General features: G+C 48.9%; 2 protein-coding genes, 3 long non-coding RNA genes and 1 pseudogene across 58 annotated transcripts; 4 read left to right on the forward strand and 2 right to left on the reverse strand.

Annotated features, from left to right (window-relative positions):
• Window positions 1-1,095: 1,095 nt before the first annotated feature.
• On the reverse strand, window positions 1,096-19,036 carry LOC139078253 (uncharacterized). 4 transcript variants are annotated; one of them, XR_011531130.1, is made up of 3 exons: window positions 15,245-19,033; window positions 5,657-11,522; window positions 1,096-4,919 (listed from the first exon to the last, which is right to left on the reverse strand). It is a non-coding gene; the product is annotated as an uncharacterized lncRNA (long non-coding RNA). The 4 variants fall into 4 exon arrangements; XR_011531131.1 differs by lacking the exon at window positions 1,096-4,919 and having other exon boundaries at window positions 8,823-11,522; window positions 15,245-15,353; window positions 17,730-19,036; XR_011531132.1 differs by lacking the exon at window positions 1,096-4,919 and having other exon boundaries at window positions 8,823-9,020; window positions 9,639-11,522; window positions 15,245-19,025.
• LOC139078254 (uncharacterized) lies at window positions 14,828-23,463 on the forward strand. Its single transcript, XR_011531133.1, has 2 exons — window positions 14,828-15,320; window positions 20,900-23,463. It is a non-coding gene; the product is annotated as an uncharacterized lncRNA (long non-coding RNA).
• A 50,736-nt stretch (window positions 23,464-74,199) lies between these two features.
• EYA2 (EYA transcriptional coactivator and phosphatase 2) lies at window positions 74,200-326,127 on the forward strand. 2 transcript variants are annotated; one of them, XM_070589359.1, is made up of 16 exons: window positions 74,200-74,573; window positions 148,963-149,081; window positions 162,353-162,407; window positions 165,999-166,141; window positions 174,718-174,834; window positions 225,363-225,430; window positions 227,295-227,472; window positions 238,075-238,217; window positions 244,102-244,185; window positions 279,182-279,271; window positions 302,331-302,389; window positions 307,382-307,542; window positions 310,514-310,628; window positions 312,252-312,373; window positions 317,447-317,547; window positions 325,327-326,127. In XM_070589359.1, exons 2-16 carry the CDS (start codon window positions 148,973-148,975, stop codon window positions 325,405-325,407), a joined length of 1,626 nt encoding a protein of 541 aa, XP_070445460.1. In that variant the 5' UTR covers window positions 74,200-74,573; window positions 148,963-148,972; the 3' UTR covers window positions 325,408-326,127. The 2 variants fall into 2 exon arrangements, with proteins under 2 accessions (XP_070445460.1, XP_070445459.1); XM_070589358.1 differs by lacking the exon at window positions 74,200-74,573 and adding an exon at window positions 78,003-78,088.
• LOC103567704 (small ribosomal subunit protein uS2-like) lies at window positions 304,184-305,324 on the forward strand (annotated as a pseudogene).
• A 13,141-nt stretch (window positions 326,128-339,268) lies between the features above and the next one.
• On the reverse strand, window positions 339,269-455,729 carry ZMYND8 (zinc finger MYND-type containing 8). 50 transcript variants are annotated; one of them, XM_070589362.1, is made up of 24 exons: window positions 455,434-455,709; window positions 454,219-454,452; window positions 445,511-445,581; window positions 419,936-420,084; window positions 412,030-412,248; window positions 408,953-409,066; window positions 406,309-406,401; window positions 405,110-405,197; window positions 402,140-402,195; window positions 399,122-399,199; window positions 397,953-398,068; window positions 391,606-392,087; window positions 379,273-379,413; window positions 369,951-370,103; window positions 366,844-367,350; window positions 361,964-362,338; window positions 359,840-360,030; window positions 354,970-355,050; window positions 353,130-353,208; window positions 351,078-351,317; window positions 348,887-349,047; window positions 347,887-347,953; window positions 342,613-342,696; window positions 339,269-340,838 (listed from the first exon to the last, which is right to left on the reverse strand). In XM_070589362.1, the coding sequence occupies exons 2-24, from the start codon at window positions 454,230-454,232 to the stop codon at window positions 340,699-340,701; spliced, it is 3,699 nt and encodes a 1,232-aa protein (XP_070445463.1). In that variant the 5' UTR covers window positions 454,233-454,452; window positions 455,434-455,709; the 3' UTR covers window positions 339,269-340,698. The 50 variants fall into 50 exon arrangements, with proteins under 50 accessions (XP_070445463.1, XP_070445484.1, XP_070445468.1 ...); XM_070589383.1 differs by lacking the exon at window positions 455,434-455,709 and adding an exon at window positions 455,098-455,171 and having other exon boundaries at window positions 362,102-362,338; window positions 412,030-412,173; XM_070589367.1 differs by lacking the exon at window positions 455,434-455,709 and adding an exon at window positions 455,098-455,171 and having other exon boundaries at window positions 412,030-412,173.
• On the forward strand, window positions 436,658-437,984 carry LOC139078256 (uncharacterized). The gene is made up of 2 exons (XR_011531135.1): window positions 436,658-437,523; window positions 437,699-437,984. It is a non-coding gene; the product is annotated as an uncharacterized lncRNA (long non-coding RNA).
• Window positions 455,730-556,894: the final 101,165 nt, after the last annotated feature.

Below are 556,894 nucleotides of genomic sequence, written 5' to 3' on the forward strand. Positions count from 1 at the left end.
GACCTCATTTGCAGGCTCTCTGGCTTTGATGGCGGGCCTCCGTCTCGCTCACTCCTTTCTGCTCCTCCAATGTGCCCAGCTGCCCGCCCCCCTGCCCCGCCTTTGCACTGGCTGTGCTCTCTCCCAGAACACCCCCCACAGAGCTGCCCGCGGCTGGCTTCTCCTCGTCCTCCAGCTCCAGGTCAGATATGGCCTCCAGGAGACCGCCTTGACCACCCCGACAAAGACAGCCTTCTGCCCTGACGCTTCCTACATCATGGCCCTGTGTATCCCTCCGTGGCAGCAGCATTATCAGATGACTTCCTTGTTATTTCCTGGTGATCTTGTTTCTGATCTGTCCATCCCAACCAGAGGGCACGGGGTCGAAGGGGACCTGGCTACTTCGTTTCTGGAGACCAGAGCCAGGGCTGGTCCCAAGCTGGTCCTCCGAACCTCTGAGTGTCTTCAGTTGGGTCTCCCCAGAGGCAGACTCTGAGACGAGGATTCAAGTGCAAGAAGGGTATTTGGGAAGTACGGGAAACACCGCTAAGCGGGTGGGGAAGGAAGGCAGCCCCCCAGCGTGCAGTATCCAGCAGGTTCCACGGTGGCCACTGGAGCTTAATCCCATTGGGGCACTCGGGGTGACGGTATAGCACACACACCTCAGTTACGCCCCCCCCCCCGACCCGGGGAGCGAGCAAGCTGGACTATTTATACCCCAACACCCATCCGTCACCAGCTGAGGACGCCCCCGGAGGGGAGAGGGCGCTTCATTCCTTGGTACCTCCCACCTGCCACGTGCGGGGCAGAGCTCAGCTCAGTGGCCGTGAAAGTCCTCAGGCAAAGAAATGCACATGTTGGCAGCTGGAAGCCAGGCTGGGGCGCCCGGGGTAAAGACCAACGGACGCAGGCAGGAGCTGACAGTGTCTGCTAGGTGAATACATGAATGAATGGACAAACGCAGTCATTAATTCCAAAGCCTGAGTACCTACGACATATAAAGTGCTGACGACAGAGGGATGCTCAGACAGACGCAGTGCTTGGCCTCACGGAGCTGGTGGTCTGAGAAGGGGACGGAGAAGGACACGCACATCATCGCAAACTTCACTGTGTAATTTTAATTGTGGTCCAGGCTCTAAGGAGAGTGGGGGCGGGGCTGGGGGGGGGCCTCTGAGTGTTTGTAAAGTGAAGATCTGAGGCTGGGGTGGGGGCAGGATGGAGGCCTCTCCCTGAGAAGGCCACGTTGAACCTGAGCCCCATGGAATAGCTTGGAGGAACAGCATTCCAGACAGAGGGAACAGCATTGTGAAGGCTCTGAGAGAGGAGAGGGATTTGTTCCAGAGTCACTTCATCAGAGCGCGTGTTTCTGCAGAGTTCTGTCTCCACCGGCCCGCCCCCGTCTCCACTGGGGATCCAATAAGCATCTCGGATTAGCAGGTCTGAAAACAATTCTGGGTTTTCCACCCCCAAACTTGCTTCTCCCACAGAAGTTCTCCTCATCCTGGCCAATGGCACTTGCGCTCTCCCCAGTCCCTCAGATGTCACCTTGTCCCGCTGACCGCCAAGATGAACACAAAGTAACGTCCCCTCCACCTCCTACCTCTTGACCCTACCTGTTTTTGTCATCGCTGGCATCTGCACCTCGCCTACTGTACAAGCTTGGTTCATCGTCCACCTCACTGGAACGCCAGATTCTTGGGAAGACAAACACTGCTGTGTCCCCTGGGATGTCCCCAACCCCCAGAACAGTGTATGGGACTAGTCAGTGCTCAGTAAAGATCTGCTGGAATAAATGAATGGGAGCAAGAATGGAGGAACGAGGGATTCTGTCTCCGCTAGCAGACTGGGAGCTGCCTGACGACCAGGACTGTGTCCGACTCACGGCTGAGGCTGCAAGAACCCAAATCCCCAGCCAGCAGTGGCTTGAGCACTCAAGACATATAAGACGCATTTAACAAGATCTCTAGAGCAGCCTTTCTCAACCAAGGGTGAGTTTGCCCACTGGGAGACATTTGACAATGTCTGTGGAGACTTTTTTTGTTTTTTTTATTATCATGACTGGGATGTGGGAGCTACTGGCATATATTTTCCAATAGTGGTGGTCTCTACCACTATTCCTGGTGGAGAACAGGAATGCAGCTAAGCATTCTACAGTGCACAGGACAGCTCCCCACAAAAAAGAATTCTCTGCTCCCACATGTCAATAGTGCTAAGGTTGAGAAACCCGGGTCTAAATAGAAGTGGTTTCAGGAGTGGTTCAACTGGTCTGCAATGGCAGGACTCTGAGGTTGTGCCGTTGCGATTCTCTTGAGTTTCTCCTCCTGGTTGCAATATGGTTGCCATGGCTCCAAGCATCACACTCATCATTCCAAGAAGAGACAAATCTCTCTCTCTTTTTCTCTCTCTGTCTGTCTCTCAAAGGAAAATCTGTCATTATATGGCCAGTGACACACACTGGGCCACATGTCCACCCCTAGTCCAATCACTATCCAAGGAAGACTGAGTTGCCATGGTTGGCTTGGATCAACTGACATCTCATGGGACTGGACATGGGACAGCACCTTGGAACAAAATCAGGGTTATACGAGCAAGAAAGAAATGGGAATGGCTGTTGGGTAGTCAACTCAACCAACAGTGTCTGTCATTGAAAATTATTTCATTTTTCACTTCTTATTGCTCTTACCACCAAGACCAAAACCAACCAAAAAAGGCCCTTCTCTTTCTTCCAGCTGCTTTCCACTCAGAACCCCACCTTTGCTGACCCCACCCCACATCCTCACTTGCTGGAGAGAGGAGGGCAACTCTTCCCACGGTCCCCATCAAACGCATCGGGTCCTAGGTTTGCCTTTGAACACGGCTCAATCGGATGCCCCTTCCGGGGTTCCCTCAACAAAGCCAGGCCCCCTCTCCTTCCCACCCAAAGTCTGTTGCTGGCTCGGCAGATCTAAGCTGCTGGTGGCAGGGGCACAAACATCCAAGTTCGGCAGAGAGGCCTGACCCCGGGGAGGCAGGTGGGAATTAAGCAGCCTGAGCCGGTCTGCAAATGCGGGACAGCTGTGCACATCTTTGGGGCAGAGACGAAAAACAGATACTTAATGTATCTGGTTAGAAATGAGGATTTTCTGCTTTGGTTATGCCTGTCATTGTGAATGTGTCTCTTCTATTATTTACAGCATTTGTGCACCTGACCTTGTCAGTTTCACCCCAGAAGCAACGTGGCGAGCCACCCTCAGAGCCCCGCCCGGGGGCTGGGGGCAGCCCTCCGCCCAGCCCCAACCCTCTCAGGCCTTTGTCCAGGGGAAAAGGCCGGGGGAAGATGTTCGTGCAGGAGAAGGTTTAGGAAGCTGTAGATAATGCTTCTCAAGTCAGGGCCGAGCCAAAGCACACTGGCTTCTTGATCCTCCTCTGCCTACACCCCCACACCTGCTGATGGCCCCAACATCCGACCAGTGCCCAGCCCCACGGTCTCCAGCTTCTCCCGGTTTCCTTCCCTTCTCTCATATTGCACATCCTTCCCATCAGTAAGTCCTGTTGGCTCTTCAGAAAACCTATTTCCCAAATCCATCCCCTCCTCAACACCCTCACAATGCACAGGACAGCTCCCCACAATAAAGAATTCTCTGCCCCAAAATGTCAATAGTGCTAAGGTTGAGAAACCCAGGTCTAAATAGAAGTGGTTTCAGGAGTGGTCCAACTGGTCTGCACTGGCAGGACTCTGAGGTTTACCTCTATGACTCTCTTGGGTTCCCCTCCTGGTTGCAACATGGTTGCAGTTGCTCCAAGCATCACACTTATCATTCAAAGCAGAGACAAATCTCTCTCTCTTTCTCTCTCTGTCTGTCTCTCAGAGGAAAATCTGTCATTATATGGCCAGTGACACGCACTGGGCCACAAGTGCACTCCCATAGCCCTCAGCCTGATCTCAGCCCCGTCATCTCTAAATTACAGCAGCTGCCCTCTCGCCGGCCTTTTTGCTTCTGTTCTCACCCCCTTTTCAAACCAGTCTCCATATAGCAGCCAGAGGGATCTTTTTAAAAAGAAATCAGGTCCCTATCTGGCTTAAAATCCACTAATCACTGCATTTAGAATAGAACCCAAATTCCCGGCAATCGCCTCCAGGGCCAGCGTGACTGGTCTGGGAGCTCCCCTCCAGCCGGCCCACCCCATCGGTCACCATGACATCACCCCATTCTATTTTCTTCACTACTTTCCTTTGGTCGCTTATTTCTTAATTCAGTTACTACCTCCCTTGCCCGGTCAGAATGTTCTCTGTGAGAACAGGTGCGATTCCTAACTTCCTTAATACTATTTTCCCAGCACCTAGCGTGGTACCTGGCACATAGTTGGTGCTCAACAAATTACCCCTGAACTGATTAATGATGCTCAGGAGTGGTCCCTTCACCAGGGAGTTGTTCCAATGTCCCCGGGCCCGGGACTCCTGCCCTCTCTGAGTCCCCACAGCCCTGACTCTGTGGGGTCCTGCTCCACAGAGAGGAGAACGCCCTGGCTCCTCAACCAGACGCCACACTCATCGAGGACAGAGCCTGGCCTAGACCTGAGGACGTGCTAGATGGTGGCGCAAGGACGATTCTGTATTAGCGTCAGAGCAGCACCGAGCGCGAAGCAAAGATCGGTTCCTCCTTCCTTGTTTGCTCGCAGCAGCATCCATCTGAAAATTCAACACCTCTGACACGGCGCTTCCATTTCTAGGACTTAACACCCCAGAAATCGTCACACAAGCGTGAGGACAATGTGCGCGGGAGCCGTGTTTCCTGCTGCCTTGTCTGTCCTCGTTTTTAAGGGACGGGCTGCGTGAACCACAGTGACCCTGTATTGGGAAGTGCTCTGCAGGGACTTGAAGGCGTCAGAGGGCCGTGGGTGCCGACAGGGAAGTGCTGGGACGCGCTGCCGTTCCCTGAGCGCCTGCTGCTGTGAAACATCTGGAAGGCAACGGGAGCAAGGAGGACAAAAACACCTGCTTGAGTGGAGGAAGACAAAAAAAAAACTAAATCAGAGAAAGACCACGGCCGCAGGTGAGAAGCGCTGTGGAGAAAAATGGAACAGGAGAGAGGGACCCGGGGGGCTGCCTCCTTGTCGCCGAAGTCACGTGCTGACGAGGGTCCTGGGAAGCGGGGTGGCCAGGGTCTGCGCTTCCCGGGTGACTGATGTAAACGGGGGTCAAAGGCTGATCAATCCGGACGGCCTCAGGGACAAGGAAGGAGGAGGGGGCCTCGCTGAGAGTGAGAGCCCGGCGCCCCTCCTGTGGGGGCTGATGAGGGGGAGGGGAGGGGGCAGGAGATGTGGGCCTCCTCTGCTGCCCCCCAAACCCACCCTGGAGGACCCCCCGCCGAGGGTGAACCCGAGGGCCTCCCTTCCCCCAGCTTCCTGTGGGTTCCACCCGTGGGAGGCCCCAGCAGGGGATGCGGGCGCAGAAGCAGAGCGCGGGTGAGGTCTTCGTCCCCGCTGCCCCCTGCCAGGCCCACGTCCTACAGAGGCCACAGTCTCTCTCCCACATCCCTGTCTGCGGCTGCTGACCACTCCCTCCCTGCTCCCCTTCAGGCCTGGAGAGGCAACGCTCCCCACGTGGCTACCCCAGACGCCCCACACCATTCTGTATTGCTTTCCCCGCCCCCCGCACCTCTGGAGATATTTCCTTCATTAAACTCCCCTCTCTTACCCAGCCGAACGTGCCATCTGTTTCCTGAGGGATCCCGACAGACGCAGAGGGTATCATCTCATTCGTAGTGAAAAGCAGAATTGTCCATGTACGTGTGGACACAGAGAATTGTCTGGAAGCAAACGCCGATCTGTCAATAGTTGTTACCCGCTGGAGGGCAGATAAGGGTGCTTGTCTTTCGTAATAAATGTGTATTGTTTTTGTAATTTGGAAAGTACAGGACTGGAAACCAAACACCACCAGCCCCGCTGGACTCACGGTGGCCTGGACAGAGCCTGCACCCTCCAGACTGGCAGGGTTGACAGATGTCCTTCTTGGGGAACTCGCGTGGAGTTCAGGGATGGTCCGACTCAGACAGTGTGAGGGTCATTGGAACAGCAGCTCCTAGAAGTCGCTTGGGAAAATAGCACGTGAACAGTACCCTCTGCCAGCACACCTATCCTTCCCCGAGGCCTCCGGCACCGCTGTGAGGTGGCCAGATGAAGAGGCAGCCACACGCTGGGAGCTGCAGAGCCCTCTCCCGGAATTTGCCAATGATCCTTATGCAAGAAAGCTAGCATTCCCCAAAATCAAAGCTATTTGCCATTCATCTTCTAAAATTCCGACGTCCACTTCCGATTACAGCTCACCCTTCCACAGTGGTACATAGACGGCCCTCCCAGTTGTTGAAGACGTACTTGCAGCTTGCGTGTGTTCATCTGCAGTTTGTATCATCTCGTGTCCATATATATCTTTATCTCCTGTAAATGGTATTGTGCTGCACAGCTCTGAGCTCTTGCACGCCACACGAGGACTAGGTCCTTAGGATCCGGCCGTGTCGTGATGTGCATGTCTCCTCCATTACCCTCCTGGCTGCTCTGAACTATGAGGGTGCGTCCTCATTTTATCCATCGACTCCCCCCACAGTGGACATCCAGTAACCTCCGTCTCCTCACCACCACCGCTAACACGGACAACACCGTTTCCAGGTCCTTTTATGACCCTCGTGAGAATGTGTCTGTGATTGGGACCCAGTAGCGGAAGGCTGGGTCCTACACTTCTGCGGGTGCTTCACTGGCCTCAGCAGGGCCTGTTCGCTGTGCAGAATGGCTGCCTCAGGCTACCCTCCCTCCAGAAAAGTTTGCTTTCTCCATTTTTGATCACTTTTGACATTTTGAGTCTCCGTTATTATGCATACCAAGATTCAAGGCTCTTCTTGGTGGGGTTTTCCTCTGGTCCACATGCAGTTTCCTTCTTTGTCCTTTTCAAAGCTCTTCACCTTAAATTCTGTTTTGTTGAGCCCCACAGCCCGAGCACTTACCAATTTTCCACGCTGCCTTTCGGACTCCAAACTCGTGCCTGCTAATCCTGTGTGATCGGGCTGTATGTCCACGCCTGTGGTGCGTGCACGCCCATTGTCCAGATGGGGTAATTCCTCTTGATGGATTCTTCAGAACAGCCTCATTCAGGCAAAGAAAAAGAGACTGACTGTCTGAGAGGTGCAGTGGACATCTGTTGTTTATGTCTGCCCAGAAAATTCCTTCTTCTTCTGGGCATAAAACCCCAGTTTCCATCTGGGGACCCACTGCTCCCCCACTCCTAGTCTATGAGGATCCATCTTTCCCCCAATCCAAGTTCTGGACAATCAGAGTATTTCATACCCAGCTACAGTGATTGGTTCAGCAATGGGCAACTGACCCAGGCCACTGGAGAAAATTTTAACCCAGGATATTAGGTGGAGATTTCAGGAAGAGGTGCTCTCTTTTCTGCTGAGGTTTCATAGCTTGGAGAATAAAGTGTGGCCACCTTTGCCATGACATGAGGAAAGCCCGCTTGAAAAGGGAAACAGAGTCGAGAAAGAGAAAGAAAGAGAGTGTCGCAAGTTCATTATGCCATCACCATCTTTTGAGCCACTGGATTCAACCACACCTGAAGCCTGATTACATCTATTTTTTTTAGATACGGGATCTAGTGAAGTCCCTTGTTGCAAACGAGACAGCTTGAGTTGGATTTCCATCACATACAGCTGAAAAGGGTCCTACAACATGGGGTGGTAGGCAGTTTACTCCAATGCCTATTGAAAAAAACCCTGTCCATCAATTATTAGGTCCCTGCCCACCTCTTGAACTTCATATCCTACCTTGCACTCCATCACCCACTCTGTTCCAGCCACTCTAGCCTCCTGGCTATTTCTGGAGCACACCAGCTTGTCCCCATTTGTACTTGCTGTTCCCTCTGCCTGAAGGGTTCTGCCTGATTGCCATATGTCCACTTCCTTCTCATGCTTAGGACTCAGCTCAGACATCAGCTCCTCAGAGGGACTGCCTAGATGAACCTGTCTTGATGGGCTCCCCTCACTCTGCTCTTCAGCGTGGCACAGCAGTCACACCCAGGCGACCCCTGCCTGTTTATTTACTCCTTCACTCAGTTGCTACTTGTCTCCTCCAAGAGAAGATACCACAGCCTCGATGATTAGAAGAATGCCTGGTTCATGAAGATGCTCAATAAATAATCTCAGAATGATGAAGGAATGAGGTTGGGAGGGAGGGAGGAAGAAGAAGAAAAGAAAGGAAGGAAGGACAGAGGAAGGGAGAGAGGAAACGAGGGAGGGAAGGGGAGCGGTGGGGGAGGACCAACTGATACCAGCGCTCCAGGTTTAAGAGCCCTTCCCTTTTTCTTCATACGCTCAGACTTGGTCCACAACCAAACTCAGAAACAAGAGCCTTTAAAATCCCATCTCAATGTCCCTCTGGCCTGCCACTTAATTAAATGACCCCATAATGAAATTTCTCCCCATTGAGTCTATATTTAATAATTAATTGACCTCTTCAGCCCAGCCACGCTTGGAGGCTCATCAATTATGCATCTCTCCCTCTGCATTCAACACTCACCTCCCAGGAAAACAGGCCCAAACAGGAGGGGCTGCGAGTGGCTGGAGGCGACAAGGGGTCCTCTGAGGGGTGAAGGTCCCCCCAGTGTTGACCTGCTGGAGACGGATGGGGAGGGGGGGCATGGGGATGGGGGGATAGGAATAGATCCAGGCTTTGGCCTGAAGCTTATACTAGCTGATGGGCCCGCTTTAAGAGGAAGAAGACAAAATTACCAACACAAAATCAGGCATAAAAGTAAATATTCATTTAGAAAAAAGAACCAAGTACTTTCTTAAATGCTGACACAAACCACAAAATCCAGCAAAAGAAATCCAATATTTTTATTAATTAACTACTTGGCACACTTTGGGAGTAATCAATTTAGCGAGTATTTAAGATTAGTCATTTCACAAGAAAACTTGAAATGTTTTAGCTCATGTAGGGAAGAAACTTGATCGCCATTTTCCCTTTTGACCACAGACTTCTTGATCATCTCTTCTTATAAATATCATTTTCTGCAGAGAAAAAAGAAATGGAACTCATTCTTTCTGCTAGAAAGGTCGATCTGGAAAAAAAATTAATTGACAGTTTAGAAACGTTTCTTTTGGCTCTGTCACCCATTATTGGTAATGTCACAGACTGTATTAGTTTGCTAGGGCTGTCATAGCAAAGTACCACAAACTGGGTGGCTTAGAAACGAGAAATTTATTTCCTCCCAGTTCTGGGGGCTGGAAGTCCAAGATCAAGGTGTTGGCAGCGTCGGTTTCTTCGGAGGCCTCTCCCTGGCTCGTAGATGTCACCTTCTCCTTGCATCCACGCGTGTGTCTGTGTCCTCATCTCTTCTTAAAAGGACACCCGTCATACTGGGTTAGGGCCCACCCTAATGACCTCATTTTGACTTAATTACCTCTCTAAAGATCCTGTCCCTAAATACAGTCACATTCTGAGGTCCTGGGGACTAGGACCTTAACATATGAATTATGGGAGCAACAGAATTCAGCCCATAATACACACCTTTGTAGGAGGGCTGTCAAATTTGGGGAAACCACTATCAAGTTTCTTTCCTACATGAGCTAAAAGCTTTCAAGCCATTTCAGGATTTCCAAGCATGGCAATTCATCTCAAATACTCACGAACTGATGCGTCTCATCAACCAGTTTGTCGGTGACATCCATCCTCATGCCATGATGGTGACTCCGGGGCCACAGTGGGCGGGAGGCGTTTTCTGGGAAGCCATTCTCACACCTGGAGGACAGGTGTGGACAAGCGATGACTTGACCAAGCACAGAGATGACTGTGAGCCACGTGAAATATCTCACGAGGCCAACTGGACGCAATCCCAAACAAACTTCCCTTTGGCCGGCTCCCTCGAGGGCCACAGCCACCCAGACACCAGGTGATGCCTGGGGAAGTGTGCCAGGAAAGTCGAAGCAGAAAGAGACAATGGTCGTAGGGGCAGTAGTTCAAACATCATACTGCTGCAGATTTCACAAACGCGGCCCCGTGAACGCGGCGTTCCAGCCCTCCCCAGGGTTTTGGAAGGTGCCAGGGCAAGCGTCAGGCGTGGATGTTCAAACGTCATCAACTTCACAGGAAATCTGCCTCCAGGTAGGTCCAGGTTATGAGCTGTCCCTCCTCAAGCTCCACATGGTCCCGGCCAGGCCGGAGTTCCCGAGAGAGAGAGACAGCAAACGGGGCTCTTTTGGTAACGGAGGCTGTATTTGTTTCCTGGATCGCTGCAACAAATTCCCACAAACTGGTGGCTTCAAACAAGAGAAATTTATTCTCTCCCAGCTTTGGAGGCCACAAGTCCGCGATCAAGGCGTTGGCAGATCCACACTCCCTCCAAGAGCTCTGGGGAGAAGCCTCGCTCGCCCTGTCCAGCTTCTCACGGCTCCTGGCACACTCTGGCTGCAGGCCGCATCTCTCCCACCTCTGCCTCCATCTGCCCCTGCCCTTCTTTCCTGGGTCTCTGTGTGTCTTCTCCTCTGTCTCTCACAAGGACACCCGCCATCGGATTTAGGGCCCACCCTGATCCAGGATGAACTCATCTAGAGATCCTGACCTTAATGACATCCGCAAAGACCCTTGTTCCAAATAAGGTCACATTCATAGGGACCAGGGTTAGGGCTTGGACATATCATTTGGGGGGACACTATTCAACCCACTTCAGGAGGGTCAACAACGTCCTCCCCAGCCATGGACTCTGGAGAGCAGGCCTAGGCCTCAGTGGTTTCACTGAAAAGGAACGACCACCTGCTCATGATGGAAATCTCTGCTTCAGGCTCTGCTGGATCCCAGCGCAACCGTCCATCACCCGCAGGACAGGGCTCAGAAAGCAGACGCTCCAGGGGCGGGTTTTTCTCCAACACAGCAGAGCTGTCCAGCTTCAGTCATACTCTCAACTCTCAGGAGGATTTCCATGTCCACAAACCACTTAATCAACGTTTTATTATTCATTGACTGTTTTTCTTCAAACGGATATATATATTTTTTAATTCAGCCTCATCCTAAGCAATACTATCCATGAAACAGTACCCACAAAGGGGTCTGATATGCCTCTTCCGTTTTTTTTTTCCAATACACACTTGAATGGTTAGAGCTTGCACACATTGATCCGTAGCTTTGTGCCCAGTGGTCTCTAAGCCCTGGTCAATTAATCCTCATGGCAACCAGGCAAGAAGGAGCTTTTATTATCATCCCATTTTACAGGTGGGAAAACTTGGGTACAGAAACGGCAGGTAACTTGAGCCAGGTAATTCAGGAAAGAACAGGGAGCTGGGAGGCAAAGGGACAGAGAAAAGAGACAACAGACCAACAGATGGTTCTTGGTACCTAAGAGGTGGGTGGGGAAGGGCGAGGCGGGGAGGAGAGGGAGGGAAGTGGAGTCTGAAGGCGCGTCCAGGACTCGCTTTGCAGAAGTCCACTTTGCCAGGCACTGTTCTCCCTTCAGCATCACATTGAGTCCCAGGTCTGTCCTGCAGGTCAGGGCTGCCCTCAGGCGCTCAACACAGACACTCAAGAAGAAACAGGAGAGGATGGGAATCATAAGGGCAGAGCGGGTCTGAGCCACTCCACCACACTGCCCTGCCAAGCCACTCCTTTACTGGCTGCTCTCTCAGCCCCCGCCCATCAAAGCTTACACAGCCTAGGCTGCCCCAGCTGCCTCTGCCTGAAATTTCCCCATCACCAGCTTAGCTTCTCCCTGCCCCCACCCAAATTCAGCCCGCAGTTCTCTCCGGCTCGTTCAGTGCTCCAGCTGGACCCGCAGACCGCCTTGAGCTCGAGGCGCCTTCAGCATGTCATTCAGAAGGGCTGCTGTGTCCTGAGTGCCAGGCACTGGTCTAGGCACTGGGGAGACAAGCAGGAGCAAACCAAAGTCCTGCCCTCGCACAGCTGACATTCCCTGAGGAGTGTCATAGTGCGGGGCCCCACTGCAACAAACAATCCTCAGGTCTCCATGGACTCATTTCTCCTTTTAAAAAAAGGTGTATTTCTCATTCACATCAGAGCCACTGCAGGTTGGCAGAGCAATGCTTCACGGACCCGGCAGCCCCTTCCAATTAATGGCTCCGTGGATGCCACCTAACAGTATCTATGGACTTCTTTGCGGAATAATGTTTTGAAATGTAAAAAATAAAATACATAGGATTATAAAGGACACCAACTATACTGAAACATAGTTATTAAAATATATTTTTCAGTTTGTTACACAGTAATATGCATGCTTCCTTATGAACACATTAAATGACAAGACATAGTAGCAGGTCTGACGACTGCTGTAATTTCTGAGTAATGAGGAGTATAAATGCAGAGGCAGTAAGCTACCCGCCAGGAGTCAAATTGGGTGGGCCTGCCACCGGTTTGTGTAAATAAAGTTTTATTGGCACACGGCCACGCTCATTTGGTTACTTAATGTCTGTGGCTGCTCTCGTGTTTCAAGGGCAGAGGTGAGTAGTTGCGACAGAGATCACATGGCCTAAAATATTTACTAGCTGCATCTTTACAGAAAAAGTTTGCTGTAACCAATATTTTCGAGACATTTGCAACAACTATTGTGTAATACAAAAACATTTGTAAGTTCTCCTGGAAGTAAAAGGGACAGGGCTTTGCTGCTACTATTGTGGCTTGTTGGTGACCTTCATAATTAGCATCACATTCATAATGGAAGGAAATGATCATTTTTAATTAGAAGTGAGTGAAAATAGAGATGTGATCTTTAAAAATCCAAATTCAGGGGTCCCTCCTCTGCCTTCTAGCCACAGATCCCTTGGGGGTCATTGGACCGACCCCAGGTTAGAAAGTCCAGCTTAGAAGGCTCTGCTCCAGGGCCTCAGAGCTTCCTGTCCCCGTCCTCTGCTCCCACAGCCCCTGAGGGAGGAAAGCAGAAGGGAGGAGCCTGCAGGAGGTTTCCAGGTCCATCACTCCCACCACATTCTCTTGGTCAAAACTCAATCACAGGGTCACGCACACTTGCAAGGGATGCTGGGAAATGTAGTTAAGTGGTGTGGGGAGAACTTGCAACAAACAAACAAATGTATAGTATGTCAGAGGCTGATTAGTGCTATGGAGACAAATAAAGCCAAATAAAATGAATAGGGAGTTCTAGCATAGACCATGATTTTAAATAGGCTAGTCAGGAAAGGCCCCACTAAAAAGGCAACATTGAAGAAAGATCTGAAGATTCTAAGCATGTGAATTCCTGGGGAACAGTGTTGCAGGCAGTAGGAACAGCATGTGCAAAGGCCCTGAGGAAAGGGCAACTGTGATGATTTGAAGGACTGAGTTAGCCACACTATGCATTTTAATTGTCTGTTTCTTGTCTGTCTCCCCTGCTAGAATGCCAGCCTCGTGCCAAAGGGATTTTTGTCTGTTTTGTTCACTGCTATTTCCCAAGAGCCTTGAGCAGTGCCTGGCACACTGTAGGCACTTTATTGTGGAATGCTGCCCCAATGTGGCAGGATCAGTGCATACCAGGGAACCAGAGTATGAAATGAGGGCAGAGAGGTGTCCTGGAGCAAGGCCACTCAGGCCCATAGGCCATGGTAGGAATCAAAATTGTATTCTTGTAGAATAGAAAATTATGGGAGAGTTTTCAGCAGCAAGGGAAGAGCCCCGATTTTCATTTGGAAAAGATCACTCTGGCTGAGGCAGGTGGAACCCTGGCAAGGTGTCTGACACTGGGAATGTGGGTTCCACCCCACTGGCCTCCGGGGCAGCCGGGGAGGACGTGTTCTGAGAGGCGGGGGACGAGACCAGGAGCACTGTGCATCCCGGAGTTGCACTGCTGAGCAAGGCCCACCTCCTGGGCCTTCCGGAACGATCTCAGTCCCAGGGACCAAGGAGCCGGCAAGGGATGCGAAGAGCAGCCTCACCACCTACAGAGAGGCAGCTCCCCACCCAACTGGACCCTTCGCCTCATTACTGGCTCACCCTGTCTGCAGGCCCCAGGGAATTATAATTGTACAAATAAGTCCTGTCAACGCCTTAGGAAAAAGCGCAATTTGATTGCACCTTGATTGGTATTTTGGGGGGAGGAGGGTGTTCAGAGGAGTTGATAAATACAGTCATTATAAACACGCAAAGTAGGAGAGAATTTCAAACTCCGGCTGCAGCATCTTATCTGCATAGCTGGAGTGGCGAAACCGGGCGTCACCGAACACCACCGCGGGGCTCGGAGATAGCCCTGGACTGGGAGGCCCTGGCGGAGCCACCACTTGCCGGGTGTCCTTGGGCGTGAGGCCGGTCCCACCCGGCGTCAGTCTCCTCCAGGGAGTGAGGTCACAGGCGCTAAGCAAGTCCCAGGAGCTCGAAGGTCCTGGCGGGAGGAGACTCTGGGTGCGACAAACGGGTGCGGGGGTCCCTTCCCCGCCCCCTCGCCACCACCTTTGCCCCTGCGCTCTCTCCATCCACCGCCTCCGCGCGCCTGGCTGGAAGGCCCCGGGGAGGCCGCCGCGGTAATGACCCTCGACAGCTGCGCCTCCGCTGAGCAGCCGCCCCTCCCCCGCGCCCCCGCCCGCCGCCCCGCCGCCCCGCCGCCTCCGGAGACAGGTTCGCACCTGCTCGGGGCCATTTCTCATCAATTAGGCCTTGGCAGCGCCTGAATGGGGCCCGGCGAGGGCGCGTCCCGGCGGCCCCTCCCCGGGCGCCCGGAGCGCACAGATGGCAGCCCGGGCGCAGCTGCCCGCCGGGCTCGCGGGGCCACAATCGGCCCAGTGTTCGCGGCCCCCAGGCTGGGCAGCGGCCGGGCACACCTGCGCGGCACAGATGGTGCGGCCCGCGGCGGCAGGCACCGAGGCCCCTCCAGGGACCGGGGGGCGGCACGAGAGCAGGGCCCCTCCCCGCAAGGCGGTTGCTTTCCGAGCTTGGAATCTGGGGCAGGGGCCACCGAGAAAATGGCCAGGGCTGCGGTACCAAGCCACGCCCTGGTCCCTTCACCTCGCCGCGCCCTGCGCCCCTGGCCAAGCCCCAGTCCCCCTTGCTGCAAAAAGAGCGAGTCCCTTTTGGTAACCTAAATGCCCAGCGATAGGGGATTGACTGGAAAATGTGTGCCACGGCTCTGCGGGCCACTGACACGCAGCCGGGGGAAAAAATATGCTAAAGAGGAAACGCAAGCCACAAATCAATGTGCTCAGTGTAATGCTGCTTTGGGATCCGCGGCTGAATTCTGGCTCCAGCTCCTTGGAGCTATGCAAGCTTGGTCTGGTCCCTTCATCTTTTCCAGCACCGGTTTCCTCACCTGTGGAATGGCACTAGAGGAGAGCTGTTAAATGAGATAATGTCTCGAAAGAGCCCAGCAGAGGACATGGTACACAGTAAGTGCTTCATAAAGTATTTTTTCTTATTTCCTGTTATAAAAAATAACATTCTCATTGTTAAAAATTCACACTTTATCAAATTATATAAGATTCAAAGCTAAAGTATCCTATACTTTCACCTCCACCCGAAATAACCATCAGTAACAATTTTGCCCCATGATTTTTTTCTACATTAATAACTACGTACATAAGCATAGACTCCAAAATCAAATGAGAGGACAGTTCAACTTAGTGGCTAAAATCTTGGACTCTGGGGCCAGACTGCCTGCATTCAAAAAACCGGATTCTGCTAGGTGTCCCTCAGAAAACTACTTAACTTCTCTGGGCCCCGGTTTCCTCATCTATAACCTTGCAGGAGAGTTGTGAGATTCACCAAGCAAATGCACACTAAACATCTCAAACAGCACAAATAGAAATATTCACCCTATTGTAGCTACTATTTTGTAACTTTTTTTGGTAGTGTTTCCTACGTGTTTTTCTGTGCTGAAAAAAAGTCAAAGCAATCATATTCCTTTGAACAGCTGTAGAATCTGCCACCCCGTGACGGACCGTCACATATTTGAGGGGTCCTCTCTGAGGGGCTTTGGGGCAGGTGCCCCAGGGCTGCAGGAAACACCGCTGAATGCACATCTCTGTGCCCTGCTGTTAGATTCTCTGCAGTGTCGGGCCCTAGAGGTGGTGTGGAGGGGGAAGTCTCCCTGGCTCTATAGGGCTGGGACCAGGGTGAGGCAACAGAGGCACGAACCCACGCACAAAATTTAAGGGGACACCAAAAAAAACTCAGAAATCCGGATAAATCTTTTTTTTTTTTTTTTTGAGGAAGATTAGCCCTGAGCTAACTCCTCCCAATCCTCCTCTTTTTGCTGCGGAAGACTGGCCCTGAGCTAACATCTGTGCCTATTTTCCTCTACTTTATATGTAGGATGCCTGCCACAGCATGGCTTGACACGTGGTGCTATGTCCGCACCCGGGATCCAAACCAGCGAACCCCGGGCCACTGAAGTGGAACCGCTGAGCCACTGGGCCGGCCCTTTGGATAAGTCATATTTTAATGCAATATTTCTAAAAATCAAAATTAATGCTAAAAACAATTCATGAGGAACAAAATATCACAATTTCACAGACAGGATCCGGCAGAGCCATACGGAACTATACTGGAGCCTGTGGCCAGGGAAAATGCGTGCCACTGTGTTTATATTTTTCTGTATTCTTCAATGGTAATTTCTTCCAGAACATTGAAGTCGTTGACAAACATATATTGGAAAGTTGAAAACTAGGCATATTAAACTCACAGCATTATTTTATGTTTAAATATTTTCTTTCTACCCCAAACAGAATTTGTATCAATTTTAGGTTTTTGGCTTGAAAAGTAGCAAACTCGTCACTAATATTTTCAAATTCTGCTTCTGGAAAGAAATTAACCATGAAAAACAACGACGTAAAAACATCTAGCTATCAGGGAGCACATTTTTCCTTCAGCCTCAGGCTTCAATACGCCTCTGCCGGACTAGGGGCTGGATGTTGACAATCTGCCTTTCCAAAGGATGATAACAATTGATGCTCCCACTGAGGCCGACTTGGCTTTTCAAGCCTCCTTGGGGACTCAGCTGCTTTGAGTAGCGGGTCATTACCTCCGCATTTGGCCCCTGTCTGAGAGGAGCCGGGAGCTGGCCTGCCTACCTGGGCTGGCTTTCTGTCCCCACTCGTTTGGAGGGACACCCGGATGGCTCTGCCACAGCCTGGGCGGCTCAGGCTCCTGCAGGCTCCGAGCTGCCTCATCTCAGATCTGCAAAGCCCCTGCCCGCACTTCATTCTCAGCCAAACCTTTCAACTTGGGGGTACACCCACCCTAACATCCCTGGAGCTGCCTGGGGGGCACCGAAAGCCGCTCCTGAATCGACTGGATCTGGGACCCCTGAGGAAATCATCTCACTCATGTCCCCTTCTCTGTGGCAGCAAGAGCTGCTCTGCCCTTCACGTGTTTATCCCCTCTGTGGATCCCCTGAGCCGCTGCTGTGAGCAGCCCTGAGGGAAGCCGTGGGCCCGAGGCGAGTTAGTCACGGTCCCCGGAGATCAGAGCTGCAGAGAGCAGGGAAAACAAAGAATTTTCAATACCCTTTCATGTCTGTTACTAACTCGCCACATTGTCCCCGGAGAGCTGGGAGCACACGGGCCAGATGTAATTGGATGTCAAGGGGCATCGCAGTCTAACATACGAAGCAGTGGTCGTAGTAATAGTAATAATTAATAGCAATAACAGTAATGACAGAGTGTTTACTGTGCCCGGACTGTTGTAGGCACTTTACATATATTAATTCCTTCAATCTTCTTCGGGACCCTGGGAGGCACTTTTTAGTTCCATTTTACAGACGAAGAAACGGAGGTAGGAGGGACTTGGTCACTTACCTAAGTTCCTGCCGATGACAAGTGGCAAAGCTGGGATGTGACCCCAGGGGCCGGCTCTGGAGACCCCGCTCTTGACCGCTACACTGTGATCTTCGATTCCTCCTTGTTCTCCCTCAGTCTTCCACATCGCAGAAATTGGCATCCCCCCAAAAAAGATCCAGGCACCATTTTTATTCCACTCTTACCCAATTCTTTTCACAACTGACTTCTTCTCATCACTCAGATGTCAGAGAACTTGGCCTGTGGGTTTCCCGGAAGCGGTCCCTGAGACACGGCTCGAGGGCGTGCGGTTTATTCGGGAGATGAGAGGCAATGACTCAGAGGGAAGCAGCGAATGAGTCAGGGGACAGAGCAGCAGGGTAGCTGCCTCATCAGCCAGTGGCCACACGGGTGACCACAGCTTCATCCCTTGGACAAACCAGGGAAACTGCCGAGTCCACCCCTCAGTTATCCTGCCCGAGGGGCGAGGGGGCTGGGGTGTTTCTGTGCTAGCGCCTGAGTCCCTGGATGAGAGCTGCTGGGGGCGCAGTGTTACACGGTGGGCTCCTCTTCCTGCCAGCAGCAAGGCTCCCACCGTTTCCGGGAAAGGAGCTCCCAGGCTCAGAGGCCGAGACTGGCAGTTAGAAGTTACTGGGGCATCCAGGGACCATTTTCCTTGTCCCTCCCATGCTCCTTCTGATCCCCTCTCTCCTGGTACATACAATGTTCTGGAGCAAATGTTGGTGTCCCCCCTCCAAAGTCATATGTTGAAATCTGACCCCCAATCTGATGGCTCTTGGAGGTGGGAACTGGGAAGTAATCAGCTCGTGAGAGTGGAGCCCCCGTGACTGGGAATAGTGCCCTTAGAAAAGGGACCCCAGAGAGCTCTCCAGTTCTTTCCCTGACCGGTGAGGCCATAACAAGGGGGTTGGCAGTCTGCAATCTGGAAGAGGGTCCTCGCCAGAACTTGCCCACGCTGATCTCAGCCTTCCAGCCTCCAGAACTGTGAGAAATAAAGCTCTGCTGTTTATAAGCCACCCAGCCTGTGGTATGTTGTCACAGCAGCCCAAACGGACGAAGGCATAAGAGAAGACAGAGAAGAGAAAGAAGCCAGGAAAGCGTGCGTGACCAAGCAGGCTGCCACGGTGGGCAGCTGGGGCTGCGTCCCCCCCGGGGTGCTCTGGGAGGGAGCACAGGACACCTGCCTCCTGCGGGAGAGGGAGCAGAGGTGTTTATCCTCCAGCGCACATCTGTCCTTGGCTGAGGGCTGCTTCTGTGGGCATTCACTCGTCAGCAGTCTGGCTTGCCGTGAACGTGGGCCAGGCACACTCCTGGGGCCACAAAAAGAGCCTCGAGTGGAGAATTGGGGGTGTTTGCAGAGCACATTCTTTGAGGGGAGGAGGTCAGTGCAAGAGGATGTGGGTGGGGCACCAACAGTGGCTGCTCCAAATGGCTTACTCATCAGAAGGACAACGAGGAGATGACGGCCCTGCTGCTTGCCTGGCACCACGCGGGGTGATTACTTGTATAAACTTGCTCACGTAGCCCCATCGGTAGATGAGGAAGAAAAACTTGAGAGAAGTTTGGACTTTGCCGGAAGCCACGTACCCAGTTAAACGTGGCAGATTAGGATCAAAAGCAGGTCTGTCTGATTTGCCAGACCCAATATCGTTCCCTTCCTGTTGTTTCTCTGGATTTCTCTGCATCCCTGAGATTCGATTCTCCCCAGCCTGGCCATCCGGGTAATAGGTACCAAATCCGTTATGAGTGCCGAAGCGAATAAAACGCTAATCCTCATCAATAGATTAAACTGAGAAATGCTTAAAGCAGAGCTCTTCCTGTAATAAAAGCAATTGCGTTATTTCTTTGTAATTTGACTGCTCACATGAGCCCAGGAACCCGCCTGATGGCTTTACAAATCTGTGATAATTTCCTTCAACTTCTCCGTTTTATTGCTGTCATTAAAATCCCGTTGTGTTCTTAAAACAGGAAAAAAAAATGATTAAAACAGATGTGGCTCTTAAAGTTACAATATGAATTTTACAACCCCAGGTTTTATGATACTGAGAGAAATTTCAGCCACCCGGGTCAGAGGCAAGAAAAATGGGACCGGATTTCTGAAACGGGTTGGGGGGGCGGGGGGGGGCAGGGCGAGGGGTTCAGAATGAGAAAGACAGCCCACAGAGCCAATTTCCTGACCGTCACATCTCTCTCCCAACTGTGCAGAATGTCACATTTGCAGCACTCTCTCTGCCCCCCCCAAAGCCAAGACCCTCGAATACTGAGGCTTGACGGAACCACTTTCCCTCTCTCCAGCCTCACTTTCAACTTCCTCTTCCCAAATCATACTTTCCAGTGAAACAGTCTGCAGTAGTCTTTTCATCTTGTTTTTTTGAGGCGGCGTTTTGTCGTAAAAAGAGCATTGAGATCCAGGTTCCAGTCCCAGATCTTCAACAAATGCACCATGACTTGAACAGATCACTGAACTCGGGGCTCCTTCAGGTTTTTCATCCCCAAAACCAAGGAGTGGTCGCAGGTCTCAAGTTCTCCCTAGGGACTGCAGCTCCACGACCTCACCTGCAGGAGCTCGGTGCCCGGTGCAAAAGGAAGTTCTGGAGATCCGTTGCTCGAAGAAATAAGTGAATTCCTAAATTCACCTCTATTTTTCTTTTTAGAAAAACCAAGTTATTAACTTCTACTAATAATTGAAAAAAAGAATTGGAGAAGCTATGCAATTGGTTTCCTTTTTTTAAAAAAAAATAAATGATCAGACTGGCAATGATTTAAAAGAGCCAAACACAGTGCTGGCAAAAATATGGAGATATGGGGATTCCTCTATATTGCTGGTCGGAAGATAGAATGCTATAGCTCCCACTGTCAGATGTTAAATGAGTGTATCCTTTGAACCAGCAACTTCACTCCCAGGAGTTTATCTTAAGGAAATAATCAGAACACATGAGAAAACGCCCACAGTAACAAGTCCCAGGAAAAGAGAAAAAAAGAATATCAAAACATATGTATTACATCAGTCCAACTTCATGTTTAAAAAAATAACTGCCTAGAAAATAATTGAAAGGAAAAAACCAAAATGTTAAATAGAGGTGTCTCTGGTTGGTAGTGCTGTGGATTATTTCTATTTTCGTCTTTCTATATTTGAATGCTGGTCTCACTCCCTCTGTCCCTCCCTTCAGGTCTCTGTTCGAATGTCACCGCATCACTGAGTCCCTCCCTGACCAGCTGACCTGAAACAGCAGACCCTGCTCTGCATCGCCCGTCGCTCTTTTCCCCTTGCTCTCTTTTATTTTTCTTCACTGCTAGACATTGTATTTTACATGTATTTAATTATGTCCTCACCGTCTGTGCCCCGCAACTTGAGTGTCACGTCCATGAGGCCTGTGTCCCCAGCACCTAAAGTGCCTGGCACATAGGAGGCACGAAAACATGAATGACGATTTGAATGATGGATGACGTGTGCAAATACATATACACAAGGATAATCATTGCAGTGTCGTTTATAATAGTGCAAAGGTGAAGGCAAACTAACTGTCTAACAGTAGGAAATTGGTCAAATGTCATATATCTGTACATCGGAAGGCTACGCAGTATGTTTTTCAAGTTTTTAAACATCTATGTGTGTGTACACATGTCTGTGTATATGATTGTATTTTTCTCTCTAACAACAAAAGGAATGCGTGCTATTTGCAACAAATCAATCAACAGAGATCAGTCTTAAAAAAAAACCACTCATGCTCACCCTGAAATTCAACTCAGACCTAAGCTTTAGTCATTGAGGGAGAATCCTTCCATATACATTTTTCCTGATGCTCGTATAAACGGCTGCCAACATATGGTCACATAAATAAGATCCCCACCCTTTCTAAAATTTGGTTAATCATTGTCCACTATAGACACTTCTGTGGGTTGACATACAATTTACTAATTTATTACACTGTGTCCATCAGGACATTCAGATTGCTCCCAATTGACTGCCTGTGTAATCAATGCTGCAATAAACATCCTTGGTGCTATGTCCTGATAATTTTCTTTATGTAGAATGGATTCCCAAATGTGGGATTTCTGAGTCAAAGGCTCCAAGCATTTTTAATTTAATAATACCATCATAATAATTTTAATTTAATAATACTTTCATAATACTCTTTAGTTGATGCTGCTTAATAATACTTCAAAAACCATTATAACAATTCACGTTCCACCAGGAATCTGTGACTGTTTTGTCACATCTTCACCAGCCCTGGGTGTCATCAGTCTTTTCACTTTTTGTCAACAAAAGAGCGTAAAGTAGCCCATGACTATTCAGATTTTCTTGACCATGAACAAGGTTGCAAATATTTTCAGGTATATTGGCCATTCTGTGAACACCCTGTGTCCATTTTGCATTGAAATGTTTATCTTTCTCTCGTCAATTTCTAGGAGCTCTTTGTACGTTAGAAATATCATATATTTGTCATTTTTGCTGCAAATTTGCCCCGTGCTATCCTGAGTGTATATAAATGTTCTCTGAAGTATTATCCAAATCTTATTGTTATTTTCCTACATTTAGACATTTGATCCATCTAGAATATTTTGTATGGAGTTATGAAGGAGAGTCTAATTTACATTCTTATAAATGGGCAGCCACTTACTGGAGTACCATTTTTTAATAAAATATCCTATTTCTCCTGAATTTAAATGTCACCTTTATATAGACAGAAATATATATATAAATTTCCCATATATACTTAGATTAATTTCTGGAGTTTCTATAATGTTCCCCTGTTCTGTTTATTCCCATGTTTTTCTTTCACTAGCTTTCTAGTAATTCAGCAGCCAGCAGCCAAGCAGAAAACAAATGGTCCACTCAAGCAGGACAAGGCAGGGGGGTTTCATAAAGAGGCTGTTTGCTAAGGGATGGACAGGGTTTATGAAAGCCAACGAAGGGCAGGCAGCAGGGGGCTAGTGACAGGGAAGCTATTACTATTGCTAGAGCTGAAAGGGAGGAGGGAGGAAGCCGAGGAATGCTGGAGCCAGCTCACCCCAGCTGGCAGCAGTCAGTTGTTAGCGTCTCTTTCCAGCTACTCACGACTTCAAATGGGTGACCTGAAATCAGCCACGGTGAGAATATTTTATACCAAGGAAATTGGCCAATGCTATCGATCAGAGCTCCTCGCTCCCAGAGCCTGCTGCTCAGCCCTTACCGGCATGCCCAGAGGAGGAAGTGCTTGCGTGGAGAGAAGAGCTGCATGGAAAGGAACTGCGGTCCTGAGAAGGACTGAGCCCACCCCCTGTAGCCCCAGGGAAGGAGGAGGACGAGTCTGCTGACTTTGATCTCCTCCTACCCTCCAACCCTCGCAGTGCCTCCCGCGCCCAAGCTCCACATGTCAGAGGACTGGGGGGCTCAGACGCAGTCAGAGGGGTCAGCTTCCAGGGGCACGGAGCAGGGTGGAGACGGGTGGATCCAGATGGACACATCCAGCCCCAAACCCTTGACAATCTGGTAGGACTGCCTGTCTAGTCCCCCCACCCCATGGTCTTAATTTTCAAAAATTTCTTTGAGATTTTTATCCACATCCCCCAAAACTTTGTTGAGATAAGGGTTGGAATTTTATACGATTTAAAGATTAGTTAATCTTTCAAACAGGGAAGGACTGAAACTTTGTGAAATTAAATCTTCTCGTTCAGGAACATGAGATGTCTCCATGTACGCCATTTACTTTGACTTTTGTTTCTAATTCTTTAATAAAATCTTACAATTGTTTCCATATGAGCCCTGTCCTTTTATTGTTAGATTCTGTTGTATTTTATGGTTTTGATCACTGATACGAGTGAAATATTTTTCTATGTCCGTTTCTAACTGGTTATTCCTAATTTTTTAAAAAGCTATTGATTTCTTCATGTTAGATCATATTCAAGCAATTTTTATAAATTAACCATTTACAAATACCAAATAATTAGGCAAATTTTATTTTTTTAAATAGACTCTTTTGAATTTTCTAAGCTTACACTGATATCATCTGCCAAAAAGATAATTTTGCCTTTTGTTTTGAATATTTACACCACTTATTCCATTCCCTTATATAATTGCATTCACTAGAAACTCTGAAATAACAGTGTGGGCAGCAGCCATCCTGCCTTATTTCTTATTTTACTGGGTCTGATTCATGTTTCATAGTATCATAGTATGTCAACGTTAATTTATAATAATTTTTTTTTTATTCTATTCATGTAGTTCCTTTCTATCCCTGGTTGTACTTGGAGTTTTTTCTAGGAACAGCTGTGGACTTTCATCAAATGCCATTCCAGCGTTTTTTATATAACCTCTGGCTTTCCCCACTTAATTTGCCGATATGATGAATTATATTGTCAGGTCTAATGATGAGTCGTTCCTGCCTCCTGAAACAGACGTTATTTGCTTGTAATGTGTTATTCTTTCAATATGCCACTGAATTATATTTGCTGACATTTTATTCAGAATTTTAGCATCTCTGTTCATAAGTGAATATAATCTAGAGCTTTGCTAATTGTACTAGGAACGGCAAACCTTGGCATTAAGGTTGTTCTTTGCTTTGATAAATGATTTGGGACCTTTGTGCCAAATTTTGTAAAACACTCAAATAACGTTTTGGTAAATTTTTTTTTTTTTTTTAGGAAGATTAGCCCTAAGCTAACATCTGCCACTAATCCTCCTCTTTTTGCTGAGGAAGACTGGCCCTGAGCTAACATCCGTGCCCATCTTCCTCTACTTTATATGTGGGATTCCTACCACTGGCTTGCCAAGCAGTGCCATGTCCACACCCAGGATCCGAACTGGCGAACCCTGGGCTGTCAAAGTGGAATTTGCACACTTAACCACTGCGCCACCGGGCCAGCCCTGATTATGGTAAATTTTTAACCACTTCACTTTTTCCTATGGTTAGTTGTCTTTTAACATTTCTAACTTCTTCTTGAGTCAATTGTGGTCATTTATATATTTTTTTAAAATCACTTATTTCCTCTAGATTTTCCTTGTTTTTGCCATAGAGTTCCCAAATTGTTTTCTTTTTTTTTTTTTAAGATTTTTTTTTTCCTTTTTCTCCCCAAAGCCCCCCAGTACATAGTTGTATATTCTTCGTTGTGGGTCCTTCTAGTTGTGGTATGTGGGATGCTGCCTCAGCGTGGTTTGATGAGCAGTGCCATGTCCGCGACCAGGATTCGAACCAACGAAACACGGGGCCGCCTGCAGCGGAGCGCGCGAACTTAACCACTCAGCCATGGGGCCAGCCCCCCAAATTGTTTTCTTGAAATTATTATTTTACTTTCTTCTTTCTTTGTACTTGTATTTCTCTCTCATACCTGATGCATCTTATTTTCTTCATTTTTCCTCGAGAAGGCTCGCAAGGGATTTATCTCGTTTATCCCCTGCCCCGCCCCCCGGAACCAGCGTTTGGTCTTTGCCCTCAGAGGGGTGGGTGTGGCGAGATGGGAAGGGGCGTTGGGCACAAACGTCAGTTCTGCTGTTTACCAGCTGGGGGACGTTGCCAATCATTCACCTGGCTGAGCCACAGGCTCCTTATCTGTAAAGAAGAATCTGCCTCACTCCCGGGGCGATGCTGTAGACAGAACAGGAAAAGTCGGTAAAGCAGACAGCGCCGTTCCCAGCACACAGTAGGACCTCCGCGTGGTTAGGGTGCTCCAGAGAAACGGAGCCAAGATCTCTCTATAGATATATCGCACATATTTATGGCTTATCTAAATCTTTCTATATCTATATAGATATTTATATAGATATACAGAACCAATAGGAGATTGGTTCAATATATTGATATCGATATACATCTCCTATTGGTTCTGTTTCTCTAGAGAAACAATACATAGAGAGAGAGAAAGAAAGGAATTGCTCACATGATTCTGGGGACCGACAAGTCCCAGGATCTGCAGGGTGACCCAGCAAGCTGGAGACCCAGGAGAGCTGATGGTGTAGTCTCACTGCAAGCCTGAAGGCCCCAGAACCAGGACCACCAACGGCATACTTCCAGGCTGAAGGCCAGCAGGCTCGAGATCCAGGAACGGCTGATGTTTTGGTGTGAGCTCCAGTTCAGAGGCCGTCAAGCAGGAAGAATTCTCTCTTACGTGGGGGAGGGCCCGCCTTTTTGTTCAAACTCAGGCCTTCAACTGATTGGATGAGGCCCACCTATGTTACAGAGAGCAATCTGCTTTACTCAGTCCACCAATTTAAATGTTAATCTCATCCAAACACAGCATCACAGAAACATTCGGAATAATGTTTGACCAAATATCTGGGCACCTGGTGGCCCAGTCAAACTGACACATAAATTTAACCCTCACATCAGTCATTAGGCACGCCACCCAGCCCAGACTGTCTGCTCCCAGAAGACGCTGCGCCTCCCCACCCGAGCACTGATCATACTTTATTTTATTTCTTCCTATTTTATGTTGTTATTTGTTGCTAGTTCCCTGTTAGTCTTCTCCTCGGTACCATCCATGCCACTAGGACAGGAACATGCCCATCTTGCTCACCCTTATGGCCTCACCACGTAGTTCAGCACTTGTACATATTACAGGGTGACAAACGGCTCTGAACGAATTGATTCTCCACCCCGTCACGATCTGATGTTTGCCATCGCGAGCTCTGGATGCGTCTCCCTGAGGCCGGAGGATTGCGCATTGTTCAAATCTGTATCGATAGGACTGGCTCTGAGACGGGCACACAGTGGGGACTCAAAAGATGCTCATTAAAGTGAATTCATCTAAAGTCAGCCGCTGAGTAGGACTGAGGGTGGGTCTCGCGCGGTGGCATGGGAGGGACGAGAGGATGGTGGCCTCTGTATGAAGTGGGGTGTTTTCAGTTGCAAGGGACAGAAATTCATCTCAAAAAGATTTAATTTAAAAATAAAAAGGGAGATGTTCTTGTTAAAAATAAGAAGGGAGATGTTATGGGCTTAATTAACTAAAAAACTGTCTATCTAGATATGGAGTTTAGGCTAAGTTGAATCCGGGAATTCCAGTGACATCACGAGAACTTCTCTCTCCGTCTTATAGGAGGATCCCCGTGTTACAGCGCCAGCAGCTCTAGGCGTCCATTCTGAAAGCTTAGCACACTCCATAGAAACAATGTCATTTCCCCAGGAGGCGTCCTGGAGATGCCTCACTCCCACTCATCCTGAACCTTTGGCCAAGAGGGTGGAGTGTTCCCACTGGCCAGGCCTGAGTCATGTGTCCCCTCCTAGAAGCTGGACGCAGGGTCATCCTTTCCTGAACCTGGCCTAGAATGTGCCAGCTTGGGGGTGGGGGGGCATTTTACTGGCCACAAGCACAAGGCGTGGGATAAGAAACCAAGAGAAGAGTTTTAACCCTCTATGGAACCCATAAACATCCATGAATCCCCGTAGTTAAGATCCAGCGTCTCATTTACAGAAACTTGACCCAGGCAGGAATATCAATCTTCCCTCAGGACTAACGAGTATTTGGAGGCAGGGGGTAGATTGTAGAGTGGTAACTCTTACTACCATCGTTGTGCTCTACTCTTCTCTAGCACCCTGAAACTCTAGCTCCCAGTTGCTCTGCGCCAGACCTGCTGTTGGGGTGTGCAGCCCCTCTCTCCTCTGCCTTGAGAAATCACTCAAGCAGCGTTGTCCTTTCTCCTCTTTGGAAAACAGAAGGACAAAGAGTAGGGTGCATTTTCCACCTCTTGGTGACAGCATACTTGAGAATAAAACGAACACAGGAGAGCAGAACCATGTGGCCTTGTGGGCCTGAACGCTGACCAGACACCCTGCTACCCTGGCTCCAAGGCTGAGCATGTGACCCAGGCAGGGCCAATCAGCACAGTTCATTCTCCTGACCCCTGAGATTGGTTCAGGGATGGACACGTGACCCAAAGCAATGGAACGAGGCTCAATCCTGGGAATTTGTTTAAAATTATTGAGGAAAAAAATGTTTTCTTCCCAGTAGAGTGGTTAAACTGGCAGGAAACAAAACTGGAGCTACTGAAAGCCATCTTACCATCACAAGCCTTTTTCTTTGTTTGTTTTTTAAAGATTGGCACCTGAGCTAACAACTGTTGCCAATCTTTTTTTTTCTTTCTTTCTGCTTTTTCTCCCCCAAATCCCCCCAGTACATAGTTGTATATTTTAGTTGTGGGTCCTTCTAGTTGTGGCATGTGGGATGCCGCCTCAGCGTGGCCTGACGAGTGGTGCCATGTCCTCGCCCAGGATCTGAACCAGCGAAACCCTAGGCCACCGAAGCAGAGCACATGAACTTAACCACTCGGCCACAGGGCCGGCTCCCCAATCTTTTTTATTTTTTCCTTTTCTTTTTTTTCTTCTTTTCTTTCCAGAAGGCTTTTTGAGAATGAAGCCAATACAGACAAAAACAGATAAGAAAGGCAGAGGGAGACTAAGTCCTTAGGACTTCCACTGAGCACCTGGATCCAGCCAGGCCTGAAGCCTTCACCCCCGTACTTATCCATTGCATGAACCAATAAAAGTCAGTTTTAGTTGAGTTTCTGTCACTTACAACTAAAAGAGACCTGAGTAACTCTGAAGGGTAACCTACAAATTCATTAGCAACTGATTTTTTGACCCGAAGGATCCCCTCTCATTGTTTTCACAGCCTCCAATGCTTCCACCATTGTGTCCGTAATCCTAGGGTGTGGCAACTGCCTCTTCTCGTGTCTGTCTCCCCCAAAGACTGCAGCTACTTGAGGCCAGAAACCTGCCTTTTTCATTTCTGTGTCCTCCAAGCCCAGATTAGGGTCCAGAACCAACAGTTCTTGGGAGCCTACAGTGTGGGGAGCTCACTCCCAACACTAATGCTTCCCACCCCTTAGGGAGACTGAGGCACAGAGTGGACACTTTCTTAGGAATTGAATAGGTGACAGACTCCAGATTTCAACCCAGGCCCTCCTAATTTCAAAGCGTCCTTTGCTGAATGCTTGTTGAATGAATGAATGACTCCACAGGCTGACCATGACACTGACCCTAAAGAAAGTTTAGCTTGTTAGTTCTCACCCACAGATCCTGACACTGGAGGACTCCCGGAATTTTGCTAGAATGTGCCATGGGGCCTGGCGCTCCTAGGACAGCTGCTCCACAGCTGCCTTGGGGCCTCCTTTTCATCACTGCTTCTGGGCCCCAATCCGCAGCCCCCTGGACCGCTGTTCTGAACAGCTGCCTCTGCCCGTCCCCGCCCTAAGCCCGGGCATGCCTTCCTGCGACAGCAGCTCCCGAGTTTTGTTTGTTTGTTTCTGAGGGGAGGCCTCTTTTGCAAATCCTCAACACCTTGATGCTGCTTCCCCCCGATCCAGGACTCCAGAAGACGTCCGCTTTCTTCTCTATGGCCGTCCCTGTCCTGAGTCGCACGCTCCCTGCCTCCTGTTGGATGCCGCCGTCCTTCGGTTCCTCATGACACTGAATCTGCTTCAGTCCCCACGCGAGGCCGTGTCATCTCCCACGTCGAGGTCCCTGCAGCTCCACCCAGAGTCGTCTTCCTCATCCCAACGCCCTGGACCTTGCTTCCTTCTACTCATCGTGCAGACAGCTGGCCAAACCCTCTTCCACAGGGAGCTCCCCACGTGCCCCCACCCAGGAGCATCAGAAGCCCCCCTTTTACCCACCCCTAACATGTACTTCTCCTTAAGACCTGCCAACACACCTGTAATTACCCACCTGTCTCCCGCCTGCACACATCTAGGCCGTGCACACCATGGGGACAAGGATGCTGTCCCGCTGGCTCTTGGCTGTGTCCCCACCCCTAACACAGGGCTTGACACACACCAGGAGCTCCATAAATACCTACCGACTGGGTGAATGAATGCGATCATCTAATTTGTGATCAGATATGGAGGATTCTGACGGGTGAACAATCGGCCTGCCTCAGTTTACAAACTCACTGGCATGCCATCAGACACCTCTCAGTATTCACCTGGAGCTGGAATGGTGAGCAGCACAGCAGGTGACTTCTCACCTGGTCTGGGGTAGCATGAGGACACCTCCCACGCCCACCCCTCCCTGGGCTACCTCCCTCCTCCGGCCGAGGCCACACTTCCTGTCAGTGCAAAACTTCCTGCGTAACCTCTGCTCTTTCTCCCCGGAAAATCTCATCTTCTCTCAGCTTTGAAAGGATAATAAAGATAATACAAATCAGCATTCATCATGTGCCAAGCACTTAGCATGTTCCAGCTCCTTTAATCTTCCCACAAACCATATAAGTCGGGGTACAATTATTATCTCCATTTTACAGACCAGGAAACTGAGGCCCAGAGAGATTCAGTCAGTTATTCAAGGTCACACAGCTGGGAAGGGATGGAGCCAGCCAGTCTGACCCCAGAAAACCTCACCTAACCACTAAACTATATAATAATAACTTCCCCACATTTTTGACGGTGACTCATAGTAACAAACACTTTTTATATCATGACCCCATTCACACATAGGCCTTCACCTACCAAAGGCTGAAAAAGGTTTCACAAAGCAAGACTCACTTTTATTATGTGCTGTGCATTCTATCTAGCTCCTTAAAAATAAATGATGGTTATGACATCATTGTTGGGCAATTATTGGTTGTACATTTTAAGTAGGTTAAAATGAGGTATAGTCCACATTTGAACGTGCCATGCTGCTTTTTATTAGGATTTAAATTGAAAGATGTATTTGCGTATGTATGCATAGGTTGTCTCTTAAAGGATGCTGGGCTAGGTGGAATAACGACCTTCGAAATGTCCACATTCTAAAGCCCCAGAAACTGCAAAAATGTTAGGTAATGCGGCAAGGGGACATTGAGGTGGCTGACGGAATTAAAGTTGATATCCAGCTAACTGAGGTGGGGAGATCATGCTGGATCATCTGGGTGGGTCCAGTGTGAGCACAGGGGTCTTTCTATGTGGAAGAAGAAGGCAGGACAGTGTCAGAACGATGTGGCCTGAGAAAGATGCGGCTGGCTATTGGTGGCGTTGACGATGGAGGAGGGAGCCAGAAGCCAGGGAACCGGGAGGCTTCCAGAAACCCGAAAGACAAGGCAACCGATTCTCCAGGGGGGGGTCCTCCTCAAAGGAACACAACCCTCGTGACACCTTGATTTTAGCCAGTGAGACCTGTGCCCAACTTCTCTCCGACAGAACTAAAAGATAATAAATTCGTGTCGTTTAAGCCATTAAATTTGTGGCAATTTTTTACAGCAGCAGCAGGACACCAATACAGATATCAAGGAACTGGGAGCACAGTTGCCTCCGGGAGAGGAAACAGTCAGCTGAGGGATGAGCGGAAACGCACAGAGTGAAAAGAGCATACCGTTTGAATTTTGAACCGGGTGAATGTATTTTTTTTTTAACTTAAATAAAATGTTTTGAATGTTTGCAGACTCCCTCTGAGTCTCCCCAGAACCTGGTCTAGAAGCCACTGATCTGCTCCATCCCCCCGGCGACATCGGTAATTCTGTCTTCCCAGCCTGAATCCCCTCTCCTCCGGCTCATTCGGTCTGACTTTCCCTCTGCAAAAACTCTCCCACCCTCACTCTCTGTCCACATGGTTTAGGGAGGTTGATCCGTGTCCCGGCGCCGCGGGCGGGTGGGGGCTGAGCATGTGACCCGGGCTCAGCCAATCAGAGCATTCCTCACCCAGCCCAGTGATTGGTTCAGGGTGGGCACGTGACCTAATCCTAGTCATTGAAAATGTCCCCTCTCCCTGTGCGCCGTGAACCGTTTCGGGATGGGCATGTGATCCAAGTAGAAAGAATCAGAGTCCAACTCAGGACTCAGGACATAACTAACAGCAAAGGGGGCTGTTGAACTAGTGAGAGGTAAACCTGGAGCTGGTGGGTCCCTCTTTGCCACCAGCTGGGGAAAAGTACACCTGAGAGTGAAATCAAGACGAAGGATGTCAGAGCCAAGAGATGAAAAGAGCCAGACTCCTGAGGCATTGACAGAACACCTGGATCCAGCTGTGCCTGAAGCCATATATAGTTCTATAAACGGGTAAAATCCCTTTTGTGACTTACATCAGTTTGATTTTTTTTCATCACTTACAACCAAAAAACCACTGATATACTACTCATTTTGCAAATGAGGAAACAGAGACCCAGAGCAGGTGTATGGCTTGTCCAAGTTCCTGCAGAGAGTCTGTGGCATAGCTGGAGACAGAGTTTGTTCCTGACTCACAGGTACTTTTGCCACCAGAGCACAGTCGGCCTTTCGCTGACCCTCCTCCCATCCACACCTCCCCCGCACTCAGCGTCCCAGAATCTGATCTCACCGTCCCTTAGCTTGGACCAGATCTCCTTTGCATGGGGAGGGGGAAGAAGTGAGGAATGACCCTCAGTGTAAAACAGAAGATGTTTTACGAGGCACCCCAAATCTCCACGACCTGGGGGACAACATGGAGACACTTTCCAAAAACCCCACCCAGTTCATACTCAGCGAGCATGTGAGATCTCAGCTTGGACCGCACTGCCGGGGATTGTGAAAAGATTAAATCGGCCTGTTACGGGCCTGGACATCTCCCAAACGGGAGGACGAGGGCCCTAGGAAGGGGGGTGGTTTGCTGGTGGGGCAGGACCCTCGCAGGAGCTGTGGCCATGCTCTCAAATGTCAAGATAAGAGAGGGTCACCTGGAGAAAGGAGGACTTGTAAGCAGAGGAGATAGCCCCATCATTTAGAAACAGTGCGGCGCAGGCATTGACCAATCAGAACAGCCGCGGACAAGAAACAAGCCAATCAGAACCGTCACCAGGCAGAACAGCCTCACTCCTCTGGGGAGGCCTCTGGGGAGAGCCTTTCGGCTCTAGGCCTGCGCTCTGGAGGGAAACTAAAAGTCATCTTAGCTGCGCTGAGTGCCTACTCTGTGCCAGCGCAGCCCTGGGCCCTCCACAGGCTTTAGCCCAAACCATCCTCACTCCGAACAAGTCTTTGAAGCAAGTGCCATTTTATGCCCCTTTAACAGATGAAGAAACTGAGGCTCAGAGACGCTAGTTAATTTGTCCCAGTCAAATAGCTGGTCAGTGGCAAAGCTGGACTTCGAACCCAGGTTCCAAAGCCCAGGCTGGACTGGCTACCTAATTTTCAGAGCCCAGTGGAAAGAGAAAATGTGGGAGCGCTTTTTAAAAAATTATGAAGAATTTCAAGATGGTGACAGCACAGCATTAACCCAAGTGCAGGACCATTCGAAGCTGAGGCCTGTGTGACTGTGCAGGTCCCACCTATAAAGCTGAGCTTGGCCCCAGCCCTTAACCAGGAATGGCCTCCCCTAAGGCCACAGGCCACGCAGTTTGCAAGGGAGCCACCGTGGAGACAGGAGCTGAGGGAGGAAGCGTGGCGGCCTCTCCCAAGGCTGGGGGACCTGAGAGGCGCCTAGTAGTAGTGTCTAGACCAGTGCTTCATTGCTTTTCATTATTGCCTCCCTGAGGAGCCTCTTTAGACATTTTTTCCCTAATTCTGCCTCCCCTCCATGGAATTTCAATGCCACAGATGTACTATTTATCTGTGTTTTACACATAAAGAGAGTAAGGGTTTTGTTGCCCCTTAAGAACCAATTTTCAATCCCTTGGGGGCAAAACTCTCCCAACCCCTTTTTTTTGGGGGGGGAGGGGGGTAAAGAAAGGTTTATTACAAGCAATGGAGAACACCAGGGATCTCTCCCAAAGCAGTGTCTCCCCAAACAAGGGTTTTGGGTCCTTTTATTGTTAGATCGTAGAAGGGTCCATGAATATTCGGTTAAGGAAAAAGCTCGGGGTTTGTTGCCTAATAGTCATGTTCCTTTAAGGCTCATGGTCCCCTCCCTCCTTTGGAGTGTACAAGTCAGGATGAATAGAACTCATACTCTTAAGGCCTGAAGCACAGAGGTGCAAATAGGACATAAACAGGTGGACGAAATATCTGTGGATGAAAATTTCATGGTGGGGGATGATTAAGAAAAAATTGTCTAAAAAGCTCCTTAGGATATAATTTTAAAGTTCCTTAGCAATAATTTTCAGAAGGTTGAGAGACTCTGTCTAGACAGGTGGTTTGGCGTTGCCTGGCGAGGCCTACATGGGGTTAGGAGTGTTGCAAGTGTCATGCCAAGGAGGGGCGGTGTCTTGGAGGGGCACCGGTGGGAAAGGGGGGCCTCTCTCCCTCTGGCCCTGAACGTCAGCAGGTAGCACGTAACCAGCCGCTCACTAAAGTTAGGGTGTCAGAGTGGCCCGTTGGCAGGCTTATTTGGCCCATCAAACATTTTTTAAGAGTTTGAATTCATTGCTAACATTTAAAAATTGGGAGATTTCACATCAAATACGGATTTATGGCTCTTTATAAAAAATTGGAAGATCTGACAGCACTGGGACCACATTTCTGCATATCAACAATCAGCTGGAGTTGATTAGTGACTGCCCCATTCAGAAATGCATAACCTCTCTAGTTTACCACAGTCCACACCCCTCCTTAAGCTTCCCCAATGCTGAACTCAAGTGTCTGCTCCATTCGTCAATTTGGACATTCCATCATTCTTTATGACTGACATATTTCACTTGTTTACATTCCTGTCTGGCCACAGTACAGGGGTGGAGCAGAAGGAAGGGACAGTGGGAGAGAAGGCAATTTCTTCCCCACCCTTATTTCTATTTGTTAAGGAGCCTTTGGCAATTAATAATAATTTTTATCAAACACTTACCGTGTACCAGACACTGTATGAAAAGCTGAGCTTCACTATCTAATCTGCTCCTTGGATCTCAATGGAATGTATGTAATATAATTATCTTCATTTGCCTGATTAGCAAACCTGGGCTCAGAAGGGTTAAGTAACTCACCCAAGGTCACACAGGAAGTTAGTGGCACATTCTAGTTATTATTCCTGTATGACAAACCACTCAAACTTGGTGCCATCAAAGAACCACCATTCTGTTGCCCTCCTGTGTACTGTGGGCTGGGGATTCAGAAAGGGCACAGCATGGATGGCTTATCTGTGCTCCACAGTGTGGGGGGCCTCATCTGGGAAGACTCGAAGGCTGGGGATGAGTTGGTGGCTGGGGCTGAAATCGCTCACTCACACGCCTGGCACCTGAGCGAGGATGACAGAAACGCTCCACTCAGCGGGGACTGCCAAGCGACCAGAGCACCCACACACGGCCTCCCCTCCTGGCCATGGCCTCCCCAGGTGGCTTGGGCTTCCTCACAGCATGGCAGCCTCAGGGAAATAGAACTTCTTAAGTGATGGCTCAAGGCTCCAGCAGGAAGGTTCCAGCAAAGGGGAGCAGTCCAGCCTTTTCTGACTTAGCCTCGGAAGTCCCATAGTTTCACGGTCCTGTCCAGACTCAAAAGAAGGGGACATAGATGCCAACTCTGGATGGGGAGGACGGTCAAGTTTACAGTGTAGAGGAACATGTGGGATGGAAGGCATTGCCGCTGCATCTTGGAAAAATACAATCAGCCACATGGCAGAACCCGGACACAAACCAGGCGGGTGGCTTCAGAGACGTTCTTCCCCACTACGCTATGTCCTACTAGGTGGCAGTGGGAGCTAAATGAGAGAAGGCAGCAAGTGTCCAGGGCAGAGCTCTGCATAGTAAATGCCAAGCCCATTACACGTTGCTTCCCCGATTCTGCTCACTCTCTGCCACTGCCCCTACGTCTGTGCGTCACCTCACCCGCGCGCACCTGGCCACGTGCTTCTGGAAACCTGGTGTCGGCTGACCTAAGAGAAAGCCTGAAGTCAGTCCACGCCTCATGACAGCTCTGGATGAGAATTTCTCTGAGGTCTCACCCCAGAGGTGGCCGGGCCGTGTCACTGAAATCCCAGGCGGGGCCCGAGAGCCATGCCCTGGCCCCAGGCAACTGACCCGGGGAACTGAAGTTCAGAGTTGAAGAGTTCAAACCCGGCACAGTTCATGAGTGTTCCTGGGCCCCAAAGAGTAACCTGAGAAATTGTTTGTATCAGCTAGGAATGACTTAACTCTTGGCAAATCCTAGAAAACAGCCTCTCTTCCTGTTTCTAGAGGCCTTCCAAAGAAAAGAAACAGTTTAGGTTTTGCTCAGCTCTGTGGTTGACTGTAGACTCCCGCCCCGCACGGCACGGGGACCCACGGGTGAGGTCTCTGCTCCCAGGAGCAGCGGGAGGGAACGGTCAGAGCAAACGAGGCTGTTTGGTTTTCTCTGGCCAAGGGGGCCTGTGAGTCAGCGTCAGGGACCCCCGAGGGGTGGAAGGGTCTTCAGCACTGATCGCAGACTCTCTCCTGGAAACTGCACCTTCCAACCAAGCGAGGCCGGTCTGCTCACCGTCCCGACCCACCTCACCCTGTTCCCTTTCCCAGCACCCTGGCTCTGCACCTGCGGAGCCACCTTCCCGGAATGCCCGCCCTCCCGTGACTAAGCAAACCCATCTGAACTTTCAGCACCCAGGGGGAGCTCCGCGTCCATCACGTAGGAACTTCCCTGAAACCCGAGTTCAACAAACCCTTTTATTCCTCTCCCGCCACTTGCTACACAGTTTAATCCTTCATGCATTCATCCAACGGATAAGTTTTAGGGAAACCAGTTCTTAAGGTTTTGGGCCTCCCAACCCCTTTACACTCTTAAAAGTTATAGAAGACCCCAAAGAATTTTTGTTTATGTGGGTTCTATCTATTGATTTTTTACCATATTAGAAATTAAAACAGACATTTAAAAAATATTTATTAATCTATGTGAAAAGAACAATAACAATTCCATTACATGTTCCTATCAGGGGGATGATGTCATCACATGTCATGTAACCTCTGGAAAACTCCACTGCACACTTGGGAGAGGAGAGTGGAAAAGACAAATAACATCTTAGTATTGTTCTATGCAAACAAACATAGTTTAGACCTTGTGGATTCCCTGCGGATCTGAGCCCAGAGTCACTGGAGCCCACGTGGAGAATCACTGTCATGGGGTAGTTAGCACTAAGACCTACCCACCCACTCTGTCCACAAGCCTTGTCATTTTTTAGGTATCATTGGCTTTTTGGTGTAACTCACTATTTATTTTACTGGTCCTACTTAACATTTTTTTAAATTAAATAGATAAGGATAGGAAAGGAAAAGGAAAGGAAGGAAATATCTGCGTGCAAAGGACAGATTCTTAGTAAGGATTGGGCCTGTTATCTTAAATACTTTTGTTATGCATTGTTCTGGATACAGATGAGAATATAGATACAGACGTGAATATGAATATGAATATGGGTACGTATTTGTTACCATAGGGTGTGGTCATAAAATTTTGAAAAATCGTCTATTACCAGACGTTTTATGGAGGTTCCTCAGTGTACGGCAGTGTTCAGTAAAGTGTGGGGCCTTTTCCCCTAAGGGTGTGGGAAATGGTTCTTTGGCGATGATATGAAATAATACTTTGTCACATAGCGATGGCATTAATCCTCCCTGTTCGGTTATTTTTCGATCGTTCTGGTTAAGTCCAGGAGAAAGCCTCATTTGGGGACTAGGATGTGTTTAACACTTTCCGACATTTGCTCATCTCCCTTTGTAACCGAGACAGAGACAGCCTCAGGCTCAGCGCTCAGCCGGCCACAGCATCTAGATGGGTTTGAGCAACATCATTTTGGTTTCATAAAAAATATATATATATATAATATATAAAATATTATAGTTATTGTCTATGTGTTACAATGATGCTGATTTTCCATTTTGAGGAGAGAGGTGATGTTTCTTATTTAAGTAAATTTATTGCAGTAATAAAATGAGTTGATTTAAAGAAATACTTTAAGAAAATGCTATTGCAGGTCGTGTGGGTATCTGGCAAAAAGTGTGAGGTGAAGGCGGTTCCTGAGTGGTTGAAGTTCCGGAAACACTGATGTACTTGGGAAGAGCGCTAGTGGGAGTCAGACATTTGTGGGTTCACATCCCAGGTCCGCCACCCACTGGCTCTGTTACCTCACGCAAGTGAACCAGCCAGTCTGGGCACATTGCTCCTTTAGGCTCTGAAAGTTTTCAAGGATCAAGGACATCCTAAGGTGACATCAGATGACCTCAGGTGACAGAAGGAGCCCAACAATTATGTCCCACACTCTGTGCTAAATAAACACTTCACAGCCCTTATCTTGTGTTGGGTTCACAGCAACCTTGAAGTAAGGCCGTTATTTCTACAGTTGGGGAAGGAAGGGCTAAGAGGAAGGACAATGACCTGCCCAAGGTCACACAGCTGGAAAGCACAGAAGCGGGGATTTCAACCCAAGCCCGTCTGGGTGTGAAGTCCATTTTGTTCCCACTACGCTTGTCCATCTTCCCAGGGACGGTTTTGGAAGCAGGGGTGTCCACCCAGGCAGGGTGACTCCCTCCACCACCCCATCTCCTTCTGCCTCCTCTTCTACTGATGCTGCTGAGCATCATGGGAAAAGTCGAGACCATTTTAAGTGTTAACCATAACTTAGCTTTACTTGCTTTGTAATTTACACATGGGAATAAAAACAGGTTCTTTACCCCTTAAGTTCAAGAGACTAAGATCAGTGAAGTCATTGTCATTGAGTTAAATATTAAGAAGCTGGTTTGTAAATTCGAACTCAAGGTTACATTAAAAAAAATATAGTTGAATTGAGTTTTATGAGGCCAAGTTGTAGAATATTCATAAATCTGATAGGAGACAATCTTCCCATCCACCCTGTTAATATTTATATTTTTGAAATCTTCATGGTCTGACTTACAAACATCCAGCGGTTTTCGCCCTTAGTTAGATAACCTGTTGTCATGGCTGGCTAGTGCTTTGTATTTTGCAGTATTTCATCAATAGTTCAAAATTTCTCTTTCTACTTAGATGCTATTAAAAACATGTGGCTTCTGATTGTGAATTTAATTTTACTCCAGACTAAATAAAGGAATCTTGGAATCATCATTTTAATTACTCCCAACCAACCAATAATCTTAGTTTCAAATTCAAATTTCTCCAAGGGAGGACCATTGCTGGGTACAGCTTTCTTTTTCTTTTTCTTTTCTTTTGTGAGGAAGATTGACCCTGAGCTAACATCTGTCCCAATCTTCCTCTGCTTTATGTGGGATGCCTACCACAGCATGGCTTGACCAGCCGTGCGAGGTCCACGCCTGGGATCTGAACCTACAAACCCCGGGCCACAGAAGTGGAGCGCACAAACTTAACCACTACACCACCCAGCCAGCCCTGGGCACAGCTTTTGCATCAGGCATTTAGGCAAAGGGAAGAGGAAGGAGAGAGCTCTTGAGCCGAGAGTGATCCTAGAGAGTCTAAGGAGCAGCCAGGAGGCCATGGTGCCTAGAGCCGAAGGATGGCATAAGGTGGGGTCAGAGAGGTGATGGGAGTTGGGAAGGAAAGACCATTCAGGGCTTATTTTCCATTATAAGGACTTTGGCTTTTTCTCTGAGTGAGATCAGAGGCAGCTGGAGGGTTTTGCACGGAGAAACAGGATATTCCATCTTAGGTTTTCATAGGATCACTCGGGAAACTGCGTCGAAAACAGACCTTGGCAGAGGGACTAGCAAGGATTCCATACAGGAGCCATGTGAGAGACCGTGTTGGCTTGGGTCAGCCCAGGAGGGGGTTTGGGCCCCGCGAAGGTTGAAATGCCCATTGGACAGGCGATAGCAGATGCTGAGTACACGGGAGCGGGGCCGACTCCGGAATGCAGGGAAAAGTCTGGGCTGGAGGAGACACTGGGAGCTGGCCCCATAAAGATTGTGTTCAAAGCCGGAAACGTTTACTGAATGAGAAAGGTGGCCGAGGGGAGAAAAACTTTTCATTGAAAAGGAAATTTGAACGCTAAGAAGTTAGAGCTTCTCAAGAAACAGAGGGAGTTTTCTGAGCCCGGGCAGAGAAAGCAGAAGCCACAGGACGTCACCCAACCGGGACCCCAGCTCGAGGGGAGAGATTGCCCAGGCAGCGCTGTGGACCGAATGTTTGCGTCTCCCCAGAATTCGTATGTTGAAATCCTGGTGCCCGAGGTGACGGAGTTGGGCGGTGGGCCTTTGGGAGGTGCATTAGGATTGGTGCCCTTATCAAGGGGCCCCACAGAGCTCCCTCCCTGTCCACCGTGGGAGGTCACAGTGAAAAGGCACCAGCTATGAACCAGGAAGCATGTCCTCACCAGACACCACGTCTGCTGGGGCCATGATCTCGGACTTCCAGACTCCAAAATTGGAGAAATAAACTTCTGTTGTTTATAAGCCCCCCAGTGTCTGGTGTTTTGTCATAGCAGCCTGAACAGACTAAGACAGGCGCCCCAGCCAGGGCCAACCGCAAGCCTGGCTGCAGAATCGCACCAGACGTGTCTCTCGGAATGATGACTGAATCACAGGCCTCCGTCTCTTTAAAATATTTTCCTGGAGGCTCTTCTGGGAAAGAGTCTGCTTCTGGCTTTCCCATCCCTCTCTCTTTTTTGCATGGACCCGGGTCAAGAGAGCTACCTCTGGTGGTTGATTGTTTAATGGCCGCAAATTCCTCCCATCCAGGGTGCACCCGCCTTTGCACCGGGACTGCTTCTCCCATCCAGAGGTGCAGTCTGTTTCTCCACCCCCTGGAATCTGGGCTTGACCCTGTGACTTGAGTTAATCCATATCATGTGGTGGAAGTGGCATCGTGTGATTTCCAGTGTTTGGGTCTTAAGAGGCCTTGAAGCTTCTGCCCTCACATTCTTGGAACCTGCCGCTATCCTAGAAGGAAGTCAGGCCAGCCTCCGCGGGCATGGCACACTCGGTGGAGGAGAACCACGGTCAACAGCCAGCCAGACGGAGGAGGCACGCTGATGAGCCCAGCAAATCAGCCGAGAAACCGCCCGGCCGAGCTGCAGAGCCGTGAAGAGGAGAAATCCCTGTTGTTTTACGCCAATAGTCACGGGAATGATTTGTCCCACACCCACAGAAAGTGGGTGCACCTTATCGTTTCCTCATCAGTGAAAGCAGGGTAGCAGTCCCCATCGAGTAGAGTTATTTTGCACATTTTCAATCTACTAGACGTGAAAATACTTACAATCTGGAAAAAAAAGATCAAGTGTCTGTTTATTGTTAACAGACCTAAAGATATTGGTAAAATAATATCTAGGGTCCCCTGGAAAGGTGGCCTGAAAGTATTTTGGCATGGAAGATAAAAATAAGAGTTACTGTGGGGCCGGCCCGGTGGCTGAGTGGTTAAGTTCACGAGCTCTGCTTCAGTGGCCCAGGGTTCACAGGTTTGGATCCTGGGCGTGGACCTAGCACCACTCATCAAGCCATGCTGTGGTGGCATCCCACATAAAATAGAGGAAGATTGGCACAGGTGTTAGCTCAGGGCCAAACTTCCTCACACACACACACAATAATAAGAGCTAACACAAACAGAGTGTCTGGGCATGTGCCAGGCGCTGTTCTAAGGCTTTGCATGCATTAACTCATTTAATGCTCATAATAAAGTTGGAGCAGTATTTTACAGATAAGGAAACTGAGTCCCAGAGAGATTAAGAAATTTTGCAAATAACAGATGATGGAGCTGGGGTCTAACCCCGGTGATCCTGAGCCCTTGAGATAACGGGAGGCAGCATATTTAAGCACCTCTAAGGCACATCCACAAAGACACCCCACACAGTTCGACTTGGGAGGGAAAAGCTGTGCCCTGCTTTGATGTGGTGGGCAGTTTCCATCTGGGTTGTTATGTGGTGGTGGCTGGAGATGGGAAGGGGGAGGTCGATCGCCTCTGGGAGGCGGGCTGTTTCAGACACTGATTGATGTCTCCTCTGGCCTTCCATCACGTTTCTTCTCTCCCATTCAGAGAGGGGTCAGGCTCTGTGCCACCTTGTTTCAGGAGGGTTTTGTGGCAGGGTTTCCAGATTCCGTTTCCCAAAGCCATAGCCCGTTTGCAGAGAATTGGCATTTTCCTGGACTAGGAAATGCTTTCCCAAGCTGGGTAAGAGAAGAGAGAATTCCGAGGGTTCTGGAGCCCTGGGGCTGCTCCCTGGCTGCCCCGCGGATAAGGTACGGCTCAGAGGGGGCAGGCACCACCCACCACACCTGTCACTTTAGCTCCCCATCTCAGCCAAGGTCCCCTGCCCGAGGCATGGGAGGGGGCATCAGAGCCTCTCTATATAAAGGGCCTGTGGGCTGGACCATGGGCCTCTCATGCACAGCCAGTGTGTGCCAATGACGGGTACTGCCTAAAACTCCAGAACCCAAATCTTCCTACAGCCCAGAGGTGTGAGCCCAAGAGCCCCAACCGTGACACCAATTCAGGACTCAGACTGCAAATGAGGTGGACTCAGAGCAGCATTTCCAAATTTCCAGTCCGTTGCAAACCCCCTGCAAGCAGTGTTGCCAGATAAATCATGCTAAGAAGAAATTAGCTGGGCAAGCTTTTCTGGGCTATTTAGTCTGTTTCTCTCCTGTCTACCCTTCTCCCCGCTCCCCGCCCAACCCTGTATTTGGGATATACTTATACTAAACAGTTATTTGTTTATCTAAAATTCACATTTAACTAGGCACCCTGTATTTTTATTTGCTAAATTTGGCAACCCTCTCTCTAAGATTTTTACCATAACCACACGAGCTCATATGTTTTGTGAGAACAAAATGAACTCTTCTAACATTTAGTTAATATTTTCTTTAAATTCACATTACTTTTTCATTTAGATAAAGTTATTCTTAAAGAGAACTTCACCTTAAGATATCACTTAAACAAATAAGCGATAAGATATCACTTATCATCTTAAACAGAGGTAACTGACAAAATGACATGCAATGAGAGCCAAGCAATTCACAAACTCTAGCTGAGCCCTTTGGCCTCCCCGAGACCTTTGCTGTCTGCTACAGAAAGAGACGGGTCAGCGAGGTGTTAGGACAGACAGGTCCCCAGGGAGACTTGGTCCTTGAAGGAATAAAGGGGCACTGAAGAGGGACTCAATTTCTCTCTGTGTGAGTCAATGTTCTATAAAGGTAGGTCCGTATGCTGAAACCTGCTCTTGCCTGAAATCCCCGTAGCCTCATCCACACTGGGAAATAGTGATTTACAGAACAGAAAGGAATTCGGTATTTGTTGCCCACCTGAGTTAGTGGCCTGAGATTGGTATCCATGACCTATGATTGACAAAGTTCAAAAGTAATAAAATAAATCTCTGCACCAGACCCTGGGCATTTCACACGCGTGACCCCACTTGCTCCTCCCAACCATCCCAGCAAAAAAGGCCTGTTATTTCCTCATTTTTTCTAATGCAACAGCAGACATGTCACACCCCAGCGTCATCCAGCTAATTGGTAGCAGAATCTGTGTTCTCAACGACCTTGCCTGCGTTCTCTTTCTGCGCCCTCCTCCCAAGCTGCAGCTGAACGGGCTAAGAGGAAAGTGTCTGAACAAATCTTTTGGGGCTGTTTCACCTATTTCTCCTCCCGACCACCCACCCCCCAGCCCTGCTCCCAGGTTATACTTGGAAAACTCAAAAATGTCCAATTTGAAGGCAATGAAAGTTTCCAAATTTCCCAGCAGACAGGAGATTTTGATCTCAGTGTTTCCCACAATTTGCAACGATTTGCCTTGTGACAGGCCCCGGATGCTTGTCTCTCCTGACAAGTCAGCAAGAGCCAGCTCATCTCTCAGGAGGGCTGAGGTTAGCCCGCGGAGAAAACACTTGTGTGTTTCGCAAACACCATCCAAATCAAGCAGAAATGTTTCCATTTTTGTTTCGCTTTTTAAAAAATTCAATCAATTAACTTCTTAGTTTGAAACTTTATTATTATTAGAACAACTTGAAACCTCCTCATCCCTCAGAAAAAAACCAAACACATCTTTAATCTATTTGCTGAAACATATATGCATATTTCTTTCTGGTCTTGTTTAACCCTTATCCACGTACGTCATTTGTGGTGGGAGCAATATAGTTCCAGTTTTTCGGTTTGCTTTTTTACACTTGATAAAATATTGTATTCACCAGGGATCAGCAAACTTCCTGTATAAAGAGCCAAATAGTAAATATTTTAGCCTTTGCTGGCCATAGGGTCTCTGTTGCAACTACTCAAGTCTGCCATTGTATTGCAAAAGCAGCCACAGACAATACGTAAGTGAATGGGTGTGGCTGTGTTCCAAAGAAATCTTTTTACAAAAACGGGTGACCCGTGGGCCCTACTTTGCGGACCCCTGGCACACACTTTTAAGTATGCTATACAGCCATGTGGTTAGGGGCTGAGGGTTCGGTACCGGGGAAGGCTGAGTTCCAATTCGGGCTGTTCCAGTAGGAGTTATGAGATCTAGTTGTGCACGTCATATGATATCTGTCTGCGCCAGTTTCCTCATTTGTGTGATGGGAGCAGCAATTGCTATTGCACAGTGTTGATGGGATTAAATGAGCTAAAGTGAGTAACAAACTCAGGCCGGGCGCTGGGGCACAGGAGAGCCTGTAGGGGTGGTGGCTGCTCTGATGACCTACCACCAGGAGCCAGGCTGCTTGTTTGTCTTCCATCCGTCTGCAAGTTAGTCCGTTGAGTAAACACACTTTGATCTGCTTCATTCTATCTCTCAGACTGTCTACTTTAAAAATCATTCAACACCCTCGAAGCGTTGAGGATGAAGGGGAGAAGCTGATTTTCATTTCTGGACTAAATGTCTGGGTAAATGTATGTGCTTGAGGTGGAGCGTTAAAGACATAATCAACAGTGAACTACTTGCGCTGAGGAAGAATTTTCCTCCCGTCCCGAATCGAGGACACGTCCACTAAAAGACGTGAATGCACTGCAGGATCCTTTGAGAGGTGGGTTGGGTTAGAGCAACTCTTCGTTGAAAGTAAGAGAAATTTAAATAAAATCGCAATGGGGTCCTTCTAAACAAAACAAAGGAATTTGTTATGGGGAGTCGGGGTGTCCATGGATTCCAAAGTCCAGACTCGCAGGCCGGCCTCAGCAGGCACAGGACAAGAAGGCGTAGCCATGGGGGCCGAGACAATGGCGCCTCTCATTCCGAGGCAGCGCAGTCTCTCCTCTCTGCAATTCCCGGCAGAAACAGGCCTGTCTGCAATTTTGCCCTTTAAATCTCCTTCTACGTGCAGCTGCCTTCCTGGGATCCCAGCCTCGAGCCTTATTATCACAAGGTGGGGGCAAGGAATCATTTCACCGTGAGAAGGTGGAGAGAAAAGCAGGCACCTGTGTCTTAACTTCCCACCTTGGGCTTTGGCCAGGCAACGGGGCCTTGCGTGTGACAGGTGTGGGAGGCACTCTGCCTCCATCCCCTGTGAGACTCTGGAAATGGACCTTCTCTCTGGCTTGCTCTGGCTCACTTGTCCACACCTAGAGATGTCACACAGAAGTGACCTTTGAGTGGCAAATTGGTGAGGCTGAGGGCAGCCTTGGTGTTTGGCTCTCTCCCGCTATTCCTGGTTCCTGGTGACCTCTGTGGCTTCACAAGGTGGGACTCAGAGGCAACTAAGTTGATATTTAGCACGTCTGTCACGGGGCCCAGGGTGGTGAGGGCAGTGTGACCCATTGAAGAGCCTGGGGTGGAAGGGGGACTTTCCGGGCCAGAGAGCCAGTGGAGAGAATAGCAGCCACTCAGTGGGGGCGTGGCTCAAAGCTTAGGAGACAGCAAGTGAGCGGCTGGGTTCTGGTCGAGCTGAGGAAGAACAGATGTCCTGCAATATCAGCCACCAGCTTCCACTGCAGAGGCCCCAGGGCCCCCAGTGACCCAAGGAGCCACCATAGCAGGACAAGCTGTGGGTGCAAGGACTCTCCCCTCCAGATCACCCAGGCCACCTGCGCTCATCTGGCTCCCAAACTCCTGGAGTCATGTCAGCAGAGCAGCCACAGAAGTCGGGGACCTGAGCTTTCCCCAGAACAACTTGAAGGGCTCCACTGGACGCTTTTTGTAAAACAGTTTTTAAAAAATGTTCTTCCGTAATGTAATATTTAAGGAGTCATCAAACTTCTTCTATAGCGGGCCAGATAGTAAATATTTTAAGTTTTCCAAGCTGTATGGTCTCCATCACAGACACTCAGTTCTGCTGTCGTAGTCAGAAAAGAGCCACAGACATTTGTAACCGAGTGAAGGTGGCCGTGTTCCAGCAAGACTCTATGGACACCGAGATTTGAATTGCACGCCATTTTCCACGTGTCATGAAATATTCTCCTTTTGATTTTCTTCAACCATTTCAAAATGTAAAAACCATTGTTAGCTTGCAGGTCTTACCAAAACAGACCCCAGGCCGATTCAGCCCACGGACTGTCGTTTGCTGGCCCCTGTAATATCTGATTCATACAAAAAATGATATGTAAAATATGTTATAAACATAACAATAAATCAAAACCCTGCAAACTCAGCACCCAACTTAAAGCCCGAAATATTACTTAACACCATTCCCTCTGGACGCCTTTCTCCCACCGCCCGGCACAAGGGGAGCACAGCCTCAATTTTGAGTTTCTCTCTCAGCTTTTTCTTTCATAGTTTTATCAAATATGTATGTCTCTCTAAGCAACATTTTTCTTGCGTGGGAGCTTTATAAAAATGGTACCATCTTGTCTGTAATGCAAAAGAATTTGCTCTTCAAACAGGACATTTTATTGCTCAGATTTATCCACGTTGCTTCTCGCAGCTGTGGTTCATTCCTTCTCACTAGATAAAGTTTGAACCAAATAGAGATAAGAGTAATTTTCTTTCCATGGAAAGGGGCTCATGAGGAACCAGTGAATTGGAAAATCACTAAAATTTCTCCGTACGGCCGTGCCCAGGCCCCACCACCTCCCCTGCCCACTGCATGTGTTTGCGTTGTTTCCTATTTCACTTGAAGCTAATTTTTCCTTCCCCAGCAGGCAGCCGGGCAAGCACGGCCAGCTGCAAACCTGCAGCCCTTATCTCATCGCTATTGACAGTTTGGATGGGATTATTGTTGTGGGCCGTCCTGTGCATCGCAGGATGTTTAGCAGCATCCCTGGCCTCTACTCCCGAGATGGCAGTAGCATTGTCCAAGTGGTGACAGCCAAAAACGTCTCCAGACCTTGCCGTGGGGGACAAAGTCACCCCACGTGAGACCCACTGCTTTGCACACATTGACTTGTTTTAAATTGAGCCACTGCCCAGACTGCTCGGTGATTGTGTGTCACATGTTCTCATTCCCTGGAGAGCAAATCTGATTGGCCCCGTGGGAATTAGGTAGGTCAGCGATGGCCAAGGAGGTGGGGTCATAAGGTAAACCTTTGGCCTCAGGCCTCCTTCCACAGGTCACTGGAGGCTGTGCTGAGCAAATGGGATCATGGGCCAGGTAGATAAGCCCAAAAGTGCCTGTCCCATCAGTTTATTTTATCAGTACTTGTCCAATCTCGTCCTTCGCAGAGGGAATTTAATGCATGGAATTGACTATTAAGGCGCGGGGAGGGATGGGGGAGCAAGAGGAGGGTGTGAGGTGCCCAGAGGCCGCAGGTGTGAGGCCTCTGAGTCTGCTGCTGATGAGAATGAGCCATTTGAGTGGATCAGAAGCCACGTCACCCCTGGCACCACTGCTGCTGGTGGGGCTGCCACTGTCCCCTGTCAGAGGCATCACCAAGAGCTGAGACAATGGCCTCTCCCTTCTCCTGCCTTCCATTAACCCACCAACACCTCCATCCGGTAGAAGCTGTAGGAAGGCAGCTAGCTAGCGGTCTGGGAACGTGAGGTGCAGCTTTCCAGCCCCCACAGGAGAGAAGAGAGCGGAGTGTGGGCAAGCGGAGCTGACAGCCAGCCCACACTGTCCAGCTCATTGATTTCATCCCGAGGAATTCTTGAAGTCTGTTGTTTGTTTCTTTCTTAGAAAATATTGCAACCTTTTGATTGGTATGATAACCGTGCTCCTAAATGCCATGAAATAGCAGCTGCATTCTGTTAGTCAGGGTTCTCCAGAAAAACAGAACCAGTAGGAAATATAAATATAAATATAGAGAGTAGAGAGAGAGAGAGAGAGATTGCTTTATTAGGACCAATTGGCTCGTGCAATTATGGAGACTGAGAGGTCCCACCATCCGCTGTCTGCCAGCTGGAGACCCCGGAGAGCCAGCGGTGTGATTCCGAATCTGAGTCCCAAGGCCTGGGAACCAGGGCAGCCGACGGTTTCAATCCGTCCAAGGACCAGACATAAGATATCCCACCCAAGCGGGCCGGCAAGAAGCGAAAAAGGGGCGAATTCCTCCTTCCTGCGCCTTTCGTTCTCCTCACACCTCAGTGGATTGGATGATGCCCCCCGACACGGGGCGGGCAATCCACTTTACCGAGGCCGCCTGCTCAAATGCTAATCTCATCTAAACACCCAGAAATAATGTCTAACCTGAGCACCCGCTGGCCGGTCAAGTTGACACATGAAATTAACCATCGGAAGCATCTAGGAGAAAGAGGAGGAAAGTGTTGCTTCTGCCTGTCCTTCTGGCTATCCTAATCTGTGAATGAGGAAGTAATCCCCGGCCTCGCCCCCACTATGCGGGGAGAAAGAGGAGGCTGATTGGGTGGCCACAAATGTGACGTCTCCAATCTGCCACTTTGAAAGAATGTAGGTCTGTCTGTCACCAAAGGTTTATTGAGCAATTGTATGTCAGATCCAGAGAAGTTAGTAAAGCTCGAAAAGCCAAGGATTTGACCCATGTCTTCAAGGAGGTTATCATCTGATTGAAGACACAAGATATTCACTTGTGGAACAGATAGAGAGCAAAGAATCACAATTCAGTGAGAATACAGACCAAAGATGGTGACATGTGGCACACGTATCGCAGGTCTTCATTTCCAGACCTAAGACATGTGTCACTAACCAATCATAGCAGTTTTTTGGTTCTTTCTTTGTTTTTTTTTTGTGAGGAAGATTGTCGCTGAGCTAGCATCTGTGCCAGTCTTGCTGTGTTTTATGTGGGATGCCGCCTCAGCACAGCCTGATGAGCAGTGTGTAGGTCCATGTCCAGGATCCGAACCTGCGAACCCTGGGCCACTGAAGCAGAGCGCACGAACTTAACCACTACACCACTGGGTGGGCCCCAGTAGCATTTTTTTTTTTGATGAATCTGGATTCAGTCTCAGAATTCTCAACACAGTGATTCAGACATTGACTCTTAATCTCTCAAAATTGATAGCTGAAGCCTCCTAGGTACAGGTTTAGCAATTTTAATTAAGTAATTTATCTGATCAACAAAAATCACTAACAGCACAATATACACCAGGCACAGAGCTGGGCACAGCAGTAAATATCACAAGAGGACTCATGCTTGTGGCTCAGAGGCTAGGGAGGGACCCAAAGAATCCAAGAAGAAACTACACTGCAGTGGTATAAGTGTTAATATGTGGAAAATCCAGGGTTCTGGGGATGGACAGAGGAAAGACCCAACCCAGACCTGAGAATCAGAAAGGCCTCTAAGCTGGTACATGAAGGATGGACAAGAATTAACCAAATAAAAGGCAAAGTGTATTCTTGAGGAAATTTTTAGTTGCAATTAACAGAAGCTTAGCTCAAGTTTCCTTAAGCCAACAGGGAAATAAGTTGGCTCATGTAACTGAAGTACATTTGGCTCATGTAAGTGGAAATGCCCAAAGTAGTTAGCTTCAGATATGGCTGGATCCAGGTGCTCAGTGATATCCTCAGGAAGCTGTCTATATCTCTTGGATATGCATTCTTCTGTGTGGCTTCATTTTCAAGCAGCCTCCCTTCTCATGGTGATAAAGATGTCTCGGAGCTCTCAAGGCTGACATCCTGTCTGCTCAAAACTCCAGTATAAAGCCACCTTACAATAGTGCCAGCAAAGTCCTGAAGTGGACTAGCTTGGCTAGACGTGGGTCCTGTTCCCCCCGTGCAGTTTGGTCACACCAACCCAAATTATGCAGACAGAGTCTGGGGGAGGGTGGATCCCCAAGGAGACTGAGATGGTATTGCCAGGAGAGGGAATTATGCTAAGCAAGCAAAAAATAACTGATCTCTGCAGGAAGAAGGAGGGAAGAGAGCATCCCAGGCTGAGGCCCTGAAGACCAAAGCGAACCAGAGATGCTTTGGAGGGACAGGGAAGGCTCAGGACGTGAGGCCTCGCATCTGAGCTTGGAGTGGGAGAGGTGACGCTGGGAGGCCAGGTCCCGCAGGGTGTCTTAACCAGCTCAGGGTTGAGCCTAAATCCCAAGGGCAGTGAGGAGCCATAGCAGGGTTTGAAGGAGAGCAAAGACTCTGAACTGCCTTCACATGTGAGGAGCTCACGGCTTTGTGGGAAGTGAGGACAGAGGGGAGAAGTGTTGCTTTTCAAGATAAGATTTTTTTTTTTTTTTTGATGAAGATCAGCCCTGAGCTAAGGTTAGCTGCCAATCCTCCTCTTTTTTTTTTTGCTGAAGAAGACTGGCCCTGAGCTAACATCCGTGCCCAACTTCTTCTACTTTATATGTGGGATGCCTGCCACAGCATGGCTTTCCAAGCAGTGCCATATCCGCACCCGGGATCTGAACCAGCGAACCCCGGGCCGCCGAAGGGCAACATGTGCACTTAACTGCTTCTCCACCAGGCCTGCCCCAAGATCAGATTTTTAAAACAGCCCCATTAAAGCAAACCATACACTGTGGCAATCATGTTGTCCAGTGAAACCCGTCCAGGTGATGCGTGCTCCTCCAACTGGTGTAACAACCCAGAGACGCTTTTCTAGGACAAGATGGCCCTCTCTCCTCATGATCTTTGCTACGATTCATTCATGGGATTTCATCCTCCAGCTGAAAGAAGAGGTTGCTTGTACCAAGGCCACCGCACTCCACGCACCCCACGATTTTTTTAAATGTGTTTCTTGTAGCATATCCGACCAACAGCCCAAGTACTTCTAGAAAATGGGCAGCGTTAACCCTTCAGCGGCCTCTGTCATTGACCGACTGGCAGCCCTCGGCCATCCTCTGTGGGAGGACGAATCCCACCTTGGAAAGGACCCTGTGGGGCCAGCCTCAGTCCCGCCCCTCAGTCAGTGTCTGCATGTCTGTTTCCAGGCGTAGTTAAATTGCACAGAAAGTACAACTGGATTCGGCCCCGGTTTTCCCATCAGGCATAATATAAAGTGGAGGCGGAAGGTAATTGAGTTCCGAGTTCACTGTGTGATGTCAGGGAATTGGGATTCTGGCAAGCAGTTCATGTGCAGCATGTGTTCTGAGGGGTAGCGTTTTCACATGACCTCCCTGGGGGAGGAAAGTGTTCGTTCACCAGGACTGCAATCTTCAGAAAACAGGCTTCTGGGGCCCCAAAGGGGCTTTCACCTACGGTAATGGATAAAGGGCTCATTTTGCTTATGGAGACTTTCCTGCAATGGGGCATGCTCACGATATTTAAGAAAAGGTCATAAAGCCCCTGCCTTTCAACAAGAGCCATAAAGTCCCGGGGTTACGAACAGGGGCCCCGGAGCCAGGCTGCCAGATCGCTCCCAAGTGGGAGACCAGGGCTCTGATCATTTAACCCTGGGGGCCTCGATTTTCTAATCTGTAGAATGGAGTATTCAGTTGCACCTACCTGGTAAATTCACCATGAGGATTAAATAAGTCAATATATGTCAAGCACCTGGAACATCACCTAGCGTGGAGAAAGTGCCATTTGCTGCCTGTTTGTACTGAGCGCTTCTCTGCTGGGGCACAGCGCTCAGTTCCACACGCGCCTTATTTCATTTCAGCACCAAAAAAATAAGAATAAAAATGCTGTGGGTTAGCGAAGGTGGATTTACCTTGAGGCTATTAAGGTTTAAGTGTCAGGGCCCTCGCTTGTGTGGCCTCTTCTGAAGCCCTGGGAGGGCCCCGGAAACAAACTCATGAGGACATGTGTTGTGCTATTGGCAAAAGTAAGGCCTGTTTCTATCCTGTTCTCAAAAAAGACCCCCAAAGTTGTTTAAGCTTTGGGCCCCACAAAACTGGATCCTCCCCCAGAGGAAAGGATTCTAACTCTGATTTCACAGATGAGAAAACAGGCTCAGAGAGGTGAAGTGACCTGCCCAAGGTCACACAAGCAGAGAGGAGCAAAGGCAAAATGCCAACCCAAACCTGTCCGTTTGGCACCCACTGCTCTCCACTGCCTGCCTCAAAGAGTGGACGAGCTCAGCCACAGATCCCTGCCAGCCAGGACTGGCTTCCTCTCACCTTTCCTGCCTGGGTCTGGCCCAGGTGGTCATCCCAGAGCTTGGCCCCTGGTAGGGACAAATGAAACATTTTCTGAATGAATGAGTGATTTTCTAACCTCTCCTCCCATATCTAGTCCAACGACTATGACTGCTCTTCCCGCACTGCCTGTGTCTTGGCGACCACAGCAGTGTTGTTAGTCACTGGGGCAGTGTGACCCTCCTCTGGCCTAGGAGAAGGCATGGGAGTGACACACATTAGGACAACCGAACACGAGGACAACAGAAGAGTAAACTGCTTATCTTGCCTTTCCTTGTGTGGAAAGGCATTGCAGAGTGGGAAATGCCAGGATGGCAAGTCCAAGAAATCTATTTTTCTTCCTTTGTTTCTTCCTTCTAACTTTCCTCCAAATTTTCTTCCCCACGTTTCTTTCTCTTGGGGAAAATTCACTTGTCTACCCACTAGAGTCCAGGTGAGTCCTGTATAAGGCAGTGCAGCTCTAAGATGGGTATTCCAAAGTCCTTGCTTTAAACACACACATACCCTATGAAGCAGCAATGCTGTTTTTACTCACCCCAAAGAAATGAAAGCATGTGTCCACACTAAGACTTGCACATAAAATGGTCATAGCAGCATTATTCACAACAGCCAGAAAGCGGAAGAAGCCAGGTGTCCATCAACTGGTGGATGGACAAACAAAATGTGATATATGCGTGGAATAGAATACTACTTAGCAACAAAAAGAAGGAAATTCTGTTCCATGCAATAACACGGATGAATCTCAAAAATGTGTTGAACCTGAGAAGCCAGACACAAAAGATTCCATTTATACGAAACTCTAGAAAAGACAAATTCAATCTTTAACCACGGAAAGCTGACCACAGTTTCCTGGGGCCAGGAATGGGGGTGAGCATTGACTAGCAAGGGACACAATGGAAATTTGGGGGGTGATGCAGATGTTCTGTATCCTGATCACGGTGGTGGCTACACAGGTGCAGGCATTTCCCAAACTCACCAAACCATAACTTCAAACGCGTGCATTTCATTGTATGTAAATTACACCCCATTAAAGTTGATTTTTTTTAAAAAACGATCCTCTCGACAAGCTCTCAATCTGATTAGACTCTTAGGTGGGCATCATTCAATGATCAAATAAGTTCTGCATATGTTTAAAGGTAAAGGTTTGTTTTTAACTTTGATTACCTTTGTAACTCTAATGACATTCAATAAAATAAAATAATTTATTTGGCAATACCTAGTATTCAACAGTATGTGGGGCAACAGGAGTTGTCACAAGCTCCTATTGGTGGAACAATCCATCATTATCCGGTTTCTCCCGAGGCCTCTCTCCTGGGCTTGTCAATGGCTGTCTTCTCTCTCTGTCTTCACCTGGTCTTCCCTCTGTGCATGTCTGTGTCCAAATTCCCTCCTCTTATAAGGACACTAATCATAAAGGATTAGGGCCCACCCTAATGCCCTCATCTAACTTACTTACCTCTTTAAAGACCCCTGTCTCCAAATACAGTCACACGGTGGGATATTCGAGATTAGAACTTGGACATACGAACTTTAGGGGAACACAACTCAGCCCATAACAATTGGTTTCCTAATTCTATTTTAATTTTTGTATTAACTTTTAGCTATACTTCTTGCGTGATTTTCAGTGGTTGCTCTAGGCATTACAATGGATATCTTTAACTTTTCCGTTGGTCCTGTACCACTTCATGTAAAATGTAGAAATATTGTAACTGTATGGATCTACATTATCCCATCTTTTATGCTATCCTTGTGATAGGTAAGTCAACACATGTTATAAATCCAACAGGACGGTACTATAATTTTTGTTTAAACAGTCATACGTATTATAAAAAAAATTAAAAGGGAAAAAGCAAAAACCTGGTCTTTGGTATTCTTCCAGGTATCTAACATGTGCAGTGGTCTTCTCTCTTTTCTGGGCAGCAGGTGTCCATCTGGTATAATTTCCTTTCACCCTGAAGAACTTTCATCAGCTTTCTGCTGGCAAAACAAATTCTCTTGGTTTTCTTTTATCTGATAATATTCTTCATTCTTGAAGGATATTTTCACTGGATATAGAATTCTAGGTTGACAGGGTTTCTTTTCTCTTTCTTTCATCATTTTAAAGATGTTGTTGTGCTCTCCTCTGTGCTCTGTGCTTCCCCATGTGGTGTCAAACATTAATCAGGTCATCGTCTCCTGTATGTAATGTGTTGTTTTTCTCTTGCTGCTTTCATGATTTTCTCTTCACGTTGACTTCAGCATGGCCTTTATCGTCTTCCTTCTTGGCGTTCATTGAGCATCCTGAATCTATGAATTTGTGTCTTTCATCATATTTGAAACATTTTCAGCCATTATTTCTTCAAATATTTTTTCTGCCTCCTTCTTGCTCTCCTCTCCTTTTCCCTGTCTCTCCACTAGATCCATTTCAAAACGTGATTTGAGTCTCCTGCAGGGTGAGGGTTGGGGAAGGCTTGTTAAAAATGCAGATTCTTGGGCCCCACCCCAGACCTGTTGATCAATATCTCTGGGACTGAGTCCTAGGACTTTGTGCTTTGATAAACTCACCATGTGATTTTTATGCATCACAAAGTTTGAGAATGGCTGCACAGCATTTTACAGGCTTCAAGGGCGGGACCCTATCTTATTCACTTCCAGGATGCTCCTTACTCATTCTGTAGTGCCTTACACCGTGCCTTCTACATAGAAAGTACTCAATACACATGATTTGCATGTAATATCCTGACTAATACATGGGATGGTTTATTCTTCATAATTCAAAAGGCATTCCTTATGCTAGTGTTTACCTCATGTAAAGAGGTAAAGGTCTTGCCAGGTCTTAAATGAAGTGGTTGTAGTTCATACCAAGTTAATCAGGACTCCTCTGGCTACTGGTTACAGGAGCACAAGCCTAACCAGCTTAAACAAAACAGAGGAGTTTTGTTAGCTCATGCAGCTGAAAGTCCAGTGGTTGTCTCAGCTTTGATCCCAACTGAATCCAGGGCACTAACTACACATCACTGGTAACTTTCTCTCTAGCTATTGCCTCTTGTTGTCTTTGGGTTGGTTTGTTTATAGGCAGATGGCATCCTACTTTGAAACAAACACTGTTGTCAGCAGTTCTGGGCTCACACGTCCTCCTACTTATGTTCTCCATGTAAATGGAGTGACACTTCCCCAACAGTTCCAAACAAAGCCCCAGAAAGGGCTCCTCACCGGCCTGGCTTGATTCGTGCGCTGCGTCCGTCCTGAACCAAGCACTAGAGCGGGGAGATGGATGGCTCCGATTGGTCCTCCTGAGTCACATGGTCAGCCCTGAACTGGGAGAGGAAGGGCCATGCCGTTGACAGCCCCTCTGCAGGAGGAAGGAAGGGATGCTGAGCACAAGAAGTAGCAGATGTCTCCTACCACAGTCTTCGGAACAATGGACATGAACTCTTGTCAATGCCTCTCAGTCGAGAAACTTTAGAATCACATTTGTGAAATGGGCCCCCTTCTCACTCCAGGGAGGTTACAGCAAATTCCATAAACCCGTCATTCCCAGTCTTGGCTGTAAATCAAAATCCCTTTGGCATGCTTCCTAAAAATACAAATACCTCCTCCCCAGACCTAAGGAAACAGAGTCCCAGTGGGTGTGACCAGGGAGGGGATGTAAGATTTGACGTGCAGCTTGGCAATAATTTTTCCCAGCCAGCATATGTTCCTCTTTCCTCTAGAAACCCCAGTTTTCCTTCTGAAAACCCCTTCACCACGTTTCAGTGCATGGAGTTGGGGAAGATGACCCCGCCCCGGTACCAAGAGTGAACACATGACCTAGGCCGGGCCAATCAGAGAATCTGGTCCCCCTGTTCACGGTCATTGGTTCAGGGATGGGCACTCAGTGCAACCTGAGCCAGTGAGCCCCAGTCCCAGAATTTTATTGGAAATCTGGGATTTTATTGGAGGACCCACCCGAGAGTGAAGAAATGGAGTGGAAGAGGGAAAGAGATGATTCTAGAGATTCTTGGGGGAGCAACCCACAAATGGGTCAAGATGCAGAAGACCCAGAGAGCTGAGACCATCACAGAGAAAGGAGGCCAGAGTCTTGAGAGCATCCACTGTGGCCCAATCCACCTGCAGAGAGAAGTCAGTTTGAGTTGTGTTTTTCTGTCACCTGTAAAGAGAATATTCCTAAGTCCTTCCTTCATGTTCCAAAGCTTATTCATTCATTCCACAACTGTTTAGTGAGTGTCTCCTATGTGCTTAGTGCTATCCAGACACTGGGATTCAGCAGGAATCAAAACACACAGCTCCCTGTCCACATGGAGATTTCAGCCAAGAGAGTGGACAGGCCGCCAATAACACCTGTTTGCATACACGCATAAACATCAGTAAAAATAGCATGCCAGGTGGAGAGCCTGAAAGCAGAGGAGGAGGATAGAGAGGGCCAGGGCTGTGAGCCGGATGAACGGGGTCGTCAGGGAGGGCCTCACTGAGAAGGCGATGTTTGAACAGAGACTCAAGAAGTGAAGAAGCCACCAAGCAGATATTGGAGGAAGGAGTGTCTCAGGCTGCAAGAATAGCCGGTGCAAAGGTCCAGACGCGGGAGCATTTTCTAGGAAGCACGAGGAAGCCAGTGTGGCCCAGGGAAGGTGAGCGAGGGGAAGAGTAGGGTGGACGTCATGGGGACCAGATTGTGGGCGGCCTTGGAGACTCTTGTCAGGACCTTGGCTTTTCCCCTGAGTGGGATGGGGGCCACAGCAGGATTCTGAGCAGAGGAGGGTCAGAGTTTTGTGGCCTGGGGCAAGTCACTTTAGCTCTGTGAGCCACAGTTGCCTCGTGTATGAAATGAGGGTGAGCCCCATTAGGCCGACACCATGGTAATAACTGTTGCAGCAAGATCCCCCCACAAATGCTGACATCAGTGGGCGAAAGCTTGCAGAGAAACAGGATGTTCGCATAGCCTCAAAGTATCACCCCCAAGACATTTACTAATTACAAAGGGAGATCTGGTAACTCTACAGTGGAGAAACCCAGCAGACACCAGTTCCACCAAGCGATCAAGGTTAACATTGTCAGTAAGAAGACATACTGACATCAAGTAGTCCCGGGTAAGACGCCCTGAGGATGCAACATCACTTCTGTAGTGTTCTTGCCAAAGATGCACAACCTCAGCATAATCATGAGAAAACATCCGACTAACCCAAATGGGAAGCCATAACTGGCCACTGCTTACCACAAGTGTCAAGGCCATGGAAAACAAGATGGAAAAATTGTCACAGATTAGAGGAGACTAAGAGACTAACCATCTAAATGTAATGTGGGTTCCCGAATTGGATTTGGGGACAGGAAAAGGACATGAGTGGGGAAAATGGTGAAATTTGAACAAGGTCTGTAGTTTAGTTCATCGGATTGCGCCGATGTTAATTTCCTGCGCTTGGTGATTGATATGTGTACTATGGGATGCAAATTGTTCACAGTAGGGGAAGCTGGGAGAGGGATATATGGGAACTCCCCGTACTATTTCTGCAATTTTTTCCGAAAGTCTGAAATTATTTCAAAATGCCAAATTTAAAATTAGAGTGAATAACAGTTCTTCCCATACAGGGATGTTGCGCGATTTCGCACATACAGCCCGCAGTGCAGAGCTGGCTAAGCGTCCCATGAACCACGGCGACCTGACCGCCGGCTCCTTTATATCTGTGATCAAACACTTGTTTGCGTCGCGCCAACATGCTCACCACTGTTTGGTGGATTTCGCTGTCTCTTGACCTCAGCACTGACTTCTCTGAGACTGAGTAAACAGGATTCCTCAGATCAGTCCTAAAAACCAAGAGTTTAAACAAAAGCAAACTGTGCCTTCGGGCTGCCTGCATCACTCCGATTATGAAATAGAAACCAGAGGCTCTGAGTCCGAATGGAATAGACTCCAGCCCCACCCCCTCATCCCCCAGAAGCAGATGGCATAATTTATTTGAAAAGGTCTAAGAGGAAAAAGAAGACAGCATCCTCTCTTGGACTGACCTGCAAAAGCATCCAGGACAGAAGGGGCCAGTTTGGGTTTTCTCCTGGATCACATTCTACCCTCAATCAGTGGTCTCCAAACTCCTGATCCGGCAAAACATTTCCAAACAACTCCCCCAATGTTTATCCATTTACTTGTAAATTATATGCATCATCGATTCTGTTAACATATCCTTTGAATGGTAACGCAGATGCAAGAAAAAACAGCAAGGGGAAGTGATAAAGAAGAAATAAATAATATTTTGAAAAAAATCATACAATGACATTAAAAAAATCTTTTTACTTTCACTAAATTGTTATTACTCTTTGAGTATTGAAAACACTGTAACTCCATAGCCTTCATTATCTTTAAAAACTCTTTCATAAATGAAAAAGTCACCTCATAAAGACATGTCCTCCAACTGGGAGAAGAGGACCACTCGCTGTAGTGATTTTTTAAAATGCTTTCCATCTTTCAATTCTAGACACCAATTTTGCAAAGGCTTTTGTTGAAATTTGTTGGCTTATTTCTATCTTCTCTGTGGTTAAGCTATTGTTCTTGAAAAGTGTTCCGTTTTTACACTTTTAGCACATGAGTTTAAAACCCACTGAAATGTTAGGTTGGAATGATTTTTAATTATATTAGAAAATTCTATTTCCAGGTCTTTAAACTGTGTACAGCTTTGAGCATTTAAATACGTAATTGCCATAATTTTTGAATAATGTAAATATATCAACAGTAATCCCTTAACAAGAATATTTGCAAGCATCTGTTTTCAAAGTGTTCTCTCTATAGTCCAATTTTCTTTAGAAAGCGATCCCTTTCTCTCTCGTTTTTAAGTGCCACCTTTACCCTGAAGGCCCTGAGTAAGTGTGTAGCTGACCAAGCACCCGGAGCGGGAGGAATGTGAACTCTGCCCTCTCCCTCTGCTTGCCTTGTTCCTACCATCTTCTCCCCAAGGAGTCTCTTTGGCCACTTGTTCCTCGCCACTTGGGAAGGGTTGGTTCAATCGAAACTAAGCGGTCACACAGCCCTCATCTTGTCGTCCTCCGGCTGTGCCCTCCCCACGGGGAGGAGTCAGCGAGGCTGTGGGGACGCACACACCCACAGTCCACACTCAGTCTCCCAGACCAAGCACCCCCCTGGACCGTGGAATTTCCTTCCAAAGCCACGTGAGCTTCTTCTCCAGGGCCGTCCTCCCAAAAGCAGACTGCATCAGGAAGGTACACACCTTGCAGCCCCAGAGGAGGCCAAGGGGGTGGGCGAGAGCTTACACATACAGGCTGCCCCCTGCAAACATGCAGGCACAGAGCCCCTCGCAGTAGGATGGAGCTGGAGGTAAAGACAAAGGGGAGGTGGGCTGTGGGCTGGGTGACATTTCAGCCAGAACATGGAGAAGTCCCAGAATTCTAAACCCGAACCTGGCTCTCCAGGTCATCATGAGGGTATATTTGTAAAAGCAGGGGGTTAGAACACGTTTTGTTGAAATTTTGACATTTATTGTAAGTGGGCCTCCGTTTGTACACTTGCCCTGAGTCCCACAAACTGATAGGGGCAGTCGATTGGGTAAAACTGGTGTCACTTGGCTGCCTCCTCTACGCGGACAGCCACTTCAGAAGGCCACTTGAGGGGCTCCTCTTTTCCCGGACGAGTACTGGGCAACCTCGCTGGAGCTCTGATTGCAAGAGGTCTCTCCGTTTCCACTTCCCTGGCAACACTGGCTGCAAAGTCCTTTTCCTTTGCTCTGTCCTAACACCCTGCCGTTTACTTCTGCTGAAGATGTTTACTCGGCGGGAAGCGGCGCCTCCCTAACAGAAACATTTGTCTTAGCTGTTGCGGCAAAATCATCCATTTGCTGGGGAAAGAGGAAGGACAGCCAAGCCTTTTCCCCCCGCACACATCTCGTCAGGCCAGCTTCTGAAAGCGTTTGCAGATTTGTTTCTCTCTCTAAACCAGGCAGAGTCGTCTTGGGATGGGAAGATGTGCAGACGGGGCGCAAGTTCACATCCCAGCACCCCAGATTCAGCATCTGACGGGGAGACCCCGACAATCACAGTGAAAGTTCACTTCCTTGCCATCCTAACACACAACGTCCGTGTGAAGACCAGCCTCCCCCCTTCCTCTTTCTCCTGCCCGTCTTTGTTCTCTGGGCCTGCTTCTTGATTGACGTTATCATATTTTTGAAAGGATTTCAGGTTAACTCCTATCCTCCTGGCTTCACACAATTTCATGCAAATGATCGCTGTCTAAATGCAAACTTCAAAAGGGACTCATTTAATTTGATCCTTCCATCTTAGCTTTGCCCTCCAAGTATGTCAGAGTTACCCAGAGCCTCAATTTTTAATACAATCGTACAAAAAATTATGGGAAAAAGTGGAATCCAAATGATGGAGTTGATTTTTTAAAATAATCAAGCAGGAATTAATTTTTCAAAATAATTGTCTAGAGGGGATGGAATTTCACACGCTCTTTAAATATGTATTTTTCGATGCTCTGTGGCTTGAAGGGACAATTTAAAATTAGTGTATATAGCAGGCTCTGAATCATAAAATAAAAACGCTAGCAGTAAGCTTTGTCATCCTTGAAAACGAAATTCTGCCTTCCTGATAAATCCTCTTTCCTCTCCCTCACCCCACTGTCTAAATAATCTCATCAGTGGAAAGATAGAGATAGCTGTTTTAGTAATTGCAACTTAGAGCTGTTGTGACAGGTGGAATTCCAAGACGGTCCCCACGATCTCAGCTTCCTCGTATTAACGCCCCATAGAATTCTCTTCCCAAGTGTGGGGGGCACTGGTGACTCGCTTCTAGCCAATAGAATTTGGCAAAGGTGATGGAGTGTCACTTCCTTAATTAGGTTACACTATACGGCAAAGGTGACGGGAGTCATTCCTGTGATTTTATATATATAAAATCTCATTTCTGCAATTTTATATATATATAAATTACATATATTCAATAATATTTATTTGGTAATATATACATGTAATTTATATATATACAATCACAGGAATTTTATATATAATAAAATTCACAGGAATTTTATACACAAAATCTGTATATAAAGATTTTATATACATATGTGTGTGTGACCCCATCTTGCTAGCATGTACTAGAGTAAGGGAGATTCTGGCCTTGAAAAAGCAAATAGCTGTGTGTGAGCTGCCTATGGTGAGGACGACATGGCAGGAAACTGCAGGTAGCCTCTGGGATCTGATGGTGGCCTCCAGCCAATGGCCTTTAAGGAGCTGGGCCCTCAGTCATACAGCCACAAGGAAATGAATTGTGCCAACAACCCAAATGAGGTTGGGGGTGGGTTCTCCCCTGTGGGTAAGCCTCCCAGTGAGAACGCAGCCCAGTCACACCCTGACTGCTGCCTGGTGGGACATTGTATAGAGGGCCCAGTTAAGCTGCCTGCATTCCCGACCCACAGAAACTCTGAGCTGGTACATGTGTGTCGTTTTAAGCCACTTAGCTTGTGATGATTTGTTACAGAGCAATAGGAAATGAATACAAAATTCATTGGTGAGGACTTTTGCAAAATGTGTCTAATCATAGACTTTTAATGCTGAGCCAGACTTCAGTCCAACCCCTTCATTTTACAGAGCAGCAACTGGGAATCAAAAATAGGAACAGTCACTCAGCAAGGATGTGATGTCAACTTAAAGAGTAAATTGTTGGGCCAGCCTGGTGGCATAGTGGTTAAGTTCCTGTGCTCCACTTTGGCAGCCCAGGGTTTGCCAGTTCAGATTCTGGCACAGACCTACACACCACTCATCAAGCCATGCTGTGGTAGCGTGCCACACACAAAATAGAGGAAGATTGGCACAGATGTTAGCTCAGGGCCAATCTTCCTCACCACAAAAAAAAAAAAAAAAGGTAAATTGGCCAGTTGTTTTACCTACAAAATGAGGTTATTTGTGAACAACCAAAAAAATTGCAACTCAGGAATGCAGGCTCCAGCTGACCATAGGCAATCCAGAGAAACAAAGCAAGAGGCTTTCTTTTATAGAGGAAAAGGGGGAGGTGGCAGGGATTGCAATAAACAAAGACTCCATTGGAGGAAACTGGGAGTCCAAAGTGTAGTGGCTTCTCATTGGCTGAGCTGCTACAGTCTCTCATTGGCTGAGCTGTTGTCAAGGAGAGAGAGATCTTCCTTCCTCCTGCAGGTGGGGAGGTGGAAAACACATCCTGTCAGAGATGGGAGCTGTGCCCCTTCCCATTTGGAGTAATTGATGATGTGTGACAGGGCATGAGAGCTCCCCCTACCGGCCTTCTAACTCCAATTTAGTCCAGGATTCTTTATTAATTTCACAGTGATAAAGCCAGGAACCTGGAATCCTGTCTCCTGGGAAATGGATTTTGTCAAAAATCACATACCTAAAAACAGAATAATGATGGCTAGCATTTAATTATGTGCCACATCTGCACTATGTGCTTTGCATATATCTTGTAACTTAAATAATTACTCTTTTAAAAAATGATGGGTCTTAAAATTTATTTTTAATAACCCCAGAAACATATTAGTACATTATCATCATTAAAAAAATCAAAGAATACAAATAAAATAAAGTTTCCCTTGACCTTTCTTGCACCCTTCTTCTAAAACCAAGCTTCTTCCCTGTAAGTAACCACTGGTATTAACTTTATGTGTACATTTCCAGAGTATGTGGTGTTTGGGGGCGGAGGCGGGGGCGGGGGTGGGGGGGAGACAGAGGGAGGAAAGCGGGGAGGGAGGGAGAGAGAGAGTTGTGTTTTGTGGGATTTTGTTTTTCCACAAATGGGACCACATTTTGCATATTTGTTTTGTAATTCCTTTTCATTTACTGACATATCCTGGCAAGTTTTATGAACGCACACCTCTACTTCATGCTTTTTAACTGCTGCATAGAATTTTCTTACTCTAATTTATTTAACTAATTTCCTATTGGTTTAACTGGTTTCCAATTTTTTGCTGTTATAACACATGGATGAAGATCTTTATATATGCTTCCTTGTGCCCCTCCACCACTCTTCTTCTAAGATAGAGAAATAGAATTTGAATTTCTGGGCTGAAGGCTGTGCATGCTTTAAGTTTATATGAGTATAGATAAAAATTCAAAAACTATAAACGCATATAAATTTAAAATGTAATATATAAAAATACATACATATATTTTTATTGTTTAACTTTTCTCTAAAAGGGCTCATCTGTCTCCCAATATTTTATAATCATAACCATTTCCTTACAACTTTACCCAAACTGGTTATTATTAATCTTTTTCATGTTTACTAACCTGCAAGTACAAAAGGATATTTCAGTGTGTTTTATTTGGGATATTCCTGATTTTTAATAAGGTTGAACATCCTTTTAATGTTTACTGGGCATTTTTCCTTCCCGGTTTATCAGTCGCATAGTCATACCTTTACTCACTAGCATACTGGGTTATCTGTCTTTTTCTTACTGATTTGTAGGAACCCTTTTTTTCTTTTAAAGATTGGCGCCTGAGCTAACATCTGTTGCCGAACTTCTTTTTTTTCCTTCTTCTTCTCCCCAAAGCTCCCCAGTACATAGCTGTATATTCTAGTTGTAGGTCCTTCTAGTTGTGGCATGTGGGACGCCGCCTCAGCGTGGCCCGACGAGCGGTGCCATGTCCGCGTCCAGGATCCGAACCAGCGAAACCCTGGGCCACCAAAGCGGAGCGCAAACTTAACCCCTCGGCCACGGGGCCAGCCCTGATTTGTAGCAACTCTTGATAAATGTATTTGGAATTATTAATAATTTATCTATTCTGTATTTAACAAATGTTTCTTCTAAACGGTCCCTTGCCTTTTAATTTGGTTTCTGATATCTTTTGCTATACAAAAGTTTTAAACCTTTTGCAGTCAAATTCATCGATCGTCTTCATGATGGATTTTTGTTCATTATTTTGTCTGTTTTGTTTTAGTTGTTGCTACTGTTGTTTGAGCTGCTCAGAGAAGGCCTTCTTGTCTTAATGGTATAGAAATAGTCCCATGTGATTTTTCTCATATCTTAATGCTTCCTTATTTTTTTGATGTGTATCTCATTACATGGAATTTAACGCCTAAAGAAAGGGGAGAATTCGCCTTCCGGGACAGGGAGCCGATGGTTCCAACAGCATTGACTAGGCCGTACCTCCCCCACCAAGCAAAACAGATTTGCATAAGTGTGTTTGTTCCTAGACTCTATATTCTATTACATTGATCTATTTCTCTCTTTATGCCAGCACTTCTCGGTTTTAACTATTACAGCTCCTTTATCTATTTTGATATCTCTTGCTCATTTTCAAGATGTTCTTGTCAAACATTTCCTCTTCCAGATGAATTACAGAATCAGTATCACACTCGTTAATATTGATGTTAGCGTCTGCCCGTTGTACATGGGTCTGTGTGTATGCGTCTGTGTGTGGCAATGAGTCTACATGTATCTGTGTACACAGCTCTGTCCACTGATGGGGCCTGAGAGCAGAGACACAACGGCAGCAATGGACACAATTAGTGCCTGGATCTTGGTTTATAAAAATTCTTTTCCACTAAAAGGAACCAGAGATTCTTGGAGAAGTGGCTATTCCAGGACTGAGTCAAGACACTGGAAGATGAACCTGAACACCTTCTTGTGCCAGAAAGGAAGGAAGTGCTCGGAGAAAGATGGGGACGTATCAAGTGGACACAGAAGCTGGTATGAAGAGGCTGCCCCCGGCCATAGCTGGGACCATCTGGACATGAAAATAAATAGGATAATAACAGATTATACCCACTGAATAAAAGAGTATGAAAAAATAAGTTAACAAATTGGAAGTTCGATGAGGAACAGGATATGCACATAGTCTTGAAGGGGAGCCCCACAAAATGCTGATTGATTACTAAGGCAGAAAAGAGTAACTTGATAGCGGAGAAACCCAGCAGATGCCGCCTTTGTTAGGCATCACAGTTAATATCATCATTAATGGGACAAACTGAAAATACTTGCTACGAACCACACATCATCGCTTCTGTGTATCCTGACCAAAGATGCATAACCTGAATCGAATCACGAGAAAACATCAGATTACTCTAAATAGGGATATTCTGCAAATAACTGGTATTTTAATAGAATATTATATAATCCACATCATTATATTATAGTATATAGTGTTAAGTATTATATATTGTATAATAAGTAATTTTATATATAGTATATTACAGTATATATACTATATATTGGAATATATCATTGTTTTCTTTTAAAATATATATTTTCTCTTAATATATATATTCAGACATATATATGTTTTCTTTTAAAATATAAACCCTCCTGAATCTTTTTAATATACAAATTCTTCCAGTTCTCTGAATATTTATAGGTGTGTATACACATATATTCTTTTAAAAATATATAAACACTGTCACTCACACTATTTATGACATTCTACAGATTACACATCTGGTACATACAGATTCACCTCCTTCTTAAGAACTCTAAAATATGGGTATACCAGGTCATTGGCCATTTCTCTTAGATTATCATTTGGTTTGTTTCCGTCTTTAAACTCCTATGTGCAAGGCTGGATGGGCATCTTTTGGCACATGCACACTGAGACTACTTTCTGTGTTTCTCTGGAGAGCAGGTGAGTAATAGAATCCCCGGGTTACAATTTACATTTTAATAGATATTTCCAAACCTCCCTCTAACAATTTGAACTTACAAGGAATATTTCTCAAGAGAAATCATGATGCACACAAGACTCAAAAACCTGTAGAGTTTGAAGTTGAAAGTGGCAGAGACTGACAGCTGCCCCTCAGTATCTGTTCTCCCTCTCTACTCTAGTCACAGAATATTTAGTTTGACCATGTCTGCCAAGACGAAGTCTACATTTCCCAAACTCCCATGCAATGAGGTCTGGTCATATCATTAAGTTCTGGCCAATAGGATGTGAATGGAAGCAATGTGTTCAACTTCTGGGCAGTTCCCTTAGGAGAACAGAGTTAACCTTACAGCTCTTTTTCCCTCTTCCTGCTGGCTGGAATGCAGATATGATGGCTGGAGTTAAGGCAGCCACCTTGGGCCATAAAATTGCCGCCACCTGATGATAGCAGAACAAAAAAACAGAAGGACCTTGGATCCCAAATGACGGTGGAGCCACCAAACTGGCCAACAACTGCCTACTCAGCCTTTTAAGTGAGGAAAAAAACGTATCAAATAAAAGCCACTTTGGGAGGATGTCCTTCTGTCACAGCAGCCAAACTGATGTCCTAAATAATGCAGTCACTGAATGCTGAAAGGGAATTACCTGGTAAAGGAAGTAATCATTTCAAATTGGGGAAATTATTTGATTTCACCTTCCCAAGAATTCTGTGAGGGGGGAAGTTTGTGTATTGGTATTTAACTGCCATGAATATTGTAAATTGCTAAAAATGCTTATTGTACAACTATTTCATTCCCCCTGGGATTCTTCTCCACTGTTGGAGAGGGCGGGCCACGGGCTTCAGCTCTGCGGAAGGAACCGGCAAAAAATGCTGTGTAAACCAACTGGGGTTTTGGCAATGAGTGCACATTTATTCACCAGTTGAGCGTTTGTTTAGATTCCACTGTTTTGAAAATTTAAATGGTTCAGTATTTTAAATTCGTTCCTAAGCCGAGTGTAACGAATGGCCTTTCTTCTCCTTAGGTCACGGAAAAGAATCTTCTTGTGTTTGTGGCTAATTCCTCAACGGCAGAGGCCCAGAGAAAGGGCAGAGGGATGCGTAGGTCAAAAATAAACATGAGACGAGAGACGGGTCCTGGATTTCCCGTGGCCTGTTCATTTCCAGTCATCCCTACTGTTACATGTGAGTTGGGTGGGTTCTGTATACAGAGTAAGCTGCGCACAAATTCTAGGAAATAATTTTGAATTACTGAAATTACAGTTTACCCAACTTAGTTTTTCCCCTTGAGTTTTTAAGACTCTTCAAATCTATTGTTCTATTTCTAAGAATAAAACAACAATAATCAGCCATTGTTTTTAAGGAAACCACTGATTAATATTTGCTCCCATTTACAAGCTTAGCTAATTAAATGCCTTCGAATCTTTTAAACCGCCTTTCTAAATTTGATATTCTGGATATTTGACTGATCTTCTGGGTACTTCAACTGTCCAACATTTGTACTAACTCAATCCATTCTTATAAATCTAATAAATCACGCTTATACAGCCAATTTTAAATTCTCTTCAGTGTTTCAACGATTGTAATATAAACTCAGTAAGACTTCCTTTGAAAAATTGTCCATTTCAGCAACAATTCGGTTACCTTCTAAATTACAGTCAACAAGTCTGACCACGTTACTCCAACAGCTTAAGCCCCTTCAGCATAAATCTCTTAAAGTATGTAATTTACTAAATGTGAACAGATTCCTTCTTAACAAAAAAAAATTAACATGATGATCTTGACCCTGTCAAATATTTCCACATTTATTTCTGAATCTTATCTCAGTTAAAATATACTTTCTGATAAAATCGCTTTCCCATTTAGGACATTTCTATAATTAACTCTAGATATTCCTGGGGTTTAAAGATGCTTACCAGGGCCCAGCCCTACGGCCATGTAGTTAAGGTCGTGCACTCCATTTCGGCAGCCTGGGGTTCGCCAGTTGAGATCCTGGGTGCAGACCTACATACCAGCTCATCAAGCCATGCTGGGGAGACATCCCACATAGAAGAACTAGAATGACCTACAACTATGATACACAACCATGTACTGGGGCTTTTGGGGAGAAAGAAAAGAGGAAGATTGGCACCAGATATTAGCTCAGGGCCAATCTTCCTCACCAAAAAGGAAAAGAAAAAGATACTTACCTTCTAGGGAGATGATTGCCTTCAGGTAGCTGAGGTCGCTGCCAAGTAGAATTTTTAACCTGGAGTCCATGGTTATAATTCATGGGGTCTGTAAACTTGGATGGAAAAAAGTATGTTTCTGTTCACCAACCTCTAACTAATATTTAGTAGCCCCTTCGAATACGAATGTGGCAACAAACCACAGTAGCATTAGTGGGACCTGTGACTGTCACCAACAGGAATCACAGGTGTTTTCATATCACATTGCGGTTGTTACAAATATCTTGAAATATCTTTTATACTCTGCACTACTTTGAAATTATGGAAATGACTGGGCCCTGCTGCTAGATCTTATTATTTAATGCATTAGTAAAGAAGCTCGTATGCCTGTACCACAATATTTTAATATTTATTGAGGCATAATTGAAGTATAATAAACTGGAAATATTTGAAGTGTTAAATTTGATCATTTTGGACAGATAGCTGCACACCATGAAAACATCACTAAATCAAGACACAGGACTTTTCTGTCACCCCCACAGTTTCTTTGTGCCCCTCTGTAATCCATCCTTCCCTACACCCATCCATGGGCGACCATTCCCTTGCTTTCTGTCACTATAAGTGAATTTGCATTTTTGAGAATTTTACATAAATGGAATCAAGCATTGAGTCTTTTTTGGGGGGAGGGCGGGGTCTGGCATTTTCACTCAACATAATGATTTTGACATTCACCGGTGCTGTGTGTGTCTCACGCCTTCCTTTTATTCCTTTTCGTTCCTGAGTAGCAATCCATCCTATGCACATACCACGTTTGTTCATTTAGCTGCTGATGAACAGTTCTGCTGTTTCCAATTTTTAGCTGTTAAAAATAAGCATGCTATTGACATTCATATACAAATCTTTGTGTGGATTTGCGTTTTCCTTTCTCTAGGGTGTCAAATGCCCGGGTCATATGGTAGGGGAATTTTTAAGAAACTGCCCAATTCCAAAGTGGTTGTCCCATTTCACATTCCCACCAGCAGTGTCTGAGCGTCTGGCTGCTCCACAACTTTGCCAGCATTCGATACGGTCACTTTTTTTAATTTCAGCCTATCTGATGGATACGTAGTGGTATCTCATTATAGTTCAATTTGCATTTCCCTGATGACTAACGATGTTGAGCATTTCTTTATGCGCTTATTTGCCATTCATATATCTTCTTTTTTGAAGTGTTGGGTCAAATGTTTTGCCCATTTCTTTTTTTTTTTATTTGTCTTCTTACTGTTGAGTTGTAAAAGTTCTTCCTATATTTGCTCTATATATCCCATATGTATACGGGGCGTGACTGAAAGCTGGGCATGACTAACAGATGTGGACGGTTCCATCAAGACTGTTGCTCCACGGTTGGGTTTCACAGTCAATAGACAGGAGCTTCACGTCTTCTCCTCTCGTCTGGCACCCTCTCTGTGGCCTCCGAACCAGTCCCTGAACGGGAGGATGGACTTCAGCCCCCGGGTCACTCTCTGTTCCCACCTTCGAATCCGCAGGGTCTTTGCCGAAGAATAAATAGAAGGAGACAGCATAAAAGAAAAAGAGAGGAAGAAAATCTCGACCTTATCTTGAGCTCTCTTCTGGTTCTTAGAAGATTGGGCTTCTCGGACACCTTTATTCCTGTTTATTTACTCCGGGGTGGGTGGTGAAGGCAACTGGAAAGGGCAATTGGTCCTTTTGCGGGCGCGGCATCAAAACTCACACCGTTTCATTTGTATCTGTCGTTCGTTCTTCAGCTGATTGCGGGTCTACACACGCAGCGGACACTGTTCAAGGCCCTCGGACGCAGCCCTGAACCAAACAGTCAGCCCCTGCTCACGTGCAGCTGCTGTTCCGGCGGCAGCGACAAACGACGCACAGGTAAACAGGTGAACGCGGGATGTGGTGTCGCGGAGGGATTCGTGCTCTTGGGGAGAAGGATGGGGGACAGTGTGACGAGTCTGCTGTTGGACACAGTGGTCGGGGGTCGGGGGGGGGCCTCTGTGGGGTGGAGACGTTTGAGCAGAGACCTGAGTGGAATGAGAGTGAAAGCCGCGGGACTCTATCCGGGAAGGGTGGTGCGCGTGGGGGACCAGCGTGTGTGGGCGTCTCCAAAGCCACTCTCCATGTGGGAGTAAGCATCTTCCACTGAACCCTGATGAGCCCGAAATTCTGATGCTCTGCCTGAAAATGCGCCCAAGAGTTGATTTCCTGTTATTTGAAACGGGAAAAATTGTAATGCATGACGCCTCACCCCAAGCCCCAAAACAATTTCCTAAAATGGAACTAAGCGCTTAAAATGCCTACCGACTACCAGACTAGCCTGTTAGGATACAAAATGCTTAAAGCATGGCTTCCTGACCCATCCCCGAACAATTCCTAAAGCTTTCAGCAAATGGTGTGTGTGTGGTGACACGGCCACATCGATTTCATGTCCCCCTTCTTTACTTCTTGGTGGTTTTTCAAAATGAGGTTCTGACGTCCTCTCAGTAGTTAAAATGTTACTTTCCCTGTGTGTTATTTTGATAGAAATGCTACATTGAGTTTTGGGGATACAAATATAAGTTTTTCTGTATAAATATTGGTCCGATAATTGTGAGAAACATGCCTTGTATGAAGCTGGGGTATTAAATACAAATGCAGTCTACTGGGAAGTTGTTTACTAGGGAGCTGCTCAAAGTTGGCTTGTATTTGTGGGTTATTATATTTGGGTTAGGAAGGATGTGAGGTTTTTTGTTTTTGTTTTTGTTTTCGTTTTCGTTTGATGAAGGGGTATTTAATATTTCACGTGTTTGCGACAAACCCCTGCCCAAACCCCACATACCCACTGTGTCACATACCGCCTCTTTTATAAGGATCATGGGGAAACTTCTCCCCTCTATCAATATCAGGCAAAGTTCTGATTTGTTCAAGTAGTTCTGTTTGTTTCTATCTTATAGGCATTGAGAATTATGAAGATAGTGAAGCACTTTAAAAAAATTTTTTTTTGAGGAAGATTGGCCCTGAGCTAACATCTGCTGCCAATCCTCCTCTTTTTGCTGAGGAAGACTGGCCCTGAGCTAACATCTGTGCCCATCTTCCTCTATTTTATATGTAGGTTGCCTGCCGCAGCATGGCTTGATAGGTAGTGTGTAGGTCTGCCCCTGGGATCTGAACCAGCAAACCCCGGGCCACTGAAGCAGAACCTGGGAACTTAACTGCTGCACCACCGGGCTGGCCCCAGTGAAGCACTTTAAAATCCATGGTTTTCAGTCTTGACTCTGCAGAGCTTTGGGAGTTCCCTCAAGACCCTTTACGAGTACCCACAGGAGAAAGGTGTGAGGCATGAGGCTGGGGCTGGGATCCCTCACCTCCTTTTTCCACACGGAGCTTCTGTGCATGCTGGCTTTCGAACAAAAGAAAATTTGAAAGTGCTGATGTAATTGATCACATTTTCCTCTTTGCATTGCCTGCCAGGAAGCTCAATCAATTCTCAATCAATTCCCATGCCTGACAAGTGCTCAGGACCTCTTAGCCCACATTTTGAGTGCAAACCTCACCCTGGCTTTCTTTTCTTCTCCTTCCCATGTTTCCCCTTCACTGCTTTTCTTGTTTTCTTTATTCTACAGCCGTATGTATGTTTTTGCATACTGCCTCAAATCCCTTTTGGAAGGAGCCAAGCTTTAAATGAATGCATTTTTTAAAATGGAGTACTTTTTTGTAGAGGAGATCTTTCAGGTGAGAAAGGACTGTGTATAGAAATAAGGCATGATTTGGCACGGAGAGTATACATGTGTGTTTGTAGGATATGTAGATACACGTTGGCTAGTTGTGAAACTTGTAGTTTTCAGAGTTAAGCTGGTCTTCTGGCTTCAGAGAAGGTTGACTTGGAAGACTCTGGGGGGCAAAAATGTTTTACTCCAGGGTAGGCGTGTCTGTGGTCTACACTCCAAAGAATCTGCGTTATGGTTTAGCATGTGCAGATTTTGTCTGAGATTATTTTGCTGGTCATTATAAAATGAGAACAAATTCTTCCCAAGAAGAAATCAAGAGAAAGAAAGAGATGGAAAGGGGGCACTTGCCCCTACAGGGGAAAGCGGCAGGATTTGAAGTGGTTTTCGGTAAGAATCGGGAGCTTGAGTCCCAGCTCAGCTTCTATGTCTTCTGCTGTGAATCTGTGATCAAAAGTCCTCATTCTTCCAAGATGGAGACTCACCCCCTGCAAACGCCGGCATCCTCCCGGGAGCTTTAAAAAGTACTGATGCCTCAATCTCCCCCACAGAGGCTCTGGTTTAATTGGTCTGGGGCGGGGCCTGAGCATGGGGATTTTAAAGGCTCCCCTGGAAATTCTAATGTGCAGCCGAGTTGAGAACCACTGCCCAAGAGAAGGAAAAAATAAAATTAATAAGCACCTGCCTCCTTTTATCTCTCAGGGGGCCTTCGGGCGTGGCTGCGATTTATGAGCTAATGGGCCAGATTCTGGTGAAGGGGTCAAGTGGGTTGAGGGAAACCAGTTAACCCTTTGTACCCCTTAGAGTACCCCTCGTTAATAAGTGTTCTTCAGCAATTTCCCCCATGATCTGCAAGAAGAAATACATTGCACATCCTGACCCAGCTTCACACACACTTACTCTTATTGCATACAATTCACTTGATATTTTCCATTCCAGTCTCTTCCTTTAGGGAAAAATATTTTTTGCTTACTGCCATTGTTTAAACAACATTAGATTAAAGCTCACGGGCCAAGATAAATTAGATATCTCTGGAGAGCATTAAGAAGTGCAATTTATAAGGACTTGGAACTTTTGCAAAGATGCTATGGGAAGTGAAGTTGTGTGTACAGTAATAATATTTGTTGAGCGATGGCTGGTGCCAACTCCAGTCACAGCAGAAAGTCTTTTACGAGCAGATCTCAGTGAATTGTCACAATAATAATAATACAAGATGGGTGCCATTATCTCCGTCTTTGAGGTGAGAAAGTGAAGGAGAAGTACCTCTGTACGCCCCGCACCGAGACAGCAGAAGACTCATCTTCAGCCAGGACCGGCGCGTCTGATGTCTACCTGGCTCGTGCGAGGAGAACAGCCAGGCTGACTGGATCCATTTGCTTCTGTCTGAAGTTTGGGAGTAGAAAGGGGACGGAAGAAGCTGTGACAGAGGTGGATCGAGGTGGACGGAGGCCTCTGCGTAAACAATTCGGGGACCCTATTTAAGAAAAAGAATACAAACTGATGAGTCCAAAATTAGGTCCCAAAGTACATATTTCTTTGAATTAACAAATCACAACAAATTCAGATTTTAAGATGCTGAAAAATACCACAAACATCACAAAATTCCCAACTCAACTTTCCCTCAGCTGGATCCCCAAAAGCCAGTGGCCACTTCCACCCCACCCGGCTCAAGGTCAGGGCCTGCAGTGGGAAATCACAGTGGAGAGAGATGGTGGTCTCTGCTGATTGGGGCTGAATGTCAAAAGCAAAGCACTTAGAAATTTTACATGAACAGGTGACCATGTGAACACATTTCTAGGCTCTTAGAAAGGGCCCTAGAAAGGGCACAGCAAGCGGGGGACCCGGAGCTTAACTCCATCAGCTTCCCAGTGGCCTGCAACCGGAGCTGAAGGCTCTGTGTTTCTTCTCGAGAGCGAGGGCATTGGAGACGGCTGGACCTCACCTTCAGCCCTGGGTCGGCCACTCTGCCTTCTGAGTTTGGACTCAGTCATCGGTAACATGGGCACACTAACAGTGTCTGCCTTTGGGTCTCTTTTGAGGATTAAATGTGATAAGGAAGGCTCACCCGATGAGCTTAGGGTTGGCAGGTTTAGCAGAGAAAAATATAGGACACCCAGTTAAACTGGAATTTCAGAGAAACTGAATAATTTTTGAGTATAAATATATACCACCTATTGCAGAGCACACATATTAAAACTTTTTTCTTATTTCTCTGAAATTCAAATCTATCTGAGTGCCCTGTATTTTATTGAGCTTAACAAATGGCAGTAGTTGGTACTGTTTTCGGACTGAAGCACCCTAGGTGTTCCACCCCCGGAGTTCGTAAACAGTGGAGAGCGAGTGAGAGGGAGAAAAATATTGCACAGACTCCATTCCAGGCAGTTGATTGTGAGGAAGATTGAAAGAGGTGGCCTTCAGAGGAGGAAGTAAGTGGGGTGCCTTAATTTAAGGTGTGTGTGGAGGGCGTTGCCCCACTGACTTTGGGTAAGCCAGTTAAATTCTTGGGACCTCAGTTTCCCTGTCTGTAAAATGGGTGAAGGGTAGGGGGCGCTTCCTGAACTCTCCTCCAGGAGACAGCACCAGCAGGGGCACTTTCTCATAATACAGATGTCACTGCCTCAGAGAGGTCTTCCCTGACTGCTGTAAGATTTCGTGCCCGAGCCCCCAGTACATCATGTTTTCCCCGCCACGGTAATCAACTTTCTGAAATGGTCTTGCTTCTTCACTTGGTTGTTAACGGTTCACCTCCCCATGTGAATGTAAGTTCCGGGAGGGCAGAAAACTAGTCTGTCTCGTTCTGGCTGAATCTCCCACAGCTGGACCTGGCACAGGAGGTGCTCAATGTACCCTGAATGAATGAATGGGTGGGTGAATGAATGAATGTCAGTGTAATTGTTGCAGTTCCTTCCGAGCAGGCTTTCTTCTCTCAGGGGCCGTGCCGGGTTGCAGAGGGAGGAGGTGTGGGTGTCGGTGGGTGGAGAGGAGGCTGGGCCCTCGCCTCCTCCGCGACCGGCGAGAGGGAGCGCGCTCGGCTCGGCTGCAGGCGCTCGGAGCAGCGCGGCGGCAGTGGCAGCGGCAGGGCCCGAGCCCCGCGCCCCGCGCCCCGCGCCCCGCGTCCAGCCGCCGGGGGTGTGCGCCCGCCGAGCCCGGCGCCGCGCCTCGGAGCCCGCACGCGCCCACGCAGCGGCGCGGGGACCGGGCGGGGGCAGAGGGAGGGCCCGGCCGAGGGAGGGGAAGGGGCCGGTCCTCCCCGCGCAGGCGGCGGCCGCGGCAGCCCAGGAGGCGGAGGCAGCGGCGGCGGCAGCGTGCCCGCTGCAGTGGCCCCGCCGCGTCGGACCCGCGCCCGCACCCGCACCCGCACCCGCACCGCGCCGGGGCGCCCTCTCCACCGCGCGCGGTGAGTACCTCCCGCCGCGCCCGCCCCGGCCGCCCGCCGGGATTCGCCGGGCCGGGGTGGACGCGGGCACCTCGCCGTGCGCCTCTCTCCCGCACCCGCTGAGCGGGGGGGCCTCCGCAGCTGTTGGGGCGCTCGGGGGCGCACGGGCCGGATCGGGGCGCCCGGGGCTCCCAGGGCGGCTCAGGCACAAGGGCAGCGGGCACAGCGGGCAGATCCTGTCTGGAGAAAGTCCGTCCCGGGCTCGGGGCCTCAGTTTCCCCGTGCGCTTGGTGGGGAACGACCCCGAAGTTTGCACTCCCGCGCGCGGGACAAGTGCATGGCGCGCAGGCGGTGTAGACGCGGCTGGGTCCTCTGCGTTTGGTTTGTTTTATGACCCGAGTGGTTCGCGATGAGGGACGCTCTCAGTCGGACCGAAGAGGCGCCGGGAGCCGGGAGACAAACGCACGCCCTCGGGCGCTGTTTCTGGGGTAACCGAGGAGCAAGCGGCTGGAACCCCTGGGATGGGGCTGGAATGGCCCGCTGAGCCTTGTCCTTCTAGCTACTCTGCGTTTTCAAAGCCCGTTTGCGCTCGGCCTGCGCTGGTCCGGCTCCCCGGCTTTGTGCCGGAGCGGACGTCCTGGCGCTGGCTGAAGTTGGGGTTGAAACTTGCAGAACTTTCCATCAAAAGAAGGTTTAGAAGGAAGCGAGGGTTTGGTTGTGATGGGAGAGAGTGGAGAATGGAATTGCTTTTTAGCCTCGCAGCCTGGAGGTAAAAGGGCCGTGCTGGCCCTCGCTCCTTAAATGTATTTCCTGCCCCCAAATACGTAGTTTATAAGCTCAAGGAATATTAGGAAGGCTTGACCGGTGAAAATGTTCGCATCACAGAATCCTCAGTGCGCCTTTCCCGACTGTTGGGAGCGAAGCGCTTTGGCCCTGCGGGGTTGCTACTGCCCCGAAGCGGGGAAGCCCAGGCTAAGAGTTGACAGCGTGCACGCTGCTGCCGTCTGAGTTCTTTTTAAAGCAAGACTGATGCTGCATTTTTATGGATACCATTTTCTTCTCTTCCCCCTTTCCCCCAAATGTAAGGTAATCTTTAATTACTTGTTTTTTTATAACGTTGAGGTATAAATCACCCCCGGTGGGGGTACCTTTTCATTACGGGGAGCAGTGAATCGAGTGCACATCAGAGTTGGGTGTGTGAGCAGGACAGAGGGAAGCAGAATGATTTACAGACATAAAGTCAGAATGTGAGTGCCGAATTAGGTTTGAGTTAGGGAGCTCCCTTCCAAAGGAAATTATAACCAGCGGACAATTGTATTTCAAACCGAATCTGTTCATTTCATGAGCGGTTTCTTGCTTGCTTGAGTGAAATTTCTGCTTCCAGAGTATGAGTACCGAGCAAGTAGCCGCATACCAGCCTCTTGCCCTTTTGAAAAGAGAGAGAGGAACTCCGTTTCAAACCTCCTTTTAAAAATAATCTTTGTGAAAAAATCTTTTGGGCAACTTTACTCAAGAAACGTTCATCTTTTCCCTCTGTTCTCTCCCCATCACCTTAAACCCTTTAATCTTTCTACTTCCTTGCATTTAGACATCCTCAGACTAGGGAAAGTTAATAGATAATTTATATAACAAATGATGATTGTTTGAAGCTTGCTTTAGACTGAGCGTGAAATCGTGTTTGCAGCCAACATCCCCTTGCCTTTGAAGGAAATTCTACATTTTGCACTTTCGAACAATGTGGCTAGATCTGAAAGGACCTGAACTTTTTAAAAGCAGTTCGTGTGTCCCATACATAGTTAGTAGTTACTCCATTCTCTTGTAACTTTAGCTTCACAATATTATTAACTATTTTATCTTAAAGGAATGGGCATTTTTCCTCCATCTTGAAATAGCTCACCTAGTGTGCTGGCTATGTGTCTGAGAATACGCCATAAACACATAAATCTCTTTCCTGATATTAAATAACTAAAGGAAATAAAATAAAATAAAAAGATGTTATCCCAATACGTTGGGATTTTTAAAAAACATGTTTTGATCACTTAAGTTTTAGAATCTTCTTTTCATGCCTTTTGTGTTGTATTAAACGCATCATAAAGAGATATGATTTGTTGACTTGTTAGAGGATTACCGTTTGGCAAAAACACCCAAATATGCTATTTCAAATGTGTGGTATTACTTCTGCTTTAAATTGCATGTAAGAGATGGCGAGCCTTGTTCCAGACGGATAAATTGATAAAATGCTAGCTGCTGCTGGGAGAACGGAATATCCTCAGAGAAAACACTCTGTGCTGGAGCTGAGTGCGTTTTGAATTAGAGTGAGCAAGCTGTTGAGACCCTGGCAGTTTGTGAAAAAGTATGCGCAGTCCAGGCACGTCCACTTTAAGACATTTTTGGTTCGCCCATGACAAAAAGACTCCTTTCCCACAAAGAAGAAACCGTTCCCTTATTTTTTCAGTTACTTTTCCAAAGATAACTTGTGTCGGGCGCGAGACACCAGAGTTATGCAGAACTCTAACCGTAACCGGCTCAGAACCAGGACTCATTCTTGCTCCTTCCACCAGATGTTTTTTAGGTGTCCTCAGCTGGAATGCCCAGTTTGAAACTAATTAGACCAGCAATAAACTCCTTGTATAATAAAATCGCAGGCCGTTATGGTGCATAAGTGGGGCTCCCAGCCACTTATGACAGATGCCTCTCTCTCGGCAGAGAGAGCCCGTGGCTGTCAGGAGAAAATGAAGGCATGGAGATGTCTTGTTTAGACGTTTGCCTGTCCCTAAAGATCCGCTAAGTATCCATGCACAGCGCGTTATCTTCTGTAAGGGGTGGGGGGACGTTGCAACTGGGGTGGGGTATTGTCTTTGTCGGGCAGGCCTCCATTGCACAAAAATGCTTGGGGAAAAAATAAAAGCATAAAAATGAGGCAGTATCCACAGGTCTGAGGGGTATGTGTTGTGAATTTGAGTATGGAGTGTGTGTGTGTGTGTGCGTGCGTGTGGGCTGGGTGAGGCTTCCCCTCACTTAGGCACACATGAAATGTAAGGCCGTCCGGCCTGACGTGAATTCCTTAGGAGAGAGAACTTTCTCCCCAAAGATTTTTTATAAAGGGGGCATTTGCCTAACTCCGTAGTCCTCCTTGTCTGTGGGGTTGGTGGAGGTGCAGTGGCTGGTGACTCAGTTCCCTCCAAGGCCCACAGGTTCTGCCGCTTGCCAAGGCTGGGTTTTGTTGGTGGAAGGAAACTTTTTTTCTTAGCTGGCTGCTGTGAAAAAGGAGTTGGTGGCCTCCACTCAAAAGGAATCTCTTTTCAGAGAATTAGCCCCAGAGTTGAGAAAACACAGCCTGTTGACAGAACACACACACGCACACACACACTCACACACTCACGCACACACGCCCCAGAATGCCTCGCTCTCTCCCCACCGTCCTCCCTCAGCCCCACCCCCAGCATCACAACAGCTTCTGAATGGCCCACTTCTTTCCCCTCTATCGTTTGTGGCATTTCAACAGACCCCACAAACCAAACACAAAGAAGATTCTGGTAAGGAAACAATTAGCAGAGAACTCACTTGAGACAATGCTTCATTTTCGCTATTTGAAGATCTTAACTGGCCTAATGGTGTTTGAGTAACACCTCTTCTAATCTGAGGATAAACCCCCTCAGTCAGGTGGCAAATACTTGAAGTGACTGGCTGGGACCCGCTGGTCTCGCTGTGAGAGGGTCGGAGGGCAGGAAGGCACGCTGCATCTGCCTCGCTGCGTCGCATGGGGTTCCAAATCAGCTCAGGGTATGAAAGTACCACCCAGCTGTATTTAGGGGGAGGAGGACGACGGAAGTTACAGGCTTTGAAATTTATTTTTCCTGCTCTTTCTTTCTTTTTGCTCACTTTCATCATGTTGGTGCCTTTGCCTGTCTCTCCACTTACAAATTATATCTTTGTATTTGATAATAATGATGAAAATCGCTGCCATTTATGGAGCACTCATATGCCAGGCCTGAAGTCAACTCCTGCCATGTGTTTTTAGCATGGGTTCTCATAACAACCCTTTGGCATAGGAATTAATGTTATTATTGTTATCCCAACTTTGTTAACGAGGAAACTGAGTCGAGAGTCCACTGACTCAGGAGAGGCCAGAAAGCAAGTGAACCCCGGGATCGAGGCCTTCCGACCTCCAGACTGTGCCTTTCCCATGTGCTGTGAAAACCTTAGCTCAGAGAACATTTCTGCTCTCACTTCCCTTACAGAGAGATGCTGAATTTGCATGGTTTTAAATGCGCGTAACGCAATTATTTTCTGACTCTGCCGTGATGTTTGCTGTTGTTGTTTTAAACGAAAGAAAAATCATATTAAGTGTTCAGAGGACGCAGATATGAGCCCTTGTGAGTCACGATAGTTAGCAGGTTGTGTGTGGTTCTGTAAAGGAAAATGACTGTTTATTTACAAGGGCTAATGTGATTTGTGCCTTCTATGCTCTAACGCTGCGCATTTCGGTTCCTAAAAAGAGTCAATAAATTTACCGGCAGTGGCAAGGCCCTCCAATGTTACGGTAGGCGGTCCAAGTCCAGTTTCCCGGAAGGTGCTGGGTTGCTATGGGTGGGTGGTTGTTTGGGGGTCCGACTGTAAACATTTGGAGAGGGAAGAATAATTTGGAACAGGTGGTCCCCAGAGTCAGGTAACCGGCACAATTTCTCTCTGCCACTTTGAAGGTTAAGGGAGGCCGCGGGCTGCCCGAAACTGGGACAGGCGGAGTGAGGGTCCGTGGGGCCTCGGGGGCCCTCCCTTTGGGACACAGCCTGGCAGGATGGATGGGAGGGTCTCTGCTCCCCGGTCTATAGAAAGCAGGGGCTTCATCATCTCTGTCATCGCCCCCTGATAGTGCTGGTTCAGGCGCAGCTGCGTCTGCTCCTGCTTTTTTGAAAAGTCTGCCTCTGTTTTCAGATACGTGCAGAAATTTAAAACAGGAACTTAGATGAGCAGATAGCCAGGACAGGTTCCCTTCTTGCCGGTTTGGAGAATGCACACACAGCCGACTGTCTTTGCCTGATAATGCCAATTTAGACATGTTTAAATGCACCAAGTGTTTAAAGGAGGTTAGAAATTATTTTGTCATTTAGTATCAAGAGCATCGTGTCCACAACAGGAAAATGTGTGTGATTTCAGTGGCCTTGTATTTTTTTCCCCGTTTTCCTTTTGAGCATCTAATAAAGTTAGATTTTTAAAATCTGTGTGTTCCCAGCTGTAACCTATCCGTGCATATCTACTCAGTCATTCCGAGGAGAATTGTCAACTCTCTGTGAATTTAACTAAAAGAAAAATGATAAAATCAACATTTTTTCCCCCAAAGAATGAGGAACTGGCAGGTCCTTGTCCTATAGAGATATGACAACTTGCTTTTGTCTTGCATCAGCTGAGTGTGTCAGTCCTCCTTTCTTTTCTATTCTTCTCCCAGGAACCGTCTTTCATAACTGACCTGTACTGTGTATTAGCCAAAAGACATTTTAATTTTGTAAAGAAAAATCATGCCAGAGACGGCCGGGTCTGTTTCAACCATTATTGTTTCTGTATCGTGCATACTTTGGGTTTCATGGTAAGATGTGGGTTTGCCAAGAAAGAAAATTACAGCAAGAAACTATGTTGAAAACATATACACTTCTGTTTAAGAAATGGGAAAAACACAGAAAAATTCCGCATGGTAATTGCTTTAACGTGAGTTTTCAATGTCATTGTTTGACTTATGTCAGAAAGCCCCTCTTAGCTAATTCTCACTTAGGCCGTTACCAAATATCGCACCTTAAAAACGGCAAATGTGGGTCTGAACTCGGACGATCTTTAAGACTTTGAGACATCCTTAACCCTGGTGGAAACATTCCAGATTTTTAGATTGTGCAGGCTGGCTTTTTTTTTTTTTTTAAGGTTACTTAGATATCGATTTTATTTTCTTGACCCAAAATAAGAAAACACAGGGAATTCTCAAAAGCTTTTTACGGGCTGCTATTATGAGAAGAGAAGCCAAACCAACATGTATTAGGTCATGAGTTTGAAGTGCATAAATAAGCCCAATGAAGGTCACCCAAACAGGGCGAAAACCACCAATTCTCCTTCCGTCGGCCAAGTCTGCATTCCTGCCTGTTAGACATGTTTGGTTGAAGTGGACGCAGAAGAAGGCCCACGCTTGAAAGATCTCGATTTGATTTGGAGTCCTGAGGACGACCGAAGACGTTCTTGGGGTAAAGTGACATGGGGGGGCTGGAACTCCCACCTCCTTCGATCCCCCCTCACTGCTTCAAAGAAAAAGCAGATTCCGGGGCCACCCCTTACTCCAAAGCACATGTTTCATTCCTGATTGGAAATGCGGAAGCCAGAGGTGGAAAATGTCGAGCGTTCCTTGCGTCCGTCTCCTCACCTCCCACCCCCTTCCTGTAGTAACTTTGTGGTTAAGGTATTAATAGTTTGCGAAACAGTTTTTCATTCTTAGGAACGTGGATGTGTTTTTAGCATTTGGGGTGCACCATGTAAGTACAGACCTTTAGGACTCCCTTGATTGGCAGCTCCCCGAAATGCAGAGAGAGATGAGAGTATGTCCACTGCATCCCCGAGTTTGGTACCAACCCTGGCGCTGATGGAAATTCCACGTAGGGAGAAAACCTCCTCTTAGGAGAGACAGCCAGGGTGTCCGTGCAGATCGGTTATTTTCTTTTGTGGGTGTGTATTATTTGCACGTATGGAGACTTTTGTTTCTGGGTGTTCTAGAAACATTTGTCTCTCCAGCAAAGGTCTGAATGCCCGTCTTGGCTGGGAAGGGGGTTGGGGGGAAGGAGCACGGGGCGGATTCCTGCCCCTCTGGCCTTTGTGTGACTGGTACTGTAGGGGGAAGCGGTGACTCGCTGCTCGGATGGTGTCATGTGGCATAACAAGTTGCGACTTGCCTCTTGTGTTGTAAGCAGAGTTTTGGCCCCATCCAGCCGTGGAAAAGAAGGGGAGCCAAGAAGATTATCTGCTTCGGGTCTGCGAGGGGCCTGAGCTCTCTGGTGCTCTCCTCTCGCTGAAGAGACTATACTCCCTGCAGCCTGTCATGTTGGGGTGTGGAGACAGGGAGTGGGGGGAGAAAGAATGTCTTAAAGTCAGGGAATGTCTGAAACGCTCCGAATATCTTCCGCATGGCTCTGGCACCCTCAACAAGACAAATGATGAAAGGATACGGAAGCAGACTTTTTTGGGGGGTGGGCAGAGAGATTGGGGGCCTTGCTAGTGGTTTGATCGAGAGTGGAGAATTTTCTGACACCTTGGGACCCCTGGAATGTCTTGCTGGAGTGTCTTTAGGAACCTGGTTTTGGAAGTGTTGTCTTTTCCTGAAGCTTTGCTGTCTTTTCTTTGTGCTTATTTTTAGTGAATTAGGTTTTTTGGGTTTGTCTTTAAGAAAACACGAGACTTGTTTGGGAATAACAAGTGGCCCGTATTTATTGATCACTTACTATGTCAGGCACTGTGCTAAGTAAACACTCAGATTTCTGGCTCCAAATAGCCTTCGATGGAATGTGCTATTATTATGATTCCTTGTTTACAGATACGAAAATTGAACCCCAGGGAGGTAAAGTAAGTTGTCCAGGGTTACATGGCTTGTGTCATAGCCAGGACTGAACCCAGTTTTGATTCCTAACTGCTAAGCTATCCAGCCAGTGCCTCCACATGTTTGTCCTGGAGAAATGGATTTTAAAGTCAGTCTCCACTGTTTTTGTCTCAGTGATATTAACTGACGGTCAGGTACAAAGTTGGGCTCAGAAATAAGAGACATCCAGTGATTCTCAGAATCTTCAGCCTGTCCTTGAAGGAATTCTGAAGGTTTAGAGTTGGAATCTGTTGAAATGGGGGCTGCGTCACGGCAGTTAGCTGGTCTAAGCTGTTGCGTGTGGTGGTTTTTGTGCTAAAATGGCAAGGTTGAGTAGTCCCCACAGAGGTCACAGGCCCTGCAAAGCCTAAAACACTCTCTCTCTGGCTCTTTACAGAATGTTTGCTGGCCCCTGAGCTATTGCAATATGACAAGATAAATTTAGTGGGTGAGGAAGGACATGCTCTCGAGAGGTTTCATACACCGTTTCGCTGCCTTATTATTTACCAAGTGCCTCCTGGGTGCCTCATGCAGGGCGTGGTGATGGGAGAAAACTGCGAAGGCATTCATTCTTTCCCTCATTTATTCAGCGGTGCTTGTCGAGCTGTGTTCTAGGCATTGGGCTAATTACTAGGGATTTAGAGGCAAGAAGGACCCCATCTGGCACCTCTGATGGCAGGATCCCCTGCGCTTCCACCAGAAGGGCGCTGCCTCTTCTTTTCCCCTGAGGATTCAGAGGAAAGTGGCATGACTTCTTGAGGCTTCCAGTGTTCAAGCAACAGGATGGAGAAAGAGACCCAGCTCTGCCGGCCCTCACCCGAAGAAGCCCTGCCTAATTCAATAAGAGCAGGGCGTTGGCTTCTGTGCTGAGAATAGCTTCAGGCAGAGCCCACGGCCCACTCCCCGCTCAGACAGACAACCTTCTGCTTCCCTTAGGAGGTGGTGGGGAACAGGCAGGAGCTGGGGAGTCAGACTCCCTGGACTTAAACCTTGGCGCTGACTGACAGCCTAGAGATGAAGAACACGAGCCCACGGGCCGGGCTGCTTGGCGTCAAATCCTCGCTCAGCATTAACCAACTGTTTAACCTTAGGCAAGGTACCAAACTTTCCTGTGCCTCAGTTTCTTCATCTGTAAACAGGATGGATAATAGTGCGCCTTCTTCAGAGAGTTACTGTGGGTGGAGATCAAGTTAATAAATGTAAAGTGTCTGGAATAGTATGCAGCAAAGAGTATGAATTATATCAATGTCAGTTTTATTATTATTGTTATTATTATGATTATTATTTACAAGCTGCCTGACGTTAGGCAAATGACTTAGGCTCCCTGGATTTCTATTTCCCCTCTATAAAAGGGGGGTGATGATGATAATAATAATAGGGGCAAGCCCAGTGGCGCAGCGGTTAAGTGTGCATGTTCTGCTTTGGTGGCCTGGGGTTCTTGGGTTCGGATCCCTGGTGCGGACATGGCACCACTTGGCAAGCCATGCTGTGGTAGGCGTCCCACATATAAAGTAGAGGAAGATGGGCACGGATGCTAGCTCAGGGCCAGTCTTCCTCAGCAAAAAGAGGAAGATTGGCAGCAGATGTTAGCTCAGGGCTAATCTTCCTAAAAAATAATAATAATAATAACTGCTTCAAAGGGCCATTGTGAGAATTTAAATGAGGTCATAGCTGTAAAACACTTCGCTGTGCTAAGCCAGCTGTCGTGACCTTTGAGGTGATAGGGAACTGTGTACTGGGCCGATGATGGACATGAAGCCATCGGTCAGTCTGGTCCTTTGTCAGTGTCCAGGGAACGTAGGGCGGTGGTTAATAGCACAGCCCTGAACTCAGACAGGTCTGGTCTGAGCCTTAAATCGTCTCTCACCACTTATGTCACCTCGGGTCAGAGGCCACTTCCCACGCAGTGGAGGGACCAGCGGCTGTCCCCTGGTGGTGGTGAGGGTTAGAAGAGTGGCAGGCGTAAAGCACGTAGCAGGGTGTTAGGCACACGGTAAGCACTCCATAAACGATGGCTTGTATTATTATCGCCCCACTCCCGGCTGCACCCCCGCGCCCCAGAAAGCACTGAACATGAGTAAATTTTAATTTGAAAATAAAAGAACACATTTTAAAACTGCCAAACAGATTTAAAATAATATTCATTAAACAAAATTAAAATAGTCTATTAAAGCCAGACTTTGGGCTCAGACCAAATTTTTATAACCTAAGCTTAAAGGCCAAGGAGTTCCCCCAGCCACAATGGGGACATTGTGGTTGAACTTGAGACTTCAACGCGGCTATTGAGTGGTCTTTGAAATGCACCCTTCCCCGTTAAAATGCAGGGGAGGGAAGTCAGGGGAAGGAAAAAACGAGGTTCTCGCTCACCCCAACAAACCTTAATGAATTGAAAAAGAAAAACAAAAGATTTCTCATTTTTCTCATGCTGCCTCATCCTGCCAAAGACGCGTGGCCCCCTCCTAACCCCGGCGTTGAATGGTACCCACGCAGAAAGTTCCAGATCTGATATGCTCTATGAGCTAACCTCGTCTAAATTCTGGTCTTCCCCCTTACAGATGGCCATGTGCCGTGGAGAGCTGGGACTCGGGGGCCCAACTGCCCAGGTACAAATCCCAGCTCCGTCATGCCTAGCCGTGCCTCAGTTTCCCTATCCACACATGGGAGATCACATGGCTCCTGCGTGGGGCTGAGTGAGCGTATGTAGGAGTTAGCTCTCTCTACTGATGTTTTGACCTCGTGCTGTTATCTAATGAATGAAACTTCCCCAGACTTCTGGCACTTTGAAGAACTAAAGTGTACCCGTATGACTTTATCGGAGAATTTTGAATCAAAATAATCGTAATGTTCAGGGAGGGGAGAAGTGGGTTTAAAAATCTCTCAGGAGTTGCAATATGCCAGACACTTTTAAAGCTCATTTACTCCTCTCGAAATAAAAATCCCATGACATACGTGTGTCCGTGTAATGAATGGGGAAGCCGAAGCTTGGACAGGTCAAGTGGCTGCGCAGTGACAATGCCGTTCCACGCCAGGGCTCTCTGACACCCACCCCCCGGGCCCGCTCCCCCACGTGGCCTGCATGCCGCCCCCCGCGATCAGACAAACAGACCACCGCAGAGGCTCCCCCTGAGCGACGGGTGGTTTCCAGTCTGTTCGTACGTGTCAGCGGCATCCTTTGTCTTCCCCGGGCCTCAGTCCTCGCGGCCTTTTACCTGCCTTGCGCTGAGAGTGAATGGACTTGTTTCTCCAACAAGTGGAAAAAGTAATGGCCATGGATGGTGACATCCTTCTCTCGGTGGCATTCTCTTAAGAGCCTCTGACGTTTCTTGCCAGCGGGGCGAGTGACCTCCTCCTCGGGCCAGCCCTCGGCTGCGATGTGGGGCCACGAGGAAGAGTCGTGGGAGGTTGGGCAGCCGTTGGGGATGGCATGAGACAGGGTCCCTCCTCCGTCACCCCCCTGCTGGGTGACTGTGGGCAGGTCACTCGAGCCCTCTAGGCCCCAGACTCTTCACCAGCTCGTGGGGCAGACGTCGTCTATGTGGGATTTGTCATCCAGCTTAAATACGATGATGGGGGGGGACGCACTGCCATTCTGAGAGTCATGTTCTTAGGGTCCTGAGGGATTGCACCTGCCCCAGGATGCCCCAAGAAAGGGGTGAAGGCGAAGTCGGAGTATTCCTGACCGTTCTTCCGGTAGCTAGTCTTGGGACTTCGTACATTCTGGAAGTTTCTACTAGTCTGTGAGGGGCATTCTTTAATGGAGTGTGTACCCTTCCACACTGACTTAAAACGTGCATGAACTTTTTTTTTTAGAGTTCTGTCTTTATCATGTATTTGGAAAAAATATAACAAGCATTTCAAACAAATGGTTTCACCCGCTTTTACTACTTGAGATAAAAATGGTTTAAAATCAAGCCCATCAGGTACTGAATCTCCAGCAGAGCGGCGCACAGCAGGGGCAGAAATCCTGAGCGAAGTCTGAGAAACACGAGTCTGAGGATGTGAAACTTCCCCGAGGTCTCTGCATTTAGAGGAAGTCATTTCCTTCTACGGCTCATCTCTGCAAGCTGCTTACAGAGAGTGCCCCTGATAACCAGAACCTTCTCCTACCCAGAATTGCAGTTCCGCCCTCTGTCCTCAGGGGAATAAAAGGAAACGAATGAGATCTCTCAAGGAGGTGGGTGAAGTCTCTCAGGGCACATCAGTGTCTGGGCACATTTATTTCGTGTCTCCTACCTTCTGAAAAGAATGGCCAGCCTTTGGATGAATACAATGTTATTAAAAATGACCTCTGGGTGGTTATTCCATGCCAGGATCCAATCTGAATGAGTATAAACATCAGCTCATTCATTCCTCACAATTCTATGAGGGAAGTGCTATTAGTATTCCCATTGTAGATGAGGAAGGCAAGGCACAGAGAGGTTAAGTGACTTGGGCAAGGTCACACAGCATCAGCAGCAGAGCCAGGCTCAGTTTCCTCGTTGATGCAGTGAAGCCACATGCTAAGTGTCAACAGCTGTGACTGCAGAGGAGCACACCACAGCAGGTGATTGTCAGATGCTGCCGCTTACCTGCGGAGGAGGAAGTGACTGCAGAGACGAGGTGGCCCTGTGGGGACGAAGGCGCCTGGTACAGCTTGGGGTGAAGAGAAGGGACCTGTGCCTGGGACGCGGGGCGCAGGCTGGACAGCAGCTCAGGTTTTTCCAGATGAGTTAAGAGAGGGCCGGGGACACTGGCTTTCCTGGTCCCACGGCCGTGAAGCTGCCGGGACGGGTCCTCAGCAGGCGGCCTGGGAGGCAGCAGCCGGATTAGAATCCGCACGAGGAGGCCCCGGGGGAGGGGCTTGTCAGGCGGCCAGTCCCTGGCAGAGCCGAGACCCCCAGCCCCCACCAGGAAGAGCTGGGGACTTTGGGCAGCATGGATCAGAGGCCGAGAAGAAGGCTTGATCAAACCCCCAGGTGCTTGTCTGTGTGAGCTCCAATGCCGCCCCGGGCTCCAATTCCAGGATTTTCATCTTTCTCCTCATTTTCTTTCTTCTCTTGTGGAAAATGTCTTTTTTTCCAGAAGCAGCTGCCTGGTTTTCAGTGATGAGGTGGGCAGACTTTCTGGGTTTGCCTCCTTTCATCTTGCTCCTCCCCCTCAACCCCCTCCATTTCCTCTTGAGTATGAAAATTAAACTGCTTCATTTGTTCATTCATTCATTCATTCAAAACCAGGTATTGAGCACCAGCTGTGTACCAGGTGCTACACTGGACAGGAGGAATACAGTAGAGAGAAAAAAAACCCCAAATCTACTCTTTCCTGGAGCTGCAATTAAATGGAGAAAGACCCAAAATAGACGCCTAAATATGTAAAGTACACAGGATGTCAGAGGGTGATAAGTCTGTGGGGAGAATCAAGAGGCGGCGGGTAGAAAGGCCCGGGTGGGGAGGCCTCACTGAGCTGGCGGCCGCTGAGCCCAGCGCTGAAGAGGTGAGGGGGCTCTGCCTGTATCTGGGGGAGAACATTCTAGAGCAAAGAAACAAGTGCGAAACCTTGAGATGGGAGCGGCCTGGAAGGGCCAGTGAGCGAGGGAGTGGGGGGGTGGGGTCAGGATGGAGGGTCCCCGAGGAGTGGGGCCTTGCCCGGAATCCAGCGACCATTCTGTGTCGAATGGACCTGTGTGAAGTCGGAATTACTATAATTCTTGAATGACTTTTAAAAAAATACACAGGACCTAAATCTGAAATCAATAATTGCAAACTCAGATACCCAAAGTGGCCAGGTAGGTAAGGAAGTTAACGAAGTGGATGGTGTAATTAACCAGGAGGAACGTGGGCTCTATGTTGCCATGTATTCTGATTTTTCAAAAGACGCTGAAATCTGGATTTTTATGAGAAATTGCTCGATTTCTAAATCACCGCCAGGAATCACCAAAATGCACGTCCGGCTCCTGGATTGTGATCGCTCTCCTGAAGATGGCCACGACCCTGGGGATCTAATTTCAGGGAACAGGCATTAAGCGTTTCTCTTGCTTTCTCTCTTCTTTTCTTTTCACTAATTCCTGAGCAGAGGATGCCAAGAGATGCTAAAAATTGTTTCCAGGAAAAAGTAGGACTTGATTCTCCTGGGGATGGGAGCTGAGCCATCTTCCAAGGAGCAATCAGTGTGCCTCATTTTTATGTGTTTCTCAGGCCTTTTTCCTGATCAGCCCTCATCATGGGTAATGGCAACACGGCCCAGATCCATTCTCCTTCGGGTTTTCATTAGCTCCGTGATGATTATTATTTTGTCATCTGGGGTTGATTTAGGAGTGCTGAAATGTTTGCAGGTTTCATAAATGGTTGTCAGCCACTGTTTAGAATGGCAGAGAACTTCTCATGTTGTTCTCATTGCAAGGACTGGGGTGATATTTTCCAATGGCTACAGACGTGAGAGGGGAGAAAGGGGAGGCCCTGAAGGATTCCACACAAGGGGATTGGAACATTGAGTAATTAGGCAGGGGTGGTGGGGGTGCAAGGGTGAGGAAAGCTCTCAGAGCTTCAAGACCTAGGATGCCCAGTCTGACAACACTGGATTCCTAGTCAGCCTTCTTGACCCCAAAGCTGGAGTTAAGCGAAAACCCAGCCCAGGGGCCACATAACTGTTGAGATTGTTCTGGAAGTAAATCACAGAAAACTTGCTTCTGAATTGGTTTAAGTAAAAAGGAAGTTCATTGACTTGGGGAAGTGAAAAATTCTGGGGCAACTGGTTTCAGGTATGGCTGGTTCAAGCACTCAAATGTAGGTGATGTGCCCATCTCTTAATTAATTCCTGTTCAGGGGGATTCTGTACTTTGTCATGGGCTGCCTCTGGGACTAGGAATGGAGTGGAAGAAGGATAGAGTCTCAAACTGTGAAGTCAGCAGCATTTGCTAGAAGTAAGGGGCCACCTGTGAGGTTGGTACTTTGAAGACATGCTCCTATTCTGCCTCCCGCATGCTTTTTCCCACAGGCCTAGAGGATTATCTTTTACTTCCAGTAAGGGTCTTCGGGGAGGGTCATCTCTTTTTGTGGTATCTTGTGCAAAATTAGCACTCAAAATTTGGGACACTCCAGCTGAGCATGGGGGCGCACTGGACTTCAGAGGGACAGTTGGAAATGACTCAGGATCACTTGGAGGGGAAGGAGTGGTCCAGGCTGTGCTGTGCTTACATTCCTGGGCCTCTGACGAGCAGCCTGTTTCCTCCCCTCCTCTGGGCTTTGCCCTCCATTATTGCCCCCACTGGACTTTTTCGTGTTCCACCAGTGGCACTGCAGTAACGGCTGATGCAACACAGAGGTTGCAAGCTGGAAGCCAAGATGCGTTTTGTTTGGTCTGCAGAACATTTAAAACAGAAAAGGGAGCCAAACATTTGAAAATCTGGACATTTCACACAAAAAATGCAGATTTCTGGCTTCCATTAAAAAATCAGAAGATCTGTCAACACTGTTCCCACATTTCCACATGACTTTAATTGACTGCAGTTGGGAAAGGACTGTCCCTTTTAGATGGATAAGGTCTCAGTTTACCACAGTCCCCACCCCTCCCTATTGTCTCCCCAACGCTGGGACTCAGGGTTAGTTGTCATTGACCATTGGGATGGTGCTGTTGGCCATCCTACAGTAGATTTAAAAGGGAAAGGAGATCTCTCCTTTATCCAGGTCTCCATCAAAACTATGGAAATGAAGTGTAAACCAACTTGGTCATTAGTATGAAGAAAAATGAGAGAAAGCATGTACTTTTGGGTAAGTCAGGATTCCTCAATCTCAGCACTATTCGCATATGGGGTTGAACAACTCTTTGTTGTGGAGGTCTGTCTGTGCATTATGGGGTGGCGTTTCACAGGGCCACTTATGGACCGTACCCCCTTTCAGAAGTAAGTAGCTCCCTGGGCTCCAGGCGCCCACCACCAGTTTGGTACAAAGAGTTACCGTAAGTGAGAAAAAACATTCTTGCTCTGAATCGCGCCCTGGCGGGCCCAGCATTGGCAGCAGAGGTTATGAGTTGGCTGATTTTGATTTAATCATAGGTGGCCTTGCCAACCATTGAGGCTGTTTATGACTGCCTGTCTAAGATGTTATAGAAGGAATTCAGCACTGGAGGAGAGGTTAAACATCTTAAAGGGTCTTTGGAGAATTTTCTTAGCTTTTAGCTGACAGAGGCGGTGGTGGATGCTACTTTCAAAATTTTTGCAAACAGTAGGTTCTCCTCTGGAGTGTGGGCAGCAATCAAGGCTTGTCGGGGAGCAGAGGGAGGGACCAAGTGGCCTCTGGGTGTCTCGTCCAGCTCCGGTTCCGTGAGCTGTGGCACAGAGTGAGTTTCCCCAAGATTCGTTCAGTATGTTGCCTGCTGCATCTTCTCAGCTCGTACCAGTGGTCTGCGATGGAAACCCAAGGGGGCGTGAAGGTCCGGGGAGGGAAGTCAGTCCCCTAGGCCAGCACTGTGTCCCACGTGGGGCTTCCCTTTTGACCTTTCACCTGTGTTCCAAATCCTGTCAAGTGTCTGAAATACCATCCATGCTTAGGTGTCCCACGCTACCAATAATAGATGCCATTCATCCATTCCACACATATTTACTGAACACCTCCCAGGAGGCAGCCGCTGTTCCAGGCCCGTGGCAGGCAGCTGGGAGTACAGCTGACCGACTCCTTGCCCTCATGGAGCTTGTGTTTTTCGTGGAAGGGAAATGGACCATAAATAAGACAAGCAAATATGCATATAATGCGTTAAGTGCTAGGGAGAAAAATAGAGTAGGGAGCGGGCCTGGGGCTGTTGGGGTGGAGAAGGAAAGAGTGGTGTTTCAAATTTTAGTTCGGAATAGAGTGGTCACTGCAGGGGTGGCTGGTAATCTGGCTCCCTGGAAAGAAAAGGCCTTGATTTGTGGCCACTTCCCATGGTGTAAATTCTCCGATTTCAGTGGTTTCACAACCAGCTCACAAAATTCACGCCAGGTTAACAGCCGTCACTCGCAGGCTGGTCGGGGCTCCAGCACAGCGCTGGCAGGGAGGCCTCACTGTGGACGGTCAGGCGGAAGAGCCCTGTGTGGGTTGTGTGGGGTGCGTTCAGAAACAGCCAGGGTCCACTGTAGCTGGAGCAGAGGGGGTGAGGGCAGAGATGTGGTCACGTGGTGTGGGGCATTTTACAGCGTGGTCCCGTGGGAGCCACCGGGGGGCTCCGAGCAGAGGAGGGACAGGATCTGACTTCGTTTTGGCAGAATCCCCCGCCTGCCATGAGAGCAGACTGCCAAGGTGGAGCAGGGAAACCTGTGAGGAGGCTGTTCAGGGCAGAGGTCATGGTGACTCGGACCGGGATGTGGCAGCAGGCGTGGTGAGAAGTCGCTGGATTCTGGATATATTTTGAAGATGGAGCCAGTAGGGTTTGCTGAGGTGATGGATCTGGAAGCGATATAAAGTCAAGGTGACTCCCAGGTTTTGCGTAAGGATCAGTGATGATGGAGCTGCCTTTGCTGAGAGGGGGAGGTGGGGGAGGAGCGCCTCCTGTGAAGGAGCCCCAGCAGGTGCTTCCACGCACCGCCTTCTCCCATGCCCGCACGTGGCTGCTTTCATCACCCCACTCCAGGGAGGAGGCTGAACAGCTCGCCCACGGTGGCCGGGCTGGAGCACGGCCAGGCCAGCCTCCCACCCCACCCCTGCTCTGCTTCCCGCCGCGTCCTCTTGGCTCTCCCGGCCCCACTTCTTCTCTTTGTTTTGAGGAAACGGAGGCAGAGAAACTCTGCGAAGGAACCAGCCGAGGACCCGAGACGCTCTCCCTGTTCAGCGGGAGCTGCCCAGCGGTGGTGCTGCCCCGTGGATCCATGGCTGGCCTCTCTCCAGGACAAATTTGTTGGATTACCCCCATGAAGATTAATATTCTGTAGCAGAACTCACACTTAAAAAAAAAATTAATAGCCAGTAGCTTAGCAGGATTTGGATTTGTGCGGATATTGGTTTAAATCCAGCCTTAATAGCTTTACCTGCCTGAGCCTCAGTTTGTCTTCCGAGGAGTGGGTGTATTAGAGTTCCTCTTGGGGGCTGGCCGGTGGTGCAGCGGTTAAGTGTGCACGTTCCGCTTCTCAGCAGCCCGGGGTTCACTGGTTCGGATCCCGGGTGCAGACATGGCACCACTTGGCACACCATGCTGTGGTAGGCGTCCCATGTATAAAGTAGAGGAAGATGGGCACGGATGTTAGCTCAGGGCCAGTCTTCCTCAGCAAAAAGAGGAGGATTGGCAGCAGTTAGCTCAGGGCTAATCATCCTCAAAAAAAAAAAAAGAGTTCCTCTTGGATTAAATGAGATAATGCACATAAGCGCTTAGCTGGCCTGGCCCAGAGTCCACACTCAGCAAATGGGTGGGGGTCTCATGACCATGTGTCGACCGAGGAAAAGCCCATGACAGTTTAAATAGCAGATATGTATCTGGGCAATTAGAATTGCAATTTGGGATACACAGATTCAGGTGGAAACCCAGAATGTGTTCCGGGGAAGACAGAGGAGGGAAGGGTTTATGAAGGCAAAAAAGAGAGAAGTCACACATGTGGTTTTGTAAAATTTGTGATGGGTGCCGGCAACAACCGCTCCTTCTTGGCTGCATGATGGTTGCTAAGGCGGTCCCTAAGGGAGACCGTCCTTATCTTGGGAGTCAGCATATTTCTTGAAAGACGGTCAAGACGACAGCATGGAGCACAGTTCCAAAGTTGCGTTTCATCTGGTGTATGTGCATAAGCCTCATTTCCTTAATGGCCTCCCAGCTCCATTTTAGAAGCCTTGACATATGTTACTCCATTTTGTTATCGCTGTCCACACATGCTTGCTTAAGAGAGGGAATTAGAAAGTTGGGTTTAATTTTAGACAAAGACTGTCTTGCCTCCAAAGCTGGGGTGGGGCCGGGAGGTCATGGGGCACGTGGTGCCTGAGAGCTTGTGGTTGGGCCTTTTTCTTTTCCGTTTTTCGGGTCCTGGAGATTGGAGGCCTCCATCTGTTTCTGCCGAGCTCACCAAGCGGCCGATCCCCGGCCATTGTCTGCTCTTCGGGCTCCCGGAGGAGCCGGCCTCAGTCCCACAGTCTCCTGTCTTGAGTTGTCATTTCTCGAAGGCAGAACGGCATGTTCTCTCAACCAGCAGATCCCCAGATGTGAGCCCGTCCGGGGCTGCCACGTTTTTCCTGATGAAATTCCTGACTTGGTGTGTTGTGTTTTTTTAAAACACGCCCACTGCCTCCGAAACCCTCAGCCCGGGAAGAGAAACATTTCTCGTTGAATTACCGGTTTTTGAAATGGTGTCAAGTTATGCCCCACTTCTGTGGCCTCCGTCGCCACTCTTTCCACTTGCAGCTTTTGTGGAGAGGCGGGATGGCAGGGTGTGGATACTATCCCGGCCAGCCCCTGCCTTCTACGGATTGGGAAACCAAGGCTCGGAGAGGCCTAGGAGGAACGTCGCTCACTAAATAGGTCTCAGAGCCTCAGCCAGACCCAGATCTCTGGATTCCAGGCCCATTTTCTGCCTCCTTTATCAGAGGTTGCAAATGGGCAGCCTGTGGCGACCTCTACCCCACAGATGTGCTTTCTTTGGCCTAAGAGTGTTTTAATTTGAATGAGTTGCCAGCATTTAAAAATCAGGAGATTCCATATGAAAGCCCAGATTTCTGGCTTCTCTTGAACTATTGGGAGATCTGCCAAATGAGGCTGCATTCCTGCATGGTGACAATTGAGGATCGCAGTAACAACCACTCCCTCTAGCCAGAGCATGGCTTCAGTTAGCCGCAGTCCCCACCCCTCCCTCTAGTGTCCCTGGACACGGCAGCTGAATGTCATTTGCCATCATTGAACCCCCTTCCTGGTTCTCTTGTGGTGGAGTTAAGAGGAAAGTAAAGTACTCCTTGAACTTGTGTCTTTATCAAAAACAAAGAAACAAGAGATGAACCAAAATGGCTACTTGTTTAAAAGCTAATGGTACAAAGCATTACTTCTTTGTGGCAGGGAAGAAAATTTCTTTGACTTTAAGATGCAAACAGAATACATCCGTGTTGAAATAGCCGGGCCCCTGTGCTCACTGATGCCACCGTCCCCTTCTCTGCTGGCATTGTATCGGTGACCCCTGCGTGCCAGGGCCGTAGTTCCACTTATTTTTTTTAAGGCAAAATGAAACTTCTTTGACCTAAATCTGCGCCCCCTTCTCTGAAACTTGAAATGCTATTAAAGCAAATTAAGAAGCTTAAAATTTTTTAAGTAATCTTTAATTGCTTAAGAAAGAGCGAGTAAGTATGAGTGAGTATGCGTGTGTGTGCGCTGGGCACATATGTGATGTGTTCTTTCTTTATGGGATTTCCCCTGGATAGAATTGGATGAAGGTGTTTTTCCCTGGCTCTGGGGACTGGCACTTCTGGACTTTGCTGTAAATCTAAGCCGGGCTGCAAAGCCAAGATGGTTTTAATTCTCCTTTAATGGCGTATCCGTGAGCTGGGTTAAGCTTGGGTTAAGATTGACTTTCCTTCTTTCTGGGGCGTTGCGGGGGGCTCGTGGAGAGAAGAACTGGGGATACCAGGTTTTAAAAATGATCATCACTCTCTTTCCAGGAGAGTTGACCGCGGGAAAAGAGACTCGCATTTTCAGAATACCTGCTGCGTGCCATAACTTCGTGTGCCGATTCACTTTCTCTGAGCTTTGGAGCTTTCTTTTAATACTGACATGCCCATTTCAGTGTGTCAGGGAAAAATAGAGCGAGATAATCTGTAAAGTACATGAATGAGTAGTATTTCTTAGAACGAGGGTCAGTTTATTTAAGGAGGAATAGAGTCCAGCAAAAGAAAAATATGTAAATAGTACAGGTGGTTTGTGGATGTGACAAAATCATGAATGACTGATTTGATTTCATCCTCTCAGTACTGGGGAGGGTCAGGCGTCAGCCCACGGCGAAGTTTGTCAACCCTCCGAATATCTCGTACTTCGTCAGAGCACTTAAAGTTGTCATCAGATGCTGAGTTGTGTGATCTTTTGCATAATTCTTTCTAGCTCCTTCGAACTAGGAGGTGACAGTCATTTCATGGGCGTATTCCCAGCATCCAGCAGAGTGCCAAGCACACAGTAGGTGCTCAAGAAATAACAGTGGGTGAATGCATGGACGCCCTGCAAGGCAGGAATTTCTGTCCCTGTTTTGTAGATGAGGAGAGTGAGGTTCAGAGGGGCGAGTGACTCGCTTAAAGTATTGTAATGAGCAGGTGGCAAAGGCAAGATTCGAACTCGTGACTCTCAGGCTACAGGAAGCCTGTGGACTTTTTGCCAAACATGAAACAGAGGACTCAGGTCAGACCAGGACGGCTGGACCGTAGCCAAATGAGGGCAATGAAGTGGATGCAGGGAGTTTCACAAAGCTAGACTGGTTCAGTTTAAAGAATGTCTGTTGCTTTTATTTCCTTTCCATTTTGAGGGTCACCTGCTTTCTTTTTTATGGTGATAAAATGTCTCATTTCTTGCTTTTGAATACTTTACTTGACAAATCAAAATGGCAGCCTCCTTCTGTTGGTTCTCCCAGGTTGTTCTTGTTTTTGAGATCTTCTAGTTGGTGGAATCCTGGAGTCTGGGAATCCTCGGACGACTTGAGTTTCCTCTTGAGCTGTTCTCGAGGTCCCTGACCCTCTTTGACTTCCCGCAGAGTCACTTCACCGTTTCCCCTTCTCTGGGCGAGGGTAGGCATGTCTCCCTCGCTCCAGGCGCCAGTGACACAAAGACACAAACCAGAACAGTGTCTCCAGGACTTGTCCCCAGGCCCCTCCAGACGGCCAGAGCCTGCCTGTGGCGGGTCGTCCGGGCAGGCAGGACCCCCCCACCCCTTGGGGGGAACAGGAGCCTCAGGCCACCTGTGGTCGACATGCCATCTCTTCCTGGGCTCTGTGCACCTGTCCCGGCTTCGGCACAACGCAGATTTTCTTTTCCTTTTCTAGACCCACCCAGACCCCTCTCCTAACAGTTCTTCGTAACTACCTGCTGAGCAAGGTTTCACCTCTGGACGTTGCCCACTGTGGACCCCCGGTCACTTCTCCCCAGCTTGGAGGCTGGCCGGTGCCACCTCTCCACGCCCTGCCAGGACATTCGCTGTGCCCAAACCTTGGCTGGCATTTTTCGTCCTTCCAGTTTTATTGAGAAATAGTTGACATACGTCACTGTGTGAATTTAAGGCGTTCAGCATGATGGTTCCTTTACGTGTATGTGAGACGATGACCACACCTAACATCCATCTTCTCATTTAGATACGAGAAAAAACAAAAAAAGAAGAAAAGAGAAAATGAGAAAATGTTCTCCTTGGCATGAGAACTCTCCAGGTTTACTCCCTTAACCCCGCTCCTCCGGCAGCGTTTGCTGTAGTCGTCGTGTTGACATTGCCTGCCTAGTACTTACTTATAACCAGAAGTTTGTGCCCTTTGACCCTCTTCCTCCGATCCCCTCCCCCACCCTCCGCCTCTGGCAACCCACAAGTCTGATGTTTTTTCTCAATGAGTTTGGTTTTTATTTATTTTTTTTTAGATTCCACATATGAGTGAGTTCATAGAGTATTTGTCTTTTTGTCTTTCTCTGTCTGACTGATTTCACTTAGCATAATGCCCTCAAAGTCCATCCATGTTTTTGTAAATGGCAGGATTTCCTCCTTTTTATGGCTGAATGATATTCCACTGTGTATGTGTATATACCACACTTCTCTATCCGGTCATCCATTGGTGGACGCTTAGGTGTTTCCGTGCCTTGGCTGTTGTGAATAACTTGGCTGGCCTTTCCCTGGGGAGACTCCAGGATAGGGTGGCTGTGGCAACAGCCATGGAGACGAGGCTGGAAATACCCTAGCCCTCCTCTCAAAGAGTTTAGAGTCAGGACAGGCCCAGATGTTTACTGGGGACAGGGTTCTAGGTCCTGTGCTGAGGGCTGGAGAATAATCTCTTATGCTTCAGAGCACTTCACAGTTTACAAAGGGCACCATGACTTCCTTGCTCTCGCGTCCTGTTTGAGCCCTCTGCCGTGGGTGATGCCGCACCCTTCCGTCTCCTGCTTTTCTTTTCTGGCTCCCGTGCTCTTGCAGACCATTGTCTTATTCCTCAGTGTGGATCTGTGACCGAGTATAGACTTTACCCCCAGTTCCAGGTGTAGACCCAGATGATCACGGCATTCCATCCCTCTGCCCTCAGGGACTGGTTCAGGCACAGGGACGGGACTCAAGTTGAGCGGGACCAGTCTGGGGAACTTTGCTGGAGCAGCTGGGACAGGTGCCTTTGCTGCTCTGGCTGGCTCACCAAGCCGGAGCTGGCCGTCTTGCTGAGGGGAGGCCTGCCCGCGAGTGAGGGCAACTCGGAGGGAAGCAGAGGCGAGACGTGGAGGCGGAAGATTCCCGATGACATCCCTTGAGCACCTGGACCCAGCTGCTCCCATAGCTAGATGACATGGGTTATTCAATCATTTGTCACTTAAGAAGTTCGAATGGGCTTTTCTCTCCCACATGCTACAGATTTAAACAGTCGGCTCCCTTTACTGAGTTGCCTTGCTTCCACCAATCATAATAAAACTCCCTTTCATTTCTTAAGCCCCCTGGAAAGCCTTCTCACAGCGATCCGACTCCCTTCCTCAAGACAGCACGGGCCTGAGCTTGTTGATGAGGATTCGAGGCACAGAAGAGAAGCAGGTTAGCTCTTTTCCCCCTGGAGCATCCTGACCGACCGTCAGTTTGAGAAAGAAGAAGAGTTTTGGACGGCCAGGGCACCTGTGCTCCAGGGCGGGGAGTGCAGAGGGATTCGTGAACAGTCGGAGACAGCGCAGGGAGGACCCTAACAGCATCCCAGAGTCATAGTAAGGGCAATCCTAATGGTAATTTGAGATGCCTAGGAAACTTCTGGAAGATGGGAGGGGAAAGAGTTAACTGCGGTTACTCTGGGGCGTGGCACGGGGAGAGAGGAGAGTTTTATTTTCCACCTTATATACTGTACATTCTGAAAACTTTTACTAGGGGTGTGGGCTGTTGTATATTCAAATAAACAGTGAATTTTGAAATGTGACCATCGCTGACTTTCGTCTAGACAATTAGAGCATCATGTAGTGGATTACAAACACTTGAAAAAATATGAATCCATGTGTCTGTGCCAATCATAAATAGAGAAGTAAAGAAACGGGAGAGAGAGGTTTCTTGTTGACGGTAGAATGACAAGGGCCAACTGGAAATGTGAGGGGAGGGCTGGGTTGCAACCATTGCGGTAAAGATTGGTTCCATCAGGGGTCGGCCGTGGATTCTAAATCTGGGGTGGGGATGTCGAGGAGGAAGGGGAAATTTGCATGCTCTTCCCGCGGATGGCTTATTAATTTCATAGGGGAAAATAGTCACTGCGCAGTGGCAAAATCAGACCATGCATTGACCGGGTGATCAGTATTAACATCACCAGGGAGGGGATGACGGATACGTGACACCCTCACAAGGACAGCCGTCACCAGGTTGTGTTCTTGCTGAGAATGTGTGACCTGAATCTAATCGTGAGGGAACAGCAGACGAACCTGGAACATGGACCATTCCATTTCAATACAAGGCACCTTATTCTTCAAAAATGCTAATGTTGTAAAAGACAGAGAAAAGCTGAGGACACCTAACTGCAGTGCCTAATTCTAGACTGGATCCCACGTAGGAGGGGAGACGCAATAAGGACATTATTAGTTAGCTGACAAATTGTAATACAGAGAGTGGATCAGATAAAATATTGCATTGGCATTAAACTTACGGACGTTGATGATTGTCCTGTGATTATGTAAGAGAATGCCCTCATTCTTAGGAAATACACACTGAAGGAGTAAAGGGCTGTGATGTATGTAACTTACTCTTAATTGGTTCAGGAAAAAAAAGTTGAGAGAGTGTGTGTGTGTATGTGTGTGTGTATGTGTGTGTGTGTGTGCAGAGAAAGAACAATTGATAAATGAAATGAGATGCTCATAGAAGGTGCATCTTGGTAAAAGATATACAAGTGTTCTTTGTACTAGTAAGTTTGAAATTATTTCCAAGTAAAAACTATAAAAATTTACTACTGGCAAAAAAACAAAATAAAGTAAAATAATACACACACACACACTCTCACACACACATATATATATATGTATCATAATAATAGTAGTCCCTGGCATTTATTAAATAGCAGGATGCGGGCACACTGTCAAATACTCCTCCAGACCCCTAACATCGGGCACAGTTAACACACTTGTCTTCACAGGGGGTGAATCGGAAGCTCAGGGAGGTGAAGGTTCCCCGGGACCCACAGGCAGTCAGCAGTAAAGCAGGTTCTCATGTAATTCAGTCTTTCTCCAGAACCCACGCTCTTACCAGCTAAACCAGTATGTCTCAAAGCGTGGGACACCTTCCACGTGATGGCTTTTCAGTGTGATACCAACAGAGCGTTGGATAACGTTAAATCACATAGTGATTTTTAAAAGTCTAATTTCCATTCACTTTCAAATCTTTTAAATCCAGAAGAAAGTCTCAAGCTGGAGCTCAGTGGTTGTCAACACCAAGCACGTGCTGATTCTCATTGAATAACAGAGCCACCAGGCAGGCCCCGGAGGGACTGAACCTTTTGCATGTGGGTTCATTATCTTTATTTATCTAATCGCTTTCTGTTTTGGGGGGGCAGGGGGTTTGGGGAAGGTTAGCCCTGAGCTAACATCTACGACCAAGCCTCCTCTTTTTGCTGAGGAAGATTGGCCCTGAGCTAACATCCGTGCCCATCTTCCTCTGCTTTATATGTGGGACACCTGTCTCAGCATAACTTGACAATCGGTGCGTAGGTCTGTGCCCGGGATCCGAACCAGCAAACCCCAGGCCGCTGAAGCGGAACATGTGAACTTCACTGCTGTGCCACCGGGCAGGCTCCTAATTACCTTCTGTTTTTTGGGGAGTGATTTATATTTGTGATTTTACAAAACTTCCTTTTTAGGTATGTTAATTTAAGTTTTAAAAAGCAAATCCACCTAAAAAAAATATTAAGGGAACGACAGTGTCATGGTGTCAGGGGGACATGAATATGGCAGAGTTTGGGAAGGACTAAGGTTTGAGCAGCTGCAGGTGAAAACTCTCGAGTTCATGATATTTGGGTCAGAGTGATACTTTCCCATCGGTGGTCTCTACTCTCTTAACGCTGTCATTTAGGAAGGCCCTATCACTTACTCCATTCCCTTGTCCCTTCCTTCAAGGTTGTGACCAGAGTCACTGAGCCCTCTGTCTTTTGCCAATACATCACGTTTCCCTTATGTTTCACATCCTTAATTTCCAGAATCTGGAGGAACGAGGCATAGACTGGAAATTCAGAGCTAAGAAGCTGTATTCCTTTTCCATAGCTGCTGTAACAAAGTACCACAAACTTAGTGGCTTCAAACAACAGAAATATCTTCTCTCTGGAGTCTGGAAGCTCGAAATCAAGGTATCAGGAGGCGGTGCTCCCACAGAGACCCGCCTCTTCCAGCTGCTGGTGGTGGCCCCCGTCCCTGGCCGTGCTTGGCTTGTAGCTGTGTCACTGCAGTCTCTGCCTGTCCTCCCGTGGCCTTCTCCCTGTGTGTCTTCACATGGCCATCTTCTTATAAGGACCCCTGTCACCTTGGATTGAGGGCCCTCCCTACTCCACTCTGACCTCATCTGAACTAATTATATCTGCATCAGAGAGGTTCACAATCTTAGGCAGCCAGTAAGTGGCAGAGAGAGGATTTGAAGCCTAGTCTCGTTGATTCCAGAGCCTGGATCCGTCACCACCCCCTCGGGGAGCTGCCTCTGGGGCGAGAGCTGCACTTTACGGGGTGCCTGGCACACGGCGCCGGGCGTGCACAATCACCAGAGCTCGGGCGGTGATGTCACATTGGCTCGTGGAAAATTGACCTCAGCTGTGTTGGGGTCTCCCTGTCCTCCTCTGCTGGGTCAGGAGGCGGATGGCAGTGGGGGGCTTCAGGGACTGCTCTGTAGAAAGCGTTCTGGAAGGTTGTGTGGCCCGGAAGCAGCCCTGTGCTGATGTCGGGGGGCCACTGCCTCCACCACAAGCGAGTTCTTCCCTCCAACAAGAGCACATTGTGTTCCGGCCCTGCCCTCCCACCCGGGCTACTTGACATGCAGGTCCCGCTGCCAACAGCTACTTTTAGCAAGGGCAGGCTATCATAAGGAGAGAAATTGGTGAGAAAATAGCAAAATGGAAGCATTGTTCCTGAGGGTTTGGAGCAGGCTCAGGGAACGGTAGGGTGGGAGAGGCCTGGAGATGTGCTTTGCCATCACAAATAAGTTGTACAAAAAATAATAACAAGAATAAAAACGTCACTTGAAGGTTTCCTTAAAGCTGAAAGGCAGGAAGGGCAGGCAGAACGAACCGTTGACAGGTCAGGATCCTTCTGTCCTGTGGAACCCCCTCTGAAGGAGCCAGGGAATGTGGGAGAAGGAAAGTCATGTCTGGAGGCTGAAGGCAGCGCGGTGAGATTGGTGGCATGAATTTTTGTGAAGGATGTGAGGCAGGAGAATAAGCTTGTGGGCTAAGAGTGTAATGGAGAAAAGCCACTTTTTTGAGGAAATCAGAGTTCTCAGGGATGAACTAGGATCGTATGATAAAAGGTTGCAAGGACAGTTCCAACTCCACAGGAGTTAGAGCTTCTAACGCTGCAAGGTGGCTCCCTTGTGCAGTAGTGAGTGGACCGTCCCCAGAAGCATTCAAGCAGAGCCTGGGTGATGACACAGGGATTCCAGCTTTGAGCAAGGATGCAGGACTCGAGCCGAGCTTCACAAATACTGGTCCATGAGCCAAGGCACAGAGGACTGAGTAGTGAGGTTTTAATCCAAAAAGTGAATTTGATGTTTATTTAAAGGACTGCCCTTTGAGTCTGTGCCCTTCCTATATTTTGATGTTCCAGCGTACTTCATAAAATTGCCAGTTGGTGGAATGTACAAGTCTGGAAATATCAGGATTAGATAATGTCCAATTCTTTTCCATTGCTAAGATTCTGTGATTCTAGGAAAATATGCTTCTGATTTGGATGAAATAAGAGAGGGGGAACGCATGTAATCTCAAACCTAAAACTAACACATCAAGAAATGGCTGTGTCAGCATGTTATCTAGAGATGTGAGCTCAGCACCAAGAGGAACAGCTAGAGAAGCTGACAGTGGCTGCCCCTGGGGAACTGAGCTGGAGATTTCTCTTAGGTATCACTTCTGTATTATTATATGAATTTTGAAACTACATGCATGTATTATAAGATCTTTGATCAAAGTAAAATTTAAAAATAAAGGCAGATGGTAATAGCTGCCAATGCAATAAGGATTCTGTGCTAAGAGCTTTTTATAAATTATTGTGTTTGATTAATCCCGTCTTAGAGAGGAGGAGACAGGCTCAGAGAGGTGAAGTGACTTGCTTTGCTGTATGGAGAGGGTGACTGTCAGTTTTTTTGACTTGAGAAGCCCAGTCAGGCTCATAAACACAATGCTCTGTTGTCCCCTGCCTAGGGGCAGACTTCTGTGAGGTTTGAGGAGAGAGAGAGGACAGAGAGGTGGGTGATGCTGCAGAAAGGACCAGAAGGTAGCTGGAAGAGAGATGATGACCAAAAAGGAGGTTGCGGTTTGGTTTCTGGGTTGTACATTTTGAGAAAATCTGCAGAGAAGGCACAGACGCACGTTAAAAGAGAAACTAATAATTGCACAGGACGCTTTTGTTCTTTTCTCCTTTCACTTTGAACTTGAAGGGAGGGAGGCGGACCTGGAGAAAGCAAACTGTTTTGAAGAGTCTGGTCTGTGCCCGGCGCTGTGCTAGACACCTTTTGTAAATATCAGCCCATCTAGTCCTCACTGTGACCTGAGAAACAATAATATTCTCTCTGGAGCTCCCTTTGGAACGCCTATTGCGGGGTTTCTCAGCCGCACACTGCTGACATTTTGGGCCGGATAATTCTGTCCTGGGGGGCTGAGCACTGTAGGACGTTTAGCAGCGCCCCTGGCCCCTGGCCACTAGATGCCAGTAGCATCACCCACCCATCAAGTTGTGACAACCAGAAATGTCTCCAGACACTGCCAGATGCCTCCAGGGAGGCAAGACCACCCCCAGTGGGGAACCACGGGCCTCATGTGACCGGGTATGTCCTATGTATTGTCTTTAATCGCCTTGCCAACTAGCACTCATGATGTCCACTTTAGAGGTGAGAAAACTGAGGCTGAGGGAAGGAGAGGGATTCTCCCGGGGTCGCATAGTTGTTAGTCGTAGGGCTGAGAGTCGAGCCAAGTCTTTTCAGTACCAAACTTTGCAGAAAACCAGCTGATGAAGACGCGGGCCCAGACCTGACCCCAGGCTGGTCCTAAAACCAGATTGACTCTTTCCTTTTTTAACAGCCGTGGACTTCCTAGAGGAGGTGCTGGTGTTTGATTAAGTTGTAGAAGGAGGCCGGAGAGCACCAGAGGCTGGCGAGGATGTGGAGCAGTGGAACTCCTAAACTTCCCTGGGGGGAATGCAAAGTGCTGCAGCCCCTTTGGAAGACAGTTTGGCGTTTCTTACAAAACCAAACACACTTTTACCAAATGATCCAGCCGTGGTGCTCCTTGGTAGTTACCCAAAGGAGCTAAAAACAGGTCCACACAAAAACCTACATATGGATGTTTATAGCAGCTTTATTGTTATTTGCCACAACTTGGAAGCAAACAAGATGTCCGTGAGTAGGTGAGTGGATAAACAGACTGAGGAATGTTATTTGGCACTAAAAAGAAATGAGCTATCAAGCCACGGAAAGACATGGAGGAACCTTAAATGCATATTACTGAGTGAAAGAAGGCAATCACATACTGTGTGATTCCAACTAGATGACATTCTGGAAAAGGCGAAACTATGGAGACGGTGAAAAGCTCTGTGGTTGCCAGGGGTGGGGGACGGAGCACAGGCGGAGCACAGAGCACAGAGGAGCTGTAGGGCGGTGAACCTGCCTTCTGTGACACTATAATGAAGGGTACATGTCATTACACATTTGTCCAAACCCATAGAATGTGCACCAAGAGCGAACCCTCTGTGAACTGTGGACTCTGGGTGATGATGATGTGTCAGTGCAGGTTCACTGATTGTCAAAAATGTACCCCTCTGGGGGCTGGCCCCGTGGCCGAGTGGTTAAGTTTGCGCGCTCCGCTGCAGGCGGCCCAGTGTTTCGTTGGTTCGAATCCTGGGCGCGGACATGGCACTGCTCATCAAACCACGCTGAGACAGCGTCCCACATGCCACAACTAAAAGGACCCACAACAAAGAATATACAACTGTGTACCAGGGGGCCTTGGGGAGAAAAAGGAAAAAAATAAAATCTTTAAAAAAATATATATATATATACCCCTCTGCTGAGATGTTGATGGTGGACGTGGCTATGCATGTGTAGGGGCAGGGGATATATGGGAAATCTTGGACCATCCTCTCAATTTTGCTGTGGACCTAAACTGCTCCCAAAAAAATTGTCTTAAAAAAAAAACAAGGCTGGGAGTGTGGGCTCTGGAGCCAGATGCCTTTATCCAGCCCACTTACCAGCTTGGAAACCTTGGCGTGTTACTTAGTGTCTCTGGGCCTCAGCTTTCTTCTCTGTAGAATGGAGTTAATAACAATTCCTCTGCATAGGGCTGTTGTGAGCATTAAATGGGATCGTGTGGGTAAAACAGTGCCTGGCAGGTAGATACTCAGCATCCATAATATGAGCTGTTATTCTTATTTGCAGGCTTTTAAATCTGTTTCACATACTCAGGCCTGGAACTCAGACCCCAGTGACGTATTTCAGGGCCCCATCTCTGAAGTGGCTGACTCTGCTTCTTTGCAGTCGAGCCCTGGGGTTGCAATTTGGGTCGATTTTTCGCTGACCACTGAGCAGTCATCTCCGGGCTGCAGGAGTAGCCGGATTTGGCTTGAGCATCTCGGGGAGAAGCCATCCAAGCTGATCAAGCATTCGCCTTCCCCAGCAAGAGGAGTCTCAGGAGAATTATGGAAATATCTTTGCACATGGAAGAGATTAATTCGTGTGGCCACAAATAGCTCGAACACTGTGTCCTCAGTGCTGTGATCTCGCATCCCTGAAATTTACTCAGGGTGCCAGCTCGGCAGCCAGAAGAGCCACAGGGCTGCCTTAACTGCCCAGCGCGCCTATCTGGGGGACTGCTCAGGAATTCTGGGGGGCGGGATGAAATCAAGGAGGGTTTTTTTTTTATTTCACCAACCCCCCCCCCAAACCTAGCCTACTTCTGCCCTCCCACACATCAGCCAAATGGAATTGTTGTATGGCCCCCTGGGTTCCCACCTCCAGGGGTTTTTCTGCTTAGTTCCCCCACCTGGTATACGACCACCTTCCAGTCTCCACAAGGTTAAATACTACTCTCCTTAAAGCCTGGTGCCACCACCTCCGCCTCGCCCCAGTAGGTCATACGGGGTTTTAGAGGGTGTGGGGTCTGGAATACGTTTAAACCGTAGCTCTGCTAAGCACAGGCAAGGGGCTTACGCTCTGAGAACCTCAGTTTCTTCCACTGTAGAATGGGAAGACTGATCGGTATCCACCTCCGAGGGTCGTTAGAGATAGAAAGGAGAGAAGGCATGCTAGGCGCTTGCACTGGGCTGACGGTGCGGTAAAGAGTAAGTGTTAGCTCCGGACGGGTGAGGCAGAAGGGGACCCTTTTAGATAGCTGGGGGCTGCAGAAGAACATCGGAAGAGGCAACGGGGAGTGCCCTGTGGTCACACAGTCCCTAAGCAGCAGCGCGGTGGCAGCTGCTGGCTGGCTGGCCACACCTCCGTGAATTTGGCGGGTAAGGAGACAGGGCGCCCCCATGGATTTAGACATCAACATCGGCATGATGAGCCTGGTGTCAGCTTCTCATCCCTAGTCCTGCAGGGCTCCTCCACCTCCCAAAAATCCTGGAAGCCCCAGGATTCCTCTCACTGGTCCAAACTGGGTCATGTGCTCTCCCCTGAACCAGTCACTGTGGCCAGGGATGGAACAAGGCTCTGACTGGCCAGGCTTGGAAGTGTGCTCATCCCTGAACCAACCACAGTGGCTAGGGATGGGACAAGGCTCTGATTGGCCTGGCTTGGGACATGTGCTCATCCCTTAGCTGTGGGATTTGGGGATGGTCCTCTCCATCCAGATACTGTGGAGGGAGAGTGAAGGAGGAGTGGTTCTCCAGAGGAAGGCTGGGACACTGTTAGAGAAGGAGGTGGATGCTGGACAGGTACAGGCAACAGGTGTCCATGCACTAAACCCTCGCAGAAGATGGTTCACTCGAGTCTGTTGTGTGGACTGAATGAGAACTGATCCGGTGGGACACAGGAACTGGAATGGGGGAAGGGAATCTCAGGCAGAGGGAACAGCATGATCAAAGGCCCAGAGGCATACAATGACATGTTTAGAAAGGTGCTCACATGAGTGGAGCACGGGGAATTGGACCGGGAGATGCGTAGGTGAGCAAGGTTGAAGAAGTGAGCAGAAGCCAGGAGGCCAGAGGCCTTGAATGCCCAGTGATTCAAAGAGGAAAGGGCTGTGGTCCAATTTGTGTTTCAGAGTTTATTCATTCATCCCATACATGTTTGCTGAGCACCTACTATGTGAATAAACTAAGTCCCTGGTTATGATCTAATAATGCCCAAGGGCAGCAGCGGGAGACCAGACTGGAGGCAGGAAGGCCAGGGGGAGGCGGTGCACCAGTCCAGGCAGGAAAGACTTAGCTGAGGTGGGGAGCACGGTTCCCCGAATCACAGCTCTGCTCAAAGCCCAGCCAGCGGTGCGCAGAGAGTGCTCGCAGCGGACTTCCAGGCTGCCATTCATGCCCCTTCAGGGCACATACTGGCAGCAATTTTGTAGCATCTGCTTCAGAGGCTGCCACCCACAGAATTACTCGGCCTAGATTTGAATCCTTGCTGCTCCATGCGCTACTGGCTGTGTGGCCTTCTTCACCTCTCTCCTCTGTCTCCTCCGTCGAATGGCTTACTGATAGCCCCTACCTCGTGGGGTTGTCATGAGGACGAAATGGGACTGTGCCCGAAAGGTGCTTGGCACATAAGAAATGCTCAACCAACGGCAGTGATATTAATGACTATTGTTATTATGACTGTCTTCAAGGCACCTCCCAATACTCATCTTCCTCTCTTGGAAAATGGGGACCATGGTAGATAATGTGTATCTGAGCAGAGAGCTAAACCACTTAGTGGCTGTGTGACCTTGGGCAAATGATGTCACCTCTTTGTGCCTCAGATTCCTCATCTGAAAAAACAGGGCTAATATTAGTCCCTGCTTCAAGGGCTGCTATGTGAATTAAATAAATCATGTTAAGTGCTTGGAAGAGTTCCTGGCACACAGCATGCTCTCAATATATGTCAAAAAAATAAATAATGGAAGCAGTATCTTTTTAATGAGTAGAAGTGATCGTGATAATTAAGTGAGGTTATGACATAATAAGGGCTTATTAAATGGTGGCTATTATCAGTGTCATCATTTTCCCATCAGATACTTGGAGGGGAAATGACAACATTTGGTTTTGGGGACAAAAGGGACACCATTTTCCCTCACAAAGGGTGATGCCTTTCCCCCTAGAACACATGGATATTAAATATTGCTCCTTGGGTGAGGTGAAAAGACATCCATTGAGGAAAACTGCCCCAAACCCTCTCCAGGCAAGACGAGAGAATGAGGCTGGTTCCTCCCCGACCCGCTTTTCCCAGAATAACCTGAGGGGCAGGCCCCACTGCCCCTGATGCTTCTGTCGCTCCCAGAATGCGACTCCAGCTGGTGTTTCAGTTTCCTGACTCGGGGATTTCTTTTCTCCCTCATGCCTGGAATAATTTGTGGCTGTATTTACAAGAGGAAAGCTATTTGAGATCAACCCCACTCGGGTCCCAGAAGCAAGGATGCTTGGAAAACCGTTTGGAAAGGTCAGTTGAGGGGAGAGTCCAAAGTGATTTTAAGTGGCTCAGCTAAGTGCCCGGCCGAATGGGGAGCCTTTTAATTTATGACAGCCGTACCCTGTGAAGAAAAAGACAACACTGCTCTGGGGCAGTTTGATTGCAAAGTAATAAATCCCTCTGTGTATATAAAAAGGACAGACATATCTTGCTCACGTTTCAGAAGGAAAAATGTCTCCGCTGGTTGGGGCACTGAGTTGAATTCATGTACGTGAACCTATAGGTGGAACTTCATGGAGAATAAGGATTTTATAATTTTTATACATTTTTAATTTATAAGGATTTGATCCGAGACTGTCTGAGATCACAACTCCCAAAGCTGTGTGACCTTAAGCAAGTTACTTCACCTCTCTGTGCCTCAGTGAAAAGAATAATACTACTAGTTTCTAGGGTTGTCATGAGGCTTAAATGGATTACTAGATATAAGGCAATTAGAACAGTGCCTGGGACAGTGGACACACTTGGTAAATGTTGGTTACTATTACCTTATGAAAACTTTTGTTTGGGGATTAGTGGCGATTTTCCACCTGAAACACAGGAAAGCCAGTCTAGAGAATGACCTTGTTGTTTGCAACAGAAAACTATAATTGTCCGTCTCTGCTTGGTTTTCCAGTCTGGGAGTCCAATGCACGTATTTCATCACGCTTTGACTTTTTTTTTCTTTTTTAATCCAACCGTTCAGGATATGCTTCCAGGAAGGCATTTTGGAATTCTTGAATTCCAGAGAGATTTTTCTGGCCACATGAGCTAACAGAAGAACTCTTCAAAACCGAGAGAAGCCTGCAAAGCACTGGTTAGAAAACTGACCCTTTCATTCATCCCCTCCTTCTACAAATATTTCTTGTGGGCTTACTCTGAGCCAGGTCTCGGTGCCAGGCTCCCGGGACGAAGTGAGCAGGACGTAGTAACGTGGAATCTCGGGGGAAAGGCCCTGATTGAAGAGTTGTACGCACATCAATCCACTGAACCATCACCACGACCCTGTGAGAAGGTGCTGTTTCCTCCCCGTTGTACAGATGAGAAGACTGAGACACAGAGAGGTTAGTGACCCCAAGGGCACAGAACCGGTCAGCAGAGTCCAGATTCAGACCCCAGCAGCCTGGCTCCAAAGTCTATACTCTTCTCTTTTTCTCTCCAGTTTTTTAATTTAGAAAATATCAAACCTACAGAAAATTTCTCAGTATGGTACAACAGACATATACCTGTCCCATGGATTCACCAGTTGTTAGAAATTTGCCCCGTTTGCTTTATCGCTTTCTTTCTCTATAAATTTTTGCTGAACCGTTTGCGAGTTACTTGCAGACATCCTGACTCTTCCCTCCATATTTCCATGTGTGTAGCTGTTAGCAATTGCTGCATAACAAATGACCCCAGAATTTAATGGCTTTTAAAAAACACAGATATTTATTCGATGTTAGTGCTGTGGGGAATCCAGGAATCTGGATGCAGCTTAGCTGGGTCCTCCGCTTCAGAGTCTCTCACTAGTCTGGGATCAGGGTGTCACCTGGGGCTGCTCTCATGTTGGGCATCGTTTGAGCTCACTCCTCTGGCTGTTGGTGGGAGACCTCAGTTCCTCTCCCGGTGGATCTCTTCGTAGGGCTGTCGGTGACATGTCAGCTGGCTTCCCCCAAAGCAGATGATGAGATGGGGGTGGGGGGACACAAGGCACCAAGAAGGCAAGGTGAAAGCCACAGTCTTTTCTCACCTAATCTCAAAAGTGACATATCTTCACTTCCATCAAATTCTATTGGTCGCGCAGACCAACCCTGGTACCATGTGGGAGGGGACTTCACAGAGGCACAAAGACGAGGACGCAGAGATCAGTGTGGCCTCTTGGATGCTAGTCACCACATTGTGTATCTCCTAAGAACAGGGACAGTCTCCTGCACAACCCCAATACTGTTATCACACTCAGGGCAGTCATTATTAATACTATACTCCTCTCTAATAGTCAGTCCATCTTCAGAGTTCTCCAGCTGTCTCCGTAGTGTCCTTTGATCAAATTTCTTACTCATTCTGTCCAGTTGAGGATCCTGCCTGGTACTTACTAGTTGTGTCTCTTTAGTCTCCTTTAACCTGGGGCGGTTCCTCAGTTTTTGTTGTTGTTGTTGTTTTGTTTTGTCTTTTGAAACACTAGGGTTTTCTGAAGAAGCCAGGCCAGTTATTTTGTGTAATGTTGTCTGCAGAGGGCAATGGTCAGACGTTTGGAGGGGGCAGAGGACGGACAGAGGGAGAGTCAGATGGATGCTGTGCATCGTCCCAGCAAGACAGAGGGTGCGTCCTGAACTAAGTATTGGCCTTGGGATGGAGAGGAGGGGAGAGATGGAAGAGAAATCTAGAAGGTTGAGTCTCCTTCTGGTTGTGGACGTGGGAAGGAGCCAGGGAGAGGGAATCGGTCAGATTTAGGAAGAGAAGGAGGTTAAAGTGTCTTTAAGAAGTGGGGGTGTGGAGGTGGGGGCTGCGGTCTGGAATTCTGTGTACCAGCTTGTGGTGCTGGGGCCAGCGTGAGGATGGGAACTGCTCCTCCACGGACAGGTTCATCGTGGGGTTCAGATTCTGCCTCTCTCGGGAGGGGTATTCGGCATGGTGGTTGAGACTCGGCAACCCGCTGCCTGGGTTTCAGTTCCAGCGCTGCTCAGCTGGGCAAGTCGTTCAAATGTCTATTCTGCCATCTTTACGTGGGCACACCCCCTCCAGGGTTGTCACGAAGAGAACTAGCCCATTGGTTCTTCCAGACCTGCCATTCCAAGCCAGGCCCAGAGAGACCGCTGAGGCTTGGGGCAGGCTGACATTCCTTCCTGTTCTTTTGGTAACTTGCCTTGGTTTCCCCTTGAGGAGCCCCTCATCCACTCCCAGGCGGCCTGCCTTTGCCTCTGTTCTCATCCTGTGTGTTGTACAGTTTCATTATTTTATCCATGACCCCGTAGTTCCACGATGAGCTCATACGTCCCTCTCTGCTATTGGACTGTGAGGTGCCAGTCCAGATCCATTCTCTCTCTTGACACAGGAGCACCTTGATTGTCTTTTTGGAAACACTCCCTCCTGATTCTCAGTCCAGGTGGTTCGGAAGGGGCTGACTCCCCTCTTCCCACCATAGGCAGGCATGTGACTCAGTTCTGGCCAATGAGTGCACAGCATCACCCTAGCCACAGTGATTGGTTCAGGGATGGGCACATGACCCAATCTGGGCCAATCAGAATAATTCCTGAATTTTAGCTGGAATTTAGCTACTATTAGGAAAAAGGTACTACCTTACCACTGGCTGGGGTCACAGGGGGTCAGGCTGAAGGTGCCAAGGAACATCTTTGCCAGCAGTCTAGGGGAGAGGATCGTCTAAAACGAAGGCAACATGGAGGAAAGCAAAATCAGGAGAGAGAGGGAGAGAGGCAATGACTATTATTTTTCAAATCCCTTGATCAAGCTATGTCTGAAGCTGGCTACTCCTAAGGTTTCCAGTTACATGAGTCAATAAGTTCCCTTTTTTACTTAAACCACTTGGAGGTAAATTTCCTGTCATTTGCCACAGAAAGCATCCTGACTAATCCATGCATCTTTCAGGGAAAGAAAATGATTTATGGTAAATCCCTACCACAGAAACTAATTTGTTTGCAGCTGAGTTGGTCTGAGAAAGCAGTGCTGATATTCTTCGACATCAGAGCTCTCTGCTCTCTGCCTTCTCTATGTAAGAGATGACGCAGGGAAAGCTCGAGCCCTGCCACCTTCCCCAGTGGGCTTGCCCCCCCGCCAGGAAGTTCAAGGGCCAGTGGTTCCGTGTGTTATTGCTGGGATCTTGGGTAAGTCACTTAACCTCTCTCCGTCTCTGTTTCCTCATCTGTAGAACGGATCTATTATTGAGATAGGAAGTTTGAGGGGAAAGTAAAATAAGATAGTATGTGTTAAGCAGGGGGCAGTCCTGGATATACAGTAAGTGCTTGATAAAATGTAGCCATTCCTGATTCTTATTAGATGAAGGAGCTACCGCTGCCCAGTGTTGTGCAAGATCTGTGAGAAGACGCTCAGGAGGTGTGGTATGCCCACGCTGGCATCCCGGAAGGCTTCAGGGAGGAGAAAAGGGAGGATCTGGCCTTTCAGGGATTCACCCAAATTTAAAAACGTAAATAAATAGATAGAGGGCTTCCTCGCCAGAAGGGGCGGAAACGCAAACCAAGACTAGTCCTAGGTAACATTTATTGAGCACTGACTGTGTACCTAGAGTGGTGCTTCCCACAAGTCACCTCTCGGGATACTCCCAGCAGCCGTCGAGGGTGGCTGTCATGGTGGATGCTTTTTCAGATGAGGACACAGAAGCACAGAGAGGTTAAATCATTGGCCCGAGACCACTTTGGTCCTAAGTGGGGACCCAGGATTGAATCCCCCCCCGGGGGGTTCTGCACCCGGAGCCCACATTTTTCACCACTCTGCAAATACTACTATTACTAGTTTAAAATAAATGAAAAGAACAACAATGTTAATTACTGAGGTCACACGGCTTATAAGCCCAGGCCCCAAACTCGAATCGTGATAAGGATGGAAAAGAAAAGGCACGAAGATCAGCCGTCTCGCCGGGGCTCAGGCCCAGCTCTGTTGGCGTCTGGCCCTCGAGGGGTTAAAGGCTTTGTTTGGTGAGGGTGGCCGGGCCCAAGCAAAGGACTCTGGGAGGGTGAGGTGACAGGCCATCCGAGGGAGCGGGGGAGAGCTCCAGGCAGCTGGTGGCACTGGGGGCTGTGGCCAGCTGTCTCCCGCTGACCGGGCCTGAGCACCCCAGGCCCCTCCAGGCCTCTCCCAGGCGAGGCCCCAACAGCTGTGGGCGAGGAATGGTGCCCGCCGGCTCGGGCGACCCTCAGGGCCAGCCGGTGACCCCGAGGTGGAAGATGTGCCTGCCGGCTCCTCAGCCTCCTGACTCGCCATCTGTCTCGCCACCTGGAAGTGCCGTTTCTGATTGTTCTCTTTAGCGTCAACAGCTACGCGGGCGACAGTGAGAGCTGTGTAAGTCATCCCATCTTCCAGAAGCCCCGAGCCTGCCAGCTGCCAAGGTGTGTTTGGCGGAGAAGAAGGGTCAGGGGCACCAGTGAGGAGACCAGCTTGCCCCGTGGTGCCCAGGGAGGAGCTGTGCCGTGGACTCCCACCAGCCCAGGTTCAAATCCTGGCCTACCTGCCAGGGCTGTGGCTCAAAAACAATGCATTACAACCTGTCAAATGCCTAAGACACTTCAGTCGGCACTATTAAGAGAGGTCGTTTAGCAGAGTGGTTAGGAGTACCGGCTCTGCCACCTTCCAGCTGTGCAAGTTACTTCCTCTCTCTGTGCCTCACTTTCCTCATTTGTAACAAGGAGATAGTCACAGCCCCTAACTCAGAGACTTGTCCTAAGGAGTAGATGAAATATCAGCAAAGCCCTTGGAGCAGACATTGGCTCTTCCTGTTGTGAAAGTGCGTGTCTGTCGTGAAGTGATCGTTACTAGCATTCTTATTAACATTCTTTCTAGAACATTCCTCACCAAGGAGGGGGCAGAGGAGAATCTGAGGAAAAGCACCATCTTATAACAGAGAGACCCTCTTAGAGAAAAGATGAGGAATGGGGCAAAGGGCCCACTGACATTTGGGGACATTTTTGGTGCAGGCAAGAGAACCTGGGAGTTGGGGTCACCCAGCATCTCAAAGGCCTGCAACAACCAGCTGCACGTCTTCCAAGATGCACTGACCCACGCGGTCAGGCGTGAGAGGAATGACACACCCGGGCTCTGGGGAGAGACTCGCTGGGCGCGAGTCCCCTCTCTGGCACTAGCTGTGTGACCTTGGGGAAGGGCACGAGACTTGACCTCCCCCAGCCGGGTGCTGTCATCTGTAAAGTGAGGACACCCAGAGGCTGCCTCGCAGGATTCCCTGAGTGATTCCACAGAGAGCAGCGCTCCCTGACCAGGGCGGACTGTGCCCCGCCAGGGGACGTTTGACTGTGCCGCTAAACATCCTACAGTGCCCAGAACAGCCCCTCAGCAAAGACTGATCCAGCCCCCAATGTCAGTAGTGTCAGTGGAAATCCTGACCTAGCCTGCAGGCCTGAGCACAGTGCCCATAAGCGGTAAGTGTTCATGCTTGTTGAATGACTAAATGAACTTGCTCTTTCCAAGACTCAGTTTCTGCTGGCATGGAGAAAATATATATCTCACAGACTTGTCATGAGACTCAACGAGAAAAATCCACTGAAGTGCCCAGCCCAAGGCATGGTGCTCTCTGGGCCCGGTTACTGTTGTCAGCTGTTGAATGAATGTTGCAATCAGGGGGCACAGGGGGTCCCAGATCCAGGATGTGGTCAGAAAGGCTCACCCAGGAGACCAGCTTGTGCTCAGCATGAATTTCTTCCAGCTCAAACTGTTTTCTCCCTGAAAGATTTCAAGCGTGACATATACCCAAACGAAAAAGGATGGCAGCGAAGTGCGCAGAAGGAAGCCAGAATCGATTGGGCCCTGGATGACCCCTCCTCGCTGATTTCCGAAGCTGTAAGAATTTTAAGGGAAACTTAATCCACGTAATTTGGGCGTAATTCATCAAAATGCCCTTCTGTGACAGAACCTCGCGTGGCTTGGTGCCCTCTGCACACTTTTGTTTTGATCTTTTCCTGCTGGCTCGTGTTCTCTCTCTCCTTTTCTTTCTCTTTAAAAAGATGCTTTTTTCTGTCAAGTACAGGAAGTTGGCTGGTGCCAAAAACAAACAGGGTGGATGCTGAAAGCTCCCGGCCATGTCGGAGCCTCCAAACCCTGGGCCCCGAGGGAACTCGTGCCTTGGAGCCTCCTCCCCTTTCTGTCTTCTCCGCTGGCCCGGGGCGCCTCAGGACGGCTGAGACAGGGAGGCGAGTGTGCGGCCGGGAGCTGCTCACTCCAGCCTGAGGACGGGGCCGGGCTGGGGACAAGGTGCCCAAAGGTCCCATCCAGCAGTGGGCATCTCCAATTCTGTGGCCGGTTTGTGAGGACGGCACTAGCTCCAGGCCGGTGGCAACCTCACTGTCCTCATCTGGGCAATGGGATAGCGGGGGGCGGGAGGAGGGACCATTCAGAGTGTTGGGGTGAGGGGCCCCTGAGGCGGGGGACACAGAGTGTGTGCCTGGCACTGCCGGCCGGGGCTCAGAGCTTCAGAGCCACTGCATATTGGGAAGAGGCGTCAGCTGGAAAAGGAGGCGAGCGTAAATGGTGAAGGTACACGTGTGCCGTCTTCTGGCTATTCATCTGGATCTTAGTACAGAATGTGCCTCCTGCAATGAATGGTGGGAGGGTCCCTCCTTTATCTGGTGGCCTTCGCCTCTCTGGGCCTTTGTTTCCTGAGCTGTAAAATGGGGTTCATTATAGTCTCTGCACCATCGGGGTTTGTGCAATAAAGGCGATCGTCTGTGTGCGGTGCTTAGAACAGGGCCCGCCATTCCTCGGTGCTGGGGAAGAGGTGAGCCGGCCCTGGGCGTCCAGGGGGCAAGATTCGGTGCTCTCACTGTGGGGCCAGGTTCATGTCTGGTCAGGGAACCACAACTCCCATCTGTCGGTTGTCACACTGTGGTGCCTGCGTGTGGCTGGGTTGCTGAGAGCTATGTCACCAGGACTTCAGATACCGCAGGGTCACTCGTGGTGGACGGGTTTCAGCGGAGCTTCCAGACTGGACAGACGAGGAAGAAGGACCCGGCCACCCCCTTCTGAAAAAATTGGCCACGACAACCCTATGAACAGCAGCAGCGGAGCATTGGCTGGTAGAGCCCCGAAAGGGGAGAGGATGGAACAGACAGACGGGGCAGGGCTCTGCTCTGGTGCGCACAGGGCGCTAGAGTGGGCATGGCTGCCTGGCGCTAACAGTAATAGTGAGGGACTCGGCCACGTGGAGCCGCAGCAGCTGGACTCTCGGTGGTTATCTGATGGACTTTCAGAAAGCTCAAGCTCCCTGTTTTTAACCACCTCTGGGCACCTTGGAGAGCCCAGCCCCCTCTCCCAGGCCTCGTGTTTCCGTCCTGTGACGGGGAAGCTATTCTGCCTGCCGCCCCGCCGAGTCCCCGCAGAGCCATGCGGTGTCGCCGAGCCGCAGGAACGCTGCGGCAGTGCTAGGACTGCGATCCACGTCCTCCACTGCTCGGGGACCTGGGGCTCGGGCTTGTGCAGAGTTCTCGTGACTCCACTCGGGTCATCGCCGGGGCATTTTCTGATGCTCGAAGGGTCCCCACGGTCCCCTTTGTGGCTGCGCCAGGCACTCCTGGGCGTGTTCGGGGGGAGTGCATCTTGCTCCCCCCTGCCTAGGCAGCTTGTGTAGTGAGCTGTTGATAGGACGGCTGCGTGTTTGGATTTAGCTTCACCACAGAGGGTGGGGGGCTGGGACAGTCCTGTGGAGCCATCGGCTCCGATGTGGCCCCGCCCAGGTCTCACAGGGTGGAAGACGCACAGCTGTCCCCCTGGGGCTCATGGTGGGACAAGCCAGTGTTCCCTGAGTGCTGAGGGTCCCCAGGATAAGTGTGGGCCTCGGAAGCCGGCTCCCGTTTCCCAGGGGAGCTGGAGTCCCCGCGGCCACGGTTGTCTGTCTCCAGTGCCGGCTTGGATTCGAACGTCCTCCTCCTCTGGACCACGCCCGCCGGGTCCCTCTGGACTGTCAAGCCCTTTGCCACGTCGGGCCATCGATGGGGAGGGCTGCTCCCTTCGTACTGCTGAGCTCGAAACCCCGGGCAGCCCTGCCGGTGGAGACGGCGTGCGTGGCTTTGTGTTTTGTTACTATTTATTGTTCTTGTTATTTTAACATTTACAGCGCACGTCTTAGCTGTGAACTCACTTCTTGAGCGTCACTGCGGTCAGAGTCTCTCCAGGGTGCCGGGCCCGGGGCTCCTTTGATGCGTTTTTGGCTTTTGGCCTATTTACTTTATTAAAAATATCGTTCTCCTCGGGGCTCCCTTTGCTCTAAGGGCTTTTCTGGATAAGGCCCTGGGGCCGCCCTGAGCCCCTGACCTCCGTTGTTTGAACGTGAACCTGGGCGTGTGCGAGGCCGTGTCGGCCGGGGGTCAGCAAACATTTTCTGCCAAGAGCCAGATAGTAAATATTTCAGGCTTTGCGGGCCAGATGGTCTCTGTTGCCGCTGCTGGACTTCACTCAGTGCATGAAATCAGCCATGGACGGCACGTAAACGAATAAAACTTTATTTACAAACACAGACAGCAGCTGGAATGTGGCCCGCGGGCCATCTTTCCTGGCCCCTGATGGAGATGACGGAGGTTTGTTCTAATAGGAGCTCATCTTTAGTCCTCCCAGTGCAGTCCTCCTGATATTTCAGCCGGTTTCAGCCCCTTTCTCTGGAGCAGGGTTTGGCAACTGCGGCCCACCGGTCAGATCCGGCCAGCCGCCTGTTTTGTAAATAAAGTTTTGCTGGAACGCAGCCGGGCGCCCTCACTCCTGTATCATCTCTGGCTGCCTTCCCTCTGCATCGGTGGAGTTGGGATGTTGCAACAGAGACCTCTTGGGCCCCAAAGCCTAAAATATTTACTCTCTGGCCCTTCCCAGGAAATGTTTGCTGACACCTGCCCTAGAGAGTTGGAGCATGGCTGGAAAACACCCTTTTTTGTTCCCGTGTACACAAAGAGTGTCCAAACCAGCCTCTGCAAACTCACCTCCTTTGACCTTTTCTCCCAAGTTCTCTGGTCTCGTCGTCCAAATATCTTAGATGTTCTGTTCGGGACCCTAAGTTTTCCCAAAGTTCTAGACCACCGCCTTTGCATACTTTTTACCATGATTCTCAGTAAGAAACATGTTTATTACAACTTTGTAATGATGTAAAAAAGGAAAACTATGTGTGCATACAGACATACCCCCCCCCATACACACACACAAAACACGCATATAAACACAAGTTTCAGGAAACAACACTTACTCTCTCCACGTGCGGTTCAGTCTTGTGTTGTCTGTTGAGATCAGTCAGGATGGGCTGGACTCTGCGGTGGTCACAAAGAACCCCACATCTGAGTGACTTTAACACCGCACATGTTTGTTTATTGTTCCTGCTCTGTGTCCCTCCTGGGTCACCCGAGGACCCCGATGCTACAGAACATCACACGCTGGCTCTCCAGGTGTCTTTCTAGAAGGATCACTCGTCATTGCCTTTAACACATCTGCGGCCAAAGCAACTTGCATGACCATGACTTTAAACAGGGCGAAGAAGTGCAGTCCTACTGTGGACCCAAAAGATAAACCTGAAATATTGGGTGAATGGCATTCGTAACTGCCATCTTAGCTATCCCAAAGACAAGGTTTTCAGTTGCTATGGGTGCTTAGACCCTATTTTTAAGGCTTAAGAGTTCAGCTTGAAAATGTCCTATAATGTGCTTCATAAAGCAATTCCAAAACCATACAGGACTCAGTTTCTTTTATGGAAAAATTGGAAGTTAACAGTGAAATTGGGGAGCAGGGAGAGTTTAATGCCTTAGAAACTATCCTGCTAAGTATGAGAATGTCAGGCCAAACCTGCTCTCACAGTCAAGACTTTCAGTTACAAGTGACAGAAAACCCAATTGAAACTGGTTTAGCCAGTAAAGGGGATTTATGGGCTGAAGGAACTGAATCCAGGGTTAGCTGCATTCAGGTAGAGCTGGATCAAGGCTCAGATGATGCAATCAGGATTCCCACACTTGCTCTACGAGAACCTCATGTTGGGTCAGCCCCACTGGTGTGGAAGCAGGGCATCCTAAGGTTTTTGTGGAGGAGTTTGCATTCCCAGTCATTTTAAGATGCAAAACTTAAGGCATTTCCCCAGGGAATGAAAGCAAAGGAATCACTCTATTTCTGAATACATGGAAAATGAGACTTCATCAATATTTCCATTTCACTCTGTTTCAGTTTTGCACAACTCATATAATTCAATTTTCAAATTTTATCCCACTCTAAGAGACCTGATGTTTGAAGTCCTGGAACACTAGTTTAAAAATATTTTAACAGCATTATTTCTCATATGAAAGCTTGAAAAAAGCAAAAGAGAGAGAGTTGAGTCATCATAATAGCTAACGTTTCTCTTGTACTCAATAATGTGCCGCTATTTGGTGCTTTATGTATACTGATTCATTTAATCTTCATGACGACTCTTTGAGGCAGATGTTAACCCCACATTACACGTGGGGAAAGTGAGGTCACAGGGCTCAGTAACTCCCCAGGTTAACTCAGCTGGTAGGAGGGGCCCAGAAGTTGTGTCCATAATGACCATACCATGTTAACCCAGTTATGGTACCCAACCCTAAGGAATATGATACTGTCATGGGCAGTGTTTGTAAAAAAATCTGGGGCATGGTTATGTCTTCATGTTCGGTGGCAAGTGCAGCATCGATGTGGAAGGCTCAGTGGGCGCTCATCTACCCTAACAATAAATGCACAGAAGAACTAGCAGGGTTGGAGGTAGGGGAAATGTCCCAAAATGTTGGCCTGGAGCAAGGTCTCTCAACCTCGGTGATACTGACATTGGATTCTCTGTCGTGGGGCTGTCCTGGGCATCCTAGGGTGTGTGGCAGCATCCCTGGCCTCTACTCACTAGGTGTGCCACCCGCCATTGTAACAACCAAAATGTCTCCAGACGTTGTTCAGTCTCCCCAGGGGACCAACCACCCTGGTTGAGAACCACAGCTGTAGAGGCTAAGATCGCGGTGGCATTTTCCCTTCCTTTTTCTTTTCTCTGGTTTCCACATTTCCTTTAATAGGCATGGGTGTCATGATTAAGTTGGAACAAAGAAGCTCTCATTAGGAACAATCATGCCACTCTCTTGTTCAAAATGTTCCGGTGAATTCCCGGTATACTTAGCCTTCCCAAGGCTGTGAGGGCCTGCGTGATCTGGCCCCTGGCTCCTTCTTGGGTGCGCTCTACTATCCATCTTGGCCTCACGCACCACATCCCAGCCACTCTATTATTCTTTCTGTTCAGACACACCTGGCTCATTTCCACCTCAGGGCCTTTGCACATGCTGCTCAGCCTGTTGGCTCTTCCCTACATCTTCTTCACATCACTGGTTCTTCCACATCACGTGTCTGCTCCAATGTCACCTCCTCCAAGATGCCTTCCCTGGTCACCATGTCTAGAACATTTATATGCCCCCTGTTCATTGTCTCTCTCCCCTCTAGAATGTCAACTCCAGGGGGCTGGGACTTTGTTTTGTTTACTGTTTCTTCCTCCAAACCTAGAACAGTGCTGGGTACATCCTAAAAGTTCAGTAAACTCTTATGAAAGGAGGGAAGGAGGAAGAGAGGGAAGGAGGGAGGGAGGAAGGACAGAGAACAATTAAGAAAAATAAAATCTGTAAGTTCAGGAGCTTAGAGTAAAGGGGCAATCTTGCAACCCACACAGCTCTGTTTCTCTCTAAATTCCAGCTCATTTGGACTTGCGGTTTACAGACAAAAGACTTGCGTGGCAGATGGGCTCCGGGCAGCCAGCTCCCTTTGAGGGAACACATTAATATCATTTTTATGCCGCGTCTTTCCAGAAATATCATGCTGACGAGTGGCTTGTATTAAAACAACAGCAACCATAAAAACGGATGCTCCTCCCTCCAGGCTGGAGAGGGGCTCTAGAAACTCTCGTGCCTTGTTCCTCAAACGCCCAGAAACGCCCGGAAACTTCCGGAGCCACCTCTTCTTCCTCGTGGTCTTGTTCCAGCCTCGCACAGAGCTGTCATTCACACCAACCCTGGACGGGCCTGAGGGCGAATGTGCTCTGACGATGCTCCGGTCCCCCAAGAGGCGCGCGCGATGCCAGGGGGAGGCTGGAGCGAACATTTTTGGCGGAGGACTTATTCTAGGCTTTTCTGTTTGTTTGTTTGCCTTCATTTGGGTGGGGAGGGGAAGCCCCAGCAGTACCTTTGGTTGCTCTAAAGGTCAGAATGCAACATGGGCGTGTCCTGCAGGCACGTTCTCGGCCTGGGTTCGTTTCCTGGTGCTGCTGGATGAGCGGACGGAGGTGGGGTTTCCTTTTCTTTTCTCTTCTTTTCATTCTTTGGCTGTATTTTTCGTTTTCTTCAACACTGGTTCACGTAGTCATCATACGTTTAGTGAGCACCTGCTGTGTGTCCGCCAGGCCCCAGCCTGAAGAGCTGTGAGAAGTGCCTTCAGCCAATTCCGCTGCACCAGCATCATTTACATGCTTTTGCGTTCAAGTTTCTTGTGACTTTTTTTTCCCCTTATTGGCTTTAGTTTTCATTACAGAAGTAATTAACATGCTTATCGTAAAGCATTACGATGACACTGAAGTATATAAAGTAGGAAAGTGGACAGTCCCCAGGTCCCCTCTTCTGACGTGACCGCCACTAACTGTGGGGTGGGCACACCTGCAGATGAGTTTTAACATATACTCAGCCATCCTACAAATTTGTATAGTTTTCTTTTTACAAAAATGGCATTGTACTTTACACACGTTAACTTACTATTTTCCACGTTTAAGTTGTGGACGTTTTTGCATGTCAGCACCTCTCAATCACATGTGCCTGATTACTAATAGTGGTTTATTTGTGGATATAGATAATCTTTATTTTTCCTATGTTGGTCACCTAGAACAAGGATCAGCAAACTTTTTCTATAAAGGACCAGATAGTAAATATTTATGGCTTTACGGGCCACACAGTGTCCATTGCAACTCGGTCCTTATTCATGAAAGCAGCCGTGGACAGTGCGTAAAGCAGGGGTGCGGCCGTGTTTCAATAAAACTTTATTTACAACTCAGGCAGTGGACCAGATTTGGCCCGTGGGCCATAGTTTGCCAACCCCTGACCTTTTAGTCTTCCACATTTTTCTCCACACTCGTGTGTTCCTAAACGGATGGATTTTGGTTTGGTTGGAGTCGCTTTTTGGTTTGATTTGGGGTTTTTTGGGAGGAAAGGAGAAGGCAAGGAGGACTCACTGGTTGTTTTTCTAAGATGATGTGTTACATGCTGAGCATCTTTTTTTCCGTCTCAGCGATATTATGGAATTGCCTCTGAGACAAGTAGAATAACTCTTACGTACTGTTTTCAAGGGCTGCGTGAACTTCCGTTGTGTGCAGAGACTGTCTTGGTTAAGGTAATGCCAGCTGCTGTAACAAATAAATCCTGTGGTCTCAGGGCTTAACGCAATCACAGCTGATTTCTCATTCACGTAAAGACCACTACAGTGATCCTGGTGGATCAGTGTCCTGCATGGGGTCCACTGGGGACTCAGGCTCCTTCCGTTGTGTAGCCCTACCTCCTCCAGTGCCTCAGAGGAGAGTCCGTTTGGCAGGTAGATGCGGAAAGAGAGGGAACTATCAAGGGTTAGCGTCTTTACAGGCCAGGCCTATGTGTTCTGAATGTCACTTCCGCTCATGGTCCGTGGACCAGAACTCACTTATTGGCCGCACGTAACTGCAAGGAGGGGCTGGGAAATCGTCTAGATCTGTGTTCAGAAGGAAGAAAAGCTGGATTTTGGTGAGCACACAAGCATCTCTGCCTCAAGAATTAAATGATTTAGTTGAGATAGAGCAGTTACCACCCGGTCTGGGATGGCGGACGCCCTCGATGAATGCTACCCCGGTTGCCGTAAACGTGTCTTCTCGTGCTGTTCTGCTGCTGTGATGCTCTGAGACCTGCTGTGGGCCCTTTGCCTCCGCAGATAGCTTGACTTCTGCCTCTTTTTCTACTGCTTCTAGTCATGCAGCAACTGGAAAGCTGACTGTCCAACCTTGTCAGAATTTCTCTGTAAAAATCAGTCCATTCTAGGTGTAGTAGACGGAACATGGCCCCAAAGATACCTGGGCCTGATCACTGGGAACTGTAAGTGTTACGTCATGCAGCAGAGACTTTGCAAGTGTGACTAAATTAAGGATCTTGAGAGAAGGAGATTATCCCGGATTATCTGTGTGTGTCTCCCAAATGCCATCATGAGTGTTCCTGTAAGAGAGAAGCAGAGGGAGGTCTCTCTCTCACACACACGCACACACACACACACACACACGAGAAGGCAGTGTGAAGATGGAACAGAAAGCGATTTGAAGATACTGGTCTTGAGGATTGGAGTGATGTGGCCACAGTCCAAAGACTGCTGGCAGCCACCAGAAGCTGGAAGAAGCAAGAAAGCATTCTCCCCCTTTACCAACAGAGGGAGTGTGGCCCTGCTGACACCTCGATTTCAGACTCCTGGCCTCCCAAACTGTGAGAGAATGAATTTCTGTCATTTTAAGCCACCAAGTTTATCATACCTTGCTATAATAGCCACAGGAAATTAGTATATGAAGAAGGTTTCTGGAGGTCTCTCATGAACGGTGTACGTAGGCAGCTAACTTGCGTCTGTCCCAAACCCGACCCTGTGCTGTGCCTGCCAGGTGTCTCCTGCGGGCTGTGAACTCTGCCAGCCGCTCCCGGCTCCCGCCAGCAGCCCTGAAGCCCGGCTGCGTCCTCCCAGCCCCTCCCCTCTCTCATCCAGTTGCATCCGTCCTGAGCTTGTCAGAATGGCTCAGCAGGAGCTCTAGAGGCACTTCGTTCCCCCCTCGAGCCCTGAGTTGCAGCATTGGCATTTTTGCCCACCCCAGGACATTAGCCTACTGAAGCGGTCCCTGTGCCTGCGCCCGGGCCTCCCTCTCCGCCTCTGGCCGCGCTGCTGCAGGGTGCGCTTCTCCAGGATTGTTCCTCCCCCGGCATTGTCCATTGGCTCTCCTGCTCCCAGGAGGGAAGATCCAAGTGCCCAGACAAGCGTCGGAAACGTCCTCATCTCCAGCCACCTCCCAATCGTGATGGAGATGTTAGGTGCGAGACAAAACAGGCCTGGTTGCAGTGAAACTTCATGATTTTTGATGAATCTGAGCCCATGTTTTCTATCATTATGAGAAAAACATGACCGTATATAGTTTTTCACTGACAGTTGATGTGAAAGCAGTATGGAAATGAGAGATAAAATTCCCATGAGGGCCCCTCATTTATTCCTCATCACCCAACACATACGTCATGAGTCACTTAACGATGGGATACGTTCTGAGAATACATTGCTAATCAACCTCATCGCTGTGGAAACATCGCAGAGTGCGCTTGCACGAACCTGGATGGTGCAGCCTCTACACACCCAGGCTCTATGGTGCTCATCTTAGGGGACCCCCGTCATGTCTGCAGTCCGTCCTTGACCGAAATGTCCCTATGTGATGCATGACTGTAGTAGATGCTCAAAAAGTAAGTGGTGAACGGATGAATAAATATGTGAAAAATGGATCTGCCTGAGTTAGGAAGCTCTTTGCAGTTGCATCTGCTTCTGTCACCGTGTACAGTAAAATTCTTCCCCTTTGCTCCGAGTTTCTCAGCCTCGGCACCACGGAGATTCTAGGCTGGAGAATTCTTTGTTGCGTGGGGCTGTCCTGGGCATTGTTGATGCCATACCAGCTGCCAGTAGCCCTCCTCCCCAAGTTTTGACAACCAAAGATGTCCCTAGATATTGCCCAGTGTCCCCTGGGGACAAAATTGCCCCGTCACTGCTTTAGCTGATGATAGTGAGGTGTTGTTCCTCCATTCTGCCCCCGACAGGGTCCTCTCCTTCTTCTTGCATCACTTTGCTACTTGTACCCCCAACACATACACACACACACACACACACACACACACCTCTCCCTTCAATTGTTCCCACTTTGGCATATGAAAGTGTCAGAGGAAAAGAGTCTCTCTTCCCACCCCCCCCACGCCCACTGTCCATTTACTGAGCCCAGTACCCGGCTGTCATTGAGGGCATCCCTTCTCTCTGAAAGTCCCCAGGCATCCCGTCCCATTGAAGTCGTCAGGAACTCCGGATGCAGAGGTATGGCGCCCGGGAATGTTGGGAACCACCGGCCCCATGTTCTCCTCTGCCTCCTGAGATCTCAGAAAGGAGGTGTGTGGAAAGGGTTGCAAGAAGACAACTTTAAAAAGGGCCCCTCAGGCCGCCTCTCCCAGATGCAGGCTGGGTCAGGCAGCCTGAGCTCAGGGCCAGGGCTGCAACGCACCCAAGTTCTGTTTTGATTTGCTCTGTTTTTCCTTCGGTGTCATTCTGGGGAATAATAATATTGACTTTGGCTGTGGCGCGCTTACTGTTCACTCCAGCAGATCACTTGGCGTGAGTGCACTCCTTTCATCCCACAGCAACCCTGGAGCTGGGGACTATTGTCCCATTTTACAGCTGAGCAAGTGGAGGCTGAGAGCGACTCCTTGTGCAAGGACACCCCCAGGAGGAGGAGCAGCTCGGGTTTGATCTCAGGCCTGTCTGCTTCCAGATGGTAATCATGAAAGTAGCTGAAATCTGATGTGTTTACCGAGAGCCAGGTACTGGCTAGAGTGCTTAACGCGCATTAATTTATTTAATCCTCCCAACCACCCTGTGAACCAGATGCCTTTGTGATTCCCGCTGATGAGCGAGGGAACCAAGGCACAGAGGCCTGCCCAAGGTCACATGAATGGGCTCCAGTAGTCCAGATCTTAAGCCCTACACTGTAGTGCATGGGGGCCAAACTGTGTCTTAAGGACCGGATTTGGCCCACTGCCTGCTTTTGTAAATAAAGTTTTATTGAGACACGGCCATGCTCGTTCACTTATGTGGAGCTGGTGGTTCTGATGTGCAGAGAAGCTCTGGGCAGAGGGAACGGCATGTGCAAAGGCCCAGTGGCAAGAGGGAATATGATGCAGGAGGTTGGGCAGGACCAGAACTTGGGCTGCAAGGAGGGGGTGGGGAGAGATGAGGCTGAGGGCTGCCAGGGCCTGGGTCTGGGAGCTCCTAACCCAGTGTTGTTCGGACTGCAGGTCTTACCCCATCGGTGGGTTGTGAAATCAGTTTGGTGGGCTGCGGCTGGCCCTGGGAAGAAAACAGAAAAGAATAGAAAAGAAAATACTCGTGTGTGTCACACAAGAGGTCAAGGTGGCTTCTTGAACTTTTATTTCAAGTGTTATAAAGGTGTGCCCTGCGCTGCACCGTAAGTGTGTTTCTCACTGTGAGTCTTGGTCAAAGAGTTTGAAAGCCACTGTTTTTAGCCCCTGTGAAAGTTTGGAATTTAGCCCGAGGGCAATGGGGAGCCATTAAAGAGGTTTTAATGGGGGCATGACAAGGTCAGATTTATGTTTAAAAATCTCACTCCAGAAGGGTGGAGAACGGATTCAGGGGAGGCAAGCGGTGGAGCCCGGGGGCCCCGGGGGTGCCGGAGTCCGTCATCGGTCATCGGAGAGTAAGGCTGGGACTGGGTCGTGCCCGGCGCGCAGAGGGCCTGCGGTAGCCGTTGACGGCATGTGTGTCCCCACAAGAGTGCCAGGGTGTGGAGGGGCCGGACGGTTGAAAGGTTCAGGTTCTGCCTCCCGCCTCCCTGGGGAGCCCTGACCCCGACTTGTCACCTTCCCTGTGGCCCAGGTCCTGCAGGGACGACAGACTTTGGGCTCTTCTTTGAACGCCTCCTCTTTGCCAGACACTCTGCTAAAGGCTTTCAAGGATTAACTCATTCACTGCCCTCACAACAACCCCACTGGTAGGTACCCTTATCCCCATTTTACAGGTGTGGAAACTGAGGCCCAGAGAGGATAAGGGACTTGCCCAAGGTCACCGCTATCATCGAGTTTGTTGCTGGGATTCCGCCAGGCAGCGTGGCTCAGAGTCTGTGTTCTCTGGCACCTGCAGTGGTTCCGTGGGAGCCAAGTTGCTGGAGTTTGAATTTATCGGGTAATGATAGCTACGGGTTGTTGTGAGGATGCCGTGCACAGTACGTTCAGGAATACACTTGAGCGGTGACTGATGGGAGCTTAGTAAATGCTGGGAAAATGCCAGTTCTTAGTGCTGCTACATTCCCCAGCTTGATACAGCAAGTAGGTGGTAGAGCTGGGTTCAAACCCATGTAACTGGTGAACGGGACGGCAGCTCCAGCTGCTGGGGTTCAAATCCTGCCTCTGCCACTTGCCGTCGGGGCTGCTGGCAAGCGGTAGGTACCGTGTTGCCTCTTGTCATTAGGCATCTGTGTCAAAACTTAGCACTGAGCCTGCAGTGGTGATCCCTTGCTAAGTGTGGGCTTTTGGTCCTGCTGTTCACTGTGAAACAGAAATACAAGCACCAAGACTGGGGTTCAAGTCACAGCCAGCTTGGTGCTGAGCAACTAAAATCCAGTTTAAAAGGGGCCAAGACGCCGAGTTTGGTTTCTCTTCTCAAATCCTTCATCTTCTCTCCCTGACTCTAAGCCCAATAATGGGTCCAAGTTAGAGTGTCAGGCCAGTGGGGCCGTCAGGGTCCTGGGCACCCCAGAGCCTCAGGAGGGGGCAGCCCCCAATTGCGGCAGAGTCACGGCGGTTTCAGGGCCCCCGTGCCACCTGGCTCCCGAGTCTGACCTGGTGCACCTTCTCCCTGTCTCGTCTCGGAGAACTGTTTTCCTTGGCGTGGGATGGAGGCAGGTGACCCCACCTGGTTGGTTTGGGCCCGGGCTTGTTCAGCCTCCCAGACACTTCTGGTCTCGGCCTCTCGACTTCCCCGGGTTGGCACAGCCTCACCCGCCTTGGCTGCCGTCCGCCATGCCGTTCCCTGCAAGGACGAGTGGCTCTTTCTAGAATGTGCTTGTCCGGTCAAGGTTGACAGGCTTCCCCAGCCACCGTCTGTTGACTTTCGTGGGAGACTGGCCGCTGGTCGCTGCGGACATTGCTCTCAAGACTCGTCTTCTCGCTTGGGGTGTGGAGTTGGCTCAGCAAGCAGGGGCCGGGCCGTGTTCACGGGATCATGTCTGAAGAGAAAGCCAGGGCCCGTGGGGGACTTGGCATGTAATCCACAGATGCAGCAGCGGGGACCGTGGGGAGAACTTTAAAATGCAATGCAAGCAAACTGTTCTTGACAACTGGGGTACCCACAAGGCGAGCTCCTACCGTCTCTTAAATTTCACTCATTCATTCGACAAACACTTATTCAGCACATCTTCTGTGCCAGGCACTGTTCTAAGCACGAGGGGTAGAGCAGGAACAATGTAGTGATGAACTCTCTCCTCGTGGGGCGTGTTAAGATTTTAAGCAGCACTGTCTGATAGAAACATAATGTGAGCTAGAGAGGTCAGCCACGTGTGTAATTCTCAATTTTCTAGTAGCCACATTAAGAAATATAAACAGAAACAAGTGAAATTAATGTTAATAATATATTGGAACCCAGTATGTTAAAAATATTATCATTTCCGCATATAATCAATACTTTTAAGATTACTAATGCGTTATTTTACATTTTTTTAAATACTAAGTCTTTGAGATCTGGGTTGTATTTGGACACATCTCAGTTTGGACAAGCCGCATTTCAAGTGCTCAGAAGCCGCATGTGGCTCATGGTTACTATAAAGGGCCTCATGGGAGAGGTAAGCATTACACAACTTAATACTCAGCTAATTATTAATGCAATGGTAATAAAGGCCATGAGTGAAAAGTTCAGGGTGCGGTGAAAACTGCTCCAGTAAGGGAGGGTGGTGGCGGTCACAGAAGACTTCCTGGAGGCAGTGACTTCATGACACATATTCAGAAACCTAAATCAAGTTCGTTGCTGGACTCCTCCAGGCGGCATGGCTCAGAGTCTCTGTTCTTCAGCACCTGCAGTGGTTCTGTGAGAGTCAGTGAACACAGAACCCATGAACATGGCCCTGCTCGCTGAGCCAACTCCACACCCCAAGCGAGAAGGTAGTAAGTGAGGGAGGCAGGGTGAGCATCAAAGGCAGAGGGAACAGCTGTGCATAGACCCCAAGGTGGCAAGGAGCTTGCTGCTTTAGCGGGACGACAGGTAGAATGTTGTCATTGCTGGAGGGTTGAGTAGTGAGGGATGTGATGGCAGACAGCGGTAGGAGCCAGGTCACCCGAAGGACCCGGCGTGCGTCCGGTGCACGGTGAGGCTGCACTCAGAATGACAGCTGGCACCGGAGAGTCGGCCGCGGCTCGGAGTTATTTCACGCATCTGGAAGATCGGCTTGGCTGGGAGTGTGGGATGCCTCCAGGACAGCCCCAGCTGACGGCTCAGCCAACAGCCGTTGCTCCACTTCTGGTACAGCAGAGCCCCACTCTTGTTTAGTTGGCCATGTGCTCAGGCCAGAGGGGTGCAGGATGATTAGACTAAGCCCCTTTACCGTGGTCCAGTTCTGACCCGTGAGACCTAAGGGGGTGTCTGCTGGAGGATGCTGGCAGGGATGTTCCTCCGAGATAAAATGAAAGGGCATGTGGGGGGCACCTCTTTTCCACTTCCTTCCTTCCTGCTTTGGATAGGGTCATGTCAAGATCTGTTACTTGGGGGCCGTGGTTCTCAACGTCTTGTGACCATAGAGGAGGCCAAGAAATAGGCAGAGGTGCTTGCCTAGGCCCGTTGTTGACCATCCTGGCCCACGTTGCCAGACGTCTTGCGAACTGCGGTCACCGTGCCTGTGCAGTTTACCGTGACGTGCGTGGTGTGGATGAGCAGGCATTTGCCAGCACGTGCTGTGTGCCAGGCAGTCTTCGAAGTGCTTCATCTCGCATCGTCCTCTCAGCATCTCTTATCCCCCGTCGTACAGGTGAGCCGGGATTCACACCCAGGTTTTTTGGCCGTTTTTAACCACCACGCTATCCTGTCTCTCCGGTTTTTAACGTGTTGGTTTCGAAAGTTTGTTTCACTCCTGGAACAGCTTTCCTCTAAAACAGGGTTTCTCAACCTTGGAGCTTTGGACATTTTGAGCCAGATGCTTCTCTGTGCTGGGACTGTCCTGTGCATCGTAGGACGTTTAGCAGCATCCCTGACTCTACCCACTAGATCCCAATATCACCCTTCCTGAATTGTGACAACCAAAAACAGCTCTGGGCGTTGCCAAGTGACCCCCCAGAGGACAAAATCGCCCCCCGCACTGAGTTCTCTGCTCTAAAAGATGTTTCATGGCTGGCCACCTGGGTAGCCCTGTATCCTTGTCTACATCAGTTAATCTTTCTGGTCCTCAGTTTCCTCTTCTGTTAAAGGGAGGGACAATATTATTTACCTCGTGGGTTATGGTGAGGATTAGATGAACCAGTATATGCAAAGCACCTTACGTAGGGCTTGGCGTACAATGAGCCGTTTCTTAATGGGAAGATTTGGCTCAGAGGTCCCTCTGTTCTGTCTGGCTTCAGCTCCCAGGAACTGCGAACTGGATTTTACCAGCAAGAATGAATTCCATGATCCGCAGTGAAATCTACCTGCGGTTGGCTCTGGGAGTCAGGGGCATCATCTGTCTTGCCCCCCCACTGGATTCCCGGGCTTTAGATCAGTGCCTGGCCCATGGTTGTTGCTCTGTAGTGTTTACCAAATGAATAAGTGACTTAAATCCTTGTGAATATCTGTGACACTATTTTTTTAGATCTCTCTTAAGGTTTCTCCCATTCTTCTTTGTCTTCCTTTGTATTTGTTTTTATTATTTTTTGTTTTTTACTGTATTTCTTGTTTTTTGCTTTGTTTTTGCTGTCACTGTGTTTTTGCTACCCTAGAAATTACAAGTCCTGAGGATTCTTCAGCGCAGCTGTCGGCTGAAGCGTCATCAGCTGGGCCAACCTAATTCGGAGCCCCAAACCTGTTTTAGTAATCCCCTCGGCTGGTTTCAGCCCCACGATACGCCCTTTTGGGGTTTGTTTAATTTTTCCCAGCAGGTTCTGGCTGGATGTTACACCTGGCCAGGGGCAGGTCTCAGCAGAGAGGGTGTGCTTAAGGCTGTTGAGGTTAGGCTTCATTTAGAATTTGGAAATCCCTCCCCCTTTGTGTACAAACACCATGTAATTTATTATTAAGAGTAGGAGAGAAGGGGCACTCAGAGGGTCATGCAGTTTCCCTGAAACAGAGCCTACAATTGAAAGTGTGCCAGCCCATAAAAGTGAGGGTGTTGTTCCATCTCTGAGCCGGTCCTGTAAAATGTGTCTCACATTCTTCCCCTGGATCCTCCGATTGGAGACATGATGTTAAAAAACAAGTCAACTCAAGGGGTCTTTGATTGACGAGGTAAATTTACAGATACTAGCTGCAGCTTTTGTGAAGAAGTAAGCTCAGGTTTTCAAGGTAGGCATGACGGAAGCACAGTGAAAGTATTTACCAGAATCCGGAGTGGGTGTGAACTGATATTTTTCTCAAATGGCTGCCGTTTTTTTGTTTGTTTCTTTCCTTTTTCTCCCCAACCCCCCCGGTACATAGTTGTGTATTTCTAGTTGTGAGTCCTTCTAGTTGTGGCCTGTGGGATGCCGCCTCAACGTGGGCTAATGAGCAGCACCATGTCTGTGCCCAGGATTCGAACCGGCAAAGCCCTGGGCCGCTGAAGCAGAGCGCTCGAACCTAACTACTTGGCCATGTGGCTGGCCCAGTGGCTGCCATTTTGAAAGCTCCTGTTTCCATGTCTCTGTTGGCCTCCACTATAGAAATTGGAGTTTTCTACTTGCTTAAGTGTGTATATTTATAGGAAAGTTTCTCAACTGGGGTAATTCTAACCCCAGGAAATTTTTGGCAACGTCTGGAGATATTTTGCGTTGTTGCAAGTGGGGGAGAGGGGTCCCACTATTATCTAGTGAGGACTGGGGCCAGGGATGCTGCAAAACAGCCTGCAGTCCACAGGCCAGCCCTGCACAGCAAAGAATCATCCAGCCCAAAAGCTCAAGAATGCCAAGGCTGAGACATCCTGAGATAGATAGAGGTTCATTGCATCATTGATTAAAATAGCAAAGAACCCCATAAATAACCTGACCATCCATTTGTTGGAGAATGGCGAAATAAACTTGGGGATCTCATCTCAGTGGAATATTATGCAGCTGTTAAAAAGAATTAGGTGACTCTGAGTGTACTGATGTCAAAAATTGGTCACAGTGTATTTTTAATTGAGAATTAAAAAATATACAACACAGTGTTTATTTTAAGATAATTTAATATCTGCTTTTGGTAATATTAAGGAATTTTGTAGGCATGGATAATGGTATTATGGCTGTGTTTTCAAAAGAAGTCTTTGGTTTTTCTTTTTTTTAGGGATTCATACTGAAGTATTTACAGGTGAAAGAATATGCTGGCTGGGATTTGCTTCCACGGACTATGAGGGGAGAAGTAGATGGGGTGGAAACGGGATAGGATTGGCCGTGAGTTAATGGTGGTTGGGCCTGGGCGATGGGCATAGGGAGATTCGTGAGATGAGTCTGGGTATTTTTGTGTGTGTTCAGAATTCCCCATAATATAAAGTTGTTACACACATGCACACACACACAGATACACACACACATAAATGCATTGAAGAAAGTCTCATAGAGATGATAGATGATTGATAGATACATAGATACAGACAGACAGACAGACATTGACTTGGCTGTGTGTAACACAGAACTGAAATCATAGTGGCATAAACAGCCTAGAAGATTGTTTCTCTCTCCTGTAAAGTCTGAGCCGACCCCACAGCCCTGCTCTGCGAAGCCATGGGTGGCCCAGACTGCTTCCATCTCGTCACATCATCCTTAAAGGGCCGCCCTATCCCTTGTGGTCCAAGATGGCTCCCCATCACGCCGCATTCTAGTGAGTAGGAATGGGGGAAGGGGGAGTTCACCCCCTGCTTTAAGGACATGACCTGTGTGTCGAATGCATCACTTTCGATTCCATCCTGACTAGGGTTTAGTCACATGACCACAACCTAACTGCAAGGGAAGCTGGGAAATTCTTTCTGGGCGGTGCATGCCCTGTGAAGGATCAGGAATTCCTTTACTGTAGAAGAAGAGAGAGAATACTGGGGACCACCCCCAACAGGCTGTACCGCAGTGACCCTCAAACGGAGAGTGTTGTTAGTGCAGACCAGTGGCACTGTGGGGACCTTTATCTTTTTACATTGTATGTTGCTCTATTCAACTCTTTTACCACGAGCATTTATTTCTTTTTCTTTTGTAGAAAAGAATTAAATGTAAAAAATGCTGTTGATAAATGGTGCATGGATGCTTCTTGTGTGTGACACTGTGAGGCTCTAGGGTCCTTATGCAATGTTCCTTTAACTGCTCCTAATTGGCTGACTGTTTAGTGCCAGTTACAATTGCTGTACTAGATGCTAAGGATGCAGCAGTGAACAAGACAAAGTTCCCCTCCCTCATAAAGTGAACCAAGAAATATGCAGCATGTTTTAAGACAGTGATCAGATACGTAAAGACCAATGCAGCAGGGTCAGGGGATGGAAAGGGGGGGTGGTTGGAGAAATGGGGAAATGGGTTTGATAATATGATCAGGAAAGGCATCTCTGAGGAGGTGACATTTGAGAAAACACCTAAATGAAGTGAAGGAACGAGTCACAGAAAGATCTGGGGAAGAGGACTTGTGGCGGATGGAACAGCAAGTGCAAAACCGAGAGATGGGAACCAACTCACTAGGTTTGAGTGACAGCAAGAAGGGCAGCATTCCTGCGGGAGAGGGAGAAAGGGCGGGACTCCCAGAGGCGAGGTGGGAAGGGCGCTCCCGGCCCCATCCTGTGGCCTTGGATTGGGTGTTATCTTGGGCTGTTTGGGTATTACGCTAAGTCATTATGGCCAAAAGGTGTTTTATCTAATTATTTGCAACTATTTTCAAAATGTGGAAAAACATTTCATTGAATAGTGTAACCCAGGGGAACGAGATTTCTGTTCCGGCTCGGCCTGTCGTTAGCTGTGGGACCTGAGGACGTTTGCTTAGCCTGTTGGCCTCTCAGTTTCTTCACTTGTGAGGGTGGAGGAGGAGTTCACTCTGTGTCCTATTCCGTTCTAAGAACTAACCAAGTAGTCCATCATTTCATCCTTACAACAGCCGTAAGCCATGGGTACCATTTTTATCCCCATTTGACAGGTGAGAAATTGAGACAGGAAAGTCAACCAAGATCCCATGCCACCAGTAAGTGGCAGAGCCAGGATCTGAACTCAGGCACCTGGGTCCCCGACAGAGCTGCTTAGTCACCCTTCTTTTCTGGCCTCCTGCTGGCTCTGTCCACCTCCGGGGCTGGCTGGGAGAGTGCACTGAAGAAAGATTTGTGACAGCAATTTGCAAGAATGTAGATGCAGGACAAGTGTATTAATATTACTGCCATACTCTTGAATCTCTCTCTTCATTAAAAAGTATTTTTAAAAGTTTCTAAACCCCTAATGAAATAATTGATTCGGGCCATGAGCATCAGTGGATGAACCCATTAGATCAAAGGTTTACCAGGAGCTTCCTAAGGGAGGAGGGTGTGGCCACCTGGACCCACTGACCCCTATTAGTATTAGTAGAAAGGGGACACCTGGACGTGGTTCCCCTCCTGACGTGGTACAACGGGAAGAACTCAGCGCCGGTCCGAAGCCTTTCTGCCGCACCCCCCCCAACTTCATCTAAACCTATTTTCAAGTGAATTTGTGGGAAATATGGTAGAAAGAGAAATAAGTTAACAACTCCATGAAGAAACAAACAGAAAAGTCCAGAACATGAGATATTCTGCAAGACAGCTAACCTAGTTTCTGCAACATGTCAATAGTCTGTATGTAAAGAAGGGGAAAGCTATTCTAGATTAAATAAGTGTAAGAGACACAGGAAGCAAATGTAGTGTGCACACTTTGTTTAGATCCCGAATCGTATAAACCAACCTTAAAAAGGGCGTGTGGAGACAACTGGGAAAGATTGAATATGGCCTGTGTTCAATCTGGGACAAGGAATTATTGTGAATTTTGTTAGGTGTGATAATAGAAAGTGTCCGTGTTGTTAAGTGAGGTATGGCAGAGAGAAGAGACTTCAAGTTCAAATTTGTTTTAAAAACTTCACCAAAGAGAAAAATCAATCCAAAAGCTTAGAAAAGACACATGCGGTGAAATCTTGTTGAATCTGAGTGATGAATGCTCAGTGATTCGTTTTACTATTCTGTCTGCTTCTGCATATGTTTGAGATTTTTCATTAAAAAAACTTCTAGCCCTCACCATGAAACCATCTTACAAAGAAAGGAGGGGGAAAAATCACTATGAAATGGCGTAAAATTGAGCCAACCCCAAAACAAGAAGAAGGACGTTTAAAAACTCAGGAGTCATGGCCCGGCCCGTTCAGGTTCAGGGTAATGATGTAATTAGAGACGATCAGTCATTAGGAAAGATTAACTTTAAGACATCTGCTGCTGTGGCAGATGGCGGCCGAGCAGAACGTTCAGAGTCAGACGTCCTGGCTTTCAATCCGCCTCTGCGACTTAACAGCTGCTTTTAGGCAAGTGACTTAAACTTCCCGTCCTCGCTTTCCTGATCTGTGAAATGGGATCTGAGTTCTGCTGATCTCATAGGGGCTTTTGGGATGATTAAGAGAGCTCAAACATGAAAATCACCTAAAACGGTGCCTGGCTCCTAGACAGCGTTGGCTGCATGGGAAGGATTATTATTTTCAGTTTTGTAATGGTCCGTGCGTCACAGGGGCACAAAGAAGGGTCGGGGTAGAATGAAGATATTCTAACATTCAGTTTTTAGTATTCCGTTTCTTACTATTTCTCCGGATTTTTCTCCCACCCCTTCCCCTCACTGAAATTAGTATACCCTTGCTCTGTAGCCTCGGAACCAGTCTCTCTGTGGTTTAAAATGGGTCCAGGTCATGGCGGTGGGCTGTGGTTGGATGGGCGAGGGGGAGAGGAAGAGTGATGGGCAGCGACGCTGGTGTGGAATGTCCTGAGGGTCGGAACTGTAAAATGCCTTTGCAACCGGCGAGAATGCAGCCTCCCGCCAGCTGCGTGCTCGCTGCCTTTTGGAGAGGGGGGGATCCTGGGGCTCCCATGGCCTTCAGCACTTGACGTTCTCCAGCCATCACTGGCAAGGGCAGGCCTTCCCTTACGGTAAGAGTCTGTGGTGTTTTGCTCTGTGCCTTGTTTTGTTGGTTGCGGGTTGGGGTTTTTTCATGGCTCTGCATGAGAAATATTCTATAAAGTTCTGCGTTTTGCTCCAGGGCCCTGCTGAACCCAACCTGAAATCAGCAGAACGTGTGTGGTCCTGTCGTGGTCTGTCGCCACACACTGGGTGCTTCGCTGAAGGCCGCCTCTTGTGGGCCTCGTGAATACTGGAAAACGAGTTGTAAAATGCGGGCATCTGAATTTGAGTCACGTTAAAAAAAAAAACAAATCTCAAGAGGTCATAGACTGTATGATTCCATTTATATAATGTTCTTAAAATGACATTTTTAGAGAAGGAGAATGGCTCAGTGATTGCCAGGAGTGAGAGGTGTTCGGGGGTGGGGAGGACGAGGGTGGGTGCGCCCGTGAGGAGCAGGACAAGGCAGGACAACGGAGAGGAGGGGCTGCGGTAGTTCTCTGTCTGGATCGCAGTGATGGCTACACGAATCTACACGTGCGATAAAATGATGCAAAGCCCCGCGCGCACGCACACACACACACAGTGCACCGATGTCAGTTTCCTGGTTTGCTATTGCACTCTGGTTATATAAGATGTAATCACTGGGGGGAAAGGGACTGAGGGGTACCCAGGACCTCTCTCTACTATTTTTTGCAACTTCTTGGAATCTATAATGATCTCAAAATTAAAGGTTAAAAAAAAAGTCCCGTGGACAGTGAAACTGGATCAGCCACAACAACAGGGCCCTTGTCTTTCGTGCTGTCAGGAGCGAGGGCAGCGTGGTAAAGCTCTCCCATCGACCTTTTTCCTTCTGCAGCAAGTTCACGTGAAAGAGCATTCATCAACTGAGTGAGAAAAGTTAGTCTGGGGCTAAGACTCTAGTCCCACGCTGGGTTTCCATTCTGACATGACTCTCCCTAGACCTTAACCTGCTGGGCTGAGTGATGGTGTTGAGGGGTAAACTGCTGTGGAGGCGTATTAAAATGATCACTCACGTCTTCCTAAGGGGCTTTTGGATAACAGCTTTCAGATCAGGGAATAGAAACAGTGCAGAGGGTGAGGACAGGACGTGGCCATTGGGGATATAAATTGATTCAGCCACTCCGAGGGGCAATTTGCAAATGTCCTTTACAAGTTTAAAAGTGGACCCAGCAATTTCACTTTGGGGTCTTACTCCTAGAGAATTGCGTGCGTGTGCGCCCAGGAAGACCTGTCCTGAGCAGTGCGGCGTTAGTTATAATGACAGACCCTGGGAAACCCAGGGGCTGGCGGGAAGAGCTGTGGTGTGGACATACCTGGGGATCCTCCACACCAGCTAAAAGGAATAAACTAGATCTTGGTGTCATGACGTGGAATGAACACGAAGATATTTTATTATTAGAGCAAAAAACATCTTAGAACAGGATGTACACATCAGTGACATTGATAAAAAGACATTTAGAAGATGTTTATAAAACAATACTGTATGTTTTTAGGAAGATGTGTGGGAGTTCATGTGTGTTTATGACTAGGAGGAGGTCTGCAGAGCTATTCATTACATTAGTAACTGTGGATACAGCTGGTGGGAGATAGTGGCCAAAAGCAACTTTCATTTTATTTTAAAATTTTAAATTTTTAAAACTTATTTACAAACATCTTGAGATATTACTTGGGTAGTTAAAATTTTATCTTAAGAAAGAAAAGGCAATCCAGTTCTGTTCACAGCAGCAGGAGACAATCTATGTGACTCTGCTGTCTATACCCCAGCCATCTGAGGTCACCCAGTCATGAATGTCACCTAAGGCAGGACACCAAATCCCTCTCTAGAGTGTCGCCTTCATGAGAGGAGGAACTTGTCTGTCTGATTTGACACCATAGCCCCAGTGCCTGAAGCGGTCCCTGGCCTTCCAAAAAAAAAAAAAGGGAAATAAATTAGTGAGTGAGCTGCAACTCTCCTCTTTGGTGTGCCATGTGAAGAGTCGGCGATTACAAAGGCTTGGCCGCCTCACTCAGTGAATGCGTCAGTGAATGAATATAGCGTCAGCTGTGTCCCTCCTTTATCTGCCTTCTTCATCGCCTATGGAGAGGACTCTGAAAGTGTCTTGCTCATCTGGGAGGACGGTTCCCTCTGTATCCCAGCCCTGCCCCCACAGCTTCTATTAAGTGACACCTTCCCCAGTGGAAGGGAGACGCGATGGGGGATGGAGATATGGACAGGAGGAGGGGCTTGTGGCCTCACCCGTGTAGCATGTGGGGGTCCTTCCCCCTGGATGTTGAAGTTGGCCACAGTGACAGCAGCCCCCGAAGTTCGCTGGCTGCAGCTACAGTTTACTCCTACCTGAGCGTCCACACTGAACACCAAAGATGTGATGAGCGTGTATCAGAACGTGCTACTCAGAGGTAGTGTTGGGAGCTGCCCTGCCAGCGGCTTGCGGTAGACACCTTCCAAGTTTCGTGTCCCGTGGGAGAGAGCGTCGCTTCATCCTGGGGCTCTCATCGGCCCCGTTCACTCACGTGACCACCACCCCTGAGCCAATCACTGTAGATGGTGGGATGGGAGATGCTAATTGCCAGGCTCATGGCCTGTTAGTAGGGTCAGCGCCACCCAAGTCACAGGGACAGAGTGTGAGGGAGAGGCAGTTCCCCCAAAGAAAGAAGAGATGCTACTGCCGCAAGACCCACCAGGCCAAAATGCCAGGAACCCTCTGCTCCCGCCACTTTCCTCCTGGGCCAGGACTTTCTCCTCCGTGCTGTGGCTCTGGACGTCCCCACTTTCCCCTCCTGCTTTCTTAGCTCAAAGCAGGACCACCAAAGCCATTTTGCAATACATGCATGTATCGAATCTTCTCATTGTGCACCTTAAACTTACACAATATATCGATTATATCTCAATAAAGCTGGAAAAAAGATAAACCTAAGAGAGGGGAAGAAAGAGCAGGATGGCCAAGGGCCTGACAGCCAGGCAGAGCTTAGTAGTGTAATCACCATAATTAACAAGCACCTGGTGTCAATTGGACAGGAACTTTGGGACCACTTCTCCCTTCTGGGATGGCCTTGGGGACCGCAGCATCCCACGTGCATGTACCTCTGATCATGTCCTACATACGGTACTGACGCTGCACAGAACAGTAAACCAGGGTCTCAGACTCCGTGCCCAGAGGGCCAGGCTGGGAGGTGGCTGCATGCAGCATCTGGGTGGTGCCAATGACAATGACAGTGACTGGCGCAGTGTTTGGCACGTATAATAGGCACTCGGTAAATATTGGTTGAATAAATGCAGTTCATTCATCAGCACATTCATTCATCATACAACAAATATTTATTAAATATCAAGGGCAAGGCCCTGCAGATTTGGGGAATGTCATGGTGGATAAAATATTGGACAAAATCCCTGCCTTCAGGGAGCTTACAGTCTAGTTGGGAAGATGGATGGAAATTAAATAACACACAACTCCCCATAAACATTGTTATAGGGACTGGTGTGTGAGAGAGAGAGACGTGGGCCTGGGGAAGCTGCTGTAGGGGAATGGGATCCCCTCAGGGAGGGCCTGGGGAAATCGTGATACGGCTGAGACCTGAAGGGTGAGCAGGAGGGCATGGCGTTCCAGGCAGAGGGAACATCATGTGCAAAAGCCTCACGACAGGAGGGAGCGTGGAGTGAGAAAGGCCAGTGTGCTGGAACGAGAAGTCAAGCAGAGAGAGGCCCCATCAAGGCTGTGTTCAGAGGCCTTGGCTTCATTCTAAGAATAGTGGGAGGTTATCAGCAGGGATGAGGTGAGGGGAGCAGGTTCAGATTTATGTTCTCGGGAGCCCCTCAGGCCACCCTACAGAGAACAAACTGCAGGGAGGCGAGCGTGGCTCAGGGAGCCAGGCCCAGGGGCCGTGGTAGTTGCCCAGGGAGAGAGGGTGGAGGCTTGGCCCTGGGTGATGGCCGTGCAGGTGGAGAGCACCCGGTGGGTTCCGAGGATGTTTCAGAAGCCGCCTTGGCAACACCTGGTGACGGACTGGATGTGAGAGTCGAAGGACAGGGAAGAGCGGGGCCGGTCCCGGGCTTTGGGTGTGAGCAAGTCCCCCCTCCCGAGGTGGGGAGACTGAGGGCAGAGCCAGCTTGCGCTTTGCAGGTGTACCTTGAAGGAAATCACCTGGGGGAGCTGGAGGCGGCCAGAGACGGCCAGGTTTGGGCCACAGCTATTGTCTTTCCAGGAGTGTGTATGGCTGTCGCAGGCTTGGGTTTCTAAGCCCTTGAAAGATGCCGAGAGGTGGCCCTGCCATCTGTGCTCTCCATCCAGCAGGCAGGGCCACTCTCCTCAGCCGAGGTAGCCAGTGCGCTCGGGGGCGTGGAAAGGTGAGCCGCTCCCCGCCTGGGACCCTCCATCTGCTTTTGATCCTTCCCAGCCTTTGAAGTCGCCCCCGCCCCCACCCTCCAGCTGTCATCTCTCAGGCTCCTCAGCGCTCCCCCAGTGCTTCCCGGTCCCCGGGGACCGGGGTGGTGACAAGGGTAACAAATGGTGCAAGCCGCTGGCAGCAGCAGGCCAGGGACAAGGCCAGAGGGCCGGGCTCTTGAACGCCCCTTTCTTCCAGCTCTCTTGGCCGCTTCTGAAGCAGCAGGGCATCGGGGGTTTGCAACAATGCAACGCAAGAAAAAAAGAATTGTTGTAAATGAATGCCATGCCTTTGCTTCCTTTCTGTACCTCCATGAAAGAGCAGCGGAGTCTTCCTCCTCCCCGAGACCCTGCTCAGACTGTCTGCTTTTTCTCTTCCCTCCCCAGCGAGGAGAATGAGCTGGTCTCCTGTTTCAGGTAATTGCCAGAAGAGGAGAAGGGGAGAACGTGAGGGAAGCCCCCCTCCTCATATTGCAAGAGAACTCAACTCTGCCCCTCCGACCACAATAGGACCAGGGTTTCTGCATAATCCTCCTGACAGTTCCCAGGGTCCACCTGGAATGAAGCTAATTGTGTGTTTCAAGCTTTTGTCGATGTGAATGCAAATCACGTCAGTAGCTACCCTGTGTGGAACACCCACCCGCTCACACCGCCTCTCACTTCACCTGCAGGGTAACCTGCCGGGAGGGGACTGTTATTTTCTCCATCCGTATGGATAAGGCTCAGAGAAGTTAAATAGCTTGCCCAAGGTGGTACGGCTGATAAGACACGTAGCTGGGGTTTGAAGCCCTGTAGCAGATGGCAGAGCCAGGACTCGGACCGGGTGGGTTAGCAGACACTGCGGCTGGATGGACCCTGGGTTCAAATTCTGACGCAGTTCTCCTTGCAAGCTGTGGTTATGAGCACAGACCCCAGAGCCAGACCACCTGGTTGTGAATCCTGCTTCCACCACTAGCTGGCGGGTCACTCTGAGCCTCAGTTTCCTTATCTCTACCCACTTCATAAGATTAAATGAGCCAATAGATGCCAAGAGCTCTTGGCCCCAGAGTCAATGCTCTTTAAGTGTTAGCTGTTTTTATTCCTAGTATCTGTAAAATGAGCACTATAATCGGCCAGGTTAAGACCTTCAGAGGCTTCAAAACACCAGAGAGATCAGCTTTGCCCCTCCGCTGCCCCGTGTCATTCAATAACAAAGCCAGATGACCCTAAATACAGACGGAACTCAGCGCGTGCTGAAATCTAAAGGGCTGCTTTTTAGAGCCTCATGGCGGAACAGGGTAAGGGTCACCAGACAGGAGTGATGAATGTGTCCCTGGTGCCTTTGGTTTGCTCAGACCCAAATCTGCGTTTAGTCGGCCTGTTGGGAAGTAGAGGGCGATAATGGTCTCTCCCAGAGCAGTTGAGAGAAGTAGAGAAGATACTGCAAAAGAGGTCGGGGAAGTTGCCCGGCACGTGATGGGTGCTTGGGAGATGGGAGCTGAGATTAGAGTTTTTGGGAGGATTTTTCACACTCTGAGCTGCCTTAAACTGTTTATACTGCTAGACTTTGTGATCCGTCGTTTGCTCCTGGAAGGTAGCGGTGCCTGGAAGCTGTAGCTGGCAGCGGGACAAGAACAGCTGTCAGGTTCTTAAGTCGGGGTCCTGTTTACTTTGTGACCAACGTTTCTGTTGCTTTGGCTTTATTAGCAATATTCACTTATTTGCCTCCAAACGATGCTGTGTTGGCATTGCTATAGGTGTGTTTGAATTTTAGATCTTGCCTTGCCTAACAGAGACCTAGACTCAGTCTATTATATATGTCTGTATTCCTTTTCGGAGTCAAGACCATGCAAATTAACTTGCGGAAGGGCAAATTTTTAATTGTCACATCTTGGTGGATTGATTCTTTTTTCATTACTATATGTTCGTCTAAATCTCTAGTAATAGTTTTTATTTCCAAGTGCACTTGAAATTGTGTCAGCCTTCTTTGATTTGCTGTTTACATCATATGGATGTTTCCGGTACTTTGCTTTAAATCTTTGAGTGTCTTTTTCTTTAAAAGGAATCTCATGTAATAAACATGTAGTTAGCTTTTTAATCCAGTCTTGTAATCTTTGTCTTTTGATGGGAGTATTAGAATATTCTGTTTCTATTTAATGTACTAATTGTAATGTAATGTAAAGATACATTAAATGTTTATATTTAACATAATTATTGATAAATTTGAGTTTAAATCTATCATTTTAGGTTTTTTTCTGTTTGTTCCATCTCTTCTTTGTTTCTTTTTCTCTACTTTCTTGCCTTCTTTTGAATTATTGTTTCTATTATTCTATTTTCTCCTCTGTTATCTCGTTGGTATACATTTTCACTATTATTCTCTAAGTAGTTGTCCTAAAGATCATAACATGCATCCTTGGTAAATCTTAAAGTTTACTATAAATTGGTACTTGTATCTCTTCCAGGAAAATGCAAAGTCCTTAGAATATATTAACTTCATTTATCTCTTGTGTTGCTCTCCATTCCTTGCTGAATTTCATGCTTCCAGAGCATTTCTTTTGTCGTGCAGGTCTGCTGGTGGCAATAATCTTAATTTTGGTTTGTTTCATTTTTGTCTTCATTTTTGGAGCTTTTTGCTGGCACAGAATTCTCCATTGACAGATGAAATTCCGTTGTTTTCTAGTTTCCATCATTTCTTTTGAGAAGTTGTATTATTCCTTCTTTAAAGAGAATTTGTCTGTTAAGCGGAGTGTACCGTTTGACTGTGATATGCCCAGGAGTGTTTTTCTCTGTATTTATCCTGCTTCTGGCTCACAGAACTTCTTGATTCCATTGGCTAGATGTCTTTCATCAGTCTTGGAAGATTTTCTATCAGTTTCTCATTACATGTTGTTTATGACTTGTTCTCTCTCTCCTCTCCTTCTGTGGCCCCTGTGACATGTATGTTAGACCTTTTCTCCATGTCCCATATTTCTTTTATGCTTTTTTTAAACCTGTTTCCCAGCTTCTTTCTGAAATTTGTCTACTGACTTATCTTCCAGTTCATTAATCTTTCCTTCTGCTGTGTCCCATCTGTGGTCCAACTCCTCTATTGAGTTCTAAATTTCAATTGTTGTATTTTTCAGTTTTAGAATTTCCATTTATTTTTTAAAGATTCGAGTTCTTGAGCCAGCGCTGATGGCCTGGTGGTTCAAGTTCAGCATGCTACATTTCAGCAGCCCTGGTCCGGTTCCATACCACTCATCTGTCAGTAACCATGCTGTGGTGGCGGCTCACACAGAAGAACTAGAAGGACTTACAACTAGCATACACAACTATGTACTGGGGCTTTGGAGAGGAAAAAAAAAGAAAGAGAGAGGAAGATTAGCAACAGATGTTAGCTCAGGGAAATTCTTTCTTTAGTAGCATCCTCCATCCTAAATCTATTTTCTTGATCATGTTATCAAGGTTACTGGGAATGCCAAGTTTGGTAACTCCAGTGTCTGCATCTTATATGACTTTGGTTTTTGTCTTGGTTTTTGATCATTTCATCTTCTTTCCTTGCATGCCTGGTAATTTTTTATTAAATGCTCAACATTGTGTGTGAAAAATTGTGGGAACTCTGGAAGAGGACATCTTCCCCAAAAGAAAAGTAGCTTTTCTTCTGGCAGGTGGTAAGAGTAGAGGCAGACCACACTGATCCAGTGATGGATTCAGGTGACTCAAGACAGGACCTGTTTGGTTTGCCCTTGCTCCAAGGGATTGGCCTTTCAGGTTAGAAGCCTGCTGTGTTTACCAAGGATCCTCATCCTTGATGGGCCGTGAACTCCACTTTCTGCCTCCCTGGTACGGGGAGAAGGTACTTGCCAAAAGCTCTGCTTGGTTTCCTGCCTTCTTAGCTGCCCCTTCTGCCTGGCTTCTCCGACTCTCACCCCACTCCACTTAGGAATCAGCACATGGCTTGAAGCTCGTAACCATCAACAGATGCTCCCTTCTCCGTGGTTCTCGCATCTCTAGGGCATTTGTTCTTTGGGTCCTAGCTGCCTGAGTAGCTCTGAACTCCAGTTTTTGTCCCCCCCAGCCCAGTGAGACTGGAACACTCTAAGCTGTTCTTTTGTTTCTTCTGTGCTTATAAATCGGCAATGTCTTGAGGGGAAAAGTAGGAGAGGTCCGGCTGAACTCAGTCCATGTCTCATCTCTCCGGGATCTTGGGCCCTCAAGCCCTGCCTTGGTTGCCCTCCAATGCCTTGAAACAATGGGTTGTAGCTTGTATTTCTTATTGTGAAAGTGAGATTGAACAAAAAACACAAACTACCCCATCACAGCTGGGAGGTGAATTCGGTTGGAGAGTTTAATACATATTAGGAAAAATGGCTTATTTGCATTTTCTCCAATATTGGAGAAAAATGGAACTTTAAACCATCTTAAAAGGAAGACTTCAGATGAATTAAAGATAAATCTGAAATGTAAAATTCCAAGTCAGTAGCTTAAAATGTAGACAAATTTTAATATCCCAGGGTTAGGGAAAGAATTTTTACACCTAGAAAAAAGGAGATTATGGGGCAAATATGTAAGAATTTTTTGTTCTATAAAATACCATAAATAAAGAGAAGAGACAAATGAAAGATTAAGAAAAGAAATTTAAAGCATCTAAAACCAACAGTGAACTGCTGCCTGGACTCTACAAGGCACTCCAGCAAACGAACAAGACAAGAAGGAGGAAAACAAAAGAAAACCCAGTAGAAAAATGGGCAAAGATAAAAGATATAAATAGTTCCCAGAAACTCATGCCCCACCATTATGTGAGTATATGTTCGAACTCACTAGTAATCATAGAAATGCAAATTAAAACAGCCATGAGATATCATTTTCCATCCATCAGTTCGGCAAAATTAGAAAGCTGGGCAATGCCCAGTGTTAGCAAGAACTCAGGAAACTAGACGCTTCCGTACTTGTGGTGGGATTCTAGGTTAGCACGGGGTTAACAGAGGCCAGCGTGCTAGTACTTGATCGGGTTCAGATCACGCACACCAGCGACACAGAAACCCTCCTCCTCCAATAGAATAATTGTAAGGATAATTTTAAGAATTACTTAAGAATTTTAAGAATATATGTGTGTGTGCACACATGTATATGGATATACATAAATTATATATATTTTTTTTTAATGAAGATGTTCGTTGCAGCATTGTTTATAGAGGCTGAGAGATAAAGGCTTCCTAGCCGTCATCACTGGGGCAGTGCACATGGAATCCTAGCTATCAGCTAGATAACCAGCCATCAATATGTATGCATTTTAAAATCAGAGTACAAGCTGAAAAAAGAAGTGTAATAGACAGAATGAGATCTCGTGGACAACACTATTCATGTAAATTAAAACACACAGGGACCGGCCCCGTGGTGCAGCGGTTAAGTGCGCACACTCTGCTTCGGTGGCCCGGGGTTCACCGGTTCGGATCCCGGGTGAAAACATGGCAAGCCATGCTGTGGCAGACGTCCCACTTATAAAGTAGAGGAAGATGGGCACAGATGTTAGCTCAGGGCCAGTCTTCCTCAGCAAAAAGAGGAGGATTGGCACCAGGCGTTAGCTCAGGGCTAATCTTCCTCAAAAAGAAAAAAACAATTAAAACAACATGGTATCATTTTTAAAGACATATTTAATATGTTAGAGTCATTGTCTAGCATGGGGTGGAAAATATGGATAAATGGGAATTTTTAAACATCGCGTTGAGAGAAGCTAATCACTCATTTATAGATTTCCTCCCTCCCTCCCTCTGTCCCAGGCCCTCTGCCCTCCATCCCTTCCTTCCTCCCATCTTCCAACAGATGTTAATCAGGTGACAGAATGAACAGGATTCCGTGTCAGGTACTGTGGGGGAAATAAGGATGATTTCCACATTGGCTTGGCCTTCAGGGATCTTAGGCAAGAGTGTAAGACGAATACGCCACAAGCTTTAGTAGCAATACTCTGTCCCAGAGGTAAAGTTCACAGACACATTCCTGCTCTGCTGTTAGGTCAACAAATGCTGTTTGGATGTGCTAAGAGCTCTTGAGGATGACAGCAACACTCAGTAAAATAAATGAGCTATGTGACTGAGGCCAGAAGTGCCACATTGCTGTGTCTTTCCTCATCAGGCTTTTCCGATGATGCGTATGCCAGGATCTCAAATGCAAAGCCCTATAGGGACCGGGAGGAAATACAAATGGAAAAAGAGAGTCAAATGTAAGGCACTAGGGAGTGGTGGGGACTGTGACAAACTGGAGCTCATATGCCTGGACCAAAATGGGCAGCTGCTACTCAGCTCCAGCTGATTGTTGCCATGCAGAAATGTGACAATATTTTTCCATTTTCAAGAGAAGCTGAAAATCTAGATTTTTATGTGAAATTGCCTCATTTTTAAATATTGGCAACCACTTCAAATCTTCAAATATTTTTAAACCCTGAGGAGGAGGAAAAAACAATTCATGTTGTTTATAACTGGATTTGGTCATTTAGCTAACAATTTGCTGCCTCAAATACCCATACTTATAACACCTGGAAATTTAGAGACGAGTGCTATTTTTTACATCATTGTTTATTTTTTAATCTTAAATTATTTGTACACACCCAAAAGGATGAAGGGAATGAGTTTGGATAAAATGTAAATTTCTGGCACCTACAGTCAGACGACAGGTCGGACGTCTGCTCTTTGCCGAGCTCCACACATAATGCTTTGATGTATTAAAGGAACGAGACGCCTAGGCCTCTCTCCTGGAGGGCCTGATGGCAGTCAAGGGACAAGAAAACAGGCATTCAGGACATACGTATACATGGGAATGTTTAGGACCCGAACGTTTATCAGCTAATGTAAAGACATAAACGGTAGAAGCTGATTTGCATGAGATTCTCCCATCAGATTATAAAGTATGTATAAAGCGCTTCCTGTGGGCAAGTCCTGGAATAAGTGATGTCTTTTTAAAAAATTTCTAAGTGCATCAGGCATGCAAAGATGTATAGTAACCATATGGCAGTTTTCTCCTCATACCCTAAAACAGAGGTTGGCAAACTTTTCCTGCCAGATATTAACTATTTCAGCTTTGCGGGTCTCTATGCCCACTGCTCTGCTCGGAAGATGCAGTATGAAAGTGACGGGGGACGGTACCGTGACCAGTGAGCAGGGCTGCGCTCCGAGAAAACGTTTCCATGGATGCCGCACCTTGGCTTTCACATCATTTTCACGTCATGAAATGATATCCTTCTTAGGATTTTTTTCAACCATTTAAAAAGGTGAAAGCTATTCTTAGCTCACGGGTGGCACAAAATCAGATGACAGCTGGATTTGGATAGGCCATAGTTTGTGTCAACCCCTGAACTAAAACGTTACAAACACAGTTGAAACCCCAGGGCACCACTTCCCAAACTGCAGCCCCCTTTACCTGCAGTGAGCCGTTCTGAAATCGGTGTTTGTCGTTCCTAGACATACTGCTATCGTTTGTTGCTTGTGTCTGCATCCCCAAACAGCAGACAGTATTGATTTGTGTATTTTTCACTTCATAGAAATGGTGTCATACCTTGGGCACCCTCGGCGCCTTTGCCCGGGACTCCGTTTGGCCATCTCTCCATCATGCTGTGTGGCGCTCCAGTTCAGTCTTTTTCCCTGCTGTATTGTATTCCGTTGTGTGAGCAGTCTGCTCCTAGCTATTCTTCCTGTGGTAGCCAATGGGCATTTAGGTGGCCGCCTGTGACGTCTTTTCTTGACACATATCGTCTCTTTTCGTCTTCACCTGACTGTCAGGGAGGTACTGTGATCATCCCCCTGGTCCAGATGAGAAGACTTCTCGTTTAGAGCAGTGTGCTAACTTGCTCAAGGCAGTGAGCGGCAAAACTGGAATTCGAATCCGTGATCTTTTCACAGAATCCGAGTTTATAATCACGTCACTGTCAATCAGTGCGTTGTGTTTTATTCATGCAATGGTGACAGATCTGCCGAGGATGACCTTGCGACGCTATGTGGACTCAGAAAACTTAGCTTTCCCCTGAGGACAGCTTGAGTCGGCATCAAACCCAGCTGGTTGTAGTTTCGTCCTTTGAAAACTGCCGTGTGTGATGTTGTGCGTGTTAACCAGAACCCTCGTTTCCTAACCACGATGGGTAGGAATTTTGGCGAAATAAGTACTGACATGGTGCAAGAGCTGGAAAAGTTTTCAGTAAAAAAAGAAAGACCAGGGAGACTCGTCCCCCTTCTCACTGGCCCCCGTCAACATGTTGTCAAAATCGTGAGTAATTCTGGAGCTGGTGTTTTCTCTCTTGGGAGGGACCACCATGATGGGCGGTGGAGGTTTGCCACCTAAGGGACCTGTTAAATATTGCCGACGCCTTTTGACCCTTTGTCTGTCTGTACAAGTCACACTGCGTCCGTTTTTCTCTCTTCACTGCAGTCGACTCGCACTTCTCCCCAAGCCTCTGGCTTTTGAAAATCCACATCCATTCCCTCTCCGCCTGTTTCTCCCTTCCTCTTCCAGGAGGTCTCCCTGGCTTGCTCCAGCTCATTTCAGATGACATTTGAAAGAGACCAAAGTATAATTTTTCTAATGGCAAAATACAGTAGGAAGGAGGGGAAAGTTTTAATCGTGTGGGTCTATTCTCCAGAGGGGAGCAAATCCTTCATTTTAATTCCTCATTTCCCTTTGATGAAAAGTTTAGTGAATTTTTATTATGTAGAATTTATAAGACGGCTGGGTTTAGGTAATCAGCTTTAATATTTATACTCTTAGGGAAAGAAGTAGGAATCATTAGTAAGCATGCATAATTAATGAATAAATTATATTTCCCTTTGTTTTTGTTCAGGTACAAGGAAATGCTAGAACTGGTGATCTCACCCAGCCTCTCCGTAAACAGTGATTGTGCGGGGAAACTGAAGCTGGGCCGCGCTGACGCCGATGTCTGGACTCTGAGTGACGCTGCAGGTAGGCCTCCTGGCGTGGGTTTTGGTGGACCTGTGGTGGTCCCTGCTTGCCCCGCTGAGTATGTAAGGGACTGATGGCCTTAGACACACGTCCTTCCAGAAGTACTGCCGTGTGACAGCTTCTCCTGCTGCTGTTTAGAGCGTTGCCACTGGACCGAAACTTGGGCATACGTAGCTGACAATTTTTGTCTAGTCATTAGAGGGAAAAGTGTGCTAGTCTGTGTTCTGAGCTTCCTGCCTTGGTCTCCAGTTTCAAGAAATGCCGACACCTGCCGCCCCTAGTCAGTTTCGGGTGTGTTCCAGGCCCGGCCCTGGGCGTGTCCCGCAGGGTCGCGGTCCCCCGGCTCCGAGCCTCTCAGCTCCGTCCCGCCAGCGCCGCCTCCAAGCAGGCGTCTTGTTTACGGGGTTTTGACGCTGGGACGAGAACTCCTCTGCTCTTTGCTTTCAGGTCGGGTTGGAGTCAAGGAAGCAGAGGAGAGTTAAGCTGTTTAAAAAATTATTGGCAAATGATGCAGCCGGACTAGTTTTCGCCAGAACAATTCCAGCTATTGTTAGCTCTGTTTGGGATCTGTCAGCCTTCCTGGGAGAGCTGGAGTTAACAAAAGGCATTTAAGCTATTATGTTTAACCCTCGGGCTTAACCCTTTCTTTAACCGGCTTTGGGATTTGCTGCTGATGTTCTGGAACCCTCGGCTGTCTCTCCTTCACTGTCTGTGTTTGACGCCAGCTCAGGGGCACAAATACTGCGTAACTGTCGTGGAAAAGCAGAGAGACGTGTGTCTAGTCGACTATAACAGCCCAAGGAAGTGGCTTTAAGCAACTCCAGGGCTCCAGGAGTAATTAGTGCTGTCCCCAAGACTGTGAGGTTTCCCTTGCATGCTGGTGATGAAGCTGGAAGAGCCAGGAGGGTCTGGGCTCCCTCAGGCCAAACCCACACGGCAGAGAACATGCCCTCGTTCTTCCTGGCCCTTTGCAGCATCCCTGTAAACCACCCTGGGCTCTTTGAGAGTTTGAACAAATTCACTGAGCCGTGTTCAAAGTCATCCTTTTCTTTCTGAGTAGAGGCACACGTCACCTGGAGGCTGGCGTCCTTTCAGAGCCAGAAGAGATAGGAAAAGGCACGGACTGTGGAGTGAGGAAGGGCGGACTCTGAATCCCGGCCCCACAGCCTCCCAGCCAAATGGTCTTGGGCAAATTCTTGAACCTTTCTGAGCCTCGGTTTTGTCACCTGTCCAATGGGGGCATAGGGTGTTTACGGCAACGATTGAATGACATGCTGTGTGTAAAGTCCCTCACACCTGGGGGCATGGCGTGCTAGTTGAGTTTATTATTCCATTGTCCTTCTCCCCTGAGTCAGATAACCACAGTGAATTCAAAACCGCAGTTGCAGACCCCCAGCTCCTAGCCAAGTCTGACCCTCAGGCATGCCTGTGTTTGTTTCACACTGTGTTTTAAATAAAAGTGACCTTGTAAGGGGCTGGCCCCGTGGCCGAGTGGTTAAGTTCGCACCCTCCGCTGCAGGCGGCCCAGTGTTTCTTCAGTTCAAATCCTGGGCACGGACATGGCACTGCTCATTGAGCCACGCTGAGGCGGCGTTCCACATGCCACAACTAGAAAGACCCACAACTAAGAATATACAACTGTGTACTGGGGGTCTTTGGGGAGAAAAAGGAAAGAAATAAAAAAAAAAATCTTTAAAAAAAAAGGTGTAAAAATTGGGCGAGTTCTCATAAAAATCTGGATTTCTCTTGAAATGCCGAATGCTTTGGCAACGCTGGGCCCACATTCCCATCTGGCTGCCGCTGGTGGACACCGAGAGGCACCGCCTTTCAGATGAGTCCCTGCCTCTTGTCTTTAACTTATGTGAGCACATACTTAGTGCCAGGTCCTGTTCAGAGCAATAGAATGTAGGTTAATCCTCCTCCTCTTCTTCTGTCATCATCCGAGCAAACAATTGGCACTTGCTGTGTGCAGAGCAATAATGTAGTAACTCATTCACTCCCCGCAACTCTGAGAAGTGGCTAGTGATATTAACCTGATTTTACAGATGAGGAAACTGAGGCACAGAGAGGTTAAGTGGCTCGATCGAGGTGACACAGTTAAGTGATCGTCAAAATTTGAACCTAGGTAGTCTGACTCCAAAGTCTGTTCTCCTAGTCAGTCATGGACTGTTTCTCCTTCAATTTTTACACTCCTGTTAGGGCAGGAGCCCCTTCTGCAGATGTGAAAGTAGAGGCACAGGGGAGTTAAGTCACCAGCCTCAAGCTGCACAGCTCACAGCAGGGCCAGGAATCAGCCCCTGGCCCTCGGGCCCCAGAGTCTCATCTCCTTCTCTCAACTCAGCATCACTTTCTGCCAAGCTCTTAAGAGTGTCCACAGCCCTGATGTCTGTCCTCACAGTGATGGCACCCACAGGCACACTGTTTCTCTTCTATTTTGTGACTGGGAGCTGTCTGCGCCCTTTCCGTTGCCCTGGAGCAAGCTGGTGCCAAGGCGACGGCTTGGGGTAGGAGCGATGGGGCAGAGAGAGGTGGCTCCCAAATTCAGAGTGGGCCAGGCCGGCAGGGTCACCTCGCACACACACACTTTCCTTTCTCTCCAGTGGGGTGTGGGCTCCGGGACTCTGCAGGGGACATTCCACCCCAGCTGTGGCCTCGAGTGCCAGGCTCGGCTTCCCTTCCTGCCAGGCCTCTTGATCTCCCTCCTTCTGGGCCCTTCCTTCTGTTACAGGGTCGTTGTTGAGTGACCGCAGCACCCAGCTCCAAGGAGGACCCCAGGGAGACCGAACCACAGGGCCTGCGCCACTCAGGGCGACTCTGGGGGGAACGTGGACCCAGAAGCCCCCAGTGGCTCCTGTTGAGTCCAGCTCTGCCTCTTACCAGTCGTTGGTCCCTGGCCTTATGGCCTAACCTCTTTGGGGTTAATTTGCCTCATCTATTAAATGGGAATAGTTATCCCACCAACCTCATAGAGCTGATGTGAGGATGAAGGGAGTTAAAACGTGGAGAGGACTTAGTGTTTTAAAAAAGTATAGAATACGATCTGAATTCCTCCCTCTGGCCGGCAGGGTCCGCTTGTCCGTCCCCGCCAGCCTCTCGGACTCGTCTCCCCTGTGCCCTCAGCTCGCGGGGCCCAGCCCCTGGCCTTGTTTCCTCTGCTCTCACTCACAAGTGTGGTTCGGCCCTCAGGGCCTTTGCCCTTGCTGTACCCTCCGCCTGGACCAGGCTCCCCCAGGCTCTGCAGGACTATCCCCTCACTCCTCAGTTCTCATCACAGAGGTCTTTCCTGGCAAAAGTAATGGTTCATTGATTCGTTCATTTAGCAAACGTTTATTCAGCCACATGCCCAGCATTGTTTCACATACTAGAAAGACAACACAAAAACCCCTGCCCTCCAGGAGCCTGTGCTAGGTTGCTGGTGGGGCAAGAGGCTGATAATAACAGTAAATAAGCAGAATAGATAGTGTGTTGGATGAAGATACATACTGTGGGGGCGGGGGGGACATTAGGAAGGAGGACGAGGAATGCAGGGAAGTGGGTTGCCCTGTTCCATTAGGGTAGCTAGGAAAGGTGTCACTGCGAAGATTACACTTGAGCAAAGACCTGAAAGAGATGAGGGAGGGCACTTGATGCAACATGGAAGAAGAACCTTATGAGCAAAGGAAACAGCAAGTGCAAAGGCCCTGAGGCAGCAGTGTTCCCAGAGCACTTGAGGAGCAATAAGGAAGCTGGTGTGGTTGGCCCCAGGGAGAAAGGGGACAATGGGGCAGATGAGGTCAGAGAGAGAACGAGGGTCAGACCATGCCAGAGTTTGTGAGGCCCTGGAAGGACTTTGACTTCTACCCCGAGAGAGATGGGAGCCATGGGAGGGTTTGAGAGCCTGCAGAGCCCTCAGAACACCCAGCCAGGCTGTCCCGTGTCCTGTTTCATTTTCTTCATATTCCTGCCCTCCTCAGAAGTCACATGTTGGCTCCCTTGTTGTCTGTCTGTCTCCCCCGTGAGAAGGCAAGCTCTTTGCATCCAAAGTTCCAAAGTTGCCTCCGCATCTGGGAGCAGGGGGTACTTAAGCACGTAGTAGGTGCTTAAGAACGACTTGTGGAATGAATGGGCACAGAAGACAAAGCAGTCTGCAAGCCCAGAAGACTGAGCCATTGAATGAGCGCCACCCTCCCGGAGCCTAGTGTAGTTTCACACCTTACGGCCTTTGCACGTGCTGTCCCTGCCACTGCCTGAACAGCCCTTCCTTTCCTCTTTTTTTTCTGTGAAAGATCCATTTCTAGCCACCAGGTAGTACATAAATACACGATGCTCATAAAGATTCGAAAGGTTAAGTCCATTCTCCTTTGCCGCATCCACCAATCTTCGTCTTTTCCTCCCTCCCTGGAAGTAACCACTGTTACCGTGTTTTGTGTGCGTCTTATGAAGACCTTTCTCTATGCAATTACATATGTGTGAGTGTATATTTATATAATTTGTGTATGTATATTTATGTCAATATATATTTATAAATGTGTATTAACTATAGACATCGTAGTATTGCTGGAAAAAATTTTGAGGCACGAAAGCCATCCTGCCCAACATATTTTCCATAACTCGCTTTGTTCACTTCAAGGTACATTAAGTAATGATCCACTTCTTTTTTTTTAACTGAATCACGTACCAGAGAATGGCTGTGCCCCCGTTCGTTTTGTCATCTCCCTGCGGATGAACACTGAGGTTATTGTTAATTTTTTGGTCTTACAAGCGGTGCTGCCGGGTATCGTCATGCGAGCTGCTGTGTGAAGATGTGCACTGTCTCTCTAGAGAAGTTGCTGAGGGGTGGGAGGGTGGCATCAGAGGACTCTCTTCCCCTTCCCTTCTGCCGTACGACCCCCCCCCCCCATATCCAGCATCACCTCTGCCTGCTTGTGAAACTCCCTGAGCCCCTCCACAGAGAGAGGTGACGGTTTCTCGTTCATCCCGTCATTTCTCCAATCAGGCAGCCAATAGATTATTCAAAGCACCTGTTGTGTACAAGGCACTGAGAATTCAGCGGAGAAACAAGCCCGCCCACTGCCCACCTTCAGGGACTTGGCATCCTGACGGTCATTCTGCTCCCACCGGCACTTTTTGCATCTCCCCATGGTCACTGCAGATGACATCCTACAGAGTGTGGGCTCAGCCTGGCCATGTGTGTCTCCCAGCCTTGTCACTGGCTCACTGTGTGAACCTGGGAAAATTCCTACCCCTCTCTGAGCCTCAATCTCCTCATCTAGACAATGCAGCTGTGTGTGTTTGTTCAGCAAATAGTTCACGAGTGCCTGCTGTGGGCCAGGCCCTGGTGCAGGTGCCAGGGTTGTAATGGGGAACAAGACAGACAAGTCCCCCCTCCCACAGCCTAGGTTCTAGTGGAAGAGGCAGGTACTGAATTTTTTAACAAATAAGGGATTATAGATCGTGGTCATTTCTGTGAAGAAATGAAGCAGGAGTGTGATGGAGATGGACCTGCATGTGGGCCGGCGGCTGGGAAGGCTTCAGCGTGGTGATGTCAAAAGCTTTGCAGATGCTCAACGCTTAGAACACTCTCAGGAGAGGTTAGCTGTGTGTCTCTCCCTCTTCAATGTGCGTAGAATGACCTGGGGACCTTAAATTGCATATTCCGATCCAGCCTGAGAGTCTGCATTTCTAGAAACGATGCCGATGCTTCTGGTCCACCAGCCACTCCGAGTAACAAGATGCTAGCTCGGCGGTCCTCAGGTTCTCCTGTGCATCCGAATCACCTTGGGAGTTTTGTTAGCACTCAGATTGCAGGGCCTCACCCCCAGCATTTCTGATTCTATAAAAGTTTGGGCCAGGGCCCAAGAATCTGCATTTCTAACAAGTCCTAGGTGATGCTGATGCGGCTGGTCCAGGGACCACACTTTGAGAATCAGGCTCCAGCACTGGTTTTAAATCTGGATGCGCATCTCCTAGGAAGTTTTTGAAATTGTTAATAAAATGCTAATGTCCAGATCCCACCCCCATAAATTCTGACTTAATTGGTCAGAAGTGTGGCCAGGCAACAGGATTTTTTCAGAGCTCTCCAGATGAGTTTACTGTGCACCCAAGGTTGAGAACTGTTGTTCTAGATGGTGAATTCCTCCAAGACAAAGACAATTTCTTATTCTTATGTATGTATTAAAATTTCTGTTTCTAATAAGCACACAGCTCAGCGCATGGCTCATGGTAGATCCTTAAAAATTATTCATGGGTGGATGGGTAGGTAGATTAATGGATGGATGGGTGGAGGACGGATGCATGGATGGATGGATGGATGGAGGATGGATGGGTGGATGGATGGAGGATGGATGGATGGATGGGTGGATGGATGAGTGGATGGATGGATGGATGGGTGGGTGGATGGATGGATGGATGGATGGGTGGATGGATGAGTGGATGGATGGATGGATGGGTGGGTGAATGGGTGGATGGAGGATGGATGGATGGATGGGTGGATGGATGAGTGGATGGATGGATGGATGGGTGGGTGGATGGATGGATGGATGGATGGGTGGATGGATGAGTGGATGGATGGATGGATGGGTGGGTGAATGGGTGGATGGAGGATGGATGGATGGATGGGTGGATGGATGGATGGATGGGTGGGTGGATGGATGGATGGATGGGTGGATGGATGGATGGATGGATGGTGGATGGATGAGTGGATGGATGGATGGATGGGTGGGTGAATGGGTGGATGGAGGATGGATGGATGGATGGATGGGTGGATGGATGGAGGATGGATGGATGGATGGGTGGGTGGATGGATGGATGGGTGGGTGGATGGATGGATGGGTGGATGGATGGATGGATGGACGGATGGGTGGGTAAATGGGTGGATGGAGGGTGGATGGGTGGTGGATGAATATAGAGTGGTCTTGAGGAATCACAGATAACTTCAGGTTGATAATGGCTTTGAATCCTTAGTCAAGTTTCCTTAACTTCCCTGTGCCTCATTTTTCTTCTCGTAAAGTACAGATAATAACTTCCTCATTGGGTTCTTAAGGGGAATAAAGGAGATAAGACTCATGCAGTCCTTAGCACACTGCCTGGCTTGTAGGAACCACTTGAGAAACATTAGCTATGGTTCATTACCTCTTCAAGGGAAAATTGGATTTGAATTGTATCCCGCCTTCTGGAAGGAGGGAAAAAACATTACAGAACTAAGGAAGCAAAGCTGAATAGAGAAAATTTTTCTTTTCAAATGCAGATACGCTTTGCAGAAGCCACGGCTATAATCTCATTAAGTGTTTCCTCGGAGGGGTGAAACCACTGCCCCACGGAACAGGTGGGGCCGTCACCTTCTCTGACGTCCTCCACCTCCTCTGCCCTGGGCGTGACAAGGTCTAATTTTCAGTTTGGGTCTCTCCAGTTCCAGCCGGGCTGGCAGATTTTGAATCATTCCGCCCAAGCCCGGTGGAGCTGCCCAGAGCTCTGCCCGGTCCTCACCTGGGCACAGATCAGCTTCACCTTGGCTGCCTTTAAGCCTTTCTCAGCTGGCTTCCTGGGGGTCTTAGCACCTCTCGAGGCCTTAACAGCCTCTGCCTGCACGGAGCAGAAATCACGCTGTGTGGGCTGTTGGCGTAGGGCAAGGAAATTCCCAGGCCCCTGTTCATGGAAAAGGGCCCTGACTATTGTTACTATCTGATGCCCTCCACGGGTAGAGAACGTCCGCCTGTGGCTGTGTCTCACAAACTTCACACATTCTCAAGCCACTTTCTGCTGTATATTCACACCACCAATCCTGTTACTTGCTTGCTAATTTTTCTTTAAAACAACTCGCTTTCAATAAATTCATTTTAAAAGGACTTAAAACCAGCTCCAGAAATGAAAACTTAGGACCTTGATAGTCTTGTTGTGATTTAATATGCATGACAATAAATCTGTGATGATTTAAATAGAAGAATGTGTGTTTACGTACCCCCGAAAATGCTCACGCTCTGGGGTGCCCTGGCCTCATTCCTTTCAGTCCTCAGACACAGCCCTGAGAAGGACAAATGACTTCTTCACTGTCACACAGCCACTCAGTGAGAGTCGAAATTGGGATGCGCACTTCAGGACTCCTAATACGGTGCTCCGATGTGCTGTCGCTGTCCCTGGTCTGGGAGCGATATAAGCCGCTCACACGAGGGAGGTGAGCTGCTGCGGTTTGCAGACACACACCTTTTATAGCAAAGACCTGCCTCGAGACATCGCGCACTAGAAATTGTCTCATTCCACAAGGATCAGTCGGAAGTGGCCCCTGGGGTCCAATTAGGCAACATAATAGCAGTTGCTGCTTTCGGAATCATTAGCTTCTTAATCCTCCCAGTGAGAGGTAAAAAAAAGTGTGAACATTCAAATTGGGCTCACAGATTTCAGTGGCTTAAGCAGGGGCCCCCGGAGAACGGAAAGCGAATAATAGCTCCAGTGTGTTGAGCGGTTTCCCTTGGCAAGTACCTGCCTGTGCAGTCCTTGTGCAGCGGCCCTGTGCGTACGACATACCGTCCCATTTTGTGGGTGTGGAAACTGAGGCTCAGAGAGAGGAAACAACGGGCTCAGATGACACAGTTGTGTTACAGCAGAGTCAGGATTCGAATTTGGGTCTGGCCCCTTAAGCCCACATGCTTTCTTTGGAAAGAACGTGAAGTTAACAAATTAGGAGATTTGGGTTGTAGATCTGGCCCCCAGCAGGTGCACGGTGAACATTTGTTGACTGCGTGAATGAACGAACCAAGAGCGTGTGTCCTTGAGCAAGTCATTTGACACAATCACATACTCACATGATCACGTGTAAGTGTGTCCTCACACACACAGACCCCAGCTTTAGTTTCCTCAGATTAAAAGTGGACCTTATGCTTTGCTCATTTGTGTTACCTTCTCGGCCCCAATATGCGTTTGAGCTCGTGACTTCTGGAAGCGAGGTTTATCTTTGAACCCAGAGTTGTGATACTTTCTAATAATTTGCAGTTATTAGCCCGTGGTCTAAACTCTTGCTACTCAAAGCGTGGTTTCAGACCTGCCGCAGCAGCGTCTCCTGGGAGCTTCCTGGACCTGCAGACTCGGGTCTGCATATTTACAAGCACCCCCGGCGAATCCCGCGCACGTTAAGGTTTTAGGCGCACTGCTCCGTACCATCCACTTTCTTCCTTTGCGCCTTGTTATAATTGTCGTCAAGTTCTTATTTGTGTAATCATTTGTTTGCCATCCTCTCCCCCACTGAACAGGAAGCCCCGTAAGGGCTGGGACCCTGACTGCTTTTGCTCACTAGACTAACCCGGTTCCTGGCGCATGCCCAGTACATGAATGAATGAATGAATGAATGAGCTCATCCAGATGCTCTGGTCATCTGTTTGGCTAATCCTATGCCCTTCACCCGTAGGAGGCTCGGGAGGAAGAGGAGGCTTAGAGTTTTAAATTCAGAAGTAAACGGAGGCGGCTTTCTGCCCCTCCCCGCCTGAGAGCTGGCGGCCCCATTTTCTGTGCCAGCCACATCCCCCGAGACACGTGGAGTAGCTCGGTGTAAATAGATTTGGCTGTGCGGAGTCAGGTCACTGGGGCTGCTTCCACCACAGGCAATGTGGATGTAAGTCACCATCCGTGACTCCGTCGACCTCAACCTCGTCCGTCATGGCAAGTTCAATGGCACTGATGAGGTTGACAACAGGAAGCTGTGGTCAATGGGAAGTCCATCTCCATCTGCCAGGCAGCAGATCCCACCAATATGGTGGGGGAGGGCGATACTGCTGCTGAACGTGGTGTCCTCCCCACCCTGAAGATGCTTGCAGCTCCCTGGGAGAATGGAGAGAAAGGGTCATTTGCCCCTTGTGCTGATGGCGCCGTGTTTGTGATGGGGTGACCATGAGAAGTATGACCACACCCTAGGTTGCCAGCATGCTCGCCTCCCCCCACCCCACCCACCACTGCTGCCAGGGTCTGTGACACTTTGGCATCATGGAGGGACTCATGACCACAGTCCACACCCTCTCTACCGCTCTGGCAGGCTGTGGTACGATAGCCATGCTGCTGTCCAGAGCATCTGCCTGCCTCCCATGGCGCTGCAAAGCCTATAGGCAAGATCGTTCCTGAGCTGCACGGGAAGCTCGCTGGCCCGGCCTCCCATGTCTCCACCCTCAGTGTGTCTGTCTGGCTCTGACCTGCCATCTGGAGAAAGTGTCAAACACAGTGGCTTCCGGAAGTGGTGAAGTGGGCATCCAGAGGGCTCACTGAAAGACGTCTGGGCTGCACTGAGGACTACGTTGTTGCCTGCCCCTCTGACAGTGATGCCCACCCCTCCACCTTTCACAGGGGGGCTGGCGTTGCCTCCACGGCCACTCTGTCAGGCCTACTTCCTGGTGTGCAGGTCATGTGCGGATACAGCTGCAGGTTGGCCTCCTGGTCCTCATGACCTCTGAGGACTAACAGCCCTGGACCACAGCAAGAGCAGCAGAGGGAGAGAGAGGCTCTCTGCCCCGGGGGAGCCTCTGCCCCACAGCAGTGAGCATCTCCATCCTGACACCGTCCCACCCCAGACCCCTGAAGAAGGGGAGGAGCTTGGAGAGCGCTGCCTCGTCACATTCCATCAGGATTCTCACTGAGGTCTGCAGCATCCTCACCAGGGAGAAAAGGAAGAAGGAAGGGAGGGAGAGAGGAGGGAAGAGGATAATGGGAATAATGCACCCATTTGGTAGGTTCTCAATTCCCCCAAGTCTCCTAGGATGAAAACATTAAATGCGACACCAGTTTTTTTTTTAATAGATAAAAAGCCTGTGTTTTTCAAAAGTCACGCAATCTGCAAAAGGAAATGCTCCTTGACGGAATGCCTGTTTCTCGCCTGCACAGTCCTCCCGGGGGCCACTGGGGTGGGAAAGGGAGACTGTTCTGGGTCTGCACCGCAGGAGAGGGAGACCTGCCCATGTGGGAAGGCATGCTGCTCCACGATGCCGAGGAACTGAGGAAGCCGGCGTGAGCACATATGCAAATCGTGGCACGGAGGCTGTGGTGGGGGAGAAATGGCTTCAAACGTGTAAGGATGCCGAGTTAATCCGAGCCCATAGGAATGTTTCCGTAGATTTAGATTTTTATGAATATTTACATATTTATTAAAGAAAACATATTCAAAATGTTTAATTCAGTAACTTATGTATTACTAAACACACTCAAATGGTGGACTTTGATCGATAATGAGACTGGCTGCTTTGGAATGACAGTTCATTCTCTGGTCCTGGAGGAGAGTGGAGAAGGGGATACGGGAGGCCCGGCCTGGGGCAGCACACCCAGAGTAGGGGCCTTAGCCTTGAGTGAGCACCCGCTGTGTGCCGGGGCTTTCCATGGTGTTAGACCACTGCCGTTCCAACTTATTTTTAATATGACACATAGTAAGAAATATATATTTTTACACCGTCATGCAGCACACACACACACAACACACACCCATCACATTCTCGTATCTATAACTGGAACAAAAGTCTCACGCAATTGCTTCTTCCTATGGGCAGTATTTGGTGATATTGTCTATTCTGTTTTCTTTTTTAGTCTAGTTGCAGCTCTCTAAATGGACTTCAGGTCTCCCACCCCCACCCCAGTGGTTTGGGACTCAAACAGAATTTGACCCAGCCGGGGAGTGGACTTGGGACTCAGAAGTATTTGGGTTCAAGTCCCAGTTGCTGTGCCCACACGCTGTGTGGCTTGAGCAATGCACTTAGCCTTCCTCAGTTTTTTCATCTGTAAAATGGGGATAATGACATTGCCTGCCTCCTGGTATTGTCATGAGCACTGAATGAGATCATGCATATGAGCAGTTAACACGGGGCCTGGCCCGTAGTGCACTTCTAAGTGGATGCTGGTTGCTATGATGGTGATGGCTGTCATCGTGGGCTGCAGTGTTGCGGTGGAGAAGACAAACTCTGGAGCCAGAACACCTGGGTTCAGATCACAGCTCCATCCCTTATGATCTGTGTGGCCTTGGGTGAATTACTTGAACTCTCTGGGCCTCCAGTTCTTCATCGATAACGTGGGGGTGTGAATAGAACCCTCCTCATGGGGCGATGATGAGGATTAAAATAATTAATGCAGGTAACGGATTTAGAGGAGAGCTTGGCACGTAGCAAGTGCTGGGTAAACGATGGGCGTCGTCATCATCTTCTCGTTGAATCCTCACTCGTCCTTGGGAGATGAATATTTTCCCCATTTCACAGGGGGGACCTCTGAGGCCCAGCGACTCCAGGCAGCCTGCCCGGAGTGTCATTGCTGCAGGGTAGGAGCTGGAATTACATTTGGCCCGCTGAGCCTCCAGCTCAGGGGCTGAGAGAGGCTCGGAGCTCCAGGGACCTGGGGGCATTTCTCAGGAGGCACAAGGACACCAGCCTCTGCCCTCCATACCAGGGAGCGTGAACTGGCAATCAGTACACACGTTGTCTAGCATTTGCCAGGGCTCCACAGTGAGGCCCTTGAGTTCTGTTGTTAAAAATGACAGCGCACCAAACGCTCCCCAGGGAACTGTCCATCTGTGGAATTATCCTCTCGCAAACGTCCCTCCATCTGAATTCCACCGCCTTTCCGTCACTTCCTGCATTATTGTCTCCTGCCGATGGCTGGATGCTGGGTGCCCAGGAATACAGTGTGCACAGGGACACAGCCTCATCAGGAGCTTGGGCCGCTCCCGTCTCCCTGATCCATGGTCTACCTTTCCCTGAGTGCTGGGGCCAGCCCCCCCGAACCCCCTGGCTGAATTTGGGAGAGAGGGGAGGAACATCAAGGTGATGTCGTTGGAAGAAGGGAAATGGATGTTGGATAATCAAAGCCAACGGCAGCCGGCCATTCTGGGGTTCTTGGGGTTGCCTGTGAGGCAGGGGAGGGACTGGTTCTCCATCCTGGAGTGGAAATGGCTCCAGCTTGGGAATCAAGAAACCCGGTTCAGGTCCCAGTAGTGCTGCTGTCTAGTCACGTGAGCTGGCTCAAGCACGTTCTTTCTGTCCCTTTGGCCTCAGTTTCTCCATCTGTACAATGGGTGGGGTGTGAATTCCCCTCTGACGTTTCAAGATGCTATAGATTCTTCCCATGTACCTTCCATTAGTACCTGGAGACAAGGCGCACCCGGAAGGGGTTTTCAAGGAGGAGAACGCTCGCATGTTGCTTCTCGGATGAGCTTTTGTGGTTGAGAAAGTCCCTGGCAGCAGCTCTCGATTTCTTCCCGCTTAAGCTGCCGTCTAAAGTCACAGCTTCTGTGGAGCGTCGCTCTGACAGCTAAAGCCCTTCCAATTTTCCTTTCCCCCCAGGCATCACGGCATCAGCCCCTCCGGCCCCTCCGAGCGTGTCCCAGCTCCTCGCGAGGTGAGTACCTCTGGTTTCTCCTTGGCTCCCTCTTTCTCTTTCTCTTTCTCGAGGGCAGAGGCTCTGGAGCCAGACTCCCTGGACTGGAGTCTGAGTGCCAGCACTCGCTGGCTGAGCGACCTGGAGCAACTGACTCCACCCCCCTGGGCTCAGTCTCCCCATCTGGACAAAGGGGACAATCATGATGTCTGCCTATGAAATGAGCTAAAACATGTAAAAAGCGCTTAGAAGGTGCCTGGAACAGAGCGTTCTGACAGTGTTGGCTGTGGCTTTCTTCCTTTTTTCATTCTTTCCTTCTCTTCTTTCCTATGATTAGACTCTTTCTCAATTCCTCCCTCCCTCCTTCCCTGTTTCCCTTTTTTTCCTCCTTCCTTTCCTCTCCCACTTTTTCTCCCTCCCCTTCCCTCCACCCCACCCCCCCTTATTCTTCTCTCTCTACCTCCCTCCTTCTATGCTTTCTGCCTGCTCCAACATTCACCCAACACTCCTCATGCCAAGTCCCCTGCCGAGTCCTGGAGACTCAGAGATGAGTGAGACAGAGACCCTGCCCTCGGAGAGCTTCCAGTCTAGTGGGGGAGACAGACAGACAGACAGACCAATCAGAGATCTCAACACAGCGGGTGGCATAAATGCCCCACCTCAGTGTGCGCAGGGGCAGAGGGAGCTCGGGGACGGGCACGGCTTACCCGGGGTCCCCCCGTGCCTGCCCTCGGGGAGCTGCCACTCTGCACCTGAGAAGCCCTGGGTTTGGTCTGGCTGGACGGTCAGCGCACCCTGTCTGGATGGTCAGCTCCTCCCTATCTGGACACGCTCCACCCGTGACGGCCCTGGAGCAGCTGTTTACGAGGAACACGCTTTCTCCACCTTCCTTTCCCTCCAGATATTTTGGGGGTTGTTAATATAAACTGAGGTCTGTTCAGTCTGCCGACTTCTCTTCACTGCCTCGGGTTAGAGAGCTGCTCTGTCCTTCCTCTGGGTTTTCATTTTAGCCCCATTTACTCCGAGGAGGGTAAGTAGGTTTTGCTAGGAAGCAGGACTTGGTCATCTCAGATTCCCACCTTCTGCTCCTAAGGACAGGTGTACATCGGGAACGTTCTCAGATAAGGGTCTCCGCTCAGCACAAAGTCCTGACGCACCGCGTGCGTGTCCAGGCGCCTCACAGAGTGGGAATAATGACTATCAAACGCCTTCCAGGAGTGGTTCTGGCGTCTCCAGCCCAAATGAGTTGTCATGCATTTTGGAACAAGTTCCTAACCCTTGATCATGTAGTAGTCAAAACGAAAGAGCGCATGAGAACATCTTTTTATAACTACTTAAACTTTTGTATCAGTCTCACACCTGCCGTGAGGCCTCAGATGTCGGAGGAACTCTGGAAACCAACAGGTCTTCACTGAGTGACGTACCCAGAATGGGATCAGACGCGGGTTTGGGGGTCTCATGAGCGTTTGCTGGGAAACATGACAGTTAGAATGCTTAGACAGAGGATGGCGGGTGCACGTGGCGCTAGCGTCCAGGTATGTGATCTACGGGGCCAGCGGGCATGGCCTCTGCAGCCAGCGTTCAAAGTCTGCACCAGCTGTGTGCTTTCAGTGTGTCTCTCAGTCTCTCTCCGCCTGTTTTCTCATCTGTAAAATGGGGATAGGAATGGTCCCTCCCCCCAAGGATTGTCATGCTTGTTATGAGGTTTCAACGAGCTGATCACCATAGAGTAATTAGGACAGTGCCTGGCACATAGTAGGCATGAGTTGTTAGCTGTTTTCATCACAAAGTGAAGTGGGCCGTGGACACTGTTGCAGACAGAGGGTGATAGTCTCAAGAGGTGGCCGCTCCTCACACCCAGCTGATGGCGCGACACAGGACAGGACAGACCCAGGCTTGCCAAAGCGTCTGCTTTGCAAGAGAAGGGGGAAATAAAGAGCATGTGTGTGTTTGTGTGTGTGTGATGTGAGAGAGAGAGAGAGATGAGAGGGAGAGAGAGAGGGCGACCTCCTGGTTTTAAAACATTGGCAATGAATTCAAATAAAAATAAATAAATAACTGTTCCAGCCAAAGAAATTCTATTCCTGGACCCCTGGACCTCGTGTGGCCCCTGGGCCGCCATCTTGCTCTCTTCCTATTGGAAGAGCCCACCTTGACTTTCTTTCCTGCTGCTGGCAGGGCCGGGTCCGTGGCAGTCTTGTTACAGGTGCTGGCTCTGGAGTAGGGTCCTGAGGTCAAGGTCGAGATTTCCCACTCTTTCTAGCTGTGGCTTCAGGTTTCTTCCCTAAATGAGAGCCAAGAGCCCCCACCCAGAGCGTCGAGATGAGCGTCTCAGGAGATTTCCTGCTCCCGTGGGGCCTGAGTATCACAGTTCCCAGCTGGTGATAAGAGCGCAGTGAAGGGTGGCAGTCGTCACGTTGCAGGTGTCTCAGGTCAGCGGCCCTTCCCGTCCCAGCCCCGTGGAGCCTGTTACTCACCACGGAGGGCAGAATCCAGTTGAGTTCTTTAGTTGTAAGTGGCAGAAATCGACTCTGGCTGGTGTAAGACCACCAGGACTTTTGGGGGAAGGTTTGGAGTAGCTCAAAATGTAAGTCAAAGTGGAATAATCAGGCTTCAGGCAAGACCAAGGAGGGGCTGGCCCCGTGGCCAAGTGGTTAAGTTTGCGCACTCTGCTTCGGTGGCCCAGGGCTTCACTGGTTCGGATCCTGGGGGTGGACCTAGCACCCCTCAGCAGGCCACGCTGAGGCAGCATCCCACACGCCACAAGTAGAGGGACCCACAACTAAAGTATACAACTATGTACTGAGGGTCTGGGGTAAGAAAAAGAAAAAAAAAGGATTGGCAACAGATGTTAGTTCAGGGCCAATCTTTAGAAGAAAAAAAAAAGAAAGACCAAGGACAGCTTCTGGGATCCAAGCAATAGGAAGGAACTAAAAGACAGCTCCTCTTTTGGTGTGGCTGTTGGAATGAATTATTCAGCCCAAGATTTAAATTCCCAGGGCAGAGTCTGATTGGATGGTCTTGCATCATGCACCCACCCCTTGGCCAAGAGCAGGGCATCTTGATTGACAGCGCTGCCAAACTACAGTCAATTGGAAGGTGTCTAAATTAGGACAATGGCCGGGTGGGACAAGCTCTGCTGCGGTAATCAATAAACGCTGACCTCATGACTAAACACCGCAAATAACAAAGGTTTGTTTCAGTGTGGGTCTGATGAGATCTCTCCTCCACACGCTGACTCGAGCATCCAGCATGTGTCCGTATTTTGGCTCTGCCTTCTCCGCCTGTTCCCTCCACAATCGCTGCCTGAAGAGGAGAGAGGGCAGGAGGCGTCACAGAAGTTGGTTTTATTGGCCAGACCTGGGAGCGGCTTATACCTTCTCTTGGGCAGAACCCAGCCACATGGTCTAATCTGACTGCAAGCGAGACAGGAAATGTCTCTTCCTGGTGTCCAGGAAGAGGGGAAATGAAGTGGGATTTGATGAACACCACACTTGTCTCTGCCCTGGAAAGAGTCAATACCCAAAGCAAAATGGTGCTGTTGAGACCAAAATCAGGAGGAAGGGATGCTAGGCTGGGCCTGGAGATTTAATCTTCTCTCCTTCCATGCAGACCCTGCGCACGTATCCTACCCAGCCAGCCTCCCTCCGCCATGGCAGCCTACGGCCAGACACAGTACAGCGCGGGCATCCAGCAGGCCGGCCCCTACACGGCTTACCCACCTCCAGCACAAGCCTATGGACTCCCTTCCTACAGTGAGTACCAAAGCAAGCCCTGCTTTCCCCCCGGGGTTCCCAACATCATGGTCTTTCCTTTGCCCTGTGGCCTTAGTTAAATGCAGCCAGCCTAATTTTGGATTAGAGATAGAGGAGAAGGATAGACGCCTTAAATATAGTTCAAGTTCTGCAGACTATATGAAGGCCTCTTTTAATTTCAAGAAGAAGAAAGTTAGCCCAAGCTGGCTTAGGGAAAATGGAAATTTAATGATTCACATACTGGAAAATGTAAAGGTACAGCTGACATCAGGTATGGCTGGATCCAGGTGCTCACATGACATCAGGAGGAAGATGTCTCCCTCCATCTTCAGATGTTTTCCTCTGAGTTGGGTTTACTCTTGCACAGGTTCTTCCCACATGGCAGCAAAGATGGTGCCTATCAACTCTGGGTTTTCATCCTTTCAGCTCAGCACTCCCAGCAGTTCCACCAGAATCTCATATTGACCCCCATTGGCCCAAATTGGCCGCATGACAATGCTTAGAACAAGACAAGGAGTGAGGGTGAGGGCCATAAGGAGGTTGAAGCGTATGGATTGTACATGAGGGATGGATGGCTCTCTCAAAGGAAAACACAGGGGTGGTATCAGAAGAAGGAGAAATGGGTGCTGGGAAGGCAAAACCACAGACCCACAGACCTGGACTCTCAGAACCTTCCTGCTGAGAGCTGGAGACTCGGTGAGCCAGGCTCGCCACGCACTGCTCGCCTGTCCCTCTGTGTTAGTCAGGGTTCTCCAGAGAAACAGAACCGGCGGGGTGGAGCTAGAGATGTGTGTCTAGAGAGAGAGATTTCTCGTAGGAATCGGCCCGCCCGACTGTGGAGGCTGAGAAGTCCCAAGGTCTGCAGTTGGCAGTCTGGAGACCAGCTCTCCAGTCTGAGCCCAGAGGCCTGGGAACCGGCAGGGCTGATGGTGTCACATCTGGTCCAAAAGTCAGCAGGCCAAGATCCAAGAAGAGCTGACTTTTCAGTTCGAGTCTGAAGGCAGGAGAAGATCAATGTCGCAGCTCAAGCACTCGGGCAGAAGGGCTCCCTCTTCCTCAGCCTTTTGATTCTATTTGGGCCTTCAACTGGTTGGATGAGGCCCACCACATTGGGGAGAGAACTCTACATAACTCAGTTTACAGATTCAAATGTTAATCTCATCCAGAAACACCCTCACAGACACACCCAGAATAATGTTTGACCACAGTCTGGACACCTCTTGGCCCCGTCCAGTCTAGTCAAGTTGACACAGAAAATTAGTCATCACACTGCCTGTGGTTTTTATTCATGCTATTTCCTCCCTTCTTAATTTGTGTGTCAACCGAAGCTCTTTTGGTAGCCTATGACAAAAATCTAGTGGTAATTAGATTAAGGAAATAGAGGAGTTTATTGCAAACTGAGCTGAAAAATCTTAGAGGACTGGCTTCAGGCAGTGTTGGATCCAGCTACTCAAGCAATAATATCAGGAATTAGTCTCTGCTCCATTTGCATGGGCTTTAATCTCAGGCAGGCTTTCCCACTGTGGTGCTGAAGAGATCTCTCTCGCTGGACTCCCATGGCCATCCCTGACCCAGACGCTGGGGCAGAGAAGATGGAATGCTCTGATCGGCCACATTTGGCCACATGTCCACCCATGGAACCAGGGGCCAGGTCAGGCTCACTCGGGAGAACAGATCTGAATATGAGAAAGTGTATGTCAGGAGTAGGACGAGGGGCAGGTGGAAACCACGGATGGCCAAGCAGACGGCTTTCCAATCCAGCCACATCCACGGCATCCGGGGAGAGACCATGGGGTGAGGGGCGGGAGACTCACCTCCCAGACCCAGTGCCCCTGCCTCCTCCAGGCCTCAGTTTCGTCAACCATAAAGATAATACGCCCTTCTCGTCTTCCCAACCGGATGACGTGGCTGGCGTGCAGGGACTGAACTTTGCCTTCTTTTCTCTCTCTCTACCTCTGCCTCGTTCTCTCGCTGGTTCATTCGTTCAGTATTGGGGCCCTTGCTGGGCATTCAGTGGTCCACGAGCAGGGCGGGCCCTGTGTTTGTGGAGCTTCCTGTCTAGATCGGAGGCTGCCAAGTGAAGGCTGATGGGTAATGTGGCCTTTGGCTTGTTTTTTAACCAGGAAAATATACTTGACATTTTTTAAATTAATGAACAATTTTAAAATGAGAAATGTTTACATAAGAATTCATATTTCTAATATCTTAAAAAAAAACAAATGATCCATGGGGCTGGCCCGGTGGCACAGCATTTAAGGCTGTGAGCTCCACTTCGGTGGCCCAGGGTTCACGGGTCTGGATCTCCGGCACGGACCTACACACAGCTCATCAAGCCATGCTGAGGGGGCATCCCACATCCAAAATAGAGAAAGATTGGCAACCAGTGTTAGCTCAGGGCCAGTCTTCCTCACCAGAAAAGAAAAAGATCAGGCAGCACTGGGCCCATATTTTCTGTGTCAGGAGTAAGTGGCTCTGAGTAGGGCTGTCCCCATTAGCCTCAGTTCGCCATGGTCCCCACCTGGCCCACATCACTTGTTTGAATTATCTGTCTGTCCCCTGAAGACATTTGAGTCTTCAACCTCTGGCCTAGAGGGGCAAAGAAATTTTTTAATTCTTTAAAATTTTATGTTATTTCAAATGATCACGCATGATATAAAGGAAGAGGAGGAGGTCATGGGAGAGAACAGAGCAAGGAAGAATCAAATGAGTTCCAATTAATTGAATTCTAATTAATTCCTAAATTAGGTTCCAGCAGGGAAGGCCTTTTAGAGGAGGTGCTGACCCAGCTGAGAACTGAGAGAGGACTTTGTGCAAGCTCAGGAGGGAGAGCATCCGGGGGAGGGGACCGCCCGCCGGAAGGCCCGGGAAGGCACTTGGCAAGGCCTGGGAGCCCAGTGGCTGGACACAGTGGGGGATGAGGTGGAAGAGGTGGGTGGAGCCTTAGAGGCCTGGGAAGGATTCAGGATTTTATTCCAAGTGAAACAGGAACTCATCCGCAGGTTACAAGCAGAGGGCTATGTGAGACAATATGGGTTTTTTCCTTTCTTTTTTTTTTTTTTTTTGAGGAAGATTAGCCCTGAGCTAACATCTGCTGCCGATCCTCCTCTTTTTGCTGAGGAAGACTGGCCCTGAGCTAACATCCATGCTCACTTTCCTCTACTTTATATGTGGGACGCCTACCACAGCCTGGCTTGATAAGTGGTGCCATGTCCACACCCGGGATCCAAACTGGTGAACCCCGGGCTGCCAAAGCGGAACGTGCAAACTTAACTACTGTGCCACCAGGCCGGCCTCGCAATCTGGGTTTTTAAGGATCACCTTGGCTGCTGTGGGGAGGTTGAGTTGGAGGGAAGCAGAGGAGAAACAGGAAGGCCAGCTGGGAGGCTGATAAGGCCTGGGGTAGGCCCTGGTGGAGGCCTGGGGCAGGGCAGTGGACATTCAAGAGCAATTCTAGAGGTGGCAGTGACGAGTCCGGTGGGGCATCAGAGGAGGCATTGGTTGTAGTCACGGTTGTTAAGTTGCCGCCGCCCACGACTCTCAGTGCTCCACATCCAGGAGTTGTTTTAATGCCCCTCAAGCCTACAAGGAAGTTCTTATCATTATCTTCCTTTGAGGGATAAATAAATGGAGGCTCAGAGAGGATAAATAACTTGCCCAAGGTCACCCAGCCGGTCAGCTGCAGAGGTGGAATTAAACCCTGGCAGCCTGGCTCTGGAGTCCAAGCCCTTAACCACTGAGCTCCCCGGCCCTGGCGTGCGTTCTGTAAATCCCAGGGGATTCCCTGTGACTCAGCTTCGCCAACAGGTGTGAGCATCTTTTCTATCTTTCTGTCCCTCCTGTGCTGGAAGACCTGTGACACAAGCACATGGAAGTTACCCTGCCTGGCTGACAGCCCAGAAGAATGAAGCCGTTGTATTTTTCAGCAAAAGCAAGAAAACTAACCCTGTTCCCAGACAAAACACAGTGTCAGGTGGAAATTAATTTGGTTCAAAGTCATTTTACCGTCTTAGTTACTGTCAGTCTGTTCCCTGACCCACAGCGTAGGAGGTGAGAGGGCACGTCCTCGGTTCACACTGTACCTCTGCCTCTTGCTGGTCCCAAGACCCCAGGCAAGCCACCTCTGTTTCCTCGTTGGTGCAGTGGGAGTGATGCTGAGTCTGGCCTCCTCACAGCTGTTGTGAGGATTAAATGAGGTCATCTCCATCAGAGGTCAGCTGCCTTTTTCTGTAAAGGGCCAGCTAGCAAATATTTTCAGCTTTGTGGGGCAGACTGTCATTGTTGCGACTCCCCGACTCTGCCACTGTAGCGTGAAAGCAGCCGACACTATGTAAACGAATGGATGTGTCTGTGTTCCAATAAAACTTTATCGACACAAATAGGCAGTGGGCCACATTTGGCCCATGGACCCGTACCCTTGATCTATATGAAGGGCTTAGCTCGCAGGGCCTGGCCCATGGGAAACGCTCCATCGATGCAGTAGAAGCCAGGCTGCCACACACACACGGGAGGTCCATGCCACTGCAGAATGACAGGTGGCATGAAAAGCCGTTTCCCTCCCATATGCCTGTGCCCGAGCAAGCAGTGTTTGCTCACTGTCTGGACAAACCTTGTTGAATCTTGTTAGGAAGTGTTTCTCATTGCTCCTTGGCAAATAGTAGTATTACCTTTGTTTAAATAGCTTCAGGGAAATAACACAATTGAGCAAACTAGAGACAAGGAGGTTGGGAGTACTGAGTATTTTTTCCCTCAATTTATTATACAACGTTTAATACATAGGTAAAAGCATAAAGAGTAATATTACCAACAGCCACAAACTGACCATCCAACTTAAAAAATAAAAAATAGAGGGAGGTCTGCCTCCCTTTCATCTCAGAGACGCCCACACCCATGGATTTGCTGTTTATCATGCTTCTGCATCTCGTTATGTGGAATAGGGATCAGTAAACTTTTCTGTGAAGTGCCTGATATTAAATACCCTTGGCTTTGCGGTCATACATTCCCTATCACAACTACTCAAGCTACTGTTGTAGCTCGAAAGCAGCCACGGAAGATACGTAAATGAGTGGGTGTGTCTGTGTTTCAGGAAAACCTTATTTAGGAAAACAGGCAGCACGTCACATTTGGCCCATGGGCCACAGTTTGCCACCCCTGATGTAGACTTATTTTGCATGTTTGTGGAATGAATGAATGCCCCGTGCATCACTGTTGTTGACATGCTTTCTGAAATGCACGCACTCACTATCGTGCTTCCAAGAGCTAAAGACAGCAAAATCTGTAGGTGGTTCCTGAGCATCTTATGGAGGCCTCCTTCTCTTTGCCACAAAGATATTCACGAGAAACACTTGGGGAGCAAGAGATCTGATGTGGTCAGACTGTCCCCAAACCGGACCTTCACCGGATTTCCTTTGAACTTAGTCTCTTGGAGCAGTGCTACTCATCTGGGGTAAAAAGCCCGGTAGTTGTTTTTTGCTTTTTAATTTCCAGTTCTTTGTGGACTGATACTTTGGTAAAATGCAATAAAAATGAATTACTAGAAAAATGAAATTAAAATAACAAAACAGTGATACAAAATAGAAGCCCAGAGATATGACCTTAGATGTCACACGATGTCAAGTTGCTACGAAAGTTTCTAGATGTTTCTGTACTTTCTCATGGTAAGCTGGTGACTGGTCCCTGGACACAGTTGGGCCGCCCTGATTTACAGGACTAAAGCCTTTCACGTGCTTGCCAGAGTCTCTTCCTTTCCTCATAAGTTAGAATTTTGCGATCCAACCACTTAGCAAACAAAAGGAGATGTGAAAACCTTTATTTTGTTTTCTTCCATATTTGTTCATTGGGCAGACATTTATTGAGCGCCTACTGTGTGCCCAGCAGTGAGGCAGGTGTGGAATAGCACAGAGGACAAGACAGGCCTGGCCCTGCCGTCCAGGAGCTCTCAGCCTAAGGAGGGAGCAGGCGGCAAACAGATGAACTGTCATGAGTTCCCTGAAGAGTGGGGTGCTGTGGAGGGGCTCAGGGGACAGGGCCTGACTTAGGCCATGAAAGGCCTTGCTGGGGAAACAACATTTAAGCTGAGAAATTGAGGATGAGAAGGCATCAGCCTGGTAAAGACGGGGATGGGATGTAGTGCGTTCCAGGGCAGAGAGAAGAGCATGTGCAAAGGCCCCGTGTCTAAAGACATCCTTGCAGTTTTGTCTGCATCTATTTAAAATGAAAAATTTATGTACCTTTGAGTCAGCAATTCCGCTTCTTATAACCAACCTAGACAAACATTCTAACATTGCGTGAGGAGGCACATCCATTCCATCCTGGGCTGTGATAGCAGAAACCTTGGAAGCACCCTAGAGTTCATTGTCAGGGGACTGGCTGCATAGGCAGTGATGGTCCTCACTTGGATTTCCATTCAGCCACTGAAATGAATGAGAGTGGCCGAATGCACAGCTCGAGAAGGGTGAGCGAAGGAGCTGAAGAAGGCAGGGGTCGGAGGCATGAGCCAAGCCCCTGTAGGACCTGGTCACCCAGAGAGTTTAGATTTTACTCCAGGTGCACCAGGAGGCAGCCTGCACCAAGTAAACCATTACCCGCTCCTAGCAGACTGAGCAAAAGAAGGTGCTTGTTGCTCTCATCATTGTTGTTACTGAAGTCTTGCACCGTCTACTGCATAAAGTCCTTTCACACCCGTTGGTAAGAGGCATCAAGAGAAGGAGAGGAAAACCTTGACTTCAGAGTTATCAGCTAATTGCGAGACCCCAGTTGAGTGGCCTGGCTTTCTGAACCTCAGTTTCCACATCTTTAAAAGGGAGCGAACAGTATTGCTTGTTTTGTGGGATGGTTGTGAGGATGAAAGAGATGTGTGCTTCTAAGTTCCCCAGTCAGAGCCCTATATGTTCATCCTCTCCCCTTCCTTTAACCTCCTGACAACCTTCTGGTGGGATCAGCATCTTATCTCACAAGGGAGGAGACTCCCAAGCTGGGGTTGGAGGAGAAACTGCCCAGGTCACCAAGTAACGAAGCGAACCGTCCAGGACTCCAGCACAGGCCTCCAGACCCAAACTCCATCATTTTTACCCCACTAAGCATTCGCCTCATTTATGGGGATGAATGAGTGAGAAGGAGGGAAACCACAATTGCAAAACCATCCCCGGAACTAGAAATGTTCTTTAAGGAAATGCAGACTTAAACAGCATTGAGATACTCTTTACAGCTATAAGACAGAGAAAGATAAGCAAAGTTTGATAATGCATTTGATGCAAAAGGGAAGCAGACACCCGCTTATCATGTGGAGAGGATGTCCGTCTCCCCTCCGGGGAGCACCATTTAGCAGCATCCATAAAAATTTAAGATGCTCTTGCCCTTGGACTCAGCAATTCCAAATACCGGGATTAACAGAAAGATGTACGTGTACACGAGGGGTTAAATGATGAGGCAGCCACACAGTGGAATACTGCACAGCCATAAATACAGAATAAGAGAGAACTTTATAAGCTGGTGGAGAATGATCATTATCACGTATTGTCAAGTAACAAAAGAAAAAAGAGGAAAATGTATAATGGTATAGACCGCTCCAGTTTATTTTTAAAAAAGAGGAAAATATATATATGTATATTGCACATACATGCATAAGTTTGTATTTGCACAGAACATGTCTGGAGGTAGATACAAGAAACTGGCAACAGTGGTCGCCTGTGGAAGGGGAGCTGGAGGTTTGGGGTCAAGGATAGAAGAGATACTTTTCTCTATGCCTTTGGTACTATTGGAATTTTCTACAGTGCATTTATTACATTTTCAATAAAAATACAACGTGTGGGCTACTGCTGGTAGCGCCCCTCCCTTCCCCAGCCAGTTGCTCGTGGAATCAGTGCCTGTGGTTTCGGGAAGCGTGTCAGATAAGCAGGCCCCCCCACGAGAAGGGTGGAGAGTGTGCCTTAGGGTTAAGTGGCATTTTCTCTGCAGAGGAAGGATGCTTCCTTTAACACCTTCGCCCGAAATCCTGATGGCTGTTTAAACCATACATGGCTTCACTCCATGGTGTAGGGGGTTGTAACTCACTGCCCTCAGGGGCAGGCAGGAAGCATGAAATGACCACATGTGCAAAATCCAAGATGCTCTTGGCCTGCCTTTCCCTTCGCCACTTTTGACAGTGTCTTAGAATGTAAAAAAGAAAAAGTACAAAAGCAATGAAAAATAGCACCTTAAAACCAGCCTCAATGCAAGGATCCATGGTGATATGGGAAACACACCAACTGGGGAGCTCCTGGGGGCAGGCTGTCGTCACATGGGAACACAGGCATGATGCCACTAGACCATCTCGTTGCTCAAGAGAGCTATAAGTCCAGATTTTTGGGTGAAATCTGCTGATTTTTTAAACAAAAGGAGCTAATTCAGGTTTTCCTTAAAAATACGCAGGCCAAGCAAAATATGTCTGTAGGCTCATCTCAGCTCACCAGCTACCAGTTTGCAACTCCTGGTTTGGAAGCTGATAAAATTGTGTGCTGTCTTGACTCGGTTGCTCTTCTGCAGGTGACAGGAAGCATCCTAATCTTATGTCCCTGGTGCTTCTTTTTCCCCCTTCAAAGGCATCAAGACAGAAGACAGCTTGAACCATTCCCCTGGCCAGAGTGGATTCCTCAGCTATGGCTCCAGCTTCAGCACCCCACCCACTGGACAGAGCCCGTACACCTACCAGATGCACGGTCAGTGTGGCGCTGCGGCCCCTCCCTGCTGGTCTCTAAGGCACCTCCCGAGTTGGGTGCCCAGTCATTCATTTCTTTATTCAGCTGATTTATTGAGCACCTACTATGTGCCGGGATCTATCTCAAGTAACAGAGTTACAGCGGTGGACAGAATAGATGTGAGAGCTACCCTCGTGGCAATTACACGGCAGGAGAGAGAGATTGACAGTCAAGAAGACAACAGATAAACTGGCTAATTTGGGGTGGGCTTGGGTGCAAGGAAGCCGATAAACACGGTGTTTGGATAGAGCCTGGTGAACAGCTGCAGGATCAGGAGCAGTGGGATATGGTAACTTTAGATTGAGTCATCAGGGAAGACTCTTGGAAGAGATGACATTGGACCCAAAGGGTCAGCCATGTGAGACCTGGGGGAAGAGCATTCCAGGCAGAGGGAAGAGCCAGTGCAAAAGCTGTATGGAGGGGAAATGTCTTGATGCGTTTGAGGCACAGAACAAAGGCCAGCGAGGCTGGAGCAGAGTCAGGGATGGAGGAGGGAGCCTTGGAGAGAGAGTGGGGCTGAATCACGCCGGGCCTTGAGGGCTGTGGGCAGGAGCTGGCTTTGATGTGAAGCGTGATGGAATTGGCAGGTCCACTGGAGACTCAGAGAAATGCCAGCTGGGGGAATATGGGGCAGGCGGGTAAAGGGGCTGTCATCCCGGGCAGCAGGTTCAAGGCTCTGCGTTCCCAGAGGGTGGCCTTAGAAAAGGAAGAAGGAACTCCAGTGGGTAACTCCCACTCCACAAACCCTAAGAGGCGGTGTGCTGGGTTCTCCTGTGTCCACCTCCACTCTTTCACCCTCCGAGAGCCCCTTCTCCTCTCTGGCGCCTCCCTGGGAGCAAGTTGGGGCTGATGCATGGAACAGAGGGTCGGTGGCAGTCATTTGGGGAATCCTCATCCTGGTATTTTATTCCTTTATGAAAGCTGGTTAAAATGACTACCAGGGGTCTGAAAAGTAAAATGCAAAAATGAAGGGCTAATGACAAGGTGGAGGACCAATGAGTGACTGTTCTTTTCTTTAAAAAAAACTATTTGTGGGGCCGGCCCAGTGGCTGAGTGGTTTAAGTTCTGCGTGCTCCACTTCGGCGGTCTGGGTTCGCAGGTTCAGATCTCAGGCGTGGACCTACACCACTTGTCACCCATGGTGTGGTGGTGACCCACATCCAAAATAGAAGGAGATTGGCCCAGAGGTTAGCTCAGGGCTAATCTTTCTCAAGCAAAGAAAAGAAGACGATTGGCAACAGCTGTTAGCTCAGGGCAAATCCTCAGGAAAAAAAACTATTTGCAAGTATTGTCACTTCATCTTTTTAATTAAGGAAACAATAAAAATGGATGTCAAGGGCAGCCTTTCAGGAAAAATCATTGAGAAGGGACGGAAAATGACTTTAGGGTATGCAAGAGAAAGGGGATGATGAGCATTAATGCCCAGTCCTTGGAATAACTTCCAAATAAAGATCTGCATCAGAGTCTGTTGGTGACACCATCAGCTGACATTGGCCAGACCTTCGCCGCCTGCCACGTGATGTTGCTGGATCTTATACCATCTTCAAGATGCTCCAAAGGATTGGTGCTGGTCTTCTTCCCATTTTACAGAAGAGGAAACTGAGGCATCAAGGGAATGACTTATCTGCCCAACATCAGGCCAAGGAATTTAGATTTGACTGCAATCAAAGGGACTGAGTGGAGTCTCCTGGGCGTCTGGGAGAATCCCAACCCCCCCCCACCAAAAGCCCGCACTCTTAGCCATGGTACTCTCCTGCCTCCTCTGCCTCTGCTGTCACCTCTGCCTCCCCACAGTGGCCTTCTGAGTTCCACTGAAGGACATAAGCTGCCAGGACCCATCTCCAAGTGGGGAGTGAATTATGATTCTGATCCCAATAATAAAGACTTAGAAGACCCTGAACTTGAACTTGCTTTTGGGTCAGTCTAAAACCAGGTTTTTCCAGCTCGGCCAGTAGAAACGGAACTTACTGCCTCAGAGCTTCTGAGACTACAGAGGGTGAACAGCAAACACAGTCCACCCTCCCCCATTCTGGCACCCCTCCCCCATTCTGGCACCCCTCCCCCATTCTGGCACCCCTCTCCCTGCATAATAAGTGAGTTGAGTTATGTAGGAGTGGTTCCCCATCCATTCATTCGTTCTTTGAGTTTTATTGAGCACCAGTTCTATGCCTGGCACCCTTTTGGGCTCTAGGGTCACAGCAGTCAACGAAGACAATTAATTCCCCCATAGAGAGAGATGGACATTAGTCAGTTAACAAATAAATAGATGGTTACAGATTTTGATAAAGCTTGTGAAGGACAAAATCAGGGCGGTGTGATGGGCAACGGTGAGGGGAGTGGTAACGGACATTGCCCAGCTTAGGGAGACCCAAGGCATGAAAAAGGAGCCAACCACCTGAGCAGCTGGGGACAGGTCAGCCCAAGCAGAGGGAACAGCGAGAACAAAGGCCCAGAGGTGGAGAAGGACTCCAAAGGAGACTGATGAATCTGGGCGGAGCGAGTAGAGGAGATGAGACGGGAAAAGGGAAACAGGAGCCCTCCTGGACCAGGACATGGGGAAGAATGTTATTTCTTCTCTGGTCCTTACAGCAGCTACATGAGGTGGTACCGTCAAGCCTGCTTTACAGATGGGGAAAGTGAGGTTCAGAGAGAGAAGGTGACATGCCCAAGATCACAGAGCCAGTAGTGTTCAGAGCTGGGATTCAGACTTGGGTTTCTAGAATACCAGAGCCTGTGCTGGTCCTTCAAGTGCTATTTCCTGGACTCCTCAGGACTCCTCAACTCTGCGTACACCATTCCCCTAACCCTCCAAATAGCCTGTGAGGTGGGTTCCAGCATTACCGCCTCGTACAGGTGGAGACACTGAGGCACAAAGTGGTAAAGTAACTTGCCCAAGGTCACAGGGCTGGAGCAGTGGGATTTGAAGCCAGGCAGTGGCACTCCAGAGCCCAGGCACGTACCCCCCCCACACTATACCCCCTCCGCACTCCACGCTCCACACTCCATCTAGATGATGATTCTGCATGCCTGAGTCCTGGCCTGGACCCCACCCCCGACACAGCCCCCACCAGCCCCTCAAAATCGAGACGTGTCTCCTGCTCGCTTCCCACCCGACCACAGGAATAATCCAGGTTATTTTCTTATTGTCCTCCTGGCCCCGATGCCAGAAAGGAGCAGCTGGACTTTGTCCCAATTAACTGCCGTCAGTCTAATGCTAATGGCCATAAACTGCTCTTGAGACAGCCCAGGCATTTTGCAAGCCTGACATAGTCGTCCTGAAGGATTTTTTTCAAACACAAACACACAGAGCGCTCACACACCGTGCCCATGTGCTTCCTATTAACTTTTTTTTTTTCGAGTTGCTCCAGAGGAGAAATAAACCCTCAGACGGCTCTGCGCACATTTCAGAATGGAAGACACAGGTCGGACTTCGTTTTCACGTGAAGAAGAGAATGAAGAGGGAGGTTGAGACTGATGGAGTTTTAGGCCCGAAAGCACTGACTTGGAGGGAAACTGGTCCACATTTATGAAGCTGGAATGAGACTTTTTTCCTTTATAAGAATTAAAATCATAATTTTGCAGAGGCGAAAAGAACTTCGGTAGGGACCACCCCGTTGTTTACAGATGAGTAAACTGAGTCACGGCAGCACAATGGCTGGTGTCCAGTCATAGAGCAAACATTCGATAAGCTGGGATGCCTCCCCCTACGTCTTTTACCTAGTCTCAGAAACTTCCAGAAACTTCCGCAGAGCCAGCGCCCCTCCATCCCAGATTTGAGAGCCTCGTCTGTTTGGATAACTTCACTGGCCCGCCACCGAACGTGCAGTCAACGTAAAAGAGAAGAGTTCACGGCACTCATTTGGCCTTTGCACGGTTGTTTACTTTCTTTTTTTAAGTTCACCTGAGGGTTTTTACAGCTGAAATGTGTTTCTTACGGGTTTGGTTTTTTTGGTTTCTTTTTGGCTTCTCCCCCTGAAACACTGCTATTCACAGAAATGACCGCAAAGATTAAAAAGAATAGGAAAAAACACCTTGAGAGTGTGTTCCCAGAGCTCGCTGGTCCCGTGGAGGGGTTGAGAGCGCTGGACCTGAGCCACAGGCAGTCTGGACATGTTCCCCACCCCCAACACGACTTCCACGAGGCGCTTGACTTCTCTGTGCCTCAGTTTCTCCATCTGTAGGACTGGCATCGCAGCAAGAGAGATTACCTCATGGGGCCATCGTGGGGACTAAGTGGAGTGACTTGTGGGCACACCGGATGAGGCCCATAAAGATGGGGTGTCCTTGTTATCGTTCCCATTGTTCCTTTGGTAACATGATAGTTTAAAGCAGTGACTCTAAAGTCAGGCTGAGTTAACTTCCCAGTTCTGCAAAGTACCCCCGTGTGACCTTGAGCCTAGTTACTTCTTAGTCCCTTGGTTCCTCCCCCTGTAAGATGAGAATCCCAAGTGCATCTGTGCATGGGGCGTGAATGAGTTAAAGGATATGAGTGTTTAGAACAGCCGCTGGCACAGACTAGTGCTCTACAAATGTTAACTGTCATTATTCTCATCCTAATTTCAGGTTTGATGGTCTTTGTGCTTCCCAAATTCACTTCTTTTCCCTGAACTCTCAGTTTTAGTTAGTGGTCGCGGTAAGAGAAAAGAGGAAGACTAGTTTGAGACTGTTGAGCTATCCACGTCAGCAGAAAGCCTCCATCGGGTGAACTCTGCGTTATAGGGGAACTTAAAACAGTGGGACCCTCTCAATGGGAATCCCTTTTGTATTTACCAAAGGCCAGGGAATGTTAGTCCTGGAGCTCAGAACCCAACATGAGCCATTCAGGAGCAACATGGAAATGTGTGGTTCAAGGATGCGTAGGAAAATTAAAAGTCCAGCCAAAGGGTTTGTAAGCCAGTGATCTCAGCCCGAGACCTCCAAGGCCAGTTTGTGTCGGCTTCCTGAAATCTGGCATTATCTCTGGCACCAGTAAGCTGTGACTTCGGACAAGTCACTGAACTTTCATAATCCAGTGCTCACAAGTGCTCATTGAACGAATAACGAGGTCAGAGAAAGTCAGGGTCAAACGCATTTGGTAAACAGTGGGTAGCACCAAGTTAACAGGTGTCTTCACTGCAGGACTTTCCAGAGCCTTTGCAGACTGATGCGCCTTATGACTCACCAAGAATGGAATCCAGCAGTCAGTTTTCCCAGGTAGATTTGAACAGGGGCCCTCTCTCCAAACGAATGTTGTGTGCTCACTCAGAAGCCCTGGATGTGATGATCTTTAGGCTCCTTCCTGTATTATAATTCTTTGATTCTCTAAATTTTTTAAAGTTATGAACATGCATGCATTCCCTTTTTTCTACATTTTAGTTTATTTTTTTGCTAAGACATAATTCACATACCATAAAATTCATCCTTTTAAAGGGTACAATTCAGTGATTTCCTATATTCATAAATTTCTGCAGCCATCACCACTATCTAATCCTACAACATTTTCATCACCCCAAAAAGAAACCCCATGCCCGTTAGCCATCTCTCCCTATTTCCCCTCCCACCAACATAGTTCCTTTTGTAATAAGAAAAAGAGATGTGTTTAAAGTTACTCTTCCTTTATATTAATTTTTGAGCAGGTTCTACATTTATCTAGTTTAAACATCTACAGAAATCTTTATCCCACCCTTATCCCACATCCGCTCAATTTCCAAACCCCCAATGGTTAACCACTTGTACTAGGTTCTTGTGAACCCATCCAGAGTTTCCTTTTGCAAATATACACAAATGTGCACGGAGTCTATTATATTGCATATTTCTGTGACAAGAATTTACTCATAAATGATTCATAAATATGGAAATGATGTCAGTGTAACTCGGAAGTTGCATTGGTTCATTTGCTTTTAAGATTTTCTCCTTATCACTGGTTTTAAGCAATTGAATTTGATGTGCCTTCGTGAGTCGTCTTCATGATTCTAGTTCTTTGCATTCACTGAGCTTCTTACATCTGTGAGTTTATAGTTTTCATCAAATTTGGAAAATTTTTGGCCATTATGTCTTCAAATATCCCCCCATGTCTTCAAGTTCACTAATCTTTTCTTCCGTGGTATCTGATCTGCTTTTAATTACACTCGGCATTCTTTTTTTGGTTTCATTCATAGTTTTTTATCTCTAGAAGTTTGATTTGGATCTTTTTTAATATCCTGTCAGTACTTAAAGTGTCCAGTCTTTCTTCCAGCTCCTTGACCAGACAGAATACAGTTATGTTAGCTGTTTTAATGTACTTATGTACTGAGTTTGTCATCCGTGTCATTTCTGAGTTTTCACTGATTCTTCTGCTCATCAAGGTCATATTTTCTCCTGCTTCTTTGCATCCCCAGTACGTTTCAATTGGATGCTAGACATGGTGAGTTTTACCTTCTTGGGTGCTAGATATCTTTATATTCCTGTGAGTGTTCTTGAGCTCTGTTCTGGGATGAAGCTAAGTTATGTGGAAGTGGTTGGAGTCTTTGAATCTTGCTTCGAAATTCATTCAGGAGGGCAGAGGCGCATTTGGTCTAGGGCTCTCTCTACCTAATGGCTTTTTCCCATGACCCAGGCAGACCTTTCTGAGCCTTCTACCCAGTGCCCCGTGAATTGTGAGGTTTTCCAACCTGGCTGGTGGGAACAGGAGCTGTTCTTGACTCTGTTATGAGCTCTGAGGATTGTTCCTCCTAATCTTTTCACATGGCTCTCTCCCAGCCTTGAGTAATTTCCCCACAGGCATGTGCTAATCGGTACTCAGGTGGATGCTCCGGGGGAAATGTCTGCAAGTCTCCAGAGCAGCCTCTCAGTGCAGATGCCTTTCTTTTTGGTACCGTACTCTGTGAGTTCTAACTATTTTGGCCTCCCTGGACTTGTGGCTGCATCTCTTCAACTCAGAGTGACAACTGGGTGCCACCTGGGTCCCCTCCCTGGAAACTCTCCACACTGGGGCTTTCCTAAGGCTCACCTCTTCTTTCCACTCTCTCAAGGATTGCTCACTTTCATTGCCCGATGCCCAATGTCTTGGAAATCTATGGGGGGTTTTGGGGTTTTTTTTAAAGATTGGCCCTGAGTTGACATCTGTTACCCATCTTTTTTCTTCTTCTTCTTCTCCCCAAAGCCCCGCAGTACATAGTTGTATATTCTAGTGGGTCCTTCTGGTTGTGCTACGTGGGGCGCTGCCCCAGCATGGCTTGATGAGCAGTGCCATGTCCGCACCCAGGATCCAAACTAGTGAAACCCTGGGCTGCTGAAGTGGAGCGCACGAACTTAACCACTCAGCCACAGGGCCAGTCCTGGAAATCTAGTCTTTAAACTATTTCATGTGGGAGGGTAAATCCAGCCCCTGTGACCCAGTCTTGGCCGGAAGTGGAGGTACTCCTGCACTGGTTCATTTGTGTGTTTTCCCAGCACATGTGGTAACAGCAGCTGAATGCAAAATACGTAGCACAGTGAAAGGCAACAAGCCTGGTGGGAATACAGTTCTGTGCCTGGGGACGCATGCTCTCCCCTCATTTTCTTCTCCCAATCTTTGTGCATTTTCCCCTTGTTTCCATCATTCAACACCTCCATCGTCCTTACATCCCCTTCCATCAAGATACCATCGCCTCCTTTTTAAAGCAAAGTCCTCTATTTAATGTGGCACTTCTCTGTATATTACTTATTTACTTATTCATTTTTTTCATTGTGCTATTATTTTTGTTGGGATCGTTATTGCTTTTGTCAATGCTCTGGTTACAAAGTTGCATTGTTTCAGAGCATTCTGCCCCAACCCTCTTTTTTCCTATAAGCTCCAATATTTTAGTGCACGATTTTGCACAACACATGGCCTTTCAGGAAGGCATTAACATGTATGGCAGAAACACTTGTGTATATTCTGATTTTCATAGGTAACATGCTATACCCACTCTTCCACACTTTGCTTTCTTCATTTAGCTATGTATGTTGGAGAATTGTCTGAGTCAGTATATAGAAAGAGCTTCCTCGTTCTTTTCACAGGTGCCTATTATTCTGATAGGCCTTCAGTGATGTGTCTGTCAGATGTAACCAGCTCCTTGTTGGGTGTTTCCAGTCTTTTGCAGTTACTGCCTCTACAGCTATGAATAATCCTATATGTGCATCATTTTGTTTTCCTGCAAGTATTTCTGAAGGGCAGGTTTCCAGAAGTGGAATTCAGGGCCAAGGAGCAAGTCTGTATTTAAATTTGGTAGATATCTCCAAGCCACCCGCCACAGGGGATCTACCGGTGTGAACTCCCAGGCGCAGCATCTGAAAGTGCCTGTTTCACCAGCTCGGTGCCATCTGGTTGTTGGGGCTTCTGCCAATCTGATGCATGAACAACAGCATCTCAGTGTAGTACTGATTTGTAAGTGTGTCTTATGGGGTTGAGCATCTTTCCTGATCTCTGACCGATTTGTGTTTCCTTTTCTGTGAACTAAGAGATTAGACTTGAAAAACTGTGCCAAAGGAGAGCAATGAGGTCTTAGGCATACCAATATTTAAACATATTATAAAGTTTCAATAATCAAAACGGCGTGGTTCTGGTATGGGAATGGAATGGTGGACTAGTAGAGGAGAATGTACTGTACAGAAAGACAAAACATATCAGGGAATCTAGCATTGAGGGCAGATGGCGTCTTAAGTCAGTGAGAAAAGACGGAGCATTCAATGAATGGTGTTGGAACAACTGGTTAGCCATCTGGTGAAAAAAAAAGATCCACCCCTATTACTAGATACCAGAAAAAAAAATCCAAGTGGATTAACAGTTAAAATGTCAAAAGTAAAACCATAAAAGTATTAGAATGAGAAGGAGCAAAATTTTTATAACCTTGGATTGCAAAAGGCTTTTCCAGCGTTGTCTCAGAGATCCAGAAGCCGTCAGTGAGAAGATGGACAAGTTTGACTATGGATTTTTTTTTTTTTTCGCATGGCAAAGAAGACCAGAGGTAAAGTGAGAACAGCAAAAACAAACAAGCAAAACAAAAAACAAATGGCAAACTGGAAAGAAACAATTGTATCTCAAATCAGAAACAAATTGTTACTCTTTTTTAGATTATTCTGCAGTTCTGTGGATTGAATTCTGTGAGTTCTATGGATGTGGTTCCTCTAAATTAGAGAAGTGAGCAGGTACAGTGTTACAGGGAGTGGTGGGGACTGTGGCAAACTGGAGGGAACATGCCCATCAAAGCTGGGGGCGGGTCTTACTCAGCTTCAGCTAGTTGCTTCCACACTAGAATGGGGCCCTGCAGAGCCCAGATATTTCCATTTTTGAAGGTAATCCTCAAAAGCATATTTTAGTGTAAAATCTCATTCTTTTTCAATATCGGCAACTGATTTAAACACTGTCTTTAAAATACCTTGTGAAGCAGACAGACACGTATAAGGCTGGTCTCTATGCCTTTGTCTTACGATCTGGTTCCATATTTTCTTAACTGAACCACTGGTCATGGAATGACACCAGGAATGGAAGGAGAAAATGACAAGCCAAGTGGTGACTTGGGGAACTGGAAAGATCGCCCCTTTTGCTCCCCACCTCTGGCTTGTTTCGTCAGTGAGGCGTGTCCCCAAGGCCTTGAGTGATAGGCGTGGTCATAAGTCAGTTGGAGCCCAGTGGCCTCCTCTTGGTGAATTGGGTTATTTCCTATTTCTTCGTGGCAGCAGCGCCTTTCAGGCTGTCCCAGCCCAGCCAGTTTGGAGCAGGCTGAGTCGGCCTGGTCTCACTTTGTCGGTCAAGGCAGGAGCCAGGCTTGGCGCCTCTTGGGTTCCTGGACTGAAGTCAGGTTTCCTGGTGTGAATCAGCAAGTCTTCTGCACGCGACGCAGTGGGTGGGTTTTCCAGCACGTCAGCCCTCTCGCGCCGTGCGGCGCCTCCACCCCGGTGGCCACCTTCTCATCACCGTCACGTGTGTTGGTTCCTGCTTGAGCTGAAGCCTTCTGGATTTAGGACATGTAGAGCTCAAGTGAATGGTCTGTGCCTCTGGGTGTATAACAAGTTTGGTCTGGTCACCCCCATCTCCAAAAGCTGCTGGAGACGACAGACGAAAACAGCTGGAGAGACTGAGTTAGTGTGGGGGTCAGGAGGGGGTTCAGTAAACAACAGTTTACTCGGGCAGTGCTGTCCTGTAGACCTTTGTGTGGTGGTGGAAATGTTCCATAAGTCTCTGTCCAGCGTGGTAGCCACTTGCCACGTGTGGCTGTTGAGCATTGAAATATGGCTGATGCAACTGAGGAACCGAATTTTTGTTTAATTTTAAGTAATTATAACATAAACCTAACTGTGGCTACTGGCCCCCATACTGGCAGCCTGACTCTAAGCGATGACTAAAAGCCAGCTCTTAACCTCGTTACTGCAGCGGTCGGGGAGGGTAGTTGGTAGGTATTATGGACTGAATGTTTGTATCCTCCTAAAATTCGTATTTTGAAGCCCTAGCCCCCAGTGTGATGGTATTTGGAGATGGGGCCTTTGGGAGGTGGTTAGGGTTAGATGAAGTCGCAAGAGTAGGGCCCTCTTGATGAGATTGGTGTCCTTGTAAGGAGAGGAGGAGAGAGAGATCTCTGTCTCTCTGCCCTCGGACACACTGAGGCAAGGCCATGTGAGGCCCAGCGAGCAGGCGGCCTCTGAAGCCAGGGAGAGGGGTCTCCTCGGGAGCCAGGTCAGCCGGCACCTCGATCTTGGGCTTCCAGCCTCCAGAACTGTGAGAAATACGTTTCTGCTGTTTAAACGACCCAGTCTGTGGTGCTTTGTGACAGCCCCAGCTGACTAGGACAGTAGGTGTTTCTGAGATGCGCAAAAGCAGAGGCGGAAAAGCTGAGAGCTTGGAACGCTTTTTTGTTTCTCATTGGAGATGCTTCACCTCCTTCTCTGCTTGCCCCATAGTGAGAGAGATTTTCAAGGCAAAGCTACAGAATGGGGGGCATGAGAAGCACAAGAAGCCCCCCAGGGGTCTGCATGTGGAGTTGAGAGCCTGTGGGGGCAGACACTGGTGCCTTCAAACGGCCATTCCTCCAGCAGATTCCAGTGGAGCGGTGTCTCTGTGCCGGTGCTGTGCCAGGTGCAAAGAACACAGAGGTGAGCGAGACAGATGTGGGCCCAGCTCCCATGCAGTTCACAGCCCAAGGTGGGGAGACAGGCAGTAATCAAATGATGGCACAACACGTGTAAAATTGCACCCATAAAGTGCTAGGAAGCAGAGCCAAGACGGACGCTGAGACTTCTGGCTCCAGCCGTGTTCTCTTCACTCTGCCGCTGGCCACAGACCAAGATGCCTCGGGAGACCAGCCCACAAGGTCAATGTGTGGGGCTGACCGGAGGGGACCTGTGATGAACTGGGAGTCCTGGTCCTATTCTGTTAAAGCTGATTTTTGCCATGCAATGTGTCAGTTATTCCAAATTAAAAAAAAAAAAAGAGCCAGCGCTAGTGGTCTAGTGGTTCAGACTCAGTGCTCTCGCCGCCATGGCCCAGATTCGTTTCCCGGTCGTGGAACCACGCTGTCTGTCTGTCAGTGGTCATCCTGTGGCGATGGCTCACATAGAGAACTAAAACTCAGGGCTAGGATACACAACCATGTGCTGAAGCTTCAAAAAAAGAGAAAAACTAGGAATCTGGAACTTTATAAGATACTTCCCAATTTAAAAAACTTAAATTGGTGGCAACAAATTAAAAGAACTACTATGCAGGCCAAACAAAGCACGTGTAGACTGGATTCTGCCCAGAGGCCGCCATTTTGCTAACCAAGCCTGTCCTACACCGTAGAGAGAGCTGTTATCAGGGCGAGGGACTCTGAGCCCATTCTTCAGGCCGTGCCCTCCAGGAGCTGACCGTCCAGCCCATGGGGAGTGCTGACAGCCAGCGTCGGCACACAGCTCCCGGGTACCTTGTCTCTTGGGCTGTCTCTGTGGTGCTGGTGGAACGAGGTCATCCATTCATTCGACAAATATGGACGGAACCGAGCAGAAGATCCTTACCCTCCTAAAGCTAACATTGTGGGGTAGGAGACAGATCATAAAGAAGAAAAGCAAGTAAAATATATACTATGTGAGATGGTGATAAGAGTTAAGGGGAAGACTAAAGAAACAAGTGCTGGGGTTTGCGATGTGTTTTTAGATAGAGGGATCAGGGAGGGCTTCACGGAGGAAGAGAGAGTTGAGCACAGGCCTGCAGAAGGTGAAGGAGGGAGCCGTGTGGCCCTGTAGGGGAGAGCAGTCCAGGCCTCACGTGCTTGAGGAACGTCAGGATGGCCCATGCGGCTGGAGTAGAGCTAGCGTGGTGGGAGAGAGCGGGGGAGGGCCGCTCCGGGGGCTGCAGGCTGTTGGAAGAACTTTGGTTTGTGCTGAGATGAGGAGCAGTGGAGGGTTTTAAACAAGGGAGCGACAGGATGCGTCTTGGTTCTAACAGACTCCCTCTGGCCACCGTGTAGAGAATAAACTGTGGGGACGAGAAGGAAAGCTGGAGACCAGTGAGGGGGCGACCCCGGTAGTCCAGGCGAGAGATGACGGCTTGGCTCAGGGGTGACGGTGGAGACCGTGAGAAGTGCTCAGATTCTGGGTGTGTGTTGAGTTTGAAATTGACAGGAATTGCTGGTGGGTTGCGTGTGGGGTATGAAGAGACGGATATGGCACATGGGAGGATGGCACGAGGCTGGAGGGGCACCGTGACCCCAGGCGTGCTCCCTGTCCAGCATCCAGACTGTGAGAGAAGGAGGCTCCTGGTCTGCCTCCCTCCATGGTCTGGGGATGGAGCTGCATTTTCCAGCCGTTTCCCTTGGGGAGTAGTCGGGGCCTGGGCTGAAGGGCAGTCTGGACACCAGGGCTTACACCCGTGGTTCTTAACCCGTCAGATCCAGTGCCCCCTTCTTACAGCAGGTGTCCTAGAAAGCCCTTTCGACATCTGGAAATTTAATTCATAATAATTTAACCCACTTATACATAATTTTTAAAAGTCAAACAGAATGACTTTATTGTAAAATAAACAGTTTATAAACTGTATTTTTGAACATGTGACTGCCCAACACGACCACACTAGATGACACTCATACGAACTCATGAGAATGTGGCTGACGAGCTGGGCTACACGGGCAACAGAGACACCACCAGCTGTGCGGCCATCAGCAACGTGACTTTCCAGCGGTAGACAACTCTTGGTAAAATCTGAACGAGACAAAGGACAGCCATCCTTCTACTGACAGTGGTGGTGTCCTCGGGAAATTGCCCTGATGCAGTGACAGCCTCCAGGGACGTGTTATCCCAGAGGGCATGGGGATAAGATGCTCAGATATGGTGGTTTATTAAATCGATTTAAGACAAACTGAGAAACGAGGGAAACAGATGGGCGCTGACACATTGAGGATAGGGTGCAAGGAGGTGGGAGGGCCGCACGGCCTGGATCCTGGGCTCTGTGTGTGTCCTGTGTCTCTCGCAGCACAGTCAGCCTTCCCCATGATGGCGTGTGGTCCCTAGGACCAGAAGTGAAGCTGAACGAGGGCTCAGCAGGTGCGAGGTGCCTGGAGCCAGTCGCTCCTGCTGTCTGGGAGACGCACAGAGGTGGCTCTGCCTAGCCCCACTGCAGCACGTCAGGTCACCCTGATGGGCAGCTGCGACTTTTAGCCATGTTTCTGGGACAGAGGACATGTGGGGCCAGCACAGTGCCAGAATGGTTGTCACCAGTGGGGGACGAGTTTGGGGTTGACATGACTGTCCCCGTAGAGGTGGCGCGAACAGCTGCTTCTTACAATTAAAGGTTTACCTGGTCCTTCCACCCCTGTCTGTCTAAAGGTAACACCTGTGTTCCTTCCATCTTTTTTTTAATCATTTCTTCTATTTTTAATAGGTCATACAAGGTTACTAGCTTTCTCATTCTCTGTCCTGAACACGTCTTTAGGATTTTGCCCGTATCTCCAAGCTTCTCGCTAAGTTTACATAACCCTTCCTGCGAGTGTCATCCATCTCATCTCTTCTTTTTGTTTTCTACATGGAAGTGACTACATTGTAGGACGGCACAGTTGCAATTGAACACATTCCAGTAGCATTCCCGCAAGGTTTGGTGCCTGTAAAACCCTGACAAAAAACCCTTTGTGTTTGTGTGTAATATGGACTGTGTGCTAGGACAGGGTGAGCAAACTTGTTCGGTAAAAGGGCCAAATAGTAAATATTTTAGGCTTTGCGGGCCGTTGGTCTCTGTCTCAGTTACTCGTAACTCTGCCATCGTCGCTTGAAAGCAGCCACAGACACCGTGTGAATGAACGGGCAGGGCTGTTTTCCAATAAACCGTAATTTTCAAAACCAGGTGGGAGGCTGCGTCTGGCCCTCGGGCTGTGGTTTTCCGCCCCCGAGGCTGTAGACTCAGGTCACTAAAGCCAGGTCTTCCCCTGCCTGAATGTCTGGTCAGATATTCGAAAGCCAGGGGGGTCCTGGGAAAATTCTCCATTTTGCTGGACTATTCCATGAATTGCAGACCGTCTAGCCCACTTGTCACCTGCCCACTGCTACTGGTGTCCCCACTGAAAGTGTCCCCACAAGTTTCCAGGCACCACCAGTAGACAACACCCTTGAGAATCACTGGTTTACACGGCAGCAGGCACAGACGTGGGGAGAGATGGCTGTGTGTGCAGGGAATACCATCTGTTACTCACTCAGCAAACACTCATGAGCACCAGCTCCGTTCAGACAGCATGCTGGGTTCTGGCCATACAGCCCAGAGCTGACAGTCAAGCCCTGCTTTTATGGAATTTATCTCCCAGTGGGAGGATGCAGACCGTGTATTAGTCTGCTCCAGCTGCCGTAACAAAGTACCGTAGAGTGGGGGCTTAAAGAACAGAGTTTATTTGCTCACCGTTCTGGAGGCTGGGAAGTCTGACTGAGGTGCCAGCAGATTTGGTTGCTGGCGAGAGCCCTCTTCCTGGCCTGCAGACTGAGCCTTCTTGCCGTGTCCCCATGTGGCCTCTCCTCTGTGCGCACGAGGAGAGAGAGATCTCTGGTGTGTCTGTTCCTCCTGGACGCTGACCCCATTTACCTTAACTACCTCCCTAACGCCTTATCTCCAAATACAGTCACAAGGGGCTTAGGACTTCAATGTATGAAGGGGGGAGGGGACAACACAATTCAGTCCATATCAGACAGTGAGCAAGGAAATGAGCAATGACGAGATGGCGTCGGCTGTGATGGGTGCTCTGAGGAAAGTGAACAGGGAGACGTAGCAGAGAGAAACTGGGGAAGAAGGGTCTAATTTGGGGGCGGGCGACAATCGAGCTGGTACATGCAGATTAAGAAGAGCAGCCAGGGTCATGACTGTCGCCTGCAGGCAGGAGGCCAAGCGTCTGGGGGTGAAGGGGAGGCGGTGGAGGATGAGGTCTGAGGGGGGCGAGGCCGGACCTCGCAGAGCCCTGTGGCCCTGTGGAGGGGCTGCAATTTGTCTTGAGTGCACCAGGCAGCCCTCAGGGGTTCCGAACAGGGAGGGTGCTCTGGTCTGCATCTTAGAAAGACCAGTCAGCTGCTGTGGGTGAGTGGAGTATGGGGGCCCGTGGAAGATGCCAGGGGACCAGGAGGAAGGGCTCTCCCGCGACACCCCGCCCCTGGTCCACCTTTGCTCCAGTCCCTTAGGTCGGGCACAAGGGAGCCAGTATTCACAGAACTTGCCTGTGCCAACACCTGCCAGGTCCCTGTGACTCCATTCAGAAGATTCTAGAACCATCCCCATTTATCCTTTCACTCCTAAAGGAACAAAGACCAGAGAATGGCTTTAAGGTTGTTGCTCTGGTGTCTTTTTTTTTTCATTTTTATTTCTAATGTGTCCATGAAATAGGAACTGAGCCCACACCAAGGTCTGTGTCTACAAAATTTGTTAAAAATGTGGTAGAATAAATCTCTCTGAAAATTGAGGTGGGGAGTGTAAAAAGGAAAACAAAAACGAACCCCAAAACAAAAAAAAAAACACAGACACAAAAATGGAGAGTCCTGTTCACGGTGCAAGTCCCTGCTGGGCCGCGCCTTCGGGGTAAAAGGACGGAGCAGCGCGCTCCCAGCCCGGGCGGTGGGCCTTCTGCTCAGGAACTGAAAGGGATAATTAGGGGCAGGCGTCAGGGAAGGGGGACACAGCCTCAGGCAGGGGGCCGTGGATTAGGCGAGAGACAGACAGACACGGCAAATCCATCTTCGCTCAGAAAGAAGCCACAGGCAGGACGGAAGCCAGGCTGTGGGTACGTAATTTGCACCCTTAGTGCACCTCAGATTTTTTCTGCTCCTAAAAGTTCAGTAGGTAGAGGGGGACCAGAGCCCAGATCCCCCTGGAGGCCTGTACCTCCGGCCCCGATCCAAGATAACTCGCGGGAATTTCTCTGATTCTCTCGGGTCAGGTTCTCTCTCTCTGCCTTATTTCACATTCAGTAGTTTCCACCTGCCCCAGACCCTAATAATCCTCCAGAGCCTAATCCACCTGCCTTTGTAGACTCCTTTTTAATTTTTCATAGATTTCTTTTAAATCACGTTGAGTAATATTAGTGTGTATTTTTCTGGAACTTGTGTGTGTGTGTATTTTTCCTCCCAAAACTGAAAATTTCCCCTTTTTTTTTAAATAAGTGATATCTTGCTGTGCATCTTGTTTTATAAATTGCCTTTTATATTTTTCACTTATTTAGTCAGTTCAAATAAACCCCCGTTTTTCTGTTTTCTGGCTTCCTAGTGCTCCATAGAGAAAGCCAGGCGCCTAGGTTTGAATCTGGGGACCCTCAGTTGCTGGCTGGGTGACTTTAGGCAAATGACGTCTCTAAGACTTGATTTTCTCATCTGTGAAATGGGTTCTATAGGAGTGGCTGCCTCATGGGCTATTGTGGAGTTGGTAATACATGCGCGGGACTTAGGACAGTGACGGGGACAGTCAGAGCACTTGGTGAGTGTTGGCTGTTGTCATTCTTATGGATACAGTGTGGTACTAGCCGTCCCCTTTGGATGGGCAATGACATTGTTTCCATCATCTGTCTGTTTTTACCTCGTCTGAAGCCCCCTTTTCTGCCCCTGGAGTATGGTAGCTGCGCTGGAACTTTGATGCTAGGCCATTTGCTGCTCCTGCTGCTTTGTGCTGGGATCCCCATCTCTCTGTGTGTGTTTGTTCCCGTTGTGGCAACCGGGGGCCCTGCCAACTTCTGTGGCAGCGCCACCGCTCTCGCCAGACCTTGCGTCTCTGCTCCTACAGCCCTAAATTGTGGCCTCCAGGAACCGGCTGTCCGAAAGGCTTGTGCAACCCCCAAACCGTAGCCCGGGGCTCTCTCAGCTGCTGCTGCACGGGGCCCCCGGTCAGCTGCCTGACCTCCAAATTCTCCAGGCATCTCCGACTGGTCTCCTTACAGACCCCTGGGACCAAAATAGGGCTGTGGCTAAAAAGATGCCCAGGACTCCACCTTGAGAAAGGCGGGGGGAGATTTGTGACCGCAGAGGCCCAGAGTCTTCGGATTTGCTGATGCTGAGGCTTTAACTTTTCTCGTGCCTTGTGACCTTGCCCTGGGGTCCTTAATCATGCGGCCGGGTGATATTGCACATTGGAACGGCCGCCGATGGCCCCGGCCTGGAAGGTTCGGGCAGGTTCTTAAATGGGGCAGGTGGACTCATCTGGGGTGTGCCCAGTGGGGGACGATATCAGGGATAACAGACCCTTCTCTCTGGGACTCAGCTTGCCCATCCGTAAAATGAGGGAGTTGGACTAGGAATTGGTGGCTTCAGCCTCTTTTGATCACAGTCCACGCTAAGAAAGTCCACACATCACAGCCCAGGACACGCTTAACAAGGGGATGTTTGCATGCACACGAGTCACAAATGTTCTACAAAAGCAACGCTCACTGTTAGCATGTGTTCTGCACTCTGGTATTTTCTCTTTTATTTCACTGAAGAAAAACAGAAACATCTACAGCTGGCCCGCCAGCAGCCTGTGTTTATAAATAAAGTTTTATCGGCACACCACCTCGCCCATTCATGTTTGTATCGTCCACAGCTGCCATCTCACTACAGTGGCAGAGCTGGGTGGTTGCGACAGGGACCACGTGGCCTGAAAAGCCTTAAAATGTTTACTCTCCGGTCCTTCACAGGGAACGTTTGCTGACCCTGGTCTAACTGATGATGGCACAGGGAGTATATTTGCATTCACAGAAGTGTGCCGTGTTTGGCTATTTCCTCCTTCTTAAGGACATAGATTAAATGTATCAAATGTAATTTGGTAAAAGTCTGATGTTTCCAGCTTGCTTTGGTTCCCAGAATGAAATGTACATGACAAAGTTAAAATGAAGTAAAAAAAAACATGTCTTTGTATGTGATGGTACTATGGTTGGAGTAGCCATGTAATTTATTGCCTGAACCTGGATGTTGTTTTAGTATGAAAGGGAACACCATTAATAATTATGCCAGGACAATAGCATAATCCAGGGTGGCCAAGGGTCCATAGGGCACATCCTAGCCGTGGAGAATCCCTGGAAGCTTGTAGAAGAGAGGCTGTGGGTCCTGGTCTTCCACTAACTGCTGTGTGACTTTGGACAGATCAGTGTGCCTCTCTGGTCCTTCGTGTTCTCCACAGTCATGCCAACTTCCCCAAGGCTCTTCTGTGAGTTACCAACACCCAATTCAAACCAGGGTGGGGTTGAAAAAGGTCTGTGTCGGCTCGTGGCAGCAAACCACCTGCCGGGGCGTGGAGCTGGCCTCAGGGACCCGGCACCAGAGACGCAAGCCTCTCACGCCTGGTTCCCTCCTCTCGTGTGTGTCCTTCTGCCAAGTGGCTCCACAAGGCTGGAAGCACGGCCCTCTGTACCTTGGGGCGAAAAGCTTCCCAGTTTTACGACCAGGGAGGAAAATAGGCTTCTGTCTCCCAGCTCAAGTTTTAAAAGTCCCAGAGGAGATCTCTGACTGGTCCTTAAACCGTCCCTGCGGTCAGGGGCTGCGATTGGCCAGCCTGGGTCTCGCGCCCATCCCTGGGGCAAGACAAAGTAGGGAGAGACGGGGGGCAGATGGAACTGCAGACAGCTGATGTTTGCTCCCCCTGTCTGCCAGCCGGCCGACGCGTGGAGCTGGTTCTTTGAGATGAGAAGAGCCGTTCGTTTTCAAGTCTTGTTTGTCGATCTCTCCACAACGTTCCCTGTGCGGAGAGCTGCTGTGGAGAAAGTGGACTGAGGCGGGGCCTCACGCCTGAGCTGTCTCTGGGGGAACTTTCTCATCGTTTGTCTAGGTTCCGAGAGTTTAATAGACATGGTAGGTGTTTTATTCACTTTTAATAGCATTACCTGGAAATCCTACTGACCTCAGTCTCAAGAAGCAGAGCCAAGAGGGGTCAAGTGAGTGTGTGGCCTCTGGCGCCTGGCTGCCAAGGTCTAGATTCCAGCTCTGTGACTTTGGTGGAGTTACTTAACCTTTCTGTGCCTCAGCTTCTCCAGCCAGAAGGACAACAGTAGTCTCGATTCATGGGATTGTTGTAAAGATGAAGGGAGTTAGTCTTTATGGACTACACAGAATATGTGCTGAATAAACGTCAGCTTTGTGTGTGACAAATTCTGTCATTTTTTTTTGAGCAGTTACCTTTAATGTTAGCTGAGGACGCAAGGGCATGGAGTAATTTCGTCCACTCAAGGACAGGGGAATAGAGGCCAAGAAAAAGCAATGTCAAAGCCGGCTAGAGATAACCCAGGATGCAGAATTGCACTTGTGGAGGGGTGGGAGGGATCATCGAGGTCATGGGTCAGCAAACAGCCGAAGAGTAGGCCGTACAGCCTGTCACAGCTACTCAGCTTTGCCGCTGTCCCGTGAGCGCTGCCACAGACGATGCCTACACGAGTGGCACAGCTGTGTCCAGTGAAACTTCATCTGCACACACAGGTGGCAGCTCCCAGGCTGTGGTTTCCCACTCCTGATGTGGACTGACACAGGTCGACCCCTCCCTCAGTCCGGGCAAGTCACTGTGGCTGCCGTTAGTCTTACTGCTAACTCTGAGTGAGCCCAAAGGACCCAGAGTGGCAGGATGGCAGTTATTGCCCTTCTTGTAGCTGAGCAGGGCTGTGGGGGGAGGCAACCAATTAACTCTGGCCACTGTGCTGAGAGTGGAAATGACCACGTGCCTTCTAGGCCCAGGCATCCCACAGCCAAGGTGAGACCCTCCAGGAGCTCTTTTCCTCAGACAATGTTCAGAGTGGCGGGTGCCCCTCTGGAGACAGCACTGGATGTTGCTTTGGGTTGATGCCCCTGCTGACCCTCAGGGGACATACAGCATGAAAGAGAGAACAACTTTGATGGTATTCAAGCTGGTAAAGTATTGGGGATGTTTGTTACGACGGCGTACCATGACCTCTCCTGACTGATGCACTGGCACGGAGGTTATTTCAATGGGACGTGGAGGTGGCAGTGTAAGCCGTTGGTTCTCGTAGTGAGGAAGCCTTTCCCCTTTCTGTTCTCTTTTAGTCTTTCCGATTCAACAGTAGAGTGAGTAAGGGAGTCTCTGATTAGTGCTAGTCTGTCTTTAACGCCTCTCTGATCTCTGCAAATACTTATTTTTAACCAAATGAGAGCAAACCCCAGGTTTAAGGCCTTTAGCAGGCAACAGTGTTTAGCTAGAACAAAAACCACCTATTTTCTATGTATTTTCTATTCTTATGTTTTTATTATTAATGGCAAGTGACATTGGCAAGATTTTCTCTTTACAATAGTGATATAAAGTCTTTTTCTCAGACAAATTTATTTAAGTAAAAACAATGAGTGATTTCATAGATATTATGGCTTAGGACAAAGCTAAGTTTTACAAAAATGTGAGTCAATCTAAAGTGGATTTAAGGTAAATATTAAGTAAAATAAGTACAGATGGTTTGAAAATATGGTAAAAAGCATAAAGGGGTAGGGCGATGAGTAAAGTAGAGATGCAGGAATCTGGTTTGATATCTTCCTTGCACAGATGAGGAGGCTCAGAGAGGGGACATGCTCTCCCTGGGGTGACCCAGCTTCCCAGTGGCAGCGCCAGGAGGCATCCCCACATTTTGCAATTGAGAGGCCGGCAGCCCTTGTGTCCTTGGCCCTGTCCTGGCAAAGTTGGAAAGAAAACTGATAAATGCCGGCAAGTCAGCAGGGTCCCCTGTGTTCACTTCTAAAGCTGCCGTAACAAGGTACCACAAACTGAGCAGCTTAAAAGCACGTCAGTGGGTCATCTCACAGTTCTGGAGGCTAGAAGTTTGAGATCAAGGTGCTGGCAAGGTTGGTTCCTTCTGGGGGTTCCGAGGGAGAATTTCTTCCATGCTTCTCTCTCCGAGCTTTGGGGCTGTTGGCAACCCTTGGATTCCCGTCTCTCCCTCAGTCTTCACGTGGTATTCTCCCCGTCTGTCTGTGCCATTTCTTAGAAGGGCCCCAGTCCTTGGATTAGTCCCTCCCTAATCCAGGATGACCTAGGTCATCTTAAGTTGAGTCCATCTCGAAAGACCCTATCTGTAAGTGAAGTCACATTCGCAGGGCGCTGGGGTTGGGAGTTGAATGTATCTTTTCTGGGGACACAATTCAACCCACAGCATCGCCCCCCGGGGCTCCCTGCTGGAGCAGCAAGAGGCTTGGGGCTGAGGGCTGTGTTCTGTCCCCAGGACAGCCGGGCTTCGCAGAAATTGAAACCACCCAAGCGGGAGGGGGGTCAGGGCCCGTGCCGCTCAGCTGGCTCGCATTAGTCTCAGTGCAAGCCTGTGGCGGCAGAGGCGGTCCGGACCCCGGCCCGTTCAACAGGGAGAGGCCGCCGCCAGCAAAGGTCAGGGCTGGCTCTTTACAGTATAAATATCGCCCTTCCCGCCACCCCCTCCCAGAGCCACACAGTATCTCTTTCAAAGATCTCAGAACACCAAAGCAGACCGTACCAAATTGACTTTATTGTTTTAAAACTGGCCCCTTCTGTCTGCCACCACCCGCCGCCCCCTCCCCGAGGGGAAAGAAATTCATAATGGGTGTCTCTCCAGCGTGTGCCTCTCTGTTCTCTCTGCTGGCAGCTCCGAACCCTGAGGCGGTGACTCTGATGGTGTGTCCTGACACCCAGCATTTGACAGATACTTAGTGACTGCCATCCTCACATGGCCACCACGAATCCAGGGCCAGTTGAGTGGCAGGTGCGAATAATCGTACAAATAGCTGACACGGCATGATGAGCGCGTTCAGGGCTGGCACCAGGCTGAGTCCTCTGCCTGCCGTTACTCCTGAGGTCCTCACTCCAGCGCTCGGGGCAAGCTCCTTGCCATCTGACGGGTGGGAAGACTGAGGCTCCGAGGAAGGAAGTCACAAAATTGGGAAGTGACATAGTCCAGGGCCGGGACTAAGGTGCGGCAAGGAAGACATTCTCCTGGGTGCAGAAATTAAGGAGTTGCCAGAAACTCAGTAATCAAGATAATTTTTTTTTTCTTTACAGAAGATTAACCCTGAGCTAACATCTGCTGCCAATCCTCCTCTTTTTGCTGAGGAAGACTGGCCCTGAGCTAACATCTGTGCCCATCTTCCTCTATTTTGTATGTGGGATGCTGTCACAGCATGGCTTGATGAGCAGTGTGTAGGTCCACTCCTGGGATCTGAACCCACGAACCCTGGGCCATCGAAACAGACCATGTGAACTTAACCACTAAGCCACCGGGCCGGCCCCTCAAGATAAATACTTTAATGCAATATTTAAAATAGTCAAAGTCAGTGCTAACAAACTCAGATGCACAAAGTATCACAATTTTAAATAAAGCCAGACTGTTGGTCTTTTTTACAACTTTGCAGTATTGTGCAGGGGAACCAGCCGCTTCCAATCGTCCCGTGGTTCCAGTACACACGGTCATCGAGGGCCTGCCAGCTGGGTCTGTGGGGGTGTGCCAACACGGGGCTTGATGTATAGTCATGTTTTTGTTGGGTTTTTGGTTTTGGGGGGTTTTCTGCTGAGGAAGATTCGCCCTGAGCTAACATCCGTACCACTCTTCCTCTAGTTTTTAGTATGAGGGCTGCCAGCTCAGCATGGCCACTAACAGAGCGGGGTAGGTCCATGCCTGGGAACCAAACCTGGGCCACCGAAGGGGAGCACGCTGAATTTAACCACTAGGCCACTGGGGCTGGCCCCTATAATCGTGTTTTTTTTTATTGTAGGCTGTTTAATAACTTTTCCCACTTGGTTCAAAATATGGGAGGATGTTTCAGTAAACGCATATAGGAGCCTGCTATTTCCTCTTGCCTGTGGCTTGGCCGGCACCAGAATTCTCCTCCAGGCAGCCTGAACAGAAGTCTCTGTCCTTAAGTATCCCCTTCTGGTAGGTTCTACAGCTTTGCACAGGCGGCCTCATGGAATCCTCATTACCAGGTGTGGGGGCTCGGAACGTGGCCTCTGATCTCAGGCCGCCTGAGTTCACATCCCCGCCTGACCACATCATCGCTGTGTGGTGCAGGCAGGCAGCTTCTCTTTCCTGGGCCTCAGGGTCCGCGTTTGTCAAGTGCGGTCACAGGAGCCCCCCCCTCCCCCCCCATCGCTGAGTTGTTGTCAGGTTGTTGTAAGGACCAAAGGCGTCCGTCCGCGGAGGACGCTGGAGTAGAGCGTGGCGCAGAAGAAACCCGGCGTGTGCATGAGTATGCTTATTATTCATGGCAATTATTATATTCATTTTCCATTGCTGCTGTAACAAATTATCACAAAATTAGTGGCTTAATTTGGTATCTTACGGTGCTGGAAGTCAAAAATCAGACCTGGCTCTGATGGAGCTAAAATCACGGTGTCGGCAGGGCCGCATTCTTCCCCGAGGCTGCAGGGGGGAATCTGTTTAGTCGCCTTTTCTGGCCTGTGGCGGCTGCCCGCGGTCCTTGGCCTGTGGCTCCTCCCTCCGTCTTCGGAGCCACAACAGCGGGTCAAGTGCTGCTCACACCGCATCCCTCTGATCTTCTGGAGTCATCTCTCCGCCCATCCCCCCTGCCTCCCTCTACCACTTTATGGACCCTGAGATTATGTTGCACCTGCCTGGATAACCCAGCATACCCCCGTTTGAAGGTCAGCGGGTTAGCAGCTGTAACCCCATCCACAGCCTCAGTTCCCCTTTGCCGTGTAACCGGCTTAGTGAGAGCTTCTGGGATTGGTGGGGGGGCATTACTCTGCTTCCCACACTCGCTCACCCATCAGTCAGCGTTTATTCACAGTATCCACCGTGCACCAGGTGTGCGGTCACAGCAGTGACGAAACAGATGAACACTCTGTCCTTGCAGAGCTTACATTCTAACGGGGAGATAGACAATAAACAAGATTCTTTTTTTAGGTAAAACTTATAGTGTTTTGGACAGTCATGGATTCACGGGGGAAATAGAGCGGGAGAGGGGACTGAGCAGCTGGCACGGAGCAGACATGCTGTGAGGTAGGGGTGGGGGCTGGCGAGAGCAGAGACCAAGGAGAGGAAGGGAGCCCCCAGGGAGGTCTGGGGAAGGGCATTCCCGGCAGAAGGAACAGCACCTGCGCAGGCGGCTGCACCTGCGTGTCTGAGGAGCAGCGAAGGGACCAGTGTGGCTGGAGGGAGAAAGCACAGAGTGACGCCTAGAGCTGGTGATGGGCCAGGGCGGGTGGACCACTGGGAGAGCTGTGGCCTCGTCTCGAGTGAGGTCAAAGGGCGAGAGGAGGGACGGGATCTGACTTGGGTTCTGTGTCACTTTCCTGTGGCTGCTGTAACAAATTAGCAGGAACTGAGTGGCTTGAAACAACAAACATGTATTCTCTCGAAGTTCTGGAGCCCAGAAGGCTGAAGTCAAGGCCCAGGCAGGCCACGCCCCTGAAGGCCCCAGGGGAGAAGCCTTCCTTGCTCCTACAGCTCCAGGGTTCCTGGAGTTCCTTGGCATGGAGGCGCTTCCCTCCCATCCCTGTGCCATCCTCGCATGGCCCTCTCCTTGGGGAGTCTGTGTCCTTTTCTGTCTCCTACAAGGACACTGTCATTGGGTTTAGGGCCCACCCTCATCCAAGAGGATCTCACCTTGGTCCTTACGTGATTACATTTGCAAAGACCCTGTTGCCAAGGAAGGTCACATTCTGAGGTTCTGGGTGGACATGAATTTGGGGGGAGACACAATTCAACCCACTAGAGGTTCTAGCAGGATCTGCCGTGTGGAGCGTGCTCTGTGGGCAGACAGACAAGGGCTGGGTGCTGGGAGCCCGGGGACCAGGCCACTGCAGTGGTCCGGGAGAGGCGGGGCGTGGGCCGGGGAAGCGGGGAGGCGGTGACAGCCCTCAGCGACCCTGTCCTGACCCAGCCCCAGAGATCGTGGCTCCTGTGGCCCTGGGCAGGAGGGTCAAAGGTCAGGGGAGGGCGTCCTCTGTACCCTGCCCTCAGGGACACAGATCACTGCTGCTCTGTCCACACGGATGCCCCCAGGACAAACCTACAGAGGCCAGAAGAAACCCTGTGCAGCCTCTGTGTGTGTGTGTGTGTGTGTGTGTGTGTGTGTGTGTGTCTATTTATTGTAGCAAAAACACCTAACGTAAAATTTACCGCCTTGACCATTTCAAGTGTACAGTATAGTAGTGTTAACCATGTGCACATTTTTGTGCAGTCGATCTCCAGGGCCTTTTCCTCTTGCAAAACTGAAACTAAAGCCATTGAGCATCTCCCCATTTCCCCTCCCCCCACCCTGGCCACCACCCGTCCGCGCTCGCTCTGGGAGTTTGGCTGCTTCCGATGCCTCCTAGAAGCAGGATCCTGAGTATTTGTCTCCTGAGAGGGCTTTTTAGAGAAGAGAGAGACTTCTAGAAACAGGAGGGCGGGTGTGGACAAAGCCCTGTAGCCATGAGTGTCAGACGGTTTTGACCTAGACCAGGTGGGCCAACCACGCCGCCTGGGCTATCTGTTTTTGTCCAACCCGGGAGCTTAAAATGGTTGTTACACATTCAGACAGTTGGGGAAAAAATCAAAATAAGAAGAATATTTCAGGACACATAAAATGACATGAAATTCAAATTTCAGTGTCCCCCAGTAAAGCGTGGTTGGCACACAGCCCCTTCCAGTCACTGACATCTCGCCTGTGGCTGCTTTTGCACTGGTTGAGTGGCTGCCACAGAGACCATGTGGCCAAAGCAGAAAATATTTCCTGTCTGGCCCTTCACAAAAGATGTTAGCCTGTCCCCTGACCTAGACCCACAGACAGAAATACAGTTTATGTTTTAACACTATACAGGCACTCGGGTAATTGAAAGAAAGTCCCGACACACTACCACTTACCCCGACCTGAGATAGATCCGTGTTTTCAGTTCTCTTCTCTTCTGTTGTAACGGGATCTTGGAGTGATAAGAACACAGACTGAGGAGCCAGGCTGCTTGGGTCCAGATCTTTGTTTTGCTGTTGGCTGTGTGACCATGGGAAATTGATTAACTTCTCTGTGCTTCAGCTTCTTCACTCCTGGGGTGGTTGTGAAGATTAAATTACTTCATAGACGAGCAGCATTTAGCCATGCTTGGTGCACACGGGGCCCCAGACAAATGTCAGCTACTTCAAGCACTGAAATTCATCTTTTCTACGGTGATGGTTCCACCTGCTAGATTCATTTCATGGCCCACTCGGGGTCCCCAGTTTGCCGATACTGTTCCAGACAGGAGTGGAACAGTGAGGTTTTTGAAGAATAATGTGCTGGGGCTAGACCCCGTCTCCAGGACCTCAGGAAAGCTTCTCCCGTGCCCTGAGCCTCACTTTTCTGCTCAAGTACACAACGCTGTTAACAGCAACAGTATCAACAGGAAGGTGGTGAAATTAGCCTCATATGACCGAGGAGGAGACTAAGGCACAGAGACGTTAAGCAACTTGCTTGAGGTCACACAGCTAGGAAGTAACGGAGCTTGAGTCTGAGGTCAGGCTTTCAGGTCAAGATTCAGTGCTGTTACCAGAAATGGGAGTGTCTGGGGGATCCAGGGGCTTATCACTGAACGGCGCTGTCCGGCTCAGCCCTTGGTATGCCCCCCGCTGTGGCCTCCGAGCTCCAGGGGGCCAGAAGCACCCGATGGGGCTCCTGCAGGTAAGCGGCCTGGCTGGATGCATTAGCCACCCCCGCTGCTGGAGCAGGACAAGGGGCTCAGCTGCCACCTCCTCCCCTGGGAGTTGGAATTCTGTGCACAAACCCGCTTTCCGTTCTCCGGTGTTTAAAGGACCCTCCGATTCTCAGGAAATCCAGAAACTTTGGCAACTCCAACTTACCAGAAAACCCCCTCCCCAAGCCCTGTCCTTCCGTGATAAACTAAGCTTTCTGGGTGGTTAACTCATGCACGTGGTACAGAGCAGCAGTTACGTCCTCCTCCCGTGTCCTGCAGCCTCCACGACTCTCCCCGGAAGCAGCCCTGTCCCCAGTTGCTGGTGTCCTTCCCGAGAGTCTGTGCTTGTCTGAGCGTATGTGTACACTCGACACTGTTTACTTAAATGGTAAAAACCCGACCCCCAAACTACCAGGACTCCTAGCCTTCAGCTGCTGCCGGCAGCCGCTCCGCTCCACTCTTCCCATCACAGGTGCAGCGTCAGGTTCTGGATTCTGTCAGAGACCCGGTCCCATCGGGGACGCCATCAGTGAATTTCCTTCAGCAACCAGCTGCGGCCTCGTCGGCCTCACTGGGAAGGCGTGCGGGAATCAATTAGTGATGTCTGCCGTGGCCGAGGGAGCGGACGGGCGGGGTGGGTGCTGCAGACTTTCCTCCCTGGGTTTAGAAGGTGTCTCCCGAACTCCGGGCCCTCAACTATCTTATTCACAATTTTGTCACATCTAAGTACCACCTGTACTATTATTTGATTTCTTTTTTTAAATCTCCAGGCTTCTTTTGGCTTAAAATAAATCCATTTTTAAAAAGGCAAATTTATAGCACTGCCTTTAGTGGAAAGCCGGCATTGTTTGCCATAAATGGAAAGAATTGGTAAAAATAAACTCGTTGGAAATAAAACAGTATTATTAAACTCTTCCCAAGGCTGCAGACCTGAAGCCAGGGCTCTCTCAGCTAAAAAGAGAGACGAGCGAGTGTTAGAGATTTTCTCCCGGGCCCAGGAATAATCAATACACACTGAATATTCACTGTGTCCAGGGGCTGCCTCATTAGATGCTCGCAGCTGCCGTATAGTACAGAAATTATTATCACGTCCATTTTATAGAGCAGGAAACTGAGGCACAGAGAGGGCGGATCCTGTGTTCAAGGTCGCTCAGGTAATGTGCAGGGAAGCCAGGATTTGGCCGCAAGCTGTCTAGCTCCAGAGTCCAGGCTTTTAACCTCTGAGCGAGGCTGCCTATGAGATAGGTTGAAAGAGTCATTTAAAATCGTCCTTTGAACCACCACTGGGAATTTCTGTCCCACTCTGGGACCCCTGGACTAGTAGAAAAAGCAAAACTAGATTAGGATATAAGTCTGGATTCTAATCTTGTCTCTGTTACAAGATCATCTGTGGCTGTGGTCATTCAGTCTCTGATCCTCGGTTTCCCCATCTGTAAGGTACAGGAGTTGGGCTGTATTTGAGTTTCTAGATGGCAGGAACCATCCCTTATCTCGCAGGACCTATGACATCTGGGACACATTATCTGTTAGAGTTCATCCAGTCCCAGGCAACAGAAAACCCGGTGTCCTGGCTTCCCTCTAGCTTTCATCCTAATATTCACAAGATGGCTGCTTCACCTCCAGCCCTTACCTCCATATTCCAGGCAGAAAGAAGAATCAGGAAGGAGCAATGCCGTGATCAGGAAAGCTAAAGTTTTCAGGTTTTGTTTGATTGAGTGGATTTGTGTCCTGTGGCCACCCTTGGCTTGAGAGGAGACTAGAGAAGTGATTCTTTTTAGTGGTTGCTTTGCTGTGGATTCTCTTAAGAATGGGGAGGAAATGGATATTGGGTGGGCAGCCATCAGACAACTCTAAATACTTGAAGAAGGAAAGGGGAGCAGGCTCATCGCTCAGACCCCTTGCAGCTGTGCAGAGCTGTGATGAAAGAACGTTCGTCCTCGCCTCCCGTGCAGAGCTCAGTGCCCAAAAGCTCGAATGTTCTGTTTTTCCATAAAAGGGCTTCTCTGTGAACCTCTACATGACGGGGCCACTTTTGTTTTTACTGGCAGACTGGCTCCAGGGGAATGAGAGTTCACCGCGGGGCAGATGGAGATTTGAAATCTGCAGGAGGCGCAGGCAGGGAGCCCTCGAGAAGGGAAGGTTTGAAGAGGGGAAGGCAAACCTTCAGCCTGGAAGGTCACGTAGAAGTCGTTATGTGTCAGGTGCCTGCCAGCTGCAGCCGAGGGCAGGATGTGGCCTTGGGGCCCGGTTGCCTCTCCCTGGTTCCCCGGTCCTGAGCATGGACCCCATTTCTCGCCACAGTGGCCCACCGGCACCCTTCCGATGCTGTGTTTGTAAGGCGATGTTTCTCCTTTCCTTTATGACCTGGCCTGACTTAGCATTTTTCCCATCACTTTCTAGCTGGGCAGCCTTGGACAAGTTTCTTAACCTCTCTGTTCCACAGCCTCCTCATCTGCATCGTGGGCTGAGAATAATTCCCACTCCGTAGCATTGTTATCAGGTTAAATGAGTTAAACATATGAAGCTCACAGGCTTTCCTGGTGCATGATGAGCTCTCCCTTCAGGTTCTTGTATCATTGTCATCATTGTCCCACATGAGGGGGTCGACAGAAGTTGACACCTTCCCAAACAATGTTGGGTGGGTTTGGGGTAATTATCTCCTTTTTGCCGTGGTCAGGAGGAAAAGTTCAATGTGATGAGGTTTCTAGATCCCGATGAAGTTATCCCAGAACATCTTTAACCACGGGCCTCAATCCGTGTTTTGGAGGGAGGGCGTGGGGGGTGTCCGTGGCCCCCGTTGGCGTGGAGCAGCGCTGGGCACCAGGGATCAGCACAGCCCTTCCCGTCGCCTCTGCTTGTGGTTTCACACGACTCCGGGGCGCCCTTCCCGTCAGAGTCATCATAGACCGGCCTCGTCATCAGGACGGTTTTCAACAGGTGGAGCTCAGGTGTCGAGAAGGCGATGGCTTCTTCCAACGGGGCTGCTTTCCGTCCGCTCGCGCCCACGCGTCCAGGAGCCGCGGGGCCCACCAACACTCCCTGCGTTTATTCGTTCATTCAGTGAGCGTTTGTTGACACCTGTGGGGTGCTGGGCATTGTTCCAGGTGCTTGAGATGCATCAGGGAAGAAAATAGACAAGACTCCACTTTTGTGGTGGGAGAGACAGACAGCCAGCAACAGAGGTGATGGAATGAATAAGCACGTCGTGCTGTGGGGTGGTAAACGCGATGCACGAAGAACAAACCAGCGTCGTCAGGAGGCCCGGGGCGAGGCAGTGGGACGGCAGGCTGCACCTTTGGTGGGCGGTCAGGTGAGGTCTTTGCTGAGAAGGAGGCACTGAGCCGCTGGTCCCTTCAGCCACCGAGTATCTGCAGAACTCGGTTATGCCAGTTCTTTCAGTCGCTCACTCAGCGAGCGTTTATTGAGGGCGTGCTGTGCCCCAGACACCATGCCGGGTGCTCGACTAACAGTCGCTCATTTGCTCCCACGGAAACCCCGTGAGATAAATACTCATATTTCTCCCATTTTGTAAATGAGCAAATCCAGTCCCAGAGAGGTCAAGTGACCTGCCCAAGGCCACACAGCCAGGAGTGGCAGAAGCTGCTTCTGAAACCAGGTCTGAGAAGCTGTGTGTACATGTCCGACCACTTCAGTGTACTCGGCAGACACTCCCGCTAAGCACATCCCTGCCATTGGGATCGTTGCTGTGAAGGACGAGCACAGGGCCCTTTGAGGAGCAGTGACTGGGCCTGGGGAAATGCAAAGAAAAATGGAACAGTTCCTGCATATGGATTGGCTGTTGCTGTGTAACAAACAGCCCCAAACTTAGTGGCTTAAGACAGCAACAGTGTATGACTTCTCAGGGTTTCTTGGGCTGGCTGGGCTCAGCTGGGTGGCTTTTCTGCTCTTCCTGGTGATCCCTGGGGTCCCTCCCGAACCACATTCAGCCTAGATGTCCGGGAGGGCCATGCTCGCTCGTCTGGCGGTTGGCGCTGCCGTAGGCTGAGCGCCTTGATCCTCCTCCACGTGGCCGCCCCTCCGCCAGGTGTCCAGCCGGCTTCCTTACATCGGGGCGGCTGGGCGCCAAGAAGAAGAAGGCGGGAACTGCCAGCTCTGTCAAGGCCTGAGCTTGGAAGTTCCAGAACATCACTTCTGCCACGTGTCGTTATTGGTCGGAGCGAGTCACGAGGCCAGCCCAGATTCAGGGAGAAGGGGAAGAGGCCCCTCCCCCAGGTGGGGGAGCATCCACGTGCAGGGGTCGGGGGAACTCCTGGCAGCTGTGTCTGAGGGCAGCCTACCACATTCTGCCTTAAAAACTGCTCGCAGGTTTCCAGAGTGGCTGCAGGGCAGTGTTCCCGTCAATTTGTCGCTGGAAGGAACTTTCGTCTGGGGCTGCCCCGTCCTTTTCCTCAACATCTTTTCCCGGACAGCCACATAAGCAATGGAATTGCCATAGAACCAGGAGCCCTTTTCTCAGGAATTGGCAGGGCCCGGCCTTTGAGCACGTTGTTTGGCATCTCTGGTGTGTGAGGATTTGCGAATTTAAGGGGTGTGCTCAGCTGCTGGAACAGAGACCACAATTGACATAGGTTCAAAGGGACAGCGGTTCGTTTCCCTCTTACGTGACAGTCTGGGTGCGAGCAGCTCTGCACAGTGAGGGACCCAGGCCCCTTCCATCTTGTTCTTCCACGATCCCTCGTTGCTGCCCTCATCCCCAGCCCCCGGGACGGCTGAGGCCAGGCGGAGGGAAGGGGGAGGAGGGGGTCACACCTTCCTCTTAAGGACACATCCCTGACGTTGCAAACCACCCATCATCTCAGGTGACGTTGGCCGGATCTAAGACGCTCGGCCACACTTAGCTGCAGGCCAAGCTGGGAGATGGAGTGTTTGAGACCACGGCCCAGCTCAGACCTGCGAGCTTTGTTACTATGAGCGAGAAGGAAAGAACAGACGCTGGGGGCAGCTGTCCGGCTCTGCCCCGCATGGTGATGAGGGGAACCAGCAGATGGACATGCCCGAGGATGACAGTGACCGAGTCTGCCGTGATCTCTGCACAGAGCACTTGGCCGCAGGCCACCCTCTGGAGCTCCCAGCCCTCTCTGGGTGTAAGCATCCAGTGTGCGGGGAGCCTCGTGGTGGGGGTGGACTGGCTCCACGTCCTCCCAGCTAAGCGTGAAGTTAGTGCAGATCTGCTTTTTCTGGACCAGTCCTTTCATCTGCTCACAGCGTGTCGCCAAGTGGCTGCAACCACAAACCGGCCAGCCCACGGCCAGCTCTGGGCCAGGTTTGTCACTGTAAAATGTGCCGCTGCTTAAGTGCAGGCTGTTCAAGTGAGTTCAAGAGTTCAGCAGCTTGGTGTGTTCCTGGGGGAGGTTCCGACAGATTGAAGCTGCTTCGTGGAGAAACGGACCAAGCACAGGCTCTTCCTGGAGCTAGCTTGCTGCTTACCAGCTGTGCAACCTTACACATGTTCCTTAACTTCTCTGAGCTTCAGTTTCCTTATTTTTAAGATGGTCAGGGTGGGGTATGATATCTGTTCCCTGACCCCAGGCTATTGTGAAGGCAAAACTGAAATAATATCAGGGCAGCTTGTCCATTTTCTAAAATTTATTTTGTATACTTCTCAAAAAGTGCAATTTGTCTCTTTTTGAAGCTTAGATGTTCTATTTAATCCCCTTGAATATCCACTTAGACTGTAAGACCCTTAAGGGCAGGGACTGTCTTATTCTCCATGGTATCCTCAGTGAGGGAGTAATTAGAAGCATGCACGTGTGAATGAGTGAATAGATGAATTAGTGATACGAGGCTCCTGTGGGATGGGGTGGGTTGGGGCACAGCAAATGCAGATGCCCACGGGAGCAGGCAGGCTACCCAAGTGCATAAAGTGGGCTGAGCCTGAGAAGAATTGGCTGGCCCCTGCTGTATTTTTCTCTTTCTTATTTTTGGTAGAAACATAGTGCTGTGTTAGCATCCTCTGGTGCTGTAACAAAGTACCACAAACTTAGTGCTTAAAGCAACACAGATTCCTTATTTTGTAGTTCTGGAGGTCAGAATTCTAAAATCAGGGTGTTGGCAGGGCCGCATTCCTTCTGGAGGCTCCAGGCCAGCATCCCTCTGTTGCCTTTTCCAGCTTCTAGAGGCTGCCCGCATTCCTTGGCTTGCGGCCTGTTCCTCCACCTTCAGAGCACATCGCTCCAGCCTCTGCTTCCAGGTCTCATCGCCTCTCTCACGCTGACCCTCCTGCCTCCCTCCTGTTAAGACCCCATGATCACATTGAGCTCATTTGAATATCCGAGATAATCTCCCCTTCTCAAGATCTTTACCCTAATCACGTCTGAAAAGTCCCTTTTGCCATGTAGAGTAACATAGTCACAAGCTCTGGGGAGGAGGACATAGACATCTTTAGGGGCCATAATTCAGCCAACCAGATACACAGAGACATTTTTTAAAGATTTTATTATTTTCCTTTTTCTCCCCAAAGCCCCCCGGTACATAGTTGTATATTCTTCGTTGTGTGTTCTTCTAGTTGTGGCATGTGGGACGCTGCCTCAGCGTGGTCTGATGAGCAGTGCCATGTCCGCGCCCAGGATTCGAACCAACGAAACACTGGGCCGCCTGCAGCGGAGCGCGCAAACTTAACCACTCGGCCACGGGGCCAGCCCCCACAGAGACATTTTTTAACTGTAAGAAAGATATCAGGCCTACGATGATAGGATTAATCCTTAGCATTGGGGAGACAATAAGGAGGGGTGGGGAGTGTGGTCACATGGAGAGCACGTGCTCCATGCAAAAGGGGCAGCCGCTACTCATTTCTAGTGTATGACTGCATGTGAGAAAGTGGGTCCAGTTTTCCAGAGCTTCCCCTCACTTCTTTGTTCAAATAGAAGCCCCCAATCTGGATTTTTGTGTGAAATTATTAAATTTTGTTAGTTTTAAAAATGCTATGCAGCAGTTCCCTGGCAGATGTATGAAATGTACCAGGTTGAGATGCTGTAAGAGGAGACCGAATTACTGTACATATTTCACCTCATTCTCTTCATCAAAAGAGAAATAAATAGCAGAAGTGAGAGCAATGAGAATCATGATATTAACAGTGGTTGACACGAGTTCCGGCATTTCTGAGGACCTGATACGGTTCTCAGCACATTCCGTGTATTTATTCATCCGATTCTCACAATGCCCCTGTAAGGTGGGTGCTATTTTTAATGCCCATTTTACAGACGGAGAGATTGAGGCACGGAGAGTTAAGTAACTTGCACGGGGTCGTGTAGCCAGTAAGTAGCAGATTCGAACTCCATCAGTCAGAATCTATGTTCTTTTTCTTTTTTCAACTTTTTAAAGTAAGTTTAGAGTTAGAGAAAAGTTCCAAAGACAGGGAGTTCCCATGCACCCTTCACCCACCTTCCCCTAATGTGACATCTTACCGAACCGCCGTGCAGAGACCAAAACCAGGAGATGACCCGTGCGCCATGCTGGTAACTGAACCACAGACCTTATCCGAAATTCGCCAGTTTTTCTACAAACGTCCATTTTCTGTTCGTCATCCCACATTGCATTTAGTTGTTGTCCCTCTTCTGGTTTTGGGTCTGTGACAGACCCCAAGTCTTTCATGACCTTGACACTGGTCAGGCATTTGGTCAAACGTCCCTCAATTTGGGTTTGTCTGATGTTTGCTCGTGATTAGATTGAGGTTGTGCGTTTGGGGCAAGGAGACCACACAAGTGATGTCGTGTCCTCAGTGCCTCTGATCAGGGGCTGCATGGCCTCGGTGTGTCTTATTACCGTGCCATTAACCTTGATCAGCAGAGTCCACGCCCTATAACCCCTGCGTTTAAATGCATTCCTTGTGCAGAGAGAGGAGAAAATGAAAACACAGAATATTCAGGATGCGTCGGCCGGCTTCACCTGTCCCTTGGGCTGAGCTGATACATAGGATGTGCTTTGCAAATGTGGATGGCCCTCCGAGTTTTAAGACAGGCTTAAAAACACCCGCTAGTGCCAGTGGGAGCAGGGACGAACAACACCCGAGTTCTGGGACTTTGGGATCATTTGAGCTGCAGAGATTGGAAGAGCGGGCCGGAGAAGGGCAAATAAATCCAGCCGAGATGAAAGGCGAGGGGCGCAGCTGCTCAGACCATCAAATCTTTAAAAGCAACGTGAGGTTTCAGGGCGAGGGGTGAGTTATGGCTCTTAGGACCCAGGACAAGACGGCTTTGATCTAAACGTGGGAGACATCTTAAGGGAAGCTGTGGCCTTTGCCTAAGTTATTCCAGGGGTGCATTAGGGGGACCCGGTTGGAATTTACAGGTCTGCACAAGGAACCTTACTGCTAATGGCAAACACTTGAACCAGGCAGCTTTGTAAGCAGAGGAGCGGAGTTGACGTTGGAGGGAACCGGCCGGCGCTCCTGCGAGGACCTGAGGGGGAGGCACGTTTTATGAGGCTCTTTGCCCGTCATGCCGGACAGATGAGGATTTGCGATCTTAGGAGGCGGTCAGGGATTGCCGTGGGAGGTCATTTCGGTGCGCACTTGACCTCTCTATTTGAAAAAGTATCAATTTGGAGAAGGCTGTCTTTACTGGCAGGAAACTTTAGACCAGAGGCCTTCCCGTGGCTTTTTGGACGGCCACCCTGTCGCAAACCAGATGTTGGCCTCTGTTTGCCCCAGGGCGAGCCCCTGGCCTCCAGCGGGCTTTCTCCTCCGTGCCGAGCCGGCTGCCAGGGAGTTGTACGAGTGCCTTCTGCAGGGCCTCGCCGTTGCCACACAGCCTCGGTGCCTGCGGCTGGCGTCACAAACCTGGTCCAGTCAGCCCAGCCGCAGGGACAACACGCAGGGGTCACGGCGAGGAGGAGGCGGACAAGGGTTTTCAGCCGGGGTAAATCCAAACCCCGCTGAAGCTATTAATGACCCTTCCAATGGGAGGGAAACTCCAGCAGGTGGGAGCTGGAAGAGCACTGAGATGAACAACCACAGGCCCTGCAGTCAGACAGTCCTGGGTTCAGATCCCGGCTCTGCCACGTAGGACTCTGAGTTGCAGGTTGCAAGTTTCTTAACCTCTGTAGCTTCGATCTCTCACCTCCCACAAGTGTTACTGAAATGTGGAGCTTTCCCTGGCCACCCGCCTGCACCCCGCCTTCCCTCGCCCCCGCTCTCACCGTCTGACACGTTATCTTACACACTTACTCACTTTTAGCCCTCCCCGCTACGATGCCGGCTCCACCGAGGCAGTGGTTTCCGTCGTCTTGTCCATTGCTGTGTCCTCAGTGCTCAGGACAGACTGGCACATCCTAGGTGCCCAGACAACGTTGGTGAGATGATTGAAAAGGGGTCACCCTAGGGCTGCTCTGTTCTTGTTCCCCCTTGTCGGGCGGAAGGTAAACCGGAAAACCAAGGAAAGGGGCTTCGCGGAGCTCCCGGCGCGTGGTACGTGCTCAACGGTCAGAAACTGTCATCAAGGTCAGTTCACTCCCTTTTTAATTTATTCTCTCAGTGAATAGCTATCGAATGTTTGCTACTGCCAGGTACCGTACTGGAAGCTGGAGATAGTGCCAAGAACGAGACAGACATTCTTTTTTGTTTCCAAAAATTATTTCCAGAGAGCCATGTGCTGCCTACTCTTCTAGAAACTGAGCAGAAACTGAAGAAAAGACAAAGTCCCCGCTCTCAAGGAGCCACATCCTATTGGGAATGAGAAACAATAATGTGTATCTCACACATAAGATGATTTCCGGGGGTGGACGTGCTACCAGCAGAAAAAAGTCAAAACCCGGGTAGAGTATAAGGTGGGGCTAGAGGGGGCTGGGGGCCACTTTAGCTGGACTGGTCGGGGGCGTTCCCTCTGAGCTGAGACCGACTGAGGAGCAGCCAGCTGGGGGAGGGGTCAGGGCCTCCCGCTGTGGTCCCCAGTCTCGCAGCATCAGCACCACCTGGGAGAATGAGAGAAATCTCAGGCCTCGCCCGGAACCTGCGTAATGTGCTTTTTAACAGGATTTCCAGATGATTCCTGTGCCCACTAATGTTTGACAAATGCCGGGCTACCAGAGGGTATTCCAGCCAGAGGGAGGAGCAAACGCAGAGGTCCTAAAAGGATGCTCTCGACGGCCAGGTGGCTGGAGGGAGGGGAGAGGGGTATCTTGGTTTGCTTGAATTCGCTGTAACAGGTACCACAAGCTGGGTGGTTTGGAACAGCAGAAATTTACTCCCTCACAGTTCTGAGGGCCAGAAGTCCAAAGGCAAGGTGTCTGCAGGGCTGGCTCCTTCTGGAGGCTCCAAGGGAACATCTGGTCCTCGCCTCTCTCCCAGCTGCTGGTGGCGGCCAGCAATCCTGGGCGTTCCTTGGTTGTGGACTCGTCACTCCGGTCTCTGCCTCCATCTTCACGCGGCCCTCTTCCCTCTGGGCCCCGATTTCTCTCCTCTTAGGAGGGCCACAGGTGTGGATCCGGGCCCACCCTAACCCAGTATGACCCATTTTTAACTTGATTACATCTGCAAAGACCCTGCTTCCAAGTAAGGTCACGTTCATAGAATATATCCTTTTGGGGGACACAGTCCAACCCACACCAAGGCGGAAAGGTGGGGCTCAGTGAAGCCAGAGCGGAGACGGGCCAGCCGGGCCTGTGGACGCAGTGAAGGGTTATAAGTGAGAAGCCAGGGAGGCTGTGACCGACCTGGAAAGGAGCTCTGGGCGGCTGTGAGGACAATGGACTGAACCCGAGGCAGGGTGGCTGCAGGAAAATCAATGAGGAAACCGTGCAGCCCCCGGGCAGGGAGATCCTCGGCAGTAAGAATACAGCCTTTGGTCTTGGGATCCACTGTGACCCCGATCTGTTTCCAGCGCCCTGAGTGAAGAAGTCGCACAGTCAAGCCTTCCCTGTGTTGTATCAGATCACGTCACTCCCCTGCGTAAAAGCCTCTGTCTAGGGCTTCCCATGCAATGAGAGATAAACGCCAGCGCCTTCCTGTGACTCCCTGCCGCCAGGCCCTGCGTGACAGCCCTGAAGCCCTCTCTGATCACATCATAACTTCTGCTACCCCCACCCCATCCTCTCCATTTCACTCCCACTGGCTTTCTTTCCATTCTTCCCACCTTAGGGCGTTTGCACTTTGCTGTTCCCCAACCTGAAATGCCCTTTCCCCAGATCTCCATGTGGCTGGCTCCTCCCCATCCTTCTGCTCAACCGCCACCTCCTCCAAGAGGCCCTCCAACTTCATCAGTGCTCTGCATAACTGAAATTAACCAATACCCATGTCTGGTCTCGTGTGATCTCACAGTGGCCTCGCGACCCTGCGCCGTGCCTGTCATCACCTGGCGCCGCGGCCTGGACATCTTTTCATGCCGCACGTGTGGATCCGCGTGGGGTCGCTCTCTCCCCGGCAGCGTTTGTGCCCTCTTTGGCCCCTTCTCCCCCATCTCTGCCCCGGCAGTATTCCGACTCGTGTGGCAGAGATGCAGTGACAGGGCAGCCTGTCTGAAATGGCATTCTCAGGAATGCGGATTGCTTTATTGCCAGTTAAATGTGCTCTATGCTACCTGTGAATGAGGCCATTGTGACATTTAGCAACTGATTTGATCAAACCCAGATGTGGACTGGACTCCACGTGGAGCAAAGATGCAGGGGGACAGGCTCGGGGTGCGTGTTTGGGTTTTTTAAGTCAGCAAAATGGGGAGACTACTCAGCATCAGCAAGACAGACGTGGGCGCCGCCCTTGCTGGCCTGTGGACCAGGCGTCCTTGTTGGTCTCAGAGCGAGAGCTCAGTCTGGGTCCCCCAGTCCTTTGTTTTCATTTGGGGTCGGCTGTTTGGCCCTATCCAAGTTGTTTTGGTTTTTTTTTTTTTTAATCTTCCCCGGATATTTTTGTTCCCGTTAATATTTTTTTAAATGGCGGGTCAATGAAACACAAGCATTGTTGACACCTCCGATGGTAATTATTAGCACACAAAGAATAATAACCCCAGCTACCATTTATTCACCGCTCACTCTGTGCTCGGCTCTGCCCTTTACCTGCCTCATCTCGCAGAATCCTTGTAATAAACCAGATCAACTAGGCTTAGATCCATCTTACAGAGGGGGAAACTCAGGCTCGGAAAGGTCAACCACTTGCCCATAGTCACCAGGCCACATCCTGTGTGGATTCTCTGTTGTCTTCCACTTCTTCCAAGCTCTTAGATCCAACAAGACAGGACCCACCTCTTTCTCAAGGTAGAAACCTTGGCACCTACTGGGCACTCAGCAAAAGTTCATGGAATCGATGAGTGAATGTCTGAATGGAGGAATGCAGGTCGAGGGCGGGGCCAGCCTTGGCCTTCACCTCCTTGTATTCTGGGTGAAGAAAGGAAGCAAAGGCATCAGCCTATGAAGATCTGTGGGCTGTGCGTCTCTGGAACCTGGGCCGTTGTTGGGACCTGAGGGGTGGGGTCTCATTCAGGCTCACCTGTCTCTGCCCACCGGTGGCCTCTCCATCTTCTGCATTGTCTGCGGGCAACTTTTTGTATCAGCCACCAATTACATAGCCAGCCCTTTGGACTTACAGGCCTGGTATGTTTTTAGCACTTTTATTTTAACATTGACATCATTAGGACTTAATTAAGATGAATGAATATGTGCTTTTGAGTGTCGCTGTGGACCCAGAAGAGCAGGTCCCCCTGCTGTGGGGAAAGAAGTTGTAAGATGGATTCCAAAGTGGGTGACATGATGAGGGGCAGCTTGTCCGCTGGGCTCATCCGTGAGGCCTTCTTTGCACTGCCTGGGGTGGCCTGTCAGATCCGTGGGGGACAGTGAAGTCGAGTTGGCGGAAAAGAACTGAGGTGGGCGGTGACTTGTGCCATTTGCCACGGCTGCTGGTGGGCGGGCTGCACAGTCGCCGGCAGGGAGCCTGGCCTTGCCCTCTGCTCTGCCACCTCCTAACAGGACCCACTTCCTAGGTTGTGCTGGAGATTAAACAAGATAATGCGTGTAAAATGACGAACCCTCGGGCAGATAATAAGGGCTCCATAAATGGAGCTATTACTGTTACTTTATTATTTGTCCAACTGCTGATGCCAGGAACTGAGAGGCTTCCAAGGGCCTGGATTAAGTTAAAGCTGAGCTTGGCCCAGGAAAGGGAGGAGAGGTTTTCCGTAGTGACTGTCACCATCTCCTTAAGAGAGGAGGAAATGCCGAGGCCAACGAGCCGCAGAAGGGATGTGCAGAGTCCCCAGGAATCAGAGAAACGTGAATTTAAGACAACAAATGGCTACCACGTTAGTCCTACTAGGAAAGCCAAAATTCGCAAGTGCAATTATGCCAACTGCTGGTGCGGCCGCAGGGCTGTGGGAACTGTCAGCACGCCGGTGGGACCGTGCACCTGGCAGCCCTGCCGGGAGCTGTCACCCACCCCTTAGGGAAGTTAGGTCTGGATGGCCTCGGCAGCCAGCTGTGCCTCTCCCCGTGAAACATCCTGAGGAAGCTCCACACAGGCCCACAAAGGCACGAGTCCGAGGATGCTCACGGCAGTCTTGTTGTGCATGGAGATGGAGGTATCCCAGGTGGTCTCCTGGAGGAGGGAGCAGGAGAGACATGGAGAACGGCCCTGAGGGAGGGCCGGGCCGCTGCCAGGACGACTGGCGAGACGCACCCACAGCAATGTGGATGGAGCCCGAGCACTTAATGCTGGGCGAAAAAACTGAGAAACCACATGAGATATAAAGTAATGAAATGTAACAGACAGACACACCCACAGCAACACAGATGGGTCTTAAGAACTTGACACCGGGTGAAAAAAATGAGAAACCTAAGAAACATGACACATCAAATTTACAGAAATTATATACCTGCCCACAAAACACTAGTGCACTTTTTGCAAGAACACATACCAATGAAAGGATGCACGCCAGACACACTAGTTATTGCCTGTGGCTTGATGGGGAGTGAGAGGAAACAAATTTTTAAACCAAGAGAGGTCCGGATGCACTACTGAGAAAATGTGCCATGAACTGAATTAATTCAACATTAGCCCCTGATGTTTTGCAGGATGAGAAAAAGGGATGCTTTCCATACGAGTTCCCTGACGTTGGTGGAGGCACAGTTCCAGGGACATAAAGAATTCCTCTGTCCTCTGTATAGTAGGCACACATGTCAGTCTGTGAGCTCAGGCAGGTGCAAAAATAGAACGCACTTTATTCTTGGTATTTCAACAAAATTTCTATTCTGAGCCGCCGTTCCCCTGGGCTGGTGGGAAAGTTGCATCTTAGACTTTTAGGGCTTCCCCTACACTCTCCAGAATTTAGGCCGTGCTTCTGGAATCTTACCCAGTGCCAGTGTGTTGTGGTGTCGGGGGCTCATCCGGTCCTCCAGCACTGTGACCCAGGCTGCCCCCGAGTCGCCCACTCTCTCGGTCCGTGAGGCCCCTTCTCGTCTGCAGCTCTTCACTGCTGTGTCTGCCACAGCAGAGGCACAGGAATCTTCCACTGTTTTGCCTGCCTAGACGAGAGGTCACAAACTGGAAACCCACAGGCTACATACACCCTGCACGTGTGTTTTTGTTTTGTCCGACTAATCTGTATTTGTTGCCTACATTTGAAAATCAGGAAATTTCATGTACAAACTCAGATTTCTGGCTTCTGTTGAAAAATCAGAAGCCCTGGCTACACTAGACTCATGTTTCTAGGTGACAGAGGTTGGCTGGAGCTGAGCAGCACTGTGTCACTTAGCAATGCATTTGGCTGCAAGTAACAAAAAGCCCAACTAACATTGGCTTAAACCATAAGGCATTTATTGTGTGTTTGCAAGAAGTCTAGACCCCAAGGTTGATTTGGCAGCTCACGTCCTGAGGTGGCTGCTGTAACTTTAGGTGTTACATCCTCACATGATCCAGGGGCGGAGCCAGCAGGGGAACAAAAGAAAAGTCTTTCCCAGAAGCCCCTCAGCCAGAACTAGGTTACATGGCCACCTGGAGCTGCTATGAGGGAAACTGGGAAAGCAAGGAGAGAAGCTGACAAGGAGAAAGGAGTTGGGAATGCCTACTGGGAGCCAAATAGTGTCTGCCACAAACTGCCACTGCCTTAATAGAAATTGTGCATTCCAGTTTGCCTCAATCCCCACCACTCCCTATTGTCCCCCAACACTGAAGCTCTGTGTCAGTTGCCATTTATTGTTGTGGCTGCTCTAGCTTCTCCCTCACCTCCCTCACCTGTTGGACCCATAAGGTTTTGAGCTCAGCCTATCTCAGACTGAGCACACCCGGCCACTTCCAATTTGGGGGTCTTCCTGCTTTCTCAGCAGCTGTGTGTGGATACAGAGACCAGAATCTCTGCCCCATGGCTCCCTGTTCATTCTCATTCTCTTTCTCCCCCCCCCCCCCCCGCTCCTTACCCTTCCCTCTTGCCCCACCCCATTTCTCTAGCCAGGAGAATTGCTCCACCCTTAAGAAAATCCCCCTTCCTTCGTATTTCCTATGAAGCCATTTTAGCTACATCAGTCTAATTCTTAGCCCGCCAACGGGAGTCAGTCCATGAACTGTTACTGGCCTGTGATCACGTAAATACAGAACCAAGAGTAACAGTGAGAAACTGCCACAGCAATTAGATGTTGCCCCAACATGCAAGCACATGCTCATAGATTCGGCTCATAGTGCAGAGTGTAGACCCCTTCAGGAGTTCTTGCATCACACAGGGAATTGCTTGTGGCATGGGTCACATGCTAGTCATGCGCAGCAAACCGCGCCTTTGTCCCCAAAGGGTTAAACATTTTATAACTAGTCCTTCACGGAGAGTTCCAGAAGCATTAGCCTGCACCTCAAATCCTCCAGACTTTGGGGCCTGAACTTTGGTCCACGGGAGCCAGGATAACTCATTTCTGCTATTTCTCCTGCCCGCTTGCACATCCCAGCTCAGGGCCCGTGACCTGGCGGTGACTGTCTGGGAGGAGAAATCCCATCGTACATCAAAACGTGGCGGTGACACGCTTGCCTTCCTCGCCTCATCCCGGACGCGCTTTCCTCTTCTCACTGTGATGGCGCATGAGGAGTCTCCGGTGGGGGAAGGGAGAGTGAAATCGAATCGTCCACCGCCGGCCACCATGGTTTCTAATTGTCTGATCCACCGTGTCAGATCTGCCCTGGGATCCAGCAGGCCGCTCCGCACGGCCCTCTGGATTGCACAGCTGGTGCGGGGCGCGCGGGGTTCTGCGGTGTCGCAGGCGGGCCCCGACCCTTTTATACGATCGATCGTCTCTGGTCCTTGGGCAAACAGGAAGGCTCAGGATTGTGTACAAATACCTGCGCAGTAAACACGTGCGCGTGCCGATTTACACGGAGTGTGTCCCCCCGGCAGACCCCGGCCCTCCTCTTGACGGCGTCATAAAGGAGGATGGGTCTCTTCAAACTGACGGCATTTGAAAGATCCCAAATCTTACCATGTTGTAAGCAGGCGGCCCCTGCGTGCAGGCGCTGTTTTGTGATCTGAGCGAGTGGCGCGTGGTGCCTGGGCGGCCGGGCCAGCTCGTCTTCCCTCGTTGGGGAGAGCCTTCTGCAGGGAATCTCTGCAGCCTGCTTAGATGAAGCCACAATATTTGCCAGCAAAGGGAGAGAAAAAGATGGAAAGGGAGCATGAGGTTGGTGCTGAAGGAGTAGGGACAAAAATTGTTCCCTGAACTCGGCGTGGGGTGGGGGGAATCCCAGAGACGCAGATGCCGTCTCTTCTCTCAGGGCTCAAGGTGTGGCGGGTCCAGAGTTGGGGCAGAGGGAGGGATCCTGATCTTTCTGGAGCTCTCGGGACCCTTCCTTTGCTGTTGTCTGAGAGCCAGGCTGTGAGACAGTCCTGGGAGGCAGCGAGAACAGCAATTTTCTTTTCCTTTTAATTGAGGTAAAATTCACGTAACATAAAATTAACCATTAACCAGTTTGAAGCGTTAGAGTTCAGTGGCGTTTAGTGCATTCACAATATCCTGCAACCTCCACTTCTATCTAATTCAAAACATCTTCCTTCCTCAAAGGGAAACCCCATACCCATTAAGCTGTCACTCCCAATTCCTCCCTCCCCCCACCGCCGGCAACCCCTTATCTACTTTCTGTCTCTATGGACTTGCCTATTCTGTATATTTCATATAAACTATGGAAATGATGCAACATGTGGCCTCTGGTATGTAGCTCCTTTCACTCAGCATGTTTTCGAGACTCACCCATGCTGGAGCACGTATCAGTACTCCCTTCCTTTTTACAGCTGAATACTACTCCGTTGGGTGGATGGGCCACATTCTGTTTATCCTTTCATCACTTGATGGACATCTGGGCTGTTCCACCTTTGGCTGTTGTGAATAGTGCTGCCGTGAATGTGAGTGTGCCAGTTTTTGTTTGAACACTTGTTGTCAGTTCCTTTGGGTATCCTCCCAGGAGTGGAATTGCTGGGCCCTATGGTAGTTCTCCTTAACTTTTTGAGACATCATCAAACTGTTTTCCGTGGTGGTTGCACCATTTTGTATTTCCAGCAGCAACGCACAAGGGTTCCAGTTTCTCCACATTGCCAACACTTATTATTTCCCGTTTTGTGTTCTTTGGGGGTTTTTATGGCCAACGTAGGAGATACGAAGGAGCCTCAGATTTCAGCTGAGACGTTGTTGGCGAGTCACGGGGCTGTCCCGACTCGGAGTTTCTGTAGCTGGATGACACTGTCCCCCTTGGAGCATGGACCAGCAGCATCGAACAAGTCACGACACACAACAGCATCCAGTGTAGGGAACGTCTTTCTTGGTACCGACGTCCATCTCCCGGTGCAGTATCACCCACTTCACATGCTCACTGTGGTGAAGGACCAGGAGTTTTCCTCAATTTAGTGTAAAATACAACAAAAATGAATCACTAGAACGTCCTTTCTCAGTGGGGACAATATCACCCAAGGGAGCAAAAACTGGTTTTCAGGAGTGGCGGGGGCAAAAACATCTTACTCTTTCGCTTTTAAGCACAAATATATCTAAGTACCTAGCAGATATACAGTATGTCTGAAATATTAACATTTCCTAGGGGAGTGGCAATTAGGGGGAAAGTGTTCAAAAGGATGGGAGGGGGGAGAAGAATGGAAATAATTAAAAAATTTGAGAAAAAAGGAAAATTTTTGAAAGGCGTACAAATGACAAGCTTGATTTTTTGCTATCAGATTCAGCGGACAATGGATGTCCTACCCCCTGGCTCTGGATTTCTGTGTTTCTCTCGTTGTGGATTGGTAGTAAACAGTTTGCAGGCAGGCTGCAGTCTGCCGCCCACGCTTCGGTAGTGCCACACGAATGCACCACCACCTTTCGATCCGTTGGGAAGTATCTTCCTTCCTATGTATTCACTTGATTGTGTTCTGTCTCTCCTTTCTGAACATAGGTGTCAGCTCCTTGCTTATGGTAATATCTACAACAGTGCCTGGCGCAGTAATATTTGGTACATCACTAAGAAATGAATTGTTGATGAGTAAATGAATATCCACTTAAAAATTGTTTTATTGAGCCAGGTGTTAAAAGGCTACTTTTACTTAAAACCCAAGAAAACCAAGCAACCAAAAAAAAGATGGCAGTGCTTCGTGAGTCAGGTGACCTGCAGAATAGCGGTATCTTCAATGAGAAAGAAGCATATTTTGTTCTCACCTGGAAGTCCAAACTGATGTGGCGGTTCTGGTCTGCAGACATGACAGGGGCCAGGCTCCTTCTATCTTGTTGCTCAGCCAGGGGATCCAAGACGGCCCCATGCCTCAGGGAAAGGGGACCCAGCCCTGACCTTCAGGGCACAACCAGGAAGTTGCACACTTTAATTTACCCCACGTCCCTTGTCTAGAACTCTTCACACCGCCACACCACCCACAGGGGAAGCTGGGGAATATAGTGCTTATTCTAGTCAGCCATGGGCCCGGCTTGAAAGCGGAGATTCTGTTCATATGAGAGGGAAGAGGTGGATGGATGTTGGGGGCCCCCAGCAGGACCTGCCTCCATCACCTTACGAGAGAATGTCTTCCTCCTCTTGTGCTTGTCTTCCCCAACCTTCAGTGGACATTCCACCAGCCAGACAAGGGCAAGAAGTCAGTGTTTAACATTCCAGCTTGAAGCAGGTCCATTTGCAAAACCCGCCAGAGACCACCTACTGCGGTACAAGATTTCCAGGGCCACGTGCCCCCTTTTGCCCGGGTCCTATCTGGCATGGGACGGGTCTCCCTGCAGGGGCTTGTGACTGCCCTCGGCACACTGCAGTGTGTTCAGCTGTCCATTCTTCAGATGACCCTGGGTCACAAAATAAAAACACACTGGAGGCTGTTTTGGAGAAAGGATACCAAGGGATGAGTCTGTGGCCTGTTTGTTTCCAAACCTGCCCTAAGTCATCACTGAGAAGGTTGACACAAAAGACAAGAGAAATCAGGAGAGAAACACTGCATCCGGGAGTCTTCCTAAGGCAGGCCTGATCCTAAGCTTCACAGGTAGGGTTGCCATGGCAACCAGGACCCAGAAAATGGCCTGGAATGGAATAGGCTGGCCTGGATCTTCTGCTAGATGTGTCTGCACAGGCTCTTGAGGACAGAATGGGATCCCGGCATGCCACAGCAGTGTGGACAAATTCGGTGGTTTCTGGCCCTTAGACAGGCCCCGAGGGAATGGAGATCGGGAGAGAATGCTCAGAGGTGGCCATGTTCCCGGTTCTTGCTTTCTTCACCTGGCTAGCTCCTACTCATCCTTCAGAGATTAGTGTAGATGTCACTTCCTCCAGGAAGCCTTCCCTGGCCCCACCCCCTCCCAGCTATTGTTATAGAACCCCTCGCTGTGCCCCTCGAGCTCCTGGGGAAAGCACATCCTGGCAGCTTCCTTCTCCACCACCTTCCCAGTGCCCAGCCCACACCCCGCACCTGGATAGAGAGATCGTTTATTTTGTAGACTCACTTTGGAACCATTTCACTATTTTCTATAATTATAAAACACATTTGAAAAAGTAATTCCTAAAGTTTGATAGCAAACTGTTATGAACATAACTCTATGTTGAGCTGGCGGCATAACCAGGCAGAGAGAAGAATTTATTTACCCATATTTTCACTCTTTTTCTCTCTTCCTTCCTGATATTTCAGGATTTCTTTTTTTTTCTCTCTCTCTCTCTGTCCAAGAACTTCCTGGACCCTTTCTTTCAAGGTGGATCTGTGGTGACAGGTTCTCTTCCTTTTCCTTCATTTGAGACTGTCTTGATTTTCCCTTCATTCCTCAAGGATGTTTGCTCTGGATGTGGAATTCTCGGTTGACACACTTGAAAAATGTTATGCCACATCCTTCTGGCCACTAAAAATTGACAGACTTGTTCTCAGATTGATAGATCAATGCCAAATTTACCCATAGAAGCCAAAACAGTCTTGAAAAAGAGAATTTTTTGGAGAAGTTACACTACGTCATGTCAAAACTCACTGCGAAGCTCCAGTAATCAAGACAGGATGGAATCGGTTTAGGGTCCATACATCAGCGGAACAGACTAGAGAGTCCAGAAATAAACTCTCACATTTATTGTCAGTTAATTTTTGGCAGAGATGCCAAGTAATCCAGTGGAGAGAGGATAAACTTTTTACAGGGGTGCTCGCAGTACTGGATACGAAAAGATTAATTTGGACCTTTACCTCACCCTGTACCCAAAAATTAACTTACAGTAGGTCATAGACCTAAATGCAGCAGTAAAACTATGAAATCTTTAGAAAAAAACATAGGAAAGAATCTCTATGACCTGGGTTAGGCAGCGAAAGTGAGACCCCTGAAAGAAAAAATTGATAACTTAAAAGCTTTTCTGCTTCAAAAGATGCCGTTAAGAAAGTGAAAAGGCAAGCTACAGACTGGGAGGTCGTATTTGCATATCATAATCTGATAAAGAACTTGTGTCCAGAATAACAAAGGAACTCTTACAACTCACTAGTAAGAGGACAAACCTAACTTGTCTTAAAAATGGGCAAAAGATTTGACTAGATCTTCATCAAAGAAGATAAATGGCTGATATGCCCATGAAAAGATGCTCACCATAGTCATTAGGGAAATGCTACTTCGAGTCACCATGAGATGCCACTACATACCTGCTAGTCTGGCTGTAATCAGAAAGACTGGAAATACCATGTGCTGGAGAAACTGGAACCCTCGTGCATCGCTATTGGGGGTGTAAAATGACACAGCCGCTCTGGGAAAGAGTTTGGCCGTTTCTTAAAAAGCAAGACATGCTCTTACCACATGTTTCCACAATCTTACTTCCAGGGATCAGCCCAAGAGAAACAAAAGCATATAGCCGCGCAAGGACCTGGACACAAGTGTTTACAGCAGCATTATCCATAGTAGCCAAAAATTGGATGTAGTGCATCTGTACCATGGAATACTATTCAGCAGTAAAAAGAAATGAACTATGGATACACATTACAACAGGCATGGGCTTTTTAAGCATTATGCTGAAGGAAGGAGGCCAGATCATATGAGTACATTTTGTATGATCCCATTTCTAGGAAATTTCTAGAAAAGGCAAAACTCTAGAATCAGCAACAGGTCAGTGGCTGCCTGACGCTATGGGGCAGTGGGAGTTGACTGCAAATGGCCAGGAAGGAACTTTGGGGATGACAAAAATGTTCTAAAACTCCATTGTGGTGACGGTTGCACAGTTATATCAATTTACTTAAAAAATCATCCAACTGACACTTACACTGGAGGAATTTTATAGTATATAAATTATACCCCGAAAAACAGTTTTAAAGAGAAGCAGCAACAGCAGCATAGAGTCGTGTTGAAAACCCAGACGGGAGCCAGACTGCCTGGGTTCCAGCCCCAGCATTGTCGCTCGCTCTCTGTGTCGCCTTGGGTGCATTACTTAACTTTTCCGTGCCTCACTTTCCCCACGAAGAGCTCAGAATGGAACCTGACACACTCGAGCTCGCGGCTGTTGTTGCTGTGGCTCCCGCTTCTCTCTGGGCCCCTTTCCCGTTGGCCCTCCTCCTGTTTCTCTACCTGCCGCGCTAGTTCCTGCCTCAGGGTCTTTGCACCAGTGACTGTGAATACCCCTCCTCTGGATGTTTCCATCACTGGCTGCTTCTTAGCTTTCATGTCTCAGCCCACCGGTCACCTCAGAGGCCTTTCCGGACCAGCCTATCTTCAACGACACCCACCCACTCATTCGTGTCCTCATTCACTCATTAAATAGCGTTTTCTAGTAATGGTAGTGTTTCTATTCCCATCCCATAGATGGGGCAACTGAAGCTCAGAGGGTAAAGTCACTTCATTCATTTATTCAAAACGTAATTATTACCACCTCAAACCCCTTAGGACGGCTACTGTCCAAAAAAAGCAGAAAATACGTGTTGGCGAGACATGAAGAAATTGGAACCCTGGTGCACTCTTGGTGGGAGTGTCAAATGGTGCAGTTGCTGTGGAAAACAGTATGATTGTTCCTCAAAAAATTAAAGACAGAATTACCATATGACCCAGCAATTCTACTTCTGGGTGGATACCCAAAAGAGCTGAAAGCAGGGTCGCAAAGAAACATTTGTACACCCGTGTGTTCACGGCAGCGTTATTTGCAACAGCCAGAAGGTGGGAGCAACTCACGTGTCCATCAGCAGAGGAGTAAATGAACGGGATGTGGTCTACACTTAGAATGGATCACTATTCAGCCTTAAAAGGAAAGGAATTCTGACACAGGCTACAGCGTGGATAAACCTTGAGGACATTGTGCTGAATGAAATAAGCGCGTCTCAAAGGACAACTACTGTATGATTCCACTCATACAAGGCCCCTAGAGCAGCAAAATTCATAGAGACGGAAAGAAGAATGGTGGCTGCCAGGGGCCGGGGGAGGGGGATGGGAGTCAGTGTTTAATGGGTGCACAGTTCCGGTTTTGTGAGGTGAAAAAAGTTCTAGAGATGGATGGTGGGGATGATGCACAGCCATGTGAATGTACTTAATGCCCTGAACTGCACACTTAAAAATGATTAAAACGGGGCCGGCCCAGTAGTGTAGCGGTTAAGTTTGTGTGCGCCACTTTGGGGCCTGGGGTTTGCCGGTTCGGATCCTGGGTGTGGACATGGCACCGCTTGGCATGCCGTGCTGTGGCAGGCGTCCCATATATAAAGTAGAGGAGGATGGGCACGGATGTTAGCTCAGGGCCAGTCTTCCTCAGCAAAAAGAGGAGGATTGGCAGCAGATGTTAGCTCAGGGCTAATCTTCCTCACCAAAAAAAGGTTAAAATGGTAAATTTTATGTTATGTACGTTTACTACAATTTCTTTAAATAAATAATTTTTTTAAAACATGATTATCGAGTACCAGAAAGTGTTGTGTGCTATCTTGTTTATTTCTCACCACAGTCCTTTGATGAAGGTGTCATTTTGTTCATTATGGAGAGCACTGAGGTTCAGAGACATCTGGTAACTTGCTGAGGCCACAGGTCTGTGCCAGCCAGTCAGTCCTCACGACCCCAGCTCTCCACTGCATGCCTGTCCTCCATGCCCCCTCGGACTCTGACACAGCTCACCTGTACCCTGTTCCTCCTTCCGCAGGCACGGCGGGCATCTACCAGGGAGCCAACGGACTGAGCAACGCGGCCGGGTTCGGGAGTGTGCACCAGGTAGGCGTAGCTCCCCGCTGGTTGTTCCCTCCATTCTTTCCTTAAATCAGGGCGCCCAGAGAGCCCACTCGTGCCCACGATCCCCTCCAGAAACCCAGCCTCTTATTCCCTGCATTTGGAGACTACAGGAGCCAGATTGTGCCAAAGGTCATTGGAAAGACAGAGTGTACAGGCAGAGAAATGAGAATTCCTAGAAGATTTCCAGAAAGACACAGACGGTATCACATGCTCCATCTTGACCTGAGCCCAAGACCCCCATTAACTGTTGACTCTAGAATATGCGAATGCAAAGGCCGTGTGCTTTTCGCCGCCCTGAGCTGCTCAAGGGTGCAGATGCATCTTCTGGCCTCTGCATCCCAGAGTCGAGTGCCCGGCGCACAGTGGGGGCTTTACAAGTGTTTTTTCTATAGAACTCAGTCACCTGGAAAGATGAGTAGTGTGATTCTCTTGGTTTCACTTCGAGAGTGAGTTAAGAATTAACCTGCTAAGGGCGTGTGGGGAGCCTGTACTGTTTGTGTACCTTTCCTCTCATTCTCCAGTTATTTCACAGCCAAAGGTTAACCTGCGTTCAGGCTAGCGTTTCAACAAAACTGCCCTGAGGAGGGGGCTTTAGGGATATTTAAAATCTTGAAATATGAGGAATGCACTGTTTCTTCCTCAGTGAGCTGAAGAATCTAAATGAATGAAACCTTGGAACGTAAGAAAATTGTTTCCTATAAGTTGATATTATTCCAGTGTCTTATATACATAGATAAAATACTTGTAAATGAGACAGTACTTTTTACTGTGTGTTCTTCACCCTGGGTGTCTGTCCTTTTCACCGTAAGAGCTTGTCAAAAACACAGCCTCCCTAAATGCCCCCCCTGGGAATTCCGATTCTGTAGGCCTGGGATGAACTTTCCTGGGTGGACAGGGTGAACAGGAAGCTGGACTTTCCCTGAGTCTCTTGCAAGCTGAGAAGCGCTGGTTTCTGGTGCCGGTGGAGCAGAATACTTGGAACAATGACTGTGTGGGAGAGTGGGAACCTCTCGTTGGTTTAAGCACAGCTTGATCAAAGAGGATGGGCGTTCTTCGGTTTATTCTCCAAGATTCCTCATACAAGACTCTGGGTCCCTAGTGCTGTGTGGGTGCTGCGTACTTGCTCCCGTCACGAACCTAAAGCATCATCTAGTCTCCTGGGTACATGCGTGTGGTCTGTATCACTCATCCATTTGTTCATTAATTTATCCAGTATTTATTGAGCTCCTGTAGGTGCCCCACACTTTTCCAGGCACTGGGGATACAACCGTGATCAAGATGGCTGCCATTGGGTCCACCCCCACGTCCCTCAGGGTGCCCCTGCTGACCTCCAGCTGCCAGTCTCTGCGTCCCTGGGCCCAAGGGTGTTTTCCAGAACCAATGATGGCACAGGCAGGATCTGCTGGGGGATTAAAACCCCGAGGGGAGGTGGGCAGCTCTAAACAAAGACTGGCTGGTGTGTAAACACCCCGGCTCGCTTGCCGCTGGACGGATCATTCTGAGATGTGTGTTTTATCCGATCCCAGCATTTGCCCCGTAGAAGTCAGCCCCAGTCCCCACTCAGAGGCCCCCGTACTGGCTGCCCTCCCTTCTTCCCTTCACTGTCTCCCTTCCCCAAGCCCCAGCGGGTGCCCCCTTTCCTCGCAAATGTGCTACTTGTGCTTGAATCCTTGCCTCAGGTCTGGGGGAAGTCCCTGCCCTCATACCGCTCTTATTCTAATGCGAGAGAGACTCAGAGACCCACCCCACGAGGCCCCTTGCCCTCATCCGCCTGTGGCTGGGCCCACTGAAGGCCCAGGCCCGGACAGGCTGCCTCACTCACCACCGTGTGTTTTTCCCTTTCCAGGACTATCCTTCCTACCCCGGCTTCCCCCAGAGCCAGTACTCCCAGTATTACAGCTCATCCTACAGCCCTCCGTACGTCCCAGCCAGCAGCATCTGCCCGTCCCCCCTCTCCACGTCCACCTATGTTCTCCAGGAGGCATCTCACAACGTCCCCAACCAGAGTTCTGAGCCACTTGCCGGTACGTACACTCACTGTCATTTGGTCATTCATCCCTGTGGTCTGAGCTCTTATACGAAGGATGGTTGGGACATGGGTCCCTATTGTGATGAAATGGTCACCCAAGGGCTAAATCCAGCCCTCAGACAGGTTTTCATGGCCTTTCTGTGTGTGTGTGTGTGTGTGTTTAATTGCACTCATGTTTAAAAGTCAGAAATTTTTACCTAAAAATTATCATTTCTGCTTTCTCCTGAAAGAAGATCTGGTCACTCTAGGTCCACATTCCAAGTGATAAGCTTGGCTGGAGCCGAGTCATATCTGCCCCCTTTAGACAGGCACTCACGATTCCACGTCCCGCCAGCTCCCCTCACGTTCATTACCTGCCCGGCCCGTGTCGGTGCTGCATTTTCTGAGTCCCGGTCCTCAAGGAAAGGGAACTGGGATTTATTGCTCATCCACAATGAGCCAAGCACATACCCATGTGGTCTTCTCTAATCTCTTATTTACGTACTGATTCAACAAATGTTTATTAACTATGCGCTGTTTTCCAGGTAACCCTTAATTTGAGAAATAAAGTGAGGTGTAGACTTGATCTTTGCAGACGGTAATCAGACGGCCACACAAATACCTCATTACAAGCTGTGACAAAGAAAGTCATAACCCTCACAAAGTAGGCGCTCAATTGCCCGTCTTTTCCAGATAAGAACCATGAAGATCAGAGAGATGGGTGACTTACTGGTAATTGGTGGGGCTGGGATTTGAACCCAGGCCCGCTGGACTCCATAACCAGTGCTCCCGCCCCTCATAGCCACACACAGCTGAGACTGTGTTCTCTAAAACCCATTTGAGAACACAAGGGCAGAGCCCTTCAAACCTTGGTTCTCTCTCTAATCCAGGTCCTCGAGAATTCTAGAATCTTTCACAACACCCTTAAGCACTTGCCTTTCCAATGGCTCAACAGTTTTAGGAAACCCTTTTGTTAGTCAGGACTTTTTGGCTTCAAAGATAGAAAATTCAATTCAAACTAGTGTAAGCAAAAAAAAAAAAGGAGTTTTTAGATGTATGTAACCAAGATGCACAGGGATTCAGGGCTGCGTCCAGGGGCTCAGATGACATTGTTGGGACTCCATCTCTCTCTTCCTTCTGGCTCTGCCTTTTCCTGGGTTCGTTTCACCCTCAAGCAGGCTCTGGCTCTCTGGTGGCAAAGATGGCTGCCGGCTGCTCCAGGATCCAGTCCTGCCTGCTATCCACCCTGGCAGAGAGATAGTTCCTCATTCCTAATGGTTCCTGCAGAAGTACTAGCTCATGCTCCCATTGGCCCAGCTTAGGTCAGATGCCCGTTCTCAAACCAGTCTCTGTGGCCGGTGGGATGGACTGCCAGGACAGGACAGCAGACCTTGTTCTCATGCCCACACCTAGAGCTGGAGTTGGGGTCAGCCCCACCCAGATCACATGGACTGAGAGTGAGCGGGAGGTGATTTCCCAAAGAAACCCACAGCACTATACCCAGAAGAAGACGGAAGAGGCACTGAGTGGGCAAAACTCACAAATGTCCACAACTTTGCTATGGATCCCGCCTAGATTATGAGCAGCATGTGGCAGAGTCCACAGCCTGGCCCTTTGGTGATGTACATCCCTGTGCAACTCACCAGCCTATGGATTCATTCATTCATTGCGCAAATCTGCTATGCACATGTCTGTCTTTTATGAGATGCTTTGGGTTTATCAACATTAAATGACATGACAGCAGTAAATTAGGCCGTCCAAAAGAAAAATAGATATCCTTGTGTTTTGTTCTTTTTTTCTTCTTTTCTGAAACCTACTGATGTTCTGGAGCTTTGTAGAAACTAAGCTAGCGTGATGGTATGTGGACATTCATTCAATAAATATTACTTGATTGATGGTTAGAAAAAGAGCAATAGTGAAGACCCACCTCATTCGTTCCTGGGGTTCTCTATGCAGCTGTTGCTTTCAGCCCTTATGTTTTCCACCACTGGGGGTGGGCTGGTTATCCTTGGTTTGGTGATCGATTGAGACAATGTGACCAAGCATTTTTAAGTCAACTTTTGGGGAAATTTAGGGCTTGAGCATTGATTCTGGTCACTGTGATCTCATCACAGAGTATTTAATGAGTGCATAGTATCTATCTAACAGCTTCCAAAGCGCTTTCTTTGAAGGGTGTGAAATTTAACAAACTTTCCTTTGTCATAATCCTGAATTGTCTTCGACCGTCCCTCTTTTCAGAAAGTGGCCTCTCGGAATGCTTTGCAAAAGAGAAACAAAAAACTAATGAGAAATTAGGGCAGAGAGGAAATACAAGCAGGAAATCTTCAAGTAGATGCCACTATCTATAATTAAATGGTGAACCAGATTCCAGAGACTTACTTCCCAAGAATTTGGGTTATGCGCGAAAGTCATCTTTGTTCCCCATCAGGAGAGAATATAAAGGTTCATTGTGCCTCTTTGAAATTTTTCTTTATTGTTTCCTCCTGTTCTTCTTTTATCCCTTGGTCTAGGGTTCAACAATAAGTGGTTGAGATGGGTTTTACTGTGTGTCTAACAAGCTCACATAAAATCTAATGACATAAATAATTGTCAGCTATAACCAAGGTCTCTTGCCTCTTTTCCCCAGTGTCCATTATAAAGGAAGAGCATGTAAGAATATGTGTGCACACACACACACACACACACTCATGCACTGTCTTAAAATTTCCCATAAAAACCACTTTTGAAATTAGCCAGGATCTCCTTGAGTGGTTGGTTCCAAACTCCAGAGGCTCAAGAGGTTTCCGTGTTACTGACAGATCATGTTGACTCTTTGTGTTGCCCGGATACGGTGTCCTGATGCTCCTCTCCAGGCCCAGCCCCCAGCCCCGCCGCAGGACCGTCCGCGGCGACATGCATTCAGTTATCTGAAGCCCCAACAATTTGCAGATGATTGCAGGGCAATTTGCTGATGAAGAGAGCAAAAGCTGAACATCTGACGTTACTCAAGAAAAAGACAAATCAGTAGTGCTTGTTTCAGGACTTTTTTCTTTTTAAATTTTTGAGTATGATACAAATTATCTAAAAAGAAGTTGTAGGAATTTTTTAACTTCTTAGATCGTCTGCTTCAGTCAATAGAAGGAGAAATTGTTTTGAATCTCTCCAGAAGAAGCTTGGCAGGCTCTTTTCTGCAATTTGGCGACATCTAGCACAATTAAAAACGCATGTCCTCTTTAACCCAATTATTGCACTTCTAGGAATTTATCGTAAAGAGAAACTCCCACATAGGTACAAAGATGTAAGTAAAAAGAATATTTGTGGTAGTATCGTCATAGCAAAAGACTGGAAACAACCTGAATAGCTATTAACGGGAGTCAGGTTAAATAAATTATGGTGCATCCATCAGTGACACACTATACGTCTGTTAAAAAGAGTAAAGTAGATATATTTACATTAATACTGATCTCTCTTGGAACTATTATGTTAGGTGAAAAAAAGCAAGGTGCAAAACTACGGCTATAATAAGATCCTGGGTTTTTTAAAAATACTAGTTTAATACTCATATTTGCATAGGAAATTTCTGGAAGGATGCAAAAGCAACTGTTAACAGTCATTTTCTCTGGCAAGGGAACTAGAGTGAAAAGAAAAGACTAGATGTAACCAACTATCCATAGGCCACTCCACGCAACACAGCAAAATGCACATTTTTTTCAAGTGCACATGAGATGTTTACCAAAATAGACATATTCTGGTTCATAAATCAAGTCTCATTACATTTAAAAGGATTCAAGGCATGCAAAGTATGTTCTCCAAAAACAATGGAATTAAATTAGAAATAAATAACAGAAATATTTCTGGAAAATTCCCAAATATTCAGAAGCTAAATAACACACTTCTAATTGACCCATGTGTAATGGTTATTTTTACGTGTCAGCTTGACCAGGCTAAAGGATGCCCAGATAGCTGGTAAAATGTTATTTCTGGATGTGTCTGTGAGGGTGTCTCCATAAGAGACTAGCATTTGAATCAGCAGACTGAGTAAAGAAGGTCTGTGCTCACCCATGTGGGCAGCATCATCCAGTCCATCGAGGGCTCATATCAAACAGAAGGGCAGAGGAAGAGTGAACCCTCTCTCTTCTTGAGCTGGGACATCCGTCTTTTCCTGACTTCAGACACTGGAGCTCCTGGCTCTCGGGCCTTCAGTCTGCAGGACCTACACCAGCAGGGCCTGAACCTCCTCCCCTCCACCTCCTGGTTCTCAGGCTTTCAAACTCGGACTGAATTATACCACCAGTTTTCCTGGTTCTCCAACTTGCAAATGGCAGATTATGGGACTTCTTGGCCTCTATAACTGTGTGAGCCAATTCCTATAATAAATCCTTTTATATATATTTGTGTAGATCCTATTAGTTCTGTTTCTCTGGAGAACCATGACCAATACACCAAAGGTCAAAGCAGAAATCAAAGGGAAATAAAAATTATTTTGAACTTAGTGAAAATAAAAACACAACACAGCATATCAAAATTTATGGAATGTCACTAAAGCAAAACTTAAAGGGAAATTTATAGCACTAAATGTCTATATGAGAAAAGAAACTGGAAAAAAAAAGAGCAAAGTACACCCAGAGAATCAGAAGAAGGGAAATAATAAATATCAGAATGGAAATCAATGAAATCTGAAACAGAAAAACAGTAGAGAAAATCAATGAAACCAAAAGCTGGTTCTTTGAGAAGATCAGTAAAATTAATAGAACTCTATACAGACTGATATGGAAACAAAAGAGAAGACATAAATTACCAATAAAATGAAAGAGGTTTTATCAAATAAAAAAAAATTTTTTTAATGAGATGACATCACTACAGATCCTACGAATATTAAAAGGATAATAATGCAATTTTATGAACAACATCATGCCAATGAATTTGATAATTTAGATGGAATGGACAAATTCTCTGTAAGACAAAAACTTCCAAAGCTCACTCAAGAAGAAATAGATAACCTAAACAGGCCTATATTTTATAAATAAATTGATTCTTTTGTTAAAAATCTTCCCACAAAGAAATTGTCAGGCCCTCATGGCTTCACTGATTAATTCTGCCAAACACGTAAGTAAGAAATTCAGTTCTACATGAATTCTTTAAGAAAACTGTAGAGGAAGGAATATTTCCCAACTCATTCTGAGGCCAGCATCACCCTGATGCCAAACCAGACAAAGACAGTATAAGAAAAGAAAACTACAGGCCAATATCCCTTGTAAACATAGATACAAAATTTCTAAACAAAATGTTAGCAAATGAAGTCCAACAATATATTAAAGAAAGAAAATGACTTAATGTGATTTATCCCGAGGATGCAAAGTTGGTTTAAAGTTTGAAAATCAATATAAATTGCCGTATTAACCAACTGGAAAGAAAAAAATAGAGATCATCTCAATAGACACAGAAGAAGCATTTGACAAAATCTATCATCTATTCCTAATAAAAATTGCAATTAGGAGTAGAAGGGAACTTCCTTTATCAGAGAAAGGCATGCCATAGACCGAATGTTCGTATTTCCCCCAAATTGGTGTATGGAAGCCTTAATCTCCAATGTGATGGTATTTGGAGGTGAAGTCTTTGGGAGGTAACTAGCCCATGAGGGTGGAGCCCTCATGAATGGGATTAGTGTGCTTATAAGACGAGACACAAGAGAGATACATCACTCTCTCCACCACGTGGGAATACAGCAAGATGGTGGCCATCTGCAAACCAGGAACCCCATTGGCCAGCTCCTTCATCTTGGACTTCCCAGCCTCCAGGACTGTGAGAAATATCTCTCTGTTGTTTAAGCCATGCAGTCTGTGGTATTTTTGTTGTAGCAGCCCAAACTGACTGAAACAGGACAGCTGCCAAAGACCCACAGCTACACCCCAAGATCAGAAACATGACAAGGATGTCTACTCTTACCAGTTCTGTTCCACATTTTACTAGAGGTCCTAGCCAGTGCAATAAGGCAAGAAAAACAAATTAAAGTCATCCATATTGGAAAAGAAGAAGCAAAATCTCACGAAGTAAAAAGAAGTGAAATGACATGACTACCTATGTAGAAAATCAGATAGAATCTACAAAAAAAGCTACTGGAAAAAATAAGTTTAGCAATGTTGCAGGGTAGTAGGTGACTATATAAAAATCAATTATATTTCTATGTGCTAACAACAAATAGTAGGAAATAGAATATTTTTAAATGCCATTTACAATAGCATCAAAAAACATGAAATACTTGGGGATAAATCTGACAAGATCTGTAAGACTTGTATACTTAAAACTATCGAACGCTACTGAGAGAAGTTCAAGAAGAGACTTTAATACGTGGGAAATATGCCTCGTTCACGGTCGGAAGATGTAATATCATTAAGATGTCAATTCTCCACAAATTGATCTGCAGACTGAACACAATCTGTGTCAACATCCCAGGCCTTTTTGTAGAAATTGGCAAGCTGATTCTGAACTTCCTGTGGAACAAAGGACCTGGAATAACCTCAACGTCTCTGATACGGAAGAACAAAGTGGGAGGCTGACAATACCTGATTAGAAGACTTATTACAGAGCCACAGTAATCAAGAGAGGATGATATTGGCATAAAGATAGCGGATCAATGGACCAGAACAGAGAGTTCAGAAATAAACCCACATGTAAGCAAACAATTGACTTTTGACACAGGTTCAAAGGCAATTCAACAGAGAAAGGATAGTCTTCTCAACAAAAGATGCTGGAACAACTGGATTCAGAAGACTACTTTGATCCATATATCACCTGATATACAAAAAATAAGACAAAATAGATCATAGACCTAAATATAAAACTATAAAACTTCTATAAGAAAACAGGAGGAAATCTTTGTCACTTTGAGTTAGGCAAAGAATTCCCATATATAACCCCAAAAGCATGATCCAAAAAGGAAAAAAATGATATAAGTTGGATTTTATGAAAATTTAACTTTTTTTTTTTTGAGGAAGGTTAGCCCTGAGCTAACTTCTGCTGCCAATCCTCCTTTTTTTGCTGAGGAAGACTGGCCCTGAGCTAACATCCATGCCCATCTTCCTCTACTGTATATGTGGGACCCCTGCCACAGCATGGCTTGACAGGCGGTGCCATGTCCGCACCTGGGATCTGAATCGGCAAAACCCCGGCCACCGAAGCAGAACGTGCAAACTTAACCACTGTGCCACTGGGCTGTCCCCTAATACTTAAAACTTTTGTTCTTCAAAAGACATGGTTAGGAGAGTAAAAACACAAGCCACAGCCTGGGAGAAAGTAACTACAAAGCAGATATCTGTTAAGGTAAGTTGTGTGAGTCAGAGTTCTCAAGAGAAACAGAACCAGTAGTATACATATACGTTTAGATAAGAGGAGATTTATTATAAGAATTGGCTGGTGTGGTCATGAAGGCCAAGAGGTCCCACAATCTGCCTTCTGCAAGCTGGAGAATTAGGAAGGCCGCTGGTATAATTCAGTCCACGTCAGAAGGCCCGAGAACCAGGAGCTCTGATGTCTGAGGGCAGGAGAAGATGGACGTCCCAGCTCAAGAAGAGGCAGAATTCGCCCTTCCTCTGCCTTTTTGTTCTCTTTGGGCCCTCGGTGGATTGGACAATGCCCACCTACATTGGTGAGGACAATCTTCTCTACTCGGTCTACTGATTCAAATGCTAGTCTCCTCCAGAGATGCCCTCAGAGACACACCCAGAAATAAGGTTTTACCAACTATCTGGGCATCTCTTAACCCAGTCAAGTTGACACATAAAAGTGACCATCCAGAATATGTAAGGAACTCTCAAAACCCAGTAATAAGAAAACAGATAGCCTAATAAAGAAACGGGCAAAATATTTTAACAGACACTTTACCAAAGATAGACGGATGACAAAAAAAACCATGATTAAGATGCTGATCAATAGTCATTAGGGAAATGCAAATTAAATCCACAATGAGATGCTACACCTGACCCGTAGAATGGCTATAGTCACAGAGACTGACCATACCAAAGGTTGGCAAGGATGGGGAGCAGCTAGAACTCTCTTACCCTGCTGCTGGGCATGTGAAATGGTACCACCACCTTGGAAAACAATTTAGCAATTTCTTAAAAAGTCAAACATAGACCAACCCTATGACCTAGTGGTCACGCTCATAAAGAGAAAGCTTACATCCATGCAAAGTGTGAATGTTCATAGCAGCTTTATTCCAACCAAAAACTAGAATCAACCCAAATGTCCATCCACAGGTGAACAGATGAACGCACCGTGGTATATCCATTCAATCGAATATACTCAGCCACACAAAGGAATGAACTGTTGGTATATATAACAACACTGAACGAATCTCAAAACACTTCTGCTGGCTGAAAGAAGCCAGGCAGAAATATACATACACCAAGTGATTCCAAAATGCCAGAAAATGCAAACTAGTCTGTAGTGAAAGAAAGGAGATCCGTGGTTGCCTGGGGAGGGGAGCAGGGGGAAGAGACCCCCAAGGGATTACAAGGAATCTTGGAGGCGCTGGATTTGTTCATCATCTGATGATGGTTTCATGGTGATGAAGCCATCACTATGGTTTTCAAAGACGTATTGTTTCAGTGATGGTTTCATAGACGTAGACACATGTTAAAACTTGTCAAATTGTGTGCTCTAAATACATAATAGTTGACTGTGTGTAAATTAGACCTCAATAAAGCTGTTAAAATATGTAAGTAGAAACATAAAAGGGGAGAAAGAAAGAGTGAAATTACTCCAAGAAAGGTCTACATAAATTTTTCTAGCCTGTGTACCTCTGACTGTGACCTTGAGCTTTGCCTCTTCGTTCTCAAGAACGTGTAAGGTTGGGAACAGGACTGGTTTTTTTTTTTTTTTTGGCACCCCTAGTAAATTGGCTTCCCATACACCTTATTTAGATGTTTCTTAGGTGGCTGGTATTTCTCCCTTTTCTAATAATATTTGTCTGGATTTTAACGGGGTCAACAAATGTTTTCTAAGCTTCCTGTAGCCTTAGAATTGCCGGCTGAATCAGGATAACCCTTATTTATGACTCCTAAGCATCTGTGAGTTTAGTTCCAGCCTGTTCCTCATCCTCCAGAACAAAGTCTTTGCTGGATGGATATTTGGGGTCTCTGCTGCTGTTTCCTGAGAAGGCGGGGGAGTTGCGGATGGCCCAGCGGTCCTGACAACTCAGAGTCACGTCTTCTCTGATTATGTCCTTCGTCTACTGAGAAGTTTTATAAATATTAAATAAACAAAGTTCAGTCCCTTGGGTTTTAGAGGGAAATAGTCCTTCCAGGTTAGGAAAAAAAGTCAGTCCATTGCCAAGTATTTTTAGACAAAAGCATTTCCCCTCGATGATCCAAGAACTGGCGATGGTGGAAGGAGAGATGGAGTCCACAGGGTCCATTTGGAAGCGAAAACAAGCAGCTGTAAGATGAGAAGCGGGACGGGATGTCCTCTGAGGCTCCACCCTGGTTTACAATTCTGTCACTCTGGTGACAAGGACAGGCCCAAATTTTCGCTCTGGCTCTGGCTTTGATTTTCAGGGTAACCACAGGCTTTGGTCATCCGCTAAGCCTCACTTCCCTCATTCGTTAAATAAAGATAATAAAGTCAAATAAAAAGCCGTGTATTTAAAGCTTCAGTGCCTAAAAAACAACATGACCTGGATGCTGGCTGGAGGCTCTAGATCCCGGGAGGGTGCTGCTCACTTGTTCAAGGTCATTAGAGTTGCCCGAGGGCATGAATGTGGCAGCCTCTCAGCGCCCCGAGTCCAGAACTACCACCTGGATGAGAAGCAGCAGGTGCCCACCCTCTGCCTGCACCTTCTCACTGATCCTGTGTATGGATCTAGTCGCGCCAGAACTCGATTCAAGTCATTTATTGACGTCTCCTAATGGCCAGCCCTGTGCTGGATGCTTTCGCATATGTAATCTCATTTAATTCTCAGATTGACAAAGCTTAAAGAACGTTCTCTTAATAGGGAGTAGAGGAGGCCACAGAGGGACAGGAGCTTAGAGAATTCTCCTCCGACTCCCCCGTTTACTTCAAGGGAGGGGTCTCTTGAAGAGTTCACTGCCCAGCTCCGTACAAATGTTATTTCCTTCCTCTCGTTGGTCTAGGGATTCTCAGGGTTCGGGCTATATAGACAGTTGTAACACAAAACCCTGTTCACTGTAATTATAGCTCCCCCAGGGGCCCCGCCCTCCCTGCTCTAAGCTCCCTGCTCAGGTGTCCCCTTCTCCCCTCCCTGACCAGCCCCATATGCGTGAGGAACCCCCCAGCCCTCCTTATTCCCCATCCGGTTTATTAATTCTCTCTAACGTGTCTCCCCAGCCGGCATGTTATCTCTTTACCTGTCTGATGTCTCTCCTCTCTCTAGAATTTGGGTGCCATGAGAACCAGGGCCTGGAGCTGTGCCTGCTCAGTCAGTCTTTGTGGGGTGAATGAAAGATTGTGGGCAGGCCATTTAAGGCCCTGTCAGAGTGATTTTGATTCCCTGTGGTCTTTGCCTTCGCTGCTGCCCTCGAGGCCTCCCACTCTGGGGTTAGACGGCTCTGGTGGGATATTTCCCGGGACGAGACACTCAACAAAGCTTCTCACACGTGCACCCTTCCCTTCCCCACCCCAGGTGAATATAGCACACACAACGGACCTTCCACGCCGGCGAAAGAGGGAGACACGGACCGGCCGCTCCGGGCCTCCGATGGGAAGCTCCGAGGCCGGTCTAAGCGGAGCAGCGACCCCTCCCCAGCAGGGGACAATGAGATCGAGGTAACTCCACACGGCCTCTGTGTGACTTGGTAAATGTCCTCTCCACCTGCAGCCAGAGCAGGAAGGTGGGGCACAGTCCTGGCCAGGTACATGGGGGAGAATGGCCCTTTGTGTTCAAAGTAACAGAGAAAAGAGCACGTGATGGAAAAGGAGGGGAGAATTATATTGGCCCTACGGAAGCACCGTTGACTGACCAGGCTGGGAAAAGGGACCTAGAGACAGTAAAGAGCCTTGGTTCTCAGACTGGAGCAGCAGAATCACCCAGAGGCTGTGAGAACCCAGACTGCTGGGTCCCACCCCCAGAATTTCCAGTTTAGTAGATTTGGGGCAGGACCTGAGAATTTGCGTAAAGACAGGAGTGGACAAAGGACCTTCCCAGCTGAGCTAGAGTGGTTCTTAACCCTGGCTTCATGGTATAGAATCACCTGGGATGCTTTTTCAAATGCAGATGCCCAGGCCCCATCCCAGACTATTGAAATAAACATTGAGGGATGGAGTTCTAAACGCTACCCCAGTGGTTCCAGGACGGCGCCAATACTTATCTACCTGGAGACGGGAGGCTGGCTCAGGCGGGTTTGCGTCATTTCTGCGAGTCTGAGTTTCTTGGGTGGTTCTCACTCTGGGCTGTGCCTCAGAATCTCCTGGGGAGCTTTCAGAAACCTTCATTCTCAGCTGCACCCCAGATCAGTTAAATTGGATTCCCTGAGGGGGGACCCAGGCATCGGTATTTTTAAGCACCGGGGTGATTCCAGAGTGCAGCCCAGGCTGAGAACAGCTGGTCTCAGGGATGCTCCAATCCTTATTAGAATAAAGCAAGTGTAGGATTAGTGGTCAGGTGCTGACGTCCTCCCAAAACAAACTAACAGAAGAGAACAGCACGCATGAGAGAGCGGGGAGGGCACTGGTGGGGACAGAGGCAAGATAGACGCCCAAAAGACAGATGTAAGCAACTGTCATCTATCAAGGGAGAAAAACGGGCGTGTGCAGCAGCTCATACTTCTTGGCAGAAGGCAGTCAGTGACTCGTTGGCTTGAGTGTGCAGTGGGTACCTGGGTAGTGTTGGCAAAGCCTGTGTCAGTGCCGAGAAACTCAAATACCTCATCCTCGCATCCCTGTTCATAATCCTGGACAGGTTAGCTGCAAAGCTCAGCCCACAAACTCAGATATGCTAAGAAATACCATTTTCATCATTTCCTTAAAATCAATGTAATTTGACTCTGAGGCCCCATCCCACCAAGGTGGTAGGAAATTCCATCTCATTCTTGGGGCCTTTCCCCTCCCGGAATTGCATGAGAATCTCGGGGCATAAGTGTCTCAGAAAACAGAATAAGAGGCTGCGATGTCCAGTGTGGCTTGGTCACTGCTGCCTTCCTCTCGATCAGTACCTGCAGAGGTCAGTGCAAGTCCAGCCATTCTCTGGGGTCTCCATACCACACCTCAGGCGTAGAAAGCCTTATTGCGGACAAGAGCTTTGGAGTATTAGCTACAGTCCTTTGGTTGCAGGCAACAGAAACCAGTTCCGGTGACTTAAGCAAAAAGGAATTTACTGGGAGGGAACCACGTGGAGAGGAAGAGAGACAAGCAGGGTTAGAAAGAACAGTAACCAAGGCCTTGCCGAGGAATCTCGGGCACCTGCAGGGCACCAGCACCTGCCGGAGAGTGAACCATTTGCGATTCTAGCGCCGCTGCACTCGATGTCCGATCCCACGGAGACAGCAGCCCGTTGGCCGGGCTTGGGTCGTGTACTTGCTCATGATGGACAGTCCCACCAAAACAGCATACAAGGGGCAAGAAAACGAGGGTGCTCTTTTCAGAAGGCGGTGGATGCTGGGGGCACACACAACAAATGCCTCCCACCAGGGCATTTGATATTTCACCAGTGTTCACTAGTAGGGCTGTACTAGTTAGCCAGTGTTCACTAGCAGGGCTGTAGCAGACGTTTATGGCTGGCGTCTGCTCCAGTCGTCCTAGAAGGTGTTAAATATTTTGAGCATCACACTTGTCCCCTACCTTGGTCAGCCTCCTGAGGATACAGCAGCCACCTCCTCTGAGAGCTTGACCATCCTGGGGACCTGCCACAAAGCGAGTGGACGGGACTATTCTCAGTCCAGGGGACTCTGTTCTTGCTTTTCCTCTAATTCTCACGGCTCCCCACCTCCCAAAACCACGGGGATTTTGCCCAATCCCTTCCGTGGGACTAGGCCTTTGCAAAAGGCCAGAAGAAAATTGATTGACTTCAGGTTTTCCTTGCTCTCTGCCCTCCCATATTCTAAGGATTTCCTACCAGCTTGACATTGCAGAGCGATGGAAATCACAAAGAGCAACACATACTTTCATATTACAAAAAAAGAAAGAAAAAACTATTGGGTCCCCTAATGTGTTTTCTGCTCTTGGTAGGGGTGGGGGTGGAGAGACATTTTTCCATTAGACTGAGAAGGTGGAGGTAGCATGGACGTCGGGGATTATGGGGTGATATTATTCTGGAAACATCTGCTTCTCGATTGCAGGGTAAGGACCACTGGGCAAGCGCAGTTGCAAAGGTGTGAGCCGTGTCACTTCTGTGCATAACGTCAGCGTGCACGGGTCGCACCTCTTAAGTCTTGGCAGTTTTGCTAATGGCCGAGCCCACAAGAGAGAAATTATGTAGAGAAGTGGAAAGGAGGAATATTCTGAGTGTGTATTAGTTAAAATCCCTCGACTGCAGGTGCCAGAAATGCGCTCGAGCTGGCTTAAGCAAAAAAGCAGAGTTTATTTTAAGGATACAGGGATTCTCAGTGAATCCAAGGGCAGGGGGACCGTGGAGTGTCAGCAAGATACTGGAATTAGAAGGTAGACGGGGCAAGGAAATGCGTTTATGCCTGCTCTCCCCACGTGCCATGGGGAAGGTGCTAGAATGCCCAAACAATAGTGTCTTTGCAGTGCCCCCGTGCACCGGTTACTGGGCAGGGCTCTCCTCCAGGCCCCTCACTCTTCTTCCATCTGAAACCAGGTCCAGCAAGTGTTGGGTTGTCTTTGCATCTTTCACCCCTGTTCCTCTCTTTCTGCAGACTGGCCTTCCCTGTCCTTCAGATCATGTGGCCGCCAACAGCCACCCAAAGACAATGAATTTCTTTCTAGGCCCCAATTTTTTAAGTTCCCAAGGAAAGGCCTCTGACCCAGCTGGGGTTAGGGCCTCATCCTGGCCCAAACCTCAGCAGGCCAGGGGTCACCTGCAGAACGGCCACCAGGAATTCACCCACGAGGCATCTAGGGCAGGGGGATAGAGTGGTGGGGTAGTGGGGAGAGGGACAGACCTTCTTCAGAGAGGATGTAATAGATAAATCAATGGGATCTGCATTAAATTTGAAAATATTCCCTGATTTTTAAAAATTCTCTTACCAAAATTTCTGTTTGACTGAACCACTCAGTTCAGATAAATTAGGATTTAGTCTATTTAGACCCCAGAAGCTTTCTCCAAAAACAATGGTTTTCAAACATTTTTTTACTATGACCCGTAATGAGAATGATACTTAATATTGTGACCCAGCGCATGCATACATGTAAATATAACTAGACAAAAAAATTCACAAAATAATACTCAGGTCTGCTAATTGCTTTGAAAACCTCTGCCCTGATTGACCTTTTTTCCTTCTAGATCCCACCTTTCTCTCCTTTTAAAGGCATGGCAAATGCCAATGTGTAGATACAGCCACTGGCTTCCAGAGAGTTGTCAGATGTGGCCCATTCAAGATGGCGGACTGAGTAGGTACACCTGCCCCCGCCAACCCCAGCTACATAAATGATCAGTCAGTCCCTTTGTTCTTAAAAATAATGATCTCCAGAAAAATGGGGAAAACCAACAGCATGAAAAATAAAGGCCAAGCTAACTAAATAAATGGCGGGAGGTAATTTAAGAAACAGAAAATAACTTAGAAAAATTCTGACTGGTTTTCTTACAAAGATTTAAGAAGATTTGTATCCATAAAATAAGAAGTGGATCCTCTTGGGCGGGGAACGCTCAGATGCCAAGTAAGAGCTTTTGAAAATTTTAAAATGATAGCAAGAATCAAAAGTTTAATAGAAGGGTTGAAAGAAAAAGTTTAAGAAATCTTCCAGAACGTGGATCAAAAAGACAAAAATTATAGAAAATATATTTTTTAAAGGATAAGCAATATCAATATGAAAAGTCTAATTTGACTACAGGGAATTCGAGAAAGAGAGAACAGTGGAAAAGATGGGAATAGATTATTTAAAGGAATAGGATTGGAAATGCTTGAGTGCTGACAGGATGAATGAAAAGAGACTACCCCTAGATGTGTCCTCATGGGACTTGAGGATACCAAGTATGAAGAAAAGATCCTAAAAACTCCAAGGGAGGAAAAAGTAAGAGCTATGAAGGAGTGAGGATCAGTGAAACATCAGACTTTGCATCAATCCTGCTGGACACTATAAGATAGTGGAGGAATTCTTTCCAAGATCTAGAGGACATTATTTTCCAATTGGAATTCTGCACCCAGTGGAACCATAAAGCAAAATAAAGACAACATCAGATTTTCAAGCATTCGGGAAGATTACTTTCCATCCATCCTTTCAGAAGGAGCAACTTAAGGATGTACTCAAGCAAAACAAGGAAGAAAACCAAGAAAGAGAGAGACTCGGGATCCAGGAAACAGTGGATTTGACCCAGAAATGCAGTAAAGGGAAGTCTCATCATATTAGCTATGTAGGAAAGCCTAAAAATGATCCAGTCCACACTGGAGCATGCTGTCACTGAGGATGAGCATCTTTAATATGGAGGATGTGGCTGAATTTGAGATCATCATGAAGGCACATTATTGCAAACAAGGAAATAATTAAAGTGATTCATAAACTCTAGAAAACAGAAAAAAGTGATACCAGACAGGCATGATTCCTATGTAACAAATATGGCATGATTTATTCGGGATAGAGTGCAAGAAAGGAGAATGCACATGACCTTGATGATAGGAACAATCTCCTTAAAGTGACTCCGGGGTTAAGACATTGGACACCTAGAGAAGGAAGTGAAATCCTAGCTCATTACTTGGCTCTGCAGCAAACGGTAATCTCAAGATAGAAATGCTGTTTACTGGTTACCAACTTTTAAAATCTACATATGGACAGAACACAGAAGACTTCAGTATAGTTATAAAACCAAATTCACACACCAGTGCATCCACACTGACGATGAAAAGTAAGCTCAGGCTGATGGGTATTAGAGAGAGGAGGAGGCAGGAGAAAGGGTGGACACCCGTATCTTCCTTATGGGGTTTACCGGTTTAGCGAAGGGAGAATGTCAAAAGCGCATGGAATTGGAAATAGAAAGGTTCACATATGTGAAAAATATAAAGTTCAAGAGACATGAGGGAAATTACCATGAGCAAAACCCTCATCTTTCACATTGCCCAGTCAAAAGACATTGTCTAAAGCTGGCAAATCGATAAGGTCTAAGTGTGTGTGTTAGAGTTATGGAGGTGATCACCAGAATTGCTCGAAACAGAAATGGTTAGAAGTAGTTGGGCTTATGGCGAGCAGTGAGTGCAAAATGGTAGTATTTCATTTCGTCAAATGAGTTATGTGACTTTTATTGTTGTTTTTGGACTGAACTCCTCCTTTTTTGAGGTTTTATATGCAAGGCAAGAACAGGCTTCTCGGTTCTGGCGTCTCTCGCGTTGATAGGAGCTCAGACACTGGCCATCCGAATATACTTTGCACAGCGGAGGTTGGATGGGGGCTCCAGGACGCATCAGTGGGTCGCATGTTTTATAACTTAAAGATAATGTTTTTCAAGATTTCTCTTTCCTCCCAGGCAATTAATCTCTGCAGACGTTAAGTCAGATGCAGGCAAGTCCATTTGTCTCCATTCTCTTCCTCTCTTTCATCACAGCGTGTGTTCGTGTGGGATCTGGACGAGACAATAATTATTTTTCACTCCTTACTCACGGGGACTTTTGCATCCAGATATGGGAAGGTAAGAATCCATTTTCTCTCTCTTTTTTTTTTTTTCCCACAAGACAGTCTGTCCAGCTGCTTTGTCCCGGGAACTGTGGGGGCAGTTTATGAGGCAGCTTCTCCAACAAAAGCTGCCCCCTTGGGTCAGCCCAGGTTTGAGAACTCCTACAGAATTTTCCCTGGACATGTGAAAATTTAATTAGTTTCCCTTCTACTGTCTCCCACGCCTTTTCTTCCAACCCATGAAGCCTTCAACATCCACTTGATAGGATGTAAGCTCCCACATAGTCTTTAGTTGTTTCCCTCCTAAGGGGGCTAGGATACACGGCAGCCAAAAACAGTCATCTCAGCTAAGAAACGAGGTAACGGATTTTGCTCCATCCCTGTTGTTTATCTTAGTGTCTCCGGCAGATGAATTCAATTTTCCTTCCGTTTTTCTGAGACAAGGGGGAGGCGTTTTGTCAGCCCCAGCGTGGATCTTAGCAACAGCTTTGCAAATGTATCATGGACCAATTATCTTGAGGAACCGCCCGTCAGAGTTCTGGGCAGATGCTGTCAGCTGATTGGTGGTGAATGGAGGAAACGTTGAAACCAACTTCCTAACGCAAAAATGACCCCAGCTGCTAAAACCCAGACCCTGCTGGATCTTTGCGTTCATCCCGTGGGATTTTCAACCAACTGCCGGCGGATGCTCCAGCTGGCTGCCCTCTCTTCGGGGAGACAGGTGGGGGTGAGGGGCAGGGCTTGGGAGGACTGGCCAGTTATCATCTCACCCGAAGTGAGCGACCTGTTGGCAGCCGCTTCCACGCCTGGGTAGGAACCAGGCGACTTACCAGCGCCTGGAAAATATTTCTGTTTCTGTTTAGAGACCAGGAATATGATTTGACATCACCTCATAGCTTTTCCAGCTGCTCGTGGTTTTTATGGGGGTTATAACAAGCTGGATGTGTAATTAGCAACATAGATTTATCGTCTGCCATTAGGTTGTAAAGAGTCTAAAAATGGTGTTGGTGGTGCAGAAATCTCTTGCCGCGTAGGAATGCCGTTAATACGTCTAGCAGTGCTGCGGGAAATCCGGCGTGCGTTTTTGGACGGTGCACAGCTTAGGTAAAGGATGGCAGAGTGGAGAGCTGCTGAAAAGCCCAAGGCGTGGGCCTGGCAGCCTTTGTGAAAAGTTGGGCCGCCCCCAAGGGGCTACAGTAATGGGTTGCCCACTAGGTCTTGGTGTTCTGTTGGGTTTTTTAACCTCTCCAGTAAAGTCACCTCCCCTAAGAAGCGTCCCTTGGCTCTTCTTGCCCTTGGAGAGAGCCCTCTGAAGCTCTGCAGTCCCACGCGACAGTTCAGTTCTCATGGATCCCGAGGGCTTTGTAATCTTGGGGATGGTTTTTGTGTCTGTGTCTCACCATCACTCCTTAAACCGAATTGTGCGCTCCCTGAAGACAGGGAGAAAGCCCAGAGCTCCTTTCTGGGCCCCATGCCACCCGGTCCATGTCATTCCTTATTGCCTGCTCCCTCTCTCCCGCCCTACCTCCTGACTCCACCTTCCAGGGTCTTTCATGAGCTCTCCGGCTCTGTTTCCTACTGTTTGTCCTCAGTTGCTTTCTGTCCTCGTGCCTGCCACATTCCCCCCCCATTGCTGCTGGGCTCCTCCCAGAAGCAGAGCCTGAGACAAGGAGTGAGTGCAGGTGGTTTATTTGGGGGAAGCACCTGGTACAGAGTGGGAAACTGAGACAGGGAAGGGAAGGTGGCCAATACAGGGTACAGAAATAGTTATGCTGTGGTAACTGGGGCTCAGCCCCACCAGGGACCCCTGGGAGACTCTAGAACAAACCTCAGAGTTGACCCACCCAAGGAGCAAGGATGCTGGGATATTTATCCACAAATCCCCTTCCATCATGGGCTGAGGGCTTCTCCTAGGAACCTTATCTCCCGGCCTTGCTGGCCTGCCCCGAGAAAGCCCTGGGGCAGGACTCGCAGGTGCTAACAGTAGAAAACCACTGCATGTACGAGAATAGCAACAGCTGAGGGGACACGAGGGCGGGGCACTCTAGAAACCTCTGAGATAATCCAGAATGTTCTAGAAAGTTCTTTTACTGGATCAAATCTTACTTGTCTTTCAGTTCTCGTTTTAAATATAGCTTCCTCCAAGGGGACTTTCCTAACCGCTCTCCTCCATCTAAATTGCGTCTCTCCCCATAACTATGTTTTTCATTTGTGTTATAATTATGCACTTATTGTCTGTCTTCCTTCCATGCCATACATACCACAAGGGCAGGGACCATGAACATTTTTTATTGACCCAGCTAAGCTCAGGGCCAGAGTGACTCAATAAATATTTGTTGCCTGGATGTATCAGGACAGTCGCCTAGAATGAAAGCTGTATGACGACAGGCACTGGGTTTTTTTCTGTTTTGTTCATTGCTTTATCCCCAGTGAATAGAACAGTGCCCCACACTCAGTAGGCGTCAAATAAATATTTGCTGAGTGACGGAAGGAAGGAAGGAAAATAGTATGAAAACAAAAAATTCCTAACCGGTGGCCACCCGCCAAATGCAGCCTGCAGACATTTTTGTTTGGTCCCTCAAGTATTTGAAAAAATGTGAATTTAAAAATCAGGAGATTGCACAGACCAAAACAATCTAGATTTCCAACTCTTCTTGAAAAATTAGAAAATCTGGTAACCCTGCGTTCCCATGTGGCAGCAATCCACAGGAGCCGAGGAGTGATGGCCCTGGTCAGGGGCGGGGGGGAGGGAGGTGGGAGGGGACACGCTCTCCAGCCCATCCGCAGCCCCTGCCTGGCCTGAGTAACCCATTTACGGGACCCTCCTGGCCCCATTGGCATCCAAGTTTCAACATCCATCGTAGAATTTAAAAACCACAAAAGGTCCCAGCTGGAAGGACCATGCTGGGAGACCGTCATGCCCAGTTAGTCTCTGCGGTGCCTCAGGAGAGACGAGACCCAGAGAGAGCAGGATCGTGCAGGAGACAATGGGAGTCAGCCTCAGGCTCGCTTGCCTACTTGTGTGTTTCCAGGATGTCCAGGGAAAGCCAAGGTGAGGAGCTCTTACAGCCCCCAGGTCTCTGGGACCATCTTCATTCCTTTTCTAGAATGTTCCACTCCCTCCTCCAGCTGTCTTAGGTGAGGAATGAGTATTTTTTTATTTACTAAATCCATCCACCCTAAGAGAGACCCAAAATGACCATGGCTTAAACAAGATAGAAGTTTGTTTTTTTCACCTAGCAGTCCAGCCACACATGGTTCAAGCTGGTAAGGCTGCCACACAGAGCAGCCGGGGACTGGGACCCCTTCGTCTTGTTCTCTGCCATCCCTGGAGCGTTGCCCTCATTGGCAAGATTGTCTGCATTCCAGCCAGTGAGAAGGGGAAACAGGAAAAGGAGAGTTTACCCCTCTCTTTTGGATATTTTATTTGTATTTTTTTCCTTCTCTTTTAAGGGCCAGACCCAGAGGTGGCACATATCGTTTCTGCTCACATCCCCTTGGCTGGAACTTGATCACATGGCCACATCTAGCTGCAAGGGAGCTGGGAAATGTAGTCTAGTCACCTGCCCCATTAAAATTCGGGATTCTGTTAGAGAGAGAAAGCAAGAATGGATATTGGAGAAAACTAGCATTTTCTAGCACAAAGTATCACGTAACACAAGGAAGAAGAGTGAAAGAGGAAAATGTTGAGGAAAAATAAAATTAGTTCTGTTCAAGAGACCTAGAGAGCAACTGTATTTATGGGTCTGAAGCTCCAAAGAGAGTTCTGGGCTACAGTTACAAACTTGGAAGTTGGAAAAGTGTAGAGGATCTTGAGGAGCAGGAGTGTGAGTCCCATTTTGCAGACAGAGTAACTGAGACACAGGGAGGTCATGTAGTCAGGGTATTCGTAACAGAACTGAAATACATGACCTTGACTTTTGGCCCACAGCTCTTTCTCTTTATGCCTTTCCAGCAGCCGCAGCCATATGGAAATATTAACAGCTGGTATCAAGCAGGACTCTGAGTTTGAAATATGTAGTGTTTAAGCTACAAAGGGAATTTATTGGATTGCAATAACTGAAAAACCCAGAGATATCTGGGATTCAGGTCAGGCTGGATCCAGGAGCTCAAGCAATGTTCTTAGGGCTTGGTCTTTCTGCATCCCTCAGCCAACTTTCTCCATGTAGTGACTCCCTCTCAGCAATCCTGACTAAAATGGAAGATCTTCTATTTCCCAACTTCCAGTACAACTCCCAGGCTTGGATCTCATTGGCGCAAACGGGGTCAAGCCCATCCATATGCCAACTTCTGTGGCTCAGATTGGCCAGCCTAGACCGAGAACCCATTCCAGGCATAGAGAGAATGGTGGAGGAACAGGTCAGCTCCATCCCAGCCAAATGGATGGAGTGGGAGAAGGACGGTCCCCCAAAGGAAACTGAAGTGCTCTTTCCAGAAGCAGTGCGGACCGTGGAGGTCCACACGAGACGGGAAAGAGCAAAGCAGCTCTCTGCTTGTGGCCATTGTGCTGAGCGCTGTACAGGAAGCAGAAATCATCTCCGCTGTGGTCCCAGCCAGAGGAGCAACTCCCTGTTTACTTAGGGAAATAAGACCAGCAGAGCCAGAACGATTAAGGGATGATTCAAAACAGAGTGTTTGAGTTTTAAAACAGAAACTGGGCTCCCTTCCTGTTCCCAATCAAGGCATGTGCTGCTCGAGGCTGTCATCTCTCCACTTCCTTTCCGTCTCTTCCCACCCCGAACTCAAAGCCAGAGCCAGAGCCTCCCTTTGGTAGCTGTGCCTCCCGCATCTTGTGGATCCATTAGGATTCCCTGGAGAGCCGCAGCAGCCAGCGTTCCAGCCCCTTTCCTAGCCTCCCCTCACTCCCATCCGCCTCCCCGCGGTCCCTGAACTCAGTTTTTTTCCAGCCGGGATCAGGCAAACGCAGGGTGATCGGGAGCGTCCGTCGATGGCCAGGAAGAGATTCTAAGCATATTAATCAGCAGTGCCCCCCCCCCCAACCCCGGGAGGGCACAGTGGCTCGGCCCTGCCTCCTCCTCCTTGGAAGCCTTGCCTTCCAGGCAGCTCAGTACCAACTGGAAGCCCAACTCCAGGACCAGTTGTGTTTTTTTTAATAACAGCTCCATTGACGTCTAATTCACATACCGTAAATGTACCGTTGCAACGTGTACAATTCAGGGGTTCTTAGTGTATTCACAGAGTTGTGCAGCCATTGCCACTATCCAATTTTAGAATGTTTTCATCACCCCCCCAAAAGAAACGCCACACCCACTGGCAGTCACTGCCCATCTCCCTTCCCCCCAGCCCCTGGCACCCACTCATCCACCTCCCCTCTCTGTAGATTTGCCTCTTCTGGACATTTCTTAGAAAGTGAATCATACAGTAAGTGGTCGTCTGTGCCTGGCTTCTTTTGGTTAGCACAGTGTTTATCCCTGTTGTCGCATGTGCCATTACTTTGCTCCTTTTTATTGCCACGCAATCTGCCGCTGTGCCGATGTGCTGCATTTTGTCTGTCCGTTCATCAGTTCACCGTCAGCTGGGTTTGGGCTGTTTTGGATGATGCTGCTGTGAACATTCGTGGACAAGTTTCTGCACAGACACATGTTTTCACTTCTCTTAGGTGCTCACCTCGGAGTGGAATTGCTGGGTCACGTGGTAACTCTAGGTTGAACGTTTTGAGGCACTTTGTTGCCAGATTGTTTTCAAGAGTAGTTGCAACGTTTCCTTCCCATAAGCAATGTATAAGCGTTCCAGTCTCTCCACACCCTCACCAACGCTTCTTATTATCTTTTGACTATAGTCCTCTTAGCGGATGGAGGGTGGTATCTCACTGTGGTTCTGATTTGCATTTCCCTAATAACTAATATGTTAACTAATGACTAATGATGTTTTCATGTGCTTATTGGCCATTTGTAATATCTTCTTTGGAGAAATATCTGTTCCAATCCTTTGCCCATTTTTTAATTGGCTTATTTGTTGTAAGTGTTCCTCATATATTTTGGATGCCAGTCCCTTATCAGATATGTGATTTGCAAATATTTCCTCCCATTCTATGGGTTGTCTTTTCCCTTTATTGATGCTGTCCTTGAAGTATGTAAAGTACTGCAGGGGGAGGGGCTTGAAATTAAATTTGAGAACAGGCGGCCAAGGAAGGAGGCGTCCTGGAGAAGCTGAGTTTTTTTTAATATACGCAAAGTTTTGAGGTTGTATTCAACGTTGTATTTTAATCTTACATTGTAATCGTTTTTTAGAGGGCAATCTGTGTCCAGAATGATGAAATTACATGGTGATAAATACAGTATTCAACCTAAAGAGACAAAAATACAGAAGAGCACAGAGCAGTAGTCTTATCGGTGCGACACATTTTAAAATTTACTTTCACATGCTGAATCAGAGGAATTTAAGCCTAAATTAAATTGTTATTTTTATCTGTACAGTTCTTTAAGCTTTGAAAGTTATTTTTAAAGGCCAACGGCTAAATATTGTCAATATGCTATATTTCTAATCACAAGTACATCTTAACCTCCTGGATTCTAAAGACATGGGCCACCTAAAAATCACGGGCACACGCGCACCCACAGACATGCACACCCCCCACCATAGAGGGTTAAAGGGTCAAGCTTTGACAATTCTTTAAGTAAACAGTAGGCAAATTCAAGCTGCTACACATCTTAATGAAAAATAAGCAGCCAGAAAGAAATCCATTTAAAAAATAGATTAAGGAGCAACAGAGACTTAAATCTGTTAGTCTTTCTGGTGGAGGGGAGACTGTTCCGTCTACACCTCAAGTAGCAGTATTTTCCAGTTAAAAGAGACTAACGTCTCTCCCCCTAAGAAACTTCTCGTGTAAGTGGCACGGTGTTTTTAAAGGGCGGCAAAGGAGGAATTGCACGTACGTGATTCAGTTTCTTGTTTGTTGTTGAATCCAGCTTGGTGGATAAAATGGATTCAGAACATCTTACTAGGAACAGCTGCAGGCCCGGCCGCCCACGAGAGCAGAGGGGCAGCCGCTCCTCACTGTGTAGGAAGCTGCTGCTTATCGAGCAGTGATTAAACTTAAGGACTTGTAAGAGAGGTGCGAAGATCAAGGCGTTTTACCCCAAGATTCATATTCTTATGAAGAGAGTGTATTACCTGCAACACTCAGGGCAGCAAGGGGAACAATCTAAAAGACCGTTAAATGAGGGGACCAGCTTTGTCAACAGTGCCAGTCCCGCTGCCGGGAACGTTAAGGTAGCTGTCACTTCATTCCCTGGACGTTCAGCTTTGTAGGACTTTGGGATTATTCTCCGTAATCACGGGCGCAGTCGGGCGTCCGGCTGACGTGCCTTCTCCTCTCCCTGCGCCAGCCCCAAGTCCAGACACACCCTGGCCTGGCCTGGACGAGCCCTGTATCTGTCGCCTCGCACTACGAGGCAAACGTTTCCTGTAACTTCCACACTGGCTTAAAGCCGCTCATAGTTAAATATGAGCGTTCTGTACAAGGACAGTTACCCTTTACAAAAGCAAAACCATCCTACAAAAATTACTGGAGGCTGAGTTACAACATAAACTATGGTTTGAAATCACATTTGCGTAAGTCTCAAATTTACAAGAAAAAAAAATCAGTTCCAGGGGTTGGCCAAGTGGTGCAGCGGCTAAGTTCACATGCTCAGCTTCAGTGACCCGGGGTTCACAGGTTTGGATCCCAGGCGTGGACCTACACACCATTCATCAAGCCGTGCTGTGGCAGCATCCCACATACAAAGTGGAGGAAGATTGGCACACATGTTAGCTCAGGGCAAATCTTCCTCACCAAAAAAAAAAAAAAAAATCAGTTGTGGGCTAGCTGCTGTACTGCTGAAGTTCTCTGGTGTGGTCACTCTCAGCTCTGTCATATGCCCTTTACAGTGGAGGAGGGATGTTTAAAAGGTTCAGCAAAGCTGAGCTGTTCTCTCCTTTGGATGTGAAAGTAAATTCCGTGGCTGGATGAGCAGTTTTACCACTATCATCAGTTGATGGAGAGTCAGTGTCGTCATTTTTGTAAGGATTCAGTCTGTTGTAAAGGGCTTCAGTTACATTCCACTGCCTTCTCAGTTCACCCCCTGGTGGGAGACGGGATGTTCTCACTCGATAATGTGCACATCACATGCACTAAGCCAGGGACGCCTTCCCCCTGAGAAGCCGAATTTTGAATAAAGACTTAAAGGAAGTGGAAGAAGAGCTATCTGGTGGAAGAGCAGAGGGAACAGCAAGTGCAAAGGCCCTGTGGCAGAAGATTGCCAGGTGGATTTGAGGGACAAGAAGGAAGCTGGTGCGGCTGGAGCAGAGCAAGAGAGGGGGAGAGTAGTACCGTAAGCAGCTTTTACTCCGAAGTGGGAGCCATGGATGTTTAGAGTAGAGGCAGGACAGGGTCTGAGTTATATTTCTAAAGAATCCCTCTGGCTGTTCCCTGGGAGAGTAGACTATAGAGGGACGAGGTTGGAGGCAGGGACACCAGGGAGGAGGCGGCTGCAACAGTGCGGCTGAAAGGTGAGGGTTGTTTACACGGGGCCGAAGAGATGGGGGTGGTGAGAAGTTAGCAGGCTGGATATATTTTGAAGGCAAAGCCGACCACGGAGCTTCCTTACTCACCTCCTGGGCTGCAGAGATGCCCCATCCTCTGTCTCTGGTCTCCCTCGGAAGGGACCTGATCTCTCCTCCCCTGTCACCAACCAGCAAAGTCGTCTAGAACAAATCCGCCGTTTTTCGCCCGTTCACGGTGAGCCAAGTCCTCAGCTGTGGGCAGTGTTCTTTTTGGAGCTGGACCTCAGATGCGGAAGTTGAGTTATTCACGTTCTTGGTCCACTCGAGGCCCCTTTCCTGTTTCACGTGGGTTCGGATGGGTGCTTCCTTCCGGACCCGTTTGTCCGCTCCCCGCCCCCCCCCCCATAGTGTACTGTGTAGCTTCTCGCCTGTTTTCCTGTCAAATACGCATCGCCGTTCTGCGTGCATCTCTTTGCCGCGTATGTAAATGGCGTCGTTTAAATGCCCCGTGGCTCTCCCTTTTCTCCCTCTGCTCTGTGGTTTTCCATCCGTCCATGTCGCCGTACATCCAGCTCCATTGCTGGACCTCAGTGGTTCTCAACTGGAGGCGATCCTGCCCCACGAGAGACATTTGGTAACGTCATCAGTGTTTGTAGTTGTCATGACTTGGGGGTGTGCTCCCAGCGTCCAGTGGGTGGAGGCCGGGGATGCTGCTAAAATGTCCTCTGACGCGCCGGACAGCCCCACAGCAGAGGATTCTCCAGCCCCAAACGTCCATAGGGCTATGGTTGGGAGACCCTGCCATCTAACTGCTGCTCTGAACCCCAAGGTGCCACGTCCCCTTATCCCCCTCCATGGGGAGGACCCCCGGCTCCCCCAGCTCTCCCACAGCACAGACAACGCTGTATCCTTCAGGGACTGCTCTGAGCCTTCCACCTCTCTCTCCCTGACTCCTCGCCACAAACCTAGAAACTTGGCGCCTCCTATTGTACACATTTCTGGAGAAACTGAGGCTCAGAAAGGTGGCATGATTCAGCCAGGGTCACCCTGCTTGGAAGGGATGAAAGCCAGGATGTGGCTCACAGCTCTTAACCATGTATCTCAACCGCGTCCCGGGGATCCCCATGAATGTCCTCAGGGTAAACAGTAAAAGCCCCCGGAGTGACTCTTCCGCTTGACTGTGAGGGTCTGGTTTGCTCACAGCTTCATCCCTGGGCACCAGCCATGCCTGGCTTATTTGTGGAATAAACAAAGAAATCAATAGCAGACGGGCAGGGAGTTTTCAGCGTGTGTGGTTGCAAGCCCTGTAGAAATGAGATTGCAGGGTGCCTGCCCCCCAGGGAACGAATGTCCACACATGTGACAAGACAGGGGCCTATCAGCCTCTCCCCAAGGCCGGGATGCTGGGTGCCAGCCTGGCCTGGCCTCACCCCGGGCCAGGGGTTCAGCAAAGCTGTGGGGTGTTGAGCCAGTAGTCCCTGTAGGCAGGCCTGGGGCCGGGGACACTTGGCAGGTGGGGGACCTGGGATGGGATCAGGTGTCCCTTGGTGCCGTCCATGCAGAGTCCCCTCCTGGGTTTCCTTCCATGTCACCCCTTTAAAGGGCCAGGCCCTGCTCAATCTGAAGAGATTAGAGGTTTCGAGCTGGCAGTCTGGGACCAAACGGCCTGAAAACAGCTTTAGTTTGGCCCCGTGGTGTTTCCTTAAGGTGCAGACTCATTGCTTATATTTTAAAACCCAGATGTCTGACATGAACATCGTGAGGAGTGTGACTCCGGGTGAATCCCCGCCTCAGCCTCATCCTGCAGGGAGCTGTGGGGGAAACACACCCATCCTGGACATTGTCCTGCCTCCGGGGACGAGAGCTGGATTCCCACCCCTGGGCCTCAGTCACTGGGGACAGGCATCCCCACGGGGCAGAGACTCCCAGGCACTTCTGGCCTCAGGGCATCCTGGCCAAGTGGCCCCAGGAGCCCAGGGTGGGCCTCAGAAGAGAGTTGGAGATTCCAGTCCCCTTGTGGGCACAGGCTGCGGCATAGGTGCACAGCACTGGAAAAGGGGAGCAGGGTCTGGACGGAGCACCAGTAGCGTTCACTCCTCCGTCCGTCCATCCTTCCGTTCATTCATCCATCCGTTCATTCTTCCATCCATCCTTGTATCCATCGGCCCTCCATCCCTTCCTCCATCCATCATCCCATTTATTCTCTCATTCGTTCGTGAACATTGTGTGAATATTGATGTGTCCAGCCCTGTGCCGGGGTCCACTCAGGGGGTGGGAGTGAACGCATGGACGAGGTCTCTGCTCTCGTATAGCTCAGTTATAGGGAGGGGTATGGGCACAGGTAAACACGTCGTTGAGTCCTCCCCAGTGTCTGGGACACTGCGTGGCCCACCTCTCCAGCTGCGTCTTTCACCTTTAATGAACACCCGCACAGACGTTCACTCATTCTCCGTTGTTTGGGCCCATGAGCAGGAGTCAGGTCCTCCGTGGGTGGGGAGCTGAGCAGAACTCACGGGGAGCCGGGTGTCACCCCACACGAGCCTCCCGCCTGGGCAGGGAGGGCAGCCGGGGCATCATGCCCATTTTACAGGTGAGGACCCTGGGGCTCGCCATGCTTACGGAGCAGAACCAGAAGCCTCCAGAAAGGGTCCTTGGCACAGGGTTTCCATTGCCCTTTAGGGTTTACTTTTTAAGCTGTACCACTTTTCTTTTTAGCTTAAAACTTAGTAGTTTTATTTCTTAAGTAAAAATTATATGTATCTAAGGTGTACAACAGGATGATTTGGTGTGCATCTAGAAGGGCTTGGGAGGCTCCAGCCTCCTTTGAAGATAATTTTGGGCATGACAAGGGAAGCTGCCAGAAGGGTCTTTGTGGCTGAGTCGGCTCCATGTCCAGACTGCCTGCCTCCCCACTTCCCTCAGCAGCCAGAGGGGTTGCTTGAAAATGCAAATCAGAGCCGTCCACCCCCGACCGAAACCCAGCAAGGATTCCCACTGCCCCTGGGGGAGCGCACTCCTCACTGGTCCACAGCCCAGTTCACGATACCGCCCCGAACCCCTTCCCTAACCACCATGCGGGACACCTGTCAGGTACACAGAGGCACCAAATTCCCATCTGTCTCTGGACCTTTGCATATGCTGCTCTGAATTCTTGGCATATTCTCCATCCTCCTTCTCCACCCCTGTTACCCCTTCGGAAACTCAGCTTGTCTGTCATAACACAGTTCAAAAGTCACTTCCCTAGGGGTCTCCAGACTGTCCAGGCCCCGTTATATGCTCATGGAACTCTTTTAACTTTTGGCCTATACCCCAACCATCCTCATTATCATTCCTAAATATCTCTTGAGTTCCACGCCCTTCTCTCCATCTCTACCACCATCTCGTTCGTCCCAGCCACCGTCTCCTCTTCTGCATGACTGAGTCTTGTAGGACCCAAAAGTGCTCATCGCCAGAGCCCTGTTGTCCCATGAGCCCTCCTGGCCATCCGAAGTGTGGTCCAGGGACCGGCATCACCATGGAGCTGTTAGAAATGCAGTCTCGACTCCCCCAGATGTTCCGAATCAGTGTGGGCATTTAAAGTGACTCCTTCAAGCCTTAGTCTGTGACACAAGATGTCAGCTGTGGATTCACCTGGTGACGTGGATCCAGCCAGCCCGCGCCAGCCTCTCCAGCCTCTAGAAGAGGCTGGGCGGAGAGAGCCTGGCGGGATCTTGACTCCGCAAGGCCCCAGCTCCTCTGCGCCCTCCGACCAGCGCCAGCCCTCCCCAGCCCTCAGCGGGTGCTGTTGGGTGATTCCGGCTCAGATTCCGGAACCCAATACCCAGCACAGTGCCATCAGCGTTCAATCAGATCCAGTTGGTGATACACGGCTTGACCTGTCTGTTACCGCTTTACAAACTGAGAAGAAATAAAAAACCCTGGTTTTATAACCCGGCAGTTAAAGACTATTTGTCGAAGTCGCTAAGGTCCAAATCAAAGTGCCCCCCCTGGAGGACTGTTAGTTGGTTCAGGGGCCCACAGAGTCTTCCCTCTTCTTTCTCTTTCTCCCCCATCCACCTTGAGAGGGAGTGCTCATTCACTTCAGCCCGTTCAGACATCTAGAGCTTTCCATCCTTTGACAAACACAAGCCAAAGTGCTTCAGCACATCTGTTTATTTGATTTCTCTAATGAGAAAACCTTCCAGTTTCCCCGGGCTCAGCTGTGTTTATTGACTTTGCGTTAGCTCAGTGAGGCAAGCACCTTGAAGTTGAAAGGCCTGGCCGGGGCCCTCGCCGCGGCCTCCAGCTCCGAGCCGGAGCCAGCCCTGCCCAAGGAAAACAGAGGCCTCGGAACTCTATAAAATAGATTTTCAAAATAAATACTGCCTAATTCGCTCGGTGGATGTGGATTAAGTCAAGATGAATACAATTTGGAAAGGATTTTCTGAGGAAGTCGGAGATTTCTTTCCCCCACTGGGGGTTAAACCTTGTTCTTCAGTCTTTTTCTTTGCCTCCCCCTCCAGCTCTTTCCCCTTAAGTAAAAGGTGGCTAATAGAGAAACGGTGACTTAGAATGGCCTTCTCGGTGATGATTATTGACTTTGTAGGACAAAGGGTAGTGAGTTAACCAGTCGCTTCATTCTAGCCGTAACGGCAAGAAGCGAACATCTGCCACTGTCATCCAAGGGGGTGGATGAGGACGAGGGTGGGGAGGCTTTGAGAGAGGTCCTCGAGGTGAGTGACAGTTGGAGGGGCCGGGGCAGGGTGGCACCCTCTGGAGCTTCAATCCCCCATGATGGTGCCTCCCTCAGCCAGTGGGCCATCACGCCAAGTGCCTCTGCGTGTGTATTTAAAGCATTAAAAGGATTATATCCAACAAAAAGTATATCTCAGCGTGGTTTGGGGCTCTCAGAAGAGTGCCGGTTTGCGGAGACTCTCTTTGAAGCCTGTGCTCTCGGCCCGAGGCCGGCAGCCTTCCCTCGCAGCCTCTTCCACTGCGGCTGCGGGGTTTCAAGCCGATTAAGACTCCTGAGCACTTCTGATTTTCCGCCCACAAATTTAACAAATGCTGGCTGCTTCCCCAGACTTCCTTTGCCAACTTTTTTTTTTTCCTTCTCTGGTCCCACGTTGCAGTGAATGCTGACGGGCATCTGAAAACAAACCATCATCAGAAGAGGGCTTTAGATCTCCCAGGGAAAACCCTCGACAAATTGTCAGTTGGGGTAGAGTGAGAAGCTCTTTTGTCTTTCCTGAATGGAGGGGTTGCTGCTCACAATGGTACGTGGTGAAAAAAAGTCCGAGGCACCTTGCGAACCTCGATAATGGGACCCATTTTTCTTCCGGCTTAACTCGCAGGTGGAGAAGCTGTCCACCCCCGACGCCCCACCTGCACTTTCTATGGTGCTTATTTCCCAACAATAGGGCGCCTGAGCTGTCCAAAGACCGCTGGGGTTCCCGTGAGCCTTTGGTGACGAGGCTGTCACTCAGTGAGTGGCAGGAAGGTGTCGACGCAGTTATATTGGAGGTTGACTTTGACAGGCAAGAGGAGGGCGCCCCGCCCTGCCCGCCTCCCGCCCTCCCGCTGTGCATTGGTGACCTTGCAGCCCTCCTGATGGCAGCGGGGGAAGGCCCAGCGCAAGTCCCCGGCTGGGGCCCAAGTCAAGGTGGAAACAGGCAGTTTCAGAATCTCTTTGGAACCATCCATCAGCAGATGGATGGGTAAACACATCCTAAGATATTCACACAATGGAGTCCTTTTCAGCTGTCAGAATGCATGGGGTACTGGTAGGCTGCAACGCAGACAAACCCCCAAAATGTTACGCTGAGTGAAAGAGGCCAGACACGACAGTCATACGCTGCGTGAGTCCGTTTAAAGGAAATATCCAGAATCGGTAAATCCACGGAGACAGAACACAGATCAACGGTTACCAGGGGCTGGACAGGGGGAGGGGGCAGCTGCTGTACGCGAACAGGGTCTCCTCGCGAGCTGATGAGGATGTTTGGGAACCAGAGGGGTTTGCTTATCTGTAAGATTGTAGTAACAGTTCCTACTCCTCTGACCGCACAAGACCAGAGGGCCCGAGGGTGCTGGGGGTCCTGTTGTCGGGCCCCGAGCTGCCTGGAGCTGGTAAAAGATGCACGATTTTTACATGAAAAACCAGGGTGGTTTTTGATACTCTCTTCATCTGGTTTTGGGGTCTGGGTAACACTGGCCTCATAAAATGAGTTTGGGAAGTCTTGCCTCCGCTCCCGTTTTCTGGAAGAGGCTATGGACAGTTGGTGCTAATTCTTCGTGAAACGTTTGGTCAGGTTCTCCCGGGAAGCCGTCTGGGCTGCAGATTTCATTTTTCAGAGGTTTTAACTAGCAATTCGATTTCTTTCATACGTGCCGCTATTTCATCCTGGGTGAGTTTTGGTAGTTTGTGGTTTTCGAGGAACTGGTCCATTTTAGTCATTGTCAAATTTATGTGTCTAGAGCTAAAAAAAAAAAAGTGAAGTCTTCCCTTTTATGGTGACGTTCGATTTGTAGCATAGCCCGCACCCAGAAGCTTTGAAAATGTAAATCTCCCCCCACCCCCACCGTGTGCACGGCAGCAGGTCCTGAGTCATCTCCTTCATCCTCAAGACAAGCTACGAGGGAGCTGTGGGGATCCTCATTGTGTCCAGCGGGACTGAGGTCCTGCCCAAGACTGCCAGGCTAGCAAGCAGCAGAGAAGGGATCAGAGCCACAGCTCCAAGGCCAGTCCAAGCCCCTCTGCCACCCAGCTGACCACAGCCGGTCACGAGGCCCCCAGGTTCCATGGCCAGCTTTCAAACCTCAGGCCAGCCTCAGTTCCCTGCTGTGCTAGACGTCACACTAGGGGCAAGGGGGGTTCTGCAGGCCACACCTGACTGGAAAACATATTTTTTCCTTACTTTTTTTAATTAGTTGCCAGTATTTAAAATTGAGAGATTCCACATAAAAATTCAGATTTCTGGATTCTCTTGAAAATTCAGAAGATCTGGCCATGCTGCACCCCCAATCCCAAATGGCACTACTTGGCTGGAGCTGCAGAGCAGCTGTCCCTCGTTTAAATGGAGCAGGCAGGCTCCAATTTGCCACAGTCCCCACCTCTCCCTATTGCCTCTCTGACACAAAGGCCAAGTATCGGTTGTTGTTACTATCTCCTTGCCATAGTGTCTTTCTCTAAGGAGAGTTAAGGGGAAAGCTAAATGCTCTTGAATCAAGAGTTGGAAAATGAAGGACCGCAAGGCCCTGTGTCTTGCCTGGGCCGTTTCACTCATTTAAGCGAGCTGTTTCGTCTCTGTAAGTCTTGTTGTCTTTTGTGCCTCGTCCACAGAATAAAGTCCAAACTCTCTGGCCTGGCTTCCAGACCCTTCATGACCTAGTTCCTGCCATCCTGTCCTGCCTCATCTCTCAGACTCTCAGCTCGATGTTTCAGGCCACAGTCTTGCAGTTGCGCCAGCAAACCCCAGGCCTTTATCCATGCTGCTCCCTCTCCCAGGAACACTCTTCTCCTTGCCACCATCTGACCAGCTAATGCTTACTTAGCCTTCAGCTCTTATCTTAGATGTCTCTGCCTCCAGGAAGCTTTCCTTGACTGCAGCGAGTTCCGTGTCCCTCCCATGTGTCCCTCAGCGCCCCGTCCTTGCCCCTGTTGCAGCATTTATCACTAAGGGTTTTGTCACCTGCTTACCGTCTCTCTCCCCAGCTAGACCAGCACCTCACGTGCAGGCATTCTGACTGTGTCTCAGTCCTCTCTCTGTCCCGACTTTCCAGCACAGCACACTCTGTGTGCCCCATAATTAGTTGTCAAATTAATGTTCTTTCAGTTATAAGTAACAGAAACCCAACTCAAGCCGACTTAAGCAGAAAAGTGAATTTATTGGCATTTATAACCAAAAAGTCAGGGGCACGGCGGAATCCAGGGGCTCAAGCTATGCCAACAGAACTCAGTCTCTCTCCATCTCTTTGCCCTGTTTTCCTCTGGGCTGGCTTCATTCTTTGCATTTGCGGTGGCAGAAATGCCCCCCAGGCAGCACAAGGTCACCATCCTGCCAGCTCGGTAACCCCAGGACAAAGAGAGTCCCTCCTCCCCCTAGATCCAGCCAGGTGCCGGACGGGGCTGTCCTTGGCCTGGCGCGAACCAGTCACTCAAGGCCAGTGGTTGGGGTCAGACCCCTCGGAACTACACAGGTAGGGGGTGATGAAATTCTGATTCCCCCAAAACACTCAGGAGGCTGTTACCGGCTGGTGGGATGGACGCCGGGCGGACAAGACAGCAGACACTCACTTCCACCTGTGTGTTGAAGCCGCATGGGGGCCAAGAGCCTCATGGCTTCACCCAGCACACAGCAGGTGCTCAGTAAACATTTGAAGTTTGAAGTATAATCTTCAGCTCATTGCCTCTTCACCTCTGTCACCAGGGTCTGTGCCCGTAGATGCGGCCCTGCAGGATCCGGCCCAATACATCTATGTCCTCATCTCCTGGGACTCTACCCTCTGTCACTCTGTCCCAGACACACTGGCCTCCTCAGTGGTTCTCAGAACTGCCAGACACACTCCCACTCTAGGGCCTTTGAGTTCCCTCTGCCTGAAATGTTCCTCCTCCCACATGGCTTCCTCTACTCTTCTCCTGAAAATCTGCTTAAATGCCACCTTCTCAGCGAGTACTTCCCTGACCATCCTATGCAATTGCATGCTTCCTACACAGCCTACAGGACAAAAATTCTTTGCTGGTTTTCCTATAGCATTTATCCCTTCCTGGCAGGGCATACTGTCATGTAGAATGTGCATTGCCCAACTCTAGGAGGCACCACTTTCATGGTGGCCTGTGTGAATGGTGCCCCTGGAGTTGTGCAGTGCACAACCTGTGCAGCCATACACAGCAGCCTTGCCATCAAACATACTACATATCTTGCTTTATTCATTAATTTGTGACTATTTTATTTGCTGCCTTATCCCAGTGCCTAGAACAGTCCCTGGCACATAGGAGACACTCAGTAAATATTTGTTGGATGAATGAGTGAATTTCTCTCCCGTTCAACCATGCTGCAGCTTGACAGCTAAGTTGGGCCGTGAGGGAAGAGAAGCCCTGTGTCCTGACGGATGCTGGCAAGAACGTTACCGAGGACTGGAAGAAGCCCCACACAGTGACCACTTGTCCTTCTCGGGCCCCTCCGTAGATGCTGGGGAGTCCAGCTCTCAGTATGTTGAGTGCTCTATCGTCCTTTAAGAGGAAATTGACTTTGCTACTCAAAAGGGTTGTTTGTTCTCTCCTACCCCCGCCCCTTCTTCAGGTTCCAGGGGGGTGAGGTCCCTTCTCGCTGCTCATCACACCGGGCCACTCCCTCACAGTGCTGGTGAATGTTCAGCTTCTCTGCAGACTGAAGTCAGGCCAGCACTGGCTCAGGCCGAATGCCCTGGCTTTCCTGATACTCCACACAAAGAAACCTCTGGGCTGAGCGATGACAGTCGTCCAGGCGGCCACAGTTAGGTCCTGGAGGGCTGAGTGGCATAAGGAGGAAAGAATGAGGTTGGAGCAGACTGCCCTGGAGCTGAGTCTCAGTCCTGTTGCTTAATAGGCTGGGGTTGTGCTGAGCCTCAGACCGGCATCTGTAAAATGGATACAGTAATACCTCCCTCACTGGGTTTTTGGTTGGACGGATGACACAGTGCCATAAGGCAGCCCCAGTGATCTATTTTGTATGTAAATGAGATCTCTTCATTCTCCTTGCTTGAAACCATTCCCTGGTTTACAGTTACGTTGAATAAATTTTGAACTCCTCCCCATTGCCTAGAATCCCCTAAATTTTCTGATTCTCCTGCCTGGCTCTCTCCTTCTTCCTCTCCCACTTACTTATTATACTCCCTCCACACTGACGTTTTTTTCTGCTTCTCAAACACACAAAGCTTGTTCCTGCCTCAGGGCCTTTGCACTGGCTATTCCTGCCACCTAATCATCTCATGGCTGGCTCCTTTGTTTCATTCAGGTCTTTGTTCAGATGTCCCCTCCTCAGAGAGACCTTCCCCACTAGTAACCCTTCCCAAAACACGTAGACACAGACACACTCCATCTGTCTCGCTCTCTCTCTTTCTCTCCACCCTCCAGCACATCTTCATATTACATTTTCTTCAGAACCTTTGTCACTACCTGAAATGAAATGTTTCTTAGTTTTTCACAGCCCTCCCCCTCCCCTAAAAGGTAAGCTCCATGCAGCAAGGGACTCAATGTCTGAGAGCAAAAAGACAGTACAGCAAGTGCTCGAGAGCAGGAGTCGGCAAACCACGCCTATCCTGTGGGCCGAATCTGGCCCACCGCCTGTCTTTATAAATAAAGCTTTATTGGCACACAACCACGCCCATTCATTTACCGATTGTCTGTGGCTGCTCTCACACTATAGCCACAGAGCTGAGTAGTTTTAACAGAGTCCATGTGGACCACCGAGCCTCAAACATTTTTACCCCTTGTAGAAAAGCTCCCCCACCTCTGGTCTGGGGGGGCTCCAGAGCCAGATGCTCAAATTCAGGCCAGCTCCACTCCCCTAGCTGTGTGACCTCAGGCAGGCCACTTTGCCTCCCTGTGCCTCAGTTTCCATCTCAGTAGCATGGATAGAATAGCAATAAAACTCACTTCATAGGGTCCCCGGGGGAGGATTAAATGAGCTAATCCTGCTGCTAGGTAGGAAACAGTTTTTGTAGAATAAATGAATAATAAATGTAATCATAGATGAATATCTTTTTAAAAACTGCATCTGTAGAAGCGCGTTGCCGGCTGGGGGAGAAGGTCCTCTCTGTGGAAGGACCGGGGAACCAGCTCCTGAGGATGCAGGGATGGCGGGAGGGCGTGGTCAGTGCAACAGAAGCAGCGAGCCCTTGCAGGGGTCGGGCCCTGTTGCAGTCACTTGCAGGAACTTCGCTGATCGCGCTGGTCTCCCTGTGTCAGACGCCCCTCCGTCCTGGGCCGTGACCCACGTCAGAGCCATCACCTCATCTGGAACTGTCTGGAATTTTCCCAGTTTCGGCGCTCGAAGTCCCCAGTCCCGGGAGCCCCCTCTGCTGGGACCCTCCGAGACAGTTGGGCCCCCTCCTCCACCATCACAGCTCCGGTTATCTATTTATTATTTTTTTGCCTTTAAATTGACATCCTCAGAAAATGCTTTGACAGCAGCTGGACACCTCCAGCTGAAAGACATTTTTCAAAGGATAAAAAAATATCTGAGAGTCTGTGTAGTTGCGTAAAACCCCAAACGAGGAGCCAGTTAGACGTCTCCGCTCCCTGGACTTTGACCGAGATTTTGTCATTTGTCGTTGGTTTTCCTCTCCGGTGACTCAGTGATGACGGGATTCGTCCTCTGGTTTTTTCGCTCAAGCTCTTGTTAATGCAAATAGACCCATTGCTGAGCCCGGAAGATCTTTCCTGTTTTCTCTGTTCTCTGAAACTGCCAAAGAAGCTGAGTGGTTTTGTTTTTTTTTTTTAGCTCTGCTGTTTAAACATGCGAATCAACCTATTTTTTCTTTACAACCATCATTTTCTTGTCTTCCTCTTTCAAACATGCTGATCTCTTTTCCAAGAGTTTCCAAGTAATTAAACCTAATTAGAACCATTAAATTCTTTCTTTTAATGACAACTTTATTATTAGAAGCCAGCCACAAGGAGGAGATGTGACTGGCAGAGCCCTCCATTGTGTGTTAATCCGGCCCTAACCTCTGGCTGACTCTTCCAAGAGATAAACCCCACAGAATGGCGAGGCTGGCTCTGTGAATAGCTTTAATTAATACTTTGCTTCCTTGTGGCAGAGTCATTATTTGTTCAGCTTGTAAACAGCTACCAGGCGGTGATTTTTTTGAAGGCCCAGTTGGCTTCCATGGTGTGATGGCTTTGATTGGTTTTGTGTGTTTGTGGGTTTTTTCTTTAAAAGAGAGAGAGGGAGCGAGGTCTCCATTCCAGAGTGGCTGCAGGAGCACATTGTCCTGAAATTGGGGACGTCGGGGTCGGCGACACAGAAGAAAAGCGAGGCCAGCACAGGTGGCAGGCTACCCGTGTTTGCGCCCCGTCTCCAGAGTGGGCAGGTCTGCCCTTCGCAGCAAAAGTCGGCAAGCCCAGACAGGGGTCCCGCTGAGCCGCAAGCCTGGCTCGAGGTCTGGGTGCTGAGAGGAGGAGGGAAGAGCTGAGATCCGAAACTGCCAAGCCAGCCTCCTGCCCCGCGATACCCTGACCTTCCCTTCCAGTGGCAGCTGAGAAGGGACAAGTACTGTGCAAGAAAATGACTCAGCTGCCAGGAGTGCTTGCTCCCAGCCCAGCCCCCAGCTGGTCCCGCCCTGTGTCGGCTCCATGACTCTCACCGTCACTTTAAGAGGTCTGTGCTGCTCTTACACACGTTGTACGGACAAGGAGACAAGGCACAGCGACTTGTCCAAAGTGCCACACCGTCCAGGAGGAGGGGCAGAGCTGGGGTTTGCAGACAGCTGTCTGGCAGTGGCCGTGGTTCTGATACTGGGACAGGAAAGCTGCACCGTCCACTCAGCTGGTTGGGAGATTCTGATTTTTATCTATTTATTTATTTTTCTGCTTTTTCTCCCCAAATCCTCTCAGTTCATAGTTGTGTATTTTTAGTTGTGAGTCCTTCTAGTTGTGGCATGTGGGATGCCGCCTCAGCGTGGCCTGACGAGCAGTGTCATGTCCACACCCAGGATCCGAACTGGCAAAACCCTGGGCCACCAAAGCGGAGCGCGTGAACTTAACCACTCAGCCACAGGGCCAGCCCCCTAACTTTTATTTTTAATTGAGCTCGTCACTTAGTTAGAAAGCTGGCTTCATTAATAAGCTTGCCCGCTCTGTAATTGCAAAGTTGATTGCCTAACACTAAGGACAAGCCTTTTCATTATTTTAAGAAGATTTAGAGCAGGGGGTAATTTTGTCCTCCTGGGGACATGTGGCACTGTCTGGGGACATTTATGGTTGTCACCGCTGGGAAGCGGGGTGCTCCTGGCATCTGGTGGGTAGAGGCCACAGGTGCTGTAAACACCCTCCAATGGACAGGACAGCCCCCGGGCAGAGAAGGAGCAGGCTCAAAACGTCAACAGTGCAGAGGGTGAAAAACCCTGATTTATGGGATGCTCAGATCTTTTGTTCTAGAGGCGTTCTGGAAACACGCAAAAGCAATGTTCATGCACCCACCTATCAGTTTCCCTGATGCACTGGGCCAAACTCTTCTTTAGAAATAAGTAAGTGTTGGGGCCGGGGCTGGTAGCACAGTGGCTAAGTTTGTGCGCTCCACTTCTGCGGCCCGGGGTTCACCGGTTCAGATCCCGGGCGCGGACCTACACACTGCTCATCAAGCCATGCTGTGGCGGCATCCCACATACAAAACAGAGGAAGATGGGCACGGATGTTAGCTCAGGGACAGTCTTCCTCAGCAAAAAGGAAAAAAATAATAAAGTATCTTAGTGATTTTGACTGTTAACCATGCCACCAAAAGTTTTTCAAAAACACATCTAAGGAGCTAAGAGCTCTCACCCCAAAATTAGCTACTGATGAACTTGCCAGGGCGTGAATATTTGCAGACCACTCCCCAAATTCCCAAACGTCAGCCTCTGCTCATTTATTATACAAGTGTCCTTAAGACAGTGCCTCGTGGGGGGCAGGAAGCAGGTTAACTGGTTTCGTCATCCAGGCAGCTGTGTGCTGAGAGAAGTGTTCAGAAATCCCCAGATGCGTCTTTGGAGCCACCAAGACTCCCCTCCTTTCCCCGCGGATTCTTGGAGATGCCCTTGGAGCTAGGGAAGAGGCCCACACTCGGGGAGGGCTTCCCCTGGGCCGGGGGCCTCAGAGACTGGAATGGGGTTCACGCGTCAGAGCTCAGAATTCCAGCATCATGGGGTAAAGACGGTGGGCTTCCTGTCCTCATCTCGAAGGACTGACGGTGGCCTTCCATCTGCCACCCCCCAGGAAGGGTGGAACAGCCGGCCCCCGGGAAGCAGCCCACTGAGCTCACTGTGAGAACAAGATGGTGTTCACAGAGTCGGTTTTTCCTGAAAATGACTTTTGGAAACATTGCGTTCGATGCCATGAATGCATCCAAAAAGGGCCTGAAGTTAGTTACCAAAATGGGTCTTCCCACAACACACCTCTTCCTGACTCCTGCGATGACATCCTAAAAACTTATGGGCTACCAGTGGGGGAGGGGGGGTGACAGAGCAGGGACTGGGAGCCATGCAGGCCGGCTCGAGCGATCTGGTTTCCAGTCTCGCCGGCCGAGGTGTCTGGTTCCCACAGAGCCACTCCTGGCTGTGGGGGCCCGGAGGAGGGCAGCCGCGGAATGAGAGATTTACCGGGGAACTCGGCTTTTCCACATCGAGTCCAGGAAATGAAAGGCACAATGTTCAGAGGCAATAAGGGGAGATTCTTTGGCCCCCAGGCTTCTCTTTCATCCTCTCGGAAGCCCGGCAGTTATTAGAAAGGAGGCCAGCCTGAGATTTGAGAAATGAGTCAGGGCTGGTTTCCACCTGGCAGCTGCTGGTCATTTCTCCCAACTTTCGAAGTGTAATTTAATTAAAGGAACCATTTATTTCATTAAAAGTAGACGTCAACAGTTTTAAATCAGGCATTTCCCCCCCCCCAAAAAAAATCTGATTATAATCTGCCTTAAGCTTCTTTTCCCTAATAAAATACTTTATGTTATTAATCTTGTGGAGACATATTGTGTGAGTAAAATGGTTAAGATTTTGGTTTCTTAGGTAGTCCTGGGTTTGAATCCCAGCTCTGCTGCCTATGAGCAGGGTGACCCTGGACAAGTCACTTCATGACTTCAAGTCTTGATTTATCTGTAAAACAGGGAAGAGAGAATTTGAGGAGGAAAGGTGGTAATGTGGAGCTCATACGCGCTCCAGTATTCATTTAAAAAGTATTTCACTGAGCATCCTCTGTGCAGTGAGGTACGTTTCAGGGACAAGGGACACAGTAGTAGCTCTCACAGAGCTTGCCTTGTGGTTGAGGGAGAAGCACTAAAAATCATAAATAAGAAAGATTATTTCCAATAATGATAAATGTTATTCCTATAGCAAGTAATGGGATGTAGAATGAGTTGGGGGTCGGTGTCTGGGTTACTTTAGATGGAATGGTTAGAGAAGGCCTTTCTGGCACTGAAAGTGGGAACTGAAAGTCACAAAGGTGTCAGACGTGAAAGCACCTGGGGAAAGGAAATTCCAGATAGAGAAACCGCAAGTGCAAAGGCCCTGAGGCAGGAGTGAGTTTGGCAAGTTCAAGGAGCAGAGAGGTGGGTTGGAGTGGACAAGTAGGTGGTGGCCACTGAAGGATGTCGGCTTTCCTCAGAGGGCCAGGGCAAGCTAGTGGGTTTTATATGAGGAAGGATGGCTCTGGTTTTTGTTTTAAAAAGGTCACTCTGAGGGCCGGCCCCATGGCACAGCGGTTAAGTTTGCACGTTCCACTTTGGCGGCATGGGGTTTGCTGGTTCAGATCCCGGGTGCAGACCTACGCAACGCTTGTGAAGCCATGCTGTGGTAGGCGTCCCACATATAAAGTAGAGGAAGATGGGCATGGATGTTAGTTCAGGGCCAGTCCTCCTCAGCAAAAAGAGGAGGATTAGTGGCAGAAGTTAGCTCAGGGGCTAATCTTCCTCAACAAAAAAAAAAAGGTCACTCTGGCTGCCGAGTAGACAATAGATTTGGGGGAGAGAAGCTTGCTGTCTTTATACGTAGCCCAGCACCCAGCTGCGCTTGTTCTCTTCCTGCTTCCCTGTCTCCTTGTCTCAGTGACGAACTTAAGGCCCCTTGGAAATAAGGGAAATGACACGACACAGGCGAAGGGCCCAGCACACAGCAGGCGCTCGAAACCAGGAGAGCTCTGAGAATGAGTATTTTATTTGGGGGAAATGTCTCTTAATCCCTTGCTTCTGAAGAAACCAGGAAGTTGAGGTCTAAGGAGAAAGTGACATGTGGGGACGAGCCAGGTGCCTTTGTGACCTGCAGTCACTGGGGTGCATGGCCCCCCCACAACCAGAGTAAACTGCCTCCAACAGACAATGGGATGGCCGGCAGTGGTGGCCCTTGGCATCAGGATCTGAGTCACTTCCTCAGCTCCCAGGTTTTCCTAAAGCAGAAGATTTCACCTTTATCACACATCCAAAGCCCCTTTTTAAAATAAATAACTTGAAATGCCCCATTTACTACCCTAAAATGAAAATCTAAATAATGTAGCCCACCCAGTCACTACTTTGAAAAAAAAAAAAAAGAATATAATTTCCTAACTGTAATTTAAAGGAAAGAAAGAAAATTTGTTTTATTTCAATATGTAAATACTCAGGCATGGCCACGAGAGAAGACGTAAGGAAGGATCGTTCGCAGGTGCCTCCTTCTCCTGGAAAAGGCTGCATTTAAGAGAAGGAAGAAAATCCAGAGCTGTTCTGGCTAGTAGGAAAAGTGGATTCTTATGGAGGCTTCCTGACAGAGGCATGATGGGTGAAATCATTGGCCATTGGCGATTGAACTCCGTCTCCAACCCCTCTCGCCCCGCCCAGGTCAAGGGGCATGGCTGAAAGTTCCAACCCCCTAATCACATGGTTGGTTTCCCGGCAACCGGCGCCCATCCTTAGGGCCTTTCCAGAAGTCACCTGGTTAGGTAAACTCGGTGTGGTTGGAGGGGCTCGTTATGAATGGCAAAGACACTCCTTTCTCCGTCATCACTCTCATCGCTAAGCAAATTCCAAGGGTTTTAGGAGCTTTGTGCCAGAAACACACACAAAGACCAAATACGTACTTCTTATGGAAAATCACGATACCGCACACCCCCAAACAGGGCTCCCCCTAGTTACTATGACAACCCAAAATGCCCCCCAAAATTTCCAGATTACTCCCTAGGAGGAGGTGCCACCTCTGCTGAGAATTCCTGCTCTAAAACCTGGTGCAGGAGCCGAGGTGCCCAGAAGAGCAGCACTTCGTCATTTTGTCGTTGCATGCTGTGGAAGGCAGCCCAGTGGCCCCCGAAAGATGTCCACGTCCTAGTCCCCAGAACCTGTGAATGTTACCTCATATGGCAAAAGGGAGTAGGCAGGGGCCAGCCCGGTGGGGCAGCGGTTAAGTGCACACGTTCCGCTTCTCGGCGGCCCAGGGTTTGCCAGTTTGGATCCCGGACATGGCACCGCTTGGCAAAAGCCATGCTGTGGCAGGCGTCCCACATATAAAGTAGAGGAAGATGGGCACGGATGTGAGCTCAGGGCCAGTCTTCCTCAGCAAAAAGAGGAGGATTGGCAGTAGTTAGCTCAGGGCTAATCTTCCTCAAAAAAAAAAAGAGACTAGGCAGATGTGATTAAGTCCTCCCAATGCCATCACAAGGGTCCCCAGAAGAGGGAGGCAGGAGATCAGAGTGGGTAGTAGGAGATAGGAGGACAGAAGCAAGGGGCTGGCGTGGGGGGACCACCTGCCAAGGAATGCAGGCAGCCTCTAGAAGCTGGAAAAGGCAGCCGTGGGAACCTGGTGCATATTGTCTTCGCGGTTACCTTCTGATCATGGGGAGTGGAGCAGGTTTGCCATTATGGTCGTGACAACTTTCTAAAACTAAATGCGTTTAAGTTTAAAAAGGCGGGGAGGTAATTGAACTAAAGGAAAATACTTGGTTAAATTAACATGGTTGCTCTGCAGTGTGGCAAAACTTGCAAAGGTGTTACAAGAAAGGTCATGGTTTTGAAAAATACCGGGTTAAACTATTGCATGGGGATAACCACAGGGAATCGGTTCCAGGAACCACCCTCCAGGGTACCGAAATCCCCGGATGCTCAAATCCCTCATGTAAATGGCGTAGTATTTGCATATAACCTATGCACATCCTCCAGGATACTTTAGAGCATCTCTGGGTTACTTACAATACCTAATACAATGTAAATGCTGTGTAAATAGTTGTTATACTCTATCACTTAGGGAATAATGACAAGAAAAAAAGTCTGTACGTGTTCACTACAGACGCAACCATGGTAGGCCTCTCGATCCGAAGTTGGTTGAATCTTGGGATGCAGAACCCACAGACCCAGAGGGCCGACTGTGATAACTAAGCAACAGGAGCAGGTCCCGTCACGTGCGTTATCCTCCAGGAGCCCTGGAAGGGATTCACTGCTTGTATTCAGATGAGGAAACTGAGGCCCGGGGAGGGTGACCATCTCGTCCAGGGTCATGTCCCGGAGGAATGGCAGCCCCGGGATTTGAACCTGGGTCCTGCGGACTCCACAGGTGATGCTCCCAGCCACGTTGCTTCTGGTAGCTTGTTGCCTGTGGCCGCTTCATGCACCTCTTGTGAAGGTGGAGGCCGTTTGTGCTGGTCCTTTGGGGGAAGCCATCTGCCCAGCAGGCAATGCTTGTGTGAAGGAGAGATTGTTGCTCTCAGACCCTTCCGTGGACGTGGCTTATACCACCTCGGGGCGGGGAGTCGGAGGAGCCAGCGGAAGAGAAGCCCTTCAGTCTTTCTGAAGTGCTGCCTGGTGATGCTTGATCATTGCTAAGATGTGTAGGATCGCTTGAGCTTGCCCACGGGACGTTGCCAATGTTGGAAACATCTGTTTTTTGCAGGGACATGGGGGGGTGGCAGGCGGAGTCACGAAACTTTGGATTATGAGTGACAGACACTCAGTGCCCATGAGTTCAAGCCAAAAGTGAACATTTATTGGCTCATGTAACCAAAATGTCCAGAAGTAGACTTCGGGAACCGTGGGATCCAATCCCCAATAATTTCCCGTGCATCTGTGTGCGCTGTCAGGGAGCTCTCCGTGCTGATGGACGGCTACAGCATCCTCCAGCTTGCCTTCTACCCGCTCAGCCACCCCAGGGGTAAGGGGGGCCTCTGTCCCAGGAGTTAGAGCTAAAGTCCTAAGGCCAATTCTCATTGGCTCCATTGGCCACATGACCATCCCTGGACCAGTATCCGTGATTCTGTTCAGGCCTAGGTTATGAGATCGTCCTGGAAGGCCAATGATGGGTATTATTTTTACTAAAAATTATTAAGTGCTAGTTCACAGGCATGAAAGTTCATTCCCAGAGACATCAGGGATCTCCACAATATCATGCTGCCCCTTTTGCGGACCAGTTGGTGTTTTTTCAAGGTGTCTAATGAAGACACTATGTTGGGGGCTCCCAAGACCACCCGATGAGTCGATGAGTCACTAGAAAGACCCACAGGACTCAGACCTGTTATACTCATGGTTACGGTTTACTACAGTGAAAGGATGCACATTAAAATCAGCACAGGGAAAGGCATACAGAATAAAGTCCAGGAGAGACCAGGCACAACCCTCCACGTGTCCTTTCCCAGGAAGCACAGACACCCCACTTAATTCTCCCAGCACTGATGTGCGGCAGCGCGTGCCAAGTGTTGCCAACCGGGGAGGTCACCTGAGCCTTGGTGTCCAGGGTCTTATTGGGGTCAGTGACATAGGCATGCAGCCCCTGCAGGACTGACCTCAGCTACTCAGACTCCAGGCCCCCAGAACAAAAACAAGCCTTCACCATAAATCGCATTGTCAGCATCAACTTTCTGATCCACCAGGACTGCGTGGCCTGAGGGCTCAGAGCTCATCTACCCCGAGCAGCCAAAGGCAAGTCTTGAAGACAGACCTTTTTTAGGAATTTGCAGGGTTGGAGCAACCCAGGCCTGCTCAGTTAACCCTTTCCTGCACAGACAGCCTCTGAGTCTTCACAGCAGGGACTCGGAAGGGAATCAGTTAAATGGAGACCGCCAGATAGCACAGAGGCCTAGTGCATCTGAGCCACGGAAGGCAGACACTCCCGCGAAGTGAAGAAGCCATAACAAGCATTGTGGCATCACCAGAGGATTAGGGAATCTGGAGTCAGATCAGACCTGAGTTCCAGTCCCAACACTGCCTCTCACGTATTGAGTAACCACAAGCAAGTCACTCAGTAATAACAGAAATAGCAATATAAATAGTAGCTGTCATTAAACTAACATTTATTCAGCATTTACTGTTTTCCAAGCGTGGTTCTAAGCTCTTTAACAGTCATTAACTCACTGGTTTTATTTTTTTTTTTTTAACGCAGTCACAGTAAGAAACACATTTTACATCATGACCCAACTCACCCACACGCACGCACTCCAGCTGAAATAGAAGGTCACCATTATTGCACGTGACGTGCTCTGATATTTCACCGTCTAATCTAGGGGTTGGCAAACTTTTTCTAAAAGGGATAATAAATATCTTAGGCTTTAGGCTAGGCTCTGTAGTGGCTCTCAACTCTGCTGCTGTAGCACAAAAGCAGCCATAAACGTTAAGTGAACAAATGGGTGTTGCCGTGTTCCACTAAAACTTTATTTACAAAAACAGACAGTGGGCCACAGTCAACCACGCCCCCTGGATTCTGTTGTGTTTCTTCCATTCTTTTCTCTTTCTTAACGTTGGTCATTAAAGTAAACTTTCACTAAAAGGATTATTATGTGCACTTTGAAAAATTCATTTAATGTTTATATTAACCCTAAAAGGTAAATAACCCCATTTTATAGATAAGAAACTGAGGCACACAAAGGTTAAGTAACTTGCACAAGGTCACCCAGCTGGTTAAGAGGTGGAACTGGCTGAGGTTCAGAGCCCACCGTCTGAACCCCGACTCCCAGGCTCTTGAAGCCTGGCTATTATCATCATCACTCAGCCAGCTGTGGAGGAACCTAAAGGACCCCAGTGACGTAGCCCATTTCAGGTTGAAATGAGGTTGTGCCTTTTGTTCAAAGGGTTGTGATGCTGTATAAATAGTGTGGAAATTCTAAAATGGACCAATAGAGTTGTGATTTCATTAGAACAACTTTTTTTGTAAAACCCGGACTCCTTTTGAAATGACAGTGGTGAATATTTCCCACTCTGCAGGGACTGGGGGTAAAGCTCTAAGAACGCAGCTTCACCGGGGGACCTCGTAAAGTTGGGGATGGTGGAGACACTCAGAGGACAACTGCTGTCGTCTTATTTAACCCTGAATAACTTCCGCATTCAGATTTTGACGCCTCCACGAATACACAGACCGTTTTCTCCCTTCGTGTTTATTTGACGTCAGATGAATTTCGTTTTAGGAAAGACTTTCTTTTTTATGCTCTTACCCTCTCTCCTCCTTCCGGGAAATACAACCATACGTCACAAGATAACTCACTGATGCCCGAGGCAGGTCTTAGAGCCACCCATATGGCGAAAGGCCCCCTCCATCCTCCTCTAATTAAGAGACTTCAGCAAGAATGCGTAATAATTAGGTTACGGAGCCGCATCCAGATCCACAGCATCTGCCTCAAGGGGGGTTCCAGTGCTCGGAGCCCCCTCATCAGCCTCCTAAATGCATGCACGCACAGCTCACCTCCCCGTCTTCAAAACCGAGCCCTGAGAAATCTGTGGAACATTAGAGCGCATTGAAACCATCTACAGAACCTTAGTCTGATTTGTGCCTCCCCTGGGGTTCTGAGAACCACCCACAAACTCTCGAGTCAAACAAGGATGACATTCCATCCACCCAGCCCCACCCGCCCCCAGCACAGCCCTTCGACGGTTGGCTTACAAATTGAAGCCTGTTGTGGAAAAACCCCCTTTTCTCAGTTCTCCCTTCTCGTTTAAATTGATCATTTTTTAAAAGCAATCTGTTTCTGCTGTTGCTTGTTTAGGAAATTAACCACTGATTTTCTTTTTAATCCAAAGAGTATGTAATGATTAAGAAAATAGTTTTCATGTGAGATGGTGCTGTCGCAAAGTACCATTTGATTTGGGGTGCTTCTGCTGGGTTTACAGAAACAAGCTCTTTGCTTAAGGGTGCGAGGAAGTGGACTGGGGGGTTTGGACGATAACCAACGCTCGTGGAGTGCCTGCTGCATACCCGGCTAGGTGCTGACACGAGTGCTGTCTCACTTAGTCATCACTGCAGGGTTAGGTGGTCGAGCCATCCGAGTGGATACGAGTGGGTCAGTGGCTGAAGACCATTGTGTGAAGGGCCCACGTTTTAGGCTTTATTTGACCAGGAGCCATGCGAGGTCAGAGAGGGGGTCCTCCCCTCAAAGCTGCCCAGAGTGACCGAAGCCAACAGGCCAGGGCGGTGTGTTGACGGAGTGTATTAGGGACCCGTTCCGCAGGCAGCGGGAGATGGAACCAATGGCTTCCTTCCTGCCCTCGCTCCAGATGTATTTCACATTAATTAACGCTCAGTCTCCACCCATTTTTCTTTTTTCTTAGTTTCTCAGTCTTTGCAACCCTGGAAAAGCATTTTCTACTTGGATAAAGGGGTCTGGCCCCGCTAACAGTTTGTGCTTCTCTTAGGCTATTCCAGACTTTTCTGCCCCTGCACAACTAGTTTTTATCAAGTTCCTTGGAAGGAGGTCCCACCTGCACAGTTTAAAACACTCCAAAAGGCAACATGCACACAGATTTTAGGAAAACCTGACGTAACGAGAAACCTCAGGGAGTTGACGGGTATTTTAAAGATTCTCCCCAGAAACGTTCAAGTGTCTTTAAAATTTTGTTTTAATTTTTAATTACACAATAAATGTTTGAATCTCTTCTCCTTTAAAAAGTTTTTAGAATACTCTAGACGATGCTAAAGTTCACTTTGATCATCATCTCTAATTCCAGTCTCTCCTCTCTGCCTTCCAGAAGTAATTAGTGTTCTGACTCTGGGTATGTCCTCCCAGGTATTTATAATCTAGAAATGCCCATGGAAAATATGTAATAACATTTTACGTGTTTCTAATAAATGCTAATTACATGCAGTATGTAACTTTCAGAAAACTTACTTTCACTCAATATTTTTTTTGATGTGTTCATGTTAATACATGGAGATCTGGTTCATTTCTTTCAACTGAACTTAATTTTTCATCGTGTGAATATGTAGTCATGCACCGCATAACAATGTTTCGGTTGACAGCGGGCCGCGTATGTGACGGTGGTCCCACAGCGGGCCGCGTATGTGACGGTGGTCCCATAAGATGAGGACCACACAGCCTAGGTGTGCAGTAGGCTATCCCATGTAGGTTTGCGTAAGTACACTCTGTGATGTTTGCACAATGACAAAATTGCCTAACGATGCATTCTCAGGATGTGTCCCCATCGTTAAGTGACACATGACTGTAGTATCTCATTTAATCCTCTGGACAAAGTCCAAGTTGGACCCATTTTACAGAAGGAGAAGCCGAGGCTTTGAAATAATAACTTGCCTGAGGCCACAGAGCCAGTAGATCTTATAGGCGGTGGGTCATTTCTGTGACGGACGTGTTTGGGGTCAGCTCAGGATGGGGTGAATCAGGTATGTAATGGATTATGCAAGTTGTAGTTCCTGAGAGGGTAGATTTACTTGTGGGGCAGGTTGTGATAGATGGGGTACAAAATAGATTGTATTATATTAATGTTTTATATTATACTTTTTATTTCTCTAGTCTCCTTTAGCTGGACAGCTAAATCGTTTCTAATCTTTTGCTAGTCACCAACAATTCTGTAATGAACATCTTTTTACACACCCCTTGTTCACACGCACAGATTTTTCTCTAGGGTACCTAATAAGAAGTGGAATTACTAAGTATGTTCCCTTTAATTTTAAATTTTTTAATTCAAGAAATATATGCACATAGTTTAAAACTCATGTAGCTCTCCACAGGAAAGCATTGCGAAAAACGGCCGTCCCCAGTGAGCCCCTCCCACGCTTGCTTTCTGCTCAGAGGCAACAGGTTCCAACTCGCCGTGATTCTTTTGGTCCTAACCTCCAGATTTCGAAGTAACCTGCTTATGTTGCTGCTGCCTGATTTTTTTCTGTTCTAGGCATGATCTCTGGCTTCCCAAGCTAGAGGATAAGGATTTAGCTCTCTTTTCTCGCCCTGGCCTCCATCCCACACGCAAACTTCTCTTCACACCCTCCCAGTATCAATAAATCATTTCCGCTTTATCAGTATAGAGCGTTTGCCTTCTTATAACTAGATAGACTTTTCACAGATAAGCCAGTCTGGATACAGTAATTGCTATTCCTGTTTTATGTGCTGGCCTGGGAGAGGACCTTTTTCTAGATAAATCCTTTCGGGGGCTGAGTCTGGATGGCAGCTGCTTGCTCCTCATCAAGCACGTCGAGGGCTGGCCATCGAGGCTGAGGTGCTCAGACAGCCTCGCCAGGAGGGGATGTGCAAGCAGGCAGAGGTGAAATGGTCTGGGTATTGAGTAGTGCATCGGAACACCCCCAAAACCTTTTCCCAGGTCACACAATGACTCCCTTTTTGGCCCTGAAAAGTTTTGTTTTCCTCATTTTCTCTTCACTGTTCGCTGAATTCTCTCCCCTGCCGCCTCCCAGCCAGGCCCCGGCGGTGCTAAGCTTTGGCAGTCGGGGCCCTGACGAGGTGTTTCTCCTCGTGGCTGCGTTCCTGGGCTTCATTCTTCGCAGTCGTGAGTGAGAAGCTGAGATCACCAGCTCCTTCTTTTTTTTTTTTTAAGGGTCTAGAAGGGTTTGTGTTGTTAATTGTTTATTTTTATAGGAAAAGTAATTCAGCCTCCCGGTTAAAAAATTCAAACAGGAAAGGAAGTGTGTGGAGTGACCTTTCAAGGTCCGCTTCACCCTTCTCCCAACCCCGGCCCCTCCGAGTCCCCCCAGAGGAAGTGCTGCTCTGGAACCAGATGACTTGGGTTCAAATCCCAGTGCTCACTAGCTGGTGTCCCTGAGCCAGCTACCTAAGCTTCTCGAGCCTCAGCTTCCTCATCTGTAAGTTGGGAAAACAATAGTGCTCACCCCAAAGTGCTCTGTGGGAATTAAATGAGTTAATATTTATAAAGTGGTACGGCGAAAGCACTGAATAAATGTTTTAACCAGGAATCTTATTGTGTTATATATCCCTTTAGACCAGTGGGTCTTAAGCTTGGCTGCACATTGAAATCACAGGGAGCTTTAAACATTCCTGATGCCTGGACCCCCACCCTTAGCAATTCTGAGCTTATTAGTCTCCATGCAGCCTGAGCCTGAGGATTTTTAAATGCTCCCCAAATCATCACGGGGTGCACCCAGGGTTGAGAACCATTGTGCTACATAATTCCCACGTGTATCAGTCAGGATAGCTGAGGGGAGGCTGCAGTAACAAACATCCCCAGAATCCTGTCGACTTCTCATGGACGGTACATGTCCGTCATGGTCTGCTGCTCTGACCCACCTCATCTGTTCTCTGGAACCCATACCAAACAGCTTTTATCCTGAACATTTAGTCTTGTGAAGTGGGAAGAACCACGCACAGGTTCTTAAACAAACATAAACTTCTGCTCAGATATCCTCTGCCAAAGCACGTCAGGTGGTCACGTCTGAGTTCCACAGGGAGGGTGTACGCCTGGGGCTGGCAGACCTTCTGCAAAGGGCTAGACAGTAAATATTTTAGTCTTTGGGGGACATATGGTCTCTGTCACGACTACTCACCTCTGCCTTCAAAGCACAAAAGCAGGTGTAGACAATAACCTATCAGAAAATGTAAAAAACTGGGGCCTGCTCGGTGGCATGGTAGTTAAGATCTTGCCCTCCGCTTTGGTGGCCCCAGGTTCGTGGGTTCGGATCCCAGGCACAGACCTACACACCACTCATCAAGTCATGCTGTGGTGGCTTCCCACATACAAAATAGAGGAAGATTGGCACAGATGTTAGCTCAGGGCCAATCTTCCTCAGCAAAAAAAAAAAAAAAAAAGTAAAAATCATTCCTAGCTTGTGAACCACACAAAAACAGGCAGCTGGCCAGATTTTGCCCATGGGCTGTAGTTTGGCAACCCCTGGTATGTATCATCCTCCTGAGAGAAGCTCTTCAGGAAGGGCCCTCAGTATGGGCAAAGAGAAATGCCGTCTGTCACACCACGTATATAGAAAAGAGAGGGAAGAGCCCCTTTCCTGGCACAGTTGTGCTTTACAGGTTCTGCTGTGATGCAGCGTGCTTTGCTAGTTAATACTGTATTTCTCCAGAGTAGTTTCCTATCAGTAGCTCTCGCATGACTTACACTTTATTAATGGCTGCCTAGTTTTCCCTGGTATGGATGTACCCTCGTGGGTATTCTTCGTGTGTTTGTTTTTATAGTTAACCCCCCTTGTTGGAGAAGATTGATTTTTGAAATACCAGAAGTAAGGCAGCGTGCCCGGAGAGATTGTGTAAGGAGGGAACCAACATCCCCCTCTCCCAGTAGTTGATAGTGTTTATGCTGCTTTCTCTGGAATCCTCAGGCCTCCCCGAAAGCACGCTTTCCCAGAGGCCCCCCTTTATTACAGCCATTTCTGGTCCTTGCAACACTGAACACGGGTGCAATTCCAGGGGCATTTAGGGGGAGGTTTGGATACTGAAGAGGGTAGATGGAAATGACGGAGAGCTGGAAGTGAAACCTGAGGCTGAGCAGCGTGGCCACGCTGACCCACACGGAGACGTGTGCTGGGCGGGGTGCGAGCCGTGCGGATGCGGAAAGACCAAAACCGCCTTTCCGAGGGGGACGGGCGGGAGGGGCGGCGAGCTGACAGTGGCTGCCCATGCATGAGCCTGTCCCCCTTCTTCCTGCCAGGACACCACGACGTCCGTGCGCATCGGCCTGATGATGGAGGAAATGATCTTCAATCTCGCGGACACGCACCTGTTCTTCAATGACCTGGAGGTTTGCAATTGCTTGTTTCGCTTCATATTCGCGGCTTTGGTCACCGGCGCCTGGTTTGGGGTGAAAGATGCTGCCTTTTCTTTTTTCTTTTTGCCCTTCTTCCTTTGGAGGCTGGAAACTTTCACTAGCGACCTCCAAGAAGGCACAAAACAGTGGCCAGGGACGGTTGATTGGAAACACACGACCAGATCACGTCCCCGGCTTCCCCGTGTGGTTACCAGGCTTTGCTCTGCTCGAGTGCCGATGTCCACTGGCAGCTTCACTAATCCAATAAAGGCTGTGTCGTTTCTTCCTCCTGAAATTTGCTGTTTAATAAGTTTATTAAGGCAAATTAGTACAGATCCTCCTGGGTCAGTAATAATTAGCGGTGGGCCAGGATGGAAGCTTTTAAAAACAATTTACATTCTCCTGCAAACATGTTTTACAAAGAGAGAGAGCCAGCAGAGGGACTACGCTTATTTAAAGTATCTGCTCCTGTGCCCCTAAGCCAGCGGCAAGGGAGATGGAGAAAAGGGGGAAAGCAGCTTCAGAAATAAATTTAATTCGTTTGTTTATGCCCAGCCTGTGTCAGAAAAATTTGGGAAGAATTTCAAATGGAAAACATATTTAAAATAGAACTATTAAAGCAAAGGCTAAGGAATAGAGAGTGGTATAATGGAGAAGGGTAAGGCGCAATACCAAAAAAAATTCAGCTCAGGTTAACTACTGCAGTTAAGTTCAGAGTTAATCTCTGAGCTCCCTGGTAGCCAAAGCAAAAAGAGAAATACAATGCATTTCTTACCTCTCATGAAAGAGCAGCTTTCTCCAAGGTGAAGGGTTTTTGGCTGATAAGAGGATTAATGTGGGCATCTTCTGGCTTTGTAAATTACATTCACATTATTGGTTTAACAGATTGAAAAATAAAGGTAACCTACAATAAAACTGTACATGAAAGAACAATTCTATTTTTCCCAGTAGGAATATTTTTTCTCAGAATCTAGGAAATTGCCGGGGACTAGACTGTGAAGTAGAAATATGAAGACTATAAATTCTAAATGTGTCCTGGCTAGCCCAGAGCATTACTAATATTTGTCATCAGCAAAGGAGACAGGTTTTCCTTTCTGGTCTGTAGTCTGAGAGTTTTAGAGGAGGAAATCCTTGCTGGAATGATCAGTCTTGGGTTCTGGCCAGGTGGGCAAACCATTTGGGCCTCAGTCCTCCTATCTGGGAAATGCAGTGGGTGTTCTCTGCCCAAGGTCTGTTTCAAAGAGAGGATCTGTGCAGAGAAACTTGTCGATGACAGAAGAGAGCTCTGGAGCGGTGAACACCACCAGCATCAGGCCCGGGACTGTCTCTTCAGCCAAAAGCAATATGCAGCCTTCCTTTTCAATGACCTCTCATATCTTAGGGAAAAAGAGACGGGGGAGAAAGCCGGAGGGAGAGAACTTACAAGCAAACCAAAACAAACATGGCAATTGAATTCAGCGAGTATTTATGGAGCCTAATGTAGTCAAGACTCGGGGGGAAATTATTGGCCCTTGTAGTTGAAAAGTCCAGCATAGATTTAGTTTTTCTCTGTCTCCTTCTTAGAATGTTAGTTCTATGAAAACAGGGACCAAAACTGTCTGATTCACCCTAAATCCCCAGTAAGCAACCACACAAATCCATGAACGAGAAAGGATGTGAAGAAAATAAAACAATGAGGTGTGACAGTGAGTGATGGGGGAGAGGGGGTAGGATGGGGGATCAGGGAAGGCGTCTCCAGGAGGTGACACTTGAGCCAAGGCCTGAATGATGACAGGAGCTAGCCAGGTGGAGATCTAGGGAGGTGGGGTCAGCAGGTGCAAAGGCCCTGAGGTAAGAATTAGTGTGAAGGCCACAGGGACCAGAGTGAGTGAGTGAAAGCACGGGGGGACTTGGGTAGATGAGTCCTGAGGGGGAGGTGTGGGCCAGACACGAGTCACAGACAGCAGAGTTTATTCTAAGTGCCGTGGGCAACCACAGGGTGAGGAACAGCCATGTGATCTGTTTATGTTTTATAAAGACCGCTCTGGCTCCTGCGTGGAGCAGGGGCAATAGGAGTGGACGGGGGGCGGGGTTCAGGGAGAACAGCAGGGGACTGCTCCTGTCATCCAAGCAAAGGAGGAAACATGAGTTGGGTCCAGGTGATGAGAAGAGGTGGCTTCAGGATGGCTGTGAACCCAGAGGCGTCGCTGATGGGTTGGACGTGAAGTGAGGGGGAGAGGAGTCAAGGGGGCTCCTGGGCTTGGCCTGACGGGTGGCGCCATTCTCTGAGACAGCCAAACAGAGAAGACTCGGGAATGCAGTGGGGGAGGCCACCTGTCTGCGGGGGGCACACGGGGTCTGAGATGTCTGCCACACGCCAGGGAAGATGCTACATCGACCGGCAGATGCCTGAGCTGGAGCTGCTCTGCAGTAAACACCCAGACCCGTGGCTGGCGCTTTGTACCTCTTGGTTGACCCTGAGGCTCAGAGCCGGGTGCTCCGCGGGCCCCGCGTGTGTTTCAGGCCGCTGTCTTCGAAACCTCACCCCCTCTGTGGTTCCTCGCTGGCCCCGGAGTCCAAGTCGCACCTCCTCCAGAAGGATCCTAATTAGCAGCTGGACCTACTCAGAGGGAAACCAGTTTGTTTTTATTCTCTAAATGTTTTCCAAAATGTCCCTAGTGCCAGAAGCCCCCGGGGCACCTCGGCAGAATTGAAACCATGTTACGCAATGGAGAAGTTAAGACTTGCACAAGTGAAAACACATTGCTTGCCGGAGCAGGGAGCCCCACTAGGAATCTAAAGGGCAGCCTCCCGAGGCTCCCCAGGGAGCAGCGGCCTGCGGGGCTCCAGCACGAGGCCCGCCGGCTCCTGCGTGCCTGATCGGCTTTAGGGAGCAAAGTTGGATCCCTTTCTGCTCTGAGCCAGCAGTGCCATCTGTAAGTTAGGGGGTGGGTACCGCCCCCAGGAGCGATGGATGGAGTGTGTCCCATTTGCCAGGCCCTCCTCCAGTGCTGCGGGTTCGGTGGCAGACAACACACAGCAAGACTCCCGCCCTCAAGGCATTGATCCTCCAGCTGGGGAGGCAGACCATAAGCAACTGGATGTATAACATCAGATAAAGTGCTCCGAAGGGAGACCAGCAGTCAGGGAGGGGACGGACACAGGGGTGGTTATTTGTCTCAGTATAACTAGGTAAGGCTTCCCTGACATCTGAGCAGAGACCTGAAGGAGGTAAGGGGGCAGGCCGTGTGGGTATCTAGGTGAAGAATGTGCCAGACAGAGAGAACAGCAGTGCAAAGGCCCTGAGGCATGGTCAAAGTTAGCCGGTTCCAGGAACAGGGAGGAGGCCAGTGCAACAGAAGCAGGAGGAGCAAGAAGGATTGTGGAGAGCCTTGGGGCAGGGGGCAAGTGACATAAGGCTTCAGATAATATTCTAAGGATGACAAGAAGCCATCGGAAGGTTTTGAGCAGGGGAGGCAGGTGATCTGACTTATGGTTAGGTGGCTCCCTCTGGCTGCTGGGTGGAGAACAGACCAAAGCTGGCACAAGGGTGGAAGCAGGTATCTGCTGCCATCAGTGGTCCCCAGACCCCCTGGGGGGAAGTGCTCACGGAGAACCCAGGAGCAGTACCGACTAGTCAGAGACGAGGTGGGCACTGAGTTCAGCGGTGTCTCCCGAGATTCAGATGTGGGTCCTGAGTTTCGGGCAAGTGCCTTCTAATCAGTTCAGCCCGCCTTTGAGTCCCGGCTCCATCATCTCCTGGCTGTGTGACCTGGGCAAGCCGCTCCATCTCCTTGAGCCTCCCTTCCCTCATCTGTGAAATGGGTAGGAGAAAAGCCCCTACCTCCCAGGGCGGCCCTGATGGTGGGAGATGGAGGAAAGCAGTCAGCACAGAGCCCGGCACCGGTACCTGCCCGCACACGGGCCCCGCTGCCAGTGGCTCCATGTGCCACTGGGACTGTGCAAGGCAGGATCCACGGTCCGCGGGAAAGCGTTTAATTTAAATCGCTAGATATTTATCTTACTCTGGGTTAGAAAAGTGAAACTAGGTTTCCCAACCCCTGATTTTACAATAATCCAGTAACAGTACGTGTAAAACAGAGATAAGGCCAAGATGCCGACAGTGGTGTGCAGCCTGCCCCGAGCCACAGCCCGTCGCTGGAGTTGGGGCAGAAACGTCGACAGCTGCCTCTCCCGCTCCCGGCCAGCGTGCCCAGGGCAAGAGCTGCTTGTTTTGCAGCAAAATCCGCGCTGGAGGGAGCGTCATCAGAAACGTCGCTGGGTTGTGGGGCGTGGGAACCATCCTGGGGCTCGCTGAGTGGCACGCTCTGAAAGCCCTTTCGTGTGAAGCGGGAAGCCTGCAGCCTTCTACGGGCAAGGCAGTCGCCACCGAAGCCGGTGCTGGATCCAGCGCGGCGGCCTCCATCCCTGCGGCATCCATCCCGGCTGAGCGGGCTGAGCGCCCTCGGGAGCACAGCCCCCTTGGGGGTGACCTCGGGCTCTGGGTGCTGCAGAGGAGGACCTGCCGTTCGTTCAACATGGCCCCCTGCAGGGAGAGGCTATGGGGAAGGCAAGGCAGATTCCTGCTAGAGAAAGCCCCGCCCTCACTTCTCCTGTCTTCCCTCTTTCTTGCTTCCCCCACCCACTTCTATCTTAGTGTCCTCTCTCGGTCTTCCAGAACCCCCCATCTGTTCTTTCCTCCTACCTTCCTTTCCTCCCTTTCTCTCCCACCCCTTCCTCTTTTTGCCGTTCCGTTCTTTCCTCCTTTATCCATCCTTTGATCCCTGCCTCCCTCCATCCATCCCCCTGTATCGCCAGTCCGTCATTTCCAGCCAGCCAGCCTTCTGTCCCTCCATCCATTTTTCTTCTTTCCCACTCGTTCATCCTGCTGTCCATTCATCCATCTTCTCATCCATGTATTTTTCCATCTTCTTTCCGTTCGTCCCTCTACCTTCCTTCTCTCTCTCTCTGTCCTTCCCTCCTTCCTTCTGTCTATCCACCTAGGCTTCCTTCTTTCTTCTGTCTTGTTCCTCCATCTTTTACTCCTCCTCTTAACATTTGTTGCCCATCTATTATGTGCCAGGGGCTCTGGTCACAGAAATGAGCCAGGTGTGGCCCCCATGCTTGAGGAGCCCAGCTCCTGGTAAGGGACACACGTGTAACACATCGTGATAGGACCAGTGACTAGGACGGCTCTGATGGGCAGTCCCGAGGCTGTTGAGCAGGAAGTGAGTAAGTAACCCTTCTGGTTGGGATGAGGGGTAACGGGGGACCCATCAAGGAGGAGGAGATGCTTCCGCTGGGTCTTAAAGAAAGAGTGAGGACCTGCTCGGGGTTGGGGAGGAGGCACAGGAGAGAGAGAGATGGAAGAAGAGTGTTCCCGGGCCAGGGAACAGAGCGTGCAAAGGGGAAGGGGAGGAAATGGACTGGTATGTTTGGGGAACATACAATACAGAGGTGGTTAATCCTCCTGCAGACAGATCCATTTTTATTAACTTGTCTCACCTTCTCAGAGGGAAATGCGTCTCAGAAGTGCCACCTGGGCACTTCAGGGACTTGGAGACAGAATCTACAGTGTGAGAGCGGTTGCTCAGGTCACACTCCATCTGTTTGGGGTGCGTGAACCCCTGACGTTGAATGCAGCGTATGTGCGCATGCACAAGCGTATGTGTCTAGAGTGGGGGTGGGATCCAGAAGCTTGCTCCTTTTCCAGAGGGTCCTGTTATTCTAGGGTTAAAATCTGCCCTATATTAAGCCTTGTAGAGGGAGATGCACCGGCTTGGTTTCCCTTTCTAGCTCCCCGTAACCCTGGCAAACCAAGGGAAGGCGAAAGAAAGTGTACACTTGGAGCTGAATTAGAACCCAGCTCCTCTGTGAGGGGACTTCTGGAGTAAAGGGCGGCACTCAGAGCTCTGGCCTGCGCGAGGTGCCCCAGGGGTGACCAGGGAAGGCCGGAGCACAGCTCGCCCTGAAGCTGGTTCCATCGTGTTGCCAGGAGTGGAAAGAAAGCAGCGTCCTGACAGTCCCCCCGCCCCCGGGCACATCCCCACTGGGCACGTTAGCGCCCGCGGCTGGTGTCGGCGGGCAAGGAGCCTTTTGTGCTGAAGCCGGGCCCAGCCTGCCCAGGGCTGGGAGCCGTCTCCTTCCTCCCTCTGTCCTGGAATGAGTGAGGCGGCTGCAAAAGTGAGGTTGGCAGAGAACCCCGATGTTCCCGCAGAGAAAACACCTGAAGAAGAAGGTACAGGCTTGAAGTCAGGCGGCCTTTGAGGTAAACCCGGTTTTGCCACTGGCTGGATGACATTACACAAAGTTACGCAAACCTTCTGGGCCTCAGTTTCCTCTTCTGTAAAATGGGGATTAAAATATATCTCATCAGTTGGCGTTAAAATCAGAGACGAAGTGTGCAAAGCCCTTAACCCGCGGCCGGCTCCTCGCCGTGATGGGATCACCGGCGCTGATGCTGCAGGGCGCCAGGCTCGTCGTGAGCTCGCAGCCACGGCAGCTGAGATCATGGCATCCGGCACAGACCTGCGGGGTTGACACGGTTTGTCCTGCGCCCCCAGAGACCCAGAGCAGAAACGCCCTGAGAAGTGGGAGTCAGAGGCCACGTCCAGATCCACGCCTGAGAAGGCACCCCCTGGGGGTTTGTTCCCGGACCCCTTCGGCTCTGCCTGGGCCCCCTCTGCTTCAGGGACCGTGGGTCCTTCCTTGTTGACAAGTAAAGGAGGAGACCCGTCAACCCAGTGCAGCCAGCTTCACAGGAAGCACGGAGCCCTACTCGGTGCCCGTCCAAGTGCCTGGCAAAGTAGATACTTTTTGAAATGACTTTGATGGCTACAAAAAGCCAAAAGATGAGCTGCAAACGTCCCCTGTCCAGTGGCCTTTATCAGAGGCAATGTGAGGGAACGGTCCAAGCAAAGGCTCTGGGGCCAGATGGCCTGGGTTCATATCCCTGCCGTGTGACCTCAGGTAAGTTACTTAATCTCTCTGTGCGTCAGTGTCCTCATCTGCAAAATGGGAGTCATAATACCTGCTCGTCAGATTACTATGAGAATTACATGAATTAATATAGAAAGCACCTGGAACATAGTGAGCACTATCTAGCTGAGCATTATTAGTATTATTTCATTAATAATAATTTTCATTATCTTATTTGCATATAGAATAATCACCTGCTAGGTGCCAGGAATCTGTGCGCTGTGCTGTGCAGTAAATCCTCTTTATTTCCCCCATTTTATAGATGAGGAAACTGAAGTTTAGGGAGGGTAAGGGATTTGCCCAAGTTCACAGAAGCTGTAAGTATTAAGCCCAAGGTTCAAACCTGGTTTTGCTGGACTCCGGGCCTGCGCTCTTAGAAAATGCAAATCTTTAAAATGAGAACTCATTATTTATGTTTCAAGATTCATATGGTAACTGTTTATGTTTCAAGATTCATACTATAACTTTGATTAAAAATAAATAAAAAGGGGCTGGTTCAGTGGCATGGTGCTTAAGTTCTCATGCTCCACTTCAGCCGCCCAGGGTTTGCAGGTTCGGATCCCAGGTGCAGACCTGCACACCAGTCGTCAAGCCATGCTGTGGTGGCGTCCCACATACAAAACAGAGGAAGATTGGCACAGATGTTAGCTCAGGGCCAATCTTCCTCATCAAAAAATTAAAATTAAAAAAATAAATAAAAAATCGAGCCCATGTTGAATGACTGAGATTCTCCAGGGAGTGTGATTAGATGTGTTTCCAAATTCCAGCAAGAGGATGCTCAGTTTGGCCATGAAAACGCAGTTCAACAAAGGAGATTGCAGGCAAAAGCATTATTAAGTGGATATGGAGCTAAAAGAAGGAGGATGTAAAACAAAAAGAGCCAGTGAAACTGACTGTCCGTCTGCAGGGTGTTAATTATCAGCTCATCACACCGCTGGGGCTCCCAGGCGATTGGTCATCACATGAAGTGTGGACCCTAAAGAGCATAGTAGCATCTCCCATTCTCTCGGTTAAAACGGCAGGTGTGTTGACAAGAGCTGTCTTGGGTACGTCTCGCCCTCCAGCTTCCACTCTGTTCTGGGTATGTTTTAAAAGAACACAAAATTTGCAGGCAAGATGCAGCAGGACCCTCAGGGGGACCTCCTCACTCTCTGTCGCCTTAATGGGCAGGCTGCCAGTGTCAACCCGGGAGGAGCAGGTGGATGAGGGTGCTCTCCCTGCAGAAGGTGTCCAGGGGCTGGCACAGGGAGGTCAGTAGTGAGAGAGAGGCAAACAGTTTGGTCCCAGGAGGGAGATGGCGGGGACAGTAAACCCAAGGGGTGAGATCAGTCAAACTGGCAGAAGGCAGTCACACAGCAGCAGGTTGAGGTACCTGGCACTGTCCTGTCTTGCCTGAGTTTCTGCAGCCTTCTCCCAACTTGCCTCTGGTCCCGGCACCTGTGCACCTCTCCCCATCTCGTTTGCTACCTCTGTCATCCAAGAGGGGTAACAGCGGGGGCTCTGTTACAGTCTCCTCGACGTCTCCCTGCTCCCACTCCTCCCTGTTCTATATTTATTAGGATCCAAGCTCACCAAAACAACCATGGTTTAAGCAAAATACGAGTTTACTTCTCACTCGTGAGAGAATCTGAATGGGAGCCATCTGGGGCCAGTAAGGCAGCTCTTCCAAGAAGCGGGAAGCCCAGGTTCCTTCTCTCTTGTTGCCCTTGACCACACGGTCCGTCACCGCAGCTACCACATGTGCATTCAAGGGCACCACCCAGAGGATGCATTTATAACTTCTGCTTACATCCCATTGGCCAGAGCTGAGTCACATGGCCGCACTTTCCTGCAAAGAAAGCTGGGAAATGTGGTCCTTGTTCTGGGCAGTCACATGCCAGTGAAAATTCTGATACTATAGAGAAAGGAGGAAATGAATGTTGGGGTCAGCTTGCACCGGTTCTGTTCTCATCACAGTAGCCACCGTGGTCTTGGTGAAGGGAAAATCTGAATGTGTCACTCTCGGCTTAAAGCTCTTCTGTGGCTTCCCTGTGGTCTTAAAAAAGAAAAAGATATAGCCAAGCAGAAAAATAAATAAAAATAAAACATTCACGGATTGGCCCCAACTACTTCTCCAGATTCTTTTCATACTGTTTTCTCTGTTGTTTACCCCACTCCAGACCCACTAGGCTCTTAGGCTTTTTTCAGTCCCTTGAACACACCACGCTCCCTCCTACCACGGGATTCTGCACGTACCGAGCCCTCTTTCCAGAACACGCTTCCTGACCATTCCCTGTCCCCTCTTTCTCGAAGTCCAAGATCTAGCCAATTCCTCTTCATCTTTCACATCTCTGAACCAGCGCCGCTTCCCCAGGAAGACTTATCTGATGTCCCCCAATAAGGTCAGGTTCCTCTGTTATCTGCTCCCAGGACACCTCGTACTTGTATGGTGCACTTTGCACACTTGTAACCAGTTCATGAACTGTTTGCAATAATTTATGTGAGGCGTGTCCTCCCCCAGCTGTGTGTTCCATGAGGACAGAGAATGTGTCCACTGTGTTCTCTGCTACGTCGATGGCAGAGTAGGAGCTCAGGAAATCTTTGTCGATTATTGGCAGTCGGTGATCTCGTCCTCTGACCTTTACGTGCTAACAACTGCCTGCTGGAGTCTCCGACCTTCACTTTGACTTTATTAGAGATAAAGGAGATTAACAGTGGTCAGCGCAAACTGCAATGTATTTCTCTTGTTGTGAAACTCCAGAAGTAGGCAATCCAGGGAGCTCTTCTTGAAGAAGGAGAAAGATACCAGTTCCTGCCAGAAATGTGGCTCCACCAGTCCTGGAGTGTCTTTCTTGACCTCAGGGTGACGTCTAAGTTCCAGGGAGCAGAAGGGAGGAAAGGACAAAGAGGAACTGCCTTTTCTCTTTCAGACACCTCTTAAAGAGCGTTTCCCGGAGCTGCCATACGACACTTGCACTTATATCCCATTGGCCAGAAAAAAGAAAATGACATGGCCACGCCCTCCTGCAAAGGAGGCTGGGAATTGTAGTCTTCATTCTGGACAGTCATGAGCCTCATAAAAGTTCTATGACCATGGAAGGGGGAGAAGAGAGATTGAAGGGAAACTGCAATGCGCCGCAGCACCTACTCCCCCTCTCCTCTTTTACCGACCTCAGTTTCCATTTACTGCCTTTTGTCCTCTTAAGATCCTAGCCTCTCGTTCTCCAGCCCCAGCCTGGCGCCTGGACGCTGGCCCGTTCTCCTCTTTTGCTGGGTGGTTTGGTCTGGCGTGTTTGCCCTGGGGTATCCCTTAACTCTGAGCACAGCTCCCACCACCTCTCGTGTGCACCAGCAGCCCTGTTCCTGAATGATGCCATCTGTGGGAGAGCATGGGGGGTCTTCCCATTTCTTCTGGAAGAACAGGCATCGTCAATATTTGCAACCTCGTTATCGTTCAGTGTGTTTCACTGGACCCGAGGGCAGTGCCGTCCTGGGGGAGGACGCCTTTGGAAATGGGAGGGGAGGAAATGTTGATTGTCGTATGAAGGGGAAGAACGGCTGACTTTTAGCGGACTGACAGGACCAGGGGCGCCAAATAATCGACTGTGCTCAACTGCCTTGTCACACCCCAAATGCCAGGGGCACCCCATTGAGAAACACTGCACTGGGCCCTCGAGAGCTGTCGATCGCTGCCCAGTATGGGTGGATCTGCTGTACGCCACAACCCGGGCGTCATGTGGCTTGCTTTTACTTGGGATACAAAAAAAATTGTTGAACTTATGGGTTTTTCTTACTAGTGTTTTGGGGGGGAAATGACTGGCACATTAAGCCAGTGATTTCATAGGTAATACTTGCTGGGGATGGTGCTCAGTTTTTAAACATTCGAAAGGAGAGTCGATTGAAAGATGAATGAGAAGGAAACAAACATGGGGCTCCTCTATGGCACAATCCATGGAGGTCCCACGGGAAGGGCCACAAACCTGGGAACCACTGCCCTGGGGGCTGCCCTCCACTGAGAAGCCCCGTGTTGTGGAAAGAGTGAAGATGCTACTCGGGGTCCAACGGACCCACGTTCAAATCCCAGCCCCGCTCCTTCTTAGTTCTAAGACCTTGAACAAGGTATTTAGTTTGCTGGGTCTCCACTTCATCCTCTGTGAAAGGAGGGCACTGGCAATCCACGGGACAACTGTGGGGACTAAATGAGGACGGGTGTTGAAAATATCTCGTCCCGGCCTTGGTAATCGCTCATCCTCTCTTCCTCACCCTGCTTCGCCCTGGGTGGGGAACGCTAGCATTCTTCAAACAGCAGACTGTGACCCACTGAAAGGGTCAAGACCAGCATAATTTCTTAAATAATTAAAGAATAAGGAATAAAATAGACTATGATAGGGTGCATCACAAATAATAGTGGCAAATATTGTTTAAAAAATTGTTTCAGTGGTATAAATTATGTTTCAGTAATTTAAACCTCGATGTGATACAAAGTCTATTTTTACTGAACGCGACAGTCAAAACCATTTGAAATCACAGTCAAAACCATTTGAAAGCCGGTGCTCTCCAGCGGTGCCATCCAATAGAATTTTCTGCAATGATGTAAATGTTCTGTTCTGCCACTAGCCACATGTGGTTCCTGAGCACTTGAAATATGGCTGGTGCAACTGAAGGCCTCAAGTTTTCATTGTGTTTAATTTTCATTAATTTTAATGTAAGTAGCCCCATGTGGCTGCTGGCTCTCGTATTGGACAGAACAGAACATTTAAGTCATTGTAGAAAGTTCTATCAGACAGCGCAACTCTAGAATCCTAAATTTGTAAGACTTGACCTGCATTTTCAGTGATGATGATGATAACAGTAATCATAGCTGACCTCTGCTGAGTACTGACCAGGGACCAGGCACTCTTCTGAGGGTTTACGCATGTGGGCAGTTTAATCGTCACTGTGGCCATCCCCGCTGTCTTAGCTCGGGCTCCCATAACACAATACCCCGGACTGGGTGACTTAAACAACAGAAATTCATTTTCTTGTGGTTCTGGAGACTGGGGGTCCCAATCGAGGTGCCGTCTCATTTGGTTCTGGTGAGGACTCTGTGCCTGGCTTGTGGAAGGCCGCCTCCCGCTAGCTCTCCATGTGGCCTTCCCGCGCTGCCTGTACTTGGTGTGGAGGTAGGGGACAGAGAGAGCAGCCAGCTCCGCTGTCTCTTCTTATAAGGACACTAATCCTGTAAGAACAGGACCCCACCCTTATGACCTTAGTTAACCTTAATTATTGATTCCTTCCTCAGAGGCCCCATCTCCAATAGACCCACAGCAGGGGTTAGGGCTCCAACATATGAATTTTGAGGAGACACAGCATTCAGTCCGTTACACCCATTTCACAGGTGAAGAAAGTGAGGCACAGAGAGGTGAAGTGAGCAGCCCAGAGTCACACAGTTGGCGGTGGCAATATTCAGACGTGGGCTGGCCTGGCTCCAGAGTCCTCGCGCTTATCCGCTGTGCTCTGCCGCCTCTCCCAGGGAGAGTGATTGCCATCTGGCTGGAGAAGGAAGACTCAAGCAGGACATCTAGACTCATCCAGTGCTGCGGATGGCGGGTTCAAAGGGAGAGAGAGAGGAGGGAGGGCTGGAGGAGGACAGGCAGGTTCTGGCAGCAGGAGGAGAAGAGATCCCCGGTGGAAACGAAGGTGACAAAGCGTGAGAGCTCTCCGTGCATCGGCACATCATCTTCACATTGTTCGTGCCAAACAAAATCAGACAACCAACCACAAAAACCACGCTGAACCACGACAGTGCCCCCTCTCCCCACCCTGAAGGTGAACAGAGCAATATACAGAGATCTGAACGCGTTTCTGGAAAGAAGGACGTGGGCCGTGGATGGAGCTGAGTGGAGGTCAGAGATGGGAATAATGAACAGTCACGGCAACCGCTGGCACGTCCCGCATGCTCACAGCGCCAGACAGCGACCCGAGGGCTTGTCCGCGCTCGTTCGTTTAACCCTGACAGCGGCCACAGCGGGGAAATGCTGCTCCGTGTCCCCATTTTAGAGATGGGAAACTGAGGCACAGAGAGGTTAACTGGCCCAGCACTCATGTGTCCTGAGCTCTTACCCATGCTGGGCATCACACCTGCATTTTCTCACTGAAATCTCGCAGAAACCTGCAAGGGAGATTTTTGCAATCTCTCTTTTACAGATGAGGAAACAGGTCCAGAGAGGCCACTCTCCCGGTGTCAGAGAGCTAGTGAGAGTAGTATGGAGATTGGATCCCAGGCCAAGCTGACTTCTAAGCCAAGACGTTTCTCCTTCACGGAAGATACAGTCTTGAGATGAACTGTGAAGCAGAGAAGGAACACGGATCAGCAGAGTGGACGGGAGAAGAGAGTCCTTCGTAAGAAGCTAGATTAACCTGGTGGTTTTGGCAGAAGCTACTCCTGGCCCGATTCAGGAGTGGCCAGGCGGGCGGGGGGGCTGGGGCGGCAGCGATTCAGCACTGCCGGAGCTTTGGGAAGGATCTTTCTGGAGGGACTCAGAAGTGGCTGGAACCTGGGCAGGCCGTGGCTGCGTGCCTGACATGCAGGCCTGATTGCTAAACCTCTGATTTACGGTTCTGCAGGAGCTATCAGGGAGAATAATATTTCAGCGTGTCAGCGCCGAGCTGCTCTCCAAGGCGTCCTGCCCAACCGGCCATTAATGCAATACGGCCCGCGGCCTCTTGAATGCTCTTCAGATAAGTTAAACATTTAGACAACACAAGAAAGATGGCCCGGGTTCCCTCCCAGGGAGCAGGCCGCTTTTTGGCTGGTCCGGAGGCAGCATTAAGCAATCTCACTTTAAAAATATACCTGCCTCAAAGGAGAAGGAGTGGCCAGGGAGTCCATCTGGGCTCTGACCAGAGTCATTTTTCTAAAGCAAATTTGTCAACAATTTCCTTCTGCATTGATGTCTCCAGGCAGCCAAGGACAAAACGTAATGGGATGGGACCACGGCAGGGTGAGCTGGGAAAAGCCCAGCTGTCACCGGCTTAATCGGAACGAGATCAATAGGTATTTGTCACCGAGCTTATTGTTCAGCAATGAGCAACGATGAGAATACTAAGTATCAAAGCCTGTGGGATGCAGGTGAAGGATGATCCAGACGGGCATGTACAGCCTTAGATTACATTTACTAGAAAAACAGGAACAGTAAGCACTGGTCATTGAGAAGACCATTAAGGTAGATAAGCCTTTGGCAAGCATGAACAAGAGAAAAAAAGAGAAGAGGAAGAGATCAGTAAACCACGTCCAAAATGAAAGGGTGGACATTACTACAAATTCAGAGATTCATTTTTTTAATAATGAGAATACCATGTACAATATTATACCAACGAACTTGAAAACCTAGATGAAACTGGCACTTTTTGGAAAGATATAAATTACAAAATTAACCCAAGGAGAAATTTAAAAACAAATAAAATAAACCAATGACCGTGAGAAATTGAAATGGGAGTTAAGGATGTGCATCCCAAAAGGGCACCAGGTCCAGCTGGTTTTAAGCAAGAGTTCCAGCAAACACTCCAGGAAAGGGTGACGCCTGTCCTGCACACTCCAGAGCAAAGGAAAAGATGAGATGCTCTCAGGCGCATTTATGAGACAAGCGTTGCCCCGAAACTAAATCTGGACTGGGAGCACGTGACAAATGGACAGGTCGCGGCCGTGGCTGATGACAGATGGGACGTTCCTGCAGTCCCGTGCCCTGTGACTCTGTGTAAGTTCCATCTGTGCCCTCTCTGAGCTTCGGTTCCAGACCCCTGGTGAAGGAGGGGTCCGGACTATAATCGGTACCATTTATTAGGCCTGCCACCTGCCTTGTAATACACCTGCAAGTGGATGCATTAACCGTGTTCCATAATTTAAAAAAAAAAAAAAACTGGCGACTTTGCTCTGTTGCCTGAGAGGGCCCAGAAGCAATGACACCCCTGTGGCAACAAGCATGCCCGGCACCCAGATCTGGGTTTCTAATCCCATTTTCCAGTAAAAGGAACCAAGGTTCCTTGGAGAAATGGCTGATTCTACGGCTAGGGGAGGGAAGACACATGGTAAACATGGAGCGTCTTATAGTCCCAGATGGTAAGAAGTACCCAAAAAACCCTGGATGATGGGGTATGGCAAAGGGACACAGGAGCTGCCTGGAAGAGCGCCCAGTGGCCAAAGCTGGAACGATCTGCGTGCTCAGATAAATAACACAGTATTGGATTCTGAGTACAAAGTAAGTATCTGTGAGTCCACACTGATACAGATAAGTAATTGAATAAATGGGTAAGTGGGAAAGAATAGACAAATCTCCCATACAGAAAAATTCCAAATAATTGATGGAGATACTCCACCCTAATTGTGAGCTTTGCATAGTGACTTCCTTCCAGATGTACGATATGGAAAGTGGGGAAGGAGTCACTTTAGGGGGAGAAACCCAACGAACACTGAACCAGGTGATCAGGGTCAACGCCAACAGCGATGTCCTGTTGACGGTAGGTACTTTCGATCTGATGCAATGAGAAGGGCCCTTTACCTCTGTGGTCTTCCTCACCAAAACCCCTAACCCCAGTCTAACCATGAGAAGAACATCAGACAAATCCCAGCTAAGAGAGATTCTGCAAAATACCTGCCCGGTACTCCTGTGAACGGACAGCAAAACCAAGGGAAAGTCTGGGAAACTACCATAGCCAGGAGGAACCGGAAGAGACAAGATGGCAAAATGTAACGTGGTACCCTGGATGGGATCCTGGAAGAGGAAAAGGACGTTAGGGAGAAAATTAAAGAAATCTGAATGAAGAATTGACGTTCATTAATAATAATAGAGCGATATTTATCAGTTGTGACAAATGTACCACACAAAAATGTTAATAAGGGAAATTGGGTGTGGGGTATATGGAAACTATGCTATACTCGCAACTTTTCTGTAAATCTAAAACTATGCTAAAATTAAAAGTTTATTTAAAAAAAAGAACCTGAAGAGACAAAGGTGTTGCATGGCCCAAGATCACACACCCAGAAAATAGCGGGGCTGGGACTGGAGCCTGGGGAGGGGTGTTTGAACACCGACTGCGACGTCTAGGATGTGGGAACTGACGTCTCCGCCCCAGTCCCCTTCTGCCCTCGTTCGCTGAGATGCGTTAACGCCCAGCGTCCTGCCACGTCCAGAGTTTGGACTGAGGCATCCAGTTTTCTGCTCTGCTTCTGAATTGCCTCATCAGCAGAGTTGACCATCCGTGAGCCACTGGATGGTGGACCCAATTGGGTTTGACCACTGCTGCACCAGGCACAGAGTTTGGGCCAATCAAATTCAAAAGAGTAATAATAGCAGTAATTTTGGCAACTGTGTATTTGGCATTTTCTACAGGTGAGGGGCTTTTCAGAGTGCTTTCTCTCTATTCATTCATTCGATCCTTACAGTTCCCTGTGGGGTAGGCACACTTCAGTCCCTCGGTTACAGGTGAGGAGGCTGAGGCTCAGAGAGACTCAGTACCTGGTCCAGGGCCGTTCACTTAGTAAGTAGCAGAGCCAGATTTTGAACCAGGACCCAGAGCCTGTGCATTTAACTGCTGTACTCTCTCACCTTGCAAAAATCAGCAAAAAATGCGCACTACCTTCAGGGTCTCCTGACTTAGTGTTTGAAAGAAGAAATTGGCCATCAGATCAGGCCTAGGTTAGTCCTAGAGGCCCCACAGAATGGGGCAACAGAGATGGAAGTCATCTGTCCCGATGTGGGGCGGAGCTCTTAGGGCAGTTTTTATAGGACATGACTCCACAGAGCCTTTGCAGGCTTTTGACAGATGGAAAGAGAAGGGAAAGGCATTCAAAGCAGAAGGAACAGCAACTGCAAAGGCCCTGCAATAGGAGGTGCGGTTGTTGAAGGTACAGCGGGAGCTGCTGTGTCTGCGAGGCAGTGGGGGGAGGTGAAGTGGAGGGGCAGGGTGTGGAGTAGGAGGGGGTGCAGACATGTGGGGCCGGGGTCATTGCAAGGACTGTGCTTTTGCTCAGAAGGGAGTGAGAGCCACCATGCTTTTGGGCAGGGGAGGGACAGGATCTGACTTCGGTTGAACAGGATTCCTCGGGCTGCTGGATGGAGACGAGGCTGGGAGGAGGGGGGCAGGCAAGGCGGGGAGCAGGGAGAGTGAGGAGGTGGCTGTGCAGTCCGAGTCAGGGGCAGAAAACTTCTGTAAAGAGCCAGATAGTAAATATTTTATACTGTGTGGGTCACACCGTCTCTGTCTCAAATACTTCGTTCACCCCTTTAACCCAAAGCAGCCATAGACAGTACATGAACGAATGAACATGGCTGTGTTCCAATAAAACTTTATTTACACAAATAAATGGTGGGCCAGATTTGGCCCACAGGTTGTAGTTTGCTGACCCCTGATCTGGGCAGGAGATGATGGTGGCTTGGACGCTGGTGGGGGCAGTGGAGCAGGTGAGAATAGTCAGATTGTGGATGTGTTTTCAAGGGAGAGCCAGCAGGATTCACTGATGGACTGGTTGTGGGGTGTGAGGGAAAGCGAGATGTCAGAGCCAGCTCAAAGACACACGCAGGGTCCAGACTAGTTTCGGTGCATAGCAGGCGGTCAGTGCATACACATATTGAATCAGCTCAGCAGTTCGGTATTTCATGTGCGTTTACCTCGTCTTTTCCAGGGACGTGATAAGTACCTTGAGAGCAAGAGCCAGATTTAGTCCTGGAAACCTCCCCTCTCTTGACCCACACATCATCTGATGCGGTTCTGGGCCCATCCATGTTTTTATAAATAGCGAGTGTTTTTCTAAATAGTCTGGGATGGTTGGCTCTCTGCCAGCACAGGCTCTGGAAGCAGACAGATGGCTCCTGGTTCCTCCTCTCCCTCAAGGTGTAGGCTTGGGCATTATATTAGTTTCTGGGGCTGCCATAATGAAGATCCAAGACTGGGTGGCCTAAACACCGGAAACTTACCACCTCACGGTTCTTGAGACCAGAAGTCCAAGATCAAGGTGTCAGCAGGGCTGGTCTCTTCTGAGGGCCGTGAGGGGGAACCTGTGCCATCTTCTTTCTCCCAGCTTCTTGTGATCTCAGACGTCCTTCACCCCGTCTCTGTCCTCATGCTCACATGGCGTTCTCCCCGTGTGCATATCTGTCTCTCTGTCCAAATTTCCTTTTAATAAGGACACGTCATACCAGATTAGGTCCCACCCTAGTGACCTCGTCTTAACTTGATCATCTGCAGTAGCCCTATTTCCAAATAAAGTCACATCCACAGGTACTGGTGCTAGGACTTCAGCATCTTTTAGGGGACACAGTTCAGCCCATAATACGCCTGTTCCTGCACTTGTCTGCTTCTTTTTCTCTTCCATAAGATGGGATGACAATGGTGCCCCCCTTAGTAAATGTAAAGTGCTGAGCATAGCCCCCCGGCACATCGGGAGCAAATAAATGTTAGCTTCCATCCTCCACTGTTAGACCCTGTCTCCTCCCCAGTGAGATCTTTTCAATTAATTTACCTTCAAAAGCAATACATGTACACATTATCCTTGTCAAAAAAAAGAAAGAAAGCATTTCAATAAGTTTAAAGCTTCCTTTGACCACTAGCCCAACTCCAGTGCCTTCCCAGATGGAACTGCTGCTTCCAGTGGGATGGGTGAGCTTCCAGAACTTTCTTTCTCCATTTATGTATATGCATACATCCACATAAAATATCTTGTTTCACTTGTAGTGGGTTTTTATAAGTACACACGCTATGGTACGGGATGGGTCATTCTCCAGCCTGCTTTTTTTCACACTATGGGCTGCCTGGGAAGAATTTCCATGTGCTAACATAAAAATCTGCCTCATTCTTCTGAACTGCTGAGAAGGATTGCCCTGAATGGATATACCACATTTCACTTAGCTGTGATCCCAGCGAGGGAACTCGCGATGTTTTCCAGTTTCTCGCTGGGTCGCTGGACACCCTCACACAAGGCTCTTTGCAGGTGTTTCTCTGGGTCAGAACGTGTAAATTTCTTGAGGCCAGGATTGCACTGGGGCCCCTGGGAACCCTTCTTCTGTGTTCGCCAGCGGTCCGCCTCGGACACCCCAGGATGGTCGCACTTTGACCCAGGAGAGGCCAGAAGACCCCTGGGCTGTGAAAAGCCAGCGTCCTGTGCCGTAGAGGCCGGCCCCCCATGCGGCAGAATTGAGGGTCATAGGCTCCTTTTCCCCGGGAGCTCGGTCTCCTCCTCATGTCCTCGGCATTGTCCTGCTCCCGTCGTCCCGGTGCTGGGGTAACCCGAGCCGAGCCGGGTCAGCTGGGGGAGTATGAGGTAGCGTCTAGCTGAGCGTCACGCTCTTTTATTAAGTCCGAAATGTGATCGCTACTGTTGTCACACTTTAGCGCCCCCAACAATCCCCTTGCAAATGAGAAAACCAGAGCTTCCGCGCATACCTTTCCCCTGACCTCAGGGAAGGCTCGGGAGCCTGCCCAGGGGCCGGGCCGCTGACCCGAGCAGCTTTCCAGCTTGAGGGAGGGCTGGGCAGGGGGAGCTGCTTTTCCAATTTCAGGCAAAGTAATGGACTGGGGGCAAGTCTGCTAGTGATCTTGTTTTCTCTGTGCCTGGGTCTGTAAAGTCCGCATTGGCCTTTAAACACAGTTTTCATTAGCACGCCAGGCTTGCTGGTTCCATCTCTCTAAGATGGCTACGGATCCGAGGTCTCAAAGTAGGGTGCCCCCGGGGGCCCCGTAACCAGGTGCTGTACAGTGAAGAGGACCCAGGAGAAGACTGTGAAGAATTGGAGGTGGAGGTCGAGGCTAAGGATTGCCAGGACATAAGAATGCCCCCACTCTGCTGCCGGAGCGTGTAAATTCTCAAAGTAGCTGAAAACTGGAGAGACGGAGAAAGAGAACGAGAACAGGGAAAGAGAGGAGGGAGAGAGAGAGAGATCCCCTGAGTTTATGTATGAGCTACTGTTCCATAAATGTTTTTAAGCACAATGTGGGTTAAATAAGATATGTCTCCAGGCCTGCTTGCAACCCTTCCCTAATTGAACTTATCCACACAGAGAGAAGTCGTCAGCCTAGTTCCTTCATCCCTGTAGCGCAGCGCGTCCAATAGAATTTTCTGCGATGATGGAAATACACGCGCCATCCAGTATGGTAGCCACTGGCTACGTTTGTCTACTGAGCACTTGGAGTAGGCCTAGGGAACTGAATTTTGTATTCTATCTAATTTTAATTAATTTAAATGTAACTATCAATAACCACATGTGGCTAATCGCTACTGTATTAGACAGCGTGACTATCGAATCTCTAAATTTGGGGCACGCCATCGTGCTCGACTACCCGAGGAAAGGACGCTCCCTCTTGGGGACGGGGATCAGTTATACCTGAGACCACCAAACATCGATGAGAATCCTGGGTACGTGGAAACAAAGGAAATGGAATAACGAGCAGAAGAGGTTTCAGTGTAAGCCAGATATCTACTGGCTCGAGAGTAGTCACTCAGTGCCCCCCCGCCCCAGTTTTTTTCCCAGCATTCTCCAAAGAGTTTCTCAACTGGGGTCACCATTTAGCGTCCACCATGTTCTTTACCATCTGCTCCAACGCCCATGTGCCCATGGTTGACCCCTAGGGAGCCACTTGGTGGGACTTCCCTGCTGCTGCGTCATCCAGGCCCATCAGAGCACACCGCTGCCCATGTCCAGGCACTGTCCCCGGCCCACGGACACGTGAGGTCCCCTGCGGCGGGAGAATGGCGGCTCCTGGACAGAGTCATGCTTTGTCACTGCCACAGAGCTGTGGGCCAGGGTATCCTAGGGACTCTGAAAGCAAACCTCGCCTTCCAGCCAACCCCTTTGCAATGCAAAGCCCACTCAGGGACCAGCAGCCGCACCACCCCTTCTCCCAGGGTCCAGCCTCGATCCCCACAAAGCAGCCCAGGTGGCCCCAAGCCGCTGTCCCCACTCCCCACCCCCACGTCTCCGTAACAGCAAAGTTACCTCTATATACCTTTAAACAATTAATGAGGAAAGGGGGTTCCTGTCGTCCGTCAGCAAAGCTCCTGGTCTCAAAGATGAATTCAAGCCTCTTCCTTGTGTAAAAACAGATCCACTCAAAAGGTTGAAAACGCTGGTTTTTTTCAGTTTCTATCCTCCCATCAGGGGTCCAGAGATGTTAACAACCAATTTTTTCGCAGAGGTCAAGCTTGGAGTTCCATGTGCTTCTCCTCTTCCCAGCAGTCTTTTCGAGGAGATACCTGCCTCCCAAAGTTACCTTGCAACCAAAATGTGGGCATTTCTAAATCTTAACACAATAATAAAAACTAACATTGAGGTAGCACCTACTGTATGTCAGGCACACTGGACGCTCTCAGTGCACCATCCCACTTCTCACATCAACCCTGTGAGGTGGGTCCTGTTATCATCGCCATTTACCAATCTGACTTCTGAACTTCAGAGTGATTACGTCACTCGCTTGAGGTCACACAGCTGGGAAGTGGTTGGATCTGGGGTCCAAACCCAGGAGGTCAGATTCCAGAGCCTGAGCTCTAACACAGCACACTCACAACCTTTGCCTTGTCAACCTGTCATCCACACGCACTTTATGGTGAAGATAGAGTTGACAGGGTTGGCGTGTATTTCGTGTGGCTTCCGTTAGGAGTGTCACGTCGCTCTGGAGTCCTGGTTGCAAAGTGACAGAATCCACCTCCACAGCTTAAACTGGAAAGTCCGTGCCTTAGTTTCCTGCCGCTGCTATAACAGATTACCACACACCTAGTGGCTTAAAACAACACAAAGGTGTTCTCTGCGGCTCTGGAGAAGAAGTCCAGAATGAGTTTCAGTGGGTGCTTCCTCCCGGTGGGTCTGAGGGCAGAATCTATCTCTTTGCCTTTTTTGGCTCCTTGTCACCACCTGTACTTCTTGGCTTGTGGCCTCTTCCTCCATCTTCAAGGTGCGTTGCCCCAAGCCCCGTCTCCTGTCCATCACAAATGTCCCTCAGCCTCTTACTTGTGAGGACCCTCGGGACTACGTTCAGGGCCACCTGGATGATCCGGGATAATGCCCCATCTCGGGATCTTTAACTTAACCACAGCTGCAGAGTCCCTTTAGCCGTGTAAGGGTCGGGAGAGTAGGACGTGGGCAACTTTGGGGGCCGTTAGTCAGCCAGCCACAGTCGAGGTGGCCTAGTTTCACTTGTGGCCGAATCTGGGGGATCAGCTAGTGTGCCCAGGGCCCGCTGGGTCTCTCCAGCTCTCGGACCTGCTGTCCTCCGGCGGGTCCAGGCTTTATCCCACCATCCAGCAGCCCCAGGGCAAAGAGAGCGCCTCCTTCCCAGAGGTCCCAGCCAGAGTCCCAGGGCTGGTTCTCCCGGGTCCAGCTTAGACCACGTGCTCATCTCTGAAGCAATCACTGTGGCCGGAGGGATCCTGGGTCTCTCTGATTGGTTGAGCCTGGGTCATGTGCCTGCCTCCGTCATCCCCTCCCCTCGGGCTTAACTCCCCTGTGTTAAGGTGTTTCCCCAAAGAGAACTGAGAGATGGATGGGTGGTGGAAAATGGCGTGGCATTGGAGTTTGTTGAGTGGCAACATTGGGATGCCTGGCACCTCGTGAGTGCCCAATAAACGATGATCACAGATCATGGGCACAGAGGGGGACTTGGGGAGGGGCTACCTCCAGAAGCTGACGCTTGAAGAATACAAGGTGCACAAGCAGATGAAGGCGGAAGAGCATTCGGAGCCGAGGAAACACCTCGAACGGGGCGAAGGCTTCCACCGATGGCCTGGGTGACCAGATGTACCTGGGGCAGAGGGAGAGGGTCCCCTTTTGTGCCTGTCCTTTCAATGAAATATTAGTAGCAGCCCCCTTTACCTGCAAAACTATCTCAGTTTGCATGATAAATGGTATGGTCGCCCCCCACCTTCTCACCAACCCGCTCCTTTATAAGGAAACCAAAGGCAAAAGAGGAGTTGAGACTTAACCCAAGGTCACCTAACCTGTGGTGACAAAGCTCAGGCTAGAATTCAGGACTTCTGACTCCCAGTGCAGTGCTCATTCCCCCCCCCAGCTTATGAAACCAACTCTTGAGGGCTGCGTCAGATTAGCCAGTCATGTTTCTCCCTCTTTTTCTTTTCTTGCCAAATTCTCCGTAGGACTGTGACCAGATCCACGTCGACGACGTCTCGTCCGATGACAATGGGCAAGATTTAAGGTAGGAATTTGGGGAGTCAAAAATGCCCCTTCTGACTGGTTATCAGGAGGGGCCGGCCGCTTATCAGGACAAGATGTGCCTGCCTCCAGCCAGAGCTGGGACGAGTTTCTCTGAACTCGAAGACGGCAGCCCCGCCCCTCACCCTGCAGCCTCTTCCAAGCCGCCCCAAACCACGGAGGCCGAGACGTCCACAGATTCTCAGTGACTCTGCTGAAGTTTCTCTCTCTGTGGTTTTCTCCTGCTCCCTAAAGTGATACGTGCATGTTATAAAAACTTCAAACACCACTTCTCAGCTTGCCTCCCAGAATCACATGATCGAGAGTTCGGTAAACCTTCTTCAGAGGTTTGATTGCATTTGTTAGCAGACGTATATTATTCAATATAAAAGTTGATACCAAAAAAAATTTCTTTTTTTGTTAATTATTTTTATTCCTAATTTTATTTTTTTCTTATTTTTTAAAGATTGGCACCTGAGCTAACATCTGTTGCCAATCTTCTTCATCTTTTTTTTTTTATTCTTCTCCCCAAAGCCCCCGCAGTACATAGTTGCATATTCTAGTTGTGGGTCCTTCTAGTTGTGGCATGTGAGATGCTGCCTCAGCGTGGCCTGATGAGTGGTGCCATGTCCGTGCCCAGGATCCAAACCTGCGAAACCCTGGGCCACCGAAGCGGAGTGCGCGAACTTAATCCCTCGGTCACAGGGCCAGCCCCAAAAAGATATTTCTTGAATGAACAAGTGGTATGTCTGGTTTTTAGAGGGAAATACTCCTGGGACATGGGTTCCAGAAGTAAGGTACCCAACCGCTCAAAAGGAGACTGCTTTCAAAGGAATGTGGCTGGAATGTTCCGAGACTGCCCCTGGGGAAACTTTATAAAAATGGAACCATGATGAATCTGTGCTTGTCCAGAATTATCACAATTCAACACCTCCAGGCCCATCAGAAATATCAGCACAAATGGTGTTTTGCTTCCATGGGACCGGTCGTTGTGACTCCACTTTGTTTCCTAAGTGTGTCTTCCAGCTGACTGCAGAAAAAGAAATCTCCGTTTCTGCCACTGAGCCCTGCGCGTCTGTTCATAGGCCAGCACAATGAGAAGCGATGGGCGGGCAGGTGCCTGCTTCATTTTCATTAGCCGTTCCGGAAATCCCTCTGCAGTCAGGACCGGCCAGGAGCAAGCCTTCGGTGCCAGCCAGGACCCCTCAATTTATGGAGTAAATAAAACCCAGATCAAGGGTAATTGTGTCCTTTCCATGAAGTCATCGCTGGGAACCACTCTCCCTTTCAAGGCAGCGAATACCCAGGGTTCCGTTTTTATGAAATTCCCCTGTAGCTGGCTGGCTTGGAATTCAGAGCAATGTTCCTCTGAATCCTCTCTCATGCTGAGCTGTTTGCCACCTCACTTCAAGAATCCACAATGCAACAGGGGTGTTTTTTTCTCCTAGAAACCAAATTCCCCATTTATTCATTCAAGAAACATCTATTGAGTCCCTGCTGTGTCTTAGGCACCAAGCGTCCAACGCCCCTTCTTTTGTTTTTCTTTTTCTGTTAACAGTAAAAGCCAGCCTTGGTAACGCCCTCATTTTGCACCAGGCCCTGTTCCAGATGCTTCGTGCGGATTAACTCATTGCATCTTCACAGGAACCCTAGGAAATAGATGCTCTTATCTTCATCCCCACTTTACAGTTGGGGAATGGGAGACACAGAGAGGTTAAGTAACCTGCCCAACCTCACACAGCTGGCGAGTGGAGGAAGGAGGATTCATGGACGCCCTTCCCTGCCCTCCACCTTTTGGCAGAACATCCAGGCATCACCCTAGGGTATCCTCTGAGCTTCGAGTCACTGTTTTTTTTAAGAATAAATTATCTAGCCTTTCTGCACTACCCAGAGAGGGGTCCTCGAGGCATCGTCCTGGGTTCCCCATGTAACTTGAAAGGAGACTTTCATGACGTCCGGAGCCCCTGATGTCCTGCAGATGGAGGAGGAGGATGTCCTTGCATTCCTTGCAGCAGGAACCCAGTTAGGTGGCACCAACCTTGCCTTCCAGATGGAACAGAACATCTGTAAAAGGAAAAGTGTTGGCATCCACATCATAAATCTGCAGGAACCTGGGAGAAGCTTCTGCTGGCAGCTCGTGCCATTGTTGCCATTGAAAACCCAGCAGATGTCAGCGTCCCATGCTCCAGGAATGCGGGCCAGCGGGCTGTGCTGAAGTTTGCTGCTGCTGCTGGCACCGGCTCTGTTGCTGGCCACTTCACTCCTGGAACCTTCGCTAACTGGATCCGTGCAGCCTTCTGGGAGCCATGACTTCTTGTGCTTCCTGATCCCCGGGCTGACCCCAGCCTCTCGCAGAAGTTCTTGTGTTAACCCACCTACATTGCTCTGTGTAACACACTCCCCTCTGTGCCATGTGGATGTTGTCCCCATGCAACAGGGGAGCTCACTCAGCGGGTCTGATGTGGCAGCTGCTGGCCCTGGACGTTCTGCCCGTGCGTGGCACCATCTCTGTGCGTGAACACCCACAGGAGGTCACCCCCGATCTCTACTTCTGCAGACATCCTGAAGAGATGGGAAAGGAAGAGCAGGCCACTGCCGAAGAGGAATTTCAGGGTGGGTGGCCTGCTCTGGCTCCTGAATTCACCGCTCCTCCACCCGAGGTCACAGACGAGTCTGAAGGCACGCAGGTGCCCTCTGCGCCTGTCCGGCAGCTCCCGCGAGGACCACAGCGCCCAGCCCGCCGCTGAGCACTGGCCTGCCGCTCCCACTGCTCAGGCCACGGATGGGTGGGAACCGCCACTGAGGGGTCCTAAGCTGTTCTTCCATACTTAAACAGAAAACGACAACACAGTTGATGGAAAATAAACAGTTCCTAAAAAAAAAGAACAAATTATCTAGCAAGATGGGAACCTGTGCAGTAGAGAGGAAAGACCCCATGGTGGTTAAAAGTGTGGGTTTTAGAAACAAGGGGTTGAGGTGGGATAAAGTCATACAGCCCCTTTCTTATGGGCTTACGAATGTGCTGGAAAAGTGCCCAGCACACTGAGTCCTTGGCAGGTGGCTGCCTTGCCCCTGTGACTCGATGTTGTCCTCCCTTTGACTAGCTGGGTATATTTCACTCATTAGCCCCTGGTCACCACCACCCACGGCTGGGGGGCAGGGCTGAGAAGGAAGAAGCAGCAACATGTCTGTGTCATACACCCACTCACATCTTTCGTGGGAAAGAAGTTTTTGTGCAAACAAGTTATTAGAACAGTCATATCGTATTCTTCGTGGATCTTCTTAAATTTGAGTAATTTGGTCAACAGCAGAGAAGAAACTGTAATCGCCCATATTCCCACCATCTCGAACTAATGGCTTTGTGACCTTGTGAACGTGACTCGCTTCCAATTTTATACACATTCACACTCACACAAATGTCTGTGAGAAATGACACAGGTGTGTGTGTGCGTGTTAGGGAATGTTTGTGTGTGTGTGTTTACACTGGCAAGAATTTAAAGATGTCTAAAGAACAATTTCTGTAACTGTGCACACAGCCTGCTCTGGAGGGAGCACCAGAGTCTGCGTTTGGGATCAAGTCACTCAGTCCTGGCCCCCGGGGTGAAATTTGCTGTTGACTTTGAGACATCGCCCAAGGCATTTCTGTGGCTCCCGCAGGGTTCCTGTTGTCGCCACACAGCCTCTTCCTGCGGAGAGTTTTATATCGGGGCAGCGAGGCCTGGCCTCTGCTCAGAGCGAGGCTGACCCCATCACAGGATACTGGGTGACCACAGCCCGTCAGATCACGCTGTGTTCTGGCATCAACACGCCCACAGGGAGGATGACCCAGCGCTTCACACTTTTCAAAACCCCTTTTATCTTAAATTGGAGGTCCTTACGATATAATTTCCAAGTGCTGTTTCATTCCTATTGCATTGCATCTTTTTAAAAAATAAAATGTCTTTCTTTTTCCATTCTTAAACTTGTCCTAGAAAATCCAGAAACAGCAGTATAGTTAAAGACAAACAAGTCGGCCAAACCCACACCCTGAGGGGGCCTTGGAACCACACTGACCTGCTTCCTTCGGGTCTTCTCTCTGAGGAGACTTTCCTTTCTGAAGCTTTTGGTCAGGCTGGACACGCATCCTTTGTTCCGCCCTGGTTTTCCTCGCGATGTTACAGCATAAGCGTTACTCCCGGGATTTCACAGACTTACCCAGAGCTGGTCGAGGGAAAGAACGCGGCGTTCTCTGAGGCTCTCGGTTTTCATGCTCACACCGCGGTTGCCGTTGGTGGCGAATCGCCCACGCTTTCCCCTTCTGGTCCCCGGCTGTCATTTTGTCGCTGACTTTGTGGGACATTCTGACCTGTCCCCCCGGCCGCATGTAGAACTTCATAGCCCAGCACGCTTCAGTCGGGGTGCAGGGTTATGTCGCACAGCACTGACAATCGACTCTGCCTAACTTAACAAACAAGAAAATCAAGATCGAGAATTTCCGTGGAAAGATACAGAGATGCCTACAGAATGGGAAGAGAGGGGTCAGCAGCCAGGCCTTAGAAGGGACATGAATCAGGGCAGGTGTGGGGATCAAAGTAGCGAGAACTAACTGACGTTTTCTTCTGGAATCTTCTGTCAGGAGGAACCAATTCCAACCACTTTTTGGAATTCCCTTCCAGCTTCAAATTCTAAAGGGAGAGAGAGAGACTCTTAGCTTGGCCACTGCACGCAGGGGGCAGGGATCTGTCCCTCCCAAAACACAGAGATGCTGTTTGATGCCAAAAGAGAGAAAAGCGGATGCTGATGAGGCAAGAGCAAAAGATGCCACCGTGCTTTGGGAAGCGTGTAAAGCTCTGGTCCTCCCCGAACGCACGTGCTCACAGCACCTCGCCCATGCCGGGGGTTCCTGGACGCCCCACGCCCCACCCCTGGCTCCCGCAGGGCCCGTGGTCTGAGAGACCCCCACCTCCCGACATTAACACTCTCTCTTCTCCCTCCCCTGCCCCGTCCCCTTGCCCAGCACGTACAACTTCTCCGCGGACGGCTTCCACAGCTCGGCCCCGGGAGCCAACCTGTGCCTGGGCTCCGGCGTCCACGGCGGCGTGGACTGGATGAGGAAGCTGGCCTTCCGCTACCGGCGGGTGAAGGAAATGTACAACACTTACAGGAACAACGTCGGCGGTGAGTGGGGGGGGGGGGGGCAGGGGGCTCGGGGTCGCCTGGCAGCCTGGGCGTCAGGATCCACGGGGCGCCCTGGCTGACCCCCGCGTGCAGCCGAGGTGAGAGCCGCCGCTTCAGGAGCAGGAAAGCCTGGGTTCCTGCACTAAATGGGAGTCTGGAGGGGGCAGGTGGTGGGGCTGGCCCTAGACCTGTTTCTGGAATTCTCTAGGCCAGCAGTTCTCAGCAGGAGGGGACACTGCTTCTCCCCGAAAGGCACGTGGGGGGGGGGAGGGGTGCGGCGTTCGATTGTGACAATGTCTGGACCCAGCCACTGGCCCATAAAGGGACAAGGTTTGAGTGGGCGGCTCACAGTATCTGCCGTGTGCCGCTCGGCCCCAGAAGCTTCCAGGGTTCCCCCACCACCCCCGGGAACAGTCGAGTCCCAGGAAGAATTCAGCGTCTCAGCCAGAACAGAACCCACTTCCCGTCCCAGTGCTGCCACTTTCCGGCCGTCTCTCAGGGCCTCAGTCTAAGTCTGTGAGATGAGGATGGAACAGGTCTGCTGCCCCGGGGCAACGAGAGGTCGCAGCTAACACGCAGGAAGGGCGACCCCGGGCCTGGGCTGCAGCCGGCACCCGTGAACGGTGCGTTCATCACTAGTTCCCCCCAGTGTTGCGTGGCCATCTCGCGGGTTCTCCTGTGTCTTCAGCTTTCCCGGGATAGACCATCAGCTCTTCGGGAGGGATTTTCTCTCTTGTCCTTGGCTATGGTCCTAACACGGTCCTGGCGAGGCCAGTGTTTACTGAGCGCTTCCTCTGTGCCGTGCTCTCTTATGAGGGCTTTGCATCTAATAGCTTATTTGCCCTTCAGAACATCCCTATAAGGTAAGTGCTTTTATCGTCCGTGTTGTATGAAGGTGGAAACGGAGATCAGAGAGGTTAAGTAGTCTGCCCAGTGTCACACAGCCCAGGCAGCAGAACCACGGTGGCGCCCTAGGCAGCGCTCCGCTCCCTCTGCCCACGCTCCATGGCCTCTCCCATCCGAGTCTGTGGACTGCAGGAGTGAAGCAGAGAGCTTCGGGGTCAGCTCTGCTTGTTCATCACCCCTCCGCAGAGAGAGGAGGGGAGCGAGTGTGCTTGGGGTCCGGGAGACAGGGTGGAGTCAGCCGACGGGGCCCTCTGCTCCCTGTCCAGGTGAAGCCCTGGGAAATGCCCAGGGCTTCTGTCGGGCTGGGTTGCTTTCCTGAAATTCCCCGCTGTGTGAGCAGGCAGGACCCGAAGCTGGCAGGATGCCGGCTGGCGGCCCCCTCCCGCTCCTCCTTCTGCACGCTCCTGCCCCCTCCACTCCCCCAGCTGTTTGTGCCTCACAGAACTAGCCTGCGGAGGACCGCGCCTCCAGCCTGGGGGTCACCACAGCCCCCAGGATTCCAAGGGTTTTGGAAGCTTGCTTGGAAGAGAGCCGTGGGTAGGATACAGGATGAAGAGAAAAAAACACTTAAGTCAACACCTGGGAGGCAGTGGTTGGGTTCAGAGGCCTTTGGCTGATTTCACACCTCCCTCTGCCAAGTCCTGTGTAACCCCGAGTAAGTTTCTTGACCTCTCTGTGCCTCAGTTTCCTCAAATGTAAAATGGGGATAATGCTGGTGCCCATCTCACAGGATGATGTGAATTAATTTGAGAAGGCGCTTGGAACAGTGTCTGCCGCACAGTAAGCGCCTCCTAAGTGTTGCCGTTGTGGTCTGGGGACAGTGGGACCCAGCCTGGAGGAGGACACTGAGGGCAAGGAGCGAGCCGACAGGAGCCTGAGGCACACTTCCTACAGGGGGAAAGGAGGGGCGGTTGACCCGCTGTCTACACCGGCAGCACGCGTGCGAAGGGCCCTCGTGAGTGTGTGTTGTGATTAAGGGCCCCAGCTAAGGCGCCGTGGGGAAGGTGCCGAGAGAAAGGAGAACCGGAGGCCACCTGCTCTGAGTCTGTGGAGGAGACGGGACATGCAGCGGCAGGGCGATCCACTCGTGAATGCGCGTGTCCATCACCAATGACCTACTGTGCAGATACAGCAGTGGACACGAGGAACAAGGTCCCCGCCCTCAAGGAGTTGGGATTCAATACGTGAAGGAGACAGACATAAACCAGTGCACAAATAACTTTAAGTTCTGGATTCTGTCATTTCAGAGAGGATAAGGCCTACGAAGGAAATAGAAAAGAGGGATGCAGCAGAGAGAGCCCTGGGGCTGAGGGCTTCTCTGAAGAGCAGATCACAGAGGACATCTCTCAGGAAGGGATCTTTGAACTTACTTCCACATGATGATAACCAGGGGCCTAGTGCTGAGGGGTGACCAAACCAATACCAGCAGAGGGAGTGAATCAGTTAGGGTTATATTCATCTGCATAAATAAACAACAAAAAGACAAAAAATAACAATGCCTGAAACCAAATAGAAATTTATGGCTTTCTCACATACATGATCTGCAGGAAATCCAGAGCTGGCAAAGCCCTTCACAGTGTTGAGAGCCCAGGCTCCTTCCATCTTGTTGCTCCACCATGTTCCGTCCATGGCTTCTACCTCGTGGTCCAAAGAGGCTGCTCAAGCTCCAGCCATAATATTCCAACCAGCAGGAAGAAGGAAGGAAGCAAATAAGTATAGACCTCTTTAAGGACCGTTCCTAGAAGTTACACACGACACTTCCACTTCTCCATGGCCAAAACTTTAGTCACATGACCACACCTAGCCGTGATGAAGACTGAGGAAGTAGCCTTTTAGCCTGGCAAACAGACACTCAGCTAAAATCAAGGTTCTTATTACTTAATTCTTCTCTAATAAGAGAATTTTTTAGATTTTTATTTTTATGAATTCCTAAAGAGAAAAATGGATAGTGTCATCTGATATGAAACCTCAAGTTACCGTAGCTGGACCCCCCCTCCCCTTACTGCTGCCCGCCCAGGCCTTTCTACGATGGTAGCGACCACGTTTTTGTTTCCTTTGTCCATAGGCTTGATAGGGGCCCCCAAAAGAGAGACCTGGCTACAGCTGCGAGCTGAGCTGGAAGCCCTGACCGACCTCTGGCTGACCCACTCCTTGAAGGCACTCAACCTCATCAATTCCAGGTAAGCGGGAAGCCTCATTTTCTTTGGTGCCGCTGAACTTTGTCCCTTTCGAGGGTGGTGTCTCCTGCGTTTCCACACTTGAGAGAATTGGGCACTCCAGATTCTCGCTTGCACACTTTCCAGAGATTTGACAGAGCTGAGGTGTGCAAGGCCGTGGACACCTTGCACCATAGCTGAGCAAACAGCTGCAGAGGTTTATCAGGGTCCAGCTGAGCGGGAGACCTTCGTGCGTAGGTCCACCGTGTCGCATCCACTCTTGCCCACAGCACCTGCCAGTCACAACATCACCCTCGGAAAACCATTTTATAGGACGCCACAGATCATCTGGTGGGTCCCTAGTGAGGTAAGGAGGGTCCAGCTTCGTTCTAGGCCTCCCAACAAATTGCCTCTTGCTCTTAGACAGGATCATCCGGGCCAGAGAGCAAATGGCTTCTCTGCACCAGCATCAAAAAATCTTGTGATCCAGCACATGCATGGTTACAAAGTGGCAGCCCCTGAACTGAATCTTTGCTACTGATGTGTTTTAATTGGCAAACATTTTGTCCCAAAGGCTGAGAAAATTAATCCATAGCTCCAGGTTTCTAGGTTCTCCCAAAATATCAGAACTGGGGGCTGACCCAGTGGTGCAGTGGTTAAGTTCGCACACTCTGCTTCAGCAGCCCGGGGTTCGCTGGTTCAGATCCAGGGCACGGACCCACGCACCACTTATCAAGCTGTGCTGTAGCAGGCGTCCCACATATAAAATAGAGGAAGATGGGCATGGATGTTAGCTTAGGGCCAATCTTCCTCAGCAAAAAAGAGGAGGATTGGTGGCAGATGTTAGCTCAAGGCTAATCTTCCTCAAAAAAAAAAAAAGAATCAGAACTGGCATGTGCTCTCTAGTTTCCCCCAGTCCCCACCTCTCCTTGTTGTCCTCCACTTATTCCATAGCACTCATTTCCGTTACCCAAGGCCCCTGCAGCTATTTAAGTGTATGGTCCTTACAATAAACAGTTGCTTTTTTGTTGTTGTTGAGTTCATAATAGCTTACATCATTGTGAGATTTCACTTGTACCTTATTTCTTGACTGTCACCACATAAGTGCTCCCATTCACCGCCTGTGCCCACTCCCCACCCCCTCCCCCTGGTAACCACTGAACTGTTTTCTTTGTCCGTGTGTTTGTTCATATTCCACATATGAGTGAAATCATATGGTGTCTGTCTTTCTCAGTCTGGCTTATTTCATTTAGCATAATTCCCTCCAGGTCCTTCCATGTTGTTGCAAATGGGATGATTTTGTCTTTTTTATGGCTGAGTAGTATTCCATTAGGTAGATGTTACCACAACATCTTTATCCAATCCTCAGTCAGTGGGCACTTGGATTGTTTCCATGTCTTGGCTGTTGTGAATAGTGCTGCAAAAACGTTTGCTTTTTAAATAATAAAGGTATTACACCCATATTACATTTCAACGTGTCAGGCAGCTTCAGGCTTAAAAGAGAAAAACAGCTGGAGAATCCTTGGGCCCTACCCTCGCCTGAAGATGCCTCAGCCAGAGCTGCAAACCGCACCAGCACTCCTGCCGACTCCAGGCTCTTGCTGCAGGTACCTTGGAGTTCTGATCCCCACTCTCCTTTGTCCTCAGGCCCAACTGTGTCAACGTGCTGGTCACCACCACTCAACTAATTCCTGCCCTGGCCAAAGTCCTGCTGTATGGACTGGGCTCCGTGTTTCCTATTGAGAACATCTACAGTGCAACCAAGACAGGTAGGGGGGGCGCAGATCTCGGGGGTGCAGGGAGGGAGCGCGAGGTCAGCTCTCCGTCCCGGGGCTGGGAAGTTAAAGCACTTGCCCACGGGCGTGACTCGGATCCCAAAACAACCCCCACAACCCACTGCTTCGACCTCTGCCTGTAGGACAGTTTCCCCGAGTGTGTGTGTGTTAGGATATCCGCAAAGCTGCTCTAACAAACACACCCCAAATACAAGTGTACAGCAAGGTCAAAGCTTATTTCTCCCTCCCGTGTCCGCAGACCAGAGGTGAGTGATCCAGGCTGATGGGGTGTCCCTGACCTCACACTCACCCAGGAACCCAGGTCCTTCCCGTTTTATTTTTCCACCATCCTCTAGGTTTTAGTCTCATGTGTGACCAAAACTCACCTCCTATTGGACCATCTTAGTCATGTGGCCACAACTAGTTGCAAGGGAAGCTGGGAAATGTAGTCCACAGCTGAGTGACTGTGAGTACCAGTTAAACTCATGGCATTCTGTTACTAAAGAAGAAGAAGGGGCCGGCCCCATGGCCGAGTAAGTTTGCGCACTCTGCTTTGGCAGCCCAGGGTTTCGCCAGTTCGAATCCTGGGCGCGGACATGGCACTGCTTATTAAGCCACGCTGAGGCGGCATCCCACATGCCACAACTACAAGGGACCCACAACTAAAAATACACAGCTATGTACCGGGGGGCTTTGGGAGAAAAAGGAAAAATAAAATCTTTCAAAAAAAGAAGAAGAGGAAAACAGTTTCCAGCACAGCATGGTAGGAGGTGATTTTAATTTAGGTGGTACAAGTCATCAGATAACCTTCGATCTAACCTTGAGCCACACAGAGAGAAAATTACTGTTTTTAAAATTCTCTTTCAAGGCAAGAGTCTCAGTTTGGTGCTAGCCTGCTTTCACACTTCTCTAATACTTGCTGATCTCCCTTATTACCAAAGAGAAGGAGCCTCAGGCTCAGAGCTTTCGTCAGCTAAGAGGGTCCAATAACCAGAAATTAACAGCCACGTTCATCATCAGGCCAGGTAATACTGGTTTCTTTAAGAGGGGGAAGAGGACTGATTTTTTTATTCTTATATCACCTAAAAATGTATAATAATGCAAAATAAATCTAGTTAGTTAAGATGTTTTAATTAGAAATTTTTACCCTTTTTTTTAGTGGAGCAAAAACCCAATTTGTAGTACTTTAGAAGCATTTTCTTAGAGCAGTTTTTGCTTTTACTGAATTTCTAGATCTGAACATTATATTCAAATGTTTTTAGATTTTTTTATTTTTTTATTGCAGTAACATTGGTTTATAACATGATATAAATTTCAGGTGTACATCATTATATTTTGATTCCTGTGTAGATTACATCATGTTCACCACCCAAAGACTAATTACCATCCATCATCACACACATTCCTAATCACCCCTTCTGCCCTCCTCTCTCCCCCCTTCCCCTCTGGTAACCCCCAATCCAATCTCTGTCTCTATGTGATTGTCGTTGTTTTTATCTTCTACTTAGGAGTGAGGTCATACGGTATTTGACTTTCTCCCTCTGACTTATTTCACTTAGCCTAACACCCTCATGGTCCATCCGTGTTGTCAGAAACAGCCAGATTTCATCCTTTCTTACGGCTGAGTAGTATTCCATTGTGTAAAATCATAGAAATTGAGGCCCCACATGGCCATTAGAAATTCTACAGGACCTTATGAGTCTTTTTATTTTCTTCCTGAATACCTCTAGTTATGTGCCTTTGCAGGCTTATTTAGAATCTTTTTTTGATAACTCTTTTCTTTTTAATTGTGGTAAAATACATATAACATAAAATTTAGCATCTTAACCATTTTTAAGCGTACAGCTCAGTGGTGTTAACTACATTCACCTTGTTGTGCAACCATCCGCACCTCCATCTCCAGAACCCTTTCCATCTTGCAAAACTGAAACTCTTGAACCCATTAAACAACAACTCCCCACTCCCCCTCCCCCAGCCCCTGGCAGCCACCCTTCTACTTTCTGTCTCTATGAGTTTGGCTGCTCTGGGGACCTCATGTGAGTGGAATCATGCGGTATGTGTCTTTTTGTGATGGGCTTATTTCACTCAGCATGATGTCCTCAAGATTCGTCCACATTGTAGCCTGTGTCAGAATGCCCTTCCTTTTCAAGGCCAAATGATATTTCATTATATGTATACATCACATTTTGTTTGTCCGTTCATCTGTCGATGGGCACTTGGGTTGCTTCCACCTTTTGGCTTATTGTGAATATGCTGCTATGAGCATGGGTGTGCAAATGTCTTTTCAAGACCCTGCTTTCAGTTCTTTGGGGTACATACCCAGAGGTGGAATTGCTGGGTCATATGGTAATTCTATTTTTAATTTTTCAGGGGACTACCATACTGTTTTCCACAGCAGCTGCACCAATTTGCATTCCAACCAACCGTGCACAGGGGTTCCCATTTCTCCACATCCTCACCAACGCTTGTTATTTTCTTTCTTTTTTTGATAAAAGCCATCCTATTGGTTGTGAGGTGATAGGTTTTCTTTTTAATTTAGTGATTCTATTCTCTATTTAAATGAATTTATTTAAGTAAATATAAAAGTGTGAGTTGATTTTAAGAGAAATTAAATAACAACGGTTCTCGGATTTGGTCACAATTGTGAAGATAGTTCCGGAACGTTTAAGAAACAGTGGTCCAGGGGCCGGCCCAGTGGCACAGTGGTTAAGTTCATACTTTTGGTGGCCTGGGGTCCATGAGGTCGGATCCTGGGTGTGGACCTACACACCGCTTGTCAAGCCATTCTGTGGCAGGCGTCCCACATATAAAGTAGAGGAAGATGGGCATGGATGTTAGCTCAGGGCCAGTCTTCCTCAGCAAAAAGAGGAGGATTGGTGGCAGATGTTACTTCAAGGCTAATCTATCTCAAAAAAAATAATAATAATAAGATTAAAAAAAAAAAAAGAAACACTTGTCCAGGATGGCATTTCTCTAGAGACAATTCATGAACAAAGTATTCAGTCAGTGGTCAGATAAGTTTGGAAAACTCCCAATGAACAGGAGCAAAGGTCCGTTAAGTCCTACCATAAAACTTTTCAAAGCAAAGTTGCATTTGACAACACAATCTTTTCTCTGTAGAATTCACAAGAAAGGAGTCTCTAACACAGACACGTTTAAAATGTTCATCTCGCCCGTTGATTCTGTTTCCATGTTAGAAGAATCATACGCCATCATGGGCGTGGAAAGCGACCCTTGTCTCTCACTTCAGGAGCCTGAAGATCAAAGAACTAAGAGTAGTCGGAGTTGAGCTAGGATGGAAACTTGGCCTCCAGCTCCCTGTCTTCACTTAAAAAATCATAATTTTTTCAATAGTCAAGTTTCTGCTCTGATAATGCTGCGTAACAAACATCCCAACACTCAGTGGCTTACAGCCACCAGTTTCCATTTCTCACTCGTCGTTCGACGAGTGAACTGTGGCTCTGCTGGGCTAGACTCCAGGCTCTGGCTGCTTCTCGTATCCTCAGTCTGGGGCCAGCAGCCAGCCAGGGGCCCATTCTTCTCATGACAGATGGCAGCAGGGAAGGAGGCCAAGACAGACCACCCACGCTCATTTCTCATGGCAGGTCCCCAACATTCCATTGGTCAAAGCGAGTCACACGGCCAACCCAGTATCAGTGGGGTGGGGAGTAGGCCCCATCCTGTGAGGGGGGTGGCAAAGGGCAAGGGTATGTAGTTCCCTAACTCAGCCCATGGTTCCAACCCGCTGCTCTGACCCAGCCTCTGCTCCATGGAGGAGGAAGCAGGCACAGAGCTGGTTCCTATCCAGAGCCGTGGAACCGAGCCCTTCAGAGCTCAAGTGCAGGCAGTCAGCCTGGGTTCGAATCCCGGCTCTGGCTTGTCAGCTGGGTGCCCCTGGAAATAGCTTCCCCTCTCTCTGCCTCAGCTTCCTGCTCTGTAATGGGATGATCACAATACCTCTAAGCACGTGATAAAGTGAAGCAGTGCAGGCAAAACATTTAGCAGGTCCCAGCAGAGCACAAGTGCGCACAGATAGGAGCTGTCTTATTATTATTACAACTCCCCTGCCTCCCCTCCTCCTCCTCCACTCAGCTTCAAGGCGCTTCACCAACCCTGAGCCTCAGTTTCCCCATCTCTGAAATGGGGATTATATTAATTCACAGGATTGCTGTGAGAGTTGAATGAATGAATGGAAGTCGGTGGTTCCCAATGTGGGTGGGGGGGCAATTTGCCTCTCAGGGGACATTTGGCAACATCTGGGGACGCTTCATTTTCACAACGGGAGGAGTTGCTGCTGGCCTCAGGGAGATGAGAGCAAGGACACTACTCAGCATCCCACAGTGCGCAGGGCAGCCCGCAGCAAAGAAGGATCCAGCCGGAATGTCAGCAGTGCCGAGGCTGACAAATCCCAACGTAGGGGAAGCACTTAGCACGCAGTAAACTCAGTGAGTGACTGCCACTGTTGTTATTATTATTACTGCCATTTTCATCATTATTATGGTCACTAAACGTGCTGATATGATCAGCATGAACTAAGTGTCTGCATTTATGTTGCTGCTCACACACCTGGGAAGGAAAGTGCCCAGAGGTGGTCATCGACAGGTGACAAGGAAAGAACGTACAGGGGAGCCGCCGCGAGGGCCAGCTCTGTCACCGGGCTGTCCCTCTGTGGAAACGTGCGTCCCGGCGCCTCCGCCTCCGCACTCTGGGACCCTGGGCAGACCGCTTCACCTCTCAGCCTGTGTGCTCACCTGTGAAGCGGCCCGGCGCTCCCGCCAGACAGCTGCGTAGACCCCACAGCCTGCCTCCAGCCCTGTGCTGCCCCTTCTGCTGTGTCACCCGGGGCGAGCCACTGAACTCCCCGCCCCCCGCTCGGCGCCGTCGTCCATCCTGTGGGGATGGTGACAGGGCGCACCTGGTGGACCACTTAAGGATGGAGTGATTGACAGCCGGCCCTTAGGAGGACGGCTGCGCACAGCGAGTGAGCGCTTACCCAGGGTTGCCGTCCTCCGCGGCCCCGGGTCCTCACCCAGCTCCTTTCTCTCTCTCCTTCTCGCGCGCGTGCAGGCAAGGAGAGCTGCTTCGAGAGGATAATGCAGAGGTTCGGCCGGAAGGCCGTCTACATCGTGATCGGCGACGGCGTGGAAGAGGAGCAGGGAGCGAAAAAGGTACTCCTCCCGTCTCTCATGCTGCTGTTTGCGCCTCTCTTGAGCCGCCTCGTGGTTTTCAGGGCTGTTTACACCGGTTTCCTCCACCTCCCCGTCGCTGGCTGGGTCCCCTCCTTTCCAGGCTCTTTGCTCGCTGGTCCGTTCCCATTTGCAAATCGCAGAAGCATCCTGAGTAATTTCCTCCTGCAAATCCCCCTCCGGGGTGCCTTTGGCCACTGCCCCTGGTGGCCCTGGATTGTTTCTGGGACAAGTGCTGGGGAGCAGAGACACTCTGTTGGGGCAGGCCGAGCGGCGGGGGGCGGCACACGTGCATGTGTGTTTTATTTAATGCTCACTGATCGTATGTTCCAGGAACCCTTCCCAGTTAATAAAGACAGCATTAAGCTAATGAAAAAGAAAATCCTGCATTTGTGATCTCGGGCCCACGAGGAGAGGGGCAGGGGGTTCTGGTGGCCGCAGCTCTGTTCTTGGAAAAGAAACAGCTGCCAAAGCCCCAGGCCTGGACCTGTCAGCAGCATCCCAGAGCGCCTGCCACCCCCCACCCAGAGGCCTGGGAAGTGGATTGTTAATGTCACAGAGCTTAATTTGGGGGACCTGGTTTCCCCCTTCCCTCCCTGGCAACAGATTCCAAGGAGATGCAGAAATGTTTAGGGTCTCAACAGATGAAGCCCACAAGACGAGGGAGGTCCTGAGAGAGGGTCTCCGGAGAGGGCAGCTTAGACGGCTGTGCAGATGCTGTTCCATCTGCCTGGAAGTCTCCTCCCCTTTCCCCGGCTCTTCCAGACCCCTCCTTCCACAACGCTTCCGGTGGGAACACTCCCTGACCAGCTCCCACTGCCCCTGCCTGCTAGATCAGGCCTGCCTGGGACTCCCCCCAAGCTGTCCACACCCTTTCTTCAGGCCATTGTCCCCTCTTGTCATGAGAGAATCACTGTGTGATTGGTCTACTAATCCCGGATTCTCCAGCTGGAGTGTAAGCTGCCTCCTGTGTGCCAGCCACTGTTGCAGGCCCTGGGGACCCTGCAGTGAGCCGGACAGACACGCCCCTCGCCCCCTGCTCAGCTCACAGCCCGGACAAGCAATAAACACATACATGCAACATGCGTGTTGGGCGGTGACCAGAGCTTTGGAGAAAAATAAAGCAGGGAACTGGACCAGAGGGGACTCTGCAGCCGGGGCACGTCACAAGTGTAGGTAGTGGTCAAGGCGGGCCGCGCTGCAAGGTGACATCTGAGCCAAGCTGGGAGGACAAGGGGGAGTGAGCCAGGGGGCTGTCAGAAGGAGGACATTCCCAGAGAGGAACCAGCAAGTTCCCAGGGCGCCAGCGTGGCTGGTGAGGCGAGGCCAGGGAGGTGCCAGGCCTCGAGGGGACATCAGCTTTCATCTGAGCACTTCTTAAAGCATATTTCTCTAACTTCAACAATGAATTGACCTTAGAGGAAAAAGTACTAAGGAAATCATAGTCGCAGAGGTGATACACAAGGACATGGCCCAAACCGCGGCGTAAATCACCTGAAACATCGCAGGAATTGCAGGGGCTCCAGACACACCATGCCAGGCAGGTGTCTGAGGTGACCTGAACCCAATTCTGGGGCCCAAGGGGGCCTCCCGAGCCCCTCCCCCACTTCCAAGTTCAGATCTGGCGGAAAACTCTGCCCTGAGCCTGGGACAGTGACCACAATGAAGCTTTGCTCCTGTCAGCGTTGGGTGGGGGCCCCAGCTCAGGCTGTGCCCTGTCATTCTCCCTGGAGGATGACGGGGACGGCCACGGAGCAGTGGCCACCACGCACCCGCCTCCTCACCAACTGGAGACGGTTTATCAGGGCAGCGTAGCAAACGTTCTGAAATGACCCCTTTATGATCCTGAAATGAAATACTAATGGATAATATAAGCTGCTGATAACCAGAAGGCCCCAAAGATCAGTTTCTCGTCAAAGAGAAATAAAGGGAAAGTCGTTTATGATCAGAACAGCAGGGGCCTCCGTGTGTAAGTGTGTGGGCACAGAACCCCAGTGCTCGCGCCCAGTCGTGCCGTCGCTGGGGATGGGACCTGGCGCACACAGAGGGACACAGGCTTGGGGTCTCGACCCTCCATGAACCAGGGCAGGGGCCACGGCTGTTGCGTGATTCCTCCCCCACTGAAGCAGCTCCCGACAGGGTTCTGGGGGAAGCAAAATACAGACTCCCCTTGATTTGCACAGCAGAGGCTCCCCTGGAAATTAAGGTTTTATTAAATGCATGCAAAAGAAACTCTAAATTTATACGTGACATGTACCATGCGGTCAGGGGTCCGGGCTCAGGTTATTATGAACGGCTTTCTACTTCCTTGAATATCTGGCCGCACGTTCAAAAGCCACCCAGGTCGAAGGTGTGTGGGGTGAGACAGGACACCTGCCCCACCTGCAGTGCCCCCGGATCATTGTGACAGTCGAAAATCACAGCTCTAGAAATTTCCACAGTGACCCCCTAGAGTGCAGGCTTCTCCTCCTTTGACAACGGCTGGTCTGGGGTCACCCTCCCGCCGCCTTAATTTCCGTGTCCCAGGCACCTCCCTCACCTCCCCCTGTGGCCAGCCCTGCTCCCACAGACACGTGCAGCCAGGGCAGCACATTTTACTCTAAGTCCTGCTGGCTGTGCCGTTGGGGGCCACGTGGGCTTCAGCAGAGGTCACCCGCTCTCTGAGCTGCCTCTCTGCGTCTGTCACAGCCGCTGAGAACGTGCCCACAGGCCCAGCAGGGGTGCCGTGCAGAGGGAGCAGAGCCTGAGCTCTCTTGCTGTCACTCCCCAGCCTGGGGGGCGGCGAGGGGTAGCCCGACCCTTGGACATCCGGAGGAGGGTCTCTCTGCTGTGGAGCCGGCAAGAAAGAAAGGACGAATGCTAATTCACACCCAACGTGAAAACTCACCCAGATCTCGCTTGCTCCGCGCCCCCAGGAGCTGAGGGTGTGGGGTGTGGGTGGGCTGGTCTCTGGCAGGGCTGGGTCCGAGGGTCTCAGCAGGGCTGGTGCTGCCCCGGGTTCTGCCAAGTGGGGCTCGGGTTGCCTTGGATGCCGGACTTAAACAATAGAGAGATGTCTTCTTCTCTCGCGTGAAACATCCATCAGCTGCCAGGATGGCTGTGCCGGCACCAGGGACCCGGGCTCCTTCCAGCTTGTGGCTCTGCCAGGCCCAGGACTGCTCTTTCCACAAGGTCCCAGAGGGCTCCCCGCCACCCCGTGACCACACTCCTGCCACCAGGCAGGGCAGGGAGCAAGACCCCTCTTCCCTTTAAGGGCACAGCTGATACAAGCGGACATCCTATTGCTCCTCACAGCCTATTGGTGCTCACATCCTATTAGCTAGATTTTAATCCCATGGTCACACTGTGCCACAAAGGTAGGTGGGAGATGCAGCCTTTATTCTCAGCTGCCATGTGCCTAGCTGAAAAAAAAAAGGAGCTTCCTCTGAGAGAGAAGCGGGGAACGGATGTGGGGGGCAGGTGGCAGTCTGTCACACCTAGCATGTAGCCGGGCTGTGACTGGCACCTAGGGGTGCCCGGGCTGACCCCATGCCCTTAACCACTGCTCTTTATTACTGACGTCATTGTTTTATTTAATGCTCAAAACCCCCCTGCAAAGTGGGTATCGTTGCTCTTCATTTTATAGAGGATGGATTTGCGACTCAGAGAGGTTAATTAATTCACCTAAGGTCACACAGCTGGTACATGCAACCTGATGGCTGTTTTGCTCCAAACACCTGGCAGGAAGGTGGTGGGCTTAGGAATTTCAAACACTGCCAGTCTGCACCCCCGAGCTGGTCAGATGAGAGGGAAGTCCACCAAAGAGGATTAGGGCGCACACACACACCAAGCTCCCCTAAAAACCTGTGCCAGCGTGTGAGGCAGCAGCCCCAGCCCATTAGTGAGAAATTCTGTGTGCCAGCAGCTCTCGCGCCTGATGGATGGGCGTCATTAACCCCGGCCGCCAGACCCTGAGCGGCGTGAAATATGGCGCCAAGACGAGGGGCTTTGTCTCGGCTGACAGCGTTGCTAATATCTCCATTTTAGCGGGTCGTTTGTCTCCAACGCTCCACAAGTGATAAATCCACCGCACTCCGGAGCCGTCGGCCCGGCTGGAGGCAGCAGAGACCTCCTCCACCTTCGCTCATTTCCTCCTGGAAAAATGAATTACACTCTTTAAAGGGGGACGGGATTGGCCAGGCAGCACCCGGATCCGTCTTTGCCGAGAAGGGGAGGCTCGGCCGCGGTGAGGAGAGCTGGGGGAGCTGGGCCACGGGAAGTTGTTGAAGGGGTGGCATCTGTTGCCCCTGATGGATCGTATTCTGCTTCCCTTGAGCAAAAGAGAACATTCTAAGTGTCGAAGGCTGGTTCTGACCAAAGCTGGTGGTCCCCGGTCTGTGAAAACAAAAAAGAGAAAAGATGTGTTTGTGGATGACTTTGCTTGAGAAACCCACCTTCCCTCTCTTGCTCCCCCCCTTCGTCTTTTCATTCCTTCCATGAATATTTCTTGAGCACCTTTGTGCCAGGAGCCACGCGCTGCAGCAGTGAACGTGACGCTCCACGTTTGAACCCCCCTCAGGGCCTTTGCACTTGCTGTGTCTTCTGCCTCAACTGCTCCCCCACAGCTTTGCACGGCTCCCTGCTTCTCATCCTCTGCCCGCTTACATATCGCCCCCCAGAGGAGCCTTCCCTGAGCCGGCTGCCAAAAGCAGACACCCTCTCTGCCACTGCTGTCTACCCCCCCGACACACACACACGGGATCCCTTTCCTTCATGGCACTTACCACGAGGTGACATTGTCTTGTTCATTTCTTATACATGTGTGTTATCTGCGACTCCAGTGAGAGCCCCATGAGTCTGGGCCACCCACGCAGAAGGCCCCTTTGGGGACCCAGCAGTGGACGTCAGACGAAGTCCCGCCCCTCTGGCTGATCTCCCCATCTCGAGATCCTTTATTTGATCACGTCTGCAGAATCCCTTTTGTCGTGTAAGGTCACGTATTCCCAGGCTCTGGGGACGAGGATGGGGAAAGGTGAAGATGGACCGTGATGGAAAGAGTTGGCTGAGAATAAGTGCAGAGCCGCAGAGGGAGGAAAGGGTGACGTGCTCCGGGAACCAAAGGGACCCCCGTGTAGTTTCCACCTCGTGGGCATAAAACCTTACGGAGCAGCAGAAGTACCTCAAGAACTCTGGACCTCCCTCTGTTCATCAAGCACCATCTGTTCACTCAGCAAATAATTTAAGGCCAATGACTGTCTTGAGGAGGCTCAGTAGCCTCAGTGTACCCTAGGGTGTTTCGCTGGGTCAAAAATTCACCAAGCATCCCTTTCCATCATTTTGCTTTACCTTTGTAACCATCTTTGGCTTTTTACTTTGTGGTTTCTTTGCCTCCTGATCTCAAAAGGGCTGCCAGAGCTCCAGGTATCACTTACTAATATGACAGCATCCAAATAGGAAGGGAAAGGAAGGATGAAGGAGTTCTCCTCAGGTGCTGCCCTCTAATCATGGTGGAAAACCTTCCCCAGAAGCCCCCAGCCACCTTCCTCTTTGGCTTCAACAGGTTACAAGTCAGGAAGGATACAGGATAAATCCCTGGCAGACAGGGCTGGGGTTGTGCTAGCTCACTTAAACAACCATCACTCATCCCCTACATCTGGGCACAGTGCCACCATGTTCGAGGTTCTGGAAGCAAGGACGAAGGGAGGGTGGCCACTGGGCAGGCAACGACTGCGGCCAGTGGTTAAATTTTCCAGTGATAATAAGTGTAGTCAAGTTTCTCCTCTGGAGCCGGACGTGACCTCCCTGTGCCTCAGTCTCCTCATCTGCAAAATAAGGCAGACCGTGCCCCCTCTCCGAGGGCTGCTGACCAGGTGAAATGGATCGTCACTGCCTGCGAGGTGCTCAGCACAGGACGCAGCCCTGATGGGCGCATGATACGTGGGAGTGGCTGTGTGATGACCGTGGTGGGCTCGCCAGTCGTCAACTTTGGTGAAATCGATTCTCTCTTCTCTCTCTCATCCCCCACTCGAAAAAGATGTTTTTGTTTTCATTTCTGGGTTTTGCTTGTTTTGCTGATTCGATGAGATAGTAACCCTAACATGCCCAGCTCAGCACCGGGACATTTAGAAGATTATTATTTCAAAGGTCGGGCGTCACAGGCTTACACAGTGAAATCCGCACTCTGCGTCACGACCCACGGGAACTTAACCGGCCTTTCTCCCCTCCCCACCCTACAGACACACACACGCATGTGCGCACACATGCACATGCCCCCACACACACGCGCAAACACCACGCCAGAATCATTCTGCATGACTGCATTCCCAGTCACCCCCAACCCCGCGTCCCTGCACGTCCTCGTGGCTCACCCAGGGACACCCTCCCAGGGACACTCTCCCCTTCAGCTCCCTGCCAGCCGTGAAACCTTCACCCTTCAAGGCTCCGTTCTCACACCCCCCTGCTCCTCTGGGACACCTGTCCTGGCCCCACCCCATTCTCTGCCGCCAAAAAAGAGGCTGCTTTCTCTTGTTGGCTCCTGTGGCATTTTATTTGCACCTGGAATGATTTTTTTTTTTTTTTGAGGAAAATTAGCCCTGAGTTAACATCCACTGCCAATCCTCCTCTTTTTTGCTGAGGAAGACTGGCCCTGAGCTCACATCCATGCCCGTCTTCCTCTACTTTTTATGCGGAACGCCTGCCACAGCATGGCTTGCCAAGCGGTGCCATGTCCACACCCGGCATCCGAACCAGCAAACCCGAGGCCAGCAAAGCGAAACATGTGCACTTAACCACTGCGCCACCGGGCTGGCCCCCTTAATGATTTTTTTAAGTGTTCATGATGTAATCTTATTATTTTTTAAACTACTTAAAAATCCCCCAAATTCATCCCTCTGTATGCATACCCAGTTTGCCCCGCATCCTCCCCGACTTTGTCCTCTATTTATATGGCTGTGTCCTTGTGGACATCGACATCATCGTAATGGCAGCTAATATTTATCGAGGCATCGTGAAGAGCCACAGCGACCGTGTACAGCAAGGACGGCCCCGGGTTACAGACAAGCAGCAAAGGAAGTTGCCTGAGTCACCCAGCTCCTGAGGGGCGAGCAGCGCTCCGGACCGGGCACCTCCTGCTTTTAAGCCTCAGGCTATAGAAATGTTTCACAAATTTCTCTCTGCACGTGAGTGATTTCTTGCCACCATCGACATACCGCCTCTTACACCAGTCTCGACTTTCGTACGAGTATCTACTTCATGTTTTCCTTTCAGTCAGCTCGCTCAGATTGAAAATTGAAAACTTGATAGCATGACAACACAGAGCAAGAAGAAAAGGGAAAGGTGAAAACTCTGTCTGGGCCGAATGGAGCTCAGTGAGCGTGAGGGAGGCGTTCGAGACACGCCAGCACCCGGCTGGGACTGTCTTCTTGAAGGAGCAGGATGGAGAACACGGTTTTGAAAAGAGATCGCCTCCTCGCTGCGTGATCTAATCCCACGTCAGCCCATCACCGAAGACCACGCTGGTCGCAGTGGAGGGGAGAGGGTGGGACAGTCGCCGTGCCGGGCAGTAGGCTCAGAGGGAGTAGAAACGGTGTGGTCAGTCTGGTAGGTTCTGGCCACCTAGGGGTCTGCCAGTGACGTTCTGTGCCCCCTGGTTTGGGAAACGGCCACATGCTACGCTGACCTGGGTGGACCTCTCCTGTGGCCCTAAGCAGGGGCGCGGGATCCAGGGGCTGCGGGTGGCACGGAGCGGGGCCCTAACCGTGTGGCTGGTGTTCTGTGTTCCAGCACAACATGCCGTTCTGGCGGATATCCTGCCACGCCGACCTGGAGGCGCTGCGGCACGCGCTGGAGCTGGAGTATCTATAGCGGGAGCCGAGGCGTCGCCAGCTGCTGCCACGGGGGCGTCCCACCCACCCAGGCCCCGCGCACCCCCCGCCTCCCCGCCGGATGCTGGACACCGGGCAGGGTCCCTCCAGCCGAGAGGACGTGTCCGGTGACCATCTCAGAAGTCCTTGCAGTCCAAATGCGGGTCCTGAGAAACAGAGCAGCCAACAGTGGCTTTGGGATGTTTACCTTTGGGGAAAAGGGCTGGCTCAGACTCCAGACCCTTCGACCAGACTCACAGAACAAAAGCAAGGAATTGCTGATTTGGGGGAGGGCTGCTGATGAGAAGGGGACAGGCTCTTTTTTTTTTTTTTTGTCATTTTAATTTATGGACTAATCTCATTGTTCCGTATTATGCTCTCGTATCTGTGTCGTTGGTTTTCTTAGTCGTTGGTTTGGTTTGGTTTCTTAAACTGGCATGTGGGGTGGTGCACAGTTCTCATTTAAGCACTCTCTGCTCCAAGTTGTGCTTTGGGGGACAATCATGCTTTGAACATTAGTGAGGGAGGCACTTTGGGGCTGTCGGGAAAACTATTGCTCATTTTTGTTTCTAAGGACCTAACCTGACGTCATGTGGACAGTGCACGTGCCTTATGCTGCCATCTTGTTTTCTAGGAAGAGGGGACCCTCGCTGGGGAGGAGGTGGTACTTTGTGACGGAAGAAGGCATTAAATAAAACCACGTTTACATTTTGGAATGGGATAGGGTGTTGCTACTTTGTTACCACTCTTGAGGCATCCAAATGTGTTGATCTTTTCCAGAAACTTTTCAATTGTAAAAGAATAAACTCCAACTCAAACTGGCTTAAGGCAAAAAAAAAAAGTGTCTCTAGGAACTTTGCATGATGTCTGTCTTCAGGCATAGCTGGATCCAGGTGATCAAATGGCTTTCTCCTGCATGGTCTTACTTCTCAGACAGGCTCTTCCCCATGTGGCAAAGATGGCTCCAAGAATCAGCAAAACCACACCGGCAGAAAGAGAGCACTTTCTGCACAAAGTTCTGACAAAAACCCCAGGATTGTGTCTCATTGGCCAAACCTGAGTCACAGGCTACCCATGGAGCTGGAGTTAGGGTTTGATCCCTCATGAACAGAAAGTTGGGGAGAGCTGGTCCCCCAAAGGACATATCAGTGGGCTATTACCAAAAGAACTGGGGAAAATGGGGTTTGGGCTGGAAAATACAACCGACTTCCATTCCAATCATAAGACTTTATTTTCCAGTGGGTGAGCCAAGGATCCTGTGTAGGGGGGCAAGAGGAGACATCTGGAGAAGTTCCAAGGACATCCTGAGTACCGTTGCTGCCCACAGAGTTCCAAGCAGGGCCTGGATCCATCTGATTGGATGCTAAACATAAGCATAGGCTCCTCCTTCTATCCACATTGGTGAAATCCAGGGTTACCAATTGGCTGTATCCACGTCAGTGGAGATGGGAGATGACTTGGTGTCTCAGAGCTAGAATCTCTGATGGATAGAAAGCCATCACCAAGGGTGAGACAGACTCCCCCACTAGGCTCTGAGCTCCATGGGGCAGGGACTGTTGGTTTCATCTCTGTATCCCCAGCATCAACACAGAGTGATGTGCTTGGAATCGGTCCACAGCGTGGATGCTGACACAAATTGGAATCCCATTTCTAGATGAGATGGAAGGAAGGATAGAAGGATAATTGGAATCACAGTCAGATTGGTGAATGGACAGTTGGACAAAGGGATGCATGGATGGTTAAATAGTTGGGTGGGTGGATGGATGATTGGTTAGGTGACCGGATGGTAGAGCAGTTGAAAGGTGAATGTCTGGCTGGCTGATTGGAGGGTGAATGGATAATTATGTTGGGATGACCGGATGGGTGGTTATATAGATTATGAGTGGATGGCTGAGCGGATGGGTGACTGGAATGATGAGCGAATGGTTGTGTGGTGAGATGAATGGATGGATGGTTGTTTGGATGAGTGGATGGTTGCATGGCTTTATGGAAAGACAGATGGACGGTTAGGTGGGTGCATGAGTGGATAAGTGAGTAGGTGGATGTTTGGATGGGCAGATGGATGGAATCAATGGATGGTTGATAGTAATGCCATGACGGCGGATACGTGGATGTGAGAATGGTGTAATGGTTAGATGGATGGATGGTTCAATGGACAAGAATCTCTAAGCTGCCTTAAAAAGCTGGGTCAGCCTCACTGTTGTCTGCCAGCTTAGATTTCTTCTAGAATGAGTAGAGGAGTTTTACTGGATGAATTGGCTTCTGGCTAGAGTGGAGACAGAGGCTGGAATAGAGCCACCCTGGGAAGCCAACGATGTGAACTGACCCCTGGGCCCTCCCTGTCTCCCCATTGGTTAGCACCCCTGCCACTCAGGCACCCATTTGTAATCATGTTCTATGCATCCTTCTCTCCCTACCGCCTTCGAAACCTGCTGTCAGGGAAAACTCTGTTACGAGTAGAACAAAGAGTAAACTACTTGTGAAAAGTAATTTTTCTTTTAATAGGCTTCTATTAGAGGCCTGATAGGAGACTTCCAGCCCTCCACACAGGAAGAGGTTTGCGGTGAAATCGGCAGACCTCCCCCTTAATCCTGAAATGAACTATGTAGGTGGTTAACTGCCTTTCTTTTCTGATGACTAAATGTTGAAGGCTGGTTCTGACAGAAGCTTGCAATCCACAATCTGTAAGGTAAGAGTTTTAGCCTGAATTCTAGACGACTCAGAGCTGACGCTGGGCAAGGACAGTGTCTTTCTCATTCTGTATGCTCAGTGCCCATAACAGAGTGTGGCACAGAGATGGCACTTAATGAGTGTTAGGTGATGGATTGGGGTGGGAGGGATGATGGGTGGCTAAGATTCAGTGGTCCCAAGTTGCTGGCCCTCACTGTTCCCCTAGCAGTGTCTTGCTGCTGTCTAGAACATTCTCAGAAGGAGAGTAACTGGACTGTTCAGCACTTGCGAACAAAAGCCCTTGGCTTCCCAGAAGTCTGAGCGCGGTTCCAGAGCTTCCTGACCAGCCCAGCAGAAGGACGGAGACCCAAGGATGCCCTCAGGTTACCCTGCGGCTGAAGATATTTGCCTGTCCAAGGGATTTAGAAGTCAGAGAGCCACCAGTGGGATTTTCTTCAGTTGCAAATGACAGAAACACAATCAAAGTGGCTTAAATTCAAAAACAGAATTCTTTCACTCACTTGACTAAAAGGTTCTGGAATGTGTGACCTCTGACCTACCCCTACGCTCCCCCCAAATGCAGAATTCAAGTTATGTCTTTAGAATTTTGAATTAAGTCTCTTTCTCTCCATCTGCGGACTCTGTTTCCTCGGATTTAGTTTCATTCGTAGGCAGTAATCCACATGCTTACAGTAGAAGCTGTGCAGGGAGAAATTCAACAAAGATTCCCCCTGTTGAAGCGTTGCTTAATTCTCAAAAGGATAATTGCTCCGGAAAGACAGTCAGCTTACATATACTGTGTGAGTTAACAAATGTCCTTATGGTTTCAATGTTTTGAGTTGCTTCTTCCTTAGTTATTTGCAGCCAAAAGCATCCTAACTTCTGTAGCACATAATAAGTAGCGGTAGTGGTAGTTTCGTCATGTCACATGGGCTCGATTTCTACTCAGGAAATCAATCATTCGTGTTACCAAAAACTGGAGCAGGGCATTTTTTCATCAGATATTAATCAAGCATCTAAAATGCATTGGCAGGGTCCCAGGCACAACAGACACAAATTGAGTAAGATATTGTCCAAAGAAAAACATTGATAAATTTGACCACCTTAAAAAAAAACTTATTAAAAAAACATAAGCAGAGGGGCTGGCCTGGTGGCACACTCGTTAAGTTTGCACGTTCGCAGGTGTGGACCTATGCACTGCACATCAAGCCATGCTGTGGCAGGCGTCCCACATATAAAGTAGAGAAAGATGGACACAGATGTTAGCTCAGGGCCAGTCTTCCTCAGCAAAAAGAGGAGGATTGGCTCAGGGCTAATCTTCCTAAAAAAAAAAAAAACATAAGCCGAGACAACAGTCAAATTGAAATTCAAATCACAGATAAGAGCAAGAGTTAATCCCCTTAATATATAAAGAGCTCTTAGAAACCAGTAGCAAGCCAACCACCAAATAAAAAGTGGTCAAAGGCCATGAACAGACATTTTATATTTCTTTTAAAAATACAACTGGTTCTTAAACTTATAAAAAGATGCTCAATCTCACTCATAATTGAGATAACATTTTCCACATCAGATTGACAAAAATCTGAAAGTTCCATGACTCACAGTATTGGTGGAGATGTGGGACCCTTCGTGCATTGCTGGTGGAAGCTGAAATTGGCATGACTTCTAAGGAGGGAAGATTGACAATATTTATCCAATTTGTAAGTTTGACTCAGCAGTGCCACTTCTGAGAATTCATTTACAGATATATTTACATAGCTATGAAGATTCTGTACAGAGTTATTTTCTACAACATTATTTGTAATAGCAAAGAATGAAAACAACCCAGATACCCATCAGTAGTGGACTGTTTAAATGATATGGCCAGGCAATGGAATACTATGCAGCCATAAAAAAGAACAAGAATGTTCCTTATATATTAGTTTGGAAAGATCTAAACATATCACAAAGTGAAAAAGCACAGTTGCAGAACAGCATGTGGTACATGCCACTTTTGTGTAAAAATGGGGGAAAAAATAAGAAATATATTATCTCATTTCCTGAGTAGAAATCGAGCCCATGTGACATAACGAAACTACTACTAACACTATTTATTATATGCTATATAGGTTGGGATGCTTTTGGCTGCAAAGAGAAACTTTGAGAGACTATGTAAGATATTAATAAAAACAATAACCTACAGGCAGCTGTCAGACATGTAGATGACACGTGGGAGAGTGCCTTACTGAACTTGGTGGAGGGATTATGGAAAGATCTTAAAGATCAGACGTCAGTTCTGGAGACTTCTCTGCCAATAGCCCATTAGCCTAAGGAGCTTGTTTCCAGTCAGTTTCTCCCAAGGGCCCCCCCAGCCCTTTCTCCCTGGGCCTCATGGTGCTGGTGTGAAGGCTGAGGAAGACTATTCTGGGAACGGGGCAACCTCGTTCTGGCCCCATCCCAGGAAGTCTCGCCCCCACTGAGCCATCACTGCCAAAAGCAGGCCAGTGGTGGTCACAGTGGTTGGAGTCGGGGACACCTGGGAAAGCCCTGCCAAGTTTCAGAGCCCCTGTGCTCCATCCATTCCACCGGGTTAAGCCAGGGTTCACCCCTTACCAGGCGCTCTTCCCGACCTCTGGATGCAGAGCTGAAAGGCCCCTCTCATGGAGCTGACCTTCCTGCACAGGAAACCGACACAAAGCAGGCAAATTGGAGCTGGCCCGGTGGCGTAGCGGTTGAATTCACACACTCCACTCCGCAGCCCAGGGTTCACAGGTTCAGATCCCAGGCATGGACCTAGCACCACTCCTCAAACCACGCTGTGGTGGCATCCCACATAAAATAAAGGAAGACTGGCAACATACGTCAGCTCAGGGCCAATCTTCCTCACAAAACAAGAAAGCAGGCAAATTAACCATGGGACCAGGACTTTGCCACCCATCTCCTTGTCCCACGAGAAGAAAGGCAGAGAGCGTGGGCCAGCCAGAAGCAGGACCGGCACACACACCCTGGTCCCTTTACACACCCGGCCACAGGCTTGCTTTCCCACTTGAGCCACGACCTAAGTCGCCTTCCAAGAATCGCCTCGAGGTCAGGACGGGCCATGTGCCCCTCAGCGGGGACGGCAGGTGGGTCTTGGAGGCCTGTGTCCGTCCTGAGAACATCCTTTGGAAAGACCGCAGACTCCGTCGGTGAAAGGGTCAGGGCCATGCAGCAGCCCCGCGCTCAGCCGCGGGCGGACACAGGAACAGAGGGACGGCCTGCTGGGTGAGAATGACTCTCAGAGCGCGAGGTGGGCTGCGTCCCCTAACGATGCAGGCCAGCTCCTCCTCAGACACTGGCTGGAGTCTGAGAGGAAGCACTGGGGTGATGGGGCGAACAGCATGGGGCCCGGTGGGCGTCTGGTCACCGTGAGGAGGGGACATCTGAGCTCAGACCCAGGTGACAAGAGAAGCCAAGAAAGCCCCCCAGGGTGACACGCAGGAGGTACACGCTACCCGCGAGCAAGCGGGGGCTTCCAAGCCCGAGGGACAGAGGGGAGCTGGCGGCCAGCACAGAGGCCCCGGGGTCGGAGGGCAGGGCCTGGCCTGATCTGGTTGGACCCTTTTGGTCATGGATTTGGGATTTTATTGGAGTTTGGACTTTATTCCAATGAGAAGACACCCCCACCCGAGAGTTTTAAATAGGAGAGTGGCCTGATCTATGTTTTAAAAGTCGCGCTGGCTGCCGTGGGGGAAGGGTTTGGAGGGGGAAGGGCGGAGGCAGCATGTCAGAAACAATGGCCCTGGGCTCCTCAGGAGCTTAAAGGAGATTTTAAGTTTTGTTTTATAATCTACACAGTTTACACGAACCTCAAGGACGCATCTTGATGTATTTTTACATCTGGGGACACTGGGGTAACCACCACCCAGACCAAGATGGAAGATGTGTCCAGGGCTCTGGAAGGCTCCCTCGTGGTCCTTCCCAGCCTCCACCCACATGCCACCGCTCTCCCGGTGACTGTCACCAAGATAGTTGGGCCACATCTCGAAGTTCCCGTACATGGACTCAGGGTGAAGGTGCCCTCTGTGTCCGTCCTCGTTCACCCCTGACGTTTCCGAGGTGCCCCAGGTCGTGCATGGGTACATGGTTCATTCCGGGCAGGAGAACTGAGTTGAGAACAGGCCACCCTTTCCCCACGTGCCTTTGGCCCCGGTTGATGCCAGCTCAACACCGGCGAAGCTGTGCATACCAGTGACCACCAGAGGGCAGTGTGACCCCGGAGCTGGCCCAGGCTCAACAGGGCCTGGAAACCACCTGGGGTCGCCCTTGAAAGAATTCCAAGGCATCTCCTCCAGGCCGCGCCTGTGCTTCTGAGATTGCTTCCATGAAATGGCAGCGCCATCCACGGTGTGTTCAGGCCCAAGAGTTAATAAGCAGACTCTCCGCCGTGGCCACAATGGGGATCCCAGCAGAAAGCAGGGTCTACACCAGGAGACGGTGGACACTACGGTGGCCTCCAGAGCAATCTGGCAACCGCAGGGCTTGGAAGTGCTTATTCCTAAACTCTGCCTGACTTTAAAAGTTAGCAGCTCTAATTTTTTTTATTTTTTTTGTTAAGATTGGCCCTGAGTTAACATCTGTTGCTAATCTTCCTCTTTTCTCCCCAAAGCCCCAGTACATACTTTCATATCCTAGTTGTAGGTCATTCTAGTTCTTCCATGTGGGATGCTGCCACAGCATGGCTTGATGAACAGTACGTAGTCCGCAGCCTGGATCCCAACTGGTGAACCCAGGCCACCAAAGCGGAGTGTGCAAAATTAACCACTCAGCCACACGGCTGGCCCCCAGCTGGTCTGATTTTTAATAATACAATTGTAATAACAGTCTGGAGAGGCAGGATCGCGTAATGGTTAGGACCTGCGCCTTGGGTCAAATCCCAGGTCTTCCTTTTACTGTCTGTGGGAACTTCACCTCTCTGACCCTCGGCTTTTTCAGCTGTAAGATGGGGCTAAGATGGAGCCAACCTCACAGATTTGTTGAAAGCACTGAATGCGGTCAGACACGAATAATGCTTTTTGACCGCTCTCCACAATGAGAAAGGCTTGTTACGTCAAGACAGATACACGTGTTTATGTACATAGTACATCGTGTGTGTAACTGAATGTTTCACAAAGCAATGCCTCCCCGTACCGCTCTGATACACCCTGTTCTTTTCCATCCTGTTCTATTTTATTTTTAAATTAAGCAGGTCACCATCCACTAAATCGATTTCAGAACCCACTGTTTGGAAAATACTAGTTTAGAAAAGAGTTTGGCAAGCAATGTTGTTTTTATAAGCCCCATTTTACAGAGGGGGAAACTGAGGCCCCGAGAGTGGTTGTGGCTCACCCATGACCTCCCAGCTGGAAGGTGGCAGAGCGCAGACTCCAACCCAGCTTCTCAGGCTCCTCAGTTAATGCTCCTCACCCCGAGGTTGCAAGCTAGCGGCTTACAGGCCAGCTCTGGCCCACAGATAAGATTTATTGTTCTTCATGTTATGTTTGCAAACTTTGATCCCATGATTTAAAACCTGAGAGATTTAACTCAAAATCTAAATTTTCAACTTCTCAAAAGAGTGGACCACCTGGTGACAGCGGGCCTGCATTTGCACGTGATCAGGTGGCGCCACACGGCAGCTGCCTCTTTTAGCCGCTGCAGGTACCCTCCAGGCCCACCCAGGCGCCACCACACCCTGCGGACGCTGAAAACTCCATTCCTCAGACCGCCTTACAGCCAGGGCTCTGGAGCATTTAAGGGCCCACCAGCCAGCTGCGGGCACAAGAGACCCCATGGTCGGCACTGAGAGGGCATCCAGCCTGCAGGTGCAGCCCCGAGCGCGCTGGGCCATCTGCCCCTCCCGTCGGCAGCAATGCTTCCTCGTTCCGTGGGAGCGGCAGCCCAGCCCGGCGGCTCAGTCCTGCAGTGCGGCTTCCTCAGCCCTCTCTGTGATTCTGTAAATGCCTGTAATGTGCCAATCAGAGCCAACCAGGAAAGCAACCAGGTCTGACCCACGAGTTTGGGGTGAGTAATTTATGATGGCAGTTACACCTCCACCACCAAAGTGAGTGTGCCGAGGGCCCTAGTAGAGACATCGATGGGGAAACATTGCCTCTGCAGCCAAGTGTCCGGCCGTGGGCCAGGTGCTGGTGGCCAGGGGTCAGCAAGAAGACCTGGACGCAGTGCGGAGGACAGCAAGGACAAGCGGGAGCCTGCTGGCCTGTCTGCACAGTCTGTTGCCACATCTAACGACAGCGACCTTGCAAGAGAAGAGACGGCTGCTTCCCTTCCGCCTTCTAAATCTCGCACAAGTTCCTCTTTTGGTCAATTTTAAGTCGGAACCGTTGGTGGAAAGGGATTCTGGGAAATGTAGTTCCAGCCTCACCATGTCGCCGGTACGGATTACAGACCACCCTGCTTTACTGGCTGGGTGGATTCTGCTCTCTACGACTGACCTGACTGACAGAGACTTTGGACAGTTCTGCAGTGGGCACCATCAACGTTTTTGTCAGCCCAAAAGCTTTCCTTAGGACAATCTCCCGCCTTAGTAATCTGTACCAGAAGCAGCCTGAATCTCACTTTCCCAGCCTCCCTTGCAGTTAGGCTGTAAGCATGTGACCTAGGCTCAACCAATCAGATAGACCCAGATGGTACCCAGGCGCAGCCAGTCAAATACATCCAGATGGAGCCTGGGCTCAGCCAGTCAGACACACCCACATGTGAAAGCAATGGAAGTGGATTGTGGTGTGTGGAATCTAATCTAGCAGCGAGGCAGAAGGGACGTGCCCGATGTCATTGGTGAGAGCGGCGGTGTCTGGGCCGGGTGGCAGTGATGGGAAGGCCCTGCACTGTAATTTGGACGTTGTTCGTGGCCGTGTGGTCTCCTAGCCAGTGTCTCTGGCCCTCCCTCCTGGAGATCTGTGAGTCACTTGATATCCTTTAATAAACTCCTTTTCTGCCTAAATGAGCTAGAATGGATTCTGTTCTTTGCAACTAAAGCCCTGACCGCCTCTAAATTCATGTAACCCTCCAGTCTGGGTTTCCCAAGCCTTAGAACGACACCCGACCGGGGCCGCGACGCACGGGCAGTGTGAGCTGATGGGTCACTGCACTGGCTTGGGAATCAGGCGGTCTAGCTTGAATCCTGGCCCTGGCACAGACCTGTGAGTGCCCTTGGGCAAGTCACTTTCCTCGACTGGAGAATGCGACTGATCAGTGCCTGCCCCGTGGAGTTATCACAAAGACCAAAGACTGCAGCATGGAAATCCCTCAGCACGGAGCTCAGCATGTGCAAGGCGCCCACACCAGTGGCACTGGAAGGAATATGGGTAACCTTTGTTTTGACAGATTAAAGAAAATGCGTATTAATATAGGTGGTGTCCTGATGTACCTGCTAGGAAGGTGGTTGATGAATGTTTAGGTTTGGAAAAAAAATTTTTTTTTTTTGAGGAAGATTAGCCCTGAGCTAAAATCTGCCGCCAATCCTCCTCTTTTTGCTGAGGAAGACTGGCCCTGAGCTGACATCCATGCCCATCTTCCTCTACTTTATATGTGGGATGCCTGCCACAGCATGGCTTGACAAGCGGTGCCATCTCCACACCCGGGATCCGAACCGGCGAACCCCAGGCCACCGAAGCAGAACGTGCACACTTAACCGCTGCGCCACCAGGCTAGCCCTGGAAAAATTTTTATGTTCAAAACATAACTCTGATTAATGCCACTAAATTAATTGTACACTTAAAAATGGTTAATAGGGCAAATTTTCTGTTATATATATTTTATCACAGTTTTTTAAAAAGTTAATAATGTAATATACCAAAAACCACTGAATGATATTAAATGGGTGGGTTGTATGGTATGTGAATTATAGCTCAATAAAGCTGTTGACAAAACTACCCACCATGTCCTTTGAAGCACAGTGCGACCCCTCTCTCCCTCTGATCTCATCAGCTCCCCACGCCACCCCCAGCCCTGCATCGCTCCATCCTGCCTCACTGGCCCTGCCTCCTCCCCCGGAGCATGCAGGCCCCACCTCTGCTCTCCTCCTGCCCAGGATCTTCTTCCAGCCAGGTTCGTGGCTCTGAACTCAGCTGCCCATTAGGTCACCTGGGGAGCTTTAAAAAGTACCGACACCCATGCCCCACCCCGGACAGTCGGGCGGCATTATTCAGGGAGCGGGCTGGCATCTGGGCACTTTTGGCTTGTTGTTTCATATCTTCTCAAGTGCTTCTAATGTTCAGCCACTGTTAAAAACCGCTAACCCAGGGGGCTGGCCCCGTGGCCGAGTGGTTAAGTTCGCGCGCTCTGCTGCAGGCGGCCCAGTGTTTCGTTGGTTCGAATCCTGGGCGTGGACATGGCACTGCTCATCAGGCCACGCTGAGGCAGCGTCCCACATGCCACAACTAGAAGGACCCACAACGAAGATTGTACAACTATGTACCGGGGGGCTTTGGGGAGAAAAAGGGAAAATAATCGCTAACCCAGACATCACGGCTCAGTCCCCACCTCCTTCCTGCTGCTGCTCAAAGACCAGCTCCTCGGAGAGCCTGTCCGCAGTCCCACAGCTGCTTCCCCTCCAGACCCTGCTGGTTGACCTTCAACATGTCTGTCCCGCCCAGGATTCTATTATATGCATATTGGACTCGTTCCCAAATGTCAGATCAGTGAGGACAGAGGCCGAGATTGTTGTGTTCGGCGCTGTGTCCCCCGTGCTTGGCTCATACATTGTGCTCAGGAAGTCGCCTGAACGCCAGCCTCGGCCCACCTTCTCCCTGTGGCCCATGGTCCGGCTCCGGCTCTGGGGGCTGCAGTTCTGCTGGAGGCCACCAGGTGGCGAGAGTGCCTGCTGCATCGAAGGTCTCAGGGCCAGCCTGATGCAGGGCCATTGCTGAAAGAGCAAGGACCGTGGCCCCTTCCGCAGGGTTGCCAAACCTCAGGGTGTCCCCCTCTTCTCCTCATTCAGAGGTTCCGAGTCTTTGAGCATCTGACGACCCTGGACCCAGACCAAAGTCAGAGGGCAAAGGCCCTGCAGCCCTGTCTGGAACCCCCAAGTCCTTCTCTTTTCTAGCCACTCATTGACTGACTCTGGTGCAGCCACTTGGGATGACTCCCGCAGGTCCCCTCACATGGCTCGTGACTCACCCCCAAGCGCAGGTCGGTCTGCCCTGGCCAGTGTTTGCAGACGATCTGGACATGTCAACTGGGGGCTGGGACATGAACCGTCCTCTCCCGTGTCACAGGATCGCACACCTGCTAAGAGGAACGAGGCAGCGCTGGACGGGTACCAACATGGCCATACCCCAGGCTTCAGGGCAATTAAAAAGGGGACAGAAGTGTGTGTGATCAAATGCTGCCATTTATGTATAAACACGGCAGGAAAACTTGCTGTCTGCATTGGTCTGTGCGTGCAGTGACTCAGGGACACACAGGAAGGGACCCGAGAGGACCAGGGAGGACTTCACACTGGGGGCGCCTCGTATCTTTCACATTCCAGGCACGTGACTGTATTACCTAGTCAAATAAGAAGGAGAAGTAAAACTCAACGTTTTTTTAAAAGCAGCTACTTCTCTACCTGTCAGCCGCATCCTTCTCAGGTCTTTTCTTCTCTGGGAGCGGGGCTGTGGCTGGGGGCCGGGACACTCAAGGTGAGCAAGGCTCAGGGGCTGCCCCCCCACTTAGGGGTCGTGTGACCTTCATCATTGGCTCTTCCAAGCCGAGGACATGGCAGTGGAGAGCTGTCCCCTCCCACAGCTCACATTCGAGTAGGACAGACACACACACACGAGATAAAGTCATAAATACGTACAGACTTTGCTCAGGAACATGAGGGAAACTAGGAAGAGGATGAGAGAGAGGATAAGGGTGAGGGGTGGCGACTTCAGAGGTGACATCTGAAAGAACCCGAAGAATAAGCCGCCAGCCCCGGACGGGGGTACCAGGCCAAGGAAGCAGCAACTCTAGCGGCCTGGAGACGGGCAGGGGTCTGGCTGGCTGGAGCAGAAGGATGACAATGAGGTGACCGTACCTTCCCTCTCGCAGCCTCGCCCTCGTCTCCTAAAATGGGGCTGTGGCGCCGCCCCCTCTGTGGTCTTCAGGATAAAATGAGGTAATGCAGGGAGGGCGCACCTGCATGCCCAAAAAAAGGAAGCTAGACACTGTTTTAACTTAAAAGATGACAATGCCCCACCTACTGGAAAGAGCACTTACATAGGAGTCCAGTTAGACTCCTTCAGTGGCTCTGTGGCCTTGAGCTAGTCACTTTTGGGGCCTGTTTCTACAACAGCCAATGGGAGGTCACATCAGGGTAGTGAGTAGCCCTTTCTGGCTTGGCTCACACCCCAGGTCACGGGGAGATTGCAGCCCACCACGAGAATGCCTCAGACCACTGCCCTCCTCCACCTCACTCCTCTAGGCCACCCAGCCTCCTTGCTCCTCGTTGACATGTGAAGCTCACAGTACCCCAGGGCCCTTGCACTTGCTGGTCACTGTCTGGATCGCTCACCTACTTTTTCTTCCCACATCCAGCTCTTCCTTCAGGTCTCAGGTCAAATGTCCCTTCCCAAGAGAGGGCCCTGGCATAGTCCCAGCTAGGGTAGCCGCCTTCACCCTTGGTCCTGTTCTAAACCATCCCTGTTTTGTTCCTTTCATAGCACTGGTCAGCAAATGGCCTGCTAGCTAAATCCAGCCCATCCCCTGCTTTTGTACGACGCATGAGCTGAGAACAGTGTTTCATTCTAAACGGTTGGAAAAATTCAAAATAATATTTTGTGACACATGAAAATTAAGTGGCCATCTGCCTGGGCCAAGGTCACGCACTGCCCATTCAACTGAGCTCTGGCCTCCATCTTGGCCATGAAGAGACAATTCACTCCCCTCCCCGTTCGCCTAAGACTCAGCCAGGACTTCCCTTCTGTTTCACGTCTGTCAACAACGGCCAAGGAACTGGACGTCCCAGGAAAGCGCCCACTTGTGGAGATGCCCTCACCTCTCGTGGCCCCGGCCCTGTGTTTAGTCGTGCACACCTGGCACGGCCATCCCAACCAAATGGAAAACTGTACATTTGAGGACGACCAAGCCATTTTTCCAAAACAGTTTAATTAAAAAAAGGTGAAGAATCTGAAAAAACCGAGGGGAAGGGGAGGAACCCAAAAGAGCACACCGTGTGAGTCCACTGGCTCAGTCACAAAGAAAGACCATCATCAAAAAAGATATTTAAGTTTAATACAAATTTTATACAAAGAAAATGTGAAAAAATACTTCCATATGCTAAAAGCAATTATGCTTCACAAATAAGGCCAGCTAGGCTATTTTTTTTTTTTTTGACAACTGCAATTCACAAATGTTCTTTCTCTCCTGTTTTCTTCTAATACGCTCTTTTTATTTCTTCTCTAATATGGATAACTAGCTGGACACTGTACAGACCGCATCCTCGTTATCAACAATGAAGAGAAAGTAAACGAGACTAAAATGTACAACCGAATGTACTGGAATGATATCGTACAATTAATTTTCTCATATACATACATCACCTTTGTGTTTGCTCAATGCTTTTTGTTTTACACAACATACAAAATGGGACTACAGCATACGTAGTGTAACAGACAGCATGGTGGGGTCTGGCCTTCTCTCGCACTGCCTTTGTTCATGCTTCCATAAAAACGTAAAATTCCATCACATAAATAATACATACATGCTTCATCCCAGACTCAAACGTCCTCTGCGTGCGTCTTGCCTTTGAGTTCCTGCTCCCGAAAAGCAGAGCGTCTCTTCTTACCAAGTGTGTGTGAGTGTGTTTAAAGGAACCAGAAAGCAAAGAAAAGGTCGCTCTTTGTTTCAAAGCTGATGACTCTAACAGTCTCTCTGTTCTTCTCTTCTGCGACTGAGCTGAGCGGGGCTGGCTTCTGTCTGTCTTCTGTAAACAAGGACATCATTTTTTCCCTTTTAGGAGTAGAGTCATCATTGAAATCACACAAAATAAACCAGCCTCTCCCTGTGTCCTTCGGGTCCAGAGAGCTTGCATTTCCTAACATCATAACAGAGTATCTGAAAGGGGCCGATGGCTTGATGTGACGTGCCCACGACGGCACAGAATCTGCACCACAACTCCTGATCCCAACGTGCTGCGCACAGACAGACGAGTGACAAGGGCTCACTTTCCCCCGGGGCAGCCAGGGAGGAGGACCTGTGTGCCACAGTGATCCCAGGGCCCCGTCTCCACACCACCGCGTGACGCAGGGGCTGCCTGACCATCCCTTCTCCAACACCAAAACATTCTTTATGTTATTGGGGGTTTTTTTAATTGTTTTTCTTTTTTCTTTTTTATAAGTTAAAGTCGATACAAATATAAAAAGGGGAAAGTACTCTAGGTTCAAGGACATCCACAGATTGTACATTATTTACATCTAAAGCATAGGTTTCGTGTGGGTCCAGCAGTCCTCAGTCAAGGCTAATGCTGAACGCTGTGTAGTGTAGGCCGCCCTATGTGCAGGTGCCAAGGCCCAGTCCGAAGGCTGGGAATTCTCGAGTCTGAAGGTGGTGGTTCTGTCTCACATTTCTTTGCTGTTTCCTGTTTTCCTGGTGTCTGGTTTTTTTCCTTCAAGGGGTGGGTGGCTTGTGTCGCAATTTGTCCCTAGTCCCAGAAGGTATCCAGCCGAGACTCTTTTGGGAGAAGACTCTTCGAGCTGGTACTGGCGTTGTGCTCAGAACGCGACGAGCCTCGCTTCTCGTCGCTGCTGCTCCAGCAACTGGATTTACTGCTCCGGGAATGGTCTGGGGGGAGAAAACAGAAAGGCATGTCAGCACCCCTGCTCGCTTCCACCGAGGGGAACTGCCCCACCCTGTGACCCGCATCTCCTACCCGGGAAGCCACCCTCCCCTCCCCATTCCACACGACACTGATGCCTAAAATACCGCCACCAGAGACGTCCTTAAATTTGTGGCTCTGCAGAATACAGAGGTAGAACAACTTAATTTTCGAGGGTTTAACAACAGCTGATTGGAAAAATTGGGGTCACGCTCACAGAGAACAAAGATTAGTGAGAAAGGTACTAAATTGCCAAGGAAGGCATTTCTGTGTGGCACCGGGAACTGTAAGCCCTTATTACGTGGCTGAACGACACCAAGATCCCATGCACTTGTAGCCAAACCTTGGCCACTGGAAAAAGGCACCAAAATTTGGCATTCGATCCACTTACTTGTACTAACAGAGTTTCTTTAATCATTAAATTTATAGGCAACTCAACAAACAGGCTTATAACCAAACCACCCAAGGGAGTGGATATAGAAGAGAAGAAATGTAGACGAGAACGGTCAAGTCCAGCTGGGAACGCAGACCCACTGGCTCCCAGGAAAGACAAGGTGAAGGGTCACTGAAGGAGGCAGAACCAGAGTAAGACCGAAGAGAGCTCCAAGGACGTGTGTACCACAAGCAGCTCAACACAGGCTGAGTGAGCAACGAGGAAGGTGATGGAAAAGCCGAAGGAGCCATCTGTGCAAGCGAAGCAGCTCAGGCCGCAGCCGCAGCTGGACGTCCAGGTCGACCGCGAGACCCGTCAGCAAACAAGTAAGACCATCGCAGCTGAGATCCTTTCCCACGTGTGGACAGAGTGGGGCAAAACTTTCTTCTGCAATGTCTTGAGGTGGGGTGATAATACGTGACTGAGAGAAACCGACTGGCAAGCTTACAGACAGAGTCAGAGGGAGGGAGGAAAGGACCGCGTCCTCGCCCGGGACGACGTTTCTTATCGCCCCGTAAAAAGGGCCACGTGTGTTTGGCCATGCGTTCTGTTTCTGGAAGATAAGCAGGGAAGAGAATGATAAGGATCTCCACAGTGCTGTAGTCAACTCAGGGCACAGCGCTTTGGAATCACACGCATCAGTGACCGAAAGGAGGCGGGATTCGGGTGGGCAGAGCTGGGGTCAAGGGCCGAGTCTTCCTGACAGCCCTGAATCCACCTCTTCCACGCCTCCTTCCCTGTTTGTGATGCCGACACCGTGAGTTCTTCCGGAAGGACTTTGGGCAGTGGTGTAAGTCGGTCACCACCATACATGAGAAAATCCTACGACAATGGCGTCAAGCCACATCAAGTCCCCCCTGCTCGCCCGGCTCCGGTGAAAGCAGAGAGCGGCTGGGGCACCAGAAGAAATGGGAGCAGGGCTGAGCTTAGCACAGAGCCTGCATCACAGAGCCAGGCTGCGTCTGAGAGCCCAGCTCCTCACAGAAAGAGGACACAGGGTGCTTGGCTGGTGTGGCCAGTGACTTTGGGGCAGGCTCGGTGTTAACCTAGAACCCTTTAGGAAAAGAGCGAGAATGATCCCCTCCAGAAGCCACACTACACGCTTGGCTCTCTCAGTTCCCACTGCAGTTTCCGACGGCCACAGAGGCACAGCTAAGAGATGCTGCAAGGAAAGGCAAGACCATCACTCAAGAGAACAGGAGAAGACATGCCCACAAAGAAAACACACACACACACACACACACACAAGCCTTCTGCATGCCAGGAAAAATTCCCCGGCAGCTTCCATGAGACAGGGTCATACTTACACTTCTGGGCGGGGTAGGTGGGGTGCAGCTGGTGGTCTGTGGTGGTTGGGGCATAGGCAGGCTGCTTGTCACACCTTTTGCTAACTGAAGAGATAGCACAGGTAGCCTCAGAGTGTGTCAGAGAGCTCAACCCCAAGTGCTCCCTATTCTGCTCCTCGATAGGCTACTGTCCTCAGACCTGGGGGCTGCTTCCTGAGTCACCATTCTCCAACGTAACGCATTCACGGGAGGCTCAGGCTTGTCAAAGGCCTGCTGAACCATGAGCTGGATAACTGGACGCAGCCCAGCATTACAGGTGGGAAAGGAGGTACATAATGACATAAAAGCAACGTTGTAAGGCTCTACGTCTCAGAATCTTGAAAGCAAAACCCTCAGAACCACTAGAGCTGCCCAGAGCCTAACTGAGCCAGGGCACAGAGGTGCCAGCACCACAGCAAGGCGGGAGGCAGCGCCCAGGAGTCCAGACTCCTCGGGGCACCGTCTGCTGCCAAGGACAGCGAGGGGAGGGCGGTGTGCCTGCGGTGAGGCGGACTGAGGACGGGGCTACAGACGAGACACCAAGTGGGCCACACCCTCAGCTACAATGGTAGGTCACCCACAAATGATATCTGACATTGAAGAGTCAAAATCAGTGAGAGGAAAGGAGTCTCAAAATAACTGATATGGTGAAGAGTTTGGTAGAAAAGGAAGGGAAGATATGATAAAGCAAAAAACAGAGACAGTCCAGGAAAAAGGAAAGCTGGACAAGAATGGACATGCAACCACAGTACACTCACTATTTGACTCTGCAACAAACGGCATGATCATAATGATGGAAACACGGATTATCGCATTTCACTGTCTTAGACTCGGCCGACAGCCGAAAGCGAGCAGAGTCAACTGCACTTAGAGAAAAGAACGCACGTGTTCTCAGCCTCGATGATGGGAAGTCAGAGCAGAGAAGGTGGAAAGTCTGGATACGACGGGGTCGAAGCGGGGAGGAGGAGACGGGCTGCTGAGAGATGCTGTCTCTAGCCGACAGAACAAGAACCACAGAGAGTTTTATTTGACCAAGGTAAGGCAGAGAACACAAAATAGTGACAAGAGTAGTTTGGAAGGAGAGGGAGAAAAAAAGTCATAAATGACCTCAACGCTCATCTTTTAAAGTGAGAAGTCAACAAGCAACGTCTAAAGATAAAGTCCAGAAACAGAAGTATAGGGAAGCACATTATTTATAAAGAAGGAGATAAGTACCAGACGCACAAGGCAGCGGTGAAGGTTGGGACCAGACACTGGTATTCCCTGTGCGATTTTATTTTCTCTAACTATACGCATGCATTGCTTTGATTAAAGTGAGAAGACAGGCAAACAGGAGAGGCCCACGCGCCCCCAGGGAGGACGCTCAGACCCCCACCAAACCTTTCTCCCTCCCAGCTAGACTCCCCGTCTGACCATCCTCGGACCAGGGGCATACGAGGAGCTCGCTTAGAAACCTCAATGTTTTGTGAAGCCCCCTTCCCCCCAGGAGATTTTATCTGCATTGTCACCAAACAGCAACAGCTGGCAGAAGTCAGGTCAGACGTACGAGGGATTGGGAGAGGACCGAAAACAAGTCCGTCTTTCTGCTTTGGCACAAGCGTCAGCACGAACTGCTCTGAGGAGAAAACAGCTGTCCTGCCCGGGCCCACGGACTCCTGCGCGCCTCCCTGCTGCTCGGACCCAGCGGCCACAGCGCCTGAACTCGGTGCAGTTTCTGCCAAGGAGCTGCCTGGCGCTCCCACCTCCCTGAGGCGCCTTCTGTCCCGCCTCCTCCAACGTCCTAACTGCAGACATCTCCTTAACTGTAGTCCCGGTTCCACCTCTTTCTTTCCCCAAGACCCGTAGAGAGGGACCCTTCCGATGTGGAAATTCTGTGACTCTAACCGATCCGAGCTTCTTTGTCAAACAAGGTCTCAAAACGACCTTTAGAATTTAAAATGTCCTTGCTTGTCAATGACTCAGGGCTCAATGGTGACCATGGTAAAAGACTTTCAGGTGGCGTATTGAAACAGAAAGCATGTTGCAGGAGCGGGTGAGAAGGGGAAATGGAGGCAAGATGGAAGGACAGCTCGTAAGGAGACGCCTAAGTGGGCGGGGGAAGTCGACAGGACAGGTCTTCCCACGTGCTGCTCAGTATGGTACCACCAGCTACAATGTTGCTATTTAAAGTTCAAGTCAAACAAAATGTTCAATTCCACTCCTCAGTCACACTGGCCACAGTTTAAGGGTCCAACAGCCACTGGTGCTCACAGCTACCATAGCAGACAACGCCGGCACACAGCAGCGCCAGCATCACAGACCCTTCTGGGGAGGATGCAGGGTGTCAAGGGAGAAACCCGGAGACACAGGGGGACGTTCAAATGCCCAGGGAAGGAAGCAGCTGAGAGCAGGAATTCAGGCCCTGACCAACAACAGGGAGGAAAGGAGAGGTGCAGCCGCAGGAAGGGTGGGATGGGGGGACAGCTTGGCTGGTGCTCCCCTGCAGGAAGAGGCAGTGTTCTTTGCTCACAGTGACGGTGGAGGGGACAGGTGGGAGGCTGGAACATGGGTTGAAGGAAGAAATTTGGTCAGACAACCAGGCAGATGAGAACCTCTGCTCTTGAGGTCAGTGGTCAAGGATTTTTGCGTGTGTGGCAGGACGAGTCTGTCCTCCCGTGTAACTTTTTCCAGCTGAGCTCGGATGCCTGGGTGCAGGTGAGTAAAAAGGAGAAGGCTGGGGTTTCTCCGAGGCGGGGTTCTGCCAAACGGACATGTTGAGAAGGCAGGAAGGCATGGGGAGACCAGGCTATGCTCACGGGGTCGCACTGGGATGAGCCGTGGAAACTATGGGGAAGGGGGGAGGGCAGGAAGTGAAGAGAGAAAAGAGTGAGGAGATGGGAAGGGGAAAAAAGGCCACATCCGCAGCCTTCGCTTCCACCACAGACTAGTGTCGTCTTAGCTGAGCCACACAACGTACCAGTAATCCACCATTTCTGAATTACAAAAATAGCAGTTTCATACAGGTCAACCTCAGAATCCCCAGCACAGTCGTTGAGAGCCCAGGTCTGGAGTCAGAGAGACGTGGACTAAGTCCAGGCTCCAACAGTCACTCGCTGAGTTACTCGGGCATGTGCATTAACCTCTCTGGGCCTCGGCTTCCTCATTGGAACAACTCCTCTCTCAGAGATGTTGGAAATAACACATGATGCGCTGTGTATGTGCCTCACGCTCTTCACACTAAGCTCTGCTGACTTCCCGTGACGGCTCCTAAAGACAGGAGCTGCCTGGCTCCTTCCCCTCTAAGTCCCCAGCCCCAGCCCAGGGCCTGGCCCCAGAGTCACTCAACAAACCCTGTGGACCTCCAACCGTCTACACAAAGCCCAGTGCCATGCACCCTCCACGAACCTGAGGAGAATTTGGGATCTGGCTCCTCCTCTCTGCCCCCCCACCCCTTTGTGTCACCAGACTCCTTGGGATCCTCTTCTCCTCCCCCACCCTCGTAGCAGCAAGTCACCAGCATCTACCAGGCTTCTTGCCTCCTCTCTCCAATCTGAACCTTGCTTTCCACCCCCTCGGACAGCCCACGGGCCAGATCCAGCCCATCGCCTGTTTTTCAAATACAGTTTCACTGGAGCACAGCCACACCCACTGACGTCCTATCTGCTTTTATGCGACAACGGCAGAGTTCAGCAGTTGCAACAGAATCCGTGTCGTGTCACCTTCAAAGCTTAAAATGTTTACCGTGCGGCCCTTTGCAGTTTGCGGACCCCTCGGCTAGCTAATATCTCAATCACCTCGGAACTGGAACACGACACATCTCCCAACCCCCTTCCTGTATGCAATGCTGCTGATTCCAGAAGATTCCATACACCACGGCATCATTGATCTCCCCGATTCCGTGGGGATCCCACCACCGTGCTGCTCCGAACCGCTAAGAGCACCCCAGTCTGAAGCAGCATCTCCTGAACTCGGCCGTCCTCACGCCTCCTTCACAATTGTCACACACCCACAATCCTCCCACCTATGACTTAGTTCGTGTTTTTATTTTAAACTCATTTTTAAACTTAAATAAAACAAACTTTTGTATCACCACTTAAAAGCAGAAAATCAGTAATACTTGCCATACACCAAAGGCAACTCTACAAATAAACACAAGAAAAACCAAATTGCAGCACTAAATTCTCGGTGGGTCCCATGCTGCTAATAAGTCTGCAGCCTGCTCTGTCTTTGTTGAAAAGAAACTAGAAAAGATCAAAGAGATGAGAACGACATCTTAGCACCAGACTGAACTCGTTCTCAGAGACCGAGTCCGGGGACTGACGGGGACTGACGGGGACTGACGGGGAGTTCCTTTCTCAAGGGGTGGTTCAATCGTATTTACCACCTAGTTTCTATTCTCCCTCAGTCGGCTCAGGCCACTCCCTCCTATGCACCCCCCCAATGCGAATCCCACTCTCCAGCCCCTTCCGGAAACCTTCTCCAGCCACCCTAACAAGGGACATCACTTCTTTGTCTATGTACTTAATATGCAGAAGTGAAATAAAATTTTTGGTTTTCAGCTGAAGAGAATCATCTGGCAGAGAAAAAGATCCTGGAACTGAAGGACATTGAATCAAGCACAACTGTCGCCAACGAGAGAGGCACTTTCTTTGAACCCTTCTGGAATGACCCAAAACTAGTTTAGGAGGGTGCAGGAGAAAGATCCTTTGAGCTAGGAAAAAGGACAGCTCAAACCCCACTGAAGAGAAAAACGAAAGTTAGTCTCAGAAAATCCCCCAAAACAGCCTACCAGGTGATTGGCCAAGAGGAAAGGTTTTTACAGCAACTTCATCCACCTAAAACTTTTCTTCTTTTTTCTAAAGGCTCAAGTGCCCTCATCCACCAAATGCGGGTGTTGGGACCTCAGGAACAAAGTTTCACTTGGTGTCGTTCACTGTGGTCGTTTCCCCGAGGGCAGAAGACCTGCCCAACCCAAATGTGCGTCTTCTACCCCAGCCCGGGCCAGCACAGAGCTCTCTGTCCAAAGGAAGTTTTAGGTGGAACCCCAATAAATAAAACAAAGACAAGTCAATGCCAAGCAGTTTGGAGGGGCGCCTGAAAGCCGACTTGCCCAGCCACCCCTCACCCCCAAGCCCCGCCCAGGGCGCCCCCAGGGATCCCCGAGGACCCACAGTCGCTGGGAAGCCCCCGCCATAATGAAAGCTCTCCCTGAGGAGATGGCTGCCCCTCTGCCTGCGCGGACTGAGGACGCACCATTCACCCACGGGGGCAACATACCCGAGCCTTGGCTGGAGCCTAAGAGAATGGAGGAGGGCGTCTCCCTGGAGCCAGAAAGGTCGAGGGTCTAGAAATACAAAGAGAGAGAGATGGACTCAAGGCCCTGGGGCCAATGTAGCCCCCCAGGGAAGCCCAGGGATCCACGCTGCCCACAAGGCCCCTTCGTGCCCTCTGCCCGGCGGGAAGGCCAGGTCCGCTGGGGTGCCCCACACTGTATGGTGACTCCCGGAATGAGCAGGCTCAACACGGCACTGGGGTGGCCCCTTACTCAACCCTATAGCCTCAGCTTCTAGAACATTCACTGCTTCCTCCACTTCACTCACTGACCTGCACACCCTCCAGATTCTTGCCATATCCAAAAAGGAAATATAGTACTTCAAAATCAATTTATTTTTAGTTCACATTAACCTCTTACTAGGCAATAATATCAACAAAATCAAAGGGTGACTGATGGGATAAAGACTTATTTTTACCTAATACACACTGAAATAAATACAGGGCTAAAAATGTAAAAAGTTACCAGTGTGCCGCCTAAAATAACGTTTGCACACAATCCACGTTACGTATCCCACACGACACTGGGAGCTGTGAGGTGCGACCTTCGCCGTCCACCGTGGCAGCCACTAGCCACATGTGACTCTTTGTATTTAAATTAATTATAATTAAATAAAATTTAAAATTCCGGTCCTTGATCAGACGAGCCACAGTTCAGGTGTTCCAGAGCCACACGTGGCTAGTGGCTGCCATCCTGGGCAGAGCAGATACAGAACATTTCCATCATCACAGAAGCTTCTACTGGACAATGTGGTTCTAAATACACACCTGCCCACACACCCACTGGTTAGAAGGAGCCAGACTAAGATTCTCAGATTACCCCCCCTTGAAGAGAGAAACCCCCTCCAATATGGGACTTGCTGGGCTGGCAGGCATGGGGACGGGTCCTGAGCCTCTGCTTGGCTCCCAGGGTAGTGTCGCTGGCCGAGGGCGTGGGGATACTCACTGAGCCACTGTCCTTGCTTTTCTCAGCCGGCGTCTCCTTCTCTTTCGAGGCACTGGCCGCTTCCGGAGGGGCTGCCTGGGCGCTGGAAGAGCTCCCCTGGGATGACTTGTTTAGTGTTTCTGTGCTCACCTCGGCATCTGCTTCCTGCTGAGGGGCAGTAGCTGGGGGCAAAGGGGCAGAGAAGCCACATATAAGCGGAGGATGGTGGCTTCAGACATGCAGGGAGTCCCGCTCTGCACGCCACGGCCCCGCGGCTCAGCACAACACTGACCCCAGCACCATCCATAACAGAGGCAGCGGCTGCTCAGCCCCACCCAGGGCACGAGTCAGGCCCAGGGCCACAAAGTTTCCCAGAAGCTGCAATTCCAGACTTTGTGTGAAAATACGCTGATTTTTAATAGCTAGCAATTCAAGGTTTATTAAAGCATCCTGGAGACGAAACCACGTTCGTGGAACAAACGAAGCCCGTCAGCAAGAGCCAGCTACCGTGGATCTAGAATAACTCATTTCACCATTTCTAACTTTGGACCTACTTTAGCCCTGTGGATTGATTCCTTCTGAGGTGGGGCAAGGAAATCCACGGGAAAAGCAACATGACATCAGAGGCACAGAGCATCTGGAGACGTGAAAACGTGGATAAAGTGAAAACCAGGATGTTTGAGAATAATTTCAGGAGGATGGACCTTATGACACCACAAAGAAAGGAAAGCTGAAGGACAGTTGGGCCACCCTGTAGCAACAGCGGAGGGGCCATCGGACACATTCCAGACCTCAGGGGAACATACCTCCACCACGGGACGAGAGTTAAAGTCACTAGGAAGAAGACGTCTCCCCAAAGAAGGTTAACAACACGGCAATGGATGCTTCAATGCTGCCGTTTTAAAAATGACAAACTAGAGAGCTGTTGAGAGCAGGGGTCGGCAAACTGGTGCCACCCGCTTTTGTAAATAAAGTCTTATCGGGACGCAGCCCCCGCCTGCCACGACACATTGTCCGTGGCTGCTTCTGCCCTACAAGCTGAGCAGTTTCGACAGATTATACAGCCCACAAATCCTCAGATATTTACTCCCTGGACCTTCACAAAAAATGTTTGCCAACCCCTGGTCTAGAGAGAACTTCTCACACTTGCTCATTCATACGTCACCTTTGAAAATTCTGCCAATTCAAAGACAGACTTAGCTTTGTCATATTATGTTATTTTTACTTAAATAAATTCTTTAAAATGGAGACTTTTAATTCTAACCATATAAAGCTAACATTTGCCATAAATAAAATCTAACTGTAAAAATTACTTTTAAAATATTATTTTATATATATATATATTTTTTTTTTTTTTTGAGGAAGTTCAGCCCTGAGCTAACATCTGCTGCCAATCCTCCTGTTTTTGCTGAGGAAGACTGGCCCTGATCTAACATCCATGCCCAACATCCTCTACGTTATACGTGGGACACCAACCACAGCATGGTGTGCCAAGCGGTACGTATGTCTGCACCCGGGATCCGAACCAGAGAACCACAGGCCACTGAAGCTGAATGTGCGAACTTAACTGGTGTGCCACCGGGCCAGCCCCATTAACATATTATTAATAAATTCTAACTAGACAAGTGTTTCCTACTGGAGTCCCCTGGCCTGAGATCTGCTCACTCTGTGCTGGAAAGTGTTACGAAGACTGATTAGTTCTAGAACCGACACTTTTCCTTCACATAAGAAGGGGGAATCCTCATTCTTCAAAGCCGGGAGTCCAGGATTACCTAAAAAGCAGGGTTTCTCCACTTCAGTACTATTGACAGCTTGGGCCGGATCATTCTCTGTTGGGGGGAGCTACCCTGTGCCTTGTAGGGTGTTCAGCATCATCCCTGGCCTTGACCCTCTAGATGCCAGTAGCACCCTCATAGTTCTAACAGCCACAAATGTCTGTGGTCATTGCCACTGACTTTTGGAGGGGGAAAAGGTGGACAACCACTGGAACTCCCATGAAACCAGAGCCATCTGGGTTGTCATTACAAGCCCGAGACGTTGGCAAAGGCCAGAGGTTCAAGACGCCTGTGCCTCGCGTCTCAGCCCTGTGCCTGCATGCTGCCCTCTTGTGTGTAAGAGACACAGCTGTTTGCGAATGACAGTGGCCAGGGCCTTGCCAAGCCACCCCTGCCGCGGCAGCCCCCTCCGTGGCCCCGGGGCGCCCCGCGCGTACCTGACTGGGTACAGGACTTCATGTGCTCGGGCCAGTGGGCCTGCTGACAGGGGTAGTCACAGTAGCTGGTGTTCCAGCAGCAGTAGAAAATGGCCTCCTTCTTGCAGTTGGCGCACCACTGCTTCTTCTTGGTCTCGTCCACCGCCTGCTGCTTCTCCAGCTCCAGCTGCTTCTTCACCTCGGCAATGAGGCGGTCCCGCTCCTGCTCCAGGCTCTGCCGCATCTCGGCCATGGTCAGCTCTGAGGAGGGGGACAGGACCTGGCTTCAGCCCCCGCCCCGGCCGTGGCCATGGGGTTACTCACACCAGACAGAGAGGGAGGCCATGGATTCCGACAGGCAGGTGGGAAGCCTGGCCGGAGCCGCCCAGCTGTGAGGCCCCGGGAGAGGAACCTCGCCCCCCAAGCCCCAGCGTCTCGTCTCGTCCATAAAACAAGCTGCTCGTCATAATGAAGGTGGGGCGCCTCGAACCGAGGTACAGGAGCCCCACGGCGATTCTGTGGGAAGCCCTCAGGTAAACCCCGAAACAACTTCCACTAAACTCACTTTGGGTTTTATGTATAAGCCTTTTGTTTAATCAATCACATACTTACGCAGCACCTACTGTATACAGGCGCTGTTCTAAGTACCTTCTACCTCATTTAACCCTTACACCACTCCCATGAGGTAAACACTACTGTAAACCCCTTTCACAGATGAGGAAACTGAGGCACACAGCTACAGAGGCCAGAGCTGGGACTAGAACTTGGACGTGCTCTCTTTCCAGTGTGTTCAGTGGCAGTGGATCCAATCCACAGACAGGGCGCTGCGGCTGATCGTGATGCTCACAGGACAGCTATCGCACGGCTCAGCCTGCTGACATTTCTCTAATCTCACTTCAGACAGTAAGTGCATTTGCAATTCACCTGGGAGCGACCCGCACATCGAAATAAAAGAAAAATAAATGGTTCCTCAATTCCTTAAAATCCTTTTCTTGAAATTAAAAGAAAAAAAACCCTCCAAAATACACCAATAAACAAACAAACAAAAAAATACACCAATAAAGAAAACTAACCCCTTGTGAAGAAGACAAGAAACACTTGTGGCCAGAAACCAGCTTTCCATGAGCCACAGCTGCCTTGAACCGGGAGCTGCAGCCCGCGGCACGCTCTGGCCAGCCCAAGCGGAGGGTTTTCAAATGTGCAGCCAATATTTAAACATGGAGAGATTCTGCATAGAAACAGATCTCTTGCCTCTACTAGAGAAACCAGCAGCAACAGCAACCAAACAAGCTTCCTTCACGGCAATAAGCTGAGGGACCAGGAGCCCCTTGCCCGCTGGCTTCATAAGGGTGTGGGGTTCGCAGCACGTGATTTAAACATCTAGCACCTGTGAGCAGGTGGGCACACCTGGGCGGGCTCCCGCTGGTTCCCAGCATGCTGACTCTGAGGCTGATACCAGGTGAGAGGCTGGAGGAAACTGCTCTACCTGTGGCGGGAAACCTGTAACAGCTACACAGAACGGCAGACGAAACATCAGTCAGTCCAATCCAGGGAGCAACAAAGCAGCTTTGCCACCGCGTAAGGCACAGGGAATCTGTGAAAATCCCTAACATTCGATGGTTAAGCAGGGACGGTCTGGAGCCAGAGTGCCCAGCCTTGAATCACGGCTGTGTGACTTTGAACAACCTCCTTAAAATATCTGTGCCTCAGTTTCTTCACCTGAAAACTGGAATATCAGAGCCCTTTATAACGGTTTCTGTAAGAGTTAAATTAGTTGTTTCGTGAAAAAGTCCTTAAGACAGTTCCTGGCACAAGCCAAGAGTTCAGTAAGTAGAAGCTGCTCCGGCGTTACTGTTATTTTGTTGCCGATGCTGGAACACTGATGAAGAAAGAGGGCGGGGTCCCACCGACACCTGCTTCTCTCTGGTTTCTCCAGGAGTCTCACATCTCCCCAGGAGTGGTACACCCCCCTAGCCTACTTTGGACTCAATTCACATCTGGCCCTGACTCCAGGGGTGCCAAGAAGTTCACATGTAACAGCTCCCCGAGGACAGCCCGGCCCCCAGCCCTTACCCAAGTTGTGTTTCATCTCCGACAGCTCCTGCTGGTGTAGCCACTGAAGCTTCTCGATCTCGATCCTCAGCCTGCGGATCTGTAAGGGGGAGAGTGAGACTTGAACAGCGCGTCTGGGCGCCGTCACCAACAGGGCTCAGGAGCTGCAGCCCTCACGACCCGTGAGGCGGAACGTCACTCGGCGAGTCGAGGGGCAGGCAGCGCGGACCTGTGCTCACCTTCCACAGCCACAGTCCAGGGAGGTGGGTGCCCGTGCCTTAACCCAAACTCACGAGAAAGTCTGTTTCAGAAAACCAAATACAAGCAGTCCATCTTTCCCGAGAAATACTGGCTCCAGGAAAAGCCACTTAAAGGGGAAAAAAGGGACCAGATTTTCATAATAAATACACAAAAGGTTTGATTAGGACTTTGGTCTAAAGAAATCAAACTAAAACAAAGATAGCTTTATTGCATCTCTTACCTAATATTTCAGGTGAGCTCCATAGTCATTTACCTGAAATTCCAAAGCCTAATGTCTCTAAAATCCAAAGGGGATGGGGGGAGGAGTCTGGGGCCAAATTAATTTGGAGGGGAAAAAATAAACTCAATCTGAACTGATACGAGGCTATTACAGTGTTTAATTATCACAGCGTTTCTCAGCTGGGGTGATTTTGCCCTCCCCTCTCCCTCCATGTCACTGCAATGTCTGGGGACATTTGGGGTTCTCACAACTGGGGGTGCTACTGGCATCCACTGGGTAGAGGCCAGGGAAGCTGCGAAACCTCCTCCAACAGACAGAAAACCCCAACAACAGAGAACGATCTGGCACAAGCGTCAGCAGTGCTGAGGGTGAGAAATCCTGATTTATCCCACATAGTGTGAACAATTCTGTTTCACTGCAGAAATGTTGTATCTAATTGCATATTATCTCTTTAAAATCTGGAAAATTCTGGCACACATCCGGACCCAAGGTTTCAAGTGAGACATTATGGATCCGTACTTTCAACCACATGCCAGTTCTTAAAATGAACAAAAAAGAATGAAGTATGGTGGCGGGTGGGGCGGGGTGGGGTGGGGTGGGGAGGTTTTTCTGAGGAAATATTTTCCATTCTTGTTTGACATCCCCAGCATCATCGTGAAGAGGGTCACAGCAGCAAAAATATCCAAAGGGAGTCCTTTCTCTCAGGGCTGTCTCAGCCCGGTCTCCTCACCCCAGTCTCTGCTGGGAGCCATCAGGACACGTTCCTCTTTCGTCTGGGGGCCAGTCTACCCCTGCCTCAAAAGTCTGGCTTTGCACGGAATTCCCACAGTCCAACACCAGCTGCGTGACCTCAAGGAACGCCACCACTGCATTCCACCTGGTGACCCGTCTGCGTCTGGCTGCAGTGAATTCGCCTACGAGCGAAGCTCAGGAAGGTCTCATTTTATAAATGGTCGCTTCATAAGCAGACATTTTAATGTTCTAACCACTCTAGTGGCTTAGGCAATCACATAATTGCACAGGCTCAGTACACAAATTCTCAGACAGCAAGAATCACTTGTATAAAAACGTCCAAACTTACAGAGAAGATCAAGGAGACAATTTTACACGGGGCCAAAAGAACAGGTTTCTGGTTTCACCAATGGGTTAACTCAGGCTCTAATTTTCTGGCTGTTTTACTAGAAGTAACTGATTACACAAAGCAGGGTGTGTCTCCACAGCGCCAGCCTTCTGGCCAAACGAAGAAATACCCGCACCAACAGCCACAACCAGCAGAGCATGCTCAGCAACCGGATTTCCAGAAAAGCTTCTTGATGGCACCATCCTATAGCAGCCCATAAAACACTCTTAGCAAATAAGGAATTATGTGTCACCTCTGACCTCGGCTATTGTGCTTCCAGTAGTGTTTTTAGAAAGATCGTTATATATTTCTGTCATCGTTCCTTTTATTGCATCCATCATCTGAAAGATAAAAACAGAAACAATTAAGGTGATGACTTCCCTGAGGCTTTTCGAGATGACAGACATCTAGAATCTATGTGGATAAAGCAGTGGCTCTCAATTGGAGGTGATTTTGTCCCCCATGGGACATTTGACGTTTTTGGTTGTCTTGAGTGATGGTGTGGGGGGTGCTACCGGCATCCAGTAGGGGGAAGCCAGAGATACACTAAATATCCCACAGTGCCCAGAACCGCCCCCACAATAAAGGATTATCCAACCCAAAATGTCACTAGCACCAAGGCTGAGAAACCTGGTCCGAATCAGGGTAGGGACTCACGCACAAATTCCCTGCCTCGCAGTGTGGGCATAGTTCACACCCATGAAGCTGGTTTCTATGGCCACAGACTCAACTGGGCAGACCGAACGCGGCCCCCAGATGTGTTTCATCTGGCCAGCACACTGCGTTTGAGGGATGGATTGTTTTGTTGCTGCTGTTTTTAAATTTTTTCCCCTTAAAAAAACAACCATCTAACTGCAATATCATTCATGTACCATACAACCCACCCATTGACAGTGTACGATTCAATGGCTTTCAGTATATCCAGAGTTGGATATCCAGCACCACAATCAATTTCAGAACCTTCTCATCACCCCAAAAAGAAACTCTGTGCCCCCTCAGCCTTAACCCCCCAAAATCCCCATCACCCCTAGCCTCTGACAACCACTAACCTGCTTTCTATTGGCTTAATCTAGATATTTCTTATACATGGAATCATATAATATGTGGCCCTTTGTGACTGCCTTGTCAACTTAGCACAAAGTTCTCAAGACTCATCTGTGTTGCTGGGGGTACCAGCAATTCACTACTTTTTATGGACAAATAATAATAGAGTCCACCGTGTGGACAGAGCCGGTTTGTCACTTTTAATGCCTTTGGTCAGGGCACTGCCTTTCCAGTTTGTTTCCCATCTTCCTTTTCTTTAATTATCTGATCCCCTAGGGCATCAGCGAGTTTGTGACATCCGTGCAGGTCCACACAGCAGGCACCCAGATATCTGCTGACCGACTAAAGTGTTTGTAGGATGGATTCCTCTTCTAGCTCCCACTTGCCGGCTGACCCCTCCTGCGTCACAGGAGAAAGAGGATGGGGCAGGAGCCCAAGCTAGGTCTCAGGCCCGGCCTGGCCACTGTCCAGTCTCCCCCGTGCTTTGCAGCCCGCTCCAGTTCAGTAAGAAGGCAGGACAAAGAGCCCTCGTGTGTGAAGCTCGAGATTGTTCCCACCATTACCTCTTACCATCCACACCCTCTCTCAGCCTCAGCTCCCCATGCAGAAAACAAGGATAATAACAGCACCCCCTCGTAGGGTGTGCCCAAGGATTAAATGAGAAGATCACATGAAGACTGTGGCTGGGTACCTGCCACAGGGTAGGTGTTCATGAAGAAATACTTGTTCATCTTCTTTTTACAGAAAAATAAATTCACATGAGCATGGAATTGCACAATTCCTGCCAACTCCCAAAATAGGAATCCCAAATTCACCCCAAAATGGGAGGAAAATGAATAAAATATCTGTTGAGATTTCTACTCCCAGCTTGTTGCGGGGGCCAGGCCGGGAGGCTGCCAGCAAGAATGTGCTTTATGCAGCTTGACGGGTCGGCCACTCTGTGTGGGCCTCCTTACCTCACTGTACCAACCACGTCAATTTAAAATATTAAAACAAAATTGCTTTACAAGAAAACTTCAGCAAGTGGATGAAATTCAATACATTACTAATGCAATGGTCACATTCCATTTTTAAGAAATCATGAATTTGTAGACCGACTTTCCCTCTTACTTCCAAATATAGCAAAGAACTCCACATTAATAAAGAGGGCCCTTCTGCCAAAACACACAAATCTGGGTCTTCAACTCCGGGTCACCTCGGAGACAGGAAAGTTCATCAGCTCCAAAAATATGTCACTGTGCTCATTTTCTTAACTGCAAAGAAAACGTCTATCAGAAAGTCCATTCCTCAATTTTGCTAAGAGGAAAGAGAAGGCAGAAGGTCGGGGAATAAAAGTGGCTTCAGGAGCTGAGAAAAGTAGCTCAGTGCAAACCACCTGCATATCCACAGTGCCATAGCCACTCGGCGTGCCTCAGTTTTCCCATCTGCAAACAGACAGCTTGGACCAAACTGATGCAAGGTGATATAAGACGCAACTGCAAGCAGAACAAGAGACCATTTCGGCAATACCAGACATCTTCTTAAATCAGTGATGAAAAGGTGCCCCCCCCCCTTTCAATTCTCTTCTAATCCTACAGATCGTCTTAGGAAGGAAGTCGCAGTTGGGTGCCAGCACGTCTTTAACATTTTCATGACAATATCTGTTTTTTGGTTTTTGGGTTTTTTAAAGTTAATTTTTATTGAGTTTATGATAGTTTACCATCTTGTGAAATTTCAGTTGCACACTGTTATTGTTATGTTATTGTTACGACAACATCTGCTTTTAAAAAAAAGGAAAATGGACTTAGGCTTCAAGCCTTGACAAGGAACAGTATCTTGCAAGGTTAAGCTTAATTATATTTAAGCTCTTTAACTAAGTCAATTTAAATCAAATTTAATTTAACTTAAATAAAAATATTAAGTCAATACTAGTTGAGGTAGTTGAACAGGTAAGACAAAAAGCTTGAGGACGACAACAGGTAACCGACACTTGAATGCTTCCTGCTCTGAAACTGGGGGACTCGATAACAATCCACGCGTTTTATTCAAAAAGGTGACAGACGTATAAATAAAGAGACAAACTTATCCCCAGGACTAGTTCTGATGATCTCTTTAGCCACAGTGAATCTTCATTAAGTGGGGCTGCTTAAAAAGAGCCACAGGCAAGAACAATCAGTTTGTGGACAGTGGATGTCTGTGGTCAGTAGGCTTCGGGTGAATTCAGAAACTAGCTCAAAGCCGGGTAAAGAGGCCTTGCTAGATCCTGGCTGCTACCATTCGGATCCCTAGACAAGCTGCGTAACCTCACTGGGCCTCAGTTTTCTCATCTATAACATGGGGGTATATAACATCTATAACACGGGCACCGACCTCATCAATTTGTCACGAAGACTGAGTAAGTAACACACAGAGCGCTTGGAGCAGTGTCTGGCCCCACGTAAATGCCATGCAAACATGAGCTACTGCAAGTGTCACCTTACCTATTGTGACAGACAGACTCTTGTGTAATCCCCTCCCCTCGAGTGTGGGCTGGCCTAGCAACCTGCTTCTAACCAGGAGAATATGGCAAAGGTGATGGGACAGTTCTGCAATGATGCTACATAAGACCATGACTTCCCTCTTGCTAGCAGGCTTTCTCTAACAGGCTTTGAGGAAGCGAGCTGCCATGTTGGGAAGGCCTACCTGGCAAGGAACTGAGGGTGGCCTCCAGCTGACAGCCAGTTAGAATGGAGGCCCTCAGCCCAACAGCCCTGGAGGAAGTGAATCCTGCCCCAGTCAAGCCTTCAGATGAAACCTCAACCCTAGCAGATACGTTGACTGCAGCCTGCCAAAGGGCCTGATGCAGAGGACCCAGCTGAGCCGTGCCCAGACTCCCGACCCACAGAAACAGTGAAGTAAGAAATGTGTGTTGTTTTAAACTGCTACATTTTGTGGCAATCTGTTATGCAGCAATAGGTAACTAATACACTTAGATACAAGGAATGAGAAAATGACCAATAAAAACTCATTGGTAAAAAATTCCACAGACTGTCTCTCGCCATCCAGAACTAAAAGATTCTACCTTTAACAGGACATGATAAAGCAACTCTTTATCATGAGATTTCAAAAATCCTAGAAACGACTGTTCTCAACTATTGTCATCCATTCTGTCTATAAACTTCAATAGCTTACTCATTATTATTACTGCCCATTTAGTAATTTACTAAATACTCTTAGTAGATTATTACTCATTAGCTACTATGAACAGTTACTATAGTAATAAGCCTGATGACGAGAAGTTAGGCAACAACATGCATTCATTTGACAACTATGAATCAAGCACCTACTGTGTGCAGACACAGTCCTAGGCCCTGGCAGTGAGAAAACAGACAGAATCCTGCCCTCATGGAGCTGACAGTCTGGTGGTGGTCGTGACTGCCGAGTGGTCTGTTGGTACACACCTGCGCCTGTCTCCAGGGCACTCATATGATGGCGAGGAGAGCTGCAGGCTTTATCTACCCAAATTCAACAACGAACATAAAAGCACTTGGCAAATTAAAAGAGAAAAAGCAAGGGCTGGTGCTGAGAGAGTGCCCACAAGTGACCCCACAGAGGGGAATCCTGCCCACTAGGCCACTCAACGAAGAGTGTGCCCCAGAGGATGGGCAAGTCCGGTGGGGGACTCCACTACTCCCCTCTCCATCTTGGTTTCTAGAAAAGTCTAGGTGTGGGCATTGTGCCTTACGAGTCTCATGTTTAAGCCTCTGTCACTTCGGTTCCACGTGGCTTCTCCATGCAAACCAACCCTTGCTCTGTTGTTGACTGAAGAAACAGAAACTTGTTCCAGTGCTTAAAGAAAATCTGAAGGGTAATTCTGATTCTATGCCATTTCCCTGCCATGTACTGACTTCGGAATCTAAGCCGTCTCAGAGCAAGATTCAGTCCATTCTATATTCCTCTGCTGAGATCCAACTTTAGACCCAAATGGAATAGTCTGGTCTTGGAGATCCTCAGTACAACAGGGTCTTCCCTCCCAGATTCCCCCCAAAACCTGCGAGGTCACGACCCCGTGGTTCCCATCAGGAAGCTGGTCCTCTGACATCCCGCCAGGGGCCTGCTGGCACTCACTTTGCTAGTGTACTTGGCGATGTCCGCGGCGACATCGGCAGAGGCGGTGGCGATGGGCAGGTCTGCACTGACTGAAGATGCGAGGGTGCTCGTGGACCCTGAGCTGGTGACCAGGGGCGACGACTGAGTGCTGGTCACCAGGGTGATGGTGGAGGTGGATGGGCTCTGGGTGATCTCCTTCTGCTGGACAGCTAGGAAAACAAAGGACCCCGGTCACCCACTGCTGCGGAAGGGCCCGTCCCAGCACAAAGCTGTGGTGAGGGGGGCGGAGCCCCTGGCACACACCCTGTGAGCTTTTCTGCTTTCAAATGACAAAAATGCTCCCCCTGACCAAACCAGCCAGGCTCCTCTGAGCCCTTTCTTGACTAGGCCTCAACTTTGGCCTAGCAAGACTTGGGCAAATACAAACAGAGCTTTGAACAGCTCAAGGCAGCATGCCTAGGGTGACCCCATCCCTAGGTGACTTAAGGGCCTGCCTGAGAAGACTCAAGGCTGCCAACGGGATGGACCGTTCCAGCCAACATCTGAAGACAGGCTCTGTGGGAGGGGAGAAGCCCAACTTCAAAAGGCGCGAGGCAGCCAACCCAGTTTCAGGCGGGCCAATCCCCCTTCCCGCTTTTTCTAAGTTTTTGCATCCTGATTCTACTGAGTCCGCACTCGCCCGCCTCCCTTCCCCGCCATTCTCCCTTTAAAACGCCCAGTCACCTCTGTACAAATCGAAGTTGACCATAGTTCACCCTGGACTCTTTTCTCTATTGCAAGAGCGTATTACCAATTAAAATCTGTCCTCACTTCTTTACCTAGCGCCCAGCTTTCTTTGACCCAAGACAATCTGCAAATTGAGAAGCACCCTGTCACGGAGCCTGTTCTTGCCGGCACCTATGCTCCCCTGGGGGAGGCTCATAACTCTTACGGGCTACGAAGACGGAAGGCCGGACCTGGTCGTCGCAACCTCACATACCACAGCTTCAGTCCTGCCCACCAGCTCTGTGAACAGCAGGATCCAGCTGGCTCTGGTCTGCCTTTGCCCGTCCGATCTTTCCGTCTTCCCTCCCCCCAATCTTTGAGGGGTTTCCTTGGGGACCAATTCAAGATTCGGCTACTTTTCAACTTCATATCCTGCCACTCTTAAAGAGTTCTGCTCACTAGCGTGCGCTCACTACACAAGAACTTCAACCAAGGGGCCTGACCTTGAAGGATCTAGATACAGGCTTCCCCGTGGAACAAGATCTCCGTAACTGCTCACAAAAGCTGGGCACACTGGTACCCTTCAGATCAGCACTTTCTTTGGCTTTGCATCAGCTCCAGATGGAGCCTCCCGCAAGGCTGGTGGGAGTTTTGATTCTGCAACTTCAGCAACTGGCTCCTGATGCTGGCTCTCCTTTTGTGTGTGGCTAGTCCTTAGCCACTAAGGTAGCCTTTGCTACCAGCTTCTCACACTGGACTCTTTCCCAAATAATGCCAAGGGGCTCATGCATATGCACAAGGAAACTTATACAAAGATGTTCACTGCAGCACCGCTTGCAAAAGGAAAAAACTGGAAGCAACCTAAATGCCCATCAGTAGGGGAATACTTTCAATAAACTATGGAATACTATGCAGCAGTCCAAAATAAGGCAGAGCTCCATGTACTGACATAGACAGACCTCCAAAACATGCTGATGGGTGAAAAAAGCAAGAATGGTACCATTTTTATGTTTTAAAAAAAGGAAAAAGGAAAAAAAAAAAGTACTATTTTTATGAAGAGTCACATATATATAAATATATATGCATACATGCATAAAAAAGAGTTTTACACTTAACAGTGGCCACTAAGAAAGGGTGGAAAATGAAATGGACGGTCAATCAAGACAATAGTTTTGTGTAAATATTTTACCCCTTTCGAAGGAGAATCTGTGCATGTATTGTTTATAAAATAAAAAAAGTAATAAAAAAATAAAAGTAAAAAATCAAGTCGCAAAACAAGTTTTAAAAATAATGCCAAGTAGAATGTGTAAGGCCTGCAGGATACAATGGCCAGGAAACAAAGGAGAACTGAAAAAAACAAAACAACAATGGTGTTTCTCCTGTCGGTGTGGCAAAAAGGGAGCGGGCGCCACGGAGAGCAGAGGGGAGGCTTGGTACCTTTCACAGCCTGTCTGGTCTGATATCTCGTCCCCTGGGAAGACTGAGGCTGCTGCTGCTGGTTTTGCTGCTGCTGCTGCTGCTGCTGGCGCTGCATCTTCTGCATGTGCCACTTTTGGGAGGACGTTTGAAACTTACTTGATGAGTTCCACACGACCCGCTGCACGGCCGGGGCAGTCTCCTTCGGTAAAAGCGGCCTCTGCTTTTTCACCGGGCTTCCCGTGGCGGTGGCGGCCGGGGCCGTGACCGTGGACGTGGTGCTGGTGGTGGCCGTGACACCAGCCGTGGGAGTTTGGGAGGAAGAGCGGGTGAGGACCGGCGTTTCAGGGGGAGACTGGCTGCCTGCCGTAGTGGATGGTGGAGCTTTACCTACAACTAAAGCCAATGCGTAAAAAAAAAAAAAAAAAAGGTAGATTTGATTCAGGGTCGCCTGCAGGGTCTTTACACCAGCAAGTTCTGGGGGGAACAACCCAAGGCCAGGAACACCCAACTAATTCAGCACCTCAAGGATGCCCCAACCGAGGAGCACGTTCTCATCTTAGACATTTAGACTGCTTCTGCAGCATCTTCTATCTCAGACAGCATCCGCTTCCTTCCGTGAGCACTGCTCCCATCTGAGACACGTGTCAAGGCCTCTGGGGGAAATGGGGCAAGTGAAACCCAGCTCCTGCCCTCAAGCTGCCCCCCAACTAGTGGACGAGGCAGTGGACGACCAGAGCCACTGCAAGCATCTTACTTTCCAAAGCTAGAATGGGTAAGCACCTTTGAGAAAGACCCAGCCAAGGCCCATCCAGAAACTAAGAGAAACCTTTTGGCTGGGGAACCTCTGGAACATGGAACCCAGAGAACCAGATGGCTTCCCAAGGGCCAAAGTCCTGAACAGCATTGTCATCCGGAAAGAAAAGCATCCCTTTAAGCTTTTCTGATTCCATCCAGGACAAAGTCTCCATGTGGTGCTGACAGCCTTGAGACCTAACACTAAAGGGCGCTCCCCCCCAAGGCCAGACCCTTCCCCAACACAATGGTATTTATGTAGGATTCGGGAACCTTGCTCTCATTTTGGCCATACTTATTCCTGCCACCATCTTTTCGGTACAGCATCAGATACTGGCTTGCCTAACGTGTGCTGATCAACTTTAAGTCTAAAATGAGTTTAATTTTTTTTTAAAGAGCGAGTTGCTTCAAATAAAAATGTGAAGTCAATAATTATACAAGCAAGACAGGAATGGCAAAAAATAGCGCATGTGAATGACTCAAGTTCGAAAAAGCTGCCATAAGGAGACTGTCTTCTGGGAGGATCTGGGCCATGGGGGTGGGGGCGGGATTTCAACAGGTGGAAGTGAGACTCTGGAGGGGAACAGCCAGCCGCGTTTAGGAATAGGCAGCACTTGGTAAGTGAGGGCAGGCAGTAAGGCGTGGCCGGAAGGCAGGTTAGAGCCAGAAGCGCCGAGCAGCGTGGCAGGGGGCGACCATGGGAGTGCTGGTTTGTAAGTGGGGGTCTGTTGCCTCTGCAGGGGTCCCAGCCACTGGTGAGGTGAACCTTGAACCTGCCCCCCAGAGAGGATGCCCAGGGATCACACACAAAGCACAGGTGCATGTCAGCACCCCAATCTCAGACAATGTGCCTTGACATCAAACTCCTTTCAATAAGGATCACACCTGTCTGTTTAGATTCATATCACCCGGAAAAGATGGGAGCTTGATTATTCTCTGGAGGATTTTCAGTAGGCTGTGGGTCTGGGGAAGCCGAGGAGAGAGAAGGGAAAGGACAAGCTGACCTTTCTGACTCGGGGGCTTTCTCGGCGGTCATCAGGGGTGGCTGGCCCTCCTGCTCCTCTGGAGAAGAGAGTTCAGCCAAAAGAGTGGGCAAGAACATGAGGCGGGGCTGGAAGGGGAGCTCTTCTCACACGGAGGAGGCCCCGCCATCCTCAGGACGACCTGCCAGATATTGGATATGGCCCCCGCCTCCTCAAGGAGCGGAGCAGGCTTTGATCTGGGCCCTTTAAGGGCCCTGCACAGGTTTCCAGTCTGCAGAGGCACCCTCGATGCCTCCCTTCTCTGCCACGTGATCGAAAATATATGGTTATTGTGGATTAGCTTAGCCAGCCCCTCCTCAGGAAAACAGCGACCACAAAAACGTCCTTTCTCTCTCCTGGTTTGCAAAGGCCACCAGCCAGCTGTGCAGAAGGGGTACCCCTCTGGAGGGGTCATGGCGGCCGTCTTTTCCAAATAAACACCTGGAGAGTGCAATCCAGAAAGAGGACGGGTTCGAGGCCCTCTGGGGGTTATCCTTCAGACATGAAAACAGTTTAATTTCTAGGGGATTCTGATGGTTTATAGAGGGAAAAAAGAGGCAAAATGGGAAATTCCACTTGTCCTAGAAATTCGAAGTATGTAATCCATCACCTATAGCCTAAAAAGGGTGCATGTCAAAGGCCAGCACCGTAGAAGGTGCCCCGTCAAACTAACCTCCTTATTCCAGAGTCTGGTCACGGTCCTGAACCCACAGAGGGGCCTTTTTAAGAGAAGGGTGGAAAGTACTGATGGCACAGGGAAGCATAGCAAAGGTCTCCATGGAACCTCCTTTGCCTCTGCTCTGAGAGCACCAGCTGTGAAAGTGTCGTGCTATCTGAGGATTCATATTCTACGCATACACTGCACTCCTAGCGGGAGGTAAGCTGGAGGTCACCACGGCACACTCTGAAATGTCCTTCACTTTGATAAACTCCTAAGTTAAAGGCCATCGTTGAAAAGATGCTCTACGTGGAGCCTGACACAAAGCCGATCCTCCAGACCCAAACTGCCATCAGGGGGCCCTGGATTTAAGGTGCACTTGCCCCACCCCTGAGAAGCTGCTCTAACTGAATTACGTTTTCAAATCATCTTTAGCTTAATCATCCACCACACACTTAGGGGCTCCTGGAGCAATTTCCTTCAGACATCAGTGAGAGGAAGAGCTCTGCTTCATTTAATCAACTGGAACGTTTTTCTATTCTTTGGAAAATAAGAGATCTTTTAAGGGACAGTTTCTCTTCTTGCTTTGACTGCTAGGAAGCTCAGAGTCAAAATGGAAGCGCAACTTTGTTTAACTCTGATGCTGGAACAGTACATATTTCTCTACACAATCTCTCCCCAGACCTCTCACTATTCTCCCTTCACCTTTTACACTGATTTCTTTATATTCATCTTGTTTCACGGTTATGTATCCTTGTCAATCTGTCACAAATCCTTTCCAGAAGAGGAATAAAACCAATCAATGAAAAGGTCTGTTCCAGAAAGAAAGGAACAGTGTAAATACATCATTCATAGGAACACTGTGCCCAGATATTCTCACAACCTCAGGGAATAAATGCTGCCCCTCTGTTCCCTGCAACATCAGAGGCGGTCCCTCAAACCCCGAGCCACAGGATAACGGAGTTTTTCCAAGGCCATCCACAAATCTAAGAGATGACTCAGGGATGGTGTGATGGTCTCCTTCCTGTCACACTCAACTGCTTCTCTCTCTCCCTCCATCGCACCATTCAGGGGCATTGCATCCTCTTTGGATGCATCTCCCTAATAAGCAAGGTTCCAAGGCAGCCCGGGTTGACCCAACCACAAAAGAAAGATTCTCAGGGCTCATCCCCAACTTGCTTCAAGCAGCCAGACTAAGATCCACAGGGACACAGAATCAAATCTTACTCAAGGGCTTGGCTGAGAAGTCAGCACCGAAGTCAGGCAGAGTCAAAAACTGAACCTGGCCATCCCTTAAGTGACTCACAAAGTACAGGAAGTTTTCCGGCTACAACCTCTAATTTGTCCTTCGGCAATGTTTCTCCAGGGCCCTCAATTAATTCTTCATTATCTTTCTGGGGCCTGTTGGAATCCCCTCACACCCACTTGCCAAACCAAGTGAAAAATGTGCTGGCTGCTCTGTCAATGGACAGGACACCCTTCGAATCCTTCACACGCTCCTTCTGGAGGGTATGCCCCCACGCCGGGCCACGGCAGGCCTGAGGGCGGCCGCTGCCTGGTCGGTCTGTAACAGCACCATGGAGACGCAGACAGAGGTTCTCCACCAGGGGGATGCTGCCTCCTAGGGGACATGGGGCAATGTCGAGACATTTCTGATTGCCACACGGGGCAGGTGCTACTGGCATCCAGTGAGTGGAAGCCAGGGGATGCTGCAAAACATCCTCCAGTGCCCAGGACAATTATCCAGCACAAAATGTCAACAGCGCCTAGGGTGAGGAAACCCTGGACTCAACTGCTTCTGTCTCTCCCTCCATTGCACCATTCAGGGGCATTGCATCCTCTTTGGATGCATCACTTACTGCAGACATGGCGGAACACGAACTCAGGTGCCCCCAACAATGCCCCTCCCATTTCTAGCACCCCGGGAAGCACTCAGCGCTCACACCACCTACCCAAACGGTGCCGTATTCTAGTCAGAAAACGCACTTTGAGATGCCTGGCAGCGTGCAGGCAGGAAAGGGAGGATGAAGTCCTCAGCAAGACCTTTGACCTGAACACTTCTAACAAGCTCAGCCTTGTCCAACGTCTAAACATGGACGAACCCTTTAGGGAAAGGAGTGAACACGCTGGGGAAGAAGGTGCTTAGACTAGAAATGACTTGACCGCTAAAAGCATCAACTATTTTCTAAGAGACCTATTTTTTCTGAGCTCAAAATCAACCACGTTGGGTAGCGGGCAGGTGAAAGGTGGGCAGAGGCTCAGGTTAAGTCCTGGTCGTGTTCAGTAACTAGCTAGGTGACCTGGAGCCAATCAAAGCTTTGCAGCGCCTCTCCGTGAAGTTAGAGGGTCACACAACTTGTGATAACACAAAAGCAAGCTGGCACTCTAAACCGAATTGAGAAACTGGAAACCGGTACATCACTTACCCTCCTGCTTGGGAGATGATTCTTTGGGCTCCTTCTTATTTTTTCGACCCTCCCGCCCAGAATGGTCTTCTCCTAAATCTATGACCAGTTCGCTCTCTGAGTCGGAGTCCAGGCCCAAATGTACTGTTGGGGAATCCGTCTCATCTTTCCCCTTCAGTTTATCCTTTGTGGGATGGGGCGAGGGTTTTGCTTTTTCTGCAAAGTCCTTCTCGGGCTGGGGGCTTGCCTTTTCCTTGACCGAGCCCGGATCTGCCTTCTCGCTGGCTGGCAATGTGCTTTTCAGCTCCTCTTTAGTCTCCACTGGGTTTGTCAGTTTGGGCTTTTTTTTGACAGATGGCTCTTTGTCCATCCGACTGCCCTCTTTCTCTTCCGCCTCTTCCGGCTCGTTCTTGGACTTCTGCTCCTCGTCACTGATAAACTCACTATCACTACTATCGGACTTCTCGGAATCGTCCGAATCGCTGTGCTCTACGGCCGTATAAACATCTTCCGAGATTTCATTTATGCCTAAATTCAAAAAGAAAACCCAGCATGTGGCGTAGTCACAAAATAAAGAGCAGGACCAAAGACGCAAACATTTTCCACGCCAAACGCTGGAATCAAAAAACACATCTCAAATCGCATCACGGTGGCCTAGCAGGGTCAGCAACAGACTATGGGGGCAGCTGACTACCGCTGGCAAGGGAACTCAGGCTTGGAGAGCTGGTAACATTCAAGGACGACATGGGACCCAACAACATAAATTTTAAATTGACCCTGAGCTAAATCTCTGCAACACTGCTAACTATCAGGATGCAGAGGAGGGGAGGGGTGGATGGCAACACTAGAGATGAGCTATTAAAATGGATCCATTTTACAGATTAGAAAATAGAGGCTCAAAGAAACCACTTGTCCTAGGACACAAAGATAACCAAGGCAGAGGGAAGGCCAGAACCCTGGGGTCCTGACTCGCCCCCGGTGCTCGTCCCACGTGTTCCCAAAGCATTCAAGTCCTTCACCCTTCGTGTCCAGGGCTCAAAGAAATAAGCCACAGCCTCAGAGCAGAGATTGCCAACACAGCCCACAAGCCACATCTGGCCAGCGGACACGTTTTCTTTGGGAAGCAATGATTTGGCCCACAGGCTATTTTGTTGTTTAATTTAGAATTTGTTGCCCAATTCACAAATCAGGAAATTTCGCATCGAGATCAAGATGGCAGGCTTGTGAAGAAAGAGTAGATCTGGCCACTCTGGGTCAGAGGCCTGCAAGGCCACAGCTGGCTAGGGCTGAGAAGGCACCGGTCCCTTTAGGCGAGAGAGCACCGTCTCCAGGAGACCCGGGTGCCCGGCCCCCTCTGGCTGCCCACACTGATGCAGAGTGTCAGCTGCCATTGTGTTTGCATTGTTCCTCCATTTATAAAGGAGTCAGAGGAAAGTCACACATTTCCATGTCTCTAAAAGGGAAAAAGACAAAACAGCAGGAGTTTCATACACACACTGACAAAAATGGGCAAAAACCTATTTCCAACAATAGTTCCACTTAACTCATTTATGTTTCCTGCTCCCAGTAATGAGTATCATCTGGCTGTAGGTAAATGATACTTTATCCTAAAATTTTGAAGAAGAAATCTCAATCGATTTATATTGTCTTCATTCTAAAGCAATGGCCACCATGAGTGGACAAGAGCCACCAACAGCCCAGGGCACTGGACACCAGCAAAATCATGGGAGAATTTTGCCCATTGCCACCAGGGCTCAATCAAAAACAGGAGAAGTCAAAATACAAAAACCCAGCTCTGGTATAATTTCTAAGTACTAGAGCTGGTGCTACTGGGAGCTGATGGCTGGAAACAAGAAAGACAAGCATGAGCAAAGGTGACAGGAAAAGCCTGGGTCCTGGAGCCCAAAGGAGATAACTTCAAATCCGGCTCCTCCACTTTTATTAGCTGTGCAACCCTGAACAAGTGACCTACCTCTCTGAGCCTCAGTTTCTTCATCTGCAAAATGGGACTGACAATAGTGTCGACCTCCCAGGACAATCTATGCATGGTGCTTGGCACAGTGCGGGGTGCCTAGGAAGCACTTGGTAAATGGAAATTTTAAAATTCTTATTAACAGTAGTTAACAAATCAAGGTCTTGGACCAGCTGTGTGGAAGGACCCAAGAAGGATATTTAAAGGACCTGCAAAATGTCATGCATGCCACTCAATGTCCTAACCAAACAGGAACCCCGACAAGGAATGCTCGCCTCTGGACACCCCTTACAACTCCTAACTACAGCTCCTTTCTCACCCGAAGGTCCAGAGCACCCACCAACATGTAAACCTCACCTTGGGGGGGCTCTCTCCTGAGACCCAGCCATCCCCTACTTCTTTATATATGCCCTCTTGGCTTTGTTTACTTATTCAACAAAATATTCCAGAGCATCTACTATGTGCACAAGACCAAGGACCTTGGAGAAGGCAAATCCTTCTAAGGCAACCTCCCTGCCCTCTAGGGGCTTCCAGTCTAGATTGGGAGGGATACCCCCACACAAAGGGACCACTGATGCTGCCGGGCAATAAAATATCAAAGGAGGTGGCAAGATGGGGAGGGCAATCAGAGGAGACTTCCTGGAGGCAGTGAGACCCAAGCTCAGCCTTAGGGACAGGATTCAGGAAGGCAGTGTGAAGGCAGGCAGCACGGGGAAGAGGGAGGGAGGCAACAGGTACAGAAGCAGGACGGGTTTGCCGGGTGGGGAGCGGCCCAGTCTGGAGGGGAAGGGGTTTGTGTTGGACATTTGTGGGAGAAACTTGATTCTGATGTTGAGACACTGACGTGGACTGAGAGGGAGCACAGAGGCGGACTCAGGCGGACCCTTCTGCTTCCAAACGTTCTCACAACCTGCACCTCGAGTCTGCAGGCTGCCACAACCAAAGAACAAACTCTGAGGAACTCAAAGAGCCTTCGGAACAATTAACTAGCAAGCCGGAAGTATTCCGCCACGAGTGGAAATCTATTTGAGTTCAACAATTAATTCAAGGTTAAACCAGCTGCTATAAGCGGCCAGGATCCAACTCTTATTTCATCCAGGCAGTATCTCTACAAATGATGCTGCTGCTGCTGCTGCGAGCAAACCAGAAGACATACCTAATTGTGCTTTGCAACTTTCTATCGTCTTGTCCAGGTTGAGCTGGAACCTGCTGCGGATCTGCCGCTTGGGGGAGATGAGCGGCACGGGCGTGGACTGCTGCTGGACCGACTCGCTCAGCTCCTTAAGATCCATCTCGGCCTTGCTCCGATCTGGAAGACACCAGCACACCCTCGTGAGCCCAGGCACCGGGCGGGGGAACAAACAATGCCCATCACTCACAGCTTCTGCCTTGCAGACACACGTCTTAGAACACCAGGGGAAAATCTTAAAACGTCTTTGTTGTTTGTCCCGGCAACATCACGTGCGCGACGACACGGGCTGACTTGGAGATAACAGCCCGAGAGAACACTTGGCAGGTTTACTCAGTCTACTGAACAATCGCCTGGGTGGCTTTCAATATTTAAAATGCACAATCCCAGCCAGATGGCTGACTGTGGAAGTCAGCATCATCAGGGATCTCGAAAGCCGAAGGTTGCAGTAAGGTGATCAATCTCAGTATGAGCCGAGAGTGACACTGAGTCTGGCCGGAGCGTGCTGTGAGCTCCAGGCCTGGGTGTGGGAGGGCGTGGATCCGAGAGCGCTGAGCCCCTCGGAGAGCACGCTAACTGCGGGCCCCGGCTCCTCATTTATCAGGAGGCTTCGTGCTTCATCCTCAGTCGACCCGGCCTGGAGCTCCAATTAGAAAGGGCGGGAAAATCTAAGAGAGGCTGACCTTGCGGCCAGTCTGCTGCACCTCTCTCTGGCTCACAGCATCTATCTCAGAAAAGGTAAACAGACTGGCCCTGGATGGGAAATCTGCGTCTCCTCGCTCAGGTGAGACTCCAAGCTTCTCACCGGAATACCAGCAGAGGCCTCTGACTGATGACGCAGGCCCAGGGTCCTGCCCCAACTTCCGCCGCAGGCTCTCTGTATGGCCACCTGAACCAGATGGCAAAGTGTCCATGAGCTTGCATTCCTTAAATTCCTTCCCTACCTCCCCTGCTGCCTCCTCCAGGGCCCCAAAACAGAAGAAGAGGACAAAATGAGGTGGCTGCAGAGGCCCAGAAGGCAGGGAGCACTGACTTTCACGCTGCCTGCCACCCTCTGGCATCCCCTTCAATGGACCCCAAGCAGAGAATGTGAGGCATCTGCCCTACGCTGGCTGGTCCCAGAAAGTCAGTCAGAAAGCTTGCAGCATCCATCAAGGACAAAGAGAAGAAGCCAGCTCTGCGCCTGCTCCCACCAGCTGTGTGCTCACTCCCTGACCTTCCTCCACCTCCCTGCTCTACCCACCCTGATGTACCCCCGCTGCCCACCCTCCCCCAGGACACAGGCCAAGAGCCGGCCTGCGGGGCTTTCACAGCCTCCATGCTCTCTCCTCGTTTCTTTCCGTTTTGTTTTCCAACATGACCCACACACCCTCCCCTTCACCCAGGAAGGGGCGTTCTCTTACGCTGCACCTAGAGATTTGTTCCTTTAAAATGACCGGAGGTGGCCTCCCACAAACCCCACTGAACCCACTCAAAGGTGACCAGAGCAACAAATGGCTCCAACTTAATTCTATCACCATAATGAGGTCCCCACCAAGGTTAAGACTTGGAAGGGCCCTTTCCCAAAAACACACTCAGGGTTGCCCGCCAGGGCAATTCTGGAAGTGAGTGCTTAAAGGAAGCAGAGACAGCATCCTTGCCGTTCAAGAAAAGGCTCTAAAAAACATATCTGTGTATGTGTACGTGTGTGCGCACACGTGGACACGGTGCGTGCACGCATGACAATCAGAGGCTCCTCAGAGGGTCTACCAGGGCCAGGACTAAAGATGCTCTCAGAGAAGACGGTGGGAATGCACAGCCACTTGAGAGGCAGGAAGAACGTGCATGCAAATTGACGGGAGAAGCACCTTACAAAGAGAACAGAGAGTGAAATGGTGATAACACAGTAAGGGGAAGGAGGAGGGGGAGGAGGACCAGGGGGAGAAAAAGGAAGATCAGATTAAAGGGGAGCACAAGCAGGACTTAAGGACGTCAATGGCTGAGCTGCGGCTATGACAGCAAAAGGGGAAGGCCGTGAGGCCTGTCTCGTAATTTCTGCTTTCAGAAATGAGGAACATACTAGATTCCAGAGGGAAAAGGCAGCCTTTTCAAGCATAAAGTTGGAAAAGAAGCATCTCACAAAAATACTTTCCACGAAGGGGGCAGGGGGCTGCCCAGGCGATATGCTCACCAGGGTCCCCAACAACATCCCCATCTGGTTAATAGATTCCACACAGCACTTACTGAAACACACACTCTACTATACCAGGACGCAGCAAACTGTTTCTGTAAAGGGCCAGAGAGTCAATCAGGCTCTGTGGGCCACGTAGGCTCTGCTGCAAAAGCAGCCATAAATGGTATGTTAACAATGGGCGTGGCTGTGTTCCAATAAAACTTTATTTACACAAACAGGTGGAGGGCCAGATTTGGTCACAGGCTGCAAAATCTGCCATCCCCTGTGCTAGTTCAGTGACTACTAACCTCAGCTACGCACTGAAATTGGCTGTAGAGCTTTAAAAGAATCCTCATGCCTGGGCCCCACCCCCAGAGATTCTGAATTAACTGGCCTGGGGGAGGCCTGGACACTGGCCTTCAGAAAGTTCCCAGGTGAGTCTAATTGGCATTTCAGGCTGCAAACCTCTGCACTGGACCAATCTTCCACATGAGTACAGAAAACTCAGGATCTGCCTTAACCCTTGTGTATCTGTGTTAGCATCTCATAGGTCATAAGAAAGAGACCTTGGGGCCAGCCCTGTGGCAGAGTGGTTAAGTTCGCGCCTCCGCTGTGGTGGCCCAGGGTTTCACTGGTTCAGATCCTGGGCATGGACACGGCACCACTCATCAGGCCACATTGAGGCGGCGTCCCACATGCCACAACTAGAAGGACACACAACTAAAATATACAACCATGTACTGGGGGGCTTTGGGAGAAAAAGCAATTAAAAAAAAAAAGAAAGAGACCTTGCGGCCAGCCCGGTGGCACAGCAGTTAAGTGCACATGTTCTGCTCTGGCGGCCCGGGGTTCAGTGGTTTAGATCACAGGTGCAGACATGGCACCGCCTGGCACGCCATGCTGTGGTAGGCATCCCACATATAAAGTAGAGGAAGATGGGCACGGATGTTAGCTCAGGGCCAGGCTTCCTCAGCACAAAGAGGAGGATTGGCAGCAGATGTTAGCTCAGGGCTAATCTTCCTCAGAAAAAAATAAAATAAAAAATAAAGAGAGACCTACACCTCACCAGGATAACTGTGTGTGTGTGTGTACACCTGTGAATGTCTACAGAGAAGGCAATCTCAATTTTAGCCTAAAAAGACTGAACTTTGGAATATTCATAATCAAGAGGAATGAAAAGAAGGTAAAGCCCTTCATGTTACAAAATAAGGTTTCTCCCATCAATAAGCCACCGTAATGTTTATTCTAACAAGAAACCACCAAAAGCCAGGGGGCTGGGCTCACAACCTGGGAGCCGACCTTCAGGAGTTTAGCTAAATGAATTATCTTCTCACACTCTCAGCTGCTTTTTCACTCGCGACTCCTCCAGGGAGGAGAGAAGAGCTTCTCCTTCTCATTTAGCTCTAAGGAGCTGATGGGGCTTCTCCCTCCCCTGCCCGTCTATATCGGGAGTTTCTGCAGAACCCACCCTTGCTGCCAACATTTTGAACTTTTCAGCTGATATGAAGACAGCTTAGGCTATAAATGGAAACCATGGACAAAAAACACCCACGCTAGGGAAAGAGGCACGAGCTTACATTTCTGGAGGATGCGTAAATCAGCACAACCCCCTTACAGGGCAATTTGGCAGAATCTCTCAAAATGTCAGCCGCATGTGGCCTCTGACCGGCGATGCCACGTCTAGGAATTTATGCCAGGGATGTACTCCCTTGTGGGCAAAAGGGTCTTCACTGCAGCTGTTTTCAACAGCAAAAATGGAAAACAACTAAGTCAGTAAATAAGGTGCCTGGATAAATAAGTTAGAGTTCACCTCGAAATCGATTAAAATACAGCTGCTAGAATAAAACTGCAGCCGATCTTTATTGCTGATATAGAAAGGCAACCTGTTAAATGAAAAGAAGGTGACGGGGTCGGCCCGGTGGTGCAGTGGTTAAGTGCACATGTTCCGCTTCGGTGGCCTGGGGTCCGCCAGTTCAGATCCCGGGAACAGACATGGCACCACTTGGCACACCATGCTGTGGTAGGCGTCCCACATATAAAGTAGAGGAAGATGAGCATGGATGTTAGCTCAGGGCCAGCATTCCTCAGCAAAAAGAGGAGAATTGGCAGCAGTTAGCTTGGGGCCAATCTTCCTCAAATGAAAAAAAAAAAGACGAAAGAAAAAGAAGGTGACACTTGGTAGAGCACATTAGCATTGGTGTGGAGGAGAAAAGAAGGAAGTGGAACATAGATACGGATATCTGTGCTCCTGGGGTTTCTCAACGTCAGCACTACCGACATTTGAGGCTGGCTAAGTCTTCGCTGGCGGGGGCAGAGCCTGTCCCGTGCAGTGTAGGGTGTTGAGCAGCATCCCTGGTTTAGCATCCCTGGCCTGCTAGATGCCAGGAGCACCAAAATCCCAGTTGTGACAATGAAAATGTCTCCAGACACTGCCAAATGTCCCCTGGGAGACAAAAATCACCCAGGGTGAGGACCCCTGGTATTGATCTAGAAGCTCTCCAAGGAGACTAAAAGAGGCAACAGCAGCCACCTGTGGGGACGGGGCACACAGGCAGGGCATCGGGGCTTACAGACAGACTGGCTTTTCATTAAATGTCTTTCTGGACTTTGGAATTTCTCTTACCATGTGCCTTCATTACTTATAAAAACAAAAAAACTTTTTAAAAAAAAATATTAGCACTTCTTTTTCAGTTAAAAAAAGTCAGTCTCCTTTGTTCAAAAGCCGTCGGCAGACTATAACGGATGGACATCCAGGAGCCACAACATGGCAGCTCCTTCAAAGGAACAATGTCCTTCAGACAAGACACACTGGCAGATGCTGTCTTACCAATCACAGCCAAGCAGAGACGTTCCTCACCTCACTCACCGTAAACAAAAAACAAACAAGACACAAGACAACACCTGGGAACCCTGGGCGCCCAGCTCTGCGTCCACTCTCAAAGAAAGTCTGCCTTTCAAAGTGCGGCTTTATTCAGAGAAGGAAAGCAGGCCTCCCGTCAGCAACTCAGCAACTCGAGAGGAATACAAGGCGCAAGGCCCCGCGTGTGACAACTCCCCATTGCTGTCTCGGCATCTCTGACGAGCATCAAGGCACGTTCTTGACACTAACAGGACTACTGAACTGCCGCATCTGTTCAGCCCAAAGCAACGGCCTCTGTGAGATAAGAGGAGGTAAGAGGATTCGCAGAGAAAGCAAAGAGGAGTCTAGAAGAAGAATGAATCAGGCCCTCCCCTCTCTGCTAGTCTCATGAACTCATTCTTACTCATGACATTTCTAACTGCTGGAGTCACGGAAGGGGGCCGGAACAATCCACCTTGTTTCAGAGCAAAGAGGAGAGGTCCAGGACAGCAGGTGAGCGGCCCGTGCCTCAGCCAGCAGGGCGACAACGGTCTGTGTCATGCACCAAAATTAATTATGAGTAAAGTATCCAGCTGAGGACCCATGGGCCGGTTTTTGTATTTTTGACTGTATTTGTTTGTGTGGCCCCAAGTAGAATTTTTGTTTGTAATGAAATTGATGCCAAATTTTAAAAATTAGGATCGTTCACATAAAAATCTGGATTTCTGTTTTTCTTGAAAACTCAGAGTCTGACAACACAGGTGCACAACTGGTGGGAGCTGCTTCTTTCAGAAAAGCACTTTGACCTCCCCGTGATGGCCCCTTCCGAATCTGCACCTTACCCGCTGACCCCAAGGGCCCGTGAAAGGCAAAACACGGCCCCGCCTTGTAGCATTCCAGCTCCTGCATCCGGGTGAGGAGCCCATGCTACGCAGCAAGCACACAGGCCTGAGTCTAAAAGCCAAACTTGACCGCAAAACACGTGTGACCCTGGGTCGCTAACCTGGCTTCTCTCCGCCTGTTTCCACTTCTTTGAAATGGGCTCCTATTACCTACCCTGAAGGTTGCTGTCGTTTTTTAACAGTTTTCATTTACAGGGAGTAAAACTCACGTTTTGGGGAATACAGCCCTGTGAGTTTTGACACCTACCTGGATGCATGTAACCACCACCACCACAAACAGAACGCGGAACAGCTCCACCTGCCAGACAGCCCTCCTCAGTCTGTGGTTAACCCTCCCCCAGCCCCAACCCCAGCAATCACGGCTGTGTTCTCCATCTCTATAATGTTCCAGTTATTCCTTTTAATGAAATACTGTTTTGTAATGTCAGCATTATCCCTGACACTCTGTCTCGTTTCTGTCTGCTCAGAGTAGTTACACGGATGCCAGGCATCATCGAGCCACATAAAGCCTTTGCCCCATCTCTGGGCAAGCCCTGGAGAATTATTTAGCATTTCCCTCCACTTGGCAAAATTTCTACCCACCCATGGCCCTTTTCACCAGTCCCTATCTGATCTTCTTGCTATCAGGTAATTAAAATCCCAGCCCTTAAAAGGCCCACACTCCCACCGCTTTCATTCCCACCAACAAAACCAGGCGGGTGACCAGGAGGGGAAAAAGCTGTCAGGGAGCTTCCACACGGAGGAGTCTCGGGTCCCGCCAAGGCCACCCGCCGGGACACGCAACAGGAAGAGCACTCTCGTGCCCACCGTGGGTCCAGACAAACAGAAAGACCCCCAGCACCACGAGGATGCCCAGGGACGCCCGGTCTAGGAAAGGAGCTATTCTCGCCACACATGACTGGCAGAGAGGAAGCACGACCGTGAGAACGCCCCCGCACAGCGATTCCTTTCAGGGTGGAGGTGGGAGAAGGGTATGAGAAAGCAAATCACTGCTGAGAACACAAGTGTTCCCCAGGCCAGCAAAAGAGTTCCGTTTTGTTCAAGTGAGGAAGCCTGGAGGCCCCAGAACTGCCGGCCTGGCTGCCCCATCACAGCCAGGCTGCACGAACAGGGGACCCAGGGGGACAAGACGCTGGCCTTCCTGGAGACACAGGCTCGCTCCAGTCCTGCCACCTTCTGGTTCTGCAATCCTGGGCACCTGGAGCTCCCCTCTAGGCCTCAGGTTCTCCATCTGACAATGAGACTGCAGGACAAGATGAACCAGGAGGGCACTGACCACCAGACGCTGTGAACTCATGCTCGAGCATCCCTCCACACAGGTGGCCGGCCCTCCCTTCCTAAAACCCCGTATACTCAGGCCCCCGGGACAACACATGCCCCTAGTCTCGCTTTGTCCTTGTCCACTGCTCGTTTCCAGCCTCCTTGCTCACTTCTCCTCTTCTTGAAGTCTACCTGCTCACAAGGACCAGGCCCTCACTCTTTCTTTATGCTCCACACCAGGGTCTCTCAACCTCAACCCTACTCCCATTGAGGCCGGATCATTCTCTGTGGTGGGGCCGTCCTGTGCATTGTAGGATGTTCAGCAGCGTCCCTGGCCTCCACCACTAGACGCCAATAGCACCCCCACCCCCTGCCCCCCACTGGCCCCTATTGGGAGAACTCCTGCTCTAACTCAACCTTATACATGAATCAAGATCCCCAGAATTACACCTCCTGCCCCGGCCTGGCCCCAGGACATCCTGCCTCTTTCTCCAACTGCCCTCGTGACCTCTCCACTTACCAGTCCAGCAGGCATCTCAAACTTACAGAATCTAAAACTGAACTCTTGGCTCCTATTTCTCCTGCCATTAACCAAATCTGCCAAGACAGTTATTGGCACAACCCAGTAATCTTCGTTGTGGGGACCAGTTCTACGTACTGTACCCACTAGATGCCAGTAGCAACCGTGCCCCCAAGTTCTGACAACCAAAACTGTCTCTAGACATTGCTAAGTGTTCCCTAGGGGTACACGGACGACTGCCCCCAGCGGCAAACGGCTGGCAAAGGCCATTCTCAACCGGCACTCGGCGAGATCCTCCTGAAATGCTACCTCAGTTCACATGCCTCCTCTGCTCAAACGGCTCCACACCCGAGCCCACTAGGTCCTGTGCTCTGACCTCATCTCCTAACCTCTCCCCATCACCCACCGGGTGGGTGATGAACACACCAAGTTCATCTTGACCCTAGGGCTTTTAATTTCCTTGTCCCTTCTAGAATTTTCTTCCTCCTGATGCTAGCATGGTTGGTTTTTCCCATCATGCAAATCTCTGCTCAAATATCACCTCCTCAGAGGCCTTCTTCCCTAACCAGCGTCTCTTGGCCGCCACGCCCATCCCTTATCACATTAACACATTTTCCCTTCTGTGATGGCATGAACTGTCTTGTTTATCTACCTTGATTACTGTCGCTCCCCCTCTAGAACCAACCTCCATGAGAACAGGGCCCTTGCTCACCACTTTCCGCTCCATGCCTAGAAAGGACACAGCACAGAATAGATGCTCAGTAAAAATCAGGGCTCAGGATGGAATGAATCAATAAAATAACTTCACAGTTGGCTAGTTAGCATTTCTGGTGCCAATTTTTGCTGAAGACTTTGGCCGAAGGTAGTGCTTTTAAAACAACCAAGTGAAACCCAATGGGTAAAAAACAAACAAAAAAACCTACTAAGTCAGGGGATGAAGAGCAGCATTAAAAAAATTAGGGGCCAGCCCGGGGGCACAGTGCTTGAGTTCGCACATTCTGCTTTGGCGGCCCAGGGTTCGCCGGTTTGGATCCCAGGTGTGGACATGGCACCGCTTGGCAAGCCATGCTGTGGTAGGCGTCCCACATATAAAGGAGAGGAAGATGGGCACGGATGTTAGCTCAGGGCCAGTCTTCCTCAGCAAAAAAGAGGAGGATTGGCAGCAGATGTTAGCTCAGGGCTAATCTTCCTCAAAAAAAAAAAAAATTAGAAGAAGAGAATTAAGGAAACAATACATCAGAATATACTGCACATAGGAAAGGTCAATACTGATTCATAAAATTTGATATGTATCATGTTTGTGTGTGTGTGTGTAACTCTAAATATGCATATATTTACGTACAGAAGAACTGGGTGACAGTAGTCAAGGGCAAGTAAGACTGTAAACAGTGGCCTAACGTCCTTCAAATAAACAACTCGGCATGCCAACCAGCGCCAGGAAATCCCTTACTTGTTCCTTTTCCTGATCTCTCGTCATCTTCATCCACTGTACCTTCTAGCAGTTTGTACAGAGAAAAGAGTTCAGAGTTCAAGAACCACACGCAAAAGACAACATCACAACCTGCAAAAATGTTCACACTTGCCACAGAAAGAGACTTCCAAAGATTCCAACTGACCCAGGTTAAGATTCAGGATGCTTCCGGTGGTGGACGTTTTATCCGTTTTCGTCGTGATCGGCGCTGCTGCTTGAGGAGAGAAAGGTTTCGGGCTGCCAGATAAACTTCCTGCTTGTCCTGTCTTCGTGGAGGCTGGTGAAGCTGAAAAAGTAGGTTAATTGTTAAAAGACAAATTTACAAATAAATACACAAATAAAACTTGTGGGTGTGGGCAGGGGGAGAGAAGAGAAATTGTATTTGATTTCAGCGAGGCCAGCAAGGACCACAGAGCAGGTGGAGCGGGAAGGGCTGGCCATTTATTTCCAGCAAAGGGCTGTAACCCAATGTGCAGCGGTTACAGCCACAGAGGAAGAGGCTCCCCAGTCATTCTATCAGACGCAAAGCTCTAAGACAAATCGGCTAAGCCGCCACTGAAATTGGTTTGGCCCATTCACGGGTGTAAATCTCACAATAAACACCGATTAAAACCAGCCTCCACCACGGTCCAGATGCAGAGACCGGAGCCAGGCTTCCACATGGCATGTCATCCGTTGGTGGGACACACAAGGGCCGGCTCACTCAGCCACTGCACCTGCCGGAGGCCAACTCGAGCCCTTGGGAGATCGCGGGCTTCCCATTTCAAAGGTCCTGCAGCACTGAATGAACCAACTTGGCACCAGAGCGCCAGGCAGTAAAGGGACGGTGGTAATTACCTCCCTGCTTACTGCCTTTCAGACTTTCACAGGAGGACAGAGAGCCGTACCTATGGCTGGGTCTTTTAAAAATGCGTTAAAACTACCCACATAATGCTCCCCTGAGCCTCGTCCACTGGCTGGGGGAGAGAGGACAGAAACCAAACTACTGAACAAAACCAAGTGTTCAGATGGGCCACCCGGAGCCTCCTGGAGATCCTTCAGACCCGCCCCTTTGCCTAAAGGGCTCCACATTCTTGGGACCATACTGTTACCAAACGCACGACAGGCAACAAAATGGCCAGCTCTCCTCAGATGCACAAGAAACTTGACTCTGAGGCGATCTGGTCCTTAAAGCTGTGTGTGGCAAAGGGGTCAGGAATTCAGACTTCCTGGGATTTCAAAGTGCTGACACTTCATTGGGTGCTCGCCTCGGTTTCTCTACCTGCCAAATGGGGGTACTGATAGTGAGGATTCAATGGGTGGAACCTGTACACCAGCTCAGCCAGTCAATATACATGAGCAAACCTCAGGACCTGCCAACACTACTTTAAATGTAACAGAGCAGGAAAGACTGTAGACCTGGAGAGAAGCAGATTCAAGCACAGATGGGGAGCCAGGCGCTGGATTCAAACCTCAGCTCTGCTGATCACTTGCTGTGTGACCTTGGGCAAGTTACCTGACGTCTCTGAATCTCCTTTCCTGGTAGCCACAAAGAGGGATACTGATAATACAAAAGGATGGATGAAAGTACCTGCCTCATGAAGCTGTAAGGACCAAATAAATGAAGCAATCATCTAACAGTGCCTGGCATCTATTAAGTGCAATATTACTGTTTGCTATTAGTGCAGTATTATTTTGTATTTCCCAATTAATCTCCAGGGTTTTGGTTTCAATCATCTAAACCAGTGGTTCTCGGCCAGGAGGGACTCTGCCCCCGGGGCACGTTGCACAACGTCTGCAGACATTTTTGGTTGTCACACTCGGGGAGGGGGGTCCTCCTGGCATCTAGTAGGCAGAGACCAGGGATGCTGCTCAACATCCTACAATGCACAGCTCCCCACAACAAATAACTATCTTTGGCCCCAAATGTAACAGGGCTGAGGTTGGTAACTCCACAAAGGGATGATGCAGGCGTGTCTCTGGGCATCCCTGACCTCACCTGCCAATGAGGAGAGGAGGTGGGATGAGAGGAGCCAATCCACGCCAACCGGTGCTTAGCAAGTGCTCAACAAACGTAAGAATTTTTTTTTTTTTTTGAGGAAGATTAGCCCTGAGCTAACGTCTGCTGCCAATCCTCCTCTTTTTGCTGAGGAAGACTGGCCCTGAGCTAGCATCCGTGCCCATCTTCCTCTCCTTTCTATGTGGGACGCCTGCCACAGCATGGCTTGCCAAGCGGTGCCATATCTGCACCCAGGATGCGAATCAGGGAACCCCAGGCCACCGAAGTGGAACATGCGCACTTAACTGCTGCGCCACCAGGCCGGCCCCAGAAATTATTTTGAAGAAATGAGTTTTACTGTAAGGTTTAGCAAATGCCTGGCCCAGCATACAACATTCTCGCAACTGAGGGCTGTTATTATAATTACTGTTCCTACCACTGATACCATAACTTGTCCACAAAGAAACAAGAATAAAGACAAAGCCATTTCAAAAAATTTAAGTATCACTTGGGGCTGGCCCCGTGGCCGAGTGGTTAAGTTCGCGCGCTCCGCTGCAGGCGGCCCAGTGTTTCGTTGGTTCGAATCCTGGGCGCGGACATGGCACTGCTCATCAGACCACGCTGAGGCAGCGTCCCACATGCCACAACTAGAAGAACCCACAATGAAGAATACACAACTATGTACCGGGGGGGCTTTGGGGAGAAAAAGGAAAAAATAAAATCTTTAAAAAAAAAAAAAAAAAATTTAAGTATCACCAAGAAAATCTTTAGTATTAGGAATTTTTTTTTTTATTATTCACTCATTTATGTTTTACCTGTTTCCAGGAGATCTGCAGTGGCTGAAAACATGGGTGTCATGCATTGCCTGCGAGGATTAAAGACCAGGGCCTTTCTGATTGTGTTCTCTTTAGCAAATGAGCAGCAGGTGTCGGAGGGAGGGTCTCACATCATCAGAAGTGCCGCCTGGGGGAGTGCAGGGACCTTGGACACCGAAGCCCGACCCTCCACGTGCAGAAAGAGAACCACGTGGACGTGCTGTTGCACACAGAACCCAACCACGCGAGTCACATCTGCCTGCCTCATGGGTCATGTTAGAAAAGTAAAAAGGCGAGGCCGGCAGGTGGTCTAGCCGAGCCCTGGCCCACGTGTCCTGCAGGGGACTTTAGCAAGAACACAGGGAAAATCATTATTTTTATAATGCTGCATATATATATTCATCTGTAGTTTAAAAAGAATAATTGGGGGGCTGGCTCCATGGCCGAGTGGTTAAGTTCACGCGCTCCGCTGCGGCGGCCCAGGGTTTCGCAGGTTCGGATCCTGGGCGCGGACATGGCACCACTCATCAGGCCATGCTGAGGTGGCGTCCCACATGCCACAACTAGAAGGACCCACAACTAAAAAATATACAACTATGTACTGAGGGGATTTGGGGAGACAAAAAAAGCAGAAAAAAAGAAGGATAATTGGAACAATGACTCTTTAATTTCACAAACATATAAAGTTTCCTTTGTTAATAAAACTTAAGTATTGATGGTTTAAGAAATACGTTCTAAATTTTTTTAAAGTTTTTTTTTTTTTAAGATTTTATTTTTCCCTTTTTCTCCCCAAAGCCCCCCAGTACATAGTTGTACATTCTTCGTTGTGGGTCCTTCTAGTTGTGGCATGTGGGACGCTGCCTCAGCGTGGTTTGATGAGCAGTGTCATGTCCGCGCCCAGGATTCGAACCAACGAAACACTGGGCCGCCTGCAGCGGAGCGCGCGAACTTAACCACTCAGCCATGGGGCCAGCCCAAAAAACTTTTTTTAACATAGCCCTTGGATATGGCAAGAATAAGAGCACACTGGTTTCCGGTGCAGACGGGTCTGGTGCCCTCTCCACGCGGCCAGCAGAGGGCAGGGACCACCCTCACAGGCATCTAGGATGCAGGGCTTCAAAGGGACAGCAGCTCGGGGTCACCTACAAGCCCGGGTCCCACACTGCCAAGCTCTCCTCTGAGAAGGCGATGGCCCATGCCCACCCCTGACTGCCACCCGCCCCACCTCCCCCATTTGTGGAAGACCCTCTACCTGCCTCGACCTCCCCATTATCAGTTAATGCTATAACACTCACCCGGTTGTTCAAGGCCCACCACATCTAGACTGCCTCAATTCCTCCTTTGCTCCCCTGCCTCAACTTACCCTACTCTTCAGCAAGGCGTCTGCACTCCACTTCCAAAATACATCCCCAACCTCACCACCGCTCTCCCTCTCCACCAACATCACCCGCGTCCGCACATTCTCCACGGGGGCAACATGGCCGCAGGGGCAAAAGGGAGTTCTTAGGGCGTGAAACTAAAAGCTCACTCTTTTCATGTCTAAAGCACAGATACACATGCAGCACAAAAACAGATACTACTTTTCAATTTCATGAGGGTCCGCTGCCAGGGACACACCAAAAAGAACCGAAACTGGACACTGCTCAAACGAATCCTACACATGAGCGTTCGCAGCAGCACCGTCGCAGCAGCCCGAAGCGGGGAACAACCCACGTGCCCATCCATGGATAGACAGACTGTGGTAGCTCCACAATGGGACGCTACTGAGCCAGAAAAAGGAAAGACCTTCTGAAGCATCGCAGATGACCTTGAACTCATTATGCTAAGGAGCCGGACCCAAAGGTCAGATTTGGCATGAGTTCACGCCAATCAGATATCCAGAATAGGTAAATCTATACAAATAGAATGCAGACTGATGGCTGCCAGGGGCGAGTGGTGCAGCACAGACAGGGGTGGTGGGGAGCGGCTGCTGATTGGGTACAGCGTTTTATTTTCAGTGATGGAAATGTTTTGGGACTAGATAACGGTGGTGGTTGCACAACACTGTGAATGTACTAAATGCCACTGACCACTGAACTGTTTACTTTAAAATGGTTAACTTTATGCTAGGTGAATTTCACCTCCATTTAAAAAAAAATTTCATGGGAGGACAATTAGGAAGAAAACATCTAAAATGGCTCCTTAGCGGAGAAAAATGAAAAAAAAAGGTTGAAAAACACACCCTTGCCCATCATGTCCCATTGAGACCCTGGAAGAGCATCCCACGGCCCCCTGGCGTCTGCCACAGCATCCCGCGCCCGAGGACCCTCACTCGGCAGCCAGGAAGGCACCGTAACACGGAAATGACAGTACTTCACTCCCCATCTAACACCATCCGAAGGCGTCCCATTCCCCAGAAGAAACACAACTGCACGGCCGACCTTTCCTTGCCTCACTCTGGAATCTCCAGCCGCACTGACCCTTGTGCTGTTCCTCCCAGATCAAGTCTGCTCCCACCTCCCGCCTTTATACCTGGGATTCAGGAGGAAGGGCCCTGCCCCACCCGGATCACACGGGCTGGCACTCTCGGCGTTCAGGCCCAGCTCAAACACCACCTCCCCGGAGCCCTCCCCACTGGCCCCCTCTCAGGCGGCCCAGGTGCCTGCTGTTTACTGTCCCCTTCTGCCACGAGCATATCAGCTCCAGGAGAGCAGGGTCCCTGCCGGCTCAGACACCACGTAGGACACCTAAGACATTCACAGCGCGAGCAAACGCGCAAGATAAGTAATTGAAGGATGAGATCTCCATTTCTCTTCTTACTGTGGTCATGAAAAGCAGTAACGAAATGATAATGACAATCAAAATAAATCTTCTTCATGCAAAGATACCAATTTAAACGATCTTCTCGATATTATGCCGCAACTAGCAACAAGGTATGCTAACAGAGTGATTAACAATCCAAAGGAGAGAGATGCATAGGCAGCTCATAGAACAACACTCGTGGGCCATGAACAGGTGGAGAGAGATCACTGAGCTCCACGGAATGAATGCAGATAAGGGGACACGCATCCTCCATCCTTTTCACCGGACCGGTAAACTTGTTTCATAAATCACCACCTGGCGTGGAGGCTGGTGAGACAGGAGCAACACTCAGGGGAATTGTCACCCGTCAGCAGAGCACTTAGGTGATACTGAGATTATCCAAAATTATAGTGTACAGAACACTCGGACCCCAAAGTCCCACTGCTAGGAATGCCCCCAGAGAGCCACGTGTAAGTGCCCCCACGACGCAGTACCCGCACCAGAAGTTTCGCTGTAACGGTACTTATCATAGCAAAGGACTGGGAGAGGGCTGATAAATGTCTGTGAACTAGAGCCTGGCCAAATAAAGTACGGTGTAAATGCTAGACACACTTTAAAAAAAAGATGCAGATCTGTATGACCTGACAAGGTGTAGTCCCCACAAATACAGGCATGAAAAAAAGAAGTAAAATAAAGTGTGTATAGAAATGCCCCTGCATGAGTAAACGTTTTCTAAAAGCATATGCACTTCTTTTCTAAGAAGATTCCATAAACTCTCAATAGTGGTAAACTTTGGGGAAAAACTGGAGCTCAGAATGTGGCAGTAAAAACACCTTTACCTTTCATTTTATACCTTTTTCTACTGTTCTAATATTGCCTGGGGTTTGGTTTTGTCTTCATTTTAACCATGTGTATGTATTACTTCTACCATTAAAAAAAAAGGTAACTAAAGGTATTTAAATTATGGGCCATTTTGCCCTTTTAAAAACACTTTTAGGGGGCCAGCTCAGTGGCACAGTGGTTAAGTTTGCACATTCCGCTTCAGTGGCCCAGGGTTCACAAGTTCAGATCCCAGGTGCAGACCTACGCACCGCTTATCAAGCCACGCTGTGGCAGGTGTCCCACATGTAAAGTAGAGGAAGATAGGCACGGATGTTAGCTCAGGGCCAATCTTCCTCAGCAAAAAGAGAAAGACTGGCAGTGGATGTTAGCTCAAGGCTAATCTTCCTCAAAAAAAAAAAGAAAAGAAAAAAGATACAAAATTAAATATTGAAGAGCTTCAAAGATGAATGTTAAGCAAACAGAATTTTGTTATCAGTGCTAAAATTCAAAAGCATAACACCTTAAGTCGATGGTTCTCAATGGGAACTGGGGGGTAACTATGCCCCCCAGGGGACACGTGGCAAGGTCTGGAGACATTTTTGGCTGTCATAATTGTGGGCAGGAGTGCCACTGGCATCTAGTGGGTGGAGGCCAGGGATGCTGCTAAACCTCCTCCAGGGCACAGGACGGCCTCACCGCAGAGAATTATTAGCCAAAAATGTCAACAGTGCTGAGATTGAGAAACCCTGTTTTAAATCACTCCAGACATTTTCAAAAGCAAAAAGACATTTAGAAATGCTAGTTTCAATTAAGCTTTGAAACAGATGCCAATCCTTTTAGAAAGCCATAAATCTTGCCCAAAGGAAGAACTAATTGCCTTTGAAGTCACAAATAATTTAATCAGATTTTATACTCTGATGTACAATGCACAAGTGTGGGCTAAAACCCATCATTTATTTAACTACATTTACAAAATCCTAGCCGGTGCTAAGTGCCATTCTGACCACATGAAACACATCTAGGAATTAAATCAGAAAAAACACCCTTCCCTCCACACACAGTACTCAGGGTGGGCTGGGGTGGAGGAGTTAATGATTCGTGCTAAATTTCCTCCACTTATAAAATCTCGGAAACCACCTATACGTTCAAAGGGCTGCGTCTTGCTCACTGCTTGGTGGCCCACACAGGTGAGCTACAGAGTGGAGAATCGCTGGAGGGTCGACGACAGGACGGCAATGCTGTTTTGAAGGGTTTTTATTAACATGGAAAAGTATCCAGAACACAAGGCTAAGTTAAAAAAGATAACCCTGGAGGGGCCCACCCCATGGCGTAGTGGTTAAGTCCAGCACCCTCCGCTTAAGGGGCTCAGATCCCAGGTGTGGACCCACACCACTCATCAGCCATGCTGTGGCAGCACGCTGCATACAAAATAGAGGAAGACTGGCACAGATATTAGCTCAGGGCTAAACTTCCTAAAGCAAAAAAAAAAAAAAAAAAAAGAGGAAGATTGGCAATGGGTGTCAGCTCAGGGCAAATCTTCCTCAGCAAAAAAATCCCACAAAAAACCTAGAGTCTACACCAGACATGAACCAAGTAGTTCATAGATGCATTTGATGCAATATATAGCTGGGTTTTTTTTTTGAAGGAAGATTAACCCTGAGCTAACATCTGCTGCCAATCCTCCTCTTTTTGCTGAGGAAGACTGGCCCTGAGCTAACATCCATGCCCACCTTCCTCTACCCTATACGTGGGATGCCTGCCACAGCATGGCTTTTTGCCAAGTGGTGCCATGTCCACACCCAGGATCCGAACTGGCGAACCCAGGCCGCTGAGAAGCAGAACGTGCGAACTTAACCGCTGCGCCACTGGGCAGGTCCCTAGATTTTTTTTTTTTAATTTGAGCCAATAAGTAAACGTTGGGGTAGTTGGCATTTTAAAAAAATATTTGAGACCTCTCCTGAACTACCAGAAATCTGGCAATACTGAGCCCACATTCCCATGTGGTTCGAACCAGCAGGAGGAAAAGGCCCCCAGTGCCCTTCAGAAAAGGCACACTTGTCTCACTCAGTGCATCACGTAAAGGGTGAGTAAGCACTGCTTTGGGAAGTGTTATGCACACGGGCACACGCCCATGTGCAATCGGTCATGAGGAGGAGCGCACTTCTGCTCTAGGTCACTCCCGTCCCTCCCACTTCCCAACCTCGCTCATTCCCGTATCTGCCTGACCTCGGAAGTGGCTGGGTTTCAGCTGGAGGGTATGACGTATAAACCAGCACGGAAGTCCTGGAAACGGCATCTAAGAGCTGACTGTGGGAGGTGGTTTTTGTAATTAACAATTATTTTACGACACATCCGTGTTGGTTTCACAGCAAAAAGGGAGTATACAAAAGCGTTTTCCCCTCTCCTTAAACAGTAACCCACACGGAGCCATAAGACCAGAGGATCATTAGCTCGGGGGGGAGGGGGGGTGAAATGCAGGCCTCAGGGGTCTCACCCCAACATACATTAATAACTTAAATCAGGATCCCGAAAGCCAAAATGGGCAAAGGCATCAATTCCGGCCAGGAGGTCTGGACACAGGAGCAAAGAGTAACATCACTGAGCACATAACCACTCTGACCATGAAGATGACAGGGTTCCAGGGCACCACAAGCGAAAGGCTTCTGGCTGAGAACAGTGCTTCTCAGAAAGCTAACTCCAGTTCCAAGGACCATAGACCCATGATTCCGAGCTCTCGATCCCCAAAGGAAAGTTTCTAAACTCTCATAAAAGTTTTATTCAACAACTTACCTATTTCAACTTGTAGTTTCATGTTGCTGGCTACAAAATTTTCATTGCTCACACTAACAAGGTTTTCCCATCCTATGATGATCTTTTCTCATACAATCTCATCCCAATTATACTCTCCCTGATTGTGGGGAGAGAATATTATTATTATACTAAATTTCAATAAATATTCCACTAAATGCTATGATCACTGCTAACAGCAGAGGGCAGTAGGGTGCAGTGAAAGAAAACAGGTCCAGATTCAGGTTCTGGCTGCTCTGGGGACACGGGCCCCTCCCCACATCTTCACAGGGTCCTCAACTTGCCTTCTGTAAAATGGGGAGGCTGACTTGGCATTTCTTCTAACTCCTAGCCTATAATACAGGTTAGCAAACCAACCTATGAGCCAAGTCTGGCATAACCCTTGTTCTGGCATGCCTGCAAGCTAAGAAGGGTATTTCCCATTTTTAAATAGTTGAAAATAAAATGAACAGTTCAGGAAATAAACAAATTATGTGAAATTCAAATTTCAGAGTCAGCCACATGCTGCCCATGGCAATATGCTTTAGTAACAATGACAACAGTGTGGAACACCTGCACAGTTGTGACAGAGACCCACAAAACTAGAATATTTACTATCTGGCTCCTTACAGAAAAAGGGCCATGTGTAAGATTAAAATAATTTTGAATATCACCCTCTCTTCCTATACTACCCATCGGACATCTAACTCACGATTAGCAAAATGACCCCAGCACATACAGGCAAAAGGATTATATTTTGGGAAGACATTAAAGTCTACTGAAATGGGGGATCTAACTTGTAACCTAAAAAGCCACTCAAATGATAAGGGATTTTGTCAGGAATTCTGACATTACTTCAACCTCTGTACCTCCCGAGGGAAGAGAGAAGCTTAATTAAACACATTTCACGTGTTCTCATATTCCTATGAAACTACTTCCTGAAATATGGTGCAAGAAAACCAACAGGGGTTCACAGACCCACACGTTTTATAAGTTATGTATTAATTCCACGTATATTGGAAAAAACACAACAAACTATTTCAACACATGAGCTGACATTTTATTTAGCTTAGGATAAAGCTAAGTTGCAGATTTAACATCTAAGAATGTGATAAGGTAGGTGGTACTAGAATTGGCAAAAATCACAGCGATGAAAGCTGAGGCCACAGCGATTCCTGCCATCGCTGCCGCTTTCTCGCAAGTGCATCCTCCACGGAACTGACTGGCCAAGGAATCTGTGTGACTACACCCCAGGCTTTGTTAACTCGGCTTAAATGGAACCATGTCATGGAATCAAAGTAAGCTTTGAAGTCAGAAACCAAGGGACAAAAGGGGGGTTTTTTTTCCCGAAACGATGTCAACACAAGTTACAAGTTACGGTCATCCCAGAAGAAAGCTCTAAAACGCGACTGTGAGGAGCCAGGACCCACGCGGCTGTGATCACCCTGGAGAAGGAGACCGCGGCCTTTCCTCTGAAGAACCAAGAGCCACGGGCACTTCACTCTCCTTACCCACCGACAGCCATTTGGGAGCAGCTACAACTAGTTCCTGAAACTAACCAACCAACCGGAAACAAGAACCGGCACAATCAAAACGCGCGGGATTCTTTGAGTTCACAACTAACCAAGTTCCCATCGTTTTGTCTTCCGGGGGCACTGACGGTCTCTTAAAGCACTGCCGCCTGCTCCTCAAAGAGTTCTTATGTGAAGAAGGGAAGGAGCGAGGAACGGAGGGAGGATGGGAAGGACAGAGGGAGTCTGAAAGGCTCTCCAAGGTCAACGCTTTGGCCAGAAGTCTAAAACTGGTGGTTCAGGGGCCAGCCCAGTGGCGTAGTGGTTGAATTTGCGCCCTCCACTTCGGCAGCTCCAGGTTCACGGGTTCAGATCCCAGGGATGCACCTACCTATGGCTCATCAAACCACACTGTGGTGGCATCCCACTTAGAAAATAGAGGCAGACTACCGCAGACGTTAGCTCAGGGCCAATCTTTCTCAAGCAAAAAGAGGAAGATTGGCAACAGATGTTAGCTCAGGGCCAATCTTCCTCACCAAAAAAACAAAAACAACAACTGGTGGTTCAACCTACAGAGATGCTTTATTCATTCAAGAAAATATTCTGACATTTTGAGCAGACATTGAATAACTGGAGATTTTATATAAAAATGCAGATTTCCCATCTCTCGGAAAAATGTTAAGATCTGAAAACCATGAGTCCACAGCGCTGCACAGTGAACACGGGCTGAAGCCCCCGAAATGGAGCAGCAGCCCCACAGCCCACCAGTCGCTGGCCCCTCGACAGTCTCCCCAGCCCAGAGCTGAGAGTCGGACGCCTTTATCATCACGTTTCGTGTGTGCGCAAGCTCCTCTGTGACTCTCAAAGGCAGAACAACAAAGAACCAACAGTGAAGGCCGTGTTTCAGGAAATGAGCGTAAACCCATTTCCTTGTAGAAGGAGTAAAGTTCTTAAGTGTCTAACATGCAACCAAATTCTGTTGGGGCAGAAAGAATTCAATTTAAGTCAGCACTGCTTTCTTACACTCGCCTGCATCCCTCATTTGCATCAGCTCTCTGATCCGTGCAGGCATCTGACCAGCAACCATCATAAGACAGAACGTAGTAGCTGACATTTTTGCAGCTTTATTTCAGGCACCGCTCTAAACCCATGGTGTGTTGATCCCTACAAGAACCTATGAGGCAGGTCCTATGATTATGTCATGTCAGAGAAACTGAGGCACCAAGCGGTTAAGGAGCTTGCCTAAGCCACACGGCCGGAACGGCTGGGCTGGGACTGGAGACCGACATCCTCGCTCTTCACCTCTCTCCCACGGCAAGTCTCAAAATGCAACACGCTTGTCAAACAGGGTGACCTTTAAGAAGGGAGACTGCTCTAGGGAGAGACTGTTTCCCTCACGTGTTGCTCTCCTATTTAAGCATTAAGTAACATGAATGTACAGTTTTGACAGAAAAATAATGTTTCAACTAAAATAAAATTCCTGAGAAAGAAAAAACTGTTACAGGAAATTGTTGGGTTCTAAACGGTTTGGAAATAAACTCTGCCCACTGCTAAGCATGACCTCCCGTTGGCCTTGGGGGACCACTTTTCTCAGTTTTTGGTCCCTAACACCAAGAATCCCATTGGGTTACTCGCTGAAAATTTGAATGTGCCCCACCGGAACAAAAGCCCCTGCATCTCCCTTTGCTTCTGTGATGCTCGCCAGCCAGGACCCAACAGATGTGGCACCAATGGGAACCCCGCGTCCCAGGGGCCTCCTCCACCCTCGCCCGCCCGGGGCTGACCTGTGCTCTTGTCCAGGAAGTCCATGGACTCCTCACTCGCACTGAAGTGGCTGGAAGTGGCCTTCTTCTCCGCATCCTGCTCCACGTCGGAGCCCGTGTGCACAGAAGAGTTTGTGCTCATGGGGGAGCGAGGCATGTCCGACAAGGAGATCCTGCGGCCCGTGCCCCCGCTCAGCATGGGCTTGCTCATGAGGATCTTGGGGGACGCCGTCATGTCAAAGTTGAGCTTGACCTTTTCCTGTTTGTCAATCTTGGCGGCGCCAGCGCTGGGGTTGGTGGGGTCGAGCAGCATCTGGTACTGGCTGTTGGGCGTGTAGGGTGTCCTGAATGGAGAGTAATTAAAAACCCCAAACTTCCTTCGAATGTTCTCCACATAAACCTCCATCTCCTGCATTGCACTGTTGAAGATGCTTTTAGTCTTTTTCACAGAAAAAGGAATTTCTTTAGACATGAGGTAGCAATTATTTATTGGAACCCAGGCCCTAAGAATACAAAAAGAGAGAGTTTAAGTCAACTTTGGTCCTTTCCAAGATTCCTTTTTTTTTTTTTTTAAATTTTGGGGCCAGCCTGCTGGCATAGTGGTTCAGTTCATTCACATGCTCCGCTTCGGTGGCCTGGGGTTCACAGGTTCGGATCCTAGGCGCAAACCCATGCACTGCTTGTCAAGCCACATCTTGGTGGCATCCCACATAAAACAGAAGAGGATTGGCACACATGTGAGCTCAGCAACAATCTTCCTCAAGCAAAAAGAGAAAGACTGGCAAGAGGTGTTCCCTCAGGGCCAATCTTCCTCACCAAAAAAAAAAAAAATTTATTGTGGTAAGAACAACTTAACATGAGCTCTACCCTCATAACACATGTTTAAATGTGCAATGCGTTATTGTTGACTCTACAGGTACAAGGCTGTCGAGCAGATCTAGAACGTACTCATTTTGTTTAACTGAAACTTTATGCCCGTTGATTAGTTAATTCCTCATTTCCTCCTCCTATGAATATGACTATTTTAGACGCCATCTCGTATGAGCAGAATCACACAGTATTTGTCTTTCTGTGACTGGCTTATTTCACTCAGTATAACATCCTCAAGATTCATCCATGTTGCCACACACTTTTTAAGACTGAACACTATTCCACTATATGTACACAGCACACATTCCTTACCTATTCCCCTGTCTACAGATATGTAGGTTGTTTCCAAAATTGTTTTTTCCTTAATGCAAACCAAACTAGCCTAGTTATGTTTACCAAGATTCTTAAATACATATTCCATTTTTTAAAAATGACTTGGTCTGGGGGCTGGCCCCGAGGCCGAGTGGTTAAGTTAGCGCGCTCCGCTGCAGGCGGCCCGGTGTTTCGTTGGTTCGAATCCTGGGCGCGGACATGGCACTGCTCATCAAACCACGCTGAGGCAGCGTCCCACATGCCACAACTAGAAGGACCCACAGCAAAGAATATACAACTATGTACTGGGGGGCTTTGGGGAGAAAAAGGAAAAATAAAATCTTTAAAAAAAAAAAATTTGATTTGTTAAAAAAAAAAAATGACGGTCTGAATGGTCAATAAATGATTAACCATTAACACGTAATGGGCACGTTCTGTCACAGGGACAGAACATGGACAACAAGCTTAGCTAAAACATTAAAAGTTTCAATAGACTTTAATGAATTCAACTAAATTAAATTCAATAGAATTTAACAAATTAAAATACTCATTTAATTCATTAAAAAAAAACAAATCTCCTTTGGCTTTGGGTTGGTAGAGACTAAGAAAAAACAGTGCACCCTAGACCACCCCTCCAAAAAGAGAATTAGTCCCCCAAATCTCATTCTTCTGCGCTAGACATGAAGAGCTTTTCTCTTTTCATTCTTCTTTTTTTTTTTTGAGGAAGACCAGCCCTGAGCTAACATCTGCCACCAATCTTCCTCTTTTATTTTGCTGAGGAAGACTGGCCCTGAGCTAACATCTGTGACCATCTTCCTCTACTTTATATGTGAGAGGCCTACCACAGCATGGCTTGCCACTCGGTGCCATGTCCGCAGCCGGGATCTGAACCGCAAACCCCGGGCCGCTGAAGCGGAATGTGTGAATTTAACTACTGCGCCACTAGGCCGGCCCCAACTTTTCTCTTTTCAAATTGGGATTCTACATGGGACTAGAAGGAAACGTTGGAAACCCATAACTCTAAAAGGAGGCGCGTGGTTTGAAGGCGAGATCATTCACATGGAAAATATCCAGACAGGCCTTTGGCAGTGGGGTATGCCCTGCACCTCCCAATGCAGGCTGGTTCCGTCTTCCTGCCTTCCATACCCCACGTCCCAGCGTGCTTGCCAGAAACCCATGAGAGCAAAGACACCAGTGGCTGCTTTTCTGGAATTAGCGACCTGAGCAACTGCAGGCAGGAGATGAGAACACAACCAACCACCACGGGTGAGGGCGGAGCAGACACAGGACATCCAGGACGCAGCCTCATCACATGCGATCCCGCGGCTGCAACCCAGTTTGCAGCTGGGAATCTGGTGGGAAGGAGCTTTCCCAAGGACACCTTCTGGACTTCACAGACTGTCAACTCAAGCCCAGTATAAAGGATCAGGGAGCAAAGCGGACTGTGGGGAAGCAGAGAACTCACGGCCACTCTGCTCCAAGCACTGTCGACGCGGGCGCTATCAAAAGTGCCCAGGGAGGAATCTGGACCCAACGCCACCAAGTCTTCCAACGTTATAAAGAACAGCAGAAAACACGGACTTCCTATATTATGTTTACATTTTAACAATTGGCATTTCATTCCTATTTTTAAGAGAAAATGACCCAGGAGAAATAAGGTGGGGCCACGGGGCAGAATTCAGGGCACGGGCTGGCTGGCTGCAACTCTTGGTGACACTAGACTATGACACAAAGTAAAACCAAACACCCTCAAAAACCTGGCTGCTCTCTCCGAGTGCTGGAAATTCCGCCTCTCCTCCACTCCGACTTGCTGCTGTCATTCTGCAGAGACCTGAGCCCTCACATCTGCAGCCAGAGGGAACAGGGCTGAACAGGAGCCAAGCGCCCTCAGGGGAGACTCCGCGGGTCACGACTGGGTAGGCAGGAGCCCAGACTAGACAGGGCGGCTCTGAGGAGCTGTCAGGGTCCCCTGGCTCCCCCAAGAAGTGACTCCCCCCTTCCTGAGCCAGCCTCAGCCCTGTCATCGGTGAAATGGAGGATGGGCCCCAACCTGGAGGGTCGCCAAGGGGGGCAAATGAAATGCACCGAAGCGAGTCTTGGCACCAGCAGGAGCTGGTCGGCCAGGCACTGCTGCGAGCACCTTTCCCCTACACACTTGTCTGGCATCCTCCACTGCTTCCTCCCAGGTTCTCAAGCGTCTTCAACCAAGTTGCCTGGTGAGAGATTTCAGGAAAAGTGTTCCTCTTCCTTAAAGCGGGCCCAGAAAATACTTACAGGGAAATCAGATTGGCTTTATAATATAAATCCTCTGGGGGACAGTGTCAGGAGGCCACAGAATCACGCAGCTGAGCTCCTTCCTAGTACTGGGCTTCAGTTTTCTTAGCAGTAAAATGGGTATAAAAGCAGCTTCTACCAAAAGCCCTTAAAACAGGACCCGCTGGATGGCAGGCACTCAATTAAAGCTACTTCTTTTTTAGCTCTGCAGGCATTTAGCAAAACATTTTCCACATTTTTTATTTATGTGCGTGAGCAAAATAAAGCTTCAAAAAAGCAAAATCTTTCAAAGCACAAAAGCACGTGACGAGACTCTTTAGAACATGCCTTGACTTGTGCAAGGGCCTCCCCAGGCTCTCTCCAGTATTTATGAACTTGACAACGAACATGGGATGGTCTGTGGTATTTCTCACTCTGCCGTCCTGACCTATTTCGCTTACACACATCCAGGCTCGACTTCTGGCTCTACGACCCAGAAGCGAGTCCCGGAGAAAGGGACAGCGTATTGCACCTCCCACAGCCTCCCTGTAAATCTCTGCGTCACATTCCCGGGTCTGATTCAGAGCAGGTTGTCAACAAACCTGGCCCATTCCGCTTTAAGAACATCTCCAGGGAGGGAGGGACGCTTCTCCTATTGGGAGTGGCTTCCGAAACAGCTGTCAGTGACCGCCTGCCCCATTCCTACAACTCCAAGGTAGGTTTCCTCGGCCACTGGGGCACATTCTTAACAATTTCCCCCGACGAGCAGCCCTCCCCCAAGATGAGCCCAACAGCTTGGCACATTGCCTGCAAGGGGACAGAAGACACCAACGGGGGTTAGGAAAATCTCCTGGGCAGGAGACTTATGCTGCTGTCTTTTTCAAAACACAAGGGGGTCCAGCTTCCACGACGGCTCGCAACCAGAACCAAACTACACCTGCACGTTCAGGGGAAACAGCCTCTGGAACCAAGGCCAGCAAAGCGCGTACCCCCTCAGCCACCCCCAGTGGCTGTCAGTCAGGTGGGAGGACGAGGTCGGTGCAGAGTGGGCACAGCTGAGAGAGCAAAATCAAAGACTGAGGGTCGGGGAACAGCTGGTGACGAGGCAAGCACTGCCTGCCCCCAGCCACCCGCATCCTACGTATATCTGCAGTGTGACACTATAGAATAAAAACAATCCCGAATCATCGAGATGGTTAACACGGCCGTGCTCTAACGAAGAGGCAGGAAAATGTACAACCTGCCACCAATTCCTCCTGCTCTTCAAATAAAAGCCAGCCTCCTGAGCACAGCCCCTGCGATCTAGGTCCTGCCCAGCCTCCTGACCCCATCTCTCACCACTCTCTCCTCACTGTTCCTGTTCAAACCACACTGGGCTTTTCCGGAGCATGCCGGGCCTTGGCCCTCCCCTGCCCGATCTCTGCTCTCCCTGGTCCCTCTACCCACATCTTCACTCGGCCCCACTGTCACCTCCTGACCCAAGATCAGCTTGCCTGCTTGTTTCCTTGTATTTAATCTTTCTTCCCTACTAAGATGTCAGCCTTCCGACAGGCAGGGGCAGCATCTGCCTGCTTGCTCCTGTGTCGCCAGCATCTAGCACACGGCCTGGCACCCAGCAGGCACCAAATACATATTTCTTTGAATGAATGAATAAATGACTTTTGGAGAGAATTCCAACAAAAGTGGTCAAAATCAAATAAAGCGTAAAAATTCCTATTGAACCCAGGACCATCTCAGCTAATTTCCATTATGTCTCCTGACGATGGATGGGGTGCCAGGATTCCTGGCAAATGATCTGGCAGATTCCTTTGGAATTCACTCTCTTCTTGATTTGAAAGATGACAAGCAAAATTTAACAGAGAGAGCAATATTTCAGCTTCTGGTGTTTAGAATTATAAACTGTGGGGCCAGCCCAGTGGCACAGCGGCCAAGTGAGCACATTGCACTTCAGTGGCCCGGGGTTTGCCAGTTCAGATCCCAGGTGCAGACATGGCACGGCTTGTCAAGCCATGCTGTGGCAGGTGTCCCACATATAAAGTAGAGGAAGATGGGCATGGATGTTAGCTCAGAGCCAGTCTTCCTCAGCAAAAAGAGGAGGATTGGCAGCAGATATTAGCTCAGGGCTAATCTTCCTCAAAAGAAACCCTAGAATTATAAACTGTATTTTCTGTATATTCTCTGGGTGTGTGTAATTTTTAGAATGTCTTTTAAATATTCTCCTCTACAAACTAACACTTTCTCAAACTGCTTGCTTGGTAGGGCTTCAAAGATGTTTTGCCTCATTTAATCACAATGTAACTCGTGAAAAAGGAAGTAAGATATTAACTACCGCTCATCTCCGTTGACCTGTGGTTCTCAGGTACACGGGGCTACAGAAAAGGAACCACATTAACTGGAATAATTCACCTGGCTGTGAACGAGGAAAAGGGGAGGGCAGAAAGGCTGCGAGGGAGGGCTGGCAGCTGTCAAAACAGCAACCCCTTATAATTTCCCATTTTAGCTTCAGAGAAAAGGGAACAGGAGGGAACCCAGCACAATGATAGGAGATTCATTCACCGGCAATCTGGGAAAACACTTCTGATCCCGGAAAGCATTATTTTTGAAAAGCAATTTGCGTGGCGGTTTAATTTACTCCAGAAAACCAAAAAAAGGAACAGCAGCACTTAAAATAGCCATGGAACCTATTCCGAGGCTGGTTTCATCAACAAAACCACGAAAGCGAGATTCTTTTCTAACATACCTGAAAAACCTGAAGCCGACGCATTATCAGGCTGCACACAGCACAGGAAAATAGTTTTAAATTACAAAATCACTGGTTGGTATCATGACAATAAACAAAATAATAGCAATACCCTCCACCCCATCTCGTACCCAGTGACAGCATCAAAGGTTCAGTTAAAGCCACACGTCTGAAGCCTGTTTTTAACTCCCACCTGTCATGTTGTCCGAAGAAACGGGCATCGACCTGCCCATCTTTGTCCCTCAGAGCTTTTGCAGGCCAGAATGGAAACCCCTTCAGTTTTGCCCAAACCAAAGGATGTGGATTGCTCTAGGAAAAGAAAAACAAAATCCAGAGTTTGTACATATTTGACAGCCGGATACACACATAAAGCTCGGTGTGCAGGGACAAAGCAAGGCAGAGGTGACACAGGCCACAAATGGATAGAGAACAGCTTCAAGCAGGGCCTTCCTAAGTGGCGTTCCCTAGAAGACGTGTGGCCTGTAAGCTCGGGCAAGGCTGGGAATGGGGTTACATGGAGCACCCGAGACAAAGCCAGGCACGGATCCTGGCTGTCCCATATTCCCTGGGTAGCCATGAACAAGAAAGTCACCTTTGTAGGCAACCCGGAGACAGTTAAGACCTACACCCTCTGTTAAGTTGGAGGATTACACACGCATTGTATGTAGCAAAGAAGGGGCACTATTAGCCACCTTTATTCTTTACCGAGGTCTCCTCAGAGCCTTAACTATTCAAGCGTTAATCTCCAAAGGCAGGAAGAGACATAAACTATGTTTTGAGTCTCACCTTTACTTGCCCAATCTTGCCCCCAATACGTTCCAATCCCACTCCCATTCTCCCCAACACACACACTAGCCCAGCCTCACAACACACTTCTCTGCAGAACACCAGTTTGGAAAATGCAGATCCGTGGGAGAAACCAGGGTGATATTTGGCACACACACCCCGTTGCCCCCAAGAACCATGGTTTGGGGAAACCATGGAGTTAATCCAGGGAGCTATATCCGACCTCCGAAAATCGACTCAACACAATTTGTAAATGACACACTCATTTAACACTCGTCTCGTTATCTGCACGTCCTTGGTGCATCCCCTCTCTGATGTGCCCCCTTTTACTCTGCATCCCGGAGTCTGCCGGGGCTAACGAGCCCGGGAGATCACGATGGTACCTCTGGCACAGGAACTCAGCCGCAGAGGTCTATCCTACCCGCACTGCTTTCACTCTGCCATCACTTTATCAGTGAAAAATTATTTAAAAACTTCGTCCAAAGTTTCATCAAATAAGCCACCTGGAGAAAGGTGTCAAGTCGTCAGCCAAGGCAGAGTTCAGAAAATGAAGGAAAGAAAGGAAATCCAACTTACACAAGGCTCACAAAACCAGTTATCTCGTTTTTGGCAAGCAGCTAGATAACACTCTGGACATACTTCGATTTCATTCATCTGTAAAGGAAAAATACGTTAGAATGTACCATCCCAGGGACCGTACCTCTGCAGGCCCTCAAGAAATGCACGATGACATTGGCAGATAAGCTCAGCTAAACTAAGTCCCACAGCAGGGAACAGCTTGGAGATTAATCCAGCCACTTCTCACCAACCCCACTGCCTCCACCTAGCCCAAGCCGCCACCATGCCTCTCTGGACCAAGTCTCCCAGCTCCACTGTGGTGCGTGCCCCACACAGACACAGCAGCCAGAGGCCTCTTCCACAAACGGATCTCATCTCGTCTGGATAAGGCGTCTCTAACCACCCTACACCAGTGGTTCTCCACGAGGGCAGTGCAACTTCTCCGGGAACACTGGGCAATGTCTGGAGATATTTTTGGTTATCACAACTCGGAGCAGGGAGAGTGGCAACTGGAATCTATCTATGATGTACAAGGACAGTCCGTGCAGCAAAGAATTTTCTGCCTACGAATGTCAGTAGTGCCAAGGTTGAGAAATAACAATGACATCTAAACTCCTGACCAGCTCCTTCAAGGCCTTGTGCAGTCTGGCCTCAGCCCACCCGTCGGAGCTCCCCAACCTCTTCCAGCCACACTGGCCCCTGCTTGCCACACTCAACTTCGATGCGCCTCTAGTCACATGGCCCAGAGCAGTTAGTTAATACCACGTTGCCCTACTTTGTTTCCGCTGACAACAATCTGAAATTCTAGAAGTTACCTACGGTCTTCCTCCCTCTTGAGAAAGTACCCTCCCCAGAGTACCACCACACCTCAGAACCAAGGGCCCTGGGAGCTCCCTTCTGAAGAAGGATCTCCATTCAGACTCCACCATCTACTAGCTCTCTGTAACTTCAGGAGCAGTTGCTTATCTTGTCTGAGCCTCCATTTCCTCATCTACAGAACGGGGGTGAGTGGGGCCAGCCTGTGGCGCAGCAGGTAAGTTCACATGTTCCGCTTTGGCGGCCTGGGGTTCGTGGGTTCGGATCCCAGGTGCAGACCTATGCACCACTTGTTAAGCCATGCTGTGGCAGGCATCCCACATATAAAGTGGAGGAAGATGGGCACGGATGTTAGCTCAGGGCCAGTCTTCCTCAGCAAAAAGAGGAGGACTGGCAGCAGATGTTAGCTCAGGACTAATCTTCCTCAAAAAAAAAAAAAAAAAGAATGGGGATGAGAGAAGTACCTACCTTTCAGGACCATTATAAAAATTGTATGAGATAAATGTAAAGCCCCCAAGTGACTCAGTAATGAATACAACAAGTAGCATTTCTCAGAGATTCAGAGCGTGCTGCTGTCACTGTAAGTTCCACAGGTATTAACGCATTTACTCTTCAACCCCCTCTGAGGTAGGACTGTTGTCACCCCCATTTCACAGAGGGAGAAAAGGAGGCCCCAGGGAGTCAAGTCACCTGCCCCAGGTCTCAGTGCGGCAAAGTGGCAGGGCTGGGATCTGAACCCAGGGAGTCAGGCTTCAGAGTCCACAGGTTCCACCCTGCCCGTAGGGGTTGCTGGTATCTTCCCATCATCGTCTGACTTGATTTTCTCTTATCTCCTGAATCATGCAAGGTGCAGGACACCTAGCAAGTGCTCCATTATTATTTATAATTAATTACTTATGATTATGTAATTTATAATTATGATTAATCAATTATAACTGACTGACTTAACGAGCCAAGGAATAAATGAGTGAATGAACAAATGAATGAATGGTGGAATATATTTCCTTCTTCTACTCACTCTACTCCTGGGCTATTCCAAAGGTACTGGGCAGAACAAACTGATAACATGAGGTCCAGGGCAGCCCTGGCCTTGCAGCCCACAAGCAGCAGTGTGTTGCCGAGAGGTGGATTCAGAAATGACAGAACAGTGTACCCGGGTTCAATACACGCCACCTCGGGGCAACCCCCAATGAAAAGCCTCAGCTTCAGCTCCCACATCCAGGGAAACAGAGGGACAACTCGCCCACACAAAACTCCAAATCGCCAGCGAACATCAAAAATAGTCCATCACCACTTGTCATCAAAGAAACGCAAACCAAAATCACAGTGAGATGCCACTGTTTTTACTCATCACATTAAAACAGAGATATGTGTATTTTTAAAACCAGAACTTCCAATACTGCAAAGGACACAGAAAAACTCCCACACTCGTCCACTCCTGGTTACTGTATAACCTGCTACAGCTTCTCCAGAAGACAATCGGGAAATAACTACCTAAAGCCGGGGCCGTGTTGACAGCCTCGGACCTGTAGCTGCTTTTCTAACTGTACTAAGGCAATCATCAGAACAGCCATGATAGATTCTGTTCGTCCTGTGTGCTTAATTACCCGGGAAAACACTCAAACTAAGTGAAAAATGTAGATTACAAAACTGTCTATATAAGTATGTAGGCATGGACATATCCTAAGATATCCAAATGTTTTCTTTACGAATGAATGAAAGTGCACAGACAGGCTGAAGGCCATTCCAACTCGGTGTTTTACTTGTACAATGTGGGGTCTAATAAAGAAAGGCTCCTTCGTACCATCTGTGCCACCAGCCTGTCCCACAACCACTAGAGCCTCAGGGCACACAGCCCGGCAGGTTCATTTCATCCACACCATCGAAACGCGGGCAAGAGGACAGACTCTCCAGGACAGCTGAGTCACTTTACAGTCAGGACCTTTCCCCCAAATAATGTCCAAACCCAAACAGCTTCTGCAAGAAGCCTGAAAATTTCCATCTCCCTTAAATCAAGGCTAAGGTAAGGGTGTTTTATAACATACTGGGGTCCCTTCTTGGTTACTTTTACTTTCCTTGAAGAGAGGGGATGCTGTCTGAGCCTCAAGAAATCCCGGCATCACCACGGCGACCCGCTGGGAGATTCTGCGAATGGAAATTCCAGCCACCACAACCTCTTACCCTGGACACATTTAAAACAGGACAGTGGGAAACACATACCTCATGCTCACAGATTTTGATGACTACCTTCGCTATTTGCGTCAATTTGTGATTTCCTAAGGGAACAAGAAAATAGGATTAACTGAAATGGAAAGACCCAGCCTTGGGACTATACTTTCTCTAACAACCTTTTCACTTGCTTTTCCCCAGGATCAAGCTTTTAAAGGCTAAAAACCAAAGGATTCTGGCTTCTAATATTGGTTCAAATTATGTGACTCATCCCAAAAATGTTGACCAATCTTTGGTGTCAAAATGTCGTCATCTCTGAAACAGAGCAATTCGTGTGGGCTGACCTACGGTTCATGGTTTAACATTTGAAAGACGCTTTCACATTCTAAAGGCTCAAATTAGCAGAAATGAGCCTTATTCTATCCAGTGTCCCAAACTCCTACCCAAGAGGGGAAAGGGGAAAGAAGACATTTAATAGAGTAGCTCTGGTGTGCCCATTGCTTCGAAATACATTTTCTTGTGAACTCCTCAAGAAGCCACAGGAGGAAGCAGGTATAAATGCTCCCATTTCATTAATGAGTAAGCCAAGGCTCGAAGAGTCATCGCTTTTGAGACCACTTAGCTAATGAGTTGAGGGAGTGACCCCAGATCTAACCCTAAATCCCTCACCTTTGCACTAAACCAGGAGAAGATGGTCCAAAAGCCAGGCTTTCTTCAAAAGCTATTTTAAGAAATTATGAATTTGTTGGCAAGAAGATTTCACATACACACACACAAATATCTAGATTTCTGGCTCGCCTTGAACACCCAGATCTGATAACTCTGAATCCAACAAACCACCGGAGCGTCTAGTGGCGACCCCTCCAGACCGGGTAGGAGTTCCCCGCCCTGCACCATCTCTAGCTCTCCCCATGGCCAATGGACATCCTGGCTCCTGCTGATGTTTTCTTGCACCTGACCTCGTTCACCTGTTCATACGATCTGACAGGCTTTGCTGTATTTTTGAGTTTATAATCTTCACACGAATTCTCAATGCCTAGTGACTCTCTCCCCTCCCCGAACCCCTAGCCCTGCCACTGAGTTCACAATGCAAAACATCTATTTCAGCAAACATCTATCCATTCATACAACTTTCCTTAAACACTAGCTAAGTCTGTGCTAGACCCAAGGGTATGCAGGGAACAAAACACGGTGTCTGCCCTCAAAGAGCTTACATCCTGGTGAGCAACTCAAACAAATAAAAACAGTACCCTCCAGAAAGTATGATAAGTGCTGCCATGGGAAGTACAGGTACTGTGAGAGCCCCAAGCAGGAGCACATACTATGGCCTGGGTCACGAGGGAAGGCTCCTCAGAGGACGGACAGGCTGAGAGAGAAGGATAAGGAAAAGTCACCAAGGCAAAGAAGGAAAGAGTGTTCCAGCAGGAGACAAGAGGAGGGAAAGATGACAGGAACAGGATGGGGCAGGACACTGAAAGATCCACCTGGCCAGAAGGTAGACAGAGGATTGTGGGAGAATCTGGGGCAATGGGAAAGGTGCCACGAGAGATTTTAATGGAAATCTTCCTCCATTCTGTCCAGATAGCTCTATCCTCTAAATCCATGAAAACACAACTGACAAAACTTTATCAAGAATGCAAAGAAATCCGGCAACTCAATAATGAAAACACAGGGGCCAGCCCAGTGGCGCAGCAGTTAAGCTCACATGTTCCACTTTGGCGGCCCGGGTTCACTGGTTCGGATCCCAGGTGCGGACATGTCACCGCTTGGCAAGCCATGCTGTGGCAGGTGTCCCACATATAAAATGGAGGAAGATGGGCACGGATGTTAGCTCAGGGCCAGTCTTCCTCAGCAAAAAGCGGAGGATAGGCAGCAGATGTTAGCTCAGGGCTAATCTCACTCAAAAAAACAAAAATAATAATAATGAAGACACAAACAACTCAATTTTTTTAAATGAATAAGATATCTAAATAGGTATTTTACCAAAAAAGATACACAAATGACTAATAAGCACATGAAAAGATGCTCAATACCATTAGTCACTAGAGAAGGGCAAATTAAAACCACCATGACATACTATTTCATATCATCAAGAATGGCAAAAATTAAAAAGACAGACAACATCAAGTATTGGCAAGGATGGAGAACAAGTCAGACTCTCACATACACTGCTGGGAAAAGTGTAAAACGATACAACTACTTTGCAAAACAGTTTGGCAAAATTCCCCACGAAGTTAAATATAAACCTACTCAATGATCCAGGAATGTCACTCCTAGGTATTTACCCAAGAGAAAGGAAAACACGTCCACACAAAGACGTGTACAAGAATGTTCACAGTGACTTTAGTCTTAACAGCCAAAAGCTGAAAACAACCCAAATGTCCATCAGCATCAATAAGGTGAATGGATAAATAAATTGTATGTTGACACTAAAAATCACTCAACAATACAAAGAAACAAACCACATGACACACATTATGTGGATGAATCCCAAAGATACTGTGCCGCGGGACAATAGCCAGACACGAGAGTGTAACCTCCGACTCCATTTATATGAAATTCTAGACTATGTGAAAGTCATCTACAGCAAAAGAAAACAGAACAGGAATTCCTTTTAACGGTGGTAGATTTGCTGGAAAGGGCACGTAGGAATATACTGGGTGATGGAAAGTTCTAGATCTTATTTGGGCTTGTGATTACATAGGTGGTTACACATATGTCAAATTCATGGAATGTACATGTAAAATCTGAGCCTTTTATCGTACGTAATTATTCCTCCATTAAAATAAAGTTTTTGAAAAGGACAGGCAGCAGTGCCATACGGCCGAAAGCCACTGTGGATGTCAGCTTATACCTTAAAATGCACACAGCACTGCCCCTATTCACACACATTAGCCATCTATACACAGCTATTCTCAGCTATTGGCCCTGATGCATGAAAACAGAGCCTGATTTTTTATGAAGGCTGGGAAAACGGGCAATACACACAGCATCTTTTTAGGAGTCATTGCAGCCACTCACCCCCGTTATAAATGATGCAGTTGTGCAAAATCCACTTTGCATCAGCCAGAAAAGCTTCTGTGCAGCCATACATTTTCTTTTTAGCGTTCTGGGGAGAAAAGGGAGAGCATAACCATCAGTGAGTCTATACAAGCCACAGCCCATCACACCTGCGTCCCCCACATAATTTTCTTAGCAGTCATTTGCCAAATTAATTAATGCTTTTATTCGTTTCCCAAGATGCTATTGTATTTGAGATCTCTAACTATAAAAAGGCACTCGTTGAATTCATCACACTAACTTGAGTTTTCTCATCTTACAGCAGCTATCATTTATCAAGCAGCTTATTCCAAGGAGCCAGGATATTATATGTACTTATGTGTTTACTATTATTTCTAATGGTCTCACATAAGCCGCATGATTAAGAACTCAGCGAAGCAGCTATTATCATTCCCACTTGACAGACAGGGAAATTGAGGTATGGGAATGTTAAGGAACTGATCCAAAGTTCCAAATCTATTCACTTATGGAGCCAGGATTCCAACCCTGTCTTTTTTGAATGTCTTCTTTTTTGAACACCCTAAGGGTGCATGCAACTTTCCAAAGCAGGTCAGATTTACTGTTCAGGGGTCATCCGTGCAGACAATAGGAAATAATGTTTTCTCCACATCCACAATTTTCTCGATCCACGTTTTGATGCCAACAATTTGAAAACTGGCACCAGGACGACATGCACAATCTGAAGGGTTACAAGTGCAAACTTTCAGCGTGGAATTTTAGCATGAGTTTTTAAAAGACCTTCAGGCATTAAAGAAATATCCTTATCAGTAGCCTCAGCCACATCTTTATTACTAATCTGGAGGTGTCCCAGATACTTCATTTTCTCATCTTCCTTCCTGCTGCTCTCATTAGCACCTCCAGAAGAAAGAGAAGAGGAGGTAAGGCTCAAATCAATCAAATCCCTAATTCTTAGAAGCTACAACTTTTTCAGGTAAAAAGCTGGAATCACTAGCAGTAAGTGGAGCCAAGCAGTGGATTCCAACTCTCCATTGCAATCCTCGGAAGAATGGCACAGGAGAAAGGGGTCAAGAGTCCTTCCATCCAAATGAAAATGGTGCAGGGGAAAGGCAGAGAAACCATCTAACTTGAGATGGGGCAGAGGAAGTGAGAGAGGGTCTTTAGGCATCTCGACAATTGTGGGCTCCTCGATGGAGGCCAACCTTTTCCAAAGTACAAAGGTCCATGGGATGGAAGATGTACTCCGCGTAGTCGGGATGCTGTTCCAAGGGAACAGGCTTCTGGAACGCATCTGTCTATAAAAGAGAGAAAAGATGCACACACACAGGCACAAACCCATCATTACTATGCAAGACAAGGTGTTAATACCAACAAAATACTGGAGAAATGGAGACCACTTTTCAGACAATCCAGTTCTAAAGGTTTCCAAAAAAGAATGACCCTGGGGGAGCCGGCCTGGTGGTGCAGTGGTTAAGTTCACGTGCCCCGCTTTGGCAACCTGGGGTCGTGGGTTCAGAAACCAGGCATGGACCTAACATACCACTCATCAAGCCACACTGTGGCGGCTTCCCACATATAAAATAGAGGAAGATTGGCACACATGTTAGCAACAATCTTCCTCAAGCAAAAAGAGGAAGATTGGTAACAGATGTTAGCTCAGCACCAATCTTCCTTGCAAAAAGAAAAAAAGAAAAAGAAAAAGAATGACCTTGGGGAGCTGCAGATTGAATCACCTTCTAATTCAGCCTGGTTATCAATAATCATGGGGGTATTCTGGTTTTATTTGTTTTGTTTTCAATAAATATCCAAACAACAGGTCCTGTCCTCTTACATGAAGATGAATAAGAATAAAACACTATCCGTCACTTTAGACCCGAACTCTGAACGAGCCTTATTTACACTGCAAACGCGCATAATCAAAGCCGACTGAGGGTGAAATTTGGCTACTTCTAGAGATGACACAGCAAGTAAAGCTCCCCTAAGTGCCAAGACAATTTACCCCATGGGGAAAAATTTTAGACAGTGAGATTTTCCTCTTCCTTTGAGAAGGCAAATTACCTTCAACACAGGGACTGTGTAAAATGTTTTCATTTGGATCCATGGTTTTAGTTTTGTTTTGTTTTGTTTTTTTCCTTTCCTCCCTCTCCCCACAGCCCCCAGTACATAGTTGTATATTCTAGTTGTAAGCCCTTCTAGTTCTGCTATGCAGGACGCCGCCTCTGCATGGCATGATGAGCGGTGCCATGTCCGAACCCAAGATCCAAACCGGTAAAACCCCGGGCCGCCAAAGCGGGGCACACAAACTTAACCACTCGGCCACGGGGCTGGGCCCCTGGATCCACGTTCTTAAGTCCTACTTGAACAAGCTCAAAATGCAAGGCCTGGTCTCTTGATGGGTGGTGTTCACTTATCAATAAAAATATCTAGAAGATTTAATTAAACTTCAAATTATACTCAAGCAAGGCATCTGACGGGGTCACCATGTACAGTCATCAGAGCCTTCTTTCATCCAGCATGAAAGTGTGGCCGTTTTAAGTTAAAAAGACGCTTCAACAAAATCCACAACTTTCTGCCCCGGTTGATTTCCTATCAATTTATATGAGAAATTAACGCCTTCTTTGATTTTTTCCTTTTGCTTTATAATTCTGCAGTGTGGACCAGACTACGTGTATATTCTTTTTGTCAACAGGCTAAGTGCTAGCTGCTGGCGACTATCAAAAACAGGAAATAATTCCTTATCACTCAACACCAAAATGACCCCACAGTAAAAAAAATTGTAATTTTTGTTTTAACCAAACTGAGGCTATACACTTTTGCTCCCACTGACTGAGATTCTGTTAAAGACACAAACAGACTCCCAATTTAGCAACACCCAGTTGGCACGCTGGCTTTTTTTTCATCGTGATATCAAATTTCAGAATATAATCTCAAAACTAAAGCTTGTTTCTTTAAGGAAATTAAATCACTAAATGGAAATGAAGCTACTAACTGCCCTGAGATTCTACATTTCTGTCTATTCATTTGACTTAGAAAGCAAATGATGAAGAATTTCCCAAAGGGTCACCACTAGCCCATATGGTGCCTCCGTGCAAATCAGAAAAGGAGAAGCCTACCCCTCCAGTTTCTGTAGGAAAAATGTCATAATATGTTGACTATACTGTCATAACATTTTATTTTTACTGCCAAGGTATTTTGCTGCCATCTTCCTGAAAATTGCCGCAAAAACGAAAACCACCATGGCTGTGATTTCGTGACTGGGCCGCCTGGGAGGGAAACCACGGTGAAACGCACCGCTTGCCAGCTGAAGGGGGCAGCCCTACCCTCGCATGCGGATTCTTCTTAAGGGGTGAAGGCTGCCCATCAAATCCCCTTTCACAGGTGAAGGAACTACGCAAATTCTCACCCTTTATGGGATCTCACCAGTTCAGTTTTACTCGAAGTTTCCATCAGCAGACTTTGATTATAAATAAACTGGGTTATAATCAGCTTTCTCATTAAAATGGAATTTACTAACTCCCATGGGAAAGAGCACAAAACTGCCCCTTCCCCCAACAGGGTGTGAGGTTTCACTTCACAACCAGTCAGAATTTTAAATCGCCATCAGCTTTCTACTCTATGTCATTTTTTGACTCAGCTCCTCAGGGACACAGAGCACTCACCATAGAGTTAACGGAACGTCATCATATCTTATGTTTAATTTACAGATATCTGAATTCAGGCACATAAGAAGGACCAAAGAGTAGGCACAGGCTAAGGCTGAGGCTACACAGAACAAGAATGTTAACAGACCAAAAGAAATGTCACTATTTCCATGTACATTTATACCAAGAGGAACTTCCTTCTTACCCCTGGCTGTTTCATTTTCTGAATGGCAAACTTGAGCAGGTAGGACAACTGTTCGATGGTGAGCATTGTCATGGCTTTACTCTGGGTCTCGATGCATTCTGCCACTGTAATCTTCTACAAGTCAAGAATCACAGAAACGTCCAGTTAGAAAGAAAGTCACTATCCGTGTACTTATTTCCCTTTCCTAATTTTCCAGTAAGCTTACACACAAAAAATAATTTCCATCTAAATGAGACAAGTTGTTTCACTCCAATCTACTTGACTATGTACTGGATCAGCGGATAAAAACTGGAAAGCACACCAGTCTATTGATTACCTTATTAAGAAGTATGTTTAGCTCACGAAGATGACATAATCTGAAAAAGGTGTGGGTAGGAGAGGAACTAAAAAATCGTCATTATTATAACCTTAGGTTTCAAGAATGGGATATAAAAGGAAAGGCCACTGATGGCTTCAGGGTAATCTCTTCCCACAATGAATCAGCCACTTGACTTGATCCTCTTAAGGTTCTGGGCTATCTTTCCGGAAACTGACAGGGCATTAACTCAACAACATCACTGATGGAAGGGACAGTCTTCCCTGTAGAAAGAATCCAAAGGATGCTAGGAGACTAATAATAAGTATGACTTCATTCTCTGTCACCACGGATATGAACCCACTCAGGACATTCTGGAAACCTACATGAGAAGCGTAGTCTAGCTGTCTATCTCCATGGGCATAAATGTCATTTTGTAAGGGAAAGTCCCCTCAAAGAGCCCCAGAGAAATATCTGAAACCGGATTCTGCTATGTAAATCTGATACTGAATCTCAGAGGCTCAGAATCTTTATGTAGCAGAAACAACAAAAATAGCAAATTTTGACGATGTCAGGAAACTCTTTAACCATCTGTGTAGGAAGAGCTGAGAAAAGTTTTCTCCAATTAACTTGGATTGAGTTTCCTTTCTTCATTATCTCTGGATCCTCCAAAAGGAATTTGCAGACGTATCTGATTGGTTGTCGAGGAAAAGGGCAACACGAGAGGCACTCAGACGCTGAGAACAGTACACGACGCCCGTGTCTAATGGCTTAGCCACCAGAGCCTGAAAGAGTAGTCTCCCAGTTGACAGGCTCCCCAATTCGCCCCTGGAAGAAATTCGGGGCTCTAAATCTCAGACGGAGACATCTGCTTGTTTGAATTTCAGTCTGTTTCCAGGTAACTATCCGTGGCAGACACTTGGCTCGCCTGCTCAACTGTCATTCACCTCCTCTCCCTCCACCCCCGACCCCTTCCTCCTGGCTGGCAGTGCCTGGTTCCCACAATATAGACTAAAAGTGCCAGACAAGCATTTTCAAGCCTTTTTCGCCTCGGGACTCGTGATCCAATCCCCACCAATGAGCCCAAGGGCAAGTCAGCTGGAGGCCAACGGGCTAAGTCCTTCTGCTCAACAAAAAGGGAAGTGAGGAGACAACGCTGTTCTCTCAGGAAGATTTTTGTTCAGCCACTCGTGATAAAACCCCCAGCAGCCATCTTACAGCCATGAGGAACACATCGCCCTAACAATGAAATGGAAAGAGTCGAGCTTTGAAAGAACTCTAGCCTGGCCCTGCCTCTGGGTCCTCTCTACACATGATAATAAAGCCCTATTGTTTCAATCGCCTTTCATCAAGATCTATTACTTGCAGCAAAAGCATCCTATCTGAGCCACTATCTTTTTCCCAAAGTTATTAAATAACTGGGAAGGGTTGGTCAAGACAAAAGGAAATAAATGAAGGCTCTAGTTCCCACACGAAATGAAGCAGAATGAGGTCAGGCTCTGAACAAGAGGGCATCGCTGGGCAAAGCGTGTCCTACACATCTCCCCATCTAGAGTCCCAGAGAGAAGCAGCAGCCATCTTTTGTGATTTTAGCAGCAGAAGACCATTCAAATGTCATCATCACATTGCTCTGATGTCTAATTTCTTTCCATATAGTTCTTATTTTTCTCCTTTCTCTACACAAAGGCGATGCCACAGACGCTATCCTATAGCTTGCTTTCTTCCCACTAAAGACATCTGGGAGAGCTTTCCATTTCACACACAGAAAGCTTCCTCGTTTGAGATCTAATTCCAATATACCTTTGAATCCAAGTGACATTCCACATTAAATTATTCTGTAGGTGACATTCTTATTCTCAACGTTTGCAGAAGCATCGTAGTTGGGAGTCAGCCAGAAGAGAAGACAGCTCAGAATCGTGGAAGCCGCAATAACTGGTTTAATGAAGAGTGTTTAGGCTACACCCATTCCGGTCACTGTCCCTGTGCTTCTGCTCGGGGGTCCGTACTCGCGCTCCCTCCACCCGGAACGTCTTCCCCATGGCCGCGTGGCTCCCTCCTCCCCTTGTTCAGGTCCTCCTCACATTTTAGCGAGGCATTCCTGGACCTCTTCACTTAAAAAGGAAACACCCTGCACGTCCCTCACTCCCTATTCTTCATGTTCAATTCATTTTCTCTTCTTCTAAGAGAACACTCTTCTTCTAACACGCTGTATATAATTTCATTTATTTGGGTTTTTGCCCTTTTCTCCTGAAGAGAGATATGTGATTCATGCTTCTTTTTGTTCTCTGTCGACTCCCGAGCACCTAACAGGCACTTGAGAAAGAGCTGTTCCACGAATGAGAGCATCAGATGGCAACCACTCAGAACAGACCACCACAACCAGTCTTCCCAGCTTGGCTACCGACGAGGCTTCAATGACACAGGCGGAGACGAGATCCAAGAAAGCAAAAGGCAGCGTGAGGTCTTTTCAAAATATGTGCACTGTTCAAGGTTCATAAGGAAACTTCTGAAATGTTCATCACAGGAGAATCAGAGAAGGCTGCAGATCTCAAAGTGACCCCAAGACCCACGAAGAACCGAAAAGAACATTCTGTGTGACTGTGTTCCTGAGAGCCGCAGTGCTGAATGTCAGTCCAAGAGGAGGTGAACAGGACAAAGCAGGTCGAGGCAAGAAATTTCTCTTTTCCCTATATCTGGGTTATTTGAAAGATTAAAAATAAAAGGAAGAGAGAGAAAGGAGAGGAAACAAGGCGAATAATGCATTCAGTCATCAAGAACTAACCTCACATTCGGGACAAAACCAGTCCCCCTCTGGTTCCGATGTCAGTCTCAGACACTTAGCGTGATAAACCCGGGGACAGAGCTCACAGCAAAGGACTTGGCCTTCCCGGTGACAAACCCAGCAGTAGAAATCATTTCGCCCATCCTGCGGTACAACATCAACAGGGTCTGTGGTGAGTGGCTGCTTCATATAGTAAAACGGACCATGTCTTAGTTCTGACTGAAATGTAGGCAAGAAAGACAGGTTCGGTTTCAAAACAAATGTGCATTCTCAAAAGGAATTTGAACAAATACATCAATAACAACAAAAGAAAATTACAGCATTTCAACATTCATTACAAAGCCATCTTGGGGGACTCTACTAAAACACAGAGTTTGCAGGTTGTTAGATAGTAAGAGATTTTTCTTTCTTCTATTTGAAGAGGCCATGGATGGAAAAGCTGGTGTCTAAGAGTTAACAGGCAGCCCTGGCAGAATAGCACGATGGCCGCGACCCAGGCATCCCTGGGTTCAGGTCTCAACTCTACGAGCTGGGTGACCCCAGGCAAGTCGCTCAACCTCTCAGCTTCGTTTTTCTCATCTGTAAAATGGGGGTGACAACACCTAAGTTCGTGGGATTGTGGTTGGGATTGAACGGGATGACATAATGGACGCATTCAACACAGTGCCACCATTACTAATATTGCTAATACGGTTAAGGGCCCAACGTGCAGAAGTCTAAACGTACAAAGCCAACAGAAGCACAGCACTTGCCCTGGGATTCTTTCAACAGCACGCAAGTGGAGAGCGGATCAACTGGACCTGAGCCACCAAAAGATGGTCATCTGTTTCTAAGTCCACCCTCAATGCATAAGGTACGTATGAGCACAAGAGGCTCCTAAAGCCGGGATTCTCAGCCACAGCAGATCCCCGTGTTCACAGAGGAGCCCCACCTCCTGCTGAGAACCAACAACGGCAGAAAGATTCGACGAGCGGCCAACTCATGGGAGCCAGACCCCTTCCTATCCCAAAATATTGGCAGAAATGTTTCCCTAACGATACTCTGTAGAAATCCAGCAAAGGCACACTGCAACACATACAATTACTCAGAAGAAACTCATTAGGGAAATGTCTATCAGAAATCAATAAGAAACCCCGCTTGGAAACACGAGGAAGTCAAAATGACCTGGCAACTGGCTGTGTGACCTTGAGAGAGCTACTCAACCCACTCTGAGCCTCGATTCCACGGATTACAGCTCAGCTACAACCACAGCACCTACCTTTGAACAAACTTCCTTGTAGAACAAGGTTTTTCTTCCCCGTCCTTCAGTAAAACATTACAATTTCCTCCAAAAAGATCTTATATATTGGTTAGAGACTGCGTAATTTTTGTTGATACTGTGAATGGGATCTTTTTCTATTATATTTTCTAAATAGTAATTGTTGGTACATAGAAATGCTGTGAGATTTTTAATACTGACCTCATATATAAACAGTTCTAATAGTTTCTTGATTAAAAATCTTATCATGTCAAATTAACATCAGTTTCATCTGTTCATGTCTAATATTTTTACGTTACTTTTCTTTTTTCCTTATTTTAATGGCTAGGACCCCCAGGATAAAGGCAAAGAGTGGCCAAGATTGCAGGCGTTCATGACTCCTCGTTCCTGGTTCTTACTACGAGGTTTGAATGTTCTCACAATGCCTGCTATTTCCACACTCCTTGAGAAAGAGCCCCACAGACGCTTATTTAACAGATCTTGTTAACCAATCCTTTCAAGCCTCCCCATTTTCATTTCTACTAAGAAAATAACTAAGACTTTTAAGAGTGATTGCATAATTCTTGAGCCCAGTTATTTCCCTGTTTCAGTACAATGTTTAAGATAGAGCACTCTGCTTGGTTTCCAGAGGGTGACATCATTGTTAAAATATTCTTTCCATGTTACGTTTTTCAATATACTGTTACACACACCATCTTCATCTTACCCTCACAGCCACCCAGAGAGGTACTCAGGGTACATAGCCCTAGTCTTACTTGACAGATGAAAAGACTAGGTAAAAAAGACTTATCTGATCCCCAGGCCCAGAGCAAGGCCTCAAACCTGGGTCTCCCAGCCCTTTCTCATGTCCCTATGCCCCATATAACATGATGCTGGATGCAGAAGTGATTCTGATGATTAAGGGACCCCCTCAGAGAACGCTCTCTGTAGTTCAAAATAACTTCTGCTTAATGCAAAATGCTGGAGGGAAAAATCTGAAAATTAAAAAGACAGCCAGAGGGGCTGGCCCCATGGCTGAGTGGTTAAGTTCGCGTGCTCCGCTTTGTCAGCCAGGGATTTCGCCGGTTCGAGTCCTGGGCTTGGACATGGCGCCGCTCATCAGGCCATGTTGCAGCGTCCCACATGCCACAGCCAGAAGGACCCACAACTGAAGTGTACGGCTATGTACCGGGGGGCTTTGGGAGAAAGGGGAAAAAATAAAATCTTTAAGAAAAAAAAAAAAAAAGCCAGAAACATAACAGAAGGGCATGTGAACAGAGACCAGCATCTCGAGCAGGGTTCTCAACCTTGGCACTGAGGACGTTTGGGCCAGAAAATTCCTCATTGTGGGCGCTGTCCTGTGCACTGTAGGAGGTGTAGCAGCTTCCTCGGCTAGAGGCTGGTAGCACCCCCATGCACAAAACTCTGACAAGCAAAAATCTCTCCAGATATTGCCTAATGTCCCTTGGGGGGCAACACTGCCTTTAGTTGAAAGCCACAAACGTAGAGGGTCTATCTGCCTAGGAAAATGGTTGAGGTTCTTTGGAGGGAGGGGGGCTTGGTAGAGGAAGAGGAAGAGGAAGGGGGGAGGGGGAGGAAGAGGAAGAGGAAGAGGGGGAGGAAAAGGAAGAGAGGGAGGAGGAGGGGGGGAAGAGGGGGCGGGAGGTGAAGAAGAGAAGAGAAACTCCTATTGAAAGGTAAACCACACCTATCGGGCAAGCAGAACTATTTCTAAGCTGGCAGGGTCTTCCAGGATGGTTCTGTGGCTTCTGCAGGATGGCAGTGAGCCATATTCCAGTGCCTGACTCCCTTTCAGGAAATTAGTAACAGGATAGGAAGAGTCGTTAAGATGTAAACGAAACTGGGAGAATCAAATACGACAGCTCATCTCCCGAGCTGGCAACCCAGGTCCTTTTCAATAGAAGCGGGGGTTCTGCCACTTCAGAAGTTCAGTTTCCCCCACGGTCCTGCCACAGCCCATCTTGGTGGGGTGGGCCTTCCTGGGAGGAACATCAGGGCTGAGCCAGGCTGCCCCAGACCCTTTTCAGGAGATTCCACCCTTCCCTGCGGCCACCGCTGCGGCTGAGAACTGAGAACCAGCAGCCGGGTAACCTCCTTGTCAACCAGACACTGGCCTTATCTGCTCCTTGTGCTTCCTACTCCCTAAAAAGCAGCTGATAACAAATATGGAATATTTAAAAAAGAAAGAGCAAATCATTTCAGGTAAAATGAGTTATGATTTTTTCGCCCCCACACGTATAAGGTGTGTAACCAGCTGGTAAAGCAAACGGGTTGCAACCTGTGTTATTCCAGGATAATTGCAGGCTGCGTGAGCAAATGTGCTTATTTCCCTGCTTCTTCCACAGGTCGGCTTAACAAGAAAATAGACAGGCTTGATTATTCACTTCTGGAATAGCCCAGTCTATACCAGAAGCTGGTAAACTTTTTCTATAAAGTGTTCTATAAATATACGAGTCAGTCAGTCACGTGGTCTCTATTGCCAGGACTCAGGCCTGCCACTGCCGTGCAAAAGGAACCAGAGACAATATGTCAATGTATTAATGTGGCTGTGTGCCAATAAAACTTTATTTACAAAAACAGGCTCCAGGGCACATCTGGCCCACAAGGCTGTAGTTTGCCAACACCTGGTCTGTGTAACCCGGAGAATGAGCGCTCTGACTGTGTGGGAGCACAGGGCACACGTGCTGGGGACGGGGGAACCACAAACTCAAATTCCTACAGGGCCACGTAGGTAACATACATGAATAAAAATAGATCTTGCTCCAGCTTTTGTCCCCGTGCCATCTGATAAAAACCATGGGTCCTGGCAAAACATGTCTCTAAGAAGACCTGTCCAGGCCTGGAGGGTGAGGAAGGCACTGGCATTCAGCCCCAACGCTGGCGAAACAGCAGGGAGGGGCAGAGTTCATGCCCGTCTTAAGGGGGCAGCCCCACTCAGCTCCAGTGACCAAGGCAGCTGGGTGGGCACATGCCACCAGTGCTGCCTGATCTCAGGGAGATGCCGGCCAACCTGCTGCCCCCCGAACTATCTCAACTGTCAATACACTGCCCGGGCCCAACAAAGGACTTCTGTGAAATGCCCCAGTTTTTAAGACAATGCATGGGCTCAACAAAATAAGTCCTAGGCCACCATTTACGGTATGTGTACACCCTGTACCCAGAGGAGGTCATGAGGGGCCCCATGACTTCTTTGCCATGTTTAGTCAAAGGTATACCCAAACCCATTTAGGTTAACAGATTATTTCTCAATCCTTTGATGAGCAGGAAAAAAAAAAAAAGAGAGAATCTTCCAAAAGGACTCTTTGAATTCAAATACCCCCAGGAAGCAAAGAGGAGAGTCATACTTTTTAGTAAAGGCCCTAAGGTCATTTGAGGACAAGATGTTTCTTGCCCCATCTACTGCAGGGTGTTTGGCAACCTGACTCTCATCCACAAAATACAAGGAGTGTCCTTCTAGGCTGTGAGGTGTCCCCGCCGCCACCACCACCACCGCTCGCAAGAAAAAGCACCTACATGTTTTCAAACCTTTCCTAAGGGGTGACACCATGACCAAAAGGCTTTAAATATTAATTATAAATCTTAGAATACTTTTTCCCCTAAAAATAAAGTGTGTTTAAAAGTGGTTCTTAAAACTCTCCTAAAAGTATTAAATTCCCAAGACATGAAAAATGGGTGAGGGGCCGGCCCCGTGGCCGAGTGGTTAAGTTCGAGTGCTCCGCTTTGGCCGCCCAGGGATTTGCCAGTTGGGCTCCTGGGCGCAGACATGGCACTGCTCATCAGGCCATGCCAAGGCGGCGCCCCACATGCCACAGCTAAAAATATACAACTATGTACCGGGGGGCTTTGGGGAGAAAAAGAAAAAATAAAATCTTTAAAAAAAAAATGTTGGTGACTATATTATGATGGTAAAACCCAGCATGTGCAGACCTACAATTTGCTTTTAATTCCATAATTTTTTAATTCTTTAATTCTAAAAGAAAAAAAGAAGAAAAAGGAAGTGTCCAGAAGAATTTTGAGGGGATTTCGTTCCCCTTAGGAAGGCAGACGGGGAGGAGGGAGTTGCCCCTACTCCGTAAACATTACACGCTAGAATGAACCATGGAGTCAAGGGTCAGAATACTCTTTTTTTTTTTTTTTTTTTTACAGTTAAGGCTATTTCTCCTTTGCCAACTCGTGGCTGTTCAGCCCCACGGAGTTTTCGATCTGAAAAAAAAACCGACAATCCACCTTACAGTGTTCCTCGTCCAAACCACTATTTTACAAGATAACTGAAGCTCAGAGATGAGACAGCAACTGACAAAGTCACAGAGCAAGTTCCCCAGATGCGGTGGGGCTGGCAAGAGCCAGGCCTCAGGTCTGGAACACGTTTCCTCCAGTGCCACAGTCCTGTAAACTCTTCTATCAACACTGAAGATGACTGTTCAGGAGCATAAACACGCCCTGTGCCGGGTCACCACGCTCTGCCATGTTCCACGCCCAGAGTGCGGTCTACATTCAGGAGCTCCCACCACGTGTCAAACTCTGGGGCGACAGCAGCCGTCAGACACTGGCCACTGTCTGAGGCTCCCAGTCCAGAGGGGGACACAGATTTACAAACACATCACTGTGGTCATGAGGCTTAAGTGTTACGGAAACGGTATTATCACACAGATGGGGAAGGGAGAGAAAACACCTGGACTGCCCACGTTGATCAGCTTCCAGAAAGAAAGGTGAGCCAACTCTTAAAGGACAGGCAGGAACTCACACAGCATGTGTGCACACATGCACACACAGAGGGGAGGTAAATAAAAGACTTTCTACACACAGGGGGCAATATCTGCTTCACGCTTACTGGTTGTTACCAATAAGTAAGCAAGACGAGGGTCTGCCCAGGAAGGTGAATTAACTGGCTGAGTGAAGGTTTGTGGATTATTTGTGGCCTGAAAGTTTCTTTCTTAGTCTTCAATCCCAACAGCTACTGGACGGCTCCTGGGTGACAGGGGTGGGTTGTCACTGGCATCAAGCCAGACAGGCAGACCTAAGCTCAAATGCAGCTTCTCACTCGCTCTGAAGCCTTGAGGAGGCAACTTAACCTCTCTGAACCTCTGGTTTTTTCACTTGTAAAACGGAGACAATTATAAGGGTTATTATAAACATTAAGATTAACACAGAAAAATGCTCACAACAGAACGTGGCACACTGTAAGCACTGCTTTTAGTACTGTTTTCAACGACAGTATGTTTAAATTGCAATGCCCCCAGAAATTTATTTAGGACCCATCAGTTTTTTCTCCTATAATGGGATTCCCAACCCATTAGACCTGCACAGTCCAACACGGGAGCTACAGGCAGCCACAGGCAGCTGCTTACATTTAAGTTAAATTAAATGAAAAATTCAGCTCCTCAGTCACATTTGCCACTTGCAAGCCCTCAATGGCCACACGTGGCCTGTGGCTATCCTACTGAACAGCTCACGCCTAGAACAATTCTAAAACTGGTGTTTAATTATTTCACATATAGTTTGTGTGATTATTACACTCAGCGTAGAGCCTGGCTTAATTTTTACTATTATTAGTATTTATGTCATTCAGCTCAATTCATCTTCACAACAACCCTGTGAAATCAGTGGCAGTATCATTATTCCCATTTCAAGAGATGAGAAAACTAGGCACAGAGCGGTTAACTTGCCCACAGCCACACAGCAAAAGCAGAGCTGGCATTTCGCTATGTAATTTTGAGGATGAAAATAGATTAGAGCACAGAAGCGTGCCCTCTCACAGTCCTGGGCATTTAACTGTTGCTAGGTTTCTTCCCGTGAAAGCTGCAATCTTGTTTTATTCAACCTGAATCCCCAGGGCCCACTCCAGCTCTCCGTAACGCACAAAATGGATGCACACGTCCCAAGCAGGCCCTGCTGCGGTGGCATCGAACCACTGGGGCCTCCCGTCTCCTCCAGCACTGGGAGACTGGACCTCATGGCCCACTAAAGCATCTCTCTCTCTTTTTTTTTTTAATCAGAAGCACATTTAGCCTGCATCAGAGGATTTTAAAGCCAAAAGGTTCCTTAGACAAGAGCCAAGAGGACAAACAGATTTTCACATCTAGTTGAGGGGTCCTCGCCGCCCAGGGAGGGTGGGGTCTGCCGCCCATGTCGAGGGCAATGAGAAGGCATGGTGACCAGTCACCAAAAGCGACCGGGGGCAATGGGCAGGCAGAGCGGCTGCCTCTCCACGGACCTAAACCTCTGATTTTACAGATGAGAAAACTGAGACCGGAAGGGAGCACGTCTCAGCCACGCAGCCACCTCCAGGCCAAGCTCGGAAGCATCCTGCTGGCCATGGCCTAGGAGGGAAAATCCTCGGGCCATGTAGGGCAACAGTCCTAAGGCATGAAGAAAAAATCCCAGGAAAAGCCCCAAACCCTAATGCACAGTATCTTCATCCCATCTGGGTCACTGCCCTGTCCCCCAAACGGATCTGAAAACCCCCTGGAAGTGTCTACACAGGTCCCCTTTGAGCTGCCCTTTTTGTCCTATGCAAATGACAGCTGGAGAAAGGCAGCTTGCTAAATGCCAGGAACTCGAGCTACTAGGAAACCCCGGGGGGAGCCAGAAGGCTTCCCTACAGCCTTTGTCGTGCTGGCGTGGACGCCATCCCCAGCGGCCGTTTACCTGCTCCTTATTGCTATTGTTCAGTAATCCGGGTTTCTTTTTCTTTTTAATGGGGCTTGTTGACGTGTCCTGTGGCGAGTGGCCATTGGAAGAATGTGGAGGGCTGGGGAACTTTCTTTTCTGGGCTGTTCTCTCTGTGGAGCCAGGATCTGAAAGAGATATACAGGACCACATATTTTAAAGCAGGCAGGCAGGCCGAGACCCCGCAGGGAGGGTGTGTGCGGGACACAACACATTTTGTTCCCAAACCCAATAGCATTTTAGCATTCCTCCCCGGGAACACACTTACCCACTCTTTTCACTGCCTGTCTCAGAAGCCACACAGTCTTTCTTTGGCCTACATAACATTTTATATTTTAAAATATAAAAATAAGGGCCCGGCCCCGTGGCCCAGTGGTTAAGTTTGCGCACTCCACTTTGGCAGCCCAGGGTTTCACTGGTTTGGATTCTGGGTGCGGACATGGCACCGCTCATCAGGCCACGCTGAGGTGGTGTCCCATATGCCACAACTGGAAGGACCCACAACTAAAAAATACACAACTATGTACCAGGAGGCTTTGGGGAGAAAATGGAAAAATAAAATCTTTAAAAAAAATAAAATAAAATAAAATATAAAAATCAAGAGACTTCACATAATCCCCTAGATTTTTGGCTTCTCATAAAAAAATACATCATGGCCTGCAGAGCCTTATGGCACCAGACAGATCTGAATACCAGGTGCTCAGATTGAGATGGGAACGTGCCCTCCATTTTGCCACAATCCCCACTCTTCCCTACTGTGTCCCAGTTGACAAGGCCATGATCCAACTGCCATGAGTGTTCACACAGGCACTGGTACTGTCCTTATCCCAAAGAAGTATTTCTTCTCCACACCCGTGCCTGACGGCAAAAGCAAGAAACCACGAAAGATAGACCAAGGCCACACGCTTCAAGAAAACAAAAGCAAACACACTTCTTTGTGGAACACAGTAATATTTATTCGCGTTTGTCAGGCTAACAAAGTGTAACCATGTAAGAAGAATGTACCCACCCACCAGAAAGTGCTCGTGGCCCCGTCACCGGTACTCATCGTACTTGCAACTCTCCTTCAAAGAATTCCACGCAAATTACATTCTCACTGATTCTCATTTGTACGCCTACCCCACTCTTGCCCATCCACTCCTTTCTATTTTAATTCTCTCAGCATCTCATTTAAACACATATCTACTTCCCCCACCATCCAATCTTCAACTGCCAGGACTTGATTCCATTCCATGCTCGACGGCTGTCTGGTTAGCTTAGGGATGTCATGGCTCGGCCTGGCGCACTTACATCCGGAGAAACAAAAGCTACAAGCACCAGAAGAGGGGCAAGCACAGGTGATGGGATGGGGTGAGGAATCCAGAAAGGTGACTATCTCCCAGATAGCCTGACGACGTTCCTCCTCCAGGGTTAACTCTCAGGCAGGTCCCAGCACGCGGGCTGCACCGTGTGTCACCATCCGTGTGCGTCCGGACAAGAGCCGCCAGGGCAGATTAACAGGGTCCAATAGGGCCGCACGCAAGGCCTCCCAGTGGTGGACTGTTGACCGAAAGGCGGGGCATCTTCCAGCACGCTCACAAAGGAGGACAATGAGCTGCTTTTGCAAAATCCACTCCACACCATGGAACTCTCCAGTCTCCCTGGGCAGGAAAATCCTGAGACACGGCCCTGAGAGGCAATTAAATGCTAACCACAGGCACCTTGAGGGAGAACAGACCCCAGAGTTCGGGGGAACATCCCACAGCCATCAAAACGGAGGCCCAGAGAGCCCAAAGGGTTGGCCCAGAGGCACACGACAGCTGGTTAGTGGGCAAAGCCACTAGAGAAAGCCGCGGCGTGGGACTGACATGTACCCCGGAGAGCGCCTCCTCTCATTCCCACAGGGATGCTCCACGCGGCCATCACACGCGAAAACCCTGGCTTTCTCCACACGGTCTCTAACCCCGAAACCTCCTCCTAGAAACACATTCTAAATACACAGTCACGGGGGAGCAAAGCACATGCCAGAGGACTCATCTGCTCCCTGCATGCTGTACCTAAGACTGGAAACGACTTCAATGCCCACAGAGAGAGGACGGGTCTGACAACACACGACAGCCATCCTGTGGAATATTCTGCAGTCACTAAGAACGAGGAGACACCTCCACACGAAGTGACGCTCCCCAAGCTTCCGTATCAGGTTAAAAAAGAAACACACGGCTAGCACCACGAACAGACCACCATACTCCCCCAAAAAAGGATGTTTTTTATATATATCCATGTTCACATAAGCCTAACATATTCCTGGATGAGCACAAAAATACAGCAGAGCTCAAAAGGGGGACTGGTGGCTGCCTCTGGGAAGGGAACCTGGGGGCATTAGTTTTTACTGTGTACCCTTGTGTACATTCACATGTCTGTACTACTTTATTGAAATAAAGAAATTTGTTTTTTATTTTTGAGGAAGATTAGCCCTGAGTTAACTGCTGCCAATCTTCCTCTTTTTGCTCAGGAAGACTGGCCCTGAGCTCACATCCGTGGCCATCTTCCTCTACTTTATATGTGGGACGCCTACCACAGCATGGCTTGCCAAGCAATGCCATGTCCACACCCAGGATCCGAACCGGCGAATCCCGGGCCACCGAAGCGGAATGTGGGAACTTAACCACTGCGCCACTAGGCCAGGCCCAAAGAAAATTTTAAAACGAGGTATTTAAGAGGTTCCGTTTCACATAGAAAAGCAGCAGGTGCAAACGAAAGCCAGTAATGAGCAAATGAGGGATAAAAAATGTCACCAGACAAACAAGCTGGGGCTGATCACCGTGGGCTTGTGAGCGCAGCAGGGAGTTTGGGGTTTGGTGCATGTGGATCTGCTAAACCCAAGCAACTCTGCTCAAAGAATCAGAGGACAGGTGTTTAAGAACAGGGTTTTGGGGGCTGCAAGGGGCTGCTGCGTCCTGGAAGAAATGGCGTCCTGGTCAGGCAAAAATTCAAAGCAATTGGGCAAAGGTTTTGATTTTGTATGTTTTGCTCAGTCTGTGGGTAGATTTTGGAAGAACAAAGGAGATGTGCAAAGACACGCCAAGGGAAAGTTGGGGGCACGTTCGGGAGAAAACAAGTAGCGCGTTTTAATGCTTCTCAGGGGAAAGCTACGGATTTCTGCAAAGGACAGCTCCTCCTCAACACAAGGACAACCTCGGCACCCTCCCACCCAACGCCATCAGTACTCTCAAACAGTCACAACAAAAAGCGCCCCCACGTATTTCCCAAACGCTCCCAGAGGAGTGGTACCAGCCTCCGAAGAACCACTGAGCTGGAACATGGCGCACGGGGGATGAAGGGCACAGCCAGCCCACACCCAGTCACCCACGGGCCAGAAAGGGCACCAGCCCCTCCTTGGGCCGTCTAAGCTATCCGCCCGTGGCTGAGATCCGCCAGGACAGTGGCTCCCAAAGTGTGGTCCCCGCTACGAGCAGCAACAGCATCACCCAGGAATTTGCTAGAAATGCACATCCTCAGGCTCCACGTCGGAGCTACAGAATCAGAAGCTCCAGAGCAGGGCCCGGTGACCTATGGTTTGACAAGTGCTCCAGGGGACTCAGACGCACACTGGTTTGAGGTGCTACAGGGTGCATGTGTGGGGGTCGGGGGTGGGGGGGGCGTGGAATCGAGTTCTCAAGCCTGGAGAATCCTGCTCCACCCTGGGGAGCCAGTCTCCTCTGCTTCCTCACGGCCACCTGGGGGGCAGGCTCAAGACTGAGGACACAGAAGCCAAGCATGGAGGCAACGTGAGAGAATGAAGACAGCCAAAGAGGAGAGGACCCCAAGGAGGTCTCCTACTGCTCAGAGCCTCAAGGCCACATGTGTGACATGGGAAGCGAGGCAGAGAAAGGAACCAGACCCCAAGTTCTTACCTGGAGTCCAGGAAAGCGCTTCAGGGACGCACGATCCACAGGGCGCGGTTTCCGTGCGTGGATACAATCTCCTGGGAAGACGGGGCATAGCCCACCTCACCCTCTCCTCGGTGTCAACAACTCTAAAAATCAACACCCACAGGGCCAGAGGATCTTAAGAAATCCCTTTTAACTTTAAAATTCTTTAATTCATGGGACAGAGGGGGAAAAGTCACTAGAAATGAATACACTCATAAGCAACTGAGACAGCTGGGGAGGGCGTTCTGCCCAAACCCAGCAGGAAAGAGGAGGGAAGCAGGGTCCTGCTCGGCGAGAGGAGGGGTCCAGCCCAAGGCTGCCCCAAACCGAGAGGATTCCAACCCTTCTAGTCTCAGTGAAACATAAACCCCAATTCTGTTCCCGGTTACAAACACACCGACTCCCCCTCCAGAGTCGGGGAGAGTTCAGCAGCCGGACACAAGGAGTAGAAATTTAATAGGTTCCGAACAAGAGACACAGCTGTCAAGAGCAGAGGCTTCCAATGAAGGCTCCTAGGGAGAAGAATTGGGAAATGCTGGCTGGATCCAGCCTACTTCGGAGGGACGAGATAGCGGGCCAGCATGCTGACTTAAAAACCTACCCACCCCAGTGGGGGCTAGGCCACTGGTGGTGATAGAACGGTGGGTGTGGAGCTTGCTGTAGCCATAGTAACAAAGCCGCCTTGAGGATCTTTTCCAGAAAGCTGAGTCAAAGATTTTTTTTCTTCTTCTTTAACGACTTAATTCTGACGAGGACGTATTGCTAAATGCATTTCATCTATAAACTTGGAATCATGACAAACAGCCACCCTAGACAATCACCCAAAAAACGGTTCACCCGTGATCTGAAAAGACCTCCGTGCGAGGCAGCAGGACCCGCAGTTCTGGGTTGGCCCACCAGTGATCCTTAGCCTCCCACCCCTACCCCTCAAAATAAGTCTGGTTCTGAAGGAGTTAACGTGGGCGAGGGAGGGGCTGCCTAGAGGAAAGGGACAGAGCAATGACTCAGGAAAACAGCTTGGCATGGAGCAGGAAGTGGCAGCATTCTCCCCTCCTTGTGACATTTCACTGAAATCTGAATATGGGAAAGTCTGCTGAGTACTAGGAAGCAAGCACGTGACGACATCCTTGCTCGGTCTTGTGAACCACCGGAAATCATCCCGTTCAGCCCTTCCTAGATGTCCCTTGACTTAAGGGACACCTTACTTCAAGATAACCTGGCCTCTGAGCTTTCCGTAGCCATGGGTATTAACCGCGAAGACTTTCTTTTATTACATACAGTGTACCAGGCCCTTTCAAAATGCCTCTGAGTCCTTCCCTCTGGGTCACCTGCCCAAGATCACACAAGTGGCAGGGCTGGGATTCGAACCCAGGCCCACCAGTGGCCTCACGCCAGGGAGAGGCTTGTCTCAGCTCTGTAGCAAGATGACTTCCTAATCCAGGGTCTCCGTTTCAAGAGGACACTCTCATTTTGCCGTTTTCTTTCTCAACCGCAGTGGTGGTAGGGGAATTCAACAGGAGCTCTGGGAATCGGGAGAAAGGTGGAAATCGTTTGTGTCACTCGCTGATGACGCAAGCCGTGCTCTCAAAGGCAGTCCCCACGACGCATGTTCACCTCCCAATCTTCCAATGGTGGCGCCAGAACCAGAACCACAAAATAGGCTGAGCGGGGCCCAGCGGCCATCTCCTCTCCCAAACACTTGTCCAACTCATCCAGTGCCCCACCGCCCAAGCCACACGGGCAGCCTCCCCTACACACACCCAGCGCCTGAGTCACAGCACTCACCCTCTGCAGAGTCTAGGAAATGACATACCATGACAGGGCACCGTCTGCTCCGGGGAGGGAAAGGGCCCCAGCAGAGAGGCTGGCCACTTCCTCACAAGGACCAGCCCCGTGATGGGTTTCTGTGGGTGTTAAACTTCCCTAAGGATGTCGCTCGCCGGTGAGCCTGCTGGACGCTGAATGAGAAGCAGCCTCGGTCAACAGGCTGACACAGGCACAGCAGGCCACAGAAGCAAGGTGACCAACCGTCGGCTGGCCGGAGATGGACAGTCTCGCACAAACCAGGACAAGCTGGTCACCCTACACAGAAGTCAGGGCTGCTTGCTCTGACAGGCCGGGTCACAGACAACACAGGCAGGGTGCCACAGTGGTCAGGACCCAGCTCTTCTGCTACCCAGCAGTGTGGCATTAAAGAAGCTACTTAACCTCTCTGTGCTCATTCCTCGGTAAGATAGAGATCACGGTGTCTTGTAGAGTTATCGAAGGACTGACTTAATTCACGTGAAGCTCTTAGCATTATACCTGGCAAAAAGTAAGCACGGGATAAACGGTGGCTCTTTTTTTAAACCCACAATCGTCCCTCCTTCTCTTCTTCCTCCTCCTCCCACCACCGCTCTGCTCCGAAACCAGAGCTGGCTTCTCGGAGGAGCACAGGTCCATGCCACGAGTTCAAAGTTATGGAAACGCCAGCCTATATAAAGCGGGGACCAGAATCAGCTCGGGACAGGCTTTCTCCATCTTGATCAGATGTGAGAAGTCCGGTTTCCTCGGACGACTGCAGGCAGGCTCAGAAGCAGAGGCCTGTGCCGGCCGGGGCGGGCGCGCTGCAGACAGCACTCGGCCTAATTGCCAGCCCTCTCCATGGCCTACTTCAAACGTGGCCACACGCTGCTCTCCCAGAAGCAGCGAACGCCTGAGCTGAGCACGGTTAATCATTTCAAAGCGTTTCCTCCCAAAGACGAGGAGCAGGTACGCACACAGGCCCCCCTCCCCAGGAATCTTCGGGCCCTCTCCAGCCAGGAGTTACATCATAATGAAACAAAAGCCCGGAATTTCCTCCCGGCCCAGAGCAGAACTGAGAAAAGAATGGGGGATGGGGAAGGGGCAGCACTTCTCTTCCAGCAGAGAATGCCCGAGCCCCAGGAACGCGGCCCAAAACAGCTCTCCAGCGAAGAGTCTGCTCCCACGGTGAACATCTCCCAGACCCACAGATCTGGGAGACAAAGCTACAGCCTGGCCGGCTTGGGCCTGCCCCAGCCTCCTCCAGAAGGGCTGCATGGGCCTAAGCCAGACTTCTAGAAGGTCTCCTGCCTGGGACTGTGAACTTCTTACCAGACCAGGAAAGAGGGGCAAAGTGGAAAGAGGCAGTGGAACAAAGGGTCATCCTCAACTTGGGGAAACTGTTCTTGTACCAGAAATGCCAGGTACATCGGAGGCAAAGCAAGTGAGGGGCAGGAGACCCTGGGAAGAGGGGCTTACCTGCCATTGAGAAACTCTGCTGCTCAGAGGGCCTAGCCTCTCTTTTTTAAAGAGAACAGAGGCTCACACACGGCAGACATTCCTGCTTCCGGATCCTCAGCGGCCTCTCCCAGGGGGAGGAGGAAGAAGCCAAGAGGACAGGCTAAGAGTCACCACTTACCAGGCCAGCCCCGGTCTTGTACGCACGAGGCTGTCCAGCGGGGCAAGGACGCCCTCGCCTCCCTGCAGTCAGGCAGCGTGTGGCAGGGCGACTGCCTTCATGTCCCCGGGCTTTGAGCTCTAATTTATCACCCTCGACAGACAGCAGCTCGGCGAAGCTGAAATTTTTCAGTGCACTGCACCGAAGAGCCATTTATTTCACCGGATGTGAATAAACACAGCAAATTGCTGTTCTTCTGCTGGCTGGAGTGACTATCAAGAGGGTTTGTGGTGGTTTGCATTTGGAAGGTGTTTTAAGTTTTTTAATAACTGTTTCAAATTATCTTTAGGTCTGACGTGCCTCTCCCAGAAATGAGAAAACCATCTTCCCATTATACTGTGTGTGCACGTGTGTGTGTCTCTCTTTCACTCTCTCTCTGTCTCTGCCAATAATGCAAAAAGGGGTGATTAAAGGGCACATTCATATGTAAAAGGTGAACTTCCAAACTCTCCTGGCAGGACAGAAATTGCTCCAATCTAGGGAAAAGAGGCTGATTTACAAATGAATTCACTGGTTAGCCCTCAACTACTAGAGGCCACAGCAACCCGGCAGCCCTTTCTCCCCCGCTCAGCCGGGATGAGGCCTTCTGGAAAAACGACAACCTCTCAACAGGAATTTCCTGGTTCAAGAATGCCAAGCTCTTTCCATTTTTAACAAAGAGGGGGAGGCAGGGCCCAGCTCCGTACAAGAAACCACAGCACCCCACCCACCCCCTCAGCAGGTCCAGGCCCAGAAGGCCGTGTCCGACGTGTGTACATATTCAAGGCCCTTAGAACTCTGCCAAACCACCACGAATGAAATGTGGAGTAACCGGTTGCCTTGGGCCTTTACGTCATAGCTGGCTGATGGCTGAGCAGAGGGTTCGCAGGACCTGGTTCTGGCAGCTGAAGCCCGTCTGCATTATTTATAGAGGCTGCAGGGATTCGGCGTGCTGGGCCCCACCCCCACCCCCCGGCCCAGCTCAGGCTAGAAAGTGAAGGTGCTGGCAGGGGGCTTTCAAATTGCAATGGGGAATTGCAGCATCCAAGGGCCAACTCAGAAACAAAAAGAGGACTCCACCAACAGCAGCTGAAGCCGGGAAGTGGGCTGGAAGAAGAAAAGGGGAAAGAAAGAGGCTTCGGGAAGGGGGTACATGAAGGAAGAGGGCTGCTGGGAGCCAGGCAACCTGCCCACATGCCCTGGGCAGGGTCTGGCCTCTCTAAAAGCCACCTGAATGAAGACAAGAAAATTCTCTAACACACCAGAGAAGACGGGGAGGCCTCTACAGCCGCCTCATCACGTGCCTTTGGGGAAGCAGATTTCGGACCCAAATTACCCTGGTCAAAAGGATGCTGAACATCACCCGGATCTCGGTGGGGCGATTCTAAAAATGTGCCCTGCGGCCTGCAGGCTCAGGAGTGTTAGGAAGATGGACGTGCGTGGCATCACAGCACACCTCATGGAACCCAAGATGGGAAGCAACTTCAGTGTCATCAATAGGGGACTGAGGTGCAAAACCTCGTGATGCAGCCGCAAGACGGAATAAAAAAGGAAGCACATCTTCATGGACACGCATGGAACAAAACCCAAGCGAAAAGGGCCAGAAATAGAACCTGGGTGAAAGAAAGGCGGGCGCGGGAATTCTTTCTGATCACGGTCATATATTTAACTACCTAAGACATTTCTAAGTGGCTACAGGGGAAAGGGATGAAAACAATATTTATATAACCCTCACCAGGGGCCAGGCACTGCCCTAGCCAGAGACCGCGTCTGCATCCCCAGCACCGGGCACCCAGGAGCAGCTCAGAACACGTCCCAGAATTAATCAGGTGCCACTGTTAAGGGGCTCAGGTGTTGAGAACAGTGTAAAGCAGAGGTTCTCAACCAGGTCCCCCCAGGACACTTGGCAGTGTCTAGAGTCTTTCTGGTTGTCACAACGAGGCAAAGAGCAGGCGCTACTGGCATCGAGTGGGCAGAGGCCAGGGATGCTGCTAAACACCCCACAGTGCACAGGGGGATCCCCGCACCAGTGAAGACCAGGCCTAAAGCATCCACAGTGCCGACGGGGAGAAACCCTGGTGTAGAGAAACGTCGGGAGCTGCCAAGCAGGTCTAACCTTGTGTAAATACACCGCCCACGGAGGCAAGTGCAACCTCTGAGAAGGAAAACGACGCCTAATGTTTCACCTGGCAACCCTGACTTCAGGTTTCAAAGGGAACAAAACAAAGGGACCAGTCGGTCAATAACAGTCACTGAGCAACGACCAGACTTCTGGGCTCCCTGGGAAGACTCCTGTCCTGGGAGAAGACAGCCAGAAACAGAGTCACAGTAACAGCTGCCGTTTCTTGACCACTTGTCTGCAAGGCACGGTCTTAAAGACAATTACCAACCTATTTACTCCTCACCACAGTTCTAGCAAGGCGGTAGGTGCCGAGAACCCCCATTTTATTGATGGAGAAACTGAGGCCTAGAGCAAAAAAGGCCCCTGATGATGTGGCTAGGAAATATAGAATGAATGTAGAATATATTCAGTATAGAAATATGGAGTAAGAAACCGATTACAGAGGGCCAGCCCGGTGGCGCAGTGGTTAAGTTCGCACATTCTGCTTCAGCAGCCCGGGGTGCGCCGGTTCGGATCCCAGGTGCAGACATGGCACTGCTTGGCATGCCATGCTATGGTAGGCATCCTACATATAAAGTAGAGGAAGATGGGCATGGAAGTTAGCTCAGGGCCAGTCTTCCTCAGCAAAAAGAAGAGGATTAGCAGCAGATGTTAGCTCAGGGTTGATCTTCCTCCAAAAAAAAAAAAAACCGATTACAGATGGACACAAAGCTGAGCCGGAGAAAGAGCAGGCATTGGTGCACATATCCTGGGGGCGAGGGTGTGGCCAGGGAAAGGCTGCTGTTTCCTTCTCCAAATGGGCTCACGGGATTCACAGCTGCTGTTTATTGAGAGGCTAGTTGACGAATCCTCTCAGGAATCCCAGGAGGTAGGGATGGTGGTGTTGTGCCCATTTTATAGCTGAGGCTCAGAGAAGCAACGTCATCTGTGCTCGAGGCACAAAGGTGAAAGCAGCATGCGCTGGGGACTCCATCGTCCACCACAGCTGCGTTCCACTCTAACACCCTCACCTGCGCCAGGCAGCCACCTTCCCCAGGGCTGTGCGTGCCACCTGCTAATCCTCCATGACTAAGGGCATGCCTGGCACGGACCAACATCAACAGAGCACTGTTGTTCAGTGTCTGGGCTCTGGAGCCATACCACTACGTCTGAATCCAAGCCCCATCACCTGACAGCTGTGTGTCCTTCGGCAAGTGGCTGAGCCTCTCTGTGCCTCAGTCAATTCAGCTGTGACTGTTAGGCTCTTCCTAAAAGGGTTGTTAGGATTAAATGAGACAATGCCTGAAAAGTGAACAGAGTCGAAGCACCACCAGTTACTATTACTATTTCCCTGAAGGGGGAAGAGGATCCAGCTCAGAAAACAGACATTAACCCAGAAATCTCAAACCTGCCTCCCCAAACTTTTTTGTATCTTCACCATGATTTGCACCAGACTAGGTCTTCCCAACTTGTTTCCGAAGAAGTTTCACTGATGAGAAACACAAACTTCCACAGTCAGTCCTCTCAGGCTGGCACAGGTTCAACCAAGCGGGCTCGAAATCCCTTCAGGGCTCAGGATTTCTCCCCAGATTAAAGCAGAAGGCGCCAGGTGGCCCACAGTCCCTTCCCCCCTCTTTCCGATGGACCTTCCTCCCCGGACGCCCCCAAAGGCACTCTCCTCCTACTCAAATGAGGGTCATCAAGCCTGGGAGGGCACTGGCCTCAGAATCCTAGTGCTCTGCACAAAGCATGGAGAATGCCAAACCTCCCGGGGTCAGCGGGAGCGCCCAAGGGGTGCCTGGCAGGTCAGCGCCCTGCAAAGGGTTGCTCCTTCCCTGCCCATCCTCACTTCTGCCTCTTCAGGTTCAGTTCAGCCTTCACAGCTACCAGCCGGATCCACGCCCCAGGGCTATTCCCTTGCCCTCTGGAGCAGCCTCTTTCAAACCCCCATGAGATAAGCAGTCCTGTGCTAGAAACCCTCCAGGGCGCTTCCTGCAGACGCCCAGCATCTAATCAAGACCTACCATGCCCCCAGCGATCGGCTCTGCTCACCTTGTCTCCTCCATTCACTCACCCCTAACCACAGTGGCCTCCAACAAGCCAAGCTTCTTTGCAGTTGCTGGCCCTTCCTTCTAGAATGTTCTATGCCTAATTTTCCCTTGGTTGGCAACTTCAGCTTTTGACCCAAATGTCACCTCCCCAGCCTTTTCTGACCACCCCAGCCTCCAGCCCCCTTATTATATCATCCTGAAGTGTTTTTTCCTTTCATCGCAGTCGCCTCGAGCTAAAATTTATCGAAAATTATTTTCTTCTTTTGCTGGTTCAGTTCTTTCTTGTGTCTCCTCCAGAACATGAGCTCAATCTCAGTTTTTCTGTCTCTCTTGGCTGCAACCCAGGGCCTGGCACACGGCCTGGCTCAGAGGGGCCCCAGGAACACCTATGAGACCAGCTAGATGCGCGAGGGGAGAAGGTTAACAAAGCTGCGACAGCAGACCTGACGCACAGGAAACTCCAGTTTCTCTTCCCCAGTCTAAGAATGTCTCCCGGCAAACTAGGAAGGCAGGAGCATTGTGAAGTTAACAGGCTCCCCACAAAAGGCAGCCTGGCCATTTCAGGGTCCAAAGGAGAGAAACTGGGGCAGGAAACTCCTTTTTCAACAGGTACTTAGCTCTTCCTCTTTCTTTGTTAAAGAGCCCATTTCCCCAAAAGTAGGGGATTAAGTAAGGATTTATATCCCGCACGTGATGGGGCCATGCAGCTAAACACAATTACTGAAAACCAAAGGGGAAGAACTCATGAGGTTTTCTCAGGCCACCCATGCCCACTCTCTCCATTCTTCTTGGGGAGAGCTATTGTTTCAGAATCATTTAGGTTAAAGAAGAGGAATGACTTTCTCCAGGGAAAACACACTCCCCGCTGGGAGACCCCTCACTGGGATGACCGGTTAGCCAGATTTCTTAGTTCGGATTATTTGCCCTTTTCCTTTTCTGACCCTTTCAAGTCTGAGGCTCTCTTTTCAACACCTCCCTTAATCCTCGCCTGCATTCTCCAATTCTGCTCCTGAAACGTGAAACAACGGCCCAAGCATTTCCCTATGTGGACTCAGCAATATGGGAATGGCCCCAAAAAGGGAAAGCAAAAGATTATTTTCTCCAAGTTCATCTTCCCTCCACCTAACTCAATAGGCGCGAATCAAGAGAAATTAAAACTGCTCTTTCCTGTGTCCATCTTAGATTCCTCGGGCTTCTCAGACTGTCAGCATCTCACCAGGCTTGAGAGGAGACTAGATTTTAAAGACTCATATTTGTCAAACAATGCTCACCAACTACCAGTCTATCTCTCGTGCCAACCCAAGAAACAGCAGCCTGGTTTGAAAGACAGTCCTCAAACTCCCGTGTGGGGAGGCGGAGTTCCTGGAGTGGGAAAGGAGGTAAAGGACAAAACCAGGTCAGCCTTACTAGGAAGAGGGCCCTGGTGACAGCTGATGACATGAACCAGCGAGCTAGAAGGGCAGCGATCGCCAGGAAATGAGTCTAGAGGAACCTACGGCCAAGGGCTGGGCTACGGTGGCCACTGAAGGACCACAGGCTGAATCCAGTCCACCGACAGCTGCATCATACTTTTAAATTTTAAGTTAGCTGTCAGTATTTAAAAATTGGGAGAAATTGCACTTAGAAATCCAGATTACTAGCTTCTCACTAAAAAAAAAAAACACCAGAAGCCACACTGGGTTGCCATTTCCACATGGAACAGTCCTCCAGCCTGCCCCGCCTTAAGAGGCAACAGGAAATTCCGTTTGCCAAGGTCACCATTATTCTTAACTGTCAAACCTTGAAGATCCCTTAAAGGCAAAGTAAAGCAGAGAAGGGCAAGAAGTTAAATAGAGGGATAAGAGACAAGCGATAAAGCTTTGCTGGGATGGCCGAGTTCTAGATAGTTCAACCACATCAGGGTATAAGTTTGTTTTTATTTTTATAAGAGAGGGGGGAAAAGTAGAGATGAAAACATACCCAACTTAACATTGGTTACCTGGAGGGAGAGGCTTTCTAGCTTTTTCTCTGTATTCTTTGGCTTGTTGCAGGCAGATACACACTGATCTTATCATTTGAAAAGAAAATCTAATAAAACATTTTTCTTAAAGTTAATTAGTTTATATTTCTGGGAACAGATTCTTTTTTTTTTTTTTTTTTTGAGGAAGATTAGCCCTGAGCTAACATCTGTTGCCAATCCTCCTCTTTTTGCTGAGGGAGACTGGCCCTGAGCTAACATCTGTGCCCATCTTCCTCCACGTTATATGTGGGACGCCTGCCACAGCATGGTGTGCCAAGCAGTGCCACATCCGCACCCAGGATCCGAACCAGCGAACCCCGGGGCCACCGAAGCGGAACGTGTGCACTTAACCGCTGCACCACCAGGCAGGCCCCAGAGTCTTTGTTTAAAAAAGCATTTATTGAGCAGCCACTATAAAATCACTAGCCCTGTGCTGAAGAGGTGAGAAAGACCTGGTCTCCACATCAGTCTAGGAGAGGAGACACACAGGTAAAGGAATTCTACAACAGAGTAATTTGCAGGGTGGGGAGAGGGTGGCCCAGCATACCCTGTGGTGTTTATTTCTCCCCCAGCCAGTATGCCAAGATGCCAAAGGGCCTGGCAGAAAAACAGTTCAGTGGGGCCTGGATAGGAATTGCAACTTGGGAAGACAGGAAGATAGCCATCTTCTCTCTTTGCGGAACTTTTCAAAAAAGAGCAGGCCAAGGAGGGGTTTGTCACCACAGGACCACTAGGACCAGTTCCACTGATCCCACCTTATCAACAGAGTAGGAGCTGCTTTTCAGGAACTGAGAGTCGGTCCCTTGCCTAGTTCAGGCCGGTTAAGATCACCAACCCATCAATTAGGCCTGTGCAAATGCCGGACAGATAGGTGACCCTTTTGACTTCAAGGGGCCGAAAACTCCACCCTCAGATCATGCTAACGCCACCATTTGGTGAACACGTGTCCTGCGAAGAGGCATGAGACTGGACTACGCTTACACAGGTCCTCAATGACCTCACCTCTCCTCACCTCCAATCACCTATCTCCACACGTCAGACCACCCTGCCTTTCATCCCATAAATTTCACCCCAAGCCCTGAATGGGAGGACAGATTTCTGAGCTTCTGCCTTCTGTCTCCTTGCTGGTCGACCTCACAATCAAGCTTTTTCTCTTCTCAAAAGCTGATGCCGTAACAATTGGCTTTTTATGCGTATCGGGAAGAGAACCCCATCTCTGTGCAGTAACAAACTGATCAAGCAAAACTTAAGACTCCAATATAATAATTATTGATTGACATGTTCTATGTTGTGCCAGTCCCTGGCTAGGTATTTTCACCTACAGCATAAAGCACAATATATGCGTTCATTGATTAAAGTTGTACAGCAGTGCTGTCCAATAGAACTTTCTAGAATGATGGTAATGTTCCATATCTGTGCTAACACGGCGGCCTCTAGCCACGTGCGGCTATGGGGTATCTGAGATGTGGTTAGTGCCATTGAGGAAGGAATTTTTAAATGTTGACGAATGTAAATTTAAACAGCCACATACACCAGTGGCTACCTTATCAGACAGCACGGCTGTGGACACTCAACATTTAACAAAGGAGCAAGCCTAGCAGACGAGCAGGACACACGAGAATCCTCCACCGTCCCTGTCTGAGGGATTCGGTAGTTGCTGCCGAGGCATAATGATGTGATGCCTAGAAATGTGTATGTGGACTTGCCTTGCTTGGATTGCTCCTTTAGCCTGGCTTGTGGGAAATTCTCACACCTTTAGTATGCCTAAGAATGTGTGGCCAGAGCTGATTACTGTCCTTCCAAGGGCAATCGAAGGGACCTTCCAGGGTGACTTTGACCTTGGAAGCCAAAGGACTCCACCAAAGGAGATGTAAATGAAGGCTCAGAAAGAGGGGGGCCTGGATCCCCAAGGAGGTAGCGAAGGTGAGGAAAAGGCGGTGCCCAGGAAGAGCTGTCTGGAAGGATCGACTCAGGTGTGACTTCTCGAGGAGCAGGAGGGAATCTGGCACATCCATCACGGGACCAACCTGGGAAATGGCAGGCTGCATAGGAGGGCCAGGTCCTGCAGGAGTGCTGACCAGAGCCCAGAAAGGACAGACAGGGCTGGGCCTTGAATCTCCGCTCAAGACCGTGGTCCTTGGGAGCCAGCGGGAATTTAGAGCCGGGAGCAGGACAACTGGGCTTGTGTTTTGGAAAGGGGCTCCTAGAAGTGGCAGCAACACAAAGGGAAGGAAAGAAATCAGAGGGAAGAGGGGCCATTTCAAAGAGCGCTGTGTCCCTGGGGGGAAAGAAAGAAAGAGGCCACCAAGGTTTCACAGAGCAGACATGTGAGCTTGGGTAATTATTTCCAGCCACAGATTATGCTGGAAACGAAGCCATCCTCTCTAGCTGAAAGGCTGCTCTTACTTCATTCTCCAGGATAAAAGTTCTATCCGTGTGACAGACAAAATCAAGTAATTCACTCATTCATTCAAAATAAACATTCACGGCACACAGGTAATAAAACGGGCACCAGGTGAAACGAGACGAGCAAAAACAAAAGGCAGGACCGCCCTCACCTGGAACCTGAGAATCGAGGCGGGTGGCAGGTCAGGAGAAAAGAGAGGAGAGGATCTTCCAGGGATGAGCAAAGGCCCCATAGCCAGATGTGGCTCATTCTAGAATCTAGAAGATCAGCGCGGCTGAAGTGGAGAGAAAAGAGGAACATGGAGAGACGAGGCTGGAAAGGTGGGCCGGAGCCAGCCCATGAAGATTCTAGGATTTTGACTTTCATCTTAAAACCAAGGAGAAGGCCCTGAGGAGTTTAAGGTAGGAGGTGGCAGCCAGAAGAGATGCCCCTTTCCAAAGGATTAGGGGGAACAGACAGTGAGACCTGTTACAAGACTACTGCAATTCAATGGTGATAAGCTGAAAACAGGTGACATTTAGAATATAACATTGTAAGAAAATGACACAAAAGGCAAAAGGACAGAAGATTTGAGGATGAGTCCCATATCTCTGGCCGAGCCAAGTGGCAGAGGACTGGCTTGTTCCTCATGGTGGAGAAGCAGGTGCTTTGTTGGGGTGGGGAGAGCAGGAGGGAAGGCTGAGAGGAGAAATCGGTCTGGGACACGCTGAGTCTGAGACACCCACAAACAACAGGTAGGGAGGTCAGAGAGGCGGCTGGCCCTCTGCATGATGACTCAGGAAAAACCGAGGTTGGACATAAAAAGTCTGTGAGTCAAAGCCACAGATGTGGGCAAGATCACCCAGGGAAAGAACGGGCTGGGAGAGACGAGGACAGGGCCAAGCTTCCAGTGACGCCAACACTCAACGGCCGGAGAGAAGACGAGGTGCCAAGGAAACAGGAAGAAAACCAGGACCGTGGTGGCACCAAAGCCAAAGGAAGAGACGGTTTCCAGGAGAAGAACGACTGGCAGTGTCCAATACCTCTGTTAGAGCAAGGTGGACGAGCGCTGGAAACCTCCCCCCGACAAAGCCACGTGGAGTCTGCAGGAAGCTCAGCAAAACCAGCTCCTCCGGCAGGACCGGCGGAAGCCACCATGCAGCTGACAGGACAAAGTAGGAGGTGAAGAAGGCAAGACGTGAGTACAGACACTTCTAAGAAGGCTGGCTTTGAAGAAGAGGCCAGAAACAGGAAGACTTGCTGGTAGGAAAGACGCAGCATCAAGAGAGGAGACGTGGAAGAGGCTGGAGTGTGTTCCAAAGTCTGTGCTCATCCAAAGGGTAAACAGAGCTGCCCTATGACCCGATGACCCCACGACGCCACTCCAAGGTCTATTACCAAGAGAAACGAAACAGACATCCACACACGAACTCATACACCAATATTCACATCAGCATTATGCACAATAGCCGAAAAGCAGAAACAACGCAATGTCTATCAACGGATGAACGGATAAACAAAATGTGATACAGCCACAACAGAGCATCACTGGGCCATCAAAAGGAACGAAGGACCGATACGGGCTACAACGTGGATGAGCCTTGAAAACATCATTCTAAGGGAAAAGTCAGACACAAAGTGTCGCATTCTATATGATTCCATTTATATGAAATGTCCAAAGTAAGCAAATCCACAGAGAAAGAAAGTAGATTAGTGGTTGTCAGGGGCTGGGTAAAGAGGCAGTGAATGAGGAGTGATTGCTAATGGGTACGGGGTGGGGTTTTTTGGTTTTTCTCCTGAGGAAGATTCACCCTGAGTTAACATCTGTGCCAATCTTCCTCTATTGTGTACGCAGATTGCCATCAGAGCGTAGCCAGCTGACGAGTGGTGTAGGTCCAGGCACCGACACCGACACCGAACCTGGGCCGCCGAAGAGGAGCTCGCCGAACTTAACCACTAGGCCACTGGGGCTGGCCCCAGGTATGGGGTTTCTTATTGGGACGCTGAAAGTGTTCTAAAATTGACTGTGGTGATGGTTGCACAACTCTGTGAAAATATTAAAAAGCGCTGAAGCGTACACTTTAAAACGGAGAATTGTATACTATGTGAATTATATTTCAATAAAGCTGTAAAGAACAAAAGTCTGTGACATGCTAGATCTCTAGGTTCCCAGGAAAGTGGGGGGTGGGTGAGAGGAACATGGGGCAGCGGGGTGACGTGCTGGGAGGGCCTTGTAATTGCACCCACTCTGACCGTGACACGCGGACTTTCCAGACTCATTCCCCTCAAGTCAACAGTCAAGGATCCACCGTCGACGGAGCAAAATGAAGTAACTATTATTTGAAACTTTTAGCCAAAAACATGCCAGGACCTCTAAAAGGCCTCAGACCTAGAAGGTTAATTCTACAGGCATTTGGAGGAGGAAAAAGGAGAAACAGTTCTTTTTAACCGAAGGCTGAGTCAATTTTAGATCATAGTCTTCTAGAATAATAGTCACAAAATCATATTAACGTGGGTCAGGCTTCAAACCCGGGGCGAACACAAGGCCTTCCACAAGTGAACCACAACGCTAAATGGCACAGATGGTGCCGACAGGACTCCACGAACAGATGCACGGTGGATGCTACACTGGCCGAGAGAAGGTAGATTTCTCATTTGGAAAGCCGTTGTCCGACATCTTCAGTCTTCCGGGGCATCTCCGACCTTGGGAGAGAAACAACCTGGTGGCTACCTAACTTGCAAATAAATTCTTCCCATTGCACAGCACATGGACGGCACTTCTCGGGCTGTACGAGATGGAGGAGAGCCAAAATGGGAGTTAAAAATACTGACGCTCATTTTTTAAAAGAAAAATTCTCAGCACCTCTGCATCGCCCTGTCATTTGAGTGGTGTTTATGGCTATATTTTCTTCAAGAGTTTTCTTAAAAAAAAAAAAAAAATGACAGAATCTCTATCTCAGAGCCGTCCTCATAAACAATCCCTTTGTGAAACAGTCTCAATTTACATACAACAGTGAGAACGAGGATCCTGAACTAATTAAGGTCTGGAGCTGGCTAGCAAATTGCTATAATTGTATATTCTCTAGCATCCTGTCTCGGAAAACAAATCCATACTCAGGCAAATCTCAGCAAGAATGATACTGTTCAAGATTTTAATATCTCGGGCTTCCGCTGCATCTGTGCATGGTTTCCAAGTGGCTTGTTCCCTCGTGCGGGAGACATTACACAGACATTTTTAAAAACGCTTTCAGCTTTGGCAGCCTGGCATCCGCACACCACAATCATTACCACAAAATGCACACATGGCAGGATCAAGACGCAGGCAGCCCCAACAGGAGAGCCTCTGTATGGAGACACCAACTTGCAGAGTCCATCATTTTTCAGACTTCAAGTCCCTGGCCTTGGAAGGGCTTGTTCTGACTCATGCAGAGTGTAGCCAAAATCCTGCAATGAACTGTGCCATCACCAGTCTCATGCAGAGAATGCAAACTGACAGCCCTTAGCCGCTTCTGACCTGGAGATACGTTTTATTGGGTTCGTGCGTGGTCTTTCAGAAACTGGGCTGCACAGACCAAATTTCTAAATCAGGCATCTTTACAGGGAGGAAAAAAACTCCTGGCAACACTGGGTGAGCCATATTCCTGCTGGTCAGCGATCAGACGGAGGCAACCTCCCCACTCCATGCAGGCATCTCCTACTCTCCAAAGGCCCCGGGAGCCTAGATGCCAGCTGCAATCGCTGGTGCACCTGCTGGCCCCTGCAGACATCTGATTTGGAACCCTTGGGGGAGAGCTCATGACTAAGTACAAAGGTTTAAAATCAAAGGTAAAACCTGACCCCAGTTCTCCACTTTGCCACTTCTTCAATGCCTCCGAGCCTCAGTTTCCTTAACTGTAAAATGGGAGTAACACCACGTCTGTATCACAGCATTATGATGAGAATCAAATAAAGTAATTTGCATGTTAATACCTGGCACCTAATAAGGACTCAGGAAATATTAGTTAGGCAAACACACCTGCATCTAATAGTACTTTCGATTTATGCTTGAGCATCTTTCAGCAGATATTACCCTTGGACACAAATGTCAACAGGACATCTTGAAAGCTCGAAAGCTTTGTCTCCCGAGAACTAAAATGCTCCAGTAAATGCCAAGGCTGGCCTAATGGCAATGACGGGCTTGGGAATTACTCAGTTAATAAGTGAGTACGTGTTAGGGAAAAGAGGGCGCACAAATGGAAATGTAGTTAGAGAACCTGAAAGGTCATACGGACTAGATGTAGGAATGGGATTAAAGAATTCTGAGCTCATTATTGTCAGAGTTTCTAAGTTTCCCAGGGACAGTGAGGTTCAGGGCCTGTTCTCGACCCACCAGCAGAGAATAACGTTGCCACCCTCCCAAGATGCCTGAGCATCACCTCACCGATTTTTGAGGAATTGTCTCTTCCCCGACGATGGGGACAGTGTTGGTGGGTCCAGGTGTCCCCTCCCTGGCCAAAGGGCAGGCACATGACACTAGGTGAGGGACTCTCCCTAGGGACTTTGCTCTGCTGATCCTCAGGACGCTGTACACCGGCTCCGCTCCCCCGAGCAGCCCTGGACCTCCAGCCTTCCCGCCGACGCCAGGAGCCCACAGACTTCCCTCCAGTTCATCCCCTTCCTGCTCTAATTAACCAGAGCTGGCTGCCCTTGCTCACAACCAGAGATCCCTGACAGGGATGGTGGCGCGTGGGGAGCAAAGCCATGAATTTCCCAAACCACAAGAAAAGCAGGCTAGAGGAGTAAGTGTGTGTTCAGTGAGCCCACAACATCACACTGTGGATCCTGAGACGATCGGCACTGAAGGAGGGGTCAGCCTTCCTGCCAGTGAGCCTTTGCAGGCGGCGCATTTTGACCTTGCTGACTTCCGCCCTCAGAAACCCACTCTCAACTCCAGGCCTCTGTGTATCCAACTTCCTCACCTGACCCAAGATGCTCTGTCAAAAGGGTTCCCCAGACACAGAAGCGGTCAGTCACCTGCCACCTGAGCCACCTGGAAGAGGGGAGCTGAGTTCCACACAAAGAAAGCCATCCAAGGCAGTCCCTGGGGAGAGACAAAGGTCTCCCTCAGAACCAGATGACCCTCTCCCCTCACAGATTCCCCACCAGAACAGGGGCTCCAAAGGCCCCGGGGAAACTGGTCCAAACAGCTGCAGAGCGGCTTTCCTGAGACGTCACAGAGGCCAACAGGACAGGAAGCCCGTCCAGAGCCCGCCTGCTGGGTAACCCTCCACAACTCTGGACTCTCTGGGCTTGGCTTCCCTGTCTGCCTGCGTGCCGTCTTCCTAGAGGCTGTAAGTCAGGGAAGGAGAACGGGGTGAAAGCCTTCTCCATACACGCTCACCGGCTTCACGCCAACTCTAACCACGGCCGACATTTTCGAGCACTCACCACGTCCCAATTCTGAGCACCGCGCACGTGTGAACAAATTGTGTCTTCATCATAACCCTCTATCTTTATCAGCCCCACATATAAGTGGAAACCGAGTCACAAAGAATAACCCAGCTAGGCGGGGGCAAGCCAGAATGTGAACCCAGGGAGCCTAGTTCTAGAAGCCAGGTTTTTTTAGACCTCCATGCCACCCTGCCTCTCGAATGGAAGTGGGGCTGAGCATGCTGGTCTAGGGCCTGGGGAGAGAGGGAGCCCAAATTCTAGCAGGGGACACCATCAACAAACCAACAAATAAGAAGTACAAGGTCACAGACAAGGGCTGGAGAAAATCTGGAGTGATCTTGAGGAAGCTTCTGGAAAGCTGCAAATGTTCTATTATCTTGATGTGGGTTGTGGTCCCACAAGTGTATACACGTGTTAAAGTTCATCAAGCTGCACAGTGAAGATAAGATTAAAAATGTACTAGATGGGGGGCTGGCCCCATGGCCGAGTGGTTAAGTTCGCACGCTCCGCTGCAGGCGGCCCAGTGTTTCGTTAGTTCGAATCCTGGGCGCCGACATGGCACTGCTCATCAGACCACGCTGAGGCAGCGTCCCACATGCCGCAGCTAGAAGAACCCACAACGAAGAATATACAACTATGTACCGGGGGGCTTTGGGGAGAAAAAGGAAAAAATAAAATCTTTAAAAAAAAAAAAATGTACTAGATGGGGCTGGCCCGGGGGCACAGCAGTTAAGTGCCAACGTTCCGCTTCAGAGGCCCAGGGTTCACCAGTTTGGATCCCAGGTATGGACATGGCACCAGTTGGCAAGCCATGCTGTGGCAGGAATCCCACATATAAAGTAGAGGAAGATGGGCACGGATGTTAGCTCAGGGCCAGTCTTCCTCAGCAAAAAGAGGAGGATTGGCAACAGATGTTAGCTCAGGGCTAATCTTCCTCAAAAAAAAAAGAAAAGAAAGTGTTCAATCAACGAACCCCACAATAATGTCAGAGGGACACAGGAGCCAACTGAAAGTGCTCCCAATGGCCAAAGCTAGGACAACTTGAGCAATAAAATAAGCAGCACTGGACTATTACCTCAAGTTTAAAGTAATTGAGTCCATGCTGATACCAATAAATGCTTGAATAAACAAGTAGGAGAGAAGAGACAAATCTCTCATACATTCCAATAATTTCTGTAGACACTCTGGCCTCAAGGAGGGGGAGCATAACCCCCCACTCGGTACGCGTGGGCTGGGCGCTGTGACTTTCTCCCAAAGAGCACAGTACGGAAGGGAAGAGACCTGACAGACACCACCTGTCAGGTGACCGAGGTCAACATCACCAGCGACAAATCACGATGATGATATGCATCCTCGACATGATGCGATGAAAACAGCGCTTCACTCCGTGGCCTTCCTCCCACAAACCCACAGTCGCAGTCCACCCCCACCCAATCATGAGAAAGACACCAAAAAACTCCTAAGCAAGGGGCATCCCACAAAACACCTGACCGGCACTGCTCAAAACGATCAAGGTCCTCAAAACCAAGGAAAGTCTGACAAACGGTCACAGCCGAGAGGCGTCTAAGGAGACATGAGAACTAAATGGAATGCGGTGTCCTGGATGGGGACAGAAAAGGGACTTTGGTGGGAAAACTAAGGAAATCGGAACAAAGCGTGGACTTCAGTTGGTAATAACATTCCACTATCAACTCATTAATTGTGGCAAATGTACCACAGTGTGTGAGCGCGCGTCTGTGTACGTGTGCGCGCGCACGCCTGTGTGGGGTCAGGGAGGTGACACGGGAACACTGTACTATCTTCACAACTTATCCGGAAATCTAAAACTGCTCTAAAATTAGAAGTTCATTTTTAAAAATATAACAGAATATGACGCAACGGCTCCTTTGGACTGGGTGGCTGCCGAAGGCCTCTCGGAGGAGATGACGTCTGAGATGACTGTGAGGGATGACAAAGAGGCAGCAGGGCCCAGGGCAGCATGTTCCCCGCAAAGGGCACAGGACACACAGGCCCCAGGAGGGAAGGAGGGGAAGGAGGCCGGGAGGCTCGAGGGGAGTCAGGGGGGGAAATGATCCAAGGTGAACAGAAGGTCACGAGGGCAACGAAGGGGAAGGAAGCCGAGCGGGTGGCAGGTCTTGGCGACCAGGCAGGCAGGCCCAGGTGGGTAGGCCAGAGCGATGTCAGGCTGGAGCCCAAGGGCACTGGAAGGGCAGCGGAAGGAGTGAGCAAGAAGGGCCGGCTCCGATCTGTTTTTCAAGATGGCCCTGGCTGCTGGAGGGAGAGGACTGGAGTGGGGCAGACGAGAAAGAGGGACAAGGACGACCCCAGCAGCGTCACGCTTCGGGCGGCACAGAGGGAAATGCCACCTGGTGAAGGGTTAGGAGCATCCAGGGGGTCTGAAAGACAACGAGAAGAGAGGTCCCCACACCAAGGGGAAGGGGAGGGGGTCTCCACACACCGGGGTCTGAGTAGAGCAGGCTCCCGCCCCAGGGGACGATCACTTTGGAGACTCCCCACAATGGCCACAGGGCTCCAGCGCCCACGAAGGAAGCACCTCCTGGGGACAGAGGCTCGTTCAGGCCCATTCCGCACGTACTAGCTGTGAGACCACCATTCAGAGCCTGTTTCCTTGTCTGCACAGCAGGAACCACCACCCACCTCACAAGGGGATCGATGGAAGCCAGTAAGGAAAAGCTGCAGGTACAAGCACTGCCTTCACAGAGACTGTCAGGCAGTACTGTCTATGCAAGCAAGGCCCAAGGGGGAAGGGATCCTGGACTCTAACTCAACACCTCATTTTACACATAAGAAAAGGGAAGGACAGAGACAGAAGGTGCCCCAGGCCCGGGGGAGAGCGAGCGGTGGAGTGAGAAGGAAGCCCGTCGCAGCTCCCGGGGGCCCTGGCCTCTCTGTCCACATCCGACTCTCACCACAACCATGGGGCTGGGACCCACTCCCTCATCAGCAACGTCTCAAAACACCCTTTCCAGAAGGTTCTTTCCTTGCTCAAAACTCCCCGTGGCTCTCCTCACCATTACTTACAGGGGTGATAGCCCCACATGGGCTGGGTGGGGGCTGGGATGAAGGGGGGCAGAGGCCAATGACTCAGCCCCGCTACTCTCCCTGCGGCTCCCTCCATGGACCCCCAAGCCAGGCAGGCTGGCCTTCACCTGAGGGGCCTCCCCCTCCTCTCTGCGCCATGCCAGGCCCTCACCAGCCAGCTCCCAGTCTTCACTATCGGATCCCTACATTTACCCAAAATGACAGCAGTCTTGTAAAAATCCTCAGAAGGCTTCGTGGCCTCAGATGCCTTTAGGGAGCCACTTTCTGTGACACACCCTCTGGCGAGATAGGCATCTTTCTGGCAGTCTGTAACAACCCCCTCTCCAGCCCTTCCCCGTGACCCACAGGCCTGACCCACAGGCTGGCCGTGTGCTCAGCCCAGGCACTCAGTGATTGCAGAAGGAATAACAACCTCTTGGTACAACCATTAAGTTTGGAGATGAGCATTTCCATCAACCAAAGATACAAAAACCGCTCCAGCAGCTCCTTTCTAAAGGCACCCTGAAGGCAGAAGGGAGCAAGTGCCTCCTTTTGGGAAGCCTCGTAAAAGCTCACGCAGACCCAACAAAAAGTACCAATCTCGCAATTAGAACATTGTGAGGAAGTCTGACACAGGATTCTAAATAAAAACATAGACCGTGTTTGCTCTGATTTGCTAAATTTTGTCCTAAATGCAAACGCTGGCACCAGCATTCCAGAAAGTTCTACATTTCCTTTTTTTTCTCTAACCAAGACCACCGTTTTCCAATGAAGTGGGCCAACTTCATTCCAGTCCGGAGATTCCAAAGAGACCTGTTATTAAAATCAGAAAACAAGCGGCAGCTAGAGCCTCTGGTTGCTTCTAGAACATGCTTTATTTAAATTCTGATTCCTCAAAGTTACCCCGCAGGGAGGTAGCCAGCTGCTCTCAGTCACGATACATGCGGAAAATTTACTGTCGGGACAATCCCCGACAGGTCGGTACACCTACACAGACACGCAAGGGAAGGAAAATTGAAGGGAGGCGATTTCTCCATAAATTAGGTTTATCCATCAAAGGTTCCACACCTCCAAATCGGAGGAGTGTCACAACCTTGGCTCACACAGCCACACTCCACTGCACCACAACAACAAGAAAAAGAAATTCCAATTTCCTCCTCTGCTCTCGAATAGATAATACAAGATTTTGACTCACCTTTGGAACGAGTAGAGATATCCATGCCCTCTACCACCTCCTGTTCTGTTTTTATTTCCTCTTCAGCCAAGCTGAAACAGAGCAAATTACGTTCACGTTTAGGTAGACTGAGAACTTGCCCCATGGGGGCAGCAGCTTAGAAGTGCTAACAACACACCCACCTTTACGACAATCCCTCATCCTTACGCAGGGGTGGGGGGAAAGAACCCCACACCTGATTTCAAAGTGTTACCACGCCTAAAGGAGTTTTTGAAAACACTAGGTTGTTCTTTTTTTTAAGTCAAATTACTATTCTAGTTGTCATGCTACTGGGGGATACAAAAAAGCATTTTTTTAGACACACAATTACAATCTACACCCGTGGGCCCACCAGAGCCCAGGCTTCAAGTAAACAAGTTTCTTATTATTAACACAGGGTCAGGTTGGAGGTGGCCCGCAGGGTACCCAGAGCTCTGATCTCTGAATTCTGCAAGGCACAGCACTTCCCAGACCCCTCCCCTAAATCTTACAATTTCCCGATGAGAGAGGAACATGAAAAAATATACAGGTTACATTACAAAGTTGAAAAATACACCCAGGCTAGAAGCAAAAGGCCTGGTCTCAAACATTCAAACCGCCAGCATTTATCCGAGGAATTAGGATGGGGGTCTCCACGCTCCCCACCCCTGGAGGTTTCCTCTCTATAGCAGGCATGGCTTAGAGAAAGCATTGAGCCCTCTTTTGAGCTGTGACTAATTATCCCCCAGCACAAAAGTGGAATGAGGAAGGATTATTTAAAAGACAGGCTGAGAGCTGGGGGTTGGGGAGAGAAGCGGGGAAAGCGGGCCCCTTTGCTGGGCAGGTCCGCCAGAATCTTCTCTCCCTCTCTCTGCTGGAACTCTCGATGAATGCGGTGCAGGCCATTGCCTATCTTCCCCACACACAACCCTCCCAAGCCAAGCCAGTCAAGTCCTGCTTTTTATAGGTGCGAACTCTATGAGGTATTGGAACTTCCCAAGAATTTGGGCTGACAATGAAGAGATAAGAATCGGACCATTTACTTTAGATGCAATTCCATCAGACTATGGTTCAACAAGAAATGGGTGCATCACCAACTGATACTGCTGGAATTTTCCATTTGGAAGACTCAAGGCCAGGACGGGAGGGAGGCTGGGCAAGAGAGAAAGGATTAGAATGTCCCTTCTGTGTTCCATGGTCTGGGACAGTGACAAGACAAAAGATGAGTCCAAACGGGCCTGGAACCTGAGGGTCAGTTGGAGATGTATTCCCTGACTATTGGGGGAAGAGGATTCAGGACGGGAATTAGATAGACAGGAAGAGATGACAGCTCAGAATTAAATTAGGAGAACTTGGAATCCTCAAATTTAACTAGTGCCCGCAGAAAGAAGAAAGAAAGGCAGTCAAGTTTCAAATCAGAATATTAACACATTTAGCTCTCTGATACTGAACCCCATTAACAATTTCATTTACACTGCATCTGGAGAGAAAGCCTGTGACACAAACCAGCAAAGAAACAACTGACATGTTGTCACAAATGGTTGTCATCAGATAAAAGCAGCCTCTTCAACTTAAACACGTCGCTAACATGCAATAATACAAAGGTGATTTGTGGAAGGTGATTTTAGCACTAATGCTTTTTACTCCAACTTAAGAGGCAAATATTGTCAACTCAGAAACACACTCTGCCTGCAACATACACAGGCTGCCCAAATGGACACTGCTGATGGTTTCTCGCTTGGAGTGACTGGAAATAAATTTTAACAAAGAGCCCCATGCGGCATTCAGAGATGGGTAGATGGGCAACTTCAAAAGAACAAATAGCAACCTTGATCTTTCCAGCAACTAGAATTCTGTTTCCTTCTGTAGCCTGAAGTATGTGAAATCCTAAACTTCTTGAAACCGATCCCATATTTTGAGTGATGGAGAAAACATTAATCTGTGATCCAACCAAAAGGTAAGGTCGTGAAAGAAACAATTATGCATAACACAGCCCAGCAAACCCACGTGAAGGATTTCTGCAGCCATGAAAACATTCAAAGGTGTATTGATCATGGAGGAGGGCTGCATTCAAGAGAACAATTATTTGACTTGTAACAGCCTGGAGGAGCTGAATACTCCAGGCAGGAATGCTGCTGAGAGGTTAAAAAAATGCAAACTAGTTATGTGGTGGCTATTTGCTGCTGAGTTTAAGATAATCAATTCTGGAGCAGCAAAGAGGGGGGAAAAAAGTTAAGCTGTTTTATCTTTCCAAGTACATTACAAGTGGGCACCATAATCACTTAACTTTAGCAATAGCACCACCAGCTTTAGCCAAGGATTTCAAACACAAGAATTTCAGAAAACCATCTTTTTCACAGATCAGCAAGCCATCCTTTCAAAGGGAACCTGTGCAAGCACATGCACACACACACACACACAATAACTTGTATTTGACTAAAGGAAACTGCAGTGTCTATGCATTAAAAGGGGGGGAAAAAAAAAGACTTCATTTACAAAAGCAAAGACCAGAATGCAAAATTAGTCATTTTGAATAGCCACATCTAAAGGGACTTCCTTTTTTTCTACACCACTGATCTCATTTTTTTTTGGTTTAGTGTCAAGTACCAGTATGTTATGAGGAAAAAACTACGAATATTACATCAAAAGTGGTGGTGAGAAAAGATTTGTACCTGTCTGAATGCCCCCACACATCTTGGTCAATTTAGGTTAAGAACTGTTCAGTCATTGGGAGGAAAAAAACAGTCAAATAACAATAATTGTTAAAAAGGAAAAGCAGCTGCATCTGGAGAAAAGACTTTGAACTCTTGTCATTAACACATTAAAATCTTAGAAAATACACAGCATCTTTCCTTCCATACCTGCAACCTTCCAGCAACCCGGATTATTTAAATCAAAGACAATGGAACAACAAGCCCTTGTTTCAAACTGACATTACTTTCTTTTTTTTAGGTCTGTTGGGGAGGCTGGGGGCCTGCTAAAGAAAAGGGTAAAATTAGCTGAAAAACCAAACAACACCCTCTCACCCCAAAAGGAAAATACACCATCAACTAGTTGTATACATTGTATGTTCCCACCACCACCACCTCTTGCACTCACATTTTTCACCCTAAGTCACTTGCCTCTGGATTTCACAAACTGAGACATTTCAGGCAATTAGAGAAGAAATAACACACCTGCAAATACAACCAAGACCATCGCAGCCCGTCCCAGAAAGAATAAGATTTCTCCCCCACTGCCTGAACAAGAAAACCTAGGCTTACTTCTGAACCTGCATGCACTGAAAAAGAGCAATTAAAAGTTGCAGATGAACTGGTGCACCTCCAGGATGTTTTAAGCCTTCTGATTATTAATTCTGAGGACTCAAGGCTGGTCCGTAATTCCCAGGAATCTCGTCCCCTCACCACTTCCAAAAGAGAGAGAGAAAGAAAAGAGAAAAACATCTAGTCTGGACAGAAAAATGCCTGGATACACAATGCCCAGATATTTCTGTTCCCCAAGTGCCCCTACTCTTTGACTTTTAACCAAGAATATCTAAGCCATCTAGAATATATAACCAGCATGCGCAGGCTCTGGGTCTACAGAGAAGGCTCATCGCTCGCACAGCAATTCAAGAATCATGCATCATTTGAAAGGACTTTTCCTTCAGCTTTTTACTTTCATTCAAAATACCAAACTGGTCCAGGCTGTAAGAAATACTTAATCCCCAAGACACAACATCCTCCTCTTCTAGAACACAAAGCAGTGAACATCAAAATAAAAAACCATGCTTCCTTCAATCTGCAATTAATTTTTTTTAAAAAACCTGGGGGGAAGGGAATGGTTACCACAGCAGCTTTATATAAGCACTCACCTAAAACAGGCACAGTCATCGGGAGCTAAGCTATTTATGCAGGATTCTTAAAATGGCGTCTGGCAACACTGCCTCATTCCTGTATTGAAGCTAAAATGGTAGCAGTTTGTTCCATAGCTGCAGCGCTGGTGGGAGCAGCTCTGCTAGTTTCAAAGCCACCTTCCTAAATATCAGAACTAGGAGAAGCTCAACTAAAGGACACCAACAACCCAACGTTTAGAAGCTTAAAAAAAAAATCTGCAGTGACGGGGAGTTTGTGAAGTCACAGGTTCCTAAGGAAAAACCCTTCCCTTTTAGATCCTGAGCCTTCAACAGAAGGCTCTGAGAGGAGGCCCCCTTGCCCTCGAATTAGGTGGGTGGAGGGTTAGGAATTATGCAGCCTGGTGGCATAAACTGCAGACAGACAGGTGTCTGTGCAAACAGAAAAAATGTTAAAAGGGAGCAGGCTGGGGCGGGGGAGGCGGCCCATTCCCCCTTCTTGGTATAGCAAAACCAGCTTTGCAGCCAGACCCAAAAGGAGCTAGGTAAAACGAAAGTGCTTCGAGGACAACAGGCATCCCAGGGGGAGGCCAGGGTAAAATAAAAAGGCTGCTTCCAAGCCTGAAAACGGCCACCAAACACCCAGCCAGTCCTAAGACAGTTAACATCCAGGAAAGACAGTCCACGTCTGCAGAGGAGAAACAACAGGAAAACACTCCCCTTAGCCAATGCACAGGATACTCACAAATTAGATTTTTGTCCACCCCCAACGAGCCCTGAAAATTAACAATGGGTTTTGCAAAACCGGCTTTCAGAGGCCGAAGGAACAGCCTCATAGTGGATGGTGTAATTTACGGTTACAGGTCTGAGAATTGGCCTCAGAACTCTTCTGGTGCTGGGAGTGGGGAGTGTCAAGGTGACTGCTTTTTAGCTCCAGGGGAGAAAGGAGGGCATGGTGCCCAAGGCTGTGCCAGGGCGAGGACGGGCGACTGGCTGGCTCCTCGCCGGCCGGTAGGTAGGTAATCTTGATGAGGACGGACAGCCTGGCAGCGAGCAAGCTGCAGGGCAGAAATGGCTCCCGCCTGCCTGCTTGTTTATCTGTAAGGAGAGTGGGGAGAAGGGGGAAGGGCAGCCATGGCCTTAGCAACCCGAAGCCAAGGGTGAATCCTTACTTGTTGTTGCGTTTAAGAGCAAGACAGGGCTTCTAAACAGATCCCCTCCCTCTATCTCTGCGTGGGGTGGCGAAGGCTCTTTGCATGTATCTTTCTTTTCAGGGTCAACCAGAGGCAAACCCAGATCTAGGGCTTCTCAGCTGACAAATGTTTGCTGCCTCTGCCACAGGAGAGAGAAGGGGAATGAAGGCAAAAGAAACAAAGAGATCACACATTTGAAGTGGTTGGACTTTTAAAAAAAAACCTACCTTTGCCTTCAGGGTTTTCTGGGTTACTGTCACCCTGCTTTTTAAAGAATGACTCATTTTCCCCCCTTTCCTATTTAAGACCTGAAGCAGTCTCCCCAGTGCTCTCCCAGGGAAAGAAAAGGGGGAATGTTTTGTTTAAAAGAAAAAGGGTTACAAGAAAGAAAGAAAGAAAGAAAAAAAAGTTATTGTTTTCATCCCTAATTTATAATCCAAGAGGCCCCATTGTTTCTCTCTTTCTGACTCAAATCTTTGAGCTGTTAATTATAAAAGTAACTGGACTGGGCTCCAACAGGCTATGTTCATGCACAGCAATTAGAAAAACTCTGTAGAAAGTTTACTGAGTGATTATATATAATTAATTCCTAGTTACAGATGGAACACTGACCATTTTCTGGAGCTAATAAAAGCAGTTTCTCCTTCCCCTCCCCCACGTGAATGCCACTTAATTTCCCAAAGCAGAAAGTGAGTCCATCCTGGAGGGTCTTGAAGGAAAAAGAGAGAGAGGAATCCAAAGCTCCAGGGTGTCTGTGTTTGCTCCTTGCAGCTGTGCATCCTCTTTGGAGACTGAGGAGGCAGAGGGAAAAAGGAAAACAGCCCAACATTCTGTTCCTCCCTCTGCAATTTACAATCGTGGCAGAGAGAACATTCTACCTTGATGTAAAAAAGAAGGGGAGGAGGGGGGGAGATGCCCTAGGAATGGAATGTAGGAGACTCTTCAGCTTGGCGGATCTGCTTTTCCTAAAAGGAACAAAGATGGTAGAAATTTCCAGAAGGCCCGTTCTCAGTCCGGCCACTGCAATTGTCAATCTGTAACCTTTCCTCCAAGTCTATTGGTTCAAACGCTGGAGAGAGGAACCCCATTGGGCTGCTCCGTGAGCCAGCACTGCTGTCCCTACCTAGTCCTGCTGCAATGCAGACATTTATTTTTCCCCCTTAGTGAAACTGGAAAATAATGCTATTTGGAAAGCAATTAGCTTCTTACAGACTCACGCTTGATGGTGGCCACCGCACCAGAGCAAAAGTGGCTAGCTTGGTCCAGGGCTGAGAACTCGGTGGGGCTGCACATTTGAAAACAGCTCTTGGCCTTGCAAACCTGTGGGAGCCTTTTTAATGCAAGCTTTTACAGGACAAATGCCTCGCCCTGAGTTCCCCTTGCAGTCTAACAAACACGCCATTATGCAAACTTTGAAGGCTCCAAACCAGGAGTCTTGTGATTAGACATTTCTCCTAGGAAGGCCACAAGAACTTCAACAAGTAATTTCCATTTACAGCCAGGAGATAAGAACAAAGAAAATAGCTAAGTGTCTGAACTTACTTCGACTTGTGTGGGGCAGTCACACTGCTCAGTTTTAAGGACATAACATCATTAACTGCCTGCACTTTTTACTCTAAGAAGCTGGCCTTACACACACTTTTCTTAACTTAGAATTTGGTACAGTTCTCATTATTAAATAAGCCTTCTCCCAATTGGTACTAAAAGGTGGGTAGCTGGACACTAATTTAAAAGAAAAAAAAAGATTATGGACTCCATAAAGTTGGCATAACACAGCAGTTGAATATATTTCCAGCATTTACATTCATGCTGGATGGGTCTCCAGGCTGGAAATTTATGTAGTGAACTTCTGGGAAATTCTGAGGCTAACGCTAAACACGAGTCTATTTTTTTCACTCTTAAATTCTAACCACAGCATGAAGAGATCAGGGGAAATGTAAAAAGTGAGAAATAAATCCTAAGTAAAGGCAAGCGTGCATACCAATGTGTGGGTCAGGCTTGGAAAAAGGACCAAGTTTGGTGGTGGATGGGATTTTGCACAACATGTAAGTATCCTAATACATTAGGTCCTGACACCACCACCCCCACACACACCACCACCACCACCACCACCACCACCAGCTCCTGCCCCACCAATGCTTAAGGCTCTGGAACGCTAAGAACTAGCACTTTCGTTACATTTCACAAGCAGATCACCTACCCAGAGTTCTAATATCCAAACAGACCTAATGAAAGGTCTCCAGGCAAGTCACAATGAACTGAACATTTCTCTCCTGTCTGAGGGTAAACAGGAAGTGTAAGCTGCAATCCTAGCTGCAGGTTATCGGGAAAAACAGTGGATTCAAACAGTCACCTAAAATCAAGACACTATTAAAAAGCCCTTAATTGATTCCTGCTAATGAAAAGCCCCCAACTGCTGGAGCCAAGACCCCCTGTTACAAACAGACCCCAAATGTTCGCCAAACTCTTTATAGATGGTCACAGAGGAAATGGATTTCTCTACTTACCCAACCAATGTTCAAGCAACCGTCTCATTTTTCCACAGTTAAGAAGAGAGAACAGGCTGGCAGATTGGGGACTTGATCAAAAAGGAAATTTTTTTAAACAGTTACATGGGATTATTAAAAACACACACACACACAACACCACCACAACCCAACAACTGACTATGGAATGCTGTCATGAGCCACAGACATGATTTTATTTCCTCTGCACTCTATCACACAGGAGACAGAGGATGATACAATGTGAAAAGGGGAAAAGAAAATGAAAACAAGGATAAAAGATACATTAGTTCATTGAAAATCATGCAAGAATAGAAAGCTAAGGGATTCAAAAAGAGTCCTCACAGATTTATTGCAGGATGTTGTCCAACATCTCTCCCCCCCCCCAACCCCCCTCATCCCCATCCCTTCTCCAAAAACTTCCTCCAAAGCCTAGAAAACACTTTCAGAAACATTTGCTGGCTGTAGGCTGGCTTGCAGAAGAACACTCTGTATCAACAGAAGTCAGGAAAAAAGGCTGAACAATGTAGTTTCAAGTGGAGAAACCCTGTAGGGAGAGAAAAGACTATGTAGAAACACCACCACCCACCTAGGCCCCAGGAGCTAAGACCTCTCCTGAGCACTGCTGTGCTGCTCAGGGCTTGGTTCTTTTTAAAACACGCGTCCTCTCTTGTCAGAAGTTAGTCCAGCCTTCCCAGAACCTCTTTGGAGAGGTAAACTTGCCTGCTTTGCTGTCTGCCATGAGCTCTCCTTGGAGAGGAGCCTGCGTCTTACCTTCCATTTCTTCCCCCAGCAGGCATGTGACACAAGAGAAGACAATAGTGCAGGGGGGGAAACTGCTCAGAGAGAGAGAGAGAGAAAGAGAGAGAAAAAAAAAAAAAAAAGCTTCTTTTTTGGCATACCAGGATCTAGCTTCAAATTATTCCAGAAACACCAAGTCCTGGTGGAAGCAAAAGTGTGCCAGGCCCTTGCCAGTTTGCAAAATCAAGCTATGGCTAATGGCTCCTTAGCCATGTGACCCAAGAAAGCAAAAAAAAATTCTCTCTAAACAGTTCCAAGTTAACCTAAGTGCTGTGGGGGTGAGTGTGGCACGGCCAGCCACAGAGAAATCACACTGCTCGCCCACAATTCGGATGTCTCAGAGGGAGGGGGAGAAAAAGATGGTTAAAAAGTCGAGCTTACCTCTGTGGATGCATTGTTAACACTGTGTAATGTCAATACTTATAAAACATGGAGGACAGGCTCCTAGTTCTCACAGAAAAAGGGTTTGGCACTTCGGCTTGATGATCTGGCCGCCTAATAAAAGCTCATCCCCGATTGGCTGCCCCGGCAAATCGGAGTGTAAGGCGGCCCGGGATTGGCTGAAACACTTCCTGAGCGATTATCTTTGTGAGGCTCTGGTGAGCAAGAGCCATCCTGTGCACAGAAAAAGACAGGCTAAGCTAGGCCTTTTGCAGCAAGGAAAACTTGGGGAAGGGGCCCCCAGACGCACTTCTCCCACCCCCTGGCTAGATTTCCTGGCACGGGCAAACCAGGGCAGCCAGCCTGACCTGCTCCAGCAGAGCCTGAGGCCTGGGGGGCCCTAGGAAGGGAGTTTTTGGGGTGAGCTGAAAGGGCTCACCCTCACCTGCCCCCAAGGCCACGGCCCTTTTCTAGAAGGGTCCAGCAGAATGGTCCCCCCCGCCTGGGGGGGAAATGCAGCTGAGGAGTGGGGGACCCCAGAGAAACAGCCAAGGGGGCAAGAGAAAGGGGCTGGATGCAGGCCTCTGAGAGCTGGGGGCAAACAGCCAGCACAGGGGACCCCCAGGAAATTGCGAAAGAGCAGCCGTGGCTTCTCGGGACAGAGGAGCCGGGCTGCTGTGGGGAGGAGGGGAGCAGAGTGGTCAAGTTTGCATAGTCATTGTCAAAATGCCTCCTGGAAAAGCAGGCCAGAGAGCCCTTTGCCGGGCCCAGAGGCTAACCGCTCGCCCCTCTCCGTCCCCACTCCGAGGAAAACCATCCTGGGTTCCTGCCTCCCTGCCAGGATGCCAAGGGGGCCCCCCCCCCCCCCGCCGTCCTTACCCTAAGAAAAGCCAAAGGCGCTCCTAGCAGGCCACATGCCTAGATCTACAAAGTTCCCTTCCCCTCCCGCCCCCTCCCCCACCGCCGAGGCCTGCTAAACCTGTCAGTTACACAAAAATCTGACTTCCGTATTAGTCTGCGAGGCCTGCAGCTTCCTGCCTATTAACCCTCTCTCGGACTCCAGGCCTGGCCAGGAGAACTAGGCCCTGAGATCGCAGCAAAGGCCTGTGGAAAAGTACCAGCTGCAGCTCTCCCGGCAGATGCAGAGAGAGAGAGAGAGAGGGAGAGAGGGAGCCGCTGTCTCTCGCCTTCGCTTCTTCCCAAGGAGGCGTGTACCTTCTGAATCCAGGCCACAGGCAGTGCCTCTCGGTCTGAGAAGCCATTTAAATCCAGAGGGAGAAAGAAAGATGTCAAACTCAGCGAGGGAACAAGAACCCCCATTCTTAGTCAGGCCTCCACCCACTGCTCGGCCCTTCCTGTCACGGTCGTCCCTGTATGTGCGTTCTTGGGGAACTGGGCCCTCAGCGGGCAGACAAATCCCATGAGCCTTATGAGGATTCTGGCTGAAATTTATTTCCAGAGAGCGGCTTCTTTCCGTCCCCAAAGGCAGATGGAGGAGCTGCCTCACACACAGCCCTACACTTGGCAGCCCCACCCCCACCCCCACCTCTGGCACTGCTCCCCAGTAAAATATTAACTGGTTTTTCAGAGCTGCGTATAATGCCACCTCTTTCTATAGTATCAGGTCTTTGCCTGTTTCCTCCCTGAAGCTGCCTTTGTGGTTGGTACTCTGAGAAAGAAAAGGCAAATCCAAAAGGCTCTTAAAATGTCCATGCGTGCTTGCTGTTTTGTTTTTTTTTTTTTAAGACAAGGTGCTTCGCTAACAAGATTTTTTTAAAACAGCCAGCTGGAGGAACAGAAGCTAAATAAACATCATTCTTTCGAGGCTGGAGAACGCCTCCAGGAGACACAGCGATATACCAGGACGTAAAACGATGGCCCGAGAAAGTCTCCCCTCGCCTCCTGAAACTAGGACGTGTGGGCTTTCTCGTCCCCCAGCATTCGTTCCCACAAAGAAAACCCAGAGCTGGTGGCCTGCGTTCCCTGCCCCCGCCCCCCCACATGGACAACAGATGCCCACCGTGTTTACATCCAGTCTTCCTGGCTGGGAACCTCATATCGAACGGGAAGGGCCAGGAATCCAAACACACCACCCGGCCCGGGCAGGGCCCAGCCTCTATGACAACGGAGGGGGTTTGTTGCTGCTGTTGTTGTATTTTAGGCTGAAGAGGCCAAGATGCAGGGAGGGACACCTCCACCACCAGCCGGCCTGACAAAGGTCCAGGACTCAGGACAGCAGGCCTGGGCCTCACCAGAAGGGAGGGACCTCCTTTTCCGGGGGGGGGGGGGGACCGTGTGCAGGGAGACCAAACGGGGGACAAGAGGTGAAGGCCGGAGTTAATCGGCCTCTGCTCTCCCTCCTCGCTGTGGGCAGCTGCCCTCCACCATCATCCCATCGGGAATCCCGTTTGTCTCTTTGCTCAGTGTTTGCTGCTTTTGGGAGAACAAACAGGACTGCGAGTTAATGGCACATCTCCTGTGCAACCAACTTCACGACCCAGTGAGAAAATGAAATATGCCACTGGCGCGCGTGGCGGATGGTAACCCGGGATTAAAGCTTGTTGCATAAGCAGCGGCAGCATCTCCCCTCCCCTCTCCCTCCCTCCCTCTGATCACTTGATCACTTGAAATGTTTTCTGGGGCAAAGAGCAGGAAGCTGCCGGCTTATTCTGGCAGCTCAGCTCTGTTAGAGGAATGCTGTTGGCATTCGTGTAGGTCTGAGGTTATCTGGAAAACAGCAATTCGGCTGGGGACAGAGACAAAGGTATGGTGGCAGATGGAATCCTGGAGGGACACAGATTGCAAAGGAAGCCCAGGGCAGGCCTACTAAGGGGCCAATCCTGGGCTTTATGCAATGTGGCTCATAAGCAAGAAATAAAGAAACCAAATGCTGCTGGCCTCAATCTAGAGATCATTCAGGGCCTCTCTCAAACCCCTCTGCAGTTACTACACGCTCGTCCTGGGCCAGGCACTGTGCTAAATCAGCACTTTACACAGACTGACTCCATGCAGTAGGGAGCACTGTTAGGGACTGGAACCGAGCCCAGAGAGGTAAAGTGAGCTGCCCAAGGTCACACAGCAGGCAAGTGCCGGAGACCAGACTTCCAACCCCGTTATGACTCCACGTCCCTACACCCTATACCTTCACCTGTCTCTAAAGAAAAGAAGGAGAGAAGCCGAACTAGGCAGAGCAGAAACAAGGCTAAAATCTACCAACGGCAACTGCATGATCTGTGTTTTCTTTTCGGAGGTCAACTCCTTCGAGAATGAGTTTTAAGTTCTGAATGATGGAGCTGGGAGACCTTTAGACCAGACTCATTCCGAGGCCCAGAGAAAGCTCCTCTTCCCTACAAACTTCCAGCAAGAGGTCAAGGGGAATAATTTGCCATCTCTAAAATCGGGCTTTTCTATTCCTTGAAATCAGTGGTTCTCAACTGGGGGTGGTTTCACGCCCCCCCAGCGGATACATGGCAATGTCTGGAGACCTTTGGGCTCTCACAACTTGAGGGAAGAGGTGCTCCTGGCATCTAGTGGGTGGAGACCAGGGAGGCTGCTAAACATCCTACAGAGCCCAGGGCGGCCCCCACCACAAGGAGTTACGCGATCCAAAGTGCCGAGGTGGAGAAACCTTGACTTAAATGAAATGAAAGAAACAAATCCAACCATTCTGGCCTTGGATAGAAAAGGCAGCACCGGCCTCCACAAGCAGGTTCCATGGTGATTATTAATAAGCAATGAGCTAATAAAAATAGATGAAAACGTGTCTCTCAATATTCCCAGGGGACAGAGGGAATCAGGGGACAGAATCAGGCTGAGGGAAGCCAGGCAGCATGTCTCCGTGAGAAAACTGGCCTCAAAGGACAGGAAGGGCTGACCCGCGCTCCCTTGCCCAGGCTCCTCACTAGCCGCGGCCTGGCCTCAGTGACATGGCGCTCACGCCGGCTGGCCTGCCGCCAGCGAGCAGCGACAGAAGCGGCCTCAGCAAGCTGCATCCCGAGATAGCCTGTTGGGCCGACTATGAAAACAAGCGCCCTTGGAGTTATCTGCCTCCAGCCAGCAGCAGGCCTTTCTGTCCGTTATGAGAAACGGCCAGGAGCCAGGCAGGGAAGTGTTTTAAATATCTTGTTTTGTTTTGTTCCTTTTTGGCCAATTGGAACGGAGGCTAACTTCGGGCATGGTGACAGAAGGGCTCACCTTCCGAGCACGGAGCTGCCCGAGTCATGTTACAGCCACAAAGAGGCAATTAGGGCTTGTCCCTACCTTGGAGAAGCAGTGTCCTCTGGAAGGTCCTTTTTTTTTTTAAAATAGTTCTTTCTAGGAGGGACTGGCAGGATTAGGCAAACGGAGCAAGGAAGGAAGGGCAAGTGGAAAGAGCAGGGGGGATGGTCCATGAGCGTCAGGCCGATGGCCGCAGTGCAGGTGGGGAGCTGTAAGGGATGCAGGAACAAAGTGAAAAGCAAAAGGAAGAAGGTGCAAGACTTCCCCTTTTCTGCTCTTTTCACTCCGGAGCAATGGCCGTTATGGAAAGAAGGACACATGCTTATTTGCTCTATCCGTTTATTTCTCTTTCCCACTAGACCAGTGGCAATGTCTGGAGACTTTTGGGGTTGTCACATCTGGAGGAGGGGGATGCTGCTGGCATCTAAAGGTTAGAGACCAGAATGCTGCTGAACACCCTCCAATGCACAGGAGAGCCCCCACAACAGAAAAGGAGCCAGCCGCAAATGTCACTAATGCCACAGAGGTTGAGAGATCCTGCACTAGTCTGAGCTTTCACAAGGCAAAGTCCTTGGCTGAATCCTTCATCAGTGGGCCTTCGGGGTCTAACACTGTGCTCCACACGTACTAGGGATCAATAAAACATCGTCTCCCACCTGGACGGTTGCAGGAGTTGCCCACCTGAGCCCTTCTCCTTCTGCCCTTGCAGTGGGGGAGGGGAGGACTGGACTGGGAAGAAAACAGGATTTACACACATACGCAGGCAGCCAGTGAGCCTTTTCAAACAAGTCAGATCTTGTCCCTCCTGTGCTCGCTCCCATCTCACTCAGTAAAAGCCCCCGGGCTGAAAGTCCCTCCAGGACCAGCGCCTCCTCCTGGATCCCTGACTTCGGTCATGTCCTTCCCAGCTCCCACAGCTCACTCTGCTGCAGCCGCTCTGCTGGTCCCTCTGCTCTTCCCACCACCTCACTGTTCCCTCACTCCCCTGGGCCTTTGCACTTGACCTTCCACTCAGCCCGTGTCCCCACTTCCCCAAACCTCCTCACCCAAGCCAGTTCCCTCCTCTGGCCTCAGTGTGGCTGCATCTTCCTTCCTGCCCGTGGCCTGCTTCAGAAAGGAGGATTCCCCAGACCAACACCCCAGCATCTCCTCCCCCTACCCGCTCTGGCCCATGCCTTCCCATCGGAGTCCCTGTCACCTTTTCCCTTTCTTCCCCAGATCCGCGGCAGAACCATGCAGTGGTTGAGGGTGTGGCTGCTGGCATCAGACTGCCTGGCCGTGACTCCAGCCACCACCTGCCAGCTGGGCAGTCTGGCCTGAGGTACGAAATCCTCCGTGCCTTGATTTCCTCATCTGTACAATGGGAGCAACCATGTCCACCTGGAAACATTCCAGGGCTCAGTCCTGTCAAGCACTGGTAACAACACAGCACTCATCTAGTTGCTGTTACTATTCGCTCTCTGCTTACTCTTAGAAAGGTCTTTTCTGGATGCTTCCAACCCAGTTTCCTTCCTTCCTTTCCCATCAGACTTTCCAAAGGAGGATAATGATCAATTCTGATTCCAAGCCGTGTGTCAGGTACTGTTCTAAGCAATTTACATGAACCAACCCATTTACCCTCACGGCCCTAGGAGGTGGGCACCATTGGAATCCTCAACCCCATTTCCTAGAGGAGGAAACTGAGGTAGGAACTGTTAAGAGTCCCAGTCTACTAAGAAAGCTTCTCCTGCAGTCTCCTCTGCCCCACTGCTCATGACTCCTTAATGCCTTTCAATCAGGTAGTTACTCAGTCACCCTGTCATCAGTAAGGGACAGTTAAATAGACGTGGTCCCGCTGCACAATAGAATACTATGCAGCTGTGAAAAAGGAATCTGGGAACTTTTATTACTGATACGGAACAATCTCTAAGACATATTGTTGAGTTAAAAAAACAACCAGTATGTGGAATATAATGTCTTTTTTTAAAAAAATAGTCAAGACTCTCTGTATGTGTGTGTGTATCTTTTTCTTAACAGGCTTGTTAATACTTAAGAAATTGCTAAAACTGGTTGCATTCCAAGGGGTACTGGGTGGCCGGGCGTCGGGGTGGGAAGGAGATTTTCATTATACCTTTTTGTATCTTGTTTTTTTTTTTTTTTGAGGAAGATCAGCCCTGAGCCAACATCTGCTGCCAATCCTCCTCTTTTTGCTGAGGAAGACTGGCCCTGAGCTAACATCAATGCCTATCTTCCTCCACTTTATATGTGGGACGCCTGCCCCAGCATGGCTTGCCAAGCGGTGCCATGTCCGCACCCGGGATCCGAACCGGCGAACCCCAGACTGCTGAAGTGGAACATGTGCACCTAACTGCTTCGCCACCGGGCCAGCCCTGTATCTTTTGAATTTCAATCAACATGTGAATGTATTACTTCTTCAAAAATAAATTAATGAAGGTCACATTAGGAAAACTGTGAAAGACTATGAAATGGGAAAATAAGATGAGCGTGTGACCCGTGTAGCTTACCCGTTGGGTCACAGGGCCTTTCACTGTCTTTGGAGCTATTTTACAACTCTGTAACTTGTAGAAAGCTAAGAGTCACGCAAATGACTCTTGTCCGTGGAAACGCAGTCAGTCCCCTGGACGCAGCTCATTGTCACCGTGTGGACCCGGAGGAGCTCTGCCAGTTTTGTAGATTCAGGTCCCCGTTCCTTCTCTGTGCGGGACTTTGAATCAGTCCTAACATCTTACAAATGCGCTCATTAATAACGAGTTACATAAAATCTCCAATGGGTTCACTTTATATTTGTATATAGCTGTTTAAAATAAATTATTTTTGAACAGTAATTTTTTTAGAAGAAAAAGAAGTCCTCGCTGACCTCCAAGGACCAGCTTCGACAGGCTGGTTCGTCTTGGGTCCGGTTGGGTTGGGTTCTTGAGTTCTTTTAATGTTTGGTGCTGGGCACTCTGAGTTTCCACACGGCCACTCCGACCCTAAGGGCCCTAAACCTCTCCCTCCAGACTGCTCTGTCCTTCCGGCCACTGGTGTCCCTCATCTGGGCCCTGGAGCCAGCCTGTTGGGGAGGGGGTCCCTTCAATTTCCAGCTCTGTGTAGTGGGGATTATAGTCCTTACCCCGGAGACACTGGGGGTTACCTGACACAGGCGCAGAGCACCTGCTCAAGAAACGCGGGATGTTCTCTTTCCCTGCAATGTTTCCATCCACCACCACAGCAGATTCCAGGTCTAACTACCCAGGGCCAAGCTCTCCCCTGAACCCTGGATCTACGTTTCTAACCACCGGGCGGGCATTTTCTTGCTGCTGGTCCAGCCTGTCCACAAATGTATGCAGCGCTTCCTCCACGTCTAAGCGCCAAACTTATCGTCTGTTGCTCCTGCTTTCGAGGAGCTGCTGACTGAGCAGAGGAGGCAATGAACAATTAAATACATGAATAAGATAAAATATCAAATTGAGACAAATGCTATGAAGAAAAACAAAACAGGGTGAGCCTATAGGGGAACGACAGGATGGGGAAGGGTTCCAATGAGGCAGTGACATTGAAGCTGAAGGCAATGGAGGCTTCCAGGTGGAGGGACCAGTAAGTACAAAGGCCCTGTGGCAGGCCTGAGTTTGGTAGCTTGATGTTTCAGCAGAACAAAAAAAAAGGCCAAGGGTGGCTGTGGTGAATCTGGAGCAGAGGACCTGAGCATGGAGAGAAGTCAGAGACATGATCACTATTCCCTCTGCCATCCTTCCATTACTCAGACTCAAACTATTCCAGAATGTTCTTTACCTGTCCACCCCCTAACACACATCTAGTCCACACCATCTCCAATTCTACCCCAAACGAGAGCCCCATGGAAAGATAATTAAGTGCATGTGCACTCAGGATCGGAGCTCCTTGGGACTATGTCTGCCGCTGCCTCGCTGCAGAACCCCAAATGATTTCCCTAAGTCTCTACGCCTTGTTCTCCACCCGTAAAACAGGACTAGCACGTCCTGTCTCATAAGGTCGCACTGAAGATTAAATGAATTACGGACATGAAAACACCTGCCATAAATAGAGCATTCAGAACAAGCGCTGCCTAAAATCACTTTCACCGCTGTTTTCAAAAAACCTTCAGCAATTCCCCACTAATTAAACGCAGCCCCGACTCCCCCATCAGGACCCCGTGTCCGACTCTACACCTGACTTTCCCGCCTCACCTTCCCCTATTTCTCAGTGAAGCTGGAAAGTATGTCCCAGGTATGACCCACCATGGCGGCTCTCCCTGTGTCCCTTGTTGGAATGACACCCCCCCTTCAAATCCCAGGGGCCCCCCTCATGTCCAGAGTTTCCTTCTGACTTGTCACCTGGGAGCCTGCTTGGCTCCTCAGCTGCCGTCCCCACAGAGCTCATGCCCCTGCCTGGGTCACTGCTCAGCCTGGGGGGGGCTACTGGGACCTCTCCCTGAGCAAAGGAACCCCAACTTCTCAACTCCCCTTAAACCAGCTCCTGCGCAGGCTTCCCTGGTCCTGGTCAGAGCATCGCCCTTCAAGGATTCCTGCAAACCTCCACCCTCGACAGCCCCTTGTCGCTCAGGCCCATCCCGTCCATCCACGAGCCAGGGCTTGGTCCTCGGTGTATTCTGGACCTGGCTCGTCACCCAATCCCTTCGACCCGCACACCGCCCCTGCTCACCCACAGCCCCAGTGGCTCCCAGTCCTCCATCCCCCTTCACGCTGAATCCCCTGGGGCTTCTGCTCTGGTTCTGCTGGACCACGTTTTACCCCCAGGGGATCGCACTGTACCCTAAAGGCTAAGAATCTAACTGGTCTCCAGCCTCCCCTCCTGCCCGCTCTGGGCTCCTCCCCACACAGCAGCCAGAGGGATCCTGCTAACAAGATGTCACCTGCCTGCTCAAAATCCTCCCTGGGTAGCACTAGGCAGAATAGTCAAAAGGTGGAAATGACCCAGTTGTCCATCAACAGATGAATGGAGAAACAAGATGTGGCCTATGCACACAATGGAATATTACTCAGCCATCAAAAGGAATGGGAACTGATGCATGCACCACGGATGAACCTTGGAGACGTTATGCTAAGTGAAAAAAGCCAGGCACAGAACGCCATATACTGTATGATTCCATTTATATGAAATGTCCAGAACAGGCAAATCCAGAGAGACAGAAAGTAGACTGATGGTTGCCAGGGCTGGGGAAGGGCAAATGTACTTATTAATGGGTACAGGGTTTTTCCTTTTGGGGAGATGAAAGTTCTGGAACTAGATAGTGGTGTTTGCACAACACTGTGAATGTAATTAATGCCACTGGATTGTACACGTTAAAATGGGTGAAATGGTAAATTTTACATTATGTGTATTTTATCACAATTAAAAAAGGTTTCCATGCAACCTAAGTGCCCATCAACTGATGACTGGATAAAGAAGATATGGTATATATATATATATAATGGAATACTACTCAGCCATAAAAAAGAATAAAATCGTCTCATTCACAACAACATGGATGGACCTTGAGGGTATTATGTTAAGTGAAATAAGCTAGATAGAGAAAGACAATCTCTGTACAACTCCACTCACATGTGGAAGTTAAACATGTGGACAAAGAGAACAGATTAGTGGCTTCCAGGGGAAAGGGGGATGGGAGGTGGGCACAAATGGTGAAGGGGTGCGCCTACAACATGACTGACAGGCAATAATGTACAACTGAAATTTCACAGGGTTGTAAACTATCATAATCTCAATAAAAATTTTTTTAAAAAAAGGCTTCCATGGCCTCCCATCTCACGTGGGATAAAGTCTCAGTTCCTCAGCATGTCTTCCCCTCAACTCCTACCAGTTTCCCCCGCTCACTCCACTCCAGCCACCTCCATCTGCCACCTTGCTATTTCTCAGTGCAACTCTTCCATTTTTGTGTCTCTCTTTTGACGTTGAAATTTGTAAGTATTTGTATCTGACTCTTGACCTTCCCTGCTATGTTATACACTCTGTGAGTGTAGAACTGTGTTTTACAGATCCTGGGGCCGTTCCAACAGCACCAGGACTATTACAGGAACTCAGTGTTTGTTGAATGACTGACTAAATGATTGCTCAATTGTCCAGGCTTACATCTACTTTCTGGCCCTGAGCCATGTCTTCATCCCTTCCCGTCATAAATCGCATCCTTTCCTTCCCCTGCTCAGAACCCTCCAGTGGCTTCCCATGCCTTCAGAACAGGAGTCTGCAAACTATGGCCCCCCCAGGCCACATCCCGCCCACCGCCTGCTTTTGTCTGGCCCTCTAGCTAAAAATGGGTTTTTTTACATTTTAAAATGGTTGAAGAAAATAAAAAATACAGCTAATTGGTGGCCTGCGTGAATTATATGAAGTGCACATTTCAGGGTCCATCAGTAAAGTTTTATTGGCACACAGCCGCGGACGCTCATTAGTGCGTTGTGCACGCTGCTTTTGTGCGACAATGGCAGGACTGAATCACTGCAACAGAGACCATATGCGGCCCTCGACGCCCAAAAGTTACCCTCTGGTCCTTTACAGAAGCCCTTCGCCAGTCCTGTTGCTCTGAGCCTGCGGAGCTCTCTCGCGGCTGGTCCCCCCTGATCACCTCGGACGACGCCCCGGCCTGGCCTCTCCGTGGGCAGCACGGGCCTCCATCCGAGCCTTTCCAGGCTGCGTCCACCTCTGATCCTGCACACCCGCCGTCTCCTCCCCCTGGAACACCTTCATTCACCTGGTGGCTCCTTCTCATGACTCAGGTCCCACTGCAAATGTCACCTCTCCCAAGAGCCCTTCCCTCACCACCCAGCTGATGCCGACTCCCTTTATTTTCCGGGACTCACTCTGTTCTTTCCTTCCCAGGACTTCGCACAACATCCAGGCACCTTATTTCTCTGTATACTTTTTTTTTTTTTGAGGAAGATTAGCTCTGAGCTAACTGCTGCCAATCCTCCTCTTTTTGCTGAGGAAGACTGGCCCTGAGCTCACATCCGTGCCCATCTTCCTCTACTTCATATGTGGGACGCCTACCACAGCACGGCGTGCCAAGCAGTGCCATGTCCACACCCTGGATCCGAACCAGCGCACCCTGAGCCGCCGAGAATCGGAACCTGTGAACCCAACCGCTGCGCCACCGGGCCAGCCCCTGTTTACTCATTTTTTGTCTCTGTACCAAGGCAGGGACTTTGTGTCTCTGTTCCCCAGTGTTCCCCGGGCCAGCACAGGCCTGGGGCATAGTAGTTTCTCCATAAATATTTGTCCAATGAGTGGCCTTTTCTTCTTACCTGAGCTATCTACGCAAAGATCTCCAGTAGATCAACTATGGCCCCACTCTGGATTGTGTAACTTCTTGCACAATCTATTAGGTTGAAGTGTATTAAGTCACAATTTGCATAAAAGTCGAATACCAGTAATTTCATCCATGGTGATATGTAGAAATATAAATCAACGAATTCTCCCCCTTCCGCTGTTTACTGCGTTCCAGCTACCTGGACCTACTTTGGGGTCCTCAGATGTGCCAGCTATCTCCTGCCAAGTTAGATCCCACCGCTGACGGACCTCTGCACTTGCTCCTTCTGCTTCAAATCCAGGACCAAATGTCACCTCCTCCAGGGGGCCCCCTGGGATCACCTCATGTAACAACAGCGGTTTTATTTTCTTCCCAGCACGTAGCTTATTCTAAAATTGTGTTGTCATATTTGCTTTTCCAGGCAGGAGACTTGTCATTTTCACACACACTGTTGTCACCCAGGGTCTAGGGCAGGTCTGGCACTTGGGAGTCTCTCCAAGCTGATTTGAGGGTACGTAAATTCCGTGAGCGTCGGTACACACTTTGTAAACAGTTTGCTTGTTACTGGGTACAAAAAGATGCTTAATATGTACTTGCTAAGTAACTGGAGTGACTTCTCTGGGCTTTAGCCTCCAACAGCCAGCCCTGCCTCCACCGCCTTCCTCGTTGTCATGACAACCTCAGCAGCATCCGCATTATCATCTCCACCTTTTGAGAGCGCCCTGCACTTACTGAGGTTCAGCACGTGCCAGGCGCTGTTCTAAGCACATTTTTGGTATTAATTAATGTAATCCTGCCAATAACTCTGTGAACCAGGTACCATTATTACCCTCATTTGACTGATGAGAAAACTGAGGCGCAGAGAGATGAACTGACCCATCTGAGAAAGGAAGACCTTCACAACAAAAATGCAGCCTAAGCCTTCTCAGCCCTGAAATGCCAACAAACACACACTATGGAGAAAGGGAACCAGAACAGACAGGAAACACTCAAAGGCGATCAGGAACCAATTTAGCAACAACAACAACAAAAAACACCAAAGGCAGAAAAGAAATCCCAGACATGGAGCCATGTGGTTAAAACTCAACTCTCAGGGGCTCTCAGGCCACCCAGCTCCCTCGCAGTGTTCCCCATCCGGTTCTGCAAGCCCCGGACCTGGACGTCACCCTTGACCTCTCCTCTCCCGCCTCCCATCCCGGATCCCGGTGGGAATTACCTTCTGAGCGTCTTCCACGGGCGATTCCGGCCGCGTAGCTCCATTCTGCAGAGCTGGTGGCCGCTCCCGAGCCACCATTATCTGCTCTCTGGGCAGGAAGGGAACAGCCTCCCACCAGCCCCCAGGCCCCAGTCAGTTCCCATCCCCCACCCTCAGCAGCCAGAGGGATCTTTTGAAATTTCAATTTGGACCAGGACACACCCCCATCTCCCGCCCCCCACCTCTAAGACCCTTCAGAGGTTTCCCATTGTGCTCAGGCCAAAGTCTCAAATTCTTCCCTGAGCCTTTGGGGGGCCTGCAGGATTGATTCTCTTTCTCCAACTTTAGCTCGGTTCTGAGCTCCAGCCAGACCCCAGCCAGCTTGGAAGGCTGTGAAGCCAGCATGGCTGGGTTCAAATCCTGATGCTGCCATTCATTCACTGTGTGACCTTGTGCAAGTAATTTAACCTCTCTGGGCCTGTGAAATTCAGGTAATAACGCCTCCCAGAGTGTCATCAGGATTAAACTAGTTCCGGTAGGGAGTCATTATTTAGCACTGTGTCTGGCACCACTTAGTTATCACTGTTGTTATCAGGTAACTCCTACACATCCTTCAAAACCCAACACAAAATTCATTTCTTCAGTGTAGCCATCCTGGACCCACTTCCCAATAAATCGGATCCCCCAGCTATATGGTGCTTATGGCAATCGTAATTTAATATGTAACACATGTTTAATAACTGAGTACCAATTCCAGTGATTGATTTCTTCTTTGGTGTCTCTTTTGTTCAATTCTGTATCTCCCTGGCACATAGTAGGGGCCCAAAAATAATTTGGTGAGTGTTGAACAGGGAATGGCTGAACAACTCAAATGCAATGACCCCCGAATGCCCAACTTTCAGGTCAGAGAATTAGGAAAGTCGAGTTTTCATGAGAATGCAGGAAAACTGAAGCCGGCTGGGGGTAGGCGGGTCACAAGAGGAAGCCACCGGGATTTGTATGTAAATCATGGTGGGAGGGGCCCAGAGGAGCGGCCACAGGGCGGTGCTCGGGGTGTTGACGGCTTGATGTTCCCAAGGAGCAGCTCGAACAACGGAGCAGCTGAGGAGCTGAGGCCAGACTGTCTGAGGCTGAAGGCCCCCCGGGCAGAAGTGATGGGCTACCCTGGGCCAGGAGGCCGCGGAAATCGCCGAGATTCTGGGTCTTCCCATCCCTGCCCTCCTCAGGGCTCTTACCCACCACCTAGCCCGCCAGCCCCCTGGATGGTGCCTGCCCCAGGCCCTCCTTTGTCAGCTCTGCCCCAGGCCTCCGCCAGCCCTACCTGAGAACCTGTGTGGGGTGGCCAGGTTTAACAAATAAAAACACGGGACACCCAGTTCGATTTGAATTTCAGATAACCAACGAACAGTCTCTAAGTCTAAGCGCATCCTAACTCTCTGGTCCCATCAGACTCTCCCCAGCAGTGTCTTCTCTCAGTGACCGTTCTGTCTTGGAGTCCTGAGGCTCCCTGGGAGAGTGACTCCAGCCCCTCTGACCTGCTTCTGCCTCTGGGTGAGGGAGCTAGCACCAGCCACGTAAGGTGGGGTCGGGACTCAAAGAAAATGACCCACCCAGTTCTTAGCACCCAATGCAGACATCCTTAGAGCAATCAGGACGGCCATCCTCCGACTCCGTTCTGGATGCCATCTCCTGGAGGCCTCTCCACAAACCCGGCTGAACTATGCAGCAAGGACGGCTCAACCCATTTTACAGAGAAGGAAAACTGAGGATGGCTATTCAATGGGAGGGCCAAGAAGCAGTGTCCGGTCTTTGGGACTGTCCTGCCAAAGCTCATCTTCAACCTTGATGAGATGTCAATGCGCAGTAAACCGTGCACGACGCAGAGCAGGGACCTGACTCTGGTTACGATGCTGGACTCGTGGAGCCCAGCACAGTGCCTGGCTCCGTAAATATTTGTAGATGAGCGAATATTGTGAAAGATGACACGAGTGGAGCCACATTAAAATAGAGCCGGTGCAGCCATGTCAGAGGAATTGCTTTGTACAACTTGTTTTCTTTATGTTCCAAACTGGATCAAACTGCCACACTTCCAAGAAGTCAGTAAGGACAAGAACATCCTGTTTGTAGGACTGATGAAGCTGGACTTTGCTGATGACCAGATCGCTAAGCAATCAGAGAGGTACAAGCCCAGCCTTGCCTCCTCCAGCACCAATGAACTCTTCCTTAGTACTGCTCACCGCCTCCTCCTCCCTTTGCCCCATAAGAACCCTGAGCCCCTCTCCTGTAATCGGGACACTATTCAGGTTTCTGCCTGTATCTGTGCTCCCCGAATGGCAATTCTTTGATCTCAAATAAATGCTTTGTGTCTTAAACTGGTTTCTGTTTCTGTAGGTTGAGAACACAAACTCACCAGGGTCTTCAAGTCATGATAAGAGAGTGCTCCCTCTCTCCCTCCCTCTCTCTCACCCATGTTCTGGGTCCTGACCCCAGGGGTGTCTTCCTGTGCTTTCTCCGTACCCCCAACTACGTGGGGGAAAATTAAGTTTGTCAGATTTCTGGTTTTTCTCCTGAAATGAAGCAAAACGACAAAATGTAGCTTCAAAAGGGAGGAAACCTGACCGGGGGAATGTCCATCAACCGCCCTGGGTGTCCACCGGCTGGGAAGGGACTTCAGAGGACGCAACTCAACACGTTTGTGCTCAGCGTTCGTGAAACACCTACCATCCGTTCCCAGCTGCCCTAAACATGGGGGAGGGGGATGAGTTTCCTTAGAGAAAAGGATTTTCTAGGGTATTTGAGGAGATGTGTTGAATCCAACCCAGTGTACCCTCTGAAATTACGGAGCCACCCGAGGAACGTGCTGACCACCCTTCCAAAGTAAACAGGGGCATCCATGGCACCTGTTCTTATTTATTTATTTACTTGTTTTTGAGGAAGATCAGCCCCGAGCTAACATCTGCTGCCAATCCTCCTCTTTTTGCTGAGGAAGACTGGCCCTGAGCTAACATCAGTGCCCATCTTCTTCTGTTTCATACGTGGGATGCCACCACAGCATGGCTTGATAAGTGGTGTGTAGGTCTGTGCCTGGGATCCGAACCTGCAAACCCCAGGCCACAAAGTGGAGCACTCGAACTTACAGCTACACCACTGGCCTGGCCCCGTGGCACCTGTTCTTAATTGCTCCCACCTGGACCAAGATTCAGACGTGAACACTGGGGTCTGACTTAGGGAGCTATTTTCTATTTCTCATGTTTTCTTTATTCGGCGTAGGAATGGGATGGCCGTGGTGGGTGGTAAAGGAAGTCTGGAGGTTGACACCAATTTGATCAGGATCCATGCTCTTTCTAATTCAGCAGAAGTGATTTGCAGGTGTTATCAGATTCATTGTGTTCTCCCCTTTAGGGCACCTCCCAAAAGGCCAGTGCCAGCCAGGTCACGGATCTCGACCTAACCAGTGGACCTGTCTCCGTAGACTTCCCCTAACAACATGCTCATCTGGAAACATCCTTCAGCTCGAAGGTCACTTCCTCAGAGAGGCCCTCCTTGATTGCCTTATCTAGATTATCTACAGGAGCCGCCCCAGCCCTGCCCAGCAGCCACCCTCCGTGATGTCACCCTGTGGTATTGAGCACGTGGCTATCCACAGTCATACCACGTGCTGTTCTCCGTTTGTTGGTCTCTTAGTCTTCCCCAACTAGGCCGTCAGCGCCATGAAGACAGGGTGCTGTCTGGCTAGATTATTCTGGACCCCCAGCCCCAGAAGGCTGCCAGGCCCACAGTAGGCACCAAGTCAGAGCCTGTTAAAAGGATGAATAATAATAACCATAATAATAATGACTCATATTAACTGCCTGGTAACTATGGGCCAGGCAGTCTGCTTTTTCATATGATAAGTCACTGACCCCTCCCAGCATTGTGAGGTGGGTCCCTTGATCATGCCACTTTGCACTTGCCGTTCCCTCTGCCTGGAATGCTCTTCCCCTAGATAGCCACAGGGCTCACCCCTCTCTTTGTTCAAGTCTCTGCTCAAATGTCACCAACTCAGGGGCCTTCCCTGACCCCCTCCTTGAAGCAGCACCCTTTAATTGCAGACCCTGCTGTCAGGGGTTGAACTGTGGGACCCCCAGTAGCTCAGAATGTGACCTTTTGGGAAATAGGATCTTGACAGAGGTAATTAGGTTCAAACAGGGTCGTGAGCGTGGGACCTAATCCACCATGTCTGGTGTTCTTATGTTAAAGGGGAAATTTAGACACAGAGACAGATGCGCTGGGAGGGAAGACGCCGTGGAGACGGAGGGCTGGAACGAGGCCTCTACAAGCCAAGGAACGCCAAAGACGTCCAGCAAGCCACCAGGAGCTGGAAGAGGCACAGAAGGACCCTCCCCCCGGGTTTCAGGAGAGCAGGTCGCTGCCCACACCTTGATTGCAGACTTCCGGCCTCCAGAACCGTAAGACAATAAAGCGCTGCTGTTTGGGGCCAGCCCATCTGCAGTACTTGGTTACGGGTCCTAGGAAACCAACGCACCTGCTTCGTTTTCGTCCTCGCTCTGATCGCCACCTGCCGTTGCATCTATTTACTCATCTGTTTACTCCCAGCACCCACCCTGGAATGCCCGTCTCTCAAGCCCAAGGTCTCGAAATCATGCCTCTGTTACAAGGCCTGGCATTTATTTGTTCCTTGGAGACGTATTGATCGAGTGCCTACCGTGTGCTAAGCCCCGCTGTGAGTGCTGGGGACGCAGCAGTGAATCGACAGACAAAAATCCTCCGCTTTTTTTTTTTTTTTTTTGACGAAGATTAGCCCTCAGCTAACTACTGCCAGTCCTCTTCTTTTTTGCTGAGGAAGCCTGGCCCTGAGCTAACATCTGTGCCCATCTTCCTCTACTTTATACGTTGGATGCCTGCCACAGCCTGGCTTTTGCCAAGCGGTGCCATGTCCGCACCCGGGATCTGAACTGGCGAACCCCAGCCCACCAAAGCAGCACGTGCCCACTTAACCACTGAGCCACTGGGCCGGCCCCAATCCTCGGCTTTTTGAAGCTTCCATTCCACTAAGAAGAGACAGATGATAAACAGAACAATTGAAACAAGTAGTGTGTTCTTTGGGGTAAGTGCTCCGGAGAAAAATAGAGCAGGAAGGGAGACGGGGAGTTTGGGGCCAGCGACAGTGATGATCAGTGGGGACAGAGGCCACAACAAGCTGAGGCTGAGTGGACACCTGAAGGAGAGGAGGCGGGAGGCACGGGGAAGTCTGGGGAGCACATCACACATAGGGCAGCGGCTCCCAGCCTGAGTGATTTTCTCCCCCAAGGGACCTTTGGCAACTTCTAGAGACATGGAGATGCTCCTGGCATGTAGTGGGCAGAGGCCAGGAATGCTGCTGGCCATCCTACAACGCACAGGACAGCCCCACAACAAAGGACGATCCAGCCCCCAGTCCAGCCCATGGCACCAGGCTGAGAAGCCCAAAGGGAGGGGAGAGAGCCAGCCCCGCCCTGACGGTGCCCTGCCTGCCCTGGGTGTTGGAGGAACAGCAGGGAGCTCACAGTGCTGGAAGGTTCTGCGCCCTGCGAGGACACAGTGGTGGATGAGGTCAGACGGCACCAAAGAAGGGAGGAAGAGGAAGCCCTTTCAGACCATTTTAAGGGGCTCAGTTTTTACTCTACAGGAAACAGGAAATCACTGGGGGCTTTTCAGGAGGGAAGAGACACCAACTGACATATTCTAAGAGGCTAACTCTGGCCGTGGGGTTGAAAATAGACTGAAGGGGACAAGGGCAGAAGCAGGGAGACGAGGGGGGAGGCTGTTGGAATATTCCAGGCCTGAGGCGAAGGTGGCTCGGCCCAGCGTGGAGACTGGAGGCTGAGAGGGGAGATGAGACTCTGCATCTGCTTGGAAAGCCCCACTGACAGGGCCTGTGTGGGGAGGGGGGGCCTGGATGACTTCAAGGTCTCAGCAGCCTGAGCAGCTGGGAGGACGGAGGTGGCGTGGCTGAGATGGGGAGGACGTGGGAGGAGATAAGGAACGGTGAGTCATCCGGAGGAGATGTCAAGGGGGCAGCTGGGTCATGGAGCACAGGGGGACGTTTGGGTTGGAGGCCCAAATTCGGGAGGCACCGTTTAAATATGGTATTTAAATAAATGGTATTTAAAGCCAGGACAGGGGATGAAATCACCTAGAACTGGGGGTTCTAGGGAAAGAGGTCCAGGGGCTGATCCCGGGGGCTCTCCACGGCAGTGAGCCAACAAAGATGACAAGAAGTTTCCAGTGAGGTGGGAGGACAGGGACAGAGGGGTTTCCTAGAATCCTAGGGAAGAAGTATTTGGGTTTTTGTTTTTTGAGGAAGATTAGCCTTGAGCTAACATTTGCTGCCAGTCTGCCTCTTTTTTTTTTTTTTTTTTCCCCGAGGAAGACTGGCCCTGAGCTAACATCCTTGCCCATCTTCCTCTACTTTATACATGGGACGCCTGCCACAGCACGGCTTGCCAAGCAATGCCATGTCTGCACCTGGGATCCTAACCGGTGAACCCCAGGCCACCAAAGTAGAACATGCCAACTTAACCACTGCGCAACCAGGCCAGCCCCAAGGGAAGAAGTAGTTGAAACAGAAAGGAGCGACCACCTTGTCAAATGCTCCTGACCAGTCAAGCTGGATGAGGCCTGAGAATTGACCCCTGGACTTAGCACCATGGTGGTCCCAGGTGACTGGCATGCAGAAGTGCTGGATAAATCTTTGTTGATGGGATGTCTCAGAGGACCTCCAAAGACTGCCGCTTCAAGCCATGTGAGAGGAGCAGAGAAAGAGATGTGGGTTCGAGTCTGGCTCAGGCATTTTCTTTTTTTTTTTAAAGATTGGCACCTGAGCTAACAACTGTTGCCAATCTTCTTTTTTTTCCTTCCCAAAGCCCCCCAGTACATCGTTGTATAGTGTAGTTGTGCGTGTGATTCAGGCATTGTCTAATGGTGTGACCTTGGACAAGTTCTTACCGGCCACAATTCCTCCCCAACATCGTCAGGGTAGATGAGCTCATGAAAAGTAAAGAGGCTCTTCTCAGCCTTGTAAACTGTGAAGTGCCTCACGAGGGCCAGGGGTGATCCCTGCCAACTGGGCACTTATGTAAAGACACCAGCACTGAAACCAACTCTCAAGGTCACCCGGCTCCTGCTGACGTCATTCAGCAGAGATCAGACCAAGAATTCTCAACCTTTCAAGGATGGGGCATCCTGTTAGTGTGAGGTCCAAAACCTGCTGCTTCCTGACAAAGATATAATGCCTAAGTTATATTAATTTAACGAGTATTTTGAACAGGAAATGCTTGTACATTTAAAAGATTAAGACAATATGGACATTTATCCAGGGAAAAGCTCAGTCTCACTTCCATCCATGACCCTTTGGTACCCTCCCCAGAGGCAATTACTACTACCAGTGAGCAGAAAGAGCCTGTGCACACACAAGCACGATCCTGTCCCCTCCTTTTTATTGACACAAATTGAGGTATGCCACCGCCACCACTCTGCCCCTTGCTTTTTGCACTCATCGGTCTATTGTGGAGAATTCCTCCCTATCAATACACATAGACCTGTTTTACTCTTTTTAAATGGGTGTGGAGTAGTATCTATTACGTGGCTGTATCATAATTTATTTAACCATCTCCTATTGACGGACATTTGGGTGGCTTCCAGTCTTTCGCTATCGCAAACAATTGACAATAAATATCCTTATTTGTCTGACTTGGGCAAGGGTTATCCACAGGAAAAATTCCTAGAAGTGGAATGGCTGGGTCAATGGGTTTCGGTGTATTTCAGCTTTCGTGTAAACATACACAAAGGTGTGTGCGTATTTAAAATGTGATGTTATTGCCACGTTACCAACGTGCATGCTTCTCAACTGCGTGTGGGAGAAGGTACGCGAAGGCAGCTTTTTAGGAGCTTCGTTTTGTGTGTGTTGGGGTGAGGACAGACTTGGGGTGACAGTTCCTGAGACTTGAGCCGGCTGGACCCTCGGGGAGGCAGTCTCCAACCTGGGGCTGCACATTCTAAGGAAGAGATGCTCCTCCCCCTCTTAGAGCTGAGACCAGCCTGCCAGGAAGACAGCAGGAGGCACAGGATTTAACCATTTTTTAGCAGAATAGACATTCATCAAACCCATGCGCTATTAGCTCAGTGCTCAGCCCTTAGGACATGCAAAGAAACAGCCCTCAAAAGACCTAGGGTCAGGGGCTGGTCCCGTGGCCGAGTGGTTAAGTTCGTGCGCTGCACTGCAGGCGGCCCAGTGTTTCGTTGGTTCGAATCCTGGGCGCGGACATGGCACTGCTCGTCAGACCACGCTGAGGCAGCGTCCCACATGCCACAACTAGAAGAGCCCACAACGAAGAATACACAACTATGTACGGGGGGGCTTTGGGGAGAAAAAGGAAAAAATAAAATCTTTAAAAAAAAAAAAAGACCTAGGGTCTACTGGGAGGAGATGAAGTCAAATGTCAATGTGAGAATTAAATTACGGAGCTAGAGAGCAATACGGATGCCAGTATGTGTATCTGCTACCTCGGGGGCCGCAGATGTAGGATCCTGTTGTTTGACGAGATACTGGGTGAGCTCGCATGTCCACGCTCAGAGTAACAGATAACCTTTGTTCAATTCTCCAGTAGCACCAGGCGCTGGGTTAAGGAGTGTCATCGCATGTAAATGTCAGAATGATCCCCCAAGATTGGAGCGACTGTTTCTCCACCTAAACGTGGGGAAACTGAGGCTCAGAGAGGCTCATCCAGTGTCGCCCAGCAAGTAAACAGAAGAATCAGGATGTGACGCCGTTCTTTCTGATACCAAGGCCCCCTTGAAATACACCACTCTGTGCCCAGGAAGAGCTTCCTGGAATGGGTCCAGCTTGAGCTGGGAAGGACAGATCAGACTTAGAAACTCATCAAGTACCAGGAGGCCACTGCCAGGGAAGGACTCCAAGAGGTGGAAGCGTCTCCCAGCCCAGTGGCTGAGAGTTGGCGTGCTCCCCGGATGAACCTTGAAGACCTTATACTAAGAGAAATGAGCCAGACACAGAAGGACAAGTGCTGTAGGATCCCACTTATAGGAGGGGCCTCGACTGGCAGATTCACAGAGACGGGAGGTGGAAGGTGGTTACCAAGCCTGGAGGAAGGGGGAATGGGAAGTTAATGTTGAATGGGTGTGGAGTTGCCCTCCGGGAAGATGAAAAACTTCTGGAGAAGGATGGTGGTGATGGTTGCACAGCAAAGGGAAGACACTTCATGCCACCGAAGCATCCATTTCAAAGTTAAAATGTTAACTTTTATGTTATGAATATTTTACCACAATTTTAAAAAATGCTGAGAGGCATCCTTGCCTGCTGGCTTGCATGTGTGGGTACACACAGAACCCAACAGCAGATTCGAAGGCCTTCACCCCAAAATACATGAGTCCAGGGGGCCGGCCCCGTGGCCGAGTGGTTGAGTTCGTGCGCTCTGCTTCAGCGGCCCAGGATTTTGCCCGTTCGGATCCTGGGCGCAGACATGGCACCACTCATCAGGCTGTGCTGAGGTGGCGTCCCACGTGCCAGGGCCAGAAGGACCCACAACTAAAAATATACAACTATGTACCAGGGGTCTTTGGGGAGAAAAAGGAAAAAAAAAATCTTAAAAAAAAAACCCCTTGAATCCAGCATCTCCTCAGCACTCTCCCCACTGCCCACGGGGGCAGAAGGCCAGCCATCGCCCTCTCCTGCCTGCCTGGCTGACTGTACCAGTGTCCTCGATGGACTTGCCCCTGGTCAGGCCATGCTCTCTTCTTCACACCTTTGACAGGGTGACCATCCCTCCTTTGCACAGAATCCTCCTGGGGCTCCCACCTCACTCAGAGTAAAGTTAGATTTTTTTTGGGGGGTGGGGTGGGGTGAGGAAGCTTGACCTTGAGCTAACATCTGTGCCGGTCTTCCTCTATTTTGTATGTGGGACTCCGCCACAGCATGGCGTGATGAGCGGTGTGTAGGTCCTCACCTGGGATCCAAACCTGCAAACCCCAGGCCACCAAAGCAGAGCGTGTGAACTTAACCCCTGCCCCCCCGGGCTGGCCCCTGGCATCTTTACCATGACTTCGGAGTGACAGAAATGCCTGAGGACTAATTAGAGGGGTGAACGTCCTACACGCCCCCGAATCGTTCACTTTAAAAGGGCTAATGTTACGCAAAGTGAATTTCACCTCAATAAATTATTTATGAAAAGTTTTTGAAAGCCGGCTGCAGTCCAAATAAGATACTAAGATGATTCTGCAATGTAAAAGGGGAGTCACTGAACTTGTAACTCCAAAGAGAACCAGACAGTAAAACCCCCTCAAGAATGAAGTTTGTTTTAAGAGTCAAAACGCCTTTAGCCTGGCCCCACAATCTGTGCCCGAAACCCCACTCTCTCATCTCATCTCCATCCCACCTCCCCTGGTTCACCCCACTCCCACCACAGGCACCTCCATCTGTTCTTTCTTCACATTGCAACCCTTGAGGCCTCAGGGCCTTTGCACTTGTCATTTGCTCTCCTTGGTATGCTCTTCCCTCACATACTTCTTGGTACCTTCTCTCACTTCATTTAAGTCTCTGAGCAAGGGGCACCTCCTTGACCCCTGTCTAAAATAGCAGCCCCACCTCCACCCCAAGTTCTTCTGCTCTCTCGCCCTGCTTTGTTGTTCTTCATACACTTACAGTTATGGCTGGATTGTGTCTCCCAAATATTCATATGTTGGGGGGCCAGACCAGTGGTGTAGTGGTTAAGCTTGCGTGTTTCACTTCAGCAGCCCAGGGTTCGCGGGTTCGGATCCCAGGCACGGACCTACACACTGCTCATCAAGCCATGTTGTGGTGGCATCCCACGTACAAAACAGAGGAAAATTGGCACAGGTGTTATGTCAGGGACCATCTTCCTCCCAGGGACACACACAGACACAATTCCTATGCTGGAGTCCTAACCCCAGAACCTGTGAACGGGGCCCCATTTGGAGTTAGGGTCTTCCAGAGGTAATCAAGTTAAAATGAGGTGATGGGGCAGGTCCTAATCCAGTGTGTCCGGTGTCCTTATAAGAAGAGGAGGTCTAGGCACAGAAACTGAAACACGCAGAGGGGACAGGACGTGAAAAGACGCAGGGAGAAGACAGCCACCCACAGGCTACGGAGAGCGGCCTGGCACAAATCCTTGCCTCCCAGCGCTCAGAACGAACCAACGCTGCTGACATTGATTTTAGACTTCTCGTCCGCAGAATGTGCGACAATAAATGTCTGTGGTTTAAGCCATCCGGTCTGTGGCACGTCATTATGGCAGCCTGAGCAGAGAGCCACCACTTAGCGCCATGGGTCCCACTCTGTGCCCATTTGTTTGCTGTCTCCTCGCCTGCTCCAGCACCCCTGCAAGGCCAACTCCACGAGCATCCGGGGTTTCTCTCTGTGTTGATCATGCTGTGTGCCCGGGACCTTGGACAGGCCTGGCAGGTTACCGAGGGATGACACATTTCCGGGAAGGCACGAAAGAACGCTTGCGGCCGCTGTATTTCTGGGAGAGTGAGCGAGTGTTCTGTTGGAGTGGAGGGTGGGGTAGGGGTGCTGTGAGTTAAGGGTTAGACATTGCAGATGTGATGAAGGATTCTGAGATGGGGAGATGATCCTGGATTAGCGGGGGGGGCCCCGAGTGCCATCACGTGTGTCCTTCCTTATAAGAGAAAGGCCGTGGAGAGTTGAGGACAGAAGAGAAGAAGGCAATGTGACCACAGAGGCAAAGACTGGAGGGATGTGGTCACAAGCCCAGGAAAGCCGGCAGCCATCAGAAGCTGGGAGAGGCAAGGAACAGATCTCTCCTCGAGCCTCCAGAGGGAGCCCAGCGCTTCTGACATCTTGATTTCCACCCAGGGACACTGACTTTGGACTTCTGGATTCCAGAGCCGTGAGAGAATATGTTTCTGTTGTTTTAAAGCCAAACAAAACCCAAAGCAACCAAGTCTGTGTGAGGAATCTGCGTGCTGAGGACACTCAGTGAGCCTCTCCCCAATCCCGGCAGCCTCCACCCTGGACCAGGGCCACCAGCATCTCACACTGGGGCTCCCACGTACGGCTTCCTTCCTGGTCCACTCACTTCACGCTCAGGCCCCAGCCTCGCTGCCTTCTCCATCTTCAGAGCGACCCAAGGACCGTGTTTCTCCTCATCTGCAAACCCTGCCACGCCTTCTCATGGCACTTGGGGGGGTCTCTTCCCGAATTCTTGACACTCCCGACAACGCCCAGCCTGGGGTCAAGATCTCACAGGGGCCCTATAGGTTAGGGCCAATGAGCGACTCAAGCTGCACTTCAGAAGTTAAAACTAAATCCACAGCCCTCCTCAGCTCCAGTTGTTAGTTGCTACTCAGAAATGTGAGCCCAATATGGCCAGATCTTATGATTTTTAAAGAAAGTCTGGAAATCCAGATTTTTATGGAAAATCACTTTTTAAAAAATAACTACAATTCAGTCCCTTTGTAAAAACATGGAACAGGCGAAAATCTGCCTGGCTGCTCCACCGGCTGTCTCCAGGCCATGAACTATCTTTCCTGACCTCGGGGCCACTGCTGGGCTCTAGCAACTCAGTTGGGTGGTTTTAGTTTTGGTTCCTAAAACTGAGCCCAGGCTTCTTCCTTCTGCCTGGCCTTCTGGCTCTTTCCTCTGCTCTGAACACTGCTCCACTTTGCCTCCCTTTGAGCTTGGCCATCGCTGACTCATCTATTTCTCAATATTATTTTTCTGGAAAAGTCTTCTGTGATCCTCCCCTTGGCCTCCAACTAAGTCAGCACTTGCCTTCCCGTTTCCTTTTTCTTTTCTTTTTTTTTTTTGAGGAAGATTAGCCCTGAGCTAATATCCACTGCCAATCCCCCTCTTTTTTGCTGAGGAAGACTGGCCCTGAGCTAACATCCATGCCCAACTTCCTCCACTTTATTTGTGGGCCACCTACCACAGCATGGCTTTTGCCAAGCGGTGCCATGTCTGCACCCACAATCCAAACCGGCGAACCCTGAGCCGCCAAAGAAGAGCCTGCGAACTTAACCACTGTGCCACTGGGCCGGCCCCTGCCCTCCGGTTATCAATCTCCCTGCAGCTCCTCAGGGCTCACCGCCACTTGTGAGAACAGACTGATGGGGGAGCATCAGTGGGATGTCAGTCTCCCTGTCCCAGACTGTCACCTCTGAAGTGCACTGCCCTTTCTGCACATCTTTTTTCGGGGCACCCCTGGCCTGGCACAGGTCTTGCACATGGTACATGTGCAGCTAGGTGTGGCCATGTGACTAAAGTGCGGCCACTGGGCTCAGAAAGGAAGTGAGTGGCCTCAGGTCACACCACCAGAGGGTGGCAGAGCTGGGTTTGAATCTAGGGCTGTCTGATCGCCAGCTTCTTTCCTGAGCGAGGTAGGAGAGACCCTGCTTGGCTCCCTTCTAGGCATCAAGGCGCTCTCCTGCCTGAGTGTAACCAGGCTGGAATGAGGACTAGGGGCTGGCCTGGCGCCCACTGGGCAGACAAGCTCAGCACCGTGGGGATGGCGCAGCAAGAAGGGGGAAGGAGCTGAGGGTCCCGAACGAGGACGGGCAGCAGAGCTGCCTGCCAGACTACACTGAAACCAGCATGGCTTCCTGTTTCTGTGCTAAACAAGTCTGGGAGCGAGCCCCCTGCTCCAGGAAAGACTTGCTCCCGGAACGTTAAGACTGTGAGCCAATGCAAAGAGTTTCCTTATCAGAATTGAGGCGTTGCTGGTCAAGACTCACTTCAAGACCCCTGCTCTGGGGGCCGGCATGGTGGCATAGCCATGAAGTTAGCACGTTCCGCTTCTCGGCGGCCCGGGGTTCATCGGTTCAGATCCCGGTGCGGACATGGCACCGCTTGGCAAAACCCATGCTGTGGCAGGCATCCCACATATAAAGTAGAGGAAGATAGGCACGGATGTTAGCTCAGGGCCAGTCTTCCTCAGCAAAAAGAGGAGGATTGGCAGTAGTTAGCTCAGGGCTAATCTTCCTCAAAAAAAAAAAAAAGACGCCTGCTTTGTTGTGCCCACCAGTGCAAAGCTATTATGTCAAACAGGGCCAATTCCTCTTTTTTTTTTTTCCTTTTTCTCCCCACGTGCCCCCAGTACATAGTTGTATATTTCAGTTGTGGGTCCCTCGTGTTGTGGCACGTGGGATGCCACCTCAGCATGGCCTGATGAGCGGTGCCATGTCCATGCCCAGGATCCCAACCTGCGAAACCCTGGGCTGCCAAAACGGAGTGCATGAACTTAACCCCTCAGCCACGGGGCCGGCCCAAACGGGGCCAATTCTAACCAGTTCCCTGACTTGCAAGCCCTGTCTTGAAATCACCAGTTCAAGGCCCCGAAACCCTGTCACTGTCCTCTATCGACCTCCCCGCTCCGAGATACGGCGACTCTCCCAACATACGTAACGTGGAACAGCAGGACTTTCTGGTGACTGTTTTGAGGAGTCAAAAGCTGACGCTGGAGTCACTTTTACACAATCTAGCTTTTATCTAACGAATCCACTGCCTGATGTAGAGAGAAATTTAGATGGGCAAGTTGATTCTGATGTCGGCATTTTAAGCGTAACTCGCATACTGAAAATTGCCTTGGAAAACCCCTTCATGACATCAGAACAGAGAGTATCCCCACTCTTTCTCAGCTGGTCCAACCTGGCCAGCTCACCCTCCTTCTTCCATTGGAACAAAACCTTGTTTCTTTGGGCTCTAATGAAGCAGTGTCTTTATTTATATGCATCTTTAATTATTACAGTCACTCTTTTTTTTTTTCCTTGCTGAGGAAGACTAGCCCTGAGCTAACATCCGTGCCCATCTTCCTCTACTTTATATGTGGGATGCCGACCACAGCATGGCTTGACAAGCAGTGCGTAGGTCCACACCCAGGATCCGAAGCAGCAAATCCTGGGCCACCAAAGTGGAACATGTAAGCTTAACCATGTGCCACTGGGCCGGCCCCATACAGTCATTCTTCCTACAAACAGTGGACTGGGGTGACCAGTGCCCCCCGGTTTGCCTGGGATTGTCCAAGATTCTAAAAACTGAAAATCTCGCATTGCGAGAACCCCTTGGTCCCAGGCAAACCGGGACAGATGGTCACCCCAAAAGACAGCTGCCCTGGGAGAAGCACACTGGGACCAAGGCTGACCCAGGGACCCATGGGGACAAGTGCACATCGCTGCCTTCCTCAGAGCCGCAAGCTCGAGTGGGTTAGTGGATACACTCAGCTACAAAATTTAAATTAGTGTCAAATGGGCAGAATATTCCTGGAAGATGTACAGGAAACTGTCAAGTGAGGCTGCGTCTAGGGATGAGAGCCGGGGTGTGGGTTTCAGGGGAAGAAGGGCAACTTCACTATTTGCCCCCTTGAAGCCTCTGATTTCGGACTATGCAAACGGACTGCCCGGTTAAGAAAACACACCCACTCAGAAATGAAATGACATCTAACACACTTAGGTTTCTTTGCAAACGTGCAGATCTGCGTGTTTGAGTAAATTAAAGGGACTTGGAATAAGGATCCACGACTTTGTCCCTATAAGGACTCTCAACCTGCTTGCGAGTTCTTGAGATAATCTGCTATTCTTTCCAGAGGCTCCGCATTCCTTGGGTGTGGACATCAGCTTTGGTTCCTTTGTCTTCTCCCTGGTCCCCTGAAGCTCACATCTAGGTACTTAGTAAACTGGTCCTTTGTGTGTTCATTCATTCTAGGGGCGATAAGGCGGAAACTTTGAAAAGTCCGCCTTGAAGCCCCAGAATTTAAACTTCTTCCAGCGGCTAAGCTCCAAGGTCACTGTAATTGCTTATTAATCATTCACTCACCTCCCTGGCTTGCATTTATATTTTTATATATTAATTTGTTCTCTGTTTAAGGGGGTGAAAATTCTGTTGCTGTAACAAAATGTAGGCTTTTCAACAGGCCTGCCTAGGTCTCAGAAAGCAGCCCCTGGAACAGGCTGGGCCTGGGGAGGCCAGCGAGGCCCAGGGCCCCACATTTAAGGAGGCGCTTGCTCTCAGGTGCCCGCTCTGTGCTTGCACCACCCCGAGCGTGAGTGCCTCCTTAAATGTTGGTCCTGGCCTCTGCCTTGCCCTACCCTGTCCTGGCTCTGCTTTTTGGCCCAGGATGATGAGTCTTGGCTCTGGGACTGACCAGGAGGTGGCCAGGCCCCGTGACATTTAATGTCCCAGGTCTTCAGCTTAATGTCTCTGGGTCTTCAGCTATGAAGCGGGGATCTCGGGCAGGATTAGGTGAGCTGTGCTTGTCAAGGGCACTGTGCACAGGCGCGCAGGACAAACGGCAAATGCTTAACTGTTCACTGTCCGTTTACGTTTCGCCCCAGGCCAGGCGCCTCCTGTAGGTCATGCGGTTTCCTCCTGCAGACGCCAGAGAAGCCTGTGCTGCAATTCTGATGCTCCAGAGGAGGAAACCAGGCTGGGGGAGTAGCAGAGGCAGGCTGGGAGCCCAGGTCTCTCTGACCCCAGCCCCTCCCTCGCTCCCCAACACTGGGGACTTTACTATAAATAGCAAAACGGTGCTTCCAGTCTGGGGGGTGTGCATCCCCCTCAGGCATCAGTATCACCTGGGAGCTTTTAAATTAAGCACAGATGTGTCCAGAAATTCTGGATTAATTGGTCTGGGGACAGGAGTAGCCATGGATACAGTTTTGAAAGAGCTCAGCTGATTCTAACGTGCAGCCAGGGTTGAGAACCACTGCTGTAGAGAACTAAAAGCTTTCAACTAGCTCCAAAGAGAACTCGCTGGGGCATTTCTGAATTTCAGACACTAATGAGATGCGTGCACATGTGCGCAGGTGGCAGGTGTCACGCGCTCACACATGCACACACATGCATGCACACACTCACAAACACACACCAGGAGGTCACGGTTGTAGCTTTGCAGTCAGTAAGATGGTCTTTTTTTCAATCTCAACTCCACTCTTCACAGCTATGATTTAGGGGAAATCTTTTTACCTCTCAAAGCCGCCTTGAGCACCAGCGGAATCACCTAAAGGGTTTGTTAAACACGGATGGAGGGACCTACCCGCGAGCTTAATCCAAAGGTCCCGGGTGGGACTGAGAATCTGCAGGTCCAGCAAGTTCCCAGGTGCTGCTGCCCGTCCAGGGAACCCCCTTTGAGACCCCCTGCTGTGAGCTGATTACCATAGTTAAGAACCCCTGCTCAGATTCCTCAGGTCCCATTTCAGACGCATCCTTGGTGCCCGCAAGGTGCCCCACCCCCCGACCCCGCCCCGCCACAGCCTCACAGCAGGGGGTCCCATCATTATCCCGGTTTAATGGGGGAGATTCCCTTAAGCTCCCGGCTGTGAAGGGCCTTGTTCAGGGTCACACAGCCAGGAAGTCGCCAAGGCCTGGGTTCGAACCCTGGTCTCCCGACTAAAGGCAGGAGAGAACCTGTGCGACCAACCTTTCTCCTGGCATCAGAGCAGCTCCCCCAGCGCCCGCTGCGCTCGCGCCCCGAACCGCGGCTCCGCGGGCTCCGCGGGCGGACGGCGCCCCCTGGTGGCGGTTCGGAGGGCGGCGTCCCGCTCCCCGGGCTGGGCGCTCTGGTTCCACGCGGATCCGGCATTCCCGGGCCCCGCTGCTAACGTGGAAAACGTTACTCAGCCCATTCCGTCCTCAGACAGAGCTCAGGGTGTTGAAAGGGGGTGGGGATTTCAGAGCCGAGGAATGTCAAGGAAGGGTGGGGGACCCGGCCCTGGGGATCTCCGGGGGCGGGGTTAAAGGGTAAAGATGGTGAACCACGGCCCAGAACAATCCGGACTTGAACTTTTGCCCTTCCCCAAGACTCCTGCTGAGGAATTTCCAAGATAAACCTCCTAGGGTTGTTAGAGAAGTCCAGCGTGTCCCCTGAGTGCCAGTGCCCGCTTCCTGATCTGGTCCATTTGTTTTTTCACTTATTCATTCAACAGATATTTTTTGAGAGCCTAGTATGTGGCATGTTTGAGGACTTAGACTAGGTTCTTTGTTTGTTTGTTTGTTTTTGAGGAAGATTAGCCCTGAGCTAACTACTGCCAATCCTCCTCTTTTTGCTGAGGAAGGCTGCCCCTGAGCTAACATCCGTGCCCATCTTCCTCTACTTTATATGTGGGATGCCTACCACAGCGTGGCTTGCCAAGCAGTGCCATGTCCACACCCAGGATCCGAACCGGCGAACCCTGGGCCACTGAGAAGTGGAACGTGCAAACTGCACTGCACCACTGGGCCGGCCCCTAGGACAGAATTCCAGATTGCCTCTTGCCCCACCAAAACCCGCCCCCTTCCATTCGGCTTTGATAAGTGCAAAAGCGAGGAGTGGTCCTTGCTGTCTTTTTCCCTCCTGCTCCACATCCAGGAGTGGGAAGCCCTGTGGCCTCTGGCCCCCATCCCCTTCTCTACCACCCACCATCTCCTGGTCCCCCTCCCTCCAGCCTTGCCCCACTGCAATCAGCTTTCCACCCAGCAGTCAGGTAGATCTGAAAAAGGAAATCAAATCATGCCAGACCCCTACTTAAAATTCGCCATTGGTTCCCCATAACAACCAGAATAAAACCCAGACTCTTTTCCATGGCCTCCAGGATCCTCCATGACCTCAACCTGCCTCTGCTCACCTCCTCCATTCCCTGCCTCCTCCATTATTCTCCAACCAGTCTAGCCAGCCCCGCTGTGTCTCTCAAAGATGCCCTTCCAAAGGAATTGTACTAGAGATAGTGTCTTCCAGCATCTTCACAGGGCCAGCTCCTTCTCACCCTCATCCTCAGCTTAAATGTCAACTCCGTGAGGGGCTTGCCTTAATGCCCCTTCTAAAGTGGCCTCCCAGCTGGATGTTTTCTTGCAAACTTGGCCTCTCTGCCCCCTGGCCCCACAGGCCACAATTCATCTCCACTGCTCCAATGCTCATTCGTTCCGGGCACCTGGATGCCGGGACGTGCCCCAGATCTCGGCCTTCCAGAAGCCCACCTTCTCCGCCTTTCCTTTCAGTCAATAAACTACCCCATAGCCTACCCATGAATTCCCTTTTTGCCTAATTTAGTCAGAGGTGGTTTCCATCACTTGTTACTGAAGAATTCTAAGGGTGACAGCCTCCATTACTAGGGTACCAAGAGAATTTGCTGAACTATACCTGAGAAATGCTTTAGGCCAATAAAATAATAATCATCATAATGATAACTGAGGTGAGAATAATGATAATAGTAAATCAGTAATGCACTGAGCACAGTATTAATTTATATGTAGGTTCTATTGTTGTACGAAGACCAAGGAGGAGAGATTAAACAGGATAGATTTTTATTTTTCTAAGGGTCCAAATATAAGGAGATGGGCTGTTTGAGCGGCTCTGTGTTATCAGGCTCAGCCCCAGGCTCTATCTTGTTGCTCAACATCCTCAGCATGTAGCTTCCACCTTATGGACCAAGATGGCTGCTTTGGGTCCCAAATGGGAAGAGGGAGAGCGCTGTCCTTTTCTGTTAAGGTCTTGGTCCAGCAAGTTGCACACATCACTTCCACTCCCATCCCATTGGCTAGAACCTTGTCATGTGGCCACGCCTAGCTGCAGGGAAAGCTGGGAAATGTAATCTTTAACTGGGCAGCCGTGTGCTTCCTTCTAGTCACATCCAAGGGTCACTCCATCCTGATTACTAATGGTGTAGGCATGCTTTTTACAGTTAACAGTCTTGTGTTATAGAGTTCACTTGCTTTCTTTTTTCACTTCTTTTTTAAGATTCACTCATGTCTCTGTGAACACAGTCCATTCCTTCTCATTGCCTTCCTGTGCCCGGTGCGTCCACAGTATTTTACCAATGCACTCTCCTGGCCGTGGGCCCCAGTGCTGCCTCCACCGCCACTGCCCTGCATCCACTGCTGTCATTACAATGGGCATCTTTGCGTGTGTCCCCTGTGGACTGAGTGAGCAGTTCTGTAGGATCGATTCCCAGGAGAGGAGATGCCAGGTCACAGGGTACATGAGTGGCAAGTACGGCCAGGTTGCTCTCCAGCACAGCTGCTCCCCATCTTTACTCCAGCCAGCAGCCATGGGGGTTTCTATAGTCTCCAAAAGGTATCTTTTTCATCTTTGTTACGCCCGTAGCTGGCTATCTGTTGTCTTGGCGTAGCCATATCCTCGCTTCCTTTTCTGGTCACTGGACCCTAGTCTTCTTTTGCAGAACTACCCGTCCCTCATTCTCAATCCATGTGATTGCTCTCTCACTTCCTGGTTTGACCATGTGACTGACACTGCCCATGTAGCATCCTGTATCTCAGTCAAGAGAAGGCACATGACTCAAGCTGGGACAAATTCGAGTGAATGTAGGACTTTTACTGGAACTGCTGGGGACAAGGCTCTCTCTTTCCCTGGGAGTGGCTAAGCTGGTCAGTCTGGAGCTGCCAGAGGCCATCTTTGCTACTGTCTCAGGGAGAAGCTGCTTGAGGGTAAAGCCTTCACAGAAGCAAGCATAGCTGAGAGAGGAAGACTAAATCCTGATGTAGTCACTTGTGCCCCTGGAACCAACCATGCCTGAAGCTGATGTGCACCGAAGCTTACAGTTACATAAGTCAATAAATTCCTTCTCTGCTGAAGCCAGTTTGAGTTGGGCTTAGGTTACTGAGAGCCAAAAGAATTCTGGCTAATTCACAACCCTTGCCCCACCCATCCTGCTGCCAAGCACACAGTAGGTCACAAGACAAATGTTTGTCAAATGAATGAGTGAGTCCATGTGTGGGGATAAATGAGACACGAGAAACATGGGATGTATAGCCCAGTGAGCTCTCCAAGAGTTTAGATGAAGTAGTACTTCTGGGAAGGCCCATAAATAAGAAAACGGGCTTTAAAAAAATCCCTTTTGCTACATTTAAATTCTAAAACTATGGCCGGCCCGGTGGTGCAGTGGTTAAGTTCGCACGTTCTGCTTCAGCGGCCCGGGGTTTGCTGGTTTGGATCCCGGGTGCGGACATGGCACCACTTGGCAGGCCATGCTGTGCTGGCATCCCACATATATAGTAGAGGAAGATGGGCACAGATGTTAGCTCAGGGCCAGTCTTCCTCAGCAAAAAGAGGAGGATTGGCAGCAGATGTTAGCTCAGGGTTAATCTTCCTCAAAAAGAAAAGAATTCTAAAACAAAACAAGACATATGTAACGCCATTCATTCCAGTTCCGTCTTGTTGCTTTTGCTCTCAGACAATCAGGTGACCGTCATTAAATTAGGATGGTAACAACCCCAGGAAGATAACTTAAAACCCAGCCACGTTCCCCCGAGAGGGAGAGAGACCGGGCGAGCAGGCGCAGGACTTGCTCTTCTGCAGCTTTCCAGGGATGTCTCCCTTGGTGCTTATTTTTATGAAAGGTGCACTTACGTAGGTACCGAGAGCTCCTGAGTGAGCACATCAGTGCCATCCATCTGACAATGATTTGAACTAAAAATAAAATTTGATTTTTTTTTTTTGGTCTTTGAATGTTTAATTCATAAAAAATTAGTATGTGTACTTGATTTTTAAATGACCAATGTTCAAGCAGAACAGAAGGGCACGTATGACAGGCCAGTGTCCTTTGACCTCCGACCCAGATCCCAATTGCCGTCTCCAGTGGCAACCACATCATCAGCTTCTCTGTCACTTTCTCGAGAGTCTCTGCATGTACAAACTCTATCAGTCAAGGTGGCGACTGCAAGCGATGGAGACCCGTGCTGGCTAACCTAAACTGCAGACAGATCTATTGGAAGCTTACTGAGTCAGCAGGAAGGATAAAAACTGGCAGGAAATGAGGGAGGCTAAGCATGGAAAATTCTGCCCAGGGGATGCTGCTGCCACCACTAGATACGTCTATAGCAGGGCACTGCCTTGTCTGGGCTCCCAACTGTGGATCGCCGACTGCCACGTGCAGGGGAAATCCATACCCACTGCACACTTGTCTTGGCCTCATTGGCTCAAGAACTGGCACTCCTGGGCAGGAGCACCTTACTGCCCAGGTCTTGTGCCTACCTGGCCAGGTGCTAGAGAGAAGGGTCTCTTGATTTGTAATTTTGAGAAATCTTGCTAAATTTCCTTCCAAGAGATTGTTTCAGTCTACGCTTCTAACAACAGTCCAGAAGAATTTATGTTATCCCAAGGGTGCCAAAAGAGCATAAAGAACAAGATTTTGAACCAACAGTGGATGGCTTCTTGCATACTTGGCAGCCTTGTCAGAGGGGTTAGAAGCATCTGGCAGTGGATAGTGGGGCTCTCCAAACCCCTGCAGGATTCAGGGTCCCTTATAGTCTGGATGAGAGTAGAAGAAAGCCACCTGGGTGAGACAATAATTGGCCCCTTGTGGCACTCAGGTGATCCCTTTAAAAATCAGCCTCTGTGATGAGGGGTCTGATTTGTTTTTATTTCTATTTTTAAGCCTTGAATTTCCAGCTCATTAAAAAAGAAATCCTGGGGTCCCAACTCTCAAGGAGACCATCAAGATTTGACTTTGGGGAACTGGCTTTTGAATTGCTACACAAAATGAAATCATAAAATTTAATTACGGCATTGTACTGTGCATCTAAGTAGCACAAGAAATGAATCAGTTAGGAATATTTTGGGCTATAAACAGCAGAAAATCTGATTATGAGTGGCTTACATTTTCTCCCAAAACAAGGAATCTGGACGTAGGTAGAGCTGCCGTGGCTGCTTGAGTGATACGTGAGCCAGCAACTCTGTGAACATCTTGGCCTTTCCCTCAGGGTGCAGCAAGATGGCTGCTGCAGCTCTGGGCATCACATCCGTATTCAAGGCAGGAAGAGGAAGGGGAAGGACGGGAGCCAGAGGCGTCTGTCCCTTTTATCAGGAAAGCAAACATATTCCTGGAAATCCAACAGCATAGTTGGCAACCATAACTGCAAAGGAGATTTCCAGCTTCTAAAATACGAGGAAGAAGATTCAGAGGTTGGGAACAGTCGCTGGCTCAGCCAACCGGCTCTATCTGCCACAAGAAACATCAGGAGAGCCACAGCGTTTTGGAATACCGAAATCTCTTGTCCTTCCTTCAGTTCTTGCACCTGAATGCTGGGCACTGCTGTAATTTCTCACGTCTACGTACATCCACAGAAGACGCAGCAGTAATTTACTACATGAGTTATTAAGGGTTATTAAAATGTGCTATTCATGGACTAAAATTAGCAAAGGATCCACGCTGGTGTTCTGCCAAGTCCATCTGGCTGCTGCTCAAGGCTGGATGGCTTTGCCTTTGCACAAATAGCTGAAATTCCCACAATTTAAGGAAAAGACACTTTGTAATCAGTGTTATCTTGAATTAGGTTTGGTTCTCAGTAGCTCCTTCTATTTCCTGTATACAAAAAAGATACCACGCCCTACTGTGAGTCCGATTGTGGCTTCCAAAAAGATATGTTCAAGTCCTAACCCCCTTATTTATAAATATGATCTTATTTCAAAACAAGCTCCTTGCAGATGTAATTAAATTCAGATGAGGTCATCCTGGATTAGGGCAGGTCCTAATCCAATGACTAGAATGCTTAGAAGAGAAAACAGACCCTTGTGCGCTGGTGGCGGGAACAGGTAAAGCGGCGCAGCCACTGCCGAAACAGCCTGGCAGTTTCTCCAAAAGTTACACCTAAAATTACCTTATGACTGAGCAACTCCACTCCAAGGTGTATACCCAAAATAATTGAAAATAGGTATTCAAATACTTGTACGTGAATGTTTTTAGCAGCACTATTCACAGAAGCCAAAAAAGAAGAAACAACCCAAATGTCCATCAGTTGATGAATGGATAAATAAAACGTGCTGCATCCAGACACTGGAGTATTATCCAGCCACAAAAAGGGATGAAGTACTGACACATATTACAACACGCACGAAGCTTGGAAACAGTCATGCTAAGTGAAAGAAGCCAGCGTGAGAGGCCACATATTGTGTAATTCCATTGATATGAAATGTCCAGAATAGGCAAATCCATATTTGGGGCAAGGGGAAGGCGGAGTGACTGTTAACGGGTATGGGGCTTCCTTTTAGGGTGATGAAAGTGTTTTAGAACTAGAGAGAGGTGATGGTTACACAACATCGACTGCTAAATACGACTGCTGGTCAATTTTATGTTATGTGAATTTCACCACAATTTAGAATGAGGAGGAGGAGGGAAAGAAAGAGCAAGAGCCGGAGCAGTTATGGCTGGTGGCCACGTGGAGAAAATCCTTGTACCTTTGGATATTTTTATCGCCTTTGAGCAATATCTTCTAACACTTCTATGGGACAGGTTCCACTCTTGGGAGCCAATAAGTGACGATGTGTGTGCAGAAGATTTATGCGGTATTGTTCGTAGTGGCCAAAATGGCAAAGAAAATATCCATCCACAGGGAGTGGTTGGATAGATCATGGTGGAGCCACAGCACGGAATATGCCACAGCCATTAAAATCCTCTCTGCCAGGGGCCGGCCCAGTGGCGCAGCGTTAAGTTCACACGTTCCAATTCTCGGCAGCCTGGGGTTCAAGGGTTCGGATCCCGGGTGCAGACATGGCACCGCTTGGCAAAAGCCATGCTGTGGCAGGCGTCCCACGTATAAAGTAGAGGAAGATGGGCATGGATGTTAGCTCAGGACCAGTCTTCCTCAGCAAAAAGAGGAGGATTGGCAGTAGTTATCTCAGGGCTGATCTTCCTCACAAAAAAAAAGAAAGAAAAAAACAAAAATATTTCACTAGAAAAGGAATACCCCCCAATATATACATATGATATTGTCACCTTTATGATTTTACATAAAATTACATACATGTACATATACGTATAAAAACTTTATTTCATAATCTCACTTTTATGGATTATAATGAATTAAATAGAATGTAATACAGAATTAAAATTAAAATGGCTTCATTATTATCACGTAAGCCTCGGTGCCTTCTTTATGCAGCATGTAAAGATGCATATTTGCATGAACAATATTTCTGGTGTATAAATTTCCACTTATCCGGCATTAGACTATGTATGCATTATAATTCAAATATGAATTATTCAGAATCTCCCCTAAAATATATCCAGAACCCCCTATTAATTTATGTGATTAAATAATTAATGTGAGTGGTTATAGCACCCCTGCCCCCAAAGAAAAGAGCATCAGTCTTTGCCCCGCTCAGCAGCTGAGGCCCTCAGAGACCGCCTTGACTCGTGGTTCCCCGGGACCCTTGAGATGTGGAGGATGAACGAGGAGACGGAGAGCGAGCTCTGGAGGAGACGTCTGTCTGTATGCACACCTGCTGAGCATTCCTGGTGCAAGATCCCACCTTCATCGCCGTCCCATCCGCTTCCTCTAGTTCACATCTGGGTCCCTCAGCTCCTGGTAGGAACATGGGCCCCAGGCCTAGCCAATCAGAGGATGCCATTCTCCTGGTCACTGTGATTGGGTCAGGGCTGGGCACATGACCCAAGCTGGACCAATCAGAGGACTCGTTTCCTGCGCCAGACTGTGGAAACAGACAGTGCTTTCTTGGAACTGCGGACAGGTGTCTTTGCTGCCACGTTGAGAGCGTGGAGCCCACAGAGAGAAGGGGAGAGTGCAGAGGAGGAAAAGATTCTGATGGCATCTTTGAGCACCTGGGTCCATCAGTGTTGGAAGATAGAACGAGTTTGGACATTTATTTCAGTCCTACAAGTCGTAAAGTTCCTCCCCAACGTTTTTTTCTTTAGCCAGTTTGAGTTTGATTAGTTCCTGGTTCTAGGAAAGAGTCTTCGGACCAAGGAAGAATGAAAGACTAAGACCGAGACGGGTAGCTTTCAAACCTCGCTGTGTAATACTCAAGCCTGAGCGATTCAACCACAGATTCTGACTTAATTGGCCGGAGGTGTGGCCTGGGGATCCGGATTTTTCTAAACTCCCAAGATGATTCTGAAGCTGAGAATCACTGACCCAAGTCAGGTGCTTCTTAAACTTGAGTATCCGTAAGGATCACCTGGGTCCCATTGATTAGGACTGGGTGGAGCCCAAGAATTTACATGTGTAACAAGCACCCAGACAGTGCTAACACTGCTGGTCCGTGGACCACACTTTGAGAACCTCCCATCTTAAGGGCCCCACGGAATGGGTCAGAATCCAGAGGGTTAGCTCCTGTGAAGATGAGGAGGTTGAGGGATCCTGGGGAGCCAGACAAAAGAGTCAACGTTAATTGATCTAACATATCACCAAGTATTGTTTGTGGTACATTAGTGCTTCGTCTGGGTTCGCTTTGTCTCTCCAAGCAATAGGACATCCATCGAGGGCAGGAATCTTGGGTTCTGTTTCTTCCCATTTGTTCTTTCTTTGGTTAAACATTTCCTCAAGATTTGCTCTGTGCCAAGCCCTGCTTCAGGCTCTGAGGATACAAAGACAAATCAAATCAAGCGCTACAGCAGAGACAACTGGTTGACCACTAATAGCCCTTCTTCTCTTCTGTCTTTAATGATAGAACTCATGAGTTCTAGGCGGCGCATGATGATCCTGATGATTACTACATTTCTGAGCCTCCATTAGATCTAAGTGTTTATGGACTAAATTCTGAGATTTTCCTGTGAGTTCATGTGAGATGTGAGCAGAAATGAGGCATGCTCCTTCCAGGTCATGCCATCAAAAGGAATGGATGTGTTTACCCATTGCCTTTTCTCCTGCCTTTTCCCACTGGCTGGGATGCAGATGTGATGACAGGAGCTGGAGCAGCTACCTTGGACCCAGATATTGAAAGGGTGTGTTGAGGTTGTAAGTGCCTCCCTACTGTCCTTGAACCGTCTAAGTCTGGATTGTTAAGTGAGAGGGAAATAAACTTGATTTTGTTTGAGCTAATAAACTGAAGATCTCTTTGTTGCAGCAGTCTAGATTGTACTCAAACTAATGTCTCTGACCTCTGCTTCTAGTGAAGGAGACAAAAGAGAGAGTCACACATACACAAAAAGAGTGACAAGTGCTGAAGTAGAGATAATCATATTGTTACCGAACCTGAAGTGAGTTTGCTCACCTGTTGCGCAGCAAGCCAATCTCTGACACTGGGTGTGGTGGAAGAAAGTAGGAATTTTATTTTTGCACAGCGCTGAGCAAGGAGAGAGGGCAGCTAACGCTGAAATCCCAAACTCCCCGAAAAGCTAACAGGAAGGGTTTTTATTTGGGGTTTTAGGTAGGGGAGGTGGAGCCTATGGCCTTGCTGGTCAGCAGCTTTCCCAGCAGTCTGTATCTCTTTCTGGGAGGAGATGATCCAGGTGCTTGTCCTTGACGGTGTCTGTCTCCATGGAGGGTAGTGGATTCTGGAGCCAGGAAGCCAGAGAGTAAGCGGGGAATGAGTGTTTTGGTTTTAACCCCATATATGCTGGTTTTAATGTGGGGAAACTGATATCAGGGTCGGTATCAATATGGTGTGGAGTACTGTAAATTAGGGCATGCTGAGCGTAGGCTGAGACACCAGTTGCTGGAGGGCTTATTGAGGAGGATCTCTGAAAAGGATCCCCACAGATGGAATTGGAGTAGGGTTGCACAGTTGAGTGAATTAGGATGCTTTGGCTATAAGTAACAACAACAAAACCCAACAAGGACTATCTTTAAGGAGTCATTTATTTGTTCAACAAACATTTACCTATCGCCTACGACGTTCAGGGTACTGTTCTAGGTGCTGGTGATATGGCAGTGAATAAAACAAACCAAAAAAACAAAACTCTGCACTCATGGCTCTTCCAATCTAGTGGAGAGACATTTATTATCTCACAAAACAAGAAATCCAGAGATAGGTGGTCTTGGGCTGGTGGATACAGAGATTCAACACTGTCTTCCAGGACCCATATTCTTTCCCTCTCTTCACTCTGCCCTCTTCAGCGTGTAGACTTTCTCCTCAGTCTTGTAACCTAACTGTTGCAAGATGGCTGCCACTGCTCCAGGCATCACATTGCATGCACACTAACCCAGTGGAGTAGAACAGGGACTGTTTCCTCCCATGCAGCTCTTCTTCTTCTCCGTCTTCTTCTTTTTTTTTTGAGAAAGATTAGCCCTGAGCTAACCACTGCCAATCCTCCTCTTTTTGCTGAGGAAGGCTGGCCCTGAGCTAACATCCATGCCGTCTTCCTCTATTTTATACATGGGATGCCTACCACAGCATAGCTTTTGCCGAGCAGTGCCATGTCCGCACCCGGGATCTGAACCAGCAAACCCTAGGCCGCTGAAGCAGAACTCGCACACCTAACTGCTGTGCCACCAGGCCGGCCCCTGTATCACATTTCTGATAAAATCACTGGTAAAGGGAAAGAAATAACCATGAGTGACTTAGGTCAGTCGTTCCCAAACTCTTGTTTCAGGACCCTTTTACATCCTTAAAAATGATTAGCGACCTCAAACAGCTTTGGTTTATGTGGTTATATTGATTGATATTTACTGTATCAGAAGTTAAAACTGAAAATTTAAAATCTATGTCTTCATTAGTTCATTCAAAATTACCCTTTACACATTAACATAAAGAAGTTTTTAATGAAAAATAGCTATATTTTCCAAAACAAGAAAAAATTAGTGAAGAGAGTGGCTTTGTTTTACATTTTTCTTTATCTCTTTAACATCCAGCTTAATAGAAGAAGCCGGCTTCTCATTTCAGCTCCTGCATTCCATCCATTGTGATATGTTGCTTTGCTTGAAATATATGAAGAAATTCCAGCCTCAAGTAGATACGTTGTTGCAAAAAGGAGTGCCCTCGTGGACCCCCTGGAAGGGTCTCGGGATTCTCAGGGGCGCTTGGAGCACACTTTGAAAACCACTGGCTTAGATGGGTCAGAACCCACTCTCTGGCCCGTGAAGGGGCGTGGCCCTCACCCCTCACTCCACACAGCTCAGCCTCCCTATAAATGCGTGGCTGCTTACGTTCCTGATCACAATCAGCGTTCTCTTAGCAAGGAGAATGGAGGGCGGTCACTATCGGGTAGGCGATTCACCGTGTTTGCCCCCAATTGCTCCAAACTTATTTGAGTGTTTCTCGCAGTCAGAGATACGTTTTACATACGCTACGCTCATGCACACACAGAAGGAAGGTTGTAAAACAAAATTAGCCTTACACGTGCAATGCACTTTGATATTTTCCATTCCTTGACTCTATTCTATTTCATTTTTTAAAAAGTGCTGGCCATAACCCGTTAAATGTGCTTCATGACTAACGAGTGGGTCATAATCCTCAGTGTGAAAAATACTGCTCTCCGGGGACTTGTTGATTGATTGGCGAGAAGGGCAGGACAGAGGACTCCAAGAGAAGGGGATTCAGTAAGAACTGTGTCAAAAGGTCGCCAGGGAAATCCCTGAGATGCCCACGTTGACGCTGCCTTTGTCCTTATTGCCTGTTTTAAGTCCGTTATTTTTAGCAGGGGGAAGTGGGCTCAACTCAAATGGTCTTAAGGTAAAAAAAAAAAGGAATTTAATGACTCACAGAATTGGAAAGCTCAGGAGTTCCATGAGCTTCAGGCACAGCTGGAATCAGTTGCTCAAATGATGGATAGCTGTCAGTCGCCACTTAGAAATGCTGATGCCCTCCACGTTAGCATCAATCTCCGGCAATAGTGGCCCTGTCCAGCTCCCCAGCTTCAAAAACCACAGAGGAAAGAAAACGACATCTTCCCAGGAGTTCTAGAAAAATGTCTCAGTGCTGATGTCCATTGGCCAAGCCTGGGTTATGTGTCCACATTAGGAAGCGGATGTTGAGGTGAGCTCATCTGAGCCACATGGCATGAGAGGTGAGGAGCAGCTCCCCAGTGGAGGCATGAGAAGCTTCTGCTGGAAGAAGTGGGGAGGACGATGACCAGGTGAAACCAGCAGACGTCCGCTACCCCACTCTCCAAGAGGGAAGGGAAGCTGTTGGGTCTTGAGCACCATTAGATTCCCAGTGACCGACACAGAAAACATGTGTTGTACGAACGAGACCTATTCAGTTTGTATGATAGAGGACCCTGGGCCAAGTGGCAGGTTTCAAAAGGTAAAAGAAGTAAGAATAGACAAATAGATCAATGGAAGGGAACAGAGTGACCAGTTTACCCTGGCACGTATACGGCCAACTCCTTTTCTTTCTTTTTTTTTTTTGTTAAAGATTTTATTTTTCCTTTTTCTCCCCAAAGCCCCTGGTACGTAATTGTATATTCTTAGTTGTGGGTCCTTCTAGTTGTGGCATGCAGGACGCTGCCTCAGCATGGCTTGATGAGCGGTGCCATGTCTGTACCCAGGATCCGAACCAGCAAAACCCTGGGCCACCAAAGTGGAGCACGTGAACTTAACAACTCGGCCACGGGGCCGGCCCCTGGCCAACTTATTTTCAACAAAGTCACCAAGGTAACTCAGGAAAGAAAATTTTTGTTTTTCAACAAATATTGCTGAAACAATTGGATGTTCATACTGAAACAGATGAACTCCACTGCCATGTCACACTATACATGAAAATATTCAAGACAGATCATAGGCCTAAACATCAAAGCTAAAATTATAAGCTCCTAGAAGAAAATATAGGACCCACTGGGGAGGGGAAAGGATTTCTTAGACAGGACACCATAAGCACTAACCGTAAAAGGAAAAATTTATAAGTTGGACTTTATCAAAATTAAATTCTGCTCCTTAAAATTCACCATTAAGGAAATGAAAAGGCTTGGGCCGGCCCTGGGGCCCAGTGGTTAAGTTTGCACACTCCACTTCGGTGGCCCAGGGTTTCACTGGTTCCGATTCTGGCTGCAGACATGACACCACTCGTCAGGCCATGCTGAGGCGGCACCCCACATGCCACAACTGGAAGGATCCACAACTAAAAATATACAACTATGTACCAGGGGGTTTTGGGGAGAGAAAAAGGAAAAATAAAATCTTAAAGAAAAAAAAATTCAGAAAATAATACATTTGTTTAAAAAAAAATGAATCACTTAAAAAAAGAAAGAGAAAATGAAAAGGCAAGCCACAGACTTAGAGAAAATATTCATAATACGTATATCTGACAAACGAATTGTGTCTGGAATGTATAAAGAACTCTTGCAATCCCGTAACACGAAGATAAAAACCCAACGAAAAAAAATTAGATAAAAGATTTGAGCAGGCACTTCACAGAAAAAGAAATATGAATGTCCAATAAGTACATGAAAAGATACTCAACATCATTACTCATCAGAGAAATGAAAACTAAAAGCATAAGTAGAGACCGTTACACAGCTGTTAGAATGACTTTTAAGAAAATGCACAATACTAAGTGGGGTCAAGGATGTGGCGCAGTTGGAACTCTCATTCATTGCTGGTGGGAATGCAAAATGATACGGCCACTTTGGAAGAGAGTTTGGCGTTTTCTTATGAAGTGAAACATACGGTTATCATGTGACTCAACGTCCTACCTAGATAGTCTGTGTCTGCATTGTGATGGTGGTTACCTGACTATATACATTCGTCAAAACTCATAAAACTAAAAAGGGTGAGTTTTGGGGCCGGCCCCATGACCTGCTGGTTAAGTTCAACGCGCTCCACTTTGGTGGCCTGGGTTCAGTTCCTGGGCATGGCCCTGTACCGCTTGTCAGTGGCCATGCTGTGGCGGAGATCCACGTACAAAACAGAGGAAGATTGGCACAGATGTTAGCCCAGGGCGAATGTTCCTCAAGCAAAAAGAGGAAGATTGGCAACAGATATTAGCTCAGAGCGAATCTTCCAAAGCAAAAAAAAAAAAAAAAAGGAAGAAAAGAAAAAGGATGCGTTTTACTATATGTAAAACCTAAATAAACCTGATGACTTTAAAACAAACGAGGAAACAAAAACAACTGACAATAACAAGTGATGGTGAGGATGTGGAGAAACTAGAATCTTCCTGTATTGTGGGTGGAGGTGTAAAATGGTACAACCACTTTGGAAAACTCTTTGGTGATTTCTCGTAAAGGTAAACATACATCGAACGTGTAACACAGCACTTCCACTCCTAAGTAGGTACCCAAGATAAACGAGTGCAGATGTCCACACCGGCTTCTACAGCAATGTTCGTCGCAACTCTTTTCATCACAGCCCCAAACTGGAAACAAGCTAAATGTCCATCAGTTGGTGAATAGATAAACAAATTGTGGTATATTAACGCAGGGACTTTATTATCTTCACTTCTGCATCTTTAGTACCTAGAATAGTTGCCTGCCTGACTCATGGTAGGGTGCTTACTCAGATTATGTTGTGATGGTTGTAGATTCTAAAACTGCAACCTACAGCGTCTATAATAATATGATTATGTAAATACTTTCCACTGCAGAACAATGAGGTTATCAGACCAACAGAAAGAGAAACGGAGCTTCCTCTACGGTTCTATCTTCCACCACGTGGCCCTGGTCTCAGTGCGCCGGTAACGTCTTCTTCTCCCATTGTCCCAAAGCGTGGTGGCACCTTTCTGTCAATGGTGTGCTGGAACTGGCATGTACCAGCTCATAGAAACTGTTGCACACATCTCTTCCCCACTCTGTGCTCCGTGATGTCATGTTGCTAGCTTGAAGTTGGCCGCGGTAGGAGTATTTACATCCCCAAATTTGTAGACGGGACAAATCAGGGCTCTCTCTCCAAGAGCCGGTTGTTGACCGTTTACCAGCCCAGCATTGCTTACTGCTGTTGCTAATCTCTGGCTGCCAGTCGGTCTCCTGTCGGTTCACATCTTCCGTCAATTATGTAATTAATTCCCTGCACCAAATTCCCACCGTGAGTATTTTAAATACTTTAAAATAGTAATAAAAAATAAATACTTTAAATACAGTAGTTTCTGCCTTTACTAACAAGGCACTAAACTTGTTGACAGAAGAGATGCATTTCTTTATCTTTTGCTTTTGGAAGCTCTAGGTCTTTAAAAATATAATTTGTGTGAAAAAAAAAATCTGCTTTCTCCTCTCTGGCATCTTTCACAGAGCCTGCTGACTTCACTTTCTAGTTCCTTGATCTTACGTCCTCCTGGCCTGCTGCTCATACCTGACGCTTTCTCAGGTTAATTCCACCATCTCTTGATACCAGGTCTACTGCCTGTTTTTGGTTTCCATTTTCATTTTTCTGGCATACGTCTTGAATTCATTTTTGTTAGAAGGGTTATGCTTGTTTGATATGGAAATGTAGGTTTACAGCACTTTTTTTTTTTTAAAAGATTTTATTTTTTCTTTTTCTGCCCAAAGCCCCCCACTACATAGTTGTATCTATTTTAGTCGTGGGTCCTTCTAGTTGTGGCATGTGGGGTGCCGCCTCAGCGTGGCCTGATGAGCGGTGCCATGTTCGCGTCCAGGATTCAAACTGGTGAAACCCTGGGCCGCTGAAGCAGAGTACGTGAACTTACCACTTGGCCACCGGGCCGGCCCCTAAAGCACTTTTTGCTTAAAAATTTTAGCTCCTTTTCCGAAGGATTTCCTTGCCCTGATATTCCCAAACACTAATTTGGTCTTCAGCAATGTTTATTCTATTTTATTTGTGAGGAAGATTGGCCCTGAGGTAACATGTGTTGCCAATCCTCCTCTTTTTGCTTGAGGAAGATTGTCACTGAGCTAACATCTGTGCCAGTCTTCCTCTACTTTATGTGGGACGCTGCCACAGTGTGGCTTGAGGAGCCGTGCTAGGTCCGTGCCTGGGATCCAAACCTGTGAACCCACGGCTGCTGAAGCAGAGCACATGAACTTAACCACTATACCACCAGGCCAGCCCCTGTTCTTGTTCTGAGGTGCCTTCTCTAAATAAAGTTGGAGATGACTACGCTTGTATCCATGCACAAAATATGGCAAACAAAAAAAAAAGTTTTTTGCACAAACAACATTGCAACAACAATAACCAAAATAATAACCATCTTTTGGACATGCTGTGTTGCTGAGGCTGTGGGAAGACAGACACTGGCTTACATGGTAGTACAAAATGATAGTCTCTACGGGGATAATTTACCAACTTGTATCAAAAGTACACTGACATTTTCCCTTTCACCTAGCAATTCCACCTTCCCATATTTATCTGGCAGATAGACCTGCTTACACACAGAAGAAAGTGAGTACAAAGTTTGCTTTGCAGCGTTATTGGTCATTGCAAGAGTGGAAACAACCTAAGCTCCCATTTATGGAGAATGGGGTAGCCACACATGAGACAGTATGTGTGATCAAGACAGAAGGAGGAAGCTCTCTTTCTCCTGGTACGGCATGATCTCCAGGATATACTGTTCAACGAAAAAAACAAGATGCGGAAAAAATTTGTATAGGATGCCACCTTTTGTATAAGAGGGCTAAATATTTATATTTGCTTAAAGAAATACAGGAAGTATTCACAAGAAACTAACAAAAGTGTTTACCCGTGGCGAGGGGGCCGGGAGGAACTGGCTGGACAGGGATGGGTGGAAGTCAGTTTCCTCAATGTGTTCCTTTTTTTAACATTTTGCTTTTTGAACCTTATGAATGTATTTTCTGTTAAAAAATTAAATAGAAAAATTTAAAAGCCAAAAGGGATTGATCACGTTACGTTCCAGGTTTCATGTTATCGTCTAATTGAAGTCTCATGCCGAGCAGCAGGGGTAAAAACCAGTTTGCAGAGGAGGAAGCTGATGCTCAGAGAAGTTAAGTCACACTGGTGCGTTGTGACGCTGTCATTTGAACGCGGGTGTGTCTGACTCCAGGTCCCTGCTCTCAACCACCAGGCTGACCACGCAGTTAACATTTAACAACACCTACGTTCCACTTCCCTATTTATATTTTATTTCCCTTTTCCCGAATCCCCACCCTGTCCCTGCCTGAATGAATACGTCATTGCTGTGTAACTGTCACTGAAGGGTAGATTCCATTTTATATTTTATAGATGATCTTTCTAACCAAAGCCAAGAGAGCGGAGAGGGGTGGATTCTGCAGGAAAACCACAATGATAGTGGCTGGTTGAGATAAGATGCTTCCAAAGCAAGCATTAAAAGAACCGTAACTGATCTGGACTCAACTTCAATTTGAATTGAAACTCAAAAAACAGATTCAAGAAAGCTTTGGGAAGAAAATATATTTTCCTGAATTTAAAAAAAAACGGTGACTGAATTCATTGCTCCCTCTTTAGAAACTGTAACAGGTGGGTATCGATTTTCCCTGTGGAGGCCGTGACAAATACCCACCAGAAACTTGGTAGCGTAAAACAGCAGAAATTGGGGCCGGCCCGGTTGCACAGCGGTTAAGGTCGCACGTTCCGCTTCATCGGCTGGGGGTTCGCCGGTTCAGATGGGGGGTGCAGACATGGCACCACTTGGCACGCCATGCTGTGGTAGGTGTCCTACGTACAAAGTAGAAGAAGATGGGCACGGATGTGAGCTCTGGGCCAGTCTTCCTCAGCAAAAAGAGGAGGATTGGCAGCAGTTAGCTCAGGGCTAATCTTCCTCAAAAAAAAAAAAAAAAAAGCCAACAGAAATTTATTCTGTCACTGTTTTGGAGGTGAAAAGCCCAAAATTTAGGTGCCTGCAGGGCTGGTTCTTCTGGAGCCTCCGAGGGAGAATCCACTCCTTGCCTCTCGCCCAGTTTCTGGTGGTGGCCAGCAATGCTTGGCGTTCCTTGGCTCCCGTAGCTGCATCTCTCCAGTCTCTGCCTCCCTCATCACGCGGCGTTCCCTGTGTGTCTGTGCCTCTCCTCTTATAAGGACAGCAGTCACTGGAGGAGGGCCCACCCTAATCCAGTGTGACCTCATCGTCATAATGGGACTCAAGAGATGCTACCCCTACATGCGGCCCTTTGGCATAGTGAATATTTTAACTGAAAGGGATTTGAGAAACGGCAGGTGCAGAAAGGATTTGCTGACCTCCCCTGGAGCAGGTCATAAGGCCCTCATGTGACAGGTGCCCTCCTATACCCGGAGGAAAGAAGCATCCTTCTGTCTGAGGAAGGAGGAATCTGAATGAACAGGCCGTGGGAAATTCCCCTAGTTGACTACTCTTAGCTCCTCCCCTTTTTGCCTATCATAGTTCCACGACTGTCTAGGCATCATCAAACCCAGTATAAAAGTATTCAAGTCTGACTGATTCTTTGGGTCTTTATTTCCTCCTAAAGGCTTCCATGTCACATAAAACTTATATTAAATAAATTTGTATGCTTTTCTCTTGTTAATCTATGTTTTATTACAGGGGCCCCAGCTGAAAAATTAGAAGGATGGAGTGAGAAGATATTTTTCTTTCTCTCCATTAACGTTGGTTACATCAGCAAAGACCCTATAAGTTCACTTTCTGAGATTCTGGGTGGACGCTAGTTTGGGGGGACAATATTTGACCCCGTATAGGGTGTGATAGTATTAATAGACGTTCCATTTTCCTAAAATTCCAGTTTCTGCTCCGTGGTGTGTGTGTACGGATGGAGGGGCAGAGGGGAGGGGATATGTTAATGAACTCTAGAAAATCCAATTCTTTCCCCCAGGACCAAAAACAGTTGCCTGCCTGGCACCTGGCAGGGGCTCCATAAGATGACGTGGTGACGGCCGTTGATTCTGAAATCTGAGTGGACACATCTGCAATACGACTGTGTCAAATCCGCAGCCCCCCGGTTTTCCTCTGGAGAAACGCCCCTTCTTCACTCTCAATCCATGCAGTTGGGAGGAGCTGACCCCAGTCTTTGGCTCTAGGAGTGGGCATGTGACCAGGCCTGGCCAATCAGAACATTCTGTCTTTCTGACCATGATGACTGGTTTAGGAGATGAGCCCATGACCAAAATCGAGCCTATTGGAGCCGTTGAGATTCAGTCCTGGGCTTTGGTGCCGCCACTGGCACGGAGTCCCTCTTTGCAGCAGTTACCAAAATGAATATGAAGCTGGAGCTCCAAGGGGCTCCCAAGGGGAGAGACTCTTCCCAAGTGCGAAGTCAAAACAGAGGAAGCCAGGGCCAGGGGATGGAGAAGGCAGATTCCTAATGACATTGTCTGAGCTCCTGGATCCAGCCATACCTGAAATCAGTCCTTTATCTGTATTACTGAAGGATAAGCCAAAGAACTCTCCTTTATGCCTTAGTCAGTTTGAACTGGCTATCTGTGATGAAGAACTAAAAGAGTCCCAACTAACCGAACATTCCTTCAGTTTCCTTGGATTTCCAGTTCGTGTCTTGAAGGTAGATGAGAAGAGAGGGTATACTAGTGAGGTATGGAAAAGGAAATTCTTCCACTTACAAGCAGCTGGACACAGATTAATGGATTGGAAGGAACATTATATGAACTATGAAGAGACTTGATTTCCAAACCATTTGTTCTTTGAACTATTATTTATTTATACTCATTATCCTATTATTATTTATTTATCAGATGCTGTTCTAGGCACCAAGGATACAGTGGGGAACCAGTGAGACAAAATCTCTGCCGTCATGGAGCTCATATTCTAGACAATAAATAAATCAATCTCTAAAATGATATTGGTAGTGTCAGGAAAAATCGTAAAAGACTTCAAAGTGGGCAAAAAACCCACCAGATGTCGTTTGGAAGGCTGGCTGTGGCTTAGCGGAGCCCTCCAGGTTGTCTGTTCTACAGGATTCCATGCTTTTCTTTGTCTGAACTGTTTTGCAACTCTACAAATTGTACAAAACTGATAATAATGCAAATAATTCTTGCCCAGAGAGATGCAAATGAATTTTGTCCAGTGGAAATCCAATTGATTTCCACCCTACGGAAGAGACGGTTCCAAACATTCACGCCGCCCTGGGGACACGGACCTGTTTTGCGTCTATGAACAGTTTCATTCCTGCATTCCTGACTGCCGAAAAGGAATTCATCTTTGGGGTCTCCTGGGATTCCGTATTAACACCTTACTGGGTTTTTTTTTTTTTTTTTTTATTAATTCATGAGTTAAATAAGACCTTTCACAGATATTTGCTATATATTTGGATGGAAGTCATGATTTTACCTTTTTAACATGGGTGAATGCAATGAAGGAAAATAAAGCAGGTGAGGGGCAGACGGTGATGGACCAGAGTGTGTGAACTGTTTTAGGGATAGGCCTCTGAGAAGGCAACATTGAAGCAAGGATGTTGGGCCTTAGTTTTCTCATCTGTAAACTGGCTTCCAGTCTCTCTGCAGGCCTTTCTTTCAATAAGTTTATTTTTGTGGTGAGGAAGATTGTCACCAAGTTAACGTCTGTGCCAATCTTCCTCTATTTTTTATGTGGGATGCCACCACAGCATGGCTTGATGAGTGGTGTGACGGTCCATGCCTGGGATCCGAACCTGTGAACCCCAGGCCACTGAAGCAGAGTGTGTGAACTTAACCGCTATCCACCGGGCTGGCCTCGATGAGTTTATTAATTTTTGTTTCAATTGAGAGAATAGTTCTGCCCTCCTTACAGCCTGTTTTTTTTTTAAAGGAAGATTAGCCCTGAGCTAACATCTGCTACCAATCCTCCTCTTTTTGCTGAGGAAGACCGGCCCTGAGCTAACATCCATGCCCATCTTCATCTACTTTATCTGTGGGACACCTACCACAGCATGGCTTTTGCCAAGTGGTGCCGTGTCTGCACCCGGGATCTGAACCAGCGAACCCTGGGCCGCCGAAGTGGAACATGCGCACTTAACTGCTGCACCACCAGGCTGGCCTGTCACAGCCATTTTTATGACCAATGACAATAACTCGGAAGTCAGCTGACAGGAACCAAATCCTTGTTTGTCCATTTTGCCTGCCCAGCATGTATTCTGTTCTCCCTTGGTAACAGCACCCCGGTTTTCTGTTGGGGAGCCAGCACTTCTCCACTCTTAGTCCATGTGGCTTGGGAAGACTCTCTCTCCAGGATTCAGGAGCAGGCATGTCACCCAGGCCTGATCAATAAGAGCATCATGTCTGGCTGGCCAAGGTGATTGGCTAGGAGCGATTCAGGCTGAGCCAATGGGAGCCCTCCTTAGAATTTCTCTTGGAAATATTGTCAAAAAGATCTTCTCTTTCTGTTGGGGTTGCTCTGCTGGTGGGAACTAATCTTAGAACCAGCATGTAGAGAACGCTTTAGAAGAATGAAGGCAACACGGAGGAGATGACAGAGAAACTGCATATCGACAGCTTTGAGCCCCTGGATTCAACTACATTTGATGTCCCCCAACTTCTTTTTAAAGATTGGCATGTGAGCTAACATCTGTTGCCTATCTTCTTCCTCTTGTTTTTTTTTTCTCTTTTTCTTCTTCTTCTCCCTGAAGCCGCCCAGCACATAGTTGTATATTCTAGTTGTAGGTCCTTCTGGTTGTGCCATGTGGGATGCCACCTCAGCGTGGCTTGATGAATGGTGCCACGTCCGTGCCCAGGATCTGAACTGGTGAAACTCCGGGCCACCAAAGCAGAGCTAGCAAACTTAACCTCTCGGCCACATGGCTGGCCCCCCTACCATCTTTTTTTTGGTGAGGAAGATTGGCCCCGAGTTAACATCTGTTGCCAATCTTCCTCTTTTTTTTTTTTTGCTTGAGGAAGTTGTCCCTGAGTTAACATCTGTGCCAATCTTCCTCTGTTTTGTATGTGTGATGCTGCCACAGCATGGCTTGATGAGCAGTGTGGAAGTACACGCCCGGGATCCGAATCCACGAACCATGGGCTGCCGAAGTGGAGCGCATGAACCTAACCACTGTGCTGTCATCCCTCCCACCAACTTTTTGTTCAAACTAGTTTTGGTTGGGCTTATACTGCTTACAAACGAGACTCCTGACTAATACAGACTCCAAATCGTTATAGCAAGATGCTCTGACCAACTGTGCTTCTAAGATATGACCAATTTGCCTAGATTTTCTCCATTTTCATTTTGCTTTTCTTTAGGGATTAGTAGCCTGGAGGCAGTCTGTGGAATCAGAGAGAACTAGGTTCAGATTGTATCTCTACTACTTCCTAGTTGCATGGCTTTGGGGAAGTTGTTTTTTTGTTTTTTTTGTTTTTTTCTTTTTGAGGAAGATTAGCCCTGAGCTAATATCTGCTACCAATCCTCCTCTTTTTGCTGAGGAAGACTGGCCCTGAGCTAACATCTGTGCCCATCTTCCTCTACTTTATATGTGGGACGCCTACCACAGCATGGTTTGCCAAGCGGTGCCATGTCCGCACCCGGGATCCAAACCCGCAAACCCTGGGCCGCCAAAGTGGAACGTGCGCACTTAACCGCTGTGCCACGGGGCAGGTCCGGCTTTGGGGAAGTTTGATTGAGCACCCAAAACTGTCTATTAGTACCTAGTATGTATCAGGCTCAAGGTGTAGAGCTATGAGCTGGACAAAATATTGCCATGCCTGCAGACTAGTCGGGGGATTAACTTTTCTGACCTCAGTTTCCTTGTCTGTAAAATGGGTATAAATGTGGTACCTGAGTCTCAATGTTTCTGCATTAAATATTACTACTTTGTTCTTACTACTTTTTGCTGTAGACCGGAGTTGATGGAGATTCTGTGCAGTCAAGAATCCTTGCAGATTTAGATTCCCTTTCTATAAGTTGGGGCTGTCTTCATTTATTTATACACAATATTTATCGATCGCCCACTATGTGCCTGTCAACCTGGAGGAAGGGGCTCGGGTTCCAGTCCCAGCTTGGCCTCTGCTTGGTCTGGGTCAGGTGGCTTACGCCTCTGAGGCTTGGGTTCAGTGAAGGGGGTGATAAAACCTACTTCAAAATGAAAAGGAAAGGAGAGAAAAATCAGCAACAGGAAAATTACAAACCTAAGGGGAACGTCAGAGAGGAGGACGATGTACTAAGTGCCAGCAGACAGTAGGTATTTTGTGGTTGTCCCACGCGCCCTCCCTCTGGAACGCGGACCAGAACCACACTCTGTTTGAGATATTCTTCCTCTGTTCCTTGGCTGAGGTGGACACTTGCTGCTTCCTTTCTCCTTAAATATCCCTTCCTCTGGACAGGATGTCCCTGAAGGAGGCCGCGAGGCGGAACATCGTGGCTAACTTTAGTTCGCTATTTTCAGCCTGAGTTCGTTCCTGGGCACATCGACCCCAGGTTGGACGTGTCTCACATGATGCACTGGGGTTTCGTGGAACACAAAAGCTTAGTGTCACTGAGATCTGAGCTTTCAAACCTGGTATGTATCAGGGTTTGGGCACCCCACCCAGTCTAAAGCCCTGAGCTGCCAGGGTAGGGCGTAATGGCTGTATTTCCTGCGTTCCTTTTTGGATGCAGATAGTAAGAAAAACGCTCCTCAGAACCGTTCCTCCAGGGGACTGAGAGGTCGGGGGGTACTTATCCACTGACTCCTGGATCCCATCCATTGGGGATGACCCCCGGTGGCATCAAGTCCCTGGCACTTTTTCTGGGCTGTCCTACAGCGTGTGCTGGAGAGAGTCCTCAGCTAAGACAAACGGGTGTGTGAGGTCGGGGGCTGAGAGCATGCCAGCACTGTCCGCCATCGTCGCAGCCGACCTCAGAGGTGCGCCAAGGAGCTTTGGATTGGGGTACCAAGAGCGTCGGCTACAAAGAGAATACATGTATTGTCTCGTAGAACTGGGAGTACAGGGGAAATTCTAGCTTCAGGCAGTGCTGGATCAAGGACCTCAAATAACGCCGATGGGACTTGGGTTTCCACCAGCTTTCATTCTTCTCCCATTGTGTTGGCTTTATTTTCCACCGGTGGCTCCTGGCAGCTCCAGGCTTAATCCTCTCTGTCCAGGAACCCCAGTAGGTCAGAACGCCTCTTTTCTCATACCTGAGCTGACTCTCACGGCCTGATTGAGTTACATGCCCAGCCCTGCTGTGTGGCCAGGAAGCCATAGCTGTCTGATTAACCAGACCTGCATCCCATGCATTGGTGAGCTGATAAATGTCTAACAACTGGCTTTGCAGGGAAATAAAAGCTTCGATTTATAGTGTTTGCCAATTTTTGTGGTGTAAGTACTGCCACCATAGCAAATTTGAGTTACCAATGTGAGGTCAACTGGCTTACAACACTCCTGTAATTTCACCATCAGCTCTGTGAGCCTGCTGGAGCCAGCTCGAGCACACCGCTGGCTTGCAGGCCCCTCCTTTAGCCCGGGCAATTGAGCCACCCCATGTCTTCTACGGGGACTGAGAGGGGACAGGGGGGTTCCTTAAAGGAACATCAGGGAGCTGTTATGAGGATAAGAGGGAATAGATGCTGGAGTGGCCAAAACAGCAGGTGCCTGTCAATCATACTGTTTGATTTCACATTTGCAGCCCTAATGCTGAAGAAACGACTTCGAAACCTTAGAATAAGAGGCCTTGTCCTCCTGCTCGTCGGTCTGCGGGTCTCGGCGGGGCTCTGCTGGGCAGTTCTGCGTCAGGCTGCAGTGCACCGGGCTGGGTCTGCTCCACCCCGTCTTCATCCTCCCTGGCCCAGCGGCTACTCGACACATGTTCTTCTCAAGGCACCCACGGGAGCCGCTGAGGCCAAGTCAAGCTGTGCAAACACATGGAAGGCTCTGCTCCCAGGACGCTCGCTCACGTTCCATCGGCCAAAGCAGGTCACAGGGCCCAGCTCAGCAGAGGGACTGGGACGTGCGTTCCACCCATAGTGGGAGGCCTCGGAAGGTAGTCGGTCCTCACAGGTCAGTGAAAAAAGCTACTACATGGATTGCTTGTGTTATTCTGCAAATCCCTTTGTTCACTTAAAGCCTTGTGGACGTTCATTCAGGTCAGTAGATAGAGATCTAACTGGTTCTTTTTAATGTTTGCATAAAACTCCATAGTATAAAATACTACACTTTATCAACCGTTCCACTAATGAGCTAATGATGGATGTTTACGTCATATTAGGTGTTTTGCCTTTTGTTGTTGTTTTTTTGCTTCAAACATTCTGCAGTGAACATCCTGGTATACATATCCTTACATGTTCTCTTTTCTATAGCAGGGGTCAGCAAACCAAGTTCCACAGACTGAATCCAGCCTGGTACTTGTTTGTGTAAATAAAGTTTTATTGGAACACAAACTCGCTCATTTACATAATATCTACAGCTACTTTCCCGCTATCCTGGCAGAACTGAGTCATCGAGACAAAGACTAGATGGCCCTCAAAGGCTATTACTCTCTGGCCCTTGACAGAAAGTTCCATAAGATAGCAACCCCACTACGGAAATGCTGCTTAGAAGGACAGGGTACGAGTTTAAAAACTTTAATAGATATTGACATAATTATTTCCCAGTTATTAGGATATTTGTTCTTTTTTAATTTTGAAAGTTATACGTAGTTGTTGTGAAGATAAAATTAAATACAGAAGTGTCTAAAGAAGAAAACTCACTCCTGCGTGCACCACCATTATCAGTTTGGTGTCGTGGTTCCAGGCAATACAATCAATGAGGACACACGGTTCCTTCCTTTTTTTTTTTTTAACAGAATGGGATCAGTTTATTCCTGTAGCTATTACGCCTAAAATACTTTTGTGCTATTCTGCCCTCTTTTCGATAGCTCGTATCCAGAGAGATCACTGCAGGTGTTTACACAAAAATCCAGCAGCCGGTGCCCTTAAAAGCAGAATTTCGACAACGCATTGAAACCTAGAATATTTGTTGCCTCTGAGAAGCTCATCACCACACCTCTCACTGCCCTGTGTCCCCGAAGAAGCCACTTTCATATGATGCTTGTGCCTCAGAGCATCCAGTCGCTTCCCCGTTCAGAGTTAAAAATTCGAAATGCTCGTTGTGGCCTTCAAGGCCCTCTGTGACTCGGTCGTCAGCTACGCTTCTTGGGCCGCCCCCCGCTTGGTCTCTGTGCCTTCTTTCACTTCCTCAGAGCTGCACCAAGCCCTTTCTGGTCTTGTCCTTGGTTAGTCAGAACTCTTTCATTTACAGGGGACAGAAACCCCATCCAAACTGGCTTAAGCCTGAAAGAGAGTGTAGGGGCCCGTGCGTGGAAAAGTCCCGGGGAAGGCTGGACTCGAGTGGGTGGCTCTCGTTGCCATTGGTTGGCTCCAGTCGCTGCTGTGTTATCTTCATTCTCAGTCTCCAAAGGGATGTGCAGGTGTCTCTAAGCTTGTACCCTCGTGGGAAGAGTGCTCTCACTTCCTCCCGATTGTTCTAGAAAGGGGCCTGTGGATAACACTCATGGAATCAGCCGGGCTCAGGTGGCCGTCCCTGAACCCATCGCCGTGAGCAGTGGGGTGGGGTCCCCTGATTAGGCAGTCCTGGGTCTCGAGCCTCCCACCCTCCCACTGGCACCGGGGGAAGGCTCTGCCCCACCTGCCATCAGGGAACTCCCCAAGTGGAAACCGAGCTGCTGTTACTCGAAGATGGAAAATGGCTGCCGGTGAGCAGAAGTGGCCGTTGTCCACGGTAGGCCCTTCTATGTATTGTTCCTTCTGCTCGCCACACCCTTCCCTGCTTTTCACTATGACAACAAGATTCTTCTTCACAGCTTCGGTAGAAGAGACAAAAGATTGCCAAAAGTAAAATAAAACTGGTTTTCTTTTTATTTTTTTTTAAGATTTTATTTTTTTTCTTTTTCCCCTCAAAGCCCCCCAGTACAAAGTTGTATATTCTTCGTTGTGGGTCCTTCTAGTTGTGGCATGTGGGACGCTGCCTCAGCGTGGTTTGATGAGCAGTGCCATGTCCGCGCCCAGGATTCGAACCAACGAAACACTGGGCCACCTGCAGCGGAGTGCAGGAACTTAACCACTCGGCCACGGGGCCAGCCCCCAAAATAAGTGGTTTTCAAAAAATGGTTCTAAGATCAGCAGCCACACTTGGGGCGGGGGGGGGGGGAGGGATTAGAAATGCAGATTCCTGGGTCCCACCCTCAATCTACTGGGCAAGCCCAGCTGTGTCTGTTTTTTTTCTTCACTTTTTATTGACATTATGATAGTTTACAACCTTGTGAAATTTCTGTTGTACATTACTGTTTGTCAGTCATGTTGTAGGTGCACCACTTCACCCTTTGTGCCCACCTCCCAACCCCCCTTTCCCCTGGTAACTACTAATCTGTTCTTTTTGTCCACATGTTTAACTTCCACATATGAGTGGAGTCATACAGAATTCGTCTTTCTCTATCTGGCTTATTTCACTTAACGTAATACCCTCAAGGTCCATCCATGTTGTTGTGAATGGGATGGTTTTGTCCTTTTTTATGGCTGAGTAGTATTCCATTGTATATATACACCATATCTTCTTTATCCAATCATCAGTTGGTGGGCACTTAGGTTGCTTCCACGTCTCGGCTGTTGTAAATAATGCTGTGATGAACATAGGGGTACATGGGACTTTTGGAATCAGCAGTGTCTGTTTTAACAAGGCCTCCATGCAATGCTGATGCACGCTCAAGTTTGAGAACCACTGGGTTAGAGTATTAGCATGTAATCTTACAGTAGAAAGCTACTGGGTATTTCACTGGCAGAAACCATTTTCTTAGAAGCTTGGGATTTGAATAAGAGCAAGTTGTTCATTAGTTACAAAAGCTACAATCACGCTTCTGGCGTGAACTTAGCCGTTGAGGTCCTTTGGTGTCATTGCTCCCGTAGCTTCTGTGGCAGCCACTGCAGGTGGGATCTCAACATCCATTCTCAAAACTCCTCCCCCTTACCTAGAGGCCAGAGGCTAAAAATGAGATTTCCAGCCATTTTCCCCCTTGAAACTAGGGGTGGCTATGTAAGAGGAAGCCTGCAGAGGTGTCCTGGAGACATTTTTGTTCCCTTCCCCAACATAAAATAGGGACGAATGCCACTAGCAAGGCCCTCTTTCCTTCCCCACTGTCCTTGTCTGGAACACGGATGCGATGCTTGTAGGTGCGTAGCCACCTTGCAAACAAGAGATGAAGACAGGTGTGCTACAGATGGTGCAGCAGGAGCCCGAGACACTGGTGGCCTCGTTGGGTCACTGCACCAGCCTCGGACTGTCACCTGCTGATTGCTTGTCTTGGGAGAAGAATAAGCCTCTTTCGTTGAGGCCACTGTATGTGGGCTGCCTGTTACTTGCAACCAAATGCATCCCTCAGAAGTGTACACTATGTTCAGGGCCTACCGTCTTTCCAGACCCTGTTTGAGATCTTAAAAGAAAAGGGAAATAATGGAAAAGGCAAAAAAATGACTCATAAAACAGGAAAACATAAAAGAGAAATTAATATGACTGTAAAACATAATTTTATATCAGCATTGTTAATTGTGAAATTCAATCTTCATAAAAATGCTCCTATATATGGAAAGCCATTTGTTGTTAGGCTATCTTACTTTGCAAGAATGCGAAGTGATGTGTGGTAATTGCCCAGAAGCCACGGCCCCGAGCAAATTCAGTGAATAATAATCTAATAATTTAAATTACAAAAATAATGTCAAAATTTTCTACAACAAAACAGAATTATGTTAATGCAGGATGTGGGTACATTGAAAATCTCTTGTAAGACGTGAGGTGGGACATCCCGATGTAAAAGGTCCCTAAAATAGCTGTGCTCGTTGTCACACAATGAGTGTGCTTTTCAGGGTCACTGTAGGATGTCTCCTCTAGAGTTTGATGAAATTGTTATACTTCAAGCCAATTAAGTATCCAAGCCCCTAAGATGAGAAAACTTTGCCAAAAGGAGCTTTAGGATCAGGTAGCCTGAGTGATTACCCTTTTTGTCTGAAACATCGACCCTCCAGGGTAGACATTGTGAATTGGCCCCAATATCAGTTGCCTCCTTCCTCTGTTATGTGAGCTTCCGTTATTTTGCGTTGCCTGTCACTCAGCCGAATGAATCGAAACTGGTGCACAGCTCTGGTGGATTTCTTAAAATATACGCATGTGAAAAAATACATATTTTATTCATAGTGGTACTGGTCATGCACATGGATAAAATTTCCCAAACTCATAGAACTGTATATTTAAAAATGAGTGAATTTTATTGTGTGTAAATTACATCTCTAATAAAGCTGGAGAGGAAAAGAAAATAAAAGAATATTTTTAAAATGTAAAGAAAAAATATCTTCGTGTTAGTCAAGATTCTCCAAAGAAACAGAGCCAATAGATGATATAGGTATCTCCTATGTATATGTATGCATGTAAAAATGTATATACACGTATATGATCTATTACAAGGAGTTGGCTCTCGTGATCATGAGGCTGGCAGGTCCAAAATGTGCAGAGCTGATATCCCAGTTCAAGTCCGAAGGCCAGCAGGTTGTTGTAGAACTAGAAACAGTTGGCATGCCAGTTCAAAGAATTCTCTCTTACTCAAGAGAGAGCCAGCCTTTTGTTCTATTCAGGCCTTCAACTGATTGGATGAGGCCCACCCACATTATGGAGTGCAATCTGCTTTACTCAGTCTACCAATTTAAATGTTAATCTCATCCAAAAACACTCTCCCAGAAACACCTGGAATACTGTTTTACCAAATATCTGGGTACTCTGTGGCCCAGCCATGTTGATGCATAAAACCGACCATCACACTGTGCATGTATTATGTTAGTACAAAAGCGAAACAAAAAAGGAAGCTCAGGGGCTGGCCCAGTGGCGCAGTGGTTAAGTGCACACGTTCCACTTCAGCCGCCCGGGGTTCACTGGTTCGGATCCTGGGTGTGGACATGGCACTGCTTGGCAAGCCATGCTGTGGTAGGCGTCCCACATATAAAGTAGAGGAAGATGGGCATGGATGCGAGCTCAGGGCCAATCTTCCTCAGCAAAAAGAGGAGGATTGGTGGCAGATGTTAGCTCAGGGCTAATCTTCCGCAAAAAAAAAAAAAAAAAAAAAAAGGGAAGCTCACGTTTTCTCTGCATGATTTGTCTATAAGCTTGCTTTTCTTTTATCATGGAAAAAGTTATGCGTGTATGTATATGGAAAATTTTCAAACTGTAATAAAGAGCTATAGAATTAAAAAGAAAAGCCCTAGACTTTCTGACCAGAACTACTCCTGGTTTTTTCCTGGTTTCCTGTGTGTCCTTTTGAAATACGCTACGCTTGTACAAGTGTAACTGTGTGTGTGTTACACCTGGATCTTAAACCAATGTGTAGAAATGCATTGATCCTAGAACAAGACACTCCCCAGGCCCGGGATCCAGCGCCTGGAAGCAGGGATCATGGCATAGACTGCCTCTGCTCCCTCCTCTGATCGCGCGGTCCTGCCCGAGACTCGTGCCTCGTGGGAAAGGCTTCAGACGAGGATGCAGGCAGCCCCAGGGAGCCCTGGAGAGAGTTTAGGGGAATCCGTTTGCAGGTCCTCAGCTTCCTTTTTCGCCTTTCTCGCCAGCTCTTCTTTCCGCTGCCCCTTGCACAACGGCCCTCCTCTCCCGTCAAAGGAAAGTCATACTCCTCCCGACCCCTGACTTTGAGTGTGGTTCGTTGTCCAAGGCACAGAAACTTCCGGGGCGCCACACAAAAAAGCCATTTGAGATATTGATGGCCATTATTCTCCTGTAATCAATCCAGAAGAAAAAATTTAAAAACATCTCAATGTGAACACTTTATGGTCACAGGGAATTTAAAAATTAATTTAATTTCAGTACTTTTTTCTTAAACACCATTTTTCTCTTCTTAGAATTCTTTTTTTTTCCCTGCTTTTTCTCCCCAAATCCTCCCAGTACACAGTTGTATATTTTAGTCGTGGGTCCTTCTAGTTGTGGCATGTGGGACGCCACCCCAGCGTGGCCTGATAAGCAGTGCCATGTCCACGCCCAGGATCCGAACTGGCAAAACCCTGGGCCACCGAAGTGGAGCACACAAACTTAACCACTCGGCCGCGGGGCCGGCCCCTAATTTCAATACAAATATACAAAAAATACAAAAAAGCAACCACTGAAAGCCTTTAAAACATAAACATATACTATGTTAGGAGAAAATTTTGTCGGGGGAGTGGAATGTAAAATAAATGAGTGAAGAAGAAAAGTAAAAGTGCATTTTGCATTCTTGGCTTCTTCCTAGAGGATGAGCGTGGAAATCAAGTGGTTATGGTATTGATATTCTTTTGGGATAAGTTCAGGGTGATGAAACTGTTTTAAGATGTCAATATTTACAGTGTGCAAACATTACACCCTTTTCACGTATTTAAAAAATTTGATTTTTTCAAAACATGCAAGTAGGGCAGACCCTGTGGCCTGGTGGTTGAGCTCTGCATGTTCCACTTCGGCAGCCTGGGGTGGCTCCTGGCCGTGGACCTACACCACTCGTCAGCAGCCATGCTGTGGAAGCAACTCACAAACAAAATAGAGGAAGATTGGCATGGATGTTAGCTCAGGGCGAATCTTCCTCAGCAAAAAAAAAGTGCAAGTATCTACATAGTTTTTGAAAATGCCTTGAGAAACAAGTGACCCAAAAGCTTGAAGACAATTAAGAGAGGGGATGAGGAAGCCCGAAGGCCCTGTTCTCTGGCTTAGTGGACGTGATGGGGGGACGAGACAAGCAGAGAGCTGAAGGCCTGGAGGGGAGACAGTGTGCAGTGGGTGGGAGGGCCCAGCCCATGCCTGATTCGGACTCTTAGCAGAGAGGGGCTCTCTAAAGGTGCGGTTGCTGATGAAAGACGGCACAGAGGCACGGACAGGCAGAGAGCAGGCCCAGGACACTCCTGCATGCCGCCTGCCATGGGGAGATTGGGGCTGGGCTAGAGGTGGCCCCGCAGGAGGGATGGGGGGATGGGCAGTCTTAGCAGGGCCTGGGCGGAGTCTGCAGCAGAAACTCAGGCAGGTTCCCAGTACAGGGCCACGGTGGGGCCCAGCCTACAGCATAGACTTGGGCCACAGATGTCAGGAGAAAGGCCTAGAGGATACTCATCAGTTCCCAGATAAAGAGCCGCAGAGAAGGGTCACCGCCTTGTCCCCGGTGCCCCAATTCATAAGCCACACTTTCTCTGAATAGCTTAGAGAGGAGTCTGAATTGTTTCTCTCCCTACTTCCCAAATTCCCGTGTTGAAACCCTAACCCACAATGTGACGGGACTGGAGATGAGGTCCTCATGATGGGATTAGTATCCTTATAAGAAGAGACCAGAGAGGTTGCTGTCGCCTGCTATCCCACACCCCTGCCACATGAGGACACAGCAGAAAAAGCGGCTGTCTACAAGCCAGGAAGAGAGCTCTCCCCAGGAACTGAACTGACGGGCACCTTGATCTCGGACTTCCCAGCCTCCGGAACTGCAAGAAATGAAGGGCTTGTTTAAGTCACCCACTCTAGGGCATTTTGTTCTGGCGGCCCAAGCAGACTCACACGGCCTCAGAGGAAGCCGGGCTCTGAAGGGCCCGGTGTTCCCTGGAGTCCTCGGAACAAAGCCTGGATCACCCAAACACACTGTTCAAAGCAGTGGGTCTCAACCCAGGCTGGAGAATGGCATCTCCTGGGGCGCAGGTGGAGGGGCTTTCACAGAATGCCTGTGCTCGGCCCCACTCTCAAGGGTTCTTATTCCATCGCTCTGGGGTGCAATCTTGGCATCAAAGTCTTCAAAACTTCCCAGGTGTTTCTCATAAGCAGCCGGGAGAGAGGACCACTGATGTAAAGAATCAGATTGGGCCAAGCTTCTCTCTTTTCCCTGCCTGCTTCTCACTGGAGTCGGGACTCCAATCAGCTTAGTTACGCATCTGACTATAATGTCAGTCCCTTAGTGGCCAAGCCACGCAGCTTACACACAGGGTCAACACAGACAGCTGTGCGGATTGCACACTGCACAAAAGCACCAGGCTGAGGGGGCCTCAAATCCAGCATTTGCTCTGGTCAAGGAGAAACTTTTTTCTTATTTACCTTTCAGAGGGGAACTTTTAAAAACTTCCATACAGATCCCCTCCCCACAAGGCTGGGGAAGGTGGCCCGCAAAAATATATATAAACTCAATATTCTTTATTTTCCTCTTAAAGTAGGAGCTTGCCGTGGTTGTAGGCTACGAGCAAGGTCCAGCCTGTAGACACTTATGGTTTGGTCCATGAAGTATTCTGATGCACGGAACAACGTCACACAAAAATCCAGATTTCCTGTTCCTCTTAAAAAATAAGACCTGGAAATGATAGCTCTTCATTCTCACATGGCAACAAAATGCTGCTGCCAGTGGATGGAGGGTGTGTCACTATTTTTCCACAGTCCCCACTGTGCCCTACTGACCCATCTAGCTGGGTTTATTCCCTCACTTTCCAGTCTTAACTCCTATAGGAGGCATTTGGTTAGTGATCCCTGCTATTCCACCCTACGCCTGGCTTTCTTCATTCAGTTGCATCTCTTAGAGATTATTCGACACGTATATTTGCTTCATCTTTTAAATGGCTGCATGGTGTCCCTCTGTATCTCTTCCTTAGAGCATTCCCCATCATTGGACATTTAGGTTGGATCCAGCTTTTTACTACTAGCAACAGCGCTTTAGTGAAGGCAGTGAGCATCCTTGCTCATGCTTCAGACACGGGCAACAGTGTGCCAGGACAGGCTTGCACCAGCTCGGAGAGTCAGTTGTTCACAATTCAGGAATTTTTATTTTTTCTAAGATTTTTTAATTTTTCCTTTTTCTCCCAAAGCCCCCCCGTACATAGTTGTTTATTTTTAGTTGTGGGTCCTTCTAGTTGTGGCATGTGGGATGCCACCTCAGCATGGCTTGATGAGCAGTGCCATGTCAACACCCAGAATTTGAACCGGTGAAACCCTGGGCCTCTGACGCGGAGTGCGTGAACTTAACCACTCAGCCCCGGGGCAGGCCCCCGAGAGTGGGGATTCTTAATTATACAAGGTGCTGGCCACTCTCGGTTTAATACCCAAATGCCCTGGTCCCTAGGATGGTGGTATTGCCTGGAGTTGAGGTCAAAGCTTATTAGGCAAGGTCAAAGATTCCTCCCCTGTTGGCGGTAGGGATCAAATAGGAAAATGGATGCAGACATCTGGAAAAGGACAAAATAGCCTCCCAAAATGTTAGGTCGAAGCTGGAAAATCACTGCATGAAGATTTCTGCTACATAATGACCACCTTTCCAAGGAAACCCAAATCCGGCTCGGTCCCGGCCCAGCGTCGCTGCCACGCACAGAACCTGTCCCTGCCTTCCTTAACACTGTCATTTCCTGCCCCCAGGAAGGGAGAGATCAGGAGTGGAAGAGACAGAAAGTCCCCGCCATTAGCGATGGCTGTCTTTGTGGAGGTTACAGAGGCAGCTGGGCCTCATCTGATTGTGAACTTGGTTTTCTCAACAGCAGGAGGAATCAATCACCCACATGTCTGAGTAATGCACACTTGATATGAAAATCCAGAAACAAAATGTTTCTCATTCAAGGTGCTCTTTTCTCCCGAGATCTCAGTGGCTTTCCATCCAACTCCCAGCACGTTTGCTCCTTAGTCCTGAGGACATCCAGACAGGACAAAGAACCCCCACCCTCCTTTCTTCCCGGATTCCTCTCTCAAGGGCCCCAGCTCCTGCACTGGTCAATGCTAGCAGCTCTTCCTTTATTTTTATTTCTTTATTTTTAATGTGTGACTTGTCCCCATGAACTAGGGGCTCGAAAGGAAGGCACCGCTGGGGAGAGAGCAGACGTCAATCTTGGCAGCTCTGAAACCAGAGCCATGAAACCAAACCGCTGCTCTGTACTGTCACTCGGAGAGCGGGCCACTGCAGGGGCCACTGGGGACACAGGGGTGAGCTGGGTTTCCCGAATCTGAATTCAAGGTGGGTTGAAATGTCCCCTCACATTATGGGATGTAGGGATGGGGGTTAGTTTCTGATCAAGGAGGCCGCTCAAGACAGATGGCTTTGGGGCCGGCCCGGTGGCGCAGCAGTTAACTGCTCACGTTCCACTTAGGCAGCCCTGGGTTTGCCAGTTCGAATCCTGGGTGCGGACATGGTACCGCTTGGCACACCATGATGTGGTAGGCATTCCACATATAAAGTAGAGGAAGATGGGCACGGGTGTTCGCTCAGGGTCAGCCTTCCTCAGCAAAAAGAGGAGGATTGGCAGCAGTTACCTCAAGGCTAATCTTCCTCAAAAAAAAAAAACACACACACACACACAGATGGTTTTGCTTGTCCATGTAGAGCTACCCCTGTGTGTGTGGCTGCTGTGGGTCACAGGCTGCTGCTTCCCTCCTGTCAACCACAGGGGAACACGTGCGCTGGGAGACCAGAGGGAGGAAGAGGGGGACGCCCCAGCTCCAACACCCTGCAGAAATCAGCTTAAAATTCTTAAGTGGAGGCGCCTAGGAGCTGAGGGCAGGAGGAGTGATCTCCAGGCGGCTGGGTCCAGCTCGTCTTCCTGTCCTTCCTCCCTCACCACTGCTCAGACCGAGTCCTCGACACAGACACTGGGAATAGGAGCTCTCGGGGTGCCCGGGCCTCCCGCTGGGACCTCCACCTCACCTCGGCGGGCCTGAGCGTTCACAATCAACCACAATGCTGGGAACCTGTGTGGGTGTTTCTTTTTTCTTTTTCTTTTTTTCTCCCCCAATTCCCCCCAGTACATAGCTGTATATTTTAGTTGTGAGTCCTTCTAGTTGTGGCATGTGGGATGCCACCTCAGCATGGCTTGATGAGCGGTGCCATGTCCACATCCAGGATCCAAACCGGCGAAACCCTGGGCCGCCGAAGTGGAGCACGCGAACTTAACCACTCGGCCCCGGGGCCAGCCCCATCTTTTTCTTTTTCATAGTTTGAAAGCCTCAAAAAAAGTGAAGTGGCTTGGGCTCCTTTCAACCTCCCGGATACCCTGTGAGCCACAGCGCCCGGATCTTAGCTGGGAAAGTCTGGCCTCCTTCCCACTCCACAGCCTCGCCCCCCAGCGAGGTCAGAGGGGGGACCTCTGGAAAGATGGGGTCTTGGGTTGGGTTCCTCCAGAAGGAGACTGAAGACCAAGATTCCCATGCCATAGTCCACTTGGGAGGTGGTCCCAGGAGGCCCCAGTGGAGGAAGGAGGAAGTGAGGCAGGGAAGGGAAGAAAGCCACCGCAGGTGTGACCTCCGTGAGCAAGGGGGGTGCAAACCCTCTGGGGGCTTCTGGGAGCTTCCGAGGCATGTAGAACAACACATGTCAGATGTACCCCGCCCTGGGGGGGAGCACCGTCATCGTCGCCCAGGACCCATCCTGGGACAGCTCCCCAGCCTGCCCTGAGAGAGGTCCACGCATGCCCGGGAGCATTCTCGGGCGGAGAATCAGAGGTGCGGCCAGTAGAAACCCCCAAAGCTCGGTGGCTCATGCTCCAAATCCATCTCTAGTTTTTAGGGGGGCTCTGGAAATTGCAGTCAGTCACAGACCCTGAGTCATGAAGCAGCCACTATCTTGAACACTGCTGATGACCCAACCAGAGGAAAAGAAAAATGGAGAGTCCCGAATTGGCAACTAAATGCTCCGTAATTTAAAGTGAAGTGACACATCTCTTCCACTCACAACTCATTGGCCAGAATTACTCACACGGCCCCACTCAACTGCAAGGGGGGCAGGAAGTGTCCTCCCACCTGAACCCGGGGGGGCAGAGCTGGCTGCACTAAATGCCATGACTTCCCACCAGCTCCAGCGGTTCCCGGATGAAGCACCAGCCCAGGAGCATATTAGAGATGTGACTTTCTGAGACCCATCTCCTCCCAAGATCCATTCTTTAAAAAGTCAGACGAACTGGCTAGTGCACTGGGCCACATTCCTGCCTCGAGACTCCCGGTTGAGCTGAGAAGTGCCTGCTCCTTTGGACGGAGTCATGCTCTCCCCGCAGCCCCTACGTGGCCCATTTCACTCCTTTATGTTTGTGAGCTCAGGGTCTGTTTCCCCTCTAGAGGATTCAGGGACCACGTCTCTCTTATACCCCTGAAATGTCCTAGCACTTCCTACCACTCTCCTGCCCACCTCCGCTCCTACATTGTCCTCTCTCCTGTTCCTCCAGCACACCAGGCTTGCGGACACCCCAGTGGCTGTCCACTTGTGCTCCCCTCTGTCTGCCAAGAACACTCTCTCCCTCCAGAGCTCCCTGTGGCTCCCATGCCACTCATCCGGCTTAGTGCAGACGAGTATCCTTGGAAGCCAAGAGTCAAAGACGGTAGAGCCACAGAATGGGGATTCAGGCGCATGGATTCCTGAATCTTCGCTTGGAGGAGATGCTCCACTGATCAGGAATTTATGGGAATAAGAATTAAGCTTCCATTGTGCCAAACCACCAAGATCTGGGGCTTATCTATTGATAACTTGTCTGCACGTTGAAAGCCATGTTCTCCAGTAAGCTCTCTCAGGGATAATGGTGATCATTCGTTCTCCCTCTGACACGAGCATTTGTCTTTCAATTTATTCCCAATTCCCGTGAGAGAAAAGGATGTTGCTTACTAGGACCCCTAAAATCCCAACGACAATTAAGGCCTGAGTGATACCGCTAGTGGTATTAATGGGGAAAAAGGAAGAACAGGTTCCGAAACATCAAAGGACATTGACGTGCTTGCACAATTGTTTTCCAGACAAAAGAACAAATTGAACTATTTTTTAATGTCAAGAGCTAAATAGCCTGGAGAAAAATGTAATCTATTACAAGAATAAGCAACAGCCCTAGACAAACGTTGATCCCTTTCAACATAACAGCACAGAGTCCTGGCTTAGCATTCCCCACTTCCAAATGCTAACCCTCGCGGACTTAGTGTTTTCCCGTCGTCTCCAACAGAACAATGGCTGCCCATTCACAGCCACCAGGCCTTCTGATTTGAAAGCCTTTCCTTAAACTTGTTTCAATCTATCTGGTTCAGAAATGCTCCGGTTACATTTCCATAGCAGCTGTGTTAATTAATGACGATGATCAGACTTAATGAAAGAGGGGACGAGGAAGGCATTCCCTGGCCGCGTTCACGAAAAGGGAGAGTGCTAATAATCGCTGATGGCTTGGCGTGGAGGGCTCACCTCCTTGGGAGCTCCGACCTGCCGTCACCTCCTGGAACGTTGCCCCCGAGGCTGCTCTACGCAAGGCAGTGTTCCCTCTTCCCGTGTGAGGACGGCCGTGCATCCTCAACGGCGTTCCTCCTAGAAAAGAGAGGCTTTCACGCCTCAGAAAACCACCACTGGCCAAACCAGCCACCTTGCGCAGACTTCAGAGTTGCGTCATCATTTAATACGTATTGTTGTGTAACTATGTGGTTTTTTTTTAAAGACTGGCACCTGAGCTAACATCTGTTGCCAATCTTTTTTTCTTCTTCTTCTCCCCAAAGCCCCCAGTACATAGCTGCATATTCTAGTTGTGAGCGCCTCTGGTTGTGGTATGTGGGAAGCCACCTCAGCATGGCCTGATGAGCGGTGCCAGGTCCATGCCCTGGATCCCAAACAGTGAAACCCTGGGCCACCGAAGTGGAGCGCGCGAACTTAACCACTTGGCCACGGGGCCAGCCCAGTGTGTTACTATGTCACATTAGATTATATCATCTCGTGATGTTGTTTTATACTGTATTTTATTTATTTGTTTGTTACCTCCCTCACAAGAATTAAAGCTCCCTGAGGTGTTTGGTATCGTTCACCTCTGTATCCCCAGCACGTGTACAAGTGTACAGTAAGCATTCATAATATGTTTTTGGAGTGAATGAGTTATCTGTTGATCATCCAAAGTCAAAGCAATTTAAAGAAAAGGTCTGAGTTCAAAAGTGCATCGTTAAAGTGAAAAACTGGAAAAAACTTAAATGTCCATTAACAAGGGAATGGTTATATTAGCTATGGAATACCCATGCTATGCATTATGGGATCATTTAGAATATGTTAGGTTGAATGTAACAGAAAATCTAATTCAGGCTGGCTGAGGGGATCACTGGAGGCTATTGCTCACAAACCTGGAAAGTCCATAGAAACATGGGCCCCAGGGTGGGTTTGGTTCCGTGGCTTGATGATGTTATCAAGGACAAAGTTCCTTTCATTTTGTCTGGTCTGTCTCCTGTGGCAGCAGCTAGAAACAAAAACTGGCTTCCAACCCCATGACCACAGGATGGCTGCCAAAGCTCCAGCAGTTACATGATTCCTCAGTCATGTTCAGAGAGCAGGAGAGAGAGTTCCTCTCCCATACGCCCCAGAAAATCTGGCCTTTCGTTGGCTTAAATTGTACCACATGCCCATACTTGACCTAAGAATTGTAGCCAAGAGATTGGCTTACGTGGATTAATTTGGGACTATGCTACACACCCACCCTAGAGCTGGGTGCACTCAGCCTTCCTCAAGATACACAGGCTGTGCAGGAGAGGTGTGATGACCAGAATGAAAAGTCAACCATTTTTTAAAGAAAACAGAACAAAAATATAATCTATCCTCTATGGTTACATTTCTAGGGTTAAATTTTTACACTTATGTGAAAAAATACTATATATTTCTATGGTTGCATATGTATGTATGTAAATGCAAACTATGAATTCTGGAAGGATCTACCACAAACTTGTAATAGTTATTACTTCTGGGGAGGGCCTTCGGATTGGGAATTGCAGTCAAAGGCTAGATTGGATTTACCTAGAAGAGTGGTCCTCCGTCAGGGACAGTTCTGCCCTCCATGGGACTTGAGGCAACGTCTCTAGATATTTTGGATGTCACAAGTGGGGGGAGGGGAGAGGTGCTACTGGCATTTAGCGAGTGGAGGCCAGGGATGCTGCTAAACATCCTACAGAGCCCAGGGCGGCCTCACAACGGAGTTATCTAGTCTCAAATGCCGATAATGGTGAGTGAGAAAGGCTGATTTAGAACATTCTAATTTTTATAAGGAGATCGGATTCAAGGGTTATTAGCACAGTTAAAAACTGATTTTTTTTAAAAGGATGTAGAGGATGCTGCATGCTGTCCACATCGCCTCTTCAGGACCCAGTCACTTGTTCCCCAGAGGCCGGGAGTGCTGGCTGCTGCTGACTCACATTTCTGATGAGTCCCTCTTTGGAAATTGCCCTGAGCTGAAGGCAGCTGCCCTGTCCAGGGTTGAGTGTCTCCCCGGGCAGCCTTTATCCTTGGGAAACCTCAGCACTTCCGACATCGTGGGGGGATGGCTCTTTGTGGCGGGCGCCTGCCCTGTGCGTTGAAGGGCATGCAGAGCGTCCTTGGCGACCACCCACTAAATACCAGTAACACCCCTCCTCCATTTGCGACAACCAAAAATGTCTCCAGACATTGCCGAGTGTCCCCTGGGAGCAAAATTGCTCCCCGTCCCTGCCTTAAGAACCAGTGCTGTATCCAATGTTGCTGCAGGGGTACCAAGGGCCAGCCCCCAGCCTCAATTCAGAACATCTCCGAGGGCCATCCCAGCGTCAGAATTCCCTACAGGATTGGACGAGGCCTCCGTTGCAATTGCATCGCAGTTCAGTTTCTCCACGGCCGATCCTGCTTCCCTCGCCCCTTCACGGGCGGCCTTTCCAAGAGCTCTCCCCAGTATCATTCAACGTGCAAGTGTCCCTCCCAGAGTCTGTCCCGTGGGGCAACGCTCTAAGACCAAGGTCAAGGCTCAGAGCAGTTAAGCGACGTACCAAAGTTCCCACAGTGGGTCACAGGTGGAGCTAAGCCTGTAACCTGTCTACTCACTCCAAAAATGGTTCTCGTAAGCATTAAACTTCATGGCCTTTTCATTATTGGGCTCTGCTGACAGTACAGCTCAGCGAGCTCTGACTTTCCCGTGCCCATGCCGACCGCACGTGTGTTTCTACCATTGAAGGAGCAGAAGAAATGTGCCCAGAATGTGAAACCACCTGATGGCGTTGACGCGATTCCGTTTATGGTTCCTAAGCCACACACCTTACAGACGCGCCTGTCTGCGGCGTCTGTTCACTCACTGACGGGCAGCAAGTCCAAACACGTAGCCAGTTCAACTACAAGTATTTAATGCAGCTGCATAAAGGCCTTCTGTTCAGAACACTTTTTCCTTTGGATAGAAATGTGGATGTGAGATAAAAGGCCTAGAGAAGGCCCTGGTTGGGACAAGGTCATTTCTCGGTGTGATGGCGCGTCTCTCGGTGTGATGGCGCGTCTCTCGGTGTGATGGCGCGTCTCTCGGTGTGATGGCGCATTTCTCAGTGTGATGGCTCATTTCGAACAGCATGGGACAGCATGGGAGGTCGGGGCGCCATGGTCTGGTGTGAGCTCTCACTATACCAATAATTAATAATAATAACATACATTAGTATACTTATTATAGATATATAATAATAGCAAACGTTAATTGAGCCGTTGCTATATGCTAGGCTCTACATTCGTTATACATACTCATGTATTATATATTTACATATTATATACCATATTATGTTAGTATGTATTTTACCTATAATATATATGATATTTATATAACATAAAATATTATGTATCATGTATCTATGAGAGAGGTATTATTGTTTTGCCCACTTACTGATGAGGAATCTGAGGCACAGAGAAGTTAAGTAAATTACTCAAAGTCACACAGCTAGTAAGTGCAAAGCCACTCCAGCCTGGCTGCCTGCTTAATTTTCAAGAGCTGTAGTTCCAACTCAGAGCACATTTATTCAGTTGAATCCATTAATTAGGAAGAGATTGAAAAATCTGTCTTCCTCCCTCCCTTCTTCCCTCCCACCATATAGTAGGTACTCAAAAAAAATAATTGAATGTAAAGAAATTGGAAGGTCTTTGTCCTAAACTGGTCCGTTTAAGCTGGTTAACCAGGTTCAACATGTATAAATGCTGAAAATGTATTGCTGTTCATTCTCTCCTAAAAGAAAATATAATTATGGATTTGTATATATATTTAAGCATCGAAACTGGAAACTCTTGTAACATGTAAGTACGTTTCTTGACTTCTGGTTCAAGTGGCCCACTTTTTTTTCCAGTAGTGCCTTTGATGCAAGAAGAAGGGGAGATGATCGATACTCAGTGGTCTACACCCCTTCTGCACAGCGTCTCTGGGGAAGGAGTGTTGTGAGAACTGGAACCGACTTTGTCGCTCATCTTTGTGCTGAGAAACCCTGGCTTGGGTTTTGTATTGGTTTGTTTTTGCTTTACCCCGATCTGGATCTGATCAGCTTGCACTTCCTGTAGAATAATTCACAGAAAAGTTATTTATGGCTCCTTAATCTTCCTGATCTGACATAGCAACTTAGGGTAGAGGAAGAGAGTGGAGGAAGCAGAGGACAGAAAAACAGAGAGAAAAGGTCAGGGTGACAACCAGCCCAGATGTCCTTTCTAGGAAGAAACTATTCAAAATCGTGGTCTGAGTGGTTGATCATATTTGGTGTCTCATATCTTAAAATCTAACAGAGGAAGGAAAAAAAACCCCACTCAACTCTTCGTACTGAGATTAAAAACTTCAACTCTCCCTTTTAGGTTTATTCAAGAACTTGACCGAGTAGGCTGCAGTCAGACCACCTGGGTCCAAATCCTGCTTCTGCTGCTTCCCAGCTGGACATCCTTGTGCCTCCGTTTATCTGTGGAGGGTTAACTGAGAAGTGCCTGGGGGCCGGCCCAGTGGTGCAGCAGTTAAGTTTGTACCTTCCACTTTGGTTGCCCAGGGTCACCCCCGGTTCGCTGGTTCAGATCCCGGGTGTGGACCTATGCACTGCTTATCAAGCCATGCTGTGGCAGGCATCCCACATATAAAGTAGAGGAAGGTGGGCACGGACGTTAGCTCAGGGCCAGTCTTCCTCAGCAAAAAGAGGAGGATTGGCGGCAGATGTTAGCTCAGGGCTAATCTTCCTCAAAAAAAAAAAAAAGAAAAGAAAAGTGCCTGGCTCTTAGTAAACACTCATAAATGTTATATAATAGCATGATTATAATAATAAACCGTAATCATTTTAGCTACTATGGTTTTAGAGGGCAATTTCTTTTCCTCACATTTCAATTCAATTCATCAAATATTGGTTTAGTCCTTTCTGGGTGCCCAAACTTGCTTTCCATCAGAGGAAACTCAGGTGTGGCTAACATCAGGCTACACATTCTGCTTGGGATCACCTCCGCTGGGGCCGCCATTTTTATCTGAGTTCTATGTTGGGCTGGGAGCGACGTGGAGGATGAAGACTTCTAACGATCGGATGAGCTGATGACATCCAAATAGTGATGGGTCTGATTAAGAGGGTTCGTTTCTTTTTTATTCTGCTTTTTCTCCCCAAATCCTCCCAGTACACAGTTGTATATTTTAGTTGTGGGTCCTTCTAGTTGTGGCATGTGGGACACCACCTCAGCGTGGCCTGATGAACGGTGCCATGTCCTCGCCCAGGATCTGAACTGGCGAAACCCTGGGCCCCTGAAGTGGGGCACGCGAACTTAACAGCTCGGCCACAGGGCGGGCCCTGACAGGGTTCATTTCCAATGTAAAACGTGAGCAGATTCCAGATTCACTACTTTACTGGGTTAAATAGTGTCCCTCAGAAAAACAAATTCCTGTCCACCCGGGAGCTGTGAATGTGATCTCATTTGGAAATAAGGTCTTTGCAGACGTGATCAAGTTACAACGAGGTCATCCTGGGTTGGGGTGGGCCCTAAATACTATACGACTGATGTATTTACAAGCAGAGAGAAATTCGGACACAGAGGCGCGGATACCCAGAGGAGAGGCCGTGTGAAGACCGGCAGAGATGGGAGGGAGGCGGCTACAAGCCAAGGAACGATAGGGTTGCCAGCACCAGCCGGAAGCTAGACGTGGCCAGGAAAGATTCTTCCATCGAGACTTTGAAGGGCGCGCAGCCCCACCGACACCTTGATTTCGGTCTTCCAGCCTGCAGAACTGCGAAAGAATAAATTTCTGTTGTTTAAGCCCCCAGTTTGTGGGAATTTGTCATTGCAGTCATAGGAAACTCACTCACAATGACAGAAATTAAAATTAAAATTACATTGGGGCTGGCCCGGTGGTGCATCGGTTAAGTGTGCACGTTCTGCTTTGGCTGCCCAGGGTTCACTAGTTCGGATCCCAGGTGCAGACATGGCACCGCTTGGCACCCCATGCTGTGGGAGGCGTCCCAAATATAAAGTAGAGGAAGATGGGCATGGATGTTAGCTCAGGGCCAGTCTTCTTCAGCAATAAGAGGAGGATTGGCAGCAGTTAGCTCACGGCTAATCTTCCCCCCCCCCCCCGCCAAAAAATTAAAATTACACTGACATGCCATTTTTAAACCGCCAGTTTGATAAAGATCACAGTCTGACAACACACTAAATCGGCAAGTACGTTGGGAAATTGCTTCCATTCATAGCTGGTGGGAGCGTATGTAAATTGATACAATCTCTTTGGAGATGATCTGGCAATTTCTATCAAAATTACAAATGCACGTACCTTTTAACCCAACAATTCCACTTCTAGGGTTTACCCTACGTGTGAGAAACGTGCACGGAAAATTACACACAGGCAGGTTATGCACTGCAGTGCTATTTGTAATCACAAAAGTTTGGAAACACAGTGAATGTTCACCGTCAAGTGATGGTCAGACAGCCTACAGAACACCTGGACTAGGAGCCGGCACAGTCTTTCTGTAAAGAGCTAGATAGTGAGTACTCTACGCTTTCAGCCCAAGAGGTCTCGGGTGCAACTGCTCACCTCTGCAGTCGGAGCTCAGAAGCCGTCATACACAACATAGAAATCAATGAATGTGGCCGTGTTCCAATAAAACTTTATTGACAAAATACAGGCAACGGTCAGATTCGGCCCATGGACACTAGGTTTGCCAAACTCTGACCCATACAATGGAACGCTATGAGCTGAAAATTAACGAGACAGCTTTCTCTGTCCCACTATACAACGGCTTCCAAGATTAAGTGAAGAAAGCAAGGTTCAGAACGGTATAAATTTGTAAGAAAAAACATACATGCATCAAAACAATTTCTTTGTATATTCATGGGCAACCTCTATGAGGATCCACAAGAAAGTGGACCCCATTGCTTGCTTCTGGGACAGGGACCTGTGTGGCTCAGGGAGAGGGTTGGGGAGATACTTTTCTTTGTACCTCTCGCATTCTGAAACATTGTAAATTACCTATTCAGAAAACTAAATAAAAAATTTAAAAGTAAATTTCTTTCACTATCACAAACATATTCTTTGCATAGCCATGAGCTAAGGGTGCTTTTTATTTTTAAATGGTTGGGGAAAAAATTCAAAAGAAGAATAAATTTTTTTGACAGAAGAAAATTATATAGAAGTCAAGTTTCAATGTCAACAAATAAAGTAAATTGAAAGTCAGTCATGCTCATTCATTTCTGTTTTGTCTATGGCTGTTTTGGGCTTACGATGGCAGAGTTGAGTCGTTGAGGCAAAGGGCCCACAAAGCCTGAAATATTTATCTGTCCCGTTACATAAACAGTTTGTAGATCCCTGTTCTAGACTCAGGAACAAAATGACCTTTCGCATGCTTCTAGAAATAGAAAGTTCTTGTTTAATTTTGAATGACCATCCCAGGAGGACTTTTTTAAGATTGAATGGCTCGTGAAGAACTCCAAAGTAAATTGGGAAATTTCTTGGTTCTTCTTAGAGAGCACTAGAAAAGTCGCGGTCTCTGTAAACCTAAATACGACCCTTATCCCACCTGTCTGGGTGTCCCTGTTCCCACAGCTGGTGAGGTCACCAGAGTGAAGAAGAACCCCAGCCCCCCCTTCATCTTACCGAAAAGTCCAAGTACTTGACGTCAACACAAAACCAAGATCACCTAGAACTTCTTGTAACTTTTCCTAAGACTGAATCAAAGCCTTTGTTTTTGTTGTTTTGATGGTGGGAAGAGCATTTATCGCCAATAAAACAAGTAAAAAGGATACTCAACCCTCTGAAAGTTTAGTTCTTGGTTTATGAGAGAAAATAAAACGTTAGGGTAATCAGAGGGCAGTCAATAGCTGTGTTTTTCAATCTTTTGGACTATGAGCCACAGTAAAATATGAATTTTTTTTTTTTTTTGAGGAAGATTAGCCCAGAGCTAACATCTGCTGCCAATCCTCCTCTTTTTGCTGAGGAAGACTGGCCCTGAGCTAACATCCATGCCCATCTTCCTCTACTTTATATGTGGGACGCCTACCACAGCATGGCTTTTGCCAATCGGTGCCATGTCTGCACCTGGGATCCAAACTGGCGAACCCTGGGCCTGCTGAAATGGAATGAGCGAACTTAACCACCACGCCACCGGGGCGGCCTCTAAAATGTGAATTTTATGCTATGACCCTGTATACACGTATGTACACATACTGAAATAAAAGTATTTGTTTCAATATATATCCTTTAGTGCATTCCGATATTTTCTATTTTGTTCCATTATTTTTGACTCCATTTTGGTCTAGTCTAGTTTGCTTATAAGTAAAATATTGGTCATAACCCAGAAAATGAGTTTTACAACCTACTAATGGATTGAGACCCGAGACTTGAAAAACACTGCTCTATATTCTTTAGGTTCATGGTCAAGGAGAACGGTACAAGGAGATTGTTTCAATGAAACATGATACAAATGTAAGCACAGCTCTATAATCGTGAAAATAAATGAGGTTAAGCTCTATGGACCGATGCAGAAAGTTGTCCCCAAAACAAATTTGCAAATTTAAAAACTGGTCATAAACAGCACAGTATTAGGTGGGACTCGCCTGGTTGCAGGTGACCACACACACGCACACGCACACACACCCCCATGCCTCCTCCCCATGGCTTCAGCTAAAAGGAAATGATTGGCCAAGCGTGAGCCACAGGTCCTTCTGGAGTCAATCTTTGTAAGGATTAAAGGTGAGTAAGAGACACTTTACACAGGAAAAATATGGCTAGTACTACCCAGCGAGGGGAAACAGGGCTACCTAAAGCACGGTGTAAACATGCAAGTGACCTAACCGAATCTCGGGAGGGATAGATATACAGTGAATCATTAACAACGCCAGATAGCTGGAGGGCAGGCCCGCCAGGAGGATCCCACCTTGTACTTCATAGACTTCTGTATCATCTGCATTTTTTACCACCACCATCTTGCTTTTAGACTCAATAATAACAATGAAAATATTTCCATCTAAAGAAAAGAAGGAGAAATGTCTAGAAAAGTCAAATCTATAAGGGCAGAAAGTCAACTCATGGTTGCCTGTGGGTGGGGGTGGGAATGAGGACTAAGGATAAACAGGCCTGGGGGATTTTACTGGGATATTGAAAAAACTGCCTTCTATTAAAAAATTACTAAAATCATCCAATTGTACCCTAAAAGGGGTGAATTTTATGGCATGTAAATTATACCGCAATAAAACTGTCTGAAGAAAAAAGGAAAGTGAGGAAGCCGGAGGAAAGAGAGGAGGATGCAGAAGCAGAGGCCAGCCAATGAGTCTGCATGGTTTGGGATTCAGTTTTTAAAAACGGTGGACGTTTGCCCACTGCCAATCTTCCTGCCGTTCCCACTCTCCGCGATTTCTCAAAGATTACTGACAGCGTTTCCTCCGTCACATCTTTAAATTATTTCAGTCCTTTAGAATGTAATTCATCAGGTTTAAAAACTTTTTGACAAGGTGAAGATGGTGACAAAGTCCAAAAGTTGAGCCTTTTCCGGGGGCCTTCTGAAGCTCTCCCCTTCGTGTAGGATCCTCGTCTGATTACTTCTCCTTTAGTCTGTGTTTACATGTTGTGATTTCTTGAAAGTGAGTTCCTAGGCAACAGGACGAGCTGGGGCAGTTGTGGTAGGAATCAGGAAACGGGGCTCCTGGGGAGGCCCTGCCAGTTACACCACGGGGCTGCAGTAGACGTCTAGTTCAGTCCACCCAGCAACCCTTCTTCCTTCTCCTGGAAACCTCACTCCAGGTTTCCCGGGGAATCTCCCCTCCCTCATTTGGCCCTGTGGTTCTGATGGGGCTGGCCCCCACCCTTGGGCTCCAGGAATGAGCAAGTGACTTAGGTCTCCCTAGGCACCAGCATAGCTCATCTCTGGCCCCAGGGATTGGCTCGGAGATGGGCATGTTACCCAAGGCCATCCAGTGAGAGTCAGTTCTGGGATGTTTACTAGAAACAATGGAAAAGAAGGGCTCTTTTCCTGCCTTGATGTGATGGGTATAGGGTTGCGTCTTCTGTGGGCCATGATTTGGGGAAAGCCTAACTAAGAATGAAGCCAACACAAAGGAAATGGACCAAGAAATGAAGAGAGAGTCCTGATCTTACTGTTTGAGCCTCTGGATCCATCCATACCTGAAGCTGGTACTACCTGGGACCTTTGCAATCAGGTGAGCCTGTGAATTCTTGTTTCATAAGCCAATTTGGTTTGGGTTTCTGTCACTTGCTTTCAAGAATCCTGATTAATGCCACAACTAGAAGGACCCACAACTAAAAATACACAACTATGTACCTGGGGGCTTTGGGAGAAAAAGGAAACATTTTTTCTTAAATCTTTAAAAAGAATCCTGATTAATACAGTGTCCTTGGGTGAGTTATTTCCTCCCTTGTTGCCTTAGTTTCCTTATCTGAAGAAAAGAACTGATAATGGCATGTGGAGAGAATCAAATAAAGCAATGTATTAAAAAGCACCTGGGAAGAATAGAAAGTTCATACCAATTTATACTACGGCCAATGTTGTATGAGAATGTCTACTTACTTCCCAACATCCATTTTTGGTCTTTCTTCATATTAACAGAATTCCAATTTCTATTTTAGCATCTTACTACCTAGAATAATGATTAAATCTCCCACCTTCCCTTGCAGTTTGGTATAATCACATGACTAGTTCTGGCCAATGAGATCTAAGTATAACTGAGTGGGGGCTTCCAGAAAGGACAGTGTGTACCCATCTCTTTCTCTCCCTGCTCCCTGCTTCCCGGGAGGCAGATACAATAGATGGCATTCCAGCCACTGTCTTGAGTTGTGTGACTTTGAGAATGGAGTGCTAGCTGAAGCAGGCACACAGACAGAAACCAGGTCCCTGAGGAAAAGGGACCCCCCCTCACCAGCCCTACATACAGCTGACCGACAGACCTCTTTGATGTAAAAGAAATAAACTTCTATCAAACTTAAGCCACCAATTTGTGAGAACAGGAGAATGGATGTTGGGAGGGGAAATCAACAGCCATTGACTATCCCAGGCAAAGATGGGAATCAGACCAGGCAGGGCAGAGAGTTCAGAGGCCCGGAGGTGAGAAAAGAGATGGAGCCTGTGGACAGACCAAGGGACGCATCATCTTTTAGGTGACTAATTAACTCCCATTCCAGCCGCCAGCTTTATTACTTTATGGAGCACCAGATATGGGCCAGATCCTGCGTTTAGAGCTGAAGAGGCTTTTGAGAACGATAACTCCCCGGACAAGTCCATTAACTTTCAAAGACTTAATGCTATTCAGCGAACATTTAGAAGACGGTGCAAGTTTCACCGCCCCAAAATTAAATTACAGAGGGCCTAACTAGGATTTCCATTAGCCTTCCAAATCACTGCAAATTCAGAGAATGTGAGGGTTCAGGAGAAGCCAGAGTGGTCACATGACTCTACGCCCCGCACCCCCCCCCCCCCCAGGGCTCCCGGGACACGTGGCTGCCTTTTGAACTTGACTGACTCTGGCAACCACGTAAAGGGAGGCAAGTGCTCACCCAGAATTTCCACGGTCGCTCTCGAGGAGCTGGACCCCAAACTGTGTGTGTCAATCTGGAAGTTTTGTAATTGTTCAAAAGAGTGGGACAAACACCATAAATTAATTAATTGTTTTTACATAGCCTTCAAAAATTTGTTTTTACATAGCCTTTTAAAGCCAACAAAACCGATTTTTTAATATAACACATGAAATGAAATACAAACCTCTTTTATTCTGAATTTTAGCCTCTGGACACTTTTGAAGTGGTTTTGTTCGTTTTTAGGTTTTTCTCCTCTAAGTACTGCATTGTTCCGTTACTAAAGAAGGTGACATGGATTTCTCTGCCCCCTCCACCTCGCATTGTTCCTGTTTCTGTATTAAAGAGACATTTACCTGAATTAGAGAAAGACATGCCACATCATTAACTCTTTCAGTCAATCCACACTTATTAAGCACTTAGTACGTGCTTGGTACTGTGGAAGACGTCAAAAGAATGGACACTATAGGCTGTCTATTGAGGAATCAAGATTCAGTCTATAGCTGTGTGATCTTAAGGTGGTTACTTAACATCTCTGAGCTTCCGTTTCCTGACCTATGAAATAAGGATGAAACATCACTCTTGGGAGGGTCTTGTTTTCTCGTTTATTCAGCAAACACAGTTCGAGTTTCTGTCTGTGCCCGTACTCCTCCAGGAGGTAGGGACACACAGCAGCGCGGGCAGTTATAGAGGGTTTTTGGTGGGAGGGAAGCTCGCACACAATCGGTGTGTAAGCATATCTGATATCTGACCTGAAGGGAGCTCAGAAGCACAGAACCTGAATCTCCTAAGCCCACTGTATCAGTCGTCCATTGCTATGTAATAAATTGCCTCAATGTTAGCAGCTGGAAACAACAGACCTTTAATCTCAGGGTTTCTGGGGGCAGGAATCCAGGAAGTCCCGCCTGGCTGGTTCTGGCTCAGGGTCGCCCAGCTGCTCGCAGCCGTGCTGTCACTGTGGCTGCCGTCGGCTAGAGGCCCAGTCAGGACTGGGGAGCTGTTTCTGACCTTACTCACGTGGTTGTTGGCAGGAAGTTTCAGTCCCTCACCGCATGGGCCTCTCCATAGGGCTGCTCTTGACATGGCAGCTGGCTCCCCTCCTGAGCAAGTGATTTACGAAAAAGAAAGGGGCCAGCCCCAGGGCGTGGTGGTGAAGTTTGGCATGCTCCACTTCCACAGCCTGGGTTTGCGAGTTCAGATCCTGGGCACGGACCTACGCATAAAGTAGGGTAAGATTGGCACAGATGTTGCCACAGGGCTAATCTTCCTCAGCTAAAAAAAAAAAAAAAAAAAAAAGAGCAACCAAGACAAAGCATCTGTGTCTTTTATAACCTGATCTCAGAAGTGATGCTGTATCACTTCTGCCAAATTCTCTTGGTCATACAGACCACCCTGGTGCAATGAAGGGGGCCTACACAGAGGTGTGATGGCCAGGGGGCAAAGACTCATTAGGGGCCATTTTGGAGTCTTGCTACCAAAGCCTCCACAATTTTTTGTGATTTCCTTTCTCATGTTAAATCGATATTCACCTTTACATTTAATTTTGTTCTCATTATTACTTTTTTTTCTTTTGTAAGAAAGATTGGCCCTAAGCTAACATCTGTTGCCAGTCTTCCTCTTTTTGCTTGAAGAAGATTGTCGCTGAGCTAAACCTATGCCAATCTTCCTCTATTTTATGCGGGACACCGCCATAGCGTGGCTTGACGAGCAGTGCTAGGTCAGTGCCCAGGGTCCGAACCCACGAACCCCGGGCCAACAGAGTGGAGCACACGGACTTAACCACTATGCCACTGGGCCAGCCCCTACTATTTTTTTTAAAGGAGGCCTCCCAAGGTTCTATAAGCTTTAGGTCCTACTAAACCGAGATCCATCTCTGGTCCTACAACAAGTCTGCTTTTCATGTCTCCAGGAGTGGTAGAGATTTTGTCCACAGAGTCTGGGAACAGGACCCAGTCTGGGGAAATTGCTTGCTGGGGCCCAGCCCTGCCTGGGGGCAGGTGTAACTATCAGCTCCTTCCTCCCTGCCTTCTCTCAACATTCCTCCCGAGGCTGGAACTGCAGGAATTAAACCAGAGGTTTTGACGAGTGGCAAAGAAATGAGTCCTGTTTGCACGCTGTAACGGTGCGTTTAAACATTCTGACGACCAGGTGGACTGCCTCACTGGTATGGCCCCCACTCCTCTGTAAGTGACTGTGCCTGGCAGGAGGGCACACTTACGAGTTAATTGATTTGTTCGGTCTCCTTAAACCACACACTTGATGAAATGCAATCTTTTTCTTCTTTGTTTTCTTTCCTAATGCACCAAGAAAAACAAAGCTGGCTTTTAGACCCGGTTCCATCTATTAACTTTTGAGGCTCTAACTATGAATTAGCAAAACAAAACAAAACAGATAAACCAAAAAACCCAACTGTTTGGGTCCTTGCTTCCATCTCTATTATAATGAGATAAATCGCCCCCCCCCACCCCCCGCCCCAGTAGGTACTGATGGTGTGTTGGGATTCGTTTTATGAAAGAAATGGCCGTCATTTGTTGAGTGCCTATTTTGTGTCATGGTGTCTGTATGTATTATCTCTTTTTTATTTTTCATTTTTTAAAGATTGGCCCTGAGCTAACGTCTGTTGCCAATCTCCTTTCCTTCTTCTCCTCCCCAAAGCCCCCCTAGTACATAGTTGTATATTCTAGTTCTAGGTCCTTCTAGCTGTGGCATGTGGGACGCCACCTCAGCAAGGCTTGATGAGCGGTCCCATATCCTCGCCCAGGATCTGAACTGGTGAAACCCTGGGCTGCCGAAGCAGAGCGTGCCAACTTAACCACTCAGCCACGGGCCTGCCCCTATGTTATCTCATTTACCACTCATCTATCAGAGTAAGTTTGATGATGCCCATTTTGCAGATGAGTTTCAGAGAGGCTATAGGACTTGCCTAAGGTCACACAGCACGTAAATGATGAAACTGGGCTTGAATGGAGTTCTGCCCGGTTTAGGAACTCAAGTTCTTTCTACTGCGTGGCCCTCCTCCATCCCCAGATTAGGTCAGGCTCTTCTGTTATATGAGTTTATAGCGCCCGGGAGCTTTGCTGCACAGTACTTATTAAGTTTCATTGTTATGTTATATTGCAACAGTTACCTACTGCTGTGTGACAAACCACTCCAAAACATGGTTGCTTCACACAATCATTTCTATTTCCTGGAGTCTTTGGGTTGGTGTGTGGTCCTTCTGTTAGTTAGAACTGGGCTTGCTCGCGCAGCTGCATTCAGCTGGAGGGTCAGCTAGGAGGGCCAGACAGCTGGGTCTCTCTCATCCTGTGGTCTTTCATTCAGGGTTTTTTCTGCCGTGGGAGACTCGGGGCAGGGTTCCAAGGGAGTGAAAATGGAAGCTACGAGGCCTTTCAAAGTCTAGGTTCGAGAACCTGCGCACCGTTCCTACTACCCCGTTATATTGTCAAAGCGAATTCCAGCAAGCTTCATTTACGTTTAAACCACATTGGCCCTGGGGGCCGGCCCTGTGGCCGAGTGGTTAAATTCTCGCTCTCCACTTTGGTGGTCCAGGGTTTCGATGGTTCGGATCCTGGGCGCAGGCATGGCACCGCTCATCAAGCCATGCTCAGGTGGCATCCCACAGGCCACAACTAGAAGGACCCACAACTAAAAATATACAACTATGTACTGGGGGGCTTTGGGGAGAAAAAGGAAAAACTTTAAAAAAATCTTTAAAAATAAATAAATAAATAAATAAACCACATCAGTCTTTTCATGGCTGGACTCCAGTGCCTAGACCAGAGCCCGTACGTACAATATTTGTGGACATAACTGAGGTTATCACAGTGTATCATTCTCCTAGCACAGTGGCTTGTACACAAGAGGAGTTCCCTAAATGGTAGTTATCGTTTTACAGCTTTCCCAGAGGCGATAAATAGTATAGATGATGTGTTCTTCCTAGGGACACCCCAGATTTCCACGGTGTGAGCACAGAAGGATCTTCATGGTGCTTCCCAACCTAACCCCGATTCCCTGTTGTCTGATACTCAGTAAATTGTCAGAGATGCATCACGAAATTAGTCGCAGTAGAAAATAACAGTGAAGAGTGTGTTCATGGAGTTCAAATCCTGGCCCCACCTCTTACTAGATACGAGACCTTGGGTGAGTCCTTTCAACTCTCTATTTAGACTCGGAAACAATCCAATGGGTTGCTTCTTGTGTAAAGTATTCACAAGAGGGGTGGGCACGCAGTCACTGTTGTGTGTCAGTTTATTGTTATACGTGACCCACAGGGCCTCACTTCTAATGAGTCATTTTCCTTTTTTTGTTGTTTTTTTAAAGATTTTATTTTTCCTACTTCTCTCCAAAGTCCCCCCGTACAGAGTTGTGTGTTTTTAGTTGTGGGTCCTTCTAGTTGTGGCATGTGGGACGCCGCCTCACTGTGACCTGATGAGCGGTGCCATGTTCATGCCCGGGATCCAAATTGGCGAAATCCTGGGAGGCTGAAGCGGAGCACGTGAACTTAACAACCCGGCCACGGGGCCGGCCCCACAATGAGTCACTTTCTTAAGTTACCACATAGACTTTTGAGAGCTGCTGTCCTCTCCCTCTTTCAGCAGTCTTCAGAGAATCAGGAGGCCATCGAGATGAGCTCTGAATAAGAGCAAAAGCAATCTCGTCCGGTTCATGGTTGGGTAGCTTTAATTCACCAATTTCTAATTTCATGCATAGCGTTTAGTTGTTTCACTGTGGCTTTCTATCGGTAGGAACGAGGATGCTGTTGATAGGGAAGTCAACTTTACAGGCTTAAGCAGAAAAATTGTATTACTGACTGGAGCTTTCCTTTATTGTATTATTTTTATTTTATTATGGAAAATTTCAAACATAGTCAAAAGAAGAGAAAAATGTATGATCACCCCCAGAATCCATCACCGGCTGGTTTGAGAAATGCCTGATCGGCTGTGTGGTGCTCTGTCTGTAAAATGGCAACTGCAGACTTCAGGAAGAAAAAGGTACACTGCTATGGAAAAGATGTTTAAGAAAATCGAGGGGCCGGCCTGGTTGCATAATGGTTAAGATCGTGTGCTCTGCTTCAGCAGCCTGGGATTTGCTAGTTCGGATCCCCAGCACGAACCTAGTACTGCTTATCAAGCCATGCTGTGGCAGGCGTCCTACATATAAAATAGAGGAAGATGGGCACGGACGTTAGCTCAGGGCCAATCTTCCTCAAAAAAGAGAAAGAAAGAAAGACAATTAAGTGAAAAAACAAGTTGCAAAACAGTCCATAGATTGTTTCCATTTGGTATAAAAACAATGTATTTTACCAGCACATATTTGTAACATTGAGATGTATTCTTGCAGAGCCTGGAAAAGCAGGCAGGGACAGTCCCTTCCCAGCAAGCAAGCAAGCTTACTGCCACACAAGCGAACAGTCAGTGAAGGTGGGAACCAGGGTTTTCCTCGTGATTCATTCCGCAGTCCCTAGACAGTGTGCTGTGGATGGGTCCTCTTCTCTCTGCTGTCTTCTTGACTCTGGCTCTGGCCTGGATGGGCCTTGCAATCCTGGGGGTTCCCGATTTTGTGGTTTGAACTGGCAACACTCTTACTGCATTTGGAACTCTCTTAGCGGGAGGCTCCAGGCTTCTGAAGTTCTCAGAGTGGAAAGTTTGTAAGACACACGCCTCTTTCTCTTGCTAATGGAGAGTGCCTCCCTGGGCAGCAAGTTCCAGCATTATCATTCTGGACTGAGGCGGGGCGGGGAGGAGGTGTGACAAGGAGAGAGAAATCCCGTTTTGCTTCCTGGGGGCTTGGAGACTCTGGAAGTCTTTGGTGTGTCCACCTTGAGCCATGTACTGCTTTACACTTAAAACCTCCTTTGTGTTTGCAACCACCCTGGGGTGGGGACTATGACCATGCCCATATTAGGGATGAGGAAGATGCCAAGAGTTCAGAGACGTGGCCAAGGTCACACTGCTAAATGTGGGCTGCCTTTTGAACCTCAATCTCTCAACCACTATAAACCAGCTGCCTAAACATGAAGAATGTTCTAGAAAGACAGCAGAAAAAGAGCTCACAGTGGTTGCCTCTGGGGATTGAGCCTGGGCTGGGCAGGAGGGTGAGAGGACAGGTACAAGAAAGCTTTTATTTTCTACCTAATACTTTGGCCAGACAGGGGACATAGCTAAGCTGTGGCTTAGATCAGAGCACAAACTCAGGAGCCAGATGGCCTTAGTTCAAACGCAGCTTGACCACTTACTGGCTGTGTGACTTCGGGTAAGTGACTGCCCCATTCTGTGACTCAGTTTCCCACTGATCAAGTGGAGATGATGATGATATGATGCCTCCTTCGTAGGCTTGCTGTGCGAATTAAGGTTAATATATTCCTAAAACATTTAGAACAGTGCCCTGTCACATGGTAAATACCAAATAAGTTTTAACTCCTATTATTCTGAGCATTATTGAAATTTTTCCATGAATATTTGTTACTTTTAAAATAATGAAAATAGAGGCGAGCCCAGTGGCGTAGTGGTTAAGTTCAACTGCTCCGCTTTGGCAGCCCGGGGTTCACAGGTTTGGGTTCTGGGCATAGACCTACACACTGCTCATCAAGCCATGCTGTGGTGGCATCCCACATACAAAATAGAGGAAGATTGGCACAGATGATAGCTCAGCAATAATCTTCCTCAAGCAAAAAGAGGAAGATTGGCAACAGATTTTAGCTCAGGGCCACTCTTCCTCACCAAAAAATAAAAAATAAATTAAAAAAGAATAAAAATAATAAATTAATTCTTTAAAAGGCCAACTATGAGGGGCTGGCTAAGTGGTGCAGCAGTTGAATTCGAACGTTCCGCTTCGGCAGCCCAGGGTTTGCTGGTTCAGATTGGGGGTGTGGACATGGCACCACTGGGCAAGCTATGCTGTGGTAAGCGTACCACATTTAAAGTAGAGGAAGACGGGCATAGATATTAGCTCATAGTCAGACTTCCTCAGCAAAAAGAGGAGGATTGGCAGCAGATGTTAGCTCAGGGCTAATCTTCCTCAAAAAGAAAGAAAGAAAAGGCCAACTATGATGTCTAGTAAAGTCAGATATACACCTACCCTATGACCCAGTAATGCCACTCTCGGGTTAAGAGAAATGAATGCACATGGCCACAAAAAAGACTTATTCGAGGGGGCGGGCCCCGTGGCCGAGTGGTTGAGTTCGTGCGCTCTGCTCAGCAGCCCAGGGTTTCGCCGGTTTGGATCCTGGGCGCAGATATGGCACCACTCGTCAGGCCATGTTCAGGTGACGTCCCACATGCCACAAATAGAAGGACCCACAACTGGAAAAAAAAAATACAACTATATAGTTGGGGTATTTGGGGAGAAAAAGCAGAAAAAAAAGAAGATTGGCAACAGTTGTTAGCTCAGGTGCCAATCTTTAAAAAAAAAGACATGTTTGAGAATGTTCATACAGCTTTTTAAAAAATAATAGTCCAAACTGGAAACAACCAGATGTCCATCAACAAGAAGATAGGGACATAAATAAATGGTGGTATGGTCAGACAGTGGAATACTCAACAGTAAAAAGGAAGGAACTGCTGTTGTGTCCGACAACAGACATGACGGAATCTGAAAAACATTAAGTGACAGAAGCCGGATACAAAAGAGTTCATTCTGTCTGATTCCATTTATACGAAATCCGAGAACAGGCAAAACTCGTGGTGATGGGGCTCAGAAGAGTGGTGAACTGGCTTTGGCAAGGAGCAAGAGGGAACTTTTGAGGGAGTGGAAATGTTTTGTCCCCCAGGGGCCATGTGGCAACGTCTGCAGACATTTTTGGTTGTCACAACTAGTGGTGAAGGTGAGTACTATGGGTATCTCGTGGGTAGAGGCCAGAGATGCTGCGAAGCATCCGACAGTGCTCGGGACAGCCCCACCACAGAGAATGATCTGGCCCCAAATATCAACGGAGCTGAGACTGAGAAACTTTGGTGTGTGGTTTAAATTGCTTAAACATAATTAAGGCATTTCTGCATCCTTGTGGATATTTGCCACCATTAAAATCTGAGTGGCAGAGACGGCTAGTTACCCCTAGGATGATGTCCTTGGAAGCAGCTGCCCAGGAAGGGGTAATGTTCGCCAGCCCTGTTTGCTTCTGGGTACAGCCATGTGATTGGTTCTTGGGAACAGAATGCAAGCAAAATCAGTGCTTCTTAGCTCAGGGCAAGGCAGTTGAGAAACATGCGTGCCTTCTCCCCTCTCTCTCCACCGCCACCGCGGGATGCAGACAGCAAGAGAGAGCTGTCGATCAACTGGCAACGCAGCACTGACTAGAATGGAACAGGAGATGAACTTCTGTTATGCAAACCCTGAAATACTGGGGTTTATTTGTTACAGTGGCTCGTGTTACTATAATAGAGTGTTCAACAAAAATTATAGTCCCTGAAGGGTGGATCTTCCAAGCTGATCTATTAAGGGACAGTTAATCTCACTTGTAACTTCTCTGAGAGGAGGGATCATAGGGGACACATTTTTGTAACCCTCTATGATGCGAAGCACCAGGTTTCTTTCTTTCCCAAAGTCACATGGCTCCGTGGATTAGAAGAGGAACGGAAGCGTCCTTTCGTAATCTTTCCAAGGCACTATTTATGGGACCAGAAACAGCAACTCCCACACTGCCAGCTCGTGTGTTTGGGGCAGGATTTACCTTACCCGTTGCTCTGGAGCTGGGCTCTGATTGGCTTCAGTCAGTCAGTGTCTTTCCCTTTCCCCAGTCCCCGTGCTTGGTTCACAGACGGGCACATCACCGAGTCAGAGCCAATGAGATAAAAGATATCAGCTGGGCTTCTGGAGTGAAACCATTTCTTCTCTTTCAAGAGAGAGCCCTGAGTATGCTCTCTCTCCTCCCAGGTGGCGGTGTAAGACTGTGCGGCCTCCAGCTACTGCAGTCACTGTGCTACCCAGAGGGCGATGCTTGGAGCTGCCAAGGAGCCACAGGGAGAGACGGTCCCCAGGGGCCCAAGCACGGTCAGGACCTAGGATCTTTCCGCATTTCTTCCCTGCCTCTCCCAGCATGTTGGCTTTGCTCACTCATGGTGGCAAAATTACACCCACAATTCCAGACGTTCAGGTCACAATGTCATATATCTCTGTTAATGAGAAAATCCTTTTCCAGAAGCACTCAGCCGATTTTTCCTCCTGTCCTGTCACTCCAGAGGGCATCACATGACAATACCCAAACCAAACATTGCAAGGGGTCTGGATTGCCATGATGGGCCCGTGTCCATCACAATTCTTTTCCTCCAGCTGTGTCTGGGCCCGGGACCCATCTCCCTGGAAGTACATGGCTGCCAGGAGGAAGGTAAAAACCTGGTCACAACCAGAATTCTGATTGAAAAGAGAGACTATTTTTTGAGTAGACCAAGAATAGTGTCCACAATGTATCCAGCCATACATAGATATTTGTATATATGGTATATCAGTCCATTGTAAGTAATAGAAAACCAAAAAGAAAAAAAAAGTTAGAGAGAAGTTTATTGGCTTACACATCTCAAAAGTTCAGGGGCACCAGCTTCAGGTATGGTTGGATCCAGGCAACAGTGTCATCAATATTTGGTTACTCTTTCTAGCTTGTCTCTGCTTTCCTGTGTGCTGGCTTTATTCTTAGGCAGAAGCTCACTAAGGGGTGCCCCCAGAAACTATAGGCTTGCTCCCTACTTAGCAACTCCAGAGGAATAAGTATCTCCTAGGTAACTGTTCCAACAAAAGTTTAAGAAGTGAGCCTCAATGACTTGGGTTGGATCACAACTTCATCCTTGCACAGATCACTGTACCCAGGAGTAATGGAAAGCTTTCATTGGCCAATGCTAAATCTTGCGCCCACCTCTTGAACAAGAAAATGAGGTCATCAGCATGTCTAAATAGACTAAGAACATGGGAAAAGAAACCAGAATGCTACCAAATTGGACTCTGAGGGACGAGAAGTCCCAGCATGCTCTGCACCAAGGCAGCAGAGTTATCAAGTTGCTCAGACTTTCTTTGATCCCTTCACTGATTCCTACCTGTGGTTGAGACTTGTTCTCTCTATACTTAGCCCCTAGGCCAATGCCTCTCAAAGACTAATGTGCCTATGAGTCATCTGGGGGGAGCTTTTTAAAATGCAGATTCTGATCCGGCAGGTAGAAGTTGGGGCCTGAGAGTCTGAATTTCCACAGGGCACCCTTTGAGTAGCAAGGGATCGGAGTGCTTCCTGGATATTATCTCAGCCTTCAAGAGGAAACCACAACTGAGTTAGGAAGACCAGCAGATCATAGAAACTTTCCTTTTATTATTTTTTTGGTGAGGAAGATTGGCCCTGAGCTAACATCTGTTGCCAATCTTCCTCTTTTTGCTTGAGGAAGATTGTCACTGAACTGACATCTGTGCCAGTCTTCCTCTATTTTCTGTGTGGGATGCTGCCACAGCACGGCTTGATGAGCCGTGCTAGGTCTGTGCCCGGGATTCGAACCCATGAACCCTGGGCTGCTGAAGCAGAGCACGCGAATCCAATCACTGTGCTACTGGGTAGACCCCTAAACTTTCCTTTTTAAAGACATTTAAATGAAAAGGTGAGTCAACTTAAAGAAAAAAATATCAAATAAATAATAATGTGGTTTGTAGCTGTGGCAAAAATCCCAAACATGTTACAGTAGTGACTGAAATTTGGGGAACTCTGGAAGAGGCTGGCTTTCTTTTAGATTTTATTTGGCTGGACCAAGCTGGCCAAAAATTCCTTGCATGAAAACTGGTGCAGAGAAATCTTTCACAGGACAGACAGCAGCTGCCACCTTCAGGTGGCGCTTCAAAGTCCAAACAGCCTTTTTCATAACCTCCTTAAAGCTGGGGGGCACTTTTTTCAACATGAAACATTCATTTTGGGGAGAGGAGACATTGCATATACCAATTGCCAGTTGCAAGAGCCAAGCGGCCAGGCCGCCCGGCTTTGAAGTCTTGCAAAACGGACTTAGAAAAGCTGGCAGCCCAGGCGAGACCCCAGAGTGGCATCCAGAACCCAAGGCCTTGAGAGCTGCCAGCTTGTCTATTTACAGAAAGAGTGCCTTCGCTGACCAGGCCCGGTGAAACCCCGCCCAGCAGTGGAGAGGCTGTGTGTGTGTCCCCGTGTCCCCTTCTCCCACCTCAAGCCACTATAAACACCTCGTTCCAAGGAACTGTGGCTCACATCACCTTGAACTTATTTTTCGTTTCATCGGGGCATCAAATGTTCATTTCAGAGGGGTCGACGAGGCAGAGAGAGTGCTGACCAGCCCCACAGGGGACATTGAAGAGGGTTTTTTGCCACCCCTGTTTGTCCCAGTGGCCTCCCCATAATCGTGCCTCATTTGCATTAATTTGGGGAAAAGTGAAAATTGATTAAAAAAATGCATTTTTTTTTTTAAGGAAGATTAGCTCTGAGCTAACATCTGCCAATCTCCCTCTTTTTGCTGAGGAAGACTGGCCCTGAGCTCATGTCTGTGCCCATCTTCCTCTACTTTATATGTGGGACGCCTACCACAGCATGGCTTGCCAAGTGGTGCCATGTCCGCACCCGGGATCTGAACCAGCGAACCCCAGGCCGTCGAGACACAGAACATGCAAACTTAACTGCTGCGCCACCGGGCCAGGCCCAAAATGCATGTTTTGATTAATTAAAAATATCTTCATTTCACCACATGATTGCTAACTCTGGTTAATAGCGACATATTGCTAAATCTGGATAATGGGGTCATTTTTTTCCAGAAAATGGGCTTGTTCTATCTCCTGTGTCTGGAGATGGAGGATGAAGAAGCCCCAGCTAATCCTTTGGCTTGCTCTGAGCAGATAAAATCTTCGGTACGCTGGCCTGCTCTCGCCCTCCCTCCCTTCCTTCCTTTCTAACCTTTATTGAATATTTCCTGTGGTACTTCTGTTTGGAATATAATAAAAACCGAAACAGAAAGAATCTCAGCTCAGATGGAGTTCAATTTCGGGGCAGCAGTGACAAACTCAAACACACGACAGGAGCCAGGGATGCGAAGAATAGACAATAGGTGGAGCCTTTACTAAGCCTCGGTGTCTGGGAGACATCAGGGAATGGTGGGGGATCTGGTAAACTGCAGAGCCCATGCCCCTTTCCAGGTCCTTATATTGGCCATGCAGGAAAGTAGACCCTGTTTTTCCACACCTTCAGATATATCTTTCAGAAGAAGCCAGAAATTGACAGAAGTTCAGATCCTTATGTGAAATCTACTGATATTCAAATACTGGCAACTAATTTAGACTTTTCTATTATATTTTATTTTTTGATGAGGAAGATTGTCACTGACAAAACACCTGTGCCAATCTTCCTCTATTTTGTATGTAGGATGCCGCCACAGCATGGCTTGATGAGTGAAGTATAGGTCTGTGCTAGGGATCCGAACCTGTGAATCTCGGGCTTTCAAAGTAGAGTGCCCGAACTTAACCACTACACCACCGGGCTGGCCCCAACTGAGACTTTTTGTTTATTTATTTATTTGGAAGACTGGCCCTGAGCTAACATCTGTGACCATCTTCCTCTACTTTATATGTGAGATGCCTACCACAGCATGGCTTGGCAAGTGGTGCCATGTCCGCACCTGGGATCCGAACCGGCGAACCCTGGGCTGCTGAAGCGGAACATGCAAACTTAACTGCTGCGCCACTGGGCTGGCCCCATAAATTGAGACTTTTTAAAACATAGTATGGGCCAAAAGAAACATATCTGTATTCTAGATTTGACCAAGTCTAAAAGAGTGGCTGTCAGGGGCCGGCCCCATGGCCGAGTGGTTAAGTTCACGCACTCCGCTTTGGCAGCCCAGGGTTTCGCCAGTTCGAATCCTAGGCGTGGACATGGCACTGCTCATCAGGCCATGCTGAGGGGGGTCTCCCACATGCCACAACTAGAAGGACCCACAACTAAAAATATACAACTATGTACTGGGGGCCTTTGGGAGAAAAAGGAAAAATAAAATCTTAAAAAAAAAGAGTAGCTTTCAAACATTTTTGGTCCTGATTCACAGTGAGAAATACATTTTATATCATGACACACACATACACACTCCTGAAATGTAATTTTCCAAAATACTTTCCTTTACCATGTGTGATGCAATATTTTCTTTTCTTTTCTATCCTATCCTACTCTTTAAAAGACTGGATCGGAGAGATTCCATCACTTTCAAGGCCCATTAATGGATTACTGCATGAAGTATGGAAACTGAGTAGCAGTGGTTCTCAACACTGGCTACACACAAAAATCAATTAACTGGAGAACTTTAAAAAGATACTAGTGCTGGGGCCCTACCCCAGTGAACGAAATCAGATACCTGGGCCTGGGCTCTGGGCATGGGGAGGTTCCAGCACTCCAGGCCATTCTAACGCAGCCCAGTCCTGAGACCCCCTGCTCTGTCTTCAGGGTCAGGAGACCTAAGTCATCATCAAGGCCTGGTATTTTCTAGCTGTGTGTCCTTTGGCAATTGGTTTAACCAGAGGCTCCCTTTCCCCAGCAGCAAAATGGAGACAATAAATAGGCCACAGCCTGTTGAGTCACTCAAGGATTCAATGAGATGAGATAGTAAGGAGTTTTGCACTGGGGCCTAGTACTGTGCTGTATATGGCAGATACTCAATAATTAGGGGCTATTGTTATGTGTGGGAAAAACAAACTTACACAAGTGAGTTGTTTAGGGCCCGAGTCAGACCTTTTATTGAAAGACAACAGCTCCTGTTTGCTGTTTCTACCTGCTGCCTCTGACTTCCTTGCCGCTTCCACTGGAGTGAGTACCAAAGATGCTGGCAGAGCGCTGAGTCCCTTTACATGTTGCAGATGTGTGATTCTGGTGACAATAGTCACAGTAGTAATAACAGCAACACTTACATGTGGGGTGATCAGCTTTCCTGGTTTCTGTGGGAATGAAAGTTTTCCCAGAATGTGAGCCTTATATACTGCAGGGGAGGAAGACATTTCCTCTACCCACTGTGGGTTCTTCTGGCCAGAGAACAAATTAAATTCACAGGAGACAGAATAACAGGAGAAAATTAAACAAAGCTTTATAACATGTATACACGGGAGAGGCTCAGGCAAGCTGAGCAACTCGCCAAAATGGCTGAAGCCCCCACCTTAAATATCGTCTTCAGCTAACAACAAAAGAGGATGTTGGGGGTGGGGAGAGTCAGTTACAGGAGGTTACCAGAAACAGGAATGAGATTATTACGCAGATTTAAGTCCTTGCCTTTGGCATTGATTAAGAGTTTCTAGAGAGAAGGTCATTCCCTTTCTACTTCCTGGTACAGAGAGGGAGGGACCTTTAGAGATAGAGATTTCCCTTACAAATGTAAATGTCTCCTAACAAAGGGCAAGCAAGTTCCATCCCTCAGAGCCTCCTTCCCTGTCCCAGTTTATCAAAAGCAACCAGCCCAATAATCCTCATGCCAAAGAGAGGTATCTTGGCATGGCCAAGACCAGCCCCCCACAGTACATAGGTGTCCAACTCGTCTCGGTTTGCCCAAGACTCCCCTGATTTTAGCGCTGCGAACCACAAGCCAAATCCAGCCCCCCACCAGCTTTTTTCAATGGTTGATTGCAGACTCGAATGTAGTTGTAAGAAATAATACAGAGAGAGCTCTTGTACACTTTGCCTATTTTCTCCCAATGATATTGTGCAATACTACAGTATAGTATCACGTTTAGGTTACTGACATTAATACAAGCCACCAATCTTACTCCAATTTCCCGTTTTACTTGATCTCATTTGTGTGTGTGTGTGTGTGTGTGTATTAGTTCTATACTTTTTATCACCTGTGGTTTGTGTATCTCCCACCACAGTCAAGATACTGAACAGTTTCAACACCACAGAGATCCCTCATTTTGCCCTTTTATAACCACACTTACTCTCTCCCAGAATACACCCCCCCCCATCTTTATCCCTAAACCCTGGTAACCATTAATGTTCTCCATTTCTAAAATGTTGTCATTTCAATAATGTTATATAATGAGAATCACATAATTTGTAACTGCTGGGGATTTTTTTTTTTCCTGTTCAGCATAATTCCCTGGAGATTCATCCAAATTGTGGTGTGTATCAATAATTTGTCCCTTTTCATTGCTGAGTAGTATTCTGTGGCAAGGATGTACCACAGTTTGTTTACCCATTGAAGAACATCTGGGCAGATGCTAGTCTTTGGCTCCACCTCCTGTATTTATAAATAAAGTTTTATTGGAACACAGCCGTGCCCTTTTGTTTACGTACTGTCTGTAGCTGCTTTCCGGAGTTAAATAGTTGCGCCATAGACCATAGGACCCAAAGCCTGCAATATTTACTATCTGGCTCCTTACAGAGAAAGTTTGCCAACTCCTGTCCTAAGCACTTAGCATAGCTTAACCTAGTTAACTGCTACAACGTTCCTATGCTATTGTGATTATTATCCTGTTTTTGCAAAGGCAGAAACTGAGGCACAGAGAAATTAGGTGATTTGCTCAAGGTCACACAGCTGAGCCCAGTTTTGAATCCAGGCAGTCTGGTTCCAGGGGCTCCGTCAACCAACCCTTCTCTCAACTAAGTCAGGAGAGGGAACTCAGAGAGGAAAGGCCCGAGGAGAAGCTACAGGGTTTCTCTTGGAGGGCTGAGCGATAATAGGATTCAGCCCGTGGTCATTTGCTCTCTTATGAGATTAATGCTTGGAACAGAGCTAAAACTTCTCACTAGTTTGAACTTAATTCAGTATAGGGCTTCTTTCATTTTTCCAGGATTTAACTAAGGCTCATGCCCCAGGTCCTGGCCACCTGGTTTCCACAGCTACATTGGCAATTTGGAACTTAGCATAGTCGTTGTTGTCTTTTGCTCATCTCCCAAGGATTTTCAGATAAGTAGGGACCTGATCCAAGAGAAGCATTTTTTGGACTCAGGGAGACTAAATGGTGGCTTTTAAATGAAATACTTTCCTTTCTTTGTGTTTTTTTGTTGGTGGTGAGGAAGATTGGCCCTGAGCTAGCATCTGTTGCCAATCTTCCTCTATTTTGTATGTGAGATGCCACCACAGCATGGCTTGATGAGTGGTGTGTGGTTCGTGCCCAGGATCCGAACCCGTGAACCCTGGGTCACTGAAGTGGAGCATGTGAACTTAACCAGTGTGCTACCGGGCCAGCCCCTTCTTTCCTTGTTTCAGCTAGGAAGACTTATGCCCAGCTGAGAAGATACTGATCTCCCCTTTAGGGCAATCTTGATTTTCCCAGGATGGAGGGGGAGTTTCTGGGATGCAGAACTTTCAGTGCTAAAACCACGAAAGTCCCGGGCAAACCAGATGAGTTGGTCACCCTCGCGCCAGCCCAGATTTGGAGGAGGAAGGTGGATTTCAAAAGACATAGATTAAAAGAAGCAGCGTTTCAATTCTTCCAGGTACTTTTGGTTTGTTCTTTTTTCCCTAAGCAATTTGAGAGCTCTATGCAGAGCGCTCTTCACCTGTAATAAGTAACCCAACATCCACCTCCTGGGAACAGTTCTGTCCCACCTAAGCAAATGCAGTCGGGGCGGGGCGGGGGGGGGGGGTATGGGCGGGGGCGGTGCGGTTCAGGAAATCTATTGACAAGAGAATTTCACTTATTGAGGTCTGTGGGGTAACTATTCGTGTTCAAGACTGATTCGGCTTGAACTAAAAAGGCTGACTTATGGCCTATCAAACATAAATTGTACATCTGCTTTAACCATTAGAGTAAGGAACGCTCTCTCCTAAGATGAGAACACATCCCTCCCCTCCCACCCCATGGGGAACGCCCAGGTTAGTCCCTTTCCAACCTCAGGGTCCTGTTGACCTGCTCATTTGCGAGGGAATATCTCTGAGACTTTGATGAATATGTATCCTGGGTGTGTTTAATGTAGGTTCTTTGTTCTAAAAAGGTCTAAGCCTGTGCTGAAAACCACGCTTCTCCAGAAGGCTTTCTTCCTTTCTGGAAAAGGTCTTCCCGGGCTATAACCCTCAGTTTGGCTCAAGTGAAACTCACCTTCTCTCTCTTATCTATTAGAATGGTTGTTGATTTGGGTTGAGACTATCATGAACACAAAACTATTTTCTACTATGCTTCCTCATGCTCAAATCTCCCCAACTGTCCCAATAAAGTTCCTTATAGCTGCTTTTTAAAAAATTTAGGGTTCAAGGATCGCATATGGTACTTAATCGTCAGGTCTCCGTTGTGTGTCTTGTAATCTAGATGCAGAACAGCTCCCCAGCCTTTCCTTGTCTTTCAAGACAATGACTTTTTTTCCGAGTCTAGACCAGGTCTACAGAATGTCCCTTAATTTGGCTCGTCTGATTGTTTCCACAGGCTTAGAGTCAGGTTAAACATTTTTGGCAAAATCCTACCAGGGTGATGGTGTGCGTGTCCTTCTCGGGGGATAATTTTTAATTTATAACAGTTGACAGTCCAACCCCTTAAAGCGAAGAAAAAAATTGAAGTCACTGAAAGGAGGACTTTGCCCAAGGTGTTTCTTAGCTGGTGAACCCAGACTCTAATACCGGTCTCTGTGTCCCTCTGCACTTAGGTAGTTCATCTGTCTTGTGTTCTTAGAAACGGACTTTTTTTTTTCCCATAGCAGGCTTTTTTTGGGTCAGAACTCTGCTTAAAAAAAAAAAAAGCTTTCCTCATTACTTTTGCATACACTAGGTTCTCTCCAACAACGCCTGAACTGCCATTGTTTGCTGCAAACTTCTTTGCATCCAATCCTTCCTCTTTTCAAGATAAGGCCTGTTTTTTCCCAGGGCTCAGGGAACCACACCTACGGGAGCTGTTCCAGGCACGTCTAGCATTGTTTCCTTTTCTCTGATAAGGTTCCTTTGCTGAGTGCACTCTTTCTTGTCTCTTACCTGTCTGCACAGCACTTTGAGATTCACTTCTATTTCCGTTTGAGAGTGTAGCATGTCTGTCAGGATGCTGGTTAAGGACCCCCGTGTTGCACATTCTTAATAGCCAGTCAGCTGATCATCCCCAGCACCATGGCTTAACCCAAAGGTTTTATTTTTTATTTTATTCTGGTTTTTTTTTTTTTTTTTTTTGAGGAAGATTAGCCCTGAGCTAACTACTGCCAGTCCTTCTCTTTTTGCTGAGGAAGCCTGGCCCTGAGCTCACGTCCGTGCCCATCTTCCTCTACTTTATATGTGGGATGCCTACCACTGCATGGCGTGCCAAGCAGTGCGATGTCCACACCCGGGATCCGAACCGGCGAACCCCGGGCCACTGATAAGCGGAGCGTGTGAACTTAACCGCTGCGCCACTGGGCCAGCCCTGCCAAAGGTTTTAAAATTTGAACATGGGGGCTGCTGGTGGTGTAGTGGTTAAGTTTGCATGCTCTGCTTCGGTGGCCCGGGGGTTAGCAGGTTCACATCCTGGGCAGACCTAGCACGGCCCATCGAGCCACGCTGTGGTGGCGTGCCACAGAAAATGGAAGAAGATTGGCAACAGTTGTTAGCTCAGAGCCAATCTTCCTCACAAAGGTAAAGTAAAATAAAATTTGAACATGCATTGGAATCACTCGGAGGCCTTGTTAAATCACTAGCTGCTGGGCCTCATCTCCCGAACTTCTGACTCAGGAGCTCTGGGGAGGGTCGAGCATCTGCTTTCCTAACCTGTTCCGGGTTCTGGTGATGTTGCTGATCCACAGGCTACAGTCTGAGAATCACTGGCTTCAGCCGGCCTTTATGTAATATCAGACTGATTATACTGAAGTGTGTTAAATTACAGACATTAAAACACCCACAAAACCTGACAACCCCCTCTTTGCAAGGGCTCAAACCTCTACTTTCTCCTGTTTCTCACATCTAATCCGTCTTGACGTCATCTCTGTTCTAGCTTCAGTACACACCTCTAATCCACCCTTTTCTCCTGCACCATCCGAGGTTCGAGCTCACATCCCTCTCACCTGAGTACCGCAGCTGCCCCCATCTGCTGTCCTCTCCTGCTCCTGCCCCCGCCCCTCATTGCCAGAGTGAGCTTGGAAAAATGCACGTCAGATCATGTCACTCTGCTGAAAGCACTTCCAGTGGCGATTGCTGTTAGAAGAAATGGCAAGCTGCTTAGACCGACAAGCCCCTGCATGCCCCAGCCCCTGCCTCCCCGCCTGGTGTTACTGCTGCCTTCCCGCGTTCTGCTCATTAGACTCCAGGTGCACTAGGGTCCCCCCGGTCCTGCACACACCAAGCCACTGGCTTGAAGCAACAGGCAAGTCTGGTTGCCTGTAGGGAGGGAAACTGGGCAGCGGGAGGAGAGCAGAAGGAAGCAGATTTTCACTCTCAGCCCTTTGTAACTTTTGAATTTTGAACCTCATTAATGTTATCCATTCAAAGTAAGTAAACAAATAAATACCATAAAACTGAGTAAGGAGTTCTGTGCTTGCTCTCTGGCCTATGGTAACAAGCTGTTTCTTTCTTTCACAGCACGGGTCACAGTCTGTAACTATCTTGCTTCTGAATTTAACTTTTATTTTCTGCCCCTCCTCCTCATCACTAGATGACAGACTCCCTGAGGGCAGGGCGCGTTGCTCTTGTGGCTCAGCATTATATTCCGAGCGGTTAGCAGAGCGCCTGGTAAGTGGGGGTAACTCGATAAATATCTGTTGAATGGATGAATCTTGCACTGTGAAGACAAGGTGGGAAGGAATGTGCAATAAAATCACCTGGAGAGTCCAGACCTGCGTACCTGAACCCCAGACCTGCTGGGACAGGGCCTCCGGGGGTTCATCACTGTGTAACGCACTTTGAACTCCTGGGCATCGTCTGCAACTCCCAAGCCTAGTGGTTGTGGCTGCTCCAACATGTCAGGGTCAGCAAAATTATGCTGAAATTATGTTAGCCACGTTAGGCCTCAGCTTTCCTGCCTGCAAAATGGGCAGAGTGAACGATAGTTGGCTTCAGTCATTCCTGTTCGATCTTTATGATTTTTGCCGTATTCTTTTTTTTTTTTTGAGGAAGATTAGCCCTGAGCTAACTACTGCCAATCCTCCTCTCTTTGCTGAGGAAGACTGGCCCGGAGCTAACATCCGTGCCCATCTTCCTCTACTTTATACGTGGGACGCCTACCACAGCATGGCTTTTCCCAAGCGGTGCCATGTCCGCACCCAGGATCCGAACCGGCGAACCCCGGGTCTCCGAGAAGCAGAACGTGCAAGCTTAACCTCTGTGCCACCGGGCCGGCACCTGCCATATTCTTGTACTACCTGTATTATTGATTTAGTTAGTACTTCTCTTGAAATCAATTCACTTATTTTTAGTTACGTAAGATTTATTTCAAAAGGAAATGTTGTATCAGTACGTAAGCAGAAAACCTGTATCCCTTGACATAAATGGAAGGTAGAACAAAAATAAAGACAGTGAAACAACACACTGCCATTACATTCTGGCTAGATACTGTTGCCTGCTAGAAGCTTTAGGATTTCAGATGGCTTGTCCTTTGTTCAAAAAGGAAATTGCACCACACTGAGACTTCCTACTAAAGGCAGAATTGGAAGACAATTGAAAAAGGGTGATTTTTTTTACAGTGCTGTTTAGTGTCGTCTGAGTATTTTACCAAAAATCATCTCCCCTGCCTGTGAGGAAAGATTGAGTTCAGACAGCTCGTTTCACAAATGGGGAAACCGAGGCCCAGAATGGGAAATGGAATTTCCCCAGGACACACATTAGGGAATGTATCAAGTGCTTCGGACCATAAGCTTTGGTAGTGAGAGCTGCATCTGCATGTGCGTGGGACCGGGTCTGGCGCGTCATGTCACTCAAGAAATGTGTCTAATGTGATTGCTAACATTTCTCTTGTGTAGTCATCATCTATTCTATGTAACTCATCTCAGCGGGGATAAGTGACATTTAATCTTTCTTGTCCTTAACGGAGATTTCAGTTCCTGGGGGCAGGGTCTGTATCTCATAACATGTGTTTTAAATAACAGATTTTGTTGAGATAATAGTTCACATACAATACAATTCACCCGTTTAAATAAAAAATACATTAAATATTACCTTTGTACATTTTGTACATTAAATGTACAAAAATACATCAAATAAAAAATACATTAAAAAAAAGCTTACAGTTCAATGGGTTTTACTTATTCACGTAGGTACAACTATCATCGTAATCAATGTTACATTTTCATCACCCCAAAAAGAAACCCGGTACCGTGCACCCATTAGCAGTCACTCTGCATCCCTCTCTTCCCCTAGCCCTTGGTCACCACTAACCTACTTTCGGTCTCTGTGGATTTGCCTATTCTGGATATTTCATGTAAATGGAGTCGTGCACCATGTGGCCTTTTGTCACTGGCTTCTTTCACTTAGCATAATGTTTCAAGGTTCACCCGTGCAGCATGTGTCAGGACTTCCTTCCCTTTTGTGACTGGATAATACTATCCCATTGAGGGATACACCACATTTTGTTTATCCACTTATCGGTTGGTGGATATCTGGTTTGTTTCCAGTTTCTGGCTCTTATGAAGAGTGCTGCTGTGAACACTCGTGTACCAGTTTTTGTGTAGACTCGTGTTTTCGGTTCTCTTGGGTGCCTACCTAGGAGTGGAATTGCTGGCTCAGGCGCCGACTCTAGGTTTTACCTTTTAGGACCTGCTAGATTGTTTTCCAAAGAGGCCGCACCCTTCTGCATGGCATCGCGTAATGTTTTGTGTCCTCTGTTAGTGTGGAGCTTTTTGCTGCAAGACACAAAGACTCATTCAGTCCACTTCAGGAAAGGGGGAACTTGTGGTAAAGATATTCATGGGAATCTTACCTGTGGCATCATCCTTATTGAGAGCCAGCAAGTGCCAGACAAAGAGGCCTTGAGGAGGAACAGAATCAGGATCATCTGGTCTCACCCCGCCAGCCATACTGCCCTCCTGCTGCTTCTAGAAGGCCCCAGGTGAACCCCTCTGTTTGTCCCCTCTGCCGGCAGTTCCCTTTCCTCAGAAGTTTTGAGGGCTCCTGTCTTGTCATCATTTGTGTGTCATCTCAAATGTCATCTCCTCTCTGGAGCCTGACCTGACATCCTAAGTAGTCTCTCTGGTCCCCAGGTCTCCGGTTTCTGTTCTAACACCCTGTGTTCTCACTCTCACAGCTGGGAGTATATTCTGACGTTGTTTTGTTTATTGGTGTTTACTTCGGGATCATCCATCCCCCTTCCCGGTCTCGCCACCCTCCGGAACTTGAGCTCTGTGGGAACAGGTCTGTCTTGCTCACACTTCCATCTCCTTTCTTAGAGTAAGTACCTGTGAATATGTTACCTTACGTGGTAAAAGGGATGTTGTAGGTATGATAAAGTTAAGAATTTTGAGATGGAGAGATTATCTGGAATTATCTGAGTGGGCCGATTGTGACCACAAGGATCCTTATGACAGGGAAGCAGGAGGGTCAGTCAGAGACGATGGGACAGTGGAAGGTTGGAGGGATACAAGTGCTGGCTTTGAAGATGGAAGGGGCCACGAGCCAAGGAATGCGGGCGCCTCTAGAAGCTGGAAAGACAAGTAAACGGATGCTTCCCTGGAACCTCCAGAAAGAACCCAGTCTTCAGTTGTAGCCCAAGACCCATTCCAGACCTTGGACAGCCAGAACTGTTAGTAAATATGCATTGTTTAAACCACTAAATTTGTGGCAATTTGTTACAGCAGCAGTAGGAAATAAACACAGCACTCAAGAAGTACTTGGGAAAAAGATGAGAGAAGCTCACAGGCGCCTAAAGTGCTAGAGGGCTCTGGGGGCTTGGACAATGGGGACAGCACACCTCTCACCTCTTAGGAACGTCAGAGCTCTGCCCTCAACCGAGCTCAGTTACTTTCTCTATTTTTGGTTTTTCGGTCTCTCTGGGTCTGTCTCGTTTCCCTT

This window comes from Equus przewalskii, chromosome 21, assembly GCF_037783145.1.
Source record: "Equus przewalskii isolate Varuska chromosome 21, EquPr2, whole genome shotgun sequence".
Lineage (NCBI taxonomy): Eukaryota > Metazoa > Chordata > Mammalia > Perissodactyla > Equidae > Equus > Equus przewalskii.

Excerpts from the sequence above, each read along its gene's own strand:
- EYA2 (XM_070589359.1), top strand. The coding sequence starts at position 148,973 with ATGCTAGAACTGGTGATCTCACCCAGCCTCTCCGTAAACAGTGATTGT. Across the intron at positions 174,835-225,362 it reads GTACACCTACCAGATGCACG|GCACGGCGGGCATCTACCAG; the intron begins GTCAGTGTGGCG and ends CTCCTTCCGCAG. Across the intron at positions 227,473-238,074 it reads GAGTTCTGAGCCACTTGCCG|GTGAATATAGCACACACAAC; the intron begins GTACGTACACTC and ends TCCCCACCCCAG.
- ZMYND8 (XM_070589360.1), bottom strand. The coding sequence starts at position 423,937 with ATGCCCCGTCTTCCCAGGAGATTGTATCCACGCACGGAAACCGCGCCC. Across the intron at positions 398,069-399,121 it reads ACTGGTTTTGTGAGCCTTGT|AGCAATCCACATCCTTTGGT; the intron begins GTAAGTTGGATT and ends TTCTTTTCCTAG. Across the intron at positions 340,839-342,612 it reads CACCTACCCCGCCCAGAAGT|ACCATTCCCGGAGCAGTAAA; the intron begins GTAAGTATGACC and ends TTCTCCCCCCAG.